This window comes from Pholcus phalangioides, unplaced genomic scaffold, assembly GCF_987345545.1.
Source record: "Pholcus phalangioides strain wild (caught in Gottingen) unplaced genomic scaffold, Ppha-v1.0 ptg000020l_1, whole genome shotgun sequence".
Taxonomy (NCBI): Eukaryota; Metazoa; Arthropoda; class Arachnida; order Araneae; family Pholcidae; genus Pholcus; species Pholcus phalangioides.
This window is the reverse complement of record NW_028301613.1, coordinates 11,633,457-12,117,472: the sequence shown is the minus strand read 5'-3', so window position 1 is coordinate 12,117,472 and position 484,016 is coordinate 11,633,457. Positions and strand designations below refer to the sequence as shown.

Sequence of the window (484,016 nt, the reverse complement as noted above, 5' to 3'; positions counted from 1 at the left end):
GAGTGGTCAATAAAATAAGAAGTGGAGGAGGGTAGCGAAATTTGTACGGCCAGCAGGCGGTGAACCCCATAAAATGAAGGGCTGAAAGCTGCCAGTTGTGCAGGAGAGGGCATACTGGAAGCATACTACCAATTAGAAAAAGAATCCAAATAACGTGTAGTACTCAAATATTTCATTCATGTTTTAAGGGGTTATATAGTTATTAAAATAAAAAAAATTAACTTTTTATACAATCCCCATGAGCCCAAACACCCAATTAGAAAGTTGTTGCGCCGTCTCTCCTGATGCCAAATAAAAATATTCCACGTTTCCAAGTGCAATATTCACTGAGATATTTGAATTCGAAAAACGGAGGAAATTTATGAGAAAAAAAAACCGCACCATTATACATATAAATGCGGTTAAACGGTTTTTCCACACACACACATTTAGAACTTTTTTTCCCTCAAATTTCCTCCATTTTTTGAATTCAAATATTTCAGTGAATATTGCATTTGGAAGCGTGGAATTTGTTTAGTTGGCACCAGGAGAGACAGCGCAACAACTTTCTAATTGGGTGTTTGGGCTCACGGGGGATTGTATAAAAAGTTGATTTTTTTTTAATTTCAATTACTGTATAACCCCTTGCTACATGAATAACATAGCTGAGTGATTCACATTAATTGAATATATTTTTTCTAATTGAAAATACACTTCTAGGATCAACGGTTTGCCCGTAAAATGTCATACGCCCCACACAATATATTTTTCAGTAATATTTTACAATCTCTTTTGTGATGAAGTTATTCCAAAAATGCTGTTTCTTAGCACGAATGTGACAACAACTTTGTTTTTATGATTCCAAGAATGATTGGGCATATTGCCAACACTGGTTTTGGCGGTCCTATCTTTGTCCAACGATGTTTTTCTAAAATATTTCTCTAGTAATGATTTTAGAAGCAAATTTCGCACTTTGGCTTTGATGTTAATACTTCTTCAACAACAGTGTTATTGATATTGTTTTTTCCCCAGCAATTGTTTGAATAATAATGTATTAAGATCATGATTTGGAAGCAGTTTTTTTTTTTCTGAACAATGTTCACATGATAGTGTCAGCAATTATAACATCAAGAACATTTTTTTCAACAAACTGATTTTTTTTTTTAAGTGATGATTTTTCAATAATAATTCTCTTTATAAAGCACACGTTATGAATTGTTGAGCAATATTGTTAGCAGCAATGATTTTGAAGGATGTTTTCACAAAGAATGCGTAAAACTCGCGCTGACTCTTTTAGCCCATTAACGAAGACTTTGATTTTTTGAAAAACAAAAATACTGAGTGGAACCACTTCGACCATTTATTGAATTGATAAGAAAAAAATTAAAATTTCGAATGGCAAAGTTTTTCTTACCAACCAGCGTTAATGGGTTAAATGAGGGATTGCCGGTGTTGTCAAATGAGAATAATTATGATCATTGACAACACCATTGATTGTTCACAGAATAATTATGATTACAATGTTTTTGATCAACATTGTTGTCAACGAGTAGTTGAATTTTTTTTATATCAAGGGAATCGAATGGACATGTGTTAAAAACCGCATAATGTGATTTCACTGCAAGTGGTTAGATTTGATGCTGAGAAAACGACTTCCAGTTTCCATTATCTGCTTGAAACGATCTCAGAATCATAGAAAAACCACACAACCTTTCAAACAATTCTTTTTCGTTTTTCATTTCATATCGTAAAAATTATCTTTCATCTCCGATCATTGACATAGTCGAAGGTTTTTCCCCTCCTGCAACCCATTACCTCATACATGCTCAACCCATGGCCCGAGACCTAAAACCTAATTTTAAGCGGCACACTTCCAGATTACTTAAGGGACTAGCTGCATATTTACAGATCATGTGAGTGACATGCGGCGCAGTACTACAGCGTTTAAGTGACAAGCGGAACATTTACAGATCACTTAAATGACCCTTGGTGCAATTCCACACCACTTCAGTGACCAGCGCTGTAATTAAAGATCACTTAAAAGACTCGCGACATAGTTCCATCGCACTTAAAAGAAGTCCGTGGTGCAGTTCCACATCACTCAATTTACCAACGGCACGGTTCCGCATCACTCAAGTGGCCCATGCACATTTTCACATGAATTAAGTGTCTCGTGGCACGGTTCTCGGTCAAAGTGACTCGTCATATATATTTATAGATCACTTGAGTAACCGGCGGTGCAGTTCCAGAGCACTCAAGCTGCCCGTGACGCAATTTCACATCGTTCAAGTTACCTGCGGCACAGTTCCAGATCATCCAAGAGTGGCAAGACACATTTCTACATGAATTAAGTAATCCGCGGCACAGTTCCATAGCACTCAAGTAATCAAGTAACCCACGGCATATCTACCGATCACTTGAGTGATCCGCGGTACATAACAGATCACTTGAGTGGTCCATGACACGTTTTGAAAACAGTGAAGTGGTCCGCATTCTTGTAGAGGTTAAATACCGTTGCGCATTAGCTGTTACTTCCATCAAATGGACCTCAAGTATCCATCTGCCCCCCCCCCCGCTCCTCTCCTAAATCTTCATGCAAGACCTGACGTACGGACATTTGTAGGGGGCTTATAGGGTTTTGGGTAGTTAAAAGGGAATCTCTTCCAATTCTTTTTATTGTTTCAAGTTGTCCTTGTTGTGAAGTCACCCACGTTCCCCGCCAACAAACCGACACACCGTCGCCAAGAGGCTGTGTTGGCGCAAAGAAAAACCTGTTCTGAAGAACGAGCAGGGGAAGAGTAGCTTCTCCCTACAGCGCAATGCATGAACGAGGTTGCTTAAAAATTGGCGCTTAGCGGCGACTGTTGGTTGGCGCCAACATATTACCTGACTACATTGAACAATATATTTACCAGTGGTGTAGTGGTTAACGAAAGGGGCTCTCGTATCGTAGGTTGTGGACTCGGATCAAATTCAACTTTTTTTTTTCCTCCGGTATAGTATTGCCCGTGGCCGGTTTTTTGGAATATTCTGTTTGAACTTATCAGTTTTGCCATGTTTCTGGTTGTGGTGAAAACAGAGTTGATATTTTCATTCCGGGGCAGGGGCTCCCTTTAACGGCCGAATTACCGCGCCGAACGAAGTTCGGTCTACAGGTGTATTTACTAATAAAGTAGACGGAAACTTTTTTTTTTGCGCTGTGGTATTATATATAATTATTGTGATCATTATGTTATATTACTATTAAATTATATATTATAGTAATATTGTATCACGCGAGCAGACAAAACAAAAGCGAAATCGTTAATATAATCTTAATTTGTCATATTTTACCAATCTAATTCTGTTTTAAAGGATGACAGCATAATGCATCTTGGCGACAAACCTTCAAGCAATAAGATAGTTATTGAGGTAACCTTTGCTGAACATAACGCAAAGGATTCTGGGACTGTTTTTTCATTGAGAACAATAAGCATTGCGCTGTAGGGAGATTTTAGTAGCGGGTAGAGAGTAAAATACAAGTTGTTCGGTCTTCTGGTCCCTGCAGTGATCGAGCGAGGTCGTCTTTACCTCGATTCTGGTAATTGAGATGTAGTGATAAGGGAGCCATATATACTCTATAATTCTAAAATGTAAAAACAAAGCGGAATGCTACCCTGAAGGAAAGAAATAAGATATGGAAATGTGTGAACACCCTACTCAAATGAACTGAATAAAGTTGAGTAGAATGGATATCCAATTGCCGTCACGATGGAAGGAGATGACTGCACCATGCGGTATGTCCACGCTTTCCAAGCAGATGATAATGCCCCAGTGGTTCGACTACGATCTACAAGAACATCTTCGCACATGGCTTCCTCCTCGAGAAATATGGCACACCTGGAGTCGCCCGTCCCACTGGACTTTCCTTGGTGTCAAACGATTCGGATCCTCACCTCTATGATCTTAATTCCGATGTACCCTCCTGTTATTATTACAACCAGATCTGGTATGTGAAATTGTTAGTTTAATTTTTAAGAGCCCTTAATTTCGATTCTTTAATCTTACTATGCATTCAAAATTGTTTTTAATCATGTGGCCTAAAATCTCTGATATTAAAACAACTCTAACTCTGAACCAGTGTGAGGGTAATTATTGATTTAATGTATTTTATTTTAAATTGTTGTTTTTCTCGTACATGAGCCAATCGAATCGACCCCCCCCCCTCATAACATCCTTTGAAACAAAGACCATTCACATGGGATCAAATACATATTCGACTGAAAAATTAAAGTCTTGATCAATTAGTGTCATTAATAATTTGCACCATATAGGACGAGATTGCTCTATATCGTAGTTATGACATCTGATATTCCGGTATATAACAATAGCGTCCAGATATTGTACTATGTCGGTGTGCTACTGGAGTTGTCATTGCCGAAGTAAGGGAGGGGGTCTTAAGGAAGTGAAATAATCCGCTGTAAGGGTTGAATTTCTAACCAAAGCAGTTAATTTCTCCACAAGCGTGGTCAGCTCCAACGACTTCTTTTTGTGCCAAGCTTTATGGCTGACAAAGAACACACACACAATTACTCAAAAACAAAAAAAAAGCAATTTATGGCATAAATCAATGTAATATGCAATGATCAATAGGACGGGAAATGAGAAAAACCACGAAAAATTACGCGCAAAAAATTGAATATGATCTGACGGTTAATTAATATGGTTGATAAAGGGTTGTCAAAACTAGGAAATATGGATGTGGCTGCCCCCCCCCCCTGGGATCAGGAAATTTCGCCCCTGGTGTTTTGTGCCCGATACATTTCGCCTGCCCTGAATCTGTGAGTGACCCAGTGATTATGCGAGTGACCATATGAGAGCAGTATTTATCTATGGTAAGGGGAGGGGGTAAAGCGATAATTCATAAAATTATATTAATACATAATATTGCAACAACAAATTCAAAAAAACTTCGACTAAAAATCGGGTAAAACCGTGATATTTTTCAAAAAATTCGGAACGGAGAAATACAGAAAAACGGGAAAGTAACACGGAAAATGCGGCACATATGGTCACAGCATGTTGAGACTAATTTTTTTTTTTTTCAGTGATTTGTAAAATCACCTTTCCCAACAGCGAGCTCTAGATTCGCTCCTGTGTATGAGTGACCACATGAGTAGCCAAGTGAGTATGTGGGTGACCACATGAGTAGCCATGTGAGTGACCAAACTCACTTGGTCTCTCATGCGACCACGCACCCCCTTCAATTGGTCACTCAGACTCACTTCTCCACTCATACGGTCACTCACCTCTTCAACTGGTCAATCATATGTAGTACCCGTCTTACACAGTAAGGCCCTCCTCACACGAGGAAACTAAACTCGAGCTCGAGTTGCTTAAACTTGAGAGTTGAGTTGCACGTTCTCCCTCACACGGCGCTACTAAAAAAATATTCAAAGCCCGGGGGAAACTGAGTAAAAAAACAGCAGTCTATAGTTCTACTTCTTATCTTCCAGTACTATCTTGTTAATCGGGATAGGAAAAATCGAAATTTATTTATTTAAATAAAAATCGTTACAAAGAAATAAGTAAAATAGTTTCTATATATTATAAAAGTTAAATTACTACAGAATTTCAGCTCACAGGTAAATAAACAATTTCATTATTTAAATTGATATCATTTTAAAATGACAATAAAATAATTTATATAATTTTTTGAGTGATTTCAATGGGAAAAAATTCGTAATTAAAATTTGTTTTTCCTCTATAAATGTGCCTTTCAGTACGTGTATACTGTATATGTTGGATTTATTATTATATTTTTATTGTTTATTAGTTAAAATATTGTCACATAAGGATTTTAAGTAGTCGACGAAAGCTACGGTTCCGAGAGGCAAAAAACAAGCTGTAGGCAAAACTAGAGACAAGCAACATGAATTGTTTGTTTCAGGGAATGATTTTCCCCGAATACTCCCACACACAGATGTGCGTGTACGTGACCTAGATTACAGAAATTCCAATCAAGGAAGAAAATCAGGGACCATCCCTATGGAACATGTGCTTGTTTAGGTACATGTGAAAGTAGACCGTATTTTGAAATTTTCTGGATGTGCTTATCCGACAAACCAGACACGACCCAGGCTCTGTCCCTCGCCTTTAAAACATTTTTCAGAGGTGTGTGGGAGGTGCTTATCCAGGGCCATCGGCGTACGCCCCCCCCCCTCCCCTTGAGCCAAGATTATAGTGTTATTTTGCAGGGAAAAAAGTAAACCCCCTCAGAAGGGAAAAAAAACAACAAAACCCTCCTCTAGAAAATTCTGCGTACGCCTATGTCCAGGGCCGTCTTAAGAGGATCATGGGCCCCAGCCATGTATTTTTTTTTCTGAAGCCCTACTTAAATTACCCTAATTAAATTCATTTGGTTATACAAGGATGACGTCACTCTCCGCTACCATACGAAGGTTTTTAACAACTAGCTGTTGCGAAGATATATTTTGGAAAAAGAAAAATCCAACTGCCCCTGCGGGGAATCGAACCCACGTCCTTTCACTTTCCGAGTAAACGCCTAGACCACTAGACTACAGAGGCACCGAATCTCTCAATCTTTCCTAGGAGCTCGTGTACACTGAAAGGGACCGTACATGGACGGCCGGACCCGACTCAGGAAAAGCTCACAACTGCTGACACTGCCACCAGATGGCGAAGGTTTTATAAAACCTTCGTATGGTAGCGGAGAGTGACGTCATCCTTGTATAAGTTGAATTTTCTCTCTTTCCAAAATATATCTTCGCAACAACCAGTTATTAAAAACCTTCATTTGGTTATTCCTGAAATTTTTTACCAGGTCTAATTTTCGTGACGCCCCATCTTTTGAAATCCCCCGGGGGGGAGTTCTCGGGTGGGCCCATGTGCTTACCACAGATCCGTCATCTGTGGGATCAGGGGCTATTTTGGGCTTTCAAAAGATACACTAGAAATGGTATATATACGTACAGTGAGTATGTTCTTTGCCCCCCCCCCCGGAAAAAGTTGAAATGACACAGTCCTGGTTTACCATTTTATTCAGTGGCGTCAGAGCCAGGGGTGCTCAATCACCCACGGTAATTTGTGACATGGATCAGAGCACCCCAGAATTGATTCAGAAATTAAAATTTCCGATATCAAGCTAAAGACGAGCACCCACAGTTTTTCCAACGACCCTATTTCATTATAATTTCAAAATAATATCAATTTAAATAAAGAAATCGTGTATTTACCTGTATGCTGAAATTCTGTCGAAATTTCATTATATCCTTTCAACTGATAATTTATTATATATATACTCTGGATTGCTTTTCAATTTGAGTCCAAACTCGCATGACGAAAATATGAAGGAATGCTGCAGGCAATTTCTTCAACAAAAGCTGGCGGCGACTAGCATGCCAGTCGCCTAGTGATTAAAATGAACTTAATATGAATTAAGTTCGATATTTCGTCGCCAATACGCCAATTTCCTCATGTGAGGGCTTCTATAGTGATATGCATGCTGGTTTTCTTTAAAGGGTTTCTCTTATCAGTTGCCGGACTTAAGTTTCCCCGTGTGAGGAGGGCCCAACACAACTGATAAATGTAGTAAAAATGCAAACGCCAAAAATCATCTTTTTTCTCTAAAATAGTTTTACTCTCGCATTGGCCTACACAAAGGGGTTTTTTGGGGTTCTAACCCCTCCTCAAGCCGAGACTATAGTGTTATTTCGCAGGAAAAAACTTAAATCCCCCCCCCCCCCCCCCGTGAAATTCCTTTGGACGTCTATGTACTCTCATATTTACAGCGTTTCGTTTCGTAAGAGAATATCTTGTATGATAGTCTCTTTTGAAATAGTCCAAATTGCTCTATGTCGGACAACGTCGACAAATGTATGCCATTTCTACGTCGAAGGATATTGGTTACGACATCGAACGGTATGGAAATCTCTACGTCGTCCCATATCGGTGTGCTACTGGGGGTTAAAAGTGTCATGGGCCCCCAGCAAATAGATTTTTATGAGGCTCCCATCTGACTAGAAATGCCTGCTTACCAATTCAAGTGTTTAATCTCGAAAAACGTGACCAGATCTCACCATTATGAGGTTCCTCTGCACATGAGGCCCATGCACCGTGCCTGGGTGGGCCCATGCGTTAATACGTCACTTCTGATATGGTAATTCACCCACCCACCCGGTCAGTCGGCGAAATTTCCGTAAACCGTGGATTCCAGGGTTTTCGATTGGCGCGAAAATAAAGTTATCACGCTGATAGTATAAATAATATATAGGCTTAATCACAAAAATAAAGTTGTCGCTGATCAAGTTCAAGGAGAATTGACCACCGAAGCGTTTGTTCAAATATGTTGCACACCAGGGCCGCAACTGGGGGAGAGCAGGTGGGTCTCGTGCCCGGGCACTGGACCCGAAGGGTGAAAATTTCATTCTGAAACATCTCCTTCAACATTACAATGGGGCGTCAAAATGCACCCTTGCCCTGGGTGACCAAGCATCTAGTTGCGGCTCTGTTGCACACACTCACACATCAATGCTGATATCTATATTTTCAAATGAACAGCGTGCAATAGTTTTTGAGTTCTGGCAAATCAAGCATTCCTGTTCACGCCAAATCACCAGTCGAACCCGGAAGTTAGGAGACTAAACAGCCAAAAGTAAAGATTGAAAAGGGTTATCTTGTCATTGAACCTAAACGCCATTGATCATCCAAAAAGAAAAAAAAAGAAAAGATAATAAATAAGATAAATGAATAAAAAATAAGTCAAAGACGTCTGAAATGAGCCTCCCGGTGTTGTCGTCTGCTGTTGACATAGTAACGAGGACGGACCATTCATCCATTCACGCAGCAGCGTGTTTTCTGCTCTCTTCAAAACTTCAAACAAAGAGCTCTCAATCGGAAATTTTGCTGGGTCTTGGGTCGCTTCAGCGAGGATTGAGGTGCTGTATAATAATTTACTTATAAAGCTGTATTTCAGCTGTATAATTTGTGGGAAATCTTTTTTTTTTTTTTGCCACTATTTCAGTTTTATTTTTTAGAGGAAGTGGAAAACAACAGGGTTAGTCTTTCAAATAATTTATAAGCAATGCCATGTTTGCCCGAACAATGTTTGATGGTTTTTTAAAAAACCAAATCCTAGTGCCGTCTTAACGCATAAGAGAAGAAGACGCCTCACAAAAATGAGATCTGATAGAAATTTTCGTGAGTGAGCATGTAAATTTGCAGGCCCCAAAGCAGAATGTTTATCACTGTTCTGCGACAAGCTCTCAGCTGACGAAATGTTCTGCGGTAAAAATCCCCAAACATGTAATAGTGTTTTTTTGCACTTTTTCTTGAAATTCTTCCAAATTGTTCTGCAGTAGCGCAGTAATTGTTCTGTGACGTCCGTCGAAGATTTTGGTACATTCTGCTTTGGGGTTTGCAGGCAAGCATTTTAAGCCAGGTAGAGTCTCAAAAAGACTCACTTGGCTCTGGGGCTCCAGTAAGGTGGTTACACGCCTTCTCGCTGATTTTTAATATAATTTCAATTTTTGAAAATTAATTAGTAATTATTTTAATTATAATTTTTTCGTTGATTTAAAAAAAAACAGTTGAGAACATAAAGTCAGTTTAAATATATTCATGAACATTTTTAATCAGGGAAATTCATTTTATTAGCTTCAAACTATTAAAAAAGGGGGAAAAAATCTATTGGACAGCTGACCGGTTAAGGAGCATCACGCAGCTAATTATTTTGCAGCCCTCTAAATTTGGTTTTTCCCAAGTCTTCGCTGGCACCCAAGAATGATTATTAAACAACTGTTTCGTTGTAATAAGAAAAATTCTGCAATACATTTGGGCAATAGTGCCCAGCTAACACCATCTATAGCAGAAGGTATCCACGAGAAGCTCGTGACATCACAGAACATGGTCACCTTACCTATATCCATTGGATATAGCAGACCGATGCATGCACCATCTTTACTCCCCTTTTTGTAGTATATCCAATGGCTATAGGTGAGATGACCTTCTTCAGTGACGTCACAAGCTTCATGCGGAGGCTTTTTGCTATAGATGGGGTTGCCCTTGCGCAGTGAAAAACTTATAAGTGTACCTTCCCTCCAGGACTACTGCTCTACAATATATGCATGCAAGGAACCATAGTAGAAATGTTGTTACGGCTAGAGAATCTACCCAGGGCTACAACTGGATACTTTTTCAGCTAGAGTAAGCACACATTCCCCCCCCCCACCCGGATAATTTTTAATAGTTGATTAAAAAAAGAGTTCAGCGCCCCCCGTTGTTACAGTGCCTGGGAAATCAGGTCCACCTCTTGGTGGGGGGGGGGGGCAGGGTTTAATGTCTGAATATTAAGGGTTTCCAGTCTTCGACAGAGATTTCAGTTATTACGTTTTACTTTGTTAAGAAGTCAAAATGTAATCATAGTATTTTTATTCTGTATTGCTGGCCTGTGTGGCCGTGCTTTTCAATCCTGCTGACCCTGCTAGTGCTGTCTTAATGCTTGGGCCCACCGGGGAATGACAGCAGACTCAAGTGCAGGGGGGGGGGCGCATAATCTGATTGCAGTTTTTGACAGTGATTTTAATGTAAATTGGTGGGTTGGTACTTCTAGAAAGTATGTCTTTTACTCTTCGCTTGTAGGGGTGGCCCCCCATAAAAATAATTTGCCTGAATAAATAATTGGAACTGTTAAGGAGGAGGGAAAAAATCATAGAGGTAAGTTTGAAAAAAATCTTTTTTCTTCCTCTATTTCTGCAGCAATTTTGAGGTTCACCCCAAAATTTTTGTGATATTTATGTATTTTAACTTTTTTTTTTAATGGGATAAGGCAGTTATAGCTTATTTTTCCTGTTACAATAGTTTTAATAGAATTATCAAGTGCCCCCTTCTCGTCCAGTGCACAGAGCACCAGATCCACCTGCAACCTTCTTGGCACATGTTATACCGTACTCTGTATCCCCACGTTTGCGATTTGCGAACAACCCTCTAAACCCATACCCTTTGCATGTGGTGAGGAAATATAACATGATTGAATGTATTAAAAATGACTTGTAATTCTTTTGACTGGCCTCAGTCTGGCATGACATCACAGAGATATATGTGATGTCATATATTAATAGGGAGATCGGCTCACATTTGTGCCTTGAAGTACACAAGTAACTTAAAGTCAAGTATCACATGGTGGCAATGAAAAACTTTGCCAACTTGGAGTGTACTTTGATTATACGTAAATCTTGCAAAAAATTCTGATTAGGGACAATCACCCCTCCCAAGAGCCAAATAATACGAGAAAAATCAGTCTAGGGGCTGTTCAAGTATTACGTAAGCAAATTTTAAACCGTTTTTGACCCCTTCCCCCTTGTCAGCAAAATTTCGTCATCAGCTCTGCCCCTCTGAATCCTAACGCATATTGGTGGGATCAGAGACGTACACGGGGGGGGGGGGGGGATCATAGGATCACCCTGCAGTATAAAGTGATGTGTCATTGAAAATGATTCCTACATTTATGCATGTCCAGCTAGATTTGACGAAGCAATTCATGCCTGGTTAGAGACATACAAAATAATCCTTCTATATTGTTTCACTCGATTACTTGACTCCTGAAGATGTCTGTCATTCATGCAAGTGAAAAATTAAGTTTGTTCATTTATTTGTGATAGACTGCCCAAAATCCCCACACTGTAATATTTATGATGCCTGCAGCAGTCTTGTTCAGTGGTTTTTTTTGTTTTTTTTTTAAATTTCAGGTTTAGTGTATAAATCAGCAAAGAAAAAACTTGGTATTGGGTCATTCCATTTCAAATCACCCGGCAAAATGCCAAAATGACACCCATAGTCCCAGATTTCAATGATTTTTTTTTTATTTGTTGCATTTACCATCCTTATTAACCGTGTGAAATATTATTTGCATATCTCTAAAACTTTTTGAGAAAAAAAATGTTAAAATTTATCAAAAACTGATGCAGATGAATTTTCCGAGGCTCAATTTTTAAGCGGCATTGTTTTAGAAAATAAATCATAACTTTTTCAATTTTCAGTATATTCAAGTGAAATTTTCACTAAAGTGTTCACAAAAACATACAAAATATGAATAAAAATAATTCATGCACTTACATTTGAAATTTACATGCAAAAAAAAATTATGTAAACTTTGTTTTTGTGGAATTTTTCGTTAGAAAAAATAAAATTTTTCAAACGTATTTTTAGACCAGAGGCACAGCAGTTACCAAAACAACTTTTATTTTAAACTTCTCCTAAATATATGAAGTAAAATACTGGAGAAAAAAAAAAATGGTTTTTTGACCGCTAATATGTTTATTCTGGCTCGCAACACAAAATTCATCGAAATTAATGTTTATTGCTTCTACCATGCTTGTTGACCATGCAAAGTTTCATGTACATATCTTAAAAACTTTTTGAGAAAAAAAATGTTTTCTAACCTCACGAATGACGTCTCTTAGGCTAACCCCATTCAAGCAATATTATTTGTGAAAATATATCATAACTTTGCAGATTTTCAATACATTCAAATGAAATTTCCACTAAAATGCTTACAAAAAAATGTAGATTATCACTAGGAAAGAAAATTTAAACCTTTGCATTAAAAAATTAGATGGCAAAAAAAATTGTTGAAATTTAATTTGATTCTTTTTATAATAAAAACGCAATGGCTCACCTTTGCTTTTTCATTTACAAAAGCTCTCCTGCTTTTCGCACAGCATATTCAGTGACATTGAACTCTTCAGATTTTTTTCCTTGTTCCCCTTTCTTAAAGCAGGGGCCAGAGTTAAAATTTGAGTTTTCCCCTTGTTGTGATGGTTAAATTGTCTTATTTCTAATTAACTTTATCAAAATAATCATATTTGCTTTTTGTTTAATACCTTCATTAAGTGTGCTTTGAGATTCATTTTCTGGTAATTCTTCAAAAACTTTACAAACATTTGATTTTAAAGTGTTGCAAGCAGATTCAACTTTTCTTTTGGCATTGTTTGACTTGCACTGTGGAGCTACCCTATGAAGTTTAATTGGTGACTCTTCTATGTTCTGTAGAGATGAATTTATTTCTTCAATTGCTTCTTGTTTAATAATTGACATTTTTCCAAGTTACTTCTCTACATTACTATCACTGTTCATCTCTTCACAGTATTCAGTTTCTTCACCTAATTTATTGTTGTTTATATTCACTGTCCCTACAGGCATGGCATATTTTTGGAATTGATTTTGTACAACCATTTATTTCATTTATACATGAAAAATACAAGTTTACTATCCTTAAACCTTTTGTTATTTTTTTCTTATGACATTTTAAAGGATTAAAGCATACTTTCGGATATATTTCATAAACTTTGAGAAAAAAGCTCTATGATGCTTAAACACACAGTAGATAAATGTTCAGAACTTGCTCCACTCTTCAATATTGATGTCCGATAGGTCCAATGATGTAATGGGTAACAGATTTTACACTTTTGATGACAGTCAGATCCAGTTTCTTTTCCAACACTCACACTTTTCCAACAAATTTCAAGTGTCTTTTCTGACATTTTACTTTGAATTCCAAAATGATGATATAAAATATTTAGCTCAAATGGGAATTGTGTTATCATAAGAAAAATTTGCTAACCCTGGAGTAGGCTACTTTATGGAGCACATTCTGTCTTCAGCAAGATCATAATTGAGACTTGCATCATTTGATGGGGAGGGGGGGGGGGGAGCAGTTTAGTTCTAACACTTTTGTTTTAGTTTTCCCAATGAAGCAGCAGCTGCCCTCTGAAGGACAAAGACCAGTGTGCCATAGTTTATATCTTCACAGAAGCTATTATTATTTTTTACAATCATCATCACAGCAAGAAACATCACATCTAATATATCACCGCCAGGCATTATATACATTATGTTTTTAATTCTACTCTCTTCCATCTGCCTCATTATTTAATTCTTTGTTATTTAATGCCTCATATTCTGGCTTTTTATCAGCAATTTTAAATTATTTCTTGGGAAAAATATATAGAGGCTTATGTTAGATATTATAATGTAGATTTTTTTTCACACAAGTATAACCATTTCATATTTATCATATACATTAAATGTATGTTTATTAAAATATATGCTGTAAAAATCAAAGTAATTTTTAAAAAAATTTAACACTTGTGGTAAAATAACTTTATAATTAAGCATGTTAAAAAACTTCAAAAATTAATCTATATATATATATGATTAATATTATCTGGATTTATCAAATACAAAATAATTCTTTATGCAAAAATATATCAGATTGCAAAAGTTCATCTTTGTTGCATCATAAGAAATATTTATAGATCAATTAAAAGTGAAATTAATTATTTTTAATTTGAACACTTCTAAGAATCTGAACATGAATGTTTAATTTAAAAAATTATTTCATTCACTGAAAACCTTTTTTTTCACCAACTCCCATTTGGCACATTACATTAACATTTCTAATTATTTCATGAATTCTTTTAATCCTAGCATTTTAAAATTTATTAATTGTTTTGAATTATTGCATTAACTACTCATGAAACTTAATTTAGTGAATACTGTAATAAATGTATAAACGTACATGAAAAATAAAATTTAAATTTCTTTTTACTAAGCATGAATCATTATATTAAGTCAAAATGTACAAATATAATTAATGTAGTCATATAAGTACAATTGTGTTTTGTTACTCAAATGTATTAACTGTCAAAGTAATGTTTACTTTTCTACAGTCTTCTTAATATATTAATAGGATTAAATTTAAAAAAAAATATGAAAATTCATGCTGTGCATCCAAAAAAAAGTGTTTAAAAAATTGTGTTAAAAAAAAAAATTAATAAAAAAATTAAATTTAAATGACTTTTTTCCTCTGAGGTTTAAATTTTTTCTATTCATAATCTGCATTTTCTTGTGAGCATTTTAGTAGAAATTTCATTTGAATGTATTGAAAATCTGCAAAGTTATGATATATTTTCACAAATAATATTGCTTGAATGGGGTTAGCCTAAGAGACGTCATTCGTGTGAGGTTAGAAAACATTTTTTTTCTCAAAATTTTTTTAAGATATGTACATGAAACTTTGCATGGTCAACAAGCATGGTAGAAGCAATAAACAAAAAATAATGATTGGAATGCGGGATGATGGGTTGCATTTCAGTATCTAGTTGAATGATTTGAAATCGGAACGATCCAGTCTTATTTCGATGAATTTTGTGTTGCGAGCCAGAATAAACATATTAACGGTCAAAAAACCATTATTTTTTTTCTCCAATATTTTACTTCATATATTTAGGAGAAATTTAAAATAAAAGTTGTTTTGGTAACTGCTGTGCCTCTGGTCTAAAAATACGTTTGAAAAATTGTATTTTTTCTAACGAAAAATTCCACAAAAACAAAGTTTACATAATTTTTTTGCATGTAAATTTCAAATGTAAGTTTATGAATTATTTTTATTCATATTTTGTATGTTTTTGTGAACACTTTAGTGAAAATTTCACTTGAATATACATACTGAAAATTGAAAAAGTTATGATTTATTTTCTCAAACAATGCCGCTTAAAAATTGAGCCTCGGAAAAGTCATCTGCATCAGTTTTTGATAAATTTCAACATTTTTTTTCTTAAAAAGTTTTAGAGATATGCAAATAATATTTCACACGGTTAATAAGGATGGTAAATGCAACAAATAAAAAAAAAATTATTGAAATCTGAGACTATGGGTGTCATGGCTGGGTGATTTGACATGGAATGACCCTATTGACAGATAGAGGATGCCTATCTATGGTTTTGTTTCCATTTCACAGCAGCCATTTTCTACTAATTTGGAACTGAGTGGAGCTATCTGGCATTCATAATGTAGATCCAGAGTTACAGAACCATTGGAATTGAAGAATGATTCTATGTCCAACATGGACTGTGTTTGTGATTCAGTTATTTTATGTTACATTGCCATTGCAGAATGATATAGTCCATTCCCAAGAAGCTAGATATGCATTGGGAGCATGCTACAGTCAACCATGTGTGCATGGGCTGTGTGTTCCTATTCTGGCAGACTTATACCGCTGTTACTGTCGTAATGGTTACACTGGCCTGAATTGTCAAACTAATTACGATGATTGCAGGAAAGAGCCCTGTCGAAATAATGCCTCTTGCATAGATGGTGAAGACTCATTCTCTTGTGTTTGTAGAGAGGGATACACAGGTAATATGTCCATCATGTTTTTTATACATTGCTCGATATTATTATCTATGTAGCTGTGAATTACAAAAAATTGAAAAAATTGTTTCTAGGAGAACTTTGTGAAACAGAGATTAATGAATGCATATCCAATCCTTGCATAAACGATGGTGTGTGTGAAGACTTGTTGAACAGCTATGTATGCCATTGCCCGCTTGCTTATGAAGGTGAGATTTCTTCAATTTGCTAGTAATCAGAGTATACAAAAAATGTGTATTATTTTGGATGTGGTTTATCCAAATAAACAGATGTGCAATTTGTAGACAAGTTCATTTCAAATAAGAAAAACTAATCCATATCTGTCTTTTGTTCTTGAGAGGAGAAAGTTCCAAAAATATCTTTGAATTTTCATGTTTTAAAATTTTAAGGCCTAGTATGGTGAATTTTTCAAAACATTTTTATTTCAAGCTATTAAAAAGTGATAATGAGCATTTCGTAGAGAATTTCACTTCAAATAAGGAAAACGAATCTATATTTATTCCATTTGTTCGCAGGAGGAAAAAATTCCATAAATCTGTTCTAATTTTCATGTTTTAACACTAGAAGCACCAGGCCGGTCATTTTGACCGTTTTTGAAATCCTTGCTCCTGTTTCATGATGAACCTATTTTTTAGAATCTTAAAATTTTATGACTTTTCCTGAAAGTAGTTGAGCATTATACTGTCCAAATGTTGTTTGTCAAAAATCAAAACTGACCAATATATTTTTAATTCTACCTATAAACATCATGGCCGGTCAATTTGACCGGCCATGGTCAAGTCCAAAATGATTGGTGTTGCTCAAAGTATGAGAGTCATTTCTCTGTACAGACCATAACATTTACATATATTTTCGCCTGACCATACGCAGGCGCGGATCCAGGGTAATGTGTTGGGGGGGGGCGATTTTTTAAAGTGAGGTTCCGATAAGAGAGGCCCAACCTAGTGTCCGCAGATGCCAAACATGCTTAAAATATAAAAATTAATTAAAAGTTGTGAATTAATTAAAATTTATATTAATGCATATTATAAATTTTTTCAGTAGGCCACATACTTATTTAAGAAATTGCTCGTAGTAACTAATGTTACAACTAATGAATTAGTTTTTTTTGACAATGAATTTGGACATTTGTTCCGGCTACCCTCACAAAAACTACCGTACATAAAAAAAGTTTCTTGGGCAATGAATAATTTGTTGTATTTATAAACGTAAGGCCTCTTTAGCAGCCTGGCAGTAGAGTGTTTAGGGAGCTAGCGTCTGACTTTGCAGGTCTGGGTTCGAATCCTGGCTCGGGCATGGATCTCTACTACAGCTAACAAATTCCCTGGCCAGATCATAAAGATATACGTGAGGATCACGTTAATTCTGATGTGCATTTCCAGCTAAAAAAATTTATATTAACAGTATCAAGAGTGCAATAGTACAAATAAATGAAAAATTTGCAAATGAAAATACAGCAGAATATCGAAAGCATATGAAGAATTTAAAAATGATCCGAGAATCCTACTTAATTTCCTTTTGCTTGATAAAAATTAAGGCTCACAGTTAACTGGACACAACAATATATGCAAATAAAAATTTTAGTACATCCGTATGTATTTTTGAAATATATGACATCCATATTTGCTATGGGCATCTTTTTCTCAGCCACCTCGTTGGACATTTTGCCTCTTGTGGCGTTGTATTTGTATTCGATAAATATTTTTTTCCAGCTTTTCATGTCAAAGTAGGTAGATATTTTCCTTATTAATGTATTTTTTAACCCTGTGAAAGTATTAAACGTTTCTCTCTGCGACGTTTTGATAACAATTACGCAAAATAAATATGAATAGAATAAGGATCTCGGTCAACCAGAGGAAACCGATTCTGAGCTACCTCGTATACCAGAAACCTTGTTTAATAGAGACGATCCTTTGTAACGTATCGGGATCCGATCCCTCTACGTTAATGGTGGTCTTGTCGTTATGTGGGAAATTCCTTCTTATTTTAGACCCCAGGGACCTCTCAGTTACCGGAAACCACCCGAGGACCCACTGGCGAACCGGTAAGGGCCAGAGTGTTCGATTAGTTCGGCAGTCGGCGGGTGGGGTCTTTCGGCTGTCGAACGAGAACGGGCCAGAGGTCGGGCTACTGATGTCCCACATAAATTAATTCCCCTCATGACGACGATGCCGCTATTTTCGTGGAGGGGTTTGATCCAATATATGTATAGTTGGGCGAGGCTTAGCCCAGTTTAAATTATTTTTATCGAAGAACTTCCCGGGGGAGTTGTTGCAAGTCTCGTTGTGCGGATACGAAAATAGTGTTGTACTCACTTATTTTCGGCGGGGGGCTGCAGACCTCCGTCGGAACAATTCATTTCATATTGTTATGTTAGTAATGTTTACATAATCGGGAGAGTCTGATCAGCTCTCCGGATTATGTCATGTTGCCAGATTCCAATGTAATTAAATTGTAATGTTTATAATAGTGACGCATGAATATGCAAATTCGATAATTTTGTTGAGGCGAAAAGGCCATGCGAGGACATGTGGTCCCAAACTTCTTGTAAAAGGGGAGTATAAATTCCTCCCTCTTTGTCTCTCACATTGCGTTCGTCTAATCTTGTTCTGTTCAACTGAAGCCCTCTAGTAGGACGGTTCACCGTCTTACTACCGTATCTATTGGCCTTAGGCTGAATTGTTAAAATGCAATAATCTACATTATTTGAATCCGTTTTCCGGCAGGTCCGGAATCAAAATATAAAACAATCTTCACAGTCAAAGTTCTTCATTGCTGATCGAGGTGGTCCGGCCCTCAACCGAGAGGCCCCCGGAGCTGATCAAGGTGGTTCGGCCCTCAACCGAGAGGCCCCCTGGAGCTGATCAAGGTGGTTCGGCCCTCAACCAAGAGACCCCCCGGAGCTGAGCAAGGTGGTCCGGCCCTCAACCGAGAGGCCCCCAGGAACTGATCAAGGTGTTCCGGTTCTCAACTGAGAAAACTCCTCTGGTATTTACGGAAAGGCTAACAACATCGGATGTCCGATCGCTGCACAGGTTGACTGTTGTTGATCATCAATTGGTGAGCCAGTATCTTTACTGCTAACGTCGAATAGAGGGCTCCAAGATATACTAATCCATTGTTAAAATTAACTAACCCATATAATTGAATAAATAATAATATTTCATGCGAAAGTTTGTTTCTAATCATTTTCCACTTGTCGTTTGCCACTTTATTGCTGGATATTTCGAACCGGGCAAGTAACTCCCATAAGGGACGTTGCAATTTTGGGGGCTCGGCCGGTTCTCAGTAAGTGTGGCAAACCGCGGGTGGAAAGTACTTTCGCTAAAAAAAATTTTTTTTTGATATTTAACATTGATTTTAGAGATGAATTCTAATAATCATAGTACGCCTAGAAATTTAGGTGATGATGTTCGTGTACAAATTGAACCGGAACCAAGTGGTTCACAATCGAATAATGGTTCACAAATGAACTTTACTTATCCAACAATGTCAAATCCTTATAGCGAGACGCATGTAATACTTCCCCCGGCATTACCTTTAAATCCCGCAAATGCTTTGGTTCCATTGACCCAACGCAGTGTTGGTAGTCTTATATTTTCAGGTAGTGGAGAAGACGTTAGAAGCTTTTTATTAAAATGTGAATCGTATTTTAATCTTTACAGTGTTCCTAATAAGATAGAGTTAGTTGTAAGCACGTTTGAAGGTCGTGCTCAGGCCTGGTGGCAAACGATAGGCAGGCACGAATGGGAAAAATGGGGCCCCCATAAATCGTGGGAAAGTTTCAAGGGCTTGTTATTACAAACCTTTTCAAGGTATCATACCAGGGTTGAATTAGCTCGTGCTTTATTCTCTGAAAAGTTTTCGACGGGCTCGTACCTTGATTTCGTATTACATAAGTTAGATCTTTTTCAGTCGTTCGATTTAACCGTTCCGGAGTCGGACAAAATTGAACTTATAATGTCACAATTACCCTATAATGTGAGAACATTTTTGGAAGTTAGGAAGCCTAATTCTTTGCAACAATTATTTGTAATGTTAGATCAATTTCTTGCAACGCGTGAAAATGTTCAAATTGAATCTCGTAAAAATTTTGAATCTTGTGAAAATTGTGTTGAGAAATTTCAACCTGAAGTTAGAAAAAATTGTGTGGGACCTACACAAAATGTAGTACAACCTTCAAGACGGCCTTTTAGGACAAATAAATTTTTTCGACAAGTTACCTGTTTTGGTTGTGGTCAAATCGGCCATATTGTAAAAAATTGTAAATCAAATGGGAATCAGGGAAACTAGACCTGGGATACATGAGAAGGGGTAGTGTATCCATGGGTAAAAAGACCCCTAGTAAAAAATTTAGTTTTCTTAATCCAGTTGTGAGAGTTAACAACAAGATTTTGACAGCAAAAATTGATACCGGTGCCGATTGTTCAGCGATCAGTTTCGATCTGGCTCGGCAGGTTGGTTCACCCACTAATCAAGTTAGACCCTATCACGGTGATAGATTTCAGTTGGCATCCGGTGAGTACTGTCAGCCTGTGGGGATTCTTCGGGCCCAAGTGGAGATACGAAACAGTGTCGTGCACACAGATCTGATAGTGCTCGCCAGGGTCCCATTTGGGATCTTGATCGGCAGTGATATTTTGAGTAAAACTGAAATTATAGTTGACTTCAAAAACTTTGAACTTAAAGGAGGATTGTTGTCGTATAAAGGAGATGTCGATCAGGTAAAAATGCAAAATTTAGTAAGTAAATCGGAATTTGATTCCGATCAGAAAAAAAGGTTGTTTGAATTGTTAAAACAATTTCCGAATTTGTTCAGAAACACTCCCGGTAGAACTCACGTTGCTGAGCATAAGATCGTGACTGACGGAAAACCGGTTTTTCGATCCCCTTTTTCTCTTCCGCGATGGAAAAAACAATTAGTAGAAGAGCAGGTGCAACAGATGCTCTGTGATGACGTCATTGAGCCTGCCTCCACAAACTGGGCTTCCCCGTGTTTTTTAATCAAAAAGAAAACTGGTGATTGGCGATTTGTCGTCGACTATAAAAAGGTGAATAAAATTACGGCACCCGATCGGTACCCTTTGCCTTTCATCGATCAAATTCTACAACGAGTGGGTGACGCACGATTCGTCTCTACGTTCGATCTGGCCTCAGGGTATTGGCAAGTTCCAGTGCGGCTAGAGGATCGGGACAAAACGGCATTCATAACCGATTCTGGAATGTACCGATTTAAGGTAATGCCCTTTGGACTCAACAATGCCCCGGCCACGTTCCAACGCATGATGACTACAATCCTGGGCCACTTAGTCGGTAAGTGTGCCGATTTTTATTTGGATGACATTGTCGTTTACAGTTCGAATTTTGAGGAACATTTACAAAACTTGAAAACAGTATTTTCGTGTTTGGAAAAAGCAGGCTTAACTCTTAAGCCAGACAAATGTAATCTCTATAAAAAAAATTTGGAATATCTAGGTCTCTGTTTGACCAAAGAAGGATGGCACGTAAAACAGGACCAAACCGACGCCATTTTGAGTTTTTCTAGGCCTAAAACAGTAAAACAGGTGCAACGTTTTCTGGGACTCTGCGGGTGGTACCGGCAATTTGTTCCCCATTTTGGTGATGTCGCTAACCCCCTTTACGGCCTGACAAAAAAAGGGCAAAGGTTCAAATGGGACAAAATACACCAACAGGCGTTCGAAAAATTGAAACATCTCTTGTCTTGTGCTCCCGTTCTAACCACAAGAAAAAAAGATTGTGCCTTAAAAATTTACACAGATGCCTCAGGAATTGGGCTTGGAGCCATTTTGCAGCAAGTTGAGCCTGACGGGGAAAAGCCGTTAGCCTATGCCAGTCGTACCTTGAATTCAGCAGAAAAAAATTATTCGGTAACAGAACAGGAGGGACTCTCTGTTATATGGGCGTGTAATAAATTTCGAGCCTGGTTTTCAGGAGAACCTGTTACTATAGTAACGGATCACAGGGCAGTCGCCTGGTATTTTGAGGCTAAACAATTGAAGGGGAGGTTAAGCCGATGGGCTCAATTACTACAGGAATATCCTTTAAAGTTTGAATATAGAAAAGGTTCGACCATGCAGGCCCCTGATGCCCTGTCCAGAATGCCCGCTGTTGTCACCACTGAAACTGATTTCGAGGAAAAAATTGATAATAAATTATATTTGTTCTCGTTTTTGGATTTACCTGAGTTAATTGTTCAACAGAAAAAAAATTACCAAGATATTATACAGTATTTTAATGATAAATCTGTCGGAAGACAAAAAATTGATGAAAAAATTGTATTACCTTTTCGAAAATCAAAAATTGTTTTTTAGATTCAGGAATAAAAAATTGCTAGTAATTCCTCCACCATGTAGAGAGAAATTTTTGACTGAAATGCACATGCATCCCATTTCAGGTCACATGGGAGTCAATAAAACTCTTCAGCGATGCCGACAACGCGCGTTCTGGCCCGGTATGCGTAAAGATATAAAAAAATTTGTCCTGTCCTGTAAAAAATGCCAAACATGCAAATTCGACAATACGAGGCGATGGGGAGGCATGGTGTCAACCTCTGTTGATCATCCAGGAGAAATGGTTGGGATTGACACCATGGGTCCCTTTCCCGTTTCTTCCAGAGGGAACGTGCATCTGTTAGTCGTCGTCGATTATTTCACAAAGTGGGTAGAGTTATTTCCACTAAGACGAATTACGACAAGTGCAGTTGCTAAAAAGTTTGTTCATGAGTACTGTATGAGATATGGCTTTCCAAAAAGATTAGTTTCCGATAATGGTTCTTGTTTTATATCAAACCTTATGAGGGAAACTTGTAAAGTTCTCCAGGTCAAGCAAAGGTTCACAACCCCCTATCATCCTCAATCAAACCTTACCGAGAGATTTAATAAGACAATTAAACAGATGATCTCCTGTTATGTTGGTGATAAACATAAAGACTGGGACAAAAATTTAACCTTTTTTGGTCTTGCTATTAGGTCGGTTCCCTCGGAAACTACGGGTCAGTCGCCAGCTAAATTGTTTCTTGGTAGAGAATTAGTTTTACCATTTGACTGGGCTATGGACATACCGGTTTGGGAAAGGGTGAGTTTGCCCGAAAACTTACTTAAGCAAGTTAAGGAAAATGTCAAAAAACAACAAAGGAGACAAAAAAGATATTATGACAAAAAAAGATTATTGCACACCTTTAATCAGGATGATTTGGTATTAAGGAGAACGCATTTCCGTTCTAGTGCGCAAGGCAATGTTATGGCGAAGTTGAAACCACGATGGGACGGCCCGTGTAGAGTCCTGGAAAAAATTTCACCTATTGTCTACCTGATAGTGGATTTATCCAATGATAATGTCTATAAAGTCAATGCTTGTGACTTGAAAAAATTCGTTAGTAGTGACCAAATCGTTCTTGAGCCTGTCCCGCAGTCACCTGAGAGTAGAGAGGTCCTTGTACAACACACTTCCAGTAATCCGAGTCGACATCATGTTTCACAAACGCCCTTAAATAGTGCTAATTGCACTAACTCTAGTACGTCCTTTAACCGGCAAAATCCCGAGGAGGACACCACTCCTAAGATGGTGAAAACGAATTTCATTAAATCTTCCGTAGGTTACTCTAAGTTTTTGGTTCCGATTCAGAGAGGGTGGCAAAGGGTTCTCGTTAAGAGGAAAAAAGAACCTCGTATTGACGTCTATTATTACTCTCCCGAAGGGACAAAATTCAGAAGCAGTGTTGAAATTTCGCGATACTTACAAAATCGGGATACTGATTTGGCTGTCGATAACTTTTCCTTTAGTGGGAAGTTTAATATACCAGGTGATATGTTAACATAGTTTTTGCAAGTATTTCTGTAAATTAACTTTTTTTAACCTATAGAATTTTTTTTTTTTGGGAAAAATTCTTCCGTGGTGAGGGGGAATGTAACGTATCGGGATCCGATCCCTCTACGTTAATGGTGGTCTTGTCGTTATGTGGGAAATTCCTTCTTATTTTAGACCCCAGGGACCTCTCAGTTACCGGAAACCACCCGAGGACCCACTGGCGAACCGGTAAGGGCCAGAGTGTTCGATTAGTTCGGCAGTCGGCGGGTGGGGTCTTTCGGCTGTCGAACGAGAACGGGCCAGAGGTCGGGCTACTGATGTCCCACATAAATTAATTCCCCTCATGACGACGATGCCGCTATTTTCGTGGAGGGGTTTGATCCAATATATGTATAGTTGGGCGAGGCTTAGCCCAGTTTAAATTATTTTTATCGAAGAACTTCCCGGGGGAGTTGTTGCAAGTCTCGTTGTGCGGATACGAAAATAGTGTTGTACTCACTTATTTTCGGCGGGGGGCTGCAGACCTCCGTCGGAACAATTCATTTCATATTGTTATGTTAGTAATGTTTACATAATCGGGAGAGTCTGATCAGCTCTCCGGATTATGTCATGTTGCCAGATTCCAATGTAATTAAATTGTAATGTTTATAATAGTGACGCATGAATATGCAAATTCGATAATTTTGTTGAGGCGAAAAGGCCATGCGAGGACATGTGGTCCCAAACTTCTTGTAAAAGGGGAGTATAAATTCCTCCCTCTTTGTCTCTCACATTGCGTTCGTCTAATCTTGTTCTGTTCAACTGAAGCCCTCTAGTAGGACGGTTCACCGTCTTACTACCGTATCTATTGGCCTTAGGCTGAATTGTTAAAATGCAATAATCTACATTATTTGAATCCGTTTTCCGGCAGGTCCGGAATCAAAATATAAAACAATCTTCACAGTCAAAGTTCTTCATTGCTGATCGAGGTGGTCCGGCCCTCAACCGAGAGGCCCCCGGAGCTGATCAAGGTGGTTCGGCCCTCAACCGAGAGGCCCCCTGGAGCTGATCAAGGTGGTTCGGCCCTCAACCAAGAGACCCCCCGGAGCTGAGCAAGGTGGTCCGGCCCTCAACCGAGAGGCCCCCAGGAACTGATCAAGGTGTTCCGGTTCTCAACTGAGAAAACTCCTCTGGTATTTACGGAAAGGCTAACAACATCGGATGTCCGATCGCTGCACAGGTTGACTGTTGTTGATCATCAATTGGTGAGCCAGTATCTTTACTGCTAACGTCGAATAGAGGGCTCCAAGATATACTAATCCATTGTTAAAATTAACTAACCCATATAATTGAATAAATAATAATATTTCATGCGAAAGTTTGTTTCTAATCATTTTCCACTTGTCGTTTGCCACTTTATTGCTGGATATTTCGAACCGGGCAAGTAACTCCCATAAGGGACGTTGCACCTTGAATATTTGAAGAAAAAAATTAATACAAACACCGACACACAAAAACAAAGCAGTTATCAATAAAGCATGTCCTGCGGACACACACAATTCCAGTCCATTACCCGTAAAGGGTCACACTGCACTTGCGAAAAATGTATGCGACCGCTCAAACTTTAAAGGACCACATACTATCAGAAAAAAAGGTGAACCTACACGGCGCAGCCTTTGGCTCTTTTGCAGGTTCCATGATAAGATAGTTTCGGTTTCAGTGTAGCACAGGATAGTTTTGTTATCTATTCATATTTTGCGTACCATCACTGGCACCGGTTATACGAGCTTCGTTTATATCAGTGAGGGACCCCCAGGTGGGCCCTTTGTGGTCTCTTTTGGTATCCCATTTATTTGCCGGCAGATTCATGAGGGGCCTTCAGTTGGCTCTGCTTGGCTCGTACTTTATTTATATCAGCTCCGTACTTACCAGCCGGCACTGGACCTGACCAAAGGGACTTTGTTTCAATCCATGAGGGAACCTCAAGTGGGCTTTCTGTGGTCTCTGCTCGTTTCGCTCCGTACCTTGTTTAGTCTGTACCCTTGACCTGCTTGGCGTATGCACTGAAAAGGTTGGGAACCATTGCTGGAAACTCAAGTGTCCACAGCTGAGCTCCGCTCACTTTAGCAACTTTTGGTGTTTACGAATACGCTTTGAAGACTTAGCGATTTGTTTAGGGGACATTAAGCATTCTTCTTTCAATTACTCACATTCTTGACAATTAATTTGCGTGTCTGTGAACGATTTTAGAAATTCAAAGAAACTTTTATAACACACCAAACTTATATCCTCTCTTGAAATAGAAAGAAACTCTACTGTAAAAATAATAAGCTTTTGCCAATTGATGACATGTCTGTATTCACAAATAATACCTTTTAACTTCCTCATTTACGGCTTATAATTTTCAAACAAGACGATAAAATCAAGAAAATTCATTAAAAATTTCCAGCTTTGTACACCCGAATTTATGGAACATTTTGCTTCGGACACCCATATTCTTTGTCTTCAAATAAAGCATCTTTTACCACTACGTATAGAGATTCTCTATAATCCCTTCAGCAGTGGCGTAGCAAGGTCTGGTGGCACCCGGTGCGGAGTTTTAACTTGTCACCCCCATGTCCACCAAAATATAAAATGAAATTTATTGAGGAACAATTTTTTAATAAGAGGACAACAAATAAGACATTTTATTTATTGGAGTCATTATTGTTGGAATCCAGGAAATACTAAAAAATTTCTTATGCATTTCGGCACGCTATGGGCAGGGGCGGCTCGAGCTTACATGTCGCCCCTGCGCGGCGATCCTGGCAAGAGGCTTCGAGGGCTCCAGTGAAGGGGACCTCGAGATGAACCTGCTTTTTTTTCCCAGAAGAAAGCCGCACATCTTATTGTTTACTGTGCAAAATGTGTGTGACCATACGTCCCGTTTTTAAAGTAGATTTTTTGTTTAATTTCAAAATTATCTTACTATTCTTAATAATGCCAGATAACTTAATCCTTGAAACAGCACTTATTTTTGTGAAACTTTTTCACTTATCTTGTAAAGATATGTAGCGAGATTATTTTTACTTAGAAATATTTTTCAAAGGTGTTTCGGTACTCCAGGGACTGGCCAAGTAAGAAGCCAAATTGTTCCTTTGCCTTCATTTGGCTATTCTGGAACAAATTCTGGGCACCCATTGAGAAGAAATATATGTAGAGGGCGAAAGCTCATTCACGCGCTCTTCCGACCCATTGAGAAGAAGTACAATTCTTATTTCTCCTCTCTCTTAGATGGCACCCCCCCTTCCCCTTCATCCTAGAGCAGCGCCTCATAGGCTAGGATCTTTTGTGAGGCCCCTCAGTCAGACTTCTCACGGGATTTTCTATAGTTAATTTATAGCGTGAATAAGCCAAAAAATGATGAGAATTGTCCCTGGCCCCACGGCAAGAGCTCTGTCAGTTCCGCCCTTGTGGGGGCCATGGTTGACGGAACCAAAATGCACACTTGCCCATTGTGATAAGAATACAGGGGCGGCGCTTGGTCATGCGACCCATTGCGGCTACACAGGGCGCCGTTCAATAGGTGTGCTAAATTCGAGATGGATAGGTAAAAAACAGTTTCATTGGCCGAAGAAAGTTTTCTGTCTGCTTTGGAGGGGTGCAAAACCCGAGATGAAAAGGCGTAGGAATTATTTTAATAAGTCGCGAGGAAGGGGCATGACCTCCACTGTGGGACTGACAAGGCTCCAACTTGTGAGCCCGGAACTACATCCTTATAATTTTGCTTTTTTTCACACTAAATTAACTGTAGAAGTAAAATTTTTCATGCTATCGAGAATTAATAATGTGCATTTTGTAGGGAATTTCATTTCGAATAAGGTAAACTAATCCATATTTCTGCCATTCGTTCATAGACAAGGAAATTTCCATAAATCTGTCCAAATTTTGATGTTTCAAAATCCTAAGGGCTGGTACTGTGAATTTTTGAAAAAAACTTTTTTCATGCTATTGGAAATTCATAATGTGCATTTTGTAGGGAATTTCATTTCGAATAAGGTAAACTAATCCATATTTCTGTGATTTGTCCATAGACGGAGAAATTTCCATAAATCTGTCCAAATAAAATTGCATGGGCCGGTACTATCAATTTTTGAAAAAAACTTTTTTCATGGTATTGGAAATTCATAATGTGCATTTTGTAGGAAATTTCATTTCGAATAAGGTAAACTAGTCCATATTTCTGTCATTTGTTCATAGACGGAGAAATTTTCATAAATCTGTCCTAATTTTCATGTTTCAAAATCCTAACTGTCAATTTTAGAAAAAAACTTTTTTCATGCTATTGGAAATTCATAATGTGCATTTTGTAGGAAATTTCATTTCGAATAACGTAAACTAATCCATATTTCTGTCATTTGCTCATAGACGGACAAATTTCCATAAATCTGTCGAAATAAAATTGCAAGGGCCGGTACTGTCAATTTTTGAAAAAAACTTTTTTCATGCTATTGGAAATTAATAATGTGCATTTTGTAGGGAATTTCATTTCGAATAACGTAAACTATTCCATATTTCTGTCATTTGTTCATAGACGGAGAAATTTCCATAAATCGGTCCAAATTTTCATGTTTCAAAATCCTAAGGGCCGGTACTGTCAATTTTTGAAAAAAACTTTTTTCATGCTATTGGAAATTCATAATGTGCATTTTGTAGGGAATTTCATTTCGAATAAGGTAAACTAATCCATATTTCTGTCATTTGTTCATAGACGGAGAAATTTCCATAAATCTGTCGAAATAAAATTGCAAGGGCCAGTACTGTCAATTTTTGAAAATTTTTTTTCATGGTATTGGAAATTCATTATGTGCATTTTGTAGGGAATTTCATTTCGAATAAGGTAAACTAATCCATATTTCTCTCATTTGTTCATAGACGGAGAAATTTCCATAAATCTGTCAAAATAAAATTGCAAGGGCCGGTACTGTCAATTTTTGAAATTTTTTTTTCATGGTATTGGAAATTCATTATGTGCATTTTGTAGGGAATTTCATTTCGAATAAGGTAAACTAATCCATATTTCTCTCATTTGTTCATAGACGGAGAAATTTCCATAAATCTGTCAAAATAAAATTGCAAGGGCCGGTACTGTCAATTTTTGAAAATTTTTTTTCATGGTATTGGAAATTCATTATGTGCATTTTGTAGGGAATTTCATTTCGAATAAGGTAAACTAATCCATATTTCTGTCATTTGTTCATAGACGGAGAAATTTCCATAAATCGGTCCAAATTTTCATGTTTCAAAATCCTAAGGGCCGGTACTGTCAATTTTTGAAAAAAACGTTTTTCATGCTATTGGAAATTCATAATGTGCATTTTCTAGGGAATTTCATTTCGAATAAGGTAAACTAATCCATATTTCTGTCATTTGTTCATAGACGGAGAAATTTCCATAAATCTGTCGAAATAAAATTGCAAGGGCCGGTACTGTCAATTTTTGAAAAAAACTTTTTTCATGCTATTGGAAATTCATAATGTGCATTTTGTAGGGAATTTCATTTCGAATAAAGTAAACTAATCCATATTTCTGTCATTTGTTCATGGACGGAGAAATTTCCATAAATCGGTCCAAATTTTCATGTTTCAAAATCCTAAGGGCCGGTACTGTCAATTTTTGAAAAAAACTTTTTTCATGCTATTGGAAATTCATAATGTGCATTTTCTAGGGAATTTCATTTCGAATAAGGTAAACTAATCCATATTTCTGTCATTTGTTCATAGACAGAGAAATTTCCATAAATCTGTCGAAATAAAATTGCAAGGGCCGGTACTGTCAATTTTTGAAAAAAACTTTTTTCATGCTATTGGAAATTCATAATGTGCATTTTGTAGGGAATTTCATTTCGAATGAGGTAAACTAATCCATATTTCTGTCATTTGTTCATAGACGGAGAAATTTCCATAAATCTGTCGAAATAAAATTGCAAGGGCCCCGGTACTGTCAATTTTTGAAAAAAACTTTTTTCATGGTATTGGAAATTCATAATGTGCGTTTTGTAGGGAATTTCATTTCGAATAAGGTAAACTAATCCATATTTCTCTCATTTGTTCATAGACGGAGAAATTTCCATAAATCTGTCAAAATAAAATTGCAAGGGCCGGTACTGTCAATTTTTGAAAATTTTTTTTCATGGTATTGGAAATTCATTATGTGCATTTTGTAGGGAATTTCATTTCGAATAAGGTAAACTAATCCATATTTCTGTCATTTGTTCATAGACGGAGAAATTTCCATAAATCGGTCCAAATTTTCATGTTTCAAAATCCTAAGGGCCGGTACTGTCAATTTTTGAAAAAAACTTTTTTCATGCTATTGGAAATTCATAATGTGCATTTTGTAGGGAATTTCATTTCGAATAAGGTAAACTAATCCATATTTCTGTCATTTGTTCATGGACGGAGAAATTTCCATAAATCGGTCCAAATTTTCATGTTTCAAAATCCTAAGGGCCGGTACTGTCAATTTTTGAAAAAAACTTTTTTCATGCTATTGGAAATTCATAATGTGCATTTTGTAGGGAATTTCATTTCGAATAAGGTAAACTAATCCATATTTCTGTCATTTGTTCATAGACGGAGAAATTTCCATAAATCTGTCGAAATAAAATTGCAAGGGCCGGTACTGTCAATTTTTGAAAAAAACTTTTTTCATGCTATTGGAAATTCATTATGTCCATTTTGTAGGGAATTTCATTTCGAATAAGGTAAACTAATCCATATTTCTGTCATTTGTTGATAGACGGAGAAATTTCCATAAATCTGTCCAAATAAAATTGCAAGGGCCGGTACTGTCAATTTTTGAAATTTTTTTTTCATGGTATTGGAAATTCATTATGTGCATTTTGTAGGGAATTTCATTTCGAATAAGGTAAACTAATCCATATTTCTGTCATTTGTTCATAGACGGAGAAAGTTCCATAAATCTGTCCAAATAAAATTGCAAGGGCCCCGGTACTGTCAATTTTTGAAAAAAACTTTTTTCATGCTATTCGAAATTCATAATGTGCATTTTGTAGGGAATTTCATTTCGAATAAAGTAAACTAATCCATATTTCTGTCATTTGTTCATGGACGGAGAAATTTCCATAAATCGGTCCAAATTTTCATGTTTCAAAATCCTAAGGGCCGGTACTGTCAATTTTTGAAAAAAACTTTTTTCATGCTATTGGAAATTCATAATGTGCATTTTGTAGGGAATTTCATTTCGAATAAGGTAAACTAATCCATATTTCTGTCATTTGTTCATAGACGGAGAAATTTCCATAAATCGGTCCAAATTTTCATGTTTCAAAATCCTAAGGGCCGGTACTGTCAATTTTTGAAAAAAACTTTTTCATGCTATTGGAAATTCATAATGTGCATTTTGTAGAGAATTTCATTTCGAATAAGGTAAACTAATCCATATTTCTGTCATTCATTCATAGACGGAGAAATTTCCATAAATCTGTCGAAATAAAATTGCAAGGGCCGGTACTGTCAATTTTTGAAAAAAACTTTTTTCATGCTATTGGAAATTCATAATGTGCATTTTGTAGGGAATTTCATTTCGAATAAGGTAAACTAATCCATATTTCTGTCATTTGTTCATAGACGGAGAAAGTTCCATAAATCTGTCCAAATAAAATTGCAATAAAATTTCAATTTTTGAAAAAAACTTTTTTCATGCTATTGGAAATTCATTATGTCTATTTTGTAGGGAATTTCATTTCGAATAAGGTAAACTAATCCATATTTCTGTCATTTGTTGATAGACGGAGAAATTTCCATAAATCTGTCCAAATAAAATTGCAATAAAATATTCCAAATTTCCGGTACTGTCAATTTCTGAAAAAAACTTTTTTCATGCTATTGGAAATTAATAATGTGCATTTTGTAGGGAATTTCATTTCGGATAAGGTAAACTAATCCATATTTCTGTCATTCATTCATAGACGGAGAAAGTTCCATAAATCTGTCCAAATAAAATTGCAAGGGCCGGTTGATAGACGGAGAAATTTCCATAAATCTGTCCAAATAAAATTGCAAGGGCCGGTACTGTCAATTTTTGAAAAAAACTTTTTTCATGCTATTGGAAATTAATAATGTGCATTTTGTAGGGAATTTCATTTCGAATAAGGTAAACTAATCCATATTTCTGTCATTTGTTCATAGTCGGAGAAATTTCCATAAATCTATCGAAATAAAATTGCAAGGGCTGGTACTGTCAATTTTTGAAAAAAACTTTTTTCATGCTATAGGAAATTCATAATGTGCATTTTGTAGGGAATTTCATTTCGAATAAGGTAAACTAATCCATATTTCTGTCATTTGTTCATAGACGGAGAAATTTCCATAAATCTGTCCAAATAAAATTGTAAGGGCCGGTACTGTCAATTTTTGAAAAAAACTTTTTTCATGCTATTAGAAATTAATAATGTGCTTTTTCTAGGGAATTTCACTTCGAATAAGGTAAACTAATCCATATTTCTGTCATTTGTTCATGGACGGAGAAATTTCCATAAATCGGTCCAAATTTTCATGTTTCAAAATCCTAAGGGCCGGTACTGTCAATTTTTGAAAAAAACTTTTTTCATGCTATAGGAAATTCATAATGTGCATTTTGTAGGGAATTTCATTTCGAATAAGGTAAACTAATCCATATTTCTGTCATTTGTTCATAGACGGAGAAATTTCCATAAATCTATCGAAATAAAATTGCAAGGGCCGGTACTGTCAATTTTTGAAAAAAACTTTTTTCATGCTATTGGAAATTCATAATGTGCATTTTGTAGGGAATTTCATTTCGAATAAGGTAAACTAATCCATATTTCTGTCATTTGTTCATAGACGGAGAAATTTCCATAAATCTGTCCAAATAAAATTGCAAGGGCCGGTACTGTCAATTTTTGAAAAAAACTTTTTTCATGCTATTGGAAATTCATAATGTGCATTTTGTAGGGAATTTCATTTCGAATAAGGTAAACTAATCCATATTTCTGTCATTTGTTCATAGACGGAGAAATTTCCATAAATCTGTCGAAATAAAATTGCAAGGGCTGGTACTGTCAATTTTTGAAAAAAACTTTTTTCATGCTATTGGAAATTAATAATGTGCATTTTGTAGGGAATTTCATTTCGAATAAGGTAAACTAATCCATATTTCTGTCATTTGTTCATGGACGGAGAAATTTCCATAAATCGGTCCAAATTTTCATGTTTCAAAATCCTAAGGGCCGGTACTGTCAATTTTTGAAAAAAACTTTTTTCATGGTATTGGAAATTCATGATGTGCATTTTGTAGGGAATTTCATTTCGAATAAGGTAAACTAATCCATATTTCTGTCATTTGTTCATAGACGGAGAAATTTCCATAAATCTGTCCAAATGAAATTGCAAGGGCCGGTACTGTCAATTTTTGAAAAAAACTTTTTTCATGGTATTGGAAATTCATTATGTGCATTTTGTAGGGAATTTCATTTCGAATAAGGTAAACTAATCCATATTTCTGTCATTTGTTCATAGACGGAGAAATTTCCATAAATCTGTCCAAATGAAATTGCAAGGGCCGGTACTGTCAATTTTTGAAAAAAACTTTTTTCATGGTATTGGAAATTCATTATGTGCATTTTGTAGGGAGTTTCATTTCGAATAAGGTAAACTAATCCATATTTCTGTCATTTCTTCATAGACGGAGAAATTTCCATAAATCTGTCGAAATAAAATTGCAAGGGCCTGCTGTACTGTCAATTTTTGAAAAAAACATTTTTCATGCTATTGGAAATTCATAATGTGCATTTTGTAGGGAATTTCATTTCGAATAAGGTAAACTAATCCATATTTCTGTGATTTGTTCATAGATGGAGAAATTTCCATAAATCGGTCCAAATTTTCATGTTTCAAAATCCTAAGGGCCGGTACTGTCAATTTTTGAAAAAAACTTTTTTCATGGTATTGGAAATTCATTATGTGCATTTTGTAGGGAATTTCATTTCGAATAAGGTAAACTAATCCATATTTCTGTCATTTGTTCATAGATGGAGAAATTTCCATAAATCGGTCCAAATTTTCATGTTTCAAAATCCTAAGGGCCGGTACTGTCAATTTTTGAAAAAAACTTTTTTCATGCTATTGGAAATTCATAATGTGCATTTTGTAGGGAATTTCATTTCGAATAAGGTAAACTAATCCATATTTCTGTCATTTCTTCATAGACGGAGAAATTTCCATAAATCTGTCCAAATAAAATTGCAAGCGCCGGTACTGTCAATTTTTGAAAAAAACTTTTTTCATGCTATTGGAAATTAATAATGTGCATTTTGTAGGGAATTTCATTTCGAATAAGGTAAACTAATCCATATTTCTGTCATTTGTTCATAGACGGAGAAATTTCCATAAATCTGTCCAAATGAAATTGCAAGGGCCGTTACTGTCAATTTTTGAAAAAAACTTTTTTCATGGTATTGGAAATTCATTATGTGCATTTTGTAGGGAGTTTCATTTCGAATAAGGTAAACTAATCCATATTTCTGTCATTTGTTCATAGACGGAGAAATTTCCATAAATCGGTCCAAATTTTCATGTTTCAAAATCCTAAGGGCCGGTACTGTCAATTTTTGAAAAAAACTTTTTTCATGCTATTGGAAATTCATAATGTGCATTTTGTAGGGAATTTCATTTCGAATAAGGTAAACTAATCCATATTTCTGTCATTTCTTCATAGACGGAGAAATTTCCATAAATCTGTCGAAATAAAATTGCAAGGGCCTGCTGTACTGTCAATTTTTGAAAAAAACATTTTTCATGCTATTGGAAATTCATAATGTGCATTTTGTAGGGAATTTCATTTCGAATAAGGTAAACTAATCCATATTTCTGTCATTTGTTCATAGATGGAGAAATTTCCATAAATCTGTCGAAATAAAATTGCAAGGGCTGGTACTGTCAATTTTTGAAAAAAACATTTTTCATGCTATTGGAAATTAATAATGTGCATTTTGTAGGAAATTTCATTTCGAATAAGGTAAACTAATCCATATTTCTGTCATTTCTTCATAGACGGAGAAATTTCCATAAATCTGTCCAAATAAAATTGCAAGGGCCGGTACTGTCAATTTTTGAAAAAAACTTTTTTCATGCTATTGGAAATTCATGATGTGCATTTTGTAGGGAATTTCATTTCGAATAAGGTAAACTAATCCATATTTCTGTCATTTGTTCATAGACGGAGAAATTTCCATAAATCGGTCCAAATGAAATTGCAAAAGCCTGCTGTACTGTCAATTTTTGAAAAAAACTTTTTTCATGCTATTGGAAATTCATGATGTGCATTTTGTAGGGAATTTCATTTCGAATAAGGTAAACTAATCCATATTTCTGTCATTTGTTCATAGACGGAGAAATTTCCATAAATCTGTCGAAATAAAATTGCAAGGGCTGGTACTGTCAATTTTTGAAAAAAACTTTTTTCATGGTATTGGAAATTCATTATGTTCATTTTGTAGGGAATTTCATTTCGAATAAGGTAAACTAATCCATATTTCTGTCATTTGTTCATAGATGGAGAAATTTCCATAAATCGGTCCAAATTTTCATGTTTCAAAATCCTAAGGGCCGGTACTGTCAATTTTTGAAAAAAACTTTTTTCATGCTATTGGAAATTCATAATGTGCATTTTGTAGGGAATTTCATTTCGAATAAGGTAAACTAATCCATATTTCTGTCATTTCTTCATAGACGGAGAAATTTCCATAAATCTGTCGAAATAAAATTGCAAGGGCCGGTACTGTCAATTTTTGAAAAAAACTTTTTTCATGCTATTGGAAATTAATAATGTGCATTTTGTAGGGAATTTCATTTCGAATAAGATAAACTAATCCATATTTCTGTCATTTCTTCATAGACGGAGAAATTTCCATAAATCTGTCCAAATAAAATTGCAAGGGCCGGTACTGTCAATTTTTGAAAAAAACTTTTTTCATGCTATTGGAAATTAATAATGTGCATTTTGTAGGGAATTTCATTTCGAATAAGGTAATAAACTAATCCATATTTCTGTCATTTCTTCATAGACGGAGAAATTTCCATAAATCTGTCGAAATAAAATTGCAAGGGCCTGTACTGTCAATTTTTGAAAAAAACTTTTTTCATGCTATTGGAAATTCATGATGTGCATTTTGTAGGGAATTTCATTTCGAAAGGGATAAACTAATCCATATTTCTGTCATTTGTTCATAGACGGAGAAATTTCCATAAATCTGTCGAAATAAAATTGCAAGGGCCGGTACTGTCAATTTTTGAAAAAAACTTTTTTCATGCTATTGGAAATTCATAATGTGCATTTTGTAGGGAATTTCATTTCGAATAAGGTAAACTAATCCATATTTCTGTCATTTGTTCATAGACGGAGAAATTTCCATAAATCTGTCCAAATGAAATTGCAAGCGCCGGTACTGTCAATTTTTGAAAAAAACTTTTTTCATGGTATTGGAAATTCATTATGTGCATTTTGTAGGGAGTTTCATTTCGAATAAGGTAAACTAATCCATATTTCTGTCATTTCTTCATAGACGGAGAAATTTCCATAAATCTGTCGAAATAAAATTGCAAGGGCCTGCTGTACTGTCAATTTTTGAAAAAAACTTTTTTCATGCTATTGGAAATTCATGATGTGCATTTTGTAGGGAATTTCATTTCGAATAAGGTAAACTAATCCATATTTCTGTCATTTGTGCATAGACGGAGAAATTTCCATAAATCTGTCGAAATAAAATTGCAAGGGCTGGTACTGTCAATTTTTGAAAAAAACATTTTTCATGCTATTGGAAATTAATAATGTGCATTTTGTAGGAAATTTCATTTCGAATAAGGTAAACTAATCCATATTTCTGTCATTTCTTCATAGACGGAGAAATTTCCATAAATCTGTCCAAATAAAATTGCAAGGGCCGGTACTGTCAATTTTTGAAAAAAACTTTTTTCATGCTATTGGAAATTCATGATGTGCATTTTGTAGGGAATTTCATTTCGAATAAGGTAAACTAATCCATATTTCTGTCATTTGTTCATAGACGGAGAAATTTCCATAAATCTGTCCAAATGAAATTGCAAGGGCCGGTACTGTCTATTTTTGAAAAAAACTTTTTTCATGCTATTGGAAATTCATAATGTGCATTTTGTAGGGAATTTCATTTCGAATAAGGTAATAAACTAATCCATATTTCTGTCATTTCTTCATAGACGGAGAAATTTCCATAAATCTGTCGAAATAAAATTGCAAGGGCCGGTACTGTCAATTTTTGAAAAAAACTTTTTTCATGGTATTGGAAATTCATTATGTGCATTTTGTAGGGAATTTCATTTCGAATAAGGTAAACTAATCCATATTTCTGTCATTTGTTCATAGATGGAGAAATTTCCATAAATCGGTCCAAATTTTCATGTTTCAAAATCCTAAGGGCCGGTACTGTCAATTTTTGAAAAAAACTTTTTTCATGCTATTGGCAATTCATGATGTGCATTTTGTAGGGAATTTCATTTCGAATAAGGTAAACTAATCCATATTTCTGTCATTTGTTATCATAGACGGAGAAATTTCCATAAATCGGTCCAAATTTTCATGTTTCAAAATCCTAAGGGCCGGTACTGTCAATTTTTGAAAAAAACTTTTTTCATGCTATTGGAAATTCATAATGTGCATTTTGTAGGGAATTTCATTTCGAATAAGGTAAACTAATCCATATTTCTGTCATTTGTTATCATAGACGGAGAAATTTCCATAAATCGGTCCAAATTTTCATGTTTCAAAATCCTAAGGGTACTGTCAATTTTTGAAAAAAACTTTTTTCATGCTATTGGAAATTCATAATGTGCATTTTGTAGGGAATTTCATTTCGAATAAGGTAAACTAATCCATATTTCTGTCATTTGTTCATAGACGGAGAAATTTCCATAAATCTGTCGAAATAAAATTGCAGGGGCCGGTACTGTCAATTTTTGAAAAAAACTTTTTTCATGCTATTGGAAATTCATGATGTGCATTTTGTAGGGAATTTCATTTCGAATAAGGTAAACTAATCCATATTTCTGTCATTTGTTCATAGACGGAGAAATTTCCATAAATCGGTCCAAATTTTCATGTTTCAAAATCCTAAGGGCCGGTACTGTCAATTTTTGAAAAAAACTTTTTTCATGCTATTGGAAATTCATAATGTGCATTTTGTAGGGAATTTCATTTCGAATAACGTAAACTAATCCATATTTCTGTCATTTGTTCATAGACGGAGAAATTTCCATAAATCGGTCCAAATTTTCATGTTTCAAAATCCTAAGGGCCGGTACTGTCAATTTTTGAAAAAAACTTTTTTCATGCTATTGGAAATTAATAATGTGCATTTTGTAGGGAATTTCATTTCGAATAAGGTAAACTAATCCATATTTCTGTCATTTGTTATCATAGACGGAGAAATTTCCATAAATCGGTCCAAATTTTCATGTTTCAAAATCCTAAGGGTACTGCCAATTTTTGAAAAAAACTTTTTTCATGCTATTGGAAATTCATAACGTGCATTTTGTAGGGAATTTCATTTCGAATAAGGTAAACTAATCCATATTTCTGTCATTTGTTCATAGACGGAGAAATTTCCATAAATCTGTCCAAATGAAATTGCAAGGGCCGGTACTGTCAATTTTTGAAAAAAACTTTTTTCATGGTATTGGAAATTCATTATGTGCATTTTGTAGGGAATTTCATTTCGAATAAGGTAAACTAATCCATATTTCTGTCATTTGTTCATAGACAGAGAAATTTCCATAAATCGGTCCAAATTTTCATGTTTCAAAATCCTAAGGGCCGGTACTGTCAATTTTTGAAAAAAACTTTTTTCATGCTATTGGAAATTCATAATGTGCATTTTGTAGGGAATTTCATTTCGAATAAGGTAAACTAATCCATATTTCTGTCATTTCTTCATAGACGGAGAAATTTCCATAAATCTGTCGAAATAAAATTGCAAGGGCCTGCTGTACTGTCAATTTTTGAAAAAAACATTTTTCATGCTATTGGAAATTCATAATGTGCATTTTGTAGGGAATTTCATTTCGAATAAGGTAAACTAATCCATATTTCTGTCATTTGTTCATAGATGGAGAAATTTCCATAAATCTGTCGAAATAAAATTGCAAGGGCTGGTACTGTCAATTTTTGAAAAAAACATTTTTCATGCTATTGGAAATTAATAATGTGCATTTTGTAGGAAATTTCATTTCGAATAAGGTAAACTAATCCATATTTCTGTCATTTCTTCATAGACGGAGAAATTTCCATAAATCTGTCCAAATAAAATTGCAAGGGCCGGTACTGTCAATTTTTGAAAAAAACTTTTTTCATGCTATTGGAAATTCATGATGTGCATTTTGTAGGGAATTTCATTTCGAATAAGGTAAACTAATCCATATTTCTGTCATTTGTTCATAGACGGAGAAATTTCCATAAATCGGTCCAAATGAAATTGCAAAAGCCTGCTGTACTGTCAATTTTTGAAAAAAACTTTTTTCATGCTATTGGAAATTCATGATGTGCATTTTGTAGGGAATTTCATTTCGAATAAGGTAAACTAATCCATATTTCTGTCATTTGTTCATAGACGGAGAAATTTCCATAAATCTGTCGAAATAAAATTGCAAGGGCTGGTACTGTCAATTTTTGAAAAAAACTTTTTTCATGGTATTGGAAATTCATTATGTTCATTTTGTAGGGAATTTCATTTCGAATAAGGTAAACTAATCCATATTTCTGTCATTTGTTCATAGATGGAGAAATTTCCATAAATCTGTCCAAATAAAATTGCAAGGGCCGGTACTGTCAATTTTTGAAAAAAACTTTTTTCATGCTATTGGAAATTAATAATGTGCATTTTGTAGGGAATTTCATTTCGAATAAGGTAATAAACTAATCCATATTTCTGTCATTTCTTCATAGACGGAGAAATTTCCATAAATCTGTCGAAATAAAATTGCAAGGGCCTGTACTGTCAATTTTTGAAAAAAACTTTTTTCATGCTATTGGAAATTCATGATGTGCATTTTGTAGGGAATTTCATTTCGAAAGGGATAAACTAATCCATATTTCTGTCATTTGTTCATAGACGGAGAAATTTCCATAAATCTGTCGAAATAAAATTGCAAGGGCCGGTACTGTCAATTTTTGAAAAAAACTTTTTTCATGCTATTGGAAATTCATAATGTGCATTTTGTAGGGAATTTCATTTCGAATAAGGTAAACTAATCCATATTTCTGTCATTTGTTCATAGACGGAGAAATTTCCATAAATCTGTCCAAATGAAATTGCAAGCGCCGGTACTGTCAATTTTTGAAAAAAACTTTTTTCATGGTATTGGAAATTCATTATGTGCATTTTGTAGGGAGTTTCATTTCGAATAAGGTAAACTAATCCATATTTCTGTCATTTCTTCATAGACGGAGAAATTTCCATAAATCTGTCGAAATAAAATTGCAAGGGCCTGCTGTACTGTCAATTTTTGAAAAAAACTTTTTTCATGCTATTGGAAATTCATGATGTGCATTTTGTAGGGAATTTCATTTCGAATAAGGTAAACTAATCCATATTTCTGTCATTTGTGCATAGACGGAGAAATTTCCATAAATCTGTCGAAATAAAATTGCAAGGGCTGGTACTGTCAATTTTTGAAAAAAACATTTTTCATGCTATTGGAAATTAATAATGTGCATTTTGTAGGAAATTTCATTTCGAATAAGGTAAACTAATCCATATTTCTGTCATTTCTTCATAGACGGAGAAATTTCCATAAATCTGTCCAAATAAAATTGCAAGGGCCGGTACTGTCAATTTTTGAAAAAAACTTTTTTCATGCTATTGGAAATTCATGATGTGCATTTTGTAGGGAATTTCATTTCGAATAAGGTAAACTAATCCATATTTCTGTCATTTGTTCATAGACGGAGAAATTTCCATAAATCTGTCCAAATGAAATTGCAAGGGCCGGTACTGTCTATTTTTGAAAAAAACTTTTTTCATGCTATTGGAAATTCATAATGTGCATTTTGTAGGGAATTTCATTTCGAATAAGGTAAACTAATCCATATTTCTGTCATTTGTTCATAGATGGAGAAATTTCCATAAATCGGTCCAAATTTTCATGTTTCAAAATCCTAAGGGCCGGTACTGTCAATTTTTGAAAAAAACTTTTTTCATGGTATTGGAAATTCATTATGTGCATTTTGTAGGGAATTTCATTTCGAATAAGGTAAACTAATCCATATTTCTGTCATTTGTTCATAGATGGAGAAATTTCCATAAATCGGTCCAAATTTTCATGTTTCAAAATCCTAAGGGCCGGTACTGTCAATTTTTGAAAAAAACTTTTTTCATGCTATTGGCAATTCATGATGTGCATTTTGTAGGGAATTTCATTTCGAATAAGGTAAACTAATCCATATTTCTGTCATTTGTTATCATAGACGGAGAAATTTCCATAAATCGGTCCAAATTTTCATGTTTCAAAATCCTAAGGGCCGGTACTGTCAATTTTTGAAAAAAACTTTTTTCATGCTATTGGAAATTCATAATGTGCATTTTGTAGGGAATTTCATTTCGAATAAGGTAAACTAATCCATATTTCTGTCATTTGTTATCATAGACGGAGAAATTTCCATAAATCGGTCCAAATTTTCATGTTTCAAAATCCTAAGGGTACTGTCAATTTTTGAAAAAAACTTTTTTCATGCTATTGGAAATTCATAATGTGCATTTTGTAGGGAATTTCATTTCGAATAAGGTAAACTAATCCATATTTCTGTCATTTGTTCATAGACGGAGAAATTTCCATAAATCTGTCGAAATAAAATTGCAGGGGCCGGTACTGTCAATTTTTGAAAAAAACTTTTTTCATGCTATTGGAAATTCATGATGTGCATTTTGTAGGGAATTTCATTTCGAATAAGGTAAACTAATCCATATTTCTGTCATTTGTTCATAGACGGAGAAATTTCCATAAATCGGTCCAAATTTTCATGTTTCAAAATCCTAAGGGCCGGTACTGTCAATTTTTGAAAAAAACTTTTTTCATGCTATTGGAAATTCATAATGTGCATTTTGTAGGGAATTTCATTTCGAATAACGTAAACTAATCCATATTTCTGTCATTTGTTCATAGACGGAGAAATTTCCATAAATCGGTCCAAATTTTCATGTTTCAAAATCCTAAGGGCCGGTACTGTCAATTTTTGAAAAAAACTTTTTTCATGCTATTGGAAATTAATAATGTGCATTTTGTAGGGAATTTCATTTCGAATAAGGTAAACTAATCCATATTTCTGTCATTTGTTATCATAGACGGAGAAATTTCCATAAATCGGTCCAAATTTTCATGTTTCAAAATCCTAAGGGTACTGCCAATTTTTGAAAAAAACTTTTTTCATGCTATTGGAAATTCATAACGTGCATTTTGTAGGGAATTTCATTTCGAATAAGGTAAACTAATCCATATTTCTGTCATTTGTTCATAGACGGAGAAATTTCCATAAATCTGTCCAAATGAAATTGCAAGGGCCGGTACTGTCAATTTTTGAAAAAAACTTTTTTCATGGTATTGGAAATTCATTATGTGCATTTTGTAGGGAATTTCATTTCGAATAAGGTAAACTAATCCATATTTCTGTCATTTGTTCATAGACAGAGAAATTTCCATAAATCGGTCCAAATTTTCATGTTTCAAAATCCTAAGGGTACTGTCAATTTTTGAAAAAAACTTTTTTCATGCTATTGGAAATTCATAACGTGCATTTTGTAGGGAATTTCATTTCGAATAAGGTAAACTAATCCATATTTCTGTCATTTGTTCATAGACGGAGAAATTTCCATAAATCTGTCCAAATGAAATTGCAAGGGCCGGTACTGTCAATTTTTGAAAAAAACTTTTTTCATGCTATTGGAAATTCATGATGTGCATTTTGTAGGGAATTTCATTTCGAATAAGGTAAACTAATCCATATTTCTGTCATTTGTTCATAGACGGAGAAATTTCCATAAATCTGTCCAAATGAAATTGCAAGGGCCGGTACTGTCAATTTTTGAAAAAAACTTTTTTCATGCTATTGGAAATTAATAATGTGCATTTTGTAGGGAATTTCATTTCGAATAAGGTAAACTAATCCATATTTCTGTCATTTGTTATCATAGACGGAGAAATTTCCATAAATCGGTCCAAATTTTCATGTTTCAAAATCCTAAGGGTACTGCCAATTTTTGAAAAAAACTTTTTTCATGCTATTGGAAATTCATAACGTGCATTTTGTAGGGAATTTCATTTCGAATAAGGTAAACTAATCCATATTTCTGTCATTTGTTCATAGACGGAGAAATTTCCATAAATCTGTCCAAATGAAATTGCAAGGGCCGGTACTGTCAATTTTTGAAAAAAACTTTTTTCATGCTATTGGAAATTCATGATGTGCATTTTGTAGGGAATTTCATTTCGAATAAGGTAAACTAATCCATATTTCTGTCATTTGTTCATAGACGGAGAAATTTCCATAAATCTGTCCAAATGAAATTGCAAGGGCCGGTACTGTCAATTTTTGAAAAAAACATTTTTCATGCTATTGGAAATTCATAATGTGCATTTTGTAGGGAATTTCATTTCGAATAAGGTAAACTAATCCATATTTCTGTCATTTTTTCATAGATGGAGAAATTTCCATAAATCGGTCCAAATTTTCATGTTTCAAAATCCTAAGGGCCGGGACTGTCAATTTTTGAAAAAAACTTTTTTCATGCTATTGGAAATTCATGATGTGCATTTTGTAGGGAATTTCATTTCGAATAAGATAAACTAATCCATATTTCTGTCATTTGTTCATAGACGGAGAAATTTCCATAAATCGGTCCAAATGAAATTGCAAAAGCCTGCTGTACTGTCAATTTTTGAAAAAAACTTTTTTCATGCTATTGGAAATTCATGATGTGCATTTTGTAGGGAATTTCATTTCGAATAAGGTAAACTAATCCATATTTCTGTCATTTGTTCATAGACGGAGAAATTTCCATAAATCTGTCGAAATAAAATTGCAAGGGCTGGTACTGTCAATTTTTGAAAAAAACTTTTTTCATGGTATTGGAAATTCATTATGTTCATTTTGTAGGGAATTTCATTTCGAATAAGGTAAACTAATCCATATTTCTGTCATTTGTTCATAGATGGAGAAATTTCCATAAATCGGTCCAAATTTTCATGTTTCAAAATCCTAAGGGCCGGTACTGTCAATTTTTGAAAAAAACTTTTTTCATGCTATTGGAAATTCATAATGTGCATTTTGTAGGGAATTTCATTTCGAATAAGGTAAACTAATCCATATTTCTGTCATTTCTTCATAGACGGAGAAATTTCCATAAATCTGTCGAAATAAAATTGCAAGGGCCGGTACTGTCAATTTTTGAAAAAAACTTTTTTCATGCTATTGGAAATTAATAATGTGCATTTTGTAGGGAATTTCATTTCGAATAAGATAAACTAATCCATATTTCTGTCATTTCTTCATAGACGGAGAAATTTCCATAAATCTGTCCAAATAAAATTGCAAGGGCCGGTACTGTCAATTTTTGAAAAAAACTTTTTTCATGCTATTGGAAATTAATAATGTGCATTTTGTAGGGAATTTCATTTCGAATAAGGTAATAAACTAATCCATATTTCTGTCATTTCTTCATAGACGGAGAAATTTCCATAAATCTGTCGAAATAAAATTGCAAGGGCCTGTACTGTCAATTTTTGAAAAAAACTTTTTTCATGCTATTGGAAATTCATGATGTGCATTTTGTAGGGAATTTCATTTCGAAAGGGATAAACTAATCCATATTTCTGTCATTTGTTCATAGACGGAGAAATTTCCATAAATCTGTCCAAATGAAATTGCAAGCGCCGGTACTGTCAATTTTTGAAAAAAACTTTTTTCATGGTATTGGAAATTCATTATGTGCATTTTGTAGGGAGTTTCATTTCGAATAAGGTAAACTAATCCATATTTCTGTCATTTCTTCATAGACGGAGAAATTTCCATAAATCTGTCGAAATAAAATTGCAAGGGCCTGCTGTACTGTCAATTTTTGAAAAAAACTTTTTTCATGCTATTGGAAATTCATGATGTGCATTTTGTAGGGAATTTCATTTCGAATAAGGTAAACTAATCCATATTTCTGTCATTTGTGCATAGACGGAGAAATTTCCATAAATCTGTCGAAATAAAATTGCAAGGGCTGGTACTGTCAATTTTTGAAAAAAACATTTTTCATGCTATTGGAAATTAATAATGTGCATTTTGTAGGAAATTTCATTTCGAATAAGGTAAACTAATCCATATTTCTGTCATTTCTTCATAGACGGAGAAATTTCCATAAATCTGTCCAAATAAAATTGCAAGGGCCGGTACTGTCAATTTTTGAAAAAAACTTTTTTCATGCTATTGGAAATTCATGATGTGCATTTTGTAGGGAATTTCATTTCGAATAAGGTAAACTAATCCATATTTCTGTCATTTGTTCATAGACGGAGAAATTTCCATAAATCTGTCCAAATGAAATTGCAAGGGCCGGTACTGTCTATTTTTGAAAAAAACTTTTTTCATGCTATTGGAAATTCATAATGTGCATTTTGTAGGGAATTTCATTTCGAATAAGGTAAACTAATCCATATTTCTGTCATTTGTTCATAGATGGAGAAATTTCCATAAATCGGTCCAAATTTTCATGTTTCAAAATCCTAAGGGCCGGTACTGTCAATTTTTGAAAAAAACTTTTTTCATGGTATTGGAAATTCATTATGTGCATTTTGTAGGGAATTTCATTTCGAATAAGGTAAACTAATCCATATTTCTGTCATTTGTTCATAGATGGAGAAATTTCCATAAATCGGTCCAAATTTTCATGTTTCAAAATCCTAAGGGCCGGTACTGTCAATTTTTGAAAAAAACTTTTTTCATGCTATTGGCAATTCATGATGTGCATTTTGTAGGGAATTTCATTTCGAATAAGGTAAACTAATCCATATTTCTGTCATTTGTTATCATAGACGGAGAAATTTCCATAAATCGGTCCAAATTTTCATGTTTCAAAATCCTAAGGGCCGGTACTGTCAATTTTTGAAAAAAACTTTTTTCATGCTATTGGAAATTCATAATGTGCATTTTGTAGGGAATTTCATTTCGAATAAGGTAAACTAATCCATATTTCTGTCATTTGTTATCATAGACGGAGAAATTTCCATAAATCGGTCCAAATTTTCATGTTTCAAAATCCTAAGGGTACTGTCAATTTTTGAAAAAAACTTTTTTCATGCTATTGGAAATTCATAATGTGCATTTTGTAGGGAATTTCATTTCGAATAAGGTAAACTAATCCATATTTCTGTCATTTGTTCATAGACGGAGAAATTTCCATAAATCTGTCGAAATAAAATTGCAGGGGCCGGTACTGTCAATTTTTGAAAAAAACTTTTTTCATGCTATTGGAAATTCATGATGTGCATTTTGTAGGGAATTTCATTTCGAATAAGGTAAACTAATCCATATTTCTGTCATTTGTTCATAGACGGAGAAATTTCCATAAATCGGTCCAAATTTTCATGTTTCAAAATCCTAAGGGCCGGTACTGTCAATTTTTGAAAAAAACTTTTTTCATGCTATTGGAAATTCATAATGTGCATTTTGTAGGGAATTTCATTTCGAATAACGTAAACTAATCCATATTTCTGTCATTTGTTCATAGACGGAGAAATTTCCATAAATCGGTCCAAATTTTCATGTTTCAAAATCCTAAGGGCCGGTACTGTCAATTTTTGAAAAAAACTTTTTTCATGCTATTGGAAATTAATAATGTGCATTTTGTAGGGAATTTCATTTCGAATAAGGTAAACTAATCCATATTTCTGTCATTTGTTATCATAGACGGAGAAATTTCCATAAATCGGTCCAAATTTTCATGTTTCAAAATCCTAAGGGTACTGCCAATTTTTGAAAAAAACTTTTTTCATGCTATTGGAAATTCATAACGTGCATTTTGTAGGGAATTTCATTTCGAATAAGGTAAACTAATCCATATTTCTGTCATTTGTTCATAGACGGAGAAATTTCCATAAATCTGTCCAAATGAAATTGCAAGGGCCGGTACTGTCAATTTTTGAAAAAAACTTTTTTCATGGTATTGGAAATTCATTATGTGCATTTTGTAGGGAATTTCATTTCGAATAAGGTAAACTAATCCATATTTCTGTCATTTGTTCATAGACAGAGAAATTTCCATAAATCGGTCCAAATTTTCATGTTTCAAAATCCTAAGGGTACTGTCAATTTTTGAAAAAAACTTTTTTCATGCTATTGGAAATTCATAACGTGCATTTTGTAGGGAATTTCATTTCGAATAAGGTAAACTAATCCATATTTCTGTCATTTGTTCATAGACGGAGAAATTTCCATAAATCTGTCCAAATGAAATTGCAAGGGCCGGTACTGTCAATTTTTGAAAAAAACTTTTTTCATGCTATTGGAAATTCATGATGTGCATTTTGTAGGGAATTTCATTTCGAATAAGGTAAACTAATCCATATTTCTGTCATTTGTTCATAGACGGAGAAATTTCCATAAATCTGTCCAAATGAAATTGCAAGGGCCGGTACTGTCAATTTTTGAAAAAAACTTTTTTCATGCTATTGGAAATTAATAATGTGCATTTTGTAGGGAATTTCATTTCGAATAAGGTAAACTAATCCATATTTCTGTCATTTGTTATCATAGACGGAGAAATTTCCATAAATCGGTCCAAATTTTCATGTTTCAAAATCCTAAGGGTACTGCCAATTTTTGAAAAAAACTTTTTTCATGCTATTGGAAATTCATAACGTGCATTTTGTAGGGAATTTCATTTCGAATAAGGTAAACTAATCCATATTTCTGTCATTTGTTCATAGACGGAGAAATTTCCATAAATCTGTCCAAATGAAATTGCAAGGGCCGGTACTGTCAATTTTTGAAAAAAACTTTTTTCATGCTATTGGAAATTCATGATGTGCATTTTGTAGGGAATTTCATTTCGAATAAGGTAAACTAATCCATATTTCTGTCATTTGTTCATAGACGGAGAAATTTCCATAAATCTGTCCAAATGAAATTGCAAGGGCCGGTACTGTCAATTTTTGAAAAAAACATTTTTCATGCTATTGGAAATTCATAATGTGCATTTTGTAGGGAATTTCATTTCGAATAAGGTAAACTAATCCATATTTCTGTCATTTTTTCATAGATGGAGAAATTTCCATAAATCGGTCCAAATTTTCATGTTTCAAAATCCTAAGGGCCGGGACTGTCAATTTTTGAAAAAAACTTTTTTCATGCTATTGGAAATTCATGATGTGCATTTTGTAGGGAATTTCATTTCGAATAAGATAAACTAATCCATATTTCTGTCATTTGTTCATAGATGGAGAAATTTCCATAAATCTGTCGAAATAAAATTGCAAGGGCCGGTACTGTCAATTTTTGAAAAAAACTTTTTTCATGCTATTGGAAATTCATAATGTGCATTTTGTAGGGAATTTCATTTCGAATAAGGTAAACTAATCCATATTTCTGTCATTTGTTCATAGACAGAGAAATTTCCATAAATCTGTCCAAATGAAATTGCAAGGGCCGGTACTGTCAATTTTTGAAAAAAACTTTTTTCATGGTATTGGAAATTCATTATGTGCATTTTGTAGGGAGTTTCATTTCGAATAAGGTAAACTAATCCATATTTCTGTCATTTGTTCATAGACGGAGAAATTTCCATAAATCGGTCCAAATTTTCATGTTTCAAAATCCTAAGGGCCGGTACTGTCAATTTTTGAAAAAAACTTTTTTCATGCTATTGGAAATTCATAATGTGCATTTTGTAGGGAATTTCATTTCGAATAAGGTAAACTAATCCATATTTCTGTCATTTGTTGATAGACGGAGAAATTTCCATAAATCTGTCCAAATAAAATTGCAAGGGCCGGTACTGTCAATTTTTGAAAAAAACTTTTTTCATGCTATTGGAAATTCATGATGTGCATTTTGTAGGGAATTTCATTTCGAATAAGGTAAACTAATCCATATTTCTGTCATTTGTTCATGGACGGAGAAATTTCCATAAATCGGTCCAAATTTTCATGTTTCAAAATCCTAAGGGCCGGTACTGTCAATTTTTGAAAAAAACTTTTTTCATGCTATTGGAAATTCATAATGTGCATTTTGTAGGGAATTTCATTTCGAATAAGGTAAACTAATCCATATTTCTGTCATTTGTTGATAGATGGAGAAATTTCCATAAATCTGTCCAAATAAAATTGCAAGGGCCGGTACTGTCAATTTTTGAAAAAAACTTTTTTCATGCTATTGGAAATTCATGATGTGCATTTTGTAGGGAATTTCATTTCGAATAAGGTAAACTAATCCATATTTCTGTCATTTGTTCATAGACGGAGAAATTTCCATAAATCTGTCGAAATAAAATTGCAAGGGCCGGTACTGTCAATTTTTGATAAAACTTTTTTCATGCTATTGGAAATTCATAATGTGCATTTTGTAGGGAATTTCATTTCGAATAAGGTAAACTAATCCATATTTCTGTCATTTGTTGATAGACGGAGAAATTTCCATAAATCTGTCCAAATAAAATTGCAAGGGCCGGTACTGTCAATTTTTGAAAAAAACTTTTTTCATGCTATTGGAAATTCATGATGTGCATTTTGTAGGGAATTTCATTTCGAATAAGGTAAACTAATCCATATTTCTGTCATTTGTTCATAGACGGAGAAATTTCCATAAATCTGTCGAAATAAAATTGCAAGGGCCGGTACTGTCAATTTTTGAAAAAAACTTTTTTCATGCTATTGGAAATTCATGATGTGCATTTTGTAGGGAATTTCATTTCGAATAAGGTAAACTAATCCATATTTCTGTTATTTGTTCATAGACGGAGAAATTTCCATAAATCTGTCGAAATAAAATTGCAAGGGCCGGTACTGTCAATTTTTGATAAAACTTTTTTCATGCTATTGGAAATTCATGATGTGCATTTTGTAGGGAATTTTATTTCGAATAAGGTAAACTAATCCATATTTCTGTCATTTGTTGATAGACGGAGAAATTTCCATAAATCTGTCCAAATAAAATTGCAAGGGCTGGTACTGTCAATTTTTGAAAAAAACTTTTTTCATGCTATTGGAAATTAATAATGTGCATTTTGTAGGAAATTTCATTTCGAATAAGGTAAACTAATCCATATTTCTGTCATTTCTTCATAGACGGAGAAATTTCCATAAATCTGTCGAAATAAAATTGCAAGGGCCCTGTACTGTCAATTTTTGAAAAAAACATTTTTCATGCTATTGGAAATTCATAATGTGCATTTTGTAGGGAATTTCATTTCGAATAAGGTAAACTAATCCATATTTCTGTCATTTCTTCATAAACGGAGAAATTTCCATAAATCTGTCGAAATAAAATTGCAAGGGCCCTGTACTGTCAATTTTTGAAAAAAACTTTTTTCATGCTATTGGAAATTCATAATGTGAATTTTGTAGGGAATTTCATTTCGAATAAGGTAAACTAATCCATATTTCTGTCATTTGTTCATAGATGGAGAAATTTCCATAAATCGGTCCAAATTTTCATGTTTCAAAATCCTAAGGGCCGGTACTCTCAATTTTTGAAAAAAACTTTTTTCATGCTATTGGGAATTCATAATGTGCATTTTGTAGGGAATTTCATTTCGAATAAGGTAAACTAATCCATATTTCTGTCATTTCTTCATAGACGGAGAAATTTCCATAAATCTGTCCAAATGAAATTGCAAGGGCCGGTACTGTCAATTTTTGAAAAAAACTTTTTTCATGGTATTGGAAATTCATTATGTGCATTTTGTAGGGAGTTTCATTTCGAATAAGGTAAACTAATCCATATTTCTGTCATTTGTTCATAGACGGAGAAATTTCCATAAATCGGTCCAAATTTTCATGTTTCAAAATCCTAAGGGCCGGTACTGTCAATTTTTGAAAAAAACTTTTTTCATGCTATTGGAAATTCATAATGTGCATTTTGTAGGGAATTTCATTTCGAATAAGGTAAACTAATCCATATTTCTGTCATTTCTTCATAGACGGAGAAATTTCCATAAATCTGTCGAAATAAAATTGCAAGGGCCTGCTGTACTGTCAATTTTTGAAAAAAACTTTTTTCATGCTATTGGAAATTCATGATGTGCATTTTGTAGGGAATTTCATTTCGAATAAGGTAAACTAATCCATATTTCTGTCATTTGTTCATAGACGGAGAAATTTCCATAAATCTGTCGAAATAAAATTGCAAGGGCCGGTACTGTCAATTTTTGATAAAACTTTTTTCATGCTATTGGAAATTCATAATGTGCATTTTGTAGGGAATTTCATTTCGAATAAGGTAAACTAATCCATATTTCTGTCATTTGTTGATAGACGGAGAAATTTCCATAAATCTGTCCAAATAAAATTGCAAGGGCCGGTACTGTCAATTTTTGAAAAAAACTTTTTTCATGCTATTGGAAATTCATGATGTGCATTTTGTAGGGAATTTCATTTCGAATAAGGTAAACTAATCCATATTTCTGTCATTTGTTCATAGACGGAGAAATTTCCATAAATCTGTCGAAATAAAATTGCAAGGGCCGGTACTGTCAATTTTTGAAAAAAACTTTTTTCATGCTATTGGAAATTCATGATGTGCATTTTGTAGGGAATTTCATTTCGAATAAGGTAAACTAATCCATATTTCTGTTATTTGTTCATAGACGGAGAAATTTCCATAAATCTGTCGAAATAAAATTGCAAGGGCCGGTACTGTCAATTTTTGATAAAACTTTTTTCATGCTATTTGAAATTCATGATGTGCATTTTGTAGGGAATTTTATTTCGAATAAGGTAAACTAATCCATATTTCTGTCATTTGTTGATAGACGGAGAAATTTCCATAAATCTGTCCAAATAAAATTGCAAGGGCTGGTACTGTCAATTTTTGAAAAAAACTTTTTTCATGCTATTGGAAATTAATAATGTGCATTTTGTAGGAAATTTCATTTCGAATAAGGTAAACTAATCCATATTTCTGTCATTTCTTCATAGACGGAGAAATTTCCATAAATCTGTCGAAATAAAATTGCAAGGGCCCTGTACTGTCAATTTTTGAAAAAAACATTTTTCATGCTATTGGAAATTCATAATGTGCATTTTGTAGGGAATTTCATTTCGAATAAGGTAAACTAATCCATATTTCTGTCATTTCTTCATAAACGGAGAAATTTCCATAAATCTGTCGAAATAAAATTGCAAGGGCCCTGTACTGTCAATTTTTGAAAAAAACTTTTTTCATGCTATTGGAAATTCATAATGTGAATTTTGTAGGGAATTTCATTTCGAATAAGGTAAACTAATCCATATTTCTGTCATTTGTTCATAGATGGAGAAATTTCCATAAATCGGTCCAAATTTTCATGTTTCAAAATCCTAAGGGCCGGTACTCTCAATTTTTGAAAAAAACTTTTTTCATGCTATTGGGAATTCATAATGTGCATTTTGTAGGGAATTTCATTTCGAATAAGGTAAACTAATCCATATTTCTGTCATTTCTTCATAGACGGAGAAATTTCCATAAATCTGTCCAAATGAAATTGCAAGGGCCGGTACTGTCAATTTTTGAAAAAAACTTTTTTCATGGTATTGGAAATTCATTATGTGCATTTTGTAGGGAGTTTCATTTCGAATAAGGTAAACTAATCCATATTTCTGTCATTTGTTCATAGACGGAGAAATTTCCATAAATCGGTCCAAATTTTCATGTTTCAAAATCCTAAGGGCCGGTACTGTCAATTTTTGAAAAAAACTTTTTTCATGCTATTGGAAATTCATAATGTGCATTTTGTAGGGAATTTCATTTCGAATAAGGTAAACTAATCCATATTTCTGTCATTTCTTCATAGACTGAGAAATTTCCATAAATCTGTCGAAATAAAATTGCAAGGGCCTGCTGTACTGTCAATTTTTGAAAAAAACTTTTTTCATGCTATTGGAAATTAATAATGTGCATTTTGTAGGAAATTTCATTTCGAATAAGGTAAACTAATCCATATTTCTGTCATTTGTTCATAGACGGAGAAATTTCCATAAATCTGTCCAAATGAAATTGCAAGGGCCGGTACTGTCTATTTTTGAAAAAAACTTTTTTCATGGTATTGGAAATTCATTATGTGCATTTTGTAGGGAATTTCATTTCGAATAAGGTAAACTAATCCATATTTCTGTCATTTGTTCATAGATGGAGAAATTTCCATAAATCTGTCCAAATGAAATTGCAAGGGCCGGTACTGTCTATTTTTGAAAAAAACTTTTTTCATGGTATTGGAAATTCATTATGTGCATTTTGTAGGGAATTTCATTTCGAATAAGGTAAACTAATCCATATTTCTGTCATTTGTTCATAGATGGAGAAATTTCCATAAATCGGTCCAAATTTTCATGTTTCAAAATCCTGAGGGCCGGTACTGTCAATTTTTGAAAAAAACTTTTTTCATGGTATTGGAAATTCATTATGTGCATTTTGTAGGGAATTTCATTTCGAATAAGGTAAACTAATCCATATTTCTGTCATTTGTTCATAGATGGAGAAATTTCCATAAATCGGTCCAAATTTTCATGTTTCAAAATCCTGAGGGCCGGTACTGTCAATTTTTGAAAAAAACTTTTTTCATGCTATTGGAAATTCATGATGTGCATTTTGTAGGGAATTTCATTTCGAATAAGGTAAACTAATCCATATTTCTGTCATTTGTTCATAGACGGAGAAATTTCCATAAATCTGTCGAAATAAAATTGCAAGGGCCGGTACTGTCAATTTTTGATAAAACTTTTTTCATGCTATTGGAAATTCATGATGTGCATTTTGTAGGGAATTTCATTTCGAATAAGGTAAACTAATCCATATTTCTGTCATTTGTTATCATAGACGGAGAAATTTCCATAAATCGGTCCAAATTTTCATGTTTCAAAATCCTAAGGGCCGGTACTGTCAATTTTTGAAAAAAACTTTTTTCATGGTATTGGAAATTCATTATGTGCATTTTGTAGGGAATTTCATTTCGTATAAGGTAAACTAATCCATATTTCTGTCATTTGTTCATAGACGGAGAAATTTCCATAAATCTGTCCAAATGAAATTGCAAGGGCCGGTACTGTCAATTTTTGAAAAAAACATTTTTCATGCTATTGGAAATTCATAATGTGCATTTTGTAGGGAATTTCATTTCGAATAAGGTAAACTAATCCATATTTCTGTCATTTGTTCATAGATGGAGAAATTTCCATAAATCGGTCCAAATTTTCATGTTTCAAAATCCTAAGGGCCGGTACTGTCAATTTTTGAAAAAAACTTTTTTCATGGTATTGGAAATTCATTATGTGCATTTTGTAGGGAATTTCATTTCGAATAAGGTAAACTAATCCATATTTCTGTCATTTGTTCATAGATGGAGAAATTTCCATAAATCGGTCCAAATTTTCCTGTTTCAAAATCCTAAGGGCCGGTACTGTCAATTTTTGAAAAAAACTTTTTTCATGCTATTGGAAATTCATAATGTGCATTTTGTAGGGAATTTCATTTCGAATAAGGTAAACTAATCCATATTTCTGTCATTTGTTGATAGACGGAGAAATTTCCATAAATCTGTCCAAATAAAATTGCAAGGGCCGGTACTGTCAATTTTTGAAAAAAACTTTTTTCATGCTATTGGAAATTCATGATGTACATTTTGTAGGGAATTTCATTTCGAATAAGGTAAACTAATCCATATTTCTGTCATTTGTTCATAGACGGAGAAATTTCCATAAATCTGTCGAAATAAAATTGCAACGGCCGGTACTGTCAATTTTTGATAAAACTTTTTTCATGATATTGGAAATTCATGATGTGCATTTTGTAGGGAATTTCATTTCGAATAAGGTAAACTAATCCATATTTCTGTCATTTGTTATCATAGACGGAGAAATTTCCATAAATCGGTCCAAATTTTCATGTTTCAAAATCCTAAGGGCCGGTACTGTCAATTTTTGAAAAAAACTTTTTTCATGCTATTGGAAATTCATAATGTGCATTTTGTAGGGAATTTCATTTCGAATAAGGTAAACTAATCCATATTTCTGTCATTTGTTCATAGACGGAGAAATTTCCATAAATCGGTCCAAATTTTCATGTTTCAAAATCCTAAGGGCCGGTACTGTCAATTTTTGAAAAAAACTTTTTTCATGCTATTGGAAATTCATAATGTGCATTTTGTAGGGAATTTCATTTCGAATAAGGTAAACTAATCCATATTTCTGTCATTTGTTCATAGACGGAGAAATTTCCATAAATCGGTCCAAATTTTCATGTTTCAAAATCCTAAGGGCCGGTACTGTCAATTTTTGAAAAAAACTTTTTTCATGCTATTGGAAATTCATAATGTGCATTTTGTAGGGAATTTCATTTCGAATAAGGTAAACTAATCCATATTTCTGTCATTTCTTCATAGACGGAGAAATTTCCATAAATCTGTCGAAATAAAATTGCAAGGGCCTGCTGTACTGTCAATTTTTGAAAAAAACTTTTTTCATGCTATTGGAAATTCATAATGTGCATTTTGTAGGGAATTTCATTTCGAATAAGGTAAACTAATCCATATTTCTGTCATTTCTTCATAGACGGAGAAATTTCCATAAATCTGTCGAAATAAAATTGCAAGGGCCTGCTGTACTGTCAATTTTTGAAAAAAACTTTTTTCATGCTATTGGAAATTAATAATGTGCATTTTGTAGGAAATTTCATTTCGAATAAGGTAAACTAATCCATATTTCTGTCATTTGTTCATAGACGGAGAAATTTCCATAAATCTGTCCAAATGAAATTGCAAGGGCCGGTACTGTCTATTTTTGAAAAAAACTTTTTTCATGGTATTGGAAATTCATTATGTGCATTTTGTAGGGAATTTCATTTCGAATAAGGTAAACTAATCCATATTTCTGTCATTTGTTCATAGATGGAGAAATTTCCATAAATCGGTCCAAATTTTCATGTTTCAAAATCCTGAGGGCCGGTACTGTCAATTTTTGAAAAAAACTTTTTTCATGGTATTGGAAATTCATTATGTGCATTTTGTAGGGAATTTCATTTCGAATAAGGTAAACTAATCCATATTTCTGTCATTTGTTCATAGATTTAGAAATTTCCATAAATCGGTCCAAATTTTCATGTTTCAAAATCCTGAGGGCCGGTACTGTGAATTTTTGAAAAAAACTTTTTTCATGCTATTGGAAATTCATGATGTGCATTTTGTAGGGAATTTCATATCGAATAAGGTAAACTAATCCATATTTCTGTTATTTGTTCATAGACGGAGAAATTTCCATAAATCTGTCGAAATAAAATTGCAAGGGCCGGTACTGTCAATTTTTGATAAAACTTTTTTCATGCTATTGGAAATTCATGATGTGCATTTTGTAGGGAATTTTATTTCGAATAAGGTAAACTAATCCATATTTCTGTCATTTGTTGATAGACGGAGAAATTTCCATAAATCTGTCCAAATAAAATTGCAAGGGCTGGTACTGTCAATTTTTGAAAAAAACTTTTTTCATGCTATTGGAAATTAATAATGTGCATTTTGTAGGAAATTTCATTTCGAATAAGGTAAACTAATCCATATTTCTGTCATTTCTTCATAGACGGAGAAATTTCCATAAATCTGTCGAAATAAAATTGCAAGGGCCCTGTACTGTCAATTTTTGAAAAAAACATTTTTCATGCTATTGGAAATTCATAATGTGCATTTTGTAGGGAATTTCATTTCGAATAAGGTAAACTAATCCATATTTCTGTCATTTCTTCATAAACGGAGAAATTTCCATAAATCTGTCCAAATAAAATTGCAAGGGCCGGTACTGTCAATTTTTGAAAAAAACTTTTTTCATGCTATTGGAAATTCATGATGTGCATTTTGTAGGGAATTTCATTTCGAATAAGGTAAACTAATCCATATTTCTTTCATTTGTTCATAGACGGAGAAATTTCCATAAATCTGTCCAAATGAAATTGCAAGGGCCGGTACTGTCAATTTTTGAAAAAAACTTTTTTCATGGTATTGGAAATTCATTATGTGCATTTTGTAGGGAGTTTCATTTCGAATAAGGTAAACTAATCCATATTTCTGTCATTTGTTCATAGACGGAGAAATTTCCATAAATCGGTCCAAATTTTAATGTTTCAAAATCCTAAGGGCCGGTACTGTCAATTTTTGAAAAAAACTTTTTTCATGCTATTGGAAATTCATAATGTGCATTTTGTAGGGAATTTCATTTCGAATAAGGTAAACTAATCCATATTTCTGTCATTTCTTCATAGACGGAGAAATTTCCATAAATCTGTCGAAATAAAATTGCAAGGGCCTGCTGTACTGTCAATTTTTGAAAAAAACTTTTTTCATGCTATTGGAAATTAATAATGTGCATTTTGTAGGAAATTTCATTTCGAATAAGGTAAACTAATCCATATTTCTGTCATTTGTTCATAGACGGAGAAATTTCCATAAATCTGTCCAAATGAAATTGCAAGGGCCGGTACTGTCTATTTTTGAAAAAAACTTTTTTCATGGTATTGGAAATTCATTATGTGCATTTTGTAGGGAATTTCATTTCGAATAAGGTAAACTAATCCATATTTCTGTCATTTGTTCATAGATGGAGAAATTTCCATAAATCGGTCCAAATTTTCATGTTTCAAAATCCTGAGGGCCGGTACTGTCAATTTTTGAAAAAAACTTTTTTCATGGTATTGGAAATTCATTATGTGCATTTTGTAGGGAATTTCATTTCGAATAAGGTAAACTAATCCATATTTCTGTCATTTGTTCATAGATGGAGAAATTTCCATAAATCGGTCCAAATTTTCATGTTTCAAAATCCTGAGGGCCGGTACTGTCAATTTTTGAAAAAAACTTTTTTCATGCTATTGGAAATTCATGATGTGCATTTTGTAGGGAATTTCATTTCGAATAAGGTAAACTAATCCATATTTCTGTCATTTGTTCATAGACGGAGAAATTTCCATAAATCTGTCGAAATAAAATTGCAAGGGCCGGTACTGTCAATTTTTGATAAAACTTTTTTCATGCTATTGGAAATTCATGATGTGCATTTTGTAGGGAATTTCATTTCGAATAAGGTAAACTAATCCATATTTCTGTCATTTGTTATCATAGACGGAGAAATTTCCATAAATCGGTCCAAATTTTCATGTTTCAAAATCCTAAGGGCCGGTACTGTCAATTTTTGAAAAAAACTTTTTTCATGGTATTGGAAATTCATTATGTGCATTTTGTAGGGAATTTCATTTCGTATAAGGTAAACTAATCCATATTTCTGTCATTTGTTCATAGACGGAGAAATTTCCATAAATCTGTCCAAATGAAATTGCAAGGGCCGGTACTGTCAATTTTTGAAAAAAACATTTTTCATGCTATTGGAAATTCATAATGTGCATTTTGTAGGGAATTTCATTTCGAATAAGGTAAACTAATCCATATTTCTGTCATTTGTTCATAGATGGAGAAATTTCCATAAATCGGTCCAAATTTTCCTGTTTCAAAATCCTAAGGGCCGGTACTGTCAATTTTTGAAAAAAACTTTTTTCATGCTATTGGAAATTCATGATGTGCATTTTGTAGGGAATTTCATTTCGAATAAGGTAAACTAATCCATATTTCTGTCATTTGTTCATAGACGGAGAAATTTCCATAAATCTGTCGAAATAAAATTGCAAGGGCCGGTACTGTCAATTTTTGATAAAACTTTTTTCATGATATTGGAAATTCATGATGTGCATTTTGTAGGGAATTTCATTTCGAATAAGGTAAACTAATCCATATTTCTGTCATTTGTTATCATAGACGGAGAAATTTCCATAAATCGGTCCAAATTTTCATGTTTCAAAATCCTAAGGGCCGGTACTGTCAATTTTTGAAAAAAACTTTTTTCATGCTATTGGAAATTCATAATGTGCATTTTGTAGGGAATTTCATTTCGAATAAGGTAAACTAATCCATATTTCTGTCATTTGTTATCATAGACAGAGAAATTTCCATAAATCGGTCCAAATTTTCATGTTTCAAAATCCTAAGGGTACTGTCAATTTTTGAAAAAAATTTTTTTCATGCTATTGGAAATTAATAATGTGCATTTTGTAGGAAATTTCATTTCGAATAAGGTAAACTAATCCATATTTCTGTCATTTCTTCATAGACGGAGAAATTTCCATAAATCTGTCCAAATAAAATTGCAAGGGCCGGTACTGTCAATTTTTGAAAAAAACTTTTTTCATGCTATTGGAAATTCATGATGTGCATTTTGTAGGGAATTTCATTTCGAATAAGGTAAACTAATCCATATTTCTGTCATTTGTTCATAGACGGAGAAATTTCCATAAATCGGTCCAAATTTTCATGTTTCAAAATCCTAAGGGCCGGTACTGTCAATTTTTGAAAAAAACTTTTTTCATGCTATTGGAAATTCATAATGTGCATTTTGTAGGGAATTTCATTTCGAATAAGGTAAACTAATCCATATTTCTGTCATTTCTTCATAGACGGAGAAATTTCCATAAATCTGTCGAAATAAAATTGCAAGGGCCTGCTGTACTGTCAATTTTTGAAAAAAACTTTTTTCATGCTATTGGAAATTCATAATGTGCATTTTGTAGGGAATTTCATTTCGAATAAGGTAAACTAATCCATATTTCTGTCATTTCTTCATAGACGGAGAAATTTCCATAAATCTGTCGAAATAAAATTGCAAGGGCCTGCTGTACTGTCAATTTTTGAAAAAAACTTTTTTCATGCTATTGGAAATTAATAATGTGCATTTTGTAGGAAATTTCATTTCGAATAAGGTAAACTAATCCATATTTCTGTCATTTGTTCATAGACGGAGAAATTTCCATAAATCTGTCCAAATGAAATTGCAAGGGCCGGTACTGTCTATTTTTGAAAAAAACTTTTTTCATGGTATTGGAAATTCATTATGTGCATTTTGTAGGGAATTTCATTTCGAATAAGGTAAACTAATCCATATTTCTGTCATTTGTTCATAGATGGAGAAATTTCCATAAATCGGTCCAAATTTTCATGTTTCAAAATCCTGAGGGCCGGTACTGTCAATTTTTGAAAAAAACTTTTTTCATGGTATTGGAAATTCATTATGTGCATTTTGTAGGGAATTTCATTTCGAATAAGGTAAACTAATCCATATTTCTGTCATTTGTTCATAGATGGAGAAATTTCCATAAATCGGTCCAAATTTTCATGTTTCAAAATCCTGAGGGCCGGTACTGTCAATTTTTGAAAAAAACTTTTTTCATGCTATTGGAAATTCATGATGTGCATTTTGTAGGGAATTTCATTTCGAATAAGGTAAACTAATCCATATTTCTGTCATTTGTTCATAGACGGAGAAATTTCCATAAATCTGTCGAAATAAAATTGCAAGGGCCGGTACTGTCAATTTTTGATAAAACTTTTTTCATGCTATTGGAAATTCATGATGTGCATTTTGTAGGGAATTTCATTTCGAATAAGGTAAACTAATCCATATTTCTGTCATTTGTTATCATAGACGGAGAAATTTCCATAAATCGGTCCAAATTTTCATGTTTCAAAATCCTAAGGGCCGGTACTGTCAATTTTTGAAAAAAACTTTTTTCATGGTATTGGAAATTCATTATGTGCATTTTGTAGGGAATTTCATTTCGTATAAGGTAAACTAATCCATATTTCTGTCATTTGTTCATAGACGGAGAAATTTCCATAAATCTGTCCAAATGAAATTGCAAGGGCCGGTACTGTCAATTTTTGAAAAAAACATTTTTCATGCTATTGGAAATTCATAATGTGCATTTTGTAGGGAATTTCATTTCGAATAAGGTAAACTAATCCATATTTCTGTCATTTGTTCATAGATGGAGAAATTTCCATAAATCGGTCCAAATTTTCATGTTTCAAAATCCTAAGGGCCGGTACTGTCAATTTTTGAAAAAAACTTTTTTCATGGTATTGGAAATTCATTATGTGCATTTTGTAGGGAATTTCATTTCGAATAAGGTAAACTAATCCATATTTCTGTCATTTGTTCATAGATGGAGAAATTTCCATAAATCGGTCCAAATTTTCCTGTTTCAAAATCCTAAGGGCCGGTACTGTCAATTTTTGAAAAAAACTTTTTTCATGCTATTGGAAATTCATAATGTGCATTTTGTAGGGAATTTCATTTCGAATAAGGTAAACTAATCCATATTTCTGGCATTTGTTGATAGACGGAGAAATTTCCATAAATCTGTCCAAATAAAATTGCAAGGGCCGGTACTGTCAATTTTTGAAAAAAACTTTTTTCATGCTATTGGAAATTCATGATGTGCATTTTGTAGGGAATTTCATTTCGAATAAGGTAAACTAATCCATATTTCTGTCATTTGTTCATAGACGGAGAAATTTCCATAAATCTGTCGAAATAAAATTGCAAGGGCCGGTACTGTCAATTTTTGATAAAACTTTTTTCATGATATTGGAAATTCATGATGTGCATTTTGTAGGGAATTTCATTTCGAATAAGGTAAACTAATCCATATTTCTGTCATTTGTTATCATAGACGGAGAAATTTCCATAAATCGGTCCAAATTTTCATGTTTCAAAATCCTAAGGGCCGGTACTGTCAATTTTTGAAAAAAACTTTTTTCATGCTATTGGAAATTCATAATGTGCATTTTGTAGGGAATTTCATTTCGAATAAGGTAAACTAATCCATATTTCTGTCATTTGTTATCATAGACGGAGAAATTTCCATAAATCGGTCCAAATTTTCATGTTTCAAAATCCTAAGGGTACTGTCAATTTTTGAAAAAAACTTTTTTCATGCTATTGGAAATTAATAATGTGCATTTTGTAGGAAATTTCATTTCGAATAAGGTAAACTAATCCATATTTCTGTCATTTCTTCATAGACGGAGAAATTTCCATAAATCTGTCCAAATAAAATTGCAAGGGCCGGTACTGTCAATTTTTGAAAAAAACTTTTTTCATGCTATTGGAAATTCATGATGTGCATTTTGTAGGGAATTTCATTTCGAATAAGGTAAACTAATCCATATTTCTGTCATTTGTTCATAGACGGAGAAATTTCCATAAATCGGTCCAAATTTTCATGTTTCAAAATCCTAAGGGCCGGTACTGTCAATTTTTGAAAAAAACTTTTTTCATGCTATTGGAAATTCATAATGTGCATTTTGTAGGGAATTTCATTTCGAATAAGGTAAACTAATCCATATTTCTGTCATTTCTTCATAGACGGAGAAATTTCCATAAATCTGTCGAAATAAAATTGCAAGGGCCTGCTGTACTGTCAATTTTTGAAAAAAACTTTTTTCATGCTATTGGAAATTAATAATGTGCATTTTGTAGGAAATTTCATTTCGAATAAGGTAAACTAATCCATATTTCTGTCATTTGTTCATAGACGGAGAAATTTCCATAAATCTGTCCAAATGAAATTGCAAGGGCCGGTACTGTCTATTTTTGAAAAAAACTTTTTTCATGGTATTGGAAATTCATTATGTGCATTTTGTAGGGAATTTCATTTCGAATAAGGTAAACTAATCCATATTTCTGTCATTTGTTCATAGATGGAGAAATTTCCATAAATCGGTCCAAATTTTCATGTTTCAAAATCTTGAGGGCCGGTACTGTCAATTTTTGAAAAAAACTTTTTTCATGGTATTGGAAATTCATTATGTGCATTTTGTAGGGAATTTCATTTCGAATAAGGTAAACTAATCCATATTTCTGTCATTTGTTCATAGATGGAGAAATTTCCATAAATCGGTCCAAATTTTCATGTTTCAAAATCCTAAGGGCCGGGACTGTCAATTTTTGAAAAAAACTTTTTTCATGCTATTGGAAATTCATGATGTGCATTTTGTAGGGAATTTCATTTCGAATAAGGTAAACTAATCCATATTTCTGTCATTTGTTCATAGACGGAGAAATTTCCATAAATCTGTCGAAATAAAATTGCAAGGGCCGGTACTGTCAATTTTTGATAAAACTTTTTTCATGCTATTGGAAATTCATGATGTGCATTTTGTAGGGAATTTCATTTCGAATAAGGTAAACTAATCCATATTTCTGTCATTTGTTATCATAGACGGAGAAATTTCCATAAATCGGTCCAAATTTTCATGTTTCAAAATCCTAAGCGCCGGTACTGTCAATTTTTGAAAAAAACTTTTTTCATGGTATTGGAAATTCATTATGTGCATTTTGTAGGGAATTTCATTTCGTATAAGGTAAACTAATCCATATTTCTGTCATTTGTTCATAGACGGAGAAATTTCCATAAATCTGTCCAAATGAAATTGCAAGGGCCTGCTGTACTGTCAATTTTTGAAAAAAACTTTTTTCATGCTATTGGAAATTAATAATGTGCATTTTGTAGGAAATTTCATTTCGAATAAGGTAAACTAATCCATATTTCTGTCATTTGTTCATAGACGGAGAAATTTCCATAAATCTGTCCAAATGAAATTGCAAGGGCCGGTACTGTCTATTTTTGAAAAAAACTTTTTTCATGGTATTGGAAATTCATTATGTGCATTTTGTAGGGAATTTCATTTCGAATAAGGTAAACTAATCCATATTTCTGTCATTTGTTCATAGATGGAGAAATTTCCATAAATCGGTCCAAATTTTCATGTTTCAAAATCTTGAGGGCCGGTACTGTCAATTTTTGAAAAAAACTTTTTTCATGGTATTGGAAATTCATTATGTGCATTTTGTAGGGAATTTCATTTCGAATAAGGTAAACTAATCCATATTTCTGTCATTTGTTCATAGATGGAGAAATTTCCATAAATCGGTCCAAATTTTCATGTTTCAAAATCCTAAGGGCCGGGACTGTCAATTTTTGAAAAAAACTTTTTTCATGCTATTGGAAATTCATTATGTGCATTTTGTAGGGAATTTCATTTCGTATAAGGTAAACTAATCCATATTTCTGTCATTTGTTCATAGACGGAGAAATTTCCATAAATCTGTCCAAATGAAATTGCAAGGGCCGGTACTGTCAATTTTTGAAAAAAAACATTTTTCATGCTATTGGAAATTCATAATGTGCATTTTGTAGGGAATTTCATTTCGAATAAGGTAAACTAATCCATATTTCTGTCATTTGTTCATAGATGGAGAAATTTCCATAAATCGGTCCAAATTTTCATGTTTCAAAATCCTAAGGGCCGGTACTGTCAATTTTTGAAAAAAACTTTTTTCATGGTATTGGAAATTCATTATGTGCATTTTGTAGGGAATTTCATTTCGAATAAGGTAAACTAATCCATATTTCTGTCATTTGTTCATAGATGGAGAAATTTCCATAAATCGGTCCAAATTTTCCTGTTTCAAAATCCTAAGGGCCGGTACTGTCAATTTTTGAAAAAAACTTTTTTCATGCTATTGGAAATTCATAATGTGCATTTTGTAGGGAATTTCATTTCGAATAAGGTAAACTAATCCATATTTCTGTCATTTCTTCATAGACGGAGAAATTTCCATAAATCTGTCGAAATAAAATTGCAAGGGCCTGCTGTACTGTCAATTTTTGAAAAAAACTTTTTTCATGCTATTGGAAATTAATAATGTGCATTTTGTAGGAAATTTCATTTCGAATAAGGTAAACTAATCCATATTTCTGTCATTTGTTCATAGACGGAGAAATTTCCATAAATCTGTCCAAATGAAATTGCAAGGGCCGGTACTGTCTATTTTTGAAAAAAACTTTTTTCATGGTATTGGAAATTCATTATGTGCATTTTGTAGGGAATTTCATTTCGAATAAGGTAAACTAATCCATATTTCTGTCATTTGTTCATAGATGGAGAAATTTCCATAAATCGGTCCAAATTTTCATGTTTCAAAATCTTGAGGGCCGGTACTGTCAATTTTTGAAAAAAACTTTTTTCATGGTATTGGAAATTCATTATGTGCATTTTGTAGGGAATTTCATTTCGAATAAGGTAAACTAATCCATATTTCTGTCATTTGTTCATAGATGGAGAAATTTCCATAAATCGGTCCAAATTTTCATGTTTCAAAATCCTAAGGGCCGGGACTGTCAATTTTTGAAAAAAACTTTTTTCATGCTATTGGAAATTCATGATGTGCATTTTGTAGGGAATTTCATTTCGAATAAGGTAAACTAATCCATATTTCTGTCATTTGTTCATAGACGGAGAAATTTCCATAAATCTGTCGAAATAAAATTGCAAGGGCCGGTACTGTCAATTTTTGATAAAACTTTTTTCATGCTATTGGAAATTCATGATGTGCATTTTGTAGGGAATTTCATTTCGAATAAGGTAAACTAATCCATATTTCTGTCATTTGTTATCATAGACGGAGAAATTTCCATAAATCGGTCCAAATTTTCATGTTTCAAAATCCTAAGCGCCGGTACTGTCAATTTTTGAAAAAAACTTTTTTCATGGTATTGGAAATTCATTATGTGCATTTTGTAGGGAATTTCATTTCGTATAAGGTAAACTAATCCATATTTCTGTCATTTGTTCATAGACGGAGAAATTTCCATAAATCTGTCCAAATGAAATTGCAAGGGCCGGTACTGTCAATTTTTGAAAAAAAACATTTTTCATGCTATTGGAAATTCATAATGTGCATTTTGTAGGGAATTTCATTTCGAATAAGGTAAACTAATCCATATTTCTGTCATTTGTTCATAGATGGAGAAATTTCCATAAATCGGTCCAAATTTTCATGTTTCAAAATCCTAAGGGCCGGTACTGTCAATTTTTGAAAAAAACTTTTTTCATGGTATTGGAAATTCATTATGTGCATTTTGTAGGGAATTTCATTTCGAATAAGGTAAACTAATCCATATTTCTGTCATTTGTTCATAGATGGAGAAATTTCCATAAATCGGTCCAAATTTTCCTGTTTCAAAATCCTAAGGGCCGGTACTGTCAATTTTTGAAAAAAACTTTTTTCATGCTATTGGAAATTCATAATGTGCATTTTGTAGGGAATTTCATTTCGAATAAGGTAAACTAATCCATATTTCTGTCATTTGTTGATAGACGGAGAAATTTCCATAAATCTGTCCAAATAAAATTGCAAGGGCCGGTACTGTCAATTTTTGAAAAAAACTTTTTTCATGCTATTGGAAATTCATGATGTGCATTTTGTAGGGAATTTCATTTCGAATAAGGTAAACTAATCCATATTTCTGTCATTTGTTCATAGACGGAGAAATTTCCATAAATCTGTCGAAATAAAATTGCAAGGGCCGGCACTGTCAATTTTTGATAAAACTTTTTTCATGATATTGGAAATTCATGATGTGCATTTTGTAGGGAATTTCATTTCGAATAAGGTAAACTAATCCATATTTCTGTCAGTTGTTATCATAGACGGAGAAATTTCCATAAATCGGTCCAAATTTTCATGTTTCAAAATCCTAAGGGTACTGTCAATTTTTGAAAAAAACTTTTTTCATGCTATTGGAAATTCATAATGTGCATTTTGTAGGGAATTTCATTTCGTATAAGGTAAACTAATCCATATTTCTGTCATTTGTTCATAGACGGAGAAATTTCCATAAATCTGTCCAAATGAAATTGCAAGGGCCGGTACTGTCAATTTTTGAAAAAAAACATTTTTCATGCTATTGGAAATTCATAATGTGCATTTTGTAGGGAATTTCATTTCGAATAAGGTAAACTAATCCATATTTCTGTCATTTGTTCATAGATGGAGAAATTTCCATAAATCGGTCCAAATTTTCATGTTTCAAAATCCTAAGGGCCGGTACTGTCAATTTTTGAAAAAAACTTTTTTCATGGTATTGGAAATTCATTATGTGCATTTTGTAGGGAATTTCATTTCGAATAAGGTAAACTAATCCATATTTCTGTCATTTGTTCATAGATGGAGAAATTTCCATAAATCGGTCCAAATTTTCCTGTTTCAAAATCCTAAGGGCCGGTACTGTCAATTTTTGAAAAAAACTTTTTTCATGCTATTGGAAATTCATAATGTGCATTTTGTAGGGAATTTCATTTCGAATAAGGTAAACTAATCCATATTTCTGTCATTTCTTCATAGACGGAGAAATTTCCATAAATCTGTCGAAATAAAATTGCAAGGGCCTGCTGTACTGTCAATTTTTGAAAAAAACTTTTTTCATGCTATTGGAAATTAATAATGTGCATTTTGTAGGAAATTTCATTTCGAATAAGGTAAACTAATCCATATTTCTGTCATTTGTTCATAGACGGAGAAATTTCCATAAATCTGTCCAAATGAAATTGCAAGGGCCGGTACTGTCTATTTTTGAAAAAAACTTTTTTCATGGTATTGGAAATTCATTATGTGCATTTTGTAGGGAATTTCATTTCGAATAAGGTAAACTAATCCATATTTCTGTCATTTGTTCATAGATGGAGAAATTTCCATAAATCGGTCCAAATTTTCATGTTTCAAAATCTTGAGGGCCGGTACTGTCAATTTTTGAAAAAAACTTTTTTCATGGTATTGGAAATTCATTATGTGCATTTTGTAGGGAATTTCATTTCGAATAAGGTAAACTAATCCATATTTCTGTCATTTGTTCATAGATGGAGAAATTTCCATAAATCGGTCCAAATTTTCATGTTTCAAAATCCTAAGGGCCGGGACTGTCAATTTTTGAAAAAAACTTTTTTCATGCTATTGGAAATTCATGATGTGCATTTTGTAGGGAATTTCATTTCGAATAAGGTAAACTAATCCATATTTCTGTCATTTGTTCATAGACGGAGAAATTTCCATAAATCTGTCGAAATAAAATTGCAAGGGCCGGTACTGTCAATTTTTGATAAAACTTTTTTCATGCTATTGGAAATTCATGATGTGCATTTTGTAGGGAATTTCATTTCGAATAAGGTAAACTAATCCATATTTCTGTCATTTGTTATCATAGACGGAGAAATTTCCATAAATCGGTCCAAATTTTCATGTTTCAAAATCCTAAGCGCCGGTACTGTCAATTTTTGAAAAAAACTTTTTTCATGGTATTGGAAATTCATTATGTGCATTTTGTAGGGAATTTCATTTCGTATAAGGTAAACTAATCCATATTTCTGTCATTTGTTCATAGACGGAGAAATTTCCATAAATCTGTCCAAATGAAATTGCAAGGGCCGGTACTGTCAATTTTTGAAAAAAAACATTTTTCATGCTATTGGAAATTCATAATGTGCATTTTGTAGGGAATTTCATTTCGAATAAGGTAAACTAATCCATATTTCTGTCATTTGTTCATAGATGGAGAAATTTCCATAAATCGGTCCAAATTTTCATGTTTCAAAATCCTAAGGGCCGGTACTGTCAATTTTTGAAAAAAACTTTTTTCATGGTATTGGAAATTCATTATGTGCATTTTGTAGGGAATTTCATTTCGAATAAGGTAAACTAATCCATATTTCTGTCATTTGTTCATAGATGGAGAAATTTCCATAAATCGGTCCAAATTTTCCTGTTTCAAAATCCTAAGGGCCGGTACTGTCAATTTTTGAAAAAAACTTTTTTCATGCTATTGGAAATTCATAATGTGCATTTTGTAGGGAATTTCATTTCGAATAAGGTAAACTAATCCATATTTCTGTCATTTGTTGATAGACGGAGAAATTTCCATAAATCTGTCCAAATAAAATTGCAAGGGCCGGTACTGTCAATTTTTGAAAAAAACTTTTTTCATGCTATTGGAAATTCATGATGTGCATTTTGTAGGGAATTTCATTTCGAATAAGGTAAACTAATCCATATTTCTGTCATTTGTTCATAGACGGAGAAATTTCCATAAATCTGTCGAAATAAAATTGCAAGGGCCGGCACTGTCAATTTTTGATAAAACTTTTTTCATGATATTGGAAATTCATGATGTGCATTTTGTAGGGAATTTCATTTCGAATAAGGTAAACTAATCCATATTTCTGTCAGTTGTTATCATAGACGGAGAAATTTCCATAAATCGGTCCAAATTTTCATGTTTCAAAATCCTAAGGGTACTGTCAATTTTTGAAAAAAACTTTTTTCATGCTATTGGAAATTCATAATGTGCATTTTGTAGGGAATTTCATTTCGAATAAGGTAAACTAATCCATATTTCTGTCATTTGTTATCATAGACGGAGAAATTTCCATAAATCGGTCCAAATTTTCATGTTTCAAAATCCTAAGGGTACTGTCAATTTTTGAAAAAAACTTTTTTCATGCTATTGGAAATTAATAATGTGCATTTTGTAGGAAATTTCATTTCGAATAAGGTAAACTAATCCATATTTCTGTCATTTCTTCATAGACGGAGAAATTTCCATAAATCTGTCCAAATAAAATTGCAAGGGCCGGTACTGTCAATTTTTGAAAAAAACTTTTTTCATGCTATTGGAAATTCATGATGTGCATTTTGTAGGGAATTTCATTTCGAATAAGGTAAACTAATCCATATTTCTGTCATTTGTTCATAGACGGAGAAATTTCCATAAATCTGTCGAAATAAAATTGCAAGGGCCGGTACTGTCAATTTTTGAAAAAAACTTTTTTCATGCTATTGGAAATTCATAATGTGCATTTTGTAGGGAATTTCATTTCGAATAAGGTAAACTAATCCATATTTCTGTCATTTGTTCATAGACGGAGAAATTTCCATAAATCGGTCCAAATTTTCATGTTTCAAAATCCTAAGGGCCGGTACTGTCAATTTTTGAAAAAAACTTTTTTCATGCTATTGGAAATTCATAATGTGCATTTTGTAGGGAATTTCATTTCGAATAACGTAAACTAATCCATATTTCTGTCATTTGTTCATAGACGGAGAAATTTCCATAAATCGGTCCAAATTTTCATGTTTCAAAATCCTAAGGGCCGGTACTGTCAATTTTTGAAAAAAACTTTTTTCATGCTATTGGAAATTCATAATGTGCATTTTGTAGGGAATTTCATTTCGAATAAGGTAAACTAATCCATATTTCTGCCATTTCTTCATAGACGGAGAAATTTCCATAAATCTGTCGAAATAAAATTGCAAGGGCGGGTACTGTCAATTTTTGAAAAAAACTTTTTTCATGCTATTGGAAATTCATAATGTGCATTTTGTAGGGAATTTCATTTCGAATAAGGTAAACTAATCCATATTTCTGTCATTTGTTATCATAGACGGAGAAATTTCCATAAATCGGTCCAAATTTTCATGTTTCAAAATCCTAAGGGCCGGTACTGTCAATTTTTGAAAAAAACTTTTTTCATGCTATTGGAAATTCATAATGTGCATTTTGTAGGGAATTTCATTTCGAATAAGGTAAACTAATCCATATTTCTGTCATTTGTTCATAGACGGAGAAATTTCCATAAATCTGTCGAAATAAAATTGCAAGGGCCGGTACTGTCAATTTTTGAAAAAAACTTTTTTCATGCTATTGGAAATTCATGATGTGCATTTTGTAGGGAATTTCATTTCGAATAAGGTAAACTAATCCATATTTCTGTTATTTGTTCATAGACGGAGAAATTTCCATAAATCTGTCGAAATAAAATTGCAAGGGCTGGTACTGTCAATTTTTGAAAAAAACTTTTTTCATGCTATTGGAAATTAATAATGTGCATTTTGTAGGAAATTTCATTTCGAATAAGGTAAACTAATCCATATTTCTGTCATTTCTTCATAGACGGAGAAATTTCCATAAATCTGTCGAAATAAAATTGCAAGGGCCCTGTACTGTCAATTTTTGAAAAAAACATTTTTCATGCTATTGGGAATTCATAATGTGCATTTTGTAGGGAATTTCATTTCGAATAAGGTAAACTAATCCATATTTCTGTCATTTCTTCATAGACGGAGAAATTTCCATAAATCTGTCGAAATAAAATTGCAAGGGCCGGTACTGTCAATTTTTGAAAAAAACTTTTTTCATGCTATTGGAAATTAATAATGTGCATTTTGTAGGGAATTTCATTTCGAATAAGATAAACTAATCCATATTTCTGTCATTTGTTATCATAGACGGAGAAATTTCCATAAATCGGTCCAAATTTTCATGTTTCAAAATCCTAAGGGTACTGTCAATTTTTGAAAAAAACTTTTTTCATGCTATTGGAAATTCATAATGTGCATTTTGTAGGGAATTTCATTTCGAATAAGGTAAACTAATCCATATTTCTGTCATTTGTTCATAGACGGAGAAATTTCCATAAATCTGTCGAAATAAAATTGCAAGGGCCGGTACTGTCAATTTTTGAAAAAGACTTTTTTCATGCTATTGGAAATTAATAATGTGCATTTTGTAGGAAATTTCATTTCGAATAAGGTAAACTAATCCATATTTCTGTCATTTCTTCATAGACGGAGAAATTTCCATAAATCTGTCGAAATAAAATTGCAAGGGCCGGTACTGTCAATTTTTGAAAAAAACTTTTTTCATGCTATTGGAAATTCATAATGTGCATTTTGTAGGGAATTTCATTTCGAATAAGGTAAACTAATCCATATTTCTGTCATTTGTTCATAGACGGAGAAATTTCCATAAATCTGTCCAAATTTTCATGTTTCAAAATCCTAAGGGCCGGTACTGTCAATTTTTGAAAAAAACTTTTTTCATGCTATTGGAAATTCATTATGTGCATTTTGTAGGGAATTTCATTTCGAATAAGGTAAACTAATCCATATTTCTGTCATTTCTTCATAGACGGAGAAATTTCCATAAATCTGTCCAAATGAAATTGCAAGGGCCGGTACTGTCAATTTTTGAAAAAAACATTTTTCATGCTATTGGAAATTCATAATGTGCATTTTGTAGGGAATTTCATTTCGAATAAGGTAAACTAATCCATATTTCTGTCATTTGTTCATAGATGGAGAAATTTCCATAAATCGGTCCAAATTTTCATGTTTCAAAATCCTAAGGGCCGGTACTGTCAATTTTTGAAAAAAACTTTTTTCATGGTATTGGAAATTCATTATGTGCATTTTGTAGGGAATTTCATTTCGAATAAGGTAAACTAATCCATATTTCTGTCATTTGTTCATAGATGGAGAAATTTCCATAAATCGGTCCAAATTTTCCTGTTTCAAAATCCTAAGGGCCGGTACTGTCAATTTTTGAAAAAAACTTTTTTCATGCTATTGGAAATTCATAATGTGCATTTTGTAGGGAATTTCATTTCGAATAAGGTAAACTAATCCATATTTCTGTCATTTGTTGATAGACGGAGAAATTTCCATAAATCTGTCCAAATAAAATTGCAAGGGCCGGTACTGTCAATTTTTGATAAAACTTTTTTCATGCTATTGGAAATTCATGATGTGCATTTTGTAGGGAATTTCATTTCGAATAAGGTAAACTAATCCATATTTCTGTCATTTGTTATCATAGACGGAGAAATTTCCATAAATCGGTCCAAATTTTCATGTTTCAAAATCCTAAGGGTACTGTCAATTTTTGAAAAACACTTTTTTCATGCTATTGGAAATTCATAATGTGCATTTTGTAGGAAATTTCATTTCGAATAAGGTAAACTAATCCATATTTCTGTCATTTCTTCATAGACGGAGAAATATCCATAAATCTGTCCAAATAAAATTGCAAGGGCCGGTACTGTCAATTTTTGAAAAAAACTTTTTTCATGCTATTGGAAATTCATAATGTGCATTTTGTAGGGAATTTCATTTCGAATAAGGTAAACTAATCCATATTTCTGTCATTTGTTCATAGACGGAGAAATTTCCATAAATCGGTCCAAATTTTCATGTTTGAAAATCCTAAGGGCCGGTACTGTCAATTTTTGAAAAAAACTTTTTTCATGGTCTTGGAAATTCATTATGTGCATTTTGTAGGGAATTTCATTTCGAATAAGGTAAACTAATCCATATTTCTGTCATTTGTTCATAGATGGAGAAATTTCCATAAATCGGTCCAAATTTTCATGTTTGAAAATCCTAAGGGCCGGTACTGTCAATTTTTGAAAAAAACTTTTTTCATGGTCTTGGAAATTCATTATGTGCATTTTGTAGGGAATTTCATTTCGAATAAGGTAAACTAATCCATATTTCTGTCATTTGTTCATAGATGGAGAAATTTCCATAAATCGGTCCAAATTTTCATGTTTCAAAATCCTAAGGGCCGGTACTGTCAATTTTTGAAAAAAACTTTTTTCATGCTATTGGCAATTCATGATGTGCATTTTGTAGGGAATTTCATTTCGAATAAGGTAAACTAATCCATATTTCTGTCATTTGTTATCATAGACGGAGAAATTTCCATAAATCGGTCCAAATTTTCATGTTTCAAAATCCTAAGGGCCGGTACTGTCAATTTTTGAAAAAAACTTTTTTCATGCTATTGGAAATTCATAATGTGCATTTTGTAGGGAATTTCATTTCGAATAAGGTAAACTAATCCATATTTCTGTCATTTGTTATCATAGACGGAGAAATTTCCATAAATCGGTCCAAATTTTCATGTTTCAAAATCCTAAGGGTACTGTCAATTTTTGAAAAAAACTTTTTTCATGCTATTGGAAATTCATAATGTGCATTTTGTAGGGAATTTCATTTCGAATAAGGTAAACTAATCCATATTTCTGCATTTGTTCATAGACGGAGAAATTTCCATAAATCTGTCCAAATGAAATTGCAAGGGCCGGTACTGTCAATTTTTGAAAAAAACATTTTTCATGCTATTGGAAATTCATAATGTGCATTTTGTAGGGAATTTCATTTCGAATAAGGTAAACTAATCCATATTTCTGTCATTTGTTCATAGACGGAGAAATTTCCATAAATCGGTCCAAATTTTCATGTTTCAAAATCCTAAGGGCCGGTACTGTCAATTTTTGAAAAAAACTTTTTTCATGCTATTGGAAATTCATAATGTGCATTTTGTAGGGAATTTCATTTCGAATAACGTAAACTAATCCATATTTCTGTCATTTGTTCATAGACGGAGAAATTTCCATAAATCGGTCCAAATTTTCATGTTTCAAAATCCTAAGGGCCGGTACTGTCAATTTTTGAAAAAAACTTTTTTCATGCTATTGGAAATTAATAATGTGCATTTTGTAGGGAATTTCATTTCGAATAAGGTAAACTAATCCATATTTCTGTCATTTGTTATCATAGACGGAGAAATTTCCATAAATCGGTCCAAATTTTCATGTTTCAAAATCCTAAGGGTACTGTCAATTTTTGAAAAAAACTTTTTTCATGCTATTGGAAATTCATAACGTGCATTTTGTAGGGAATTTCATTTCGAATAAGGTAAACTAATCCATATTTCTGTCATTTGTTCATAGACGGAGAAATTTCCATAAATCTGTCCAAATGAAATTGCAAGGGCCGGTACTGTCAATTTTTGAAAAAAACTTTTTTCATGCTATTGGAAATTCATGATGTGCATTTTGTAGGGAATTTCATTTCGAATAAGGTAAACTAATCCATATTTCTGTCATTTGTTCATAGACGGAGAAATTTCCATAAATCGCTCCAAATTTTCCTGTTTCAAAATCCTAAGGGCCGGTACTGTCAATTTTTGAAAAAAACTTTTTTCATGGTATTGGAAATTCATTATGTGCATTTTGTAGGGAATTTCATTTCGAATAAGGTAAACTAATCCATATTTCTGTCATTTGTTCATAGATGGAGAAATTTCCATAAATCGGTCCAAATTTTCATGTTTCAAAATCCTAAGGGCCGGGACTGTCAATTTTTGAAAAAAACTTTTTTCATGCTATTGGAAATTCATGATGTGCATTTTGTAGGGAATTTCATTTCGAATAAGGTAAACTAATCCATATTTCTGTCATTTGTTCATAGACGGAGAAATTTCCATAAATCTGTCGAAATAAAATTGCAAGGGCCGGTACTGTCAATTTTTGATAAAACTTTTTTCATGCTATTGGAAATTCATGATGTGCATTTTGTAGGGAATTTCATTTCGAATAAGGTAAACTAATCCATATTTCTGTCATTTCTTCATAGACGGAGAAATTTCCATAAATCTATCGAAATAAAATTGCAAGGGCCGGTACTGTCAATTTTTGAAAAAAACTTTTTTCATGCTATTGGAAATTAATAATGTGCATTTTGTAGGGAATTTCATTTCGAATAAGATAAACTAATCCATATTTCTGTCATTTCTTCATAGACGGAGAAATTTCCATAAATCGGTCCAAATTTTCATGTTTCAAAATCCTAAGGGCCGGCCGGTACTGTCAATTTTTGAAAAAAACTTTTTTCATGCTATTGGAAATACATAATGTGCATTTTGTAGGGAATTTCATTTCGAATAAGGTAAACTAATCCATATTTCTGTCATTTCTTCATAGACGGAGAAATTTCCATAAATCTGTCCAAATAAAATTGCAAGGGCCGGTACTGTCAATTTTTGAAAAAAACATTTTTCATGCTATTGGAAATTCATAATGTGCATTTTGTAGGGAATTTCATTTCGAATAAGGTAAACTAATCCATATTTCTCTCATTTGTTCATAGACGGAGAAATTTCCATAAATCTGTCCAAATTTTCATGTTTCAAAATCCTAAGGGCCGGTACTGTCAATTTTTGAAAAAAACTTTTTTCATGCTATTGGAAATTAATAATGTGCATTTTGTAGGGAATTTCATTTCGAATAAGGTAAACTAATCCATATTTCTGTCATTTGTTATCATAGACGGAGAAATTTCCATAAATCGGTCCAAATTTTCATGTTTCAAAATCCTAAGGGTACTGTCAATTTTTGAAAAAAACTTTTTTCATGCTATTGGAAATTCATAACGTGCATTTTGTAGGGAATTTCATTTCGAATAAGGTAAACTAATCCATATTTCTGTCATTTGTTCATAGACGGAGAAATTTCCATAAATCTGTCCAAATGAAATTGCAAGGGCCGGTACTGTCAATTTTTGAAAAAAACTTTTTTCATGCTATTAGAAATTCATGATGTGCATTTTGTAGGGAATTTCATTTCGAATAAGGTAAACTAATCCATATTTCTGTCATTTGTTCATAGACGGAGAAATTTCCATAAATCGCTCCAAATTTTCATGTTTCAAAATCCTAAGGGCCGGTACTGTCAATTTTTGAAAAAAACTTTTTTCATGGTATTGGAAATTCATTATGTGCATTTTGTAGGGAATTTCATTTCGAATAAGGTAAACTAATCCATATTTCTGTCATTTGTTCATAGACGGAGAAATTTCCATAAATCTGTCGAAATAAAATTGCAAGGGCCGGTACTGTCAATTTTTGATAAAACTTTTTTCATGCTATTGGAAATTCATGATGTGCATTTTGTAGGGAATTTCATTTCGAATAAGGTAAACTAATCCATATTTCTGTCATTTCTTCATAGACGGAGAAATTTCCATAAATCTGTCGAAATAAAATTGCAAGGGCCGGTACTGTCAATTTTTGAAAAAAACTTTTTTCATGCTATTGGAAATTAATAATGTGCATTTTGTAGGGAATTTCATTTCGAATAAGATAAACTAATCCATATTTCTGTCATTTCTTCATAGACGGAGAAATTTCCATACATCGGTCCAAATTTTCATGTTTCAAAATCCTAAGGGCCGGCCGGTACTGTCAATTTTTGAAAAAAACTTTTTTCATGCTATTGGAAATACATAATGTGCATTTTGTAGGGAATTTCATTTCGAATAAGGTAAACTAATCCATATTTCTCTCATTTGTTCATAGACGGAGAAATTTCCATAAATCTGTCCAAATGAAATTGCAAAGGCCGGTACTGTCAATTTTTGAAAAAAACTTTTTTCATGGTATTGGAAATTCATTATGTGCATTTTGTAGGGAATTTCATTTCGAATAAGGTAAACTAATCCATATTTCTGTCATTTCTTCATAGACGGAGAAATTTCCATAAATCTGTCCAAATAAAATTGCAAGGGCCGGTACTGTCAATTTTTGAAAAAAACATTTTTCATGCTATTGGAAATTCATAATGTGCATTTTGTAGGGAATTTCATTTCGAATAAGGTAAACTAATCCATATTTCTCTCATTTGTTCATAGACGGAGAAATTTCCATAAATCTGTCCAAATGAAATTGCAAAGGCCGGTACTGTCAATTTTTGAAAAAAACTTTTTTCATGGTATTGGAAATTCATTATGTGCATTTTGTAGGGAATTTCATTTCGAATAAGGTAAACTAATCCATATTTCTGTCATTTGTTCATAGATGGAGAAATTTCCATAAATCGGTCCAAATTTTCATGTTTCAAAATCCTAAGGGCCGGTACTGTCAATTTTTGAAAAAAACTTTTTTCATGGTATTGGAAATTCATTATGTGCATTTTGTAGGGAATTTCATTTCGAATAAGGTAAACTAATCCATATTTCTGTCATTTCTTCATAGACGGAGAAATTTCCATAAATCTGTCGAAATAAAATTGCAAGGGCCGGTACTGTCAATTTTTGAAAAAAACTTTTTTCATGCTATTGGAAATTAATAATGTGCATTTTGTAGGGAATTTCATTTCGAATAAGATAAACTAATCCATATTTCTGTCATTTCTTCATAGACGGAGAAATTTCCATAAATCGGTCCAAATTTTCATGTTTCAAAATCCTAAGGGCCGGCCGGTACTGTCAATTTTTGAAAAAAACTTTTTTCATGCTATTGGAAATACATAATGTGCATTTTGTAGGGAATTTCATTTCGAATAAGGTAAACTAATCCATATTTCTGTCATTTGTTATCATAGACGGAGAAATTTCCATAAATCGGTCCAAATTTTCATGTTTCAAAATCCTAAGGGTACTGTCAATTTTTGAAAAAAACTTTTTTCATGCTATTGGAAATTCATGATGTGCATTTTGTAGGGAATTTCATTTCGAATAAGGTAAACTAATCCATATTTCTGCATTTGTTCATAGACGGAGAAATTTCCATAAATCTGTCCAAATGAAATTGCAAGGGCCGGTACTGTCAATTTTTGAAAAAAACATTTTTCATGCTATTGGAAATTCATAATGTGCATTTTGTAGGGAATTTCATTTCGAATAAGGTAAACTAATCCATATTTCTGTCATTTGTTCATAGACGGAGAAATTTCCATAAATCGGTCCAAATTTTCATGTTTCAAAATCCTAAGGGCCGGTACTGTCAATTTTTGAAAAAAACTTTTTTCATGCTATTGGAAATTCATAATGTGCATTTTGTAGGGAATTTCATTTCGAATAACGTAAACTAATCCATATTTCTGTCATTTGTTCATAGACGGAGAAATTTCCATAAATCGGTCCAAATTTTCATGTTTCAAAATCCTAAGGGCCGGTACTGTCAATTTTTGAAAAAAACTTTTTTCATGCTATTGGAAATTAATAATGTGCATTTTGTAGGGAATTTCATTTCGAATAAGGTAAACTAATCCATATTTCTGTCATTTGTTATCATAGACGGAGAAATTTCCATAAATCGGTCCAAATTTTCATGTTTCAAAATCCTAAGGGTACTGTCAATTTTTGAAAAAAACTTTTTTCATGCTATTGGAAATTCATAACGTGCATTTTGTAGGGAATTTCATTTCGAATAAGGTAAACTAATCCATATTTCTGTCATTTGTTCATAGACGGAGAAATTTCCATAAATCTGTCCAAATGAAATTGCAAGGGCCGGTACTGTCAATTTTTGAAAAAAACTTTTTTCATGCTATTGGAAATTCATAATGTGCATTTTGTAGGGAATTTCATTTCGAATAACGTAAACTAATCCATATTTCTGTCATTTGTTCATAGACGGAGAAATTTCCATAAATCGGTCCAAATTTTCATGTTTCAAAATCCTAAGGGCCGGTACTGTCAATTTTTGAAAAAAACTTTTTTCATGCTATTGGAAATTCATAATGTGCATTTTGTAGGGAATTTCATTTCGAATAACGTAAACTAATCCATATTTCTGTCATTTGTTCATAGACGGAGAAATTTCCATAAATCGGTCCAAATTTTCATGTTTCAAAATCCTAAGGGCCGGTACTGTCAATTTTTGAAAAAAACTTTTTTCATGCTATTGGAAATTAATAATGTGCATTTTGTAGGGAATTTCATTTCGAATAAGGTAAACTAATCCATATTTCTGTCATTTGTTATCATAGACGGAGAAATTTCCATAAATCGGTCCAAATTTTCATGTTTCAAAATCCTAAGGGTACTGTCAATTTTTGAAAAAAACTTTTTTCATGCTATTGGAAATTCATAACGTGCATTTTGTAGGGAATTTCATTTCGAATAAGGTAAACTAATCCATATTTCTGTCATTTGTTATCATAGACGGAGAAATTTCCATAAATCGGTCCAAATTTTCATGTTTCAAAATCCTAAGGGTACTGTCAATTTTTGAAAAAAACTTTTTTCATGCTATTGGAAATTCATGATGTGCATTTTGTAGGGAATTTCATTTCGAATAAGGTAAACTAATCCATATTTCTGCATTTGTTCATAGACGGAGAAATTTCCATAAATCTGTCCAAATGAAATTGCAAGGGCCGGTACTGTCAATTTTTGAAAAAAACATTTTTCATGCTATTGGAAATTCATAATGTGCATTTTGTAGGGAATTTCATTTCGAATAAGGTAAACTAATCCATATTTCTGTCATTTGTTCATAGACGGAGAAATTTCCATAAATCGGTCCAAATTTTCATGTTTCAAAATCCTAAGGGCCGGTACTGTCAATTTTTGAAAAAAACTTTTTTCATGCTATTGGAAATTCATAATGTGCATTTTGTAGGGAATTTCATTTCGAATAACGTAAACTAATCCATATTTCTGTCATTTGTTCATAGACGGAGAAATTTCCATAAATCGGTCCAAATTTTCATGTTTCAAAATCCTAAGGGCCGGTACTGTCAATTTTTGAAAAAAACTTTTTTCATGCTATTGGAAATTAATAATGTGCATTTTGTAGGGAATTTCATTTCGAATAAGGTAAACTAATCCATATTTCTGTCATTTGTTATCATAGACGGAGAAATTTCCATAAATCGGTCCAAATTTTCATGTTTCAAAATCCTAAGGGTACTGTCAATTTTTGAAAAAAACTTTTTTCATGCTATTGGAAATTCATAACGTGCATTTTGTAGGGAATTTCATTTCGAATAAGGTAAACTAATCCATATTTCTGTCATTTGTTCATAGACGGAGAAATTTCCATAAATCTGTCCAAATGAAATTGCAAGGGCCGGTACTGTCAATTTTTGAAAAAAACTTTTTTCATGCTATTGGAAATTCATAATGTGCATTTTGTAGGGAATTTCATTTCGAATAAGGTAAACTAATCCATATTTCTGTCATTTGTTCATAGACGGAGAAATTTCCATAAATCGGTCCAAATTTTCATGTTTCAAAATCCTAAGGGCCGGTACTGTCAATTTTTGAAAAAAACTTTTTTCATGCTATTGGAAATTCATAATGTGCATTTTGTAGGGAATTTCATTTCGAATAACGTAAACTAATCCATATTTCTGTCATTTGTTCATAGACGGAGAAATTTCCATAAATCGGTCCAAATTTTCATGTTTCAAAATCCTAAGGGCCGGTACTGTCAATTTTTGAAAAAAACTTTTTTCATGCTATTGGAAATTAATAATGTGCATTTTGTAGGGAATTTCATTTCGAATAAGGTAAACTAATCCATATTTCTGTCATTTGTTATCATAGACGGAGAAATTTCCATAAATCGGTCCAAATTTTCATGTTTCAAAATCCTAAGGGTACTGTCAATTTTTGAAAAAAACTTTTTTCATGCTATTGGAAATTCATAACGTGCATTTTGTAGGGAATTTCATTTCGAATAAGGTAAACTAATCCATATTTCTGTCATTTGTTCATAGACGGAGAAATTTCCATAAATCTGTCCAAATGAAATTGCAAGGGCCGGTACTGTCAATTTTTGAAAAAAACTTTTTTCATGCTATTGGAAATTCATAATGTGCATTTTGTAGGGAATTTCATTTCGAATAACGTAAACTAATCCATATTTCTGTCATTTGTTCATAGACGGAGAAATTTCCATAAATCGGTCCAAATTTTCATGTTTCAAAATCCTAAGGGCCGGTACTGTCAATTTTTGAAAAAAACTTTTTTCATGCTATTGGAAATTAATAATGTGCATTTTGTAGGGAATTTCATTTCGAATAAGGTAAACTAATCCATATTTCTGTCATTTGTTATCATAGACGGAGAAATTTCCATAAATCGGTCCAAATTTTCATGTTTCAAAATCCTAAGGGTACTGTCAATTTTTGAAAAAAACTTTTTTCATGCTATTGGAAATTCATGATGTGCATTTTGTAGGGAATTTCATTTCGAATAAGGTAAACTAATCCATATTTCTGTCATTTGTTCATAGACGGAGAAATTTCCATAAATCGCTCCAAATTTTCCTGTTTCAAAATCCTAAGGGCCGGTACTGTCAATTTTTGAAAAAAACTTTTTTCATGGTATTGGAAATTCATTATGTGCATTTTGTAGGGAATTTCATTTCGAATAAGGTAAACTAATCCATATTTCTGTCATTTGTTCATAGATGGAGAAATTTCCATAAATCGGTCCAAATTTTCATGTTTCAAAATCCTAAGGGCCGGGACTGTCAATTTTTGAAAAAAACTTTTTTCATGCTATTGGAAATTCATGATGTGCATTTTGTAGGGAATTTCATTTCGAATAAGGTAAACTAATCCATATTTCTGTCATTTGTTCATAGACGGAGAAATTTCCATAAATCTGTCGAAATAAAATTGCAAGGGCCGGTACTGTCAATTTTTGATGAAACTTTTTTCATGCTATTGGAAATTCATGATGTGCATTTTGTAGGGAATTTCATTTCGAATAAGGTAAACTAATCCATATTTCTGTCATTTCTTCATAGACGGAGAAATTTCCATAAATCTGTCGAAATAAAATTGCAAGGGCCGGTACTGTCAATTTTTGAAAAAAACTTTTTTCATGCTATTGGAAATTAATAATGTGCATTTTGTAGGGAATTTCATTTCGAATAAGATAAACTAATCCATATTTCTGTCATTTCTTCATAGACGGAGAAATTTCCATAAATCGGTCCAAATTTTCATGTTTCAAAATCCTAAGGGCCGGCCGGTACTGTCAATTTTTGAAAAAAACTTTTTTCATGCTATTGGAAATACATAATGTGCATTTTGTAGGGAATTTCATTTCGAATAAGGTAAACTAATCCATATTTCTGTCATTTCTTCATAGACGGAGAAATTTCCATAAATCTGTCCAAATAAAATTGCAAGGGCCGGTACTGTCAATTTTTGAAAAAAACATTTTTCATGCTATTGGAAATTCATAATGTGCATTTTGTAGGGAATTTCATTTCGAATAAGGTAAACTAATCCATATTTCTCTCATTTGTTCATAGACGGAGAAATTTCCATAAATCTGTCCAAATTTTCATGTTTCAAAATCCTAAGGGCCGGTACTGTCAATTTTTGAAAAAAACTTTTTTCATGCTATTGGAAATTAATAATGTGCATTTTGTAGGGAATTTCATTTCGAATAAGGTAAACTAATCCATATTTCTGTCATTTGTTATCATAGACGGAGAAATTTCCATAAATCGGTCCAAATTTTCATGTTTCAAAATCCTAAGGGTACTGTCAATTTTTGAAAAAAACTTTTTTCATGCTATTGGAAATTCATAACGTGCATTTTGTAGGGAATTTCATTTCGAATAAGGTAAACTAATCCATATTTCTGTCATTTGTTCATAGACGGAGAAATTTCCATAAATCTGTCCAAATGAAATTGCAAGGGCCGGTACTGTCAATTTTTGAAAAAAACTTTTTTCATGCTATTGGAAATTCATGATGTGCATTTTGTAGGGAATTTCATTTCGAATAAGGTAAACTAATCCATATTTCTGTCATTTGTTCATAGACGGAGAAATTTCCATAAATCGCTCCAAATTTTCATGTTTCAAAATCCTAAGGGCCGGTACTGTCAATTTTTGAAAAAAACTTTTTTCATGGTATTGGAAATTCATTATGTGCATTTTGTAGGGAATTTCATTTCGAATAAGGTAAACTAATCCATATTTCTGTCATTTGTTCATAGATGGAGAAATTTCCATAAATCGGTCCAAATTTTCATGTTTCAAAATCCTAAGGGCCGGGACTGCCAATTTTTGAAAAAAACTTTTTTCATGCTATTGGAAATTCATGATGTGCATTTTGTAGGGAATTTCATTTCGAATAAGGTAAACTAATCCATATTTCTGTCATTTGTTCATAGACGGAGAAATTTCCATAAATCTGTCGAAATAAAATTGCAAGGGCCGGTACTGTCAATTTTTGATAAAACTTTTTTCATGGTATTGGAAATTCATGATGTGCATTTTGTAGGGAATTTCATTTCGAATAAGGTAAACTAATCCATATTTCTGTCATTTCTTCATAGACGGAGAAATTTCCATAAATCTGTCGAAATAAAATTGCAAGGGCCGGTACTGTCAATTTTTGAAAAAAACTTTTTTCATGCTATTGGAAATGAATAATGTGCATTTTGTAGGGAATTTCATTTCGAATAAGATAAACTAATCCATATTTCTGTCATTTCTTCATAGACGGAGAAATTTCCATAAATCGGTCCAAATTTTCATGTTTCAAAATCCTAAGGGCCGGCCGGTACTGTCAATTTTTGAAAAAAACTTTTTTCATGCTATTGGAAATTCATAATGTGCATTTTGTAGGGAATTTCATTTCGAATAAGGTAAACTAATCCATATTTCTCTCATTTGTTCATAGACGGAGAAATTTCCATAAATCTGTCCAAATGAAATTGCAAAGGCCGGTACTGTCAATTTTTGAAAAAAACTTTTTTCATGGTATTGGAAATTCATTATGTGCATTTTGTAGGGAATTTCATTTCGAATAAGGTAAACTAATCCATATTTCTGTCATTTGTTCATAGATGGAGAAATTTCCATAAATCGGTCCAAATTTTCATGTTTCAAAATCCTAAGGGCCGGTACTGTCAATTTTTGAAAAAAACTTTTTTCATGGTATTGGAAATTCATTATGTGCATTTTGTAGGGAATTTCATTTCGAATAAGGTAAACTAATCCATATTTCTGTCATTTCTTCATAGACGGAGAAATTTCCATAAATCTGTCGAAATAAAATTGCAAGGGCCGGTACTGTCAATTTTTGAAAAAAACTTTTTTCATGCTATTGGAAATTAATAATGTGCATTTTGTAGGGAATTTCATTTCGAATAAGATAAACTAATCCATATTTCTGTCATTTCTTCATAGACGGAGAAATTTCCATAAATCGGTCCAAATTTTCATGTTTCAAAATCCTAAGGGCCGGCCGGTACTGTCAATTTTTGAAAAAAACTTTTTTCATGCTATTGGAAATACATAATGTGCATTTTGTAGGGAATTTCATTTCGAATAAGGTAAACTAATCCATATTTCTGTCATTTCTTCATAGACGGAGAAATTTCCATAAATCTGTCCAAATAAAATTGCAAGGGCCGGTACTGTCAATTTTTGAAAAAAACTTTTTTCATGCTATTGGAAATTAATAATGTGCATTTTGTAGGGAATTTCATTTCGAATAAGGTAATAAACTAATCCATATTTCTGTCATTTGTTCATAGATGGAGAAATTTCCATAAATCTGTCGAAATAAAATTGCAAGGGCCGGTACTGTCAATTTTTGATAAAACTTTTTTCATGCTATTGGAAATTCATGATGTGCATTTTGTAGGGAATTTCATTTCGAATAAGGTAAACTAATCCATATTTCTGTCATTTGTTCATAGACGGAGAAATTTCCATAAATCTGTCCAAATGAAATTGCAAAGGCCGGTACTGTCAATTTTTGAAAAAAACTTTTTTCATGGTATTGGAAATTCATTATGTGCATTTTGTAGGGAATTTCATTTCGAATAAGGTAAACTAATCCATATTTCTGTCATTTGTTCATAGATGGAGAAATTTCCATAAATCGGTCCAAATTTTCATGTTTCAAAATCCTAAGGGCCGGTACTGTCAATTTTTGAAAAAAACTTTTTTCATGGTATTGGAAATTCATTATGTGCATTTTGTAGGGAATTTCATTTCGAATAAGGTAAACTAATCCATATTTCTGTCATTTCTTCATAGACGGAGAAATTTCCATAAATCTGTCGAAATAAAATTGCAAGGGCCGGTACTGTCAATTTTTGAAAAAAACTTTTTTCATGCTATTGGAAATTAATAATGTGCATTTTGTAGGGAATTTCATTTCGAATAAGATAAACTAATCCATATTTCTGTCATTTCTTCATAGACGGAGAAATTTCCATAAATCGGTCCAAATTTTCATGTTTCAAAATCCTAAGGGCCGGCCGGTACTGTCAATTTTTGAAAAAAACTTTTTTCATGCTATTGGAAATACATAATGTGCATTTTGTAGGGAATTTCATTTCGAATAAGGTAAACTAATCCATATTTCTGTCATTTCTTCATAGACGGAGAAATTTCCATAAATCTGTCCAAATAAAATTGCAAGGGCCGGTACTGTCAATTTTTGAAAAAAACTTTTTTCATGCTATTGGAAATTAATAATGTGCATTTTGTAGGGAATTTCATTTCGAATAAGGTAATAAACTAATCCATATTTCTGTCATTTGTTCATAGATGGAGAAATTTCCATAAATCTGTCGAAATAAAATTGCAAGGGCCGGTACTGTCAATTTTTGATAAAACTTTTTTCATGCTATTGGAAATTCATGATGTGCATTTTGTAGGGAATTTCATTTCGAATAAGGTAAACTAATCCATATTTCTGTCATTTGTTATCATAGACGGAGAAATTTCCATAAATCGGTCCAAATTTTCATGTTTCAAAATCCTAAGGGCCGGTACTGTCAATTTTTGAAAAAAACTTTTTTCATGCTATTGGAAATTCATGATGTGCATTTTGTAGGGAATTTCATTTCGAATAAGGTAAACTAATCCATATTTCTGTCATTTGTTCATAGACGGAGAAATTTCCATAAATCTGTCCAAATGAAATTGCAAGGGTACTGTCAATTTTTGAAAAAAACATTTTTCATGCTATTGGAAATTCATAATGTGCATTTTGTAGGGAATTTCATTTCGAATAAGGTAAACTAATCCATATTTCTGTCATTTGTTCATAGACGGAGAAATTTCCATAAATCTGTCCAAATGAAATTGCAAAGGCCAGTACTGTCAATTTTTGAAAAAAACTTTTTTCATGGTATTGGAAATTCATTATGTGCATTTTGTAGGGAATTTCATTTCGAATAAGGTAAACTAATCCATATTTCTGTCATTTGTTCATAGATGGAGAAATTTCCATAAATCGGTCCAAATTTTCATGTTTCAAAATCCTAAGGGCCGGTACTGTCAATTTTTGAAAAAAACTTTTTTCATGGTATTGGAAATTCATTATGTGCATTTTGTAGGGAATTTCATTTCGAATAAGGTAAACTAATCCATATTTCTGTCATTTCTTCATAGACGGAGAAATTTCCATAAATCTGTCGAAATAAAATTGCAAGGGCCGGTACTGTCAATTTTTGAAAAAAACTTTTTTCATGCTATTGGAAATTAATAATGTGCATTTTGTAGGGAATTTCATTTCGAATAAGATAAACTAATCCATATTTCTGTCATTTCTTCATAGACGGAGAAATTTCCATAAATCGGTCCAAATTTTCATGTTTCAAAATCCTAAGGGCCGGCCGGTACTGTCAATTTTTGAAAAAAACTTTTTCCATGCTATTGGAAATTCATGATGTGCATTTTGTAGGGAATTTCATTTCGAATAAGATAAACTAATCCATATTTCTGTCATTTGTTCATAGATGGAGAAATTTCCATAAATCTGTCGAAATAAAATTGCAAGGGCCGGTACTGTCAATTTTTGAAAAAAACTTTTTTCATGCTATTGGAAATTCATAATGTGCATTTTGTAGGGAATTTCATTTCGAATAAGGTAAACTAATCCATATTTCTGTCATTTGTTCATAGACGGAGAAATTTCCATAAATCGGTCCAAATTTTCATGTTTCAAAATCCTAAGGGCCGGTACTGTCAATTTTTGAAAAAAACTTTTTTCATGCTATTGGAAATTCATAATGTGCATTTTGTAGGGAATTTCATTTCGAATAACGTAAACTAATCCATATTTCTGTCATTTGTTCATAGACGGAGAAATTTCCATAAATCGGTCCAAATTTTCATGTTTCAAAATCCTAAGGGCCGGTACTGTCAATTTTTGAAAAAAACTTTTTTCATGCTATTGGAAATTAATAATGTGCATTTTGTAGGGAATTTCATTTCGAATAAGGTAAACTAATCCATATTTCTGTCATTTGTTATCATAGACGGAGAAATTTCCATAAATCGGTCCAAATTTTCATGTTTCAAAATCCTAAGAGTACTGTCAATTTTTGAAAAAAACTTTTTTCATGCTATTGGAAATTCATAACGTGCATTTTGTAGGGAATTTCATTTCGAATAAGGTAAACTAATCCATATTTCTGTCATTTGTTCATAGACGGAGAAATTTCCATAAATCTGTCCAAATGAAATTGCAAGGGCCGGTACTGTCAATTTTTGAAAAAAACTTTTTTCATGCTATTGGAAATTCATGATGTGCATTTTGTAGGGAATTTCATTTCGAATAAGGTAAACTAATCCATATTTCTGTCATTTGTTCATAGACGGAGAAATTTCCATAAATCGCTCCAAATTTTCCTGTTTCAAAATCCTAAGGGCCGGTACTGTCAATTTTTGAAAAAAACTTTTTTCATGGTATTGGAAATTCATTATGTGCATTTTGTAGGGAATTTCATTTCGAATAAGGTAAACTAATCCATATTTCTGTCATTTGTTCATAGATGGAGAAATTTCCATAAATCGGTCCAAATTTTCATGTTTCAAAATCCTAAGGGCCGGGACTGTCAATTTTTGAAAAAAACTTTTTTCATGCTATTGGAAATTCATGATGTGCATTTTGTAGGGAATTTCATTTCGAATAAGGTAAACTAATCCATATTTCTGTCATTTGTTCATAGACGGAGAAATTTCCATAAATCTGTCGAAATAAAATTGCAAGGGCCGGTACTGTCAATTTTTGATAAAACTTTTTTCATGCTATTGGAAATTCATGATGTGCATTTTGTAGGGAATTTCATTTCGAATAAGGTAAACTAATCCATATTTCTGTCATTTCTTCATAGACGGAGAAATTTCCATAAATCTGTCGAAATAAAATTGCAAGGGCCGGTACTGTCAATTTTTGAAAAAAACTTTTTTCATGCTATTGGAAATTAATAATGTGCATTTTGTAGGGAATTTCATTTCGAATAAGATAAACTAATCCATATTTCTGTCATTTCTTCATAGACGGAGAAATTTCCATAAATCGGTCCAAATTTTCATGTTTCAAAATCCTAAGGGCCGGCCGGTACTGTCAATTTTTGAAAAAAACTTTTTTCATGCTATTGGAAATACATAATGTGCATTTTGTAGGGAATTTCATTTCGAATAAGGTAAACTAATCCATATTTCTGTCATTTCTTCATAGACGGAGAAATTTCCATAAATCTGTCCAAATAAAATTGCAAGGGCCGGTACTGTCAATTTTTGAAAAAAACATTTTTCATGCTATTGGAAATTCATAATGTGCATTTTGTAGGGAATTTCATTTCGAATAAGGTAAACTAATCCATATTTCTCTCATTTGTTCATAGACGGAGAAATTTCCATAAATCTGTCCAAATTTTCATGTTTCAAAATCCTAAGGGCCGGTACTGTCAATTTTTGAAAAAAACTTTTTTCATGCTATTGGAAATTAATAATGTGCATTTTGTAGGGAATTTCATTTCGAATAAGGTAAACTAATCCATATTTCTGTCATTTGTTATCATAGACGGAGAAATTTCCATAAATCGGTCCAAATTTTCATGTTTCAAAATCCTAAGGGTACTGTCAATTTTTGAAAAAAACTTTTTTCATGCTATTGGAAATTCATAACGTGCATTTTGTAGGGAATTTCATTTCGAATAAGGTAAACTAATCCATATTTCTGTCATTTGTTCATAGACGGAGAAATTTCCATAAATCTGTCCAAATGAAATTGCAAGGGCCGGTACTGTCAATTTTTGAAAAAAACTTTTTTCATGCTATTGGAAATTCATGATGTGCATTTTGTAGGGAATTTCATTTCGAATAAGGTAAACTAATCCATATTTCTGTCATTTGTTCATAGACGGAGAAATTTCCATAAATCGCTCCAAATTTTCATGTTTCAAAATCCTAAGGGCCGGTACTGTCAATTTTTGAAAAAAACTTTTTTCATGGTATTGGAAATTCATTATGTGCATTTTGTAGGGAATTTCATTTCGAATAAGGTAAACTAATCCATATTTCTGTCATTTGTTCATAGATGGAGAAATTTCCATAAATCGGTCCAAATTTTCATGTTTCAAAATCCTAAGGGCCGGGACTGTCAATTTTTGAAAAAAACTTTTTTCATGCTATTGGAAATTCATGATGTGCATTTTGTAGGGAATTTCATTTCGAATAAGGTAAACTAATCCATATTTCTGTCATTTGTTCATAGACGGAGAAATTTCCATAAATCTGTCGAAATAAAATTGCAAGGGCCGGTACTGTCAATTTTTGATAAAACTTTTTTCATGCTATTGGAAATTCATGATGTGCATTTTGTAGGGAATTTCATTTCGAATAAGGTAAACTAATCCATATTTCTGTCATTTCTTCATAGACGGAGAAATTTCCATAAATCTGTCGAAATAAAATTGCAAGGGCCGGTACTGTCAATTTTTGAAAAAAACTTTTTTCATGCTATTGGAAATTAATAATGTGCATTTTGTAGGGAATTTCATTTCGAATAAGATAAACTAATCCATATTTCTGTCATTTCTTCATAGACGGAGAAATTTCCATAAATCGGTCCAAATTTTCATGTTTCAAAATCCTAAGGGCCGGCCGGTACTGTCAATTTTTGAAAAAAACTTTTTTCATGCTATTGGAAATACATAATGTGCATTTTGTAGGGAATTTCATTTCGAATAAGGTAAACTAATCCATATTTCTGTCATTTCTTCATAGACGGAGAAATTTCCATAAATCTGTCCAAATAAAATTGCAAGGGCCGGTACTGTCAATTTTTGAAAAAAACATTTTTCATGCTATTGGAAATTCATAATGTGCATTTTGTAGGGAATTTCATTTCGAATAAGGTAAACTAATCCATATTTCTCTCATTTGTTCATAGACGGAGAAATTTCCATAAATCTGTCCAAATGAAATTGCAAAGGCCGGTACTGTCAATTTTTGAAAAAAACTTTTTTCATGGTATTGGAAATTCATTATGTGCATTTTGTAGGGAATTTCATTTCGAATAAGGTAAACTAATCCATATTTCTGTCATTTCTTCATAGACGGAGAAATTTCCATAAATCTGTCGAAATAAAATTGCAAGGGCCGGTACTGTCAATTTTTGAAAAAAACTTTTTTCATGCTATTGGAAATTAATAATGTGCATTTTGTAGGGAATTTCATTTCGAATAAGATAAACTAATCCATATTTCTGTCATTTCTTCATAGACGGAGAAATTTCCATAAATCGGTCCAAATTTTCATGTTTCAAAATCCTAAGGGCCGGCCGGTACTGTCAATTTTTGAAAAAAACTTTTTTCATGCTATTGGAAATACATAATGTGCATTTTGTAGGGAATTTCATTTCGAATAAGGTAAACTAATCCATATTTCTGTCATTTCTTCATAGACGGAGAAATTTCCATAAATCTGTCCAAATAAAATTGCAAGGGCCGGTACTGTCAATTTTTGAAAAAAACTTTTTTCATGCTATTGGAAATTAATAATGTGCATTTTGTAGGGAATTTCATTTCGAATAAGGTAATAAACTAATCCATATTTCTGTCATTTGTTCATAGATGGAGAAATTTCCATAAATCTGTCGAAATAAAATTGCAAGGGCCGGTACTGTCAATTTTTGAAAAAAACATTTTTCATGCTATTGGAAATTCATAATGTGCATTTTGTAGGGAATTTCATTTCGAATAAGGTAAACTAATCCATATTTCTCTCATTTGTTCATAGACGGAGAAATTTCCATAAATCTGTCCAAATTTTCATGTTTCAAAATCCTAAGGGCCGGTACTGTCAATTTTTGAAAAAAACTTTTTTCATGCTATTGGAAATTAATAATGTGCATTTTGTAGGGAATTTCATTTCGAATAAGGTAAACTAATCCATATTTCTGTCATTTGTTATCATAGACGGAGAAATTTCCATAAATCGGTCCAAATTTTCATGTTTCAAAATCCTAAGGGTACTGTCAATTTTTGAAAAAAACTTTTTTCATGCTATTGGAAATTCATAACGTGCATTTTGTAGGGAATTTCATTTCGAATAAGGTAAACTAATCCATATTTCTGTCATTTGTTCATAGACGGAGAAATTTCCATAAATCTGTCCAAATGAAATTGCAAGGGCCGGTACTGTCAATTTTTGAAAAAAACTTTTTTCATGCTATTGGAAATTCATGATGTGCATTTTGTAGGGAATTTCATTTCGAATAAGGTAAACTAATCCATATTTCTGTCATTTGTTCATAGACGGAGAAATTTCCATAAATCGCTCCAAATTTTCATGTTTCAAAATCCTAAGGGCCGGTACTGTCAATTTTTGAAAAAAACTTTTTTCATGGTATTGGAAATTCATTATGTGCATTTTGTAGGGAATTTCATTTCGAATAAGGTAAACTAATCCATATTTCTGTCATTTGTTCATAGATGGAGAAATTTCCATAAATCGGTCCAAATTTTCATGTTTCAAAATCCTAAGGGCCGGGACTGTCAATTTTTGAAAAAAACTTTTTTCATGCTATTGGAAATTCATGATGTGCATTTTGTAGGGAATTTCATTTCGAATAAGGTAAACTAATCCATATTTCTGTCATTTGTTCATAGACGGAGAAATTTCCATAAATCTGTCGAAATAAAATTGCAAGGGCCGGTACTGTCAATTTTTGATAAAACTTTTTTCATGCTGTTGGAAATTCATGATGTGCATTTTGTAGGGAATTTCATTTCGAATAAGGTAAACTAATCCATATTTCTGTCATTTCTTCATAGACGGAGAAATTTCCATAAATCTGTCGAAATAAAATTGCAATGGCCGGTACTGTCAATTTTTGAAAAAAACTTTTTTCATGCTATTGGAAATTAATAATGTGCATTTTGTAGGGAATTTCATTTCGAATAAGATAAACTAATCCATATTTCTGTCATTTCTTCATAGACGGAGAAATTTCCATAAATCGGTCCAAATTTTCATGTTTCAAAATCCTAAGGGCCGGCCGGTACTGTCAATTTTTGAAAAAAACTTTTTTCATGCTATTGGAAATACATAATGTGCATTTTGTAGGGAATTTCATTTCGAATAAGGTAAACTAATCCATATTTCTGTCATTTCTTCATAGACGGAGAAATTTCCATAAATCTGTCCAAATAAAATTGCAAGGGCCGGTACTGTCAATTTTTGAAAAAAACATTTTTCATGCTATTGGAAATTCATAATGTGCATTTTGTAGGGAATTTCATTTCGAATAAGGTAAACTAATCCATATTTCTCTCATTTGTTCATAGACGGAGAAATTTCCATAAATCTGTCCAAATGAAATTGCAAAGGCCGGTACTGTCAATTTTTGAAAAAAACTTTTTTCATGGTATTGGAAATTCATTATGTGCATTTTGTAGGGAATTTCATTTCGAATAAGGTAAACTAATCCATATTTCTGTCATTTCTTCATAGACGGAGAAATTTCCATAAATCTGTCGAAATAAAATTGCAAGGGCCGGTACTGTCAATTTTTGAAAAAAACTTTTTTCATGCTATTGGAAATTAATAATGTGCATTTTGTAGGGAATTTCATTTCGAATAAGATAAACTAATCCATATTTCTGTCATTTCTTCATAGACGGAGAAATTTCCATAAATCGGTCCAAATTTTCATGTTTCAAAATCCTAAGGGCCGGCCGGTACTGTCAATTTTTGAAAAAAACTTTTTTCATGCTATTGGAAATACATAATGTGCATTTTGTAGGGAATTTCATTTCGAATAAGGTAAACTAATCCATATTTCTGTCATTTCTTCATAGACGGAGAAATTTCCATAAATCTGTCCAAATAAAATTGCAAGGGCCGGTACTGTCAATTTTTGAAAAAAACTTTTTTCATGCTATTGGAAATTAATAATGTGCATTTTGTAGGGAATTTCATTTCGAATAAGGTAATAAACTAATCCATATTTCTGTCATTTGTTCATAGATGGAGAAATTTCCATAAATCTGTCGAAATAAAATTGCAAGGGCCGGTACTGTCAATTTTTGATAAAACTTTTTTCATGCTATTGGAAATTCATGATGTGCATTTTGTAGGGAATTTCATTTCGAATAAGGTAAACTAATCCATATTTCTGTCATTTGTTATCATAGACGGAGAAATTTCCATAAATCGGTCCAAATTTTCATGTTTCAAAATCCTAAGGGCCGGTACTGTCAATTTTTGAAAAAAACTTTTTTCATGCTATTGGAAATTCATGATGTGCATTTTGTAGGGAATTTCATTTCGAATAAGGTAAACTAATCCATATTTCCGTCATTTGTTCATAGACGGAGAAATTTCCATAAATCTGTCCAAATGAAATTGCAAGGGTACTGTCAATTTTTGAAAAAAACATTTTTCATGCTATTGGAAATTCATAATGTGCATTTTGTAGGGAATTTCATTTCGAATAAGGTAAACTAATCCATATTTCTGTCATTTGTTCATAGACGGAGAAATTTCCATAAATCTGTCCAAATGAAATTGCAAAGGCCGGTACTGTCAATTTTTGAAAAAAACTTTTTTCATGGTATTGGAAATTCATTATGTGCATTTTGTAGGGAATTTCATTTCGAATAAGGTAAACTAATCCATATTTCTGTCATTTGTTCATAGATGGAGAAATTTCCATAAATCGGTCCAAATTTTCATGTTTCAAAATCCTAAGGGCCGGTACTGTCAATTTTTGAAAAAAACTTTTTTCATGGTATTGGAAATTCATTATGTGCATTTTGTAGGGAATTTCATTTCGAATAAGGTAAACTAATCCATATTTCTGTCATTTCTTCATAGACGGAGAAATTTCCATAAATCTGTCGAAATAAAATTGCAAGGGCCGGTACTGTCAATTTTTGAAAAAAACTTTTTTCATGCTATTGGAAATTAATAATGTGCATTTTGTAGGGAATTTCATTTCGAATAAGATAAACTAATCCATATTTCTGTCATTTCTTCATAGACGGAGAAATTTCCATAAATCGGTCCAAATTTTCATGTTTCAAAATCCTAAGGGCCGGCCGGTACTGTCAATTTTTGAAAAAAACTTTTTTCATGCTATTGGAAATACATAATGTGCATTTTGTAGGGAATTTCATTTCGAATAAGGTAAACTAATCCATATTTCTGTCATTTGTTCATAGATGGAGAAATTTCCATAAATCTGTCGAAATAAAATTGCAAGGGCCTGTACTGTCAATTTTTGAAAAAAACTTTTTCCATGCTATTGGAAATTCATGATGTGCATTTTGTAGGGAATTTCATTTCGAATAAGATAAACTAATCCATATTTCTGTCATTTGTTCATAGATGGAGAAATTTCCATAAATCTGTCGAAATAAAATTGCAAGGGCCGGTACTGTCAATTTTTGAAAAAAACTTTTTTCATGCTATTGGAAATTCATAATGTGCATTTTGTAGGGAATTTCATTTCGAATAAGGTAAACTAATCCATATTTCTGTCATTTGTTCATAGACGGAGAAATTTCCATAAATCTGTCCAAATGAAATTGCAAGGGCCGGTACTGTCAATTTTTGAAAAAAACTTTTTTCATGGTATTGGAAATTCATTATGTGCATTTTGTAGGCAGTTTCATTTCGAATAAGGTAAACTAATCCATATTTCTGTCATTTGTTCATAGACGGAGAAATTTCCATAAATCGGTCCAAATTTTCATGTTTCAAAATCCTAAGGGCCGGTACTGTCAATTTTTGAAAAAAACTTTTTTCATGCTATTGGAAATTCATAATGTGCATTTTGTAGGGAATTTCATTTCGAATAAGGTAAACTAATCCATATTTCTGTCATTTCTTCATAGACGGAGAAATTTCCATAAATCTGTCCAAATAAAATTGCAAGGGCCGGTACTGTCAATTTTTGAAAAAAACTTTTTTCATGCTATTGGAAATTCATAATGTGCATTTTGTAGGGAATTTCATTTCGAATAAGGTAAACTAATCCAAATTTCTGTCATTTTTTCATAGATGGAGAAATTTCCATAAATCGGTCCAAATTTTCATGTTTCAAAATCCTAAGGGCCGGTACTGTCAATTTTTGAAAAAAACTTTTTTCATGGTATTGGAAATTCATTATGTGCATTTTGTAGGGAATTTCATTTCGAATAAGGTAAACTAATCCATATTTCTGTCATTTGTTCATAGATGGAGAAATTTCCATAAATCGGTCCAAATTTTCATGTTTCAAAATCCTAAGGGCCGGGACTGTCAATTTTTGAAAAAAACTTTTTTCATGCTATTGGAAATTCATGATGTGCATTTTGTAGGGAATTTCATTTCGAATAAGGTAAACTAATCCATATTTCTGTCATTTGTTATCATAGACGGAGAAATTTCCATAAATCGGTCCAAATTTTCATGTTTCAAAATCCTAAGGGCCGGTACTGTCAATTTTTGAAAAAAACTTTTTTCATGCTATTGGAAATTCATAATGTGCATTTTGTAGGGAATTTCATTTCGAATAAGGTAAACTAATCCATATTTCTGTCATTTGTTCATAGACGGAGAAATTTCCATAAATCTGTCGAAATAAAATTGCAAGGGCCGGTACTGTCAATTTTTGAAAAAAACTTTTTTCATGCTATTGGAAATTCATGATGTGCATTTTGTAGGGAATTTCATTTCGAATAAGGTAAACTAATCCATATTTCTGTCATTTGTTCATAGACGGAGAAATTTCCATAAATCTGTCCAAATGAAATTGCAAGGGCCGGTACTGTCAATTTTTGAAAAAAACTTTTTTCATGCTATTGGAAATTCATGATGTGCATTTTGTAGGGAATTTCATTTCGAATAAGGTAAACTAATCCATATTTCTGTCATTTTTTCATAGATGGAGAAATTTCCATAAATCGGTCCAAATTTTCATGTTTCAAAATCCTAAGGGCCGGTACTGTCAATTTTTGAAAAAAACTTTTTTCATGGTATTGGAAATTCATTATGTGCATTTTGTAGGGAATTTCATTTCGAATAAGGTAAACTAATCCATATTTCTGTCATTTGTTCATAGATGGAGAAATTTCCATAAATCGGTCCAAATTTTCATGTTTCAAAATCCTAAGGGCCGGGACTGTCAATTTTTGAAAAAAACTTTTTTCATGCTATTGGAAATTCATAATGTGCATTTTGTAGGGAATTTCATTTCGAATAAGGTAAACTAATCCATATTTCTGTCATTTGTTGATAGACGGAGAAATTTCCATAAATCTGTCGAAATAAAATTGCAAGGGCCGGTACTGTCAATTTTTGATAAAACTTTTTTCATGCTATTGGAAATTCATGATGTGCATTTTGTAGGGAATTTCATTTCGAATAAGGTAAACTAATCCATATTTCTGTCATTTGTTATCATAGACGGAGAAATTTCGATAAATCGGTCCAAATTTTCATGTTTCAAAATCCTAAGGGCCGGTACTGTCAATTTTTGAAAAAAACTTTTTTCATGCTATTGGAAATTCATAATGTGCATTTTGTAGGGAATTTCATTTCGAATAAGGTAAACTAATCCATATTTCTGTCATTTGTTCATAGACGGAGAAATTTCCATAAATCTGTCGAAATAAAATTGCAAGGGCCGGTACTGTCAATTTTTGAAAAAAACTTTTTTCATGCTATTGGAAATTCATGATGTGCATTTTGTAGGGAATTTCATTTCGAATAAGGTAAACTAATCCATATTTCTGTCATTTGTTCATAGACGGAGAAATTTCCATAAATCTGTCCAAATGAAATTGCAAGGGCCGGTACTGTCAATTTTTGAAAAAAACTTTTTTCATGCTATTGGAAATTCATGATGTGCATTTTGTAGGGAATTTCATTTCGAATAAGGTAAACTAATCCATATTTCTGTCATTTGTTATCATAGACGGAGAAATTTCCATAAATCGGTCCAAATTTTCATGTTTCAAAATCCTAAGGGCCGGTACTGTCAATTTTTGAAAAAAACTTTTTTCATGCTATTGGAAATTCATAATGTGCATTTTGTAGGGAATTTCATTTCGAATAAGGTAAACTAATCCATATTTCTGTCATTTGTTATCATAGACGGAGAAATTTCCATAAATCGGTCCAAATTTTCATGTTTCAAAATCCTAAGGGTACTGTCAATTTTTGAAAAAAACTTTTTTCATGCTATTGGAAATTCATAATGTGCATTTTGTAGGGAATTTCATTTCGAATAAGGTAAACTAATCCATATTTCTGTCATTTGTTCATAGACGGAGAAATTTCCATAAATCTGTCGAAATAAAATTGCAAGGGCCGGTACTGTCAATTTTTGAAAAAAACTTTTTTCATGCTATTGGAAATTCATGATGTGCATTTTGTAGGGAATTTCATTTCGAATAAGGTAAACTAATCCATATTTCTGTCATTTGTTCATAGACGGAGAAATTTCCATAAATCTGTCCAAATGAAATTGCAAGGGCCGGTACTGTCAATTTTTGAAAAAAACATTTTTCATGCTATTGGAAATTCATAATGTGCATTTTGTAGGGAATTTCATTTCGAATAAGGTAAACTAATCCATATTTCTGTCATTTTTTCATAGATGGAGAAATTTCCATAAATCGGTCCAAATTTTCATGTTTCAAAATCCTAAGGGCCGGTACTGTCAATTTTTGAAAAAAACTTTTTTCATGGTATTGGAAATTCATTATGTGCATTTTGTAGGGAATTTCATTTCGAATAAGGTAAACTAATCCATATTTCTGTCATTTGTTCATAGATGGAGAAATTTCCATAAATCGCTCCAAATTTTCATGTTTCAAAATCCTAAGGGCCGGTACTGTCAATTTTTGAAAAAAACTTTTTTCATGGTATTGGAAATTCATTATGTGCATTTTGTAGGGAATTTCATTTCGAATAAGGTAAACTAATCCATATTTCTGTCATTTGTTCATAGATGGAGAAATTTCCATAAATCGGTCCAAATTTTCATGTTTCAAAATCCTAAGGGCCGGGACTGTCAATTTTTGAAAAAAACTTTTTTCATGCTATTGGAAATTCATGATGTGCATTTTGTAGGGAATTTCATTTCGAATAAGGTAAACTAATCCATATTTCTGTCATTTGTTCATAGACGGAGAAATTTCCATAAATCTGTCGAAATAAAATTGCAAGGGCCGGTACTGTCAATTTTTGATAAAACTTTTTTCATGCTATTGGAAATTCATGATGTGCATTTTGTAGGGAATTTCATTTCGAATAAGGTAAACTAATCCATATTTCTGTCATTTGTTCATAGACGGAGAAATTTCCATAAATCTGTCCAAATGAAATTGCAAGGGCCGGTACTGTCAATTTTTGAAAAAAACATTTTTCATGCTATTGGAAATTCATAATGTGCATTTTGTAGGGAATTTCATTTCGAATAAGGTAAACTAATCCATATTTCTGTCATTTTTTCATAGATGGAGAAATTTCCATAAATCGGTCCAAATTTTCATGTTTCAAAATCCTAAGGGCCGGTACTGTCAATTTTTGAAAAAAACTTTTTTCATGGTATTGGAAATTCATTATGTGCATTTTGTAGGGAATTTCATTTCGAATAAGGTAAACTAATCCATATTTCTGTCATTTGTTCATAGATGGAGAAATTTCCATAAATCGCTCCAAATTTTCATGTTTCAAAATCCTAAGGGCCGGTACTGTCAATTTTTGAAAAAAACTTTTTTCATGGTATTGGAAATTCATTATGTGCATTTTGTAGGGAATTTCATTTCGAATAAGGTAAACTAATCCATATTTCTGTCATTTGTTCATAGATGGAGAAATTTCCATAAATCGGTCCAAATTTTCATGTTTCAAAATCCTAAGGGCCGGGACTGTCAATTTTTGAAAAAAACTTTTTTCATGCTATTGGAAATTCATGATGTGCATTTTGTAGGGAATTTCATTTCGAATAAGGTAAACTAATCCATATTTCTGTCATTTGTTCATAGACGGAGAAATTTCCATAAATCTGTCGAAATAAAATTGCAAGGGCCGGTACTGTCAATTTTTGAAAAAAACTTTTTTCATGCTATTGGAAATTCATGATGTGCATTTTGTAGGGAATTTCATTTCGAATAAGGTAAACTAATCCATATTTCTGTCATTTGTTCATAGACGGAGAAATTTCCATAAATCTGTCCAAATGAAATTGCAAGGGTACTGTCAATTTTTGAAAAAAACATTTTTCATGCTATTGGAAATTCATAATGTGCATTTTGTAGGGAATTTCATTTCGAATAAGGTAAACTAATCCATATTTCTGTCATTTGTTCATAGACGGAGAAATTTCCATAAATCTGTCCAAATGAAATTGCAAAGGCCGGTACTGTCAATTTTTGAAAAAAACTTTTTTCATGGTATTGGAAATTCATTATGTGCATTTTGTAGGGAATTTCATTTCGAATAAGGTAAACTAATCCATATTTCTGTCATTTGTTCATAGATGGAGAAATTTCCATAAATCGGTCCAAATTTTCATGTTTCAAAATCCTAAGGGCCGGCCGGTACTGTCAATTTTTGAAAAAAACTTTTTTCATGCTATTGGAAATACATAATGTGCATTTTGTAGGGAATTTCATTTCGAATAAGGTAAACTAATCCATATTTCTGTCATTTCTTCATAGACGGAGAAATTTCCATAAATCTGTCCAAATAAAATTGCAAGGGCCGGTACTGTCAATTTTTGAAAAAAACTTTTTTCATGCTATTGGAAATTAATAATGTGCATTTTGTAGGGAATTTCATTTCGAATAAGGTAATAAACTAATCCATATTTCTGTCATTTGTTCATAGACGGAGAAATTTCCATAAATCTGTCGAAATAAAATTGCAAGGGCCGGTACTGTCAATTTTTGATAAAACTTTTTTCATGCTATTGGAAATTCATGATGTGCATTTTGTAGGGAATTTCATTTCGAATAAGGTAAACTAATCCATATTTCTGTCATTTGTTATCATAGACGGAGAAATTTCCATAAATCGGTCCAAATTTTCATGTTTCAAAATCCTAAGGGCCGGTACTGTCAATTTTTGAAAAAAACTTTTTTCATGCTATTGGAAATTCATGATGTGCATTTTGTAGGGAATTTCATTTCGAATAAGGTAAACTAATCCATATTTCTGTCATTTGTTCATAGACGGAGAAATTTCCATAAATCTGTCCAAATGAAATTGCAAGGGTACTGTCAATTTTTGAAAAAAACATTTTTCATGCTATTGGAAATTCATAATGTGCATTTTGTAGGGAATTTCATTTCGAATAAGGTAAACTAATCCATATTTCTGTCATTTGTTCATAGACGGAGAAATTTCCATAAATCTGTCCAAATGAAATTGCAAAGGCCGGTACTGTCAATTTTTGAAAAAAACTTTTTTCATGGTATTGGAAATTCATTATGTGCATTTTGTAGGGAATTTCATTTCGAATAAGGTAAACTAATCCATATTTCTGTCATTTGTTCATAGATGGAGAAATTTCCATAAATCGGTCCAAATTTTCATGTTTCAAAATCCTAAGGGCCGGTACTGTCAATTTTTGAAAAAAACTTTTTTCATGGTATTGGAAATTCATGATGTGCATTTTGTAGGGAATTTCATTTCGAATAAGGTAAACTAATCCATATTTCTGTCATTTGTTCATAGACGGAGAAATTTCCATAAATCTGTCCAAATGAAATTGCAAGGGCCGGTACTGTCAATTTTTGAAAAAAACATTTTTCATGCTATTGGAAATTCATAATGTGCATTTTGTAGGGAATTTCATTTCGAATAAGGTAAACTAATCCATATTTCTGTCATTTTTTCATAGATGGAGAAATTTCCATAAATCGGTCCAAATTTTCATGTTTCAAAATCCTAAGGGCCGGTACTGTCAATTTTTGAAAAAAACTTTTTTCATGGTATTGGAAATTCATTATGTGCATTTTGTAGGGAATTTCATTTCGAATAAGGTAAACTAATCCATATTTCTGTCATTTGTTCATAGATGGAGAAATTTCCATAAATCGCTCCAAATTTTCATGTTTCAAAATCCTAAGGGCCGGTACTGTCAATTTTTGAAAAAAACTTTTTTCATGGTATTGGAAATTCATTATGTGCATTTTGTAGGGAATTTCATTTCGAATAAGGTAAACTAATCCATATTTCTGTCATTTGTTCATAGATGGAGAAATTTCCATAAATCGGTCCAAATTTTCATGTTTCAAAATCCTAAGGGCCGGGACTGTCAATTTTTGAAAAAAACTTTTTTCATGCTATTGGAAATTCATGATGTGCATTTTGTAGGGAATTTCATTTCGAATAAGGTAAACTAATCCATATTTCTGTCATTTGTTCATAGACGGAGAAATTTCCATAAATCTGTCGAAATAAAATTGCAAGGGCCGGTACTGTCAATTTTTGAAAAAAACTTTTTTCATGCTATTGGAAATTCATGATGTGCATTTTGTAGGGAATTTCATTTCGAATAAGGTAAACTAATCCATATTTCTGTCATTTGTTCATAGACGGAGAAATTTCCATAAATCTGTCCAAATGAAATTGCAAGGGTACTGTCAATTTTTGAAAAAAACATTTTTCATGCTATTGGAAATTCATAATGTGCATTTTGTAGGGAATTTCATTTCGAATAAGGTAAACTAATCCATATTTCTGTCATTTGTTCATAGACGGAGAAATTTCCATAAATCTGTCCAAATGAAATTGCAAAGGCCGGTACTGTCAATTTTTGAAAAAAACTTTTTTCATGGTATTGGAAATTCATTATGTGCATTTTGTAGGGAATTTCATTTCGAATAAGGTAAACTAATCCATATTTCTGTCATTTGTTCATAGATGGAGAAATTTCCATAAATCGGTCCAAATTTTCATGTTTCAAAATCCTAAGGGCCGGCCGGTACTGTCAATTTTTGAAAAAAACTTTTTTCATGCTATTGGAAATACATAATGTGCATTTTGTAGGGAATTTCATTTCGAATAAGGTAAACTAATCCATATTTCTGTCATTTCTTCATAGACGGAGAAATTTCCATAAATCTGTCCAAATAAAATTGCAAGGGCCGGTACTGTCAATTTTTGAAAAAAACTTTTTTCATGCTATTGGAAATTAATAATGTGCATTTTGTAGGGAATTTCATTTCGAATAAGGTAATAAACTAATCCATATTTCTGTCATTTGTTCATAGACGGAGAAATTTCCATAAATCTGTCGAAATAAAATTGCAAGGGCCGGTACTGTCAATTTTTGATAAAACTTTTTTCATGCTATTGGAAATTCATGATGTGCATTTTGTAGGGAATTTCATTTCGAATAAGGTAAACTAATCCATATTTCTGTCATTTGTTATCATAGACGGAGAAATTTCCATAAATCGGTCCAAATTTTCATGTTTCAAAATCCTAAGGGCCGGTACTGTCAATTTTTGAAAAAAACTTTTTTCATGCTATTGGAAATTCATGATGTGCATTTTGTAGGGAATTTCATTTCGAATAAGGTAAACTAATCCATATTTCTGTCATTTGTTCATAGACGGAGAAATTTCCATAAATCTGTCCAAATGAAATTGCAAGGGTACTGTCAATTTTTGAAAAAAACATTTTTCATGCTATTGGAAATTCATAATGTGCATTTTGTAGGGAATTTCATTTCGAATAAGGTAAACTAATCCATATTTCTGTCATTTGTTCATAGACGGAGAAATTTCCATAAATCTGTCCAAATGAAATTGCAAAGGCCGGTACTGTCAATTTTTGAAAAAAACTTTTTTCATGGTATTGGAAATTCATTATGTGCATTTTGTAGGGAATTTCATTTCGAATAAGGTAAACTAATCCATATTTCTGTCATTTGTTCATAGATGGAGAAATTTCCATAAATCGGTCCAAATTTTCATGTTTCAAAATCCTAAGGGCCGGTACTGTCAATTTTTGAAAAAAACTTTTTTCATGGTATTGGAAATTCATTATGTGCATTTTGTAGGGAATTTCATTTCGAATAAGGTAAACTAATCCATATTTCTGTCATTTCTTCATAGACGGAGAAATTTCCATAAATCTGTCGAAATAAAATTGCAAGGGCCGGTACTGTCAATTTTTGAAAAAAACTTTTTTCATGCTATTGGAAATTAATAATGTGCATTTTGTAGGGAATTTCATTTCGAATAAGATAAACTAATCCATATTTCTGTCATTTCTTCATAGACGGAGAAATTTCCATAAATCGGTCCAAATTTTCATGTTTCAAAATCCTAAGGGCCGGCCGGTACTGTCAATTTTTGAAAAAAACTTTTTTCATGCTATTGGAAATACATAATGTGCATTTTGTAGGGAATTTCATTTCGAATAAGGTAAACTAATCCATATTTCTGTCATTTCTTCATAGACGGAGAAATTTCCATAAATCTGTCCAAATAAAATTGCAAGGGCCGGTACTGTCAATTTTTGAAAAAAACTTTTTTCATGCTATTGGAAATTAATAATGTGCATTTTGTAGGGAATTTCATTTCGAATAAGGTAATAAACTAATCCATATTTCTGTCATTTCTTCATAGACGGAGAAATTTCCATAAATCTGTCGAAATAAAATTGCAAGGGCCTGCCTGTACTGTCAATTTTTGAAAAAAACTTTTTCCATGCTATTGGAAATTCATGATGTGCATTTTGTAGGGAATTTCATTTCGAATAAGGTAAACTAATCCATATTTCTGTCATTTGTTCATAGACGGAGAAATTTCCATAAATCTGTCCAAATGAAATTGCAAGGGTACTGTCAATTTTTGAAAAAAACATTTTTCATGCTATTGGAAATTCATAATGTGCATTTTGTAGGGAATTTCATTTCGAATAAGGTAAACTAATCCATATTTCTGTCATTTGTTCATAGACGGAGAAATTTCCATAAATCTGTCCAAATGAAATTGCAAAGGCCGGTACTGTCAATTTTTGAAAAAAACTTTTTTCATGGTATTGGAAATTCATTATGTGCATTTTGTAGGGAATTTCATTTCGAATAAGGTAAACTAATCCATATTTCTGTCATTTGTTCATAGATGGAGAAATTTCCATAAATCGGTCCAAATTTTCATGTTTCAAAATCCTAAGGGCCGGTACTGTCAATTTTTGAAAAAAACTTTTTTCATGGTATTGGAAATTCATTATGTGCATTTTGTAGGGAATTTCATTTCGAATAAGGTAAACTAATCCATATTTCTGTCATTTCTTCATAGACGGAGAAATTTCCATAAATCTGTCGAAATAAAATTGCAAGGGCCGGTACTGTCAATTTTTGAAAAAAACTTTTTTCATGCTATTGGAAATTAATAATGTGCATTTTTTTCATTTCGAATAAGATAAACTAATCCATATTTCTGTCATTTCTTCATAGACGGAGAAATTTCCATAAATCGGTCCAAATTTTCATGTTTCAAAATCCTAAGGGCCAGCCGGTACTGTCAATTTTTGAAAAAAACTTTTTTCATGCTATTGGAAATACATAATGTGCATTTTGTAGGGAATTTCATTTCGAATAAGGTAAACTAATCCATATTTCTGTCATTTCTTCATAGACGGAGAAATTTCCATAAATCTGTCCAAATAAAATTGCAAGGGCCGGTACTGTCAATTTTTGAAAAAAACTTTTTTCATGCTATTGGAAATTAATAATGTGCATTTTGTAGGGAATTTCATTTCGAATAAGGTAATAAACTAATCCATATTTCTGTCATTTCTTCATAGACGGAGAAATTTCCATAAATCTGTCGAAATAAAATTGCAAGGGCCTGCCTGTACTGTCAATTTTTGAAAAAAACTTTTTCCATGCTATTGGAAATTCATGATGTGCATTTTGTAGGGAATTTCATTTCGAATAAGATAAACTAATCCATATTTCTGTCATTTGTTCATAGATGGAGAAATTTCCATAAATCTGTCGAAATAAAATTGCAAGGGCCGGTACTGTCAATTTTTGAAAAAAACTTTTTTCATGCTATTGGAAATTCATAATGTGCATTTTGTAGGGAATTTCATTTCGAATAAGGTAAACTAATCCATATTTCTGTCATTTGTTCATAGACGGAGAAATTTCCATAAATCTGTCCAAATGAAATTGCAAGGGCCGGTACTGTCAATTTTTGAAAAAAACTTTTTTCATGGTATTGGAAATTCATTATGTGCATTTTGTAGGGAATTTCATTTCGAATAAGGTAAACTAATCCATATTTCTGTCATTTGTTCATAGATGGAGAAGTTTCCATAAATCGGTCCAAATTTTCATGTTTCAAAATCCTAAGGGCCGGTACTGTCAATTTTTGAAAAAAACTTTTTTCATGCTATTGGGAATTCATAATGTGCATTTTGTAGGGAATTTCATTTCGAATAACGTAAACTAATCCATATTTCTGTCATTTGTTCATAGACGGAGAAATTTCCATAAATCGGTCCAAATTTTCATGTTTCAAAATCCTAAGGGCCGGTACTGTCAATTTTTGAAAAAAACTTTTTTCATGCTATTGGAAATTAATAATGTGCATTTTGTAGGGAATTTCATTTCGAATAAGGTAAACTAATCCATATTTCTGTCATTTGTTTTCATAGACGGAGAAATTTCCATAAATCGGTCCAAATTTTCATGTTTCAAAATCCTAAGGGTACTGTCAATTTTTGAAAAAAACTTTTTTCATGCTATTGGAAATTCATAACGTACATTTTGTAGGGAATTTCATTTCGAATAAGGTAAACTAATCCATATTTCTGTCATTTGTTCATAGACGGAGAAATTTCCATAAATCTGTCGAAATAAAATTGCAAGGGCCGGTACTGTCAATTTTTGATAAAACTTTTTTCATGCTATTGGAAATTCATGATGTGCATTTTGTAGGGAATTTCATTTCGAATAAGGTAAACTAATCCATATTTCTGTCATTTCTTCATAGACGGAGAAATTTCCATAAATCTGTCGAAATAAAATTGCAAGGGCCGGTACTGTCAATTTTTGAAAAAAACTTTTTTCATGCTATTGGAAATTAATAATGTGCATTTTGTAGGGAATTTCATTTCGAATAAGATAAACTAATCCATATTTCTGTCATTTCTTCATAGACGGAGAAATTTCCATAAATCGGTCCAAATTTTCATGTTTCAAAATCCTAAGGGCCGGCCGGTACTGTCAATTTTTGAAAAAAACTTTTTTCATGCTATTGGAAATACATAATGTGCATTTTGTAGGGAATTTCATTTCGAATAAGGTAAACTAATCCATATTTCTGTCATTTCTTCATAGACGGAGAAATTTCCATAAATCTGTCCAAATAAAATTGCAAGGGCCGGTACTGTCAATTTTTGAAAAAAACATTTTTCATGCTATTGGAAATTCATAATGTGCATTTTGTAGGGAATTTCATTTCGAATAAGGTAAACTAATCCATATTTCTCTCATTTGTTCATAGACGGAGAAATTTCCATAAATCTGTCCAAATGAAATTGCAAAGGCCGGTACTGTCAATTTTTGAAAAAAACTTTTTTCATGGTATTGGAAATTCATTATGTGCATTTTGTAGGGAATTTCATTTCGAATAAGGTAAACTAATCCATATTTCTGTCATTTGTTCATAGATGGAGAAATTTCCATAAATCGGTCCAAATTTTCATGTTTCAAAATCCTAAGGGCCGGTACTGTCAATTTTTGAAAAAAACTTTTTTCATGGTATTGGAAATTCATTATGTGCATTTTGTAGGGAATTTCATTTCGAATAAGGTAAACTAATCCATATTTCTGTCATTTCTTCATAGACGGAGAAATTTCCATAAATCTGTCGAAATAAAATTGCAAGGGCCGGTACTGTCAATTTTTGAAAAAAACTTTTTTCATGCTATTGGAAATTAATAATGTGCATTTTGTAGGGAATTTCATTTCGAATAAGATAAACTAATCCATATTTCTGTCATTTCTTCATAGACGGAGAAATTTCCATAAATCGGTCCAAATTTTCATGTTTCAAAATCCTAAGGGCCGGCCGGTACTGTCAATTTTTGAAAAAAACTTTTTTCATGCTATTGGAAATACATAATGTGCATTTTGTAGGGAATTTCATTTCGAATAAGGTAAACTAATCCATATTTCTGTCATTTGTTATCATAGACGGAGAAATTTCCATAAATCGGTCCAAATTTTCATGTTTCAAAATCCTAAGGGTACTGTCAATTTTTGAAAAAAACTTTTTTCATGCTATTGGAAATTCATGATGTGCATTTTGTAGGGAATTTCATTTCGAATAAGGTAAACTAATCCATATTTCTGCATTTGTTCATAGACGGAGAAATTTCCATAAATCTGTCCAAATGAAATTGCAAGGGCCGGTACTGTCAATTTTTGAAAAAAACATTTTTCATGCTATTGGAAATTCATAATGTGCATTTTGTAGGGAATTTCATTTCGAATAAGGTAAACTAATCCATATTTCTGTCATTTGTTCATAGACGGAGAAATTTCCATAAATCGGTCCAAATTTTCATGTTTCAAAATCCTAAGGGCCGGTACTGTCAATTTTTGAAAAAAACTTTTTTCATGCTATTGGAAATTCATAATGTGCATTTTGTAGGGAATTTCATTTCGAATAACGTAAACTAATCCATATTTCTGTCATTTGTTCATAGACGGAGAAATTTCCATAAATCGGTCCAAATTTTCATGTTTCAAAATCCTAAGGGCCGGTACTGTCAATTTTTGAAAAAAACTTTTTTCATGCTATTGGAAATTAATAATGTGCATTTTGTAGGGAATTTCATTTCGAATAAGGTAAACTAATCCATATTTCTGTCATTTGTTATCATAGACGGAGAAATTTCCATAAATCGGTCCAAATTTTCATGTTTCAAAATCCTAAGGGTACTGTCAATTTTTGAAAAAAACTTTTTTCATGCTATTGAAAATTCATAACGTGCATTTTGTAGGGAATTTCATTTCGAATAAGGTAAACTAATCCATATTTCTGTCATTTGTTCATAGACGGAGAAATTTCCATAAATCTGTCCAAATGAAATTGCAAGGGCCGGTACTGTCAATTTTTGAAAAAAACTTTTTTCATGCTATTGGAAATTCATAATGTGCATTTTGTAGGGAATTTCATTTCGAATAACGTAAACTAATCCATATTTCTGTCATTTGTTCATAGACGGAGAAATTTCCATAAATCGGTCCAAATTTTCATGTTTCAAAATCCTAAGGGCCGGTACTGTCAATTTTTGAAAAAAACTTTTTTCATGCTATTGGAAATTAATAATGTGCATTTTGTAGGGAATTTCATTTCGAATAAGGTAAACTAATCCATATTTCTGTCATTTGTTATCATAGACGGAGAAATTTCCATAAATCGGTCCAAATTTTCATGTTTCAAAATCCTAAGGGTACTGTCAATTTTTGAAAAAAACTTTTTTCATGCTATTGGAAATTCATGATGTGCATTTTGTAGGGAATTTCATTTCGAATAAGGTAAACTAATCCATATTTCTGTCATTTGTTCATAGACGGAGAAATTTCCATAAATCGCTCCAAATTTTCCTGTTTCAAAATCCTAAGGGCCGGTACTGTCAATTTTTGAAAAAAACTTTTTTCATGGTATTGGAAATTCATTATGTGCATTTTGTAGGGAATTTCATTTCGAATAAGGTAAACTAATCCATATTTCTGTCATTTGTTCATAGATGGAGAAATTTCCATAAATCGGTCCAAATTTTCATGTTTCAAAATCCTAAGGGCCGGGACTGTCAATTTTTGAAAAAAACTTTTTTCATGCTATTGGAAATTCATGATGTGCATTTTGTAGGGAATTTCATTTCGAATAAGGTAAACTAATCCATATTTCTGTCATTTGTTCATAGACGGAGAAATTTCCATAAATCTGTCGAAATAAAATTGCAAGGGCCGGTACTGTCAATTTTTGATAAAACTTTTTTCATGCTATTGGAAATTCATGATGTGCATTTTGTAGGGAATTTCATTTCGAATAAGGTAAACTAATCCATATTTCTGTCATTTCTTCATAGACGGAGAAATTTCCATAAATCTGTCGAAATAAAATTGCAAGGGCCGGTACTGTCAATTTTTGAAAAAAACTTTTTTCATGCTATTGGAAATTAATAATGTGCATTTTGTAGGGAATTTCATTTCGAATAAGATAAACTAATCCATATTTCTGTCATTTCTTCATAGACGGAGAAATTTCCATAAATCGGTCCAAATTTTCATGTTTCAAAATCCTAAGGGCCGGCCGGTACTGTCAATTTTTGAAAAAAACTTTTTTCATGCTATTGGAAATACATAATGTGCATTTTGTAGGGAATTTCATTTCGAATAAGGTAAACTAATCCATATTTCTGTCATTTCTTCATAGACGGAGAAATTTCCATAAATCTGTCCAAATAAAATTGCAAGGGCCGGTACTGTCAATTTTTGAAAAAAACATTTTTCATGCTATTGGAAATTCATAATGTGCATTTTGTAGGGAATTTCATTTCGAATAAGGTAAACTAATCCATATTTCTCTCATTTGTTCATAGACGGAGAAATTTCCATAAATCTGTCCAAATTTTCATGTTTCAAAATCCTAAGGGCCGGTACTGTCAATTTTTGAAAAAAACTTTTTTCATGCTATTGGAAATTAATAATGTGCATTTTGTAGGGAATTTCATTTCGAATAAGGTAAACTAATCCATATTTCTGTCATTTGTTATCATAGACGGAGAAATTTCCATAAATCGGTCCAAATTTTCATGTTTCAAAATCCTAAGGGTACTGTCAATTTTTGAAAAAAACTTTTTTCATGCTATTGGAAATTCATAACGTGCATTTTGTAGGGAATTTCATTTCGAATAAGGTAAACTAATCCATATTTCTGTCATTTGTTCATAGACGGAGAAATTTCCATAAATCTGTCCAAATGAAATTGCAAGGGCCGGTACTGTCAATTTTTGAAAAAAACTTTTTTCATGCTATTGGAAATTCATGATGTGCATTTTGTAGGGAATTTCATTTCGAATAAGGTAAACTAATCCATATTTCTGTCATTTGTTCATAGACGGAGAAATTTCCATAAATCGCTCCAAATTTTCATGTTTCAAAATCCTAAGGGCCGGTACTGTCAATTTTTGAAAAAAACTTTTTTCATGCTATTGGAAATACATAATGTGCATTTTGTAGGGAATTTCATTTCGAATAAGGTAAACTAATCCATATTTCTGTCATTTCTTCATAGACGGAGAAATTTCCATAAATCTGTCCAAATAAAATTGCAAGGGCCGGTACTGTCAATTTTTGAAAAAAACATTTTTCATGCTATTGGAAATTCATAATGTGCATTTTGTAGGGAATTTCATTTCGAATAAGGTAAACTAATCCATATTTCTCTCATTTGTTCATAGACGGAGAAATTTCCATAAATCTGTCCAAATTTTCATGTTTCAAAATCCTAAGGGCCGGTACTGTCAATTTTTGAAAAAAACTTTTTTCATGCTATTGGAAATTAATAATGTGCATTTTGTAGGGAATTTCATTTCGAATAAGGTAAACTAATCCATATTTCTGTCATTTGTTATCATAGACGGAGAAATTTCCATAAATCGGTCCAAATTTTCATGTTTCAAAATCCTAAGGGTACTGTCAATTTTTGAAAAAAACTTTTTTCATGCTATTGGAAATTCATAACGTGCATTTTGTAGGGAATTTCATTTCGAATAAGGTAAACTAATCCATATTTCTGTCATTTGTTCATAGACGGAGAAATTTCCATAAATCTGTCCAAATGAAATTGCAAGGGCCGGTACTGTCAATTTTTGAAAAAAACTTTTTTCATGCTATTGGAAATTCATGATGTGCATTTTGTAGGGAATTTCATTTCGAATAAGGTAAACTAATCCATATTTCTGTCATTTGTTCATAGACGGAGAAATTTCCATAAATCGCTCCAAATTTTCATGTTTCAAAATCCTAAGGGCCGGTACTGTCAATTTTTGAAAAAAACTTTTTTCATGGTATTGGAAATTCATTATGTGCATTTTGTAGGGAATTTCATTTCGAATAAGGTAAACTAATCCATATTTCTGTCATTTGTTCATAGATGGAGAAATTTCCATAAATCGGTCCAAATTTTCATGTTTCAAAATCCTAAGGGCCGGGACTGTCAATTTTTGAAAAAAACTTTTTTCATGCTATTGGAAATTCATGATGTGCATTTTGTAGGGAATTTCATTTCGAATAAGGTAAACTAATCCATATTTCTGTCATTTGTTCATAGACGGAGAAATTTCCATAAATCTGTCGAAATAAAATTGCAAGGGCCGGTACTGTCAATTTTTGATAAAACTTTTTTCATGGTATTGGAAATTCATGATGTGCATTTTGTAGGGAATTTCATTTCGAATAAGGTAAACTAATCCATATTTCTGTCATTTCTTCATAGACGGAGAAATTTCCATAAATCTGTCGAAATAAAATTGCAAGGGCCGGTACTGTCAATTTTTGAAAAAAACTTTTTTCATGCTATTGGAAATGAATAATGTGCATTTTGTAGGGAATTTCATTTCGAATAAGATAAACTAATCCATATTTCTGTCATTTCTTCATAGACGGAGAAATTTCCATAAATCGGTCCAAATTTTCATGTTTCAAAATCCTAAGGGCCGGCCGGTACTGTCAATTTTTGAAAAAAACTTTTTTCATGCTATTGGAAATACATAATGTGCATTTTGTAGGGAATTTCATTTCGAATAAGGTAAACTAATCCATATTTCTGTCATTTCTTCATAGACGGAGAAATTTCCATAAATCTGTCCAAATAAAATTGCAAGGGCCGGTACTGTCAATTTTTGAAAAAAACATTTTTCATGCTATTGGAAATTCATAATGTGCATTTTGTAGGGAATTTCATTTCGAATAAGGTAAACTAATCCATATTTCTCTCATTTGTTCATAGACGGAGAAATTTCCATAAATCTGTCCAAATGAAATTGCAAAGGCCGGTACTGTCAATTTTTGAAAAAAACTTTTTTCATGGTATTGGAAATTCATTATGTGCATTTTGTAGGGAATTTCATTTCGAATAAGGTAAACTAATCCATATTTCTGTCATTTGTTCATAGATGGAGAAATTTCCATAAATCGGTCCAAATTTTCATGTTTCAAAATCCTAAGGGCCGGTACTGTCAATTTTTGAAAAAAACTTTTTTCATGGTATTGGAAATTCATTATGTGCATTTTGTAGGGAATTTCATTTCGAATAAGGTAAACTAATCCATATTTCTGTCATTTCTTCATAGACGGAGAAATTTCCATAAATCTGTCGAAATAAAATTGCAAGGGCCGGTACTGTCAATTTTTGAAAAAAACTTTTTTCATGCTATTGGAAATTAATAATGTGCATTTTGTAGGGAATTTCATTTCGAATAAGATAAACTAATCCATATTTCTGTCATTTCTTCATAGACGGAGAAATTTCCATAAATCGGTCCAAATTTTCATGTTTCAAAATCCTAAGGGCCGGCCGGTACTGTCAATTTTTGAAAAAAACTTTTTTCATGCTATTGGAAATACATAATGTGCATTTTGTAGGGAATTTCATTTCGAATAAGGTAAACTAATCCATATTTCTGTCATTTCTTCATAGACGGAGAAATTTCCATAAATCTGTCCAAATAAAATTGCAAGGGCCGGTACTGTCAATTTTTGAAAAAAACTTTTTTCATGCTATTGGAAATTAATAATGTGCATTTTGTAGGGAATTTCATTTCGAATAAGGTAATAAACTAATCCATATTTCTGTCATTTGTTCATAGATGGAGAAATTTCCATAAATCTGTCGAAATAAAATTGCAAGGGCCGGTACTGTCAATTTTTGATAAAACTTTTTTCATGCTATTGGAAATTCATGATGTGCATTTTGTAGGGAATTTCATTTCGAATAAGGTAAACTAATCCATATTTCTGTCATTTGTTCATAGACGGAGAAATTTCCATAAATCTGTCCAAATGAAATTGCAAAGGCCGGTACTGTCAATTTTTGAAAAAAACTTTTTTCATGGTATTGGAAATTCATTATGTGCATTTTGTAGGGAATTTCATTTCGAATAAGGTAAACTAATCCATATTTCTGTCATTTGTTCATAGATGGAGAAATTTCCATAAATCGGTCCAAATTTTCATGTTTCAAAATCCTAAGGGCCGGTACTGTCAATTTTTGAAAAAAACTTTTTTCATGGTATTGGAAATTCATTATGTGCATTTTGTAGGGAATTTCATTTCGAATAAGGTAAACTAATCCATATTTCTGTCATTTCTTCATAGACGGAGAAATTTCCATAAATCTGTCGAAATAAAATTGCAAGGGCCGGTACTGTCAATTTTTGAAAAAAACTTTTTTCATGCTATTGGAAATTAATAATGTGCATTTTGTAGGGAATTTCATTTCGAATAAGATAAACTAATCCATATTTCTGTCATTTCTTCATAGACGGAGAAATTTCCATAAATCGGTCCAAATTTTCATGTTTCAAAATCCTAAGGGCCGGCCGGTACTGTCAATTTTTGAAAAAAACTTTTTTCATGCTATTGGAAATACATAATGTGCATTTTGTAGGGAATTTCATTTCGAATAAGGTAAACTAATCCATATTTCTGTCATTTCTTCATAGACGGAGAAATTTCCATAAATCTGTCCAAATAAAATTGCAAGGGCCGGTACTGTCAATTTTTGAAAAAAACTTTTTTCATGCTATTGGAAATTAATAATGTGCATTTTGTAGGGAATTTCATTTCGAATAAGGTAATAAACTAATCCATATTTCTGTCATTTGTTCATAGATGGAGAAATTTCCATAAATCTGTCGAAATAAAATTGCAAGGGCCGGTACTGTCAATTTTTGATAAAACTTTTTTCATGCTATTGGAAATTCATGATGTGCATTTTGTAGGGAATTTCATTTCGAATAAGGTAAACTAATCCATATTTCTGTCATTTGTTATCATAGACGGAGAAATTTCCATAAATCGGTCCAAATTTTCATGTTTCAAAATCCTAAGGGCCGGTACTGTCAATTTTTGAAAAAAACTTTTTTCATGCTATTGGAAATTCATGATGTGCATTTTGTAGGGAATTTCATTTCGAATAAGGTAAACTAATCCATATTTCTGTCATTTGTTCATAGACGGAGAAATTTCCATAAATCTGTCCAAATGAAATTGCAAGGGTACTGTCAATTTTTGAAAAAAACATTTTTCATGCTATTGGAAATTCATAATGTGCATTTTGTAGGGAATTTCATTTCGAATAAGGTAAACTAATCCATATTTCTGTCATTTGTTCATAGACGGAGAAATTTCCATAAATCTGTCCAAATGAAATTGCAAAGGCCAGTACTGTCAATTTTTGAAAAAAACTTTTTTCATGGTATTGGAAATTCATTATGTGCATTTTGTAGGGAATTTCATTTCGAATAAGGTAAACTAATCCATATTTCTGTCATTTGTTCATAGATGGAGAAATTTCCATAAATCGGTCCAAATTTTCATGTTTCAAAATCCTAAGGGCCGGTACTGTCAATTTTTGAAAAAAACTTTTTTCATGGTATTGGAAATTCATTATGTGCATTTTGTAGGGAATTTCATTTCGAATAAGGTAAACTAATCCATATTTCTGTCATTTCTTCATAGACGGAGAAATTTCCATAAATCTGTCGAAATAAAATTGCAAGGGCCGGTACTGTCAATTTTTGAAAAAAACTTTTTTCATGCTATTGGAAATTAATAATGTGCATTTTGTAGGGAATTTCATTTCGAATAAGATAAACTAATCCATATTTCTGTCATTTCTTCATAGACGGAGAAATTTCCATAAATCGGTCCAAATTTTCATGTTTCAAAATCCTAAGGGCCGGCCGGTACTGTCAATTTTTGAAAAAAACTTTTTCCATGCTATTGGAAATTCATGATGTGCATTTTGTAGGGAATTTCATTTCGAATAAGATAAACTAATCCATATTTCTGTCATTTGTTCATAGATGGAGAAATTTCCATAAATCTGTCGAAATAAAATTGCAAGGGCCGGTACTGTCAATTTTTGAAAAAAACTTTTTTCATGCTATTGGAAATTCATAATGTGCATTTTGTAGGGAATTTCATTTCGAATAAGGTAAACTAATCCATATTTCTGTCATTTGTTCATAGACGGAGAAATTTCCATAAATCGGTCCAAATTTTCATGTTTCAAAATCCTAAGGGCCGGTACTGTCAATTTTTGAAAAAAACTTTTTTCATGCTATTGGAAATTCATAATGTGCATTTTGTAGGGAATTTCATTTCGAATAACGTAAACTAATCCATATTTCTGTCATTTGTTCATAGACGGAGAAATTTCCATAAATCGGTCCAAATTTTCATGTTTCAAAATCCTAAGGGCCGGTACTGTCAATTTTTGAAAAAAACTTTTTTCATGCTATTGGAAATTAATAATGTGCATTTTGTAGGGAATTTCATTTCGAATAAGGTAAACTAATCCATATTTCTGTCATTTGTTATCATAGACGGAGAAATTTCCATAAATCGGTCCAAATTTTCATGTTTCAAAATCCTAAGAGTACTGTCAATTTTTGAAAAAAACTTTTTTCATGCTATTGGAAATTCATAACGTGCATTTTGTAGGGAATTTCATTTCGAATAAGGTAAACTAATCCATATTTCTGTCATTTGTTCATAGACGGAGAAATTTCCATAAATCTGTCCAAATGAAATTGCAAGGGCCGGTACTGTCAATTTTTGAAAAAAACTTTTTTCATGCTATTGGAAATTCATGATGTGCATTTTGTAGGGAATTTCATTTCGAATAAGGTAAACTAATCCATATTTCTGTCATTTGTTCATAGACGGAGAAATTTCCATAAATCGCTCCAAATTTTCCTGTTTCAAAATCCTAAGGGCCGGTACTGTCAATTTTTGAAAAAAACTTTTTTCATGGTATTGGAAATTCATTATGTGCATTTTGTAGGGAATTTCATTTCGAATAAGGTAAACTAATCCATATTTCTGTCATTTGTTCATAGATGGAGAAATTTCCATAAATCGGTCCAAATTTTCATGTTTCAAAATCCTAAGGGCCGGGACTGTCAATTTTTGAAAAAAACTTTTTTCATGCTATTGGAAATTCATGATGTGCATTTTGTAGGGAATTTCATTTCGAATAAGGTAAACTAATCCATATTTCTGTCATTTGTTCATAGACGGAGAAATTTCCATAAATCTGTCGAAATAAAATTGCAAGGGCCGGTACTGTCAATTTTTGATAAAACTTTTTTCATGCTATTGGAAATTCATGATGTGCATTTTGTAGGGAATTTCATTTCGAATAAGGTAAACTAATCCATATTTCTGTCATTTCTTCATAGACGGAGAAATTTCCATAAATCTGTCGAAATAAAATTGCAAGGGCCGGTACTGTCAATTTTTGAAAAAAACTTTTTTCATGCTATTGGAAATTAATAATGTGCATTTTGTAGGGAATTTCATTTCGAATAAGATAAACTAATCCATATTTCTGTCATTTCTTCATAGACGGAGAAATTTCCATAAATCGGTCCAAATTTTCATGTTTCAAAATCCTAAGGGCCGGCCGGTACTGTCAATTTTTGAAAAAAACTTTTTTCATGCTATTGGAAATACATAATGTGCATTTTGTAGGGAATTTCATTTCGAATAAGGTAAACTAATCCATATTTCTGTCATTTCTTCATAGACGGAGAAATTTCCATAAATCTGTCCGAATAAAATTGCAAGGGCCGGTACTGTCAATTTTTGAAAAAAACATTTTTCATGCTATTGGAAATTCATAATGTGCATTTTGTAGGGAATTTCATTTCGAATAAGGTAAACTAATCCATATTTCTCTCATTTGTTCATAGACGGAGAAATTTCCATAAATCTGTCCAAATTTTCATGTTTCAAAATCCTAAGGGCCGGTACTGTCAATTTTTGAAAAAAACTTTTTTCATGCTATTGGAAATTAATAATGTGCATTTTGTAGGGAATTTCATTTCGAATAAGGTAAACTAATCCATATTTCTGTCATTTGTTATCATAGACGGAGAAATTTCCATAAATCGGTCCAAATTTTCATGTTTCAAAATCCTAAGGGTACTGTCAATTTTTGAAAAAAACTTTTTTCATGCTATTGGAAATTCATAACGTGCATTTTGTAGGGAATTTCATTTCGAATAAGGTAAACTAATCCATATTTCTGTCATTTGTTCATAGACGGAGAAATTTCCATAAATCTGTCCAAATGAAATTGCAAGGGCCGGTACTGTCAATTTTTGAAAAAAACTTTTTTCATGCTATTGGAAATTCATGATGTGCATTTTGTAGGGAATTTCATTTCGAATAAGGTAAACTAATCCATATTTCTGTCATTTGTTCATAGACGGAGAAATTTCCATAAATCGCTCCAAATTTTCATGTTTCAAAATCCTAAGGGCCGGTACTGTCAATTTTTGAAAAAAACTTTTTTCATGGTATTGGAAATTCATTATGTGCATTTTGTAGGGAATTTCATTTCGAATAAGGTAAACTAATCCATATTTCTGTCATTTGTTCATAGATGGAGAAATTTCCATAAATCGGTCCAAATTTTCATGTTTCAAAATCCTAAGGGCCGGGACTGTCAATTTTTGAAAAAAACTTTTTTCATGCTATTGGAAATTCATGATGTGCATTTTGTAGGGAATTTCATTTCGAATAAGGTAAACTAATCCATATTTCTGTCATTTGTTCATAGACGGAGAAATTTCCATAAATCTGTCGAAATAAAATTGCAAGGGCCGGTACTGTCAATTTTTGATAAAACTTTTTTCATGCTATTGGAAATTCATGATGTGCATTTTGTAGGGAATTTCATTTCGAATAAGGTAAACTAATCCATATTTCTGTCATTTCTTCATAGACGGAGAAATTTCCATAAATCTGTCGAAATAAAATTGCAAGGGCCGGTACTGTCAATTTTTGAAAAAAACTTTTTTCATGCTATTGGAAATTAATAATGTGCATTTTGTAGGGAATTTCATTTCGAATAAGATAAACTAATCCATATTTCTGTCATTTCTTCATAGACGGAGAAATTTCCATAAATCGGTCCAAATTTTCATGTTTCAAAATCCTAAGGGCCGGCCGGTACTGTCAATTTTTGAAAAAAACTTTTTTCATGCTATTGGAAATACATAATGTGCATTTTGTAGGGAATTTCATTTCGAATAAGGTAAACTAATCCATATTTCTGTCATTTCTTCATAGACGGAGAAATTTCCATAAATCTGTCCAAATAAAATTGCAAGGGCCGGTACTGTCAATTTTTGAAAAAAACATTTTTCATGCTATTGGAAATTCATAATGTGCATTTTGTAGGGAATTTCATTTCGAATAAGGTAAACTAATCCATATTTCTCTCATTTGTTCATAGACGGAGAAATTTCCATAAATCTGTCCAAATGAAATTGCAAAGGCCGGTACTGTCAATTTTTGAAAAAAACTTTTTTCATGGTATTGGAAATTCATTATGTGCATTTTGTAGGGAATTTCATTTCGAATAAGGTAAACTAATCCATATTTCTGTCATTTCTTCATAGACGGAGAAATTTCCATAAATCTGTCGAAATAAAATTGCAAGGGCCGGTACTGTCAATTTTTGAAAAAAACTTTTTTCATGCTATTGGAAATTAATAATGTGCATTTTGTAGGGAATTTCATTTCGAATAAGATAAACTAATCCATATTTCTGTCATTTCTTCATAGACGGAGAAATTTCCATAAATCGGTCCAAATTTTCATGTTTCAAAATCCTAAGGGCCGGCCGGTACTGTCAATTTTTGAAAAAAACTTTTTTCATGCTATTGGAAATACATAATGTGCATTTTGTAGGGAATTTCATTTCGAATAAGGTAAACTAATCCATATTTCTGTCATTTCTTCATAGACGGAGAAATTTCCATAAATCTGTCCAAATAAAATTGCAAGGGCCGGTACTGTCAATTTTTGAAAAAAACTTTTTTCATGCTATTGGAAATTAATAATGTGCATTTTGTAGGGAATTTCATTTCGAATAAGGTAATAAACTAATCCATATTTCTGTCATTTGTTCATAGATGGAGAAATTTCCATAAATCTGTCGAAATAAAATTGCAAGGGCCGGTACTGTCAATTTTTGAAAAAAACATTTTTCATGCTATTGGAAATTCATAATGTGCATTTTGTAGGGAATTTCATTTCGAATAAGGTAAACTAATCCATATTTCTCTCATTTGTTCATAGACGGAGAAATTTCCATAAATCTGTCCAAATTTTCATGTTTCAAAATCCTAAGGGCCGGTACTGTCAATTTTTGAAAAAAACTTTTTTCATGCTATTGGAAATTAATAATGTGCATTTTGTAGGGAATTTCATTTCGAATAAGGTAAACTAATCCATATTTCTGTCATTTGTTATCATAGACGGAGAAATTTCCATAAATCGGTCCAAATTTTCATGTTTCAAAATCCTAAGGGTACTGTCAATTTTTGAAAAAAACTTTTTTCATGCTATTGGAAATTCATAACGTGCATTTTGTAGGGAATTTCATTTCGAATAAGGTAAACTAATCCATATTTCTGTCATTTGTTCATAGACGGAGAAATTTCCATAAATCTGTCCAAATGAAATTGCAAGGGCCGGTACTGTCAATTTTTGAAAAAAACTTTTTTCATGCTATTGGAAATTCATGATGTGCATTTTGTAGGGAATTTCATTTCGAATAAGGTAAACTAATCCATATTTCTGTCATTTGTTCATAGACGGAGAAATTTCCATAAATCGCTCCAAATTTTCATGTTTCAAAATCCTAAGGGCCGGTACTGTCAATTTTTGAAAAAAACTTTTTTCATGGTATTGGAAATTCATTATGTGCATTTTGTAGGGAATTTCATTTCGAATAAGGTAAACTAATCCATATTTCTGTCATTTGTTCATAGATGGAGAAATTTCCATAAATCGGTCCAAATTTTCATGTTTCAAAATCCTAAGGGCCGGGACTGTCAATTTTTGAAAAAAACTTTTTTCATGCTATTGGAAATTCATGATGTGCATTTTGTAGGGAATTTCATTTCGAATAAGGTAAACTAATCCATATTTCTGTCATTTGTTCATAGACGGAGAAATTTCCATAAATCTGTCGAAATAAAATTGCAAGGGCCGGTACTGTCAATTTTTGATAAAACTTTTTTCATGCTATTGGAAATTCATGATGTGCATTTTGTAGGGAATTTCATTTCGAATAAGGTAAACTAATCCATATTTCTGTCATTTCTTCATAGACGGAGAAATTTCCATAAATCTGTCGAAATAAAATTGCAAGGGCCGGTACTGTCAATTTTTGAAAAAAACTTTTTTCATGCTATTGGAAATTAATAATGTGCATTTTGTAGGGAATTTCATTTCGAATAAGATAAACTAATCCATATTTCTGTCATTTCTTCATAGACGGAGAAATTTCCATAAATCGGTCCAAATTTTCATGTTTCAAAATCCTAAGGGCCGGCCGGTACTGTCAATTTTTGAAAAAAACTTTTTTCATGCTATTGGAAATACATAATGTGCATTTTGTAGGGAATTTCATTTCGAATAAGGTAAACTAATCCATATTTCTGTCATTTCTTCATAGACGGAGAAATTTCCATAAATCTGTCCAAATAAAATTGCAAGGGCCGGTACTGTCAATTTTTGAAAAAAACATTTTTCATGCTATTGGAAATTCATAATGTGCATTTTGTAGGGAATTTCATTTCGAATAAGGTAAACTAATCCATATTTCTCTCATTTGTTCATAGACGGAGAAATTTCCATAAATCTGTCCAAATGAAATTGCAAAGGCCGGTACTGTCAATTTTTGAAAAAAACTTTTTTCATGGTATTGGAAATTCATTATGTGCATTTTGTAGGGAATTTCATTTCGAATAAGGTAAACTAATCCATATTTCTGTCATTTCTTCATAGACGGAGAAATTTCCATAAATCTGTCGAAATAAAATTGCAAGGGCCGGTACTGTCAATTTTTGAAAAAAACTTTTTTCATGCTATTGGAAATTAATAATGTGCATTTTGTAGGGAATTTCATTTCGAATAAGATAAACTAATCCATATTTCTGTGATTTCTTCATAGACGGAGAAATTTCCATAAATCGGTCCAAATTTTCATGTTTCAAAATCCTAAGGGCCGGCCGGTACTGTCAATTTTTGAAAAAAACTTTTTTCATGCTATTGGAAATACATAATGTGCATTTTGTAGGGAATTTCATTTCGAATAAGGTAAACTAATCCATATTTCTGTCATTTCTTCATAGACGGAGAAATTTCCATAAATCTGTCCAAATAAAATTGCAAGGGCCGGTACTGTCAATTTTTGAAAAAAACTTTTTTCATGCTATTGGAAATTAATAATGTGCATTTTGTAGGGAATTTCATTTCGAATAAGGTAATAAACTAATCCATATTTCTGTCATTTGTTCATAGATGGAGAAATTTCCATAAATCTGTCGAAATAAAATTGCAAGGGCCGGTACTGTCAATTTTTGATAAAACTTTTTTCATGCTATTGGAAATTCATGATGTGCATTTTGTAGGGAATTTCATTTCGAATAAGGTAAACTAATCCATATTTCTGTCATTTCTTCATAGACGGAGAAATTTCCATAAATCTGTCCAAATAAAATTGCAAGGGCCGGTACTGTCAATTTTTGAAAAAAACTTTTTTCATGCTATTGGAAATTAATAATGTGCATTTTGTAGGGAATTTCATTTCGAATAAGGTAATAAACTAATCCATATTTCTGTCATTTGTTCATAGATGGAGAAATTTCCATAAATCTGTCGAAATAAAATTGCAAGGGCCGGTACTGTCAATTTTTGATAAAACTTTTTTCATGCTATTGGAAATTCATGATGTGCATTTTGTAGGGAATTTCATTTCGAATAAGGTAAACTAATCCATATTTCTGTCATTTGTTATCATAGACGGAGAAATTTCCATAAATCGGTCCAAATTTTCATGTTTCAAAATCCTAAGGGCCGGTACTGTCAATTTTTGAAAAAAACTTTTTTCATGCTATTGGAAATTCATGATGTGCATTTTGTAGGGAATTTCATTTCGAATAAGGTAAACTAATCCATATTTCTGTCATTTGTTCATAGACGGAGAAATTTCCATAAATCTGTCCAAATGAAATTGCAAGGGTACTGTCAATTTTTGAAAAAACATTTTTCATGCTATTGGAAATTCATAATGTGCATTTTGTAGGGAATTTCATTTCGAATAAGGTAAACTAATCCATATTTCTGTCATTTGTTCATAGACGGAGAAATTTCCATAAATCTGTCCAAATGAAATTGCAAAGGCCAGTACTGTCAATTTTTGAAAAAAACTTTTTTCATGGTATTGGAAATTCATTATGTGCATTTTGTAGGGAATTTCATTTCGAATAAGGTAAACTAATCCATATTTCTGTCATTTGTTCATAGATGGAGAAATTTCCATAAATCGGTCCAAATTTTCATGTTTCAAAATCCTAAGGGCCGGTACTGTCAATTTTTGAAAAAAACTTTTTTCATGGTATTGGAAATTCATTATGTGCATTTTGTAGGGAATTTCATTTCGAATAAGGTAAACTAATCCATATTTCTGTCATTTCTTCATAGACGGAGAAATTTCCATAAATCTGTCGAAATAAAATTGCAAGGGCCGGTACTGTCAATTTTTGAAAAAAACTTTTTTCATGCTATTGGAAATTAATAATGTGCATTTTGTAGGGAATTTCATTTCGAATAAGATAAACTAATCCATATTTCTGTCATTTCTTCATAGACGGAGAAATTTCCATAAATCGGTCCAAATTTTCATGTTTCAAAATCCTAAGGGCCGGCCGGTACTGTCAATTTTTGAAAAAAACTTTTTCCATGCTATTGGAAATTCATGATGTGCATTTTGTAGGGAATTTCATTTCGAATAAGATAAACTAATCCATATTTCTGTCATTTGTTCATAGATGGAGAAATTTCCATAAATCTGTCGAAATAAAATTGCAAGGGCCGGTACTGTCAATTTTTGAAAAAAACTTTTTTCATGCTATTGGAAATTCATAATGTGCATTTTGTAGGGAATTTCATTTCGAATAAGGTAAACTAATCCATATTTCTGTCATTTGTTCATAGACGGAGAAATTTCCATAAATCGGTCCAAATTTTCATGTTTCAAAATCCTAAGGGCCGGTACTGTCAATTTTTGAAAAAAACTTTTTTCATGCTATTGGAAATTCATAATGTGCATTTTGTAGGGAATTTCATTTCGAATAACGTAAACTAATCCATATTTCTGTCATTTGTTCATAGACGGAGAAATTTCCATAAATCGGTCCAAATTTTCATGTTTCAAAATCCTAAGGGCCGGTACTGTCAATTTTTGAAAAAAACTTTTTTCATGCTATTGGAAATTAATAATGTGCATTTTGTAGGGAATTTCATTTCGAATAAGGTAAACTAATCCATATTTCTGTCATTTGTTATCATAGACGGAGAAATTTCCATAAATCGGTCCAAATTTTCATGTTTCAAAATCCTAAGAGTACTGTCAATTTTTGAAAAAAACTTTTTTCATGCTATTGGAAATTCATAACGTGCATTTTGTAGGGAATTTCATTTCGAATAAGGTAAACTAATCCATATTTCTGTCATTTGTTCATAGACGGAGAAATTTCCATAAATCTGTCCAAATGAAATTGCAAGGGCCGGTACTGTCAATTTTTGAAAAAAACTTTTTTCATGCTATTGGAAATTCATGATGTGCATTTTGTAGGGAATTTCATTTCGAATAAGGTAAACTAATCCATATTTCTGTCATTTGTTCATAGACGGAGAAATTTCCATAAATCGCTCCAAATTTTCCTGTTTCAAAATCCTAAGGGCCGGTACTGTCAATTTTTGAAAAAAACTTTTTTCATGGTATTGGAAATTCATTATGTGCATTTTGTAGGGAATTTCATTTCGAATAAGGTAAACTAATCCATATTTCTGTCATTTGTTCATAGATGGAGAAATTTCCATAAATCGGTCCAAATTTTCATGTTTCAAAATCCTAAGGGCCGGGACTGTCAATTTTTGAAAAAAACTTTTTTCATGCTATTGGAAATTCATGATGTGCATTTTGTAGGGAATTTCATTTCGAATAAGGTAAACTAATCCATATTTCTGTCATTTGTTCATAGACGGAGAAATTTCCATAAATCTGTCGAAATAAAATTGCAAGGGCCGGTACTGTCAATTTTTGATAAAACTTTTTTCATGCTATTGGAAATTCATGATGTGCATTTTGTAGGGAATTTCATTTCGAATAAGGTAAACTAATCCATATTTCTGTCATTTCTTCATAGACGGAGAAATTTCCATAAATCTGTCGAAATAAAATTGCAAGGGCCGGTACTGTCAATTTTTGAAAAAAACTTTTTTCATGCTATTGGAAATTAATAATGTGCATTTTGTAGGGAATTTCATTTCGAATAAGATAAACTAATCCATATTTCTGTCATTTCTTCATAGACGGAGAAATTTCCATAAATCGGTCCAAATTTTCATGTTTCAAAATCCTAAGGGCCGGCCGGTACTGTCAATTTTTGAAAAAAACTTTTTTCATGCTATTGGAAATACATAATGTGCATTTTGTAGGGAATTTCATTTCGAATAAGGTAAACTAATCCATATTTCTGTCATTTCTTCATAGACGGAGAAATTTCCATAAATCTGTCCGAATAAAATTGCAAGGGCCGGTACTGTCAATTTTTGAAAAAAACATTTTTCATGCTATTGGAAATTCATAATGTGCATTTTGTAGGGAATTTCATTTCGAATAAGGTAAACTAATCCATATTTCTCTCATTTGTTCATAGACGGAGAAATTTCCATAAATCTGTCCAAATTTTCATGTTTCAAAATCCTAAGGGCCGGTACTGTCAATTTTTGAAAAAAACTTTTTTCATGCTATTGGAAATTAATAATGTGCATTTTGTAGGGAATTTCATTTCGAATAAGGTAAACTAATCCATATTTCTGTCATTTGTTATCATAGACGGAGAAATTTCCATAAATCGGTCCAAATTTTCATGTTTCAAAATCCTAAGGGTACTGTCAATTTTTGAAAAAAACTTTTTTCATGCTATTGGAAATTCATAACGTGCATTTTGTAGGGAATTTCATTTCGAATAAGGTAAACTAATCCATATTTCTGTCATTTGTTCATAGACGGAGAAATTTCCATAAATCTGTCCAAATGAAATTGCAAGGGCCGGTACTGTCAATTTTTGAAAAAAACTTTTTTCATGCTATTGGAAATTCATGATGTGCATTTTGTAGGGAATTTCATTTCGAATAAGGTAAACTAATCCATATTTCTGTCATTTGTTCATAGACGGAGAAATTTCCATAAATCGCTCCAAATTTTCATGTTTCAAAATCCTAAGGGCCGGTACTGTCAATTTTTGAAAAAAACTTTTTTCATGGTATTGGAAATTCATTATGTGCATTTTGTAGGGAATTTCATTTCGAATAAGGTAAACTAATCCATATTTCTGTCATTTGTTCATAGATGGAGAAATTTCCATAAATCGGTCCAAATTTTCATGTTTCAAAATCCTAAGGGCCGGGACTGTCAATTTTTGAAAAAAACTTTTTTCATGCTATTGGAAATTCATGATGTGCATTTTGTAGGGAATTTCATTTCGAATAAGGTAAACTAATCCATATTTCTGTCATTTGTTCATAGACGGAGAAATTTCCATAAATCTGTCGAAATAAAATTGCAAGGGCCGGTACTGTCAATTTTTGATAAAACTTTTTTCATGCTATTGGAAATTCATGATGTGCATTTTGTAGGGAATTTCATTTCGAATAAGGTAAACTAATCCATATTTCTGTCATTTCTTCATAGACGGAGAAATTTCCATAAATCTGTCGAAATAAAATTGCAAGGGCCGGTACTGTCAATTTTTGAAAAAAACTTTTTTCATGCTATTGGAAATTAATAATGTGCATTTTGTAGGGAATTTCATTTCGAATAAGATAAACTAATCCATATTTCTGTCATTTCTTCATAGACGGAGAAATTTCCATAAATCGGTCCAAATTTTCATGTTTCAAAATCCTAAGGGCCGGCCGGTACTGTCAATTTTTGAAAAAAACTTTTTTCATGCTATTGGAAATACATAATGTGCATTTTGTAGGGAATTTCATTTCGAATAAGGTAAACTAATCCATATTTCTGTCATTTCTTCATAGACGGAGAAATTTCCATAAATCTGTCCAAATAAAATTGCAAGGGCCGGTACTGTCAATTTTTGAAAAAAACATTTTTCATGCTATTGGAAATTCATAATGTGCATTTTGTAGGGAATTTCATTTCGAATAAGGTAAACTAATCCATATTTCTCTCATTTGTTCATAGACGGAGAAATTTCCATAAATCTGTCCAAATGAAATTGCAAAGGCCGGTACTGTCAATTTTTGAAAAAAACTTTTTTCATGGTATTGGAAATTCATTATGTGCATTTTGTAGGGAATTTCATTTCGAATAAGGTAAACTAATCCATATTTCTGTCATTTCTTCATAGACGGAGAAATTTCCATAAATCTGTCGAAATAAAATTGCAAGGGCCGGTACTGTCAATTTTTGAAAAAAACTTTTTTCATGCTATTGGAAATTAATAATGTGCATTTTGTAGGGAATTTCATTTCGAATAAGATAAACTAATCCATATTTCTGTCATTTCTTCATAGACGGAGAAATTTCCATAAATCGGTCCAAATTTTCATGTTTCAAAATCCTAAGGGCCGGCCGGTACTGTCAATTTTTGAAAAAAACTTTTTTCATGCTATTGGAAATACATAATGTGCATTTTGTAGGGAATTTCATTTCGAATAAGGTAAACTAATCCATATTTCTGTCATTTCTTCATAGACGGAGAAATTTCCATAAATCTGTCCAAATAAAATTGCAAGGGCCGGTACTGTCAATTTTTGAAAAAAACTTTTTTCATGCTATTGGAAATTAATAATGTGCATTTTGTAGGGAATTTCATTTCGAATAAGGTAATAAACTAATCCATATTTCTGTCATTTGTTCATAGATGGAGAAATTTCCATAAATCTGTCGAAATAAAATTGCAAGGGCCGGTACTGTCAATTTTTGAAAAAAACATTTTTCATGCTATTGGAAATTCATAATGTGCATTTTGTAGGGAATTTCATTTCGAATAAGGTAAACTAATCCATATTTCTCTCATTTGTTCATAGACGGAGAAATTTCCATAAATCTGTCCAAATTTTCATGTTTCAAAATCCTAAGGGCCGGTACTGTCAATTTTTGAAAAAAACTTTTTTCATGCTATTGGAAATTAATAATGTGCATTTTGTAGGGAATTTCATTTCGAATAAGGTAAACTAATCCATATTTCTGTCATTTGTTATCATAGACGGAGAAATTTCCATAAATCGGTCCAAATTTTCATGTTTCAAAATCCTAAGGGTACTGTCAATTTTTGAAAAAAACTTTTTTCATGCTATTGGAAATTCATAACGTGCATTTTGTAGGGAATTTCATTTCGAATAAGGTAAACTAATCCATATTTCTGTCATTTGTTCATAGACGGAGAAATTTCCATAAATCTGTCCAAATGAAATTGCAAGGGCCGGTACTGTCAATTTTTGAAAAAAACTTTTTTCATGCTATTGGAAATTCATGATGTGCATTTTGTAGGGAATTTCATTTCGAATAAGGTAAACTAATCCATATTTCTGTCATTTGTTCATAGACGGAGAAATTTCCATAAATCGCTCCAAATTTTCATGTTTCAAAATCCTAAGGGCCGGTACTGTCAATTTTTGAAAAAAACTTTTTTCATGGTATTGGAAATTCATTATGTGCATTTTGTAGGGAATTTCATTTCGAATAAGGTAAACTAATCCATATTTCTGTCATTTGTTCATAGATGGAGAAATTTCCATAAATCGGTCCAAATTTTCATGTTTCAAAATCCTAAGGGCCGGGACTGTCAATTTTTGAAAAAAACTTTTTTCATGCTATTGGAAATTCATGATGTGCATTTTGTAGGGAATTTCATTTCGAATAAGGTAAACTAATCCATATTTCTGTCATTTGTTCATAGACGGAGAAATTTCCATAAATCTGTCGAAATAAAATTGCAAGGGCCGGTACTGTCAATTTTTGATAAAACTTTTTTCATGCTATTGGAAATTCATGATGTGCATTTTGTAGGGAATTTCATTTCGAATAAGGTAAACTAATCCATATTTCTGTCATTTCTTCATAGACGGAGAAATTTCCATAAATCTGTCGAAATAAAATTGCAAGGGCCGGTACTGTCAATTTTTGAAAAAAACTTTTTTCATGCTATTGGAAATTAATAATGTGCATTTTGTAGGGAATTTCATTTCGAATAAGATAAACTAATCCATATTTCTGTCATTTCTTCATAGACGGAGAAATTTCCATAAATCGGTCCAAATTTTCATGTTTCAAAATCCTAAGGGCCGGCCGGTACTGTCAATTTTTGAAAAAAACTTTTTTCATGCTATTGGAAATACATAATGTGCATTTTGTAGGGAATTTCATTTCGAATAAGGTAAACTAATCCATATTTCTGTCATTTCTTCATAGACGGAGAAATTTCCATAAATCTGTCCAAATAAAATTGCAAGGGCCGGTACTGTCAATTTTTGAAAAAAACATTTTTCATGCTATTGGAAATTCATAATGTGCATTTTGTAGGGAATTTCATTTCGAATAAGGTAAACTAATCCATATTTCTCTCATTTGTTCATAGACGGAGAAATTTCCATAAATCTGTCCAAATGAAATTGCAAAGGCCGGTACTGTCAATTTTTGAAAAAAACTTTTTTCATGGTATTGGAAATTCATTATGTGCATTTTGTAGGGAATTTCATTTCGAATAAGGTAAACTAATCCATATTTCTGTCATTTCTTCATAGACGGAGAAATTTCCATAAATCTGTCGAAATAAAATTGCAAGGGCCGGTACTGTCAATTTTTGAAAAAAACTTTTTTCATGCTATTGGAAATTAATAATGTGCATTTTGTAGGGAATTTCATTTCGAATAAGATAAACTAATCCATATTTCTGTCATTTCTTCATAGACGGAGAAATTTCCATAAATCGGTCCAAATTTTCATGTTTCAAAATCCTAAGGGCCGGCCGGTACTGTCAATTTTTGAAAAAAACTTTTTTCATGCTATTGGAAATACATAATGTGCATTTTGTAGGGAATTTCATTTCGAATAAGGTAAACTAATCCATATTTCTGTCATTTCTTCATAGACGGAGAAATTTCCATAAATCTGTCCAAATAAAATTGCAAGGGCCGGTACTGTCAATTTTTGAAAAAAACTTTTTTCATGCTATTGGAAATTAATAATGTGCATTTTGTAGGGAATTTCATTTCGAATAAGGTAATAAACTAATCCATATTTCTGTCATTTGTTCATAGATGGAGAAATTTCCATAAATCTGTCGAAATAAAATTGCAAGGGCCGGTACTGTCAATTTTTGATAAAACTTTTTTCATGCTATTGGAAATTCATGATGTGCATTTTGTAGGGAATTTCATTTCGAATAAGGTAAACTAATCCATATTTCTGTCATTTGTTATCATAGACGGAGAAATTTCCATAAATCGGTCCAAATTTTCATGTTTCAAAATCCTAAGGGCCGGTACTGTCAATTTTTGAAAAAAACTTTTTTCATGCTATTGGAAATTCATGATGTGCATTTTGTAGGGAATTTCATTTCGAATAAGGTAAACTAATCCATATTTCCGTCATTTGTTCATAGACGGAGAAATTTCCATAAATCTGTCCAAATGAAATTGCAAGGGTACTGTCAATTTTTGAAAAAAACATTTTTCATGCTATTGGAAATTCATAATGTGCATTTTGTAGGGAATTTCATTTCGAATAAGGTAAACTAATCCATATTTCTGTCATTTGTTCATAGACGGAGAAATTTCCATAAATCTGTCCAAATGAAATTGCAAAGGCCGGTACTGTCAATTTTTGAAAAAAACTTTTTTCATGGTATTGGAAATTCATTATGTGCATTTTGTAGGGAATTTCATTTCGAATAAGGTAAACTAATCCATATTTCTGTCATTTGTTCATAGATGGAGAAATTTCCATAAATCGGTCCAAATTTTCATGTTTCAAAATCCTAAGGGCCGGTACTGTCAATTTTTGAAAAAAACTTTTTTCATGGTATTGGAAATTCATTATGTGCATTTTGTAGGGAATTTCATTTCGAATAAGGTAAACTAATCCATATTTCTGTCATTTCTTCATAGACGGAGAAATTTCCATAAATCGGTCCAAATTTTCATGTTTCAAAATCCTAAGGGCCGGCCGGTACTGTCAATTTTTGAAAAAAACTTTTTTCATGCTATTGGAAATACATAATGTGCATTTTGTAGGGAATTTCATTTCGAATAAGGTAAACTAATCCATATTTCTGTCATTTGTTCATAGATGGAGAAATTTCCATAAATCTGTCGAAATAAAATTGCAAGGGCCTGTACTGTCAATTTTTGAAAAAAACTTTTTCCATGCTATTGGAAATTCATGATGTGCATTTTGTAGGGAATTTCATTTCGAATAAGATAAACTAATCCATATTTCTGTCATTTGTTCATAGATGGAGAAATTTCCATAAATCTGTCGAAATAAAATTGCAAGGGCCGGTACTGTCAATTTTTGAAAAAAACTTTTTTCATGCTATTGGAAATTCATAATGTGCATTTTGTAGGGAATTTCATTTCGAATAAGGTAAACTAATCCATATTTCTGTCATTTGTTCATAGACGGAGAAATTTCCATAAATCTGTCCAAATGAAATTGCAAGGGCCGGTACTGTCAATTTTTGAAAAAAACTTTTTTCATGGTATTGGAAATTCATTATGTGCATTTTGTAGGCAGTTTCATTTCGAATAAGGTAAACTAATCCATATTTCTGTCATTTGTTCATAGACGGAGAAATTTCCATAAATCGGTCCAAATTTTCATGTTTCAAAATCCTAAGGGCCGGTACTGTCAATTTTTGAAAAAAACTTTTTTCATGCTATTGGAAATTCATAATGTGCATTTTGTAGGGAATTTCATTTCGAATAAGGTAAACTAATCCATATTTCTGTCATTTCTTCATAGACGGAGAAATTTCCATAAATCTGTCCAAATAAAATTGCAAGGGCCGGTACTGTCAATTTTTGAAAAAAACTTTTTTCATGCTATTGGAAATTCATAATGTGCATTTTGTAGGGAATTTCATTTCGAATAAGGTAAACTAATCCAAATTTCTGTCATTTTTTCATAGATGGAGAAATTTCCATAAATCGGTCCAAATTTTCATGTTTCAAAATCCTAAGGGCCGGTACTGTCAATTTTTGAAAAAAACTTTTTTCATGGTATTGGAAATTCATTATGTGCATTTTGTAGGGAATTTCATTTCGAATAAGGTAAACTAATCCATATTTCTGTCATTTGTTCATAGATGGAGAAATTTCCATAAATCGGTCCAAATTTTCATGTTTCAAAATCCTAAGGGCCGGGACTGTCAATTTTTGAAAAAAACTTTTTTCATGCTATTGGAAATTCATGATGTGCATTTTGTAGGGAATTTCATTTCGAATAAGGTAAACTAATCCATATTTCTGTCATTTGTTATCATAGACGGAGAAATTTCCATAAATCGGTCCAAATTTTCATGTTTCAAAATCCTAAGGGCCGGTACTGTCAATTTTTGAAAAAAACTTTTTTCATGCTATTGGAAATTCATAATGTGCATTTTGTAGGGAATTTCATTTCGAATAAGGTAAACTAATCCATATTTCTGTCATTTGTTCATAGACGGAGAAATTTCCATAAATCTGTCGAAATAAAATTGCAAGGGCCGGTACTGTCAATTTTTGAAAAAAACTTTTTTCATGCTATTGGAAATTCATGATGTGCATTTTGTAGGGAATTTCATTTCGAATAAGGTAAACTAATCCATATTTCTGTCATTTGTTCATAGACGGAGAAATTTCCATAAATCTGTCCAAATGAAATTGCAAGGGCCGGTACTGTCAATTTTTGAAAAAAACTTTTTTCATGCTATTGGAAATTCATGATGTGCATTTTGTAGGGAATTTCATTTCGAATAAGGTAAACTAATCCATATTTCTGTCATTTTTTCATAGATGGAGAAATTTCCATAAATCGGTCCAAATTTTCATGTTTCAAAATCCTAAGGGCCGGTACTGTCAATTTTTGAAAAAAACTTTTTTCATGGTATTGGAAATTCATTATGTGCATTTTGTAGGGAATTTCATTTCGAATAAGGTAAACTAATCCATATTTCTGTCATTTGTTCATAGATGGAGAAATTTCCATAAATCGGTCCAAATTTTCATGTTTCAAAATCCTAAGGGCCGGGACTGTCAATTTTTGAAAAAAACTTTTTTCATGCTATTGGAAATTCATAATGTGCATTTTGTAGGGAATTTCATTTCGAATAAGGTAAACTAATCCATATTTCTGTCATTTGTTGATAGACGGAGAAATTTCCATAAATCTGTCGAAATAAAATTGCAAGGGCCGGTACTGTCAATTTTTGATAAAACTTTTTTCATGCTATTGGAAATTCATGATGTGCATTTTGTAGGGAATTTCATTTCGAATAAGGTAAACTAATCCATATTTCTGTCATTTGTTATCATAGACGGAGAAATTTCCATAAATCGGTCCAAATTTTCATGTTTCAAAATCCTAAGGGCCGGTACTGTCAATTTTTGAAAAAAACTTTTTTCATGCTATTGGAAATTCATGATGTGCATTTTGTAGGGAATTTCATTTCGAATAAGGTAAACTAATCCATATTTCTGTCATTTGTTCATAGACGGAGAAATTTCCATAAATCTGTCCAAATGAAATTGCAAGGGCCGGTACTGTCAATTTTTGAAAAAAACTTTTTTCATGCTATTGGAAATTCATGATGTGCATTTTGTAGGGAATTTCATTTCGAATAAGGTAAACTAATCCATATTTCTGTCATTTGTTATCATAGACGGAGAAATTTCCATAAATCGGTCCAAATTTTCATGTTTCAAAATCCTAAGGGCCGGTACTGTCAATTTTTGAAAAAAACTTTTTTCATGCTATTGGAAATTCATAATGTGCATTTTGTAGGGAATTTCATTTCGAATAAGGTAAACTAATCCATATTTCTGTCATTTGTTATCATAGACGGAGAAATTTCCATAAATCGGTCCAAATTTTCATGTTTCAAAATCCTAAGGGTACTGTCAATTTTTGAAAAAAACTTTTTTCATGCTATTGGAAATTCATAATGTGCATTTTGTAGGGAATTTCATTTCGAATAAGGTAAACTAATCCATATTTCTGTCATTTGTTCATAGACGGAGAAATTTCCATAAATCTGTCGAAATAAAATTGCAAGGGCCGGTACTGTCAATTTTTGAAAAAAACTTTTTTCATGCTATTGGAAATTCATGATGTGCATTTTGTAGGGAATTTCATTTCGAATAAGGTAAACTAATCCATATTTCTGTCATTTGTTCATAGACGGAGAAATTTCCATAAATCTGTCCAAATGAAATTGCAAGGGCCGGTACTGTCAATTTTTGAAAAAAACATTTTTCATGCTATTGGAAATTCATAATGTGCATTTTGTAGGGAATTTCATTTCGAATAAGGTAAACTAATCCATATTTCTGTCATTTTTTCATAGATGGAGAAATTTCCATAAATCGGTCCAAATTTTCATGTTTCAAAATCCTAAGGGCCGGTACTGTCAATTTTTGAAAAAAACTTTTTTCATGGTATTGGAAATTCATTATGTGCATTTTGTAGGGAATTTCATTTCGAATAAGGTAAACTAATCCATATTTCTGTCATTTGTTCATAGATGGAGAAATTTCCATAAATCGCTCCAAATTTTCATGTTTCAAAATCCTAAGGGCCGGTACTGTCAATTTTTGAAAAAAACTTTTTTCATGGTATTGGAAATTCATTATGTGCATTTTGTAGGGAATTTCATTTCGAATAAGGTAAACTAATCCATATTTCTGTCATTTGTTCATAGATGGAGAAATTTCCATAAATCGGTCCAAATTTTCATGTTTCAAAATCCTAAGGGCCGGGACTGTCAATTTTTGAAAAAAACTTTTTTCATGCTATTGGAAATTCATGATGTGCATTTTGTAGGGAATTTCATTTCGAATAAGGTAAACTAATCCATATTTCTGTCATTTGTTCATAGACGGAGAAATTTCCATAAATCTGTCGAAATAAAATTGCAAGGGCCGGTACTGTCAATTTTTGATAAAACTTTTTTCATGCTATTGGAAATTCATGATGTGCATTTTGTAGGGAATTTCATTTCGAATAAGGTAAACTAATCCATATTTCTGTCATTTGTTATCATAGACGGAGAAATTTCCATAAATCGGTCCAAATTTTCATGTTTCAAAATCCTAAGGGCCGGTACTGTCAATTTTTGAAAAAAACTTTTTTCATGCTATTGGAAATTCATGATGTGCATTTTGTAGGGAATTTCATTTCGAATAAGGTAAACTAATCCATATTTCTGTCATTTGTTCATAGACGGAGAAATTTCCATAAATCTGTCCAAATGAAATTGCAAGGGTACTGTCAATTTTTGAAAAAAACATTTTTCATGCTATTGGAAATTCATAATGTGCATTTTGTAGGGAATTTCATTTCGAATAAGGTAAACTAATCCATATTTCTGTCATTTGTTCATAGACGGAGAAATTTCCATAAATCTGTCCAAATGAAATTGCAAAGGCCGGTACTGTCAATTTTTGAAAAAAACTTTTTTCATGGTATTGGAAATTCATTATGTGCATTTTGTAGGGAATTTCATTTCGAATAAGGTAAACTAATCCATATTTCTGTCATTTGTTCATAGATGGAGAAATTTCCATAAATCGGTCCAAATTTTCATGTTTCAAAATCCTAAGGGCCGGCCGGTACTGTCAATTTTTGAAAAAAACTTTTTTCATGCTATTGGAAATACATAATGTGCATTTTGTAGGGAATTTCATTTCGAATAAGGTAAACTAATCCATATTTCTGTCATTTCTTCATAGACGGAGAAATTTCCATAAATCTGTCCAAATAAAATTGCAAGGGCCGGTACTGTCAATTTTTGAAAAAAACTTTTTTCATGCTATTGGAAATTAATAATGTGCATTTTGTAGGGAATTTCATTTCGAATAAGGTAATAAACTAATCCATATTTCTGTCATTTGTTCATAGACGGAGAAATTTCCATAAATCTGTCGAAATAAAATTGCAAGGGCCGGTACTGTCAATTTTTGATAAAACTTTTTTCATGCTATTGGAAATTCATGATGTGCATTTTGTAGGGAATTTCATTTCGAATAAGGTAAACTAATCCATATTTCTGTCATTTGTTATCATAGACGGAGAAATTTCCATAAATCGGTCCAAATTTTCATGTTTCAAAATCCTAAGGGCCGGTACTGTCAATTTTTGAAAAAAACTTTTTTCATGCTATTGGAAATTCATGATGTGCATTTTGTAGGGAATTTCATTTCGAATAAGGTAAACTAATCCATATTTCTGTCATTTGTTCATAGACGGAGAAATTTCCATAAATCTGTCCAAATGAAATTGCAAGGGTACTGTCAATTTTTGAAAAAAACATTTTTCATGCTATTGGAAATTCATAATGTGCATTTTGTAGGGAATTTCATTTCGAATAAGGTAAACTAATCCATATTTCTGTCATTTGTTCATAGACGGAGAAATTTCCATAAATCTGTCCAAATGAAATTGCAAAGGCCGGTACTGTCAATTTTTGAAAAAAACTTTTTTCATGGTATTGGAAATTCATTATGTGCATTTTGTAGGGAATTTCATTTCGAATAAGGTAAACTAATCCATATTTCTGTCATTTGTTCATAGATGGAGAAATTTCCATAAATCGGTCCAAATTTTCATGTTTCAAAATCCTAAGGGCCGGTACTGTCAATTTTTGAAAAAAACTTTTTTCATGGTATTGGAAATTCATTATGTGCATTTTGTAGGGAATTTCATTTCGAATAAGGTAAACTAATCCATATTTCTGTCATTTCTTCATAGACGGAGAAATTTCCATAAATCTGTCGAAATAAAATTGCAAGGGCCGGTACTGTCAATTTTTGAAAAAAACTTTTTTCATGCTATTGGAAATTAATAATGTGCATTTTGTAGGGAATTTCATTTCGAATAAGATAAACTAATCCATATTTCTGTCATTTCTTCATAGACGGAGAAATTTCCATAAATCGGTCCAAATTTTCATGTTTCAAAATCCTAAGGGCCGGCCGGTACTGTCAATTTTTGAAAAAAACTTTTTTCATGCTATTGGAAATACATAATGTGCATTTTGTAGGGAATTTCATTTCGAATAAGGTAAACTAATCCATATTTCTGTCATTTCTTCATAGACGGAGAAATTTCCATAAATCTGTCCAAATAAAATTGCAAGGGCCGGTACTGTCAATTTTTGAAAAAAACTTTTTTCATGCTATTGGAAATTAATAATGTGCATTTTGTAGGGAATTTCATTTCGAATAAGGTAATAAACTAATCCATATTTCTGTCATTTCTTCATAGACGGAGAAATTTCCATAAATCTGTCGAAATAAAATTGCAAGGGCCTGCCTGTACTGTCAATTTTTGAAAAAAACTTTTTCCATGCTATTGGAAATTCATGATGTGCATTTTGTAGGGAATTTCATTTCGAATAAGGTAAACTAATCCATATTTCTGTCATTTGTTCATAGACGGAGAAATTTCCATAAATCTGTCCAAATGAAATTGCAAGGGTACTGTCAATTTTTGAAAAAAACATTTTTCATGCTATTGGAAATTCATAATGTGCATTTTGTAGGGAATTTCATTTCGAATAAGGTAAACTAATCCATATTTCTGTCATTTGTTCATAGACGGAGAAATTTCCATAAATCTGTCCAAATGAAATTGCAAAGGCCGGTACTGTCAATTTTTGAAAAAAACTTTTTTCATGGTATTGGAAATTCATTATGTGCATTTTGTAGGGAATTTCATTTCGAATAAGGTAAACTAATCCATATTTCTGTCATTTGTTCATAGATGGAGAAATTTCCATAAATCGGTCCAAATTTTCATGTTTCAAAATCCTAAGGGCCGGTACTGTCAATTTTTGAAAAAAACTTTTTTCATGGTATTGGAAATTCATTATGTGCATTTTGTAGGGAATTTCATTTCGAATAAGGTAAACTAATCCATATTTCTGTCATTTCTTCATAGACGGAGAAATTTCCATAAATCTGTCGAAATAAAATTGCAAGGGCCGGTACTGTCAATTTTTGAAAAAAACTTTTTTCATGCTATTGGAAATTAATAATGTGCATTTTTTTCATTTCGAATAAGATAAACTAATCCATATTTCTGTCATTTCTTCATAGACGGAGAAATTTCCATAAATCGGTCCAAATTTTCATGTTTCAAAATCCTAAGGGCCAGCCGGTACTGTCAATTTTTGAAAAAAACTTTTTTCATGCTATTGGAAATACATAATGTGCATTTTGTAGGGAATTTCATTTCGAATAAGGTAAACTAATCCATATTTCTGTCATTTCTTCATAGACGGAGAAATTTCCATAAATCTGTCCAAATAAAATTGCAAGGGCCGGTACTGTCAATTTTTGAAAAAAACTTTTTTCATGCTATTGGAAATTAATAATGTGCATTTTGTAGGGAATTTCATTTCGAATAAGGTAATAAACTAATCCATATTTCTGTCATTTCTTCATAGACGGAGAAATTTCCATAAATCTGTCGAAATAAAATTGCAAGGGCCTGCCTGTACTGTCAATTTTTGAAAAAAACTTTTTCCATGCTATTGGAAATTCATGATGTGCATTTTGTAGGGAATTTCATTTCGAATAAGATAAACTAATCCATATTTCTGTCATTTGTTCATAGATGGAGAAATTTCCATAAATCTGTCGAAATAAAATTGCAAGGGCCGGTACTGTCAATTTTTGAAAAAAACTTTTTTCATGCTATTGGAAATTCATAATGTGCATTTTGTAGGGAATTTCATTTCGAATAAGGTAAACTAATCCATATTTCTGTCATTTGTTCATAGACGGAGAAATTTCCATAAATCTGTCCAAATGAAATTGCAAGGGCCGGTACTGTCAATTTTTGAAAAAAACTTTTTTCATGGTATTGGAAATTCATTATGTGCATTTTGTAGGGAATTTCATTTCGAATAAGGTAAACTAATCCATATTTCTGTCATTTGTTCATAGATGGAGAAGTTTCCATAAATCGGTCCAAATTTTCATGTTTCAAAATCCTAAGGGCCGGTACTGTCAATTTTTGAAAAAAACTTTTTTCATGCTATTGGGAATTCATAATGTGCATTTTGTAGGGAATTTCATTTCGAATAACGTAAACTAATCCATATTTCTGTCATTTGTTCATAGACGGAGAAATTTCCATAAATCGGTCCAAATTTTCATGTTTCAAAATCCTAAGGGCCGGTACTGTCAATTTTTGAAAAAAACTTTTTTCATGCTATTGGAAATTAATAATGTGCATTTTGTAGGGAATTTCATTTCGAATAAGGTAAACTAATCCATATTTCTGTCATTTGTTTTCATAGACGGAGAAATTTCCATAAATCGGTCCAAATTTTCATGTTTCAAAATCCTAAGGGTACTGTCAATTTTTGAAAAAAACTTTTTTCATGCTATTGGAAATTCATAACGTACATTTTGTAGGGAATTTCATTTCGAATAAGGTAAACTAATCCATATTTCTGTCATTTGTTCATAGACGGAGAAATTTCCATAAATCTGTCCAAATGAAATTGCAAGGGCCGGTACTGTCAATTTTTGAAAAAAACTTTTTTCATGGTATTGGAAATTCATTATGTGCATTTTGTAGGGAATTTCATTTCGAATAAGGTAAACTAATCCATATTTCTGTCATTTGTTCATAGACAGAGAAATTTCCATAAATCGGTCCAAATTTTCATGTTTCAAAATCCTAAGGGCCGGTACTGTCAATTTTTGAAAAAAACTTTTTTCATGGTATTGGAAATTCATTATGTGCATTTTGTAGGGAATTTCATTTCGAATAAGGTAAACTAATCCATATTTCTGTCATTTGTTCATAGATGGAGAAATTTCCATAAATCGGTCCAAATTTTCATGTTTCAAAATCCTAAGGGCCGGGACTGTCAATTTTTGAAAAAAACTTTTTTCATGCTATTGGAAATTCATAATGTGCATTTTGTAGGGAATTTCATTTCGAATAAGGTAAACTAATCCATATTTCTGTCATTTGTTGATAGACGGAGAAATTTCCATAAATCTGTCCAAATAAAATTGCAAGGGCCGGTACTGTCAATTTTTGAAAAAAACTTTTTTCATGCTATTGGAAATTCATGATGTGCATTTTGTAGGGAATTTCATTTCGAATAAGGTAAACTAATCCATATTTCTGTCATTTGTTCATAGACGGAGAAATTTCCATAAATCTGTCGAAATAAAATTGCAAGGGCCGGTACTGTCAATTTTTGATAAAACTTTTTTCATGCTATTGGAAATTCATGATGTGCATTTTGTAGGGAATTTCATTTCGAATAAGGTAAACTAATCCATATTTCTGTCATTTGTTATCATAGACGGAGAAATTTCCATAAATCGGTCCAAATTTTCATGTTTCAAAATCCTAAGGGCCGGTACTGTCAATTTTTGAAAAAAAGTTTTTTCATGCTATTGGAAATTCATGATGTGCATTTTGTAGGGAATTTCATTTCGAATAAGGTAAACTAATCCATATTTCTGTCATTTGTTCATAGACGGAGAAATTTCCATAAATCTGTCGAAATAAAATTGCAAGGGCCGGTACTGTCAATTTTTGAAAAAAACTTTTTTCATGCTATTGGAAATTCATGATGTGCATTTTGTAGGGAATTTCATTTCGAATAAGGTAAACTAATCCATATTTCTGTCATTTGTTCATAGACGGAGAAATTTCCATAAATCTGTCCAAATGAAATTGCAAGGGTACTGTCAATTTTTGAAAAAAACATTTTTCATGCTATTGGAAATTCATAATGTGCATTTTGTAGGGAATTTCATTTCGAATAAGGTAAACTAATCCATATTTCTGTCATTTGTTCATAGACGGAGAAATTTCCATAAATCTGTCCAAATGAAATTGCAAAGGCCGGTACTGTCAATTTTTGAAAAAAACTTTTTTCATGGTATTGGAAATTCATTATGTGCATTTTGTAGGGAATTTCATTTCGAATAAGGTAAACTAATCCATATTTCTGTCATTTGTTCATAGATGGAGAAATTTCCATAAATCGGTCCAAATTTTCATGTTTCAAAATCCTAAGGGCCGGTACTGTCAATTTTTGAAAAAAACTTTTTTCATGGTATTGGAAATTCATTATGTGCATTTTGTAGGGAATTTCATTTCGAATAAGGTAAACTAATCCATATTTCTGTCATTTCTTCATAGACGGAGAAATTTCCATAAATCTGTCGAAATAAAATTGCAAGGGCCGGTACTGTCAATTTTTGAAAAAAACTTTTTTCATGCTATTGGAAATTAATAATGTGCATTTTGTAGGGAATTTCATTTCGAATAAGATAAACTAATCCATATTTCTGTCATTTCTTCATAGACGGAGAAATTTCCATAAATCGGTCCAAATTTTCATGTTTCAAAATCCTAAGGGCCGGCCGGTACTGTCAATTTTTGAAAAAAACTTTTTTCATGCTATTGGAAATACATAATGTGCATTTTGTAGGGAATTTCATTTCGAATAAGGTAAACTAATCCATATTTCTGTCATTTCTTCATAGACGGAGAAATTTCCATAAATCTGTCCAAATAAAATTGCAAGGGCCGGTACTGTCAATTTTTGAAAAAAACTTTTTTCATGCTATTGGAAATTAATAATGTGCATTTTGTAGGGAATTTCATTTCGAATAAGGTAATAAACTAATCCATATTTCTGTCATTTGTTCATAGACGGAGAAATTTCCATAAATCTGTCGAAATAAAATTGCAAGGGCCGGTACTGTCAATTTTTGATAAAACTTTTTTCATGCTATTGGAAATTCATGATGTGCATTTTGTAGGGAATTTCATTTCGAATAAGGTAAACTAATCCATATTTCTGTCATTTGTTATCATAGACGGAGAAATTTCCATAAATCGGTCCAAATTTTCATGTTTCAACATCCTAAGGGCCGGTACTGTCAATTTTTGAAAAAAACTTTTTTCATGCTATTGGAAATTCATGATGTGCATTTTGTAGGGAATTTCATTTCGAATAAGGTAAACTAATCCATATTTCTGTCATTTGTTCATAGACGGAGAAATTTCCATAAATCTGTCCAAATGAAATTGCAAGGGTACTGTCAATTTTTGAAAAAAACATTTTTCATGCTATTGGAAATTCATAATGTGCATTTTGTAGGGAATTTCATTTCGAATAAGGTAAACTAATCCATATTTCTGTCATTTGTTCATAGACGGAGAAATTTCCATAAATCTGTCCAAATGAAATTGCAAAGGCCGGTACTGTCAATTTTTGAAAAAAACTTTTTTCATGGTATTGGAAATTCATTATGTGCATTTTGTAGGGAATTTCATTTCGAATAAGGTAAACTAATCCATATTTCTGTCATTTGTTCATAGATGGAGAAATTTCCATAAATCGGTCCAAATTTTCATGTTTCAAAATCCTAAGGGCCGGTACTGTCAATTTTTGAAAAAAACTTTTTTCATGGTATTGGAAATTCATTATGTGCATTTTGTAGGGAATTTCATTTCGAATAAGGTAAACTAATCCATATTTCTGTCATTTCTTCATAGACGGAGAAATTTCCATAAATCTGTCGAAATAAAATTGCAAGGGCCGGTACTGTCAATTTTTGAAAAAAACTTTTTTCATGCTATTGGAAATTAATAATGTGCATTTTGTAGGGAATTTCATTTCGAATAAGATAAACTAATCCATATTTCTGTCATTTCTTCATAGACGGAGAAATTTCCATAAATCGGTCCAAATTTTCATGTTTCAAAATCCTAAGGGCCGGCCGGTACTGTCAATTTTTGAAAAAAACTTTTTTCATGCTATTGGAAATACATAATGTGCATTTTGTAGGGAATTTCATTTCGAATAAGGTAAACTAATCCATATTTCTGTCATTTCTTCATAGACGGAGAAATTTCCATAAATCTGTCCAAATAAAATTGCAAGGGCCGGTACTGTCAATTTTTGAAAAAAACTTTTTTCATGCTATTGGAAATTAATAATGTGCATTTTGTAGGGAATTTCATTTCGAATAAGGTAATAAACTAATCCATATTTCTGTCATTTCTTCATAGACGGAGAAATTTCCATAAATCTGTCGAAATAAAATTGCAAGGGCCTGCCTGTACTGTCAATTTTTGAAAAAAACTTTTTCCATGCTATTGGAAATTCATGATGTGCATTTTGTAGGGAATTTCATTTCGAATAAGGTAAACTAATCCATATTTCTGTCATTTGTTCATAGACGGAGAAATTTCCATAAATCTGTCCAAATGAAATTGCAAGGGTACTGTCAATTTTTGAAAAAAACATTTTTCATGCTATTGGAAATTCATAATGTGCATTTTGTAGGGAATTTCATTTCGAATAAGGTAAACTAATCCATATTTCTGTCATTTGTTCATAGACGGAGAAATTTCCATAAATCTGTCCAAATGAAATTGCAAAGGCCGGTACTGTCAATTTTTGAAAAAAACTTTTTTCATGGTATTGGAAATTCATTATGTGCATTTTGTAGGGAATTTCATTTCGAATAAGGTAAACTAATCCATATTTCTGTCATTTGTTCATAGATGGAGAAATTTCCATAAATCGGTCCAAATTTTCATGTTTCAAAATCCTAAGGGCCGGTACTGTCAATTTTTGAAAAAAACTTTTTTCATGGTATTGGAAATTCATTATGTGCATTTTGTAGGGAATTTCATTTCGAATAAGGTAAACTAATCCATATTTCTGTCATTTCTTCATAGACGGAGAAATTTCCATAAATCTGTCGAAATAAAATTGCAAGGGCCGGTACTGTCAATTTTTGAAAAAAACTTTTTTCATGCTATTGGAAATTAATAATGTGCATTTTTTTCATTTCGAATAAGATAAACTAATCCATATTTCTGTCATTTCTTCATAGACGGAGAAATTTCCATAAATCGGTCCAAATTTTCATGTTTCAAAATCCTAAGGGCCAGCCGGTACTGTCAATTTTTGAAAAAAACTTTTTTCATGCTATTGGAAATACATAATGTGCATTTTGTAGGGAATTTCATTTCGAATAAGGTAAACTAATCCATATTTCTGTCATTTCTTCATAGACGGAGAAATTTCCATAAATCTGTCCAAATAAAATTGCAAGGGCCGGTACTGTCAATTTTTGAAAAAAACTTTTTTCATGCTATTGGAAATTAATAATGTGCATTTTGTAGGGAATTTCATTTCGAATAAGGTAATAAACTAATCCATATTTCTGTCATTTCTTCATAGACGGAGAAATTTCCATAAATCTGTCGAAATAAAATTGCAAGGGCCTGCCTGTACTGTCAATTTTTGAAAAAAACTTTTTCCATGCTATTGGAAATTCATGATGTGCATTTTGTAGGGAATTTCATTTCGAATAAGATAAACTAATCCATATTTCTGTCATTTGTTCATAGATGGAGAAATTTCCATAAATCTGTCGAAATAAAATTGCAAGGGCCGGTACTGTCAATTTTTGAAAAAAACTTTTTTCATGCTATTGGAAATTCATAATGTGCATTTTGTAGGGAATTTCATTTCGAATAAGGTAAACTAATCCATATTTCTGTCATTTGTTCATAGACGGAGAAATTTCCATAAATCTGTCCAAATGAAATTGCAAGGGCCGGTACTGTCAATTTTTGAAAAAAACTTTTTTCATGGTATTGGAAATTCATTATGTGCATTTTGTAGGGAATTTCATTTCGAATAAGGTAAACTAATCCATATTTCTGTCATTTGTTCATAGATGGAGAAGTTTCCATAAATCGGTCCAAATTTTCATGTTTCAAAATCCTAAGGGCCGGTACTGTCAATTTTTGAAAAAAACTTTTTTCATGCTATTGGGAATTCATAATGTGCATTTTGTAGGGAATTTCATTTCGAATAACGTAAACTAATCCATATTTCTGTCATTTGTTCATAGACGGAGAAATTTCCATAAATCGGTCCAAATTTTCATGTTTCAAAATCCTAAGGGCCGGTACTGTCAATTTTTGAAAAAAACTTTTTTCATGCTATTGGAAATTAATAATGTGCATTTTGTAGGGAATTTCATTTCGAATAAGGTAAACTAATCCATATTTCTGTCATTTGTTTTCATAGACGGAGAAATTTCCATAAATCGGTCCAAATTTTCATGTTTCAAAATCCTAAGGGTACTGTCAATTTTTGAAAAAAACTTTTTTCATGCTATTGGAAATTCATAACGTACATTTTGTAGGGAATTTCATTTCGAATAAGGTAAACTAATCCATATTTCTGTCATTTGTTCATAGACGGAGAAATTTCCATAAATCTGTCCAAATGAAATTGCAAGGGCCGGTACTGTCAATTTTTGAAAAAAACTTTTTTCATGGTATTGGAAATTCATTATGTGCATTTTGTAGGGAATTTCATTTCGAATAAGGTAAACTAATCCATATTTCTGTCATTTGTTCATAGACAGAGAAATTTCCATAAATCGGTCCAAATTTTCATGTTTCAAAATCCTAAGGGCCGGTACTGTCAATTTTTGAAAAAAACTTTTTTCATGGTATTGGAAATTCATTATGTGCATTTTGTAGGGAATTTCATTTCGAATAAGGTAAACTAATCCATATTTCTGTCATTTGTTCATAGATGGAGAAATTTCCATAAATCGGTCCAAATTTTCATGTTTCAAAATCCTAAGGGCCGGGACTGTCAATTTTTGAAAAAAACTTTTTTCATGCTATTGGAAATTCATAATGTGCATTTTGTAGGGAATTTCATTTCGAATAAGGTAAACTAATCCATATTTCTGTCATTTGTTGATAGACGGAGAAATTTCCATAAATCTGTCCAAATAAAATTGCAAGGGCCGGTACTGTCAATTTTTGAAAAAAACTTTTTTCATGCTATTGGAAATTCATGATGTGCATTTTGTAGGGAATTTCATTTCGAATAAGGTAAACTAATCCATATTTCTGTCATTTGTTCATAGACGGAGAAATTTCCATAAATCTGTCGAAATAAAATTGCAAGGGCCGGTACTGTCAATTTTTGATAAAACTTTTTTCATGCTATTGGAAATTCATGATGTGCATTTTGTAGGGAATTTCATTTCGAATAAGGTAAACTAATCCATATTTCTGTCATTTGTTATCATAGACGGAGAAATTTCCATAAATCGGTCCAAATTTTCATGTTTCAAAATCCTAAGGGCCGGTACTGTCAATTTTTGAAAAAAAGTTTTTTCATGCTATTGGAAATTCATGATGTGCATTTTGTAGGGAATTTCATTTCGAATAAGGTAAACTAATCCATATTTCTGTCATTTGTTCATAGACGGAGAAATTTCCATAAATCTGTCGAAATAAAATTGCAAGGGCCGGTACTGTCAATTTTTGAAAAAAACTTTTTTCATGCTATTGGAAATTCATGATGTGCATTTTGTAGGGAATTTCATTTCGAATAAGGTAAACTAATCCATATTTCTGTCATTTGTTCATAGACGGAGAAATTTCCATAAATCTGTCCAAATGAAATTGCAAGGGTACTGTCAATTTTTGAAAAAAACATTTTTCATGCTATTGGAAATTCATAATGTGCATTTTGTAGGGAATTTCATTTCGAATAAGGTAAACTAATCCATATTTCTGTCATTTGTTCATAGACGGAGAAATTTCCATAAATCTGTCCAAATGAAATTGCAAAGGCCGGTACTGTCAATTTTTGAAAAAAACTTTTTTCATGGTATTGGAAATTCATTATGTGCATTTTGTAGGGAATTTCATTTCGAATAAGGTAAACTAATCCATATTTCTGTCATTTGTTCATAGATGGAGAAATTTCCATAAATCGGTCCAAATTTTCATGTTTCAAAATCCTAAGGGCCGGTACTGTCAATTTTTGAAAAAAACTTTTTTCATGGTATTGGAAATTCATTATGTGCATTTTGTAGGGAATTTCATTTCGAATAAGGTAAACTAATCCATATTTCTGTCATTTCTTCATAGACGGAGAAATTTCCATAAATCTGTCGAAATAAAATTGCAAGGGCCGGTACTGTCAATTTTTGAAAAAAACTTTTTTCATGCTATTGGAAATTAATAATGTGCATTTTGTAGGGAATTTCATTTCGAATAAGATAAACTAATCCATATTTCTGTCATTTCTTCATAGACGGAGAAATTTCCATAAATCGGTCCAAATTTTCATGTTTCAAAATCCTAAGGGCCGGCCGGTACTGTCAATTTTTGAAAAAAACTTTTTTCATGCTATTGGAAATACATAATGTGCATTTTGTAGGGAATTTCATTTCGAATAAGGTAAACTAATCCATATTTCTGTCATTTCTTCATAGACGGAGAAATTTCCATAAATCTGTCCAAATAAAATTGCAAGGGCCGGTACTGTCAATTTTTGAAAAAAACTTTTTTCATGCTATTGGAAATTAATAATGTGCATTTTGTAGGGAATTTCATTTCGAATAAGGTAATAAACTAATCCATATTTCTGTCATTTGTTCATAGACGGAGAAATTTCCATAAATCTGTCGAAATAAAATTGCAAGGGCCGGTACTGTCAATTTTTGATAAAACTTTTTTCATGCTATTGGAAATTCATGATGTGCATTTTGTAGGGAATTTCATTTCGAATAAGGTAAACTAATCCATATTTCTGTCATTTGTTATCATAGACGGAGAAATTTCCATAAATCGGTCCAAATTTTCATGTTTCAACATCCTAAGGGCCGGTACTGTCAATTTTTGAAAAAAACTTTTTTCATGCTATTGGAAATTCATGATGTGCATTTTGTAGGGAATTTCATTTCGAATAAGGTAAACTAATCCATATTTCTGTCATTTGTTCATAGACGGAGAAATTTCCATAAATCTGTCCAAATGAAATTGCAAGGGTACTGTCAATTTTTGAAAAAAACATTTTTCATGCTATTGGAAATTCATAATGTGCATTTTGTAGGGAATTTCATTTCGAATAAGGTAAACTAATCCATATTTCTGTCATTTGTTCATAGACGGAGAAATTTCCATAAATCTGTCCAAATGAAATTGCAAAGGCCGGTACTGTCAATTTTTGAAAAAAACTTTTTTCATGGTATTGGAAATTCATTATGTGCATTTTGTAGGGAATTTCATTTCGAATAAGGTAAACTAATCCATATTTCTGTCATTTGTTCATAGATGGAGAAATTTCCATAAATCGGTCCAAATTTTCATGTTTCAAAATCCTAAGGGCCGGTACTGTCAATTTTTGAAAAAAACTTTTTTCATGGTATTGGAAATTCATTATGTGCATTTTGTAGGGAATTTCATTTCGAATAAGGTAAACTAATCCATATTTCTGTCATTTCTTCATAGACGGAGAAATTTCCATAAATCTGTCGAAATAAAATTGCAAGGGCCGGTACTGTCAATTTTTGAAAAAAACTTTTTTCATGCTATTGGAAATTAATAATGTGCATTTTGTAGGGAATTTCATTTCGAATAAGATAAACTAATCCATATTTCTGTCATTTCTTCATAGACGGAGAAATTTCCATAAATCGGTCCAAATTTTCATGTTTCAAAATCCTAAGGGCCGGCCGGTACTGTCAATTTTTGAAAAAAACTTTTTTCATGCTATTGGAAATACATAATGTGCATTTTGTAGGGAATTTCATTTCGAATAAGGTAAACTAATCCATATTTCTGTCATTTCTTCATAGACGGAGAAATTTCCATAAATCTGTCCAAATAAAATTGCAAGGGCCGGTACTGTCAATTTTTGAAAAAAACTTTTTTCATGCTATTGGAAATTAATAATGTGCATTTTGTAGGGAATTTCATTTCGAATAAGGTAATAAACTAATCCATATTTCTGTCATTTCTTCATAGACGGAGAAATTTCCATAAATCTGTCGAAATAAAATTGCAAGGGCCTGCCTGCCTGTACTGTCAATTTTTGAAAAAAACTTTTTCCATGCTATTGGAAATTCATGATGTGCATTTTGTAGGGAATTTCATTTCGAATAAGATAAACTAATCCATATTTCTGTCATTTGTTCATAGATGGAGAAATTTCCATAAATCTGTCGAAATAAAATTGCAAGGGCCGGTACTGTCAATTTTTGAAAAAAACTTTTTTCATGCTATTGGAAATTCATAATGTGCATTTTGTAGGGAATTTCATTTCGAATAAGGTAAACTAATCCATATTTCTGTCATTTGTTCATAGACGGAGAAATTTCCATAAATCTGTCCAAATGAAATTGCAAGGGCCGGTACTGTCAATTTTTGAAAAAAACTTTTTTCATGGTATTGGAAATTCATTATGTGCATTTTGTAGGGAATTTCATTTCGAATAAGGTAAACTAATCCATATTTCTGTCATTTGTTCATAGATGGAGAAGTTTCCATAAATCGGTCCAAATTTTCATGTTTCAAAATCCTAAGGGCCGGTACTGTCAATTTTTGAAAAAAACTTTTTTCATGCTATTGGGAATTCATAATGTGCATTTTGTAGGGAATTTCATTTCGAATAACGTAAACTAATCCATATTTCTGTCATTTGTTCATAGACGGAGAAATTTCCATAAATCGGTCCAAATTTTCATGTTTCAAAATCCTAAGGGCCGGTACTGTCAATTTTTGAAAAAAACTTTTTTCATGCTATTGGAAATTAATAATGTGCATTTTGTAGGGAATTTCATTTCGAATAAGGTAAACTAATCCATATTTCTGTCATTTGTTTTCATAGACGGAGAAATTTCCATAAATCGGTCCAAATTTTCATGTTTCAAAATCCTAAGGGTACTGTCAATTTTTGAAAAAAACTTTTTTCATGCTATTGGAAATTCATAACGTGCATTTTGTAGGGAATTTCATTTCGAATAAGGTAAACTAATCCATATTTCTGTCATTTGTTCATAGACGGAGAAATTTCCATAAATCTGTCCAAATGAAATTGCAAGGGCCGGTACTGTCAATTTTTGAAAAAAACTTTTTTCATGGTATTGGAAATTCATTATGTGCATTTTGTAGGGAATTTCATTTCGAATAAGGTAAACTAATCCATATTTCTGTCATTTGTTCATAGACAGAGAAATTTCCATAAATCGGTCCAAATTTTCATGTTTCAAAATCCTAAGGGCCGGTACTGTCAATTTTTGAAAAAAACTTTTTTCATGGTATTGGAAATTCATTATGTGCATTTTGTAGGGAATTTCATTTCGAATAAGGTAAACTAATCCATATTTCTGTCATTTGTTCATAGATGGAGAAATTTCCATAAATCGGTCCAAATTTTCATGTTTCAAAATCCTAAGGGCCGGGACTGTCAATTTTTGAAAAAAACTTTTTTCATGCTATTGGAAATTCATAATGTGCATTTTGTAGGGAATTTCATTTCGAATAAGGTAAACTAATCCATATTTCTGTCATTTGTTGATAGACGGAGAAATTTCCATAAATCTGTCCAAATAAAATTGCAAGGGCCGGTACTGTCAATTTTTGAAAAAAACTTTTTTCATGCTATTGGAAATTCATGATGTGCATTTTGTAGGGAATTTCATTTCGAATAAGGTAAACTAATCCATATTTCTGTCATTTGTTCATAGACGGAGAAATTTCCATAAATCTGTCGAAATAAAATTGCAAGGGCCGGTACTGTCAATTTTTGATAAAACTTTTTTCATGCTATTGGAAATTCATGATGTGCATTTTGTAGGGAATTTCATTTCGAATAAGGTAAACTAATCCATATTTCTGTCATTTGTTATCATAGACGGAGAAATTTCCATAAATCGGTCCAAATTTTCATGTTTCAAAATCCTAAGGGCCGGTACTGTCAATTTTTGAAAAAAACTTTTTTCATGCTATTGGAAATTCATAATGTGCATTTTGTAGGGAATTTCATTTCGAATAAGGTAAACTAATCCATATTTCTGTCATTTGTTGATAGACGGAGAAATTTCCATAAATCTGTCCAAATAAAATTGCAAGGGCCGGTACTGTCAATTTTTGAAAAAAACTTTTTTCATGCTATTGGAAATTCATGATGTGCATTTTGTAGGGAATTTCATTTCGAATAAGGTAAACTAATCCATATTTCTGTCATTTGTTCATAGACGGAGAAATTTCCATAAATCTGTCGAAATAAAATTGCAAGGGCCGGTACTGTCAATTTTTGAAAAAAACTTTTTTCATGGTATTGGAAATTCATGATGTGCATTTTGTAGGGAATTTCATTTCGAATAAGGTAAACTAATCCATATTTCTGTTATTTGTTCATAGACGGAGAAATTTCCATAAATCTGTCGAAATAAAATTGCAAGGGCCGGTACTGTCAATTTTTGATAAAACTTTTTTCATGCTATTGGAAATTCATAATGTGCATTTTGTAGGAAATTTCATTTCGAATAAGGTAAACTAATCCATATTTCTGTCATTTCTTCATAGACGGAGAAATTTCCATAAATCTGTCGAAATAAAATTGCAAGGGCCCTGTACTGTCAATTTTTGAAAAAAACATTTTTCATGCTATTGGAAATTCATAATGTGTATTTTGTAGGGAATTTCATTTCGAATAAGGTAAACTAATCCATATTTCTGTCATTTCTTCATAAACGGAGAAATTTCCATAAATCTGTCGAAATAAAATTGCAAGGGCCCTGTACTGTCAATTTTTGAAAAAAACTTTTTTCATGCTATTGGAAATTCATAATGTGCATTTTGTAGGGAATTTCATTTCGAATAAGGTAAACTAATCCATATTTCTGTCATTTGTTCATATATGGAGAAATTTCCATAAATCGGTCCAAATTTTCATGTTTCAAAATCCTAAGGGCCGGTACTGTCAATTTTTGAAAAAAACTTTTTTCATGCTATTGGGAATTCATAATGTGCATTTTGTAGGGAATTTCATTTCGAATAAGGTAAACTAATCCATATTTCTGTCATTTCTTCATAGACGGAGAAATTTCCATAAATCTGTCGAAATAAAATTGCAAGGGCCGGTACTGTCAATTTTTGAAAAAAACTTTTTTCATGCTATTGGAAATTAATAATGTGCATTTTGTAGGGAATTTCATTTCGAATAAGATAAACTAATCCATATTTCTGTCATTTCTTCATAGACGGAGAAATTTCCATAAATCTGTCCAAATGAAATTGCAAGGGCCGGTACTGTCAATTTTTGAAAAAAACTTTTTTCATGGTATTGGAAATTCATTATGTGCATTTTGTAGGGAATTTCATTTCGAATAAGGTAAACTAATCCATATTTCTGTCATTTGTTCATAGATGGAGAAGTTTCCATAAATCGGTCCAAATTTTCATGTTTCAAAATCCTAAGGGCCGGTACTGTCAATTTTTGAAAAAAACTTTTTTCATGCTATTGGGAATTCATAATGTGCATTTTGTAGGGAATTTCATTTCGAATAACGTAAACTAATCCATATTTCTGTCATTTGTTCATAGACGGAGAAATTTCCATAAATCGGTCCAAATTTTCATGTTTCAAAATCCTAAGGGCCGGTACTGTCAATTTTTGAAAAAAACTTTTTTCATGCTATTGGAAATTAATAATGTGCATTTTGTAGGGAATTTCATTTCGAATAAGGTAAACTAATCCATATTTCTGTCATTTGTTTTCATAGACGGAGAAATTTCCATAAATCGGTCCAAATTTTCATGTTTCAAAATCCTAAGGGTACTGTCAATTTTTGAAAAAAACTTTTTTCATGCTATTGGAAATTCATAACGTGCATTTTGTAGGGAATTTCATTTCGAATAAGGTAAACTAATCCATATTTCTGTCATTTGTTCATAGACGGAGAAATTTCCATAAATCTGTCCAAATGAAATTGCAAGGGCCGGTACTGTCAATTTTTGAAAAAAACTTTTTTCATGGTATTGGAAATTCATTATGTGCATTTTGTAGGGAATTTCATTTCGAATAAGGTAAACTAATCCATATTTCTGTCATTTGTTCATAGACAGAGAAATTTCCATAAATCGGTCCAAATTTTCATGTTTCAAAATCCTAAGGGCCGGTACTGTCAATTTTTGAAAAAAACTTTTTTCATGGTATTGGAAATTCATTATGTGCATTTTGTAGGGAATTTCATTTCGAATAAGGTAAACTAATCCATATTTCTGTCATTTGTTCATAGATGGAGAAATTTCCATAAATCGGTCCAAATTTTCATGTTTCAAAATCCTAAGGGCCGGGACTGTCAATTTTTGAAAAAAACTTTTTTCATGCTATTGGAAATTCATAATGTGCATTTTGTAGGGAATTTCATTTCGAATAAGGTAAACTAATCCATATTTCTGTCATTTGTTGATAGACGGAGAAATTTCCATAAATCTGTCCAAATAAAATTGCAAGGGCCGGTACTGTCAATTTTTGAAAAAAACTTTTTTCATGCTATTGGAAATTCATGATGTGCATTTTGTAGGGAATTTCATTTCGAATAAGGTAAACTAATCCATATTTCTGTCATTTGTTCATAGACGGAGAAATTTCCATAAATCTGTCGAAATAAAATTGCAAGGGCCGGTACTGTCAATTTTTGATAAAACTTTTTTCATGCTATTGGAAATTCATGATGTGCATTTTGTAGGGAATTTCATTTCGAATAAGGTAAACTAATCCATATTTCTGTCATTTGTTATCATAGACGGAGAAATTTCCATAAATCGGTCCAAATTTTCATGTTTCAAAATCCTAAGGGCCGGTACTGTCAATTTTTGAAAAAAACTTTTTTCATGCTATTGGAAATTCATAATGTGCATTTTGTAGGGAATTTCATTTCGAATAAGGTAAACTAATCCATATTTCTGTCATTTGTTGATAGACGGAGAAATTTCCATAAATCTGTCCAAATAAAATTGCAAGGGCCGGTACTGTCAATTTTTGAAAAAAACTTTTTTCATGCTATTGGAAATTCATGATGTGCATTTTGTAGGGAATTTCATTTCGAATAAGGTAAACTAATCCATATTTCTGTCATTTGTTCATAGACGGAGAAATTTCCATAAATCTGTCGAAATAAAATTGCAAGGGCCGGTACTGTCAATTTTTGAAAAAAACTTTTTTCATGCTATTGGAAATTCATGATGTGCATTTTGTAGGGAATTTCATTTCGAATAAGGTAAACTAATCCATATTTCTGTTATTTGTTCATAGACGGAGAAATTTCCATAAATCTGTCGAAATAAAATTGCAAGGGCCGGTACTGTCAATTTTTGATAAAACTTTTTTCATGCTATTGGAAATTCATAATGTGCATTTTGTAGGAAATTTCATTTCGAATAAGGTAAACTAATCCATATTTCTGTCATTTCTTCATAGACGGAGAAATTTCCATAAATCTGTCGAAATAAAATTGCAAGGGCCCTGTACTGTCAATTTTTGAAAAAAACATTTTTCATGCTATTGGAAATTCATAATGTGTATTTTGTAGGGAATTTCATTTCGAATAAGGTAAACTAATCCATATTTCTGTCATTTCTTCATAAACGGAGAAATTTCCATAAATCTGTCGAAATAAAATTGCAAGGGCCCTGTACTGTCAATTTTTGAAAAAAACTTTTTTCATGCTATTGGAAATTCATAATGTGCATTTTGTAGGGAATTTCATTTCGAATAAGGTAAACTAATCCATATTTCTGTCATTTGTTCATATATGGAGAAATTTCCATAAATCGGTCCAAATTTTCATGTTTCAAAATCCTAAGGGCCGGTACTGTCAATTTTTGAAAAAAACTTTTTTCATGCTATTGGGAATTCATAATGTGCATTTTGTAGGGAATTTCATTTCGAATAAGGTAAACTAATCCATATTTCTGTCATTTCTTCATAGACGGAGAAATTTCCATAAATCTGTCGAAATAAAATTGCAAGGGCCGGTACTGTCAATTTTTGAAAAAAACTTTTTTCATGCTATTGGAAATTAATAATGTGCATTTTGTAGGGAATTTCATTTCGAATAAGATAAACTAATCCATATTTCTGTCATTTCTTCATAGACGGAGAAATTTCCATAAATCTGTCCAAATAAAATTGCAAGGGCCGGTACTGTCAATTTTTGAAAAAAACTTTTTTCATGCTATTGGAAATTCATGATGTGCATTTTGTAGGGAATTTCATTTCGAATAAGGTAAACTAATCCATATTTCTGTCATTTGTTCATAGACGGAGAAATTTCCATAAATCTGTCGAAATAAAATTGCAAGGGCCGGTACTGTCAATTTTTGAAAAAAACTTTTTTCATGCTATTGGAAATTCATGATGTGCATTTTGTAGGGAATTTCATTTCGAATAAGGTAAACTAATCCATATTTCTGTTATTTGTTCATAGACGGAGAAATTTCCATAAATCTGTCGAAATAAAATTGCAAGGGCCGGTACTGTCAATTTTTGATAAAACTTTTTTCATGCTATTGGAAATTCATAATGTGCATTTTGTAGGGAATTTCATTTCGAATAAGGTAAACTAATCCATATTTCTGTCATTTGTTCATAGATGGAGAAATTTCCATAAATCGGTCCAAATTTTCATGTTTCAAAATCGTAAGGGCCGGGACTGTCAATTTTTGATAAAACTTTTTTCATGCTATTGGAAATTCATGATGTGCATTTTGTAGGGAATTTCATTTCGAATAAGGTAAACTAATCCATATTTCTGTCATTTGTTATCATAGACGGAGAAATTTCCATAAATCGGTCCAAATTTTCATGTTTCAAAATCCTAAGGGCCGGTACTGTCAATTTTTGAAAAAAACTTTTTTCATGGTATTGGAAATTCATTATGTGCATTTTGTAGGGAATTTCATTTCGAATAAGGTAAACTAATCCATATTTCTGTCATTTGTTCATAGACGGAGAAATTTCCATAAATCTGTACAAATGAAATTGCAAGGGCCGGTACTGTCAATTTTTGAAAAAAACATTTTTCATGCTATTGGAAATTCATAATGTGCATTTTGTAGGGAATTTCATTTCGAATAAGGTAAACTAATCCATATTTCTGTCATTTGTTCATAGATGGAGAAATTTCCATAAATCGGTCCAAATTTTCATGTTTCAAAATCCTAAGGGCCGGTACTGTCAATTTTTGAAAAAAACTTTTTTCATGCTATTGGAAATTCATAATGTGCATTTTGTAGGGAATTTCATTTCGAATAAGGTAAACTAATCCATATTTCTGTCATTTGTTGATAGACGGAGAAATTTCCATAAATCTGTCCAAATAAAATTGCAAGGGCCGGTACTGTCAATTTTTGATAAAACTTTTTTCATGCTATTGGAAATTCATGATGTGCATTTTGTAGAGAATTTCATTTCGAATAAGGTAAACTAATCCATATTTCTGTCATTTGTTATCATAGACGGAGAAATTTCCATAAATCGGTCCAAATTTTCATGTTTCAAAATCCTAAGGGCCGGTACTGTCAATTTTTGAAAAAAACTTTTTTCATGCTATTGGAAATTCATAATGTTCATTTTGTAGGGAATTTCATTTCGAATAAGGTAAACTAATCCATATTTCTGTCATTTGTTATCATAGACGGAGAAATTTCCATAAATCGGTCCAAATTTTCATGTTTCAAAATCCTAAGGGTACTGTCAATTTTTGAAAAAAACTTTTTTCATGCTATTGGAAATTAATAATGTGCATTTTGTAGGAAATTTCATTTCGAATAAGGTAAACTAATCCATATTTCTGTCATTTCTTCATAGACGGAGAAATTTCCATAAATCTGTCCAAATAAAATTGCAAGGGCCGGTACTGTCAATTTTTGAAAAAAACTTTTTTCATGCTATTGGAAATTCATGATGTGCATTTTGTAGGGAATTTCATTTCGAATAAGGTAAACTAATCCATATTTCTGTCATTTGTTCATAGACGGAGAAATTTCCATAAATCTGTCGAAATAAAATTGCAAGGGCCGGTACTGTCAATTTTTGATAAAACTTTTTTCATGCTATTGGAAATTCATGATGTGCATTTTGTAGGGAATTTCATTTCGAATAAGGTAAACTAATCCATATTTCTGTCATTTGTTATCATAGACGGAGAAATTTCCATAAATCGGTCCAAATTTTCATGTTTCAAAATCCTAAGGGCCGGTAATGTCAATTTTTGAAAAAAACTTTTTTCATGGTATTGGAAATTCATTATGTGCATTTTGTAGGGAATTTCATTTCGAATAAGGTAAACTAATCCATATTTCTGTCATTTGTTCATAGACGGAGAAATTTCCATAAATCTGTCCAAATGAAATTGCAAGGGCCGGTACTGTCAATTTTTGAAAAAAACATTTTTCATGCTATTGGAAATTCATAATGTGCATTTTGTAGGGAATTTCATTTCGAATAAGGTAAACTAATCCATATTTCTGTCATTTGTTCATAGATGGAGAAATTTCCATAAATCGGTCCAAATTTTCATGTTTCAAAATCCTAAGGGCCGGTACTGTCAATTTTTGAAAAAAACTTTTTTCATGGTATTGGAAATTCCTTATGTGCATTTTGTAGGGAATTTCATTTCGAATAAGGTAAACTAATCCATATTTCTGTCATTTGTTCATAGATGGAGAAATTTCCATAAATCTGTCCAAATAAAATTGCAAGGGCCGGTACTGTCAATTTTTGATAAAACTTTTTTCATGCTATTGGAAATTCATGATGTGCATTTTGTAGAGAATTTCATTTCGAATAAGGTAAACTAATCCATATTTCTGTCATTTGTTATCATAGACGGAGAAATTTCCATAAATCGGTCCAAATTTTCATGTTTCAAAATCCTAAGGGCCGGTACTGTCAATTTTTGAAAAAAACATTTTTCATGCTATTGGAAATTCATAATGTGCATTTTGTAGGGAATTTCATTTCGAATAAGGTAAACTAATCCATATTTCTGTCATTTGTTCATAGATGGAGAAATTTCCATAAATCGGTCCAAATTTTCATGTTTCAAAATCCTAAGGGCCGGTACTGTCAATTTTTGAAAAAAACTTTTTTCATGCTATTGGAAATTCATAATGTGCATTTTGTAGGGAATTTCATTTCGAATAAGGTAAACTAATCCATATTTCTGTCATTTGTTGATAGACGGAGAAATTTCCATAAATCTGTCCAAATAAAATTGCAAGGGCCGGTACTGTCAATTTTTGATAAAACTTTTTTCATGCTATTGGAAATTCATGATGTGCATTTTGTAGAGAATTTCATTTCGAATAAGGTAAACTAATCCATATTTCTGTCATTTGTTATCATAGACGGAGAAATTTCCATAAATCGGTCCAAATTTTCATGTTTCAAAATCCTAAGGGCCGGTACTGTCAATTTTTGAAAAAAACTTTTTTCATGCTATTGGAAATTCATAATGTTCATTTTGTAGGGAATTTCATTTCGAATAAGGTAAACTAATCCATATTTCTGTCATTTGTTATCATAGACGGAGAAATTTCCATAAATCGGTCCAAATTTTCATGTTTCAAAATCCTAAGGGTACTGTCAATTTTTGAAAAAAACTTTTTTCATGCTATTGGAAATTAATAATGTGCATTTTGTAGGAAATTTCATTTCGAATAAGGTAAACTAATCCATATTTCTGTCATTTCTTCATAGACGGAGAAATTTCCATAAATCTGTCCAAATAAAATTGCAAGGGCCGGTACTGTCAATTTTTGAAAAAAACTTTTTTCATGCTATTGGAAATTCATGATGTGCATTTTGTAGGGAATTTCATTTCGAATAAGGTAAACTAATCCATATTTCTGTCATTTGTTCATAGACGGAGAAATTTCCATAAATCTGTCGAAATAAAATTGCAAGGGCCGGTACTGTCAATTTTTGATAAAACTTTTTTCATGCTATTGGAAATTCATGATGTGCATTTTGTAGGGAATTTCATTTCGAATAAGGTAAACTAATCCATATTTCTGTCATTTGTTATCATAGACGGAGAAATTTCCATAAATCGGTCCAAATTTTCATGTTTCAAAATCCTAAGGGCCGGTAATGTCAATTTTTGAAAAAAACTTTTTTCATGGTATTGGAAATTCATTATGTGCATTTTGTAGGGAATTTCATTTCGAATAAGGTAAACTAATCCATATTTCTGTCATTTGTTCATAGACGGAGAAATTTCCATAAATCTGTCCAAATGAAATTGCAAGGGCCGGTACTGTCAATTTTTGAAAAAAACATTTTTCATGCTATTGGAAATTCATAATGTGCATTTTGTAGGGAATTTCATTTCGAATAAGGTAAACTAATCCATATTTCTGTCATTTGTTCATAGATGGAGAAATTTCCATAAATCGGTCCAAATTTTCATGTTTCAAAATCCTAAGGGCCGGTACTGTCAATTTTTGAAAAAAACTTTTTTCATGGTATTGGAAATTCCTTATGTGCATTTTGTAGGGAATTTCATTTCGAATAAGGTAAACTAATCCATATTTCTGTCATTTGTTCATAGATGGAGAAATTTCCATAAATCGGTCCAAATTTTCATGTTTCAAAATCCTAAGGGCCGGTACTGTCAATTTTTGAAAAAAACTTTTTTCATGCTATTGGAAATTCATTATGTGCATTTTGTAGGGAATTTCATTTCGAATAAGGTAAACTAATCCATATTTCTGTTATTTGTTCATAGATGGAGAAATTTCCATAAATCGGTCCAAATTTTCATGTTTCATAATCCTAAGGGCCGGTACTGTCAATTTTTGAAAAAAACTTTTTTCATGCTATTGGAAATTCATGATGTGCATTTTGTAGGGAATTTCATTTCGAATAAGGTAAACTAATCCATATTTCTGTCATTTGTTCATAGACGGAGAAATTTCCATAAATCTGTCGAAATAAAATTGCAAGGGCACTGTCAATTTTTGAAAAAAACTTTTTTCATGCTATTGGAAATTCATAATGTGCATTTTGTAGGGAATTTCATTTCGAATAAGGTAAACTAATCCATATTTCTGTCATTTGTTCATAGACGGAGAAATTTCCATAAATCTGTCGAAATAAAATTGCAAGGGCCCGGTACTGTCAATTTTTGAAAAAAACATTTTTCATGCTATTGGAAATTCATAATGTGATATTTTGTAGGGAATTTCATTTCGAATAAGGTAAACTAATCCATATTTCTGTCATTTGTTCATAGACGGAGAAATTTCCATAAATCTGTCGAAATAAAATTGCAAGGGCTGGTACTGTCAATTTTTGAAAAAAACTTTTTTCATGCTATTGGAAATTCATAATGTGCATTTTGTAGGGAATTTCATTTCGAATAAGGTAAACTAATCCATATTTCTGTCATTTGTTGATAGACGGAGAAATTTCCATAAATCTGTCCAAATAAAATTGCAAGGGCCGGTACTGTCAATTTTGGAAAAAAACTTTTTTCATGGTATTGGAAATTCATTATGTGCATTTTGTAGGGAATTTCATTTCGAATAAGGTAAACTAATCCATATTTCTGTCATTTGTTCATAGACGGAGAAATTTCCATAAATCGGTCCAAATTTTCATGTTTCAAAATCCTAAGGGCCGGTACTGTCAATTTTTGAAAAAAACTTTTTTCATGCTATTGGAAATTCATTATGTGCATTTTGTAGGGAATTTCATTTCGAATAAGGTAAACTAATCCATATTTCTGTTATTTGTTCATAGATGGAGAAATTTCCATAAATCGGTCGAAATTTTCATGTTTCATAATCCTAAGGGCCGGTAATGTCAATTTTTGAAAAAAACTTTTTTCATGCTATTGGAAATTCATGATGTGCATTTTGTAGGGAATTTCATTTCGAATAAGGTAAACTAATCCATATTTCTGTCATTTGTTCATAGACGGAGAAATTTCCATAAATCTGTCGAAATAAAATTGCAAGGGCCCGGTACTGTCAATTTTTGAAAAAAACATTTTTCATGCTATTGGAAATTCATTATGTGCATTTTGTAGGGAATTTCATTTCGAATAAGGTAAACTAATCCATATTTCTGTTATTTGTTCATAGATGGAGAAATTTCCATAAATCGGTCGAAATTTTCATGTTTCATAATCCTAAGGGCCGGTAATGTCAATTTTTGAAAAAAACTTTTTTCATGCTATTGGAAATTCATGATGTGCATTTTGTAGGGAATTTCATTTCGAATAAGGTAAACTAATCCATATTTCTGTCATTTGTTCATAGACGGAGAAATTTCCATAAATCTGTCCAAATGAAATTGCAAGGGCCGGTACTGTCAATTTTTGAAAAAAACATTTTTCATGCTATTGGAAATTCATAATGTGCATTTTGTAGGGAATTTCATTTCGAATAAGGTAAACTAATCCATATTTCTGTCATTTGTTCATAGATGGAGAAATTTCCATAAATCGGTCCAAATTTTCATGTTTCAAAATCCTAAGGGCCGGTACTGTCAATTTTTGAAAAAAACTTTTTTCATGGTATTGGAAATTCCTTATGTGCATTTTGTAGGGAATTTCATTTCGAATAAGGTAAACTAATCCATATTTCTGTCATTTGTTCATAGATGGAGAAATTTCCATAAATCTGTCCAAATAAAATTGCAAGGGCCGGTACTGTCAATTTTTGATAAAACTTTTTTCATGCTATTGGAAATTCATGATGTGCATTTTGTAGAGAATTTCATTTCGAATAAGGTAAACTAATCCATATTTCTGTCATTTGTTATCATAGACGGAGAAATTTCCATAAATCGGTCCAAATTTTCATGTTTCAAAATCCTAAGGGCCGGTACTGTCAATTTTTGAAAAAAACATTTTTCATGCTATTGGAAATTCATAATGTGCATTTTGTAGGGAATTTCATTTCGAATAAGGTAAACTAATCCATATTTCTGTCATTTGTTCATAGATGGAGAAATTTCCATAAATCGGTCCAAATTTTCATGTTTCAAAATCCTAAGGGCCGGTACTGTCAATTTTTGAAAAAAACTTTTTTCATGCTATTGGAAATTCATAATGTGCATTTTGTAGGGAATTTCATTTCGAATAAGGTAAACTAATCCATATTTCTGTCATTTGTTGATAGACGGAGAAATTTCCATAAATCTGTCCAAATAAAATTGCAAGGGCCGGTACTGTCAATTTTTGATAAAACTTTTTTCATGCTATTGGAAATTCATGATGTGCATTTTGTAGAGAATTTCATTTCGAATAAGGTAAACTAATCCATATTTCTGTCATTTGTTATCATAGACGGAGAAATTTCCATAAATCGGTCCAAATTTTCATGTTTCAAAATCCTAAGGGCCGGTACTGTCAATTTTTGAAAAAAACTTTTTTCATGCTATTGGAAATTCATAATGTTCATTTTGTAGGGAATTTCATTTCGAATAAGGTAAACTAATCCATATTTCTGTCATTTGTTATCATAGACGGAGAAATTTCCATAAATCGGTCCAAATTTTCATGTTTCAAAATCCTAAGGGTACTGTCAATTTTTGAAAAAAACTTTTTTCATGCTATTGGAAATTAATAATGTGCATTTTGTAGGAAATTTCATTTCGAATAAGGTAAACTAATCCATATTTCTGTCATTTCTTCATAGACGGAGAAATTTCCATAAATCTGTCCAAATAAAATTGCAAGGGCCGGTACTGTCAATTTTTGAAAAAAACTTTTTTCATGCTATTGGAAATTCATGATGTGCATTTTGTAGGGAATTTCATTTCGAATAAGGTAAACTAATCCATATTTCTGTCATTTGTTCATAGACGGAGAAATTTCCATAAATCTGTCGAAATAAAATTGCAAGGGCCGGTACTGTCAATTTTTGATAAAACTTTTTTCATGCTATTGGAAATTCATGATGTGCATTTTGTAGGGAATTTCATTTCGAATAAGGTAAACTAATCCATATTTCTGTCATTTGTTATCATAGACGGAGAAATTTCCATAAATCGGTCCAAATTTTCATGTTTCAAAATCCTAAGGGCCGGTAATGTCAATTTTTGAAAAAAACTTTTTTCATGGTATTGGAAATTCATTATGTGCATTTTGTAGGGAATTTCATTTCGAATAAGGTAAACTAATCCATATTTCTGTCATTTGTTCATAGACGGAGAAATTTCCATAAATCTGTCCAAATGAAATTGCAAGGGCCGGTACTGTCAATTTTTGAAAAAAACATTTTTCATGCTATTGGAAATTCATAATGTGCATTTTGTAGGGAATTTCATTTCGAATAAGGTAAACTAATCCATATTTCTGTCATTTGTTCATAGATGGAGAAATTTCCATAAATCGGTCCAAATTTTCATGTTTCAAAATCCTAAGGGCCGGTACTGTCAATTTTTGAAAAAAACTTTTTTCATGGTATTGGAAATTCCTTATGTGCATTTTGTAGGGAATTTCATTTCGAATAAGGTAAACTAATCCATATTTCTGTCATTTGTTCATAGATGGAGAAATTTCCATAAATCGGTCCAAATTTTCATGTTTCAAAATCCTAAGGGCCGGTACTGTCAATTTTTGAAAAAAACTTTTTTCATGCTATTGGAAATTCATTATGTGCATTTTGTAGGGAATTTCATTTCGAATAAGGTAAACTAATCCATATTTCTGTTATTTGTTCATAGATGGAGAAATTTCCATAAATCGGTCCAAATTTTCATGTTTCATAATCCTAAGGGCCGGTACTGTCAATTTTTGAAAAAAACTTTTTTCATGCTATTGGAAATTCATGATGTGCATTTTGTAGGGAATTTCATTTCGAATAAGGTAAACTAATCCATATTTCTGTCATTTGTTCATAGACGGAGAAATTTCCATAAATCTGTCGAAATAAAATTGCAAGGGCACTGTCAATTTTTGAAAAAAACTTTTTTCATGCTATTGGAAATTCATAATGTGCATTTTGTAGGGAATTTCATTTCGAATAAGGTAAACTAATCCATATTTCTGTCATTTGTTCATAGACGGAGAAATTTCCATAAATCTGTCGAAATAAAATTGCAAGGGCCCGGTACTGTCAATTTTTGAAAAAAACATTTTTCATGCTATTGGAAATTCATAATGTGATATTTTGTAGGGAATTTCATTTCGAATAAGGTAAACTAATCCATATTTCTGTCATTTGTTCATAGACGGAGAAATTTCCATAAATCTGTCGAAATAAAATTGCAAGGGCTGGTACTGTCAATTTTTGAAAAAAACTTTTTTCATGCTATTGGAAATTCATAATGTGCATTTTGTAGGGAATTTCATTTCGAATAAGGTAAACTAATCCATATTTCTGTCATTTGTTGATAGACGGAGAAATTTCCATAAATCTGTCCAAATAAAATTGCAAGGGCCGGTACTGTCAATTTTGGAAAAAAACTTTTTTCATGGTATTGGAAATTCATTATGTGCATTTTGTAGGGAATTTCATTTCGAATAAGGTAAACTAATCCATATTTCTGTCATTTGTTCATAGACGGAGAAATTTCCATAAATCGGTCCAAATTTTCATGTTTCAAAATCCTAAGGGCCGGTACTGTCAATTTTTGAAAAAAACTTTTTTCATGCTATTGGAAATTCATTATGTGCATTTTGTAGGGAATTTCATTTCGAATAAGGTAAACTAATCCATATTTCTGTTATTTGTTCATAGATGGAGAAATTTCCATAAATCGGTCGAAATTTTCATGTTTCATAATCCTAAGGGCCGGTAATGTCAATTTTTGAAAAAAACTTTTTTCATGCTATTGGAAATTCATGATGTGCATTTTGTAGGGAATTTCATTTCGAATAAGGTAAACTAATCCATATTTCTGTCATTTGTTCATAGACGGAGAAATTTCCATAAATCTGTCGAAATAAAATTGCAAGGGCCCGGTACTGTCAATTTTTGAAAAAAACATTTTTCATGCTATTGGAAATTCATTATGTGCATTTTGTAGGGAATTTCATTTCGAATAAGGTAAACTAATCCATATTTCTGTTATTTGTTCATAGATGGAGAAATTTCCATAAATCGGTCGAAATTTTCATGTTTCATAATCCTAAGGGCCGGTAATGTCAATTTTTGAAAAAAACTTTTTTCATGCTATTGGAAATTCATGATGTGCATTTTGTAGGGAATTTCATTTCGAATAAGGTAAACTAATCCATATTTCTGTCATTTGTTCATAGACGGAGAAATTTCCATAAATCTGTCGAAATAAAATTGCAAGGGCCCGGTACTGTCAATTTTTGAAAAAAACATTTTTCATGCTATTGGAAATTCATAATGTGATATTTTGTAGGGAATTTCATTTCGAATAAGGTAAACTAATCCATATTTCTGTCATTTGTTCATAGACGGAGAAATTTCCATAAATCTGTCGAAATAAAATTGCAAGGGCCGGTACTGTCAATTTTTGATAAAACTTTTTTCATGCTATTGGAAATTCATGATGTGCATTTTGTAGGGAATTTCATTTCGAATAAGGTAAACTAATCCATATTTCTGTCATTTGTTATCATAGACGGAGAAATTTCCATAAATCGGTCCAAATTTTCATGTTTCAAAATCCTAAGGGTACTGTCAATTTTTGAAAAAAACTTTTTTCATGCTATTGGAAATTCATAATGTGCATTTTGTAGGGAATTTCATTTCGAATAAGGTAAACTAATCCATATTTCTGTCATTTGTTGATAGACGGAGAAATTTCCATAAATCTGTCCAAATAAAATTGCAAGGGCCGGTACTGTCAATTTTGGAAAAAAACTTTTTTCATGGTATTGGAAATTCATTATGTGCATTTTGTAGGGAATTTCATTTCGAATAAGGTAAACTAATCCATATTTCTGTCATTTGTTCATAGATGGAGAAATTTCCATAAATCGGTCCAAATTTTCATGTTTCAAAATCCTAAGGGCCGGTACTGTCAATTTTTGAAAAAAACTTTTTTCATGGTATTGGAAATTCATTATGTGCATTTTGTAGGGAATTTCATTTCGAATAAGGTAAACTAATCCATATTTCTGTCATTTGTTCATAGATGGAGAAATTTCCATAAATCGGTCCAAATTTTCATGTTTCAAAATCCTAAGGGCCGGTACTGTCAATTTTTGAAAAAAACTTTTTTCATGCTATTGGAAATTCATAATGTGCATTTTGTAGGGAATTTCATTTCGAATAAGGTAAACTAATCCATATTTCTGTCATTTGTTGATAGACGGAGAAATTTCCATAAATCTGTCCAAATAAAATTGCAAGGGCCGGTACTGTCAATTTTGGAAAAAAACTTTTTTCATGGTATTGGAAATTCATTATGTGCATTTTGTAGGGAATTTCATTTCGAATAAGGTAAACTAATCCATATTTCTGTCATTTGTTCATAGATGGAGAAATTTCCATAAATCGGTCCAAATTTTCATGTTTCATAATCCTAAGGGCCGGTACTGTCAATTTTTGAAAAAAACTTTTTTCATGCTATTTGGAAATTCATGATGTGCGTTTTGTAGGGAATTTCATTTCGAATAAGGTAAACTAATCCATATTTCTGTCATTTGTTCATAGACGGAGAAATTTCCATAAATCTGTCGAAATAAAATTGCAAGGGCCGGTACTGTCAATTTTTGATAAAACTTTTTTCATGCTATTGGAAATTCATGATGTGCATTTTGTAGGGAATTTCATTTCGAATAAGGTAAACTAATCCATATTTCTGTCATTTGTTATCATAGACGGAGAAATTTCCATAAATCGGTCCAAATTTTCATGTTTCAAAATCCTAAGGGCCGGTAATGTCAATTTTTGAAAAAAACTTTTTTCATGGTATTGGAAATTCATTATGTGCATTTTGTAGGGAATTTCATTTCGAATAAGGTAAACTAATCCATATTTCTGTCATTTGTTCATAGACGGAGAAATTTCCATAAATCTGTCCAAATGAAATTGCAAGGGCCGGTACTGTCAATTTTTGAAAAAAACATTTTTCATGCTATTGGAAATTCATAATGTGCATTTTGTAGGGAATTTCATTTCGAATAAGGTAAACTAATCCATATTTCTGTCATTTGTTCATAGATGGAGAAATTTCCATAAATCGGTCCAAATTTTCATGTTTCAAAATCCTAAGGGCCGGTACTGTCAATTTTTGAAAAAAACTTTTTTCATGGTATTGGAAATTCCTTATGTGCATTTTGTAGGGAATTTCATTTCGAATAAGGTAAACTAATCCATATTTCTGTCATTTGTTCATAGATGGAGAAATTTCCATAAATCGGTCCAAATTTTCATGTTTCAAAATCCTAAGGGCCGGTACTGTCAATTTTTGAAAAAAACTTTTTTCATGCTATTGGAAATTCATTATGTGCATTTTGTAGGGAATTTCATTTCGAATAAGGTAAACTAATCCATATTTCTGTTATTTGTTCATAGATGGAGAAATTTCCATAAATCGGTCCAAATTTTCATGTTTCATAATCCTAAGGGCCGGTACTGTCAATTTTTGAAAAAAACTTTTTTCATGCTATTGGAAATTCATGATGTGCATTTTGTAGGGAATTTCATTTCGAATAAGGTAAACTAATCCATATTTCTGTCATTTGTTCATAGACGGAGAAATTTCCATAAATCTGTCGAAATAAAATTGCAAGGGCACTGTCAATTTTTGAAAAAAACTTTTTTCATGCTATTGGAAATTCATAATGTGCATTTTGTAGGGAATTTCATTTCGAATAAGGTAAACTAATCCATATTTCTGTCATTTGTTCATAGACGGAGAAATTTCCATAAATCTGTCGAAATAAAATTGCAAGGGCCCGGTACTGTCAATTTTTGAAAAAAACATTTTTCATGCTATTGGAAATTCATAATGTGATATTTTGTAGGGAATTTCATTTCGAATAAGGTAAACTAATCCATATTTCTGTCATTTGTTCATAGACGGAGAAATTTCCATAAATCTGTCGAAATAAAATTGCAAGGGCTGGTACTGTCAATTTTTGAAAAAAACTTTTTTCATGCTATTGGAAATTCATAATGTGCATTTTGTAGGGAATTTCATTTCGAATAAGGTAAACTAATCCATATTTCTGTCATTTGTTGATAGACGGAGAAATTTCCATAAATCTGTCCAAATAAAATTGCAAGGGCCGGTACTGTCAATTTTGGAAAAAAACTTTTTTCATGGTATTGGAAATTCATTATGTGCATTTTGTAGGGAATTTCATTTCGAATAAGGTAAACTAATCCATATTTCTGTCATTTGTTCATAGACGGAGAAATTTCCATAAATCGGTCCAAATTTTCATGTTTCAAAATCCTAAGGGCCGGTACTGTCAATTTTTGAAAAAAACTTTTTTCATGCTATTGGAAATTCATTATGTGCATTTTGTAGGGAATTTCATTTCGAATAAGGTAAACTAATCCATATTTCTGTTATTTGTTCATAGATGGAGAAATTTCCATAAATCGGTCGAAATTTTCATGTTTCATAATCCTAAGGGCCGGTAATGTCAATTTTTGAAAAAAACTTTTTTCATGCTATTGGAAATTCATGATGTGCATTTTGTAGGGAATTTCATTTCGAATAAGGTAAACTAATCCATATTTCTGTCATTTGTTCATAGACGGAGAAATTTCCATAAATCTGTCGAAATAAAATTGCAAGGGCCCGGTACTGTCAATTTTTGAAAAAAACATTTTTCATGCTATTGGAAATTCATTATGTGCATTTTGTAGGGAATTTCATTTCGAATAAGGTAAACTAATCCATATTTCTGTTATTTGTTCATAGATGGAGAAATTTCCATAAATCGGTCGAAATTTTCATGTTTCATAATCCTAAGGGCCGGTAATGTCAATTTTTGAAAAAAACTTTTTTCATGCTATTGGAAATTCATGATGTGCATTTTGTAGGGAATTTCATTTCGAATAAGGTAAACTAATCCATATTTCTGTCATTTGTTCATAGACGGAGAAATTTCCATAAATCTGTCGAAATAAAATTGCAAGGGCCCGGTACTGTCAATTTTTGAAAAAAACATTTTTCATGCTATTGGAAATTCATAATGTGATATTTTGTAGGGAATTTCATTTCGAATAAGGTAAACTAATCCATATTTCTGTCATTTGTTCATAGACGGAGAAATTTCCATAAATCTGTCGAAATAAAATTGCAAGGGCCGGTACTGTCAATTTTTGATAAAACTTTTTTCATGCTATTGGAAATTCATGATGTGCATTTTGTAGGGAATTTCATTTCGAATAAGGTAAACTAATCCATATTTCTGTCATTTGTTATCATAGACGGAGAAATTTCCATAAATCGGTCCAAATTTTCATGTTTCAAAATCCTAAGGGTACTGTCAATTTTTGAAAAAAACTTTTTTCATGCTATTGGAAATTCATAATGTGCATTTTGTAGGGAATTTCATTTCGAATAAGGTAAACTAATCCATATTTCTGTCATTTGTTCATAGACGGAGAAATTTCCATAAATCTGTCGAAATAAAATTGCAAGGGCCGGTACTGTCAATTTTTGAAAAAAACTTTTTTCATGCTATTGGAAATTCATAATGTGCATTTTGTAGGGAATTTCATTTCGAATAAGGTAAACTAATCCATATTTCTGTCATTTGTTGATAGACGGAGAAATTTCCATAAATCTGTCCAAATAAAATTGCAAGGGCCGGTACTGTCAATTTTGGAAAAAAACTTTTTTCATGGTATTGGAAATTCATTATGTGCATTTTGTAGGGAATTTCATTTCGAATAAGGTAAACTAATCCATATTTCTGTCATTTGTTCATAGATGGAGAAATTTCCATAAATCGGTCCAAATTTTCATGTTTCAAAATCCTAAGGGCCGGTACTGTCAATTTTTGAAAAAAACTTTTTTCATGGTATTGGAAATTCATTATGTGCATTTTGTAGGGAATTTCATTTCGAATAAGGTAAACTAATCCATATTTCTGTCATTTGTTCATAGATGGAGAAATTTCCATAAATCGGTCCAAATTTTCATGTTTCAAAATCCTAAGGGCCGGTACTGTCAATTTTTGAAAAAAACTTTTTTCATGCTATTGGAAATTCATAATGTGCATTTTGTAGGGAATTTCATTTCGAATAAGGTAAACTAATCCATATTTCTGTCATTTGTTGATAGACGGAGAAATTTCCATAAATCTGTCCAAATAAAATTGCAAGGGCCGGTACTGTCAATTTTGGAAAAAAACTTTTTTCATGGTATTGGAAATTCATTATGTGCATTTTGTAGGGAATTTCATTTCGAATAAGGTAAACTAATCCATATTTCTGTCATTTGTTCATAGATGGAGAAATTTCCATAAATCGGTCCAAATTTTCATGTTTCATAATCCTAAGGGCCGGTACTGTCAATTTTTGAAAAAAACTTTTTTCATGCTATTTGGAAATTCATGATGTGCGTTTTGTAGGGAATTTCATTTCGAATAAGGTAAACTAATCCATATTTCTGTCATTTGTTCATAGACGGAGAAATTTCCATAAATCGGTCCAAATTTTCATGTTTCAAAATCCTAAGGGCCGGTACTGTCAATTTTTGAAAAAAACTTTTTTCATGCTATTGGAAATTCATTATGTGCATTTTGTAGGGAATTTCATTTCGAATAAGGTAAACTAATCCATATTTCTGTTATTTGTTCATAGATGGAGAAATTTCCATAAATCGGTCGAAATTTTCATGTTTCATAATCCTAAGGGCCGGTACTGTCAATTTTTGAAAAAAACTTTTTTCATGCTATTGGAAATTCATGATGTGCATTTTGTAGGGAATTTCATTTCGAATAAGGTAAACTAATCCATATTTCTGTCATTTGTTCATAGACGGAGAAATTTCCATAAATCTGTCGAAATAAAATTGCAAGGGCACTGTCAATTTTTGAAAAAAACATTTTTCATGCTATTGGAAATTCATTATGTGCATTTTGTAGGGAATTTCATTTCGAATAAGGTAAACTAATCCATATTTCTGTTATTTGTTCATAGATGGAGAAATTTCCATAAATCGGTCGAAATTTTCATGTTTCATAATCCTAAGGGCCGGTAATGTCAATTTTTGAAAAAAACTTTTTTCATGCTATTGGAAATTCATGATGTGCATTTTGTAGGGAATTTCATTTCGAATAAGGTAAACTAATCCATATTTCTGTCATTTGTTCATAGACGGAGAAATTTCCATAAATCTGTCGAAATAAAATTGCAAGGGCCCGGTACTGTCAATTTTTGAAAAAAACATTTTTCATGCTATTGGAAATTCATAATGTGATATTTTGTAGGGAATTTCATTTCGAATAAGGTAAACTAATCCATATTTCTGTCATTTGTTCATAGACGGAGAAATTTCCATAAATCTGTCGAAATAAAATTGCAAGGGCCGGTACTGTCAATTTTTGATAAAACTTTTTTCATGCTATTGGAAATTCATGATGTGCATTTTGTAGGGAATTTCATTTCGAATAAGGTAAACTAATCCATATTTCTGTCATTTGTTATCATAGACGGAGAAATTTCCATAAATCGGTCCAAATTTTCATGTTTCAAAATCCTAAGGGTACTGTCAATTTTTGAAAAAAACTTTTTTCATGCTATTGGAAATTCATAATGTGCATTTTGTAGGGAATTTCATTTCGAATAAGGTAAACTAATCCATATTTCTGTCATTTGTTGATAGACGGAGAAATTTCCATAAATCTGTCCAAATAAAATTGCAAGGGCCGGTACTGTCAATTTTGGAAAAAAACTTTTTTCATGGTATTGGAAATTCATTATGTGCATTTTGTAGGGAATTTCATTTCGAATAAGGTAAACTAATCCATATTTCTGTCATTTGTTCATAGATGGAGAAATTTCCATAAATCGGTCCAAATTTTCATGTTTCAAAATCCTAAGGGCCGGTACTGTCAATTTTTGAAAAAAACTTTTTTCATGGTATTGGAAATTCATTATGTGCATTTTGTAGGGAATTTCATTTCGAATAAGGTAAACTAATCCATATTTCTGTCATTTGTTCATAGATGGAGAAATTTCCATAAATCGGTCCAAATTTTCATGTTTCAAAATCCTAAGGGCCGGTACTGTCAATTTTTGAAAAAAACTTTTTTCATGCTATTGGAAATTCATAATGTGCATTTTGTAGGGAATTTCATTTCGAATAAGGTAAACTAATCCATATTTCTGTCATTTGTTGATAGACGGAGAAATTTCCATAAATCTGTCCAAATAAAATTGCAAGGGCCGGTACTGTCAATTTTGGAAAAAAACTTTTTTCATGGTATTGGAAATTCATTATGTGCATTTTGTAGGGAATTTCATTTCGAATAAGGTAAACTAATCCATATTTCTGTCATTTGTTCATAGATGGAGAAATTTCCATAAATCGGTCCAAATTTTCATGTTTCATAATCCTAAGGGCCGGTACTGTCAATTTTTGAAAAAAACTTTTTTCATGCTATTTGGAAATTCATGATGTGCGTTTTGTAGGGAATTTCATTTCGAATAAGGTAAACTAATCCATATTTCTGTCATTTGTTCATAGACGGAGAAATTTCCATAAATCGGTCCAAATTTTCATGTTTCAAAATCCTAAGGGCCGGTACTGTCAATTTTTGAAAAAAACTTTTTTCATGCTATTGGAAATTCATTATGTGCATTTTGTAGGGAATTTCATTTCGAATAAGGTAAACTAATCCATATTTCTGTTATTTGTTCATAGATGGAGAAATTTCCATAAATCGGTCGAAATTTTCATGTTTCATAATCCTAAGGGCCGGTACTGTCAATTTTTGAAAAAAACTTTTTTCATGCTATTGGAAATTCATGATGTGCATTTTGTAGGGAATTTCATTTCGAATAAGGTAAACTAATCCATATTTCTGTCATTTGTTCATAGACGGAGAAATTTCCATAAATCTGTCGAAATAAAATTGCAAGGGCACTGTCAATTTTTTAAAAAAAAATTTTTTCATGCTATTGGAAATTCATAATGTGCATTTTGTAGGGAATTTCATTTCGAATAAGGTAAACTAATCCATATTTCTGTCATTTGTTCATAGACGGAGAAATTTCCATAAATCTGTCGAAATAAAATTGCAAGGGCCCGGTACTGTCAATTTTTGAAAAAAACATTTTTCATGCTATTGGAAATTCATAATGTGATATTTTGTAGGGAATTTCATTTCGAATAAGGTAAACTAATCCATATTTCTGTCATTTGTTCATAGACGGAGAAATTTCCATAAATCTGTCGAAATAAAATTGCAAGGGCCGGTACTGTCAATTTTTGAAAAAAACTTTTTTCATGCTATTGGAAATTCATTATGTGCATTTTGTAGGGAATTTCATTTCGAATAAGGTAAACTAATCCATATTTCTGTCATTTGTTCATAGACAGAGAAATTTCCATAAATCTGTTGAAATAAAATTGCAAGGGCCGGTACTGTCAATTTTTGATAAAACTTTTTTCATGCTATTGGAAATTCATGATGTGCATTTTGTAGGGAATTTCATTTCGAATAAGGTAAACTAATCCATATTTCTGTCATTTGTTATCATAGACGGAGAAATTTCCATAAATCGGTCCAAATTTTCATGTTTCAAAATCCTAAGGGTACTGTCAATTTTTGAAAAAAACTTTTTTCATGCTATTGGAAATTCATAATGTGCATTTTGTAGGGAATTTCATTTCGAATAAGGTAAACTAATCCATATTTCTGTCATTTGTTGATAGACGGAGAAATTTCCATAAATCTGTCCAAATAAAATTGCAAGGGCCGGTACTGTCAATTTTGGAAAAAAACTTTTTTCATGGTATTGGAAATTCATTATGTGCATTTTGTAGGGAATTTCATTTCGAATAAGGTAAACTAATCCATATTTCTGTCATTTGTTCATAGATGGAGAAATTTCCATAAATCGGTCCAAATTTTCATGTTTCATAATCCTAAGGGCCAGTACTTTCAATTTTTGAAAAAAACTTTTTTCATGCTATTGGAAATTCATGAAGTGCATTTTGTAGGGAATTTCATTTCGAATAAGGTAAACTAATCCATATTTCTGTCATTTGTTCATAGACGGAGAAATTTCCATAAATCGGTCCAAATTTTCATGTTTCAAAATCCTAAGGGCCGGTACTGTCAATTTTTGAAAAAAACTTTTTTCATGCTATTGGAAATTAATAATGTGCATTTTGTAGGGAATTTCATTTCGAATAAGGTAAACTAATCCATATTTCTGTCATTTCTTCATAGACGGAGAAATTTCCATAAATCTGTCGAAATAAAATTGCAAGGGCCGGTACTGTCAATTTTTGAAAAAAACTTTTTTCATGCTATTGGAAATTCATTATGTGCATTTTGTAGGGAATTTCATTTCGAATAAGGTAAACTAATCCATATTTCTGTTATTTGTTCATAGATGGAGAAATTTCCATAAATCGGTCGAAATTTTCATGTTTCATAATCCTAAGGGCCGGTACTGTCAATTTTTGAAAAAAACTTATTTCATGCTATTGGAAATTCATGATGTGCATTTTGTAGGGAATTTCATTTCGAATAAGGTAAACTAATCCATATTTCTGTCATTTGTGCATAGACGGAGAAATTTCCATAAATCTGTCGAAATAAAATTGCAAGGGCATACTGTCAATTTTTGAAAAAAACTTTTTTCATGCTATTGGAAATTCATTATGTGCATTTTGTAGGGAATTTCATTTCGAATAAGGTAAACTAATCCATATTTCTGTCATTTGTTATCATAGACGGAGAAATTTCCATAAATCGGTCCAAATTTTCATGTTTCAAAATCCTAAGGGTACTGTCAATTTTTGAAAAAAACTTTTTTCATGCTATTGGAAATTCATAATGTGCATTTTGTAGGGAATTTCATTTCGAATAAGGTAAACTAATCCATATTTCTGTCATTTGTTCATAGACGGAGAAATTTCCATAAATCTGTCGAAATAAAATTGCAAGGGCCGGTACTGTCAATTTTTGAAAAAGACTTTTTTCATGCTATTGGAAATTAATAATGTGCATTTTGTAGGAAATTTCATTTCGAATAAGGTAAACTAATCCATATTTCTGTCATTTCTTCATAGACGGAGAAATTTCCATAAATCTGTCGAAATAAAATTGCAAGGGCCCTGTACTGTCAATTTTTGAAAAAAACATTTTTCATGCTATTTTAAATTCATAATGTGATATTTTGTAGGGAATTTCATTTCGAATAAGGTAAACTAATCCATATTTCTGTTATTTGTTCATAGATGGAGAAATTTCCATAAATCGGTCGAAATTTTCATGTTTCATAATCCTAAGGGCCGGTACTGTCAATTTTTGAAAAAAACTTTTTTCATGCTATTGGAAATTCATGATGTGCATTTTGTAGGGAATTTCATTTCGAATAAGGTAAACTAATCCATATTTCTGTCATTTGTTCATAGACGGAGAAATTTCCATAAATCTGTCGAAATAAAATTGCAAGGGCACTGTCAATTTTTGAAAAAAACATTTTTCATGCTATTGGAAATTCATTATGTGCATTTTGTAGGGAATTTCATTTCGAATAAGGTAAACTAATCCATATTTCTGTTATTTGTTCATAGATGGAGAAATTTCCATAAATCGGTCGAAATTTTCATGTTTCATAATCCTAAGGGCCGGTAATGTCAATTTTTGAAAAAAACTTTTTTCATGCTATTGGAAATTCATGATGTGCATTTTGTAGGGAATTTCATTTCGAATAAGGTAAACTAATCCATATTTCTGTCATTTGTTCATAGACGGAGAAATTTCCATAAATCTGTCGAAATAAAATTGCAAGGGCCCGGTACTGTCAATTTTTGAAAAAAACATTTTTCATGCTATTGGAAATTCATAATGTGATATTTTGTAGGGAATTTCATTTCGAATAAGGTAAACTAATCCATATTTCTGTCATTTGTTCATAGACGGAGAAATTTCCATAAATCTGTCGAAATAAAATTGCAAGGGCCGGTACTGTCAATTTTTGATAAAACTTTTTTCATGCTATTGGAAATTCATGATGTGCATTTTGTAGGGAATTTCATTTCGAATAAGGTAAACTAATCCATATTTCTGTCATTTGTTATCATAGACGGAGAAATTTCCATAAATCGGTCCAAATTTTCATGTTTCAAAATCCTAAGGGTACTGTCAATTTTTGAAAAAAACTTTTTTCATGCTATTGGAAATTCATAATGTGCATTTTGTAGGGAATTTCATTTCGAATAAGGTAAACTAATCCATATTTCTGTCATTTGTTGATAGACGGAGAAATTTCCATAAATCTGTCCAAATAAAATTGCAAGGGCCGGTACTGTCAATTTTGGAAAAAAACTTTTTTCATGGTATTGGAAATTCATTATGTGCATTTTGTAGGGAATTTCATTTCGAATAAGGTAAACTAATCCATATTTCTGTCATTTGTTCATAGATGGAGAAATTTCCATAAATCGGTCCAAATTTTCATGTTTCAAAATCCTAAGGGCCGGTACTGTCAATTTTTGAAAAAAACTTTTTTCATGGTATTGGAAATTCATTATGTGCATTTTGTAGGGAATTTCATTTCGAATAAGGTAAACTAATCCATATTTCTGTCATTTGTTCATAGATGGAGAAATTTCCATAAATCGGTCCAAATTTTCATGTTTCAAAATCCTAAGGGCCGGTACTGTCAATTTTTGAAAAAAACTTTTTTCATGCTATTGGAAATTCATAATGTGCATTTTGTAGGGAATTTCATTTCGAATAAGGTAAACTAATCCATATTTCTGTCATTTGTTGATAGACGGAGAAATTTCCATAAATCTGTCCAAATAAAATTGCAAGGGCCGGTACTGTCAATTTTGGAAAAAAACTTTTTTCATGGTATTGGAAATTCATTATGTGCATTTTGTAGGGAATTTCATTTCGAATAAGGTAAACTAATCCATATTTCTGTCATTTGTTCATAGATGGAGAAATTTCCATAAATCGGTCCAAATTTTCATGTTTCATAATCCTAAGGGCCGGTACTGTCAATTTTTGAAAAAAACTTTTTTCATGCTATTTGGAAATTCATGATGTGCGTTTTGTAGGGAATTTCATTTCGAATAAGGTAAACTAATCCATATTTCTGTCATTTGTTCATAGACGGAGAAATTTCCATAAATCGGTCCAAATTTTCATGTTTCAAAATCCTAAGGGCCGGTACTGTCAATTTTTGAAAAAAACTTTTTTCATGCTATTGGAAATTCATTATGTGCATTTTGTAGGGAATTTCATTTCGAATAAGGTAAACTAATCCATATTTCTGTTATTTGTTCATAGATGGAGAAATTTCCATAAATCGGTCGAAATTTTCATGTTTCATAATCCTAAGGGCCGGTACTGTCAATTTTTGAAAAAAACTTTTTTCATGCTATTGGAAATTCATGATGTGCATTTTGTAGGGAATTTCATTTCGAATAAGGTAAACTAATCCATATTTCTGTCATTTGTTCATAGACGGAGAAATTTCCATAAATCTGTCGAAATAAAATTGCAAGGGCACTGTCAATTTTTTAAAAAAAAATTTTTTCATGCTATTGGAAATTCATAATGTGCATTTTGTAGGGAATTTCATTTCGAATAAGGTAAACTAATCCATATTTCTGTCATTTGTTCATAGACGGAGAAATTTCCATAAATCTGTCGAAATAAAATTGCAAGGGCCCGGTACTGTCAATTTTTGAAAAAAACATTTTTCATGCTATTGGAAATTCATAATGTGATATTTTGTAGGGAATTTCATTTCGAATAAGGTAAACTAATCCATATTTCTGTCATTTGTTCATAGACGGAGAAATTTCCATAAATCTGTCGAAATAAAATTGCAAGGGCCGGTACTGTCAATTTTTGAAAAAAACTTTTTTCATGCTATTGGAAATTCATTATGTGCATTTTGTAGGGAATTTCATTTCGAATAAGGTAAACTAATCCATATTTCTGTCATTTGTTCATAGACAGAGAAATTTCCATAAATCTGTTGAAATAAAATTGCAAGGGCCGGTACTGTCAATTTTTGATAAAACTTTTTTCATGCTATTGGAAATTCATGATGTGCATTTTGTAGGGAATTTCATTTCGAATAAGGTAAACTAATCCATATTTCTGTCATTTGTTATCATAGACGGAGAAATTTCCATAAATCGGTCCAAATTTTCATGTTTCAAAATCCTAAGGGTACTGTCAATTTTTGAAAAAAACTTTTTTCATGCTATTGGAAATTCATAATGTGCATTTTGTAGGGAATTTCATTTCGAATAAGGTAAACTAATCCATATTTCTGTCATTTGTTGATAGACGGAGAAATTTCCATAAATCTGTCCAAATAAAATTGCAAGGGCCGGTACTGTCAATTTTGGAAAAAAACTTTTTTCATGGTATTGGAAATTCATTATGTGCATTTTGTAGGGAATTTCATTTCGAATAAGGTAAACTAATCCATATTTCTGTCATTTGTTCATAGATGGAGAAATTTCCATAAATCGGTCCAAATTTTCATGTTTCATAATCCTAAGGGCCAGTACTTTCAATTTTTGAAAAAAACTTTTTTCATGCTATTGGAAATTCATGAAGTGCATTTTGTAGGGAATTTCATTTCGAATAAGGTAAACTAATCCATATTTCTGTCATTTGTTCATAGACGGAGAAATTTCCATAAATCGGTCCAAATTTTCATGTTTCAAAATCCTAAGGGCCGGTACTGTCAATTTTTGAAAAAAACTTTTTTCATGCTATTGGAAATTAATAATGTGCATTTTGTAGGGAATTTCATTTCGAATAAGGTAAACTAATCCATATTTCTGTCATTTCTTCATAGACGGAGAAATTTCCATAAATCTGTCGAAATAAAATTGCAAGGGCCGGTACTGTCAATTTTTGAAAAAAACTTTTTTCATGCTATTGGAAATTCATTATGTGCATTTTGTAGGGAATTTCATTTCGAATAAGGTAAACTAATCCATATTTCTGTTATTTGTTCATAGATGGAGAAATTTCCATAAATCGGTCGAAATTTTCATGTTTCATAATCCTAAGGGCCGGTACTGTCAATTTTTGAAAAAAACTTATTTCATGCTATTGGAAATTCATGATGTGCATTTTGTAGGGAATTTCATTTCGAATAAGGTAAACTAATCCATATTTCTGTCATTTGTGCATAGACGGAGAAATTTCCATAAATCTGTCGAAATAAAATTGCAAGGGCATACTGTCAATTTTTGAAAAAAACTTTTTTCATGCTATTGGAAATTCATTATGTGCATTTTGTAGGGAATTTCATTTCGAATAAGGTAAACTAATCCATATTTCTGTCATTTGTTATCATAGACGGAGAAATTTCCATAAATCGGTCCAAATTTTCATGTTTCAAAATCCTAAGGGTACTGTCAATTTTTGAAAAAAACTTTTTTCATGCTATTGGAAATTCATAATGTGCATTTTGTAGGGAATTTCATTTCGAATAAGGTAAACTAATCCATATTTCTGTCATTTGTTCATAGACGGAGAAATTTCCATAAATCTGTCGAAATAAAATTGCAAGGGCCGGTACTGTCAATTTTTGAAAAAGACTTTTTTCATGCTATTGGAAATTAATAATGTGCATTTTGTAGGAAATTTCATTTCGAATAAGGTAAACTAATCCATATTTCTGTCATTTCTTCATAGACGGAGAAATTTCCATAAATCTGTCGAAATAAAATTGCAAGGGCCCTGTACTGTCAATTTTTGAAAAAAACATTTTTCATGCTATTTTAAATTCATAATGTGATATTTTGTAGGGAATTTCATTTCGAATAAGGTAAACTAATCCATATTTCTGTCATTTGTTCATAGACGGAGAAATTTCCATAAATCTGTCGAAATAAAATTGCAAGGGCCGGTACTGTCAATTTTTGAAAAAAACTTTTTTCATGCTATTGGAAATTCATTATGTGCATTTTGTAGGGAATTTCATTTCGAATAAGGTAAACTAATCCATATTTCTGTCATTTGTTCATAGATGGAGAAATTTCCATAAATCGGTCCAAATTTTCATGTTTCAAAATCCTAAGGGCCGGTACTGTCAATTTTTGAAAAAAACTTTTTTCATGCTATTGGAAATTCATAATGTGCATTTTGTAGGGAATTTCATTTCGAATAAGGTAAACTAATCCATATTTCTGTCATTTGTTGATAGACGGAGAAATTTCCATAAATCTGTCCAAATAAAATTGCAAGGGCCGGTACTGTCAATTTTGGAAAAAAACTTTTTTCATGGTATTGGAAATTCATTATGTGCATTTTGTAGGGAATTTCATTTCGAATAAGGTAAACTAATCCATATTTCTGTCATTTGTTCATAGACGGAGAAATTTCCATAAATCGGTCCAAATTTTCATGTTTCAAAATCCTAAGGGCCGGTACTGTCAATTTTTGAAAAAAACTTTTTTCATGCTATTGGAAATTCATTATGTGCATTTTGTAGGGAATTTCATTTCGAATAAGGTAAACTAATCCATATTTCTGTTATTTGTTCATAGATGGAGAAATTTCCATAAATCGGTCGAAATTTTCATGTTTCATAATCCTAAGGGCCGGCCGGTACTGTCAATTTTTGAAAAAAACTTTTTACATGCTATTGGAAATTCATGATGTGCATTTTGTAGGGAATTTCATTTCGAATAAGGTAAACTAATCCATATTTCTGTCATTTGTTCATAGACGGAGAAATTTCCATAAATCTGTCGAAATAAAATTGCAAGGGCACTGTCAATTTTTGAAAAAAACTTTTTTCATGCTATTGGAAATTCATAATGTGCATTTTGTAGGGAATTTCATTTCGAATAAGGTAAACTAATCCATATTTCTGTCATTTGTTCATAGACGGAGAAATTTCCATAAATCTGTCGAAATAAAATTGCAAGGGCCCGGTACTGTCAATTTTTGAAAAAAACATTTTTCATGCTATTGGAAATTCATAATGTGATATTTTGTAGGGAATTTCATTTCGAATAAGGTAAACTAATCCATATTTCTGTCATTTGTTCATAGACGGAGAAATTTCCATAAATCTGTCGAAATAAAATTGCAAGGGCCGGTACTGTCAATTTTTCATAAAACTTTTTTCATGCTATTGGAAATTCATGATGTGCATTTTGTAGGGAATTTCATTTCGAATAAGGTAAACTAATCCATATTTCTGTCATTTGTTATCATAGACGGAGAAATTTCCATAAATCGGTCCAAATTTTCATGTTTCAAAATCCTAAGGGTACTGTCAATTTTTGAAAAAAACTTTTTTCATGCTATTGGAAATTCATTATGTGCATTTTGTAGGGAATTTCATTTCGATAAAGGTAAACTAATCCATATTTCTGTCATTTGTTCATAGACGGAGAAATTTCCATAAATCTGTCGAAATAAAATTGCAAGGGCCGGTACTGTCAATTTTTGAAAAAAACTTTTTTCATGCTATTGGAAATTCATAATGTGCATTTTGTAGGGAATTTCATTTCGAATAAGGTAAACTAATCCATATTTCTGTCATTTGTTGATAGACGGAGAAATTTCCATAAATCTGTCCAAATAAAATTGCAAGGGCCGGTACTGTCAATTTTGGAAAAAAACTTTTTTCATGGTATTGGAAATTCATTATGTGCATTTTGTAGGGAATTTCATTTCGAATAAGGTAAACTAATCCATATTTCTGTCATTTGTTCATAGATGGAGAAATTTCCATAAATCGGTCCAAATTTTCATGTTTCATAATCCTAAGGGCCAGTACTGTCAATTTTTGAAAAAAACTTTTTTCATGCTATTGGAAATTCATGATGTGCATTTTGTAGGGAATTTCATTTCGAATAAGGTAAACTAATCCATATTTCTGTCATTTGTTCATAGACGGAGAAATTTCCATAAATCGGTCCAAATTTTCATGTTTCAAAATCCTAAGGGCCGGTACTGTCAATTTTTGAAAAAAACTTTTTTCATGCTATTGGAAATTAATAATGTGCATTTTGTAGGGAATTTCATTTCGAATAAGGTAAACTAATCCATATTTCTGTCATTTCTTCATAGACGGAGAAATTTCCATAAATCTGTCGAAATAAAATTGCAAGGGCCGGTACTGTCAATTTTTGAAAAAAACTTTTTTCATGCTATTGGAAATTCATAATGTGCATTTTGTAGGGAATTTCATTTCGAATAAGGTAAACTAATCCATATTTCTGTCATTTGTTCATAGACGGAGAAATTTCCATAAATCTGTCGAAATAAAATTGCAAGGGCCCGGTACTGTCAATTTTTGAAAAAAACATTTTTCATGCTATTGGAAATTCATAATGTGATATTTTGTAGGGAATTTCATTTCGAATAAGGTAAACTAATCCATATTTCTGTCATTTGTTCATAGACGGAGAAATTTCCATAAATCTGTCGAAATAAAATTGCAAGGGCCGGTACTGTCAATTTTTGATAAAACTTTTTTCATGCTATTGGAAATTCATGATGTGCATTTTGTAGGGAATTTCATTTCGAATAAGGTAAACTAATCCATATTTCTGTCATTTGTTATCATAGACGGAGAAATTTCCATAAATCGGTCCAAATTTTCATGTTTCAAAATCCTAAGGGTACTGTCAATTTTTGAAAAAAACTTTTTTCATGCTATTGGAAATTCATTATGTGCATTTTGTAGGGAATTTCATTTCGAATAAGGTAAACTAATCCATATTTCTGTCATTTGTTCATAGACGGAGAAATTTCCATAAATCTGTCGAAATAAAATTGCAAGGGCCGGTACTGTCAATTTTTGAAAAAAACTTTTTTCATGCTATTGGAAATTCATAATGTGCATTTTGTAGGGAATTTCATTTCGAATAAGGTAAACTAATCCATATTTCTGTCATTTGTTGATAGACGGAGAAATTTCCATAAATCTGTCCAAATAAAATTGCAAGGGCCAGTACTGTCAATTTTGGAAAAAAACTTTTTTCATGGTATTGGAAATTCATTATGTGCATTTTGTAGGGAATTTCATTTCGAATAAGGTAAACTAATCCATATTTCTGTCATTTGTTCATAGATGGAGAAATTTCCATAAATCGGTCCAAATTTTCATGTTTCATAATCCTAAGGGCCAGTACTGTCAATTTTTGAAAAAAACTTTTTTCATGCTATTGGAAATTCATGATGTGCATTTTGTAGGGAATTTCATTTCGAATAAGGTAAACTAATCCATATTTCTGTCATTTGTTCATAGACGGAGAAATTTCCATAAATCGGTCCAAATTTTCATGTTTCAAAATCCTAAGGGCCGGTACTGTCAATTTTTGAAAAAAACTTTTTTCATGCTATTGGAAATTAATAATGTGCATTTTGTAGGGAATTTCATTTCGAATAAGGTAAACTAATCCATATTTCTGTCATTTCTTCATAGACGGAGAAATTTCCATAAATCTGTCGAAATAAAATTGCAAGGGCCGGTACTGTCAATTTTTGAAAAAAACTTTTTTCATGCTATTGGAAATTCATTATGTGCATTTTGTAGGGAATTTCATTTCGAATAAGGTAAACTAATCCATATTTCTGTTATTTGTTCATAGATGGAGAAATTTCCATAAATCGGTCGAAATTTTCATGTTTCATAATCCTAAGGGCCGGTACTGTCAATTTTTGAAAAAAACTTTTTTCATGCTATTGGAAATTCATGATGTGCATTTTGTAGGGAATTTCATTTCGAATAAGGTAAACTAATCCATATTTCTGTCATTTGTTGATAGACGGAGAAATTTCCATAAATCTGTCCAAATAAAATTGCAAGGGCCCTGTACTGTCAATTTTTGAAAAAAACTTTTTTCATGCTATTGGAAATTCATAATGTGCATTTTGTAGGGAATTTCATTTCGAATAAGGTAAACTAATCCATATTTCTGTCATTTGTTCATAGACGGAGAAATTTCCATAAATCTGTCGAAATAAAATTGCAAGGGCCCGGTACTGTCAATTTTTGAAAAAAACATTTTTCATGCTATTGGAAATTCATAATGTGATATTTTGTAGGGAATTTCATTTCGAATAAGGTAAACTAATCCATATTTCTGTCATTTGTTCATAGACGGAGAAATTTCCATAAATCTGTCGAAATAAAATTGCAAGGGCCGGTACTGTCAATTTTTGATAAAACTTTTTTCATGCTATTGGAAATTCATGATGTGCATTTTGTAGGGAATTTCATTTCGAATAAGGTAAACTAATCCATATTTCTGTCATTTGTTATCATAGACGGAGAAATTTCCATAAATCGGTCCAAATTTTCATGTTTCAAAATCCTAAGGGTACTGTCAATTTTTGAAAAAAACTTTTTTCATGCTATTGGAAATTCATTATGTGCATTTTGTAGGGAATTTCATTTCGAATAAGGTAAACTAATCCATATTTCTGTCATTTGTTCATAGACGGAGAAATTTCCATAAATCTGTCCAAATAAAATTGCAAGGGCCGGTACTGTCAATTTTGGAAAAAAACTTTTTTCATGGTATTGGAAATTCATTATGTGCATTTTGTAGGGAATTTCATTTCGAATAAGGTAAACTAATCCATATTTCTGTCATTTGTTCATAGATGGAGAAATTTCCATAAATCGGTCCAAATTTTCATGTTTCATAATCCTAAGGGCCAGTACTGTCAATTTTTGAAAAAAACTTTTTTCATGCTATTGGAAATTCATGATGTGCATTTTGTAGGGAATTTCATTTCGAATAAGGTAAACTAATCCATATTTCTGTCATTTGTTCATAGACGGAGAAATTTCCATAAATCGGTCCAAATTTTCATGTTTCAAAATCCTAAGGGCCGGTACTGTCAATTTTTGAAAAAAACTTTTTTCATGCTATTGGAAATTAATAATGTGCATTTTGTAGGGAATTTCATTTCGAATAAGGTAAACTAATCCATATTTCTGTCATTTCTTCATAGACGGAGAAATTTCCATAAATCTGTCGAAATAAAATTGCAAGGGCCGGTACTGTCAATTTTTGAAAAAAACTTTTTTCATGCTATTGGAAATTCATTATGTGCATTTTGTAGGGAATTTCATTTCGAATAAGGTAAACTAATCCATATTTCTGTTATTTGTTCATAGATGGAGAAATTTCCATAAATCGGTCGAAATTTTCATGTTTCATAATCCTAAGGGCCGGTACTGTCAATTTTTGAAAAAAACTTTTTTCATGCTATTGGAAATTCATGATGTGCATTTTGTAGGGAATTTCATTTCGAATAAGGTAAACTAATCCATATTTCTGTCATTTGTTATCATAGACGGAGAAATTTCCATAAATCGGTCCAAATTTTCATGTTTCAAAATCCTAAGGGTACTGTCAATTTTTGAAAAAAACTTTTTTCATGCTATTGGAAATTCATTATGTGCATTTTGTAGGGAATTTCATTTCGAATAAGGTAAACTAATCCATATTTCTGTCATTTGTTCATAGACGGAGAAATTTCCATAAATCTGTCGAAATAAAATTGCAAGGGCCGGTACTGTCAATTTTTGAAAAAAACTTTTTTCATGCTATTGGAAATTCATAATGTGCATTTTGTAGGGAATTTCATTTCGAATAAGGTAAACTAATCCATATTTCTGTCATTTGTTGATAGACGGAGAAATTTCCATAAATCTGTCCAAATAAAATTGCAAGGGCCGGTACTGTCAATTTTTGATAAAACTTTTTTCATGCTATTGGAAATTCATGATGTGCATTTTGTAGGGAATTTCATTTCGAATAAGGTAAACTAATCCATATTTCTGTCATTTGTTATCATAGACGGAGAAATTTCCATAAATCGGTCCAAATTTTCATGTTTCAAAATCCTAAGGGTACTGTCAATTTTTGAAAAAAACTTTTTTCATGCTATTGGAAATTAATAATGTGCATTTTGTAGGGAATTTCATTTCGAATAAGGTAAACTAATCCATATTTCTGTCATTTGTTCATAGACGGAGAAATTTCCATAAATCTGTCGAAATAAAATTGCAAGGGCCGGTACTGTCAATTTTTGAAAAAAACTTTTTTCATGCTATTGGAAATTCATAATGTGCATTTTGTAGGGAATTTTATTTCGAATAAGGTAAACTAATCCATATTTCTGTCATTTGTTGATAGACGGAGAAATTTCCATAAATCTGTCCAAATAAAATTGCAAGGGCCCTGTACTGTCAATTTTTGAAAAAAACTTTTTTCATGCTATTGGAAATTCATAATGTGCATTTTGTAGGGAATTTCATTTCGAATAAGGTAAACTAATCCATATTTCTGTCATTTGTTCATAGACGGAGAAATTTCCATAAATCTGTCGAAATAAAATTGCAAGGGCCCGGTACTGTCAATTTTTGAAAAAAACATTTTTCATGCTATTGGAAATTCATAATGTGATATTTTGTAGGGAATTTCATTTCGAATAAGGTAAACTAATCCATATTTCTGTTATTTGTTCATAGATGGAGAAATTTCCATAAATTGGTCGAAATTTTCATGTTTCATAATCCTAAGGGCCGGTACTGTCAATTTTTGAAAAAAACATTTTTCATGCTATTGGAAATTCATAATGTGCATTTTGTAGGGAATTTCATTTCGAATAAGGTAAACTAATCCATATTTCTGTCATTTGTTCATAGACAGAGAAATTTCCATAAATCTGTCGAAATAAAATTGCAAGGGCCGGTACTGTCAATTTTTGATAAAACTTTTTTCATGCTATTGGAAATTCATGATGTGCATTTTGTAGGGAATTTCATTTCGAATAAGGTAAACTAATCCATATTTCTGTCATTTGTTATCATAGACGGAGAAATTTCCATAAATCGGTCCAAATTTTCATGTTTCAAAATCCTAAGGGTACTGTCAATTTTTGAAAAAAACTTTTTTCATGCTATTGGAAATTCATAATGTGCATTTTGTAGGGAATTTCATTTCGAATAAGGTAAACTAATCCATATTTCTGTCATTTCTTCATAGACGGAGAAATTTCCATAAATCTGTCGAAATAAAATTGCAAGAGCCCTGTACTGTCAATTTTTGAAAAAAACATTTTTCATGCTATTGGAAATTCATAATGTGCATTTTGTAGGGAATTTCATTTCGAATAAGGTAAACTAATCCATATTTCTGTCATTTGTTCATAGACGGAGAAATTTCCATAAATCTGTCGAAATAAAATTGCAAGGGCCGGTACTGTCAATTTTTGAAAAAAACTTTTTTCATGCTATTGGAAATTCATTATGTGCATTTTGTAGGGAATTTCATTTCGAATAAGGTAAACTAATCCATATTTTTGTTATTTGTTCATAGATGGAGAAATTTCCATAAATCGGTCGAAATTTTCATGTTTCATAATCCTAAGGACCGGTACTGTCAATTTTTGAAAAAAACTTTTTTCATGCTATTGGAAATTCATGATGTGCATTTTGTAGGGAATTTCATTTCGAATAAGGTAAACTAATCCATATTTCTGTCATTTGTTCATAGACGGAGAAATTTCCATAAATCGGTCCAAATTTTCATGTTTCAAAATCCTAAGGGCCGGTACTGTCAATTTTTGAAAAAAACTTTTTTCATGCTATTGGAAATTCATTATGTGCATTTTGTAGGGAATTTCATTTCGAATAAGGTAAACTAATCCATATTTCTGTCATTTCTTCATAGACGGAGAAATTTCCATAAATCTGTCGAAATAAAATTGCAAGGGCCGGTACTGTCAATTTTTGAAAAAAACTTTTTTCATGCTATTGGAAATTCATTATGTGCATTTTGTAGGGAATTTCATTTCGAATAAGGTAAACTAATCCATATTTCTGTTATTTGTTCATAGATGGAGAAATTTCCATAAATCGGTCGAAATTTTCATGTTTCATAATCCTAAGGGCCGGTACTGTCAATTTTTGAAAAAAACTTTTTTCATGCTATTGGAAATTCATGATGTGCATTTTGTAGGGAATTTCATTTCGAATAAGGTAAACTAATCCATATTTCTGTCATTTGTGCATAGACGGAGAAATTTCCATAAATCTGTCGAAATAAAATTGCAAGGGCCGGTACTGTCAATTTTTGAAAAAAACTTTTTTCATGCTATTGGAAATTCATGATGTGCATTTTGTAGGGAATTTCATTTCGAATAAGGTAAACTAATCCATATTTCTGTCATTTGTTATCATAGACGGAGAAATTTCCATAAATCGGTCCAAATTTTCATGTTTCAAAATCCTAAGGGTACTGTCAATTTTTGAAAAAAACTTTTTTCATGCTATTGGAAATTCATTATGTGCATTTTGTAGGGAATTTCATTTCGAATAAGGTAAACTAATCCATATTTCTGTCATTTGTTCATAGACGGAGAAATTTCCATAAATCTGTCGAAATAAAATTGCAAGGGCCGGTACTGTCAATTTTTGAAAAAAACTTTTTTCATGCTATTGGAAATTCATAATGTGCATTTTGTAGGGAATTTCATTTCGAATAAGGTAAACTAATCCATATTTCTGTCATTTGTTGATAGACGGAGAAATTTCCATAAATCTGTCCAAATAAAATTGCAAGGGCCGGTACTGTCAATTTTTGATAAAACTTTTTTCATGCTATTGGAAATTCATGATGTGCATTTTGTAGGGAATTTCATTTCGAATAAGGTAAACTAATCCATATTTCTGTCATTTGTTATCATAGACGGAGAAATTTCCATAAATCGGTCCAAATTTTCATGTTTCAAAATCCTAAGGGTACTGTCAATTTTTGAAAAAAACTTTTTTCATGCTATTGGAAATTAATAATGTGCATTTTGTAGGGAATTTCATTTCGAATAAGGTAAACTAATCCATATTTCTGTCATTTGTTCATAGACGGAGAAATTTCCATAAATCTGTCGAAATAAAATTGCAAGGGCCGGTACTGTCAATTTTTGAAAAAAACTTTTTTCATGCTATTGGAAATTCATAATGTGCATTTTGTAGGGAATTTTATTTCGAATAAGGTAAACTAATCCATATTTCTGTCATTTGTTGATAGACGGAGAAATTTCCATAAATCTGTCCAAATAAAATTGCAAGGGCCCTGTACTGTCAATTTTTGAAAAAAACTTTTTTCATGCTATTGGAAATTCATAATGTGCATTTTGTAGGGAATTTCATTTCGAATAAGGTAAACTAATCCATATTTCTGTCATTTGTTCATAGACGGAGAAATTTCCATAAATCTGTCGAAATAAAATTGCAAGGGCCCTGTACTGTCAATTTTTGAAAAAAACATTTTTCATGCTATTGGAAATTCATAATGTGATATTTTGTAGGGAATTTCATTTCGAATAAGGTAAACTAATCCATATTTCTGTTATTTGTTCATAGATGGAGAAATTTCCATAAATCGGTCGAAATTTTCATGTTTCATAATCCTAAGGGCCGGTACTGTCAATTTTTGAAAAAAACATTTTTCATGCTATTGGAAATTCATAATGTGCATTTTGTAGGGAATTTCATTTCGAATAAGGTAAACTAATCCATATTTCTGTCATTTGTTCATAGACAGAGAAATTTCCATAAATCTGTCGAAATAAAATTGCAAGGGCCGGTACTGTCAATTTTTGATAAAACTTTTTTCATGCTATTGGAAATTCATGATGTGCATTTTGTAGGGAATTTCATTTCGAATAAGGTAAACTAATCCATATTTCTGTCATTTGTTATCATAGACGGAGAAATTTCCATAAATCGGTCCAAATTTTCATGTTTCAAAATCCTAAGGGTACTGTCAATTTTTGAAAAAAACTTTTTTCATGCTATTGGAAATTCATAATGTGCATTTTGTAGGGAATTTCATTTCGAATAAGGTAAACTAATCCATATTTCTGTCATTTCTTCATAGACGGAGAAATTTCCATAAATCTGTCGAAATAAAATTGCAAGAGCCCTGTACTGTCAATTTTTGAAAAAAACATTTTTCATGCTATTGGAAATTCATAATGTGCATTTTGTAGGGAATTTCATTTCGAATAAGGTAAACTAATCCATATTTCTGTCATTTGTTCATAGACGGAGAAATTTCCATAAATCTGTCGAAATAAAATTGCAAGGGCCGGTACTGTCAATTTTTGAAAAAAACTTTTTTCATGCTATTGGAAATTCATTATGTGCATTTTGTAGGGAATTTCATTTCGAATAAGGTAAACTAATCCATATTTTTGTTATTTGTTCATAGATGGAGAAATTTCCATAAATCGGTCGAAATTTTCATGTTTCATAATCCTAAGGACCGGTACTGTCAATTTTTGAAAAAAACTTTTTTCATGCTATTGGAAATTCATGATGTGCATTTTGTAGGGAATTTCATTTCGAATAAGGTAAACTAATCCATATTTCTGTCATTTGTTCATAGACGGAGAAATTTCCATAAATCGGTCCAAATTTTCATGTTTCAAAATCCTAAGGGCCGGTACTGTCAATTTTTGAAAAAAACTTTTTTCATGCTATTGGAAATTCATTATGTGCATTTTGTAGGGAATTTCATTTCGAATAAGGTAAACTAATCCATATTTCTGTCATTTCTTCATAGACGGAGAAATTTCCATAAATCTGTCGAAATAAAATTGCAAGGGCCGGTACTGTCAATTTTTGAAAAAAACTTTTTTCATGCTATTGGAAATTCATTATGTGCATTTTGTAGGGAATTTCATTTCGAATAAGGTAAACTAATCCATATTTCTGTTATTTGTTCATAGATGGAGAAATTTCCATAAATCGGTCGAAATTTTCATGTTTCATAATCCTAAGGGCCGGTACTGTCAATTTTTGAAAAAAACTTTTTTCATGCTATTGGAAATTCATGATGTGCATTTTGTAGGGAATTTCATTTCGAATAAGGTAAACTAATCCATATTTCTGTCATTTGTGCATAGACGGAGAAATTTCCATAAATCTGTCGAAATAAAATTGCAAGGGCCGGTACTGTCAATTTTTGAAAAAAACTTTTTTCATGCTATTGGAAATTCATTATGTGCATTTTGTAGGGAATTTCATTTCGAATAAGGTAAACTAATCCATATTTCTGTCATTTGTTATCATAGACGGAGAAATTTCCATAAATCGGTCCAAATTTTCATGTTTCAAAATCCTAAGGGTACTGTCAATTTTTGAAAAAAACTTTTTTCATGCTATTGGAAATTCATAATGTGCATTTTGTAGGGAATTTCATTTCGAATAAGGTAAACTAATCCATATTTCTGTCATTTGTTCATAGACGGAGAAATTTCCATAAATCTGTCGAAATAAAATTGCAAGGGCCAATACTGTCAATTTTTGAAAAAAACTTTTTTCATGCTATTGGAAATTAATAATGTGCATTTTGTAGGAAATTTCATTTCGAATAAGGTAAACTAATCCATATTTCTGTCATTTCTTCATAGACGGAGAAATTTCCATAAATCTGTCGAAATAAAATTGCAAGGGCCCTGTACTGTCAATTTTTGAAAAAAACATTTTTCATGCTATTGGAAATTCATAATGTGATATTTTGTAGGGAATTTCATTTCGAATAAGGTAAACTAATCCATATTTCTGTTATTTGTTCATAGACGGAGAAATTTCCATAAATCGGTCGAAATTTTCATGTTTCATAATCCTAAGGGCCGGTACTGTCAATTTTTGAAAAAAACATTTTTCATGCTATTGGAAATTCATAATGTGCATTTTGTAGGGAATTTCATTTCGAATAAGGTAAACTAATCCATATTTCTGTCATTTGTTCATAGACAGAGAAATTTCCATAAATCTGTCGAAATAAAATTGCAAGGGCCGGTACTGTCAATTTTTGATAAAACTTTTTTCATGCTATTGGAAATTCATGATGTGCATTTTGTAGGGAATTTCATTTCGAATAAGGTAAACTAATCCATATTTCTGTCATTTGTTATCATAGACGGAGAAATTTCCATAAATCGGTCCAAATTTTCATGTTTCAAAATCCTAAGGGTACTGTCAATTTTTGAAAAAAACTTTTTTCATGCTATTGGAAATTCATAATGTGCATTTTGTAGGGAATTTCATTTCGAATAAGGTAAACTAATCCATATTTCTGTCATTTCTTCATAGACGGAGAAATTTCCATAAATCTGTCGAAATAAAATTGCAAGGGCCCTGTACTGTCAATTTTTGAAAAAAACATTTTTCATGCTATTGGAAATTCATAATGTGCATTTTGTAGGGAATTTCATTTCGAATAAGGTAAACTAATCCATATTTCTGTCATTTGTTCATAGACGGAGAAATTTCCATAAATCTGTCGAAATAAAATTGCAAGGGCCGGTACTGTCAATTTTTGAAAAAAACTTTTTTCATGCTATTGGAAATTCATGATGTGCATTTTGTAGGGAATTTCATTTCGAATAAGGTAAACTAATCCATATTTCTGTCATTTGTTCATAGACGGAGAAATTTCCATAAATGTGTCGAAATAAAATTGCAAGGGCCGGTACTGTCAATTTTTGAAAAAAACTTTTTTCATGCTATTGGAAATTCATAATGTGCATTTTGTAGGGAATTTCATTTCGAATAAGGTAAACTAATCCATATTTCTGTCATTTGTTTTATAGACGGAGAAATTTCCATAAATCGGTCCAAATTTTCATGTCGCAAAATCCTAAGGGCCGGTACTGTCAATTTTTGAAAAAAACTTTTTTCATGCTATTGGAAATTCATAATGTGCATTTTGTAGGGAATTTCATTTCGAATAAGGTAAACTAATCCATATTTCTGTCATTTGTTCATAGACGGAGAAATTTCCATAAATCTGTCCAAATGAAATTGCAAGGGCCGGTACTGTCAATTTTTGAAAAAAACTTTTTTCATGGTATTGGAAATTCATTATGTGCATTTTGTAGGGAGTTTCATTTCGAATAAGGTAGACTAATCCATATTTCTGTCATTTGTTCATAGACGGAGAAATTTCCATAAATCGGTCCAAATTTTCATGTTTCAAAATCCTAAGGGCCGGTACTGTCAATTTTTGAAAAAAACTTTTTTCATGCTATTGGAAATTCATAATGTGCATTTTGTAGGGAATTTCATTTCGAATAAGGTAAACTAATCCATATTTCTGTCATTTCTTCATAGACGGAGAAATTTCCATAAATCTGTCGAAATAAAATTGCAAGGGCCTGCTGTACTGTCAATTTTGGAAAAAAACTTTTTTCATGCTATTGGAAATTCATGATGTGCATTTTGTAGGGAATTTCATTTCGAATAAGGTAAACTAATCCATATTTCTGTCATTTGTTCATAGACGGAGAAATTTCCATAAATCTGTCGAAATAAAATTGCAAGGGCTGGTACTGTCAATTTTTGAAAAAAACATTTTTCATGCTATTGGAAATTAATAATGTGCATTTTGTAGGAAATTTCATTTCGAATAAGGTAAACTAATCCATATTTCTGTCATTTCTTCATAGACGGAGAAATTTCCATAAATCTGTCCAAATAAAATTGCAAGGGCCGGTACTGTCAATTTTTGAAAAAAACTTTTTTCATGCTATTGGAAATTCATAATGTGCATTTTGTAGGGAATTTCATTTCGAATAAGGTAAACTAATCCATATTTCTGTCATTTGTTCATAGACGGAGAAATTTCCATAAATCTGTCGAAATAAAATTGCAAGGGCCGGTACTGTCAATTTTTGAAAAAAACTTTTTTCATGCTATCGGAAATTTATAATGTGCATTTTGTAGGGAATTTCATTTCGAATAAGGTAAACTAATCCATATTTCTGTCATTTGTTCATAGACGGAGAAATTTCCATAAATCTGTCCAAATGAAATTGCAAGGGCCGGTACTGTCAATTTTTGAAAAAAACTTTTTTCATGGTATTGGAAATTCATTATGTGCATTTTGTAGGGAATTTCATTTCGAATAAGGTAAACTAATCCATATTTCTGTCATTTGTTCATAGACAGAGAAATTTCCATAAATCGGTCCAAATTTTCATGTTTCAAAATCCTAAGGGCCGGTACTGTCAATTTTTGAAAAAAACTTTTTTCATGGTATTGGAAATTCATTATGTGCATTTTGTAGGGAATTTCATTTCGAATAAGGTAAACTAATCCATATTTCTGTCATTTGTTCATAGATGGAGAAATTTCCATAAATCGGTCCAAATTTTCATGTTTCAAAATCCTAAGGGCCGGTACTGTCAATTTTTGAAAAAAACTTTTTTCATGGTATTGGAAATTCATTATGTGCATTTTGTAGGGAATTTCATTTCGAATAAGGTAAACTAATCCATATTTCTGTCATTTGTTCATAGATGGAGAAATTTCCATAAATCGGTCCAAATTTTCATGTTTCAAAATCCTAAGGGCCGGGACTGTCAATTTTTGAAAAAAACTTTTTTCATGCTATTGGAAATTCATAATGTGCATTTTGTAGGGAATTTCATTTCGAATAAGGTAAACTAATCCATATTTCTGTCATTTGTTGATAGACGGAGAAATTTCCATAAATCTGTCGAAATAAAATTGCAAGGGCCGGTACTGTCAATTTTTGAAAAAAACTTTTTTCATGCTATTGGAAATTCATGATGTGCATTTTGTAGGGAGTTTCATTTCGAATAAGGTAAACTAATCCATATTTCTGTCATTTGTTCATAGACGGAGAAATTTCCATAAATCTGTCGAAATAAAATTGCAAGGGCCGGTACTGTCAATTTTTGATAAAACTTATTTCATGCTATTGGAAATTCATGATGTGCATTTTGTAGGGAATTTCATTTCGAATAAGGTAAACTAATCCATATTTCTGTCATTTGTTATCATAGACGGAGAAATTTCCATAAATCGGTCCAAATTTTCATGTTTCAAAATCCTAAGGGCCGGTACTGTCAATTTTTGAAAAAAACTTTTTTCATGCTATTGGAAATTCATAATGTGCATTTTGTAGGGAATTTCATTTCGAATAAGGTAAACTAATCCATATTTCTGTCATTTGTTCATAGATGGAGAAATTTCCATAAATCGGTCCAAATTTTCATGTTTCAAAATCCTAAGGGCCGGTACTGTCAATTTTTGAAAAAAACTTTTTTCATGGTATTGGAAATTCATTATGTGCATTTTGTAGGGAATTTCATTTCGAATAAGGTAAACTAATCCATATTTCTGTCATTTGTTCATAGATGGAGAAATTTCCATAAATCGGTCCAAATTTTCCTGTTTCAAAATCCTAAGGGCCGGTACTGTCAATTTTTGAAAAAAACTTTTTTCATGCTATTGGAAATTCATAATGTGCATTTTGTAGGGAATTTCATTTCGAATAAGGTAAACTAATCCATATTTCTGTCATTTGTTGATAGACGGAGAAATTTCCATAAATCTGTCGAAATAAAATTGCAAGGGCCGGTACTGTCAATTTTTGATAAAACTTTTTTCATGCTATTGGAAATTCATGATGTGCATTTTGTAGGGAATTTCATTTCGAATAAGGTAAACTAATCCATATTTCTGTCATTTGTTCATAGACGGAGAAATTTCCATAAATCTGTCGAAATAAAATTGCAAGGGCCGGTACTGTCAATTTTTGAAAAAAACATTTTTCATGCTATTGGAAATTCATAATGTGCATTTTGTAGGGAATTTCATTTCGAATAAGGTAAACTAATCCATATTTCTGTCATTTGTTCATAGATGGAGAAATTTCCATAAATCGGTCCAAATTTTCATGTTTCAAAATCCTAAGGGCCGGTACTGTCAATTTTTGAAAAAAACATTTTTCATGGTATTGGAAATTCATAATGTGCATTTTGTAGGGAATTTCATTTCGAATAAGGTAAACTAATCCATATTTCTGTCATTTGTTCATAGACGGAGAAATTTCCATAAATCTGTCGAAATAAAATTGCAAGGGCCGGTACTGTCAATTTTTGAAAAAAACTTTTTTCATGCTATTGGAAATTCATGATGTGCATTTTGTAGGGAATTTCATTTCGAATAAGGTAAACTAATCCATATTTCTGTCATTTGTTATCATAGACGGAGAAATTTCCATAAATCGGTCCAAATTTTCATGTTTCAAAATCCTAAGGGTACTGTCAATTTTTGAAAAAAACTTTTTTCATGCTATTGGAAATTCATAATGTGCATTTTGTAGGGAATTTCATTTCGAATAAGGTAAACTAATCCATATTTCTGTCATTTGTTCATAGACGGAGAAATTTCCATAAATCTGTCGAAATAAAATTGCAAGGGCCGGTACTGTCAATTTTTGAAAAAAACTTTTTTCATGCTATTGGAAATTCATAATGTGCATTTTGTAGGGAATTTCATTTCGAATAAGGTAAACTAATCCATATTTCTGTCATTTGTTCATAGACGGAGAAATTTCCATAAATCTGTCGAAATAAAATTGCAAGGGCCGGTACTGTCAATTTTTGAAAAAAACTTTTTTCATGCTATTGGAAATTCATGATGTGCATTTTGTAGGGAATTTCATTTCGAATAAGGTAAACTAATCCATATTTCTGTCATTTGTTCATAGACGGAGAAATTTCCATAAATCTGTCCAAATGAAATTGCAAGGGCCGGTACTGTCAATTTTTGAAAAAAACATTTTTCATGCTATTGGAAATTCATAATGTGCATTTTGTAGGGAATTTCATTTCGAATAAGGTAAACTAATCCATATTTCTGTCATTTGTTCATAGACGGAGAAATTTCCATAAATCTGTCGAAATAAAATTGCAAGGGCCGGTACTGTCAATTTTTGAAAAAAACTTTTTTCATGCTATTGGAAATTCATGATGTGCATTTTGTAGGGAATTTCATTTCGAATAAGGTAAACTAATCCATATTTCTGTCATTTGTTATCATAGACGGAGAAATTTCCATAAATCGGTCCAAATTTTCATGTTTCAAAATCCTAAGGGTACTGTCAATTTTTGAAAAAAACTTTTTTCATGCTATTGGAAATTCATAATGTGCATTTTGTAGGGAATTTCATTTCGAATAAGGTAAACTAATCCATATTTCTGTCATTTGTTCATAGACGGAGAAATTTCCATAAATCTGTCGAAATAAAATTGCAAGGGCCGGTACTGTCAATTTTTGAAAAAAACTTTTTTCATGCTATTGGAAATTCATGATGTGCATTTTGTAGGGAATTTCATTTCGAATAAGGTAAACTAATCCATATTTCTGTCATTTGTTCATAGACGGAGAAATTTCCATAAATCTGTCGAAATAAAATTGCAAGGGCCGGTACTGTCAATTTTTGAAAAAAACTTTTTTCATGCTATTGGAAATTCATAATGTGCATTTTGTAGGGAATTTCATTTCGAATAAGGTAAACTAATCCATATTTCTGTCATTTGTTCATAGACGGAGAAATTTCCATAAATCTGTCCAAATGAAATTGCAAGGGCCGGTACTGTCAATTTTTGAAAAAAACTTTTTTCATGGTATTGGAAATTCATTATGTGCATTTTGTAGGGAGTTTCATTTCGAATAAGGTAGACTAATTCATATTTCTGTCATTTGTTCATAGACGGAGAAATTTCCATAAATCGGTCCAAATTTTCATGTTTCAAAATCCTAAGGGCCGGTACTGTCAATTTTTGAAAAAAACTTTTTTCATGCTATTGGAAATTCATAATGTGCATTTTGTAGGGAATTTCATTTCGAATAAGGTAAACTAATCCATATTTCTGTCATTTCTTCATAGACGGAGAAATTTCCATAAATCTGTCGAAATAAAATTGCAAGGGCCGGTACTGTCAATTTTTGAAAAAAACTTTTTTCATGCTATCGGAAATTCATAATGTGCATTTTGTAGGGAATTTCATTTCGAATAAGGTAAACTAATCCATATTTCTGTCATTTGTTTTATAGACGGAGAAATTTCCATAAATCGGTCCAAATTTTCATGTCGCAAAATCCTAAGGGCCGGTACTGTCAATTTTTGAAAAAAACTTTTTTCATGATATTGGAAATTCATAATGTGCATTTTGTAGGGAATTTCATTTCGAATAACGTAAACTAATCCATATTTCTGTCATTTGTTCATAGACGGAGAAATTTCCATAAATCGGTCCAAATTTTCATGTTTCAAAATCCTAAGGGCCGGTACTGTCAATTTTTGAAAAAAACTTTTTTCATGCTATTGGAAATTAATAATGTGCATTTTGTAGGGAATTTCATTTCGAATAAGGTAAACTAATCCATATTTCTGTCATTTGTTATCATAGACGGAGAAATTTCCATAAATCGGTCCAAATTTTCATGTTTCAAAATCCTAAGGGTACTGTCAATTTTTGAAAAAAACTTTTTTCATGCTATTGGAAATTCATAACGTGCATTTTGTAGGGAATTTCATTTCGAATAAGGTAAACTAATCCATATTTCTGTCATTTGTTCATAGACGGAGAAATTTCCATAAATCTGTCCAAATGAAATTGCAAGGGCCGGTACTGTCAATTTTTGAAAAAAAACTTTTTTCATGCTATTGGAAATTCATTATGTGCATTTTGTAGGGAATTTCATTTCGAATAAGGTAAACTAATCCATATTTCTGTCATTTGTTCATAGACAGAGAAATTTCCATAAATCGGTCCAAATTTTCATGTTTCAAAATCCTAAGGGCCGGTACTGTCAATTTTTGAAAAAAACTTTTTTCATGGTATTGGAAATTCATTATGTGCATTTTGTAAGGAATTTCATTTCGAATAAGGTAAACTAATCCATATTTCTGTCATTTGTTCATAGATGGAGAAATTTCCATAAATCGGTCCAAATTTTCATGTTTCAAAATCCTAAGGGCCGGTACTGTCAATTTTTGAAAAAAACTTTTTTCATGCTATTGGAAATTCATAATGTGCATTTTGTAGGGAATTTCATTTCGAATAAGGTAAACTAATCCATATTTCTGTCATTTGTTGATAGACGGAGAAATTTCCATAAATCTGTCCAAATAAAATTGCAAGGGCCGGTACTGTCAATTTTTGAAAAAAACTTTTTTCATGCTATTGGAAATTCATGATGTGCATTTTGTAGGGAGTTTCATTTCGAATAAGGTAAACTAATCCATATTTCTGTCATTTGTTCATAGACGGAGAAATTTCCATAAATCTGTCGAAATAAAATTGCAAGGGCCGGTACTGTCAATTTTTGATAAAACTTATTTCATGCTATTGGAAATTCATGATGTGCATTTTGTAGGGAATTTCATTTCGAATAAGGTAAACTAATCCATATTTCTGTCATTTGTTATCATAGACGGAGAAATTTCCATAAATCGGTCCAAATTTTCATGTTTCAAAATCCTAAGGGCCGGTACTGTCAATTTTTGAAAAAAACTTTTTTCATGCTATTGGAAATTCATGATGTGCATTTTGTAGGGAATTTCATTTCGAATAAGGTAAACTAATCCATATTTCTGTCATTTCTTCATAGACGGAGAAATTTCCATAAATCTGTCGAAATAAAATTGCAAGGGCCCCCTGTACTGTCAATTTTTGAAAAAAACTTTTTTCATGCTATTGGAAATTCATAATGTGCATTTTGTAGGGAATTTCATTTCGAATAAGGTAAACTAATCCATATTTCTGTCATTTGTTCATAGACGGAGAAATTTCCATAAATCTGTCGAAATAAAATTGCAAGGGCCGGTACTGTCAATTTTTGAAAAAAACTTTTTTCATGCTATTGGAAATTCATGATGTGCATTTTGTAGGGAATTTCATTTCGAATAAGGTAAACTAATCCATATTTCTGTCATTTGTTCATAGACGGAGAAATTTCCATAAATCTGTCCAAATGAAATTGCAAGGGCCGGTACTGTCAATTTTTGAAAAAAACATTTTTCATGCTATTGGAAATTCATAATGTGCATTTTGTAGGGAATTTCATTTCGAATAAGGTAAACTAATCCATATTTCTGTCATTTGTTCATAGACGGAGAAATTTCCATAAATCTGTCGAAATAAAATTGCAAGGGCCGGTACTGTCAATTTTTGAAAAAAACTTTTTTCATGCTATTGGAAATTCATGATGTGCATTTTGTAGGGAATTTCATTTCGAATAAGGTAAACTAATCCATATTTCTGTCATTTGTTATCATAGACGGAGAAATTTCCATAAATCGGTCCAAATTTTCATGTTTCAAAATCCTAAGGGTACTGTCAATTTTTGAAAAAAACTTTTTTCATGCTATTGGAAATTCATAATGTGCATTTTGTAGGGAATTTCATTTCGAATAAGGTAAACTAATCCATATTTCTGTCATTTGTTCATAGACGGAGAAATTTCCATAAATCTGTCGAAATAAAATTGCAAGGGCTGGTACTGTCAATTTTTGAAAAAAACTTTTTTCATGCTATTGGAAATTCATAATGTGCATTTTGTAGGGAATTTCATTTCGAATAAGGTAAACTAATCCATATTTCTGTCATTTGTTCATAGACGGAGAAATTTCCATAAATCTGTCCAAATGAAATTGCAAGGGCCGGTACTGTCAATTTTTGAAAAAAACTTTTTTCATGGTATTGGAAATTCATTATGTGCATTTTGTAGGGAGTTTCATTTCGAATAAGGTAGACTAATCCATATTTCTGTCATTTGTTCATAGACGGAGAAATTTCCATAAATCGGTCCAAATTTTCATGTTTCAAAATCCTAAGGGCCGGTACTGTCAATTTTTGAAAAAAACTTTTTTCATGCTATTGGAAATTCATAATGTGCATTTTGTAGGGAATTTCATTTCGAATAAGGTAAACTAATCCATATTTCTGTCATTTCTTCATAGACGGAGAAATTTCCATAAATCTGTCCAAATAAAATTGCAAGGGCCGGTACTGTCAATTTTTGAAAAAAACTTTTTTCATGCTATTGGAAATTCATGATGTGCATTTTGTAGGGAATTTCATTTCGAATAAGGTAAACTAATCCATATTTCTGTCATTTGTTCATAGACGGAGAAATTTCCATAAATCTGTCGAAATAAAATTGCAAGGGCCGGTACTGTCAATTTTTGAAAAAAACTTTTTTCATGCTATTGGAAATTCATGATGTGCATTTTGTAGGGAATTTCATTTCGAATAAGGTAAACTAATCCATATATCTGTCATTTGTTTTATAGACGGAGAAATTTCCATAAATCGGTCCAAATTTTCATGTCGCAAAATCCTAAGGGCCGGTACTGTCAATTTTTGAAAAAAACATTTTTCATGATATTGGAAATTCATAATGTGCATTTTGTAGGGAATTTCATTTCGAATAACGTAAACTAATCCATATTTCTGTCATTTGTTCATAGACGGAGAAATTTCCATAAATCGGTCCAAATTTTCATGTTTCAAAATCCTAAGGGCCGGTACTGTCAATTTTTGAAAAAAACTTTTTTCATGCTATTGGAAATTAATAATGTGCATTTTGTAGGGAATTTCATTTCGAATAAGGTAAACTAATCCATATTTCTGTCATTTGTTATCATAGACGGAGAAATTTCCATAAATCGGTCCAAATTTTCATGTTTCAAAATCCTAAGGGTACTGTCAATTTTTGAAAAAAACTTTTTTCATGCTATTGGAAATTCATAACGTGCATTTTGTAGGGAATTTCATTTCGAATAAGGTAAACTAATCCATATTTCTGTCATTTGTTCATAGACGGAGAAATTTCCATAAATCTGTCCAAATGAAATTGCAAGGGCCGGTACTGTCAATTTTTGAAAAAAACTTTTTTCATGCTATTGGAAATTCATTATGTGCATTTTGTAGGGAATTTCATTTCGAATAAGGTAAACTAATCCATATTTCTGTCATTTGTTCATAGACAGAGAAATTTCCATAAATCGGTCCAAATTTTCATGTTTCAAAATCCTAAGGGCCGGTACTGTCAATTTTTGAAAAAAACTTTTTTCATGGTATTGGAAATTCATTATGTGCATTTTGTAGGGAATTTCATTTCGAATAAGGTAAACTAATCCATATTTCTGTCATTTGTTCATAGATGGAGAAATTTCCATAAATCGGTCCAAATTTTCATGTTTCAAAATCCTAAGGGCCGGTACTGTCAATTTTTGAAAAAAACTTTTTTCATGCTATTGGAAATTCATAATGTGCATTTTGTAGGGAATTTCATTTCGAATAAGGTAAACTAATCCATATTTCTGTCATTTGTTGATAGACGGAGAAATTTCCATAAATCTGTCCAAATAAAATTGCAAGGGCCGGTACTGTCAATTTTTGAAAAAAACTTTTTTCATGCTATTGGAAATTCATGATGTGCATTTTGTAGGGAGTTTCATTTCGAATAAGGTAAACTAATCCATATTTCTGTCATTTGTTCATAGACGGAGAAATTTCCATAAATCTGTCGAAATAAAATTGCAAGGGCCGGTACTGTCAATTTTTGATAAAACTTATTTCATGCTATTGGAAATTCATGATGTGCATTTTGTAGGGAATTTCATTTCGAATAAGGTAAACTAATCCATATTTCTGTCATTTGTTATCATAGACGGAGAAATTTCCATAAATCGGTCCAAATTTTCATGTTTCAAAATCCTAAGGGCCGGTACTGTCAATTTTTGAAAAAAACTTTTTTCATGCTATTGGAAATTCATAATGTGCATTTTGTAGGGAATTTCATTTCGAATAAGGTAAACTAATCCATATTTCTGTCATTTGTTCATAGATGGAGAAATTTCCATAAATCGGTCCAAATTTTCATGTTTCAAAATCCTAAGGGCCAGTACTGTCAATTTTTGAAAAAAACTTTTTTCATGGTATTGGAAATTCATTATGTGCATTTTGTAGGGAATTTCATTTCGAATAAGGTAAACTAATCCATATTTCTGTCATTTGTTGATAGACGGAGAAATTTCCATAAATCTGTCGAAATAAAATTGCAAGGGCCGGTACTGTCAATTTTTGAAAAAAACTTTTTTCATGCTATTGGAAATTCATGATGTGCATTTTGTAGGGAATTTCATTTCGAATAAGGTAAACTAATCCATATTTCTGTCATTTGTTCATAGACGGAGAAATTTCCATAAATCTGTCCAAATGAAATTGCAAGGGCCGGTACTGTCAATTTTTGAAAAAAACATTTTTCATGCTATTGGAAATTCATGATGTGCATTTTGTAGGGAGTTTCATTTCGAATAAGGTAAACTAATCCATATTTCTGTCATTTGTTCATAGACGGAGAAATTTCCATAAATCTGTCCAAATAAAATTGCAAGGGCCGGTACTGTCAATTTTGGAAAAAAACTTTTTTCATGGTATTGGAAATTCATTATGTGCATTTTGTAGGGAATTTCATTTCGAATAAGGTAAACTAATCCATATTTCTGTCATTCGTTCATAGATGGAGAAATTTCCATAAATCGGTCCAAATTTTCATGTTTCATAATCCTAAGGGCCGGTACTGTCAATTTTTGAAAAAAACTTTTTTCATGCTATTGGAAATTCATTATGTGCATTTTGTAGGGAATTTCATTTCGAATAAGGTAAACTAATCCATATTTCTGTTATTTGTTCATAGATGGAGAAATTTCCATAAATCGGTCCAAATTTTCATGTTTCAAAATCCTAAGGGCCGGTACTGTCAATTTTTGAAAAAAACATTTTTCATGGTATTGGAAATTCATAATGTGCATTTTGTAGGGAATTTCATTTCGAATAAGGTAAACTAATCCATATTTCTGTCATTTGTTCATAGACGGAGAAATTTCCATAAATCTGTCGAAATAAAATTGCAAGGGCCGGTACTGTCAATTTTTGAAAAAAACTTTTTTCATGCTATTGGAAATTCATGATGTGCATTTTGTAGGGAATTTCATTTCGAATAAGGTAAACTAATCCATATTTCTGTTATTTGTTCATAGACGGAGAAATTTCCATAAATCTGTCGAAATAAAATTGCAAGGGCCGGTACTGTCAATTTTTGATAAAACTTTTTTCATGCTATTGGAAATTCATGATGTGCATTTTGTAGGGAATTTCATTTCGAATAAGGTAAACTAATCCATATTTCTGTCATTTGTTATCATAGACGGAGAAATTTCCATAAATCGGTCCAAATTTTCATGTTTCAAAATCCTAAGGGTACTGTCAATTTTTGAAAAAAACTTTTTTCATGCTATTGGAAATTCATAATGTGCATTTTGTAGGGAATTTCATTTCGAATAAGGTAAACTAATCCATATTTCTGTCATTTGTTCATAGACGGAGAAATTTCCATAAATCTGTCGAAATAAAATTGCAAGGGCCGGTACTGTCAATTTTTGAAAAAAACTTTTTTCATGCTATTGGAAATTAATAATGTGCATTTTGTAGGAAATTTCATTTCGAATAAGGTAAACTAATCCATATTTCTGTCATTTCTTCATAGACGGAGAAATTTCCATAAATCTGTCGAAATAAAATTGCAAGGGCCCTGTACTGTCAATTTTTGAAAAAAACATTTTTCATGCTATTGGAAATTCATAATGTGCATTTTGTAGGGAATTTCATTTCGAATAAGGTAAACTAATCCATATTTCTGTCATTTCTTCATAGACGGAGAAATTTCCATAAATCTGTCGAAATAAAATTGCAAGGGCCCCCTGTACTGTCAATTTTTGAAAAAAACTTTTTTCATGCTATTGGAAATTCATAATGTGCATTTTGTAGGGAATTTCATTTCGAATAAGGTAAACTAATCCATATTTCTGTCATTTGTTGATAGACGGAGAAATTTCCATAAATCTGTCCAAATAAAATTGCAAGGGCCGGTACTGTCAATTTTGGAAAAAAACTTTTTTCATGGTATTGGAAATTCATTATGTGCATTTTGTAGGGAATTTCATTTCGAATAAGGTAAACTAATCCATATTTCTGTCATTTGTTCATAGACGGAGAAATTTCCATAAATCGGTCCAAATTTTCATGTTTCAAAATCCTAAGGGCCGGTACTGTCAATTTTTGAAAAAAACTTTTTTCATGCTATTGGAAATTCATTATGTGCATTTTGTAGGGAATTTCATTTCGAATAAGGTAAACTAATCCATATTTCTGTCATTTGTTACCATAGACGGAGAAATTTCGATAAATCTGTCCAAATTTTCATGTTTCAAAATCCTAAGGGTACTGTCAATTTTTGAAAAAAACTTTTTTCATGCTATTGGATATTCATAATGTGCATTTTGTAGGGAATTTCATTTCGAATAAGGTAAACTAATCCATATTTCTGTCATTTGTTCATAGACGGAGAAATTTCCATAAATCTGTCGAAATAAAATTGCAAGGGCCCGGTACTGTCAATTTTTGAAAAAAACATTTTTCATGCTATTGGAAATTCATAATGTGATATTTTGTAGGGAATTTCATTTCGAATAAGGTAAACTAATCCATATTTCTGTCATTTGTTCATAGACGGAGAAATTTCCATAAATCTGTCCAAATGAAATTGCAAGGGCCGGTACTGTCAATTTTTGGAAAAAACATTTTTCATGCTATTGGAAATTCATAATGTGCATTTTGTAGGGAATTTCATTTCGAATAAGGTAAACTAATCCATATTTCTGTCATTTGTTCATAGATGGAGAAATTTCCATAAATCGGTCCAAATTTTCATGTTTCAAAATCCTAAGGGCCGGTACTGTCAATTTTTGAAAAAAACTTTTTTCATGGTATTGGAAATTCATTATGTGCATTTTGTAGGGAATTTCATTTCGAATAAGGTAAACTAATCCATATTTCTGTCATTTGTTCATAGATGGAGAAATTTCCATAAATCGGTCCAAATTTTCATGTTTCAAAATCCTAAGGGCCGGTACTGTCAATTTTTGAAAAAAACTTTTTTCATGGTATTGGAAATTCATTATGTGCATTTTGTAGGGAATTTCATTTCGAATAAGGTAAACTAATCCATATTTCTGTCATTTGTTGATAGACGGAGAAATTTCCATAAATCTGTCCAAATAAAATTGCAAGGGCCGGTACTGTCAATTTTTGAAAAAAACTTTTTTCATGCTATTGGAAATTCATGATGTGCATTTTGTAGGGAATTTCATTTCGAATAAGGTAAACTAATCCATATTTCTGTCATTTGTTCATAGACGGAGAAATTTCCATAAATCTGTCGAAATAAAATTGCAAGGGCCGGTACTGTCAATTTTTGAAAAAAACTTTTTTCATGCTATTGGAAATTCATGATGTGCATTTTGTAGGGAATTTCATTTCGAATAAGGTAAACTAATCCATATTTCTGTCATTTGTTCATAGACGGAGAAATTTCCATAAATCTGTCCAAATGAAATTGCAAGGGCCGGTACTGTCAATTTTTGAAAAAAACATTTTTCATGCTATTGGAAATTCATAATGTGCATTTTGTAGGGAATTTCATTTCGAATAAGGTAAACTAATCCATATTTCTGTCATTTGTTCATAGATGGAGAAATTTCCATAAATCGGTCCAAATTTTCATGTTTCAAAATCCTAAGGGCCGGTACTGTCAATTTTTGAAAAAAACATTTTTCATGGTATTGGAAATTCATAATGTGCATTTTGTAGGGAATTTCATTTCGAATAAGGTAAACTAATCCATATTTCTGTCATTTGTTCATAGACGGAGAAATTTCCATAAATCTGTCGAAATAAAATTGCAAGGGCCGGTACTGTCAATTTTTGAAAAAAACTTTTTTCATGCTATTGGAAATTAATAATGTGCATTTTGTAGGAAATTTCATTTCGAATAAGGTAAACTAATCCATATTTCTGTCATTTCTTCATAGACGGAGAAATTTCCATAAATCTGTCGAAATAAAATTGCAAGGGCCCTGTACTGTCAATTTTTGAAAAAAACATTTTTCATGCTATTGGAAATTCATGATGTGCATTTTGTAGGGAATTTCATTTCGAATAAGGTAAACTAATCCATATTTCTGTTATTTGTTCATAGACGGAGAAATTTCCATAAATCTGTCGAAATAAAATTGCAAGGGCCGGTACTGTCAATTTTTGATAAAACTTTTTTCATGCTATTGGAAATTCATGATGTGCATTTTGTAGGGAATTTCATTTCGAATAAGGTAAACTAATCCATATTTCTGTCATTTGTTATCATAGACGGAGAAATTTCCATAAATCGGTCCAAATTTTCATGTTTCAAAATCCTAAGGGTACTGTCAATTTTTGAAAAAAACTTTTTTCATGCTATTGGAAATTCATAATGTGCATTTTGTAGGGAATTTCATTTCGAATAAGGTAAACTAATCCATATTTCTGTCATTTGTTCATAGACGGAGAAATTTCCATAAATCTGTCGAAATAAAATTGCAAGGGCCGGTACTGTCAATTTTTGAAAAAAACTTTTTTCATGCTATTGGAAATTAATAATGTGCATTTTGTAGGAAATTTCATTTCGAATAAGGTAAACTAATCCATATTTCTGTCATTTCTTCATAGACGGAGAAATTTCCATAAATCTGTCGAAATAAAATTGCAAGGGCCCTGTACTGTCAATTTTTGAAAAAAACATTTTTCATGCTATTGGAAATTCATAATGTGCATTTTGTAGGGAATTTCATTTCGAATAAGGTAAACTAATCCATATTTCTGTCATTTCTTCATAGACGGAGAAATTTCCATAAATCTGTCGAAATAAAATTGCAAGGGCCCCCTGTACTGTCAATTTTTGAAAAAAACTTTTTTCATGCTATTGGAAATTCATAATGTGCATTTTGTAGGGAATTTCATTTCGAATAAGGTAAACTAATCCATATTTCTGTCATTTGTTCATAGACGGAGAAATTTCCATAAATCGGTCCAAATTTTCATGTTTCAAAATCCTAAGGGCCGGTACTGTCAATTTTTGAAAAAAACTTTTTTCATGCTATTGGAAATTCATTATGTGCATTTTGTAGGGAATTTCATTTCGAATAAGGTAAACTAATCCATATTTCTGTTATTTGTTCATAGATGGAGAAATTTCCATAAATCGGTCGAAATTTTCATGTTTCATAATCCTAAGGGCTGGTACTGTCAATTTTTGAAAAAAACTTTTTTCATGCTATTGGAAATTCATGATGTGCATTTTGTAGGGAATTTCATTTTGAATAAGGTAAACTAATCCATATTTCTGTCATTTGTTCATAGACGGAGAAATTTCCATAAATCTGTCCAAATAAAATTGCAAGGGCCGGTACTGTCAATTTTGGAAAAAAACTTTTTTCATGGTATTGGAAATTCATTATGTGCATTTTGTAGGGAATTTCATTTCGAATAAGGTAAACTAATCCATATTTCTGTCATTTGTTCATAGACGGAGAAATTTCCATAAATCGGTCCAAATTTTCATGTTTCAAAATCCTAAGGGCCGGTACTGTCAATTTTTGAAAAAAACTTTTTTCATGCTATTGGAAATTCATTATGTGCATTTTGTAGGGAATTTCATTTCGAATAAGGTAAACTAATCCATATTTCTGTTATTTGTTCATAGATGGAGAAATTTCCATAAATCGGTCGAAATTTTCATGTTTCATAATCCTAAGGGCTGGTACTGTCAATTTTTGAAAAAAACTTTTTTCATGCTATTGGAAATTCATGATGTGCATTTTGTAGGGAATTTCATTTTGAATAAGGTAAACTAATCCATATTTCTGTCATTTGTTCATAGACGGAGAAATTTCCATAAATCTGTCGAAATAAAATTGCAAGGGCCGGTACTGTCAATTTTTGAAAAAAACTTTTTTCATGCTATTTTAAATTCATTATGTGCATTTTGTAGGGAATTTCATTTCGAATAAGGTAAACTAATCCATATTTCTGTCATTTGTTCATAGATGGAGAAATTTCCATAAATCGGTCCAAATTTTCATGTTTCAAAATCCTAAGGGCCGGTACTGTCAATTTTTGAAAAAAACTTTTTTCATGGTATTGGAAATTCATTATGTGCATTTTGTAGGGAATTTCATTTCGAATAAGGTAAACTAATCCATATTTCTGTCATTTGTTCATAGATGGAGAAATTTCCATAAATCGGTCCAAATTTTCATGTTTCAAAATCCTAAGGGCCGGTACTGTCAATTTTTGAAAAAAACTTTTTTCATGGTATTGGAAATTCATTATGTGCATTTTGTAGGGAATTTCATTTCGAATAAGGTAAACTAATCCATATTTCTGTCATTTGTTGATAGACGGAGAAATTTCCATAAATCTGTCCAAATAAAATTGCAAGGGCCGGTACTGTCAATTTTTGAAAAAAACTTTTTTCATGCTATTGGAAATTCATGATGTGCATTTTGTAGGGAATTTCATTTCGAATAAGGTAAACTAATCCATATTTCTGTCATTTGTTCATAGACGGAGAAATTTCCATAAATCTGTCGAAATAAAATTGCAAGGGCCGGTACTGTCAATTTTTGAAAAAAACTTTTTTCATGCTATTGGAAATTCATGATGTGCATTTTGTAGGGAATTTCATTTCGAATAAGGTAAACTAATCCATATTTCTGTCATTTGTTCATAGACGGAGAAATTTCCATAAATCTGTCCAAATGAAATTGCAAGGGCCGGTACTGTCAATTTTTGAAAAAAACATTTTTCATGCTATTGGAAATTCATAATGTGCATTTTGTAGGGAATTTCATTTCGAATAAGGTAAACTAATCCATATTTCTGTCATTTGTTCATAGATGGAGAAATTTCCATAAATCGGTCCAAATTTTCATGTTTCAAAATCCTAAGGGCCGGTACTGTCAATTTTTGAAAAAAACATTTTTCATGGTATTGGAAATTCATAATGTGCATTTTGTAGGGAATTTCATTTCGAATAAGGTAAACTAATCCATATTTCTGTCATTTGTTCATAGACGGAGAAATTTCCATAAATCTGTCGAAATAAAATTGCAAGGGCCGGTACTGTCAATTTTTGAAAAAAACTTTTTTCATGCTATTGGAAATTAATAATGTGCATTTTGTAGGAAATTTCATTTCGAATAAGGTAAACTAATCCATATTTCTGTCATTTCTTCATAGACGGAGAAATTTCCATAAATCTGTCGAAATAAAATTGCAAGGGCCCTGTACTGTCAATTTTTGAAAAAAAACTTTTTTCATGCTATTGGAAATTCATGATGTGCATTTTGTAGGGAATTTCATTTCGAATAAGGTAAACTAATCCATATTTCTGTTATTTGTTCATAGACGGAGAAATTTCCATAAATCTGTCGAAATAAAATTGCAAGGGCCGGTACTGTCAATTTTTGATAAAACTTTTTTCATGCTATTGGAAATTCATGATGTGCATTTTGTAGGGAATTTCATTTCGAATAAGGTAAACTAATCCATATTTCTGTCATTTGTTATCATAGACGGAGAAATTTCCATAAATCGGTCCAAATTTTCATGTTTCAAAATCCTAAGGGTACTGTCAATTTTTGAAAAAAACTTTTTTCATGCTATTGGAAATTCATAATGTGCATTTTGTAGGGAATTTCATTTCGAATAAGGTAAACTAATCCATATTTCTGTCATTTCTTCATAGACGGAGAAATTTCATTAAATCTGTCGAAATAAAATTGCAAGGGCCCTGTACTGTCAATTTTTGAAAAAAACATTTTTCATGCTATTGGAAATTCATAATGTGCATTTTGTAGGGAATTTCATTTCGAATAAGGTAAACTAATCCATATTTCTGTCATTTCTTCATAGACGGAGAAATTTCCATAAATCTGTCGAAATAAAATTGCAAGGGCCCCCTGTACTGTCAATTTTTGAAAAAAACTTTTTTCATGCTATTGGAAATTCATAATGTGCATTTTGTAGGGAATTTCATTTCGAATAATGTAAACTAATCCATATTTCTGTCATTTGTTGATAGACGGAGAAATTTCCATAAATCTGTCCAAATAAAATTGCAAGGGCCGGTACTGTCAATTTTTGAAAAAAACATTTTTCATGCTATTGGAAATTCATAATGTGATATTTTGTAGGGAATTTCATTTCGAATAAGGTAAACTAATCCATATTTCTGTCATTTGTTCATAGACGGAGAAATTTCCATAAATCTGTCGAAATAAAATTGCAAGGGCCGGTACTGTCAATTTTGGAAAAAAACTTTTTTCATGGTATTGGAAATTCATTATGTGCATTTTGTAGGGAATTTCATTTCGAATAAGGTAAACTAATCCATATTTCTGTCATTTGTTCATAGACGGAGAAATTTCCATAAATCGGTCCAAATTTTCATGTTTCAAAATCCTAAGGGCCGGTACTGTCAATTTTTGAAAAAAACTTTTTTCATGCTATTGGAAATTCATTATGTGCATTTTGTAGGGAATTTCATTTCGAATAAGGTAAACTAATCCATATTTCTGTTATTTGTTCATAGATGGAGAAATTTCCATAAATCGGTCGAAATTTTCATGTTTCATAATCCTAAGGGCTGGTACTGTCAATTTTTGAAAAAAACTTTTTTCATGCTATTGGAAATTCATGATGTGCATTTTGTAGGGAATTTCATTTTGAATAAGGTAAACTAATCCATATTTCTGTCATTTGTTCATAGACGGAGAAATTTCCATAAATCTGTCGAAATAAAATTGCAAGGGCCGGTACTGTCAATTTTTGAAAAAAACTTTTTTCATGCTATTGGAAATTCATTATGTGCATTTTGTAGGGAATTTCATTTCGAATAAGGTGAACTAATCCATATTTCTGTCTTTTGTTACCATAGACGGAGAAATTTCGATAAATCTGTCCAAATTTTCATGTTTCAAAATCCTAAGGGTACTGTCAATTTTTGAAAAAAACTTTTTTCATGCTATTGGATATTCATAATGCGCATTTTGTAGGGAATTTCATTTCGAATAAGGTAAACTAATCCATATTTCTGTCATTTGTTCATAGACGGAGAAATTTCCATAAATCTGTCGAAATAAAATTGCAAGGGCCCGGTACTGTCAATTTTTGAAAAAAACATTTTTCATGCTATTGGAAATTCATAATGTGATATTTTGTAGGGAATTTCATTTCGAATAAGGTAAACTAATCCATATTTCTGTCATTTGTTCATAGACGGAGAAATTTCCATAAATCTGTCGAAATAAAATTGCAAGGGCCGGTACTGTCAATTTTTGAAAAAAACTTTTTTCATGCTATTGGAAATTCATAATGTGCATTTTGTAGGGAATTTCATTTCGAATAAGGTAAACTAATCCATATTTCTGTCATTTGTTCATAGACGGAGAAATTTCCATAAATCTGTCCAAATGAAATTGCAAGGGCCGGTACTGTCAATTTTTGAAAAAAACATTTTTCATGCTATTGGAAATTCATAATGTGCATTTTGTAGGGAATTTCATTTCGAATAAGGTAAACTAATCCATATTTCTGTCATTTGTTCATAGATGGAGAAATTTCCATAAATCGGTCCAAATTTTCATGTTTCAAAATCCTAAGGGCCGGTACTGTCAATTTTTGAAAAAAACTTTTTTCATGGTATTGGAAATTCATTATGTGCATTTTGTAGGGAATTTCATTTCGAATAAGGTAAACTAATCCATATTTCTGTCATTTGTTCATAGATGGAGAAATTTCCATAAATCGGTCCAAATTTTCATGTTTCAAAATCCTAAGGGCCGGTACTGTCAATTTTTGAAAAAAACTTTTTTCATGGTATTGGAAATTCATTATGTGCATTTTGTAGGGAATTTCATTTCGAATAAGGTAAACTAATCCATATTTCTGTCATTTGTTCATAGATGGAGAAATTTCCATAAATCGGTCCAAATTTTCATGTTTCAAAATCCTAAGGGCCGGTACTGTCAATTTTTGAAAAAAACATTTTTCATGCTATTGGAAATTCATAATGTGCATTTTGTAGGGAATTTCATTTCGAATAAGGTAAACTAATCCATATTTCTGTCATTTGTTGATAGACGGAGAAATTTCCATAAATCTGTCCAAATAAAATTGCAAGGGCCGGTACTGTCAATTTTTGAAAAAAACTTTTTTCATGCTATTGGAAATTCATGATGTGCATTTTGTAGGGAATTTCATTCCGAATAAGGTAAACTAATCCATATTTCTGTCATTTGTTCATAGACGGAGAAATTTCCATAAATCTGTCGAAATAAAATTGCAAGGGCCGGTACTGTCAATTTTTGAAAAAAACTTTTTTCATGCTATTGGAAATTCATGATGTGCATTTTGTAGGGAATTTCATTTCGAATAAGGTAAACTAATCCATATTTCTGTCATTTGTTATCATAGACGGAGAAATTTCCATAAATCGGTCCAAATTTTCATGTTTCAAAATCCTAAGGGTACTGTCAATTTTTGAAAAAAACTTTTTTCATGCTATTGGAAATTCATAATGTGCATTTTGTAGGGAATTTCATTTCGAATAAGGTAAACTAATCCATATTTCTGTCATTTGTTCATAGATGGAGAAATTTCCATAAATCGGTCCAAATTTTCATGTTTCAAAATCCTAAGGGCCGGTACTGTCAATTTTTGAAAAAAACTTTTTTCATGCTATTGGAAATTCATAATGTGCATTTTGTAGGGAATTTCATTTCGAATAAGGTAAACTAATCCATATTTCTGTCATTTGTTGATAGACGGAGAAATTTCCATAAATCTGTCCAAATAAAATTGCAAGGGCCGGTACTGTCAATTTTGGAAAAAAACTTTTTTCATGGTATTGGAAATTCATTATGTGCATTTTGTAGGGAATTTCATTTCGAATAAGGTAAACTAATCCATATTTCTGTTATTTGTTCATAGATGGAGAAATTTCCATAAATCGGTCGAAATTTTCATGTTTCATAATCCTAAGGGCCGGTACTGTCAATTTTTGAAAAAAACTTTTTTCATGGTATTGGAAATTCATTATGTGCATTTTGTAGGGAATTTCATTTCGAATAAGGTAAACTAATCCATATTTCTGTCATTTGTTCATAGATGGAGAAATTTCCATAAATCGGTCCAAATTTTCATGTTTCAAAATCCTAAGGGCCGGTACTGTCAATTTTTGAAAAAAACTTTTTTCATGGTATTGGAAATTCATTATGTGCATTTTGTAGGGAATTTCATTTCGAATAAGGTAAACTAATCCATATTTCTGTCATTTGTTCATAGATGGAGAAATTTCCATAAATCGGTCCAAATTTTCATGTTTCAAAATCCTAAGGGCCGGTACTGTCAATTTTTGAAAAAAACATTTTTCATGCTATTGGAAATTCATAATGTGCATTTTGTAGGGAATTTCATTTCGAATAAGGTAAACTAATCCATATTTCTGTCATTTGTTGATAGACGGAGAAATTTCCATAAATCTGTCGAAATAAAATTGCAAGGGCCGGTACTGTCAATTTTTGAAAAAAACTTTTTTCATGCTATTGGAAATTCATGATGTGCATTTTGTAGGGAATTTCATTTCGAATAAGGTAAACTAATCCATATTTCTGTCATTTGTTATCATAGACGGAGAAATTTCCATAAATCGGTCCAAATTTTCATGTTTCAAAATCCTAAGGGTACTGTCAATTTTTGAAAAAAACTTTTTTCATGCTATTGGAAATTCATAATGTGCATTTTGTAGGGAATTTCATTTCGAATAAGGTAAACTAATCCATATTTCTGTCATTTGTTCATAGATGGAGAAATTTCCATAAATCGGTCCAAATTTTCATGTTTCAAAATCCTAAGGGCCGGTACTGTCAATTTTTGAAAAAAACTTTTTTCATGCTATTGGAAATTCATAATGTGCATTTTGTAGGGAATTTCATTTCGAATAAGGTAAACTAATCCATATTTCTGTCATTTGTTGATAGACGGAGAAATTTCCATAAATCTGTCCAAATAAAATTGCAAGGGCCGGTACTGTCAATTTTGGAAAAAAACTTTTTTCATGGTATTGGAAATTCATTATGTGCATTTTGTAGGGAATTTCATTTCGAATAAGGTAAACTAATCCATATTTCTGTCATTTGTTATCATAGACGGAGAAATTTCCATAAATCGGTCCAAATTTTCATGTTTCAAAATCCTAAGGGTACTGTCAATTTTTGAAAAAAACTTTTTTCATGCTATTGGAAATTCATAATGTGCATTTTGTAGGGAATTTCATTTCGAATAAGGTAAACTAATCCATATTTCTGTCATTTGTTCATAGACGGAGAAATTTCCATAAATCTGTCGAAATAAAATTGCAAGGGCCGGTACTGTAAATTTTTGAAAAAAACTTTTTTCATGCTATTGGAAATTCATAATGTGCATTTTGTAGGGAATTTCATTTCGAATAAGGTAAACTAATCCATATTTCTGTCATTTGTTGATAGACGGAGAAATTTCCATAAATCTGTCCAAATAAAATTGCAAGGGCCGGTACTGTCAATTTTGGAAAAAAACTTTTTTCATGGTATTGGAAATTCATTATGTGCATTTTGTAGGGAATTTCATTTCGAATAAGGTAAACTAATCCATATTTCTGTCATTTGTTCATAGATGGAGAAATTTCCATAAATCGGTCCAAATTTGCATGTTTCATAATCCTAAGGGCCGGTACTGTCAATTTTTGAAAAAAACTTTTTTCATGCTATTGGAAATTCATGATGTGCATTTTGTAGGGAATTTCATTTCGAATAAGGTAAACTAATCCATATTTCTGTCATTTGTTCATAGACGGAGAAATTTCCATAAATCGGTCCAAATTTTCATGTTTCAAAATCCTAAGGGCCGGTACTGTCAATTTTTGAAAAAAACTTTTTTCATGCTATTGGAAATTAATAATGTGCATTTTGTAGGGAATTTCATTTCGAATAAGGTAAACTAATCCATATTTCTGTCATTTCTTCATAGATGGAGAAATTTCCATAAATCTGTCGAAATAAAATTGCAAGGGCCGGTACTGTCAATTTTTGAAAAAAACTTTTTTCATGCTATTGGAAATTCATTATGTGCATTTTGTAGGGAATTTCATTTCGAATAAGGTAAACTAATCCATATTTCTGTTATTTGTTCATAGATGGAGAAATTTCCATAAATCGGTCGAAATTTTCATCTTTCATAATCCTAAGGGCCGGTACTGTCAATTTTTGAAAAAAACTTTTTTCATGCTATTGGAAATTCATGATGTGCATTTTGTAGGGAATTTCATTTCGAATAAGGTAAACTAATCCATATTTCTGTCATTTGTTCATAGACGGAGAAATTTCCATAAATCTGTCGAAATAAAATTGCAAGGGCCGGTACTGTCAATTTTTGAAAAAAACTTTTTTCATGCTATTGGAAATTCATTATGTGCATTTTGTAGGGAATTTCATTTCGAATAAGGTAAACTAATCCATATTTCTGTCATTTGTTATCATAGACGGAGAAATTTCCATAAATCGGTCCAAATTTTCATGTTTCAAAATCCTAAGGGTACTGTCAATTTTTGAAAAAAACTTTTTTCATGCTATTGGAAATTCATAATGTGCATTTTGTAGGGAATTTCATTTCGAATAAGGTAAACTAATCCATATTTCTGTCATTTGTTCATAGACGGAGAAATTTCCATAAATCTGTCGAAATAAAATTGCAAGGGCTGGTACTGTCAATTTTTGAAAAAAACTTTTTTCATGCTATTGGAAATTAATAATGTGCATTTTGTAGGAAATTTCATTTCGAATAAGGTAAACTAATCCATATTTCTGTCATTTCTTCATAGACGGAGAAATTTCCATAAATCTGTCGAAATAAAATTGCAAGGGCCCTGTACTGTCAATTTTTGAAAAAAACATTTTTCATGCTATTGGAAATTCATAATGTGATATTTTGTAGGGAATTTCATTTCGAATAAGGTAAACTAATCCATATTTCTGTCATTTGTTCATAGACAGAGAAATTTCCATAAATCTGTCGAAATAAAATTGCAAGGGCCGGTACTGTCAATTTTTGATAAAACTTTTTTCATGCTATTGGAAATTCATGATGTGCATTTTGTAGGGAATTTCATTTCGAATAAGGTAAACTAATCCATATTTCTGTCATTTGTTATCATAGACGGAGAAATTTCCATAAATCGGTCCAAATTTTCATGTTTCAAAATCCTAAGGGTACTGTCAATTTTTGAAAAAAACTTTTTTCATGCTATTGGAAATTCATAATGTGCATTTTGTAGGGAATTTCATTTCGAATAAGGTAAACTAATCCATATTTCTGTCATTTGTTCATAGACGGAGAAATTTCCATAAATCTGTCGAAATAAAATTGCAAGGGCCGGTACTGTCAATTTTTGAAAAAAACTTTTTTGATGGTATTGGAAATTCATTATGTGCATTTTGTAGGGAATTTCATTTCGAATAAGGTAAACTAATCCATATTTCTGTCATTTGTTCATAGACGGAGAAATTTCTATAAATCTGTCGAAATAAAATTGCAAGGGCCGGTACTGTCAATTTTTGAAAAAAACTTTTTTCATGCTATTGGAAATTCATAATGTGCATTTTGTAGGGAATTTTATTTCGAATAAGGTAAACTAATCCATATTTCTGTCATTTGTTGATAGACGGAGAAATTTCCATAAATCTGTCCAAATAAAATTGCAAGGGCTGGTACTGTCAATTTTTGAAAAAAACTTTTTTCATGCTATTGGAAATTAATAATGTGCATTTTGTAGGAAATTTAATTTCGAATAAGGTAAACTAATCCATATTTCTGTCATTTCTTCATAGACGGAGAAATTTCCATAAATCTGTTGAAATAAAATTGCAAGGGCCCTGTACTGTCAATTTTTGAAAAAAACATTTTTCATGCTATTGGAAATTCATAATGTGCATTTTGTAGGGAATTTCATTTCGAATAAGGTAAACTAATCCATATTTCTGTCATTTCTTCATAGACGGAGAAATTTCCATAAATCTGTCGAAATAAAATTGCAAGGGCCCTGTACTGTCAATTTTTGAAAAAAACATTTTTCATGCTATTGGAAATTCATAATGTGATATTTTGTAGGGAATTTCATTTCGAATAAGGTAAACTAATCCATATTTCTGTCATTTGTTCATAGACGGAGAAATTTCCATAAATCTGTCGAAATAAAATTGCAAGGGCCGGTACTGTCAATTTTTGAAAAAAACTTTTTTCATGCTATTGGAAATTCATTATGTGCATTTTGTAGGGAATTTCATTTCGAATAAGGTAAACTAATCCATATTTCTGTTATTTGTTCATAGATGGAGAAATTTCCATAAATCGGTCGAAATTTTCATGTTTCATAATCCTAAGGGCCGGTACTGTCAATTTTTGAAAAAAACATTTTTCATGCTATTGGAAATTCATAATGTGCATTTTGTAGGGAATTTCATTTCGAATAAGGTAAACTAATCCATATTTCTGTCATTTGTTATCATAGACGGAGAAATTTCCATAAATCGGTCCAAATTTTCATGTTTCAAAATCCTAAGGGTACTGTCAATTTTTGAAAAAAACTTTTTTCATGCTATTGGAAATTCATAATGTGCATTTTGTAGGGAATTTCATTTCGAATAAGGTAAACTAATCCATATTTCTGTCATTTGTTCATAGACGGAGAAATTTCCATAAATCTGTCGAAATAAAATTGCAAGGGCCGGTACTGTCAATTTTTGAAAAAAACTTTTTTCATTTTATTGGAAATTCATTATGTGCATTTTGTAGGGAATTTTATTTCGAATAAGGTAAACTAATCCATATTTCTGTCATTTGTTGATAGACGGAGAAATTTCCATAAATCTGTCCAAATAAAATTGCAAGGGCTGGTACTGTCAATTTTTGAAAAAACTTTTTTCATGCTATTGGAAATTAATAATGTGCATTTTGTAGGAAATTTCATTTCGAATAAGGTAAACTAATCCATATTTCTGTCATTTCTTCATAGACGGAGAAATTTCCATAAATCTGTCGAAATAAAATTGCAAGGGCCCTGTACTGTCAATTTTTGAAAAAAACATTTTTCATGCTATTGGAAATTCATAATGTGCATTTTGTAGGGAATTTTATTTCGAATAAGGTAAACTAATCCATATTTCTGTCATTTGTTGATAGACGGAGAAATTTCCATAAATCTGTCCAAATAAAATTGCAAGGGCTGGTACTGTCAATTTTTGAAAAAAACTTTTTTCATGCTATTGGAAATTAATAATGTGCATTTTGTAGGAAATTTCATTTCGAATAAGGTAAACTAATCCATATTTCTGTCATTTCTTCATAGACGGAGAAATTTCCATAAATCTGTCGAAATAAAATTGCAAGGGCCGGTACTGTCAATTTTTGAAAAAAACTTTTTTCATGCTATTGGAAATTCATTATGTGCATTTTGTAGGGAATTTCATTTCGAATAAGGTAAACTAATCCATATTTCTGTCATTTGTTCATAGATGGAGAAATTTCCATAAATCGGTCCAAATTTTCATGTTTCATAATCCTAAGGGCCGGTACTGTCAATTTTTGAAAAAAACATTTTTCATGCTATTGGAAATTCATAATGTGCATTTTGTAGGGAATTTCATTTCGAATAAGGTAAACTAATCCATATTTCTGTCATTTGTTCATAGATGGAGAAATTTCCATAAATCGGTCCAAATTTTCATGTTTCAAAATCCTAAGGGCCGGTACTGTCAATTTTTGAAAAAAACTTTTTTCATGGTATTGGAAATTCATTATGTGCATTTTCTAGGGAATTTCATTTCGAATAAGGTAAACTAATCCATATTTCTGTCATTTGTTCATAGACGGAGAAATTTCCATAAATCTGTCGAAATAAAATTGCAAGGGCCGGTACTGTCAATTTTTGAAAAAAACTTTTTTCATGCTATTGGAAATTCATAATGTGCATTTTGTAGGGAATTTCATTTCGAATAAGGTAAACTAATCCATATTTCTGTCATTTGTTGATAGACGGAGAAATTTCCATAAATCTGTCGAAATAAAATTGCAAGGGCTGGTACTGTCAATTTTTGAAAAAAACTTTTTTCATGCTATTGGAAATTCATAATGTGCATTTTGTAGGGAATTTTATTTCGAATAAGGTAAACTAATCTATATTTCTGTCATTTGTTGATAGACGGAGAAATTTCCATAAATCTGTCCAAATAAAATTGCAAGGGCTGGTACTGTCAATTTTTGAAAAAAACTTTTTTCATGCTATTGGAAATTAATAATGTGCATTTTGTAGGAAATTTCATTTCGAATAAGGTAAACTAATCCATATTTCTGTCATTTGTTCATAGACGGAGAAATTTCCATAAATCTGTCGAAATAAAATTGCAAGGGCCGGTACTGTCAATTTTTGAAAAAAACTTTTTTCATGCTATTGGAAATTCATTATGTGCATTTTGTAGGGAATTTCATTTCGAATAAGGTAAACTAATCCATATTTCTGTCATTTGTTCATAGATGGAGAAATTTCCATAAATCGGTCCAAATTTTCATGTTTCATAATCCTAAGGGCCGGTACTGTCAATTTTTGAAAAAAACATTTTTCATGCTATTGGAAATTCATAATGTGCATTTTGTAGGGAATTTCATTTCGAATAAGGTAAACTAATCCTTATTTCTGTCATTTGTTCATAGATGGAGAAATTTCCATAAATCGGTCCAAATTTTCATGTTTCAAAATCCTAAGGGCCGGTACTGTCAATTTTTGAAAAAAACTTTTTTCATGGTATTGGAAATTCATTATGTGCATTTTCTAGGGAATTTCATTTCGAATAAGGTAAACTAATCCATATTTCTGTCATTTGTTCATAGACGGAGAAATTTCCATAAATCTGTCGAAATAAAATTGCAAGGGCCGGTACTGTCAATTTTTGAAAAAAACTTTTTTCATGCTATTGGAAATTCATAATGTGCATTTTGTAGGGAATTTCATTTCGAATAAGGTAAACTAATCCATATTTCTGTCATTTGTTGATAGACGGAGAAATTTCCATAAATCTGTCGAAATAAAATTGCAAGGGCTGGTACTGTCAATTTTTGAAAAAAACTTTTTTCATGCTATTGGAAATTCATAATGTGCATTTTGTAGGGAATTTTATTTCGAATAAGGTAAACTAATCTATATTTCTGTCATTTGTTGATAGACGGAGAAATTTCCATAAATCTGTCCAAATAAAATTGCAAGGGCTGGTACTGTCAATTTTTGAAAAAAACTTTTTTCATGCTATTGGAAATTAATAATGTGCATTTTGTAGGAAATTTCATTTCGAATAAGGTAAACTAATCCATATTTCTGTCATTTGTTCATAGACGGAGAAATTTCCATAAATCTGTCGAAATAAAATTGCAAGGGCCGGTACTGTCAATTTTTGAAAAAAACTTTTTTCATGCTATTGGAAATTAATAATGTGCATTTTGTAGGGAATTTCATTTCGAATAAGGTAAACTAATCCATATTTCTGTCATTTGTTCATAGACGGAGAAATTTCCATAAATCTGTCGAAATAAAATTGCAAGGGCCGGTACTGTCAATTTTTGAAAAAAACTTTTTTCATGCTATTGGAAATTCATTATGTGCATTTTGTAGGGAATTTCATTTCGAATAAGGTAAACTAATCCATATTTCTGTCATTTGTTCATAGATGGAGAAATTTCCATAAATCGGTCCAAATTTTCATGTTTCATAATCCTAAGGGCCGGTACTGTCAATTTTTGAAAAAAACATTTTTCATGCTATTGGAAATTCATAATGTGCATTTTGTAGGGAATTTCATTTCGAATAAGGTAAACTAATCCATATTTCTGTCATTTGTTCATAGATGGAGAAATTTCCATAAATCGGTCCAAATTTTCATGTTTCAAAATCCTAAGGGCCGGTACTGTCAATTTTTGAAAAAAACTTTTTTCATGGTATTGGAAATTCATTATGTGCATTTTCTAGGGAATTTCATTTCGAATAAGGTAAACTAATCCATATTTCTGTCATTTGTTCATAGACGGAGAAATTTCCATAAATCTGTCGAAATAAAATTGCAAGGGCCGGTACTGTCAATTTTTGAAAAAAACTTTTTTCATGCTATTGGAAATTCATAATGTGCATTTTGTAGGGAATTTCATTTCGAATAAGGTAAACTAATCCATATTTCTGTCATTTGTTGATAGACGGAGAAATTTCCATAAATCTGTCGAAATAAAATTGCAAGGGCTGGTACTGTCAATTTTTGAAAAAAACTTTTTTCATGCTATTGGAAATTCATAATGTGCATTTTGTAGGGAATTTTATTTCGAATAAGGTAAACTAATCTATATTTCTGTCATTTGTTGATAGACGGAGAAATTTCCATAAATCTGTCCAAATAAAATTGCAAGGGCTGGTACTGTCAATTTTTGAAAAAAACTTTTTTCATGCTATTGGAAATTAATAATGTGCATTTTGTAGGAAATTTCATTTCGAATAAGGTAAACTAATCCATATTTCTGTCATTTGTTCATAGACGGAGAAATTTCCATAAATCTGTCGAAATAAAATTGCAAGGGCCGGTACTGTCAATTTTTGAAAAAAACTTTTTTCATGCTATTGGAAATTCATTATGTGCATTTTGTAGGGAATTTCATTTCGAATAAGGTAAACTAATCCATATTTCTGTCATTTGTTCATAGATGGAGAAATTTCCATAAATCGGTCCAAATTTTCATGTTTCATAATCCTAAGGGCCGGTACTGTCAATTTTTGAAAAAAACTTTTTTCATGCTATTGGAAATTAATAATGTGCATTTTGTAGGAAATTTCATTTCGAATAAGGTAAACTAATCCATATTTCTGTCATTTGTTGATAGACGGAGAAATTTCCATAAATCTGTCGAAATAAAATTGCAAGGGCTGGTACTGTCAATTTTTGAAAAAAACTTTTTTCATGCTATTGGAAATTCATAATGTGCATTTTGTAGGGAATTTTATTTCGAATAAGGTAAACTAATCTATATTTCTGTCATTTGTTGATAGACGGAGAAATTTCCATAAATCTGTCCAAATAAAATTGCAAGGGCTGGTACTGTCAATTTTTGAAAAAAATATTTTTCATGCTATTGGAAATTCATAATGTGCATTTTGTAGGGAATTTCATTTCGAATAAGGTAAACTAATCCATATTTCTGTCATTTGTTCATAGACGGAGAAATTTCCATAAATCTGTCGAAATAAAATTGCAAGGGCCGGTACTGTCAATTTTTGAAAAAAACTTTTTTCATGCTATTGGAAATTCATTATGTGCATTTTGTAGGGAATTTCATTTCGAATAAGGTAAACTAATCCATATTTCTGTCATTTGTTCATAGATGGAGAAATTTCCATAAATCGGTCCAAATTTTCATGTTTCATAATCCTAAGGGCCGGTACTGTCAATTTTTGAAAAAAACATTTTTCATGCTATTGGAAATTCATAATGTGCATTTTGTAGGGAATTTCATTTCGAATAAGGTAAACTAATCCATATTTCTGTCATTTGTTCATAGACGGAGAAATTTCCATAAATCTGTCGAAATAAAATTGCAAGGGCCGGTACTGTCAATTTTTGAAAAAAACTTTTTTCATGCTATTGGAAATTCATTATGTGCATTTTGTAGGGAATTTCATTTCGAATAAGGTAAACTAATCCATATTTCTGTCATTTGTTGATAGACGGAGAAATTTCCATAAATCTGTCGAAATAAAATTGCAAGGGCTGGTACTGTCAATTTTTGAAAAAAACTTTTTTCATGCTATTGGAAATTCATAATGTGCATTTTGTAGGGAATTTTATTTCGAATAAGGTAAACTAATCTATATTTCTGTCATTTGTTGATAGACGGAGAAATTTCCATAAATCTGTCCAAATAAAATTGCAAGGGCTGGTACTGTCAATTTTTGAAAAAAACTTTTTTCATGCTATTGGAAATTAATAATGTGCATTTTGTAGGAAATTTCATTTCGAATAAGGTAAACTAATCCATATTTCTGTCATTTGTTCATAGACGGAGAAATTTCCATAAATCTGTCGAAATAAAATTGCAAGGGCCGGTACTGTCAATTTTTGAAAAAAACTTTTTTCATGCTATTGGAAATTCATTATGTGCATTTTGTAGGGAATTTCATTTCGAATAAGGTAAACTAATCCATATTTCTGTCATTTGTTCATAGATGGAGAAATTTCCATAAATCGGTCCAAATTTTCATGTTTCATAATCCTAAGGGCCGGTACTGTCAATTTTTGAAAAAAACTTTTTTCATGCTATTGGAAATTAATAATGTGCATTTTGTAGGAAATTTCATTTCGAATAAGGTAAACTAATCCATATTTCTGTCATTTGTTGATAGACGGAGAAATTTCCATAAATCTGTCGAAATAAAATTGCAAGGGCTGGTACTGTCAATTTTTGAAAAAAACTTTTTTCATGCTATTGGAAATTCATAATGTGCATTTTGTAGGGAATTTTATTTCGAATAAGGTAAACTAATCTATATTTCTGTCATTTGTTGATAGACGGAGAAATTTCCATAAATCTGTCCAAATAAAATTGCAAGGGCTGGTACTGTCAATTTTTGAAAAAAATATTTTTCATGCTATTGGAAATTCATAATGTGCATTTTGTAGGGAATTTCATTTCGAATAAGGTAAACTAATCCATATTTCTGTCATTTGTTCATAGACGGAGAAATTTCCATAAATCTGTCGAAATAAAATTGCAAGGGCCGGTACTGTCAATTTTTGAAAAAAACTTTTTTCATGCTATTGGAAATTCATTATGTGCATTTTGTAGGGAATTTCATTTCGAATAAGGTAAACTAATCCATATTTCTGTCATTTGTTCATAGATGGAGAAATTTCCATAAATCGGTCCAAATTTTCATGTTTCATAATCCTAAGGGCCGGTACTGTCAATTTTTGAAAAAAACATTTTTCATGCTATTGGAAATTCATAATGTGCATTTTGTAGGGAATTTCATTTCGAATAAGGTAAACTAATCCATATTTCTGTCATTTGTTCATAGACGGAGAAATTTCCATAAATCTGTCGAAATAAAATTGCAAGGGCCGGTACTGTCAATTTTTGAAAAAAACTTTTTTCATGCTATTGGAAATTCATTATGTGCATTTTGTAGGGAATTTCATTTCGAATAAGGTAAACTAATCCATATTTCTGTCATTTGTTCATAGACGGAGAAATTTCTATAAATCTGTCGAAATAAAATTGCAAGGGCCGGTACTGTCAATTTTTGAAAAAAACTTTTTTCATGCTATTGGAAATTCATAATGTGCATTTTGTAGGGAATTTCATTTCGAATAAGGTAAACTAATCCATATTTCTGTCATTTGTTATCATAGACGGAGAAATTTCCATAAATCGGTCCAAATTTTCATGTTTCAAAATCCTAAGGGTACTGTCAATTTTTGAAAAAAACTTTTTTCATGCTATTGGAAATTCATAATGTGCATTTTGTAGGGAATTTTATTTCGAATAAGGTAAACTAATCTATATTTCTGTCATTTGTTGATAGACGGAGAAATTTCCATAAATCTGTCCAAATAAAATTGCAAGGGCTGGTACTGTCAATTTTTGAAAAAAACTTTTTTCATGCTATTGGAAATTAATAATGTGCATTTTGTAGGAAATTTCATTTCGAATAAGGTAAACTAATCCATATTTCTGTCATTTGTTCATAGACGGAGAAATTTCCATAAATCTGTCGAAATAAAATTGCAAGGGCCGGTACTGTCAATTTTTGAAAAAAACTTTTTTCATGCTATTGGAAATTCATTATGTGCATTTTGTAGGGAATTTCATTTCGAATAAGGTAAACTAATCCATATTTCTGTCATTTGTTCATAGATGGAGAAATTTCCATAAATCGGTCCAAATTTTCATGTTTCATAATCCTAAGGGCCGGTACTGTCAATTTTTGAAAAAAACTTTTTTCATGCTATTGGAAATTAATAATGTGCATTTTGTAGGAAATTTCATTTCGAATAAGGTAAACTAATCCATATTTCTGTCATTTGTTGATAGACGGAGAAATTTCCATAAATCTGTCGAAATAAAATTGCAAGGGCTGGTACTGTCAATTTTTGAAAAAAACTTTTTTCATGCTATTGGAAATTCATAATGTGCATTTTGTAGGGAATTTTATTTCGAATAAGGTAAACTAATCTATATTTCTGTCATTTGTTGATAGACGGAGAAATTTCCATAAATCTGTCCAAATAAAATTGCAAGGGCTGGTACTGTCAATTTTTGAAAAAAACTTTTTTCATGCTATTGGAAATTAATAATGTGCATTTTGTAGGAAATTTCATTTCGAATAAGGTAAACTAATCCATATTTCTGTCATTTCTTCATAGACGGAGAAATTTCCATAAATCTGTCGAAATAAAATTGCAAGGGCCCTGTACTGTCAATTTTTGAAAAAAATATTTTTCATGCTATTGGAAATTCATAATGTGCATTTTGTAGGGAATTTCATTTCGAATAAGGTAAACTAATCCATATTTCTGTCATTTGTTCATAGACGGAGAAATTTCCATAAATCTGTCGAAATAAAATTGCAAGGGCCGGTACTGTCAATTTTTGAAAAAAACTTTTTTCATGCTATTGGAAATTCATTATGTGCATTTTGTAGGGAATTTCATTTCGAATAAGGTAAACTAATCCATATTTCTGTCATTTGTTCATAGATGGAGAAATTTCCATAAATCGGTCCAAATTTTCATGTTTCATAATCCTAAGGGCCGGTACTGTCAATTTTTGAAAAAAACATTTTTCATGCTATTGGAAATTCATAATGTGCATTTTGTAGGGAATTTCATTTCGAATAAGGTAAACTAATCCATATTTCTGTCATTTGTTCATAGACGGAGAAATTTCCATAAATCTGTCGAAATAAAATTGCAAGGGCCGGTACTGTCAATTTTTGAAAAAAACTTTTTTCATGCTATTGGAAATTCATTATGTGCATTTTGTAGGGAATTTCATTTCGAATAAGGTAAACTAATCCATATTTCTGTCATTTGTTCATAGACGGAGAAATTTCTATAAATCTGTCGAAATAAAATTGCAAGGGCCGGTACTGTCAATTTTTGAAAAAAACTTTTTTCATGCTATTGGAAATTCATAATGTGCATTTTGTAGGGAATTTCATTTCGAATAAGGTAAACTAATCCATATTTCTGTCATTTGTTATCATAGACGGAGAAATTTCCATAAATCGGTCCAAATTTTCATGTTTCAAAATCCTAAGGGTACTGTCAATTTTTGAAAAAAACTTTTTTCATGCTATTGGAAATTAATAATGTGCATTTTGTAGGGAATTTCATTTCGAATAAGGTAAACTAATCCATATTTCTGTCATTTCTTCATAGACGGAGAAATTTCCATAAATCTGTCGAAATAAAATTGCAAGGGCCCTGTACTGTCAATTTTTGAAAAAAATATTTTTCATGCTATTGGAAATTCATAATGTGCATTTTGTAGGGAATTTCATTTCGAATAAGGTAAACTAATCCATATTTCTGTCATTTGTTCATAGACGGAGAAATTTCCATAAATCTGTCGAAATAAAATTGCAAGGGCCGGTACTGTCAATTTTTGAAAAAAACTTTTTTCATGCTATTGGAAATTCATTATGTGCATTTTGTAGGGAATTTCATTTCGAATAAGGTAAACTAATCCATATTTCTGTCATTTGTTCATAGATGGAGAAATTTCCATAAATCGGTCCAAATTTTCATGTTTCATAATCCTAAGGGCCGGTACTGTCAATTTTTGAAAAAAACTTTTTTCATGCTATTGGAAATTCATAATGTGCATTTTGTAGGGAATTTCATTTCGAATAAGGTAAACTAATCCATATTTCTGTCATTTGTTCATAGACGGAGAAATTTCCATAAATCTGTCGAAATAAAATTGCAAGGGCCGGTACTGTCAATTTTTGAAAAAAACTTTTTTCATGCTATTGGAAATTCATTATGTGCATTTTGTAGGGAATTTCATTTCGAATAAGGTAAACTAATCCATATTTCTGTCATTTGTTCATAGACGGAGAAATTTCTATAAATCTGTCGAAATAAAATTGCAAGGACCGGTACTGTCAATTTTTGAAAAAAACTTTTTTCATGCTATTGGAAATTCATAATGTGCATTTTGTAGGGAATTTCATTTCGAATAAGGTAAACTAATCCATATTTCTGTCATTTGTTATCATAGACGGAGAAATTTCCATAAATCGTGCCAAATTTTCATGTTTCAAAATCCTAAGGGTACTGTCAATTTTTGAAAAAAACTTTTTTCATGCTATTGGAAATTAATAATGTGCATTTTGTAGGGAATTTCATTTCGAATAAGGTAAACTAATCCATATTTCTGTCATTTCTTCATAGACGGAGAAATTTCCATAAATCTGTCGAAATAAAATTGCAAGGGCCCTGTACTGTCAATTTTTGAAAAAAACATTTTTCATGCTATTGGAAATTCATAATGTGCATTTTGTAGGGAATTTCATTTCGAATAAGGTAAACTAATCCATATTTCTGTCATTTGTTCATAGACGGAGAAATTTCCATAAATCTGTCGAAATAAAATTGCAAGGGCCGGTACTGTCAATTTTTGAAAAAAACTTTTTTCATGCTATTGGAAATTCATTATGTGCATTTTGTAGGGAATTTCATTTCGAATAAGGTAAACTAATCCATATTTCTGTTATTTGTTCATAGATGGAGAAATTTCCATAAATCGGTCGAAATTTTCATGTTTCATAATCCTAAGGGCCGGTACTGTCAATTTTTGAAAAAAACATTTTTCATGCTATTGGAAATTCATAATGTGCATTTTGTAGGGAATTTCATTTCGAATAAGGTAAACTAATCCATATTTCTGTCATTTGTTATCATAGACGGAGAAATTTCCATAAATCGGTCCAAATTTTCATGTTTCAAAATCCTAAGGGTACTGTCAATTTTTGAAAAAAACTTTTTTCATGCTATTGGAAATTCATAATGTGCATTTTGTAGGGAATTTCATTTCGAATAAGGTAAACTAATCCATATTTCTGTCATTTCTTCATAGACGGAGAAATTTCCATAAATCTGTCGAAATAAAATTGCAAGGGCCCTGTACTGTCAATTTTTGAAAAAAACATTTTTCATGCTATTGGAAATTCATAATGTGCATTTTGTAGGGAATTTCATTTCGAATAAGGTAAACTAATCCATATTTCTGTCATTTGTTCATAGACGGAGAAATTTCCATAAATCTGTCGAAATAAAATTGCAAGGGCCGGTACTGTCAATTTTTGAAAAAAACTTTTTTCATGCTATTGGAAATTCATTATGTGCATTTTGTAGGGAATTTCATTTCGAATAAGGTAAACTAATCCATATTTCTGTTATTTGTTCATAGATGGAGAAATTTCCATAAATCGGTCGAAATTTTCATGTTTCATAATCCTAAGGGCCGGTACTGTCAATTTTTGAAAAAAACATTTTTCATGCTATTGGAAATTCATAATGTGCATTTTGTAGGGAATTTCATTTCGAATAAGGTAAACTAATCCATATTTCTGTCATTTGTTCATAGACGGAGAAATTTCCATAAATCGGTCCAAATTTTCATGTTTCAAAATCCTAAGGGCCGGTACTGTCAATTTTTGAAAAAAACTTTTTTCATGCTATTGGAAATTAATAATGTGCATTTTGTAGGGAATTTCATTTCGAATAAGGTAAACTAATCCATATTTCTGTCATTTCTTCATAGATGGAGAAATTTCCATAAATCTGTCGAAATAAAATTGCAAGGGCCGGTACTGTCAATTTTTGAAAAAAACTTTTTTCATGCTATTGGAAATTCATGATGTGCATTTTGTAGGGAATTTCATTTCGAATAAGGTAAACTAATCCATATTTCTGTCATTTGTTCATAGACGGAGAAATTTCCATAAATCTGTCGAAATAAAATTGCAAGGGCCGGTACTGTCAATTTTTGAAAAAAACTTTTTTCATGCTATTGGAAATTCATTATGTGCATTTTGTAGGGAATTTCATTTCGAATAAGGTAAACTAATCCATATTTCTGTCATCTGTTATCATAGACGGAGAAATTTCCATAAATCGGTCCAAATTTTCATGTTTCAAAATCCTAAGGGTACTGTCAATTTTTGAAAAAAACATTTTTCATGCTATTGGAAATTCATAATGTGCATTTTGTAGGGAATTTCATTTCGAATAAGGTAAACTAATCCATATTTCTGTCATTTGTTCATAGACGGAGAAATTTCCATAAATCTGTCGAAATAAAATTGCAAGGGCCGGTACTGTCAATTTTTGAAAAAAACTTTTTTCATGCTATTGGAAATTCATTATGTGCATTTTGTAGGGAATTTCATTTCGAATAAGGTAAACTAATCCATATATCTGTTATTTGTTCATAGATGGAGAAATTTCCATAAATCGGTCGAAATTTTCATGTTTCATAATCCTAAGGGCCGGTACTGTCAATTTTTGAAAAAAACATTTTTCATGCTATTGGAAATTCATAATGTGCATTTTGTAGGGAATTTCATTTCGAATAAGGTAAACTAATCCATATTTCTGTCATTTGTTATCATAGACGGAGAAATTTCCATAAATCGGTCCAAATTTTCATGTTTCAAAATCCTAAGGGTACTGTCAATTTTTGAAAAAAACTTTTTTCATGCTATTGGAAATTCATAATGTGCATTTTGTAGGGAATTTCATTTCGAATAAGGTAAACTAATCCATATTTCTGTCATTTCTTCATAGACGGAGAAATTTCCATAAATCTGTCGAAATAAAATTGCAAGGGCCCTGTACTGTCAATTTTTGAAAAAAACATTTTTCATGCTATTGGAAATTCATAATGTGCATTTTGTAGGGAATTTCATTTCGAATAAGGTAAACTAATCCATATTTCTGTCATTTGTTCATAGACGGAGAAATTTCCATAAATCTGTCGAAATAAAATTGCAAGGGCCGGTACTGTCAATTTTTGAAAAAAACTTTTTTCATGCTATTGGAAATTCATTATGTGCATTTTGTAGGGAATTTCATTTCGAATAAGGTAAACTAATCCATATTTCTGTTATTTGTTCATAGATGGAGAAATTTCCATAAATCGGTCGAAATTTTCATGTTTCATAATCCTAAGGGCCGGTACTGTCAATTTTTGAAAAAAACATTTTTCATGCTATTGGAAATTCATAATGTGCATTTTGTAGGGAATTTCATTTCGAATAAGGTAAACTAATCCATATTTCTGTCATTTGTTCATAGACGGAGAAATTTCCATAAATCGGTCCAAATTTTCATGTTTCAAAATCCTAAGGGCCGGTACTGTCAATTTTTGAAAAAAACTTTTTTCATGCTATTGGAAATTAATAATGTGCATTTTGTAGGGAATTTCATTTCGAATAAGGTAAACTAATCCATATTTCTGTCATTTCTTCATAGATGGAGAAATTTCCATAAATCTGTCGAAATAAAATTGCAAGGGCCGGTACTGTCAATTTTTGAAAAAAACTTTTTTCATGCTATTGGAAATTCATGATGTGCATTTTGTAGGGAATTTCATTTCGAATAAGGTAAACTAATCCATATTTCTGTCATTTGTTCATAGACGGAGAAATTTCCATAAATCTGTCGAAATAAAATTGCAAGGGCCGGTACTGTCAATTTTTGAAAAAAACTTTTTTCATGCTATTGGAAATTCATTATGTGCATTTTGTAGGGAATTTCATTTCGAATAAGGTAAACTAATCCATATTTCTGTCATCTGTTATCATAGACGGAGAAATTTCCATAAATCGGTCCAAATTTTCATGTTTCAAAATCCTAAGGGTACTGTCAATTTTTGAAAAAAACATTTTTCATGCTATTGGAAATTCATAATGTGCATTTTGTAGGGAATTTCATTTCGAATAAGGTAAACTAATCCATATTTCTGTCATTTGTTCATAGACGGAGAAATTTCCATAAATCTGTCGAAATAAAATTGCAAGGGCCGGTACTGTCAATTTTTGAAAAAAACTTTTTTCATGCTATTGGAAATTCATTATGTGCATTTTGTAGGGAATTTCATTTCGAATAAGGTAAACTAATCCATATATCTGTTATTTGTTCATAGATGGAGAAATTTCCATAAATCGGTCGAAATTTTCATGTTTCATAATCCTAAGGGCCGGTACTGTCAATTTTTGAAAAAAACATTTTTCATGCTATTGGAAATTCATAATGTGCATTTTGTAGGGAATTTCATTTCGAATAAGGTAAACTAATCCATATTTCTGTCATTTGTTATCATAGACGGAGAAATTTCCATAAATCGGTCCAAATTTTCATGTTTCAAAATCCTAAGGGTACTGTCAATTTTTGAAAAAAACTTTTTTCATGCTATTGGAAATTCATAATGTGCATTTTGTAGGGAATTTCATTTCGAATAAGGTAAACTAATCCATATTTCTGTCATTTCTTCATAGACGGAGAAATTTCCATAAATCTGTCGAAATAAAATTGCAAGGGCCCTGTACTGTCAATTTTTGAAAAAAACATTTTTCATGCTATTGGAAATTCATAATGTGCATTTTGTAGGGAATTTCATTTCGAATAAGGTAAACTAATCCATATTTCTGTCATTTGTTCATAGACGGAGAAATTTCCATAAATCTGTCGAAATAAAATTGCAAGGGCCGGTACTGTCAATTTTTGAAAAAAACTTTTTTCATGCTATTGGAAATTCATTATGTGCATTTTGTAGGGAATTTCATTTCGAATAAGGTAAACTAATCCATATTTCTGTTATTTGTTCATAGATGGAGAAATTTCCATAAATCGGTCGAAATTTTCATGTTTCATAATCCTAAGGGCCGGTACTGTCAATTTTTGAAAAAAACATTTTTCATGCTATTGGAAATTCATAATGTGCATTTTGTAGGGAATTTCATTTCGAATAAGGTAAACTAATCCATATTTCTGTCATTTGTTCATAGACGGAGAAATTTCCATAAATCGGTCCAAATTTTCATGTTTCAAAATCCTAAGGGCCGGTACTGTCAATTTTTGAAAAAAACTTTTTTCATGCTATTGGAAATTAATAATGTGCATTTTGTAGGGAATTTCATTTCGAATAAGGTAAACTAATCCATATTTCTGTCATTTCTTCATAGATGGAGAAATTTCCATAAATCTGTCGAAATAAAATTGCAAGGGCCGGTACTGTCAATTTTTGAAAAAAACTTTTTTCATGCTATTGGAAATTCATGATGTGCATTTTGTAGGGAATTTCATTTCGAATAAGGTAAACTAATCCATATTTCTGTCATTTGTTCATAGACGGAGAAATTTCCATAAATCTGTCGAAATAAAATTGCAAGGGCCGGTACTGTCAATTTTTGAAAAAAACTTTTTTCATGCTATTGGAAATTCATTATGTGCATTTTGTAGGGAATTTCATTTCGAATAAGGTAAACTAATCCATATTTCTGTCATCTGTTATCATAGACGGAGAAATTTCCATAAATCGGTCCAAATTTTCATGTTTCAAAATCCTAAGGGTACTGTCAATTTTTGAAAAAAACTTTTTTCATGCTATTGGAAATTCATAATGTGCATTTTGTAGGGAATTTCATTTCGAATAAGGTAAACTAATCCATATTTCTGTCATTTGTTCATAGACGGAGAAATTTCCATAAATCTGTCGAAATAAAATTGCAAGGGCTGGTACTGTCAATTTTTGAAAAAAACTTTTTTCATGCTATTGGAAATTAATAATGTGCATTTTGTAGGAAATTTCATTTCGAATAAGGTAAACTAATCCATATTTCTGTCATTTCTTCATAGACGGAGAAATTTCCATAAATCTGTCGAAATAAAATTGCAAGGGCCGGTACTGTCAATTTTTGAAAAAAACTTTTTTCATGCTATTGGAAATTCATTATGTGCATTTTGTAGGGAATTTCATTTCGAATAAGGTAAACTAATCCATATTTCTGTTATTTGTTCATAGATGGAGAAATTTCCATAAATCGGTCGAAATTTTCATGTTTCATAATCCTAAGGGCCGGTACTGTCAATTTTTGAAAAAAACATTTTTCATGCTATTGGAAATTCATAATGTGCATTTTGTAGGGAATTTCATTTCGAATAAGGTAAACTAATCCATATTTCTGTCATTTGTTCATAGATAGAGAAATTTCCATAAATCTGTCGAAATAAAATTGCAAGGGCCGGTACTGTCAATTTTTGATAAAACTTTTTTCATGCTATTGGAAATTCATGATGTGCATTTTGTAGGGAATTTCATTTCGAATAAGGTAAACTAATCCATATTTCTGTCATTTGTTATCATAGACGGAGAAATTTCCATAAATCGGTCCAAATTTTCATGTTTCAAAATCCTAAGGGTACTGTCAATTTTTGAAAAAAACTTTTTTCATGCTATTGGAAATTCATAATGTGCATTTTGTAGGGAATTTCATTTCGAATAAGGTAAACTAATCCATATTTCTGTCATTTCTTCATAGACGGAGAAATTTCCATAAATCTGTCGAAATAAAATTGCAAGGGCCCTGTACTGTCAATTTTTGAAAAAAACATTTTTCATGCTATTGGAAATTCATAATGTGCATTTTGTAGGGAATTTCATTTCGAATAAGGTAAACTAATCCATATTTCTGTCATTTGTTCATAGACGGAGAAATTTCCATAAATCTGTCGAAATAAAATTGCAAGGGCCGGTACTGTCAATTTTTGAAAAAAACTTTTTTCATGCTATTGGAAATTCATTATGTGCATTTTGTAGGGAATTTCATTTCGAATAAGGTAAACTAATCCATATTTCTGTCATTTGTTCATAGACAGAGAAATTTCCATAAATCTGTGGAAATAAAATTGCAAGGGCCGGTACTGTCAATTTTTGATAAAACTTTTTTCATCCTATTGGAAATTCATGATGTGCATTTTGTAGGGAATTTCATTTCGAATAAGGTAAACTAATCCATATTTCTGTCATTTGTTATCATAGACGGAGAAATTTCCATAAATCGGTCCAAATTTTCATGTTTCAAAATCCTAAGGGTACTGTCAATTTTTGAAAAAAACTTTTTTCATGCTATTGGAAATTCATAATGTGCATTTTGTAGGGAATTTCATTTCGAATAAGGTAAACTAATCCATATTTCTGTCATTTGTTCATAGACGGAGAAATTTCCATAAATCTGTCGAAATAAAATTGCAAGGGCCGGTACTGTCAATTTTTGAAAAAAACTTTTTTCATGGTATTGGAAATTCATTATGTGCATTTTGTAGGGAATTTCATTTCGAATAAGGTAAACTAATCCATATTTCTGTCATTTGTTCATAGACGGAGAAATTTCTATAAATCTGTCGAAATAAAATTGCAAGGGCCGGTACTGTCAATTTTTGAAAAAAACTTTTTTCATGCTATTGGAAATTCATAATGTGCATTTTGTAGGGAATTTTATTTCGAATAAGGTAAACTAATCCATATTTCTGTCATTTGTTGATAGACGGAGAAATTTCCATAAATCTGTCCAAATAAAATTGCAAGGGCTGGTACTGTCAATTTTTGAAAAAAACTTTTTTCATGCTATTGGAAATTAATAATGTGCATTTTGTAGGAAATTTCATTTCGAATAAGGTAAACTAATCCATATTTCTGTCATTTCTTCATAGACGGAGAAATTTCCATAAATCTGTCGAAATAAAATTGCAAGGGCCCTGTACTGTCAATTTTTGAAAAAAATATTTTTCATGCTATTGGAAATACATAATGTGCATTTTGTAGGGAATTTCATTTCGAATAAGGTAAACTAATCCATATTTCTGTCATTTGTTCATAGATGGAGAAATTTCCATAAATCGGTCCAAATTTTCATGTTTCAAAATCCTAAGGGCCGGTACTGTCAATTTTTGAAAAAAACTTTTTTCAAGGTATTGGAAATTCATTATGTGCATTTTGTAGGGAATTTCATTTCGAATAAGGTAAACTAATCCATATTTCTGTCATTTGTTCATAGATGGAAAAATTTCCATAAATCGGTCCAAATTTTCATGTTTCAAAATCCTAAGGGCCGGTACTGTCAATTTTTGAAAAAAACTTTTTTCATGGTATTGGAAATTCATTATGTGCATTTTGTAGGGAATTTCATTTCGAATAAGGTAAACTAGTCCATATTTCTGTCATTTGTTCATAGATGGAGAAATTTCCATAAATCGGTCCAAATTTTCATGTTTCAAAATCCTAAGGGCCGGTACTGTCAATTTTTGAAAAAAACTTTTTTCATGCTATTGGAAATTCATAATGTGCATTTTGTAGGGAATTTCATTTCGAATAAGGTAAACTAATCCATATTTCTGTCATTTGTTGATAGACGGAGAAATTTCCATAAATCTGTCCAAATAAAATTGCAAGGGCCGGTACTGTCAATTTTGGAAAAAAACTTTTTTCATGGTATTGGAAATTCATTATGTGCATTTTGTAGGGAATTTCATTTCGAATAAGGTAAACTAATCCATATTTCTGTCATTTCTTCATAGACAGAGAAATTTCCATAAATCTGTCGAAATAAAATTGCAAGGGCCGGTACTGTCAATTTTTGAAAAAAACTTTTTTCATGCTATTGGAAATTCATTATGTGCATTTTGTAGGGAATTTCATTTCGAATAAGGTAAACTAATCCATATTTCTGTCATTTGTTCATAGATGGAGAAATTTCCATAAATCGGTCGAAATTTTCATGTTTCATAATCCTAAGGGCCGGTACTGTCAATTTTTGAAAAAAACTTTTTTCATGCTATTGGAAATTCATTATGTGCATTTTGTAGGGAATTTCATTTCGAATAAGGTAAACTAATCCATATTTCTGTCATTTGTTATCATAGACAGAGAAATTTCCATAAATCGGTCCAAATTTTCATGTTTCAAAATCCTAAGGGTACTGTCAATTTTTGAAAAAAACTTTTTTCATGCTATTGGAAATTCATGATGTGCATTTTGTAGGGAATTTCATTTCGAATAAGGTAAACTAATCCATATTTCTGTCATTTGTTCATAGACGGAGAAATTTCCATAAATCTGTCCAAATGAAATTGCAAGGGCCAGTACTGTCAATTTTTGAAAAAACTTTTTTCATGGTATTGGAAATTCATTATGTGCATTTTGTAGGGAATTTCATTTCGAATAAGGTAAACTAATCCATATTTCTGTCATTTGTTATCATAGACAGAGAAATTTCCATAAATCGGTCCAAATTTTCATGTTTCAAAATCCTAAGGGTACTGTCAATTTTTGAAAAAAACTTTTTTCATGCTATTGGAAATTCATAATGTGCATTTTGTAGGGAATTTCATTTCGAATAAGGTAAACTAATCCATATTTCTGTCATTTGTTGATAGACGGAGAAACTTCCATAAATCCGTCCAAATAAAATTGCAAGGGCCGGTACTGTCAATTTTTGAAAAAAACTTTTTTCATGCTATTGGAAATTAATAATGTGCATTTTGTAGGGAATTTCATTTCGAATAAGGTAAACTAATCCATATTTCTGTCATTTGTTCATAGATGGAGAAATTTCCATAAATCGGTCCAAATTTTCATGTTTCATAATCCTAAGGGCCGGTACTGTCAATTTTTGAAAAAAACTTTTTTCATGCTATTGGAAATTCATGATGTGCATTTTGTAGGGAATTTCATTTCGAATAAGGTAAACTAATCCATATTTCTGTCATTTGTTCATAGACGGAGAAATTTCCATAAATCAGTCCAAATTTTCATGTTTCAAAATCCTAAGGGCCGGTACTGTCAATTTTTGAAAAAAACTTTTTTCATGCTATTGGAAATTCATTATGTGCATTTTGTAGGGAATTTCATTTCGAATAAGGTAAACTAATCCATATTTCTGTCATTTGTTATCATAGACAGAGAAATTTCCATAAATCGGTCCAAATTTTCATGTTTCAAAATCCTAAGGGTACTGTCAATTTTTGAAAAAAACTTTTTTCATGCTATTGGAAATTCATGATGTGCATTTTGTAGGGAATTTCATTTCGAATAAGGTAAACTAATCCATATTTCTGTCATTTGTTCATAGACGGAGAAATTTCCATAAATCTGTCCAAATGAAATTGCAAGGGCCAGTACTGTCAATTTTTGAAAAAACTTTTTTCATGGTATTGGAAATTCATTATGTGCATTTTGTAGGGAATTTCATTTCGAATAAGGTAAACTAATCCATATTTCTGTCATTTGTTATCATAGACAGAGAAATTTCCATAAATCGGTCCAAATTTTCATGTTTCAAAATCCTAAGGGTACTGTCAATTTTTGAAAAAAACTTTTTTCATGCTATTGGAAATTCATAATGTGCATTTTGTAGGGAATTTCATTTCGAATAAGGTAAACTAATCCATATTTCTGTCATTTGTTGATAGACGGAGAAACTTCCATAAATCCGTCCAAATAAAATTGCAAGGGCCGGTACTGTCAATTTTTGAAAAAAACTTTTTTCATGCTATTGGAAATTAATAATGTGCATTTTGTAGGGAATTTCATTTCGAATAAGGTAAACTAATCCATATTTCTGTCATTTGTTCATAGATGGAGAAATTTCCATAAATCGGTCCAAATTTTCATGTTTCATAATCCTAAGGGCCGGTACTGTCAATTTTTGAAAAAAACTTTTTTCATGCTATTGGAAATTCATGATGTGCATTTTGTAGGGAATTTCATTTCGAATAAGGTAAACTAATCCATATTTCTGTCATTTGTTCATAGACGGAGAAATTTCCATAAATCAGTCCAAATTTTCATGTTTCAAAATCCTAAGGGCCGGTACTGTCAATTTTTGAAAAAAACTTTTTTCATGCTATTGGAAATTCATGATGTGCATTTTGTAGGGAATTTCATTTCGAATAAGGTAAACTAATCCATATTTCTGTCATTTCTTCATAGACGGAGAAATTTCCATAAATCTGTCGAAATAAAATTGCAAGGGCCCTGTACTGTCAATTTTTGAAAAAAACTTTTTTCATGCTATTGGAAATTCATGATGTGCATTTTGTAGGGAATTTCATTTCGAATAAGGTAAACTAATCCATATTTCTGTCATTTGTTCATAGACGGAGAAATTTCCATAAATCTGTCCAAATGAAATTGCAAGGGCCGGTACTGTCAATTTTGGAAAAAAACTTTTTTCATGGTATTGGAAATTCATTATGTGCATTTTGTAGGGAATTTCATTTCGAATAAGGTAAACTAATCCATATTTCTGTCATTTGTTCATAGACGGAGAAATTTCCATAAATCGGTCCAAATTTTCATGTTTCAAAATCCTAAGGGCCGGTACTGTCAATTTTTGAAAAAAACTTTTTTCATGCTATTGGAAATTAATAATGTGCATTTTGTAGGGAATTTCATTTCGAATAAGGTAAACTAATCCATATTTCTGTCATTTCTTCATAGACGGAGAAACTTCCATAAATCCGTCCAAATAAAATTGCAAGGGCCGGTACTGTCAATTTTTGAAAAAAACTTTTTTCATGCTATTGGAAATTCATAATGTGCATTTTGTAGGGAATTTCATTTCGAATAAGGTAAACTAATCCATATTTCTGTCATTTGTTGATAGACGGAGAAATTTCCATAAATCTGTCCAAATAAAATTGCAAGGGCTGGTACTGTCAATTTTTGAAAAAAACTTTTTTCATGCTATTGGAAATTCATGATGTGCATTTTGTAGGGAATTTCATTTCGAATAAGGTAAACTAATCCATATTTCTGTCATTTGTTCATAGACGGAGAAATTTCCATAAATCTGTCCAAATGAAATTGCAAGGGCCAGTACTGTCAATTTTTGAAAAAACTTTTTTCATGGTATTGGAAATTCATTATGTGCATTTTGTAGGGAATTTCATTTCGAATAAGGTAAACTAATCCATATTTCTGTCATTTGTTATCATAGACAGAGAAATTTCCATAAATCGGTCCAAATTTTCATGTTTCAAAATCCTAAGGGTACTGTCAATTTTTGAAAAAAACTTTTTTCATGCTATTGGAAATTAATAATGTGCATTTTGTAGGAAATTTCATTTCGAATAAGGTAAACTAATCCATATTTCTGTCATTTCTTCATAGACGGAGAAATTTCCATAAATCGGTCCAAATGAAATTGCAAGGGCCTGTACTGTCAATTTTTGAAAAAAACTTTTTTCATGCTATTGGAAATTCATGATGTGCATTTTGTAGGGAATTTCATTTCGAATAAGGTAAACTAATCCATATTTCTGTCATTTGTTCATAGACGAAGAAATTTCCATAAATCTGTCGAAATAAAATTGCAAGGGCCGGTACTGTCAATTTTTGAAAAAAACTTTTTTCATGGTATTGGAAATTCATTATGTGCATTTTGTAGGGAATTTCATTTCGAATAAGGTAAACTAATCCATATTTCTGTCATTTGTTATCATAGACAGAGAAATTTCCATAAATCGGTCCAAATTTTCATGTTTCAAAATCCTAAGGGTACTGTCAATTTTTGAAAAAAACTTTTTTCATGCTATTGGAAATTCATGATGTGCATTTTGTAGGGAATTTCATTTCGAATAAGGTAAACTAATCCATATTTCTGTCATTTGTTCATAGATGGAGAAATTTCCATAAATCGGTCCAAATTTTCATGTTTCATAATCCTAAGGGCCGGTACTGTCAATTTTTGAAAAAAACTTTTTTCATGCTATTGGAAATTAATAATGTGCATTTTGTAGGGAATTTCATTTCGAATAAGGTAAACTAATCCATATTTCTGTCATTTCTTCATAGACGGAGAAATTTCCATAAATCTGTCGAAATAAAATTGCAAGGGCCGGTACTGTCAATTTTTGAAAAAAACTTTTTTCATGCTATTGGAAATTCATTATGTGCATTTTGTAGGGAATTTCATTTCGAATAAGGTAAACTAATCCATATTTCTGTCATTTGTTCATAGATGGACAAATTTCCATAAATCGGTCGAAATTTTCATGTTTCATAATCCTAAGGGCCGGTACTGTCAATTTTTGAAAAAAACTTTTTTCATGCTATTGGAAATTCATGATGTGCATTTTGTAGGGAATTTCATTTCGAATAAGGTAAACTAATCCATATTTCTGTCATTTCTTCATAGACGGAGAAATTTCCATAAATCCGTCGAAATAAAATTGCAAGGGCCCTGTACTGTCAATTTTTGAAAAAAACTTTTTTCATGCTATTGGAAATTCATGATGTGCATTTTGTAGGGAATTTCATTTCGAATAAGGTAAACTAATCCATATTTCTGTCATTTGTTCATAGACGGAGAAATTTCCATAAATCTGTCCAAATGAAATTGCAAGGGCCGGTACTGTCAATTTTGGAAAAAAACTTTTTTCATGGTATTGGAAATTCATTATGTGCATTTTGTAGGGAATTTCATTTCGAATAAGGTAAACTAATCCATATTTCTGTCATTTGTTCATAGACGGAGAAATTTCCATAAATCGGTCCAAATTTTCATGTTTCAAATTCCTAAGGGCCGGTACTGTCAATTTTTGAAAAAAACTTTTTTTATGCTATTGGAAATTCATGATGTGCATTTTGTAGGGAATTTCATTTCGAATAAGGTAAACTAATCCATATTTCTGTCATTTGTTCATAGACGGAGAAATTTCCATAAATCTGTCCAAATGAAATTGCAAGGGCCAGTACTGTCAATTTTTGAAAAAACTTTTTTCATGGTATTGGAAATTCATTATGTGCATTTTGTAGGGAATTTCATTTCGAATAAGGTAAACTAATCCATATTTCTGTCATTTGTTATCATAGACGGAGAAATTTCCATAAATCGGTCCAAATTTTCATGTTTCAAAATCCTAAGGGTACTGTCAATTTTTGAAAAAAACTTTTTTCATGCTATTGGAAATTCATAATGTGCATTTTGTAGGGAATTTCATTTCGAATAACGTAAACTAATCCATATTTCTGTCATTTGTTCATAGACGGAGAAATTTCCATAAATCCGTCCAAATAAAATTGCAAGGGCCGGTACTGTCAATTTTTGAAAAAAACTTTTTTCATGCTATTGGAAATTAATAATGTGCATTTTGTAGGAAATTTCATTTCGAATAAGGTAAACTAATCCATATTTCTGTCATTTCTTCATAGACGGAGAAATTTCCATAAATCGGTCCAAATGAAATTGCAAGGGCCTGTACTGTCAATTTTTGAAAAAAACTTTTTTCATGCTATTGGAAATTCATGATGTGCATTTTGTAGGGAATTTCATTTCGAATAAGGTAAACTAATCCATATTTCTGTCATTTGTTCATAGACGGAGAAATTTCCATAAATCTGTCGAAATAAAATTGCAAGGGCCGGTACTGTCAATTTTTGAAAAAAACGTTTTTCATGGTATTGGAAATTCATTATGTGCATTTTGTAGGGAATTTCATTTCGAATAAGGTAAACTAATCCATATTTCTGTCATTTGTTATCATAGACAGAGAAATTTCCATAAATCGGTCCAAATTTTCATGTTTCAAAATCCTAAGGGTACTGTCAATTTTTGAAAAAAACTTTTTTCATGCTATTGGAAATTCATTATGTGCATTTTGTAGGGAATTTCATTTCGAATAAGGTAAACTAATCCATATTTCTGTCATTTGTTCATAGACGGAGAAATTTCCATAAATCTGTCGAAATAAAATTGCAAGGGCCGGTACTGTCAATTTTTGAAAAAAACTTTTTTCATGCTATTGGAAATTCATAATGTGCATTTTGTAGGGAATTTCATTTCGAATAAGGTAAACTAATCCATATTTCTGTCATTTGTTCATAGACGGAGAAATTTCCATAAATCGGTCCAAATTTTCATGTTTCAAAATCCTAAGGGCCGGTACTGTCAATTTTTGAAAAAAACTTTTTTCATGCTATTGGAAATTCATAATGTGCATTTTGTAGGGAATTTCATTTCGAATAAGGTAAACTAATCCATATTTCTGTCATTTGTTGATAGACGGAGAAATTTCCATAAATCGGTCCAAATGAAATTGCAAGGGCCTGTACTGTCAATTTTTGAAAAAAACTTTTTTCATGCTATTGGAAATTCATGATGTGCATTTTGTAGGGAATTTCATTTCGAATAAGGTAAACTAATCCATATTTCTGTCATTTGTTCATAGACGGAGAAATTTCCATAAATCTGTCGAAATAAAATTGCAAGGGCCGGTACTGTCAATTTTTGACAAAAACTTTTTTCATGGTATTGGAAATTCATTATGTGCATTTTGTAGGGAATTTCATTTCGAATAAGGTAAACTAATCCATATTTCTGTCATTTGTTATCATAGACAGAGAAATTTCCATAAATCGGTCCAAATTTTCATGTTTCAAAATCCTAAGGGTACTGTCAATTTTTGAAAAAAACTTTTTTCATGCTATTGGAAATTCATGATGTGCATTTTGTAGGGAATTTCATTTCGAATAAGGTAAACTAATCCATATTTCTGTCATTTGTTCATAGACAGAGAAATTTCCATAAATCTGTCGAAATAAAATTGCAAGGGCCGGTACTGTCAATTTTTGAAAAAAACTTTTTTCATGGTATTGGAAATTCATTATGTGCATTTTGTAGGGAATTTCATTTCGAATAAGGTAAACTAATCCATATTTCTGTCATTTGTTGATAGATGGAGAAATTTCCATAAATCCGTCCAAATAAAATTGCAAGGGCCGGTACTGTCAATTTTTGAAAAAAACTTTTTTCATGCTATTGGAAATTAATAATGTGCATTTTGTAGGGAATTTCATTTCGAATAAGGTAAACTAATCCATATTTCTGTCATTTGTTCATAGATGGAGAAATTTCCATAAATCGGTCCAAATTTTCATGTTTCAAAATCCTAAGGGCCGGTACTGTCAATTTTTGAAAAAAACTTTTTTCATGGTATTGGAAATTCATTATGTGCATTTTGTAGGGAATTTCATTTCGAATAAGGTAAACTAATCCATATTTCTGTCATTTGTTATCATAGACAGAGAAATTTCCATAAATCGGTCCAAATTTTCATGTTTCAAAATCCTAAGGGTACTGTCAATTTTTGAAAAAAACTTTTTTCATGCTATTGGAAATTCATTATGTGCATTTTGTAGGGAATTTCATTTCGAATAAGGTAAACTAATCCATATTTCTGTCATTTGTTCATAGACGGAGAAATTTCCATAAATCTGTCGAAATAAAATTGCAAGGGCCGGTACTGTCAATTTTTGAAAAAAACTTTTTTCATGCTATTGGAAATTCATAATGTGCATTTTGTAGGGAATTTCATTTCGAATAAGGTAAACTAATCCATATTTCTGTCATTTGTTCATAGACGGAGAAATTTCCATAAATCTGTCGAAATAAAATTGCAAGGGCCGGTACTGTCAATTTTTGAAAAAAACTTTTTTCATGCTATTGGAAATTCATAATGTGCATTTTGTAGGGAATTTCATTTCGAATAAGGTAAACTAATCCATATTTCTGTCATTTGTTCATAGACGGAGAAATTTCCATAAATCTGTCCAATTGAAATTGCAAGGGCCGGTACTGTCAATTTTTGAAAAAAACTTTTTTCATGGTATTGGAAATTCATTATGTGCATTTTGTAGGGAATTTCATTTCGAATAAGGTAAACTAATCCATATTTCTGTCATTTGTTCATTGACGGAGAAATTTCCATAAAACTCTCCAAATAAAATTGCAAGGGCCGGTACTGTCAATTTTTGAAAAAAAATTTTTTGATGCTATCGAAAATTAATAATGTTCATTTTGTAGGGAATTTTATTTCAAATAAGGTAAACTAATCCATTTTTCTGCCATTTGTTCATAGACGGAGAAATTTCCATAAATTTGTCCAAATTTTCATGTTTCACAATCCTGAGGGCCGGTACTGTCAATTTTTGAAAAAAAACTTTTTTCATGCTATTGAAAATTCATAATGTGCATTTGGTAGAGAATTTCATTTCGAATAAGATAAACTAATCCATATTTCTGTCATTTTTTAGTAGTAAGAGAAACTTCTATTATAGGTTTGAATTTTAAAATCTCAAGGGTCCTGTACTGTGAATTTTTGGATTCATTTTTTTTTAAGCTGTTGAAAATTCATTATGTGCATTTCATAACTAATTCTCTTGTTATAAGATGAACTAATCTATATTTTTGTCATTTATTTGTATGAGGGGAAAATTCCATAAATCTGTTGGAATTTTCATTTTTTAAAATTCTATGTGCTGATACTGTGAATTTAAATAAAAAAAAATACTTTTTTCAAGTTGTTGAAAAATTATAGTGTACATTTTGTACAGAATTTCATTTTAAATTAAAATATACTATTCCATATTTCTGGCATTCATTTGTATAAAAATAAGCATACCTTTTCATATTCATTGTTAAAATTATGTTATATTTCTCTAAGATTTGCCTGAGCATATGTGCTGCATTGAATTACAACATTGATGTTACCCAATTTCTTGTGGGAGGGAGAGTGCTTTAGAGAAATAAAGTAAGGACATGTTGTGTATCATTGTAACCTCCACAGTGCTAGAAATTTATGTTTCTGGAATGTAAGTGCCGTAATTGATAGGCCTGGAAATATGTTAACTCTGAGCCTAATACTGCTGATTCAATCCAGTGTGTCTGTGCTCAAGTTCTCAGTGGTGTATGAGCATAGAAGTTTTCAATAAACTTTGAACCGTAGGTTCCAGTGCCTTTAGTTTCAGTGGTATTTTTTCCTGAAACACTTGTGCTTCGTTTGAAATGTGACAGAAATTGTATCTTGTTATTATTATACATTAAACTTCTTTTCCCAAGCAGGAGTGAATTGTGAAAGATATTTCAATGCTTGCGAACCAACAGATGGCAAAGTGATTTGTGAGAACGGAGGGTTATGCGAGGTTCTTGTTGGAAATGCTTTTTCTTGTAGGTATGATATATATAATGTATATTTTATTGTATAAAGTTTTATATAGTAAGTATCTGTGAATTGTTAATCAATGAACAGCTAGGAAGCTAATTTCATATTTGTAAAAATTGAAACACTATGAGTAGGTCACAGATTGGCTATCAAAAATCTTGTCATAAGCACATCACAATGTCACCAATATATACGAATGAAATGTTTCAGTTATGATGATCTTGTAATTACTACTGCCACTGAATAAGCGACTGATAATCGTGAAAGTATCTGTGGTTAGAGAACTTAATAATTTTGTTTTTTATTTTTTATTCTCGTCACAGTTTAAAAACAAAACTGGTCAGAAATTCGCTCGGAGGGGGACCAAAGTGATAGAGCGACGTCTTTGGGCATCCTTTTTCCTTTTTTCGGTCATTTTCTCCCATTTTAGTGGAGTTCTCGCTATGGTTTTGCATCAAAGTGATATGAACTTCAGTTGATTGAGCAAAATTACTATACTTTGAGCACTGGTTGTTGTTCTGGGAAATCTAATCTTTTAGTTTTCTTAAACAGTTTTTTTCACTGTGGTTTTCAATGTATTACTTGTCGTGTGCAACTGCCTAAAGTCTTGGCAATTTAGTTTCTGAAGACTCATAGCTTTAGTAAACTATTCATGTACACAGGCAGATTTCTGGCTTCACCACTTGCAAATGCCTCACTTGCCCATGTGGCAATCGGGTTCTGGGTCCAATCTGTCTTTGCTTGGATAACCGAGGTCCTACTGCACTTATGTTCAGTGTAACTCTGTACAGTGTAGTTATCTCTAGTATCGACACAGTGGTTTGTCAGCCGAAGTTAGTCTTCGGCGGTTTTCCAGCTTTTGAGTGCAAATATTAGCCAAACTCCCAGAAAAGTCTCTGCAGACATGCGACATGATACTTACATCACATGAAAAATCCAATCATTTGTCATCTTCACTTCAAACATGGATGGCAGCAAACATGAAACAAACTCTTCTTTGACAGTATAAATATGTTGCACTCATATACACACATAACGCGTTTTGGCATGCACCAATTTGTTAGAAATTCTCCATGTGATGGTGCATGTATAATTAAGTAATGATGTATTTATGCTCCTCTCTTCAGTTTAATATTTTATCCTCCTTGTCCGACTCATCCGTAACCTCAAGAATATTTTTATATAGATTGCTGCCTTAAAGTATGGCTGTAAGTCCATGTGATTCAGAAATTTCCCACAGTTAATTTGTATAATTTTTTCAGGAAATTGCATCTTGATCTTGAATTTAAAAAAAATATATTATCGAGAAGTAATGAAATACAGTATTATCTTTGTGCTTTTTCAGCAATTATTTTTTGTTATTGAATATTTTGCCCATTATTGTCTATTTATTTCATTTTTTGTTGTATTTCTCAAATAGTCATTGCTATAATTTTTTTCCGCATATTTTTAGCTGCCCGGAAGGTTTTTATGGAGATTTTTGTGAACGTGTAGATTGTCCTTGCCTTAGAGGTGGTATATGCATCGGAGAGTCCATGAAATCATGCCTCTGTCCTTTTGGTGAGTAAAATATCTTTTTTGGACATGTACTTTATTTTATTATGGTACATAATCCCTCCAGCTATTTCAAAATTATTCAAGCTAAGCTTTTTTTTCCATCACTGAAATGTCTTAATTTTTCAAAATTTTAAAGTTTCGATACTGTCTGAACCTGTTCGTGATGCTGCCAACAATAGATCTTCAATACTAGGAGAGGAAATGACAGATGTGCTTGATTTCTCATATTCATGGAAATATCATTTTGAAGGCCTCTTTTCACTCTCTCTACAAAGAGCATTAAGCAGATAAAAATCTATAAGGCGATTGTGCTTTAAATTTTTTAATTGTTGTCTGCAGTGAAATTACTATACATTAATACTCCCGTAGTAGCACATTTTTTTAACTAGATTCCTTTTCAGAAAATCTTGAATTGGCTTCCTGACAATGGAAATGTTTTCCTGCATTGGAAATATGAACAGATAACAAGAATAAAAAAATCTGCATTTATCTCCTTTTCTCCTCCCTCTCTCCTGTTTGTCAGTCGAAAAATTTAGTTCAAATAAATTTCTTCAGTCTTACAACCAATCCCTCACGAAAGTCTGTATCACTGTATAAGCAATCCTCCTTGCTCTATCTTTCACAGTATACTCTAGATCAGCTGCTCTCAACCTTTTTTGACTCGCGGCAGTGCCGTCTTAACGCATGGGCCCACCTGGGCACGGCCCGGGGGCCTCAAGCGAAGAGGGGCCTCACAAAAATGAGATCTGGTTGAAATTTTCGAGAATTTGTTTGGTAGGGCCCCCCAAAAAATCAATTGGCCCGGGGGCCCATGATACTCTTTAGACGGCCCTGACTCGCGGAGCTCTTTTTAGTAAAAATTCTATGGCGGAGCTCTGTAGCCCAATTTTTTAATTATTCATCAAAGGTACTGATTTATTTTTACTATTTAAAAATATTTATTTTTGTAAATTTTACAGTTTTGTTATTTTCCTCGAGCGGCTGCAGAGCCCCTGGAGTGTGCACAAGGAGCGCTAAGGGCTCCGCAGAGCACTGGTTGAGAATCGCTGCTCTAGATAATCTGGGTGTGCACTAGTCCAGTCTAGCGAGTTTTCTTCAAGCATAGAAGAGAAAAACACGTCACTGCATGTCTATGTGCAAAAGTTTATATTATTTAAATGGCCTTTTTCAATTCACTTCCAGTAATCGGGTGATTTTGGTAATCTGGCACATCCTGGTCTGATATGTGCCGGATTAGCAAAAGTCTACTATATAATGATACAAGATTTATCATTATAGATTTAAGTGTACCATAACTGAGTGGTAATGTCATTATACAGTCAATTATGGAGAATATCATTGTGTAAGAGTTTAAGGTGTTTATATATTTATGTATTTATATGTGTGATGTTTTTTTCAAGGATGGACTGGTAAAGATTGTGAGACCGAAGTGGATTTCTGTGACGAAAGTATTTGCAGCAACAGGGGAGTCTGTATCTACGATGTTGTCACAAATGAGAGTCTTGTTAATGATTCTCTCAGCAACACCACTTGCTTCTGTATACCTGACTATCATGGGAACTTTTGTGAAAGCCAGTATGACGAATGTATGCCTTACATGCCTTGTGGCATCAATGCATCTTGCATCGATGGAATCGATGGCTTCTCGTGCAGATGCGAGAATGGTTTGGAAGGTAAACTTTTTCCCTCTAATATAACATCAATTGTTTTTCCTATATTGATGTTTGACAGAATTTTGTGGCAATCATGATCTGCTCAATATAAGTGCATTGCATAACAGCAATTAGATGAGCGCTACTTCTGTTGTCTAGGATGTGGAATAAATTCAAATTAAATTAGCAAATATTCATAGTCCATAATGGCATAACAATTTTTTACTTGGAAAAATTCATTTGCATTTAATTTTCGGTTTTTCCCAAACGATCTTCTTTCAGGTATCCATTGTAACATCACCGAAACATCATGCAAAGACAGTATTTGCCCAACTCCTTCAATCCACGATGTTACATTGGTAGATCACTCATCACTGTCTGTCCGATCATCTAATGGCGATATTTTCAGTGAAAACAATGCTATCATATTTTCATCCACACAATCGGAACTAATATTTCCTCATTCGGTTTTTCCCTTGAGTGGATATCACCTGTCATCACCATATGGAGAAGATGATGATGTTAGGGAAGATGCTGTCAAATATTCACTGAGCAGTTCTGTGTCCATATTCCCTGATCATAGTGGCCTTATTGAGATATATCCTACTGATCCTGCCACATCATCTCTTTCACTACTCTATCAAAGTTCAAAGTTCACCCCAAGCTCCGCTGTGATATATGCCAGTGAAAAAGTGACAGGAATGATTTCATTTCATGACATTTTGAATCCAAGTGCCACATCATCTTTTGGAGGATTCCTATCATCAAAACATGTACAGGTTTGGGACTTCATTTCAGATCGAGTCAATGTAAACAAGATGGATCTTCACAATGTTTGCCATGAAAAGAAGTGCCAAAATGGTGGATCTGCTGTTCCGAAGCTTACGAAAAAGGGAAACAACCATCACTATGAATGTGAGGTAATATTAAACTTGAATTCTTATGGGGCAGGAATCAAGCACAGGGTGGCAGTCCCCCCCCCCATCCCTGCCCTTCTCCCTTCCCTAGCAGTAAATATTAAAAATATATGGGTTGGTAACTATCAACTGCCTAATAATTACAAACACAATTCCTTGTGAAAAACTGATAAGGAAAAGTGTTTTCATTTGAGAATCAGATGAATATTTAAGGAGTTATGATGTTCTTAATTTTTGTGACGTGTCATTTTTCTAACAGTCAGTTACACGCCAAACGAAAGTAAATTTCTCCCTCAGCAGGGGGGTTGCCACTTTTCAAAAATGAACTGAAACATATTCAATCCTGTTAGAAGCCAAATTTTTCCTTCTTCTCTTGCAATTGGTGCTTTTTCTTTTTGTTGTGTGATGTTATAGCTTGGTTATTACATAGTACCTTTGTTTAAGGTTATTTTAGGGTGTATGTAGACCATTTGATTTGTTAATTTTTCATTTGCTTAGTTTGAGGTTTCAACAAGTACAGTAGTCATTGAAAACTTCTGTCGGGATGGAAAAAACAATTTTGTATTTACTACTTCATGGTCTTAGACAGTAACTAATATTCATCATTCAAAATTATTATGCACATTTTGCATATAGGGGAACAACAGTTTGCACAGCAAAGCAGTTGAATACATACTGCTATTCACAGTTTGTAGCATTCTGTATTTTTAGGGCATGCAGAAGCATAAACAACATTTACAATGCTCAGTAAAGAACTGGAAATGAAAGTGCTTCATTTGTCAAAAAACAATGATGCTGCCATTAAACACTGAAATTTTAACAAATCCCTTTAAAAAAGGGATGGACAAAGTAGTGAAGCCAACCAGTTCTCCTTGACTTATTTACATTGGACCTTGTAAAGTACACATTTTCCACTGTGTTTTTTAAAGTGGCCTCGAAAGAGTGTCATTCGTAAAAAACTTACATGTCTTCATAATTTGCTGTGTGCATTGTTGAAGAGGGTTCACAGACTGGACTGTGGAAGACTCCAAAAAAGGATGTAATATATATTGTGAGGAGAGACAGAAAAGAATTATCTGTGGTTGCTAGTACCCTATTTCAGCCAAAAATTGTTTTTGTTACCGTCATTTCTGTCATTTAGCTTTAGCTTGAGTCAGTCTTATAGTATAGTACTGAAATAGTGTGCTATGAATTTTTTTTTTAATTTTTTTTTAAATAGATAAATTTTTGAGTTTTTAAAAAAAATATTAGTATGCTATGATTATGTTGTCTAAGGGGTACCCCCTACACACACACACACCAGTATTATTTTTTAGTCTTACTTTTTCTAGTTGTTTTGAGTGAGAGCCCTGGATCCTATATTGTACCTGTAGCTCTTGTGCCCCCCCCCCCAGACCATTTCATCTATTGTCCATGTTGCCAAACACTGGTGTGCTAGTAGAATTGTCACCTTTTTTAAAAAAAATTACAACCCATTCCATTCCTAAGAATTCTATAATTTGCTGAATTAAAATTGCAGAACTTTTTTTTTTTCTCAAAGTAGCAAATTTTGCTGTAGAGTATTATAGGCCAAAGTAGCAAAACTTGCTACTTTGGCCTATAATACCCATATATGGTGTCAGAATTGTAGGCCTAAAATGCTGATTATTAGTATTATCAGAGGCTGATGTAACGGCCAACCCTGAGCCCCAACTTCTGAAGTGCCCAAAAAGCCCAACTTTATAGTTTCTCTAATTCAAGGGGCCCAATATTTTCTTCTGCACCCAGGGCTTCAACCAACCTTAATCCTCTTCTGATTGTTATTGATCATAAACAGATGCAAACCTTTAAAAATGAAAAAGTGATCTCCTCCATAAATTTTCCCCGGCTCCTCTTGCATATTGTCAGAGAATCTTCAGAGTATTATGGGCCCCTCCCCGGGCCAAGTGATTTTTCTGAGGCCTTACCAGGCAAATTCTCAAATTAAAGCCAGATATAATTTTTGTCAGGCCCCATGCCCATGCTTTAAGTCATCCCTGCATATCAAGCAAGTGTGTTAACCTGTTCACCAGAGAGAACTTTCTTTTTCTTGTAACATGCATTATTACCTCCATGCCAGGGTCATAGCCAGAAATTTATTTTGGAGGGGTAGGGGTACCAAAGTGATAGAACAATAGACTTAAACATGTTACTCCCTATATATAGCCATTTTCCTACATTTTGGACGGGGGTGCAACTCCCCCCCCCCCCCGCCTCCCCTTCTTGCTAGCCTTACTCTACATACATGCTAAGTGGAGATGTTGTAGCTTCCCTTAACTACAGCAATAACCATAGTAGTTGTTAAGGGAGGTTGCAATGTCTGAATTTAATGCATCATGTTACTAACGCGTGGTATAAGGAAAGTCAAGTCTCTGGTATTTTATTTTCCAAAGGTTCATATCTGCTTGTCATCCAGAAAAATATTGGCATTTCTAATATATTGAGGGCTAAGAAAACAGTGTCATCTTTTTAAAAAATGCTTTGATTGTTAAATTGATTCCAAACTTTGCATCGGAGACTTACAGGAAATTGTCTTATGATCATGATGTCAGTAATATGTGTTACCATTGTTATTACAAGTTTGCACATGAATAATTCTGAATGCATTACTTTCTGCTCCAGTCAACAACTGCATGTGTATTATGTTATTAAACGATGCAATATGAACAGTTAAATCTCAAACATGTAACTACTAATATCCTTTAATCCTACGATATCTTTCTTTCTCTTGAAGTGTCTATGCAAGTTGTTGTATACAGGACCAGATTGTGAAAATGAAGTGCTGATTCTCATCCCCAAGTTCCACGGACATTCATACATCCTCCATTCCTTGTCAGCGACAGAATACAGTGATGACTTGAACATCCAGATCACCTTCAGATCTTCATCCGATAGAGGGATGATCTTCTTCTCAGACAATGTTGAAAGCGATGCATTTCTGTTGCTTTACATAGAAGATGGAACGCTGAAATTCCGTTTCTCCTGTGGTCACCAGGTGACGCTGTTCATGGAAAACCACATCGGTGTTCATGATAAATATGTGTCTGCAACAGTCACGTAAGAAAGCTATTAGAAACTATAATAAATCATTTGATCAATCTTTAACTGGAATTTTCCCAATTCTGAGGTATTTGTCAGTCATTTTTACCAATAATCTCTGTCCAAATTCCTTGCAAATGCTCTATAAGGGTGCAAACCAGAGCTGTAAGACAGCCATTTAATAAATTTGATATAACTGGCTTCTATAGCCATCTAGTTTGACTGACCCGGAAATGTAGACAAAAACATCGGGAGATTAAATATCCCCTAATTTAAAAAAAATTATTTAACCCATTAACACCCACACTTTGATTTACTTTGAATTCCATTTTAATGCTCAGATATTTGTTGGAATTGCACCAATTAGAAATATTCCAAGAGATTTTTTTTAATCCATTACAGAAGAATCATTTGCATGAAAATAGCAATATAATGTTGATAATATATGATGGAAAACAAAAGATAATATACACAACTTTTAAGAGTTCATTTCTAAACCAGAAATGGCTTTTTTGGGAATTTTTGGATACCAATCTCAAAGTAGGGCTGTCATCTACACATTCTAAAATATACATAATCTAGCTTCAAGCCCAAAATCTATATATATAAAATTGATTTTCTGTGTGTGTGTCTGTGTTCTCTATACAAATCTACAATTTTAGATGGATCGTCACCAAATTTTGCATATATACCAAATGGGACCCGACTTGAACGATAGGCTACTTTAAAATTTTGTCAGACCAGGGCAAATGCCCCAAATGGGCAAAAAACTGTCCTGCAACAATGGTTTTTGGGCCTCAACAATCACTTTCCGAACGTTTACTTTGGTTACCGTGGTTCCCTAGCAATGCGTTTCAGACGTGTATATGCCTTTACAACGGTTTGTCACTTCTTTAATCCTGTTAGTATATGTATAACAGTTTATGCCTTTATAATGGTTTGCCACATTTTCAATATACTCTCAGTAATGAGGCTTTTTGAATAGACGTCATAATCATCATCAGCATCGCTTTGAAAGTCAGGAAAAGGGTGATCCTCATAGAAATCAGTGCTAAAATTGTCGATTTTTCTGTAGAAATGCGGAAATTAATGGGATTTTTCGCCCCATCAATAATTTTAAAAATTGTATTGAATTCTCAATTTTTGAAATATTGAGGTCGCTTAGAGATTAAACAGCCCATTTAACGAAGCCCAGCAGATTAAAAATGAAGTAATTAGCCGGACCTACTTTTGAGTTAGACATTCATGCAATAACATTGATTTCAACTTTTTATTTATATCTTCTCAAGCATGAAAAATAATGTCTCCGTATTGTCTTTTGATATTCAACTGCATTAATTCATATAGTTTAGAATGTTTTAAAATGAATTATGGGCCCGTAAAGTACATCGAAGAAATTCCACAGCTTCAATTAAACATTTTTGAAAGCTGAAACAGGCAGATGGATAAATTAAAGTTCAGGGGGGGGGATCGAAATACCTAGCGCCCCTTAAAAAAAGGAAAAAAATATATTTGTTTCTATGTTTCTTTAAATCTAGATTTGTTTATTTCATGAAGTCGCTCAGGAAGTCGTCATATTGGTTAACTTAGACACGGTTTGCATGTCCCTCAAAGAAAGGGGGAGATATCACGTGATCCAAACAGCCTCATGGAAGAAAACCTGGGCAGCGCCGGGTATTATAGCTAGTATTATATAAAGTCAAATCCTTGCTATTCTCAAATGAGTCTGCTGTGTAGGAATGGGTTAAGAAGCACTCGTAACAAATTGTTCACCATCATATCTTCATGAATAGTTGAGTCTATTGATGCTTGTATAAAAGTTGATTTATAGAAGTTGTTCAACCCCAGCAGCTGAAGTCATTACAGTGCTATCTCTGATTCATGCTTCTTCAGGAGAGGGAGAAGACAAACAATTTCTGTTGTATGTCAGCAGTTGAAGGTGCCTGTCTAAGGCCCTCCTGCCATTGTGAGATACTCAAATCAACCTCGTGTAGCCCAAAGACCAAGGGACTACTACTACTACTGATCTATACGTGCACCTCGTCCACATTCCTATACGAAATTTCTAACGAATTGGTACATGTTGAAATGTGTATGTGTTGTGAACCTGAAGTGAAGGTTGTTTCTTTGTAATGCTTGTTTGGTGTAGTACAGTCAGCCCCCCCCCCCCCGTATTCACGGGGGTTACGTTCCGGGAGTGACCGCGAATACTGAAATCCATGAATAACAGAAACCATAGGTTTTTTTTTATTGTATATCTCGTTTATTGAACATCATGAGAAAGAACAGGGTGACGCAGAGGTAGAAGGGAAAGTAAAAGAGGGGGTGCAGCGATTGTTAGCGATATTTTCTGAAAGAATGTTGTGATTTTTATGTTTGACGTGTCTTCTTCATATCATCAAGTATGTTGGAGTATGTTGGCAAGGCTGCCTCTACTAATTTTTCTACATGTGAAGAACGTAAAATAGAGAGATCTATATGCTATAACAATAGTCTATTGCTGATTTGAGCTTGCGATTCCCTTCCGCTATGTTACTTGTGATGAACTTCTACTTCTTCATCTCGATCTTCTTCATCGGGTGCTGCTTCAGTTTCAGGACCAGTCAACTGCATTAACTCCTCCTCAGTCAACCCAATATCAAAAGAACTTTGAGAATAGCATGTATTCACTATCAAGGTACTGTACCTCCTGACTTCCAGAACGAAAAACTGTTTAAACCAATCCAGGAAAAGTGTTTTCATAGTCTATTATTCATCCAAAATACTGGGAGCTTTGGCTTATCCTTCCCTTCAATGCTCACGGATTTGAAGATTTGAAAATAATGGTGAGCTTTATCATGTACCCATTCGCATTTGCACAAAACAACATAGTAAGTCTATCTCTACTTGCCTTAAAACCAGGAGCTTGCATTTTTTTCTCTTTCTTAACTTCTTTGCGGCATTTTCTTCCAAAATAGTGTAGTTTCGTCAGCGTTAAACACCTACTGATGTGCATAACCCTTCTCTTCAATAATTTTTTATAAAGTCTTTGGAAATTTTCTAGCCGCCTCCTGATCGGCAGAGGCTTGATCGCCAGTGCTTTTTACATTGCACAACCCGAATTGTTTCTTAAACCTATGAAACAACCTTTACTTGCATAAATTTCTGATGAAATAGACGTTTCACCAGTCCTTTCCTTATGGAAGAATAAAATTTTTCCTTTTCTGTGATCCCTTTTCAATTGATATTACAATCAATTGGAATACATTTTTGTGTCAGCCTTGTACCCAAAAAAAAAAATATTTTCTGTACGTGAAATACGTGGATCCCATAGGTGTTGCAAAGTTTTACTACCACGGGTGCAGCTACGGCTACGGCTGAACAAATTTCAGATTCCTTTTTCCTGATATGTCTCGCCATAGATTCGTTTATTCCGCACCGGCTGACCACATCAGGTATTGACTTCGCCAAGCATAGTCAATATATCCAATTTTTCTTGTCAAGTTTTCACTTTTATTTATCTTTTCAAAGCATTATTAGTACCATTTAGAACAAAGTTTCCCAACCTTTTTTGTCCCATCACCCCCCCCCCCTCTTCAGAAATATTTTTCTCCCATCGCCCCCCCCAATGCAATCTAACCCATAGGATCCAAAAAAATACCCATAGATTCTACCGTCCCCCTGGAACTTTCCATCGCCCCCAAGGGGGCGTTAACGCCCACGTTGGGAATCACTGATTTAGAAGAATGAGCCATCCTAAACAAGCACAACTCAAATTTTGTAAACAAAACACGTGAACAACGATTGCTGAGTGTTGTCAAAAAAATTTTCCAATAAAGAAAAAAAAAAACCATGAATACGGAGGACCGACTGTACTTCCATCTGCTGTCAATTTTTCTGAGTGAAGTGTAATTATTGAGTAATTGTACCATTGTAGGCCTGTTGCTTTCTGTGGCAGACTTTTAATGACTTTCTGAGACTTTTTAATGGGGAAATCGTCTCGTATTCGTGCCTTAAAGTTTGGAACCGCAGAAAACCGACCACCACCATGGCAACGATGGGGTTCGAACCGAGTTTCACGTGATGCGAGTCTGTCACTATGACTACTTTACCACTGTAGCGGCTGAGACCAAGGAACTGGAAGATTTAATGACTCGGGTTGCCTGCTCTCCCCTCACATGGTGCTACTAGAAACAATTCAAAACCCACGAGACTGCAGAAAAAAAATTTCAGTTTTTAGTTCATCACCTGCACTTTGTATGAGTGTTGGTAGGAAGTAGGTAGTGTTGGTAGGTGGGGGTTTGGTAGGAAGGGAATCACATCTTGAATATTCGTGTTAGGTGGCCAGATATAGGGTATTGCAGTATCTAGATGATTCAATATACCTGAATGATTTCATGTTTATTTGTTTTTGATATGAATTATTGAAACAACTTTATGCAGTTTTCCAGGATTGTAATTGACATTTTGTTTCAGAATAAAACTAAAATTAAGATTGCTAGAACTATTACTCTTATTGTCAGAGTTATTTTTCTTTCCCCTTCAAATAAATCTAAAATATTTCACTTATATTCACTTCAGAGTAACTTGGACAACAGTCATGTCTGCCATCTCCCACTCCACATGCAGTGTCAAACTATTGGTCAACGGTTCTTCACCCATGAGAGGAGAGCATTTTGTAGATAGCCGTATGGTATCACATTTCACTCGCATTTACATCGGCGGATTGCCAATTCATTTTGAGAAGAATAATCCCTGGCTTTATATGGTTCCCTATCTTAAAGGCTGCCTCATTTCGCTGAAGGTAAAGTTTTTTTTATTATCATTGATTTAACATGCAAATTACCTCAATAGGGGATAGACAGGAAAGGTGGTTCAGGGTCAGCAGCTCTCGAACTTTTGGCTCAGTGGCTTCTTTGACTTAGGGGCATATGCACAGTGCAGCGAATCAAACCATGGATCATCTAACCCTAGTTAGAGTTTAAACAAAATTCGGTATTCTCCACCCATGGATTTAGCGATCCTTAGTTCAACTATGTGTTCGCTTGGCGGCAGTGGCAATGGAATTCCTTGATGCTGATTGGATTGCTAGATGAAGTAAACGACTTGACTATGGAATTGCATTGTTTACCTTTTGGGATTTTCATGTTTTTTTTCATTGAAAACGGAGGTCACCATACACAATTTTTTTTCCCCAAATGACATACAGTAATACGAACGTATTGGGGTTATTATCAGGGCCGCAACTAGATGTTCGGTTACCCAAGGCGAGCGTGCATTTTGACTCCCCCTTGTGATGTTGAAGGAGAGGTTTCAGAATGAAGTTTGCACCCTCTTGGGTCGAGCGCCTGGAGTACGAGACCCGCCTGCTCCCCCCTAGTTGCGGCCTTGGTTATTATTTCTCACAAGAAATAACTTTGAAGCAATATTTGGGTATCGCAGCCAACTATTCAATCGATAAATTTCCTTATTTATTGGTAGCTCAGAAAATTGAATTAATAATGGGATATAGTCTATAATCTCAGGGATTATGTAAATTTAATAAGTTTTTTTAGAAAATTCTATTAAAAGTTAACATTTTAAATCCGTTTTTATTTGAATTATGGAAAAAAACCCAAAAATTTTGATGCTCCATCAAATATTTTAAGAGAATGACTATCATAACCATTTTTTAATCAAAGTAGATTCCGCTTAGTATGACTTATTTTAGTGGTCCCAACTCTCTGTAATATTCATTGAGATTTTTTTCCATGTTAAAAACATTTTTCCACTGGCAGCATTATTTCCGTGACGGTTTTTTAATGTTAAAGTGGGATGCACACTGCACGTATGTTAAGATATAATTAAATCTTTAATCGTTGAATAATTAATAATTTTGAGAAATGTTAATGTAGGCTGGGGATGAATCCCTTCAAGCTACGTATTTAAAAACTATGTTTTTGGTTATTCTTTTCTAAATATATGAAACCAAAAATGGAATTTTATCACATTTATAATGAGACATGTAATTGTATATTGGAACTATTATAATTTTTTTTATAATGTTTTGATGTGATATTTACAATAATTATACCAAATGCACTCAAAATTGAGAGTGGGGATAGTATATAAGGAAGGCAGAGAGTCATGTCTAGCAGTTTATGTGGTGTGTAGCCCAGTTCTTGGTTTGCAAGAGGACCTAGGTTCAATTTCCGGTATAGACAAAACAACTTTTTTTCCGAGTTCACTTCATCATAATATGCAGAAAAAGTCTATTTCCTTGAACTCTAACATAAATAAACCACATAAATCAAAATATGCAAACAATTGATTAAAATAATTCATAAAATATAATAATAACTGAAAACATTATTCTGTTAAAAAATAACCACAAAAAATGAAACATAATTTATGTTTATATGTAATATATATTTACACGTGGAATATTTTGCTTTTTTTTAAAATCGGCATGACAAACATGCTCATTGAAATCAATATTTTCTTTAGAAATATACATCATTTATTTGAAAAGTGATGAGGTCGCACACACGCGCGGCTCATCCTTGTCTTCATTGCATTCGCTTGATAAATTCTTACGTTGATGGTAATATTTTCTTGGAGGGGAAAAGAACATACACGCTGCATAATTTTACTTATTGTATAAAGTCATAATTATTTGAATCTCACATGAAAAAAATTTTGAAAATGAGTTCCTCTTAAGAACAAGGAAGAAGAAATTGTGTTGTGTTACAAAATATATGATCATAAATATATGATTACATAATCTTTGAAATATTTCCTCTTTTCTTCCATTAAAAAATATGAAAAATTCAGACTGTTCAGAACAACCGAATGTTCCTAATTTTTAGAAAAATCAGTCTCGCTGTAATTTAAAAATCATTTCAACACAAAACGTTGCATAGATTACATCAAAAACAACAAACAAAAATGCAAAATCAAAATCTTTTAAATAAGTTTAAATAAGTTTTTTAATAAGTTTCTTTAATTATTTATTTTGTATAAAAAGACAAATTTATTAATATTTTAATGTAAAGTATTATACACATGTGAAATTCAAAAATAGGGAGGTGGTCACCATGGTCCCCACATCCTTGAGGAGCCCCTAGCCTGAAATCTTTAGCGCTGTCCTCCACCCCCCTACCAAGCCAAACTTTTCACAGGTCCTTCTATAGTGAATTTATAGCATGAAAAAACCAAAAAAAATTAGTAATTGTCCCAGACTGGAGCCCTGTCAGCTCCACTCTCATGGGGGGGGGGGGTCCATGATCATTATTCTTTTTACTTTTTATTTGGGAAATTACGTATAAAGAAATTTTAAATTAAAAAAAAGGAAAACTGCCAAAAATGAATAAAAATAAAAGGGGGGGGGGGAAGATTTAGCTGCTCCCGCCATGGTGAAATTCAATAATTTATAAACGTTATAAATATGATTTTATAATGGCATTTTTGTTCCCCCCACATTAGCCGCCTCCTAATTTTTGTCACTCTCATTTGTTGTTTCCCCCCCCCCCCCGGCCCTCTAGTTCCGGCCCTGCTTCCTAATATTCATTCCTGCGTTTTAATATTTTTTTGTGACTGTAATAATTGCACTCTGCCATTAATTTTTTATTTTTATGTGTTTATAAGTGAGACGAATGTACTAGATTTTTTCATAATTTTTTGAGGATGTTACCTTGGCCATCTTTTACCAGTAGTTGTACTTAGCTATCAATAACCAGTGACACTACTTAACCATCATTCGCCACTTATCTTACTTTGCTATCATTCACCAGTGGCATTAGCCATGTTTACCTGTGACCTTACTTAGTCATCCTTTACCTGAGGCTCCTTTGGATTAATTAGCAATCATTTACCAGCAGCTCCCTTGTCTGCAACAGTCATTATTCTTAATATTCTCATGTCAGTTGTACTAAGTGTGATTCCTACCAATCGTTATGCTTAAAACACATCAACAGACTTAACTTGGTGGAAAACCCTTGAAAAAAGTTCGGTGACACAACTGGGACCTATGACACAATCTTTGAGATCCATTGATTTAGCTGCATGATAAGTTCAAGCAATGCTCAGAACGTATGCATAAATTATATTAAAGATCTGTGATCCTTATCATTAATGGTGAAAACTTTTTGTTTTTCTTACAAGATTAATGGAATAGAAAGAGATGTACTCAGAGACGCTAAAGATGGTACTGACATCACAGAATGTTTTGACAGTGCATGCTACAGAAATCCATGCTTAAATGGAGCTACATGTGAAAAGTAAGTTTGTCATTACTAATACCAAATGCAAAAGAAAGTCGCTCTATACCCATTTGACTGCTAAAGGATGCTTTCCTCCCCTAAAAACAGTCACAGTACTCACAGGGGCGAAATAAAGAAATTATTGAATCAAATTTGATCCACAAAATACTCAAATTTCAGTCACAAGGAATATTGTCAAACTATGTGGAACCTATGTCAAAGAAATGCAATAATAATGCATTAAACATAAGCAAGAGTTACCCGTCTGTCTTACAATGCTGTTGGACGATTATGAAGCAAACAAATAAACCTCAAGAGTATACAAGTTTGATGGAACAGTGCCATTTGTTAAATTACTAAAGTTTGGCTTTTGTTGTTTTATGGTGAGAAATTGTGACAAGGAATTTTATCGCTCTGTCAAGAATTTGCTTTCAAATTTTGTGTTGATCAAATGAATCTGTAACCATCCACTTCCTGCTAAGTGTCTGCCGAACTTTGCTTCAAATAAGTTCTTAGACCCCCTTTTAAATCAGGGGTGCACAACCTTTTTAGTAGTGTGGGCCAGACATGCGTGATTCATGCCGCTCGCAGACCAGAAACTTGTATAGAAAAGTATCCATATGATCCATATTTTATGGGATAATCCTGTAATTTTGGCCGTCCAAACTTTTTTGATAAAAAGTCCATTTTTTACCTTGATTTTCAAGGATGCTTAGTTGAGTTTTTGAAATCAAGAGTTAAAATTATTTTCATGATATGAATTATGTTGTGATAACTATGGCTCGAACATATTTATATGACTATATTATGATAATTAATCTCACATATTTGTCAAGCACGTACATTTTTTTGGTCAAAATTGCATTTTGATTTTCAGTACCCACAGTTTTCTGCGATTGATAATTTTAGCAGCAATTTTAGGGTTGGTTAGCAACTTCACTATCCTTCGAAAATATTTTTGTCTGTAACTGACAACTTTACTAGCCTTTAATAATTTTTTTATTTGTACTGTATTTTAACTTGTATAAGAAACTCCTTTTTGGCCAAAAATGGGAGGGGGTTCCCTTATGCATGTATAAAATTATAGAAAAATCGTTGTCAACTTTTTTCCAAATTTTAAGATCACAAAATCCGGGGGTTTCCTATACATGTTAAAATACAGTGAATGACAACTTTACTTGCCTTTCGTTAATTTTTTCGGCTGCAACTGAGAATTTTCTTTGTCTCTGACAATTTTTTATGTTGTAAATGATAACTTTACTTGCATTTCACACAATATTCTCCATCTTAAATAATAACTTCACTACTGCTACTAAACCTCACATTCACCTCGTCCATATTTCTCTGTGGAACCTTTAACAAATTGGTATATGCTGGAATATGTGTGTACGTATTATGAACCTGACGTGAAGTTTGTTTTGTGTAATGTTTGTTGTGTGTGGTGCCACCATTTGCCATCAGTTTTTCTAACTATGAATGAAGTAACTTCACTTGTCTTTGCCAATTTTTTTATTTTTGGTTGCAATTGTCAATTTTACATGCTTTGCTGTAAATGACAAATACTTTACCGCACACCAACTCCAGTCATATATTGTCGTATGACAATTTCCAACCGGTGGAGTTAGGTGGGAAATGAAGGCACCATCCATCAGTGATCACTCTTGCATGTAAATGACAACTGTCATTTTCAATCATTTTCTAACTTTCAAGCGATATCCTGTATTTTTATAAAAGAAATGTGGTCAGCCTATGTATTTATCGGGTTGCATGTATTGACACTTTTCTTCCAAAACAACTTTCAAAGGCTGGATGCAACTCCTTTGTGGGGTGCATTTGGTCTGTGGACCAGAGATTTTGCACCCCTGCTGTAAACAATAAAATTGGAAAATAAAAGGTTTTAACCTGTAAACATAAATTTCAGCACACAATGAGTGACATTTTTGGGGGTGGAGAGACAAGTATTAATCAAAAATATGACCTTACTGATCTATTTTACCTGCATCAAGATTATTCTTTACACCACTCCACAGGTTGCTTAGCAAATGAAACGATAATATGTCTGACCACACATGCACAACACAAAGTCAGATACTGAGGTTGAAATGAATGTCATCATTCATTTACTATCACTCTAGCATTTTTTTATTAAATTTGGTTACGGGACATCAGACAATCTTTTTTTTTATCGGAAAAGTGTCTTAAGAATCAGTTCAGCAATTTGTTGGCTTTCTCTCATTGGTGGAGATAAGCTTTAAAGGTTGGGGGAGGGGACACAATGATGATTATATAAAGCAGAACAGAACAAATCCCAAAAAAAATAGGTGCCAGAAAAATTTTTTACCTCAAGACAAAGGTCCAAAATGAAACAGTAATATGTCTGACCACACATGCACAACACAAAGTCAGATACTGAGGTTGAAATGAATGTCATCATTCATTTACTATCACTCTAGCATTTTTTTATTAAATTTGGTTACGGGACATCAGACAATCTTTTTTTTTATCGGAAAAGTGTCTTAAGAATCAGTTCAGCAATTTGTTGGCTTTCTCTCATTGGTGGAGATAAGCTTTAAAGGTTGGGGGAGGGGACACAATGATGATTATATAAAGCAGAACAGAACAAATCCCAAAAAAAATAGGTGCCAGAAAAATTTTTTACCTCAAGACAAAGGTCCAAAATGAAACAGTAATATGTCTGACCACACATGCACAACACAAAGTCAGATACTGAGGTTGAAATGAATGTCATCATTCATTTACTATCACTCTAGCATTTTTTTATTAAATTTGGTTACGGGACATCAGACAATCTTTTTTTTTATCGGAAAAGTGTCTTAAGAATCAGTTCAGCAATTTGTTGGCTTTCTCTCATTGGTGGAGATAAGCTTTAAAGGTTGGGGGAGGGGACACAATGATGATTATATAAAGCAGAACAGAACAAATCCCAAAAAAAATAGGTGCCAGAAAAATTTTTTACCTCAAGACAAAGGTCCAAAATGAAACAGTAATATGTCTGACCACACATGCACAACACAAAGTCAGATACTGAGGTTGAAATGAATGTCATCATTCATTTACTATCACTCTAGCATTTTTTTATTAAATTTGGTTACGGGACATCAGACAATCTTTTTTTTTATCGGAAAAGTGTCTTAAGAATCAGTTCAGCAATTTGTTGGCTTTCTCTCATTGGTGGAGATAAGCTTTAAAGGTTGGGGGAGGGGACACAATGATAAAGCAGAACAGAACAAATCCCAAAAAAAATAGGTGCCAGAAAAATTTTTTACCTCAAGACAAAGGTCGAAAATAATGCTTCTTTTGACTTTTGCGGGGTATAGTGGCCCTCTTTCATGTTACAAATATTCTACTTCAAATTCCAAACATTTTGTGCTGCTCTCTGCCTGCTAACTACACAAATAAATTTTAGACACCAATACCAATTTTTTAGTCACCTATGGCAACTTGACACCCAGGCAGTGCTGTCTTAACACATGGGCCCACCCGGCATGGCTTGGGGGCCTCAAGAAAATGTGGGCCTCACAAAAATGAGAACCAGCTAAACTTTTCGAGAATTTGCCTGGTGGGGTCTCAAAAAAATCAGTTTGCCCGCAGGCCCATGATGCTCTAAAGATACCCTGCACCCAGGACTTGTCCAGCTCTGATGTAAAGGTTGAGGGAGGGGGAGCATGATGTTATTTCATATCAATTTAGATCAGTTGGCTCCATCATTAACACTACAGGGGGGTCATTGCCCCCTCCTTTGTCTCCGCCCATGTTCCCGCACTATTTTGGCATCCTGGAATTGCTTTGTAGGGCCAAGGCAAAATGACACTAAGAAAGCAATAGAATCAATTTTGGGACAAAAACTGATGTTTTTATTTTTTTGTGGAGACGATGTAGAAACAAAGTACAAACAAAAAGACAAAGTAAACAAAAAAAACCTACCCGAAGTAGAAATAGACCTATGAAATAATTCCACTTTCGAAGGGGTATTCACACATATCTTGTTGTTAGAGAACTATAGCCAAGAACCTTTCCTTTAGCAGGTGACACTGACTTTTCCTTCGACTTTGCATGCAACAATGTTTTTGAAAAAATATAGCATTACCCTGTGCAGGTAGGTCTATACTGTAAAATTTACCTGTCATACAAGAAAAGTTGGTGATATATTTTTTATACCCTTTCCTTTGGTAGCTTTCAAGACCACTGGATCTGCGTCTGCCCGTCAGAGTTTTCTGGTCCCTTATGCCAGCACAGAACATGCAGCACAAACCCTTGCATAAATGGGGGCACCTGTCTAACAGATATTCGTCATGGATATATTTGCTTATGCCCATATGGCAAGAGTGGACAAAATTGCGAAAAGGGTGAGAACACTGTGTTGATAAAATGCAAAAATATTCTTTATGCAGTAATCATACAAGGTGTTCGTAAACTGTTTGGAAAAACTTGGTGGGATGCTAGTACCTATCAAGACGAACAGTACTTACAATGGAAACTATGGTCAAAATCCACTCAGAGTGAGAGAAAAGCTAAACTTTGAAACACGTCCAACAAGTACAAGTCCTCACTTTTGATGTCATTTCTGCTCTGCCACACAGGGAAACACATGGTTTTGTATTATGGAGCCCAAGCATATTTTGGTACAGCTACCTAATATGTCCTGAATGCCATACATCCCAGATGGTGGATTGGGCGTGATGAACCTTTGGGCATGGCCTACATGCTCACCAGACCTAAAGCCACTGGACTTTTTGTAGAGGCACATGATAGTGCACATTTATAGACTCTGCGGGAAGATCTAGTCACAAAAATCCTTGTTGCAGCAGACAAGATCAGTGACGCTGTAGTGATCGAGTGGTCATAGTGACGGACTCGTGTCACAAAGTCCCAGGTTCGAACCGCACCGTCGCCACAGTGGTGGTCGGCTGAAGTTGGTTTTCTGTGGTTCCCAACTTCAAGGCGCGAATGCGAGCCTATCTCCCCTTTAAAAAGTCTCGCCACAGAGAGCAACAGACCTACAAGCAGTGCAAATGTAATTCAATCATAACACATCACTCACTTCATTTCTGAAATATAGATGACAGCACTGAAAAATCAAACACAACACTACATACACACTCAGACTGTTAGGTACACATACAGTTACACTTCTGCCACAACTCACTGGGTAGTAAATCACCCATAAATGGTGATAGACCTGAGTTGTGCTCGGTTTGAAAGAACAGGAAAAACAATATCAGTATAACACCAGAAGTCCATGAGAGGGTTTGCCAGGTTGCACCCGAGCAGCAGGTGAGCTAGAGCCACTCCCTGCCTTTGAGTCTTTTGCTTATCTGCACAGGATTTTGTAACTTGTGATTTTGTTACATCTTTTTTTTTCGCTGTTGAAACATGAAAGAGGTAAATTTAATTTACACTTTTCTGATGCTCTGAGTGGATTGCAAACCATAGGTTTCATTGCAAAAATTGTTTGGCTTGATGGGTGTACTATCAGCTCCTCTAATTTTTTTTTCTAAGTAGTTTACAAACATTCTGTGCATTAATATTTAAATATCACTTAGCAGGACATGAAATATTTTGTTTGTATTCCCAATCGCCCGTGGATTCAAAATTTATGTTCGGTTCTCATTATAGACATTGAAATCAGATACGCAATGTTCCGTGGGAGTATATCAGGTTATTCCTCGTATTCGTCGTATCACCAGTGGTTTTACGGATATCACATGGAAATACGTGTAGCCTTTACGACAAGCCATCTTCAGCAGAAATCTCTGCTGCTGTTCCATGCTCAGGAAGGTATGACTGGCCACAGACTATTAATAATTTGTATCTAAATCTGAATGTATCATAAAAAATTTATTTTAATGGTTAATTTAATTATGTACGCTGAATAGATAGGCATCATATTTACTCAAATTCAATGTACATTTTATCTCTCAGCTGTCAGAATGCGTACCCTGTTCACGTTTATTGTTGTTATCACATCAAGGAAAAATTACAGTAATATGTATAATTCTTTGTTGATATACTTTTGATACTATATTGTCTGCGTAAAATTTATTTTTATACTGAATCAGAAAAATAAGATTAAAAGGGTGTGTATGGACTTCACTATGCACCATCCAGTAAAGCGGCATTCAGATTACTACTAAACCACACATGCACCTTGTCCATGTTTTTTTTTTCGGTACTTCTAACGATTTGGTAAATGTTGGAATGTTCATGTATGTGTTTTGAACGTAACGTGAAGTTTGTTTTTGTGTAATGCTTGTTATAGTGCTGCCATAAATTTTTTTAACTATGAATAAAGTGTAATGATTGAATAATTGTACTTCTTGTGGCCTGTTGTTCTCTGTGGTGAGACTTTTTAATGGGGAGATTGCTTCACATTCACATCTCAAAGTTAGGAACCATCGAAAACCAACTTCAACTGACCACCACTGCGGCGACTATAAACATTTAGACTGTGGAGCCATGGCCTGGGAAATTCACCTCTTAATGGTCCAACTACATTGGCATACTGCCACTTTCTTTCAAACTGAGCACAAACCAGATGGCTATTGCCATCTTTAGGCAATTTACTACCTAGTGAGTAGTGAGTTGTGCCAGAAGTGTAAGTGCATGTACCTAATAGTCTGAGTGTGTACCTAGTGTTGTGTCTGATTTTCAGTGCTGCAATCTATGTTTCAGAAGTGAAGTGAATGAAGTGTAATGATTGAATTACATTTGTACTTGTTTGTAGGTGTGTTGCTCTTTGTTGCGAGACTTATTAAAAAGGGAGATGGGCTTGAAGTTGGGAACCACAGGAAACCAACTTCAGCCGACCACCATTGTGGCAACGGAGGGAGGGGGGTTTGAACCCAAGACCTCATGATGTGGGTTCATCACTGACCACTCAACCACCACAGTGGTGGCATAACTGTCACTGATAGGGCAGTTCAAATCTGGCATCAGTCAGAATTGAATTTTACATTTTGCAATAGCATATGTAAAATGAGGGTCTGATTCAAACTCCACTGGCAGTTGGCTGAATTTTGTTTTCTGTGGTTTCCAACTTCAAGATGCGAATATTAGCTGATTTTTCTGTTAAAAAGCCTCACCACAGAGAGCAACAGGCGTACAACAAGTGGCGTATTTACAGGTGGCAGCAAATTTGAGAAATGTGTGGCCAAGAAAATTGGTCTAATAGAAGAAGGGTGGAAAAATTTGCACAACCTTAAATAAATCCATCTCTGCAAAACAGTAAGGGACCAGGTCAGTGTGTGACTTTTGAATGACCAAAAGAGTCACCTACAGAGCAAGGGACTAGGTCAGTGAGGTAACTGGAGTGTGAACCAGCGTGTGAATGGTCTAAAGCATATGTAAATGAGTAAATGATCAAAAGAGTGATCTATAAAGCAAGAAACCATGTCAGTGAGAGACCAAAAGAGTGACCTAGAACATGTGCAAGTATGTGAGTTACCAAAACAGAGCGAGTGTACAAGCATATGAATGATTAAAAGAGTGAGGGCGCGGTAGCCCAGGTCGATAAGATATTTGTTCGCCTAAAGTACCAAAGGATGTTTAGAGGTGTCACGAGTCTAATACCTGGTTTGTCCTTGTCAGAAAACTTTCCTGCCACAGGGGTACAACAGAAACGGTGACATGACCACGGAAACAATTGCTTCCGCAGGTAGTCCCCATTGAAAGGTTATCACACCAACCTATCGATGGGTATAAAAACAAGCCTGCCATTCGGAATCAGCAATAAATTGTAGGTCCCGGTCTAATTAGCCCTTGTGTGCAGAAAATGACCGTGGTGTGATAAAAATTATCAAATGATTAAAAGAGTGACTTAAAGCCATGGGTGTACTTGCGGGTGAGGGGGGAGGCTGATCAGTAATCAAGACAATTAAACTAGAATGGGAGAAGGGTGACGAAATCTCACGTATCCCATGAGGGGCAAAACCATAAATGCACCTCTACCTACAATGGTACAAATATTCAATCATTACACTTCACTCATTAGTTCAAAAAATAAATGACAGTGCTATCGCAAGCATTATACAGAAATAAACTTCTCGTTAGGTTCACAACACATGCACACACATTCCAACGTGTACCAATTCCTTAGAAGTTCAGCAGAGGAATGTGGATGAAGTGCATATGTAGCATTATTTCAAAGGGGAGGGAGGTTTCGTTTTTCACTGCAAAAAAATACTAATATGTCAGCTGAAGGAAAGGGGGCCTTCCCCCCTTTGCATAGGCCAGTGATAGACTAAATCACGGTTCTTCATGCAGCGCCTGGTCCACAAGCTCTTTGGTAGTGGCCCGTTGGCCTCATTAAAATGTCAGATGTAGGCTCAATGTGTTAACGGTTAAAGACCCCAGGCAGTTCACAGAATGATAGTTTGTGTAATCTTTTCCAGGTGCTATATTTAAAATAAAGGTGAACATCTGCTTGTGATCTCACTGCATTCTGATTGGTTGTTTGTTGTCATTGTTCATAATGGCTTGGAAGTAGTGCATTTTTATTACTGGCTATTCCAGTCTTTTGAACTTTATAGTGATAGTGAGATAGTCTCACTTTGATTTGTCATCTCCATCCTTTGCAACTAAAATGGGATTCCTTGCTAGAAATCAAGGGCGTAGCGAGGGGGGGGGGGGGACACTTGGGGGTCTGGTCCCCCCCCCCCCCCGAAAAGGGAAAAAGATGGCCAAATCCATTGTTCTGTCACTTTGGTCCCCCCCCCCCCGACTAGCACTATTCTCTCTAAGCTGTATGCTTACTGTACCATGCATGGTGAAAAATGCTCTGTCACACAAAATCACAAAATACACCATGGGTGTTCAATTTTTAGGAGAGTGAAGGGCACTTCACATTGATTTGAAAACATGTCACACAGGCCATTTAATTAAGCAATCTGTAACAATGCCGCAGGTTACTTAAGTGAACTCTAAAATTTCCTGCAGGTCACTTAAATGATCTGCAAGTACGCCACAGGTCACTCACAATGATCTGTGAATGTGTTGCTTATTTCATTTTTGCAAAATTGGGTTTGAGGTTGCAAGCCACGTCAGATGGTTTCAATGACCACATTTGGCCTGTGGGCCATGAGTTGAACATATATGAAATGTACCGTAGGTGGATACTGCCATTGCCCCAACAGAAGAAACACTTGAACATTGATTAAAAATTATATGAGCCTGATATTATAAGATAATTGCTTTCATATATTTTGTTATTTTCAGGCAATAATATGACACCTCAAGAATTCATCGCTGTTGTTCTGGAGAATGGGTTCATATCATATTATTTCAACTTCGGTTCAGGTAGAATGACATGGATAGTTTAAATATTTTACAACTCGTATAAGACCCTGTTTTCATTTTGTATCAAAATACAAGGTTTAAATTAGTTGTGCATATGACTTTTTCTCACGTTTTTGCAGTTACTAGAATACTGAAAAGCATTCACACCCTACAAGTTGGAGATCCCGTTCATCGATTCGTCATAGGAAAACATCAACGATACAGTTGGCTCGAATTAGATTCCCAGCCAAAGATAATGGGCATAGCCTCTGGACAGTTTGGTATTTCTAGCCATCCAGCCATGTTATACACTGGGGGTCATCAGAGTTTCAATTCAAGTAGTCTTCCAAGGGAACTGAAGCAGTTTGTGAGTTTTGAAGGTAATTAACATCTTAGTGATATGCGATTAGTGTGATCATTAAAACTTGATAAAGGTATAATTAATTTTTTCTGCTGAGTCGTGCTCTTGTGAACAGTATAGTCAACAACATGTTCGAAGAAACATGAGCTTCATTTGAGTAAGGTAAAAAATTGTGTTTACTTTTTTTTAAAAAAAGTTTACAGGGTGTTTCAAAAAAATCACCTGATTTGAAATGCGTACATTACGAAAAATATTGAACACTTGGATGCTTAAGATCAATTTTATATGACATGGCTAATCATAATTTTTTTAAAAAAAAAAACCAAATTAAAGGTGCTCAATATGTCCACCGTGGGATGCATGGCACATGTCTATGGTAGTTAAATTTGTCCCAAACTTTTGCGACCAAGTTTGCATCCACTGTGAGTGGATTTCTGTGGACTACGTGCAAAACTCTGTCGGATGTGCTCCACATTTTCATCTGACATGGACGGCCAATGGACTTCCCTTTACACACGCACAACCCGTGTCTCAGACTTGTTTATATCATCACCTAATGCTCTGATCGGTAAGAAGTTGAACACCACGGTATTGTCACAATAAAACATGATAAACAGTTGTTACAGTTGTCACACTTCACAAAGCTTAGAACACAAAACGATTTCTGTTGTGCATTCGCCATCTTGACAAACACTGAAGTGGGGCCAAAGGAAGAACGTTAGCGCTACCTGTCGGCAACTGCATGAACTCGAGATTTCCTTCTTTCTACCTGTATATTATTTGATCAAACGGATTAAAAACTGAATAGTTATAATTTTTTGAAATTGGATGATTCTTTTTGAAACATTCTGTATTTTATTTTTTATTATAGTTTCCTTCAAGCTCCGCACACTTTTTTCAATGATGGTGAACTTTCTTTATCCCATTGTAACATATCTATGTTACGACCCGACCCAGCAGAGATGCTATTTTTAGTTTCAATCTTGTTATATTTATTGAATATTTACCTTTTTGCTTTGTTTGAGATTGGTCTCGATGATCATGTTTCGAGGATGGTGGCTGATTTTCACACTGTTGCCAGATTTGAGTTAACAGTTAAACAATCTTAAGTGTTATGCAAATTTGGGTGTTATTTCTTGAATTCTGATTGGATACGGTGACCCTGGGTGGTCAGAAATTCCCTCAAATACCGGTTGTCAGTTGCATGTTATCCTCTGGCTCTCACTTTGTTTTTGCAGTATGAATTAACTCACAATAAAGGTGCCTCGTGGAAGTGTAACAGAAGGATGAGCAGTGATGCTGTGATTACTTTTCGATCGCAGCTTCTCCAATTGCTGACTTTCCGATCGCTGTTTCGCTGGTTTGTGGAGATGATTGTGTCAGTGGTGTATTTCATGACCGTTTTGCCAGTTTCTTAAAGAACAATCTTCATGCCTATGACAAGATGTAACAGCTGCTTAGATCCGTGCTTGCGGTAATCAGGTTCCCGCAATGTGGTCCATCCGTGGATGGTTCCCGTGTGTGGTGAATTCTAGGTGGTGAGAATGGTGATGACTTCGTGTGCTTTAACATGGACATAACAAACTTTCTAGTCATGTGGGGATATTTCTCCTTTTATCGCATTGGTGAGACAGATTTCAATAGTGGCTGTGATATTTCGACTTAAATCTTATTGAGACGTAGACATTCAAAATTCTTACATCATGATTATCATTTCCGGAAATTATCGATCGATTTTTATTGTAATTAAAATAAATTTAATGTAATAAATATTTGTATAAAAAATTCAGTGTCATTCCTGATTGTCGTCTGCCAGAAATTTATTTCACAAAACAAACACATACCGGTTATGCAAAGTATGTTGCACCATCAGAAAATTTCTCTAACTACAGCTAATTTTACATTGCTAAACTTACAGCTGCAATGGCCTCTTCATTTTTTGAGCAATTTTTTTCGATAATTATTGGGAACAATTATTGGGAGCACGATAAAAATCACGTGGGGGGCAAATCCATATAATTTGGTGGATGAGAGATTGGTGCAAATCATAATTCATGCAATTTGGCCATTGCAGTGGTATATCTGTGTGTTGGGGCATTAGCTTGGTGAGATAGGATTTTTTTTTTCATCAATCTTGGTTGTTTCATCTTCAGCTGCTCTTTCAAATTTTCCAGAAATATGGCATAATGTTCTCCAATTGTTGCCTTACCCTTCTAGAAGTAGTCTATATAGACAATGCCTTGAGAATCCCAAAAAATATGACCATAATTTTTCCAGCAGACAGAACAGCCTTTTCCTTGTTTGATTTTGTTTCTCGATGCTCTATACACTGCTTTGACTGTTGTTTTAACTCTGATGTACAGTGGGGTTTGTGGCAGTCCATGTTTAATCTAGTGGTAAAAAATTGATGAAAAAGTCTTATGAGCATGGTTATGAGCCAACATTCAAGTTCATCTTAAGATCATCATAGGCCCCGGGCCAAGTGAATTTTCTGAGGCCCTACCCATCAAATTCTCAAATTTCAACCACATTTTATTTTTGTGAGGCCCCTTCTCTTGAGGTCCCTGGGCCCATGCATTAAGATGGCACTGCCAACATGGACAAATTTTCTTTTGAAATGTTTTTGCATTTGCTTTTGATCAATCATTAGCAATCACAGCACCCATTTTTGCACAAAGCTTTTGCATTTTCGATTTCTCATAGAGAATATTGTTAAATTCACAACACATTAGTTATTTGAAGCACCTTCAATTTGGGATCAAGCAGGGCTGCAACTAGGTGCTTGGTTAGCCGGGCCAAACTCTCATTGTGATGCCTCTTTTTAATGTTGAAGATGAGGTTATAGGGTGAAATTTGATCCCCCAGGGTTCGCCTGTTCCCACCTACGTGGGACCCGGACTACAAGTCTAATGAAATTTATGTTCTTTGCTATGCATAGATGCTGTATCTAGGTTTGCTAAATTGTTGAGCCGGCCATGGTGCATGTGTGATGCATTATTTTTTACATTATTCTGAATACACTTTACTGTTTTTGTTCAACGCTTTCTTTATCTTTGTAGACCAAAATGTTTGTGAGTGAGTATAAAGTTATTTAGCTCCCTCTTCTATTACTTACAGGCTGCATACTGGATGTACAAGTAAGAAATAGTCCAAACAGGATGTTTCGAAGCATCTCTAGCAGTGATCTTATCGACGGCCGTAACGTTGGAAAATGCAACATATCCGAATGTGCCTTGATCAGATGTTACAATGGAGGTACTTGCATGAATGCTGGCAGTTCTGATTTCAGGTACGTTGTGAGGAGAGAAATTTACTAGTGGTTTCAGTTTCTCTTCTATACATATTATGACGATTGAAGGTGTCTCAGCACATGTAACTAATAAAGATGCTCTTTGAAATGTCACAAGCCCTTTGTTCATTGAAACACATAATTTTTAGCAGCATAAATGCCAAAAACTTCATTTATAAATTAATTTGTGCACTGCTATAGGAATCAATATTTTGGTCTCCCACTTGAAGAAGTCTCTTCACAGAGAGCAGGAAGGTCTTATAACAGGATACTTGACCATCTTGCTTTTCGATATCTCTGCTGTCAGTTTAGGTTCTTTCATATGTATTGCAAAGTGCCAGGGCTACCTTTACTAGACTCTGGGCCCAGTGTGAAATTAATTGCCAGGACATTGACAAATTGACTTGTGAATGTATCCACGTTGTATTTCTCCTATGTGCATTCTTTCACCCAAGAGGTAATCTCTTTCTATCTGTTTTTAAATTTTTTTATGGCAGGGGTGTCCAACTGCAGCCTGTGGGTCACGCGTGATCAGGTGCAGATCTATGGGGGGGGGGCTCTGCTCAATAAGCGAAATATGCATTATTGCCCCCAATGCGATAATAATGAAATTTTAATAATTTCTATATGATAATATTGCCTTTAATCAATCTATTGAAAATTACCTGTATCAATATTTTTGATTAAATAACAAATTCAAGAAAACGGCCACTAAAGAATGAGAAAAAATATAAAAAATGAGGGACTGTCCTAGAAAATTCAGGGGGCGTATGGTCACCCTTTTACAATTTGTAAAATCACCTCTCCCCCAACAGCTAACTCTAGATCTACTCCTGCATGTGGCATAGAAGTACAAGAGACATTCGTTCAAGAGTGCTTGTTACATAGAAAAATATGCTGCCCAACAAGCACCCTCAAATTTAAATATTTTTCTAATGTATTTATATTGTTTCTCTGATCGATTTCAAATATATTTCACCACCAAAAAGAAAGAACTTTGCTAGTTTTTTTACCAAAATGTTTTCCCCACAGTAGGAAAAACCATGAATCTGTCTCTGCCTAGACAGTGTGAAAAAATCCTCCTCCCCACAGCCTCAGAGGCAAAGCTGACTGATCTAATGTACATGCGTATACAGGGTTCGGTGGGATATGATCGAAGTGTTGAAAATTTTCAATGGGATTAGGGGGTTGCTGTATTTTAGAAATATATGACATCCATATTTGTTATGGGCATCTTTCTCCTCAGTCACCTCGTTGGGCATTTCGCCTGTTGTTGCCTTGTATTTGTATATATGAACTGACATATTGTGCTCTCCCCCCCCCCCCAGCTGCCAACAATCATCGTGCCCACCCCTATACTTTCAATTCTATACGTGTCTATGCCCACAGGCTTCATGGGAAGTTTTAATGTGGCTTGCAGTGTCTGAAAGGTCAAAGACCCCTTGCTCTAGATAATAGTAAGGGAGTACGTCAGTGAGTGACCAAACGAGTGACCTTGAGAGCAAGAGACCAGGTCAGTGAGTGAGCAAAATAATTACTTAGAGACAGAAGTGCTTCATAGGGGGCAAATCAGGCTATAACCCAGGGCAGCAAATTTGATTGGTAAATGGCCAAGAAAATTAGACTATAATAGAAGAAGGGCAGCCAAGTTTGTGTAGCCCACAAGCTGCAAAACCATAAACCTACCTCTGGCAGACCATAGGCTGGATACATGCTCCTAAATGTTTCCTATTTATTCTTTGGCCAGAAATGTAATCAAATTTCGAATTTTTCTATATTTTTTAATTCCAAATATAAATTTAGATGTTAGTCTTGGCAACATAAATGAGACTTTCTTCAGAAATTTTGTTCCTCAATTTGTTTCTGTTAACGTAATTGCCCACATAATATCATTTAATAGGGCCCACTCCTAACACACACAGCATGCAGGGCCGTCTTAAGAGCATCATGGGCTCCCGGGCCAAGTGATCTTTCTGAGGCCCTACCAGGCAAATTCTCGTAAATTTCAACCGGATCTCATTTTTGTGAGGCCCCTTTTCTCTTGGGGCCCCCGGGCCGTGCCCGGGTGGGCCCATGCCTTAAGACGGCACTGACAGCATGCTGGCTTTCTGGTGCATTTGAGGTTTGCCACACCCTGTGCTATAGTGAAGCAAAATTGATCATTTGAAAAAAGTATCTGATCATTGATTAACTCTTCACCTGAGGTTTTATTCTTCTTGTGATTGCAGATGTAACTGTCCCAAAGGTTTTGTCGGTCGTTTGTGCGAAGAAGCAGAAACACCCTGTTCTACTGGAAACCACAAATGCTCTTCAAATTCAAAGTGTGCTCCTGTGGGTGTCGATTACAGGTGTGAATGCGCATTTGGCTTTGTCGGCAACTTATGTGATCAAAGCAAGTATTTTCATATGTAAAGTGACATGATAAAGATTGCAAATACTCAGTACATCAGAATTCATAATTGCAGTCGTGGCTGTGCCGATCTGCATCTGCTGCAAATTTGTAGAGTTTAATCTCTTGAAATGTCTTTGTGTTGTGATCTAGATGTCACCATCCATCTTCCATCATTCAACGGTGACGATTCCTACCTTTCACTGCCCAATGAGAACATCAAGTATAGCACCGATGTCCAGCTTGCCGTCAGACCGTTTTCTGAAAGTGGATTGGTGTTCTATTCTGCTCAAAATTTAGATAGTGCTGCAAGCCATGACTTCATCTCTCTGTTCCTTTCTCATGGTTATGTGCATTACATCTTCAACCTTGGCTACAAGGGCACTTTGAACACAAGATTGGTTAGCCACGTTAAAATTGAACAAAGTGAGTCTCTCTCTCTCTTGTATGTTTTCTGTGGACTATATTAAATTTTAAAGTATGTTTTTTACTTCTTTATGCTCACAAGTATTTCGTCACAGATTCCAATGTGTACTTAGATAAATGGGTTTGATTTCAAGTATTAGGGGGAGACGGATGCCTGTTTGATTTGTATAAACACAATATTACAAATCTTCTTCTGCAGTCACCAGGGAAGCTGGTACCATTGGGAACAAAGAGGAATAATTCTCCCCCCCCCCAACCCCAGTGTTCCCTATTCAAAACTGCCAACAAAAACCTTGGCATTCAATTGAAGCCTTTTCAAAAATTAAAATTGTGTTGTCACAAGTCTCATACTTGTAAAAAACCAATCTACAACAATGAACTTGTAATGGGCGGGAACCCGCTACAGTTGAAAAAGGACCACCCCATCAATATAAATATAGCATATTTTCAATAACTCCTTGATTGTGGTGCCGTATCCAGAGATTCCCACCTGATTGTTTACATTGGATCCACTTGGTTGCTGTTGTTACATTGCATATCTGAAAGAAAAGAATCCTGAGATATGAAAATTCAGCATGTGATAGGTGATGATTAGCCACATTCTCAGCAATCACCGGTGTATAAAGAGTGATGAGATCAGATCATCACATGGTTTGCTTGCATTCTCCCTCAACTTCATCGCATAATCATTTGTTTTGTCAAACTCCATCTGAGGAGTCAGTGTGTTCAAGCTATGGGCTAGCTCTCTCTTCACCGTCGTTTCGGAGTCCACATGTGCTACTTTTACATGTAAGGTCAAAGATTGCGAAGTAACAGTCAGTCTGGTTCTGAAGAGCTTAGTGAATTTATGAACCATGACTTGGATAAACTATTCTTCATAGATCGGATGTGTGTGGACTGACGGATCAAGAAACAACTGGATGTGCTGTGAAATATTTTATTGTCAAAATTTATAATTTGTAAATTTAAATCCATAAATTCTGTTAAATTCAGATTAAATGATTTTGAGTTCATATTCTCGACTCTCGTTGTGTTGTCTCTTGATACTCACTCTTGATCACAGAGATGTGACACAGGGCTCATCACCAATTCTATCCTTCTGTTTAGTGTTTAGCGTTTTCTCATTGCAATGCTCAGTAAATGTTCTTGTGTATTTTTTGGCAGAAGATGACATTGAATGTGCGCTTTGCCCACCATATAGCCTGATCTGACTCTATGAAAGTTGTTTTGTTACCAACATCTCAAATTCAAGACTGTGAGGAGGCCATTTTTCCTAATTCTACAGCTGTAATGAAAAACGTTGAGGTGATTGAAGGTTTTCACGGTCGTTATCAAATCATCATCAGCATATGTTTATTTTTTCAGTGTTTCCACTGTCATCAAAAGACAGCCATATCAAAGAGGTGTCCGAGGTGCGTTACGGGATAATGAATTTGAAGATTCATTTGTTGCCACAAATCATGAAATAAGCAACGAAGTAAGTCTGGTGGCAGAGTCCTAGCATAGCACAAGTCCAAGAGTCTTTAACAGTTGACCGATCGATCAATTGTCGCAACATTTCCTGCCTTTTTTTTCTAGCCTATTAGGTGAGGCTCTAGGTTTGAAAACCCTTTGTGACAATGGTGGTTGGCTGAAGTTTGTTTTGTGCAGTTTCAAAACTTTGGGTTGCGAATGTGAGCCAGTCTTTTATTTGAAAAAGTCTCTGTGCATAGAGCAGGCAGACTTTCTACATGATACTTGCATAAAATTAAAATTCAGGTATTTAGCATCTTCACTTCAACATGAATAACAGATGGCAGCACCAGCAAGACAACTTTAACAGCATAAATACTTTGGAGCCATGCATATACATACACACATACACAACACATTTTTATTTATTTTGATTCCTTCTTCTGCAGAGCAATGTGTACAAGGTGCTTATAAGGTTAAGTAGTAGTAATAGCCTATCAGGTGCTGTTAATTCTGATTGATTGCTGTTAACTTTGAATCCATGTGTCATGATTGACAATCTGTGCATCTTACTTTACTGCTCACCCAACTGAAAGCGGCATATATCGGTAGTCACCCCAGGCTTGGTAGGTGAAGAATTTGTTTTAATGTTCTTCCCCATATCAAACCCGTAGACTTTAATGGTAACCTTCATTTCATGGTGAAAGACAAGCATCTTACCACTGCACCACACCCGAGTGCTACTCTGTGCATCTGGAAGAATGTGATTTGGCAAGAAGTGCCAAGTAATCTGATTGGGTATCTTACTGAGTTTGTTAATGGCCACCAACTAGGCCCCCACATCATGCAGCAGCATCCCTAGGCTGAGATCATTAGCAAACTCCTGCAGGGGCCATGGTCATGATCTGGTTGAAAGTGAAAAACTCTTGAAGCAGCTTTGGCGGCCAAGGAATAGAGAGGGTCTAGTATACTTCAGAGCCAGGGTTCATGTTCTGCTGAGCTCATTGATTCCTCTCTCTCTGATTGTAGGAATTTAGGCATTTACATATTTCAATGTCCCCGCTGTACATTCGAGGGAAGAAGCTTTCTCATCATTGGAACTATTCCTTAAAAAAACAAAGTCACATTCTTAATTAAACAGCGTATGTATAACAGTCATGAATATTATGTGCAATTAAACCCTGCGATTTTAAAAATTAAGATTTATCTCAACATTGGGGTTTTTTCTTTTCTGTAAGTGTCATTATATTTAGTGGTGATTTCATTCATTATATCAGGCAAGTGGCACGTCATCAGATTTGGACGTTATAAAAGAGCTGCGTATCTGAAAGTGAATAATGATTCTGAAGTCACAGCTGTATCACCTGCAGGATGGGAGATTCTTGACGCAGATTCCAGGATATTCTTTGGTAAGCTAAAAGATGGTATATATCCATGCATGAAGTGATATTGCAATTTACTTACATTGTCTGGAATGTCAAAGTATTTAGTATTATGGGGTTTTTTTTCGTATTTTGTTGACTCAAAACTTGCATGACAGGTGGATTGTCCGATTTTTCTTCAATCTCGGAGGGATCTCTTACCAGCGGAGTGTCCTATTTCAATGGTTGTATCAGCATCATCAAGATCAATGGAAATATTGTTAGTCTGAATGACAATAGTAATTATCCCATTCGAGTCTTTTTTTAATGTTGTATCTTATCAATTTCAAATTATATCTGTCAGCAGCATAACAAAAAGTGGATTGAATTTGTAATTTATTTGTTTTCTTTCTTTTGTTATTTTGTTATTTGACAGGAAATGTCATGTCCCGTAATGTTGTTCCTTGTGACAAGAATTTCTGTCTTCAAGAACTTTGCGGCAGCGATCGGGAATGTGTTGCAGATGGAAATGACGAAAGCTGCAGGTGTGGAAAGGTAGGTAACGTATTATCATAACACGTAAATACACATGTGTATTTTTATAATTGACTAAAGTTAGACATGTTTCTTTTTTCCTGCAAAACTGAGTTGTGCTGAATATCATTTCCAAAAGAGCGTTAATATTAAAAACATTAAAAATACCCTTTGTTTGTCATTTGAATATTTATACAAGCAAATCGGCTCATAGTGTAATTAAACATTATGAGCGGGCCGACTCATATTGGCAGTTATTGGCCGTTTTTCCCCTTTTATAGTAATAAGAACTGCTTTCAGTGGTCTGTAACAAAATGTCTCAGGCTAACTCTACCCACACTAACAATAATCATAGGTGTCCAACAGTTGTTGGTAGGTTAGTGCATAGTGATGTTTTTGATTACTTTCATTCAAATATTTCTCACTACACACCCTTCTGTATAAACATAATTTTTTCTTAAATTTTTCCAGGATATTTTGAATCAATACTGCAAACATCCCGTACAGAAACCACAGTTTGAGTGCACGAATGGCGGAATGAGAGTTATTAGTGATGGGATCATATCGTGCAATTGTCCTATCGGTTGGAGTGGACAGTTCTGCGAGAGAGGTAAGAAATTTGTTTCATTATGTTTTTAATCTTACCGCTACACACCCCAAGACTAGCAGTTTAAAGCCAATTTTGTATGCCTATTCTTCCAGAACATGTAATAAATACCCCAGCGCAACTGTTTGGGACTGAAATAGTTGTAAATTGAATCAATAGCAATAGTTCTGCAGCTAGAGAAGGTAAAGAAAATTAGGCTTGTAAAACAGAGCTGAAGAGCGAAATATTTTCTAGACGTACGGTACCTTATCTGAGATGAAAGATTTTACCGATAGAGACCTGTTCTGCTGCAGAACTAAGGTTTTTGATATACACTATTATGAAGAAGGACCTCATTGTAACTGACTAAAGCACAGTGCGCACTGAAGCGATAGGACCACAATATCTACACAGATTGATTAAAAACCTAAAATCTACCGATTTTATGTTTTGTAGAAGACCATGTCTTGGTCATATTGCTTCAGTGTGCACTGTGCCTAAGACTTCTGCGTTATTTAATGAATTCAAAAATCATCATTTCGATAAAAATCACTTGCACCAACAATTTCATAACTGAATTTGTTATGATAGTTTAATTATGCTTTCGGCCAGCAAAGTGACAGCCTGTTATACCAGACGTTTTATCTGCAGAAAAGAGTGCATATATTTTCAGTCAGTGAAGATATATGCCACAGCTACAGACAAAACCTCTGGTTCCATTTAAGAACTGTCTTAACAGCATCATGCCCCTCACACTCCGGACAAAATTATATTCCTGGGCACATTCTACCTGGCATGTTTCTTTCAAAAAAAAAACATAATGAAAAACATTGTAAATGCGAAAATGCTTTAAACGGGAAATCTTGATTACTAGTAAAGTAAGTCATACTAAATGGGAAACCGTTTTAAGTGGGAACTGGTGGGCAAATGGTATCCACCGTATTTTCAAAACCATAGTACCAGATCTCATTAACATGGATGCTCCCCCCTTCCCCCATATGCACCTGAGATCTCCAAGTTATGTCCAAGTGGGTTAGACTACAGCTGTGAGAACTTATCAGTTTGGTACTCTGTGTCTTTTTATGTTCATGAACTGGAATCTTATTTGATGATAACCCAGGGCAAAGGGGATTTATTGTTTCATTGGCTCATGTTATAGTCAGAACTCAGTATAATGCCACTCCTGAGGACCGATGACTTCATAAGTGGGGTGACTTAATGAATAATCCCTATTCACAAATATTCTGATAGATCAATACAGTGATGTGATTATAGGCCGGATGTCATTATACTGGGGTCTTGTTGTAAAAACCTTGCCACCCTCTTTCCCATCCTAGTTTAATTTTCTTCACCCATTTCTCCAATTTGCAGCCCTGGCCTATATCAGCGCTTGGAAAATTGAGAAAAATTAGGTGCCAGTCAAATTTCTTAAGAGCCAACCACGGTTTTTTCTCACTAAAAACGGTCTTAAATAATGTTGTTTTTTCACATTTTCGGGGACATTTTCCAAATTTCCTGCCTTTGTTAGAAGACACACTGTCATAAAATCTGAAAATTTTGAATCATTCATAGACTCCAATTCAGCAATGAGAAAGAAAATTTTAGGTGCCAATAAAAATCTTTTCTAGTTGCTTTAGCAACCTGATGCCTGGGATTTGTCAAGCCCTGGCATTTATTTTGCCCATTTATCCTCAAACAACTACTGTAAATATGCCTGTGATCTAAGGTTTTTGATGTTGCGAACTCCTGTCAGCTCCAAACAATCTGCACCTTCCCTTCCCAGCTCTCAAAGTGTACATGCGTCTCATCCATGCCATATTTGAATCAAGTAAGTGTTTTAAAAAGAACTTACCACTGATTCATTTCAAAAAGAAAAAAAATTGAGAGTTATCATTTTTCCTACGAAGCTGTGGCTTCTCTTCCCCCCCCCCCCCCCCACACTGTTCAAAAACACTCCTGTTATAATCATTCATTTCTTTCTTTCAGTTTCTAATGTTGACGTCAGTGCATGGCTCGATGGGAACAGCTGCTTCCAATACCTAGATGGCTATGGTAGCGTCCTCAATACCAATATATCATTCTACTATTCCACGGAACAGAGTTCTGCTTTCATATTTTCTTCGAGTGAGGTAACTAGATGCATATACAGTAAAATTTTCTATTTGCACACCTCAGTATCCAGATGCGGATTTATGGTTTTACCGCATGTCTCCCATTCTAGTAAGAAAAAATTTGCCCAGTCATTCCTCAAATTTGCCATCCTTGGTTATATCCTGCTTAGATCCTGCCCTTGTAAATACATGTCTAAGTCGGTCTTTTGCTCACTCACATGCTTGCACACTTTCGCAGTTACTGTTTTACTCACTCACTCTCTTTGTCCCTTGCTCACTCTTTTTAGCTCTTGGTTGCTCACTGGCCTGGTTTTTTGCTCTCTAGCTCACAGTTCTGGTAACTCACATACTGGCAAACTCTATAGATCACTCACTGACCTGGTCCCTTTCTCTCTCTCTCCAGGTCATTGTTTTGGTCACTCACCAACCTGATTCTTGCTTTCTAGGTCACTCTTGGTTATTCACATGCTTGCACACTCTTTGGGTTTTGGTCACTCATATGCTTGCATATTCTCGAGGTCGCTTTTTAGTCAATCACTGCCCTGGTCATCTGCTCTGTAGGCTAGGTCACTCTTTTGATCAATTATTACCTGGTCCCTCACTCTCTATGCCATATCTTAGACACCTCTCTAACTTTGATAAATTTTGATTGGAACCACATGGGTGTCCAACTTAGACAGGTTTTACTGTGTTTAATGTTCTTGATAATGTTGTGCGAAAAATGTTTATTTCAGCATCTTTATTTAAACTGAGTGGATTTCAGGGGTACTCGGAGGATGGGGATTACTTGATGGTTGGAATCAATGACGATAAGGTCCATGTAATCTGGAGTCTGGGCTGGCATTCCCTCGACGAGATTTACACTGCCGAGTTGGATCACCGTGAAGGCCTTTATCATTTTGTTCACATAATTAGGTGATGGTTAATTTCAGAACCTGTTTAAATGTCTACTGCTGTGTTGTTTTCTCTGTTTCTTGTGATGTGATTTGCTTATAGTCAGGGTTGGGTTTTTGACATAACAAGCATCAAAAACTGGTTCAAACTGTCAAAAACCCCAGTGAATGCTTTTAGATAATGTTTTGAATTAGAAGAGTAGAAAATTATTTTACAATCTTATTAAGCATTTATTTTTGTATAACATAGTGACTTCAAACATTACATGCAATTAACGTGTGTAATTCTAATGGGAATTTTTATATTGAAAAGCAATGTTTGAGGTTTTTGAGACGTGGCAGTTTAAACCGTCAAAAATTGCCACATGTCAGAAACGTGCCCTAACCCTGCTTATAGTTTATTCTCCCTCACAGGTTCCAGCGGAAGCTGATCCTGAATGTTGACAATAAAACTATCACTAGTGAAGTGGAAGGAGGTTTCATCGAAATGAATACAGAAAACTTGTATAATTTCGGTAAGTATTGTTTCAATGACTTTCTTTTTTTGTAACTGCACTTTTCAAAGGTCCATTTGACTATCATCTTTTCTATTAACCAGGTGGTTTCTGTGATGCTAGTCAAATTGAAGTGAAAACTGGTGGTTTCTTTTCCTCTAGTTTTGTTGGATGCATTAGAGACATTATGATATCGGAACATGAAGTAGACATCGGGAAATCTCTGTGGGGTCAAAACATTGACAACTGTTCCTGAAAAGACTAGTCATTTTTATTATGTCTTTTTGAATAAATTTAAATTGTAATCAAAACTGATAGAATCCGTCCATTTATAAAAGACCTGTGAACAAGTTTTTTTTTTTTTGTTCCTGTGGGAGCGTGTAAAAGCCAAGTTTATTCATGTTTTAATAAAATATTATGCCAATGATATTTTTGCTCTCTTTTATTTGAATGAAATTTTTTTATATTATTGGTTATCACTTGGTCAGTTGTGATAATTGAACTAAATGAACAAAGCATAAAACAAATTTTTGCTTGTAATATGAATGAATGGGTCATTAACCAAACCGCTCATTAACTGAAGTTCCAGGGTAGTTACATATGGCTTTCCAATGTCAGTCTCAGGAGAAATAGTTCTGGTTTATTATACTTGGATGGTGATTCAAAATCTGAGTTTCGTGATGCAGAGTTAGATTCATAGTTTTGCCGAACTCCTGTTCAAATCTAATTTTATTGAATAAATACAGTGAAACCTGTACAAAGCGTCGGAAGACTGAATTAATATCCATTTTTGCGGGACCGTAGTGGGTTTTTTTGGTGCTCTGGGGCAGACTTTTTCTTGAGGCCACTCTCGAAAGAGTTGTTATTATGCAAAGTAAGTGTAAAGTTTTTTGGGGGCCCCCTATCCTTCTCGAGGCCCTGGTTGCTCATACAATGTCAGTTTCAGACATTTTTCACTGTATTACTCAAACTTTGCTGCCTATCTGCTTGCTACCTTTTTTTTCTCTGACACAGTCACTGTGTCCGGCAACTCCGAAATATGGCAGCAGAAGCTCAACTGATCGCTAGGGGCTCAAATGAGAGCCGGCAAAGTCAAGACATGGCTAAAAAGCATATAACCGCACTGAATGGGGCATCTGTTCATGCGGTGGCAATATTTATTGTAATTTTTTTTTTTTTTGCTATTTGTATTGTTTTCTTTTTATGGTTTTTCTTTTGTGTTTCATTGTCGTGTGTACACGTATGTAAACAAAGCCCCGACATGGCTAAAATTGACAATGGTTGATAGAGCCTGGGTGGTGCACAGTATGAAATTAGAAATGAAATGCCTATCTGAATTTGCAATGGCTTACTACAATGGCTTACTTCGGTGATCGACTGAAGTTGGTTTTTTGTGGTTTTCCAACTTTGAGGTGCAAATTCAATCCAGTCCCCCCTAAAAATTCAAGTATTTACCCTCTTCCCTTAAAAATATGGAAGATGGCAGCACCAGCAAGAACACTAAATATTCATAAACTTGATGGCATAAATACATCATTACGGTCACAAACACCGATTCGTTAGAAATTTCCCCCAGGAATGTTTATACGAGGGGTGCATGCAGGCACGTAGCTAAAAATTTTGTTCGAAAGGGGACCACTTTCATTTCGGGGGGGACCAACGTAATAGAACAATAGATTTGGCCATCTTTTTCCCCTTTTTCTGTCATTTTCTCACATTTCGGTTCGAATGATTTGATAACCTTTCTTGGGCCACTGGAATGGTTTGGTTATTTGTCTCATGTGCCACATCAGATAACTCAGAGGGACATATGTTGAGCATGTATGGGTTATATTCTACTTAGCCACTCTGTAAAAGTGCCTCTGTTGTTGTTTCCAGTAATAAAAATAAGGCTGTAATCAGGGCCCCAACTAGATGCTTGGTCAGCTGGGGCAATCATACATTTTGGCGCCCCTTGTAATGTTGGAGAGGTTAAAGGTTGAAATTTGCACCCCTTTTCTGGTCCAAAGCACCAGACCTGCTTGCCCCTTCCCCCACATCATCATAATCATGCCGCCCCCTAGTAATAATAACAGTGCCCCCAGACTTCCAAGTCTATCTCTGCCTATGCCTAGGTAAATTTATTAGTTGTACAATGATTAACATCTGGACCCTGCACGGGCAGATACAGAGGCTTTCTAAAGGGGGTGACCATCATGCCTCCACAAGGGCAAAGCTGACAGGGTTCTAGCCCTGGACAATTCTCATAATTTTTTGCTTTTTCACGCTATAAATTAACTACAAAAGGGCCCGTGAAAACTCTGAGGGCTCTGTTCCAGGATGTGGGGGCTACTGACCTGGTTCCCTCGTGCTCTAGATCACTCCTTTAGTCTTTCTCATGCGCACACAAGCTCTGTCACTCTTGGTCACTCACTGATCTGGTCCAAGTTAGTCTTTCAGTTATTCACATGCTTGCGCACAGTTTTGATCATTCACATGTGCAAAAACGATCTAGGTCAGTGCTGTCTTAACGCATGGGTCCACCCAGGCACAGCAGAGAAGCAGCACCTCAAGAGAAGAGGGACCTCACAAAAATGCGATCCAGTTGAAATTTTCTAGAATTTACCAGGAAGGGCCTCAGGAAAACCACTTGGCTCGGGGCCCCATGATGTTCTTAAGACGGTCCTGATCTAGGTCACTCACTCACTTAGTCCTATGCTCTCTAGGTAGAGACTGATTCTTGCCATACTTCTACTAATTTCCTTGATCACTAATTTCTCAATTTGCTCTAGGATGAGGGCGGCCATGGTGACTACAGAGGGTGTGAAACAGGAGGGTAATAGTCCACCCTTTCATCTATGGAAATATTGGGAGGGCGTACCTGATGCAATCAATAATGCCTGTGCCACAAAAAACTATTTTTGGTGGGGGGACCTCCATATTGATCCATCCTTGCACCTCCGTGATGTTGACACGTTGAGGAGGCTGAAAGCTGCCAGTATGTTGGGGGGAAGGGAGATGCGTTTAATTGTAGTACAGTATATTCATTAATTATTGGGGGGGGGGGCAATTTCCGTCACCTATGCACATAGGCGTACGCATTATTTTCTCTTTTCTCGGGGGGGGGGGGTTCAATTTTTTTCTTCTCATGGGTGTTTACATTTTTTCCTGCAAAATAACACTATAATCTCGGCTTGAGGAGGGGTTAGAACCACACCCCTCCCCCCCTTTGCGTACGCCAATGATCCCAGGTCTCCCATGCAAATGGTAGCCTTAAACAGAAATATATTTTCGCGATTTGAAGGGATTGACGTGATTTTCAGGATGATGGCTGAACATATTTTTTTTTGTGTAGTGCAAATGTTGCGTAATTCACAGTATAATTAAAAGAAATAGATGGCAGCACAAACGATCCGAATACCAAAGTCGTTTTAAATTTAATAGTCGCTGGAAAACGCAAATCTAAGAGAACCACGAGAAAGTGATTCCCAAGAGCTGAATAAAATTAGAAAAATTGGTCTGTGTCCCGTAAAACACGGACGAACCCATACATTTTACTACACAGAACCTACGTGCCTCCAGGCATTGCCGTTTTTTACACGTGGGACAAAGTTCGAAGTGGCGACAATTTTGAGGACTCTGAGTGGTCAAGAAAAAGAATCCCATATATGGGAGCTTCAGGGTGCTTTCTTTTGGGGGAGGGGTGAGTGTGGTCCGCCCCCAGACTTCCAAGTCAATCTCCGCCTATGGTGCTCACGAGCAATAGGTTTAAGATGCCTGGCCTGGAGAGAGTGAGTGACCGGGGGGGGGGGGGGGGGGGAACAGGTCAATGAGTGACCGAACAAGTGACCTAGAGCAGGGGTAGATAACAGCTTGCCCGTGGATGCTGCCCGCGACAATAAAAATAATATGAAATAACTAAAACTATTATATTTTTAATATTAGTTTCGTTTGACGAAATTGCTGTTAATATGGAAAAAAAAGTTATTTCAGAATTGACAAAAACAATTTGTATTTTTAACACGAGCACAAAACCTCCTTAACCACATTAAGATCAAGGGCTTAATATTGCGTCCAAGCGCCTGTCGAATAAACTCAAACAAGCTCTCTCTATACGAAGATTTTTAACAGCTGGCTCATGCCAAGATATATTTTGGAAAGAGAAAATTCAACTGCCTTTGCGAGGAATCGAACCCACGTCCTTTCACTTTCCGGGTGAACGCACTAGACAAGACAACGAATATCTCGATCTTTGGAGCTCGTATTCACTGAACGGGACCGTACATGGACGGTCGGACCTAACTCGGGCCAAAGCTCACAACTGATGACATTGTCACCAGATGGCGACCTATTCGAGGAGGATGTCGCTCTCCGCAACCCATACGAAAGTTTTTGACAGCTGGCTCATACGAAGATTTATTTTGGAAAGAGAAAAGTGAAAGGACGTGGGTTCGATTTCCCGCAAAGGCAGTTGAATTTTCTCTTTCCAAAATATATCTCTGCATGAGCCAACTGTTAAAAACCTTCGTATGGATAGCGGAGAGTGTGTGACATCATCCTCGGATAAACTCTCTTCATTTTTTTTCATCATCGCGAGGCTTTGTTGTAACCCTACGAGAAGTTGTTCCTTTTACCTTCCTTTTATTTCTATACAATTATTAGTAAGCTAACCATATTTGCTCGAGAAAAATACGGGAAATTGAGTTTCGAAGTATGGGAAAATACGGAACATTGCCAATTATCGCCAAAAAAGATGCCAAAAGTCAGCAAAGTTGCCGATTCGTGCTACAATCACACAAAAGTCGCCAATCGTGAAAAATGAAACGCCACTTCAAATTTTAGTGAATTAAAAGAAAAAAAGACATATATATGAGATGAATATTCTTGTATGTAGTTGTAACTATCGTAATATAATTGGAATTGGAAAGATTTTAATCATTTATTTGGAGAATAAAAAGTCAAGTTTGTTTCGTTGAAAATACGTCAAAAAAACAGAAGAAACCGGGGCTGTCCTGGGAAATACGGGACGTGTGGTCACCCAAATTATTGGTGACTTCCCGTATAATATATTCTCTTATGTACATATGCATGTAAGAGGGAAAAAGAAATCTATAGAAGAGTTGATGAACTTTGCCCAAGAATATTAAGAAGACACCAACGAATAATGCAAATAAACGAAAATAAAAAATCCTAATGCATTTCAACACCAATGGGTGCCGTCTTCAGAGGAAAATTTAACCACTAGTCACGCTGACCGAGTTTCCCACTTGGGTTGAATAACAAATCTTGACGCTCGGTTACTTCGTTCTGTCTACTTCGTTTATAGTGCATATATTTGTTACACTGTTTTCTTTTTATTTGTTTTTTTCTTCCTTTTCTACTTTTTTTTCCTTCAACTTCTTTGCTTCCCTTCTAAACTTTTCTTTCACGTGCGGTTAGGTTAGGACAAGGTTACCATATTTAACTCCCATTCGTCAAATAGAGATCACCCAAATTTCTCGCCATTGTAAGCGAAGGGGCTAAACACACTGGTCAAATGATTGATTTCAAAAACCTACTGTGGAAGTAGCAATAGTAGATTTTCTGATTGGAAGTCAAGGATGGTAAAATCTCAACGAACAAAATTTTCCTTTTAAGTTTAGTGTTTTGAATTTTTATAATAATGTGCTGCCGCCTATTGGTAAAAATATTCAGTATTTATCTAGCGATGGGGGGGACAAACTAGAAAAACATTTTTCACGAAATCTAGAATACATAAAACAAATTTCAAAATATCAAATTATTTTTTTGTTTGGTGAACTTTACATGTTTTACGAAGTAACATTCTCCACTCTGGTTATCAAGAGCATTAACATTCATAATTTGATGAAAGAAATTAGCATTTAATAAAATTAAGAGTTAATTAGTTAAATCCCGTCAAAATAATCTTGGCCCGCGATGTCATGTAGCAACAGTAATACTGTTTGCGGCTTATACAGTATGCCGGAGTTCTCCCTCCTTGTGCGTGCGGTTTATATTCTGGAGTTTTTCCCACTAGTGCGGCCCGCGGTACTGCGTCTGTCCATTATGTGAGCCCTCGAACAGAGCAATTGGCCGCCAATGACCTAGAGCAGTGTTTCTCAACCACCTGGCTGCGGCCCGGCGATACCGGGCCGTGAGTGATTCGCAGTTCAATTTTTCCATTCTTTTCTCGTTCGTTGTGTGTATGAACGGGCCTTTCACTTACGCAAAAGCGATTTACCGGCCGCGGACTTCCAAAGGTTGAGAACCACTGACCAAGAGCATGAGCAAGCACGCTATGAGTGACCTAGAGAGTGAACGACCAGGACAGTGAGTGACCAAAAGAATGGCACTATAAATCGTGTCAAGGCCATTGCGGGGAGGGGGGATTTAAGGGAGTGGTCTTTCCCCCCCCCCACCCAAAATATGAGAAAATGTCCGAAAAAAGGGGAAAAAGATGGCAAAATCTATTGTTCTCTCTCTCTGGTCCCCCACCCCCGAATGAAATTTCTGGCTACGGGCCTGGATCATGTATGAGCGTGGGAGAAACCTAGAGAGAGTGTGAGCAAGCACGTGAATGACCTAGAGAGAGAGTGCAAGCATATGCGAACGACCAAAAGATTGGCCTAGAGCATAGTTTCCCAAACTTTTTGTTCCATCGCCCACAGGTGGCAAAACCATAAATCCTTTACCGTAAAGCCTTTGCTTCTAGACACATTGCCTTGGATCCCAGTCTGGTTTGGACTCTTGTTGGATAAGTTGCGTCTGTATGAAATTGTGGGAAATTCATATTCAAAATTTGATTTTTGTCGATTAAATCCAATGATATTACAGATTCCATTAAATCTAACATTCATTAAATTGCTTCTCTTGAGCCCTGAAGTGAGATTTATTGTGCAGTCGAATCCTAGCAACAAAATCATCATTACAAATCGTTCGACTCAGAAGCATATTTACAGGGTGACTAGCGGGCGGACTATATAGGCCCAGTGCAGCGAATTTGAGAAATGAGTGATCAAGGAAATTAGAAGTGTGGCAAAAGTTCGCCTCTGCTTAGAGGATGAAGGACCACGTGAGTGAGTGACCTAGATCGTGTTTGAGCTCGTGAATGACCAAAACGGTGTGCAAGTATGTAAATAACTAAAAGACCGACTTTGAGTACGAAGGACCAGATCAGTGAGCGACCAAAAGAGTGACGTAAAGCTTGTGTGAGCATGAGAAAAGCTAAAAGAGTGATCTAGAGTGCGAGGGAATTAGGCAGGGCCGTCATTTCAACTTTTTCCGGGGGGGGGGGGGGCAAAGAGCATGTACTAAAGGTACGCATATATATATATATATATATATATATATATATATATATATATATATATATATATATATATATATATATATATATATATATATATACCATTTGTAGTGTATTTTCAAAAGCCGGGGGGGGGGGCAACGGCTCCCCCCTGCCCCCCCCCCAAATGACGGGCCTGGAATTAGATTAATGGATAGCCTAAAGAGTGACCAAGAAAGTGCGCAAGTATGTGAGTGACATAGAACCATGCCCTCCCCCACATCCTGGAGCAGGGACGCTAGGCTACTACTTACCCCGCAAAACTCCGGTTATATATCGCCATACAGCAATTTCCAGCTAGTAGAGTTAGGTGGGAAATGAAGACTCCATTTATATCGGTGGTCGCCCCAGGTTCGGTAAGTAAAGAACTTGCTTCTGACGTTCAATGCCTCGATTCAATGGTAACCTTCATAGTGAAAGACGAGCATCTTACTACTACGCCACTAGGGCCCCTAGGCTGAAACCTTTGACGAGCCCGCATGCCAGCTTTTTCACGGGGCCCTGCCCTAGTTAATTTATAGCTTGAAAAAACACAAAATGATGGCAATCGCCCCGGACCCCAGCGCTGGAGTCCTGTCAACCCTATGTTGACGTGGGGGGGGGGGCATGCATAGAATGTGCGCAATCGTGTGAGTGACCAAACCAGTGTGTGAGCATGTAAAATATTTAAAAAAAGTGATTTGGAGTGTGAAGGACCAGATCACAGAGTAATCGAGAATGTGTAAGGATGGGAGTGACGTGGAGAGCGGGACCAGGGTCAGTGAATGATCAAAAAAGTGTTACAAGTACAGCTCTTCTATGATTTTTACCACCAGGACAAACGTGATTTTGCCACCCGCACCAATTTAAAATTCGATAATTTTATAATGGTGTTCTTTGTTTCCATCTAAAACTTGTCGTCCCCTAAATTTTGCCTCCTTGGCTCCCTCCCGGCCTTGTCAAGCATAAGAGTGAATTGGAGACCGAGGTGCATTTACAGGGTCAGGGGCTGAGCGGGTGTAGCACAGGGCGGAAAATTTGAGGAATGAGAGGTCAACAGAATTACACTAGAATCAGAGGCCCCGACGTGAAGAAAAGACTGAGGGGCTGAAAATTGTCAGTCGTCCCGTACGGAACTCAATCCCGTATGTAGGAGGGAGGGAAGGTATGAAGGTAGAAGGCTACATTGTATATTCTTAATTATTATTGTAGGGCTGAAATAGCCTAGGCCCCCAGATTCCGGCACCTGTGAGTAGATTGGGTAAAAGGGCGACAAAACCATCAATTCGCTTCTGGTTCGACTAGAATTGACCTCGGCGATTTCCTTGAGCCAAAAAAAACGTTCAGCCCCTCGGTTGGGCGGCGTCGTTTTCGAATCCATTAGCCTTATTTCGGGGGGGGGGGGGGAAGAAAGGCTCCCGTTTTGCGAGGTCACGTGGTGGCTGCACCGCCAGCCCGAATCGAACAGTTTTCTCACTGGAACAGAAGCAGCGCCCTGGAATAAGAATAAAATAAAAATGGCTAGAGTGAAAGGGAGTCACAAACACACATAAAGCAGAAATTGAGCTGCTTGCAGGAGCGAAATTATTGATGCTCGGGATAGCTTTGTTCTGGCCACTTGCCAATGAAAAGGGGCATTGTGGGTAAAAAAGTGAGCCAGGCGAGGAGGTAAAAGGGGGATGAATACCATACCATGCCACGCTCTGTTTATAACATTCAAGAAGCCACGGACGGTCTTTCCACTCTAGTTAAGTAAGTAAAGTAAGCGCCCAGTTGGAGACGAGACGTCTGTCGTCTGTAAATGCTTTCCTCGCTGCCCAGAAACGAAAGGGGAAAAAGGATCTCGCTGTCGTCTGCTTTTTTTTAACACTAACAATAATTATCCAATCTCGTCAATGTTGTTGCGGCTTTCTGGATGATCTTTTGACGTACGATTAAATAATTAACTAATGAACACATAAATGTCGTCTGTTGACGATCCTGGAAGAACCCAAATGATTAAAATATACAGGTTATAACTCGGTTATATATAACCACATTGAAGATTCTATAACTAGTGGTGTATTTACAGGAGGGCAGAGGCACCGACATGAAGAAAACATTTGAGGGGGTGGGGGGGAAGAGCTGAAAGGTGCTGGTCGATCCCATATATACGGGACTCGAGCGCGTACGCAGGCTAGGGGAAGGTGCATTACATTATTTTTTCACAAATTATTGGGGAGGGGGAACTCAAATGCCCTCAGCCTCTAGGTTCTGGCGCCTATGGCTTGGTGCCCTGTAAGCTCTAATAGACCAGAGTTACAAATTTGAGAAATGAGTGATCAAGAAAATTTCTAGAATTTGGTAAATGTAGACTGACTCTGCCTAGAGTGTGAGGGACTAGGTAAGTGACCTAGATCGTATTCAAGCATGTGAATGATCGAAACAATGTGTAAGAATGTGAAATTTTCAAAGAAGTGATTTGCAATCTGTTAGACCAGATAAATGAATAACCAAAAGAGTGACCCAGAGCAGGGCCGTAACTAGGACTTTTGCCGCCCCTACAACTTTAAAATTCGATAATTTTGTGATGGTGTTCTTTGTTCCCACCTAAAACTTTCGCCCCCTAAATTTTTCCGCCATACCCCCCTTTAGTTACGGTCCTGACCCAGAGTGTGTGTAAGCATGGGAGTCACCAAAACTTTGACTTGGAGTCAGGCGCAAATCTAGGAGGGGGGGGGGCGGTGTGATCAGCTCGATCAACTGCATCAGCTTTTTGATTAAATAAATTCAAGAAAACTTCGACTGAAAAACGAGAAAAACTGACATTTTTTTCAAAAAAGTCGGGGTGGGGGAAAAACCAGAAAAACTGGGATTTTCCCGAAAAATACGGGACAGAAATGAATGGGTCATCCTATTCAAACTGACTAATTTTTAGCAATCCGTAAAATCATCCCTCCCAACGGTGAAGATCCGCCCATGCTTGGAGACCTAGATATGTATTTACAGGGTCAGGAGTTAAGCGGGTTATAGTCCAGGGTGGCAAATTGAGGAAAATTAGACTGGAATGGGAGAATGGCGGCAAAAGCAAAATTATTGTAGGTCACAGGCAGGGCCCCTAGACTAGGATCTTTGCCCCCCCCCCCCCCCCCCCTCAGCATGACTTTTCACGAGCCCTTTTATCGTTAACTTGTAGCATGAAAACAAACAAAAATATGATGATATATATAGTTGTATGGGATTGTAAGCCTGCATCTCTGTTAGCCCCACCCTTTTGGTCGCGGGTGGAGAAAACCATAAATCTGCCTCTGGTTCCACTGGAACTGATCTCGGCGATTTGAGAAATGAATGGGCGAAAAGAATCTCGCTGTCGTCTGCTTTTTTATACTAACAGTAACTTATCCAATCATGTCTCTGTTGTTTTTGTTTTCTGGATGCTCTTTTGACGTACGATTAAATAATTGGCAAATAAACACACACACACCAATCTTGTCTGCTGTCGATCCTGAAATGATATACAGTGAAACTCGGTTACAAGGACATCGAAATTCCACGAAATTTTATCGTTATAATTGGGTCGTCGTTGGGTGCATATTTACGGGGAGGAGGATGAGCTTAGCGGGCTATAAAAAAAATTAGTGGACTAGGAGAAGGGCAGCCAAATTTTTATAGGTCACAGGCGGTGAAACCGTAAATTCGCCCATGCTTAGAGCAGGGGTTGTTAACCTTTTTAGTTCCATTTACCCCTTGTGTGAGTAGAGTGAAAACCACGGACCTCCTCTCTGAAAAGCACTTTTAAAACCATAAAATGCAAGCAAATAAAGACTACGAAACAATCATATAACGAGTCTGTGTTTCTTCTTCGCCACCTTTGAAATACACAGTAAAACTTGTTTGAGGGCGGGATTACATTATAAAAGTTTGATAAAAGATCTTTTAAAAACTTTTATAGTGTAATACTAACCTAAAGCAGAATCGCAAGGGGCCCCGGGTATATTTTCAAAGTGGGACATGTTTCCGCATTATCAAAATTTGTTTATGAATGAAAATCTCAGTGGCAATAGTTCTCGGATTAAAATTCGTGAAGACATCAGATGTTTCCGAAAGAACAAAAAATGTGTGTGCAAGCGATAAATTAAATTAAAAATCCACGTTGTATGTGTATTTTAAACACTTTCCACTATATTCTGAGTTTTTTTTACATAAGTAAATCTTTCGATGATTCGAAGATCTGCTTCTAATAAAGTTATTAACTTGAATGGCTTTTTACAAAATTTCGTTCATAGTTGGTGGAAGAGTCTTTGTTGCCAGTGCACATCTGTGCAAAAAGCAATGACAGACAATGACTTGAGCAGCTTCTTTTTTTCACGAAAGTATACAGCGTAGCGAAACCAGATTTAATACCAAGCATCGCAGGAGCTCCATCGATGCAAATTGAATGAAGTTTCTCTTTCCAATCAAAATTTTGTCAGCGAAAAAATGTTTTTAACATTTCGAAAACATCGATAGCCTTCGTAGTTTCCGAGAGATTCTCACAAAATAAGAATTCTTATTTGATGGCTCCAACATGCACATAGCGAGCAAAAACAAGAAGCTGGCAACATTGAGAGATGTCTATGTTTCATCCAATTGCATACTGAAAGGGAAATGGCGAAGCTGCCAATTCCTCGATGAAATTATCGTTCAGTGCCCGAAAAAAGGTATTTAGTTGAATTTCCTCTCAATCAAGCTCACGGATCCTCCTTAAATACTCCCCACGGATTCCCCCGTCCATAGACCCCCTAAGAAACCATGGCATAGAGTGTGAGTAGGTCAGTGCGTGACCAAAACAGTGCACAAGCGTGTGAACAGGGCCGCTACTAGATGCTTGGTCACCCGGGGCAAGCGCGCATTTTGGCGCCCCATTGTAATGTTGAAGGAGAGGTTTCAGAATGAAATTTGCTCCCCCTCGGGTCCAGCGTCCGGGGCACGAGACCCGCCTGCTCCTCCTAGTTGCGGCCCTGCGTGTGAATGACCTAAAGATTGACCCAGAGAGCGTGGGACCTGGTCGGTGAGGGACCGAAAGAGTGACAAAGAGCGTATGCAAGCATGCGAGTGACGAAAAAAGTGATCTTGAAGGATCATGTTAGTAAAGCGTGACTTAGATAGTCTGTAAGCATAGGAGTGACTTAGAGAGTGAAGAACCAAGTCAATGAACGACCAAAGGAGTAGGTCCCTCACATTCTTGCATGGTTAAAGATTGACCTAAACCGAGAGAACGTGAGACTTGGTCGATGAGCGACCAAAAGAGTTACCCATAGCGTATGCAAACATGTGAGTGACTAAATCAATGAATGACAAATAATGACCAGCGTGTGAGTGACGAAAAGAGTTACCTAGAGTTTGTGCAAGCATGTGGGCAACCTAAACAGTGTGAAAACATGTGATTTACCAAAAGAATGACTACGACCAAACCAATGAACAACCAAAAGAGTAACCTAGAGAGTGTAGGAGCATAGGAGAGACCAAAAGAATGACCTAAAAAAGTGTGTAAGCACGGAAGCGACTTGGCGTGGAAGGTCAGTCAGGGTCGTAACTAGGATTTTTGCTGCCCGGGGCAAACAGGATTTTGCCACCCCCACAACTTTAAATTTTGATAACTTTATAACGGTGTTCTTTGTATCTACATAAAACTGCCACCCGGAACAGTTGCCCCCCCCCCCCCCCAGTTCCGGCATTGAGGTCAGTGAATAACCAAAAAATTACCAAGAAAGTTTTCAAGCATGGGAGGGAGAGACCAAAAAAAGAGTGAATTGGAGACAGAGAGGTATTTACAGGGACAGAAGCGAAATGGACTATTTAGGGCAGCAAATTTGAAGAACTACAGTATATAGTGATCAAGAAAATTGGACTAGAATGGGAATAGCAAGTGAGGTCAAAATAAAATATTACAGCCAAATATAATTGTTAAAGTCAAGTAAAGTTGCCAATTACAGCCCAAAAAATTCTGTTCCAGACTCTGTCACGAAGCTGGGCTGTAAGAGATGTCAGCAACTGACGACAGAGTCCTGGCATTCATTCAGCCAAAAAAATTATCAAAGGCAAATAAAGTAGCCAAGTACAGCCAAAAAATGTTCAAAGGCAAATAAAGTAGCCAAGTACAGCCAAAAAATGTTCAAAGGCAAGTAAAAGAGCCAGGTGCAGTCAAAAAAATTGTCAAAGGCGTTAATTTATGTCATGAAAACAATCGTCACATTCTTGATTTAAAACATTATTCAATCAAGCTTCCTTGAAAATAATGGAAAAAACGGGACATTTCACATGAAAAGGTTGGGACGTTCCTTAAAATGCAGGTCATATGATCAACCTATATACTGTATAAACAAGTTTCTGACCTACGAGTAGCAGAACTGCCTGTCATATGATCTACCCCGTGGACTGGAGAGGTTGTGCACCCCTGCTCTATGGGAATCAGTCCGGATCGAACAATTTTCGATGTTATAACCGAGTTTGACTGTAATTTGCTCGATCCGGCATTTCCTTGGACAGACCAGTTTCCACCTAAATTTGATTATAAATGTTTACTCGTTATTTCTCCCGCTCAGAAAATAAATTTTCCTTTTTGAGGAGTTGCGATTTCTCTCGGCTCTGAAAATCCATAATCGTCCGAACACGAGGAGTGAGGAAACGATAAAAAGAAACGCAAAGAATATATAAATCATCACGTGCTGCTACTGATAATTCCGTTGAATCGTTCGCACGCGATGATAAGCTGCTAATTATTCTCGAACTGGTGTAAAGAAATACAAAAAAAAAAACCCCGAAAGATAAGATAAATGGCAGAACCTTTCCGTACTGCGTAATTCTGTTGTCTTGGGAAAAATATGCCTTTTCAGCCTTTTTTTATTCTATTTGGTCGGCGTCATCGGTAGTTGGAATCGAAAACTTAAAGAAAAACTTTCACTTTCAGTACTTTCACATTCTGTAACAGGCAACATAAAAAATGCAGACGACAGAACCGAGTGAGTTACGCCACCGGCCATTGTTATTCAATTATTAAATTGGCCTTAAGCTGTTAAAAAATCACCTCAAAAAGTGTTGAAGAGTAACCCAGAGGTGGATTTATTATAGCTTATTTACGCTACCTGCGGGCTATTCAAATTTTGCCGCCCTTCTCCCGTTCTAATTTGATGTTCTCGCTGAGGTGTATTTATGGTTTCCCCCATGGGCTTTTTTGGCTCCTCCCATCCCATTCTTGTTTAATTTTCTTGACTACTGTGCTAATACCCCGCTTGCCCTACCCCCCCCCCTCCTGCAAGTGCGCCTGTGTCTCTAAAGCGATCTTTTGGGCACTCGCACACTGTTCTGGTCACTCACATGCTGCTTGCACATTGTTTTGGTCACTCACGTGCTCGCACACTATTTTGGTCACTTATATGCTTATAAATTATCTTGGTCACTCACATGCGTGAACACTGTTTTGGTAACTCATATACTTAAACACGTTCTAAGTCACTCTTTTGGTTGCTCACTGTCATGGTTCTTTGCTTTGTAGGTCACTCTTTTGATTAATTACACGTTTACACATGCACTAGATTACTCTTTTGGTCATTCACATGCTTGCACACGCTCTTTGTCATTTACTAACCTGGTACCTCACGCTATAGATCACTCTTTTGGTCATTCGCATGTTTGCTCACGCTCTGAGTCACTCTTTTGCTCACTTACGTGCTTGCAAACTTTCTAGGTCACTCACTGTCTCACAGAGGTGGGTGTATTTAAGGTTAAACAAATTTTGCCAACCTTCTCCCATTCTACTAATTTTCCTGGCTACACATTTCTTCAAATTTTTTGCCCCTCTGCACTTGCCACCCTAGGCTGTAGCCCGCTAAGCCCCCCCCCCCCGTAAATACTTCACTGTGTTCTCAACCACCAGTTACTCAAGTTTGCTGCCCTGGGCTACATACAGCCTGCGATCTCCCATCGCCCTTCCCAAGAGCCGAAAAAACTGGAAGAAATTTATCTGGCCCGTAAAATACGGGATGATCCAATGCACCTATACAATAAGTCGCTTCTCTGACACCTGGCCCTGGATCCGACTCCTAAGGTTCATTTGCAGCTGAAGATGACTGGTTCCACCCCATTCGCAACTGAAGATATCTGCTATTCTACTAATTCTCTTGACCTCTCATTCCTGAAATTTGCCGCCCTGGGCTATATATAGCCCGCTAAGCCCTCCAGTGAATAAGCTTCTTGATAGAGGAGCTAAATGAAGAAAACATTGGGGGAGGGGCTGAAAGTTGAAGTTGTCCCGCATATACGGGACTCAAGCCCTTATGCAGCAGGGGCAGTGGTGCGTTGCATTGTTTATTCATTAATTATTGGGAAAAGGCTCAAACAGCCTCAGCCCCGGTGCCTATACAAAGCTTGGTGGATATAAACCCACGTTTCAGTGTTCTTTTTTGATGTGCAAGCGACCCATTTGTATCAACGCTCGACGTAGAGGTTGCGTGTGACTAAAGTCAACCCCATTCGGAAATTATGGCCCCGGTCAATATCGATTTTTGTTTTATTGCCCGAAAACGTCCTTGACACGATAAATGGAATTGGAAACCATTACTGCTATGAGAGAGAGAAGTAATAGGTGATTTAAAGAAGAAAAATATCGATAGTTTTGTCCCTTTTTTGAGGAAATTAAAACGATGGAAAGTGTATGTGTTGTTTGGCACCAAAATCCGCTTCCTCCCTTGAGCACTTGACTGAAATGAAGTGCAATGAAATAGAAAATAGAAAAAAAAAGACATAAATGATGACGATGATGAATACATATTAGTTTCCTTCAATTCTCTGTTCGTCTGCGCCTTTTTGGAACTAATCCAAATGATGTTCAAAATGCGCAGAAAAAATAAAAAATAAATACACGTATATAGAAAAAGCAAAAAAGAAAAATTCGAAAAGAGCGCCAACAAGCTCTGAACTCAGTTCGCTGATTGGTTCGGTTTTTTGTTTTACGGAAATGACGAGGAGGTGTATTTCGTGTCGACACCACCTCTCACCTTACAAGGAAGAGGCAGGCGTAAAGAAGGTTAATGCTTTATACTTATTGTTATAATATGTACGAACCGGTAGATGGGTTAATCGAGCACCTTTTCCATTTCAATCTATCGGCATAAATGGAATAGATATTCAGACATTTGTTCGAAATCGGAGGCACAAAACACGAAAACATGATTTCCCAGAATGCAGGGCGTCCACAAATGGAGTGGTTTGAAGATTCCGTACAATCGTGAAACTCTACAGTTGAATAGAAAACAATTCGAAAGTTGTTTTGTCCATTGTGTACTTGGTGGTACTTGATAAGCCATTCAGGGCATAGGCATAAACTTGCATTGGGTGCATAGTCTCTAGTCACCCCTTCGATATTTGCCACCGAGTCTCCCACCACCCAATATATTCGATCCTTCCAAATATTTTCAAAAGTTTTACGCTCATAGTTTAGGAATTCGTAAAAATTTCGTGGGGAAAAACTAGCGAAGCAATGAAAAGTGCATTCAGGTAGAGTTAAAATACAACACGTAGAGTAGGAGTGTTCAAAAACTTTCTCGGGTCGTGAGCACTGCCTATGCCCATCATCAAACTAAGAGCATCCCTTACGGCAACTATTACACAATTATGGCTAAAAAAATCTTCATTAATTATAATCCCTGAATTCAACTTTTACGGGGTGTTCAATTGAGGAATTGGTCAAGTGCTCATGAGCACGAAATGTTATAGCACTCGATAATTCGAGCAGCACTTTGGTGCTCCCGAGCAGCAGTGATGAAGATGTCACTCTCTCTCTTTCCACTTGCTTATCCCTTCAAAACCCAAGTATTCATTTTTTAGAATTTTTGGAGTGTTACATCATTTTCAAAATGATTTTTCATTTTCGATACTCAAATAATGTACAAATGTCAGCAAATCTCTTTTTTTTTTTTTTTTTTTTGTGAAGAAATAATTCACTTTGTTCAATTTTTTTCAGCCAAGATATAATGCAGGATATATTCATATAAACTCTTACAATTTTTTCCAGAATTTTATTGCTACATTATAAATCACACTTTTCCTTGAGGCACTTTCTTCCCTGGAAGATCTTAAAAGTCCCCGAAACTTCAACTTTTCATACTCACCATATTTTCTAACTCAAAATTTACACAATCCTTTAAGTCAGAGCTTGACTCCCTGAGGTTGAAAGAACAAATTCTACAGCGAGAAAGAAAGCAACGCACACATTTGTGGCACCAGGGTCTGAAGGGGGTTATAGTATTCTTCTCCGAAAGAAGATTTCGTATTAGAGAATCATGATATTTTTTGTCAGTAATTCAGAAATCTCGATCAATTTTTCAAGCTTATTTCCTGTAAGGAAACAATATATATATATACAATATATATATATATATATATAAATATAAACTATAATCGGCTTATAGTGTTACATCGTCAAGAATTGCGTCACCTAAATGCCGGTTCAAACATACCAATGAACTTACTTCTTTATATGCGACTCGAAAAAACAAATTAATAAATGCAAACTCTCCATCATGCAATGACCACCGTCTCGTGCAATCATCCAATGAACACGGCCATGACGTAAACATTCACTGGAATCGTTGAAAAATTTATGACAGAGACAGAAAAATAATAGAGCAGAAGAGAAACAAAAGGGTAAATTGTTGTCTGCACATGAATGATTTCGAATGAGGAGCTTATTTTCAAAAGGGAATGAAACATTTTCACTTCTGCTAAATTTACACAGTGGAAGTAAAAAACATTTTTGTCCGTAATGGACTCCTTTACAAAAGTAGAAAATAGCCCAACAGGTACCATAAGGGAGTGGTATAAGAATATTTAAATGCTTTAAATGCTATGTTTCTTGATCAACATTCAAGGGAGTTATCTATATTTAAATTTTGGAAATGTTCCGTTTTGAAAGAAAATTAGTTGAAATGTTTACCTTTTGATCAAAATTAGAGCTGGGTTAAGTCTGAAAAATTGAAAATTTTATGCCGCCCGTTGATTCCAGAAAGTTTTACTTAGCCAAGTAAGGTGCCCTTGCAACCCTCTCGTGAATAATAATTTTTAAAAAAAACTGCCATTCCACAATGGAACCTCCCATAACGGGCACTACCGTTAGCGGTCACCTCCGCCAACTGACAATTTTTCGAATTACGTCAATGTAATTCTACTATTCATCAAGGGTGCGGTTGACTACGTCGATAAGATACTCATCTGAAGTATAGCCACTACAATAGGGGCCTATCCAGTCGCCTTAACCTGAAGTACCAAAGGATGTTTAGAGGTATCGCGAGTTCAATACCCGGTTGTCAGAAACATTCCTGACACCGGAGTAAAATAGAAACGACGGCATGACCACAGAAAAACATTGCTATCACCGGGAGTCCCACATCGAGAGCTTAGCGCACCAACCCCTCGGTGAGTATAAAAAAAATCTGCCGTTCGGAATCGGCAATAAATATTAGGTCTTGCAGAAAATGACCGCGGTGCGACAAAAATGATCAAACTATCTATCAACGTAACTCCTCGTTAGCGGACAAAATTTTCGGTCCCGTGGGTGTCTGTTATCGAGAAGTTCCACTGTAGAATGCGACTTTGAAAATGCTTCTGAAAAATGTGCAATTTTGAAAGAAAATCCCCTTATATCGCCGGTAGGAAAATTGCTTTGTTATGCTCCCTTCTAAATGAAAAATACCGACGTAAATGAGCAATGTGGATATGTTCCCTTTTGATAGAAACGACCAACTTTACATTATAATTTCAACCAAAAATATTCCCCTTTGAATAAACCCTGTAGGATAATCCGGCAGAATTCATCCCGAAAATTCAGAAACCGTTGAAAGTGCAGTTCGGAAAAAAAAGTGGAAACGTTCCCTTTTTTGAAAATAAGCTCCTCAAATAACCAATTGTTGATGCCGTGGAATCAAAAAATTCCTTTCGATGCAAAAATATTGCAAAACATGTCATTGCATATAAATTTTCACGCACTTCGCGTAAATAAAAAGATAAATACAAATACGGTCTTTGTTTCTTTTTCAAATAATGGGAAAAAATCTGTACCGGAAGGCTTTTTAAATGAAAGTAAAAGCGTCTCGTAAGCAGACGACACACCATGCATCATCAGCATCATCACACGTTGGATTAGCACGTGGAAAACTGCTGTTGAAATCGTGGGTGCGGTGGCAATTCCCAGTGACAGAGAAAAGAAACAAAAACCAGGTAATGACGTGTATGACTCATACTATGACTGGGCTTCGGGGTTTTTTTTTTGTACTTTATGTTATCCGCCATTGTTTTTCATTTCCCTCGTACATCTGGATCGTTTTGTTAACAGCCATTTTCATCTTGTATTCTCTTCCTTCCACCCACTTTTGTTTTGGACTCGTGCCAAACACAATATCCGATGGATGATGACGTCGATGACTATATGAAAAAAGGGGGGGGGAGGAATATGTTTAGTTTTTATTTATTTTTTGTTGAAGTGGTTGTGATGTTTCAAGTTCCCTCACCCTCTAGTATTGTCGTCTGCACTTATTTTTCTTTTGGATATTGATGATGTTTCCATCCGATATGCAGGGCCGCCCTTACCTGACGAGGGGCCAAGTGCGTCTCAACAATGTCGGGTCACCAAAAATGTTTAGGACCCCTCTTTGCTCTGATTTTATATATTTTGTGGGGGAAAGGAATCTGCATCTATTGTTTCACAATATACTGGAATGTGTTGAGAAATATTCATACAAAAAAATTTCAAACACACAATTATTTGTAAATTAACGCAAAAATTAAGGAAAATGCAGCACTAAAGGTCATTTCAGAATAATGAGAGAAACAATTCCCGAAAGTAATGAAAATTTTAGAATTAATGAATTTAAAAAATTTTGGGAGGAATAGCTGCAGCACCAATAAAGATCCAGAATTAATGAAAGTGATTATTCCATAATCGATGAAAATTTAGAATTAATGAGAATTAACGAAAGAAATAATTACAGAATTAATGAAAGAAATAATTCCCGAATTCATGTAAAAAATAATTCCAGAATTGATGAAAATTGAGGATTAATGAAATTAATAATTGATGAAAATTCTCAGAACTAACAGTAAAAAATTTTCATTGTAATGAAAATTCAGAATTAATTCAAGAATTGGTGAAATCCTCCAATAATTTACCATGATTACTAGAGCACGGTGCGACCGCATCTGTCGCACACCCCGAAGGGTGACTCTGCCTATATGTACTGGTTACTAGCAGTAAAAGTCCGTTATAACAATTCACATAATCACGAGAAAAAAAATTCTTCATAACGGATTTTTCTCGTTTTGTGCGAATTTGCATTTTTCGCTCTGTCAGGGTTTCAAAATTGCTGATTTATCTGCATTAAAACGTCTTTCGGACATCATTTAGTTGTAACGTTAATGAATGATCAGAGAGAGAACTCAAATTAGTTATAAAATTAATTTTTGGCCTCACAACTATTTATGTTTGAATACAGTTTTGCATGGAGTTTCGTTATTGAAGCGATTTAATCAACCAACTTAACAATTAAAATTCTCAGTTATCATATCACTGCTCACTTCAATGGTCGCACGTGGGCTCATCAACATTTTTTCACCAATTGGAAAGTTTTTTTAGCACGATTTTTTCTGTCCTTCGGAAACGACTTCAAACAGCAAGTTCTGGGGGTCCGTAGTCTCTTAGTCACTGGAGGAAACAAAAGTCGAATAAAAATCACCGCGTGTGTCAAGTGGAGAAGCCCGAAAATAGGAAGAGGTATTTGGAACATTTGACTTTTCTGTGTCAATTCTTTGTTAGAAGTATCCAGTGGAGTATTTACAGAGGGGCTTAGCCTAGGGTGCCGAATTCGAGGAATGAGTGGCCAAGAAAATTAGTAGAATGGGAGAAGGACGCCGAAATTTATACAACCCTCAATAAAACCGCCTTTGCGCAGAAAGCAAAGGACTAGGTCAGTGAGTGACCAAAAGAGTTTGCAAGCACGTGAATGAGCAAAATAATGACTTAAAGCGTGAGCAAGCATGTGAATGGCTAAACGAGTGACCTACAGAGCGAGGGACCCGGGTTAGTGAGTGGCCTAGAGTGTGTGCAAGGTAGGTGGGAGACCAAAACAGTGTGCAAGCATGTGAAAGAGTGACTTTAGAGAGACAGGTGTACTTGCAGGAGTGGGGAGGGGCCAAGCGGGTTATAGCACAGGGTGTCGAATTCGAAGAAAGAGTAGTCACAAGAGAAAATCAGACTAAAATGGGAGAAAGGCTGCAAAAACCATAAATGTGTGCGGCTCTGGAAGTAACTCAAGAGTAAATTTTTAATGAGAGCATGTGCCATGTGATGAGTGTCATCGTGTTCAGTTCTTGAAGAGAAAGAGGGGATAATTTGCGTTTTTGAGATTTTCAACTCTCTATAACCGAATATTTTTTGTATCTTTAACCTCAGCTATTGGACAATCACTAGCAAATCACACATTCGTTATTTCAATACATAATAAGCCGTACTCTATATCTATTATGTGTAATGACTTTTACTGTATGTTATCCATTCCCCCCCCCCCCCCCCCATGAAACCTTGCGATAACGCCAAATTTCGTCACGGAAGCTTCTTTTGTGATCACAAAAAAAGCGGCAAGAGATTGCTTATTGGCCGTGTCATCACTCATCGCCACTCAGAATTTACGAGCTTGGAGGGGGAGGGTGGAAAAATCGTAGGTGTTGCCGCCTCCTCAGATGTAATATTCATGTGGGCGAGCACTCGTATCACGTGATCAATGCTCCTGGAAAAGACTCCGTTTCGTTACCGATGTGGGTGGAAGTGAATACGTTTCGTGTAGGTCGAGAAGAGATTTTTGGTGCTCTAGACCAGTGGTTCAGCCGCCCCTCTTGTGGTCCTGGGATATTTTAAGGGGGGCCACACGGGTGGGGGAGCCATGAGAAGTGATAAAAAGGAGCCCAAAGAGAGCTGTGAAGAAGCTTTCAAGTGAAGTATGTTGTGAAGAATTTACCTGTTGTTCCCGTACCCAGAACTTAATTTGAACGCAATTTTTCCCGGATCGTAGCCCTTATTTGTCCGCGCCTTTCTTGCCTTTGCGATCATTCGCCGAAGCTTCTTCACCTTAGTCCAGGAGTTTTCAAAATGTGCGCCGTGGAATGGTGACTCTGACAAAGGTTCTTCAAAACGATTCTATGGTGCAATGTTCTGGAGAGCCGTGGATAAGCGTTGATTAGAAAAAGGAGAACCTCGGGTGGAAAAGTTTTTTGAGAACCCAAGCCCTTTACATAGTGCCTCGTTTCCTCTCCTCTATTATTTCCCGCCACTTTACAACCTTTCAGGAGATGAGTGAGTTGTGCCGGAAGTGTATCTAGTGTTGTGCGTGAAGTTGGTGCTGCCGTCTATATTTTGAATTGTTAGTGAAATGTCATTATTAAATATTTGTGCCCCTGTAGGGTCTGTGGTGGGCTAACGGGAGATCGGCTCGCATTCCCGCCCTAAAATATTTGAAACCTACAGATCACAGAAAACCTGATTCAGCCGACTACTGCTGCTCCTCCTGTAGATTATTGTTCCCTCGTGCTCACGACGCTCATGGAACCGCACAATAACTACCATTCTGTCTAAAGTGGCGATCGATAATAAATCGCTTCAGTGACAGATCTGACTAAGTACCATCATCGTGATGTCACAGGCAGTGGTACTCGACTTGGAAATTCTAGCAGTTACCACCATCACTTCAAAACATTGAAGACAGATGGCAGCACCAACAAGCACAGGCGTACGCAGAATTTTCTCGGTGGAGGGGGGGGGTCAGATTTTTTTTCCCTTCTGAGGGGAGTTTTTACCTTTTTTGCTGTAAAATGACACTATAATCTTGGCTCACGTGGGATTAGAATCCCAACCCTCCCCTGCGTACGCCAATGCCAACAAGAACAAGCGCATCTCTGGCATTATAAATACGTTGGAGGCCACACAAACATATACTCATCGTTAGAAATTCCGCAGAGGAATGTGTGCGAGGTGCATGTACGGTTGAGGAGTAGTAGTAGTGCTGCTTGACTAAAATTGGTTTTCTGCAGTTTTCCAACTTGGAGACGTAAATGCAAACCGGTCGGTGCTTTGAAATAAAATTGACCACAACGAGTGACCAACATTTAAAAATTTAGCTTATAATTTCCATTTTCGTCTGTTGAACGAAATGAAATCGCCATCTATAAAAGCGCGTATACACCAGCGCGCAGATCATGCAATGAAAGCATTCGCAATTGGTTGTTCAGTAATTTGTACAGTGTTGTGAACGATTCTCGAGCTGTTTTCACTGGACCCACCTGGAATCGGTTTTTTCAACGAACACAAAGGAAGTTTGTGAACCCACGAGCGGATTAGAACCGCTGCAGGGGGTCGTGCGTTGCAAGATCGGAGCGCTAGTGTATACGCGCTTTAAGGTAGCCTCTAAACAGAGCCTGGGCACATACATGCACGAAACTTACATTAAATGCTTAGATAGGCTACATTTTCACAATTGTCTATTGCGGCGCAGTCATAGGTAAAATTCTTTTACCTCTAAATTACCAGAAGTCCAGGCAGTAGCGAGAGGGTGGTCTCTTCGTAATGTAAGAAAATGACTGAAAAAAGGGGAAGGATGGCCAAATCTATTGTTATATCACTGGTCTTTCGCCTCCCCCCGAAATGCAAGTGATCCCCCCTCCGAACAAAATTACGGTAGGTAAATTAGAGGTAAATTAGTGTGCGTTTATTGCAACAATCATAAACCAAAACAGTGCACGGTTATTAAATTAAAATGTCGGCGTAGGGTTCATTTACATATCCACTCAATCCCAAAATCGCTCGAATGAGTTATTTCACTGCGAAAGAAACCAAATAGGAAACATGGACTGCATCGGAATCTCGAACAAAGAAAGAAATCAGATCGCAGAGATATCGAAAAATTAGGGACCGATCGGAAAAGGATAGAAAGGAATGAGAAGAACGCGCAACTCTTTAATCGGCAACCACCTACCGGCGCCTCAGGTGATGAAGATCATGAATAAAAAGAATCCATTTCAATTTGCTTTGCTTTTTTTTTCACCCCTTTTCTTCTTACCTCAGCATCTTTTTTTACTCACTCTTTAGGTAGAGAGTCACGTGATGAGGGTCAATTGTCTCGGTTACGGCGGGGAGGCTAGTCAACCTGAGAGTGAAAAAGAGTGTGTCGTCTGCTTTTTCTTTATCTCACTTGAACTGGTTACGGTCCAAAAAGAAAACGAAATGCGTCTGCTGCTTTCGAGAAGAACGAGCAGGAATGTGGTGCGCGTCTCAACAGCGATCATGATGGAGTTTCCGACTCCACGGACGAATGGCTCCTGTTGGGAAGCCACAATCCATCGATAAGAGGTTTTGGTCGACAGTTTCGATGATTTGGTGACGATAAACGTGATTTCCTCCATTTTCCCCCCGTCGTCTCTGAAAAGACACGTTGCGCAGTGTTTCCTCAACCTTTCTGAACCCAAGGACCAGTAAAATATCTGAAACAATTCGGCGGACCATTCGCGTCCCGTATTACGGGGGACATTTCTGTGTGTTCTTGGTGGTTCTGAACTTCTTTTTTTTTTTCACTTGCCCCGTTTTTTTTAGTGATGCTTATTTGAATTTATAATTTTCACTGAAATCGTTAATAAACTGCTTTCATACGTTATGATAATTTTGGGTATAAATACAAATATTCATCTCGCATTGTGAAGTTAAACTGTTTTTCCTCAATTTTTCAGCAATTTTAACTACGATTGGGGATTTTGCTGACTTACGGCGACGTTTTTAAAGACAATTGGCGACGTCTCGTATTTTATAATAATCGAGTCGTTTGAATGGTTTTTTTTCGTCAAATTTTTGTTTACTGCGATTTGTACTTAGCAACCTTTTATTTTCCCACTCTTCACCCCGTTTTACAGTAATTAGCAAATCTATCGTAAATTGCATTTTTGGGCTGCACTACAAATTAGTTATATACCGTATTTATGATCGCAATTTCCCGCTTTTTCTTTGACGAGGTATAATGAACCGAATTATGAAGGTACAATTTTTATTTGTGAATCCATATGGATATTGCTATAATATCAATTACAACAATTGATTAACTTTCCATCCAGTTAGAATTGAATTATCAAGTTTTCCTGCGAACCACCTACGCCATAGTTTCCCAAACTTTTTGCTCCATCGCCCCGTTCTTCAGAATTTTTTTTCTGTTATTGCCCCCCCCCCCTACTCAAGCGAACCCATAGGGTCCTATGTTAAACCAGCAGCTTCTATAGCCTGGACCATTCTATCACCCGCTAGGGGGCAATATTACCCACTTTGGGAAACTGACCTACGCCATCGTCGCGGACCATAGGTTGAGAAACGCTGTTCTAGCGGAACTTCTTCAAGACTATTCAGGTTGTTTTCCTAGAACAGGGGGTTTCCTCAACCTCTGGTCCGCAACGATGACACAGGTAGTCCTCAGGCAGATTTCATAAACTAATTCTGATTGAAACAAATAATATTCTGTAAAGTTTCACTGTTGTTCGTCAGCGAAACCCGTTCTTCAATAAAAGAAAGAACTCGATTTTATCATACCAGCACGCTATACCTTTCTTTGAGATTTTAATGACTCTGACAACACATAACAAAAAAACTCATGTGTACAAAAACTAGCAACACATTTTACCACAATTTCATTAACCATCGCCTTTCCTTTTCCTTCTCAACTTCTAGTGGTCTCTTTCTCTTTTCTGCCCCCTGGTAGATACGACATCAACTGTCCATTTTCTCTCGTCTCTTTTCGTTTTCTCCCATCACAGTCCAGTTCCTTGCATAATCCACTGAGCTATAAGGAAAGTTTACTCATAGCTTAGTGGCATAATCATCTCTGTCCTTCACCCCCGGTCGGAGGGAGGTTTCTCTTCCTCATACCTCACATATTCAATTGTTGTTATTGATATTAGCAATATGGTTTCCAAAATGAAAAATTAGATTTTCATACTTAGGGTTCGTCCAAGTGTTACGGCAGCAGATTTTTAACCACTTTTCACCCGCCCCCTTGTCAGCAAATTTTCATCAGCTCTGCCCCCCCCCTACCTCCTACGTATACGGATGGGGGGAAAGAGTGTAGCCCCCCAGACGATCAGGGAATTTATTTTTTTGATGCAAAAATTATTAAAAAAAATTAAAATTAGAAAGAAGAAAATATCTTTATATGTGTTATTATAATCAATTTCTGTAAATTTTAATGCTATTTGGAGCCTGAGAACTCGAAATTTCTTTACTTCTTTTTAAGAAATTCACGGAGACCCACCCTCTAAGCCAGCGGTTCTCAACCGGTGCTCGCTCCCCTGGGGCTCCGCGGCCGCTCGAGGAAAATAAAATAAAAAAAAACAGTAACTTGAAAAAAGTAATTATAATTACTTTAGAATAATAAAAATAAATCAGTAATTTTGCCGAATAAGTAAAAAAATAGGTCTACGGGACTCCGCCATAGAAATTATATGCCAAAAAGGGCTCTTTCAAAAAAGGTTGAGAACCGCTGCTCTAAGATAAGGCCCGCCACCTCAAACCTAATTTTGTAAAAAATTAAATTAGCGGCACATTTATAGATCCCTTGAGTGACACGTGGCGCAGTTTTAGACATGCGCGGATCTAGAATGATGTGTTGGGAGGGGCGATGGGCGATTTTTTTTTTTTAAGGTTCGTTGAATTGTCCAGTATTTTAAGGGACAGATAAATTTTTGGCTCTTCGGAGAGGCGATTTCCCATCGTCACCCACTTAGGATTCACGCATGAGCCGAGGAGGACATCTTCAGTTGCGAATGAAACCGTGACAGACACCTCAGTTCGGAATGAGGTGGAGGTAGACACCATCAGTTGCGAATATAATGCAGGCAGACACAATTAGGTTCTTTGAATCACATCCTGTATTTTGCAGGGTAGGTACGTCTTTCCCTCATTTTATGCCCCCCCCCCCCCGCCCGTATCCGTGCATGGTTTTAGAGCACTAATGCGGCCCTCAGTACAGTTCTACATCAGTTAAGTTATCCACGACACATTCCCAAATTACTCAAGTGGTCCGCGGCATAATTACAGAACACTTGAGTGACGAGAGACACAGTTCCAGAACACTAGAGCTGCCCGAACACATTTCCAGATCACTTGAAGGATCCACGGAACATTCAGAGATCACTAAAGTAGCTCTGTAGAGGACTTATTAATAGGGGGAATGTTACAGCAGGTGCCACAAACTAACGAAAGGTTTTTCTCGTTTTTGGCACACCCAGTAAGATGCCATTAAGAATATTTCATATTTTCATAGAGATTGGTTGGTCACGTAACCATCATTCAACCCCCCCCCCCCCCAATGCTGACGTAATACTTGAATGACCCCTTAGGAATAACCATATCTGATCGAGAAAAATACAGGAAATTGCGATCTTAATTGTAGTTAAAAATGTAATTTTTGGAAAAGTTGCAAATTATTGCTAAAATTGCTAAAGCACGGCAAATCATCTCAAAAAATAAATAATTGTATTTGTTGGGAAAACACTTTCATTACCACAAGATGACCACTTTTTTATTGCAGAAAAATGCTACAGTCGAATCCCGTTTTAACGAATACCGTTATAGTGAAAATATCGTTTTAACGAACACTTTTCTAATCCTCCAGATAAGTTTACACAGGAACAATGCAAGAAACCTGGAATTTCTTTATAACGAAGTGATTTCTCCGGTCTTTTTTGGAGTTCGTTATAACGGGATTCGACTGTACTAGTACACTGAACCGTACATGCACCTCGTACACATTCCTCTGCGGAATTTCTAACGAATCGGTACATGCCAGAAAGTGTTTTCCGAGTGCTTGTGCATGCATGGCCCTAACGTATTTCTGTTGTCAGAATTGCGCTTATTTCTTGTTCTTGCTGGTGCTGCCATCTTTCTTCCATATTTTGGAGACGTAAAGACGGTAAATGCTTGAATTTCCATGTTATCATGGTGAAGGTCTGCCTGCTCTCTGCGGAGAGGCTTTTTCAAATGGGGGACCGGCTCGAATTCGTGGCCCTTGAAGTTGGAAAACCGCAGAAAAAAAACCAACTTCAGCCGACCACTACTGCACCGCGAACGAGATTCGAACCTTTATCACGATCACAGTCCAGCACGATGCCTACACGATCGCACAGTGGAACAGAAAGATAATAAAAATCGGGATCTTAATTATACGGCAGAAAACTGTACGTCACCAATCACCACCATTGAACGTTGCCACAACTCGACAGAATCACCAATTTTTGCTAAAATTTCTGAAAAATTACCGATTGTGGAGGAAAATATAATTGCAGTGAATTGAAATGTATGGAGAGAAACGATGTCACTCTCCGCTTTTCATACGAAGTACGAAAGCCTGGATAACCTGGGCTAACGTCGTAAGGGCTATTAGCTGAGCTTGGAGGCTGTCCATGCGCAGTCCCGTTCAGCATTCATACATATGCTCTAATGATTGAAAATGTCTGTCCTCTGTAGTTCAATGGTTAGAACACTCGCCCGGACAGTGAGAGATTGGTGGTTCGATTCCCCACAGAGGAATGTGAATTTCCTTCCGAACAACATCTCGATCTCCGCTTGGTTATCCAGGCTTTCGTACTTCGAATTGAAATGTAGTTCAAATGTTGAGCAATACGAATATACGGGATGGAGCACGTATAAATTATAGCCATAATTTATAAGTTGTGAAAACTACCTCCATTCACGACGATTTAAGTGAAGTTCAAATGAGCTTCGTTGAAAAAAATACGAGACAATTGAAAAACGGCCAAAAACCCCAGAATGCCCTATATTTTACGGGGGCACATGGTCACTCTACTGCTCTGAAGATGTCGTCTGATCAGTTTGCAGAACGGGTTTGTTCTGCCGAAGTATAAAGAAAATGCAAGGGTTTGAATGAAATGGAAACCAAAATGGACGGTGGCGGTCTTCGAAGAGATAAACGGGACGGCTCCATCTGGTTTGGGGGTCAAATGATGAAAATATAAGGTTGGACTCAATAGTGCGTGTGTTCAGTTGAAGCAAACACATACCAGAATGTATCTAACCATGAATTAGAGCCAGCTGTTAATAAATCCTCACCGCAACACGTAGGCTAATCAACCCCCTTAATGACGCAAAAGGAAGCCATCGCGAAGCTTTTTTGTAACTTTATGAACGGAAGATGTTTTTTCTTCCCCGTCTAATTTTTTCTATACTCCTGTTTGAAATATCCCCCATATAGTGTATCTTTCGACTATATATTTATAAGAGAAAGAGAGAGAAAATAGGGGAAGGTGAAGGCGAACAAGTTAAATCTCTCTACGCACACTAATCTTCCCCCCCCCCCCCTGTTATTTCTAACATGCGAACAAAGAAACCTGTTTTATCACCGATACTTCAAATACAGATCATCCGAATTTGTTGCCAAAAGCCTGTATGTGAAGTAGTTACGCTTGTATGGCTGTGTCTGAATTATGTTTCTGTTAAAACTAACTGTGCATTGCGTGTGTAATAATGTTATGTGTCCAGGTGCTGTTATCTGTCTTCCCACTCGAAAATGAGAAACTAGCTATAAATGGATATTCTTATGGGTGAATTCAAATGTTGTTAGCCTCGTTGTTCCCCGTGGGGAGACTTTTTCGAATGCGAGAATTTTCATCTGTTTGCGTGAATCTAACTAGGGCTTTCACGATGGGACTCCATCAATAGCATTATTCTGATAATGCTCCAGAAGAACAATGTTTCTCAACCTTTTTTAGCCCATGGCCCCCCCCCCATATTTTCTTCCCATGCGCCCCCGTCTTTTTAGCCAATCGAAATTTTTCTACAATTAATTTTTCCCTTTACCCTTTGATTTAGCGCCCTCCCAATAGGGAAACCCCGTGAAGCCGCATTAGGTTACTAAGCCCTAGTATAGAGCCTGTCTCTGGAGCGGAATGTGTTTCTGAGCACAGCTACTCGCTATATTAGCACTCTTCTATGGCTTAGGGAGGGGTATTTGGTTTCCTTGTGAATCTATTGGGGGGGGGGGCAACTAATGAAAAATACTTTCCTAGAATAGTGTTTCTCAACCTAGTGCCGTATGGCCCTTCTCCATTGTGGCCCTGAGATCCTGAGATATTCCAGGTGGGCTATGGGTGAAAATAAAGTTGAACGGAAGCCATGCCTCCCCCCCCCCAGGTCTGACAGATCCCTAACGCTGGATGGCGGGGGGGGGGTGTGATGGACGGAGCCATATGACAGGTGTCACAAAGAGCTGTGAAAAAAAAAATTCAGATATAAAGAAATAAAGCTAATAAGTGAAATTTGGGGAGGGGGGGGGGGAGTAAAGTGTGACTACTTTCAGAATAAAGCAGAACTTCCCATAGAACCAGGGCCATCATAGCTCATGGGCTCCATCCGAATACAGCTCAGGCCATGAGTGAGTAGGAGGCCCCGCATGGTAATGAGATCTGATGCTGTGTTTTTCGAAGGAGAACAACAATGGATCTTAAAGTAATCGGACGCCTCTTTCAGAAGCTCCTGCGATTTTGCTATTAGTGGTGGTTCTGTTCTGAATTCGGCTGCAATTGGGGTGACCCGAATTCGACGACTTCAATAGGAATCCAGTGATACCAAAATCAAGTTCCTGTGATGACGGGTTGAGAAGATATCATCGTTTTCTGGAGCCGAGGAGCTGAATCTCCGCCTCGGCCATATTGGTTGCTGACCCTATTGAACTTTAAAGCTTCTTAACTAGCCCATAACTATTAAATTTTAATTAACTTTGTGGTTTTGGCTTTCGCCATTTTTAAACCTATCATCTTGATTCATAATCAAATGATTGCTCATCGATTTTGAAGTGATTTTCGTCTGAAATTGCCATTTTCTATACTACCATTGATTTCTAATTGGAATGGAGCTGCCTTACCGTTATATGGCGAATATAGCATTACTATAAAGGCCAGCCCTTATTCTATTAGATTATAGAGGCCTCTTTATTATTGCTTTCAGATTCTATTTAAGCTCGAGATCAGAAATCAACATGTGGTGCTATCGTCTCTTTATTGGACTATGCGGTGGAACTGAAATACAAGTTTACGAAAATAAATAAAAACAAATAGGTGAACAAACATCCGAAAACATCCCAGCTGGCTAGAATTCCAGGGTCAATATGAAATTTGATCAATTGAGCCAATATTTAGCTCAGACGAGTGCGACGCCACAGCAGGATCAGAGCGGTAACACAGATGCCCCCAGTGCCAGCGTTTCAAGACTTATGGAGGCATTAGACTTACCCAATGTACCCGGGGAATCTTCATCTGATGAACGATGCCACCGGCGATCGATAAAGGTTTCCATTCCTCTCTACAAGATGGTCCTGAGGAGAAATTTTCTTAAAGCAACAAGCAAATTGTCCGATGTCTTGACTCCAACACTGCCTTCTCTCGTTCAAGCAAACACCAAACCGATCTGTATGAAGACGACTGTTTGGGTCAGCCCCGATACGGAAGAGACTCCTGTCAGGGGTCCATACACTTACGACGCAGCTCTACACATCTGGACACTTTTGACCGATCCGAGAAGAGATTCTTTGAACCGACCCCATTATCGTCTTCCTGTCAGTGAGCACACCAACCTACAAAGTTTACTCAAAGATACAATAGATGCTGTTAAGTCGACTTGGGAACTTCTCAGTGCCACAAAAAAGGTCACTGCAAAGAAAGTGCGACACAATGTGCCGTTGAAAGATCAGAGCATCGTCGCACATTTGTTAATTGAACTTGTTAGGGAAATTGTTGGTCTTCCAGATGGTACTCGAACGAGAACTGAGCAGGCTCCACAGCCCACATTGACAAACGGTGCGGAAGACAAACAGCCTATATTCAACTCTGTGATTGCGAGTAACTCAACCAACCAAACCCACAGTTCTACACAAACGGTCGACACCGAAACTAGTACGTCCCATACGAACGCTATGGGTTCTTTTCGAATTGCGCACAAGTGTACGCAAGTGGATCTCTCTTTGCAAGATCCCTCATCTACTCAAAAACGGCAGCGGAATCATAGGAAAAAAAGGAATCAATCTAATAACAACGAGGGCGATAAGACAAGTTTGGTAGTGATGTCGAGCAAGAAAACCGAGTTGAATCTCTCATCTGTGGTGCCTCCGCTGATCCTTGATACAAACTTATACGGTCAGGACAGAGTAGAATCAGACAAGCAAGAAATTTCTAAAGCTCTGGTGCCTGAGCGACAGAGAAAATGTTTCCGGGAGGCGAACAACAACGACCTGAGGGATCAGAGTTCCCCAAACGGGTACGTAATAACGGACGCCTGGCCACAGCTACAGTGGGAGACGGAATCAACCGTAAACCAAGACAAAGTAACCGAAAACCCAGTATCGAACAAAGTGCTTCCCGAATCTAATGCACAAAAGCGATCCTGGTCGGAAGTGGCCAAAACCAGAAGCCCTAATAAAAGACAGTGCGGCTATCGCGTGCTATTGGGTTATAAGAGCGCCCAACAGATGACCAAGAATTCACGTGAGCCTCCTAGGTCCGGTCAGCCAATATGCGACGACGTTGAATCAAATATGAACGGATTGACTCCATCAGATTATAATATCGTTGATGTATGGCCAACGCATATAAAGAACTGGGCCGACAGATGCGACGATTTTGAACGCAACCTAACTAGAAATACTTCTGCAAATCCGGTCCACAGGAGCAGGCGAATTGTGGATGCTGGTAAAGAACCCGCTAAACGTCATCTAAATAAAGCAGAGGAACGGGAAGAACGGGAGCGCAGCGTGATCAGAAATACTTGGATCAATTCTATACGAAGGAGTAAACGATCTGATGATGTTGGTAAGCAGTCTGCCAAGAGTTATGTGAACACCGTGAGTGAACGGAATTATTGCGAGCACAGGTCCCACAGAAATTCTTACGACAACTGGACAATCAGGAGCAGTCAGTCAGTCAGGACTGGTAAACAACCTGCTAGACACTACGTGCATAATATGGAAGGAAGGGATTACGGTAGATTGAATGGCTCAATGCAGGTACAACGGAAAGAGTATGCACAGCACAATTACGGAGCATCTCATTGCTCGGAGCGCATATGGGGCGAGAAAGAACACATTGAAGATACAGCATGGCATAACCGTAGAAAAAAGAGGTGACCCACGAAACATCTGGAACAGACAAGAACGACCAGTATATACTAGGACAATCCATTGGGGTACGACTGATACCAATCATGAGGCGGCGGGGACTCATCCGAGACCTGATAGAAGATCAAGGAATCGCTGTATCAATTGCGTACTGTTAAATATGGCCCAGGGACTGAATTTAAGCACTAATCACTGCAAAACCAGCGGAGAGTGCCACAGCAACCTCCTCATTCAAGGCTTGCGATATCAGAAAAACTGCTTATGGGAGACCAGATAGGTTTTCAGGACCCCAGTGACGACAGTACCCTGCGGCTCCTTCAACTCAATATGGATAAATCAAAGGACTGCACACATCATTTGGTGAAGTTTTCCATAGAGAATAAAGTAGATATCGTGCTTGTTCAAGAGCCGTGGAGCAACAAAGGTTCCTTGTGCGGCTTGCCACAACGATGGTCCACCTGGACATCCTTGGACGGTAAGAGCGCTATCTTAGTTCCATCAACACGCATTCACCCGGCTACTTTTCGAGTAGGGAGGCATTTCGTGGCTGTCCAAATCAGTACAGTGAGCAAAGAGCTCATTCTGGTTAGTGCGTACAAGTCACCTTACGAAAACATAGAAGAGGCCATCAGAGAACTGGAAGACGTCTGCCAATCCTCCCCAGAAGTCGAAAAACTGTTTTGCACAGATCTAAATTGTCATTCATCTCTCTGGGGCTATAAAGACACAAACGTCAGAGGAAGAAAACTGCAAAACTTCCTCAGTGGATGTAATATGTTCCTTTTTAACACTAGCCGCACAGGACCTACATATGAGTTGGCAAATGGCCGAGGCTGGCCGGACCTGACTTTCACGACCTCTCCGTCGCTATTTCAGAATGTCACTTGGTCCATTGGCGAGGAAGATTCCCACAGTTCGCATAAGTATATTCACTTGTCCTTGCGTCGGAGTGCGGATCAATCACACAAGGTCGTTATAGAAGAACAACAACTAGGAGGCTGCGCAAGCTGGCAGCAGTCACAAGACCGCTGTTCAATGTGCTCCTTAAGCAAATTGGGACGGTTTCAACGGAAGATGGTGTAAATAATACCATCGACAATTTTATGTTGGAATTACAGAGAAAATGCGCAGATACTCTTGGGTACGTCCAAATGAGACCAAATCGTCTTCCAAGCTGGTGGACCCAGCAGTTGGCCATTGAAAGAAAAAAGGTTCGGGCACTGGAACGGAGATTTATAAAGGCCAAAGAGGACAAAAATATAGCTAGAGCGCAATACAAGAAAGCAAGGGCAGTATACAAGCGTTCTGTTGAGAAGGCTAAAATCACCAGTTGGACGAAGTTTTGTGCCGAGGCAAGCAGTCCTTACGGTGGAGCATATCGTTCAGTATTTAAATGCAAACGTATACCGCCTCAAGTGAGGATGAGTTTCAATGGTATGTTCAACTCAACCATTCTTGAGGCAGCAGAATACCAGCTGAATCTTATATATCCGGATACAGTAGAACGAATTGCTCTAGTGCAGAGACGAAGCGACGTATTCGAACATGATTTACCAATTACGACGTCAGAGATAGCTCACATAGTGAATAACCTCAAGAACAGAAGCGCACCAGGCTGTGACAATATCAACATCCCAATTCTGAAGAAACTTTTTGAAGAATATGCTGAAGTCTTTACCTTCGTTTTCAATAAACTGCTAGACATATCGGTGTTTCCTCACCATTTCAAAAAAGGGAAGATTCTTCTTTTTCTGAAAAAGGATCGTGACCCAGAGTCCTTGCGATCATATCGTCCAATATGTCTTCTATCCACAATAGGAAAAGTTTTTGAAAAGGTTCTGGTCCAGCGTATTGTGTATTATTTAGAACAGGCTAATTGGTTAAGTCCTCTCCAGTTTGGTTTCCGCGCTGGAAGATCAGCGGAAAAGGCCATTGAGGCTCTTCTTCGTGTCATCAGAGACAAACACGCCCATGGTCTTCAAACAGCTGTCGTGTCGGTGGACATACGTGGTGCTTTCGACTCCCTACGCCACGAACTCATTATAAACCAGTTACGTCGAACGCCACTTCCGTCGTCTTTGGTAAGTATCGTGGAGAATATGTTGCGAGACCGTTACATAACAATGACTACTGATGGAGGTGTAGCAACAAAAGAGCAGCGTCAAGGATGCCCACAAGGATCCTGCAGTGGTCCTTTACTGTGGACGCTGGTGCTTGATACGCTGTTAAAACTTAACTGGGGTCCTCATGTCTACATACAAGCATTCGCAGATGATCTCATTTTTGTAATATCAGGGGACGACCACGACGACATAACTCTCACTGCGCAAAATGCATTCATGTCTCTGTCGAAATGGTTGAGTAATAATAAGCTGCAGATGGAAGTGGAGAAAACCACGTTTCTTTGGCTTCATCCCAAGAAACAGAAGCCGAGGATCGTTATCAATGGATTACGGATTTGGCCTTCCAAAGTAATTAAATATCTAGGGGTGTACATAGATGACAAGCTCAGTTTTATGACACATATCGCTAAGCAAGTAGACAAGGTACCCTCCAACTCCTTCGTAGAGTAGCCGGACCAAAATGGGGGCTCCAGCAGAATTTTAGGAATATTTTATACAGATCAGTTGTGCAGCGTCAGCTTTCCTTTGGATGCGCCTCTTGGTTTCGGTATCCTACGCAAACACAAAGGAGAATTCTGGACATAGCCCAGCGCCCGTTCCTGTTGTATGTATCCGGGGCCTACTCCACCACTGCAAATGAGGTCTTATATGTCGCCACAGGGAATCCGCGGCTGAGCAGTTATATTGAATATGAAGCCCGCAAGACCAGCATTCTTCATTTGGATGAAGACGTTGTCATTAGTACTCAATCACTGCAAGCGCAGGCTTTTGAAAAGCAACACAAGCTATGGCTCATGCATCCCAGCGTGGACATTGACGCAAATCAGGTCGTGCTGTCTGGTGCTGAATGTATTAAGCTGGCTCCTGGAACAGTAAAGATCTATACAGACGGCTCGAAGTCTTCTGACGGTACAGGGTGCGCTTATGTAGTTATAAAAGAAGATGGATCCATCGAGGAACAATGGAGCAGGCGGCTCGCAAAAGAAAACAGTGTTTTTCAAGCTGAAATATATGCGATTCTGAATGCCGTTTCAAGGGCACACGCCTTATCGAAACCAGTGCTGATCCTCTCAGACAGTGCTTCGGGCCTGTTATCAATCAAAAACCCACGTTCTGTGCATCATAATGTACGGAAGATTCGCCGAATTTTATGCGCCAACACGAGAATCCGATTGGCCTGGGTTAAAGCCCACGCAGGCATCTTTGGCAACGAAATAGCCGACAAACTTGCCAAGGAGGCCACAAAACTTCCGTCTCAAGACGACCAACTTTGGCCAAGGAGTTTGGTCCATCGGGTGCTTAAAGAGGACGTGTTGCAGGGGTGGCAGACCAATCGGAATACATGTGCAGCAAAGGACGCATACAAGATACAACGACGAGTTCAGTGGCGTTTGAACGTATGGCCTAGAGAGAAAACAATCGCTATCACCGAGCATGGCCCTTTTCCGGTGTATCTTCTGCGTTTTAAACGTTCTAGTAACAGCGTATGCATCTGCGGTTCAAATGGTTCCCTATGGCACTATATAACCACGTGTCCCCAGACGAGAGTCTTCCACTTTGGCCAACTGCCAGAGTCGAGAATGCTTGCTTGGAAAATGAGAATTCTAGCTAGCCCTCTGAACTTTCAACGTTTGCAGAGGTTAATTCGATTCCTGGACCGCAACCTACATCTACTTCACAATAAGACACGAGCTGCGGGATCAAGGGGACGCAATTCGCGCTCGGAGGACCCGTCTTACGAGCCAACAAGAGAGGTAACACGGTTACCTATTAAAAAGTATAATTTACGGCCAAGAAGACATGCATCGGTTGTTTCACCGACATCTAATAATCGATACAATTTACGCCCAAGAAGACAAGTGTCAACTGTTCCATCCTTTTTCCGGCGGGTGTGAATGAAATGGAGATGCCGGACATATGGACGTCAATTTATATCTTATTACAGCTTGATTGCCGAGATTGTTATATTCTAGATTGGATAAACTCACCTCCAGATTCTATCACATACAAGACAAAAATTATCTTTGATTATTTATATAAGGACTATTACGATTACGGACTGATTATCTGTGGATGATGCTATATGATCACAATTTGTACGATTATTTATTCCAGATTATTTATTGTATATATGTATATCATTGTTATTTTCACATAAATTAATAAATTTCCGGATACACCCATCCCCCGGGAAAGCTTCGATATCTCTCTGAGATGGGAAGCGGGGTGTGTCCGGTCCTTCAATGTTCAATGTGTTTTTCGAAAATAAATATGTAAGTTGATATACAAGTACTCTCAGACAGGTAGGGCAGGGCCGCGACTTTGCAAGAGGGCCTGGTGCCCTGGGCGCCGGACCAGACAGGGTGCATATTTCACCCTTAACCTTTTCTTCAACATTGCAAGGTGCCAAAATGCGTGCTTGCCCCGGCTGACCAAGCATTTACCATCCAGGCATGTTCATGGGGCCTGATGTCAATGGTGGGGGGGGGGGTGTAAATGCTGAGATCTGGTACCATGATTTGATGTAAGTAAATGCGTAAGCTCTTGCCTCCAGTTAACTACAGGGCTTCCGAACATCATTTTGCCAGATGGCCTACGGTGTTTAGAAGACACTACATAGACCAAATGCATAGAATATTTTTTTCGCAATTTTTTCCCATTTAAGTAACATTAAGAAACATAAAGATTTGATTGATTTTTGATTGGGTGGCAGGATGTTTCAACACCGAGCATAAGGATCTGAGTTAGTTGCAAGATGAAATTTTAGCACTTGAAGTATTAAAAATTTTAAGAGTTTCACGAAAACAAGCACAATGATTTTTTTGCGTGTGTGTTCTCATCCAATTTCCTCATAAGTAAGGCTCTGATTTTTATGACCTAAAGATGAAACGTCGTTGCTAATAAGTTATTAGCTACTACGTTTCTTCTTTAGGTCATAAAAATCAAATCCCTTGTCATAAGCTGGTGTTATCAACAATTATAAGGTTTCGAGATGAATGTATTTATATACACGGTGTCACTTTTTATTGACAGTGATTTTGACGGTAACATTTATTTGAAAGCAACAACCAAAAAAAAAAATGACGTTAAATGCGGATAAAACGGTTTTGTTGGCATACGGAGATACGGGGCAACAACTTTGTAACTGAGTTTTTGAGCACACGGTGTCCGTATAAAAAGTTAACATTTTTATTTGAATCACTATACAACCCCTTGCAACATGAATGGCATATCTGAGTACTACACGTTATTTGGATAATTTTTCTAATTGAAAATATTCCTGTAGGGTGAACGCGGTTTGCCAGTAAAATACTATGCGTCTTGCCACATATGCATCCTGTACTAATGTACAGGATGCATATGTGGCAAGAGTGGTGTCTGTTATGTGAAATATTGTGTTGTGTTTAAGCCAACTCATACGTTGCTTCGTTCGCCTGCGAGAGGGAGGCCTCATTATGAACCAAAAAGCCACTTGGAGATAACTTGTCATCCAACGAGACATCACATTTTCACGATGAATATAAATCTCACCGTATCAAAATTATAATTAACAAACCAATTTTCTAATTAGTTTGAAATTCTGATTTACCCAAATTCAAATTTGCCCAAGAAAGACTAATTTGTAAATAATTCAAACTCCATCCTGTTCAGCAGGTATCTTCAACCCGTGGCTCGCGAGCACCACGGTGCTCCCTGAAGCGCCAAGAGTGTTCGATGCTCGTGTCCGATTTCGTGCTCGCGAGCACTTGATCAACGTTCCAATTGAATACCTCGTACTAATTGCAATCAAGGACTGAAATCATCCTGATTTCATGCATTCGGATGGATGTCAAACTTGTCGTAAGGGTGCTCTTAAGACGTGAGCGGGGGCTAAGCAAGCAATAGCGGACGGCAAATGACTGATCCAAAAAATTGGCGGAAAAATTTGTGTATATATATATATCCCACTTGCGTGGCCACAAAATTGACTGTCCAAAGGTAGTGGCAACAGATGCCACACACTTTGCTCATCTGACGAGTCTTTTGTCTCACTTCGAGTCTTGATGCTCAATTGCTGACGTAAATGAAATCCGGGAGGATAAGATGTATTCATCCGCCGCCGAATGAGGATTGGAGGCTGCTATTGTTCCAGACAATTGGATTAAAAGAAGAAGAAAAGAAAAAACGTAAAACAGGAGCGAGAACCGAATCGATCCCATCCAATGTGTATTTATTTCATGAGCGTAACCTCTACCCTTTCAACTCATCGATTGAACGCAGCAGGAGTAATGCCATGGCCGTGTGCAATGCAAGGATCGGGAAAGAGGAGCAGCACAGAACTATTTTCCCGTGGATGCGATTCACACTTTTATTCTTCCGCGGCGGAAAAGAATCGGCGTCTATTTTTAGAAACGTCGGCAGCGAAAGTCTTTCTGTGCCAGAGCATCCATCCATCCATCCATCTCCAGGCTCTCTTTCGGTCCATCACCGTCCGAATACTTTCACTTGCGCAGATCGTCGATCGTGGCATGCAGTGACGTATTTACAGGCGGGGGGGGGGGGGTGATACATAGCCCAGGGCGGAAAATTTGAGAAGCGAGTGGCCGAGAAAATTAGTATAATGGGCGAAGAGGGGGCAAAATCATAAATCAACCTCAAACCTAGAGAGTGAGTGACCTAGAGCGGGACTTGACAAATCAAAAAATAATTTAGGTGCTAATTAATTTCTCAGGAGCCAAGCATTCCCCCCCCCCCCCCCAGAAAAAAAAATTTCCAGCTTGTCTAGGACTCGGCCACCCTTTTACGTGTTCGTAGACACGATGACATAATTTCCAAAAAAAATTGTGTTGTCCTGACACTCCAATTTAGTAATAAAACGTATAAAATTTTAGTCGCCAATGCCAATTTTCTGGTCGCCATGGTGACCTGGCTCCTGTGATTTGTCAAGCCTTGACCCAGAGCGTGTGAAAGCACTGTGAATGACAAAAAGAGTGACGTAAAACTTGAGCAAGCATGTTAATGACCAGAAGAATCTACAGAGCGAGGATCTGACTAGCGAGTGACCTAAAGTGTGACTTAGAAAGCATGTGAGTGACCAGAACAGTGCGGAATTATGTGAATGACCAGAACAGTGTGGAAGCATGTGAAAGACCAGAACAGTATGCAAGCACGTGAATGACAAAAAGAGTGATGTAGAAAGTGTGCGTGAGCATCTGAGTGACCAAAACAGCATGTGCGTGACCCAAAGAGTGACTTACAGACACAGGCGTATTCACAGGAGCGGGAGGCCAAGCCGGATACTCAGAGTGGTGAATTTGAGGAATAAGTATATTCATGAATATTAGAATGTAGAATGGAATAAGAGAAGGGCGGCGAAATTTGTGTAACCCGCAGACGGCAAAACATTAAATACGCCTCTGGTAGTATGGAGAGTAAAGGTCACAAACACACTCCCTCCCGCGCTAACTTTTGAACTGCAGCAATTTGACGTTGAGTTGATTTATGCGCAATTTGAGGCCTTGAGCCTTATGATTAAACAACGCATGCGGAAAGGTTTCCCTGCCGTGTTAAAGACGTTTGCTACACAGTATCAAACAAGTAATCTGGGGGGCAGTGGCGTACTTAACTGGGAGCTTAACCTGTTATAGCCCAGGGCGGCAAGTTCAGAGGGCTGGCCAATTTGAGGAATGGGTGGTCAAAAAAATTAGAAAAAAATAGAATACAAGGGCTACGCAAAATTTACATAGCCCACCATAAATCCGCCTCTGCCCAAAGTGCGAGGGAATAGGTCAGTGAGTGAGCAAAAGAGTAACTTATAGCGTGCGCATGCATGTGAATTACCAAAATAGCACGTGAAAACACACACACACACACAATGTGAATTACCAAAAGAGTAACCTAGAGCATGTGCAAGCGTATGAAACGATGACCTATAAAGCGAGGGACTATATCGGTAAGTGATCTAACGAGCCACCTAGAGATTTCCAACTGGTGTTCCGTAAGAGCTGTTTTAGGGTTCCGCGGAATCAAACGTCACGGATCCCTAAAAACTTTGGAATCCGGCGAGGTTGCAAATAAAAACAAAGAAGTTCTTGTTACAGTTGCTGTTCTTTATTTTACACTTTGACGAAAAAGTGGAACATATTTTAACAAATTCGGATGACCAAACAACAGTGAAAACGGCAATTGCAGTCGTTTTTTCTCTCCCGACCCCGAGTAGATTTTCGAGTGTAAGTATGTAAATATGTAAGCTGTTATTTCCAGCTAAGCACGAGGCCACAGAGGAACTTTGCCCAGGGAACCCATCATGGGTAGCAATTAATGTTGAAGGGATATGTCATACGTAAAACCCCCGCAAGAAGAAAGCTCATCGAACTCTAGCCCAGGGCAGACATGGACAGGGTCGCAACTAGGAAAGGGCAGGATAGAATGGACTCCTCGGAATAGTTTGATAGATATTTTCCCATATATAATCATAAATAAGCACAGAAATCAATATCCCCTGCTCACCGTGACGCCTTTTACAAAGGTTGGTGACGCCCCTAGAAGCCGCAACGTACACTTTGAGAAACACTGCCATCAAGGGTTCCACAGGATAGTCTCATACCCATCCAGGGTACCGCGAAAGCTCTTACGTTCGAACCCCCCTGACCTACAGAGTGTATGAGCATGGGAGTGACCCAGAAAAGCGTGGACATGGCGAGTGACGTAGACAGAGTAAGAAACAAGATCAGTGAGCGACCTAGAGCATGTGCTAGCATGTGAGTGACCAAAACACTGTGTAAGTCAGTTAATGACCAAAATAGTGTGTAAGTATGTTAATGACCGCGAGCGTGGGAGTTATCAAAAGAGTGACATGAGACACAGATGTGCTTACAGGTGAGGGGGAGGGCAAGCGGGTTATAGAGGGTTTGCACAGGGTGCCAAATTCAAAGAATGAGTGGTCAAGAAAATTTGGACAGAGTGGGAATTTGTGACAAAATATATGTAGCCCACAGGCGGTAAAACCATAAATCCGCTTCTCTATGGGAAAGGGGGGAGAAGGAGCAGGTCAGGCGGATTTATGGTTTGCCGCATAGTGTGGGCTACACATATTTTGTCACCCTTTCCCCCACTCTGTCCAAATTTTCTTGACCACTCATTCCTCGAATTTGCTGCCCTGCGCCCTCGCACTGTAAATACGTCTCTGTATTTGAGTCACTCTTTTCGTCCCTCACATGCTCGCACACTTTCTTGGCCTCCCTCGCTCTCTAGGCAGATGCAAATTTATGGTTTCACCTCCTTTGGGCTATAAAATTTGTGTTCTAAAGCTCCTACCGATTCATCCTTTTGCTGAAATAGTGCCGTTTCATCCTCAGGTGATTAAATACCAGTTCAGTTTCCATCCCCCCTCCCGTTCGTATGTTGATATCTTAGAAATGGGATACGGAGTGGACTTCAATATTTTTTGAGTCAAGAACACCGCCCGGTGCATGTCCATCATTAGAAGAGTATCTATTTCAAGGGTGCTCAGCCTTTAACAGGGAGTGTGAAATCAACGAGTGCGGGTCACTTCATTAGTTCCAAAACGTGTCACAGGCATTTAAGTTCTCTGGAGCTATGCCGAGGGTCGTTCAAGTGATTTGGAAATATGCTACGGGGGTCACTTGACTCATGTGGAAATGTGGCGCTTGAGTGATGTGTGTGTGTGGAGCTGTGCCACAGATCACTCAAGTCATCTATGTGTCACTTGAGTTGATTTTAAATGTGCCGCGGTTCACTTAACTCATGGGAAAACATGCCGTGGGCCGTTTGAGCGATTTAAAAATGTGCCGCAGGCCACTTAAGTGGTCTGGAACTGTACCGCGGGTCATTTGATTGTAAATACGTCGCGAGTCACGAGTGATCTGTAATGCTCCGCCTAGTTAATTTTTACAAAATTAGGTTTGAGGTTACGGGCCATACATCAGATAACTCCGAGAGCCACATTTGACTCGCGGGCATATATAACCTATATATTCATATGCTTAAACTATGACAACATAAATGATGAATGTTTAAAACAGGTATCGCTCTCGCGAATACAGAATCAGACACATTGAGCATTCTTTCAGCTCTCTCAGTACTTTAAAGAGTACCACGGTGCTCCCGAATCGTCATCGGCACGCAATTTCGGACCTGACTCTATACTATATACCGCAGGAATATCTAAATTTTGAAAAGTTAGAAAAATTAGAAACTCCTTTATTCTTTGACTGTTATTTTGACTGGAGGATGAATCGGGAAAGGATGAAACTGACTTAATATCCATACTTAATGTCGAAAGTCATAGTGTGGTCATTCACTCTGTAGAGATCGCTCTTTTGTTCATTCACATAACTGCTCACGCTCCAAGTCACTCTTTTGCCCACTCACTGACCTAGTCCCTTACTGTCTCGAAAGAGGTGGATTTATTTATGATTATACAAATTTTGCCACCCTTCTCCCATTTTACTAATTTTCTTGGCAATTCATTCCTCAAATTGCTGCCTTGGACTATAACCCACTAAGTTCCCTCCCCTCCCGTAAATACGTTACTGGTTGCCCCTGTTTGGCAAAGTTTCTAGTCGTAGCCCTGGATTAACCCCATTTACACGAGGGACCCCCTCCCCTCTGCATTTGAGGGAACGGAAGGTACCCAGTAGAGCCCGTACGTTACGACGGGACTGAAAACGGGAAGCACGAATCTTTTCGATGTGTAATGCCCTCAACACCGTTTTCACCTTATTTCTGACTCACATATAAGCAGACGATTAACGATGAACATACATGACCTACATTTGAGAAAAAAATCTCTAATTAGACCATCTGAGCGTATTGGTGTAATCGAAACGAACGATGATGATTACACACGGGATCCTGATACGTAATTAGTGAAAAGTTAGCTAAAAAGTTCTTTTTTTTAACTTGCGTAATTTCGTTTTCAACGTCGGCGCCAATAGCAATCGCACGTGATTCGACCTCCATCGATTTTCTCACTCGACATGACATTCTTCTGAATCCCCATTCGCTGTTCTTTTATCGTAATCGGAGATGTTCCCACCGTGAATCGAAGCGATTGATTTCACAATTTTCTCTTTTATGTAGAAAAAGACAAGCTGCACATGGGACATGAGAAAAAGACGTGTTTACCGATTGTTTCGTTTTAATCGATTGCCATTGCGTTGTTATGATGACGTTTTTTCTTGGGTAAAAAACTTTCGCTGTCGTCTGCACGCGATCGAATTCCCCCCGTTTTTTTTTTGCTGAGTGCGTATTTGTTTGTGTCTTTCTATTATTCGAAAAGAAAAGAGAAAAACCAAACAAAAGCACCTTGAAAAATCGACAACAGACAGGACCGCGTGACGTCAGGTGCAAAATGTCCATCGTGTCGGACCAGTACCTTCTAAAGCAGAAGGTGTTGGTCGGACCCGACAGACCAGCCACGACCCAGGCTCTGTCCCTCCAGGGATATAAGCCTTTTACCCTTGCGGGTTGGGTCGCGCTGGGGAATCGTGTCGGACCCGTCACAGGGGCTGTTCGAGTATTACGTTAGCCAATTCGACCCCCCCCCCCCTGTCAGCAAGATTTCGTCAGCTCTGCCCCCTACCTCCTAACGCATATTGGGATGGGGGGGGGGGGTGAATTAGCCCCCTATGCCTCGAGACGATCAAAAATGTATTTATTTGATGCAAAAAATATTTAGGAAAAATTAAAATTTCGCAAGAAATACCTAAAGCACAAGAAATACAAAAAATTAAGAATATTTAATTATAATCAATACCTATTAATGTCAATGATATCTGAAGGCTAAGAACTTACAATTTGTCTTTAATAAATTCATTGCGACCCATAAATAAAAGCCAAATATGCTAAACCCTTAACCCGCGGGCCAAACGTGTCCTGCCACATCAAACCTAATTTTGTATTAATGAAATAAGCGGCACATTTACAAATCGCTTAAGTGACTCGTGGCACAATTCCAAAGCATTCAAGCTGCTCGTAGCACATTTCCAGTTCAGTCAAGTAGTTCCGTGGCACATTCACAGATCAATTGAGCGGCCCGAGTCACAGTTCCAGAACACTTCCAGCGATCTGAGGCACATTTAGAGAGTCCTTAATTGACATGTGGCACAGTTTTAGAGCACTTAAGCGGCTCCAATGCAGTTCTACATTACTCAATTAACCAGCGGCACATTCCCAGATCACTTAAGTGATCCGCGGCATAATTACGAATCACTTGAGCAACGCGCGGCAGAGTTCCAGAGCAGTTGAGCAGCCCGCGACACATTTTCAGATTACTTAAAGGATCATCCGTGGAACATTTAGAGATCACTTACGTGTCTCCATAGAGGACTTATCAATAGGGAGTTCATGTTAGTTCAGGTACCCACAAACTAACAAAAGGTTTTTCTCGTTTTTGGTGCACTCAGTAAAGATGTCATTAAGAATATTTCATATTTTTATAAAGCGGGGGGGGGGGGGGGGGGAGGTGTTTGATGAAGTAAGCCTTATTGAAACACCCCCCCCCCCCATTGTCATCAAAACTCCGCAAACCCGAAAACCCCCACCCAATCGTGCTTACGTAATACTTAAATGTCCCCACACCAATAAAGCGTTTCCGTGTTTCCAAAGTCTTTCTATACGTTGCAAACAGAAAGCATCAGTGGTTAATCGTCAGAGATTTAACCCTTTCACGATCACGGACGAAATATTGCGTCCAAACGCCAGTGGAATAAATTGAAACAAGTTCTCTGTTTTCTTTCCTCTCTCCTCACCATCGCGAAGTTTTATAGTAGCCCTATCAACAACACTCTGGAGAGCCTTTTTCTTTCCCTCCTTTCTTTCTATACTCCTGCTAATGATTTTTTTCCCTCACATATAATGTATATTTCTACTACATGCATATAAAAGTAGGGTGAGGGTGAAAAAAGACTAAAAAAACGCTCATATATCTACCTTTTATACTGTTACCTTTTATATATATTTTCCTTTCACTTTTTTTTTCTAACGTGCGGTTAAGTTAGGACGAAGTTAAAAATAATTTCTGTGCTCCATATATTTTGTTGGGGGTGGGGGAGGGGGATCGGGTGTGCATTGTCACAAAGTATACAAGAATGCTGAAAAAAATATCTACTCACCAATGAACACTCAAAATTAATGAGAGGAAAGTTCCAGAACTGATGGAATCTCAAAATTGATGAGAGAAAAAAAATCCCACAATTGATGAAAGAATAAATCCCGGAATATTGTTGCTAGAAAAAAATCCCAGAATTCATGAACGAGAGAAAAAATTCATATCTCAGAATTGACTAAAATTCAAAATTAAGAGAAAAAATCCCAAACCTGAGAAATAGCGAGAGATGAAAATTCAGAATTAATGAGAGAAATAACTCCAGAATTGATTGAAATTCTATAATAAAATCAATACGAAAAAAACGTATATTTTTTCACTTCCATTACCGTAAGTGCGCTCCTGCCGAACTTCATTACCCGGTGTAACCGCAACTGCCGCACACCCTTAAGGGCGGCTCTGCCCACATTACATTGTAACTACACTGTAAGGTCGTACATTGTAAGTTACAATGCAATAAGATTAAAATTCGCATATTCGAGTACCACTGCACGGAAATGACATCTGGCAGTCAAAAGGTTTGTTTGTGGTTGAGCAAGTCTCGTTTCGAATTCGAAACAAGACACATCCGGACAAAGATGTGGTTGCCTAAGGCGCTTGAAAAGAAGGATGGACTCATCGTACTCCATCTTAGAACGCAAGATCCGCCCCCATTTTAAAAAGTCTCTCCATAAAGAGCAATCAAGCTACAACGATTAAAAAATTCACGCACGACACAAGCAAAAACAATCAGCCAATTTGTCTGCTTCTGAATTTGGAAGACAAATGGCAGCACTTGACATTACGAACGAATCGCTACGAATCTATGAAATGTATTGTGCTCATTTAAAAAGATATCGCAATTTTTATAGCTTATAGCTCAGTGTAAACATTAGACACTTCCATTCTAAGTGTGTGAGCATAGTACGTCCGTATTTCCGATTCTGGAAACCCGCGTCGTCTCCGATTGGTTGAAAACCCGAATTTCAACCTTTTTTAGCTTGAAATTTGGGTTTTTAACCAATCGGAGACGACGCGGGTGTCCAGAATCGGAAATACGGACGCACTATGTTCTCACCCTAACACCTCACAATGGCTGGCAACGGGACTTTGGGACTTTTTCCGGGATATAGTTATCATTCGGTTATTTTTATAAGGAACAACGATTCCCGATGTGACCACATTAAGCGGCGTGGACTGTATTTCATTATCTTGGAGTGGCTACGGAACCCTGTTCACATGATGGAAGGGAACCACTGCGTTAGTAGGACACTTATATGACGTAACGCCAACTTGTGAACCCTGTTGAATCTCGAAATTTTTTTGTTTTCGAAAAGAATCAATTAAATATCGGTGCAGTGTCGTCTGCTATGTTGCATGACATTCACTTACTTATCCTTCATCGCCATCGTCTGCTGATGGGGTGAAAAATTAATTTTTTTTGTGACAGATTGCGCACATGATCATTAGTTACGCCCCCCCCCCCCCAGTATATAATACAGTATATCTTCGTGAGTGACGCAACATATTGATTTTATTAGCATGTCACAGCCCTGACCGGAGCAACCATTCCCAATGATGATATGGTATCTATTCGACGTTGAAGTGCGACGACAATCCGTCATTGCTTATCTATAACAGTAGGATACAGAAGAATGGTTTTCGTCGAGATTAGGATAGTTGATAAGGAGATGTGATTAATATGGAAATATGCTCACGTGACTTACCAGCAACTAGAAGACTCGTGATTCCGATTTCAAATATGAAACTAAAATAGAAAAGAAAATCGTATTCCAAGATTTAAGGAATATGTAATAAGGATTATCGTATTTAGTATACAAGGATTGCGAAATCCTGAGAGCCCGCGACGCGACATCTTTCGTAGGGAGCACTAGATAATGATGACTGGTAATTACAAGCAGACGACAAAGCTGTCGTGGGGAACTTTATAGTTTCCACTAACGGTCAATTCAAAAATTTCCGAAAAGCAGACAACCGGACGGTACGGTACAGCTTTTTGCTGTACAGTTGTGATATCTCTTGTGGCTGAGCTAACATGTTTTTCGCGGCCCGGTGAGAAAAAATTTTGCGGCCCTACAGAATATCTTATATTTGAGAACAACGGGCAAGCAGACCGCTCTATTGTGTGTGTGTGTGTGGGGGGGGGGGGTCTTCAGCATTACAGACATTGTAAAAAATATTCGGTGAAGTCAAATGGTCACACTGGTGCATCTGGTACATGAATTCACACAGTGCGGTCTTAACGAGCGAGCCCCGTGGCCTCCAAATCAAACGGGGCGGTAGAGAAGCCCTATATATATATATTTTTTTTTTTTGGAGATTTCATATATTTTTTCAAGTTCTGAGATTATTTTTTCATTAAATGTGAATTTTCATTTGTTATGAAATTATTTTTCCATTAAAACGAATTTTCATTCATTCTGAATGAATTCCGTTGAGCAAAATGCATATAAGACGATTGTTTCTTAAAACGAAAGCAGTATCAAAGACCCAAATCTACACGTATACAGGGTCGAATTGTAGCAGCCGTGAAAAGTGCAGCCATGGCCCCTAGCCTAGAGACCCTAGGATGAGCTTCCAGGAACAACTTTTCTCGCTCCCCTCCATAGTGAATTTATAGTGTCTGTAAAACAAAAAATGATAAAAATTGTTCCGGGCTGACGGGAAAAATTAGCAAGTTTTTATACTTATAAACTTCATTCAGTATGAATTTTTATTTCAAGGGGAAAAAATATCGGTCTCATTATTAATTTATTTCATCAGCAGCGCCCGCTCCTCACAAGTTCGGGCGCAGGGTAAACATTAATTTTTGAGGGGCCCAAGTTAGCTTTATTTGAGAAATCATTAGTAGAGTTAAGTAACAAAATTACGGAAAAATACTTCCAACATAGATTCTGTAATAAGCTATGACATTTTCTTATTTTACAATTCACCAAGTTCATCACATTTTGTAGACACTCGGTCAACTTAACTTCCTACTTTATGGCCCTCATAATTTTTCGGCCCGATGTGGCTACACCTATGGCCCCCACGAGGGTAGGGCTGACGGGGCTTCATCCCGGGGGCCCGGGACAATTATAATTTTTTCTTTTACAGATATCGACCCTGTATACGTGTAGATTTGTCTGTTTGATACTGCTTTCGTTTTAAGAAACTATCGTCTTATATGCATTTTGCTCAATAGAATTCAGAATAGAATTCATTTTCATGAAAAAATAATTTCATAACAAATGAAAACTCACATTTAATGAAAAAATAATCTCAGAATATAAAAATAAAATCTCCAAAAAATAATAGGGCCTCTTCCCCGTTTGACTCGGAGGCTTGGGTCCCTTTGGCCCACTCGTCAAGACCGCACTGTGTGAATCCATGTACCACAGTATGCCCCCACCCCGGCCTCACCGACTTTTTTCAGAATGTCTGTAATGTTGAATAACGCTCCCCACAATAGCAGGGCCGTCTTAAGAGCACCATGGGGCCCCCGGGCCAAGTAGATTTTCTGAGGCCCTACCAGGTAAATTTCGAAAATTTCAACAAAATCTCATTTTTGTGAGGCCCTTCTTCTCTTGAGGCCCCCCGGGCCGTGCCCGGGTAGGCCCATGCGTTAAGACGGCACTGCACAATAGAGCGGTCCGCCTGCCCGTTATTCTCAAATTAAGATATTGTGTAGGACCGCACCGAAGGAAGATTTCGCGAAGAAATGGGGCATTTTTGAAATTTTCCATGAAATATTAAATAAAATAAACAAATAAATATAAAAAAAACGATTCCTCGCTACTCCCCTTCCTACGTGCACACACACACACATACAGGCGTTCCGTCCGCGGCGTTGTCGCGTTACCAGGCAACCGCTGACGTCACAGCCCTTCCCTTCAGATACGGTTTCCCCGTTTTACGAGAATTTCATCCACCGGCTCGAGGATTTAGATCTGGACGAAGTTATCACCCAATTGATTTGGTAAATATTAACTTTTTTTTTTTTCATTTTATCTTAACACTTGGCAAAATAAATCGTTTATTGTGAATTAAATGAATTTAAATTCGGACTTCTCCGAAAATCGATTGAGTAAAGCTGAAAATTTTATTCTCGAGGAGGGGGGAAAAAAAATCGGCGGAATTTTTTTTTCCAAGCAGACGAGAGCGAGAGAGGAACCCCCCTCCAAGGTCGCGAAACCAATCGTTTCCGCCATTTTTGAAGCTAATTTTCTCTGGGGCACCGGTGTAGTGTGAGTTGCTTTATCATTTATCTTTTTCCCGAAATTTAAGCGAGGCGTCATTTAAATAATTTATCGCCGATTTAATTGAATTTATTCGACGCGTGAAAAGCGTCACCGAGTCTCGCGTTTTGACCGCCTTTTCTCTCTCCTCCCTCCGTATCTGCAATATCCGCCCCAACGCCTTACTAGGGCCTGTAAAAGTGCGTCGAAGTGAAACGGAATACCCGAAAATTTCAATATTTATATTACGCTTTGTTTTGCGGTTATTACGCTGGGTTTTTATCGGTGGTATTGATTTAGCGATGCTGGTAGATAAATGAGGGGAAGGTCGCCTTTGAACGCTCCTGAGAAACGTAGGCCTAAGCTTGAGTTTTACTCAATTACACAATTTCGCGTGAGTTTATAATTTAATTATGTGTAAAATGAACTATTGTATGCAAATTGAATCTCTATTGCTTCGGGTTCAATGGGAACCATGCAGTTGGTATGTGAAGAAATAATCTAATAAATTTATTGAGTGGTTTCTTAATTGTGACAAGTTGACGAAAATGGTGGAAGTAAATTATTTGTTACTCAGATGTTATGGGTGGCCCAGGCAGGATGGATTTATGGTCTTGCTGTCTGTGGGTGGCATATAAATTTTGCCGCCCCCCCCCCATTCTAGTCTTCACCACTTATTCCACCAATTTGCTGCCCTGTGACTATAACTCATAGTCCCCACCTCTATAAATGTGTCACTGCTTTGGTCACTCATGTGCTTGCACCCTGCTTTTGTCACTCACCTTCTTGCACAGTGGTTTGGTTGCTCACTGACCCAGTTTCTTGCTTTGTAGTTCACTCTTTTGGTGAGTTCAGTACAAACACCAGGGCTTGACATTAATTTTAGGTGCCAGCCAAATTCCTGTAGAGCCAAGAAGGATTTTTAATGTAAAGGAAAATGGTCTTTAATAATTTTTATTTTTGTCTTTTTTCCTGTCATGTAAAATCATGAAACTTTAGGCACAAAATAGATTTTTGTTGCCATTGTGGCCTGGGATTTTTTGGGCCAAGGCTAGACTTGGGCCAATATATATATATGAGTGAGGGTACGTGTTAATAAGAGGATGGTAGCTTACGCTTTAGTTATATATCAATTTTTGAGTTCATTAGTAAAAATTCATGACATGCTCTTGAGCTGTACATTGATGACAGATGTGTAGAGAATTCGGGAAAACAAACTGGAGTTGCACCTGCTTCCCACTTTCTAATATAGAAATCTGGTCTAGTATTTGTTTTAAAAACATTTATTATAATATAGGTGACATAACATACAATTGTTAGGTTTCACCGACAAGAAATCTGACATCTTGCATATTCACGTGGGAAATATGTGGCAATTAAATGGTGGTACTCCAGTTTGTGGACCATTGGTGAATTCCAACTGGAAATTGTCGATTGAACATGTTTTTAGAAATCAATTATTTGTTTGATTCACAAGGATTTCTCTGAATCAGTTTCCTAACCTTTGTCTTATCGCCCCTTCAGAAATTTTTCCCAACACAATTTAACCCGTAGGATCCTATGTTATACTGCCCCCTGGAACATTCCATTGTCCGCGTGGGGAACTGAACTTCATTTTTTTTTTCTGAGATGGGCCTGCTTTCACTTTAAAAGGACCTAGTTTTTACTAATAACCTAGGAATGGCTTTGGTATAAGGGATACGTCAAGTTGGCGGCTTTTTCCCAACGATAAGTCACCAATGCTGGCGCTCTGGTTTGTAGTTCTGCTGGGTTGTCATTGTTCCAGAATGCTCCTTTGATGCCATGTTGGCGCTGGTTGTTTTTAGCTCGTCTTTTCAAACGTCTGACCAGTCGCTATTGATTGCCAGGTTATTGATAACTGTGAATCTTTGTTCACAAATTTATATAGACCTTTTCTTGTTTGTTGATGGTCTTTGAGTATGTAAAATAACCATATGCAGGGCTCCCACTCATTCTACTTTTTCTACTTGGTAAAATGTCCTACTTTTGTTTTATTTTCTAGTTTTTGTCCCAAATCCTATTTATAAAATTCATGTAATTGGTTTTTAATTGAGCAGGGAATCATCAATATATTGCCAAATAGTACGAATGTTGTAGATTCAGGGTTGATTATTTTTTTAAATCTTATTTAAATCGAGTATGATACCATGCATGATACTAGGCTTTCAAGAGATGATTGTGGAAATATTTAAATATACTGTATTTGTAACATGTTTTGTTACATCAGTTTTAACCAAATCTTTGGCCAGCCGATTTAAAATATGGGCACTGCACCCATATGTAAAAGTCCCGAAAAGCTAAGCTGTTCACCCAGAGTCTTTCTGGAAGAAACCATAATTGCAGTTATTGTCTATAACAAAACTGGAACAGCTTCGGTATACGGGGGTGGGGGGGGCATATGTGGACCATTTGGTTAATTTTTTATTTGCTTAGTTTGAGGTTTCAGCACGTAGTGATTAAAAACTTCCTCTGGATGGGAAAAAAAAAATTTTGTATTTACTTTTCATGGTCTTGGACAGTAATTAGCTGTCATTTAAAATTATGGCGCACATTTTGTGTATAGGTGAGACAATAGTTTGCATAAAAAAAGCAGTTCAGTACATAGATGTAGGTTTTGTGACTGATACCTAATATCATTCAATGTTCTGTATTTTTAGGGCATGCAGAGGCATAAACAATATTTACAATGCTGAGCAAAGAGTTAGAAATAAAAGCGCTTTATTTTTCAAAAACGATTACACTGGTATTGAACAGTAAAATGTAAACAAATCCCTTTAAAAAGAAAAAAAAAAACAACGCAGTAAAACCATCTGGTTCACATTGACTTATTTACATCGGAGCTTGTAATTTACTTATTTTTCACTGTTTTTGGAAGTGGTGTCGAAGGAGTGTCATTCTTAAAAAACTTACGTCTTCATAATTTGCTGTGTGCATTGTCGAAGAGTTGATAGATTGGACTGTGGAAGACTCCCAAAAAAAAAAAATGCAATTTATATTGTGAGAACAGGAAAGAATTACCTGTGGTTGCTAGTGCTCTGATTTGGCCAAAAATTGTTTTTATAACCAAGTCATTTCTGTCATTTTGCTTTGACTTGAGTCAATCCTACAGGATGCTGAAATAGTGCTAAAAAAATTAGTCGAATCCTATTATAATGAACACCAAGAGACTGGAGAAATCGCTTTGTTAAAACAAAATTTTGTTGTAAAGGAATTTCAGGTTTTTGCATTTTTACTATGTGAACTTATCTGGGGAATTAGAAAAGTCTTGGTTAAAACGAGATTTTTGCTATAACGGTATTTGTTAAAACAGGATTAGACTAATGGATTTACAGGGTATTTTTTAGTGCAGGATAGCAACGCTTCTTGATTGGAATGTGACACGCCCATTTTATATTTATAAATCTTATTCATTGTTTTGAATATTTATTTTTTAGTGAATTTGTTTAAGCTGTTTTGTTTGACAAGAATTACTTGTGCTTAGTCAATGTTCATGTTAATTTTTTTTTCTGTTGTAGTCTAGCACCACACATTTTTCTAAATTCTAAACATGGACAAGGACGAGCTGGTGCAACGAGCTAAGCTTGCTGAGCAAGCAGAACGCTATGATGACATGGCGGCGGCCATGAAACAGGTCACGGAGACTGGCGTGGAGCTCAGCAACGAGGAGAGGAACTTGCTCTCAGTAGCATACAAAAATGTTGTCGGTGCCAGGAGGAGTTCGTGGAGGGTCATCTCCAGCATAGAGCAAAAAACTGAAGGCAGTGAGAAAAAACAGCAAATGGCCAAGGAATACCGTGAGAAGGTCGAGAAGGAGCTCAGAGAAATCTGCTACGATGTCTTAGTGAGTATCGGGAAGGATGACATTTGGTTATTGTTCTTTTTTGATATGCTGGGTGGGCGGAACATGGACAGATATGGGGGGGGGGGGGTATTGACCCCAGCGTCAAAGGTGGAGTCAACTGATCTAATGTATGTGTATATATGAATTGACATTATCATGCCCCCTCCCCAGACTTTCAACAAAGTCCTGGGCACATTTTAAAAATTTATAAAAAATCGATTGACATGAAAAGGAGCAGTTCGCACTAAAATATTTATTTTGGCTAAGAGCAAGGATTTGCAACTTCCTTTCTGTGGGCAATATGCGGCCTGCCAGAAGGTTCTAACTGGCCCGTGTAAAAAAGTATCAATATATACACAGTACTGAGAATGTCTAAGCTAGTTATATTTCCTTCATAAAAATACAAGAAATCTCAATCCATATCGGTTGTATCACCAAATACATTGTTGAATGTGAATAAAGTTGTCAATTGCATCCTGAAAAAAATTTCCAAAGGCTAGTAAAATTGTTAATGAATAAGAACATCTCAACGGCAAGTGAAGTCACCAATTGCAGTCCAAAAATTGTCAGATGTCTCAAACAATGTTTTGCATTGCTCTGCTTTAAAAATTCCCGCAATAGTGTTTTGTATATTTTGCTTAAAATTTCTCCAGATTGTTCTGCAGTTGCACTGATTGTTATGTGCGATGTACGTCGGATTTCTACATATTTTGTTTTGAGAGGGAGTCAGCAACATGTTAAGTTGTAAATTATTGCCAAAAAATGGTCAAGAGCATTTATAGTCAATGGTTATATGGGATAGTCGCTATAATGACCTCGCATTATAGCGACCATCCCATCACAATTATTGGTAGGATACATCCCAAATGTTTTCATATAACTCATAACTTCATGTTCCCTAAAGCAGAATGTGCCGAAATCTGGAAGGATTTTAAGGAAAGTATAGAACAGTAATTCTCGACCTTTTTTGACTGAGCCCTTTTCAGTATATAATTTCTCAGAGGTGTAGCCGTATTCTAATTTACCTGGTACCCAGGTTATTGGAAAAATGATCATTTTTGAGTGAAAGTGGGTCCCTTTAAAAAAAAAAATTTATCTTGAAAAAAATTATGCCTTTCCCTATAATTCACTGGTATATCTATGGATTTTCTTTCTGCATGCCCCAGGTCTTTTATCACCTGCTTATATTTCTTTGTTGAGACAGCGGTGGACCATGTTCTGGGTAGGAGAAGGTATCTGTGAATCAAGTAATTTGTTTCTAAAAACATGTATCCAAAGGCTCATTTACTTTTATTGTCTACTAGTTGGAAAAGCTTGCAAAGAAGCTCATTAGCGCATTGAGAACCGTTTAAAGGTCAGTGTTTCATAAATGGAAGTTTTTATTTACAAAAATATCAGATAAAAATTGATACAATCATTTCCAGTTTTTAATGCATATAGACGAGAGTTCAAACTATTTTTTGAAATAAATTTTGAAACTTCAGGTTGACATTAAAATTTTTGACAGAATTATTAAATTTGATATTTTTTGGGCTTTTTTTTCCTCATTTCGATTAAAGTTTCGTTGTACTGTTAAAACATTAAAGAGCTATGCATGTTCAATAATGCATGTTCCGTTTATGGAACATTGACCTTTCAAGAGAGCAGGATTCTAGGGATATCTAATGTGCAGTATTTTTTCCATTTGAACCCCAGAGTGTTATCATCATTCAACATGTGTATAGGGGCTAATTCTGGGTAATATGATAGGGGGAATGTGCTTTCTCAGGTGAATTGTTTATATTTATATTGGGTGAGTACTTTTTATTCTTGCATTCGTAGAAATGTATGTTTTAGCGAATTCTTTGATTCTGAATTAGAGGACGTAGATATATGCCAATTGCGTGCTAATGAAAATGGGGACATCACAAATGAAAATGAAATTGTTGAAAATGATCTAGTATCAACAGTGCCAACTGATGTATGTGAGATGCTAGATAATTTTACAACAACAAGGATGAGGTATTAGAAAACTCCTGAATCGTGTTCTTCAAAAAATGTAGGGCAGAAAAAAGGAGCAAAACATAAGTGCAACACTCAAGTTTCAAGAAAAAGAAAGATCATTTTAAGCAATATATATCTAAAAAAACTTGCATGGGATAAAAATTCTTTCTGGAATCCAATCAAAACCTTGGCTCTGGATTCCATTGGAAAAGATTTGCCATATGACCATTATAGCACATTGGATAATTCATTCAGAGTGAGAGAAGCTGATTTTATTTTGCATTTGGAATTCTGAAGAGAAGTGACAATGGACTTTCTACGACCAAAGGAGGGGTTAATTATTTATCCAGGTCCAAGTTGCCAACTGAAAAAAAAAATGTCGGGTTATTTGATGGCAATTGTCTACGATGCAAGGACAGTGTGGGGTTTGCCGAAAAACACTATGTATAAATGTTACCAATGTGACAAATGAATCCATCAAATATGTTTTCCTCCTTTTATCTCGGACATTAGAAAAAAAAATTGAATTTTCTGCACTCATTTTTATGTTAAAAAAACCAGTATGTGTTGCGAATTTGAATTTGTAGTAGAAAATAAATTTCGTGTGATAATTATATTCCAGAAATAAAAAATCATGAGAATATATTAGCGATACCAGTTTTCACTTTCACCTCTTTCCAAGTGCCAATGTTCCATTTATGAAACATCATGGAAAAACAAAGAAAAAAGTTTTTCTTCGAATTTCAAAGTATAGGCATGTAAAAAAGACATCAAATTCCAAATTTCAAAACAATAGCCTAAGTAGTGACTTTGTTCATAGTTCGGCCTTTAAACGATTAACTATGGAATTCTGCACGTGTCATAAATCTAAAATATATAGTTGGTCCCGTTTATGATGTTCTCCCCTTTAGAATAGTTTTTCTACTTAGTACAACTTATATATTTACCCTTGTGATTGATTTTACATTTCTTTAGAAGATATTGAAAGTGCTAAGATTTATAATCAAATTTAAAGTGAATTAAATTCTCTCCTCTCTCAGACATTTATCTTCTTATTCCCTATTCATATTTTGGATTTCCTGGTAAAATGATTTTATTTTTCCTCTGAATACGGGAGCTATGTCAGATTTGTGTTGGAAAAACTTGAGCGTGCTTGTGTAAGTGTCCAGCATTTGGCGTGTTTTGTATTCAGGGGTCATTTAAGTATTAGGTCAGCATGGAGGGGGTTTCAGATCAGATTTGATGACGGGGGGGGGGGTGTTGAAGGTTGCTTACGTCATCAAACCATCCTTTTTTTGAAGATATGAAATATTCTAAGTTGCTGACTAAATTTTGCTGACAAGGAAGACGGATCAGAAATCAGAAATGGCTAAAAAATCTGCTGACGTATTATTTGAATGACCCCTCAGTGTTGCCATCTATCTAGCGTCTTAACTTTCTCAAATGGGGCAAGCACACATTTTGGCGCATCCATGTAATGTAGAAGAAACAATTATAAAGGGTGAATTTGGTGCCCCTCTAGTCCAGAGCCCAGGACACCAGACTCGCCTGTCCTTCCCAGTTGTGACCCTGCATCTATCCTTGAAACTGGTAATGCGTACATTTGAAGTTTAATGTATACATATTCATGTTTTAGGTCTGTGTGAGTGCCGTGGCAACCAGAAGTTTTTTTCAAAGTAATAGCCAACTCAAAATAAATCAAATTCTTAGTTGATTACCTTCGCACAATCGCGGGATCCAAAGTTGGATTTTCACCGAAAGCAAAATTTGGAGGTGGGTTATGAGGGGGCCTCCCCCACTCCAAAGATCAAAAATTAAAAATATTTTTGTAGAGAATTAAAATATGGGAATAAAATAATTTTTTATATTGATTTAAAATTGTTTTCGAATGCTAGTGACCCAAACTTTCTGTGAAGAATTAGATCCTTGTGTCCCTCCATAAGCCGATTCTGTGTACACACCCATGATTTTTGCGATGCGAAACAGTGATTACCACATTGCATCTAGATGATGAAACTGGATATTCAACATTGTGGAAAAAAAATCTGTGCACTATCTCTGGGGAGTTTTACAATTTCAACGGTCATTCCAATTTTTTACAATTAAAAAAAATGTGCATCTGTAATATTGTGGGAACAAGGCAAATTTGTCATATAGATGCTGTCTTTGATTGCCGGCAGATAGCTGCGAAAGTAACGTAATTTCCGGTGTGCAACCGGAAGGGAGAAAATCCGCAGGAGAATAACACCTCCAAAATTTGACAATTACATGTCCCCTTAGTCAGGGAAGCAACTAAATATCCCTCATCTTATTCCTCAACAACCCGCGTATATATCAATACAGTACAGTGTACAAAGTAGTAAAACCATTTTTTTCAAGGTCGCACAATCATGATACATGGTAAAAAGAAGGGAAAAGATTAGAGGTTTTTTTCTTCTAAGAACTAGGAAAGAACGCGTCCTCTGGGGCGCGTGAACGAAGTTTTTATGCATCCTTTTCTAAAATTCCGGGTATTTGCCACATTGTAGCGCATCAATGGCATCTGATTTCTATGGCAGAGGCCTGTTTCACTCAAGGAGCCTTTTTTGTGTAAAATGTTAATGGCAGGTCTTTTCTTTAATAGTCTTAAATTTACTGATTTATGTTATTTTTTTCAATTCGCCGTGGAGCACCTGGGAAGTGCACATGCAGCACCAGTTGAAAATGCTATTGAGAATATTTTGCTGCCGAATATTTTCAGTTATTTGAGGGCTCGTTAATGCAAAACCTTAAACTTCAAGCTCGTTTTTATTTTCGATATAACGTCCATTTTCAATGGGATGGAGTCGTTATAAAGAGCATCAATTGTACCGCCAAAATAATTATCAGTGGTAAGTGAAATATTGGCAATTAGAGCCCGAAAAATTTTTCAAGACAAAGAAAGTTGTCAATTACAGGTTAAAAAAATTATTGGTGTAATTTGTGTCATGAAAATTTTATTCTTGATCTCAATTAAGTAAGCTTCGTTGAAAATAAGGGAAAAAAACGACTTTTTTTAATAAAAAAGTTGGGAGTGACCAAAATTACGAGAAAGTCCTGTAAAATACAGGTCACCCTACATATATAAATTTCTAGTCCGTGAGTGGTAGAATTACCGCATATCTGGGTTGCGAACTGAAAAGTCTGTGCATCCTGGCAAAATTGTGAAAGCTATTAAAACCAAAAACCAGGGTTTTTGGTTTTAATAGCTTTTACAATAAAAACAATAGAACTTCTGAAAAATCACTTGAACTTCTAATTAATTAAAATAAAATGTTTATTAATGTAATTAAACGATTTCCATGTTAATTAATCCATAAATATTTCTTACATTTTAATAAAAACAAACTTTTGTGCAATTTAGTTATTTTATAGCTTAACTCGAGGAATTATTTTGTGTGAATTCTTTTTTACTAACTGTATAATAAAGATGTTTTCTCTATTTACTTTCAATACACTTAATTGGGACACTATTTTTCGAAAACTATGATTAAAAACTAGACAAATACAATGTGTTTAATAAAGCATAATTAATGCAGATTAATTAGCAATGATTTACGATATACAGGGTGGTTATAACTAAAGTTCTGATTTCAAAACTAAAATAAAAACCACTGGTCAGAATGACTTTAAAATTTACATGAATGTTCCTGAGGCAATGGAATTTTGTATGGCGAAGGGGAGATGATGCTGTACTCATCCAGCACATGAGAAATTTTCTCGCAGAATGGATATGATAGCCAGTCAAGGCAAGTGATAACGCAATAATAGCATGGTATTTCATCATTCATGGAAACATCACAAAAATCAAGTCATTTAAACAAACAAATTCTTACGCAATAAATGTTGAATATGTTGTCCACTGTAATCTGGCTGCTAGGTGGAAGCGCAAAAATACTTGTTCAACTACGGATCAGAGTATGTTATGGTAATAATGTGCTTTCAATTCACCTAAGTTTGTAATCTGACCGCTGCATATAACATTTTAGGGTATCTTTAAAGTCAAAAGTTACAAGGGTTATAGTAGTGTTCACATGTCAGGTGAACATGACGGCAGGTGTTGTCTCATGTTATTTTCAAAATGGTTCATTAGCAGCTGCTTTGCTGGTGTTGCGAAGTGCATCTTGATGAAAGTTCTGCTGTCCACCGTGGCTGGATAAATCTGAAAAAAAATTAGTCACCAGCCAAATTCGTTAAGAGCGAAACATATTTTTCCTCAAGGAAAACAGCCCCAAGTAATTTTTTACTTTTCCAGGACTTTGACTCATTCTCATGTTGGAGAACATATGAAATCAAAAAAAAAAATTGTCTCGTTCTTCATTTTAGCAATGATGCATATAAAATTTTAAGTGCCAAAACTGATTTTCTAGGTCCAGTCCTGCTATTCACACACTGATGCTGTGGAAGTGCCGAAATGATGTGGTTGAGCAATAGATTATATAGCTGGCCAAGTACAGCATCTACTTGCACATTTTAAAGTTTTTTTTTTTTTTTGCCAAGGATAATTGCAAATTTTCAAGCTATTCTGATCAGCAGTGCTAATTCGTGTTTTGGAATCAGAACATTAATTATAATCACCCTGTATATAGCTGATTATTTTTCATAAATTGCTTACTACTGTGAATCCTAACCAAACAGTGACCAATCCATATTCCAAGGAATTTCTAACTGAAAATTATTTGGACAGGGATCACCGGCCACTTCACGAACTGGTCGATTTTGGGCTTCTACTACTGTACAATAGAACCTTGATTAACTGTTGGTATTGTTTAAAATTTGTAAAAAAAAATTATATTAAGTCTGGTGGTAATATACAGTACGAGTTGTGCTGCTTCCTATGGGGAAAAAAAATGAAAATGTCTGAGGTAATGTAACTACTAGTACACTGGTCTTTGTTGTTTAGGAGCAGCTGGTGTCTTTTTGGATTATAAGACCACCTGCCCTTAGTATGACAGTGAAGTCACTGCTGTTGCTGCTTCTTTGTGAAGGGAAAAAAGCCTGTAAGATAATACCACATGTGATGATCATTCAATCCTCATTCATGAATTTTCTTTAGATGAAGCATAGTTTCCCAACATTTTTGCCCCATTGCCCCCTTCAGAAATTTTTTCTCCCATGCCCCCCCCCCCCCAACGCAATCTAACCCATAGGATCCTATTTATATCCGTAGCTTCTACCGTTTCCCTGGAACATTCCATCACCCATGTTAGGAATCACAGAGCATCGGAATGTAGCGCAAAGTTAGAAAATTCAGTAAGAATGAGAAATTTTTTGATACTGTATATAATTTTCAGCAACTTACATATATAATATAAAAGAAAATTCATATGCTGGCCACTTTTATGTGAGACTTTTTTATATACCATCAGAATGTACCTCAAGAATAGAAAATGTGAGAAGAAAACATTTTGGCTAATGAACCAATATATTTTTCAAGGGAAAAAATTAAGTGTATCAACAAAAACTTGACAAAATATGCAATGAAAACAGTATGTAATTGCTTATGTAGATTTCTTAGATTTCTGTTCATGTGTAAGTACTGTAGTTTCATGGAAAAACACTTAAATTATGCTCACATCAACCTCGGGACAAATTCTTTATGTAGTGGCAATGTTTGCTGATGGGAGGGTGAAACTCCAGCATTTTCCTTCTCCACAATGACTATTTTAAAAATTCAATCTCTCCCATATTCCTAGTGAAATCAATGAAAGTAATTTTTCGAAGCAGAATTCTATCACTGCTAACTTCATCTACATCCCACATTCTTTGTAGAAATTCATCCTTGAAAAATGTTATGAAGAAACTTGATAAATTATTAAATTTCTGGTTTTTTTTTTTCAATTCAACAATTAATGTTCTTGGAAAAAGGGCCGATATGGGAGGTATATTCAATTTGTGGATGTGTGGCCAGCCAAACAAAGTAAACCTTTACAACGACGACAACAAAATTGCTTCATATCAAATTCATCTTGATATTCAATCTCTGGAAATTCTGTCAAAGATATTCTGTCTTCGTGTGACATTTTGGTACTCAATTAGATAATAGAATTCAGACAAATCGAAAACAAGTGAATACTTTTGAAAAAAGATCAGTAATTTTTACGATTCACTATAATTCTGTTTTTGGTGATAGAAGTCCGTAGAAACTATGGACATTCGTTAGTAGTTAGCAAATATGATTACGCATTGTTTGTTATATTTTAAGTGTCATGTTTTCCATGATACAGCGTCACCTGTGAGCAAAAATTAATTTTGCTTACAGAAGAGGGCTTGTTGTGGAACAAATGCAAAACATTCTGCTTTGTGGGCTTAGCAACAGTATCACCGCCTGGTTGAGACACCCACTGTGTAGTACAAAAAAAAAAATTGAAACATTACAGGGTATGTCCCACGAAGGGGTATATAAAGGTGTTCCCCCCCCCCTAATTTTGGTCTTTTGGGGGATACAGTACCTCATATTATGCATATGTAGTTTCATTTGTTTGTCTTACGTAAAAAATCAGTCAATATGCTAAGCATGACTGTGACACATCTACATTATTTTATTATAGGGTTTACTCGACAAATTTCTAATTCCCAAAGCCAGCAATGCGGAGAGTAAAGTGTTCTACCTGAAAATGAAGGGTGATTACTACAGGTACTTGGCGGAGGTAGCTACGGGTGACCAAAAAAACAGTATGTATATATTTTAGTATTTCTGTTCAATTCAAGAAACTGCCACATCAACATGTTCAGTTTGCATGTAGGATTTTTCGATGGTTTTAAATGATTGAAGAAAACAAATTGTCAAGGTTTTTCCAGAAGCTGTTAATAGTTTTCGACTATGTATAGGGTGGGCAAAAAGTCTGTAGAAACTTCAAAAATACATAAAAATTGGAAAAATAACCGAAATAAAAAAACTTTGCAGTATTAGTATCGTTAGGTAACAGGAATTTTTTAAGACAAAAAACTCAAACAGCTGATAGGTGGCGCTGATGTACACAAGTCAAAGAAAAGATTAGCAAATAGCAGAATGCCTCCAAATCGTTAATTACAGCAGTATGTGTTCCACATTACCACTACTACAGGGGATAACGCATTGCAGTCGAGTCATAAATCCAGCAACGGCAGAATGCAGCAGGTCCACATTACATAGTTTACAATGGTGAACTGGTTGTGGATTAAGAGCGCAAGTTCTTATAACCATCTCATTTGCATATTTCCACCAAAGTTTCTCATACCAGTCACGGCCATCTTAGGAGCATCATGAGCGCCCGGGCCACATGATTTTTCTAAGGCCCTACCAGCCGAATTCTTGAAAATCTCAACCAGATCTCAGTTTTGGGAGGTCCCTTTTCTCTTGAGGCCCCCAGGCCATGCCCTAAAACGGCACTGATACCAGCCTCACCTATCAGCTGGTTTTTGTTTTTTCCTGTCTTAAGAAAGTTCCTGTGATCTAGCAATGCTAACCCTGCAAACCGTTTTTTATTTTGGTTATTTTTCCGCTTTTTACGAATTTTTAGTTTCTACAAAATTTTTGCCCACCCTGTATTTGAAGCAAGTTCATTGTAAGTCTTTCGAAAAACTCGTGTCATTAGAATTGAGAGAAAAAACATGTTTGATACTTTTGCATTACCTTTTTTGATATATATGCCAGGGCTTAAAATTAAAATACCGGGTTACCATTAGGACTAGAAAAGCAGTAGTGTTAAATTAGATGTTAAAGGTGACAAAATTTGGTTTGACAGTAGATATTATAACATGGAAAGGAGTAATTATGTCCCAGGATAGTCTGATTATTTTAGACGATTAAAAAATGGTATTTGGCTCCTTATATATAGAAAATTTTGATTTCTCAAGTCCTGGTACACAGGTATTCCACTCGCCTGACAAATGTTTGGTGTATCTGTTATATATATAGTGCAGGGTTTCCAGCCACAAAAAAAGTTATGGAAAATCGGGAAAAGGGAAACATTTAGAAGTCTAATATGCAAATACAGTTAACACAAATTTTTATGAACATGTACAGACTTGATAATTAGTTCGTAAAATCAAAAGTAAATGGAGGAAGATGAAAAGGATCGGGGGAAAAATGAGTCATTCACGATTATTTTCAGATTTTTAAAATAAATCATTTATTTTTATTGGTTTTCATCGTAACATTTTGCGGTTGTTTCAGTAATCATTTATTTTCCCTTCCCTTCTTTCCATTCACTGGTGAGTTTTATCCACAGCTGTCCTTTCTCTGCATAGTATTTGAAAAGTCAGGCCGTGCCTTTCCTGGAATTTCTGCAGCCATCCATCTGATCTTTTTGAATCCTTTGAGGCAAATAATTTTACTCGTTTTAAAAAGTTTCCGTCGATTGGAATTTTTAACTCTCATTTTTCTCAGCCAAGCAAAGAGTCTTTTTGAGCTCTGGAAATAATGATTTTTTTCTGAAAGTTTTTCGAAATGGTGGAACAAAGCCGGATCCACTTGTCACAAGTTATCTTTTGCCGATCTTTGATTACGGTGCTTAGTATACTTTTTGGAATCCTGTATGTTTTTATATTTTCTGTCTTGGGCAGAAAATAGAGCACCATTGAATTGAAGCGGTATATTTCAATGGATTCTATGGGGAAAAACATTAACATGACAATATTTAAAGTCTGTTATCATAATATAATTCATAGGAGTGGGAAAATAATTTTAGTACTTAATTGCAGTAAAGAATAAAAATTTCGATAGGCTTTGTTGAAAATAATAGGACATTTTTTCCATGAAAAAGTTGGGATGGCCAAAATTACATTATGGAATATTAAATATTTGAATGTTCTAGGAAATGCAGTTCATATAGTTACCATAGATATGATTGCATGCTTTCTAATTTTTTTTTTGTTGAAGGCAAATTTTGATACTGTTTCAAACATGAAATAAATTTTCAAATGTTTTCTGCTTAGATGTCATTTGCATTCCAGACCTCCTTCAGAACTTGACATTGGCTATAAGTTAAAACAAGAATTGCAATTGTTTTAAAAAAAATTATATCTTTAGAAAGTTAGCATTTCAAAATTAAAATGAGTAAATGTTAGATATAAATTTTAAAAAAGTAATTTCATTTCTGTGTAAAAAAATAACTGTTTTTAACAACTAAGGCGATATGAATGTCCTTGAATTTGTGGGAAAAGTGCTTGAATAGCCCTTGAACTTTTTACTTTCAAAGAGTATGAACCATGTATTAAGAACATCCAAAGTTATTAACATGGTAGCCTTGATGAATCTCAGATTTTAGTCTCGACAATATTTTGCAAAAATGGTTCAGAGCAACTTTTTAAAAACTGGTAAAAATGCTCTGTTGTATTGAAATTTATTAGCTTTATTAAGATACAAATGATTGAGGGGGGGGGGATTTGTGCCAAATGGTAAATTAAATAGCTTGCATCTGGAATTATACATAGCTGAATGAATATCGTTGGTGATGTTGCTAATACAACAGTGATTGCTGTATTTTATGCATTCGAGTAAACAAAATTTCTAATTTATGTATAATATACATACAGTGGAACCTCTCCCAATGGACACTCCCAGTTAACGAACACATTTCTGATCCCTGTCCTGTGGAATAGGGTTTTAATGTATTTCACTTCCTGTTAGTGGACAGTAAAATCAGGTAAATTCTAATTTTTCTCCAAATTCCAATTTATTTTTGGCTGTAACTCAGCTAAGATTATGTTAAATCCCAAGCTCGTGTTAGTAAATATGATAAATTGTCAGTTAATTACTGAACATAACTATGGCCATGGATGGCAAAATCGAATGGTAATGTTGGTTTTGTTTGTTGATATGTGTGAAGAAAGCCAATAGTACGAGACTGATAATAATGTACTGTGTATATCATGTACAGGTAAAAACTGTTTAGTAAAGAGGAGAAAGACTATAAATTTTTCCATATTTATCATGCTTTCAAACTTTGGGAATTATGTATAATTGCTGGTAAAAGTAAGAGAAAATTTAAAAATTTCACATTATTTATCGAGATGCTTGGTGATTATGTATTAACCACTGATGTATCGCTTTTCCACAGTAACTAACATTAAAATGTATAGGAACCAATTGTGATGAAATCAAATGTCATAAATGTGAGTCATTTAAACAAGGTTTTACTGTATATTGTATGTCTCCATTAACGGACAAAAAATTTTGTCCGTTATTGAGAGGTTCTACTGTATTTAGTCATTTTATTTTCCTTACCTTCTTATTTCATGTTCATAGTTTTTTTTGTTTCAAAATTGAAAGATTTCCAAATATGTTTGCTGTAGTATGTTTTGATACATAAAAACCTTCGTTTAGATCAAATCAAATATCCAAAATTCGACTAGCATCCAGATGACTGGAACCAAACAGTCAATAAAAAGTTCTAAACTTTATTTATGCGTATTTGAATCTTTAAAAAGGAATATAACAAGTTCTTTCTCTAGTACACCAGTTTAAAAAAAAATGTATATAGGTACAGTAGAACATTGATTATCTGAACATCAATTTTCCCAACAACTCGGTCAACTGAACTCCTTTGCAATCTAACTCATTTTCAGTATTGAATGATGCTGAACGCTGTTGGTATTTTCTTGGAACTTGAATCCTCATCTCCCAACTCGATAGCCTCGTTCTATTGTACAATAATCCACTTCCAAACAATTGTACATATCTTACCTGTGAACTATAGATGTAAACAATGGCAGATCCAGGTACAGTGTATGCAGTTATAAACGATTGACAAGCAAACAAACGCGTGAATAGGAGCAGATTTAGCTGTCATCTTTTCTCGTTTATGAATTCATAATGCTGCGGGTGTGCCTTAATGAAAGGGAGGCGAGGGTCATCTTGACAACAAAATAGTTCTGATCACGGTTTTGTCGGGGGGGGGGTATATTTTTCCTAGCTTGTTTAAAAATAGATATTTTTTAATCTTTCTTTAGCTTTAATAGTAGCTGAAAGCGGCTAATGGTGGAAACTTGCAGTTAAATATGGAGTAGGTGTGGCAACCATCAGTGATTTAAAAAAAAAGAATAAAATTAAGATAAAATAAATTTTGCAGCCAGTTTGAAAGCAGCAGATGGATTAAAGTTCGCGAAGTTTTTTTAGGAAGTTTATGTCCCATGTTTTTATGGTTCTAACGCAACCACTGAAGCCAATCAAAATCTTCCAGATTTGAAAGAATGTTTAGATATGTGTGCTTCAGAAGCTCCCTGTGTTCCCGTCCCATCGTGAAGAGGATGTCTCAGTGATTGAAAATTGATAGGGGAAAAATGATCCGTGTTATTTTTTTGGATGATGAAAAATATAAAATTGAATGATTAAATTGATCAGGATGACTGTGAAAGTGATGAAGATGAACCAACAGCAGATGTAATAATGCACAGTGAGGCAGAACAGTATTTCACAAAATGTCTCGCATGGTTAGAATCACGGTCTAATGCTGACTGGCTTTAATTTTTAATGTTGAAACTATTACGGGACAAGACTGCAAAATGTCGTATAAGCAAGTTGAAGCAATTAAAGGTATTCATTTTTTTTAATGGTTTGGTGGCATTATTTATCATGCATGTCTGCATTTATTTTACCATTTTATTTTTTCCTTTAAAATTTTTTCTTACGAGATAATTTTTTTTTTCATTTACTTTTCAGAATAAGTCGATTTAAATGTAATTATTTTGAGATTTTTGTTGCTGAATTTCAATTTATTTCTTTGCGTTATTGAATTAGTTTTGAAATCGATTTTCCAAATTTTTCCGAAACACCCTTCAGTACCGGTGTGTTCGGATAATCGATGTTCTACTGTAACTGCAAAAGTGTTTTTTAACTTATCTCACATGAATTTGATTCTGAATTATGTAGGTGTTGTCGAAGAGTCACAGAAAGCATACCAAGAAGCTTTTGATATAAGCAAAAGTAAAATGCAGCCAACTCATCCAATCCGCTTGGGTCTCGCCTTGAACTTCTCAGTATTCTATTTTGAAATACTCAACTCGCCAGACAAGGCGTGTCAGTTGGCTAAACAGGTAAATATGGACTTCCTGGAACCTTTGTTATTCATGAATTTTTTTTCTTTATCTGTTGTTTTAGGTGTTGTGGATGAGTCGCAGAAGTCTTACCAAGAAGCTTTCGACATAAGTAAAAGTAAGATGCAACCGACTCACCCCATCCGATTGGGGCTCGCCCTGAATTTTTCCGTTTTTTACTTTGAAATCTTGAATGCCCCGGATCGAGCTTGCCACCTGGCAAAACAGGTAACTTTGATCCATCTGAGGTTTTTTGCTTCTTAGAGCAGTTTGCGTTGACCACGCATGAAGCACCTGACGAGAATCTGCTTCTATTCCAAGTTCCTTCTGCAGTAACTAACATTCATTAATGAAATATTTTTTCTTTACACAAATAATTTTTCTCGAATGTTTGCATGGATTTTTCATTAACAAGTCAAATTAATGTTTTTAAAATCAAATTTTTGTGTGATAATGTAAATGTCTGGCACATAATCTAGTTAGTTCAAAAAAAAAAAAAAAAATCAATGTATTGTATGTGAAATACAAGGTCAAAGAATTTGACTCATGCAGTGTTAATATCTGTATTTAGTAGAATATTCACTTTTTTTCCATGTAAGCAAATGTCTTTTTTCATCTATATTAACTTCATAAATTACGCATGCAAACATTGAGCTTGTTTTATCACTAACACTGCTTGAAGGTGCCTGAGAACAAGGGACCACAACCTTTTCAGTCCTGTGAGCCAGATATTGGAGATGACTCCTGCTGTCTGGCCACAGACTAATGTAATTGCAAAACTGGTTCAAAATAATTTTCAATTTTTTCTGGATATATGGGGGGGAACTTCAATGTTAATAGATACGCTGATATGAATACCAAAAATTGTTATCCTGACTGCAATTTAGTAACCACTTATAGAAAATTTTGAGTAATTTTCCATATTCTAATCCTAATTTTTAAGTCGCCGTTGCTAACTACTACACCAAACATTAATTCTGGCCATGTCACTATATGGCAATTTACTGCCATTAACGAGTTGGGTTGGAAATGAAGGAGCTCGGAGAAAATATTTATATTCTTCTCTGGGTTCAAATGTGGGACTGTGATGGCAACCTTTTTTCATTGTGTCGTAGACAAGCATCTTGCCACTCGGGTGCTACCATGGCAACCTGGTGCCTTTGTCAAGTCCCGCAACACTTGTGTTGTGCACGTTTTGGAGTATAGAACGTTGATATGGGGGGGGGGGAATATGTGGGAAAACTGCCATGTTAGAATGATATACCATGTCACATCTCTTGGACACCCGAAAAATTCTTATTTTCTCCCGAATTTCCAGTGATTATAAAAAAAAAAAATCTCATTTTTGGAAGGGGATTATTTTAATATCTACCCGGAAAAAATAGTTGCTTTCAGTTTTAATCCCTGAAGTGATATTATCCCCCATTGTGCCAAATCACAAAAAATGTCATTTTCAAGAGAGGACGACTAAACAGCCAACATCAGTTTGGCTTTTTTGACATGCGAAATTGGCAAAATGACTGTTCTCTGTTTTGGTTAATGGCAGTTTTTTTATTGGAATGATTTGGTAGAGTACTAATGATGGCTAATTTAACCTTACTGGTTGGCGATGATTTACGTGTGAGCCGCAGGAGGAATGGTGGTGACTATGTATGTCGTAATCTGGGTTGTACAACAAATAAGCAAATAGATGGCCGCCAGCTTATTCTTTTATCTCTGCCTTTGTAGGATTTCCCAACAGTAATTTCATCAGTTCATATATGTCCATAGAACTAGCATGTTGTGGACAGTATTTTCTCTAATTTTCTCTGCTTGTATAATTTTTTGCTTCTGGGCTTGTAAGGCAATATGCCATTCACATGTATTGGGTGTTTGGTGATCCTGCTTGTGCTTAGCTTACAGGTAATATAGATGGCTTAAATGATTAAGTGTTTATAGAAACATTGATTTTGCGAGTTGAGAACAATGAGTTTGTCATTTTGATCTGGTTTTTCAAGCAATAAACAATCAGCTGTGAACATTTTTAAAGGATTTTTTGTTTTATAAGATAAAATCATATTTAAAACTTGATATTTCAGAATTATATTTTCGGTTGCAGTTAATGGTTTAATTCTTGTGAGATGCCAATTTTCAAAAACTGTTAGAAGTGGGCAAAGTTCAAAGTGGCGAACATTATAGCTAGGTCTTTCCGTATTAAGAAGTGAAATTGTTTTATTTTTGTCTTGGGGATGAATTGCTGCTGCAGAGTGAATTTGACTATGTGATTTTCTTTACGCAGGCATTTGACGATGCCATAGCAGAGTTAGATACGTTAAATGAAGACTCTTATAAAGACAGCACACTTATCATGCAACTCCTAAGAGATAACCTAACGGTAAGTTAATAGTCTGGTGGTTTTTTTATTATTAAAGAATTGTCTTTATATAGTCTTTCTGATCACTGATTCTTCTGAGCTGAAATTTTCTGAAAGTTGCAAAACCCAAAGTATGAATGTCCTCAAATGTGGACATCTTTTGCTGATGGTTAGTGGAGTGGTCCAGGAATATAAAGATAACTATTTCTTGTTTGGATTAAATCCCATAACTGCCAAGATTTGCTACTCCATCTCCCAGACTCCAGAAAATTTACTATATCTCCTTAATTTTCAGTGATTTTAAAAAATCCCTACTTTTGAGGGGAAAATATTCCCAAAGAAATTATTCAAAAGACAGTTTCATTTTTAATTTCCAAAATGACGTCACAAGCATGATATAAATCATGACCTGCAGGCCAAATGTGTTTTTTTGAAGTAATCTTATCTGGCCTGTGACCTCAAACATAATTTTGTAAAAATAAACCAAGCAACACTTTTTCAGGTCACTAAAGTAACCTGTGAAGTAGTACGTGACCTGATTGCCCTTCAGCATATTGCCAGATCACTTAAGTGACACATTTACAGATTATTTGAGTGATCTGTAGCACAGTTCAAGAGTATTCCAAGAGGCCTTTGACACTTTTTTAGATCACTGAAGTGACTTAGAGGTGCAGTTCCACATCCCTTGAGCAACCCAATGCATATTTACAGATCACTTGAATGATCTGCCTTACAGTTCTGGAGCACATAAGTAGACTGCAACACATTTTAAGATCATGCATGTGACCTGGAGGCAAAGTTCCAGATTACTCGAGTGTCTCATGCCTAGATCACTTAAGTGACCAACAGCATATTTATAGATCCGCATAATGCAGTCGCAGCTATGCACAGATAACAAGTCTGTCCCCTTTGGGCCAGATTTTTTTTTTGTTGTGATTTGATTAGAAAATAGAAATGACAGGTAATTTAACCTGGTTGGCAAGACTGAATCGATCAGCGATGGCTTGCGCGATGTCATGTTTTTGCAAGGGGGGAAAATCCTTAGTTTTACTTTTGTTAATGAAAAATCCCTACATTGTTTCCAAAAATCCTTTTTATATTTATTTCTGTAAGGAATTTGGATCTGCGCAAAAATCTCCTTAATTCTCATTCTTCAAAGTTGGCAGCTATGGTTCCTAATTTTTGGCGCTGTAGAGATAGTGTTTTGGTGAGTATGAGGCCTTCTTAGAAGAAGAAAAAGTGTTTCAGACGAAATGCAATATATAATAAATGTTAACTAGGAAACAATCTTTAAAGACAAATATTCAAAGTAATGAAGTACTCGACATGTTTCTACTCCTGGATGCCGTTATCAAATATTTTAACTTGAATTTCATAACTGTCAATGTTAAACTTCTACAGTATACTTTTCTCATATTACATCATACTTGGCAGCCATCCTGCTCATCTAATACCTTGGTTAACAAAGATGATTCATTCCAAAATCACATTCGTTGGTTGAAACTGCATTTTGAAATAGTTTGGGAACATAGTTTAATTCCAGTTATTGTCCAAAATTTTAAAATAAGTTCTATAAAAACACCAAGGAGCATTTCAAATGATAAAAAAAAAAAACTGATTGAAAGATGAGATACCGCATATCTTTTTATTTTACACTACACAACCAACATTGGCTTTAGTCTACTAAAGCTGATGTTGAGTTTATGAGTGTCCCCATCAGTTTGTGATTTGTTCAGTTCATTGCCTTGTCTGATATATGTAGATAAGCAATAAGTGGAAAAGATAAGCTCCTAAAAATGCCTAGAGTGTACAGTTTGATGCTAAGTCTTGCACTGAAAGAATGTGGGCTCCAAAAATGGGTTTTTAAATGTATCTGGATCTTATTTTTACATGAAATAGGGTTCAAAAACTCTAAAATAGAAGTGGAGGTACACCCGGAAAAATATTCTGAGATGGACATGAGCTCTCTAGTGACAGTAATTCTAATGATTCATTAGCTGAGGCAAAAAAATCACAATCTGTTAGCAGAGGTATCACTTTACATAGTTACATTTTTACTTTTACTTTGTTCCATCGCTCCCCCCAGCTCAAGTCAATATATTATCCATATTAAAAGTAGCTTCTACAATCCCTGAACCATTCCATCATCTCCCAGATGGCAACATTGCTCAGTTTGGGGAAAACACTGATCTGATGGGACTACTTGGATGCGTTCTTGCTGGTGCAGTGTACAGACCTCCCCTGTTGAACAAAGCCGGCCATGGAATTTGCTGGTATTAATTTCTTTTATCAATTTGCCTTCAAAGAATATCAGTCTTACAAAGACGTAAGAAAATGACTCATTTTCTACAGCAATTCCATCTTTATAAGATTTGGTAGCTTAGCTTAATTTAAAATTAGAGAAATAAATGAAATTAAAAAATGCTTTTACATAATTCCAAGGAAAGTTTTGAGGATATATCAGCACAGTCAGTTATGGATCATTAATGGTAGCAAAGAGATAAAATGAATATTTGGCTGGTATTTGGCCCTTTTGCCAAATGTTGCTTAGGTATGCGGCAAAATATCTAAGTACATCAAGCTAATTTTAAAAATTATATTGGTTGGAATTTTTTGCATAAATTAAAAAATTACTGATTATATTTTGTGTGGTGTATATCCCTTTCTGTGAAAGAAGTTACGGTGATGAATTTCCAGGATAGAGGAAATATGAAACTGAAAATAGAATCCTACAGCAGTAAGGGGAGCATATGAATTTACATCTACAGAAGATATTGTGATATCTCAGCTAAGAGGCCGTTCAAGTATTACGTCATCAACCACCTTTTATGAAAATATGAAATATTTTTAATTGCATATTACTCGGGTCCCCCAAAAACAAGAAAAACTTTTGGATAGTTTGTGGGCAATTGAAGTAACATCCCTCCTATTGATAAGTGCCCTACAGAGCCACTTTAGTGATCTCTAAATGTTTCGTGGATCCAAGTGATCTGGAAATGTGTTCGAACCGCTTAAGTGCTCTGGAAATGTGTTCAGGCCGCTTAAGTGCTCTGGAACTGTGCCACGCATCACTTAAATAATCTGAGAATGTGCCACGGGTAATTTGAGTGATGTAGAACCGCATTGGGGGGCCACTTAAGTGCTCTAAAACTACGTCGCATGTCGCTCAAGGGATCTCTAAATGTGTCACGGATCGCTTAAGTGTTCTGGAACTGTCTCAGTCATTCAAGTGATCTGAAAATACGCCACGGGCCGCTTAAATGTTCTGGAAGTGTACCACGGGACACTTGAGCGATCTGTAAATGTGTTTAGTTCATTTTTATAAAATTAGGTTTGAAGAGGGCAGGCCGCATCCAGTAACCCCCCAGGGCCATATTTGGTCCGTGGGCCAAGGAACTTTATTGAGATTTATCATTATAGGGCTTAGAGGGTGGGTCGCGATGAATTTATTAAAGATAAATTTTTTTAGCCTTCAAATAAGCCGCTGTGGTGGTCGAGTGGTCATAGTGACGGACTCGCATCGTGGGGATCCGGGTTCGAACCCCACCGTCGCTACAGTGGTGGTCGGCTGAAGTTGGTTTTCTGTGGTTCCCAACTTCAAGGTGCAAATGCAAGCCGATCTCCCTGTTAAAAAAAGTCTCTCTACAGAGAGCAACAGGCCTACAAACAGTACAAATATTCAGTCACTACACATCACTCACTTCACTTCTGAGATATAGATGGCAGCACTGAAATAATTGTACACAACACTAGATATTCACTCAGACTGTTAGGTACACACATAATTTCGACACAACCCACTGGGTAGTAAATTGCCTATGGCAATAGACCCGAGTTGTGCTTGGTTTGAAAAAAAACCTTCAAATAACATTGAAATTAACAAATTGATTATAATAACCTATCAAGGTATTTTCTTCCAAAATTTCAATTTTTAAAAACATTTTTTTTTTGCATTAAAAAATTTTTTGATCGTGGAAAAGGGGCACGATAGAATCCCCTATGCCCCCCCCCTTTTGTGTACGTCTCTGATCCCACCAATATGCGTTAGGTTTGGGTGGGGCAGAGCTGATGACAAAATTTTGCTGACAAGGAGGGGGGGGGGTCAAAAATGGCTAAAAATTTGCTTACATAATACTTGAACGGCCCCTAATGAATAATCAATACCTCAACTTACAAATTTTTCGGATCACAAAGATTATTTTTCAACATTTTTCTATCTCTGCTGACGAATGTAGGTTTGGCTAATGAAGTTGATATGGATGTATCAGCCAAATGCGGGGGCTCATACCCATGAGCCAGATACAAGTTTCTGCTTATGGCAATATGTAATTTTATGAGCTACCGTGACAACAGAAATTGCTCAATTGCATAATTGTATTTAATTTCAATAATTTTATTTTCAAATAAGAGCACTAATGTTATTTATAATTTTAATGAATTTTAAGAAAATTGATATTCGATACTCAGCCAAATCTAATCCCTAGTAGCAAATGTTTTTATTAATTAGCTTTAATTTTGTTCTTAATTTTAAACTCATTTATCGGTAGTTTTTCTAAAATTATTGATAAAACTTTAGTAACTAATGCATATAGAAATTAGTCTCTCAGATTTCTGTTTCCATCTCCCAAATTTTGACCATAATTGCAATGAGAATCTTTATTTTGGGAAGGGGGAATTTACCCCCCAAAAGACTGTTTCCCTAAAATGTTACAAATATAATGTAAATATTCACCATTGGGTCATGTTACAAAGGAATGTTTCAATTTTGTGGGTAAAAGACTAAATTTGCCGAAAAGCCAGTGTAAGTTGGGTCTCTCAACAGTTGAATTTGCAAGATGGCCTGTACCTTGAATTATCATGCATCTTATTAAATCTCCATGTTCTGTTTTTGGACATGGTGCAATTTTTTTGGCATGATTTATTGAGGCCGCATAGCTGGTAAGTCTCCCATATTTTTTGGGAAGCTTCAGAATTTTTACTCCATTTCCTGGTCTCCCGAGAAATTCTTGTATATCAAGAATTTCACTTACAGGGAAAAAATTATTCCCAAAGAATTTACCTGGAAGAAAAGACGGTTGTTTTCATTTTTAATCCTATAAATGACATGAGAAGCGTAATGTAAATTGTTGCCATTGGGTCAAGTCACAAAAATATACTTATGGCAAATTTTTGTAAATTATTAGTTTTGTTTGGCATCCCTTAAATTAAAAGCAAACATCACAATAGTTTATTTTAACATTAGATGATAGAACTATTTCCAAGGATTATAGGAAGGGATTGCGAAATTTCCTACGTTTTGCCATCCATGTGCGAGGTAACGAAGCTATTACATCTAGGATAAAAGCATGTAAAAGCACATTGAAAGGACAACTGAATAAAAATCAACATTTTTTTGGCATATAGAGTATTTTTCTGTTAAGAGATTTAATATTAATTTCCATTATTGTTTTTAAAACCATTTTCAAACAGTTTTGCTTGAAATACACACCACCTTACACAAGAAGCTCCTGCAATTGAAACTATTAATAATATTCACTACTCAATATAATAGAAATATGGAAGAAAATGAATAGTGTGGAAAACTATCCATCAAAATTGTAGTTATGAGGGGTGGGAACTCTGCGCCAATTGCGCCGCACTGCGCCAAAACTAATATCTTGCGCCATCCTGCTCCATTAGCGTATTTTCACATTTTTCTGCGCCAAATAGCAAATTTTGCTTCAGTATGCCCGGAATTTCAGAAAGGGCGCCAAAAAATTTTTGTTCCTGCTAGTCACGAAACGTTTCTTTACGAGAAGAGCGTGTTTTATTCCACTATACTTAAACTGTGGGCCCCTGATCGGGCTTTCCATCGCGAAACCCCGATATTGTCCGTGATCGTGGAACTGAAGATGGTTTGCAATGCCTTTCAGCTTTAAAGTGCAAATTCCAGTGTTTCCGTTAAAATAAAAAAAAAAGTCTTCACTGGAAGCAGCAGAAATTACTGTAGTCGATTTTCATTGTGTTAAATCCCGATGTTTCGTGAAAAAATTTTTCATTCCTGGAGTAAAAAGCGCATGTCCGCCGAATTACGAATGTTAGTTTAGAAACTTTGCCGAATAACGAGCGTTAAATCGTCAATATCGCCAAATAGCGAGAAATTTTTTTTACCTCATTTGAAGTGCTGCTGTTCAAGGCAGCAAATAGTGTCGTCAGTAAGCAAAAATCATCTTAAATAGACAGGTACAAAAAATTTTATGACAGCCGCTCTTTCAAACAAGGTGTCAAATGCCTAAAGCACCAAAAACAAAAATCAAGCTGACGAAAAGATGTTTGATAACAAAAGACATGCTGCAGTTTTATTTTGAAAAGGGTTGAGGGTTAACGAAAATATTCTTGTTAATTTCACTGCTCCCATTTATAAATATCTGCTCCGAATCCTATATTTTGCTGCTCCGAAATTGCTCCAAATCTCGAATTTGCTGCTCCGAAATTGCTCCAAATCTCGAATTTGCTGCTCCGAAATTGCTCCAAATCTCGAATTTGCTGCTCCGAAATTGCTCCAAATCTCGAATTTGCTGCTCCAAAACTGCTCCGAATCCTGAATTTTGCTGCTCCAAAGCTGCTCCGAAATAGACTTAGTCACTTCCCACCCCTGCATCCATTATGTTTATGGTCAACTTTTAGTTTTTCCCTTGTAATTTTTTGTCATTTTTTGCCTATTTCTGCCTGGTTCCCCCCCCCCCCTAATTTTTTGCCTTCAAAAACCAAACCTTTGCTTGTACGATGCAATGGGGAAAAATCTCTACATTTTTACTCAATATGGTGCTTGTGTAATTATTACGGAATATTGATCTGTAAAAATCTCTTTAATTGGGTAAATTGGCAGCTATGGTAAATGTTTTTCCGATGTAAGAGAAGTACATTCTGCGGCACAACGATACTTTATCCTCTCCCTCCCTTTGCTATAAACTCAACCGCTGAACAGACAGTTTTTGAACCAGCCCTTTAAGAAATATTGAATTGTTTCAGTTATTCCATCTGTGGAAACATTTAAATATGTTTCTAATCTTGTTTTTCTTCCAAATGTAGCTGTGGACATCGGACACGCAGGGTGATGGCGAAGAAACACAAGAAGGTGGTGACAATTGATGATACCAAGGAGAGACTGTTTTTCATTTTTGAAAATACATCCCCCAGCCTCAAAAGAAGAAAAAAAAATTTAAAAAGGCCTTTTTCATTGTTATATCTCAATTGCACCGACGTTATCCAGACGTTGTTAGCCCAAACTTATTCTGAAGAATCGGCCACCATCGTATTTAGCTTTAACAGAAGAAGACATAAATTATATACGAAAACTTTTTTCCGGAAAAACCAAATCAATCCAAAAGGTGGTCTCGCATCTAGTTTTTTTTCAAAGCTCGTGAGAAATGTTTCCATTTTTGCAGTAAAAGAAAACAATAGTTCGTTCATCAGTTGAAGCAACAAGACATGTGCCATTTGTTGTGTGTTATTTCGAGGGCAGACGATTGATGCAAATTAATTTTTTTTAAGTGTTTCTCGCATAGTGTCGTTTTTTTTTTTTTTTTTTTTGTGACTTCATTGACTTTTCCAAATTTTTCCTCTATCGGGTTACAATCAAAAAATAATCTAATCAAATTAGTTTTTCCTTTTTTTTTGTAGATAGGGTAATCACTATACTAAGAAAAATTAATGGATGTTCAGTAGCGTAAAACGCATGTATCTGTTCTCCTGATATATCTTTTTCTTAAAAAAAACTGAGATATTGCCTTTACCAATAATTGTAGTTGATATTGTGTAACTTTCTCAACCATTAGTGTTTCTGATGTGGCATCAATCAAGCAGATCTGTCCTCGTTTCTTTTTTCTTTTCCATTTGTTTTTTCTTTGTTGGGCAGGAAGGCGCATGAATTTAATTGAATTGAGAAAAACAATCTTTCTCGAGGCTTTTTCCTCATCATCTATTAACGCTGTGTTAAAAAAATTGCATTCGTGGTAATGAAAAAAATAAGATACAATACAAATCGAAATTTACACGTTAATTGGAAAAAAATGTTACATTATACGATGCATGCTGTTTTATAACTTTTATTATTACAAAGCTGTGTAGGTGAAAAGAAACGAGAAAAAAATATTAAAGACAATAAAACGAGTGTCTATATATGTTTATGGTCTGGTTTTCGTGTAATTTGATTTTTTTTTTTTCATATGTTCAGAGGAAAATGCAGCTGTTGTTTTTTCTGCTAGAAAAATTATCCATTTCCTCTGCAACTTTATTGCATTATTAGCCGAACTTACACTTGTGAAAATGGGAAAAAATTTTTTGAAGGTATTTCAGATTAAACTTAACGTTAAATTTTATTCTGGTATTTAGTTTTCCTTTTGTTTGGTCACCAAACTGTTCCGTCGAAGATTTCTTATGAAGAGAATCTTTTCATGGACGGTAACCAATGTAATTTTAAAATTAGTAAAATGAATGCTCTGGTTTGAAAGAGATGTCGTCATTGTGTGGATCTAGGTGTGATGTGAAAAACGTGTCATGCTAGGTTATAGATTCAAACACGATCTCGATGCTATTTGCTCCCAATTGCCTATTCACTGTGTTTTCTGGGTGAGTGCTCCAAGAAATACTTACTATAAACGAATTACTGTGGCTCGGAAAAACGTTCAATATGATCCTGCTTTCAGCAAAATCCCCTTTATGGGTTTTCGACTCCTGAAGCTCATCCCGTGAAGTGCACGTTCAATGGTTCATGTACCGTCCCCCTCTCCGTTGAGTGAATAAATTTTATTTGTATTTTAATACACATTCGTTTTTTCCCCTTCTCGTACGAGGTTAGTTGGTATCCGGACTTGTATCGCGAGAACCCGGGTTCAAACGCCACAGTGGTGGTCAGCTGAAATTGGTTTTTTGTGGCTCCAATTTGGAGTCACAAATGCGAGCCGATCTCCCGGTTTTGAAGTCTTGCCACAGAGAAACAGCCCTACGACGGTACTAATAATCAATCACTTCACTCACATAGGCGTAAACTTCTATAGGGCCCATGGGCCCGAGCCCCCCCAACATTTTTGAAGACGCGGCTCAGCCCCCCCAAAAATTCGTATGAATATGGCTTATTCATTTTGCAATGATGAAAAATTTTTTTTTAACCAAAAGTTGTCCTAATTATGAATTAGTTAATGGAAACAATCTGCTCAAAATTTTAGTTCTTTTAAAAAATCTGGATGGTCTTTGGCTTTCTTGTTCCATGACAATACGTTTATCTCATTTCTTCCCTGCCGTTCAATCCCCAATTGCACCCTCCATCGGTTCCAATTTACTGCCAGAAGGCACGGCTGAGAGGAAGATTCTTTGAGGTGTTGAGGGGGCTCTTTCTTCTTTGCCTGTGGCAAAAACTGAGTGTCTCTTCTTTTGTTCACTGCGACCGGAGGACGGCCATGGCGCCGACATGAAAATAAGCCCAAAGATGCATGGTGGGGGGGGAGGTTGAAAATTGGGAAGCAATGATATTGAAACCGAAATAAATTACACTCTATAAATAATAGGTGCCAGAACCTAGAGGCTGAGGCCATTTGAGCACACCCCCCCCCCGCAATAAATTTTGTAAGGGGACTGAGCCTCCCAGTAATTACTGCTGAAAAAAACCATTGTGCAATGCATTCTCCCTCTCCTTTGTACACGCTTGAGTCCCGTATATGCGGGAGGACCAATAACTTTTTGGCCCCCCCCCCCCAATGTTTTTTTGAAAAATATTGGGGAAAAAAGCACATTCTAAATGCCCATTCATAACAGATCTTGAGGACCGATGCCGAAACATTTTTCAGGGGGGGGGCTCAACCACCTTACAAAATTTTTTGGGCTCAAATATCCTCCACTCCTAGGTTCCGGTGCCTTTGAGGGGAATCAAATAAATAATAGTAAAATAAAATTAACACACAAAAAAAAAAGAAAATAAGAAATGAATGGAAAATTTCAAAGCCCCCTGAGCCGGGTACCATTGCATTCTAATACTAGGAATATGAAATTTCCTCCTTATAAATCAGGGATTCTCAAACTATCTACGTTAGCAGCACTCTTATATAGAAATTTTAAATACGGTATTTCAATAAATGTTGGAAGAGAGGTTAAAAGGTGAAATTTGCGTTCCCCCCCCCCTCCCCTCTGGTCCGGCACCCTAGACATTTGACCCCTCCCCCCCAGCCCTGTTTCCAGTACTCCAACACTTAGGTAGCCAGGGCCGGAACTAGGGAAGAAGGCAATTTTCACAGGCGGAATTCTTGTGGGGAGTGCTAATTCTGGGGGGGGGGGGGGGGGTGGAAGAACGAAAAATATCGTTTCGATCGTTTTTTTAGTGGGGAGAGGGTGAAAAAATTACATACTCTTCCCTCCCTCCACGACTAAAATGATCCTGTCTCCGTTGGACCGGGCTTTTGGACAGATCTTTCGCGAGGACCCCGATTTTTTACAGGGAAGTGCTTGGACCTGTCGTAAGCGTAACTTGTATTAAGTCGTATGTTAAGTGCATTAAGTCGTAACTTGTATTACCTGTCGTAACTTGTTTTAAGCCAATGGGATCGAGACTCCCCCCCCCCTCTTATTAATTTCGGAGAGCTGGCTCAATCTCCCCCCCCCCCCCCAGAAAAATCGCATGGACACGTTTTCCACACCTAGACTCGGAATAATCACGTCACGTCAGTACAGTGAGTTTCGGCCTTTATACGAAGCTGTGACATGTTAAAAAAAAAGTGGCGATTTTTCCACAAACACTTTTTCCGGCCATTTTACAGGATGCGACCTCTATTTATCGGAAAATACTGTAATTTTTTCTATGTTCCATTGCAAATTAAATTGGGGAATTTTTCTAAAAAGGATGTAGTATTTCTTACTTATGTTATTCAAAAAATTGTGTTTATTTCAAAATGAAGAATTATTCTCAATGTTTTAATAGGGTTCCTCCTTTCCCGATCAATTATTTTTTACTGACGAATTTCTATTTGTCCAGCCGGTGACCGCAAAGAGGGGGTTTTACATACCCTGTTTACGTTCGCAGCACTGTTAGAAATTTTAAATATCTTGCGGCATCACAGTCGATCTCAAGGAGGCATTTCGATGCTTTCCCCCCCCCCCTTTCCCGACAATAAAATGATCTTCACTCCTAGTTACAGCCCGTCCGTGGCATCTAGTGGCGTGTTTCCCGGGGGGGGGGGGGCACTCAGCGAGCTTTAAGCACGGCCATGGACTCCCACATACTGGAGAAGGGCTTCTAGCCTGGGATCTTTGGCGGACTTTTAATTCCATGTATTTTTTTTTTTCATGATAAAGGGGCCGCACCTTCTGCAGCTGACAAAGAGCATTTCAATAGGGTTCAGTTTCGGCTGCTTCAATGCAGGTTTACTGAATACAATCACCATTTCCTAATTAGAAGGACGGGGAGTGTATAGCGTGTCGCTTATGTGGGGAATATGTCACCTGGAGGCATCCGTCCATATGGGGACCCCCCTTCTGATCCTGAAAACTACATTCTTCTTGACGCCGCCGGTCAAGGCTTTAAAAGCTTTTGTGCTTAATGGATGGCCATCCCTGAAGGACGCCGACATAGATGATCCTAATTGGAATATAAAGAAATTACGGTGGTGAAGAAAAATCTAGACGAGGTTTGTGATTCTGCAAAATAAGAATAGCTGTGTTTGGAGCCACTTGAAGTAAACTCCTTGTTTTTCCACTGAAACCCCCCCCCCCACCCCCCACAAATGTTGAGATAGACAGTTCCACAGTAATTTATGGTTTGTGTGGACCACATTCGGTTGTGCACGTACAGTATAAACCTTCTGTTAGTAAAACATGTTGTATTACAAGAAAACGGAAAAGTTCCTCGTGATTCCGCACAGTTTCCTGACAGAAAAAGTAAGCAATATTAAATATAGTTACACATTTTTGATAAATTCCTGCATTTTAAGCATTTTCTTTAATGATAATTTATTCAGAATCTTCAAAAACAATCTAGATTTTGCAGCCCTCTAATACTTATAATCAATAAAGCGTAGTATAAAATAATTTTTTTTCTGTTAGACACATCAATAAATTAATAAAACTTACTATATGTCTTATTTTTTTCAATCATATTTAAAATTTATTTAAGAAAAATTTAAACTCCATTTGGCTTGCGTACTTGTAAAAGTGACAATATTTGAATCGAGTTTTTAATAAGAAATTTATGCAACTAAAAAAATTATTATTTTTCTAATTTAAAACCTGATATATGACTCAATATATGAGAGTAAAATAAATCTTAAATAAGTGACATGTAATTTGATTTTGGGGGAAATATACACTGTATCATAAAATATAAATAAATAAATACGGGGCTTGACAAAAATCATTAAAAAATTTAGGCACCAGCCAAATTTTGTAAGAGCCAAGCATGGTTTTTTCACGAGAAAAGTATCTTAAATAATCTTTTTTCAACCTTTCTGGGAATTGATGACCCCCTTCCCAGGGCCGCAACTAGATACTTTGTCATCTGGGGCAATTCGGAATTTTGGCGCCCCTTGCATGTAGAAGAAGCAGTTAAAGGGTGAATTCGACTCACATTCTGGTCCAGCGTCCGGAGCACCAGACCTACCTGCTTTCTCTAGTTGTGGCTCTGCTCCTTTCCATGTTGGAAGACAATTATGAAATCGGAAAATTTTGAGCCATCACTAGATTCTGATTTAGCAATCACATATACAAAATTTTAGGCGCGAATACAGATTTTCCAGTCACCATGGTAACCTGGCACTTGGGGTTTGTCCAACCCTGGAATAAATAAAGATGCATATACTGTTCTAAATATATTTTTTGTATATAGTCATTTTCATGACCCCGCCCAGGGGATTTCGGGATTCATGAGATCTGGGGGATCCTGGGAGGATATACTCAGATTTACGGCATGACTAGATCTGAATAAATTGCCTATGGCGATAGACCGGAGTTGTGCTCGTTTCAATGAGAGAGAGAGAATGAAAGTATATTTTTACTTGGACCGTGATCAAACTAGAATGGGGCTCAAGGGCAAAGGCTACGCCCCCAACAATCAAATAAATTTTTGTTAATTAAATGCTTTTGGAAAATTGGCACCAACTCAAAAATTCTCTGGAAGAAATTCCGTGTACCCCCCCCCCCCAATAGATTGGTTTTCTTGGGTAGCTCATGCTCAGGGGTATCCCATTCCAAGGGCGTAGCGAAGAGGAAGACTTGGGGGTCTGGTCCCCTCGTCCGAAATGTGAGAAAATGACCGAAAAAAGGGAAAAAGATGACCAAATCTATTGTTCTATCACTTTGGTCCCCCCTGCCGAACGAAATTTCTGGCTACGCCCTTGTCCCATTCACCTTGGTAACAATACATTAAATGATTGTTATACAGTCGAATATCCTGTTATAACGAAGTCCAAGAAACCGGAGAAAACACTTCGTTATAAAGAAATTTCAGATTGTTTGCATTGTTCCTATGTATACTTATTAGAGGGATTAGAAAACCATTCGTTAAAATGATATTTTCGCTGTAACGGTATTCGTTAAAACGGGATTCGCCTGTAATTAGAGCCCGAATTTTCCACTTAAAAAAAATGGCTAAATATGAACTAAAACTGAGAAAATATGTGCTAAAGAACAAATAACCAAGCAAAAAACGCAAATGCGTTTTTAAATGCATCTTTTCTATTTATCTCGGTGCATATTCATTTGCAAAAACATTCTCATGCAAATGATTTCTACATGTATTTTATTTAGGAATTTCTAGTTATTAGTACAAACAACATACATTCACTGACCAATTAACATCTTTGACTCTTGTCGCAAGAGCCTCCTAATTCCTGCTTTACCCAGGGCCCTGCCTGTATACACTTCAATTAATCGACGTTTTCACTTCGATTCGAACTCCCAAGTCTTTGGAAAACACCTTTTCTATCAATCGAATCACATAATTTTTCAACTGGTGAAAACGTGTCACTGAAATACAGTGTTTTACGGTTTTCAAAAACCCATCATGAAGAAACGTTGTAAGCGGAAAAACTAAGCGGGACCGACTGTAGTTTCTCATGCATATTTTTTACTGAAAAAGTAATAAAATTTAAGATGATTGACTGGTTCAATCAGGGCTGCAACTAGATGCTTGGTTACCCGGGGCAAGCGCGCATTTTGACGCCCCCCTTGTAATGTTGAAGGAGAGGTTTTAGAATGAAATTTGCACCCCATCCGGTCTAGCGCCCGGGGCACGAGACCCGCCTGCTCCTCCCTAGTTGTGGCCCTGTGTTCAATGGCTTTTGACAGGTACTGAAATAATTATTGAACGGGCTACGGTATGCTGATAGCCAGGGCTGTAACTGGGATTTTTGTCGCCCCCACATTCGATAATTTTGTAACGGTGTTCTCTGTCAAGTAAAGGACGTTTTACATAACGTTTAAATAACACTTTTTTTTCTGTTGAATCTTGAAATGAATACCGTAAAAGTGCTTGAGACTTTAGCAACAGTAATGTTATGATAGTATTATAAGTATATTTCTTCTCAAGCATAAGATTTTGAATCAAAACGACAGATTTTCACAAAATTTTTTTTCGGAAACGTCTGTAAAAAAAAGGTGGGGGGGGGGGGGTAATTTTCGGAAAAAGTTCGTTTTGCAGTACTGCTTTCGCATTTATACGACGCGTCGTATAAACGAGGTTCTATTAGAGCCGGAGCCCCCCCAACATTTTCAATAAGTTTACGCCTATGTTCACTCACTATGTAAAATGTAGATGGCAGCACAAAAAATTGGTCCAACTCAATTGGTAGTAAATTGAACATGGCGATAAACCGGATTTGTGTGCTCGATTTAAAAGGAAAAAGGTGCCAAAAGAGGGAGAAAAATACTGATTACATTTTGACTACAGATCCCAAAGCAATAGCTGGTATGTAAGCTACTCTGAAACGGTTCTCTTGCAGACCTATTTTGGCTCTACCGACCGTTTTTTGATCTCGACAAAGCTTTTTTCGTCCGCAACCTTTGAACTCTGATTTGGCGCTTCTCCTAGAGCGTCGGACAAACGGTCCACAAGCTGCCCCTGCATCTAGAATCACACTACGAGAAGTGTGAAATGAGCAAACTTTGATATACTTATTGTGCAGGGTGCATAGCATTTTACTGGCGAACCATTGATCTTAGAGTTGCGGAAATGATTCGGACTTTGGCCGGCAATTTCGAGAAGTGGCTGGAGATCCCTTGCCAAAGCTCGATGTGCTGATATAAGACGACCTGGTAAGAGTCGAATCTAATTTTTTTTTTTTAATCGCTAACGTGTGATGCATGTCTATATATAGCAGCTGTATTGGATTTGCTCCATGTGACGAGAAAAAAACTAAAAATTAGTTTTTGTGGAAAAAAAATTATCACTGTATTGTGATTGTGGTTTGATGGGTTGTCGGACTTTAACCGGCCAAACACTCGAACTGGGCAATTTCGGGTATTGGCAGTAACAAGTAGGTTATCCGCTGTAGTATGTTTTTTACACCCCTTCAAACTGTTAGGGAGGAGAAAAAAGAAATCGATTTTCTATCAGGGTTGCCAATAAAGTGTTACCTCCGCTTTATTGCAGCCCTTTTTCAAACTTTCTGTTCAAGGACCAGCTGCGGCCTATAAGCCTAGCCAGTGAAATAAGACCCGGAAAACCCGCACGCGTTTGTACACACCATAATTACTTTTAATATGGTAAAACGCGGGCAATTAAGGCCCCTTTCACACGGATCCGCATCTTTAGACTGATTTTGTTTTCACTCAGTGGACGCCATACGTGGATAGCGCGTTGTTTAAAAGTATTTAATTTTGTTTGTTTTATATTCACTGTTCTCTGCGAATCGCTCTGTCCAGTGCGCTTTAGTTTGATGTTTTGCATAAAAACTTTTGTAATTATTTTTCTCCACCCTTGATTCAGTGCCCATAGGCAGCCTAGAGCTATTCTTTGATTGTTTAATCTAGAGCCCCATAGAATATGGGCATAAAGATGCCTTGAGTTCGATCCTCGCAAGAAAAAAAGATTTTTAAAAAAAAATCTTTTTGGAAAATAAGAAAAATTCCAAAAACATCCAAACAAAAGACTGCAAGCAGGAAAAGGGGAGGGGTGGATACTTTCAAAATGTCTGCTTAGAAATTTCAATTCTATCTTAGGCCGGTATTACACTATAAAAGTTTGATAAAATCCCTTTCATAAAACAAAATTCAACCAATAGAGCTCATAGGTTACATTCGAGCAAATGCAATCCATAATTTTATTGGTTGAATTTCAAGTTTTATAAAAGGACTTTTATAAAACTTTTATAATGTAATACCGGCCTTAAGCCCCGATTGCACACTATATAAAAATTTTATATTTTTTACAAATGCAACCAGTAAGCTGATCGGTTGCAGATGCTCGAATGCAATCATTTTTTGCAATGTCCCATATTTCGAACTCCAATTTACCTGTATTTTTCTGGAGCAAATTGCACTTTTATCCTCCATTTCAGGTTTCCGGAATTATTTTACTTTTTGTGGGGAAAATTTTTTCACCATTTCGAAAACATTTCTTCATTGACATGAGTGTTTTTGTGTTTTTCTCCCCGACACACATTCACCAAGAGCCGTCGAAATTCTTAAAACTTGTCCTGTTTCTGCTGTTTTTTAACGGTTCCGTTTTTAGAGTTGTGAAGAATTATCGTTGCGGCCTGGGCTGACCATATTTCCGCGACGAAAATATGGGAAATCGGGATTCCAAATACGGGACCGCTAATTATTGCCAAAAATGACGCCAAAACTAAAAGTTGCTAAATGTTGGTGAAATTACGGAGAAATCAAATTATATATATTGGATTAAAATGAATTCCACGAAAAAAACCCTTACCAAGACAAATGTTGGAGATTAATGTTCTTAATTATAAATGTTGTAATTATCATAATATAATTTATGAGTTGAAAAACAATTTGAATTTTTGACTTCAATAAAGTAGGCTTCGTGTAAAAAATAGGAAATGGGCACGTTTGCCAAAAAAGTCGGGACGACTAGAAAAACAAAAAATATCGGAACTGTCCCGGGAAATACGGGACGCACGGTCACTTCATTGTGCCCAGTTTTATTGATCGAAATAGTACCGCCATCTATTGGGGAAATTGGTATTAGTGACGTCACTAAAGGTGCGTACGCAGACTAGAACCCCTATAAACGAAGTAAGACGCCTTCATATTAACGGGTTCTAATACACAGGCGTCTAAACGCAGACATAATCCTTTCTCAGTTTTCGGATCTGGTAACCTTAGTCATTAGGCTATAGATATATTCTCACCAAAAATATAACTATCTGTCAGAGCAATCGCCAAAGAGGGCTAACGAATCGGTGAGAAATACAGTGCTCTAGAAAATAATATATTTTTATTATTCTGATTCTCGTAAAGATCGCCAAAAAAATGAAAAAACCCCAGGAAACGGGACATTTTTGTAATGGTGAAAGGGCGGGGGGAATTACGGCGAAAGTATATATGTATATGCCGTAATGTATGCGTGTGTTGTTCCGTATACGGGTATTATTGTTAATTAGGAGCAAGCACGTCAGCTCTAAAAAATTCTCGAAAAAAATCATTTTTCTTCCATCGTTACGAATCAAAAACGGCATAAAACGACGGTAAACGTATCGTTATATCCGAGTTCCCGGTAATTTCATCGACGTTATACGCCAGGCAATGTTATTCCCTGTATAGTGTGGGATCAGCACAGACCCACAAATCATTAACGTTGTTTTACTAAGTTCGACTTGTATGTACGAAATTTTTTTTGTGTGGTTTAAAAAAAAAAAGTGTATAATGTCAGAAGTGGGATTCGAACCCACGCCCACATTCGTGGACCAGAATTCTCAGATCCTCACCGAGGACAAGGACTGAACCTTGAGTCTGGCGCCTTAGACCGCTCGGCCATCCTGACACGACGGCCTGGAGCTCAGTTGTTAATCAAACAAATGACGATGCCACAAACGACGGTTCGTCGTCAATAATTGTTTCGTTATTTCGCGAAGAAAATTGTAAGAGAGCTAGAATATAGAAAAAGTTTTTCTTTCTTTCTTGTGAAGAAAAAGAAACCTGCTCTTGTTTAATGTTTCATAGATGGCAGCACATTGGGCCTCCGGCAGAACTAAAATTTCCATTATTTCATAACGTAAGTGCTAGGGCAGTGTTTCCCAAGGTTTCTAGAATATATATCAGGGGGCAATATCGCCCCCTGGTGGGCGATGGAATGGTCCAGGGGCGCGATAGAAGCTACGGATTTAACATAGGATCCTATGGGTTTACTTGAGTTGGGGGGAGATGAGAGAAAAAAATTCTGGAAAAGGGGGCGATGGAATGAAAAAGTTTGGAAAACTATGTGCTAGGGGTTAGCAAATTTGAAAGCTGAGAAAGGACGACGTCTGCGTGCGCACCCCTAGTAACGTCACTTTTCTCATTTTCAACAACAGATGGCGCCACTGTTCTGACCAATAAAACCGGTTACGTTACAACGATAATTTTCAGACCCCTGAAAAGGAGGACCAAAGGACGAATTTTTGAAACGTAGAAGGGTGCTTGAAATGACATAAAAAAAGAGAACATGTCTTCTTAAAAGAGAACGCAAGCGCACATCAATTGGGGAGGGGGCAGAATGACCCCCGGCTTTAAAAAATAAATGGAAATGGGCAAACACAATAGGTGGACAAATAATATTTATATATTTTCCGCCCCCAAAATGACGGACCTGTATATATATGTGTGTAGGGTTAGCAACCGTCCTCCTTTTTGATGTCATTTCAAGCGTCCTCCAATCTACATTTCGGAAAATTTGGCATTTTTTGTCCTCCTTTTCAGGTTTCCGAAATTATTTTTTTTCCCACTTCGAAACACATACTTCTCCATTGATACGAGGGCTTCTGGGTGTTTTTCTTCCCACACGCATTCACCACACAAAAGCCGCCGAAATTCCCAGAATTCTTTCCGTTTCCGCTTTTTTTTTTAGCAGTTGTGTTTTATAGTTGGGGGAAAATCATTGATGTGGCCGGTTTTATTGTTTGGAGTAGTGGCGCAATCTATTGTGAAAATTAGAATAAGTGACGTCACTAGAGGTTGCGCGAGCGTAAGCGTCCTCCTTTTTCAGTTTTCGAACCTGGTAACCCTATATATATGTTACTGCCAAAGCTCGATGTCGGCCAATAGGGCTGGGAATTAAATTTGCGATAAGATAACGAAAAATTACTTTGCCGGGACCCCATATTGCTCTTAAAACGGCGCTGTCCGAGTGATCTACAAATGTGCTTGTCATCTACTTAAGTGCAATTCCGCAACTAGTGGGTCGAGAAAGCAAGCGGGTCTGGTTCCCCGGGCATCGGACCAGAGGGCAGTACCGTCTTAACGCATATGGGCCCACCCCGGAGGCCTCACAATAATGAGAACCAGTTGAAATTTTTGAGAATTTACTAGGTGGGGTCTCATAAAAATTCTTTGGCCTGGGGGCCCATGATGCTCTTAAGATGGCCCTGCAAGGGGGGCGAAAATTTTCCACTTTAATCTATTTTTCAACATTTCAAGGAGAGCAAGGTCGCAGTGTGACTTTTCCTTGAAGCCCTTCTTGAAAGGGTCATTATTGTGCAAATAAGTATAAATTTTTTTGTACTTAAATAGGGGCTCCAAAAAAATTTACACTTCACGCCACTTATTTGCATACACACGTCAATCATTACATTTAAAAAATTAGATGGCGTAATTATTTCGACCACCTAAAACCGGCCACAATGATTTTTCCCGACTCTAAAGCAGAAAAAAATCCTGGGAATTTCAACGGCTGTTGGCGAATGACATTTGGGGAAAAACCATAAAAAACACTAATATCAATAAAGAAATATGTTTCAAAGTGGGGGGAAAAAATCCCCCCCCCACAGAAAAAAAGGAAAATAATTGGGAAATTTTCAAGCAAAAAGTATCACTTGTTGCTGCACCAGAATTAATTGGTGACAGGCCTATCGACATAGAAAACGCACTGAACAGGTTATAGAAGCCGCCAGCAGCTCCTTTAAACAAAAAAAAAAAAGGTTCGACCTCAAAATAACTCCTCAGCCCCTTCCGTCTTGGTTAAAAAATAAAATTAAGGGGAAAAGAATAGATCCAGAGAGTGTGTGTGGCAACACTGTAGAGACGAAATAAATCATGTCAGATACAGAGCACTGAAGAAAGCAATTTCTAGAGAAATAAAAAAATTGTAAATGATATATAGATAGATAGGAAAGATAACTGAAGGTAGCTGGAAGATGGGTCATTGTACAAGGTATACAAACTGTGTAAACAAAAAGCGCCCCTATGGGTGCCGAACGGGCTAGCAGTTGCACATGAGGATAGGGCTGAGAGTTTCCTGACTCTCTAGGGGTTAATTGCAATTTTGGCTCTATTATTGCCAGTAAATTACTACTTTTGTCTATATATATACAGTTCCATGTGATTTATACGCTGCTTATGGCATTACCACTGAAAATTCAATTTCAACTTTATTTTAAAAACTAGTCAATTTGACAAAACCAATGCCCGATTCGGACTCTGCAGCCCCAATATACCCTAAACCAGCGGTTCTCAACAAGGGCTCCGTGTGCAACTTCCAGGGGCTCCATGGCGACTCGAGGAAAATAAAATGAATCAGTAAATTTGATAGATAAGTAAATAAGAGAGGCCTACACAAGGTTCTGTCATAAAAACTATGTACAAAAAAGGGCTCCGCCAAAGAAATTATACACTGAAAAGGGCTCCGCAAGTCAACAAAAGGTTGAGAACCGCTGCCCTAAACTAACTGAAATATCTTTGAGAACAAAATCAGTGTTAAGTAGTGTAATTTTCATTCCGCCGCTAATTTTTTGTTTCTGTGCGAGATAAATGTGCTTAAATTTTTTCAAGGACGACACCTTTGGACCTTTTCCTTGTCAGTGGCCTTTGTAAAGCATTAATTCTATTTTAGACACATTAAGCAGTACAATAGAGGAGGCAGATTTTAACATTTTCCTCTTTTAATTCAACAATGCACAACAACAAATGCTCGATATAAAACAGTCTCGAATCAAAAATTTATATATATATCAAATATAGACAAATATAAAACAGGAAGGTTCTCAAAAAGAAAAAGAAATGACTACATGCGAGAAAAATCAGTTTCTGGAAAAACAGAGCGAGATTTTTTCCTAATTTTGTGTTTGTAAATGCATTCGACTGCGGCTTTGCCTGCAAAGCCTTTCGAATCAAGTTATTGTCGTTTCGATTCTTACGAGAGAGAACTCGCTTGAACAACCCAATTCTATGCATTTTAGACTTCTGGCTTAGAAAAATGACGCTTGATATGACAGACTTTTCTTTACAAAATATTAAAGTCCAGTCTGATGACAAAAATATGTTTCACTTCTCTTGTCTTCAATGAATATTGAGCAAAATATATGAGGAATGAGACTTGTTTTGTACTGCGAGTAATTAGTTGATCAGTTTTTTTTTTTACTTTGTAACTCCAAAAAAAAAGGCCCTACACACATACAAATAAAGCGATGTCCAAAATTATCTTCACACACATCAAAAATAGGTATATTTCTCACAAAAAATTGTACTCCTATTTCTAAAAAACACGACCTTCATTCTAATAATTGAACTTAATTTGATTCGGCAGATTTTTGATGAGGATATTATAGTAACATGCAATGATGAAGCCAAGGAGTGTTTTGGAAGCTATTGTTACTCTTTGAACACCAGAAAAGAAACTGGAATTGGTGCTAAAATGTCAAGGAAAAGCTTGTAAGAAGTCCTTGAAGCAACTGTTTGTTGCAACAGGACATTCATTATTGTACAGTCTAGTTTAAAGCAGTGGTTCTTAATGGGGTTGGGGGTCTACAGACCTGTTGGGAATGGCAGATGTCCTCCCCCACACATTAGGGAATACGATTGTTATGATCATAATGATCAATGGACATACAGTGGAATTTGGATGATTCAAATTTTAGGAATTCCCCGTTTCCTATTTAATGTTGAAATTACCTGTTTAATTAAAATTTTTTCCTAATCATTTGGATAATTTGAATCAGGTAGGTCACATGGAAAATGTCTCTTTTTTCCCACAATTCCTCGCAAATTCTCTCAACTTTTAGCCATCTTTTTCTTTATTTCATGGTTTTCTGATCTTTTCCAGCTATAACATATGGCGAATATTAAAAAAAATTACAATCAACAGAATCTGAACTTTCTTGTGGCTCCAAGCAAGAATCAGTTCTACACCCCACACACTGGCTTTTGTCTTTCAGAGGACCACTGCAGTTTTATCAGATATTGGATGACTACATTAGCACCTACCATGTGTATGCCATTACTCAAGAAAAGAAAGTGTATGTGGTAATTAACTTCTCTTCGGAGACGGAATTGTTGAAAGCTAGAGTCGTGTAATCCCAGTCACTTGTCTGGTGAAAATATTTTGGAGATTCATTCCTTTCCAGCACCATTGTTAATTTATTTTAGAATATTATTAACATTTTTCACAATTTCCAAACAAAATTCATAGGCTTGTTCAACTGTATAAAAGAAACACACTGCCCTACATACAAGGATGTATGTAATTATGTATGGGTACATATATGTAGAAATTACATATTTATTCATATTGTTTGATGTATGTTCTATAACATATAGCATTTATTAATTCCTTCCACTTATAGTTTTGGTCGTATAAAATTATGTTTACTGCCGACTGAACAGGCCCCAGCCTCTTGACCACTCATACTGTATTATAAATAAAATCTTCTGACACATCTTGAACTGGAATCAGCCTGACTGAGCAAATGGCTTACATCCCTTGCGGGACAGAGCCTGGGTCTTGAACTGGAATAAAAACTGAATTGAAAAAAAATTCTATCAAACTATTTTGGGGAGCAGCCATGAATTGGGAGAGCTGCACGTAGAAAAACGTTTGAGAACCACTGCTCTAACTCAATCTGAAGATTTTATACAGTGTTTAAGAACATCCAGAAGAGAACAAATAGAAATTACAAATGAAATAGTTTTCGTGATCATTTACATTTTGTACAAACACCTAATCGTAACACTTAGGAAATTGGCATAGTTAATGATAGCATACAATACATTTTTTATATAATTATTAAGATTTTTTGGTGCAAATCTATCTCAAATGAATGAATTGGATAATTCAATATTTTTTTTGCTATCCCCTTGAGCTTTGAATTAACCAAATTCAACTGCACTACCCTAACATGGATCTAAATTGATGAGCAGGGAAGGGTGACTAATTGTGTAGATTCATGGGATCATCCTCATCACAGGATAGGCCAATTTTATTCTATATTATGTGGCTTCTAAGAAAAAAAGGAGCAATCACCATCCTTTGGATGCGCGCCTGCCCTGCACGAGTTCCTACGCCTTGAACTCTGGATAAGTTTTTAGAGGTTGTCCATACACTCCCTTTTCCAAGATAATAGACTATCCAAATAAAGATCTCGGGATGTCTGAAATGTTTCAAACCCGTGAGTTCCCAGCTTTACTTTTGTGTGGGAGATTTTGGTACTTGAATTGATTCTGAGGGTGATCATGCGACACCCAAAGTCTGATGCCACTGTCACGATATATATATCCTCCCAAAAAATTCCATTCAACATTGTTCAACGGGTATTCGAGAAATCAGTGTTTTTGTGAGCATAAAGATAATTTTGGACACCAGTGGGAGCCATTGGAAGAGCAAAAATATGAACACCAAATACTGAACTCCAAAAGACAAACAGGAAAATTCTAAATACATTATGCAATATACATACATACATACATACATATATATATATATATATATATATATGAGATATCAAATCAAACACAAAAATGAGATTAACTATAAAATGCCCGAAAAAAACACAAAACCACACTAAAATATAACGCAAACGCAACATCCATGGAAAACCGCACACTTACATTACAAGGAATAATACACATTGACTTACATGTGTGTATGCAATAACATAAACACATGATTATCGGATATAAAAATAACGAGAAAACTTTGAACGACATATATAATATTTGTAGTTGGAATGCATAGGAGGTCGCTATTCGTGAGCCTGCCAGATGAACACATTTTTTTACAAACACTAGAATAGCCATATCTGGCGAGTCATTTTGACATCAAGATCTCATTTACACATTACACAATTAGATAAATATACCATATGAAGATGGACTCCAGATAAGCATTCTTAATGCATTCAAAATGTGTGGGAAAAAGAGATAGATTCTGCGATTGTTTCACCAAACTTTAGCATAACATATCACAAAAAATAAATTCTATTGAGAAGAGACAATTCACTGGTCTTTGGTTTTGTCTTGAATTTGGTGTTTTTTCAACTGACTAAATATCTGCGATATTCGCATGAACACTTTTTTCAAACACTGGAGGATTATGGTAACAGCTACCTTGCCCTAGTGATCACGTGCCTCTTCTTCCTAACTAGATCATGGTCTGCAGCTGTCTCAATGTGTCACAAGTAGGTGGTCGAAAAAGATCTGGGCCATGCTGGAAGCTGTGCTTGTATGCGTTATGAACCAAACATTACAATTTTTTTCCTGTGTAATGCTTGTTATAGTGCTGCCATCTATATTTTGAACTATGAATGAAGTTTAATGATGGAATATTTGTACCATTATAGACCTATTGCTCTCTGTAGCGAGACTTAAGTGCGAGCTGATCTTCCTGTTAAAAATTCTTTTCAGAGTGAGCAACATGCCTACAATGGTACAAATATCCCATCACATACACCTGCAGCACTATAGCAACTAAATTGTGGCACTAATATTAATCTTATGCATGCAACTCATAGCATCATGACTAAAGCCCAAAAAATCAGAATAATGCGTTTGCCTATTTTTGAACTTATTTTTTGTAAAAACTACCCTTTTTAAAATTTTCCTGCTGTAAATGCCTATTTCGACATTAGATTATGTTTATTCGTGAATTTTAGAAGCTGCATTCTGCAGAGTTTAGATATTTTTAGCACTTAGAACTTGAAAAGAATTTCTCTTTCTAAAATCTTTAACCGTTAGTATAAATTCTTGTTGGAAAGCCTCCCCTGCTCTCTTGGCCTTTTTTAAACACGAATAGGCATAACTGCATGTGATAAAAGAAAATCAATGTTCAGGCATAGAAGTGACAAAGACTTCTCTTCTCTCCTGTACAATCAGGGCTTGACACCAGAAGATTGGTATCGACACCTAAAATTCCTAAATTGGAGTCTATTAATGACAAAAATTTTCGTACTTCATTACAGTCTATCATTTTTCTTGAACAAAAGCCATGCTTATCTCGTAAGAAATTTGGTTGGTGCCTAAATATGTTTTCCGATTTGTCAAGCCCTACTCTATACATAGCTTTCAGATAGAATCAACTCAATATACTGTCTAATTTGCATTCAGATTGTAAGGGCTCTAGACGAACACAACCAGTGTATAAGAAAAAAAAAACAAAGAATAAATTATAAAATTTGTTTCTTCACATTCAAGTAAGCACCTATCTGGGGATTTGAATTTTATATTGCATTTGTGGGGGGGGGGGGGGGTGTGGTTGGATACTGATTACGTAAGCAATAGGGTATAAAAATATGGAATCGAAAATTCATCTATGATTTCTGAATGTAAATTGGAAGGCCTTATCCTTCTGGTAGTTGCAATAAGGTAAACAGACATCAGAACATCTCACTTGGCCTGCTTCTCCCCCATAATGCTGTTAAGTTCTACAGACATGGGCTATAGCAGTGTTTCCCAACAGTGGTCTGCAGGATTATTTCCATTAACTACCATTGCATGAATGACACATTTTGTGTTGCAGAAGTGTAATTTCTTAATTCCTTATGATATCCAAACTAGACAAAAAAACATTTTTGATTTTATGGGGAAGGGGCATCTAAATTGACATTTGGACGCTACAGGTGCATTGACCTTCACTACAGGGGCCTCTGTGACATCAAAAAGGTTGAGAAACACTGGCTTATAGCAAGATCAGATATGGCAATGAAGGTTATGTGTTGTGGGTGGCAATCTTGATTGGACTACTAAACCATGCATGCACCTCGTCCACATTCCTCTGCGGAATTTCTAACGAATTGTTAAATGCCGTAATATGTATATATTGTTTATAATTTGTGTTAATTGAATTTTTAATTGGGTTGCTGTATTTTTGAAATATATGACAACCATATTTTTATGGGCATCTTTTTATCAGCCACCTCGTTGGGCATTTTGTCTGTTGTGGCATTGTATTTGTAATCTGTAAGTGTTGTGAACCTAACGCAGAGCCGTAACTAGGCTGGGGTAATAGGGGCACTGCCCTGGGGCGGCAAGCCAAATGGGGCCCTAGGTCCCAGCAGACTCCTCTAAGGGTCAGAAAAATCTCCTAGATAGACTAGTTCCAGTCTAGGCAGTTTTGGTCCAGTCTACTTATTTTTGCTGAAAAAATGGGGGAATGGGTGTTTTGATTACTTTTTCTGATAGGAGAAGGGGATCAGTTTTAAAATAGCTAAAATATTGCTTACACATTACTTGAATGGTGCTTAACTCTTCAGTGGAAGATTTCCTGTGGTAGCAATGTGGTCCTGTGTTAATCCTGTCACCATTTGAAAATAGCCCTAATAAACTGTGCCTTTCCTTAAGTCGGTACTAAAATTTTCATTGAGGGTACAAAATGCATACTAGTAAAGGGGCAGCTCCTGCATGCCAGCAAAAACATTAATTATATGCTAGAGTCCCATTGCAGATTTTAAAGTACGATATAAATGAGATTCTTTTCCATACACTGAGAAAATTCATAGCTATAATTAGAATAAAAGCCAAATCAGCAGCTATGTGTTAGGCCATCCTATAAGTAACATTATTTTTTCCAAGGTCACAATATCACGGAAGAATTACACATAACACTAAAGTCAAGAAAGTAACAATCTATAAAATCGTTCATTATGTATAGGTACGCAGGGCTATAGCAATCTGCAGTGAGTTATGTAGCAGTGGCATGTACTTCAAGAATCATATGTGAAATTCTATACGAGTTGCATCAGGGACATTTTGAAGTTGCAAAAGCAATGGGTATGCTTCATAGCCCCTTGACATCCCCACAAAGTTGGAACGTGGATGGTTACAGTATCCTTAATATCCAGAGGCATAGAAAATAGTTTGTAAAATACAACCAGTTTAACATGGGTAACATTTCGGGCTAGATAAGAACACTCTGAGAGCAAAAAAATTTTTTTGAGAATGATCCACAGCTGGTGCCATAAAATGTTGAAGTTTACCTGTCACCACTGCCGTCTTAAGAACATCATCAGCTTACCCAGGCAAATTCATTTTTCTGAGACCTCTTATCTGACCCACTTATCAATTTACATACTTAATCTCAAGAATTTTCTCTGACTAGGTCCCCTTATCATGAGATACCCGGGTCAGCCCATGCATTAAGATGGCACCATCTGTGGCAATGATCTTGAGTCCCAAATGATCAGTGCTATATTTAAAAACCAAACAAAATGAGCACCAACCACCCACCCCCCTCATAGATCAATGGTTCTCGAAGTGTGTGTGTTGCAGCTTCTAGAGGCTTTGCCAACCTCTGTCACGGTCATTGCGACAAGCTGTTGATATTGATTTGAAATGACTTTTGATTAGGCTATAGCAGAGAGCAGCGAATAAACGTTGACTGTGGCAGAGGAGCCGCAGGTGGTAAAAGTTTGAGAACCACTGGCATAGATTGATAGCTCAGCTGAAGTAGCATGTGGAAATTTGCAGTGCTTTAATGACCCATTACAGACGAGTCTTTTTGTGCTGGGTGAATATTCAATCTGTTTTTTACACCATCTTGAGGTTTTTTCCTCAACCTGAAATATATGGAGGGTTAACTGTGAAGAAGTTTATCATAGCTATCTTCAAATGTGGTACTCAAACTATTTAAAGATGTGATCAAAAATATGCCAATAATTTTTGATGGCTAAAAAATATGTTGCAGGCATTTTCTTTACGCTCTTCTTTCTCGCATGGAAAAATTTTATTAGTTATGGGATGACCTAATCATTAACACATTTAAGAATTATCATTACTATAATGGCACATCTATCAACTAACATTGTTTTCATCAAGAAGTATGAAATGCATGTTATGTATAAACTAATGGCACATTACCAAAAACAAAATTATGAGGAGAAAAAAGAAACATCAAGATCTGCAGCACAACTTGCAAATGAAAATCAACACAATCTGTTTCACACTCAATGAAAATCATGATACAGGTTTGGGTTCCCATTGGCTATTCAACATTACACAAATCATTTGGCGAGTGAATAAAAGGTTGAATTTGCCAAATAATAAGTGTCAATTTGCCCAATTAGGCCAGAAATTCCTAGAACTGATACACATAGAACCCATTCCAAAATTAATATAACATACACACACATTTCAGAAATAAAATTTGAGAAAAATCCAATAAAATTATGTATATCCAAACAGTTCAATGAAACTTTAAGAATCGATACACAGCAAAATGTAATAGCAATCTATTGGACGATTTGATCCACAGAATTATCCACCACCATTAGCTTATTTATAAAATTTGCTTATAGAAAACATCGGACAGAGTTTGTCGATTTCATAGTAAAACTTAATGAATAAAATCTAGTAAGGTTTTTTCATATAAAAATACAAATTGTGTAAATATGATTTTTTCCCTCTCAAAACAACGAATGGCAGGAAACAGAGTATGCCTTCTACTCTGTCAAAAGACATGTAAAAATATATATATAAAAAAACTAATTATGCACAAAAACATGTGCATAAACACATATATATACTATATATAAATCTAGATATGACAACAGGAAATACACAAACAAATGCAGAGATATGAAACTTCCCTTTAAGTTCGATTCATCACTTTCACAGCAGTATAAGTCAAATGTTTCGGAGGCTGCAAAAGAGGAAAAGATGGTGTAGATCATTAAAATGAACAAACGTGGTAACATCAGCATGCAATATGAACATTGAATGCATTTAATATCGCTTGTACACAGTTGATGCTATCCAAATCTTATAACTACTGGACTGAAGATTAACGTAGTGCCTTATCTTTGAGATATATGGAGGCCCTAAAGCAGAAAGTTTCCCATTGTTCTGCAACAAGCCCTCTGCTGACTGGAAATGTTCTGCAGTAAAAATTCCCATGTAATACTGTTTCTTCACTACACCTTTCTTAAAATTCTTCCAGATTGTTCTGCGAAGTATGTCACAGATTTCGTTATATACTGCTTTGAAATACATGGAAGAAATAAACTGTAATCTTGAATTCTTACTTATTAGTATTGGGTCTGACACCTGGGCAGTAATAACATGCCGTAGCTGCCAAAGTTTAAGAGAATTACAATTGGGGAGGTTTTCATGTGAATCCAAATTCCATACAAAAATAAATATAAAAGGGATTTTCAAAACAAAAAAAACCCACACAGATTCCCCCCCCCCCCCTTCAAAAACATAACATTGTGCAAACCAATCAGCATCAAGTCAAAAATCATCACCTGCCAGTTGGTTAAATTATCTGTAACTCCTGTTCTCAAATCAAATCACGGCAACAAAAAAATTGCCATTAGACCTGAAATGAGACACACATTTAACAAGACAACATGGTCAAAGCAGATACAGCTCATCTAGCCAATTTTGGATGTTGAAAGACCAAATTGATGCTGGCTGCTTGGAGAATTTAGTCTTCCCTCCCCAAAATTAAATACCTTTCTGACCGAAGTTCAATGTGCTGATGTAAGACGGTTTGGTAGGTGTCAAATCCTTTTTTTCATTGTTCATGGATATATATATATATATATATATATATATATATATATATATATATATAGTGGCTGTATTGGATTAGGTCTATGTGACAAGACTTATTAATATATTGTTATTTCTGTCAAATTTTGAAGAAAAAAAGTGATTACCACATGATGACCGCAATATGATGGGTTGCCATAGCTAACATGGCCATAATTATCATGCAAACCTGACCATGACCTCAAATCATGTCTTTTGTTATCGGACAATGATCAAATCAATTTACCACAAAATTTGCCAATTCCCAAACTGGCCAATTTCGGGTTTTGGTGCTAACATGTATACACTGCTTAATCTTTATTTTTGTGGCTGACAAGTGGTATGAGTCATACTGTGCATCCACATTTATGCAAAACAGTACACCAAGCTTGGAAATGAATCAAATGTAACACACATTACAGTAAAATATATAAGCACTTCTTATTATTACAATTTTTTAAACTATTTGTTATGATAAGGTCTTTTTACTGAGGTTCTACTGTATTTGTTTTATGCAGAAAAATTAAAATGAATTTATGAGAAACATATTTACCATCAAGGGGCAAATGACTGTACAAACAATTAAAAAAATTACATTGTAATTAAGGAATGGATAAAATATATGAAATAAACAAAACATTAAAAAACAAAGACACACATGACAAAATTATTAATGTCAAATACAAATAAGAAATACAAAATAAACAAAGAAACATTGCACATTCTTGCTTCTGGCATGAGGGGGACAATATACAACACACACAAGAGCAAATTGTTCTGAATTGAAAAATGTACATAATTATAAAAGTGGCAAAGCTATGGTGGATAAATTATTGCTTCTTCTAAATGCCAAAATCTATATTGTCTATTGAAATGAATACTTCAATACTTTTTTCAATGCCCTATATGTGAACATTTTCTGTATTTCCAGTGGCAATGAATTATTTGCAATGATACCTCGACTAAATAATGCCTCAACTTATGAATTTTTCGGCAAACCAAAATTTTTTATGATTTTTCTACCTTGAGTAATAATTATTTCATTAATATAAATGCACCCAATATAAAACACATGTGTAGTGCACTGAATTTTAATGTCAACCACCATCAGAGAGGGAATTACTGTCACTCAAGCCCAATTAACTCATGTCTACCTCAATCTTTTTCCAGATGTACCTCTTTCAGAAAGTTTTTGAACCATTTCATACAAAATGAAAGATTTGGCTAGAAGGAAAGGCATTGAAAAAAAGAAAAAAAGCCTATGTGTTCAGAGCAAACTTTCTTTCAGTGCATGACTCTTAACATATAACTAAACACTCTGGGCATTCTAGGAACTTATTCTTTCTTTCCATCTGCATGTATCAGAAACCTAAAAGAACTGACCAAATCACAAATGATAGAAATACCTATAAATTCGACTAGGTTGCATCAACATAGTGAAAAATAAGAGATTTTCAATATCTCATCATCCCGTAAATTCCCATTTATCCAATTTGGAAGCTGTTTATTCTAGCCTTTGGTCATTTTTTGTCCTCTTTATAATGTTTAGCGTCCTTAGAGTTTTTAAAAAACTAATCTTCAAGTTTTGAGCAGTACCTAGAACACATTAAACAATTTCCCAAGGGAGCCTATAGCTATTATGTTTCAGCATCATTCTGGAACAAATTATCTTTGTTAGCTGAGGTATCACTGTATTGATCATTTTTGTCGGACCACAGTCATTTTCTGCACACGAAGGCTAATCAGACCGGGACCTACAATTTCTCACTGATTCCGAATGACAGGCTTGTTTTTTATACTCATCGAGAGGTTGGTGTGCTAACCCCTCAATGGGGGATAGCAATTTTTTTCTGTGGTCATGTTGCCGTTTTTGTTGCACCCGAGCCAGGAAAGTTTTCTGACAAAGACGAACCAGGTATTGAACTCGCGACACCTCTAAACATCCTTAGTACCTAAGGATATTAGGTGTCGCTTTAGGCGAGTATCTTATCAACCTGGGCTACTGCGCCCAAGGTATCACTAATTCATAAAGTCAAAATCTGATAAAAATTAATGTGAGGCATTGTTTTGTCAAAATTGAAAATTTTTGCTGATCTTGCAAATTACTTCGTAAACCAAATTTTTACTGCAACTAGTTTTATGAAATTCTGCTTCCTACAATATTTGTATGCAAATAAATTTTGTGTTAACATACAATTGCAAACTGATACTAACCTTTTTATGCTTCTGACGTATTGTGAAATACAGAGTCAAAATGAGAATGAGTCCACCGATAATAACGGAGAGAAAGCATCCAATTGTAACATATTGCGGCAGAGCTTTGATCACAAATTTTAGCTTCTCAGCAGTTTCAAGGCTGATCGAAGCTGACTGAAATGAAAGAAAAATATAACTTAAGCACACACATTAATAGGTGCTAAAAAAGTAGTTATAGGTAGTAGGGTTTACAAAATCACGATGTGGACACATTGGGTATGCAAAAGGGGGAGGGGGTAAGGGGTTCTAACCCCCTCCCATGACAAGATTATAGTGCTATTTTGCAGGAAAAAATTTAACCAACCCCCCGAGAAAATTCTACGTATGCCTATGTATGCACACTTTCAGCATAAATAGTTGCAAAAATTTACATGAGAACATGACTCGCAACACCATAGGGTAACAAACTTTCCTGTGTGTGTGTATAATCTTATATATAAATGTGAAAGTATGTTTTTTATACAAATCTACAGTTTTAGACAGATCGTCGCCAGATTTTACACATAAACAAAACAGGTCCGGGATTGAACTGTAGGCTACTTTAAAAGTTTGTCAGAGCTGGGGAAATGCCCGAAATGGGCGAAAAACTGTCGGGCAACAATGGTTTTGGGCCTCAACAATTATTTTCGGAACGTTTAATTAGGTTACCGTAGTTTCAAACAATGCGTTTCAGACGTGTATATATGCCATTACAATGGTTTGTCACACCTTTAATTCTGTTATTATAACAGTTTATTCCTTTATAATGGTTTGTCACTCTTCCAATCCTCCCAGTAACTGAAGAAAACCCGGGAAGCACCGGGTATTTCTGCTAGCCTATATACAGGGTGTCCTGTAAGTGCTAATGCAGCCTTTATCTCATCAACCGCCCATCGTAAAGTTATAGTTTCAATTTAAAAAAATGCTTTAAAGACGTTTGAATAATATTCGCTGCACAAGCTGGACGTATGACGTCACTAACAACAGAGAACAACAACTACGGCAATAAAACTGGGAATAAAAATGTCCAACACCAGCTGATCAATGCTTGTCTCAAATCATCAACACTCTGGCACGAAGTTAAAAAATTATTATCATCCAAAAATATGCGAGTTCAACTGCAAAATGACTCGGCACTGCTATCATTTTCACATCAGTTGATCAAACTTGGCAATGGAAGAATTCCCGTAGACCCAAGCACTTGACTGATTACTTTCCCAAATGGATTTTGCCAGTTGTTAAAATTCAGTTCAAGAACTTGCAGACAAAGTCTTCCCAAACATTCAACAAAATCACCGAAACCATGACTGGCTTTGTGAGTGGCGTTCCGGCATCGAAAAATGACAGTGTGAACAAGATCAACGAAAAAATCCAAAAAATTATTCCGGGACTCCACATCTTACAAATCGGTTGACACTGTCACAGACTCAGCGCAGGCAGTTCTGTATCCTGCCGAATTTCTGAACTCTCTGAATATTCCGGGTGTGCCACCACACAATTTGACCCTGAAAGTCGGAACACCTATAATGCTTTTAAAAAATTTGGAGACACAGAGACTCTGCAATGGCACCAGACTCTGCGTGAAGAAATTGCACAATTACATCATCAAAGCAACGATTCTAACTGGATGTGCCAAAGGAGAAGACGTCTTCATTCAACATATCCCAATTATCACTGAAGAAATGCCATTCACTTTCAAGCGATTACAGTTCCCGATTCGTTTAGTTTTTGCCATGACAATCAACAAAGCGCGAGGCCAGTCGTTAGCAGTGGCAGGTATCAACCTACTTGAGCCCTGAATTTCTCACGGACAGCTTTTTGTTGCCTGTTCACGTGTTGGAAATCCCAAAAATTTGTACATCTACACACCAGATGGAAAAACAAAACATATCGTGTATTATTCACAAGCAATTGCCTGAAGTTTTTAATTATAATATTTAAAAATAAAAGTAATTTTTTCTTACTTGATGCTGAAATTTTTTGATTAAAAAATAATTAATAACCTATACATATATTAATTTTTTACAGGGCAGGCAACGTCGCTGGGTATCAGCTAGTCTCATATTTTTACAATGTTTGTTGTGTCTCCAAGTAAGAAGCAATGATTTTGTTACCAGTTCTACATACAAACAACGGCTTCAGTCCGCAGACTGCTGCAGTTTTACCGAACCCATGGATGACTTCATTAGTCAATTAGTGGCAGATGCATATGTTACTAAGGAAATATGAAAGTGTGTATGTGGTGATCAACTTTTCTGCGGACAAAACTGTTAAAAGCTAGTGTTTTGTAATCCCAAAAGTCAATTGTCTGGTGAAAATATTTTAAAGATTCATTTCTTTTTAGTATCATTGGTTCATTTGTTTTGGGATATTAACATAGCTTAGCAACATTTTCCACCATGACCAAATGAAATTCATATGCTTGTTCAACTGTATAAAAGAAAAACTGCTTGACTTAGATGTGATTTAAAATTAGAAAATGAAGTCACATTGAATTCTCTCATGAAAAGGACAAAAACGATTGTCAGGAAGCTAAAAAAATCTTCAAATCATTCTAGATGTACTATATTTTAAATATTGCCTTCCCCCCCCCCTCTTTAACGTCAGAGACATGAATGCACAAATTATGACTTTTTGGGTTTATCAGCTGCTTTGATTACTTATTTTGCTGTCAAATTTGTTTCCCGTTTAGAAAAATGTTACAAAACATTTTAGGAAAATGACATCCATACAGTAATATGGGTTAAGTAAACACTCAAATATCATTCACCAAGTTTTTGAAATTTGCACATTCGTTTCGAAACAAGCCTACATACATAAGTAAATCTAAATTTTGGGATAACCAAATATGTATAAACTTTAAAAGTCCAATTTTATCAAAACTAATCAACATTGAACATATATTTAACACAGACATGTAGACAATTTGGCTATCCATTAGTTTGCAGCTATATATCACTCATCATGATAGCTCCATTTACATGGGTGAGATTGGGGCAAAATGGGAGGGGGATCCTCACATGGTAAACACAAACTTGCTTGGTGAATTCTTTTGCCCCCTCGCATGAAAAAATTGTAATCTATCTTTTGGTGGATTTATTGGGTTTGTATCTCTTTTCCCATAACCTTTTGCACAGAAGAAAAAAAAACTAGTATTGTGTAACAGGTTTTAGTAATTTTTTCCTCATTACCGATGAAATACAGGTTTTTTAAAAATTTCCCCAACAGAGCTTAAGTGACTTGAAATTTTGCACTCAGAACATACATTCTGGCATGTGCTTATTCGTTAGAAATTTGACAGAGAAATGTGTACAAGGTGCATGTATGGTTTAGTAGCAGTAGTAGTAAATTATTGAGTAGAAAAGATTTATAAAGGATTATTCACAGCAGAAAAGATTTCGCTGCTGATCTTTACCTCACTGAACCATATGACTGGATAATGTATAGTATCTTCTAATTTACTCAGCTGCCTGGGGGAAAAAAAGAAGGAAAATAAAACACAGTGAATTGACTTCGTGTACAGATAATGCAAGAAATTGAGATAAACAATAAAGTGAACACATTTAAATTTTCCAAACTAAGAGTGTCATAATTAGGGCTGGGAACTGATTAAAATTTTTAACTGATTAAGCAACAATTTTAAATTAATCAAATTTTAATCAAATATTTTTTTTTGTGACCATATAATATTGATAAATGCTATAAAAATATATTTTATTCATTTTCTCTCACACATACCTATTTGGCAGATGCACACAAATATAGATTAAGAAATTAAGGCTGTTTGCTTAAAGCACTTTAATATGCTGAACTTGTAATTTGTCAAAACCTGTAATTTTTTCCCTTGGATTAAGGGTTTTTTTTTTTTTAATTCATTATTTTAGATTATTCACTGGTTTCAAAACTAATTTTGATCATACTGTTGCTTGTTTTCCTAGAAACTGCTTTAAAATAGTACATGAGAGAAGATGCTTCTCCAAGAATACGAAAAACTACTGCTGATAGCGGAGACAATAAATTGTGGTCTTGTCTTTTATATATATATATAATTGATTTTCTGTGTGTGTCTGTCTGTTTATATGTTCTCTACAATCTACAATTTTAGATCTATCACCTCGCCAAATTTTGCATATATATCAAACAGGACCCAACTTGAATGATAAGCTACTTTAAAAGTTTGTTAGAGCTGGGTAAATGCTTGAAATGGGCAAAAACTGTCAGGTAACAATGGTTCCTGAGCCTCAACAATCACTTTTGGAATGCTTACTTTGGTTTTACCGTGGTTCCCTAGCAATGCGTTTCCGACATGCATATGCCTTTACAATGGTTTGTCACTTCTTTAATGCTGCCAGTATATTGTATAATAGTTTATTATTTTATAATGCTTTGTCACTTGTTCAATCCTCAAAATAATTGAAGAAAACCTGGGCAGCGCTGGGTATTATAGCTAGTAGGAATATAATTTGTAAGACATCTAATCAGCTTTTTCAAATTTCTCAAACAAATCCAAGTTAATTCACATACTTTTAATAAAAATTTTAATCAAATTGGTCAAGTCTAAACTAAAATCTGTCACTGCAATTAAAAATTTATTGATTAACTGACCTAATTAATTGGACCAGCCCTAGTCATCTTAACGCACATACAAGGATTCACGATTACACAATTAAAAAATCAAAACATTTGCTTAAGAACATTATACACATTTAAGACATGTTACATTAAACTAATGAATATCACAATTTACAGCATTCAAAACACTAGCTCTACCATGAGAAATACCGCTTAATGCTTCATGTATTCACAAAGTAATGTTGAATGTATGAACAATGATACAATGCGTGATTGAGAGCTAATAAAAATGAAAAATTTTGAATATTGCTAAACTTATAACAAGTTTGAAGTGTATAAAAAATATTTTAAACATGCATGCATGCTTACCCATTTCTGAAAAGTTCATGAAAAATCTCCAAAATTTAGCAGCAAAGCAAAGCAAAAATACTTCATGAAAAAAAATGGAAATCACTCTGACATGGCATTCAATATTCGGTTTACTAGTTGGTGAATTTTACAGGAGGTAATAGCATTTGAAATAACTACCCTAATTTCTAGTGAGTAATCCACACTGAAGAAAAAAAATTTCCTTAGAAATGCTGAGACTTTTTATATGCCCCATGAATTTTTCAATCAAAAGTATAAAAAAAACCTGATATCAAAATAAAACTGATTATTGTGAATATAACTTATCATTTAAGAAATTCTAGAACATTTTGAATATTTAGCAAAGTGCAATTTACATGATCCCTCTTTTCCCCAGTAAGTAGCATACCATATGACTTTGATGAAGGTTCAATGAATCACAAGCAATGTTTCCTCTGGGCTGAGAGTACATTTATATACACAGAAAATATTGTACACAAATATACACCATATACCTTTAGCTCGACGTCTGCATGAGCAAGTGGGGCATTTGTGCAAAGGTTGAAAATAATTTTGAGGGCATGAATTTCAATAAGCCCCAAACCAGTGTGCCAAAAACTGTGATGTATGTCACAGAACAATCACTGCTGCTACAGAACAATCTCTAGAAGAATTTCAAGAAAAGAACTCTTCTATACAGAAAAACACTACTAAGGAATTTTTACCACAGAACATTTTCAGTCAGCTGAAGGCTTGTTGCAGAACAATGCAAAACATTCTGCTTTGGGAATTTTGAGGACATGAATTTCAATCATTTACATTTCCTCACTAACTAAACATCTTCAAGAAAAGTTGTAGGGGAGCTTAGTCATGCCTGCTTTACCTAGGGACCCCTCAAGTCAAAATCAGGATATGCACATTCCTCTTCATTTATAGAGTGGCACACCATGGTACAACAAAATAAAAAATTGTTCAGCATAGCTAAGGAAAAAATTGGATGGAAAAGTGGTCACCAGGATGAACTCATCTCAGAATTTAGGAACATTATTGAGGGGAAGAAAAGAACGAAAATTATATTTGAATCCATAAGTAAAATAATCCAAATAGTGAGTGTTCCTTACCACCAAGCATAGAATACTCCACCAGTATGGCTCCTAAAAACCTGTTTCTCTATTGATGTACAGGACAAGTAGCATATTTAGAGGGATAATACAAATAGTCAGGGGTTTGATAACTAATTCAGGGCTCCCACTCAAAAAATGAGAAAAAGTAGGAAAACGCAGGACTAAAAAGTAGGATGGGGGGGAGGGTAACCCCCTTAGACAACATAATCATAGCATAATGAAAAAAAAATCCTAAAAAAAATTTTTTTTGCAAAGAAAAATAAATTTAAATAATTAAAAAAAAAATTTTAACTTTTTTTTCCCTAGCACTATTTCAGTCAAGCCAAAACAAAATGACAAATGGTTTGGTTACAAAACCAATTTTTGGCCAAAACAGTGCACTAGCAACCACAGATAATTCTTTGTTGTCTCTCCTCATATATATTACATTCTTTTTTGGAGTCTTCCAAAGTGAAGAGCTTGTCAACTCTCTTCGACAAGGCACAGCAAATTTCGAGGACGTAAGTTTTTTTAAGAATGACGCACCTTTGAGACCACTTTCAAAAGCACAATGCAAAATGTGTAAACTACAAGATCCGACGTAAATAAGGCAAGGTGAACCAGATAGTTTTACTGTGTTGTTCATCATTTTTTAAATTCTACTGTTTTGTTCACATTTTACTGTTCAATGCCAGTGAATTCATTCATTGTTCAATGCCAGTGTAATCATTTTTGACAAATGAAGCACTTCCATTTCTAGCTCCTTGCTGAGCATTGTAAATATTATTTATGCCTCTTCATGCCTTAAAAATACAGAAGACAACTGAATGCTATTGGGTAGCATCAGAATCACCAAACCTAGAATAGGCCTACATATGCAACTGCTTTCAAATGCAAACTGTTGTTTCACCTATTTGCACCATAATTTTGAATGATGAATGTTAGTTACTGTCCAAGACCATGAAGTAATAAATACAAAATTATTTTTCCATCCAGACAGAAGTTTTTAATGACTACTATACTTGAACCCTCAAACTAAGCAAATGAAAAATGTATCAATCAAATGGTCCACATGCCCCCCCCCCTTTCCAAATTACCTTAAAAATTATACAATTTCTGCTTTGGCAGAATCATTAATTGCATTCTCTAACATTTGTAATATTTGGCAATATATCAATAATTTCCTGCTCAATTAAAATCAATTACACAAATTTTGTCGATAGGATTTGGTAAAAAAGTAAAACAAAAACTAGAAAGTAGGACAAAACCGAGAAAGTACGACAAAAGTAGGACATTTTACCAAAAAGTAGGACGAGTGGGAGCCCTGATAATTTAATGAGATAACAAACACAGTCATAAAACATTTTTTCCAGTTAAAAATAGGCTTCTCAGAATGGACTATTTAAAGTACATTATAATGTAATAGTGATAATCTCGCTCAAAACATTAGCAGCTAATAAAAATTTTTCCATGATTTTTTAGCCTCAGCTTATGAATGATTTTGTTGATACAAATGTAAGCGCTAACATAACACAGCCAGGTTGCAAGCTGAAATTTTGCACCGATCATCAGAGTTATTACTATCCCACGATCCAATTAGTTTGTCTTTCCAGATGTTCCCCCACTTATCTTTTGGAAAGGTTTTCAAACTATTTCATGGAAAAATAAAAGCTTGAGCAAAGAAAAAAATGCACAAAACAAAAGGAGCCTGCAAATGAATATTTTCAATGCAGAGCTCTTCAGTTCAAGCAACAATCTGACCGGTCTAAACATTCTAGAAGATAAACTTTTCCATCTACATGCATGAAACAGGAAAATAAGCTAACCAAATCTCACATAGATACACCTACGAACTCGACTGGGTTGTAGACTATTGATAACTGCTGTAATCAAACCACAATTTTTATGAGCATTGTTTTCAGCCATTGAGCATTTTGCCTGATGTGGCCTATTTTTTTTTATGCATAGTGCAAATTTAATTTAATGAAAAAGATTTTATCAGTGTTTCTCATTTTCCCATAAATTTTTATATATTTAGTTATTAAGGTGTTCATTTCTCAGCCTTTGGGTGCTTATTAGATATAAAACATGTTCAAATTTTAGGCAGAACCTAAGAACGTATTAAACAGCTTTACATAGAAACCTATGAAAAATAGTGTTTTAGTTACGGAAAGTGATTTTGGAATGAATTATCTTAATTAGCTTAAGATTAGATAAATCTTAGTATAAGATTTGGGGTAATTCAAGTATTATGTCAGCATCGAGGGGGTGGGGAGGGGGTTCCGGATTTGCTGACAGGGGGGGGGGGTTTGAAGGTTGCTTACATCATCAACCATCCCTTTTTGAAGATATGAAATATTCTAAGCTGCTGACGAAATTTTGCCGACAAGGGGGGGGGGGGGAAGGGTCAGAAATGGCTGAAAATCTGCTTACATAATACTTGAATGGCCCCTTTCACTTAATGAGAAAATAAAAAAGTTCAAAATAAAAACAGAAAAAAACAACAGAATGATAAGTAAATTTTCATAGACTTTAATAAGAGATAGAAAAATAAAATGTCTTACTCAATACTGGATATTTTAGAAACAGCTACATTTATCTGCAGCTTTGCTTCTACGTTCACAGGGATGCCAAGTTGCTAGTAAAAAAATAAGTGAAAGAGTGAAATATTTATTTACCCCCAGTACAGTATAATACAAAACTGAAAATAAACACTGCCAACAACCTTCATAAAACTAATTTTTGATGAGCCCTTAGCAACCAACCATGGGTTAAATATGTACAAAGAGTACACAAAAAATGTTTTTTTTTCCCTCAAAATATTTTATAAAACAATTATTTGGGGAAAAACGAATACTTGAAAATGGCCATCAACTTAATTACTATGTAATGTCCCAGTAAAGATATCAATCCAAATTAAATTTTTAAACATAAAATTGAACTTGAATTAAATTTTTAACTTTTTTTCCTTTTCAAAGGGCATTTTGATGTACAATAAACACAAATCGATCAAAAAAATTTTTAATAGCAAGTTTTGGCTAAGGTTTGAAGAGGTTATGGTACTCACAGGTTCGAGATCGATTATGAATTTATGAAGTTCTGGATCTGGTTTGAGACCTTCGACTTTCTTGATATAGCTTGGATCTGCGTACAAGAAATGTGGGAACGAAACCACAGCAGGAGCTCCTGTTGGGTAAGAGCAAATATAAAATCAGAAGTCGCATAAACTATTACATCTGAATTAATAAGCAATGAATGCATACATTCCTAACAAAAAAATTAAATTTCATTTCAAAGTTTATTCTAAATGGAGTCTCTCAAAATTGTTTCTACACACATTATTATTAGTATTATAAACTCTATGTATCAGAGTTGAAAACAATTGTTTTTAAAACTGGCAAGTAAAGAAAAATGGGGAATAAATGTAAAAAAGTTTTCGCTTGTAATTTAAAGTGAGCTAAATTTGCACAGAAAAAGAAAAAAAGACTGCAGGGCAAGTTTATTGTGTGAAATTGGAACAGCCAGTTCTTTTCATCTCATAATCTTTTTCCTGATTTTGTGCATATGCCCCCAACTCTAAGAACAATAAACCCAGAAGAGAAATACAAGGAAACTTTGGTTTACACACACAAGCATAATTCATCCCACAAACACATGTTCATAATATAAAAAAATCCTTATATCGAATCAAACTTTCTCGCAAGAAATATAAACTCAAATGATTTATTCCACAACTGTCTACCTCATGTTTATCATAACTCTTTTTGAAGATGAAGTGAAGATAAATTTATTTTATATTATTCTCTATATTTTATATTGACTGCTCATGTATATTTGAAATGATACACACACAGGGGCTTCAATATGTAATCTTTTTTTTTTTCAAGGCGAGCACAACTCAGGTCTATCACCAAGGACAATTTACTACCTAGTGAGTTGTGCCGGAAGTGTGAGTATGTGTACCTAACAGTCTGAGTGCGTATCTAGTGTTATGTATGATTTTCAATTGCAATCACTGCTTACATTAACACACACAAAAAAAGGTTGAGATGTCTTTCATGAGCTTGTGCTATGAATGATGCTCCCGTAGTCAGTGGTGGCTTAATGAATGGGGCCCCAAATAAAAAAAAGCTCCTAAACTACTGACGATTTTCATTAATACACATGTGTAAAATTTTTTTTTGATTTCATCTTTCATTTAACTAATAAAAGGAACCCAAAAAACTGCTTGGCTCCCAACCTCTGCACTTATTTAAGATGGCCTTGCTTGCAGTGAAAGAAAGCAAACCCTGCCAGCTCAGTTGTCAATGCTCAGCAGATAGCACGAATATGCAAAACCTCATATACTCTTGGTTCTTAATTTTCTTAAAGTCACGAAACACTAAACTCTGACATATTTTTAAGCTGAATACTTACAATACAACACAAGCTTTAAAGAAGGGGTGGCCAACCTTTCTGAAATCAAGTGCATAATGAAGAAAAGGATATTGCTCGAAAAAATTACTATGTTATTAAAGAGAAAAAAAAAATGGAATCATGACGCAGGTGTGGGGTTGGCAACTCCCACTTCAAATCATTACTTTTATAAAAGAATAAAGTGCTGATCTTGATTGATGCAAACATATTTACTTAAAAACCACTTTTTAAAGTTGTTTTAAAATAAATTACAATATCTGAAGAAAGATATTTCAAATTTACTGTGATACGTTAGCTTGATGATCTTCGCAAATTTCAGAAATAGTAGGAGAACAATTTATTAAATAAATGATAAAGTTACTAGCTAAAGCTATTTAGAAGAAGAAATTGCATCTCTTCTTCTAAATTTCCCAGGCTCTCCTGTATCATGAAAAGTAGGCTTTTCAAAATCTCAGGGATCATCATTCCAAAAGGAGAGGGTTAAATAAATTATCAAAGAAAGAGCAATATTATACTGGTCATGCTACTACTACTTCACCAAACACCAACTCTGGTCATATTGCAATATACTCCCATTAAAGAGTTGAGTTGCAAATGAAGGCATCATCTATCAGTGGTTGCCTCAAGTTTGTTAGGGAAAATATCTTATTTATATTCTTTCTCAGGTTGGAACCTGGGACTGTGACAGCTCCCAAAGCAGAATGTTTAGCACTGTTCTGCAACAATCCCTCCTGACTGGAAATGTTCTGTGGTAAAAATTCCCATACATGTAATAGTGTTTTTTTGCTTTTTTTCCTCAAATTCTTCCAAATTGTTCTGCAGTAGCGCTAATTGTTCTGCGACGTACGTCACAGATTTTGGCACATTCTGCTTTGGGGGTGACAGCAACCTTCATGGTGGTAGACGATTACCTTACCACCATGCCATTCAGGTGCTGATCATGCTACTAGTAATTACAGGTCAGTAATAAACCATTACAATAAACCTGAAATGAATGGTTGCAGTCAATCACTACACCAGGGGTGGGAAGTGAAAAAGTCCATTTCGGAGCAGCTTTGGAGCAGCAAAATTCAGGATTCGGAGCAGTTTTGGAACAGCAAAATATACGATTCGGAGCAGATATTTTTAAATTGAAGCCGCGAAATTAACAACAATATTTTCATTAACCCTCACCCCTTTTCAAAATAAAACAACAGCATTGTCTTTTGTTATCAAACATCTTTTGATCAGCTTGTTTTTTGTTTTTGGTGTTTCAGGCTTTTGACATCTTGTTTGAAAGAGTTGCTGTCATAACATTTTTCGCACCAGTCTATTTAAGATGATTTTTGCTTACTCAAGGCACTATTTGCTGTCTGGAACAGCAGCCCTTCAAATGGGCTCAACATTTTCTATAGTCTTTTCTTTATATAGATATTATAAATTTTCTATATAAAGTTTTCAATTTTTTTATACTCAGAAAGAAATTGTTGTAAAATGGGAGAGAATTTCGGAAGAATCAACACGATGGTTGGCGATTTAACACTCATTATTTGGCGAAATTGACGATCTGACACTCATTTAGCGATATTGGCGATCTTACTCATTATTTGGCGAGATTGACGATCTGACACTCGTTATTTGGTGATCTTGACGATCTGAGACGCGTTATTTGGCGTTCTTACTCGTTATTTGGCGATTTAACACTCATTATTCTGCAACATAGGCGATTTAACACTCGTTATTCGGCAAAGTTGCTAAATTAGCGATCATAATTCGGCGGACGTGCTCTTTTCACTCCCGGAATATTTTTTTCACGAAACATCGGGATTTGACGCAATGACGACCGACTACAGTAATTTCTGCTGCTTCCAGTGACGACTTTTTTTTGAAAACAGAAACTGACTCGCATTTGCGCTTTAGATCCGAAAGACCATTGCAAACCATCCTCAGTTGCACGATCACTGATATTATTGGGGTTTCACGATGGAAAGCCCGATGATGGGCCGATAGTTTAAATACGGTGATGACTGAAGTATAGTGGAATAAAACACGCTCTTTTCGGAAAGAATCGTTTCGCGGAAAGCAGGAACAAAATCCTTTCTGAAATTCCGGGCATACTGAAGCAAAATTTGCTATTTGGTGCAGAAAAATATGAAAATACCCTATTGGAGCAGGATGGCGCAAGATATTAATTTTGGCGCAGTGCGGCGCAATTGGCGCAGAGTTCCCATCCCTGCTACACAGATCATAGGGAAAAGACAGATAGTCTGAATTGATATTTCTGACCTGTTTTTTACAAAAATATAAATTTTATAAAGTTTAGAGAAAATGTTAGCTTAACTCACCATGTTGGCATTCTTCAACATCCAGTGTACCTGGTGGCAAACAGGTTGAAGTGCAATAGCATTTGTTGTCCTCTTCGAATTTGCCATTGTCAAATGTTGTTTCATCCAGCCAATAGCGATAAGATTCAATTTCATTGACACGCTTATCAGAGAGATAGCTCAATCCGAGTGAACTAGAAAAATATTTAAAATTTAAATTAGCATCAGAACATATGGAAATAGAAAAATATGTAAATAATATTTGACACACATTATAAACACTAGAACTGCTCTAAAGCTCACTTGCCATTCCACAGTCTACCATCTAAAATGTGAATTGCTGACAGGAATGAAAACTTAAGAAAAAAAATTGGACTGGTCTGTGAGGAGGTTTTCATTTTTCTTAGTCAATGTGAAAAGAGAAAACATTCTCTTTCTCATATTGTTTCGTACATACCTGCATATATCTGGAACAAACAATTCTAGCTTTCCTTCTCTGGATTTTCTGAATGGTGGCCACATGTCCCCAGCTAGATTAGAAGTGCAGATAACAATAATAAATACGTACAAAACAAGAATTTGTTGATTATCATTTCTAAATAAAAAAATAATTTCCATTTTGATAAAAATTTTATCAGTGACAGCCCCCCCCCCCATATATTGACCATATGTTCTGATTTTCCAGGACATTGATTTTTTAAAAATCAATAAATGTTAATTTTTGAACCAACAATAAATGAAATCAAAACTTTTTCAATTTTTTCACTGGCAGAAAGTTGGAATGGAATGCACATCTTGCTTATCGTAATGTTGCAGAGTGGATAACTTGGTAATCAAACTAAGGGTCACCATTACCCAAACAAAAGCAAGGCCCAGTGTGAACATATTCTTGGGTCTCTTTGTGGAAAAAATAATTCTAGTTGATTTGTTATATTACTTTGAATATTCATAACATTTTCATGGTTGTGGCACGAACACCCTTGCTTTATTAACAAAATTATTTTCCAATCAGAGTAGTATTTTTATTTTATTTTAGTGAGTACCCAGGATGTGTGTGTACTCCCCGTAATTTATTTTTAACCCCCTTCTTTTTTCTTCCTGATATTTTTAATCTAGATTTTTTTTTTTAAATCAAGACAATTAAAATTGACTTGACAACAAAATTAAAATTTCATTTTCTCTTTATTTAACTTCAATGATATTGAATTAAAAGAAATCTTGTATGGTATGCATGTTACTGAAATGCTGTGAAGTTGTTGATCAAAAGAAATATAGAAGATTTGATAAATATAGACTGGAACCTAATCTTTTGATACAGTGCTGAAGGACAGCCATTCTTTTTCTATATTTTGCGCATGGAAAAAATTTCAGAACATAGGGAGTTTTGTGATTGCACTAAATATTTTTAATGCATTGCAAATATGCATTGTGGCACTAGGATTCCCCTGATAAAAAACAGAGAAATTAGTTTTTGTATAAAAAGCCTTGAATTCGAAACCCCTATAATTTTCAATTTAAAATAGATATTGTACAAACATGTTGGACTTGAAATTTTAATACAAAGAGTAGAAAAGTCTAAAAAGCTTGCTTGTTTTCTATTGAAACTCATCAAATCTGTGAATGAATAAAAATGTATAAATTGTTAAGCAATATCACCCAAGTCAGAAGCAGCATAATAAATGCATGCATCAACTGCACAAGAAACAATCTTGTCAGTATAGAACATGTTTTTTCTTTAGTTAGTGCTGAATATGACCCTTTGCTTGTACATCAAGTGAATCAAGAAACCTTGCACCATAGTGATGCTGAATTGACACCAGGCATTCGCTTTAAAGAGGGTGAGCCCGTCACGAGTATAAATTAACTTCTTTACAAGAGAAATGTTAATCCATGAAGTTAATTTGGCTCAACGACATGTTACACAAACACAGAATTTTGGTGTTCATTTATGTGTATTAACATACACATATACATACATAAACACACACAGAAAGTCATAGCACAACATATATACACATAAATAAAGTAAGAGAGTACATCACCTTGCATTTAAGTAATCTCATTTGAAAAGTAATTTTTTACAATCAGACAAACTTTGAGCAAATACTGAATGAAGGCTTTTGATGTTGCAATACTGTTCTAGACAAAAACAGTACCTTAAGATGTTTGGTGCAGAATTCAAAACAAGAATGTATTGGAAATATCTAAGAATATTCTCATTGTCAAACAAGACAGATGAAAATAAAAATGGGTGATTGCAATATAAAGTATTGTTTTTGATAAAAAATGATCAAATAACTGTGATTAAAAAACATGATTAAAGTATCTGAATTATGTTATGGAGTCTGGATACAGAGTTTCTATTGTTATATCAATTGGTTATTGTTATCAAGAACACAAGAGAGATCACAGTAAGCAGTGAGCACTGAAATGTATATAATTTAACTCGCATAGAAAAAATATGTTACATCACCTGTTCCATGTATGGTATCACAGGGTTCTCTTCTTCCAGAAACAGTTCTGAAATCAGATATAATTCCTTTTTCAAGTATTTAAAATAAAGGAAATTAAAAGAAGAAAAAAAAAACCCACTATTAAAGATCATGAGAATACTTCTAATCTTAATTAGAAAATCCCTAAACATGCACTCTGATTATTAAAAAAAATAAAGTAAAAGTCTGACCTAACAAGTATGGCTTATAATGAGAATCTTGCAACAACGAGCAATTTGCAAGTTATTGTCAAACAGCTAATGAGATAATTACAGATAAAGAAAGTATTCAGTTACAGCAAGTTGGAAATTGTGAAGCTTTTCACCTATAATGCCATCAACATTCTCCACAAAAGACAGTTTTTCCCTCCCTTCAAGAATTGAAATGAAAAGATGGATGATCATTATTGATCATCACACAAGCTCTGAGAATATTCCAACACAGGATGTCACAGAAAAGTCACATTTTTTAACTCCCTCTTCCTACTTCTAGGCTTTTCCCAATATACACAAAGGATATGTGACTATTTCATTCAACTTTTGCCTGTATCAGTACCTAAGAGACCATGTTAACTGCCAAGGCTTATTTGACCAGAACTTGCAAATAAAAGTAGTTCCCGAACAGCTGCATCACAAAATTCTGTGCAGAAACATCTTTAGAGACTCAATTGCTGAGATACTAAAAACCAATTTTAAGATTAGAGAGTCCTGATCATTCGCTAATATTAGAACAAAATAATCTAAAAGATGATTATAATGCAGGTAAAGAATTATGAAGTTCTACCTGACAGAGCAAAAGATTAAAATTAGCTTACATTGAGAACTTTTCCTGTGATTGTGAATTCCCTTTACAATAGGTTTTTACTGTATTCTCATTAAAATCTGCTTGATAATTTCCCTGATCAAAACTCTGGAAGAAATAAATATATTCCAAAATCTTTTAACCTTCTAAATTTCAAATTTTCTTTTTTCATTGTTTCAGTTTTTCACCCTGACTTTTATCAAATTTTTGCACAATTCCCTGACCTTTGCCAAATATTTTACATTTTATACGAAGGTTTCAACAGCTGACTGATATGAAGATGAATTCAGGAAAGAAAATTAAAACTGCCTCTGCGGTCCTCTCACTTGCTGGGTAAGAAAGCTAGGCCACTATGCTACAAAGACAATGAACCACTTTCCTTAGAGCTCCTGTGAGCTGAACGGGGCCATACATGGACAGTTAGATCTAACTCAGGCCAAAGCTTATAATTGCTGACACTGCTTCCAGGTAGCGACTTATCCGAAAATGCGATGTCATTCTCTGCTATTCATGTATTTAAGCAGCTTGAATTTCTTCGACTCAGCCATCTTTTGAAACCTTCATATGAATAGCGGAGAGTGACATCACATCTTCTGGTTTTTAATTTCCCCTGACTTTCCAAGTTACTACGAACCTTGTATTTCACAATGAAATTGACACTGATTGATAAATGATAGAAATTGACACGATTGATAAATGATACCTTGGAAATGAAAAGTAATCCTTACACTTACCTTTTCCCATTAAACAGATCAACATGGCCATATTTTTCTATTCCATACTTCCCAGTGAAAATATTATAAATGCCATCGCTGGTGTCATTTTTCTGAAAGAATAAATATATATAACTTGTGGCAATTTTAACGTAGAAAATAAAAAACACTGCAGAAGCACATCAGAATATCAAAACCATAATGACACGGCATTAGTATAGATATGAGACTTTGTGATAGTGGTTCTCTTGCCACTGTGCAGTTGTGTGGGCATCATGCTGGACTTTCATCAGGAGGATCCAGGTTTGAACCATACTGATGCACAGTGGTGGTCAGTTGAAGTTTGTTTTCTGTGGTTTTCCAATTTTAAGGCATGAATGCAAACTGGTCTTCCATTTGAAAAGTCTTTCTACAGAGAGCAGGCTGAACTTCAACATGATATTTACATAATGTGAAAATTCAAGCAGTTACCATTTTTACTTCAAAACAGGGAACACAGATGGCAGCATTAACAAGAACACGTAACAAGCCCAACTTAAACAACATAAATATGTTAGGCCCATGTACATACACACTCACGCAACACGTTCTGACATGTACCAATTCGTTAGAAATTCTTCAGAAGAATGTGTACGAGGTACATTTTCGATTAAGTGATAGTAGTTAGTGGTTCTCTTCCATTTTATCTTAATATTCTGCCCGTTGCAATGGCAGCAGCATCTTCAGTGCTGGCATTGTTCACTGTACTATTGAATTGAGGAATGCAGAAGCTTACTGTCATTGCATGAAAGTGTGTGTGATTGCTGCAAGTGGTTTGGGATTGTATCATGCACTAGAAAACAGAACAGGCAGAGTTCTGACAGCATAAATATGTCAAAACAGCACATATACCCATGCAACACATTCTAGCAAACACTGAATAATCAGAAATTACTCAAAGGAAGAATGTTTATGAGGTGCATAGTAGTAGTCAATTGCAGCCTGATTATTTTTCAATGGATCCCAAATCACCACCACACCAGTAGGTGGGTGAAAACAAAGAAAATCTACAAAAAGAACTTTCGTTAGCTCAGACAGTGAATTTTCCACACTCCACAACAGCCAAATAACGATGTCAGAATGTAACAGTGGTGAAATGCAAGGAAAAAATACAAGAAGAGACATGGCGAAACAAATAAAAAACACGGCCAGTAGACTAAACACTACAGTTTTCTCTAATACAGTCAGTGCCACTTATTAGAATCACGAATAATGTTATTGTTTGAGCATATCACTTTTGCAAAGAATGGAACTTACCAATATCACAACATGGGGAATTCCCCATCAAAAGCTTTTTTTCTGAAGCTTAAGGTTCTGCAAAAATTATTTTTATTCCTATTAGTTATCATTATCAGGCTGCAAGACCATGTAGAATTCTAGAAAGTGTTCTCCTTCACCCCCTTGTTGACAAACATTTTTATACTTGATGAGGTAAGGTAATCAGTTCGTAGTAATCACTGTGATTCATATCCACATGGAGCTGCTTTTGCAATGCTATTTCTATAGTGATGACAAAAAAAAAATGTTTTTCTTTAGTTCCTGATAAGTTTCTTTTAATTGATCCGATTCAATTTTTTTTTTTTGAGAGAGACTTTCCAAGGGATCTAGGAAACATATTGTACATTAAAAAAATATATATATCATAATTTGTGATATACATTAGACCAGTGATTCCCAACATGGGTGTTAATGCCTCCTGGGGGGGGGGCAATGGAATGTTCCAGGGGGCGGTAGAAGCTACGAGTATAACATAGGATCCTATGGGTTAGATTGCTTGGGGGAGGGGGTGATGGGAGAAAAATATTTCTGAAGAAGGGAGCGATGGGATAAAAAAGGTTGGGAAACTATGCATTAGACAGTTCCATTCCAACGCCTCAAAAACCAAAAATGCAAGATTTTTGCTCCAAGGAAAAAAAAATAAAGTCCTATTTTAGAGTAGAATAAAGAAAAAAAATGGAAACTGAATGATTGAACATTTTACAAACCAATTATCTGAGGCTGGGATTATAAAAGTTTTATAGAACTTGTGAAAATTGCAACTAATGATCTTATTGGTAGCATTTTTCAAGTTTTATAAAAAGACTTTCAAACTTTTACAGTGTAATCCTGGCCTGAGAAACAAAAACAATTGTTGCATTTTACTAATAAACGTTTACCATATGACCATTCAACCAAACATGATATATGGTCACTGTAATTGCAAATGGGTCTATACTTGCATTTGCACTGTACTTGCATTTTTATGGCGTCATATTTTTTTTATGACAAGTCATATTTCAGGCATTTTTGAGTGATTGGTTGGTCATATTTCAGGAAAGCAACAGATTTTTTTTATCACGGAAAATTTTAATCTGGGGGCATTTTCTTCAGAGACGCAGTTATGCACTTATGACGTATTCTTGTCTTCTCTCTTTTTTTTGTTCTCACCTCTCCCCCAGTAAACTTTGTAAGAGGGAGAGCTTCAGAGTAAAAATGTTACAAAATTTTTTCAACGACTTTGGGAAAAAACATTTTCAGCAACAGTAGTCGCAGTTCGGTTATGTGGGCATCATAGGGATTTGCGTCACAAGGACCCGGATTTGAATCCCATTGGTGGCACAGCGGTGGATGGATGACAATTTCCTGTCATTTTCCAGCTTCAGGGGCAAATGTCAGTTGACCTTCCCCTTGAAAAGTCTCGCAATAGATACTACAACTATGGCCGCAACCAAGAACAAAAATTGACACTGTCACCCAGGGCTTTTTTTTTTTTGGCACCCCCTTCCTTGTAACTTCAAACAAACAAAAAGTAAACTTGGTATTTCCCTTGCCCAGCACACCAGACCCTTCCCCTCTCTTAGTTGCAGCCCTGACAACAATGATTAATTTTGTTTTTATCAATTAACCTAAAAACTTGAGCATATTTTTGAAGATGAATTGCCATGTAATCAGATGCTGAAAACTAAATCCAGACACATTGATGGCATCACTAATCTAATAGATATAAATGCAAACACGGTAAAATGAATCATTATTAAAAAAAATGGTAATGAATTACTTTACCCCATAGAACCACCCAAACTTCTTGTGTGGCACACTGATGCCGATTTCATGAACTTTCTGCAAGATTCGATCATCATATCCTTCAAATAATAACTGACGGACTGAATGTGTGACAAAGACGGTGCTATTTACCACTTCAAAAAGTGATTGTAATATTTGTCCAAAGAAATCGTCATATTTTTTCAACTGATTCGCAGCTGCCTGAAACAATAAGAAAAAGCATTTTTATTTACGTTCCCAGCAAAACAGATAAAACCAATAATGGAATGATTTGTGTGCACTATTTAACTTCATCAGATACATAAAAAATACACTAATAAAATATATTAATGCCATAAAAGTCTTATAAAAAAAAACTAAAAAGTTTACCATCATCGGTACATTCACTGTTGTGACCATATCATCCAGAGATCCTACAGTCAACTCAGGTTCGAAATACCACCTTTTTATTTGGCTATACGAGACAGTGCCATTGCCATCATGCCACGTTATGTTGACTTTATGGCGGGTTTCCCTACAGATATGCGTATCAAATTATCATTGTTTCATTTTAATCGAGAAAAAAAAAACATTTCTTGAACTATTCACAACAGCGCTTACATTAAAAAAAGAAATTTTGGAAACAATTAAATTTCCCTTTTTATAAACAGTTTTGAGCATTTAGTAGGGCATTCCTCGAAAAAAGAATATTTGTTTCAGTACACAAGGAAATATTACACAGATACAGTGAGATGTCATTTTCTCCACCCCCAACACAAGGAAAGAAACATTCTGGACATTAGTGTCGAGATGAACTTCGTAAGATAAATTCTTTGTCTCCGACGGGAATCAATTCTATTTTCATCAATTATTTTCTCTGCTCATAACACATCACGGAAGGATCCTAAATGAAGTTCATCTCACCAATAATCTGTTCACATCATGCTACTATGCATGTTATAAGAAAATAAGAGTTATATAGAGAGAAATGATGTCGTTCTTCATTGTTAATATAAAGTACTAAAGACTGGATACCAAGCGGAGAAAAAGAAAATATAACAATTTTCTTTCAAAAATTCATCTCCACTTGGTATATATATATCCAGTCTTTCATACTTTGTAAAAGTTATATGTCTGGTATATTGGATAGCATGCAAACTCTGGATAGCAAGAGGATCTGGGTTGATTCCCAGTGGAGACAAACAACTTTTCTTTCTGAAGTTCATCTTGGTAGTTATATACAGAAAGTACGGAGATAGTTCAATTTTACCCAAGCTCTTATGCTGATGCCAAGAATATGTTGATCAAATTTTTTTGTCGATGTTTTTTTCCCTAACTGTGATACTTAAGCCCACGTAGTGGACAGGCCAAGAAAGACAATAATCAGGGCTGGACAAATCTATTGTCTAGAGAGAGCATAGTTTCCCAACCTTTTTGTCCCACATCGTCCCCTTCTTCAGAAATTTTTTTCTCCCATCGCCCCCAACGCAATCTAACCCATAGGATCCTATGTTATATCCGTAGCTTCTACCGCCCCCTGGAACTTTCCATTGCTCCCAAGGGGGCATTAATGCCCACGTTGGGAATCGCTGGTCTAGAGCATGTAAAAAATTTGAACTAAGCATGTATTTTTTTCGACCACATGCCAGATGCAGGCATACAAAAGAACAAAAAATTTAATTATTTTCAGTTTTTTATCAATGACGATTGCAAGTGTTCTTTCACACGTTTTGAATTCCATGGAAGGACTTTCTTAGGTAGCCATGAGATAATATGTAATCAATGTATTTTTTATCTATTTCTTATGACCTCTTGTGGTAATGGGCCCTTATATCCTGCAACTAGGCCCATGGGCCGGAATATGTAGTGGGTCCCCAAGCCAATATTTTTTACTGTACTTTGCTATATTTCATTATACTTCACAGCATAATTTCTCTATAGTAAATACTGTACATAGGTAAAAATAATAATGGAATTCATTCAATGCCAAAGCTTGACAAATACCAAGCTGACTAGAAAATCTGTATAGGTGCCTAAAATTTTCTGTATGCAGAAGTGTAAGACAATAGGATTAAAAGGAGTGGGTCCTTCACACCCACCTAAGTTGTAAATCGACTACCACCAACTTGTCAACTTCTTTTTCCAATACCAACAACACAAGATAATTATAATTGGCAGTTTGACTAATTTTATATTTTTAATTGTTGACCACATTCCTTTTGAATTTTTGTATTTCTTTCAAAATTTTGATCAATTTTCTAAAAAAAAATATTGAAATAATCCAGTGATATTTTTCAGGCATGTAAAATAGTGATTCAAGCATACATTATTTAAAGTTACATGCCCACTTGGGCATGTTAATTTTTGGAGATTTGTCCAGTCCTAGTCGCGCGCACACACACACATATATATAAATCACATTATTTTATATAATCCTTATCTTAAATTAGGAAACGGTGGAAACACCTGGGTGTGGCACTCGTAAAATAACTTTTTTTCCCATAATACAGTCAAACCGCATTAACGTGAAATAAGACACCAAAGCAATTACATGTTTCAGAATTTTACTTTCATTATGTAATAAAAAATACTCTGCACACACAGGACTAAACACTTTTTTTGAAGCAGTACTTTGCATTGTGCAATTTCCAGTAAACAAGATTTGATAACATCATATTTTCCTTATAGTCGTTCTTTTCCCCCATGTTTCTTAAAATTCACAGGACATAACTTAGCAAATTACCAAAGTAGATAAGAAAACAAAGACGAAATAAATCACCTGAAAGTGTATGGGCCAAGCTCCTGCAATATTGGCTTCGCTTGTTTCTCCTCCACCTCCTTGACATTGGTTATGTTGAAAAAATAAAATCTGCAATGAATCGGAACAGGCACTTCTTTCCAGTACTTGTATGGCTCGGCTCGTGGAGACAGAACTAAATTCTAGAAAATTATTAGTATTATTGATTTATGTTTTGTGATGAATATGAACGTGCAGATCATAATGATATATTAGAATTCTACACAAATAAACTGAGTAATAAATGCTCTTGAACATATCTACACACAGTATCAACACACAAGGAAGTTTTTTTAATACATACCCTTTCTGCATACAATATGCATTCCCAAACAATTAATCCTAATATGTCAAGCTATTTTCGTCTTGCACTTTAGCCTCTCTTGGATGTATCATATCACTCACAAGATAAAACTGAATCCAAGTGTAAAACTAAATTATTGAAAACTAAGTATTAAAGGAAATGCATGTAAGCTGCCCCCCCCCCCTTTGATGGCTACTACTAAATCATACATGCACCTATTTAATTCAATCCTCATCACATATTTCCCAATAGAACATGTAACAAATTGGTACACCTAATGGGAGTGGTGTTTCTGTGTAACGCTTGCTATAGTGCTGCCATTATGAATGAAGTGAAGTGATCAGGTTTTTTTTAGCCTATCATCGACATTTCATCTTTAGGTCATAAAAATCTGAGCCCTAGCAATGATTGAATATTTGTACCATTGTAAGTCTGTTGCTGTCTGTATGTGATAAGATCAGACGTGAAGACTAGCTCTATTTTTTATATATGACATGTCTTTTTTTATGGCTGAAGGTAAAGATGAAATGAGGGGAAAAAAAAACACTTCTTATGAGTTACACTTTTGGCGAGTCTTTGCTTTACAATCTAAACTGGGAAAAACAACCTTTTTTTTCAGTCCACTGGCCTGATGTCCAGTACGAGACGGAACGCCAAGGGAATGAAATAATATTCTATTTTAGACAGATTTCCATTTTATAAAGGTGCAAATCAAAGCACTAATCATTGAACAGACTATATTTTGTCCTTCTTAGACAGGTTTCACTGTATAAATATAGGGTGACCACATGACCTGTATTTTATGAGACATTCTCATATAAATATGGTCATCAAAACGTTTTCATAAAATACCCTGTGTTTTGTTCCCTTATTTTCATGATGTACAAATTAATGCCTTTGACAATTTTTTTACCTGTAATTGGCAACTTTTCTTGTCTTAGACAATTTTATTTGTTGCGAATTTGCAATCATACTTAAATTTGACAATTTCATTTGTCTGTAATTGGAAACCTTACTTGAATTTGACATTTTCTTGCATTAATTGGTGAAATCCTGTATGGATCTCGATTTCTGTATGTATATTTATCAAAGAGATATGGTCGGTCTAGGATTTCATGATATTATGTGCACTGACACATTTCTCTCGGAACACCTTTTGCTCTGGGAACGAAACTTTATGGTGGCTGCATTTGGCCTATAGGCAAAGGGTTGTGCACCCCTGATCTAAAATATACATAGTGCGGATTAGTTACTATAAATATAGGATGTCCCATGAATTTTGATGGATTTTAAAAAATCAACAAACTGCCATACCAGGGTGTGGTTTGTGGCCCTTTAGATTCAAAGAGTTGGAGTTTTTCGGACACAACAAAACAAAGTAGTTACAATTCTCACTGATAGATGACAAGTAGTCTTGTTTTCAATAGTTTTGGTCAAACAAATAAATTTGACCTCTTTAAAAGACAATGGGAATCAACAGCTAGCATATGAACAGCAGCATGATTATATTTAAAAATTGAATCGGCAAACGGCATAGAAGAAGCACTAGTTCTGGGGAGGGGGGGCGCCCAATGTTTTCTTAGAAGTCATCAAGAAAGCATGAATAAAAAAAAAAGAAATACCACAAAGATGAATTCTATCATCAACCATTTTTAATATTTATAGTGAGAAGCACTTGAAAACATTGCTGGTATTAAAATAGGAGGGGAAATAAGATATTTAATCATGACTCATGTGTAACAACCCATTATGTTTATAAATATTACTCTGTGTTTTCTTCCCCCATCCGTCTCCCCCCCCCCTTTTTGTTTCTGTGTTCATAATTCTTTTTTTTACTAGTTAGTTTTTCATTTGGATGGATGAATCACATAATTATATACTTGATTTAACAATGGAAAATGACTGCATCCTTGTAAAATAGGTGTGTTCACCAGTATGGATCCTATAGGATCCCTTGATGGATTTTTTTTGTTTGATTTATTTGTTTTGTAACAATAATAATGACATTGAAATTGATATGCAGATGACACAACAATATTAACTACAAAAAGATCGGAAATGAATAGAGCAATAGAATCCATTAACAGAGTAGGAAAGGATTTTGGCATCAAAATAAATACAAAGAAAACAAAAATCATGATTTTTAATGAAAAAGAAGAAAATAACAATTTTACAAAAAGAGAAGTTTAGAAAATTAAGACATTGAAATAGTGGACTGCAGGCAGAGAAAAATTCAAGCATGTGTACCAGGATTGTGTTAATGTTAGTGTTATACGTGCACCAAACTATGCCCCTATAGCTCATTTGTTCGAAAAATAGGATACTTTTAGGAACCAACCTTGTACACTGTGAGAATACGCTCTGATATTGACTCTAATACACTGTTCGCAAGTGTGAATGGTTTCTCACAGGATTACAGGATGTTCTCGAATGTGGCGGTGGACATGTTAAACATTTGCTATTTTCACATTCTGAAGTGAAAACTGATGCCTGCATTCATAAGTGTACGAAAGATTTTCTCAAAGAGGGGGGAATTCCGTTTTTTTTCTTCTGAGGGGGGGGGGGGGGAAAGAGGGGTTACTTTTTCCCCCCTACAAAATAACACTATAATTTTGGCTATGTATGCCTCTTTGCATACGTAAATACCTGAATTTCATCTAGATATTTTCATGAATTATTTTTGACATGGCAGCAAACAGCCTCACCCATCAATGAGAATTTCAACTAGGTTTTTCATTGTTGTTAGAAAAAATTTTACTCTCTGCCAAGTCAAAGGGCATGAACTGTACCCCACTATCAATTTGTTGTTTTTTTTTTTAATTTATCTAAATTTATGGCACACCCTGTATACCAGAAAAAGGGTTGAGACAGAAATAAAAAACAGAAAACAGAATTTCGGTGGACGCAGAGATAAAAAAATACTAGCACAAAGTACTTATTTTTCATTTTACTGCGCTTTTATGAAGTGAATGTTCATAATGGTTAGCTAAAAAAACCCTGTGTTATATAGGTCTTATCTAGAGAAAAAGTAGAACACAGTTTTACTAGCATTTAATCTATGTGGGTTTTGTAAAAATTTATACCTAGGTTCTGTGAGTTATTCCCACACAATTCATTTTTCCTGCAAGGCACAAGGGGAATTGAAAGGATGGGAAGAAACCAAGATATTCTATTATTTCTCTGTTGGTGCTTGGTTGACGACACTGCTTGAAGGTGAATTTTTTTTCATGATTAGCTATTTTAAAAGCGTCAAGCATTGCCATTTCATAAGTTCAATCGGGACTGTCTCAAGAGCATCTTGGGGCCCTGGGCAAGTAATGTCTCTATCTAATCTATCTAACTGAAATTACCGACCTTCCAATCTACACAATTTTGCAAAAAAACCCCGAAGCACTCCTAAAAAGTGAAATCTGATCATCTTCAATTTTTGCATGCAGATTTCTTTATATAGTATGCTAATGATTAAATTTTCATGGCCAATTAATGTTAACTTTGGTCATTCTACTTTGATATCTACTGCACAATAGAAATAACATAAAAAAGGTAACAATTGCAGACGGTTTAACTTTTTTCATTTTTGTTGTGATATTTCCTTGAATATATGACAATATGGCCGCTACAATGTTTTTGAGAACCTTATAGCCAATTGGAAGGATTCGAATGGAATCACATAATCAGGATGAAGGAAGGTGGCTTATCATACCGAGCAATAGCCCCCCCCCCCCACCTACATCGTATGGGTTTTCTGTGCCATGTTCCACTTGAATCACCCTGCACGACATGCCATCCACTCACCAATAGGAAAAGCGGTATGACTGTTTTCCTACAGAGTGCAACATGCCTCACACCAGTGCTTTACATCTGGAATGATTGGCTGACTGCTTCTGGAGGAATCAAATGTGTTGCGCATTTCATCAATCTTCTTTTCAGTTTTGTTGTGCTTTCTTTCCCTTCCTTTCCATTTCCCTTTTTATTTTGGAAAGTGACAAAAGTAAGTAGATATGCAGACGACAGAGCAGATGATGTGTCGCTCTAGGAAAACCCAAACATGAAATGTGATAAAGTTAAACATTTCTGCTGAAGCAAAATGGCCCTATTAAGTTCATGTGGCGGCACAGAAAAACCTGCTACTTGAAAAAGTCGGTTTGAGGTAAGGTTACGTCCACAGCTTACACTTGTTAATGCCACAAAATGATAGAGTCGTCTGTAGTGGCACTGTTGCCTATCACTCATGTTGCTAGCATACTGGCATCGCATAGTGTTCAGCGATAAATTTCACTTCAGTCTTGAAGCAGAGACAACCAGATTCATGTGTGAAGGTGCCTGGGACCAGTGGGCCCAATCCTTAGGTCCTTGTTTCACAATGGTACACAGACATTAACAATGGTGTGTGGTGCTATGTCTAATTACAGCAGGTCACACCTAGTCATTTTTCAATGGTTATACATATTAATTTAATATTCTTCAACTTATTGTCTTTTACTATTACTTTTCTATTTTCTAACAGGTTTGCGTGTACTATGTGAGATGATTGCACATTGTTGAGGTGGTGATAGAATGCCTGCCCGCTATCACTTTTTTTGTCTGTGATTGTGGGTTCGAACCCAGATTCTCTGTTGGTATCACACCTTTTTTTTCTAATTGTATAATACAATGAAACGTCAAAAGACTAAAATAATATTCCATTTTGGACAGGTTTTCCATTTTGTAAAAGTGCACACACACACATATAAAAGCAGGGTCAGCTTAAGTGAGAGTGTGGCCAGGCGCCAGTTTAAGCTTCAGTTAGACATAAAAGATATTAAAATTTTCTAATAGTAAAAATTCAATGATATCAATAATTTCAGCCATAGCTTGATGATGGAAATGTTGAGAACACTTGAGAGAACTGACAGAGCCTGGCACCATTACACCAAACATAAGAATGTGCTTTGTCATAAAGGGCAAGTTGCATTTGGTGCCCCCACTCAGTAATATTTCCAGAATGGTCAAATGAGGGCAGAGGAAAAATTCAAATGGCTGTAAAACCAGACATTGCCCAGGCTCTGTCCCATGGGGTATATAAGCACCGTACCCTAAAGGGTAATTCTCAAATGGTTGGTCCCTGGAGCACCAGAAATGCCTTTGAAATAAATTTCTTAATAAAAGTTGCCTTGTTTCATACTCTTCACAGGATAACTGTAAGTAATGAAGGCTCATCAATAAGAGCTGTAATGTGGATAAAGTTACCTGGCATGACGAAAAACAAGATAAAATAATCTTGGACTAAAGAGCGAGATAGTTTCTTTTAAAAGCAGGACATATGGCCATGCACATTTTGTGCAGTAAATAATGGTATGCAACTTTGTACTAAAAAAACAGGTTTATCCCAGGGTCCCCTAGTGTAAAGCCCTGTTGGCATCTCTCAAGAGTCACCTTTAGGAGAGCATTTGAGGCTTTGCGCCCGGGCGGCAGATAAGCTTGAGCCGTCCCTGCATAAAAGCATTAATCAAAGAAGAAACTATTTTTTGATTCTGTAAGACAGATTTCCATCTCATAAAGTGTCAGCTTACAAAGTTTTTGGAATGAATTATCTTCGTTAGCTGAGGTATCACTGTATTTGAAACATCTGAGTTTGAGCACTATCCTTCACAAAAATTGACTGAAAAAAATGGGGAATTTGTTTTTATTCAGCCGCACTGAGGGCAACATTTATCCGGCTATTCCCGCAGCCTAGGGGATTGACCAATTACTGATTTGAACATTCCATGTGCAACTGCTAGCCATAGCTAGTCCTAGTCTTGAATTTTTTCATTATGTGTGTGTATATGGCAGGGGTTCTCAAATTTTCTCAACCCACGGCACCCCCTTCCCCTAATCAACGTTCATTTGCGGCACCTCGGAGCAGTCTAACAAAGAATCTCTTCGAAAAAGCTTTGTCAGGGCCACCACCAATGACAAAGTTTGGGGGAGCACCACGGCGCACAGTTTGAGAACCCCTGGTTTTTCATATTCAATTTCACTAAAAGCAGTCCTTTCGTAAATGGTGCTTCATTTTGCAAAAGAATTGAATTTAATACTACAATTAAATTCAATAATTATTACTAATAAAAATAATTTAAATAGAAACGCACCTCTCCAAGTTGCCACTGGAAGATCCTCGGAAACATGATATACATGAGCAACCCCATCACAGCGAGACTCAGTCCCAAACAAATCAGCGATATGGCCTTCGCTCTCACAGTCAACGTCATGATGGATTGTGAATTTAAATTATAATAACAATAACAATGGTAATTAATAAATGAAAAAATCGACGAAACGCGCAGACGAGAAACACACAACAACAACAACAAACGGACGATGGATTCTTTGTTTACATCTGGAGCACGTTTCCTCCAATCAGCTGCTGCTTGATCTTTCTCTCTTTTGTCACTTGACTGACAATGTGGCTTCTTCAAAAACACCAATAACAATAAATTTCTCACTTATCGCCAAAACATGTTTTCCATTTTCACACCTCACTAATGTTGAGATTCATGTTTAACGACACGCTTTATCAAAAAATAAAAATGCTCTTTATCGAGAACGTGAGATGTCCAACGCTCCCTGGGGTAAATGGAACTGGATTGTGAAAAGATTAGGGCGTTCGCATTTTCTCTTGGCGGCGAGATGCTTTCCCACTGTGTAGAAAGTGTGTTGGGATTTCCGCGCCAACGTTTTACTCATACAGCCAAACAACGCTATCGGTGGTGCACGTGATCCGATAATGGATGGCTGACTGAAGAGTCAGTCCTGTAGGGTTATTTTTTGTGCTCTCTAATGAAACATAAAGTATATTTCTTATCTTTATTTTTTCTTCTTTCTTCCCGTTTGTTAAAGTTTGGCGCGAAAATGTGTGCACAGAAAGCCTCTCTCTATTATATGATCGATTTTTTTCTCCACCACACAAAAGAGTTTTGTTTCCTTTTCTTCTTCTTCACTTTCGCTGGTAAAAAAAATGTAATAGTGGAAGAAAGGAAAAATATGAAGCGCGCGTTGTTGCTAGGAAGTACTAAACAATTTTTCACGGTTGGGAGAATTACTGCGCTTTCTTCCTGAAGCGTATACTCCCCAACCAAGGTCCGATTTTTGCATGGGCAAGTAGGACATTTGCTCAGGGTCTCCCACGATTTAAACCTGTGGTTCTCAACCTGGGACCATGTGCATCCCCCCACCCCCGCGATCCTGGGATATTCAACTTTGGAGTCACAAGTGATGAAGATGAGAGTCACTGAGAGCTGAAAAGAAAGAAAACTTTCAAACGAAATACCGCGCAAAAAAAGAGTGTGACTATTTCCAAAATCAGAGTTGCCCGTATAACCAAGCAAACCCATGAGCCCATTCGGGCATGGCCCGGGGCCTCATGTCCATAGGGGACAAACATGAGAATATCTGATATATGATTTTTCTAGTGTAAGTAAAAACTGAAAACTCGCAGCAACGATACTCGATATGATATTTTTTCTTGGTCCGCGGAGTATCGTTATATCGAGGTTTCACTGTATGTAAGCTTACATTTCTTAAGTATGGGGGCACCAGAACATCACTGCTCGAAGACCCGTGATGGCCATCTACAGACCCCCCCCCCAGAAGAAGGATGCTTACGGAATCACCACCCAGAGCAGATACTGACCCAAGGTAGGGCCTTAACTAGAGGGGGACAAAACTGCCCCGGCATAGGCGGAGATTGAATTGGAAGTCTGGGGGGGGGGCGAGGTCATTATTGCTGGGGGGGGGCACGATGATGTTGATGTCAATTCATCTATACATTAGATCAGTCGACTCCACGTTTGACTCTGGGGGGGGGGGCCACCTCTGGGGGGGGGGGCCCACCCCGTATCTCCACCCGTGTGCCCCGGGCGGCAAAATGTAGGGGGAAACAGTTTTAGGTGGGAGCAAAGAACACCATTACATAATTATCAAATTTTAAATTCTTGGAGGCGGCAAAAATTCTAGTTACGGCCCTGCCCAAGGTGATGCGTTAGGAGAGGAAATTTATCTCCCCTCCATTTTATTGCCAAGTGTTTTAAGCAGACCTATTTTCCCATGTATAATTCGGCTCTTTGAAGAAATGATCATCCCCTCTTCTGGATCCCTGCCTGGCCCAGGGTTCCAGATATCGATCTGAAAATTTATGAAATTTTTGTTCGTTATAAATTTAATTTTGACTAAATTCAATTCAATAAGTGGACTTCCTATACCCTCCAGAAGCAAGGAGAAAGCGTCTTGCTTCTGGAGGGTATAGGAAGCCCTGGTTACAGGGGACCCTGAAAAGAAAGAAAATATGGTCCAAATGGGGTCATGGGCAAACAAAAGTTAAAAAACACTGATTTTAACATACATCCACCGACTAACCAAACATCTTTGATCTCACAGTTGCAGGAAGCTCAGAGGCATATTTAAAGGGGGGGGGGGGAAGGCTTGGCGGGCAGCAAGTATAGCCTAGGACAGCAAGTTTGGAGGGGCTACAAATTTGAGAAATAATTGCTGAAGAAATCAGTAGAACAGCAGAAGGGCAGCAAAATTTGTATAGCCATAAATCTGCTTCGGCCTAGTGACCTAGAGAGTTTGCAAGCATGTGAGTGACCAAAAGAGTGACCTAGAGCGTTTGCAAGCATGCGAGTGACCAAAAGAGTGACCTAGATCGTTTGCAAGCATGGTGAGTAGCCAAAAGCGTGTGCAATCATGAGTGTAACACTGTACTGAAGTATCCTCTGTATTTATATATTACTCGTAAAAAAAATATTTAGGGATATGCGCAGAGTATATATATGCCGATTTAAATCAGCTTGATTATTTAAAAAAAACATTGATTTAAATCACAACATTCAAATTTCGTTTTTCCTTCACATAACTTCAATGGCATTGAAGTGAAGGTAACCTGGTATGGTATGCATGTTATTGAAATGTAAAGTTCTTGATTAAAATAAGTATCAGTAAGATCTTTGGGGGTAAATTTAGACTTGAGCTTAATCCTTAGATACAGTGCAGAAAGCCTCTGTGGTGGTCGAGTGGTCATAATTACGAACTCGCCTCGCGAGGTCCCGAGTTCGAACCCCACTGGCGCCACAGTGATGGTCGGTTCCCACCTTTCGAGGTGCGAATGCGAGCCGATTCCCGGTAAAAAAGTCTCAAAGTCACAGAGAGTAACAGGCCTACAAACGGTATAAATATTCAATCATTACACTTCACTTCCGAAATATAGATGGCGGCACTTAAATAAAAGCAAACACAACACTAGATACGCACTCAGACTGTTAGGTACATACACTTCCGGCGCAACTCAATAGGTAGTAAATTGCCCATGGCAATAGAGTTGTGCTCGGTTTGAAAGAAAGATATAATGCAGAAAGAAAGCGGTTCTATTTCTAGATTTTGTGCTGGAAAGAATTGCAGAAAAATATAGGGAGCTGCACTTGGCTAAACTACACTATTTTCAATGCATTAGGGTTACAGGGTATTTATTATTTAGGCACAAGGGTTCCCCTTAACGCATGGGCCCACCCGGGGGCCTCGAGAGAAGAGGGGGAGGGGCACCCCACAAAAATGAGATCTGATTGAAATTTTCTTGAATTAACCAGGTGGGGCCTCTGAAAAATCACTTGGCCAGGGGGGCTCCACGATGCTCTCAAGACGGCCCTGGTTAATAGAATATGTTTTTTATTTAGTTGATGCTGAATGGCCTTTTGGTTGTATATCGAGTGAATCGAAAAACCTGCACCATACGTGTGATACTGAGTTGCTACCAGGCATTCACTTTAATGGGCGGGGGTGGGGGGGGCAGGAAAGCTCATGAATAAAAACACTTTTCTCTACATGTTAATCCATGAAGTAAATTTGGGCTTAATGACCATCCATGTAATATAAACACAGATTTTTTTGTGTAGTTCATTTGTAGTTTATTCATTAATGCCGAATTAAATTTGAGAGACTAAGGTGAAAAAAGCAAGTAGGTGATATTAAAATATGCATTTCGATGATTAACAAGATTTGTTTTAATTAATAAGCAGTCAGTTGATTAAAATAAAAAAGTCCGATTTAAATCAAAAGAAATCTGATTGAAATCTGATTTAAATCAAAAGAAATCTGATTGAAATCTGATTTAAATCAAAAGAAATCTGATTGAAATCTGATTTAAATCAAAAGAAATCTGATTGAAATCTGATTTACATCAAAAGAAATCTGATTGAAATCTGATTTACATCAAAAGAAATCTGATTGAAATCTGATTTAAATCAAAAGAAATCTGATTTAAATCAAAAGAAATCTGATTGAAATCTGATTTAAATCAAAAGAAATCTGATTGAAATCTGATTTAAATCAAAAGAAATCTGATTGAAATCTGATTTAAATCAAAAGAAATCTGATTGAAATCTGATTTAAATCAAAAGAAATCTGATTGAAATCTGATTTAAATCAAAAGAAATCTGATTGAAATCTGATTTAAATCAAAAGAAATCTGATTTAAATCAAAAGAAATCTGATTTAAATCAAAAGAAATCTGATTTAAATCAAAAGAAATCTGATTTAAATCAAAAGAAATCTGATTTAATCAAAAGAAATCTGATTTAAATCAAAAGAAATCTGATTTAAATCAAAAGAAATCTGATTGAAATCTGATTTAATCAAAAGAAATCTGATTTAAATAAAAAAAAATCTGATTTAAATCAAAAGAAATCTGATTGAAATCAAAAGAAATCTGATTTAAATCAAAAGAAATCTTATTACAATCAAAAAATACAATTTTTTTTATTTTTCCATACCCTGTATATGTGAAATATTCCAAAAAACATTCAACATTTTTAGTGCTAAAGTGGTTGAACTTTAATAATTTGATGTGCATACAACCCCTTCTATAACTTCAGGAAAATAAAGAAGAAGGAACGAGAGAGAGAGAGAGAAAGGGGGAAAAAAAAAGAAAGGCCAGAAGAAGCTTGGTTGTGCGTAAATGCTCCTAAATTCCACTTTTGCGCATCGGCTGCCAATCCCTTGGAAAGCGTCCTAGTCTAGGGTTTTCGACGTTTCTCTTCATAATTACAGGTATTAGTCGATGATTAAGAACAAAAAATTTATCCGACAGAATTTTAATCAGGGCTCAAGGTCTTCCATGCATTCAATCTCCATATTCCTTTCCGCCGTTATAGAATAATTTACATAGAATTCGAGCGACGGAGGGGAGGGGAAATAGTATTATGTACAGTATTATAAATCATGGAAGACTGGATGTCATTCTGATGGACACAGAAACGCCGAAGAATACCAAACTAGAGGCCAAGGAGATATTCAAGTATTTTTCTCGAGTGGATAATAGCGGGAAAAGAAAAAAATTCTTAGGAGAGAGAGGGAAAAGGCACAAATTTTTTTTAGTGAAGGTCATTATAAATTCATCCATCTTAACGTCTTCTCTAAGCTTCAGAGAAAAGGAATGAGAGGGTGGGGGAAGAAGAGAGAGAGAAAAAAAGAATGAAGAAAACTGAACATTTTTCTGTGTTCACCTTCAACCAGTTGTTGAATTTTGTAGTCGGCATTTTCACATTCACCCTAGATAAGAGTACGGTTTTTTGCTAAAGAATCCGACACCGAAGAACTTGAAACGGGGAAAACGAAAGGAAATACATATTAAATATATAAAGAATTTGATTCTTTATTCAGGGACGTCCATTGATAACGTTGTCGCTCCAGGCTTGTGTTCACCCGAATGTCGTCACGCCATCAAGATATTTGAAAGGATTGAATTCGCATCAATTCCTTATGTATTCCTAATTATTATGAAAACTAAAAACAAAGAGAAAGTTGTCGATGTAGTCAAAGTAGTGCCGTCTTAACGTATGGGTCCGCCCGGGCACGACCCGGGCCCCCCCCCCCCAAGTGCAGAAGGGGTCTCGTGAAAATGAAATCTGGTTAAAATTTTCGAGTAATGCATTTATAGCCAGGGGTAGGGACCTCAGAAAAATCACTTTGCCCGAGGGGTTCTATGATGGCCTTAAGACGGCCCTGAGTCAAAGTCGAAGTTGGTTGGCTATAAATGAATGAAGAGTCAAAGTTCGTTGAGAAAATCGATCAGGAATCAAAGTTGGTAGGTATAAGTGGATCAGGAGTCAAAATTAGCAGCCGAAAAGTGGGTCAGGAGTCTTATCTAGTTGATGAAATCAAGCAAGAGTCAAAGTTGGTTGAGGAAAATCAATCAGGAATCAAAGCTAGTTGAGAAAATCGATTGGAAATCAAAGTATGTTTGTTTTAAGCGGACCAGAAGCTAAAGCTGGTTAACCAAGTCAATCAAGAGCCAAGGTTGGTGACTATTAGTGGATCCACAGATTAGATTTGATCGGGTTTTGGCTTTTCTTGGTGCAAAGTCCCATAAAATAATGTTACTCTAGGCGGATTTTGGAGTAAAATTTAGTGTTTAAAGTGAATCAAGAGTTGAAGCAGGTTGGACAAAGAGATCGGGAGCCAAAGTTGGTGACTTATAAATAAATAAGAATTTCATGAATTTTAGCTTCTCATAGGGCAAGAACCCTACTCTAAGCAAATCTTCGGCTCTTGGGAGGAGCGTCGCCCCAATCGCCCTTTCCCTTCTAGATTCGTGCCTGGACCAAATGTAAATCAAGAGTCCAACCCATCTAGTGCATAGTTTCCCAAACTTTTATTCCATCGTCCCCTTCATCAGAAAATTTTTCTTTATCGCCCCCCAACTCAAGTGAACCCATAGGATCCTATGGTGAATCCGTAGCTTCTATTGCCACCCTCGACCATTCCATCGCCCACCGGGGGTGATATTGCCCACTTTGGGAAACAATGATCTAGTGGGCCAAGTGAATCAGGGGTCAAAGCTGGCTGGCAAAGTTGATCAGAAGACCAAGTCGGTGGGTTATAAGTGGATCAGAAATCAAAGCTGCTGGAAAAAGTCCACCATGTGTCGATAAGTGGATCAGACAGGGCCAGACTTAGACAGGTACGAAGGGTGCGGCAACATCAGGCCGCAAAACGAGATAAAAATATTTTAGTTACATTCTGACCTTAACGTTTGATTCAACGTTAACAAAGCGAATAGCTTTAAATTCTGTCCAAGACTTCTACAATTCAGACATTGGCCTAGGCCCTAGGGTTTTCACAGAACCTCTCCCTCTAAACGAAGAGAGGAATACCCACTGATCAAATGCTCCGGGCGCTGGACCGGAGGTTGTGCTAAATTCTTCTTTCAAACTTATTTAAAAGTATACGAGAGACACATAATGCACGCTTACCTGGTTGAAAGAGTATCTATATGCGGCCCAGGGTAGATAATTAGTTCTCTCTCAAAAACTTCCCTCGTTCATAATGAAAAATCGCTGAGTGAACGATAGAATCGTTACCGGGGACTAGAAGATGGTCGATCCCCATTGGTTCTCTCATTTTTATGGCTATGAAATAATAGTTTGATATTTATTCTCGGTGCCAATGTAACAAGGATGTTCATGTACACTGTGGGATTGGGAAATTCCATAACCTTTACAGGACCGCAAACTGTTTTTACACCCCCCCCCCCCCGGCCGAGAAATATTTAAACCTTTCCCTGGGATCAGAATTCAAAGATATCAGGCTAAGGCCCGTGTTCACCGACATGGTTTAAGCTATAGTCACATTTTTTTTGATAACAGATCGACACGGATTGGTTAAATTCAGGTTTTTAACCAATCTATGTAGATCTTTTATCTAAAAATTGTGACTAGTTTAAACCATGTCGGTGAATACGGCCCTAAGTCGATCAGGAGTCAAAACTGACTGACTATAAGCGAATCAAGTGCAAAAGGTGGTTCACCAGGTCAATCAGGGGTCAGAATTAGTACCCCATCTCTTGCTCTACAATATACAATTGCTAAAGACATCCATACAATTTTGTAATCAATTTTAGGTGAAGCTTCTACTCACCCTAGATGTGACACGTGAACAGTGGGCGGCTGCTCATAAATCCCACACAGAAATGTCGAAAGACATCCATATACGTCGAGTTATTCTTTCCTTGTTCTTGGGCGAATTTAGTAGACCGTAGAAATATTACTGCGTACTGTGGTTGAGAGAGAGTGGCAGATCATACCAAGTACGCAAAATTTGAATATTTATAGATACGTATCGCGACGCTCACATAAAAATTCGAAATGTCCGTTAATAATGCTGATAAGTCTGAAAATCTTTCCTGTATTGTTAAGAGGAAGCAAAAAGCGTTTGTTAGGGCCGGTTAGGGAAAAAAATGGCATTCATTTAATGGACGTTTTTTCTCATCAGTAAAAACAAGTTGTGTTTTGATGAGAGACATAGCACACGAAAACACGAGCGTGGAGAGCAAAAAAACAAAAAAAAACGCAAATTCGAAATATGATCGCGCTGTTATTTTATGGTACATACAGGAAAAAAAAGAGAGAAGGGGGGGGGGGCTATTGTATTTCAACGAATAATAACACATAATCGTCGAAGCCTATTCACAAAACGGAATTCGCTTACGTTAATGAAAAATCGTCAGTTCCAAACCACAAACAACGACAGTCATAATTGTCTTTCCACGGATATCATCATCAGACGAACCTCGTTCCTACTCTCGAAAGGCCAGAGTCGAGTCCCCGTAGATTTTTCTAAATTCAAGGATTCCTGACTGCACTGTGAACAGAGTGAGAGCGGTATGTACTGAAGTAAGTTTCTCAGCCTTTAACATTAAGTTTTATTATGAAGTCCTCTTAATTCTCTATTCGAACTTACTTTAAGAGATGCAAGTGAAATGATGGAGGAGGAGGAGAATTCGGTCGTGTACAAGTATGGATATCCAAATGATCGCCAGGTGCACGCTCCACCAGGTTCTCTCAGCTAGTTGAATCAGGATTTAAAATTTGTTGGAGCGCTTGTTAGCCAATTTGACAAGAGAATTGGAAATCAAAGTTACTTTGGCTTGGAATACACTATAAAAGTTTGATAAAATTTCGTTTATAGAACTTGAAAAACGCAACCAATAGACGGATCAGATTCTGTATGTTCATTCAAATGTAACCGATGTGCTTATGGGTTAGATTTTTCAAGCTTTATAAAATAATTTTTATCAAACTTTTATAGTGTAATACCAGCCTTAGGCGTGGAATACACTATAAAAGTTTTAGAAAGTTCTTTTATAAAAGTTGGAAAAAAAACCTAACCAATAAGCCTTTTGGTTACATTCGCTCGAATTTACCTTTTTATAGGGTCATCCCGGCCTTAGCTGGCCGAATGAAGTTGGAACGTCGGAGTCAAAGCCAATAACTTTTGGGAGTAAAAGTTATAGGCGCCAAAGGCTGGCATTACACTATAAAAGTTTCATAAAAATTCCACCCTTACCCTACTTATCCTCTTTCACTCGTATATGTATGTAGTAGAAAGATGCATCATATGTGGAAAAAAAATCACTATCAGGATATAGAAAAAACAATGAGGAAAAAATTATAGGGTTACAACAAAGCTTCGCGATAACGAGAAGAGAGGAGAGAAAACAGAGAGAATATTGTTTGAATTTATTGAACTGGCACTTGGACTTGATCTTACGTCCTTGATCGTAAAGTGGTTAAAACTCAATGGAAAACATTGGATTGAGAAAAAAGTTTACTTACTTTAAAATCACTTTTCTGATACGGCTGTGTAAGGCCTCTGTGTAATTTTTATAATTACACTATAAAAATTTAATAAAAGATCTTTTACAAAACTTAAAAATAAAACAACCAATAAGCCCATTTAATTACAGTCGAGCGAATGTATTCAATAAGTGTATTGGTTGTTTTTTCAAGTGTTGCAAAAGAGATCCTTTATCAAACTTTTATAGTGCAAGGCCGGGATTACACTATAAAATTTTTGTAAAAGTGCTTTTATAAAACTTTAAAAATACAACCAATAAGCTGATCGGTTACATTCGAACAAATGCAACCGATCAACTCATTGGTTGTATTTTTCAAATTTCATAAACGAACTTTTCTAAAACTTTTATAGTGTAATGCCGGCGTAAGAGCACAAAGTTAGTGGTCCAAATTGATAGGTAATGAAAGTTGGCACATCAGTTGATGAAATTCATGTTAGTGTTGCGAAGTACAGATACCAAGGGATACCAAGCGAAGATAATTTGAAAGAAAAGTCACATTTCGTTCTATGTCGCCATCTGGGGGCTAATTTCGTTGCAAACTGTTACTGAGTTAGAAAGCTGTCTGTTGCGCAGTCCCGTTCAGCCCAAAGAAACACAGTGTTCTTAAGAAAGAAAATGTCTATCCTTTGCAACTTAATGATAGAGCAGCGCCCGGAAAGTGCGAGGTTGGCGGTTCGATTCCCCCTTAGAGGAATGTGACTTTTCTTTCCAATTATCTTCACTTCGTATCCAGTCATCTGTACTTCCTATGATTAGCGGAGAGGTTGCTCGTTTCGTTAATGAAAGTTAGTTCATTATTAAGTTGATGCGGAGACAGCAGTCCCAATGATCTAGAAAGAATGACAGTAGTGGACTGAAATATTTGAAGCTGCTGGGTTGCCTGTCCGGTCCCAGTAATGTAGGTTTCGAAATTAGTAGATTCATTTAATGTAAGCTATGGTTGTAAAATATGTGCAATGTAAAGTATTAACTCCTTAACGAACACGGACGAGATATCTCGTCCATACGCAAATGAAAGAAACTCATTCCAGCTCTCCCTGGTTTTCACCTTTTTTCTCGTCATCGCGAAGTTTCATTGCAAGCCTATGAACGGAAGTTGTTATTTTTTCCCTCCCCGTTCTTTCTATACTCCTGTTTATAGATCCCCCTTATATGATGCATCTGTCATCTTTCTACTACATAAGAGAGAGAGAGAGAGAGAGAAAGAGAACAAATAGGGTGGCGGGAAAGAGAAGGTGAGGATGAAGTGAAATCTACTGCCTCTGATCTCCCCCCCCCCTTCCATTTCTAACATGCGAACAAGGAAACCAGTTTTAACACCGATACTTTAAATACAGATCATTCAAATTTGTTACCAAAAGCCTGTATATGAAATGGTTAATTTCAAAAAGGCGGATAATTTGCACGGTCTAAAAATTGTGTTCAGAGCCTTTCGCTTCCTCTTTACTCTTATCATTTTACGGATGGTAAATTATTTCACATGAAAAAATATTTTTCCAAATAATACTGGTAAACAAGGTTTTTGTTTCTTGGACGATGAGTACTGTTTCTTACGTATTTTTCGATGCTGATTCTAAATCCGTCATCAGAAATCGCCCATCAGGCACCAGTTTTCCACAATTGCATTTTCCATTGTTGCAGGTTAGCCTAACTAGCCTTAATACTCTATACTTAGAAGATCAACATTTTTAAGCCTAATAATGGGTATTATGAATATTAAAACTTACCTTATCTGACTAAATATTATGGAATAGTACATCAAGATTCTTTTGAGATACCTCTGATCATGTGCTAGCCATGGGGACAAGGGAATTACGGGTCTCTTTCAACCCTTTTTAGGGAATTCCTGACCAAACTGTCCGAACTTTGCTCCTCGACCAAACAAATTTGAGCACCTTTTTTTCGAAGGAAGACGACTTAGTCTATTGCAATGATATCGATGCTCTGTACGTTGCATTGGGGCATCAGTATAATCCCCTAGAGTGGAGGTTATTCATATATTCCTCTAAAACCAGCTTGAAAGCAGTTACTTTTGCACAACGGTAACGAAAACCCCTCCATTCCCATCGCTTACGGGACCCACATGAAGGAGACATGAAAACATGAAAGTTTTATTACGGATGGTTCAGTATGAAAGACATGCCTGGCACCTTTGCGGAGATTTGAAAGTCATTGCCCTTGTACTTGGTATTCAACTAGGATATACCAAATTTTGCTGTTTCTTGTGCTTGTGGGACAGCAGAGATAGACAAAACCATTATGTAAAAAAACAATGGCCACCAAGAAGACAGCTCGTTCCGGGAGCCAAAAATGTCGTCAGTCAGCCCCTGGTGGATCCCCAGAAAGTCTACCTGCCACCTCTACACATTACACTGGGATTGATGAAATTTTTTTTATTGGTTTTAGTTTACTGAAGAACAAAATTTCCACGGGTCAGTGACGCTAAAATCAAGGAAGGCGTATTCGTTGGCCCTCAAATTCGAGAACTAATGAACGATGCTGAGTTCAATGCCACCCGAAATGAGCAAGAAACACCAGCATGGGTGTCATTCAAGAAAGTAGTCCAAAACTTTCTTGGAAATTACAAGACGTACAAATATAAGGAACTTGTGGAAGAATTACTTCAGAACTATATAAAGCTCTTGGTTGCAATATGTCACTGAAGATACATTTTCTTCATTCACATTTGGATTTTTTCCCAGAAAACCTAGGTGACGGCAGCAACGAGCACGGTGAGCGATTCCATCAGGACATATCCATTGCGTTATCAAGGCAAGTGGAGCCCAAACCTGCTGGCCGATTACTGTTGGACATTAAAAAAAGATATTCCTGCTGCAAAATACAGAAGAAAATCATGTAAAAATACTTTTTGAACGGCCCTTAATATCAATCAGAATTTAAGCTATTTGAAGTTATAAGCAAATGCGAAAAATATACGTTTTTTTTAAAAATTGTAAACGCATGTTACTCAAAAACTATGTCTGACACACAAATTCTGAAAGCAGATTCGGAATCAGTTGGGAAAATACTATAAGAATGACCCTATTTGATCAAAGAAACACGAAAAAAGTGAAATTTTGTTTACCAGTATAATTTGTATAAATAATAAGTGTTTTAATAGTTTTAAAATTGGTAACCAGATGCTGAGCTGACCACAGTCAGCAAAAGTCCTGTGAGTACATCAACTCCGTCTATGGGTGTGAATGGAATTCCGACGGCAATAAAAATATGACCTGAAGAAAGTGTTTTGTTTTTTTCCTGTTGTACAATATACGGTTGATCCCTGTCGGAACTAGAGCAAGAACTACTTCTTATTCTACAACGCTGGGCAACTGTTGCTGTATCGGATTTTATCAGCAACGCCAACTCTATATACCCCCTGAAAGCAGTTGAATAGATGATTTAAAAAAAACTATAATAGCCTTTGTTCGTGTAAATGGCTTAATAACAGGTAATCTGGTTAACGCGGGCTTCGGGTCATTGCGTACAACAGGCAATCTGGTTAACGCGGGCACAATTGAATCGCTCATTTCAGAAAACCAGTTGGTGCACACAGAAGTTTTTCTTAAATATCTCAAAATTTTAAATTCCGTACTTGAGGGGTTTTTGAAATAAGAGATTTTCATTGTGAACTAATAAATTTTTGCTGGCATAAAAAAAGTGTTAGAGCCGACTTGACATCGAGTCATTTTTGTCTAAAGAGCGCGTACTAAGTGTCGAGGATTCTGGTTTTAAAGGTCTTTAGTGTAGTAAGTGTCAATGATTCTGGTTTCACATAAGTATTTAGTTTTTACCAAATGTCGAGGATTCTTGTTTTAAAAGTCTTCAGTGTATTAAGTGCCTACGATTTTAGTTTTAAAAGTCTTTAGTCTAAGTGTCAATGATTCTCATTTTACATGTCTTTTGAGTGCTAAGTGCCAAGCAGTAACGTATGGGCCCACCCGGGCACGGCCGGCATGTAAATTGGGAGGCAGGCGTTTAACAAGTGAAGGGGCCTCAGAAAGATTACTATGTCCAGGGGCTCATAATGCTCTGGAGACGGAAGTGGTGTCAAAATTCTCGCGCGTTTTGCAGATCTTTAGTGTAAGTGTTAATGATTGTCCGATTGTGTAGTTCTGTTGGGCGCTAAATGTAAAGGTACCCCGTTTCTCCAGTGTATCCTAGCCGAGGATCCTAGTTTTGGTCTTTTAAGTACTAAGTGTCAATGATTCTAGTTTTGAAGGCATTTTTAGTGTCAATTATTCTAGTTTTGAAGGTATTTTTAGTGTCAATTATTCTAGTTTTGAAGGCATTTTTAGTGTCAATTATTCTAGTTTTGAAGGCATTTTTAGTGTCAATTATTCTAGTTTTGAAGGCATTTTTAGTGTCAATTATTCTAGTTTTGAAGGCATTTTTAGTGTCAATTATTCTAGTTTTGAAGGCATTTTTAGTGTCAATTATTCTAGTTTTGAAGGCATTTTTAGTGTCAATTATTCTAGTTTTGAAGGCATTTTTAGTGCCAATTATTCTAGTTTTGAAGGCATTTTTAGTGTCAATTATTCTAGTTTTGAAGGCATTTTTAGTGCCAATTATTCTAGTTTTGAAGGCATTTTTAGTGTCAATTATTCTAGTTTTGAAGGCATTTTTAGTGCCAATTTCTAGTTTGAAAGGTCATGAAAAGGCACCTATATGATTATACTTCGTAATTTCACTTGGATTGTTTTTTACAATATGTTTTGTATCATCCATCATACTCGCGTCCAGGCATTTTGTAGCATCGATCTGACTCATGAGGATTCACCGTGCCCAAAAATGTGGCCTAATACCCACTTCTTTCAGTTAAATGTGAGACAATTAGGCCTACACACCCACACATCAAGGAAAGGATGTTATTTATTCCAAAATTTTCACAATAGTCGAAATTGTTTTCGTTTAGGAAGAACGGACAAGTGATTTCTCTCTTCCCCGTGGTTAATTGCATTGATAACCACGCGTTATTTCCATTTGTTGAGCTCAACCAGAGGATATTTTGGCCTTGGCTCGTTCCGGGAAAGCGATTTCCTCACGAGAGATATGATTTTTTTTCCCATTCATTTCTATTATGCGTTGTTGATGTTGTTATTATTATTATGACGTAAACTGCGTGACCAAAATGAAAAATGAACCGGTAATGCTCTGTGGTGGTTGTGTGAAAAGCGTAAAAGCTCGTCACCGATAGTTTGTGACTTCGGTGTGGATTCTTCAGAAGCGTCAACAAGAGCCACTGATCTCTAACATTCAGAACAAAAAAATAAATAAATGACTGCAGCTATCGTCGTGTGGGCCATCATGGAGTCAACGAAAACTCTGATGTATTGGAAGGTAAGTTAAAATTAATACGTCGGCTACGTCTAGTAAGCAGTGCCCGTACTTGAGAATCTCAAGGAGTGTCCACAGTGTATCATTTTTTTATGGAATAACTGCTCATGAAATAAGTGATGATATAAGAGAGCTTTTAATATAATTAGTGGAAAACCATGCTGCTCTACTCAACTGGGACTGAAAATGTCACGCATACCACAGGTGAGTTGTTTATCAGTAACATTGTCTCGGATTGAATAATAGACTTTCGATTCACACTCCACGCACAGTTACAAAAAAAAAGGCTAATTTGAGTGAGCCTACCCGTAAGTCATTCCTCGTCCCTAGGGCAGAGTCCGACTATTTTGAGGCCCGGTTGAAAAAACAACCTTGGTGACCTTCTAAAACTCAACCCCCCTCCGTCCCGAATCCCCCAGTGTTAATGGGCATCCTGGTGCATGCTAGATTCACACTGACACCCGAGCATGATTATCAAACTACTATTTCAAGGCAATAAATAGATATAATGATATGAGAGAGAGAGAGAGAGAGAGAGAGAGAGCGAGAATGACCGCTCTCCTTTATAGGCACCTTCCGATCGGTTATAGCGATAATAATGGTGTCCCACTTTCGCTCACAGACGGCCGATGAGTCAGCCTGGTAGATATTTCAAGGAGCTCGACGTTAGACCACTCATTCACAGTAAATACAAATACAAGGCCACAACCGCCAAAATGCTTAACGAGGTTGAGAAAAAGATGCCCACAACACAAATATGGATGCCATATATTTCTAAAATAATAGCAACACCCAATTAAGAATGCAATGTATGTTCTAAAATTGGACCGACAAACTCAGAGGGTTGTTAGTAGGCATCAAGAGGAACAGAAATGGCGATGGGACATGGTGTCGCAAACCACGCGTTGAAAGGGTGAAAATCGCGAAAAACTCATGCAGGTTCCGACGTCGCGCGGGAACGACAAAAAAGAACAATAATAACTACAAAAAGATTTATTTGATTAATTATTACAAGAGTTGTTGGAAGTGGCGGCCGCTGACGTCATTGCACAGTCTACAGTGACGTAAAAACGATTCCCGGATGCGCTCGAAGATACCAGGTATGCTTTTATACAGACGATACTCGTCTAGCAGAGTTAGTTATCTATTTCTCGATGAGTATCATCTGTATAAAAGCATACCTGGTATCTTCGAGCGCGTACTAGAATAGTTTTCACGTCGTTGTAGTGTGTGTGCAATGACATCAGCTCTGTCACCACTTTTTTCTAACAACTCTCGTAATAATTAATCAAACGAATCTTTTTCTAGTTGTTATTGTACTTTTTGTCGTTTCCGCGATTTTAACCCGCTCAACGTGATTTGCGACACCATGTCCCATCGCAATTTCTGTTCCTCTTGATGCCTACTAACAACCCTCTGTGTTTGTCGGTCCATGGGGGCGCGGTAGCCCGGTCGATAAGGTGCTCGCCTAAAGTACCAGAGGATGTTTAGAGGTGTCGCGAGTTCGATACCCAGTTCGTCCTTGTCAGAAAACTTTCCTGACACAGGGGTACAACAAAAAACGGCGACTTGACCGCAGCAAAAATTGCTACCGCAGGGAGTCCCCCATCGAGGGGTTAGCTCACCAACCCCCTCGACGAGTGTAAAAAACAAGCCTGCCGTTCGGAATCGGCAATAAATTGTAGGTCCCGGTCTAATTAGCCCTCGTGTGCAGAAAATGACCGTGGTGCGACAAAAATGATCAAAAAATGATCAATTGTCGGTCCATTAACAAAACACCCTGCATATACATGATAAAGTGTAATAAAATGCATGCCCATAAAATGTATTTATGGTTGTCTTATTCCCAGTATGGATAGAGCTTCTCAATTTACCCCAACATGTTTATCGTATTTCTGTTCAAACGTGTCAATTGTGTTAGAATTTACTACCCACGGGGACACACAAGCTATTCCATCTATTAACCCTATTAAAAAAAAGCTCCTGTTATCGTCGTTATTGCGCATGTGCATGGAGTGAGAAGGGTAAAGTGTCATTATGTAACTAACGTGCATGAACGACATTGTTTAGCTCCGCTGCATGGCCTCTACATATCAGTCTTGCCCATCTGCTGTCTCCCGACAGAGTTTCTCCGTGGAGAGCAGGCAGACCTTCAACATCAAAAGTAACTTAACATAAATTCAAGCACATTTACCGTCTCTTCATTTCAATAAATGGTAGGCAGATAGCAGCACCAGCAAGAACCCGAAACAAGCACAACTCTGGCAACATGAATATGTTAGGGCCACGCATGCACACACAACACGTTCCTGTACGTACCAATTTGATAGGAATGTGAAGAACATGTGTACGAGGTGCATGTTCGGTTTACCATCAGAATGTTCCCATCATCCACAGATGATGAGCGTAGCAGCCTGCTCAATAATCCTGCGATGATCTGAATATTTTTCTTTAAATAGCGTACGCATAGTTTTTATTATTATTTCTCTATTTTTTAACAGGTTTGCTTGTACTTGTACTGTGCGGAAAGAGCGCAAAACTTCCGAAAATAGTCTCTCTGGGAGGTCAGCGGTCATGTCTGTCTGTACTGCATAGCACGGGTGTACATTGTAGAGCGTGAATTTCCCTCAACCACTATTTTGTCGGTGATTGTGGTTTCGATCCCAGATTCTTTGTGTGTATCGTACCTTTCTTTTCAATTATATTAAACAGTATTTGGAAGTATGAGTTTGAGCGCCATCGGTCTTTCACAAACGACAACTAAAAAAGGGGATTTTTCTTTACGCTGCCGTTGTGAGAGAAGCATTTTTCCGACTATTCTCGCAGTCTAAGGGTTAAGTATTATATGACATGACTCTCCACTTGCAAATTATCAAGTATTAGTTGTTCAGCCACACTTAAAATAAATGTACCTCACATAATGATTTTTAAAATACCCCTCTCCCCATTGCAGGTATGATTGCGGGACGCTGACTCACCCGCAGAGTGTTTGGCCGTGAAGGAATTTCCTGTAACAAAACGTGAAAGATGAAGACTGCTTTGGCGCCACCCAAGTACTCCACAGTGAAGATCCACAGACCTCATACGGCTCGAGTCACGCGGACGATCAGCCTCGATATACAATCCAGGGAGGTGCAGGACGAGAAGCACGTGCGGGTTTCACGGCTCCTCTTCAGCGAACTCTTCCTGTCGTACTTGTACAGTGGCTGTCAGACGGTGTACCAGTGCATGGTGCGAGGAGCCCGGATATCGAACAACGGTCCATGCCTGGGTTGGAGGAACGGCCCGAACTCAGATTACTCGTGGATGACTTACGAAGCCGTGCTGCACAGGGCGAGATGCTTCGGCGCAGGGCTGCTAAAGTTCCAGCTCGAAAAGGACTCGTACGTCGGAGTGTATTCCCAGAACAGGGTCGAGTACGTGATTGCCGAATACGGTGCTTACTCGAGGTCCATGACGACCGTCCCACTTTACGACACTCTGGGTGCCGGCGCCTGCACGTGGATCATCAATCAGACGGAGATGACCGTCGTGGTGTGCGACACCGAGCGCAAAGTGCGCTCCTTGCTCGAGAGTGCGTCCGAGACGCCAACCCTGAAAGTTTTGATCGTGATGGACGACGTGTCGGAGGAGACGGTCGCGGTCGCCTCGTCGTCACGCATCTACTTGGCGTCGTTCACGGACGTCGAGGATCGCGGCTGTCTGTTCGACGAGCCTCTACTCCTGCCTGGTCCGGACGACGTGTCGGTGGTATGCTACACCAGCGGCACCACGGGTAATCCCAAAGGAGTCGTGCTGACACACGGGAACATAATCTCCATGATCAGCTCAGTGTTATGTCAACTGGGAGACGCGGCACCGACCAAGGATGACGTCATGCTGTCCTTCCTGCCGTTGGCTCACGTTTTCGAGAGGGCTTGCGAGACGGCCGGTTTCATGGTCGGAGGTAGGACCGGTTTCTTTCGTGGGAGCATACAGACACTCCCCGAAGACTTCAAGGCCCTCAGACCGACAGTGGCTCCCTGCGTGCCTCGCCTCTTCAACAGGATGTATGACAAGATCCAACAGGCCGTCAGCAGCAACGCCGTCAAGAAAGCTTTGATGGACGTCGCCTATCGACAGAAGCGCAGTGCCCTGTCCGACAACCACCACGGTCGCGGTGAATTCGGGATTTGGGACAAGTCCGTCTTCAAACCCATCAGGGAGAACCTAGGAGGAAGGATGCGTTTGATGATCGTTGGTGCGGCCCCTACGTCCAGTGATGTCCTCACCTTTCTGAGATGCGCTCTCGGTTGCGTGATCGTGGAGGCGTACGGACAGACCGAGACGTCCGGGGCCTGCACGGTGACCCTACCTTCGGACCAGTCAGACAGCGGACACGTAGGTCCTCCTCTTTGCAGTTGCTCCATCAAACTCGTGGACGTGCCCGAGATGGAGTATTACGCTTCAGAGGATAAAGGAGAGATTTGCGTCAAGGGGCCGATCGTATTCAAGGGGTACCTCAAGAATCCAGAGGAAACTCGGTCGGTCCTAGACGGTGACGGCTGGTTGCACACGGGGGACATCGGGACGTGGTTACCGAAAGGGACCCTGAAGATAATCGACAGGAAGAAGCACATCTTCAAGCTTTCTCAGGGCGAGTACATCGCCCCCGAAAAGATCGAGAACGTCTATTCCCTGTGTCCGCTGGTGGCGCAGATTTTCGTACACGGCGAAAGTCTGAAGTCCTGCATCGTCGGGGTGGTCGTCCTGGACGGGGAGACCACGGACAGGCTGTCGTCGAAGGAAGGCGATGACGGGTTCAAGAGCGAGGTCCTGAGCGAGATGCTGAAAGTCGGACAGAAAGCCGGCCTCAAGTCCTTCGAGCAGGTGAAGGACATTTACATCTCCCCGACGCCGTTCACGATCGACAACAACCTGCTCACCCCAACGTTCAAGATCAAGAGGCCCGAATGCCGGAAGTTCTTCGCTCAGCAGATCGAACTCTTGTACAGCAGACTCGATTAAGTGTGCGTTCGAGAACGTTCGAGCGTCAATGTCAGGACTGTCGACATGCTCAAAAATCCTCCAACAAACCCCCCCCCCCCCCACTTTCAGAAATTTCTCCTGGTAAGTAGGTCACTTACAGTTTCAGGGTGCAATAAGAAAAAACTGAGCAGCTAATTCAGACTTTTCTTTTGGTTCCATATCCCTAAGTTGCGACCACCAAGCACTCACATATTCATACTGTCAGCGTTATGAGTGTTTCGAGTTCTCTCGAAAAGTACTGCCATCTGTTTTTCATATTGCATGGCAGATAGCCGAATTATTATGTTGTGTAAGGGTTCTGTTGAATTTAGTGTGTGTAAATGACGGCAAAGTACGACAGGGGAATCCTTGGTAAATGCTGGCTGAGTAAGGCAAGAGAATCCTTGATAAATGATGGTTAAGTAAGGCAAAGATAATCCCCGGTAAATGATAGCTGAGTGAGACGAGAGAACCCCTGGTAAGTGATGGCAAAGAAAGACCGCGGAACCCCAGGTGAATGAAGGCAAAGTGAGGCAGGGGAAACTCATGGTCAACGGTGGCTGAGTAAGGCAGGGAAACCGCTGATAAATAATTCCTAAAGCCGAGTTTTCCTAGGAGCAGGTTTCTACAGCATTTGCAGCGTGGAAACGCTGAATGATAAAAAAAAACACTGAATTTCAGGTTTTAACAAATCGGCATTTTCACGTTGCAAACGGGGCTGAAATTCTACTTCTAGGAAAACCAGGCGTAAAAGTGAAAGCAGCGAGTAAATGATGACTATACGAGGGAAGCTGCAGGTAGATGATGGCTGAGAAAGATTAGATAAGAGATCCACCAGTAAATATGATCACTAGGGGAAAGGGTACCTTGACTGAATAACCACTAGGACAAGGGAGCCACGAAAACTTCAAGTTCGAGAACCAATGATTTAACTGCATTATAAGTTTCAGATTTTCTTCACATATGCAGAAATTTTCAGAGTGACACTGACCTACGTAGTTTGCAGGCTCTCTCCGACAGAAGAAGAGAAAGGAGCAATAATTTTACGTAATAACCTCCTTTCGCGCTCGACACCCGCTATTCATAAGAAGATTATAAAAAGATGGCCGAGTTCCAGATTAACGATGGCGTTATTTCTCTTTCTGTGTTAATCTGGGAAAAGAGGCATTCATCGATCGCCCTTGACCCTGGGGTTTCAAGAACGAGCCAAAAGACCAAAATCCGTCCGTCCTTCGTCTGATATCGTATCATTTCGCGATAAGAGGGGACCACGTTCTCATTGTGAAGTTACGAAGTGTGTGTGTGGATTCTATACTTCTCTCACAACGTGTGATTGATCATCGAGATTCTTATACGATGATGATAGATAAGTGCTGATGAAAGAAGGAACGAAGTAAGGGCCCGAGACGTGTCGGCCATCTTTCATTCAGAAGAAAATACGCGTTTATTATTTTAGATTAGATTCTCGGAAACTCCAAAAACGTTTCTTGACCGATATATATATATATTAACTTTGTATTTAATTTTCGGCCGTTGTTATCAGTGGTCACGTGTGAATCGTCTAAATAAAACGAGATGCCTTATCGAGGAAACATTCCTTCACATGATGTGTTTTGATTTTGCTCCTTCAGATGAACGTTTCATTACTGACAACATCATCACAACACTGATCAACATCATTCATTACTGACAACATGACTCAACATCATCGTCATGGGCAAATTGATGCTCTGAAGGCCCCCCCCCCCCCACCAAGCTGAAAGTATCAGTGAGCTCCCATGGACCCACCAGTTTACGTAGCAATCATTCTCGAAAATCATGATATCCGATTTCAATATCTCATGAGGGCCCCCCCCCCATATGTACCTAGAGTATACATGCTCGAACCATGACCCGCGGGCCAAATGTAGCCCTCGGAGTCAGCTGATATAGCCCGGGACCTCAAACCTAATTTTGCAAAAAAAATGAAATAACTTTCACATTAACGTGGATCACATTAACCTGTGGCTCAGAGCATCACTTGAGTGATCAGCGGCACATTTCCAGATCACTTAAGTAGACCGCGTGGTGCAGTTACAGATCACTCAAGTGGCCTGCAACAAATTTATAGAATACTTAAGTGAACTGTGGCACAGTTAAAGAGCACTTAAGCGACTCACGGCAAATGACCCGCGGCATATTCATAGATCACGTGAGTGGTCCGTGGTACATTTCCTAGATCACTTAAGCCGCCCGTGGTAAAGTTCCACATCACTCAAGTTACCTATGGCACAGTCCCAGATCAATGAAGTAACACTAAATCAGTAAAGTAAGAAATCAGAAATCTCTTATTATTTTTTCCACACTACAGTGAAGTGAGTGGAAAATCTGATAATGGAGCCCACCAAAGATCCTTGCCCACGAGCCCTGTTGTAGTATGTTAGAGGGGGCACCGTGCTCCAAAGAGCCAAAAATACAATAAAAAAAATAATGGTTCCGTCCCGTACGGGACGTACATTCACTATTGGTGCTTTACTTTCAATATAATTCACTCTCCCCCTCCTCACAGAATGCCCTAAATCCCCAAATGCTATTCAACCAACATGTCAACGGCAAGACACATAACCAGCACCATGGGTCAAGGGGCAAAGAGATGCTCTTGGTAGTGCCACATGACCCTGTGGTCATGCCTGGGTGGGCCCTAATGCGTTAAGGCGGCCTTAGTCTGCAATTGATGTCGTATCAAATTCTAGCCTAAAAATTAATGCAGTATACCTGTATTTACTGTTTTCCCCTGCAGGCTTGCATAGTTCTTTCAACGCATATACACATAGAGCGTGTTTCTTATAAGTTCGGGCCCTACGCAAATATGAATTTTTGGGACCCGTTATATATAGTGTTCTTTCAGGCAGAGGATTGGGGAGGGGGCTTACCTATAACACAAAAAAGTAGCCAATTTCGGGGCCATTAAAATTTGGGAGCCCTGGCTACAGGTCGTTTGCCCATGTGATAAATAGTCTCTGTGTGTGTGCGTACGCGTCGTCATATATAATCGATTATATTATTTGTTAATATTCGGATAATGTGCTTTTTGCTATCGTTTATGAATCAACAACTGTGAGAAAATGTCAGCCAATCGATCATCGAGAGGAGGAGAGTAAGTAAACACGTGATCAGAACGGTGTTTACTCACGCATACCTGAGAGAAAGTTACTCTCACGCATTGTGGCGTGTGTATGCTCATAAGGAACGAAAAATGGAATGTCGTAAGGTGCAGTTGCGCAAACAAGTGTATGTGTCATATTTGAGTATCGGCTTTATATAAGTAGAACAGCCAAGTAGAGATGGCATTATAACATGTATACTAACACCTGCGGGTCATAATTCCCGCAAGTGGGACAGAGTATGGCCGGTTACCATGACTCACGTTTCATAACCGCCTATATTTTCCGTTTTTATATCCCCCAATCATTGTTGTATGACCGAATAACCAATTTTCATTTCGTAATAACAGAAGGAAACGATATATTTTCGTAAATGGGTGCCGATTCCCAGATTTAAAATTCCTTTTTTTTTCCATACTGTAGTTTATCAATATTTCACACGGAAGAAAACATACTTGGCTGACCATACTTCCACAAAAAAAAAATACGGGGTATTACGATTCCGAATACGAAAAAAATACGGAACATCGGCAATTATTGCTAAAAATGATGCCAAAAGTAAGCAAAGTTGCCAACTCTTACTAAAAATCCCTGAAAAATCGCCAATGTGGTAGCAAATAAAGCGCTTCTGCAAACTTCAGGGATTAAAATCAATTCAACGAAATAATCGGGGTTTAATAAAATTGCATTCAAATAAAATGATTCTTGAGATCAAACGACGGATTTTCGAGGATGCATAAGGCCGTGCACATAGTTACGGCGACCAAGAGGTACGGGAGTGTATGTTCTGCACCATACATACTCGAGAAACAACGTGAGAGGAAAGAGGCCACTCAACCAGGTGCAGGACTTGAACAACTCTGTTTGCTTTCATCTCGATCTGCTGATTTTCGCTATCTGCTGATATTGGTCTGGTGTTTTTTCCCCCGGGGGGGGGGGGATCATCATCATCATAACATCCTTACATTTCAGAAACCTTCCGTTTCATCATTTTCCCTCCTCCCCCTCCTTGACTATATGCGGACATCTATCTCTTTTTCCAACCCCCTATGAAATTTTTTCTTCCTAGTCGCAGTTCTTGTATCACGTATCTCTTCGTTCCACTATGTGCTCGGCCTTGTCATGTGTGGGCATCTCTTCTTTTACCCTATGCGATTTTTTCTTCCTAGTCGCAGTTCTTGCATCTCGGGTACCTCTTCATTCCAGTATGTTGCGCTGCCTACGATGACCTTATGACCCAACTTTCCATTTTATTTCATGACATGTCCCATTTTTTTTCCGTATTTTTCAACGAAGCCCTCTTGAATTTAGTGTCCTTCGCTGAAGTCAACGGTGAAAAGTATTTCGCCGACTTGAAAAAAAATGATCGTATTTCGCATATTTGTCGTAATTAACGTTTTTCTCGACGTATTCAATTTAATCCACTGCGATGTATTTAAAACAATCGCGCTTCATTTCCCGCCATTTGCGATTTTAGCGATAATTGGTTACTCTTTGATTACTTTTAGAAAAAAATCTAAAAAAATCTAATTAATTATGGGGGAATAAATCTAAATAAGTATAATTAATTATGGGGAAGGTCATGATAATGATGGGCTCCGGGCTCAAAAGGACGCGCTGTGATTAACAAAACTTTCATCATAACCTTGGGAAAGTAAGATTAGAATTTTTATAGAGTAGATCAGTCTTTAACTCAACCTTTTTTGACTTGCGCGGAACCCTTTTAAGTTAAAAAAAATTCTATGGCGGAGCCCCCCCCCCTTCCCCGCCGTAGGCCAATTTCTTAATTATTCATCAAAGTTACATATTTATTTGAAAATATTTATAATTATTTTTTTTAATTTTACTGTTTTTTTATTTTCCTCGAGTGACCGTGGAGCCCCTGCAGAGTGCACAAGGAGCCCCAAGGGCTCCGCGGAGCACCGGTTGAGAACCGCTGGTCTAAAGAAGTGATTCCCAATGTGGGCGGTGAAAGCTACGGGTAGAACGGGCGATGGGAGAAAAAAAAATTCTGAAGAAGGGGGCGATGGGACCAAAAATATTGGGAAACTATGGTCTAGAGCAGCGGAGCCCCAAGAGTTCCGTGTGCACCTCCCAGGGGCTCCGCGGCGACTCATTATAAAATGAATCAGTAAATTTGATAGATAAGAGTAAATAAGAGAGGCCTACAAGGTTCTGCCATAAACATTATGTACAAGAAAGGGCTCCTCGAGTCAAAAAAGATTGACAACCGCTGGTCTAGAGAAAAGCAGCCTTTCTTCGGCTACACCCTCCCCAATTTCCTAAAAAGTGACAATGACATGCTGTGTACTTGATATAGCTCGACTAAAATATGCCCACAACTTGGACGAAACGTCTGCTGTTTTTTTAAGGGTAGACTATCTTTAATTTAAAATATGGAAAACCACAGAATACGAACTTCATCCGGTGAACACTGTGCGGGTGCTGGTGTCTACGTGTATCAAAAGTGTTCACCCTTTAGGAGAGTGCGGGCCACTTAATTGAATCGAAAAGTTGTCGCGAGCCAATTAATTAAGTGATCTAGAACAGCTCCACAAGTCACAAATGACCTGTAAATGTGCCGCGGTGATATGTAAATATGCAGTGGGCCAATAAAGTTACCTGAGAATGCGCCGCTGACCACTATAATATTAAAGAAGTGTGATCCCCGTCACTCAATTAAAATTATGGAACTGTGCTCCCCGTCACTCAATTAAATTATGGAACTGTGCTCCCTGTCACTCAATTAAATTATGGAACTGTGCTCCCTGTCACTCAAGTGATCTGTAAATATTCAGTAGGTCACCAAAGTGATCTGTAAATATGCCGTAGGTCACTCAAATGATCTGGGAATGCGCCGCAATCCACTTGAAAGATCTGGCCGAGGGATGCTTGAGTGATTTGTAAACGTGCTGTAGGCCATCTTAAGTGATGTTGGACTGCATAGCGAGTCATATCATGGTCCGAGAGCCACATTTGGCCAGCGGACCATGCATAGGCGGAGATAGACTTGGAAGTCTGGGGAACACGGTCATTATTGCTGGGGAGGCACGATGATGATGTCAATTCATATATATATTAGATCAATCGACTCCACCTTTGACGCTGGGGAAGGAATGCCCCCCCCCCCGTATATCCGCCCATGGGACCATGGGTTGAGCATGTATGACAGACTATACTAACAATGGGATGTGAAAGTTTACACCGGTGGTCTTCAAACTTTTTTGAGTCCCCAGCACTGCCTACACCCACTATCGGAAGAAGAGCACCCTCTTAAGGCAAATTCGATAACACGTATGCCTGAATCAGGATAATTGTAATGCATTGGTACAGGATGTTTAATTGGGACGTTGATCAAGTGCTTGCGAGCTCGAAACCGGACACAAGCTTTGAGCACGCTTGGCACACCGTGGTGCTCACGAGCAACAGGTTGAAAATGCCCGGTCTACACCGTCAATGAGAAAAAATGCCTCCGAAACTCATTGACCAACGAGAAGGCAATTCGAATAGAATCAATTCATCATTACACATAATGACGTGTAATTAGTTAATTAATGAATGGTTAGGAGCTTCTTTTTGACCTACTGCAGATACTTTGTCACAGTCTAATATTATTGCCGAAATCGCAGAAGACATCATTAATCAAATCCAGTCAACGCCGTCCCATTCGGTCTCTCGACAGTGTCGCCATCTTCTTCTTCTTCCTCTCCGGAAAGAAACTGTGCGAAAAAAATTCCAACTTACGTAAGATATTTCTTCTTTTTCTTATATGATGCCCTTGTCACCAATATGGCCTCCAACCAATCGCTCATCGTGCATTTTATTAACTAATTACATAACGTAACAATATTAATATTGATGGAGTTGAACTAATCTTGGATCGTCTCTTGAAGGTCGTCCGTCCATCGAAGATGCACCGCCGGCAGGTGATAACCGGTTCAATTATTCAACAACAATTATCATGAGTGTTGACCATCAATCATAGAAATCTATCTATCATTAACGGAGCGCGATGAATACGAATTGGTGTACGAGAGGTGGCTCTGTGAGGATTTTCACGTGATATCTGAAATTATGCCGCGTGATTACGTGATTTGAGCCAAATTCTTCTAGAATGGGAAGAGGGGCCCTCAGACCTGTGATACGCGTGATACCCCTCGTACGAGACAGACCTCTGAAGAGTTACTCGTAAAATTAACTAGTGATGGGGAGGGGGAGAAATATTAGCTGTGTGACCCCACGCAAATAAAAGTGTAACGCAAGCTCCTTGTTCATTCATGAGAGCACACAATCATTTTTAACAACACATTTTTAGATGTTGGGGTTCACGCATTCACCACGAATTTTTAGCAGTAAGAACGGCTCTTACACATTTCTAGGGCCACGAACGTCTCTTGCGCATTTCCAGGACTATGAACTCATCTTGAGCATTTCTATTCGTGCAATGCGCATTTCTGGGAGTGCGCGCAGGCTCTCACGCATTTCCATTCGTGTTATGCGCATTTCTGGGAATGCGAATGACTTTCACCGATGTCCAGGGGGCCACGAACCCATCTTGCGCATTTCTATTCGTGTTATGCGCATTTCTATTCGTGTTATGCGCATTTCTATTCGTGTTATGCGCATTTCTAGTGTTACAAACACCTATTGCGCATTCTATTCATGTTATGCGCATTTCTGGGAATGCGAACGACTTTCGCGGATGTTTAGGGGATCATGAAACAAACCATCTTGCGCATTTCTAGTGCTGTAAACGCATCTTTCCCATTTCTGGAGTTACGAACTATTCTCGTACATTTCTAGGTATGCGAACTCATCTTACGAATTTCTAGGATTATGAACGCATGGCATCGGGCACATTTCTTAAGGGGGGGGGGAGGGGGAGTTATGAACGGCCAATAATGGCCGGCTAGAAGCAGGCCAATCTCAAGTCCATATTTGTAGAGTTCAATTTAACGCCCAGCGTCGTGTGTAACATATGGAAACAGTTCCAGGATACCGGATCCATCGAGAGAAAGCCTGGGCAAGGTCGTCCAAGAGCCACGACGGCCAGAGAAGATCGCCATTTGTCGATTATAGCGAGGCGTAACAGGAGTGCTACAGCTTCTCATGACTTGTATGCAGCCACAGGAACCCGTGTATGAAGGGTGACTGTTTCCAAAAGACTTCATGAGAGAGGGTTGTTTGCAAGAAGACCTGCTGTTTGCGTCCCGCTCACTTCTACGGACAGCAGAATCCGTTTATCATGGTGCAGAGAGCATAGAGATTGGAGTATGGATCAATGGGCGACCGTTCTCTTCACTGATGAGTCCCGGTTCAGCCTGAGCACCGATTCTCGCCGTACGTTCATATGGAGAGAATCAGGGACCCGCTACCTACCCTTCAATGTCCGCGAAATCGGCCATTATGGCGGAAGAGGTTTAATGGTCTGGGTAGGCCGCACACCTCTCCATGTCTTTGAAAGAGGCACTGTGACTGGTGTGAGGTATAGGGATGAGGTCTTGGAGCCCTATGTTCGCCTTTTCAGGGGTGCGGTTGGTCCTGAGTTCATTTTAATGGACGATAACGCGAGGCCACATATGAACATATGTATGAACATATCAAATTTCATTAAAATCGGTATAGTAGTTCTAGAGATAATCGACCAAGTCTGCAAATTCTCTTAATTTCTTACACCAGTGTAGGTTACAATGGGGTTTTGTTTCGCATGAAAATTTAGGATATATTCATAAAAATTTTTCGTAAACTATTAGTTACCTTAGTTATTTCGTTTCTTTGGGGGGGAAAGAAGAGTTTGAAGAATATTCTATAAATTTCCATAGGTAATTGGTTGCCGTGGGACTTATTTGTATAAAAATACGGGTTATATTTGTTAAAATTCCCCCACACTTGTTATAGGTTCCGTGGAGCTTCGATACCTATGAAAATTTAGGGCATATTTATTTAAATTTTTCGTAAGCTATTGGTTACCGAAGGGATTCGTTCTTTATGGGGGGGGGGGTGGAATTTAAAGAATATACCGTAAATGTTCACAGATTATTGGTTGTCGAGGAGCTTCGTTTCTTGTACAAATTTAGATATTTTGGATATGGCTGTTTAAATTTTTTCGTTAATTATTGGTTACCGCGTAGGGCTTCGTTACTTAAGATAATTTAGGGTAGATTCGTTTAAAATTTCTCCAAGATTATTCCGAAGATTGAGATGTTTTATTTACTCTAAGAATATAAAAAAACACAATAGTTAAAAAATTGAAATTCTCAATAGACACAAAAGTAAAAATCTAAAATATTGCTGAGCTTGAGTGGATTCTTCAAATCAAAGATTATCCCCGTGATAAAGCAAATCCGTGTTCAGATGTTCTCTCTGATTTTACGAGATAGATTAGTTCTGCAAAATAATCGCGTCAGTCAAAACCTCGTAAAGTTAGATCGGGTAAGGCGAAAGATACCTTCAACACAGAAACAGGAAATGGATACAAAATGTCAGATAACTGAAGGACCGAAATCTGTATCGAAATGGATCAAATGAAAATTGACCTGATTGTTGTTAAAATTGCGTTAATTATGTGAGTTCTGAACTTGAAGTTCCAGTTCGACACTTCTGAGAATCGGAGTGAAAGTTGCCGCCCAGGCACGCTAGCTAGAGCGAAAATCGCCGTCCTGGCTCACAAACCAGAACGGAAGTGTTCGCCCAGGCACGGAAACAAGAGAAGGCACAACACAAATGTGCCGATTAAGACATGAAACTAGAACCGAAGTGGCCGTCTAGCATTGTTTACTATGCGGTGTCCCAAATCGTAAGAGAAAATTCCACGCCACGAAGGAATTGCACGCCAAGGCGTAACACAAGTAGTTAACAGTCTAACTGAAGACCCCCAACACTCAAACGTAAAAATTTTCTCGGTAGAACCCTAGTTCCACTGGGAATTTTGCAATTATTTCTTACCTCGGGGCTTCGTTTTTTTAAATAAAAGTTCAGGGTATATTTGTTTAATCCCCCCCCCCCACAAGCTTCGTTTCTTATGAAAATTTACATATATTCGTTTAAATTTCGCCCTTCCCATCCAAAGTTATTGATTAGCGTGGGATTTCGTTTCGTACGAAAATTTAAACGAATATAATCTAATTACTTCCCCTCGACGTGTAGATACTCTCGTAATACTTGCAGAGACAATAAAAATCGAGTTGGCTCATCACCATGGTTGGCTTCCCGTCCTGGAAAATTCGTGCTTCAGAAAAATACAGTAAAAATTACCATACGATGTCTCTTCACAATCACCACACATGCGCACTCGTTGCCGATTCACGTAGATGTAGCAGCACCTTTTTGAGTGGCACCTACCGGAGACATACATTTCTTTCCGACGCATCTTTTAGGTGTGAGATACCGGAACCAAGGACTTTCAAGGAAAGTTGTAAAGGTGTCCAATGTGTTAACCTTGGAGACACAACTGGTCAACTGACTTTCACTCAATGTCAAATGGATAGTTTGCGCATTTCCCGTATTTTATTGCAACATGACGAATACAGCAGTGCAATTCTCATTCTTATCAACGCGTTTTCATCGAGAATGGACTATTATTAGAAACGGTATGCAAATGGCTTTCCTCGTTCGTTATCGAACTATTCGATCTTCTGGTTTATGTTTTTTTCCTCCATCTCGAGTCAATTGTTTTACGTTAATCCCAAATTGAAATTGCGCCGCCATCTCCTAGGTACCAACCAACCGGAAGTGCTCATGTACACGTCGACATTTTCACGGAGTGTGTCTGAAGGCGATGGCGTCCTAGCGGGTCCAAGGCCCCGAATCAAACAAGGAACCCCTAAAAATTATTGGACATTGGACTTATCTATGCATATAAAATTACATGTCCTGACTGATTCATTATAGCTGAACCGAAAAGGCTGAAGCTATAAATATGGCATTTGGTCAGTAGTTTTATTTCATGAAGAGATAATAGCTAAAGGAAGTTTAAATTCTCGGGTTTTTAACCAATCGAAGACGACGCGGATTTCACGAATCGGAAATACGGACGCATCCTAAGACGGGATTTCTGAAAGTTCAGCCTCTATGGTGGTCATGATGTGCTCAAATGTTATAAGGGGGAATCATTGCTGAGTAATTTTCAGATTGCCAAATCCACGCGAGCGAAGCCGCGGGTTACAGTTAGTTAATGACGAAAACAATTTCGTTCATTAATTCTGAAAATCGTTTCATCACCTTTTGTTTAGTGTGATATTTTTGAGCTGTATATTCATCATTTCTGTATATTCTGTAACTATTGATGCTTTTGTTACATTGATTCATGACTCCACCCACCTCCACCAAGAAAATCTGCGTAAGACTATGATTGCACCCCCTCGGGAACTCGGGAAATGTCGGAAAACAAGAAACCATAACGCGGGAAGAAAAATCAAATCCATCTCTCCTTTCGCCACAGCAATCGACAGAGGAAACGATTAGCCCATATATATATATATATATATATATATATTTTATATAAAGGATTAATTATTTTATATATAAAGGATTTTATATATATATATATATATATATAAAATCCTTTACACTAAATAAATATCTCAGAAGGAACCCACGAAAAAGAAGGAAAAACTACAAAATTCCTAACTCGCTTCGACACACAATGGGTGCCGCTACAGTTCAAGAGACGTCGTACTTTAAATCAGTGCCCTTTCTGGTTCGGAGCCCGGGACACCAGACCCCCCTGCTCCTCCTAGTACAGCAAGTACAGTGGATCCGACTATAAGTGACGCTCTTCAAGAATGAGCCATGAAAAACGTTAGGAGTCATTCAAGTATAACGTCAGCATCGATGGGGGGGGGGGGGTGAGGGGTTTCGGATTAAATAACGTCGTAGTATATAATCCAGGGTCTCAAATAAATGGGAACTAATTGAAATTTTCGAGAATTTTCTAGGTAGGGCCTCAGAAAAATCAGTTGGCCCGTGGGCCCATGCCGCTTTTAAGACGACCCTGCCTATATGGTGCCATCAAAGGTGCCCAGGCTCCTTGTGCTTCCTTGTGAGGTGTGAGCGGTGAAAATATTCCAAGATATGGAGATATTGATACCATGTTTCCCAGAGCATTTTTTTTTTCCAGATTGTATTTGCGAGGTGTACGGGAAAATATAATCCTTTCGGGTGCGAGAATATCTCCCAACAGAATAAACGGGACGAAAATCGCTGCGGAGAACACGAGACAATCCCAATCCCTGTTCCAAGATAACAACAATCAGTCATCACGGCTGACATCATCTCTGTGAGAACCAAAGTACGCCATGTTTTTTTTTTTTTTTTTTTTGGCGATCAATTTGAATCCTTTTGTGTCGGGACCAGGAACTTGGCTTCATAAAAAGAATAAAGGTTTTCGTTTTTATTCTTGCTTCATTTCATTCGTGGAAAAGACACGATCATTACTATCATTACCATCTCGATGGAGGATGCATGGATATGGTCCTTCGGGATAATAATAGCAACCCATCGCGTCATTGGTCAAGTCTGATAAACACTCACACACACAAAGAACATCCGTCCCCCATCATCATCATGATCATCATGGCCGTCTGCGATGAGAAAAACCAGAAAACTCGCAAGTGATGCGAGAAATTCGCATCTCGACTATTTTAAATCGTAAATTCCGAAAGAAAATTCGCATTTAGTTCAGTATTTCATGTTTTTTTAGGATTTGGTCAACAATAATGTCACATGTTGAAGTGGATCCAATAAATGCCCTATTATGAATCCCCCCCCCCTTTTCAGGAGCGCCGACGTGAAGGAAATATTGAGGAGAGAGCTGAAAATCGCTATTAGTCCTGCATATAATGAATGATCGAAAGAGTGACCTAGAAAGCGTATGAGCATGTAAATGACCGAAAGAGTGACCAAAAGAGTTTCGAAGAGAGTATGTAGGTATGTAAATGAGCAAAACAGTGACTGAGAGAGGAGAGAGCAAGGTAGCAGGCCAGTGAGTGGCCACACACAAAATGTTGAACTAAACAGTGTGGGTGCATAGAAGTGACCGAAAGAGTGACCTAGAGAATGTGGGAGCATGAGAGTGACCCAAAGAGTGATCTGTAGAGTATATAAGTGTGAGAATGACCAAAAGCATTCAAAATAGTGAGCTAGAGAGTGCATGAGTAAGAGAATGACAGAAAGAGTTGCCTATAGAGGGAGTGAGCATGAGAGTGATCTAAAGATTGTCCGAAAGAGTGTTTGAGCATGAGAGAGACAAAAAAACCTAGAGAGCCAGGGAGCAAGTGAATGAGCAACCAAAAGAGTGATCTATAGAGTATATAAGGAATGAACAAAAGAGTGACCTTGAGAGCAATTAAGGGAGCATGTCAGTGAGCGACCAAAAGAGTGACCTAGAAAATGCTCAAGCATGTGAGTGACCAAAAGAATAACTTAGAGACAGAGATGTATTCACAGTGGCTGGATAAACTGGGCTATGCCAATAACTTCTAATGATAGATGTAGGAGGTATAGGAGGCAGTGTGTAGGAGGTATTGGCAGTGTGTAGGAGGTATTGGCAGTGGAAATTTGGCGAATAACTGGTCAAGGAAACTGGACCAGAGTAAGTGAAGGGCTTCAAAATTTGTGAAGCCCACAGGTGGCAAAACCATAGGTCCACCTCTTGATTGCGAGCTCATGTGAGATTAATGTCAACGCGTTCTGACCACGACTCTTCAAGATACCGACATTCGAGGAACCGAAAACGAAAATGCCATCGAGGCTCATTGAAGAAAATAAGACTTCAGTGTAGAGGAGGATCGTGTTTATGAGCGACCAACAAGAGATTAATCCTCATCCAATTCCCACAGTCACGTGAACGTACTTTGATCTTGCTGGTGGGTATTATCAGTGATGAAGAAGAAAGGGGATAAGCAGAACAAAACGCGTGAATATGTGAGATGAGAGCCACTCTGTGATGGGAATTCGCGGCAGCAACGACCTCTGTCCGTGTCAATGGTTCCCGTTATCAATGGATGGAGGGGGGGGGGGAAGGGGGTCCCAGTAAAAAAAAAGCAGATCGTTTTGATAAGTACATTCCTACCCAACTCCCCCCTCCTCCAATGAAAGAGTGATTGGATTTGTCAGACGTATCTCAAAGAAAACCACTTTTTTTTTTCGGGATGGTTGGCTGTCCCGTATTTTAGTTTTCAGAGGTCTCGCCCCGGGGTATTCCGCTGCCATTAAGATTGACGTACTCAGTGAGTGACCAAAAGAGTGACATAAAGACAGTTTACAGAAACTTGGTTCCCTGGCATTTTGCCTAGATGGAGCCAACTATACGGGAGAATCACCGTAGAAGTTAGTGAGTGCTCGTATGGCTGACCAAGTGAGTGAATGAGTTACCAAGTAAGTGGATGAGTGACCAAGTGAGTATGCGATTGAGTGACCGCGTGTGTGACCAAGTGAGTATGCGATTGAGTGACCAAGCGAGTGGGTGAATTACTGACTGAGTGAGCGCATGTAGGAAAGACCCATTCACTCTCTCACCCACACGCTTGGTCACTCATACGGTCAATCATTTGATTACTTTTGTTGCACCAGCCACCACGGGGTCACAGAGAGCTGTGAAAAAAAAAAAAAATGTCAAGACACGAAGGTTTTTAGTAAAACATGCGAAATATGGGGATTCCAAATACGGAAAAATACTGGACATCAAAAGTTATCGCCAAAAATGATGCTAAAATAAAGCAGAGTGGCTAACTATTGCTGAAAAGTATTAAAATGTCGCCAATGGTGGGAAATGAGGTGCTACTACAAGTTACGGTTTTATTAAAATGAATTCTACAACGTAAAACGTTTAACACACAGTTTCCCAACCTTTCTTTCCCCCCCTTCTTCAGAAATTTTTTTCTCCCATCGCCCCAAACGCAATCTAACCCGTAGGATCCTATGGGTTAGCTTCTACCGCCCCCCAGGGGGCGTTAACGTCTACATTGGGAATAACTAGTTTAACGCATGGGTCCTTTCTCGAGTCGCGAGCACTGCCTATACCCATTTGAAAGAGGAGCACCGCTTACTGCAACTTTGACATACTTATGCCTGAAATCTGCCTAATTGTAATATTGTAATCCGTGAAAGCAATTTTTACAGGGTGTTTCCTTTAAAGCGTTGATCAAGTGCTCGCGAGCACGAAATTTTGCACGAGCATAGAACACACTCTCGGTGCTCGCGAACAACACGTTCAAGATGGCTGGTTAAGCATGACTAATATATATGCGAAAAGAGATATTCTTATTTATTGCCGCAATCATCATAATATAATTTGAGAGCTGAGAAGATAATTTGTAATAATCCTTTATTTCAATGGCGAATGAAATTATGAAATTCAAGATTCGTTGAAAATACGTGAAAACAGACACATTTTTGTAAAAAAGTCAGGACAGTCAAAAAAAAAAAGAAAAAACCGGGACTGTCACGCAAAAATATGGCACGTATGGTCATTGCATGGTTTGGGAGTTATTTTGAAGAAAAAAAATTGTCCATAGTTTTCGAACCGCTGTCGCTGTGTTTATATTATCATAGATGGCAGCACAGTGCGAAAAACAGTGAAAGTTTATTGTATCTGTCTCTCAACTGTCCGTCATCTCAACAGATGGCGCTACTGGATAAATAAGTAAATTTCCAGTGCTAAGATTATTTGAACAGTGTCCCGTAAGTTCGTAAATAGTTTAGAAATGCTGTTTGCGAAAGAGTTATTCTCAGAAATCGGGGTTTCTCTTTGCACAGAAAAAAAAAAATCAGTTCAGGTTTCTGCTGATAGAAGTTGCTGCAAGAAATAGTATCACAGAATTTCCGATCTGAACCTTACTTCAATCTCTTGTGTCCGAAACGTTTGTAAAGATTCCGCCATTGATTCGCTTCTCTTTTGACTTTTAACAGGATCGTTAGTCTATGAAATAACTACACTGCTGGCCACCGTAAATGCAACACCCTGAAGGAAGCATGCAAATAATATGAAATGTACAACATGCATCAGCGGAGGTGAGATACGCAAATGATTAGAATTGCAGCGCAGACGCACATCACGCGCGCCTGTGGCGCCACTTCAAAGCGCTATTTAAGGCTTGGAGATTTCGACGATTTGAAGTACGGCAATTGAGTTTTTCTTGTGGTTTTTTCAAAAAAACGATCAATTATGCCTCGTAGAAAACAGCGATCATCTTATGATCAAGTATCCGAGTTCGACAGAGGAAGGATAGTGGCCTACCGAGATTGTGGATTATCTTTCAGGGAAATCGGTAGTCGTGTTGGACGAAACCAAACAACTGTAATGCGGATATGTGATCGTTGGATGCAGGAGGGTACGACGGACCGACGTGTTCGATCGCATCCACCTCAGTGCACCACTTCACGTGATAACAGGCGTATTGTGCGTATGGCAGTGACGGATCGCTCAGCCACATCACGAACCATAGCACAGCACATTCAGTCTGTACCGCATCATCCAGTGTCTGCGCGTACCATTCGACGCCGTTTACAGCAGAGTGGTCTGTCCGCAAGACGTCCATTGCTTCGTCTACCCTTGACGCAGAACCACAGACGTCTACGCCGCCAATGGTGCGATGAAAGAAGGATGTGGACGGCACAATGGAATGAAATTGTCTTTACTGACGAGTCACGCTTCTGTCTGCAACACCACGATGGTCGGTATTATGGTATGGGGCGGTATTGGATATCACTCTCGCACTCCTCTAGTACGCATTGCCGGTACTTTAAAAAGCCAGCGCTACATCTCCGAGGTGTTGGAGCCAGTTGTCCTTCCTTACCTTCAGGGCTTGCCCACAGCCATATTTCAACAGGATAATGCGCGACCACACGTGGCACGCATTGTCCAAAGGTTCTTCGTCAATCGCCAGATTGAATTGCTTCCCTGGCCAGCTCGCTCTCCGGATCTTTCGCCGATAGAAAACATGTGGTCCATGGTTGCTCAACGATTGACCCAGATTACATCCCCAGCTGCCACACCAGATCAACTTTGGCAACGCGTGGAAGCTGCTTGGTCTGCTGTACCCCAAGAACACATCCAAAGTCTCTTTGAATCAATGCCGAGGCGTGTGGCAGCGGTGATCTCCAACAATGGCGGCTACTCTGGCTACTGATTTTGGCAGGAACCACACTTCACAGAAGTCTATAAATTTAATCATTTGATGCTTGGTCAACATGTTATCTACAAAATAAATATTGTTGCGATATCTCTTGTCTTTCTTGGTGTTGCAATTTGGGTGGCCAGCAGTGTAGTTAAACCGCAGAATATAAATGAGTCTTACGTAAGATGATATATCTTATGTAAGATGATATATGACCATATTTCCTCGAGAGAAATACGGGAAATTAGAATTACAAATACGGGAAAATACGGATATCGCCAATTATCGCCAAAACTGAACAAAGTTGCTAAATATTGCGGTAATCACGGTAAAAACAATATGGCGGGAAATGAAGCATTACTGCGAATTGCAGTGGATTAAAATGAATTCCACGAGATAAAACGTTCACCAAGACAAATGTGGGAGAATAATATTCTGATTTATAGTTGTAATTATCATAATATAATTTATGAGTTTGAAAATAATTTCAATCTTTGACTTCAATAAAGAATAAAAATTCAAGTAGGCTTCGCGTAAAAAACGGGACACTCTCGACAAAATGTCTAAACCACCAGAAAAATAGAAAATACCGAGACTGTCCCGAGAAATACGGTACGTATGGTCACCTTAGTTTTACGCATTAAAATTACTTGATTACACGAATTTCATACTTTTAACGATAGCATATATGTAGGGCTAAAAGTCGTCATCCTTTAGGAAGACATTTCCTCCTTTTTAACGTCATTCCAAGCGTCTTCCCACGTTTCGGAAAATTCGCCGTTTTGCGCTCCTTTGTGTGTGTGTGAGGGGTTTCTGGAATCTTTTTTTTCCGTAAAATAAATTTTCCACTTTGAAACAGTTTCTCTCTATTGATATGAGTGTTTTTGTGAGGTTTTTTTCCCATTGACCAATAGCCGCCGAAATTGCCAGAATTCTTTCTGTTTTTGCTTTTTGGTTCTGTTTTAGAGTTGGGAAAAATTATTGTTGTCTTGGATTTCGGACATTTCTTCAATGACGAACTTTACTGACAATCATGCGTACGTACTATGAATTTTGTATGGTACACCTCTTTTTTTCTCTGTTATAACTTCGTACCAAATTTCATTAAAATCTGCCCACTAGTTTTTCAAAAATTCGACATAATGTGCTAATTCTATTAATTTTGCACACGAGTGTATGTATATAAATTGTATTATGATAATTACGACAATAAATATTCATCTCATATTTTTCAGGTTCTACGATTTTTTTTTCACAATTTTTCCAGCAATTTTAATAACAATTGGTGATTGTGCCTACTTCTGGTAACGTTTTCGATGACAATTGGCGATGTCCTGTATTTTACCCTAGGGGCCATTCAAGTATTACGTAAGCAGATTTTCAGCCATTTTTGACCCCCCATCAGCAGCTTAGTATATTTCATATCTTCAAAAAGGGGTGTTTGATGACGTAAGCAACCTTCAAACTCCCCTTCCCCCCCTTGTCATCAAAAGTCAGTAAATCCGAAACCCCCTTCCCCCCCCCCCCCCCCCCCCTTGATGCTAACGTAATACTTGCATGACCCCCCATTTATGATCCCAGGTTGACGTTTTTTTTTTTTTTTTCTCAATGAAATATGGTCATCTGATCATTTGAACATTTCCCCCCCCCCCCGTGAAATACATTTTTGTTCATTGCGCTTCGTGTGTGTAGCAATCCTTCATTTTCCTCAACCTGCAGTAATTACCAAATTGCATGTTTGACTATATTTAGCGGTACTACCCCGTATTTATCGCATCCCGTAGAATCGCAATTCCCGACATTTTCCACGATGACGTATGTCGAACGCAAGTATGAAAGGTATAATTTTTAATTTGAACCCATATGCACACACAAAACAAAACAAAGAAAAAAACTAACATAAATTGCAGAAGTCGAACAATTTTTCATTCAGTTAGAGTTAAGTTTTATTAGAATGAATTTAATCAATTTCTGCTTGCGGACCACCCACGTATACCACCTTCGCGGACCACAGGTTGACGAAACACTGCACTATATTAATGATATTTTGTTGCTCTGAGAAGTGCTAAAAGCTTTTATACTGCGTAACGGCCACTCGCTACAGGACATTTAATTATTTGAGGGGAGCAGGGAAAAAACATTTGAAAAATATCGGTGGTTAAAAAAAGCCGGTGGAGAGACGACAACAAATTCAAGGTGAACCACTCGAGACGGACAAGCTCGAGGCCGACCAATTTCATGGATTTCCCCAAAGAAAGAGACATCATGTGTTTATGCATGTCATAATCGTTTCGAAATCCCTAAAAATGACGTCTTTCTTCTCGCGTTGACCATATTGAATTTTTTTTTTTCACTCAGAATGTACAGTCATTTGCCAACAGTGATGGTAACTCGTGGGAAATTTCCCGTACTGGTGAGAAAAATCGGCCAAAATTGATGCACATGGGAAATTTCTTGGCGTTTGCGGGAAATTTTGAGAGTTCATCAAACAAAATAATTTTTATTGAACAAAATAAATAAATGCAAAACAATGCTTTTCTAGTGAAAAATACTTGACTGCATATTTTCACCGATAGAAAGCAGCACAATTTTCGGAATGTGTGGGAAAAATTTAGTAAAAAGGGAAATTTTGTTTGATGAGATTACCATCACTGTTTGGCAATTTACTGTCGTTTGAGCTGAGAAAGAGGCGTCTTTTCTGTAGAGTGATTTAACCCCTGTATACGATCAAATATTTCGTCCATGCGCCAGTGGAATGAATTCAATCTAGTTTTCTCTCTCTCTCTGTGTTTTCCCCTCTCTTTCTCCTCATCATCGCAAATCTCCGTTGTAACACTACGAACCGAAGTTGTTTTTTTTCCTTCCTTTCTTTTCTATACTCTTGTTAGTGACTCGTTTTTCCTCACATATAATGTATTTTTTTTTATATACATGCAAGCAGGGGAATATGCAGGATTGAAATTTTGGGGGCCACAAAAATTTTCTACCCGAGAAATTTTCAGCTGCTACCACCCTTAAAAAACCATTTAAATTAAAAGAAATTCGTTAATACAGCACATACAAAGGTATTTTCTTCCAATATTCAATCATAGCAATAATAAAAATTCGTTTATAGTTATCTGGATTTCGGATAATGTTATAATTTTTTCCCGTCGAAAGCTCTTTTTGCACATTTTGAAGCAAAGGTTTGACGAATTGGTTTTTATTCCTGTAAAGTTATCGTTTAAGACTATGCATTCAACTGCAAGACTGTGTAGGAGGCTCTGGACGATGTTTTTCCTCCTTCCCCCCTCTTGTTAACAAACATATCCATACTTTTAAGGTCGCAATCAGTCCGTAGTATTCACTGTGTTCCTTGTACGCGTGGAGCTGCTTATGCAATGGCCTTCCTTCAGTGAAGGCGAAAATAAAAATCTTTCCCTTCAGTTCATGATCAGTTTCTTTCAGTTGACCAGACTCAAATTTATTTTTCCGAGAGACTTTCTATCGGTCTATCGCTATGGGCGATTTAGTTTTGTACCGAATCAAAGCATAGATCATTCAAGTGATCCACGGCACAGTTCTAGCGCACATAACAGGTCCGTGACGTTCTTTATCACTCAAGTTACCTGTGGCATAGTTCTAGATCACTCAAATGGCCCTCTCTCTCGCTCTGGAATGTATTTATGCATTTTTCCCCCCACGATTATTAGCCCTATCAAATTCACTGCAATTGGTTTCAACTTTGATGGGGATACACGCGACGATTATTACTCAAGCGGCCCGCGGCACAGTTATAGATCACTTAAGTGACCTACGGCCCGCTTCATTGTTGGTTGAAGCCTATCTAAGAGGCGTCTTCCCCATTACAAAGTGTGTTCTCACACCCCACACACAGCGAGCTCTCAAAAATATATAAATTTCAACAACAAATTCACTAAATTCTTATTTGAAATGTAGCATTTCGGGTCTTCCCAGGCATGGATCCATATGGGAAGGAATTCCCAGGTGATCACCCCCCCCCCTCTTCCCCCTGAAGCCAGAAAGATAATGCAAAACGATTGTTTTGTCCCGTAAAATACGGAACAAATATTCACCCTTCACTCACTAATTCACCCTCTCCGACATATTGCCCTACATTCACAGCTGGGTTTCCCAGTACTTGAGCTAAAAAGCAGTTGAATCCAAACTTTGGCTGACTGTGGCTCCCTTGTCTTGGTTATCGTTTACCCGTGCCCTTCTCCCTCAGATTAGTGTCGAAAAGAACCACTTCACAGTACTGAATAGGTAGGCATACACATCAATTTCGTCAGCTCATTGCGACGCCTCCGACGAAAGGTGGCGATGCCCCCCATTTTAAGAAACTCTGGGTTAAAGGAAGGTGGGGTGGGTGCAAACCGTTGATATAAATTGGCCCTGTGTTCGACCCTGATTTTCTGGGGTTGTTTGAGGGGCAGTGATGCTATTCCAGAGGGTGAGGGGACCAAATCGATTAATCAGTGAATCCGCTGTGACGTCAAAGATTCGAGTGACGCAAGCTAGGAAATAGTTTCTCCAAACAAATAGTTTCCAAGCAACCAAGATATATGAATATATCGTCCTTTTATAAATAAAAGGAAGGGGGGGGGGTTTGGGACCACCTACCGAACACGAACAATATCGATCGAACTTATGAAGGGACGATCGTGTCAGCCTTGACATTTTTATGTTGACCGTGTTGGTGACCATGACCGTCATCTTGATAGGTTGGTTATGTGAGCAACGTCTTCCAACTCTTGTCTTAGGTCAAGGGTATTCAACCTTTATAGGAGCGCGGGCCACTTCATTGGTTCGAGAACGTGTCGCGAGCCACTTAAGTGATCTTTAAATATGCCGTGGGTAACTTGAGTGATCTGGAACTGTGCCGCAGATTGTTTGAGCGTCGTGATACACAGAGGAGCCGGGTTCGTTCCCCGCTGACGGTATAGTGGTGGTTGGCACTGAAATTGGTTGGTAAAACGTAAATGTGAGTTCTGCGAGATTTCCCATTTAAAAAAGTCTTTTCAAAGAAAGAGAGAGAGAGCAATCACAGAATTATAACATTTAAAATATTCACGCATAATACGAACAGGCGGAAATGAAGATTCGAGTTGTTTGTTTCCGAATTCATTGTAGGTGGCAGCACAACTTGAAACACATGACCAGTATTCCTCAGAAACAAACTTCACGTTAGGTACACAAAACATACACGGCACATTACGACATGCACCAATTCATTAGAAATTCCTCGTGGTCAAGTGGTAGTAGCAATTACGAAACCACAACCTCAGCGAACTAGTGCCGTAAAATCCTTTACCAAAAAAGAGTACGCAAACATATGAATGACCAAAAGGGTACGCGCGCATTTGACTGACCAAAAGGGTACGCGTGCATGTGACTGACCAAAGCATACGCAAGCTCGTGAGTGATCAAAAGGATACCCAAGCATGTAAGTGACCGATACCGTACCAAAGCATGTTAGCAAGCACCAGAAGTACTTTGACTGAGTGCGACACTTCCTTTATATTATATACGTTCCATTTTTTTTTTTTTTTTTTTGCGTGTGTTTATAACAGATATCTTAAACCCGTTGCCCGCGAGCACCTTCTTGAAGCACCCAGAGTGCTTGATGCTCGTGTCTAATTTTGTGCTCGCGAGCATTTGATCAGCGTTCCAATTAAATACCATGTGCAAATTGCATTCAAAGATTGAAATCATCGTGATTTCGTGCTTTCGCATATCAAACTTGCCGTAAGGGCGCTCTTCTTTTGATGACGGGTCAAGGGGCAGTGCTCGCGACTACAAAAAGGTTGAAGAACTCTTTTTTATAACCTTTTTGTGTGTGTTGTTGTTTAAATACCCTTTCTCATTCATCTGTGCCCCCCCCCCCCCAAAAAAAAATTATTCCCCCCAGAACCTTCTAAAATATACTAGTACGAAGAAAAATAATTCAACTACCAGGATGTATAATCGAAAAAGAAAAACAAAGAATTCGTTTATGTCACATCATGAGGGAGGAGATGTTGTTGTGGTCGTCTGCGGACTCTGATAGCGAAGTAAAAGCATGTGTCATTGTTCGCTTGCTGAGGTAACGCGATTGTTCTGAAACCTGTACGTTTCCTTATCGATGAAATATTTATCTCGTATATCCAATACGTGTTTCCTCCTTCCTCGAATACAAAAAGGACGGAAAGACGATAAAACGATTGTTCTGCCTAAAGGTTCGCACGCGTAATAACGTCCAAAATATCTGGAAAAAAAACTCCCGTGTTTGTAACGTTCAAGGTCTTGTTATTTGCTAACGAAAAATGACGTATTCTCGTATAGTTTGCTGTGGCAGACTGTGGAAATGAGGGGGAAACGGGACGCGATTTATGCAAACAAACGGAACGGGTGGACACTAGCGAACGAGAAGAACAGGTGGGCGCCGACAGACAAGACATGCAAAACTAAACATACGGGATTCATCATCATCATCCATTCATATTTTCAATCCACTGCTGGATTGAAAAGGTCTCCTCTAAATTTTTGAATAGTCCGTTGAATGGTTTTAATGGTCTTAACTAGGAGAAGACCCTCCTTTCAATTTGCTTCGTATTATGAGGACTTGTAGGAATCAACTATAGTTTGTTTCAGGTTAACTTTGCAGTGAAGAGAAAGGTACCTCCACCAAATTGTTTTGTATATACCAAACAGGAACTTGCAAGAACTATAGAATAATCTTAAGAGCAGCTGAGAGTAAAAGAGAGATGGCCAGGCCGGGGGCCGGGTGCTATTTGACCGTGTATATATATATATTTTGTTTATATGCAATTGGCAGAGAGGAAATAATTTCCTGGAGAGATATATTGAGAAAAAAAGTCGCTAAAAAAGTAAAAAATACCTGTGGAGAGAGTACTCTTCCTCACACACACATTTTCTTTTCTTTTTTTTCAGAATCAACAGTCACCTGTTGGGACAGATCATAGCCCACTAAACAATGTCTAGTCGGCCGTGGACAGATGGTGTCAAATTGCGAGATAAGACCCTAGCTGTGGGTGTATACTACCCACAGAGTAATATTAATATCTTTATTTGTATATCTTTAGTCTATGATACTACCCTTCCTCACAATTACATAGAAACAGCATATCCCACTTTGTGTACGTACGTAGAATCTTCTAACAAAGAATTCGCCCCTCTGCACATTGCGATTGGTGACAAATATAGTGGAAATTTGTTGGAAGTGTTTAGTCTCCCAGAGCGTTTTTTCCGTTTGCATAACAACATTCGATAATTTAAAGTATTTATTGCCAAAGTCAGTCTCTTGAACAGCAATGTCCGATGTCATGACCTTTACAAGGGTGGAGATGGCAGAGCACCGAATAGTGTTCAGAGGAGGAGTGATGACAGAGCACCAGCCCCGGGAACTAAGACGATTATCTCTTTTTTCACTCCATAAATTTACTACACAGGATCCCCATAAAGAGCCCGATCTGGAAACCCACCAAAGATCCCAGCCCAGGGGTCCTGTTGTAGGATGTGTGTGTGTGGGTGGGGGGGGGGGAAATGTCGGATATAGCGAAGCATGTTGCATGTTCTGATTCATGTTCTTTCATGTTGCGTAAGTACTAAATTTAAAATGTTTCCTATATTTTCATATACGATAAAAAAAAGTTTGAACCATTCTCTATCAAATGCACGTTCGAACCGAAATAGTGTTTTATTTATGGAGCATTGGGGGATTGAACACATTCACACAGTTCATTATTCTGTTATTATTTTAATAAAAATCTCCAAACGCAATTTTGCTACATGCTATTAAATACAGTCAAACCTCGTTAGTGCGTCACCCGGTTAACACGTCACTCCGCTTACCGCATCACTTTTTGGAAGTCCCAATTGTTCTCGGGTAGGAATTGGCACAGCTATGGCTTACTCTGTTTAACGAGTCACTCTGCTTACTAAGTCATATTTTTGCTCTCCCAAGAGTGACTCATTAACGAGGTTTGACTGTATAATGTTGATGGTCTGCGAAGAAACTTTTTCTAACGGTGTGTGTATATATATGGCCCTAGCGTATTTATGTTGTTAGAGTTATGATTCTTTATGGTGCTCTTATTTGTCTTCCATATTTTGAAATGGAAATGACAAAGACCTGAATTTCCACGTGATGTAAGTACAGTCAAACCTCGTTAGTGCGTCACCCGGTTAACACGTCACTCTGCTTATCGGGTCACTTTTTGGAAGTTCCAATTTTCCTCAAGCAGAAATTGGTACAGCTATGGCTTACTCCGTTTAAAGAGTCACTCCGCTTATCAAGTCATATTTTTGCTCTCCCAAGAGTGACTTATTAACGAGGTTTGACTGTATATTAAGGGTGCGAAATGAAAGAGTCGAAAATAATTACTCTTCCTCACCTACACACTTATTTTTCATTCAGAATCCACTGCTATCATAAATATCATCATCTGTCGGGGCAGATGGTGTCGAGAGAATAATATCTTACTCTGTGTGTAAGGGTAGTCTTCTAAACCCAAAATTGGTCCCTCTGCAGATGGCAAATGGAGACAAAATCAATAAACATAGGGGAGGGGTGTTTAGTCTGAAAGGGCTTATTTTTAAGCTCATGTGAAAGCCATGAAACTTGTACTAAATGTCGAAACTTCGGCAGTATTACGATAATAATTTCAAATCACTCATTATCAATGTACCAGTTAGCGCTGAGAAATATCCGTTCAAAAAAAAATAATTAAACACACAATTAAGTGTTAATTAACACCAAAATTTGATGGAGATAATTTTAAACTAACAAATACAAATACAAATACAACGCCACAACAGGCAAAATGCCCAACGAGGTGGCTGATAAAAAGATGCCCATAAAAATATGGTTGTTATATGTTTCAAAAATACAGCAACCCAATTAAAAATGCAATTAACACAAATTACAAACAATATATACACATGATAAAATATTATACAATGCCCATAAAGAATACTTATGGTTGTCTTATTCTAAGAATGGATAGCTTCCCGATTTACCCCCAACATGTTTATCGTATTTCTTTTTAAACGTGTCAATTGTGTTACAATTTACTACCTCCGGGGGTAAGCTATTCCATTTATTGACAACCCTATTGGAGAAAAATTCCCTGCGACACCATAACCTTGCATTGTCCCTCACCAATCGATACTGGTGTCCCCTTGTAAAAGCAGTCGATTGGCGGTGTACTAAAAGTTCATGGTCCATCCTATCCATCCCATTGAAAATTTTGAACACTTCGATCATATCTCCTCGACACCTGCGTTCATCCAATGTAAACATATTCAAAAAATGAAGTCTTTCTTCATAACTCAAGCCCTGTGTGCCAATAAGGACACGCGTAGCTCTTCTCTGCACCCCTTCAACCAAGTCTATGTCCCTCTGTAGGTATGGTCTCCAAAACCTTACAGCATACTCCAGTCCAGGACGAACTAAGCCTCGAAAAAGCGGAAGAATGACTTTAGGAGAACGCGAAGAGACCTTTTTGAAAATGAGACCAAGCATTCTATTCGATTTTTTGACAACCGCTGAACAATGTTCAGAAAACTTAAGTCGCTCGTCAATGAGAATTCCCAAATCGGTGACTCTAGTTGCATCCGGGATAGTGACACCATTCAACTCGTAAGAGAACCGTGGGTTGTTCGAACCAAAATGAGCGACCATGCACTTATCTACGCTAAACGTCATGCTCCATTCATTTGCCCATGCTGCAATCTTGTTTAAGTTGGTCTGGAGCAACTCCCTATCGCTTTCATTCCCGATTACCCCCATTAGCTTCACATCATCTGCGAATTTGCTAGTAATTCCATCGATACCCTGATCGAGTTTATCGATAAAAAGTGAAAAAAGTATGGGGCCAAGGACACTTCCCTGAGGAACTCCACTTGTGACGTCTGTCCAACCAGAGAATTCCCCGTTCACCATAACTCGTTGCGACCTATCTCTTAACCACGATTCTATCCAATTCAGCAAGTTGCCCCCTATTCCAATCTCGTGTAAACGCTTCAAGAGTTTGCCATGTTGGACCCGATCGAATGCCTTCTGGAAATCAAGGTAAACAACGTCGACATTTTTGCTCTTACCCAAAGCCTTAGTCACGTAATCATAGAAGCAAAGGAGGTTAGTTACACATGACTTCCCCTTCCTGAACCCATGCTGATTATCCGACAATACATTATTCTCGTCTATCCACTTCACAAACTGCCTTTTGATGATAATTTCCAAAATTTTCGAGAGGGAGCTCGTCAAACTCACTGGTGCGAAACCGTTTCCGAAACTAATGAAAAATTTCGAATCGAGGGATAAAAAAATAATTGGGAGAAATAATTTCAGTGCCAATGAAAATTCAGAATTATAATAAAAGAAATAATTTCGGAATAGATTAAAATTTAGAATTAACGGAAGAAATAATTCCAGAACTATTGAAAATTCAGAATTAATAAAAGTAATAATGCCGAAATTCATTAAAATCAATCACTCTAATCTGATTTCCTCTATACCCATGTGCAAACAATGATATCAGTTTGAGATTTATCTCTGCTAGTTTACTACTACTAAACCACGCCATATTCCTCAGCGGAACTTCTAACGAATTGGTACATGTTGGAATGTGTGCGTATGTGTTGGGAACCTGACGTGAAGTTTGTTTCTGTGTAATACTTATTAAGTGTGCAGTGCTGCCATCTGCCACTAATTTTTCTCAGTATGACTGAAGTGTCATGACTGTTTATTGTTGTAGGCCTGTTGCTCTCTGTGGCGAGACCTTTTAACGGGAAGATCGGCTCGCATTGGTGCTTTGAAGTTGCTAGTTTAACTGCACGTCGTCCATATTTGTTTCCAAAAGCCTGTACGTAAAGGTTTACGGAAATTTCACCTCCGACATTCCGCACCTCGCATTTCACCCTGGACATTTCCCCTGCCCTGACCGTTAGAGTGACGGAGTGGGTGACCATATGAGTGACCAAGTGAATTCGTGAGTGACCGTGTGAATGAACAAGTGAGTGTTTAAGTGACCACATGAGCTACCAAGTGAGTGGCCGGATTAGTTGTTGGACAAGTTAGTGACCAGGTGAGTGGTAAGTGACCATATGAGTCACCGGGGAAGTGACCATATTAGTGGTCAAGTTAATGAGTGATGATCGTATTAGTGGTCTTTCATACGGCCATTCACTTGACCAGTCATACGGTCACTCGCACATTCGCTTCGTCACTCGCACATTCATTTTGTCACTCGCACATTCATTTAGTCACTCACTCACAGTCACTCACTTGATCATTCATATGGTCATTCACTCTACCATACAGTCACTCACCACTATTATGGTCACTCATAGTCACTCACAAAATCACTGACTTGGTCACTCACACGGCCAGGGTAGGCGAAATTTCCGAGGCCGAAATGTACCGGGAACTAAATTTTCGGATCTCGTACGTAAAAGATGTTAATATCGTTGTTCCAAAAATGAAATAGTCAATGACTATACTGCTAATAATGATAATAATTATGCTCTGTTGGATGCCAGGGGGGAGGGTTTGGATAATGCTTACGTCATCACCCACTGTTTATGAAAATATGACATATTTTTAATGGCATCTTACTCGGTGCGCCAAAAACCTTTCGATAGTTTGTGGGCAATTGAAGTAACATCACTCCTATTGTGATAAGTGCCCTACAGAGCCACTTTAGTGATCTCTAAATGTTTCGCGGATCCAAGTGATCTGGAAATGTGTTCGGGCCGCTAAAGTGCTCTGGAACTGTGCCACGCATCACTTAAATAATTTGAGAATGTGACGCGGGTAATTTGAGTGATGTAGAACCGCACTGGGGGCCACTTAAGTGCTCTAAAACTACGTCGCATGTCACTCAAGGGATCTCTAAATGTGTCACGGATCGCTTAAGTGTTCTGGAACCGTATCCCGGGTCATTTAAGTGATCTGAAAATACGCCACGGGCCGCTTAAATGTTCTGGAAGTGTACCACGGGACACTTGAGCGATCTGTAAATGTGTCGCTTGGTTCATTTTTACAAAATTAGGTTTGAAGAGGGCAGACCGCATCAAGTAACCCCCAGGGCCATATTTGGTCAAAAATGGCTAAAAATTTGCTTACGTAATACTTGAACGACCCCCTGTACGACTCATAGTGTCCTGATAATTGCCAAAAAATGTCTTGGATTTTCAATTTGATACTCGAGTCAGGATAATGTAAAAGACGGGTAAGCATTCTAGAAAAGCAATAATGGCCCAATAAAAATGGCCGAAGAGGAAATATAATGAGGAACTATTTATCTAATTTAAATGATTATATAATACAGAATAGTACATACATACATACATATATGTATACTCCTATGAGGTAATTGTGTATTCTTATCAGCAGAAATCAAAATAGGTCGCGCACGCATTTCTAGAAAGAGCCATTTGAATTACATTTATGTGCATTCGAAACGAGCATTCCGATAAACGTACTCACTCTGTATCATAATTACTCATGAAGTCGCCAACAAGTATTCATAAATGATCACGTGACGCATAAATTATCATACATGAATTTACGGTCTGAACGGTCCGGTTCGATTCGTGTGAACGACGTCCGGGACCACTCGGATCCCGGGTCCACTTACTTCTTCTTGTTGCAGAAGCGGAATTTCTTGGTCTTCTTGACGGCCCCTGTTTCGACGAGTCCCTCGACGGTGTCGACGAGGGTGTCGCGCATCTCGCGCGGCGTCAAGCCCAGCACCTCCTTCATGCGCCGATTCGAGAAGGTGTACGTTTTTCCGATCCGGTTCACGATCAGTCCCACCGAGCTGTCGAAGATGCTGCTGAACCACACCAGGAAATTCGGGGCCGTGCTGGTCGGGATGGAATAATCCTGCGACCCGTAAGCCTCCTTCAGTATATGTGCGATCTCCTGCAGCCAGAAGTGGCCCGTAAAGACCAGGTGTCTGTTATTGGCCGCTTCCGGAACGATCAGGGCTTTGACGTGGGCCCTGGCGACGTCCTTCACGTCGGATATGCACAGGTGTAGTTTCGGTATAAGCGGCATGCTTCCGTCCACCAACCTTTTGATCACCCCGACGCTCGTGCCTACGTTGCCGCCTATTATCGGACCAATGACCAGGCCCGGGTTGATGACAGCGAGTTCCATGGTGTTGTTCTCCAGGCCACCCATGTAATCCCAGGCGGCTTTTTCTGCCAGCGTCTTGCTCTTGGCGTAAGGTTCCAGTTCTTTGTCGGTGACGTCCGTCCAGTCATCCTCTGTGTAGACACGTCCTTCTTCGGAGGCCGAACCGCCGTGGACGGAGACGATCGAGCTCGTGAGCACGACGCGCTTGACAGTGTCAGCCCTGGCGCAGGCTTTGAGGACACGTAGGGTGCCTTCGACTGCCGGACGTATCAACTCGTTCTCGTCTTTCGGGAGGGTGTTCGGGAAGGGCGAAGCAACGTGCATCACGTAGGTGCATCCCCGCACGGCATCGTCCCATCCGTCATCGCTGGTGAGGTCGGCCTCCACGAGTTCCAGGGGGTACCTGGCTCCCGGACACACAGACTTGATGGGTGCGATCTTGGATTCATTCTTCAAGCTTCGTACAGTTCCTCGTACGCGATACCCTTCTTCCTGCAGCAGCTGAACGACGTGCAGAGCTATGAATCCCGACGCACCGGTAACGAGCACGAGATCTCCGTCGGACGACATAACTGTTGCGCAATAACAAACGGACAGAGAGATCCCAACTAAAGAGCCTCAGGTTTCCGACAATTGCATAATAACTGAAAAAAAGAACGACGGGGAAAAAAACATGCAGAGATAAAACAAAAATCAATGACACGATTTAAGGAAAAAAAGGTTGGGGGGGGGGGGGGATATAATGAAAGTGGCGATCGCAGCGCCGTCTGTCGGACGACCTTCTTAGTTGTAATAATTGAAATTATAACCGACTACGTTTGAAAAATAAAACGTACACAATCGCTGTGGCTTCGTTTTATCTGCTCTGGCAGGGAGAAACCTACTTCCTTGATCTCAACGGTACTTTCCATCCATTTTTGTTCAGCTAGGATGTCCCTCCCCTCCCCCTTCCATGCCTGACGCTGGCAGGGCTTCAGCCGGGAAGGGGCGTGAAAATTCTTTTTTTTCCTACACTGAATAATATGACGATGTAAAAAAAAATTACCTTTCGCCAACCACGAATTAATTCCTTTGCCTTTTGAAGTAAATGTGATCTCGACAGAGGGCCACAACTACAAACGGAAATTTGCTTTTTCGGCAATTTGCAACGGAAAAAACAGTAAACTCATCATTAGAGCCCGGACTATGCGCACAAAAAAAAATTGGCAAAATATGCAAATATGCGTTTGAAAATGCCAAAATATGCATTAAAAAATTTTGCAAAAGCTGAAAATTCCAAAATATGCATTAAAAAAAGTAAATATACATTAAAATATAACCATGCAGAAAAAAAACACTTTATCAAATGCATATTTTCTATTTCTCAGTGCGTATTCATTTACAAAAATACACCCACAAATATATACAGTATATGTTACTGCCAAAGCCCGAAATTGGCCAATTTCGTTGAATATTGACCTGGCCAGTTCGCGAAGTGGCCGTCGATACCTCGCCAAAGTCCGATAACAATTATGGCGTTTTTTTTCGTGATAATTATGCCCACTTTAGTTATGGCAACCCATCAGACCGTAGTCATGATGCGGTAATAATTTTTTTCACTCCAAAATTAGGCAGAAAAAACTGTATGTTTATATAATAATTTTTACAGTTCTTCTCCCAAATTTCACTTTTTTTTCCCTCCTCACACATGGAGCTAATCCAATGCTATACATAGACATGTATCACACGTTGGCGATTTAAAAAAATGAATTTGGCTCTTACACAACCGTCTTACGAGCCTTTTTTATTGAGCATTGGCCAGGAATCTCCGGCCAAAGTCCGAATTATTTCTGTGATTCGGACTTTGGCCAAAATTCTTGGCCGATTCACGAAGTGGCCGGCCCCGTGGCGAATTGGCTACCCTTCGGGCTTTGGCAGAAACATATATACAGTACAGACATGGCCCCCGCAAGGGGTGTGCTGACAAGGCTCCAGCCTTGGGGCCCGAGATGATTTCCATCATTTTTTTGTTTTTCACGCTATAAATTCATCATAAAGGGGCCCATGAAGATCCCAGCCTAGGACCACGCTTCAGGATGTGGGGACCATGAGTATAGGACTACTTATAACACGATACTGACATAACATGAAAATTCAAGAATTTCTATCTTTACTTCAGAAAATGGAAGACAGATAGCAGCACGAACCCGAAACAAGCGCAACTCGACAATGTAAATACGTTAGGGCCATGTGCGCATATACATTGAGAACATACACATTCCGGCATGTGCCAATTCCTTAGAAATTCCGTAGAGGAATGTTTACAAGGTGCATGCACGATTACGAAGTTAGGGCCTACTGCATATGCAAATAATTGCTACATATTTTTTATTTAGGCATTTTCAATTTCTGGTTTGTTGTAGCTTCTCAGTAACGAAATACAGCGAGCACTCGCTGTAACTATACTCGATACAACATAAATCTCTCTACAACGATATTTTTTAAACTCTTGTCTGCATTTTAATGTCAAACCTTGCCTCTCGATAAAACGATAATCCCCGTACAATGATATTTGCTCTTGGTCTACATAGTACCGTTATATTGAGGTTTCGCTGTACCAGTAAAAAAAGAATTTCGACACTATTTCTGAAAAAAAAAAGCAACTTAACACTTTTAACAAACCTCTAGAAATAGCGTTAAAACTATAAAAATTTTATAATAGCTCTTTTATAAAACTTGAAAAATACAATTAATAAGCGTGTCTGTTACATTCGAGCTAATGGCTTACATGCAAACAATAGGCTTATTGGGGGTTGTGTTTTTTCTTCAAGTTTTGTTTTGTAAAAGATTTGTTATCAAACTTTAACAAAACCGGGGTTCGTTACTCGTGTAACCCCGGCTTTACGATGAAACGGTTGATATTTGAAAAAATACAATGCTAAAAACATCCATATTAATTCACTAAATCCCACATAAAAAAATACGCTTATTCTGAAAATTCTTTTATTTTATGCATTTGGATGCATTAATGCTCAAAAATGCCAAAATATGCAAATGCGTATATAACCCGGTCTCTACCAAGGCCTCCGCACGAAGCTTGTGACGTCAATGAAGGCCATTTCTCCTATTGCCACCATTGGATATACTGCAACAAAAACGTAAAGATATCGCATGCGTCGGCCTGCATTATCCAATGGCAATAGGTGAAATGGCCTTCTTCAGTGACGTCACGAGCTTCGTGCGGAGGCCTTGTTCTATAGGTGGTGTTGGCTCTATTCATCATCTTTCCTAATCTAACTTCCGAGGCATCTGTCCTCCACAAGTTACGGCCCCGGTTCTCGAGGCTCATAATACAGTCCACGCCGCTTGATGTAATCACATCGCGACTCGTGGTTTCTGATAGGAACAATCAAATGATAAACACACTCGACGCCGCTTATTAGAGTTGCGGATAATGTAATCATTCGGGTATTGTTATCACTTTTGCAAGGAACGGAATGGGATCAACATGGGAAAAAATCCGTTTATAGTTGTCGGGACTTCGGATAATGCCATCAAATTTTTTTCCGCCGAAAGTTATTTTTTTTTGCACATTCTGAAGGTTTAACCAATCTCATTTTTTCCCTGTTAATCATCGTAATCAGCCTGGAAGACTATGTGAGAAGCTTGAAGGTGTTTTCCTAACCCTTCCTTGTTGACAAACATTTCCGTACTTGATGTCGTAGCAAGTCTATAGTGTTCGATACGATCCATATACGTGGGTGGGGGAAGGGGGGCATCCTGCTTTTGCAATGGCCTTCCTATATTGAAGGCAAAATAAGACGGGGGGAAAAACGTTTGATCAGTTTCTTTCAGTTGACCAGAGTCAAATTTCTTTTCCCGAGAAACTTTCTCAAGGGATCTTTGAAATTGTAAACATTAAAAAAAATCGTAGTTTTGAATCTGGTCAACTGAAACAAACTAATCAAGAACTGAAGGAAAGGGCCTTTTCCGTCATAGATTTGCCTTCATTATGGGAATGTACGCAAATACAGCTCCACACGTACATGAATCACAGCGAATACTACGGACTGATTGCGACATTAAGCACTTAAATATTTGTCAACAAGGGAGGCGGGAAAGATCGCCTTCCAGCCTCATACACAGTCTTGCAGCCAGACAACGATAACTTACAGGAAAAAATAAATAAATTTGGTTAAACCTTATCTTCAGAATGAGCAAAAATAGCTTTCGACGGGAGAAAAAATTGATAACAATGTCCGAAGTCGGACGAATTTTTCCCTATGCTATGATATTATATTGTTTCGTTCCGTTCTGTGCAAAAAATAGTAACAATGCCTGAATGATAAAATTAGCTTCGATTCTAATAAGCGGCGTCGAGCGTACCATAAATTCTGTCTCTAAAAGCACTTCATTTGATTGCGATGAAATTAATATTTCTGTGTTCACTCGCGTATAGGACACGACGAGGTTTTTATTCACTGCTTCAAAAACCTAAGTTAAAAAAAATGGGGGGGGGGGGGAAGAGAATTAATTTAAGAAACAACTTCAGAGCTAATGATAATTTTGACCGGTTGAAAATGTCAAACTCTATGTATAAATCATTGAAAATTCAATATTGATGAAAAAATTATGGTCAGAATCAGGGACCAAAATAATCGATAATTGATGAATAAAAAAAACAATCGAAACCTAATGAGAGAAATAGTTCCAGAACTAATGAAAGTTCAGAATTTATGAAAGACATAATTTTCAGAATTTGTGAAAGTTTTCAGTACCTCAACCCCCCATTTTTTATTCAGACACCGGGATCCCGACATTGGCGTCAGATCCGGGGACGCAGTATTTTGTAGCACCATTCGGAGCACCTCCAGAATTTATTCAAGAATCTCTTGTAATACGTCACCATGCATTTACGTCGTCACGCGCGAAAATATCTTGTTTTTTCTGTGAATGAACAAAAAAAGGAGTTGAATTAATATAACTATGTAATTGCCTAGTTTATATATAACTATATGCTTTATTTTGATCTCTAAAATCATACTTCGTCCTATATGCGAGTAAGTACGGTAATTAAAAAGACAGTTTGCTCTTAATAATGTTCATAATTCCTTACAAAATTCATAAATTCCTAATTTTGACATGCTGTATTCCCCAAGTAACCAAAAACTAGTACTATTACCTACTGTTTCCATAAAAGTTGGCGTTAAAATACTTTTCTAAATTATAGACCAATCTAAATTTTGCCTATTTTTTCTAATCTTATTGAGTAAATTCTCTCGATTAGAATTTACAATATTGAACCTATTTGATTTTAAAAAGGGTGAGGTGCTGGAAATACCCTTTTTCCTTTGCTAAATTTATTTACAATGGTGTTGGCAAGAGGCGAATTTACTGTTTCACTAGTTCTAGCTATGTCATGACAATATAAAATCAATACACAGGGTAATGCAAAATTAACAGTAAGAAAAGGCAACATTCCCTGACTGCTTTATTAATTTATTTCTATTAAAGGCAACACTGAAAAAGCAACCGTCTACTAAATGTTCATTATAAGCACTGTTCATTAAAAGCACAAGTGTAATAAAAAGCACACGGTGTGCTATAATATGCAAAACAACAATAACAGGCAACAGCTAGGTTATTTCGTCAACTCAACGCCTGATCAATCTGGTATTTCAAGGAACTCTATAGTGTGGCAAAAGCTAGCAGCATTTCTAATAAGCATTTAGAATATGCCAGCTTTTCCGTGTTGCCAAATGAAACTTGGAGAGTTAACGTTCTTCATTGTGTTGATGTGTGGAAAATTAATTAATTTCAGCAGTCACGGGAATGTTTCCTTTTCGTACCTACCATTCATTTTTAATTACCTTGTATTTCATTATTACATTCAGTGTGATATTCAAACGCTCTGATCGGCTGGTTTTTGAGGTCATATATTAAATTGGGCCACCTAATATTTATCAAACAAACAACAGGGGACAGAAGATAATATCAAACAGCAACAATACAGGATGACGAGAAGTTATGTCCGAATAAAATAGGGGAATCCTACAATATCTATATTTACAATACAATACAATATCTATATTACTACAATATCTCTGCTTTTTATGAACCCGTGCTTGCGATTTCAAGCCTCGTTGTTATTGTGATTCAAATTCGAAAAATAAACAGAATTAAGTTCCTAAGTATTGCATAGTGTTTTTTTATGTTTTGTTTATTTTGTATCTTTTTATTTGACATTCCTTAATTATAAAGCAATTCTTTAGATCGTCTGTACAAATGCGTTTTGAATTAGGTTATGGTAAATGTGATAAATCCGGTTATTATTCATAATCACCGACCATTTGGTAAATTTGATAAATTCTATAAAGTTATCGCTTTTATCGGCGATTATGCACAATACCCAAGCGTCGTTGGTTGACATGATGAATCGTACTAAATTCATCACATTACGCATAATCGCCATTTTGTATTGGTAAATATGACAATCTCAAATGATTCAGTAAAATCACAAAAAGAAGACTGAAAATGCATGTGACGTAAGATAAAAGTTGTTGCTTAGGCAGTATAATAAGTCAGCAGAGGTGAATGCTTTCAAACAACGTATCAGCAACATTCATTTGAAAGACCCCACAGTTATTATTCAAACAAACCAATACCATAGCTAACAACCTTGGAGAATGAGAATTAGAGAGGTTTTTGTGCAAGGTCAGAATTCTGTATGTATTCTGTAAATATAACCAAGATTTTTGAAAAACAATATAAGAATTTATTCAAATGACTGTACTTGTGAGTCTGAACTCTGATTTAACGAATTTTTCCGAACATCTCCGAAATAATTCCTATAATTAATTCCTGTTTAACGAATTTCGAAATCGGACCTCGATATAACGAACTCCTATTTAAATATTCTACGGTTGTGCCGCGATGTAATGAACTCCTATTTAACAAATTTTCTGATCGTACCCTGATATAACGAACTCCCATTTCCCAACCTCTTCGATTTAACGAATTTTTAATCGTGATATCATGATTTCAATCGTTAAATCATCAAATTCATTAAATAGGAGTTCGTTGTATCGGGGTCCAACAGTATTTATTAAATATACTGGACCAGTGGCTCCCAACCGGGGGTGCGGGAGAGCATCTTTTGGGGGTGCCAGATGGAAAAAAAATTACAATGTGTTGACTGATTATTCAGGATAATTATGATAAAAACTGAATTTTTCAATTTCTAAAAAAAATATGAATCATACCAATATTTTGACGCCTCATCTTCTGACTTCTGCTCGCAGAAATATGTCATACGAATTTTGGGTTGTAAAAGTTTCTTTTTCGGTTTTTAGCGATCGTACTTACATTCCATTTCGATTGAGAAAAAAAACCCATTATTTACTTAAAACTATTTCATGCTTTGTTTACATTGATACCTGTTGTGCTTATATTTGGATACCGTCGTGAACACACATGACAGGGAAAACGTCAAAAAATAATTCAGTCAAGTGACAAAGAAACATTAGTTTATAGTTGTTGCAGCTGGAATCAATAAAACACGAACTATTTCAGTGAATCTTTTTTTCTAAATCTTAGAAAAATGTTAAAAAATAGTGTTTTTTTAGTTTCGTTTTTTAATTAACTATAAAAAAAAATGCAGTCAAAGTTAAATATTAATCATACCTGAAAAGACATTAAACAATAAGTAAAAGAATTTATACAAATTAATTATTACAGTTAATTAAAGTTAATGTAACCAATTACGGGAAAAAAACCCCTGAATTTTCTAACACATTAAAAACGTATCCGTATTATCCAAGTGGGTGCGAGAAGGTAAGTCGCATTGCTTTGGGGGTGCGGGAAGGAAGAAAGTTTGGTAATCACTGTACTAGACTCATTTGGGAATTTTTCCATATTCATCAAATTCACCAATTCCACAAGGGTGTTATGCATAATCACCGGTAAAATGAATAAATTTCAAGCAGTTATAAAATTTTCCTAGTAGGCGTGGGTATTATGTATAATCACAGGTAAAAGTGGTAATTTTTTTTAGCATTTAATCAAATTTACCAACGACACTTGTGTATATTATGATCACCGATAAAACTAATGAATTTATCAAACTTCCCGAAACTATTGCCGATTATGCATAATAACCGATGTATCACATTTACCGTAACATATATGCTCCAAGTCAGTGTTCTTCTTGCGCACATTCCAAGAAATCATACATGTGATTTTGATAATACGTGTAATCTATCACGTCTGGTTTTTTTTTTAAATTCAAGACCATTTCCCCAATAGCACAACGATATAGTACAATATTTGGACGATATTGTTATATATCGAAATGTCAGAGGAATATCAGATGTCATAACTATGATATAGAACGATCTCGTCTTATATGGTGCAAATTATTTATGATGTTAATTGATCAAGTCTTTAATTTTTCAGTCGAATATGTATTTGATTCTATATGAATAATCTCTACTTTGAAGGACAGCAACTTGGGACAATAAATTATTTTAATATAGTTTGAAAAACATAGATCTATATCGTGCACCTGACAAAGATCTATATCAGATTCTTGATATAGACCTGATATAGATCTATCAAAGAAGACATAGCTCTATATCCTGAACATGACATACATCTATATCGTGAACCTGACACAAAGATATATATCAGATACACAATATGCTGATATATCAACATATTGTGTGCCTTTAAATAAAAATATTGCCTTCAAATAAAAATTCGGAGAAAATTTAAAGTCGAGCGTACAATTTTTTGTTTGAATTGAAATTAAAAACGTTTGAATGAATAATTTTTCATATGAAATTTTGATTTTAATAGGATTAATTATGTTGATATATCAAAATCATTTCGTCAGTTATAATTGAATCCTTACTGTGTATGTTTTAATGTATGTTAATAATTTTAAATAATTAATATACTACACAATACATTAATTTGTTTCTTGTGTTATATATAATTTTTCAATTATCTGCCTCAAAATGATAAATATGTCTCACAATTTCTATTTTGTAACTTTTGTGTATACATGAAAATGAATAAATTTGATTGAAAATACAAGTAAAAAAAATTAATGTTACTTGTAAATTTACTTGTAAATTAATGTTATAATAACATCCAGTAACCAGTGCTGTAGTGGTGGGTTGGTAAGATACAGGGTTGGAGATGGGAAGAGTTCAGGTTATATGGGTTCAAACCCACCCACCTCTAAATAATTACACTTTTTTTTTTTTTTAAATTTCTTCCCAAAGGGCGCCATCTATCGTCCAAAATTTGAATTATTTGAATATATCACATTCGCGATATAGATCTATTTATCTCCGACTATGCCTTTTTTAGCCAGAACGATATCGTGGCCCGATATAGATCTGTATTGGAAACTGAAATTTTACGATATAGATCTACATCTTTGTGCTACTTGGGTTTCTAGCTTGGCATATTGTTAGTAAATAAAGTTCATACGAAACATATGAGGTAATATAATTATATGTAATACTTGTCTGTGTGTAGTCCAAACATAACATACTGTATATGCACGGCGCGAAACGTGTTATTTCGCTATAATAATATTCACGGTATGGATGAAGTCTGGTTATATCTCGTTATAAAATAATGCATCTACGGAACACCAACATGAATTATCATGTTAAGCTGGAACTAAATTGTCTCCCCGACGTTTGAAAGGTTCTACTCGATGATGTCGAAAAACTTTTCCTCGCACGGGACTTATCGCATTCGCACGTGTTTCGATACGTCCACTGTTCACTTACTTCTTCCTTTGGCCTCCAGACCTGAATTTCTTGGTCTTCTTGACGGCCCCGGACTCGACGAGTCCGTCCACGGTATTGACGAGGGTGTCGCGCACCTCGCGGGGCGTCACGCCCAGCACTTCCTTCATACGGCGGTTCGAAAAGGTGTACGTTCTACCGATACGGTTCAGGATCAGTCCGGTCGAGCTATCGACGAAGCTGTAGAACCACAGCAGGAAATTCGGGGCAGGCCAGGTCGGGATGAAGTACCCCTGAGGTGCGAATGCCTCTCTCAGGATGTGTGCGATGTCCTGGAGCCACAGGTGCCCCGAAACGACCAAGTGCCTCCGGTTGGCCGCATCTGGAGCCGTTAGAGCATTGACATGGGCCCTGGCGACGTCCTTGACGTCGCATATGCACAGGTGCATCCTCGGAATCAGCGGCATGCTTCCGTCCATCATCCTCTTGATCAGCTCAACACTCGTGCACACGATCCCGCTTATGATCGGGCCCATGACCAGGCCTGGGTTGATCACCACAAGCTCCATGGCACTGTCCTTCAGGCTGCGCATGTAATCCCAGGCGGCTTTCTCAGCCAACGTCTTGCTCTTGGGATACGGTTCCAGTCCTTTGTCGGTGACGTCTGTCCAGTCATCCTCGGTGTAGACGCGACCTTCCACGGAAGCCGTTTCGCCATGGACCGCGCTGATCGAGCTGGTGAGCACTACTCGCTTCACGGTGCTCGTTCTAGTGCATGCCTTGAGAACACGCAGCGTACCGTCCACGGCTGGACGTATCAGATCGTTCTCGTCTTTTGGAACCGTGTTCGGGAAGGGTGAAGCCACGTGCATTACGTAGGTGCATCCCTTGACAGCATCGTCCCAGCCATCGTCGCAATTCAGGTCTGCTTCCACAAGCTCGATGGGGTGTTTGGCCCCCGGACACAGGGACTTGATGGGCTTGATCTTCGATTCGTTTTTCAAGCTGCGTACGGTTCCGCGAACGCGGTGCCCTTCTTTTTGCAGCAGCTGGACGATGTGCAGGGCTATGAATCCGGAAGCACCTGTAACGAGCACAAGATCGTTGGACGCCATGAATGAATGACAGACTGGACCGTTCCTAGTGAAGCTCAGCAGAGCAAAGTAACGCCGAGTTGAGTAACCTCTTATTAAATAAACTGCAGAGAGAAATGTTACGACGGGGAAGGAAAACACCAGCAAAGGAATCGAGGTCGTCAGGTGAGTTGGGAAAATGAAAAGCGAAAGTGACGATCGCAGCGCCTATCGTCGGACGATCCCCGCAGTTGCAACAACTCATAATTAACGAACGTGTACCATTTTTTAGGGGGGAGGACAAAAACAAAGGAAAATTAGAAGAAAGTGAACAAATCCACGTCTAATTAGACAGACTCGATTCACTTCCTGGCAAAAACACTAGGAATAAATGCGTAATCAGAAATAGAAGGAAAAGCAGAGGCCTGAGAAAAGACTCTTGTGGCACACTATAGTGTGATAGTATCCCAGTGAAATAAGTCTGGATCCATTTAAGGAGAGTCAACGGAAATGGTTATAGGTAATGTCTGATCATCACCACATGAATGCATACACTGTACACACGGACCCAACAATTCAATTTTTTTTGATAAATGCCTTATTGCGTTTGGACAAAAACAAAGGACGCGGTTAAATGATTTTGACGTTTATCGAAGAAATGCCCTCCCATGTCCTTGGATAGCATTGTACAGATGGCACCGCTTATTATAAGAACCAAATTTCCGCTGGTATAAATCAATCATTCAATAATCAAATCAATCGTTAATTAATCAATATTCCACTTAGGGCAGTATTCACCAACATGGTTTAAACCAGTGATTCCCAACGTGGGCGTTAACGCACCCTTGGGGGCGATGAAAAGTTCCAGAGGGGCGGTATAGCATAGGATCGTATTTGTTAGAAGACGTTGGGGGGCGATGGGAGAAAAAATTTCTGAAGAAGGGGGCGATGGGACAGAAAAGGTTGGGAAACTATGGTTTAAACTATAGTCACAATTTTTTGATAAGAGATCGACACGGATTGGTTAAATTCAGGTTTTTAACCAATCTATGTTGATCTTTTATCCAAAAATGACTACAAAAGTGACTACAATGTAAACCATGTTGGTGAATACGGCCTTTAAGAGTCTTTTTTCCCTTCAAAAGTGCCACCGTTCATTTCACTGATGGTTAACTTGTAGAATATATTTTTTATTTGTTTGGATTTACATATCATCATTTTTACCCTGGTAACAATCACCCCACATTAATTGAGCACCCCACAAACAATGATGATTACAGCTTTGCGGTAAAGGGGAACTTCTCACAGAACTTATTGGCAAGAAGTTTATGATACAGTGGAACCCCACTAATACGTCTCTCAATTATACGACGTTATGTACAATGTTAAATGTACAAATGGAGTCGACAGATCTAATGTGCATACGTATATATGAATTGACATCATCATCATCGTGTCCCCCCCCCAGACTTCCAACTCCATTTCCGCCTATGCTTTCAGACGATGCGGAATGCACCCGCAACTTGGAAGTGTTCACGCTGGTCCAGATGGCGTCCGCATGTATCAAAACTTGAATGCGGGCTCCGCATCCGCGTTTTGCACGTAATTTTTTTAATTATTTGCCGTAAATACCCTTAAACACACCATATGACGGTTCCTGTTCATCAATACGATGTACAGGGTCCACGTCTTTTTCACATACGACATTTATATGTCTCATACGACGTTTTCACATACATCTATCGATTCGTTTCCTTCTGAGATATAACAATTTTAACTGCCTACGTGTTACATACTTTAACACAAGGATTTTTTATGAAAATTATTTTTAAAAAATGTATGCCGCGAAATATGGGTAAGTTTTGGTGATTTTTGAAAACGTTGCATGTGTTAAAGTTAAAATTCAATAAAAAAAAATAACCATCAATTAAAATCCTAAGTACCGTAGACTGGGGTGACTTTGTGCTTTTTTTTAAGGTTTTTCCTTGATATCTTCTTCCTTTATGCTTTGCCTAGGCTGCTGGGGATCTTACTGAAGGTAGCCACACATCTCAGCTTTCGATTTCTGGTTTTAAAAAAGTTATGATGACAAGGACAGAGAGAGAGAGTGAATTTTTTTCGCGTATCATATAGACTTTTCTCGCCTGTCACACCCATTTTTATTGAATTCCGGTTGTTAACTTTACTTGGAACCTATTGGAAAAATTATTTCTACCCAAAATTAGGTAATTTTTGAATTTTTAAATAAAATAATCCATGAAACCTAAAAAAAAACAGTTTACTGACTTTTAAGTAAAGAAAGCATTTATTTTATCTTTTTTTTTTTGGAAAATTTTAATTCGCTGAAACATTAGATTTTAAATAAAGAAGATTTAAAACTCGAAAATATAAAGCTCTTCTTAAAAAAACAACACACTATAAATATAACATTCATTTCTTCGAATCCACTACAAACTTGTTGTTCCTGCCAATTGGTCAAGGTTTCTTGATTTTCATTATGATTCGGCACCTCGAATATCAAATTCCGTCAGCTGGGTCACAGGCCATGAGTAAATTTGCCAGCTTTCTTCATGGCTCTTACATACGCCTCGCCAATATGATCAAAAATGGTGAGCATCTGTTTGTATCTTATCACACTAAGAGCCTCTTCAAATGTTTCATTTAAGTAATTGCGGTAGGGTCGACTACGCAGCTCTCACACATACTTGCGAATCATTGCTAGGACAATAACAAACTAGTGCAAAAAGGGCAAAAACTGAAAAAAAAACAGGTCCCTGCTTTAAAATGAGATTATACAGATGTGTAAAATGTGTTTATCTGTGCAAAACTCTGTAGATAAAAGCTACCTAAATAAAGCTGTAGCAGTGTGCGAGCAATGAATCTGTCCAACGAACATTGCAATTTCCCATTTCCCAGAAATCCAAAAAAGAAGGCAGAAGCAAGTGTCATTGAATTAGGTTCTAAACCAGTGGTTCTCAACCGGGGGTCCCAGGATATTCCACGGGGGCCATGGGGGAAAATATTGCAAAAGGGGAGCCATGGCTGCTGATAAGGGGGGGCCCATGAAGAAATTTATTAAAAGAATGACAAAAAAATTTTATTTCAAACAAAATGCATAGAATATTTTTTTCGCAATTTTTCCTCTATTTAAGTAACATTAACATAAAGATTTGATTGATTTTTGATTGGTTGGCAGGATATTTCAATGCCGAGCATAAGGATCTGAGTAGTTGAAAGATGAAATTTTAGCACTTGAAGTATTAAAAATTTTAAGTTTCACGAAAACAAGCACAATGATTTTTTTGCGTGTGTGTAACCAATTTCTCATAAGAAAGGCTCTGATTTTTATGACCTAAAGATGAAACGTCGTTGCTGATAACGTATTAACTACTACGTTTCTTCTCTTAAAGTCATTTATTGACAGTGATTTTGACAGTAACATTTATTTGAAGACAACCAACCAAAAAACAACGTTAAATGCGGATAAAACGATTTTGTTGGCGTCAGAAGGGACGAGGAAACAACTTTGTAATTGGGTTTTTGAGCACACGGTGTCCGTATAAAAAGTTAACATTTTTATTTGAATCACTATTCAACCCCTTGCAACATGAATGGCATATTTAAGTACTATACACGTTATTTGAATAATTTTTCTAATTGAAAGTATTCCTGTAGGGTGAACGTGGTTTGCCAGTAAAATACCATACGTCTTGTTACCTATGCACCCTGTACATTATATAGTCAGTGCCGTCTTAAGGCATGGGCCTACCAGGACACGGCCCGGGGACCTCAAGAGAAAAGAGGCCTCACAAAAATGAGACTTGGTTGAAATTTTCAAGAATTTGCAGGTAGGGCCTCAGCAATATCACTCGGCCCGGGGGGCGCCAATGATACTCTTAAGACTGCCCTGCATATAGTAGTGTCTGTTATGTGAAATATTGTGTTGTGTTTAAGCTAACTCACGCGTTGCTTCGTTCGCCTGTGGGAGAGAGGTCACATTATGAACCAAAAAGACACACGTCATTCACGCTTGTCAGTCAACGAGACAGATTTTCACGATGAATGTAAATCTCACTGTATCGAAACTATAATCAATAAACCAATAATTTTCTTATTTGAAATCTGATTTTTTTATAATTTCTGATTAGTTTTAAATTTTGATTCACCTATATTAAAATTTACCAAAGAAAAACTAATTTGTAAATAATTCAAACTTCATCCTGTATAGTAACTTGATGACATTATGCCGTCTTCAAGCACAATGTTTACATTTGATTCAAAATAATTTATAATATTTTTTTTTACTGTATTGTATTGTTTATTTTGCTTTTTCGTTATTTTCATAAATTAAAAATAAATTAAATTCAAACACACATATCTATACTTCAAACAATATTTGAACAATTGTCTTTTAACGAGAAAACGAGGTGGGGGGGGGGGGCGTTAGGAAATTGATCATGGTCGCAAGGGGCTACAGGAATGAGAAATGGTTGAAAGAAAGGGGCCATGGGCGAAAAAAGGTTGAGAACCGCTGGTCTAAACGATACTCCTCGACGAGAGCCAGGAGGACCAAGTTAATTTGTAAACATTTTCGTATTGTATGGTTATTTATGCCGTTATTTATATTATGTATATTTTTTGTATTATATATTATTATTATTGTGTTTAATTATTGATTGAATGCCGCTTTTATTCGTAATTTTTATGTGAATGAATAATTGTGGAACGAATTATCCGAGTTTCCATAATTTCCTATAAGGAAGTTTGACTCGAATAACGAGCTATTCGGACAACCAACACGTTAGTGGAACGAATTAAGCTCGTTAACTAAGTTCCACTGTAGTAATGTTTCTATGACTTTTTGGCGTTAATTTTCCGTAAATCATCATAAATGGCATCTACTACATGGACGGGGGAAAAGAACAACTGACTTTCATGACACAGTGGCAACTGACAAGGAATGCATATTTAATGAGCGACATGCAAGTGACAATCCAACACTATTTACCCATTCAAAGTTTATGAATGTCCAACGATGTCCAACGAAACAATGGTTGATTGCAAATTTTTATTACTATTATTATTCCAAAAACAAAAAAATCCACCATTAACCATCGCGCATATTCTGGTCCTCTTACTTCGCAATCGCTTTCTATGTCGAAGCCTGAATTACGAAACCGACGTCATTTGGGAAAATATCCGAGAGAAAAATGGAATATGTAAAGAACAAAGGTAAAGGCTTTTTTGTCTCGAAGAGAAAGTACACACGTTTCCTCCTCATTTCGTTTCAACAACATCTTGAAAATTGTTTTCAGAGAGAAAGAAAGAGTGTGTGTGTATGTGTTTCGTGGCCCCCCGAGGAACAAAACCAGCAAAAGTGGCACTCCAAAGGAAACGAGGACATGGAAAAAAAAAAAGAGCTGAGAGCGTGTGCCCACTTTATTCAATAATAATAACACCATAATAACCTGTTCTTCAGCATGAAGTCCTCACTGGTTCGACATGGGGTAGAGCGAGAGAAAACGACAGTGAGGAAATCGCGCTGGATCTGAATATAAGTCGATGAGTCAATGAAATTATAAAAATACGAAAGAGACGAACGAGGTTCGGAAGCGAAACTGGGTGAATTGATTAGTTCAGAGGTGTGATGTAAAAATAACTCAGATCACGCCAAAAATAAGAACGATTTTATATTCTAGCATAATAATTGGGAACTATGTATAGGA

The 484,016-nt window shown here is 35.0% G+C and overlaps 5 protein-coding genes, 1 non-coding gene and 1 pseudogene across 14 annotated transcripts; 3 read left to right on the top strand and 4 right to left on the bottom strand.

The window, feature by feature from the left end:
• Window positions 1–8,786: 8,786 nt before the first annotated feature.
• On the top strand, window positions 8,787–285,251 carry eys (eyes shut). The gene is made up of 25 exons (XM_089248363.1): window positions 8,787–8,915; window positions 15,930–16,173; window positions 16,263–16,376; window positions 246,129–246,240; window positions 247,685–247,791; window positions 249,189–249,461; window positions 249,723–250,360; window positions 253,110–253,432; window positions 257,975–258,197; window positions 261,536–261,651; window positions 265,828–266,000; window positions 267,271–267,432; window positions 270,868–270,948; window positions 271,068–271,307; window positions 274,406–274,577; window positions 276,806–276,969; window positions 277,120–277,392; window positions 280,122–280,253; window positions 280,385–280,504; window positions 280,642–280,760; window positions 281,211–281,349; window positions 283,312–283,454; window positions 284,200–284,351; window positions 284,744–284,844; window positions 284,928–285,251. Exons 5-25 carry the CDS (start codon window positions 247,767–247,769, stop codon window positions 285,077–285,079), a joined length of 3,921 nt encoding a protein of 1,306 aa, XP_089104489.1. The 5' UTR covers window positions 8,787–8,915; window positions 15,930–16,173; window positions 16,263–16,376; window positions 246,129–246,240; window positions 247,685–247,766; the 3' UTR covers window positions 285,080–285,251.
• Window positions 285,252–335,412: 50,161 nt separating this feature from the next.
• 14-3-3zeta (tyrosine 3-monooxygenase/tryptophan 5-monooxygenase activation protein zeta) lies at window positions 335,413–364,182 on the top strand. 5 transcript variants are annotated; one of them, XM_089248705.1, is made up of 6 exons: window positions 335,413–335,527; window positions 339,323–339,648; window positions 348,201–348,324; window positions 353,732–353,895; window positions 355,946–356,041; window positions 363,092–364,182. In XM_089248705.1, the coding sequence occupies exons 2-6, from the start codon at window positions 339,355–339,357 to the stop codon at window positions 363,149–363,151; spliced, it is 738 nt and encodes a 245-aa protein (XP_089104831.1). In that variant the 5' UTR covers window positions 335,413–335,527; window positions 339,323–339,354; the 3' UTR covers window positions 363,152–364,182. The 5 variants fall into 5 exon arrangements, with proteins under 5 accessions (XP_089104831.1, XP_089104828.1, XP_089104829.1 ...); XM_089248702.1 differs by lacking the exon at window positions 353,732–353,895 and adding an exon at window positions 353,504–353,667; XM_089248703.1 differs by lacking the exon at window positions 353,732–353,895 and adding an exon at window positions 353,504–353,667 and having other exon boundaries at window positions 335,514–335,795.
• A 9,683-nt stretch (window positions 364,183–373,865) lies between these two features.
• TRNAL-CAA (transfer RNA leucine (anticodon CAA)) lies at window positions 373,866–373,982 on the bottom strand. The gene is made up of 2 exons: window positions 373,945–373,982; window positions 373,866–373,911 (listed from the first exon to the last, which is right to left on the bottom strand). It is a non-coding gene; the product is annotated as a tRNA-Leu (tRNA).
• Window positions 373,983–383,334: 9,352 nt separating this feature from the next.
• LOC149070974 (scavenger receptor class B member 1-like) lies at window positions 383,335–417,679 on the bottom strand. Its single transcript, XM_089248701.1, has 13 exons — window positions 417,188–417,679; window positions 410,753–410,913; window positions 408,364–408,508; window positions 407,995–408,195; window positions 404,935–405,026; window positions 403,381–403,427; window positions 401,365–401,437; window positions 400,929–401,101; window positions 397,256–397,374; window positions 396,753–396,826; window positions 391,581–391,635; window positions 388,145–388,300; window positions 383,335–385,037 (listed from the first exon to the last, which is right to left on the bottom strand). The coding sequence occupies exons 1-13, from the start codon at window positions 417,305–417,307 to the stop codon at window positions 384,987–384,989; spliced, it is 1,467 nt and encodes a 488-aa protein (XP_089104827.1). The 5' UTR covers window positions 417,308–417,679; the 3' UTR covers window positions 383,335–384,986.
• Window positions 417,680–425,623: 7,944 nt separating this feature from the next.
• LOC149070973 (long-chain-fatty-acid--CoA ligase 5 pseudogene) lies at window positions 425,624–438,668 on the top strand (annotated as a pseudogene). Of its 4 annotated transcripts, none has more exons than XR_016194981.1 (2): window positions 425,624–425,758; window positions 435,014–438,668. The product of XR_016194981.1 is annotated as a long-chain-fatty-acid--CoA ligase 5 pseudogene, transcript variant X1 (transcript). The 4 variants fall into 4 exon arrangements; XR_016194984.1 differs by having other exon boundaries at window positions 425,681–425,746; window positions 435,014–438,661; XR_016194982.1 differs by lacking the exon at window positions 425,624–425,758 and adding an exon at window positions 431,880–432,063.
• Window positions 438,669–466,618: 27,950 nt separating this feature from the next.
• On the bottom strand, window positions 466,619–468,173 carry LOC149070972 (uncharacterized). Its single transcript, XM_089248305.1, has one exon. It carries the CDS (start codon window positions 468,042–468,044, stop codon window positions 466,968–466,970), a length of 1,077 nt encoding a protein of 358 aa, XP_089104431.1. The 5' UTR covers window positions 468,045–468,173; the 3' UTR covers window positions 466,619–466,967.
• Window positions 468,174–476,434: 8,261 nt separating this feature from the next.
• On the bottom strand, window positions 476,435–478,466 carry LOC149070971 (uncharacterized). The gene has a single exon (XM_089248304.1). The coding sequence runs from the start codon at window positions 478,330–478,332 to the stop codon at window positions 477,256–477,258; it is 1,077 nt and encodes a 358-aa protein (XP_089104430.1). The 5' UTR covers window positions 478,333–478,466; the 3' UTR covers window positions 476,435–477,255.
• Between the last annotated feature and the right edge of the window lie 5,550 nt (window positions 478,467–484,016).

Coding starts and splice junctions, on each gene's coding strand:
- LOC149070972 (XM_089248305.1), bottom strand. CDS start 468,044: ATGTCGTCCGACGGAGATCTCGTGCTCGTTACCGGTGCGTCGGGATTC.
- eys (XM_089248363.1), top strand. CDS start 247,767: ATGAAATCATGCCTCTGTCCTTTTG. Junction 253,433..257,974: donor TATGTGTCTGCAACAGTCAC/GTAAGAAAGCTA, acceptor TATTCACTTCAG/AGTAACTTGGACAACAGTCA. Junction 283,455..284,199: donor TCATATTTTCTTCGAGTGAG/GTAACTAGATGC, acceptor AGTGGATTTCAG/GGGTACTCGGAGGATGGGGA.
- LOC149070971 (XM_089248304.1), bottom strand. CDS start 478,332: ATGGCGTCCAACGATCTTGTGCTCGTTACAGGTGCTTCCGGATTCATA.
- LOC149070974 (XM_089248701.1), bottom strand. CDS start 417,307: ATGACGTTGACTGTGAGAGCGAAGGCCATATCGCTGATTTGTTTGGGA. Junction 408,196..408,363: donor CAGTGAATGTACCGATGATG/GTAAACTTTTTA, acceptor TTATTGTTTCAG/GCAGCTGCGAATCAGTTGAA. Junction 396,827..397,255: donor TCATAATCGATCTCGAACCT/GTGAGTACCATA, acceptor TTTTTTTACTAG/CAACTTGGCATCCCTGTGAA.
- 14-3-3zeta (XM_089248705.1), top strand. CDS start 339,355: ATGGACAAGGACGAGCTGGTGCAACGAGCTAAGCTTGCTGAGCAAGCA. Junction 348,325..353,731: donor TACGGGTGACCAAAAAAACA/GTATGTATATAT, acceptor CTGTTGTTTTAG/GTGTTGTGGATGAGTCGCAG. Junction 356,042..363,091: donor TCCTAAGAGATAACCTAACG/GTAAGTTAATAG, acceptor TTCCAAATGTAG/CTGTGGACATCGGACACGCA.